This window comes from Danio rerio, chromosome 18 (genome assembly GCF_049306965.1).
Source record: "Danio rerio strain Tuebingen ecotype United States chromosome 18, GRCz12tu, whole genome shotgun sequence".
Lineage (NCBI taxonomy): Eukaryota > Metazoa > Chordata > Actinopteri > Cypriniformes > Danionidae > Danio > Danio rerio.
This window is the reverse complement of record NC_133193.1, coordinates 23,170,992-23,747,707: the sequence shown is the minus strand read 5'-3', so window position 1 is coordinate 23,747,707 and position 576,716 is coordinate 23,170,992. Positions and strand designations below refer to the sequence as shown.

Genomic DNA, 576,716 nt, shown 5'->3' with positions numbered 1-576,716 from the left:
GCGGGTGTAGTGCCTCAGTGTGTGGCCTTCGATGGGCAGGTCCATAGGGGGCTGAGGAGGTGCAGGCTCCGAGCGCCGGGGCTCTCTGTTGCTAAGAGCGGCAGCAGCAGCAGCGGGAGCGGCAGCAGCATCCGCCTCTCTCCTCCAGTAGGAGGGGCTTCCTGGCTTCAGCTGGCCTGCCGTGGTGACTGACAGCCCCGTCGCCAACGGCAACGACTGGGCCCGCCTCCTCTCCTCCGTTCCTACCCTGGAGACCTGAGGCACTCCTCCTCCTCCCCCTCCTCCTCTCTCCTCTGGCTCCTGCTGGGGATGTGTGGCCGCACGCGCCTGCTGCTCCCCTTCCACATCTAACAAACCTGCAGAGAAATAAAGGGACAACAGAGGGAGATAGTGAGGGTGGGGGGAGACGGAAGCCTGTGTGATGTGTGTGTATCTACATAGAGATGAGGAAATAGAGAGACAGCAAGGGAGCGATGGATCTGCAGATATGCAGCAAAAAATGCAGGAAAAAAGAAAGATAAAGATGGACTCACTAAGGGGTCAGGATTTACAGTGGAAAGATAGAGGGTGCCGGAAGTCTGGCAAATATCTTTTTGTCAACCATTACAATCAATAATTAATAGAAATTCATTGCCAATTAATTACAATTACATTTTGCAAACTGGATATATATATATATATTAGTGCTGTTAATCGATTTTTAAAAATTAACTAATTAATCACACTTTTTTTTAATTAATCGTGATTAATCGCATTTAAAATACTGAAACTTGTAATTTTGGCTATTCAAATGTACAATTAATGTAAATGCAAGACAAAAATATTTAAATTCAAAATATAATTGTTTATTCAAATTTTTATTAAACTTGTAACACAGATTTTTTCATGTAAACAACAAACCCACAATAAACCATCAAGATCCTGGCTTGACATATTTATTACAGAAATAAAAAAACACAGGCATGTTAATGCCATTTGAATTTCAAAAAAATCAATGCCAATAAAGAAAATTTGTATTTGTAAATGCACAGAGACTCCAGGATGCCCGCAAATGAATGATAATCTCCTGGAAATCTGCCAAATGATTATATACAGTTGTTGTTTAACAGAGCAAGGAAATTTTCACAGTATGTCTGATAATATTTTTTCTTCTGGAGAAAGTCTTCTTTGTTTTATTTCAGCTACAATAAAAGCAGTTATTCATTATTTTAAAGCGTTTTTAAGGTCAAAATAATTAGCCCCTTTAAGCTATAATTTTTTCAGATAGTCTACAGAACAAACCATCATTATACAATAACTTGCCTAATTACCCTAACCTGCCTTGTTAACCTAATTAACCTAGTGAAGCCTTTAAATGTCACTTTAAGCTGTGCAGAAGTGTCTTAAAAAATAATCTAGTCAAATATTATTTACTGTCATCATGGCAAGGATAAAATAAATCAGTTATTAGAAATGAATTATTAACACTATTATGTTTAGAAATGTGTTGTAAAAATCTTCTCTCCATTCAACAGAAATTAGGGGTAAAAAATAAACGGGGCTAATAATTCAGGGGTGCTAATAATTCAGGGGTTCTAATAATTCAGGAGTGCTAATAATTGTGACTTCAACTGTAATTGTGCTGTATTCTGACCAACCTGCTCCCTTGGTCGCAAACCTAGTTGTGATTTTGCAGCATTTTTCTGCTTCTATGGCCAGGGCTTTTCTTCTTTTCATGTGCTCCCTCTCTGCTCCTCCTTTCTGTTTACCCTCCGTGTTTTTGGCTGACTGAAGTTGTAGCTGGTATAACTTTTATGCAAATAGCTAATCAGGCAGTACGCCGCTGAAATGATTGGACCTTATGGTATTCGCGATCGCCTGATTCATGGTTTGAGGTGTCCATCAAGCTGCAAAAAGCCTATGGCATGTCGAGGTGAGGTAATCGACGGCACATTAATTCTTTTATACTGAAACTTGCCTTTAAAAAGTGCTTCCTTGGCCTTATCCATGTTTCTTTGCATGTTAAACACGTCCAACACAACAGGAAGTAATAAAAAAAATGCAACTGCGTTAATTGCGTTAATTATTTTAACGCGTTAATTATTTCAAATTAATCACATGCGTTAACACACTAATTTTGACAGCACTAATATATATATGAGCAATATCACACTTGTAGCTGTGCGATAAGGCTGTATATCGGCATGGGTGGAAGGCGTGCCTTAGTGTTCCACTAGTAACGTAGCCAACCCAAGCTCATTCTGAAAACATAGCCCCGCGGACAATTCTGGAGACCACGTATTATGTGGCCGGAGGTACATATGGCTGCATTTTATTTTTTTAAGCGAATGCTACGAGGCGGTGTGACGCCGCTCCTCTTTGCGCTTACCGGCTGACGGCTCACCTCCATGTGAAGGGTTTTCCCACCGCAACCAGTTTGTCCGGTTAGCTTGTCATGTTACGTGGGCTGAGCGGAGACCCGGAGGAGAGCCGGCTGCGACGGTGGCGACGACGGTGACGACCGTGTTTGAGTCCGGGGAACAGCGATTTAAGAAATCAGGTAAAACAAAAACAGAATCCCAAAAATAAAGTGAACGAGTTCATAACAGGGCAAGAATGTGGTTAAATCCGAAAACACGGTCAAAATCAGACAAGGGCTTTTCTTTTTCTGGACAGCTTTTGTAAATCGTTGGTTGGGCTTAGGGGAGGAGGAGGAGGAAGGTGGGTCGGCCGATTGGCTGGCCGCGGGGCTACGTTTCCAGAATGAGCCTGGGTTGGACGTAGCAGTGCAAAATGGCTGTATATCGAGTTTGATATTGCGTTGATACAACAGGGCATAATCAGGTGTATAAAAAAGCAAATCAAACACGAAGAGTCTAAAAACCCCTTTTGTATGAGGAACTACTTTCTTCCGCTACTCAATCACATCTGCAGCTGACGTCAGAACAGCAGAAACCGTTACTATTTCACCAACAACACTTTAGAGCTAGTATTTGAATGATTCAATAAGCATAACATCTAAAGTTATGTCTAAAGCTGATTTTGTTCACATTTTAGGATTTTAAAGCTGAACGGCATAAAATGCCATCAGTCTACAGTGATTTCCCAGTGTTTCTTTGTTGCAATTGAGAGATAACAATTTAACCCAGAAAAAGTCAAAGCAGCGCAAACTCTATCAGATTACTGTTGTGTTTGCGATAAGGAAAACTGAACTAGTCTGCAGTAACGAAAACAGGAGACTGATTAGAAGCAAACAGATGACCAACCAAAAAGTAACTCAAGTTTATATAACAGTGGTCAACACAAAATACACATTTTCCTAATAAGTGTCTCATCTCACACTTAATACAATACAATTACTATGGTATAAATACAGCACTACAACATACAAAAGAGAGAGATCGACTCAGAAAGTGACTTAAAAGTTTAATGATGATTTGATCAGCTGTACAGAAAATACGCTGTTTTTTTTTTTTAGGGGATTTTCACATTTATTATGACAGGACAGTAGAGAATTCAGACAGGAAAGCATTGGGAGCAGAGAGAGGGTAAGGATCAGCAAAGGACCCCGAGCCGAGAACCAAACCCAGGTCGCCGTGGGTACGTTGGCGCTACACGTCAGCGCGCAGTACCACTAGGCTACTGGCACCGACTGTTCTTCTTTTCTAAAGCCTGATTATGTGGTCTCTGTGACAATCTTTTGGCTGGGAGTCAACCGTCTTCGCTTTGCTCAATGACAGCCTAATGGACGCTGACACGATGTCTCTCCAAAATAATAAATATTTAAAATAGGCACTATCCTTATAAATAAACTGCATAGTTACAATCTGAACAACTACATTCTCAACAAAAAAAGCCTCAAAAGTACAGTATGTTTTCCAACAGCAGCAATGTTTGTCAGACTGTAGGGTGTCCTTTCCTTGTCCCTGTATGGGGGCGGAGCAATACCAAAGACTATGGAATACAGGACGGGAAATAGTATCAAATTTTTTATAAAAATATGCATTTCTAGATTTATTTATTCTGGGTTTAACTATATCAGTTTATTTATATAAACAAATTGTAAATATATAGTAATAATACAGACGAGATAAATAGAATATATAGAATTAAATCTTAATTTACAGAAATATAATATTTTGATCTTATGCACACCAAGGCTGCATTTACTGGATGCACACATTAGTAAAATGATATTATTACTAATTAGTATATTAATAAAAAAAACAAGATCTCTCTCTTTCTTTTAAACATTTTAAACCTATACAGTAGCCATTACTCTAGTGTTTATAGTCATATGATCATCGCCAAATAACTGTGTGCCTATTAAGTGCTGAAGAAATGTCTTCAGTGCCACTTTTGACCAATGTAATACACAAATGCGCCATAGAAAAATAAATTTTTAAACCTAATTTCTTTCTCTGTTTTTCTTTATTACAGAATGACAGTCATCATTCTTCTGATATAAGGAAAAGAGAATTCAGGAACTGTGATAACGGGACAGGTATAGAAACAATAGATCAGAGGAAGAGGAGGGTGGTGTTGGGCCGGGGGAGGGTTTCTGTCATGGTTGTAAGCGGGTGCCTCCTCCCTCGTCTGAGGGGGGCAGCGGTGTGAGAGTAACAGGGCTATGCTCCAGTTAGCTGCTGCCAGCAGTGTGTTACACAGCTGATTATATTTAGCAGAGACAGGGTGGGACCTCCCGAAATCAAACCCCCACTGTCTCAGACTTACAAACATACCACAGATAGACCACCAATTAGACAGGGAGGGGAAATCCCATGAGAGGGGGATCCCATGCTCACAGGCAGGACTTCAAACAACAGAGCACGCTTTTGATATCACATGTGCACCATAGCACTACTACAGTACAGCACATCACATGCACACAGATAATCACACCGGAGTGTCAGTGAAACAGTTTAAATGTGCTATAGTAAAAGATGTGAACATGGCTTTGAAAATCAGTAAGTGTTGTGCAATAATGACTACAATGAAACCCTCTCACTCTCTAAATAAAATTAAAAGCTAGATGAGTAGAAAGAAGGACAAGATGTAGAACAAAATGTTTTATGTCTGACAAACAAACTGTGTTTTATGAGCAAGAATCCTTGTTCATTTTAACTATTATAAGTACTGTATGTGTAAACTATTAGAACATATACTCTATATGAATGCTTATGTATATATTAACATAAAAAACTGATTAGCTAACTACTAAACTAAATAAAATTGTAGTTTCTATTTCAGTTGTTCTACAGATCTGTTGTAAAAAGGTTATTATTATGCTACAGTTTTATTAGTGTTTAGTTTGACACACAGATAATATAATTTCATCATATCTTAAACTACTTATGTTCCTTTTTTGTTTGCTGACTATCGGTTTAAGTGCAGGTGATATATTGTTGCCAGATATTACTATATAAAACAAATATTCCTTGAAACCTTCAACACAATAACTTAAATTCTTACATTTTACAAAGAAACAGAATCACCCTAATTGCACCCTAATTACTTTATTAAAAATTTAAGATTATAATTTGACACAAGTTCAATGGCATGACAGTTCTAAAACTATATCTGGCAACATGGGAGAGTGACGGCTGCGCCAGCCCCCTTTAAAGGGATAGTTCACCTCAAAATGAAAATTTTGTCACCATTTATTCTCCACTTGTTCTAAACCTATTTGAGTTTATTTCTTTCTTTAAGTTTGAAATCTATAACCATCGACTTTCATATTTCGACTTGTTTTTCCTACTACACTACCTGAAAAAGCCATCAATCCCAGTTTTAAGAGCAACAAATAATAACTTGACTTCTAGGTGATAATTTGGAAAAGTGGCAGAAGGCAGATTTTTCAGATGAATCATCTGTTGAACTGCATCCCAATCATCACAAATACCACAGATGACCGATTGGGACCAGCATAGACCCAAGATTCTCACAGATATCAGTCAAGTTTGGTGAAGGAAAAATCATGGTTTGAGGATATATTCAGTATGGGGCGTGCGAGAGATCTGCAGAGTGAATGGCAACATAAACAGTCTGAGGTGTCAAGACATTCAACCCAGGCTTATTCTGAAAACATAGTCCCGTGGACATTTCTGAAGACTGCGAATTATATAGCCGGAGATAGGTATGGCTGCATTTCATTTTTTAAGCAAACGCTATGGGGTGGTATGACGCCGTTCCTTTTCTTAACGGCTGACCGATTACCTCCATGTGGAGGGTTTTTCCACTGTAACTAGTTTGTCCAGTTAGCTCGTTGTGTACGTCGGCGGACAAGAGTTGCAGAGAGGAGTTGAACACGACGACCGGGTTCGAGTCCGAGGAAGAGCAGTTCCAGAAATCAGGTAAGACAAAAACAGAATCCAAAAAATAAAACGAGCAAGTGAATAACAGGGTGAGAATGTGGTAAAATCCAAAAACGTGGTAAAAATCAGACGAGGGCTTTACTTTTTCTGGTCAAGGTGCTTCATGATTGGCCAGCCCAGTCACCAGACATGAACATTATTGAGCATGTCAGGGGATAAAGGAGGAGGCATTGAAGATAAATGCAAAGAATCTTGATGAACTCTGGGAGTCCTGCAAGACTGCTTTCTTTGTCATTCCAGATTACTTTATTAAGTTATTTGAGCGATAAGTGGATGAGGTCCTCCAAGCTCACAGGAGACATACACAATATTAATTCTTTTTTCACTGCACCATGACTTTATATTCTGTACTGTACATTATTTCTGTTAAGTGACAAGGTACTTTTGTAAATGTTGCAAAACCTTAAGTCCAAAGTCAGACCTTACTGTCCTAATTAAGTCATTAAAAATCAAGGCATGATCATACTTTATTTTGATAAAAAAAGCGTAATCTAGAGGTATTGATATGAAATGATCAACTAGAAGTCAAGTTAATCTTTGTTGTTCCTAAAACTTGGATAGGCGACAAGACATTTGTCAGGTAGTGTATGGGTGTTAATGGTTATAGGTTTCCAGTTTTCTCCAAAAGATCATATTTTGTTTTAAAAACAATGTCATAAAGGTTTATAACCACTTGAGGATGAGCATTTTGAGGTGAAATATTCCTTTAAAAGTTCATTTATTCAGCTGCTGTGAGTTAAGTGGCATAATTGTAATTTTTATTCATGTAAAGAATATTTTTATACCATTAAAATTTTAACATACAGCTAGCCATTTAAATACAGTAATGTGTGAATATCACACCGGTTTTACAGAAAAGAGCAAAGATAAGCTTTTAACCTCTTCTGTTCCGACATCATTGATGACTGCATAATTAATCAGACCTGAACATGACCTCTGATCTGAACAGCTGTGGTGTGTAAGGCCTAGATTTGTTACAGCCAATCAGCTTTCAAGTAACACGCAGCTATGATGTCACCAGTGTAAATGCCATCCAATCACATGTGATTTAGCAGTGCGAAAGCAGAGAGAGATTTGAGCAAGAAGCACTTGTCGGCATCAGGACTCAAGGGACTTACTTTTGATGGAAGGGGCAGGACGGATGCTGCGCGAGTGGAAGCTGTTCCTCCAGATGACCGGGACGTACTGTGGACATGCAGAGACATAAACAAATGTGAATGCATACAACGTGACTGAAAATCAAACTCGTGCTTTGGACTAATGAAACAAGTTAAATGCTGATTATAATAGATTATAATAATGCTATTCTGATTGGATATGTCTGTGAGTGCACATCATCAACTGAATAGCAAAAGTGGTATAGTGACAGGGGGTTAATGGGGACATTTTAAGAATAAACTTTTAAATAAAAAAGAAATGTAAGAAAAGTAATAAAAAACCTACGTAATGAATTAAGAATTATACAAGGATTAATAATATATATGTAACGTATAGATACAAATGCAGCTTGAGACATTTATTAAAGGTGTAATAAGAGATCTAGGAAAAAGCCTGACAGCACTAAAGTCTTACTCTGCTAATCGCCATCTAAAACTACAACCAGGGCTTAATTTGTGCCGGAACAAGCCAGATCCTACACAGGCAGAAATCTAATCTGACACCCCCTTCCTGCCATGCTCTTCACTTCCTTACGTGACTCGTTGACTCTCTTCACTTTCTTCAGTGCCAACCACCTCCTCACTCTTCTGTTTCATCCGTGACTCCTCGACCCTCTTCATTTTCGTCTGCGACAACCATCCCCCCGTTCTTCACTTTCTTCCACAACTCCTCGACCCTCTTCACTTTCGTCTGCGACAACCACCACCTCACTCTTCAGTTTTGTCCGCAACTCCTCAACCCTCTTCACTTTCGTCTGCGACAACCCCCGCCTCCCTCTTCAGTTTCATCTGCGACTCCTCGACCCTCTTCAATTTTATCTGCGACAACCACCCCCTCACTCTTCAGTTTCGTTCGCGACTCCTCGACCCTCTTCACTTTCGTCTGTTTTTCGTCAATTTACAAATTGAGCACTGGCTACAACTCAAGAATGTGCGCCAGACAACATCACTAAACTACATTATGTAACATCCACCTTTATAATACAGTAGTATGACGATGCCAAACTTTTAAAATTAGTTAGGTTGTAGGTGTTTGTCTGCAATTCTCTGTCTAAACCACATTTGTAAACATGACAAAACCTTTTCTGCACAAACAAGGTGCACAATTACATATTTCAACATGTAGGTAAGAACGGGCTGAACATCTTGATTGGATGAACCTTTTTTGGTCCTACATCTTCCACAGAATATCTACACATAAATATATTTGGACCACATTATATTTTTAATTTTTGCTATCATGATGTGAAAAGACTTTCTATCAGCATAACAAAATTTGCCGCTATTGCACCTTTAAGTCAACAAATAAGTAAAAGACAAGATTTAGACTTCAGGAAAAAAAAACATAACAGCTAATATAAAGCATACAAGCAACATTCACTGACTGACAAACACTGACTGGAACAGAAGGGCTTAAATACTGGGCAAATAAAAGGGCTGGCAAGAAAAATGGGTTAACAAGCGGGCAGAGAGAAGGACTCACTGGGGCTACTAAAAAGGGTAACCATGACAACTAACATGGGTGTGGCACAGAGTGAGCACAGGGATAAACAGAAGCCAGGGAAAACACAAAAACAACACAGGGAAAGCAGGACTGTAATCATAGAAGTAAATTACTAAATAATTGCAATTTGTGTACATTTTTACTCATTATATAATTGTATAGAAAAAATACATATGCATATATTCTATACATATGTATAGAAAATTAGCTGAAAAATCCACATAATAATAAAATTACATAATTAAATAAATAAATAGAAAATAAAAGACTTTTGATCAGACATCTCAGATGTTTAGACAAACCCATTATGTGAAAGATTATGTGCATTTTAGTTCAGTTGCATTTACATTGAATGAACTTTGATGTGATCAATTCTCTGTATGGTAGGGTTGACCTGTGCCTCAGCCCTCACAAACTGATAGGTGTGAACAAAATCAGTGTTTCTCAACCACGTTCCTGAAGGACAACCAGATCTGCACATTATTTATGTCTCCTCCAACAAACACACCCAATTCAGATCATAAGCTCATTAGGAGAGACTGAAAGAGCTGTAATGAGTGTGACATCGAAAACATGCAGTGTTGGTGGTCCTCCTCGAATGTGGTTGAGAAACAATGAAGTAAATGACCCTTTTACGATAGGTGTGACCCTTTCACAATCTTAATGGGTATAAGCAAAACAAAAAGCTGAAACATCTGATAAGAGGGTCCTGCTGAGCCTCGTAAACACAGAATGATTTGTTTGAGGCTAGTATAAAATACTGTCCCTCAGACAGTACTTTGGGTTAAGCTACTTGAGGACCGGCGAGTTAACATCACTGCTGAGGAACTGTCTTCAATAAAGTCTTCTCCCCGTAAGAACTTTGGTCAGCTTACTTATGTATTAGAGTCATCTAATACATTGGCAAGCCACCCAAGAACAATTAAGCCACATACAGCAAAATCTAGCATGTGCCATCCTGCTATTTGCTTGTTATTGTAAGCAGTTTATTAATCTTACTACATTATTATATATTTTTACTTTCAAATTATGCCATTTTATGAAAGGAATAAACAACATAACAACGTGTTATTTTGATTTTAAAATGCTAAATGTTATATAATTTACTTATCACAACCCCAAAGGTTTGGTATTGTAAATATTATACACATGTTTCCTATATTTTTATGACATATAAGTGTAATCATAATTGACATAATATTGTATTCGTTACTCAAATCAATTACTTTAATGTATTGCTGCAGTGGCAAAGCTTTACGTTCTTTTAGTGTCACGTAATCCTTCAGAAATTACTCTAATATGCAGCTCTGTCGTATAAGAACATTGCTAATTTTCTTATTCTTTTCTAAAATTAATTCATAAACAAAAAGTTAAAAAATATATCATAAATGTACATCATAAAATAAATAGATGTAATAGCCACTTTTGGTAACTGAATGCCTATATACCGAATAAAATTATTCTCTTTTTTAAAAAAAAACATTACAAGTTTAGTGCAAGTGCAAAATAAAATCACAAAGGAAGAGTCTTGAGTAAGTAACAGATCAGAATGCTAGATAAAGGAGTGGTGCTCTGTCCTCACATCATCTGTAGGGAATTCATGCTCCATCACTCTGAGCTGAGGAACATTGGCCTTGATACTGGAGGACTGGGAAAACTCCCTCATGTGCTTGTCCTGAAAGCAAGCAAGACACATGTTGCATGTCACACACACATACATACACAATTCCCAATATGCACAATCATAAATGCAAGCACTCACCAACTTTTCCTGAGCCACAAACAAATCCTGATGAACTTCATTAATTATGCTTTCCACCAGAGACACACTCACGGACAGTTTCAGTTCACTGAGAGAGAGAAAACAGTAAAAAATATAGATATTTTTAGGAAATAGTACTGTTATATATGGGTATATATCAATAACAGTTTTTTTTCAAATGGTATATTTGTATTAATTTGCTACTCATAGACATACATCACAAGATCTCAAAGGTCATAATAATGTAATATGTTCTGAAACAAAAAGTCTAATATAGCCAAAAATTGTGATATCTTGTGTTCCTAATCAGTAAGTGTGCACTTTCAATGACAAACAATTGTGAAATGTACATTTTTTACTGTTCTTCCTTTTTTAATTTATTCATAAAAGCCCAAAATTGTAATTTTCCAGGTAATAACAATACTTTTTTTAAAAATTGTTTTTATCCTTGAAAATGTCTGTCCATACCATGCCATTCTGCTATCACAATATTAAAAAGAAAGCTGAATTTATGAGAGGGGTCTGGATGCAGACCTAACGCAGTGCAATCTGAGCTGCATCCAATGCTTTTTAAAGGTTCAAGACACCCTGAAATACTTTTTTGAAATCTTAGACGATTTGTGTGTGTTGAGCATCAGTTAAGACAATATTAGCACCTGTCATCTTTAATTGTGGGGTAAACTAGATTATTTTGAGCTTTTGTCAGCTAAATTCATCTTCCAGGTTTAAAATAAATTTTGGGGTGGGATCAAAATCTGTGACGTAGCGCGAATCTGCAAGTGGAGAGATGATGCGTTATCTTCCCTTTCTTCAGTTTTCTTTTCCTATGAGAAGACCCTGCTTCTAAATTACTCATGAGGGCATGTGCTTTCCGAAGGCGAGACAGACCTGCCAAGCTATGTGACCCAATGGGTGGGTAGAACCACGTCCATGCACGGCAGGGTTCGTATGTGTGTTTTTTCATGATCCATGGGGTTTGTTGCATGTGTTTCCATGCAATTCTGTCAGAGTCGATACAGCAAAGCTGTTGGTTTGCAGCAAGCATGTTTGTCAGGAGAGCTGTACAAGAATCGAAGAATGGTGGACTTTGTCTTTTATCAGTTGAGTTTGATACCTTTCAGACACATCACCTTTATTCGTGCTGCCGTGTTCGCCTATGTTTAAAATCCTCCAGATTACTGGCAGGGTTAATAGTTAAAATAGACAGGGCATGAGTCCTACTGCACTGCTATCCACTGTGTCTGCATTCAGACCCAGGATTGAGGAGGAGAGAAGTCCTCCTCATTTATAATGTTTATATAAACACGATTACCTTTATAATGATATAACAAATCGTGGTTATGTGTAGGCCTAAATGAAATTATGAATAACAAATGTAGCAGGGCTACAGTAATTTACTGTATTACTCCTATTATATTACAAACCAATTTACAAACCATTACTCCTCATGGTTTGTGTCTCATTTTGTGAGTCAACTCACAACAGTTGTTCGCTCCCCTCTTTCTCCCCTGCTCTGTCGGCCATGCCCACTCCTCCTTCTGCTTGCAGCGCTCAATGCCCATCTCGGAGCATTTTTTGAAAAAAATCTGAGGTAGGCTTGAACCGAAAGAGTAAGGTTTCATGGCCCTTTAATGAGCTCATCTAACCCCACCCCTAACCCTACCCTTCACAGTGACATCACTAGCTCCATTGGCTGCATTGTGTCTGACATTGCATCACAAAGATATATGCAGTCTCAGCTTGCATCACCAAAGCTGCATCCAAATACTATTGGAATTTATCATTGATTATACAGTGGGTTGTTTAATACTCTTTTAAATCGTGATTTCATTTGTGCTCTAAACAGTTATGCTAGCAAGTGGTTGTTTTTGGCAAAAAAAAAAAAGTATGGAACAAAATTGTAACAAAGTTGACAAACAATACTATAAAGAAATCGGTTTTGACATTTTGAAATGTGAAATGTGTAAAATCCCCCATATACAGTAGGCTATAGTAATATGTCCCACCTAAGTTTGTTTCTGATGCTGTTTTCTGCCTCATGCATCGTGTTCTGAATGAAGTGTGCAGCCTGTCGGGTCTTCTTGGCCACTCGATCTGCCAGTTGTTCATTAACACTCGACCTCTGGACGACTCTGGGACAGGTCAGCTGTGCAGACTGCAGCATTGCCGTCGCCAGTTCCTGCACAGCACAAGAAAAAGCTCATTTCTAACAAATAGAGCTTCACTAAAACAATAAACATAATGCACTTTCTATCTATACAGTGAGTTTTGTTTGCAAACACACCCCCAAAACAATGAAAGCAAACTTCACCTGGATGTCCTCGGTGATCTCACTTCTGAGGGCTGTAGCAGCGTCATTGAGGATGCACTTCAGCATGTGTCCACTAGACGGCGCTCTGCCCAACTCATACAGGGTTGAGAAAGACTGAAGGGAAAAGGCCAAATGTCAAACATCAGGAGAATATTTGTTTAGTCACATCACACAAGCAAGATTAAAGCATTATTACATTTTGTTGAAATTTAAAACAAACAAAAATATATATTGTGGTGGTTCATTCCACTGTGGCGACCTAAGTCTAAGGAAAATAAATGCATGAAAAAAAGGATATTGTATGCAGTGAATTTTCATGTGTCTCATCATATTATACTCATTATCGTATGGTTTTACTAGATGTTTAAAAACATGTGATATTACTAGATACAAAATATTAATATCTATTGATATCTATTACAAAATGCTACATATATTATATTATTACATATTATGAGGATGTTCTGGTAATTTTTGCTTTTTTAACCATATTACATACAAATTATAGTATATCATATATAATCGATATATCATATATAACAGATGAAATCTAGAAAACATTTAGAAAAATTCAATTTTAAAGAAAAAAAATCTAAACATTTATCCACCTATAATTAATTAAAAGATCAAGGATATTTAATTTTACCAAAAATGTATATTTAAAGGAAATGCATTTTTAAACGTTGTGATAAAAAAATAATAATAATAATAACTGTAAATAAGTAAATGATTTCAAAAAAAAAAATAAAAATCTTCACACTAAAAAAATCTGTTTGCTAAACAATTATTTGGGGAATCAATATTAGTTCTTCTATGTCATCATTTTAATAAAACCCTCATTGGAACCTTACATTTAAAGAGTGTAGAATGATTTCTGAATTCAAAGTTTATTTGTTTAAGTGAGTACAGACTGTGAATGATTTCTGAAGAATCCTGTCACTTTATACTGGAGCAATTTTACTTCTGTCTAAAAGTGTAAATGTATCAAAGTGATTAGTCTTGAATGTGTACTGTTGTAAAGCATGTAGATGTGTAACCTCATACACTTATGGCTGTCTTCGCATGTTGAAGCGCCTCCTCAGCAAGCAAGATGTCCGACTGAACCTCTTGTATGTTATAGCAGGTTAAAGGATGCACACTTTCCTGTACCTTTTTACACAGATCCTGCACTAACTGAGCACAAAGAGAAGGAGGTAAACATTCTCAGTATGATCTGAACCCTTAATATGCAGAACTAAATGGATAGTTCACCCCCAAAAATAATTCTCTTATAAATTACTCTGCCTCATTCAAACCTCCAAGACCTTTATTCATCATCAGAACACAAATTAAGATATTTTGGGTGAAATCTGAGAGACTGATATACAGCAATGGTCCTGACTCATTCAAAGTCCTGAAAAACACAGCCACAAACTGCCAAAACAAACTATGCATCTTCAGTGGTTCGAGAAATACCGCTATGAGAATACTCTTGTCTGCATAAAAAAGACTTTATTTAACAGTTTCTTCTCCTCAGTGTCAGTATATTGCGCATGAGAACACTGTATCAGAATACCCACATGTGAATTTCTATGTTTGTAACACAGCACAGATTAATCTGAGGTAAATGTCACTAGCAAAACTAAGCATGACCTGCATAAAGAATACACCAATCTCGTTAACCTGCACAATATACTGACACTGAGGAAAACTTGGTAATTTCTGTTTTAATCGTGCCCACACATGTAATCTTGTATCTTAATATTATTTCATTTGAACCACTGAAGGCAAATATATGGTCTGTTTTGAGGATTTTTTTGGTATTTATTAAGATTTTGATTAAGTCATTGTTGTTTATTGATTGATAAAAGAGCTCTCAGATTTGAGCTTAAATATCTTTAGTTGTATTCTGAATGCAAATTAACTAATAAGGAAATTAGAATGAAAAGAGTAATTATGAGTAATTAAAATTTTCTGTTTTGGGTAAACTAAACCTTTAAGGTATAAAATAACCAGTTGATAACTGAAATATCCTAACAAACCTGCTCAGAGCGAGTGGTCTTTAGTCCATGTTGTAAATGACACATTTCCTCAGTCATTCCACACTGCCTCTGATTGTTCCTGCGTAAAAAATCCTGGATCTACATATATGCATACGAAAAGTCTCAATTAAAAATTTTGTCATTGTATTTTCCTAGGCTTTCTTTAGTGCAGAACTAGAACTAACTTTCTGTAAAGCCTCCTCTGTCTTCTCTGGGGCGCTTCGATGGGCTTGGAGAACATCGCTCATTGGAATGGAAATGTTTTGTAGTGTCAAGTTCCTGTTTGAACATACATAAGTACACTTTTTTTGTTACAAAAACAAACCCCCTGAAAACCAATAGCCTGTAGGCTTTTATGAGTTACTCTGACTTTTCCAAGGCATTGGCCACATCCATAAATCCTCCAGCAGTCACATTGTTCCGGTCCCAAACCAGTGTTCTGTCAAAAAATAAACACACCTTTTATGAGATTGATAGCGATTGTAAGTATGCTAAATCTGATTTGTTTTATTGTTCCTGGAAGATTGTTTCTGTGAGACAGAAGATACTTAACCTCACCACTCAGAAACAAAGATCCAGAAACCTGTCAAACAAGCTGTAAATCACTGTGAGTGGCAAATTACTTTAGCTTGGTGTTCATCATGAGGGCCTTTGCCAGCATCTTTGCTCCTGTGTCACCTATGCAGTTTCCACTGATATCAATCTTGGACAGGCTAGCGTTGCAGCCCAGGCTGTTAATGAGGATGGTGGTACCAGTTTTCAACTTGGAGTCACAAACAGAGAGAGACTCCAGTGGCTACAAAAGTGTGAAAAGAAAAGCAAAAGATATCAGATTCCACGGAATATCCACAAATCATACACTGCAAAAAATGTTGGGTTTCACACTATCAATTTATGTTAAGACAACATGAAGGAATTAAGTTAACTTATCAGTTTTTACAAATTTAAAAGGATTGAACATAAAACAATTAAGTTGTTTTAAAAAACACAATATTTCTGTTGTCTAACTCATTTTAAATAAGTGGTTTAAACAAACAGCAACCTTCATATTTTAAGTGTATAGTGTAAAAAAATGTATCATGGATGTATATAAACAAAGGTTTTACATAATATTCTTCACCGATTTTCTGCTTAAATATTTCACATTAAATGAGGGATAGTTCACACAAAATAAATATTTCCCCATTATTTACTCAGACTCAAGTGGTGATAAATCTTTTTGAATTTCTTTGTTGATGAACAAAAAACAAGATTATGTTGAGAAAAAAACAGCCATTAGCTATGTTTCCATTCAATTATGCAGATTAGATTTGTGCGTAAAACTGGAATATGCAAATAAAGCACCATCAGTTAGTTAAAGAGAACAATATCGTCACTTCTTGATAAACTGGCGACAAATATCAAAAAGGAAAGTGGAATTTGTTGAGTAGGAGAAGCCACTATGGGCCTTTTTTCTAAAATGCATCACAAAAGGTGTAAGTGAGATGCTCTTTGGAAGCACAGATGCTCAAGACAGTTCTAGAGGTAAATATGCTTAACCACTTTTTTTTTGTTTGTTTTACAATGTGATCAGTCTGCAGGTTTTTTGTTAATGCTGTGATACCATGCCAATTGTTGTTATTACTTGATCTGTTTTTGATGCAGCCGTTTTTTATGTTATCACTCGATTTAATGCATTATCAGTGGTTAACAGCTGATAGATATGGGCAAGTAGGGGCCTTCTGAGCCTACTAGTAATCATCCATTCACATGGTTAATCAGCTATAGACCACATACGTCTGCAGCTGGAGAATAATGAGTTATTTATTAAAGAAAAGTTATTTAATCAATTTCCCATTATTTGTATTTTATTAACATCTGCCCCCACCCCAACCCTAGACCCAACTGTCACATTAATGTAAAAACAGATCTGGATCTGGAGTCTTCTCTATTAGTATAGCTAAATAATAATCAATGTGGATGGAAGATAACAGCCTTCTAAGCCTACCAGTAGTTGCAGAAGGCCCCTACTGGACCATATGTATCAGCTGATAACAACTGCTAATGCCCATTTAATCAAGTGACAACTTTCGAAGCAGGTGTTTTGATGCACAACATTCAATGGTTTGATTTAAATTACACGTTGGAATTCATTCTGTAAATGTGTTTCCATCATAGTTTATGCACAGTTTCTTTTATCGGATAAAACATTTATCCGACTCAGTTGAGCTCTTATGCGCATTTTCAAAAAATATCCAAAGCTTTTCATTTCCATTAAGCATTAATTATGCATATCCAAAATGTGCATAAAAATAGGTGGACTGAAACACTGCAGGTGATATTTAGAGAACAAAAAATACTTGGGAAGTCAATGTTGTTGTTTTTTAACAATCTTCAGTTTATCTTTCTTTGCGTTCAACAGAAGAAACAAACTCAAACAGGTTTGGAACAAATGCAGGATGAGTAAATGATGACATTTAAAAGTTTGGGGTGAACTTTACCTTTAAAGCACATAAAAGGTAAAAGACAATAATGATAACAATGCTAATTAAGATATCGGTAATTATATTTGAGATACAGCCTGTCCCTCCGTTACTCAAGTAAAAAAGTTACAGTAGAGTTTTGTCATTTTAAACTCCTAATTTGGTGTTTTCCAATTGGTTCAATACGTTTAGATTTTTTTGAGGGAAAAACCTGTGTATTTGTTTCTTATGGACATGGTGACCACACGCTACTAAAACAACTCAACCAGGCCTCATCCTCCTTTTGTCAAGCCTTCTGTGGGAGTTCAGAAACAGAGGAACAGAATCACAGCAGTCATTTTCAAATCACTTTTTCTGTAGCATGTTGGCTTAGTGGTTAGCATTGTTGCCTCACAGCAAGAAGATCGCTGATTTGAGTCCTGGCTGGGCCAGTTGGCATTTTTGTGTGGAGTTAGTGTGGCCGTAGTGTATGAGTGCTTGTGAATGCCAGAAAGTATAGGTGTTTAGCAGTACTGGATAGCAGATGGAAGGGCATCCGCTGTGTAAAACATATGCTGGAATAGTGGGTCATTCCGGGTCAATAGGTTCATTCCGCTGTTGCAACCTCTGGAGTAGAGATTAAGGAAAATAAATGATGAATGAAAGCCCCAGTGTGCACTTAACATACACAGAATTTTGCACTGTTTGGAGCACCTAAGCTTTTTACTCATCATAGCACATGTGCTGCTGTTGATGTGACAATAAAAGTGATTTGATTTGATTTGATTTGATTTGAATGTTCTTGTGGGGTGTTGTGGTGGTGCAGTGGGTAGCAATGTCGCCTCACAGCAAGAAGGTCGCTGGTTTGGGCCTTGGCTGGGTCAGTTGGCATTTCTGTATGTACTTTGCATGTTCTCCCCGTGTTGTTGTGGATTTCCTCCGGGTGCTTCGGTTTCCCCCACAAGTCCAAAACCATGCCCTATAGGTGAACTGGGTAAGCTACAATCATAGTGTATATGTGTGAATGAGAATGTTTGGACTCTTCCCAGTGATGGGTTGCAACTGGAAGGACATCTGCTGCATAAAACATATGCTTGATAAGTTGGCGGTTCATTCCACTGTGGAAACCTCTGAATAATAAAGGGACTAAGCCGATAAGAAAATGAAAGAATGTTCTGGTGCATTGTGTGGACACTAGTATTAACAATATTTAATTCTTAATTTATCCTTAGCCATCTTTACATCCACTTATTTATATGCACAATTTAAGATATTGCCTTAAATTAATGCTGGATGGTAACACATAAGATACATGTAACTTCAAATTTTAAATTCACAATTTAAGAGTTCACACTTAGGTATTGCTTGATAATAATAAAAGGTTTGGCATGCAGTCCTGGGAGAGAACCCTAAGCTCGGAGATAATTGAGCCCAGGGCTCCTGCCTGGTCAATGAGCATGTAAGGGGGTACGAGATCAGGTAGTTCTCGAGAGCTCCCCCTGGTAAAGAAGAAACAAAGGTGGAGATGGGGTGGATGAGGGTTTCTTTGGAAACCAAGATAAGGGAGTAGATTTAGACAGGCTTCTTCTAGTGAGTTTGGATTAATCTGATTAGCCTACTAATGATTACAAATGAGAGACCAGCTGCAAATTATATCATGTTCTCCTCTCAAAATTAGTTTGTGAAACTTCACATATTTCATGCAATATTTTAATTTTACAAATTTGAATTCACAACTTTGGATGAAAGCATAGCTAATGTTATCTTTATACACATAACAGAACAGGCGACATGGTGGCTCAGTGGTTAGCGCTGTCGCCTCACAGCAAGATGGTTGCTGGTTCGAGCCCCGGCTGGGTCAGATGCCATTTTTGTGTGGAGTTTGCATGTTCTCCCCGTGTTCGTGTGGGTTTCCTCTGGGTGCTCAGGTTTCCCTCACAGTCCAAAGACATGTGATATACATGAATTTAAATTAGCCGTGGTGTATATAAGTTAACGGGTCATTTCTTTCTAATTGTTAGCAAAATTAACAAATTTTAGTTTCTATACTGTTTTTTTTTTACTTTTAAGAGATGATTCGATTATCTCACATTAAACACATTAGACTGATGAGTTACATATTCTTTATCAACTTTCGTTTATTTTACATTCAGGTCATTTTCATGGGGTCATTAACCTTTGGCTGTATATCTCAATTAAGATTTCTATCAAGGTCTGAGTCTTATTAACTTCAGAAACAGTATCTACTGAGCAGCTCTGGTCGAGAGAGGCCAGAGCTGATCCTTTGGAGAGTATAAATGCTCCTATTAAAGTGGATAAAGTTACATAAAGCTGAAAGTGTGTTTTAATGAGTCCTATCTTTGAGTCAGAGCTGCTTGTGTAATTACTGAGCCCGACCGTGTCCTGATGGAGAGGCATTCTGGGTAATTAAAACTCAAGGCTTGGTGTAGGAATGGGGGGGGGGTGTCTCTGTGGACTTTCTCTCTTTATTGGTCTAGTATTACAGAAGCAAATACACACAGAAGCACACATACCAATCTCTACAACTAAGCGAGTCAAAGACAGGCTCTTCTTTCTCGCAATGTTATACGAGAGCTTTCGACTGTAGGTGGACACTGTGGTCTATTTATGGACATGATCTTATTTTGCAGTAATAACCATATCATTTGAAAGAGCCTGCTGTGAATATGACTATGGCATGGGTGTAATGGAATAATGGGTAGTGTATGTGTGTAGTCAAGTGATTCGTATTATTACAAATAATGTACTCACACACTCCTCCTCTTGAATTAGTTGTACGAGTCGGTGCAACACATCTGTTAGAGCCCTGAAAATAAGAATACTTCATTTGAAAGAAGGCTTTTGAATGATTCATCATGTAAATGAAATTACAAGGAGGAAAATGGACTGAGAAGGAGGGATTTTAAAGGAACACTGCACTTTTTTTTAATAGGCCCATTTTTTAACAACCCTACAGTTAACTTTTGCATCAAAGAGAGGCGCGGTCCTCCAACGTGGTCCCTGGCCCTTACTTATACCACTTTTATTGAGCTGAATTTCACCATTTTTAATTCATTCATTTGATTCAGGTCTGAGAGTAGCACTGTTAGCTTAGCATAAATTATTGAATCGGATTTTATAGAATCGGATTAGACCATTAGTATCTCAACAAATTTTAAAATCAAGAGTTCTGACAATTTTCCAGTGTAAAACTTAATATGAGCAATGATATTATGCACCACTATTACCTACTTACCTATCTGGGGACTATTTTAAGGTGCTCTGTAATCTCATTGCGCCAGCTGCAGCCATGGGTATGCAGCAAAGTCTCTTGATTATTACGCTGGAATGAGAGTATAGTTCCTAGACGTATCAGCCTAGATAATAGCAACTTTTTTTTGGAAAATCTTAGTACATGATGTAACTACAGAAGAGTTAAGCTTTACATATAGGTCTATATCAAGGCTGCGCAAACTTGGTCTTGGAGGGCCAGTGTCCTGCAGATTTTAACTACAACTTGCCTTAACACACCTGCCAGGACATTTCTAGCAAGCGTAAGAGCTTAATTAGCCAGCCCAGGTGTTTCTGATTGGGGTTGGAACTAAACTACACAGGACACCTGCACTCCAGGGACGAGCTTGGGAACCGCTGGTCTGTAGGTTAACACATAGGTTAGTGGCCTAATCCAATTCAATAACTTATGCTAAGCTAAGCTAAAAGTGCTCCTGTCAGACCTGGAGATCAGCTTAATGGGTTAAAAAATGGTAAAACTCAACTCCAGGGGACTAAGTCGATCCCTGAAAAAGATGATTTACTAAATTATTTTAAGTTAAGTGGTTGTAAACTATTTATTTGGGTTTAATTTAAACAAACAAATTGATTAAATTCAACCCATGTAAATTTTGTGCAACAATTTTGCAGACATCATTTTTTTCAGTGTATTTTCAAAAAAGGTGGAATGTTCCTTTAAAGAAAATGCTTAATTTTCATGTCACTAAAATGGCTAAAGTACACAAAAAATGCTTCAAATATGATTCCTTGGATTTACTGCATTTGGTTGTAAACTATTTATTTAGGCTGAATTTAATTAAACAAATTAAGTGGAACATTGCTCAATGTAATTTGTTTGTTTAAATTCAACACATAAATTATTTGCAACAATTTTGCAGACATCATTTTTTTTCAGTGTGTAGTGGGCATGGCACTTACCTAGATTTCATGGCAAAGTTTCGTCCAATTGAAAGGTGTTTAATAGAGTGACTGCGGCCAATGGAAAGAATTAAAGTAACCATATTGCTCTCAAAACCTGAAAAAAAAAAGAAAACAAATTATAAACTGTGATTTGATAACTTCATTTCATTGTAAACGATACTAGTCGTTTAACCCTGTCCAGGCCTCGACCATACTTAGCTGCCAAAAGCAACACATTTACTCCTAATATGCAGCATAACCATGGTATTTTAAACATATTAATTTGTCTTTCTTTACTTTTTGAGGATATGAGTGCCATGTCCTCTATTTGCTTGGACATTTGTTTAGCTTAGTTTTACCTTTTCTCAACATTTTTATTAGTTATTGTTGTTTAGCTACCTGATTGTTTCCAGGTATTTTTGTCTGATTGTTTATGTATATAAATCATGGTGCTTCTTACTTTGTCCTGTGTTTGGTTTTGGCTTCCTTGTTCCTTTTGTGCTCATCTGTACTTTTGCTATGTTTAATAAAATAAAAATATACTGCATATGGATTCTCATGTATGAGTTCAGCTCATTTGCTACATTTACATACAATCAAATAATCAGATAATAATTGGACTGATGCCTCAAGCAAACAGAAAAGAAGGGCTGGTTATACCATGGGTGTCCAAAGTTGGTCCTGGAGGGCTGGTGTCCTGCTGATCTTTGCTCCAACTTGCTTCAACATACCTGCCTGGAAGTTTCTAGTATACCTAGTGAGCGTTTGATTAGCATGTTTATGTGTGTTTCAGAGTTGGAGCTAAACTCTCCAGGACATCGGCCCTCCAGCACTGAGTGTGGATACCCCCGGGATACAGGGTTCTCACTCCTAGCCAAATATTAAAATCCCTGGCTTTCTCTAACTAAAAAGCAGAATTTCAAAGAAATATACAAAAGTCGCAGATATTCCCTGACTTTCAATATCTAAAACAGACCTTATAAAATTCCATTATATTCCAAAACTTCCATGCCCCCTGGGAACCTTGTTGTTAGTATGCACAGATTAAATCCAATATTTGTGCTTTCATCATACCAACTTTCTAAGTCTAATTTCATTCAGCTACACCAGCATCCATTATTTTCTTACAAAAAAGGAACAGAAAAGGCGTTTGTTAATCTACTGGAGTCATATGTATTACTTTTATACTTGATGAATGTGCTTTTTGGAGCTTCAAAAATGTGGCCACAATTCACTGATGGTAAATTTAGCTGCAATTGTGTTTATCTGAAAGAAGAAAGACATTAAGGTGGCTTGAGGGTGAGTACGTCATAGGATAATTTTCTGTTTTGGGTGAACTTTTTCTTTAAGCTTTTGTGATATTACTAAACTACATAATATCTTATCAAAAACGAAAACCTGGTGTATATTTCTTTATTTCATAACCTAAAATGTAGGGTCACTCTAACAGAGTTCTTTACTAAGTGAATCCTTTTATATACCAAAGTAAGACCAAAGTGACAAAGTAAGCTTGCAAACTGGTAAAACAACAGCAATATATATCACACACCTCAAACGCATTTGATTGGCTAAAGAAAGGCCCTAGCTTATCTTACTGTTTACTGAGATTTAAATGATTTATGATTTTTATGAAGAGTCATTCCAGTGATATCTTGTAGAAATCATATCATTGTATGCATACAATTCCATCCAAAAATCCAAAACCCACTAACTGCTCCTGGCTATGTGCCAGATGCTTTTAGGAATGTTGTATTATTGCAGTCATGTACAGTATGTTTTCACCATTTATAATTCAGTCATCTCACTCATTAATTTCACACTGTCATTGGCCTCACTCTCTCATGTTTGTATATGTGTTCAGACAGGTGTGATTGCCCTAAAGCACGCAGTGTGGTTCCAGTGGATCATGTGCAATTCAGACTGACGTGTTGAGCATTTTCTCCTTGTGTAGCCAACACAACAATGAATATGTTTGCTCCGTCTCCTCCTGGGTTATAAAAATAGCATAGCCTGAATGCATCTTCTCCCAGGGTTCTTCATTTTCATGAGCTTATAACTTGAAGGACCACTAGTTGCATCAATTTGTTTTTTATTACAGTCTAAGGAATATTCAGGGTTAAAGATAATCTCAATCATTAACATGTGGCATGTAACTTGTCAATTACCATACAATTGTATTTAATCAGTTTTGTTAAAAAATAATAAAAATACTTGGAGGGTGACACAGTGATTCAGTGACTCAGTGGTAAGAAGGTTATTGGTTCAAGCCCAAAGTGGGCCAGTTGATATTTCTGTGTGGAGTTTGCATGTTCTTCCTGTGTTTGTGTGCGTTTTCCTCCAGGTGCTCTGGTTTCTCCCACAGTCCAAAGACATATTTGGCTATAGGTGAATTTAATAAACTAAATTGGTTGTAGTATGTGTGTAAATGTGAGAGTGTATGGGTGTTTCCCAGTACTGGGTTGTGGCTGGAATAGCATTTGCTGAGTTAAACATATGCAGTTGGTGGTACATTCCGCTGTGGTGACCCCTAATAAATCAGGGACGAAGCAGAAGGAAAATAAAAGAATGAATGTAAAATATTTGGAATATAGAAAGTCTATAGGTTAAAAATCCATAGCATAAATGTGTAGTAGTACTTTTCGTAACCTATTAAATTATTATTTGAACTGTTAAAAATGCTACAAGAAATCAGTATATAGTTTATTTAGACTTAATCTACTGTTAGCAAGAGTGCATTTAGGACGAATGACATTTCACTGTAGGTGGGTCTACTGAGTCTGAGCATCACTAATATAGAAACTGAATGACTGATTGTCTGACTAATTTAGGATAAAACAAATTTTAAGCTCTTATTTTTCACTTTATTTCATCGTGCTTGCTTACTTAGGACAACTGGGATAAAAAGGGAATGACAGTGGGTCCATTAAATTCAGTAAATAAATAAATTAACTTTTTAAAATTATTATTATTACAATCTATTAATTACAATACTTTTGTGAAATATATGATCACTAAACATATGATTAAACAAGATTAAAAAATGGTCCAAATTAGGCTTAAAGAAATAATATAATTTAGTTATATAAATGTGTAATTCAATAAATAATAAATAATTAATAAACAGAAATATAATGAGTAGGAAATCTAACAATGTGATTTATATTTTCTAAACAATTGTTTACAATGCTTACTTTTCACAGAATCAATTGGGACTTCATACAAATAAAAAAAAATCAACAAACAAATAAATAAACAAATACATGAATAAATAATAAAAAGTAAACAATTAAAAATAGAATAATGAATGAATAAATATGTAAATAAATATATGATAAATAAATAATAAATACATAAATAATACAAATAAATAAATACATAAAAATTAAATGAATAAATAAATAAATAAAAATAATGAATGAATGAATGAATAAATAAATAAACAAACAATTTTCCCAAACATTGATTCATTCATTAATTTTCCTTTATCAGGGGTTGCCACAGCGGAATGAACTGCCAACAATTCTGGCATGTTCTACGCAGCGGATGCCATTCATTCCCCCAGGACTGTGGGGGAAACCGGAGCACCCTGAAGAAACCCTCACGAACATTGGGAGAACATGCAAACACCACACTGAAATAACAACTGAAACATCAACTGGTCCAGCCAAGACTCGAACCAGCGACCTTCTTGCTGTGAGGCGACAGCGCTAACCACTGTAGTTCACCCACTTTTCTTATTTTTTCTTGAACATTTTTGAGAGGCACACACACTCACACACACACACACAGCAGGTCAGATAAATGTACATGCTCCTTCTCTCATGTGTAAGTCAGCTCTGATTTATAACCTGATGTGAGCAGAGACCCTGTGAGAGACCCCTTTAGTGCTGTTGTGAACGAGACAGACAGTGAGAGTGACATCATAAATCTGACAGACATGAAGAGGGCTGTTAATAAAGCGCTGTGAAAGAGTGCATAAAATAAGAGACTGTACCGTTGTCAGACAGGTCCAGACTGCTGATGGCCTTGGCCTCGAAGATGTGCTCCTGAATCACCTGAGCTCCAGCCGACCTCAGCTGGACCACAAAATCACACAAGTTAATAAATGATTTATACTGTATTTTGATAGGTGTGCGTGTGTGTGTGTGTGTGTGTGTGTGTGTGTGTGTGTGTGTGTGTGTGTGTGTGTGTGTGTGTGTGTGTGTGTGTGTGTGTGTGTGTGTGTGTGTGTGTGTGTGTGTGCGCGTGTATCTGCACCTCACAGCTGCTGATATCAAGTTCCAGCTCAGATAGATGAGTGTTAGTGGCCAAGCCCTGTAGTAACAGCCTGCAAAATACATTAATAGTTATTAATAATGATAAAGGAAATGTACTAGAATTTGAAGGCTTGAGTAAAAAAAACAACAACAATACAACACATTTAACAATTAATCAGAATAACAAGTATTAATTTTAGTAAAATAAAATCAGTATTCAAATATTCAAAAAGGAAAGAAAAATACAAAAAATCTAACTAAATATAAAGACAGTTTAATTTAATTTTTAACTCTTCTGAAGTAAAATATTAATGTAAACATGTCTGACATACACTCACAGGCCACTTTATTAGGGACACCTGTCCAACTGCTCGTTAACGCAAACTTCTAATCAGCAACTCAATGAATTTAGGAATGTAGCATGGTCAAGACGATCTGCTGCAGATCAACCGAGCATCAGAATGAGAAAAAAAGGTAATTTAAGTGACGTTTGGACATGGCATGGTTGTTGGTACCAGTTGGTCTGGTCTGAGTATTTCAGAGGCTGCTGATCTACTGGGATTTTCTTGCACAAACATCTCTAGGGTTTACAGAGAATGATCCAAAAAAAGAGCAAATATCCAGTGAGTGGCAGTTCTGCACGGTCAAACACCTTGTTGATGCCAGAGGTCAGAGGATAATCAGAGACCAAACCAGGTGCCACTCCTGTCAGCTATAACAACAGAAAACTGAGGCTAAAATTTGCACAGGCTCACCAAAATTGGTAAATAGGAAAAACATTGCCTGGTCTGATGATTCTCCATTTCTGCTTCTGGTAGGGTCAGAATTTGGCATCAACAACATGAAAGCACGGATCCATCCTGCCTTGTATCAATGGTTCAGTCTACTGGTGGTGGTGTAATGGTGTGGGGGATATTTTGTTGGTACACTTTGGGCCCATTAGTACCAACTGAGCATCATGTCAACATCACAGCCTACCTGAGTATTGTTGCTGACCATGTCCATCCCTTTAAGACCACAGTGTACCCATCTTCTGATGGCTACTTTCAGCAGGATAATATGCCATGCCCATGTCATAAAGCGCAAATTATGTCAGACTGGTTTCTTTAACATGACTAAGAGTGTTCACTGTACTCAAATGGCCTCCATAATCATCAGATATCAATCCAATAGAGCACCTTTGGGATGTGGTGGAATGGGAAATTTGCATCATGTTTATGCAGCTGACAAATCTGCAGCAGCTGCATGATGCTATCAAGTCAATATGGACCAAAAGTTTTGAGGAATATTTCCTTGTTGAATCTATGCCACTAAGGATTAGGCAGTTCTGAAAGCAAAAGGGGGTATAACCAAGTACAGTTAAGGTGTACCTAATAAAGTGGCCGGTGAGTGTTTATATAGAAATGTATGACATAATCAAACCTTTAAACAAAACCTTTGTTATTTTATGTTTTAAAAGAACAGCCCCAAATGATGACAACTTTATTTTAAATTTAGAAGAAATGTCCTCAATAGTTTACATTTACATTTATTCATTTGGGAGATGCTTTTATTCAAAGGGACTTACAATTGAGGTAAAAAAAAAAAACAGATCAAATCATCAGAGAGCAGCAGAATATAAACGCTATAACAAATATAGGTTATAAATAAGTAAGTTTAATTTTAACAAATAAAGCCAAAACTTAAATTTAAACATAAATCCATCAGAAACTGAAACGTTTCAAGTGGTCTCTTAATTTTTTCCATTACTTTATATATATTTATATAACATTTTATACATCATATATATTTTAAACATTAACATCTTTAAATATTAAAATAATATTCGAGCATAGGTCTCAAACTGGATTCCTGGAGGGCCGCAGCTCGGCACAGTTTTTCTCTAACCCTAATGAAATACGACTGATCCAACTAATCAAGGTGCTCACTATTGTCTATTAAGCAGATGTAAGTTGAAGCTAAACTTTGCTGAGCTGCGGCCCTCCTGGAATTGAGTTTGAGACCATTGTGTAAGAGGGAAATTAAAAATAATTTGCAATATTTCTATGTGCACAGTATTAATCAGGATAATGCAGATTTCAAGAGTTCACACTAGGCTGATGACTGATAATAAAGTGCTTTTGGCATGCTGTCCCGAGAAAGAGCCCTGAGCTCGGAAGATCCTCGAGCCTGGGGCTCCTTCCCGTTTCATCGGGAGAGAGGGGAGTCTGAGCTCAGGTAGGTCTCGAGAGCTCACCCGAATTAGTTTGTTTGGCCTATTTCTTGATTATTAGGGATTGCCATGGAGGAATGAATCGCCAACTAGCCCAGCATATGTTTATGCAGTGAATGCCCAGTACTAAAACACTCATATACTTTGCCAATTTGGTTTATTAAATTTACTTAAACTGCATGTCTTTGGACTGTGAGAGGAAACTGGAGCACCGGGAGGAAACCCACACAAGCATCCAAAGAACATGTAAACTCCACACAGAAACATCCACTGGGTCAGCCTCGAACCAGTGACCTTCTTGCTGTGAGGCAACAGTGCTAACCACTATGACGCAGTGCTACCCAGGATTAATCTAGGAAATAGGAAAGGGAGTAGGGGTGGATTTTCAAGATGAAGATGACTATAAGATAAGGAAATCTTTTCATTTATGTGCATTTGGATTAGTCTGATTGGTAAATCATACGATAGCTAATGCGAGGGCCATGGTCGATCGTAAGCATGTGATCCTCTCAAAACTAATTTATAAATAAACTTCACCTGGTGAGCCTAATAGACTTCTAAAAAACTTAAATGGCAGTGTACAAAATTAACAAACAGAAGCTAGAGTAAATGTACAATGTAAAAAATCTAATAAGGCATGCTAGTTATAAAAACGGCACAAGCCCCATACCTGAGAGCTTCTGGAGGTAGTTTAGTTCCAGAGAATCCCACGTACTTCAACACAGTGCTCTTGCTAAAGAAATCCCTCACACTGCGCGTGACCTCTCGTACTTTCCTAGCAGAGCCAAACAGATCAGTGTAAACATGCTGTCTGTGCAGAGAAGCTGATAACTCATAATGTCACTTTTGATGGCTCACCTAAGAGAGAACGGGTTCCTGGAGAGATTGAGGTAGTTCAGAGTAGTGCAGCAGCCCAAAGAAAGAGACACAAACAGCTAATAAGAAACCAAAAGAAAAGAAAAGGTCAGCGATATAGTCCCTTTTAAACAAATAACTGTGTCTCATTCCAAGTCTCATGGGAAAATACTGGATGGATATTTTATGCAGTATAAAAGCATTTTAAAGTAAGGTAGGTACGTAGATAAATAAATAATTTTAACCCATTTAGTTTTTTGCTGTTGATTCTAAGACATGAGTGGGTTTATCTCTCCCAGAAGTATATAACACTGAGGGCTTTATTTTACAGATCTAAGCACATGGTCTAAAGGAGGGCTTTTTCAAACTGTGGGGGCCGCAAGACATTGAGGCATGTACTCGAGTAAATTATGGTGATGATTTTTTTGCATTCACTAGAGGGAATAATATGATTACGTTAGCTCCACAGCTAACTATCAGGCACCTGTAGACTTAATGTGTTCCAGGAAAATATATACAAATAAAATAGAGCGGGTGCTTTTAAAAACTAATGATGGTGAATGAAAGAAAGTCCAACCGGTGAGCCGTCTGACAAAAAAGTGCCCTTCTGAAATCAGCAGGATACCCACTTACTTTGAAGACTACTGGCTAGGTTTACATGGACAACAGAAATAGTTATTTGCTTTAATCTGATTTAGACAATAATATAATTACATGAAGTGCTTTTTGAATGCTGTGTCACCAGACTATTCATGTTTCCTGCAGAGTCTCATCTTGGTTGAGTGTATCATTTTCAATTCCCTGACTTTAACTGCAGTTTAACTTTCACTCATGAACATTTCATTCATGGCCCTGTGACAAACTGGGGTATTAGATGCAAATTATTGATACCGCATGTCGAATGGAAAGAAAAAAATTTCTGCATTTCGCAATGTGTGTGTGTGTGTTTGTTTGTTTGTTTGTTTGTTTGTTTGTTTTTGCGGTCCTTTACTGACAGCCGCGTGTGTGGATCTTGTCACAAAATGCAGCGAAAAGTCTTACATGGCAGTAATAGTTTGATTGCGGTGGTTACTTTAATAATGTCACTAATGTGTGCATACTCCACGTCTTAATTCCATTTCTGTTCAGTTCAATTATGACTTTAGTTGGATTAAGGTAATCAAAAATCACTGTTTACATTGTAGACTCTAATCAAAGTATTGTCTTAATCATATTAAAATTGTATTAAAGTATTGTTGCCTATGTAAACTTACTCAATGTTCGACTCAACCACACCGTCAGGGCTCTGCAAACTTGGCTTAGCAAAGCAGCATTTTCTGTTTGTACATACATTAAAAGCAAGTATGTTATGGCTCATGCTTATTAGCAGTGGAAGATGATTTACGGTTAGTCATGTCAGGAATCTGACCACAGTCATGTTGTCCTCACAAAAAGGCTCAGCCATCACACTGAATCAGGTAAGCTATATATTTATGTTTCAATGTAATTAATGCTACGCACTTTAAACACAGCAAGTAATATGTGAATGATGTTTTCGCATGCAATATAATTTTGGCAAATGAAATTTGAAAACCCCTGGTCTAAAGTGTATGGCATAGGTGTGCTTAGGTCTAAATCCATTTATGCTATTTTAAAGATGGGAAAAATATGCCAGGCACATGATCTAAAACGTTTTTAGGTGTTGTTATTTTTTTTTTTGGTGTAACATGCATTAAAAAACAATCTGAGTCTCATCTCCCATTTCCTTTAAGAGGAATAGCATTCACTATTCACATGGTGGACTTCAGTAGAAAAACCAAACACTTCAGTATCAAGAAAACGGATCTGCTCGTGGGCAAAAGTAAAGCGAAACCAGCCATCGGAAAGAGCAGGATTCCACCAAAGCCCCCTGAAGGGAAAATATTTTTTTAATTTATGTAAACTTTTACATTTTTACATATTAATTTAAAGATGTTTATGTGTCCCTGTGTGCAATAAGCAATGTGTACATGCATTGTGAAACCCACCAACAAGCACCTATAACTAAAGCAATCTTCAAAAAAAAAAAGAAAAAACTACGCCATTGACTTTAGACCAGCATTTAGTTGGTCAGTGGTCTATTTAACACACCTTCTTTTCAGACCATGGGCAAACAAATGTGCACAAATACATTTATAAGCTGAAACTAACCAAAAACACTTGGGTCGCACTTGACACCATATTATAGCCTGTATATGATAGGGCGCTGAGAGCAGCCTGTTCAAATCCATCAAATACTTTTTCAGCTTGAACAATAGCTAGAGTTCAGGATGTAGTTACAGTAACAGGCTGAGGCAGAGGGTGTTTAGTGTAAAAATAATAGAAACTTCAGATTCACTTACAAGAATAGAAGCCAAAATTCAATGCCTTGTCAAAATTATGAAGAGACAATGGGGTAAAACTTTGACACATGTTGTTGGTACTTTTACAAGATGGAGGAATTTGAAGCAAGATATGGTATTGGATCTCACTTCTCTTCTCAACAGGTAAACAGAAACTAAAAGTTTGTTACAAAATCCAAAAATACTGCAATGATAACAATAATGTGAAGAAAGCGTGCAGGCATTTCAATAGTTATTAGAAAATTTGCTTTATTTTTGCTTTATTCTGTGAGGTGAAACATTTAACTATCAAATTCGCATTACACTAAACAATAAGTTAAACAAGATGCTAAATGTAATCAGTGGTGGATAGAGTACTGAAAAATCATACTCAAGTAAAAATACCATTAGTAGCTCAAAAATGTAGAGCAAAAAGAGTAACTGTTGTAATTATTACTCCAAGTATGAGTAAACATAGCCCTTTCAAGAGTAGTAAGTAGTGAGTTTTATCCTGTAAAAAGCTGATGTGTTTATGTGTAATTTGTGGATGTGTGTTACATTCCCCTGCAGAACGTACTTTGGGGTTATGTGTGAGGGCGTTTCTGTTTGTATGTGGGTGTGTCGTTTTACGTGTATCACAGGTGCGAATGGCCTTGGAGGACCCACATTTCATAATGATGACATTGGGAGCTGATGCTGGGCTCGAGCCACCAATCCCTGGTCGGCGTATCGTTTAAAAGCAGGCCGATGTGGTTATTGTTTGGTTTGTGATTAATTCTCTTGTCTAAAATCTATTGAGATTGCAATGTGTTTGTTTGTAAACTCGTCTAGCAATTCCTTGGAGAGGGTGTCGAAGTGAGCAAGTCGGGTGATAAATATGTACAACACTCAGATTCATTTTTGTATTATTTCTTTAGGTTCAGGAGAGTGTGCTGTTTCATGTATGTTTTGTGTTTTAGTTAGAATAGTTTAGTTAAGACGTTTGATACTTTGAAGATGTTTCCTTTCATGCTTTTTTATATTTAGTTTAGGTTGTTTAATACAGTTAGTGTGTTTTGTTATATTTATTTCTTTGATTTAAACACGTGGGATATCCAGAGTCATGGTCATAAAGCAGGCAGATGGTCAAAAACAGGCAGCAGACAGGAATAAACAAACAAACAAGGCGAGGGTCAAAAACAAGGCAAACCAAGACAAAGGAAAACGTGTCGTAATGTTCACAAACAGTATAACAAGACTCAGCGGTGAGTGTGTGTGTGTGTGTGTGTGTGTGTGTGTGCGTGTGTGTGTGTGTGTGTGTGTGTGTGTGTGTGTGTGTGTGTGTGTGTGTGTGTGTGTGTGTGTGTGTGTGTTTGAGAGGTGTATAAATGTCTGTGTAATTAGTCCTGAAGAACTTTAGCTGTGTCTGTTTGCAATCATGAGGGATCTAGGCTAGGTGTGTGAGTGAAGTGCATGACTGGAACTTGTAGTCCTTTAGCGATCTGCCAGGATTAGATCGCTAGTGATTGTGACAATGTGTTATGTGAAAACACCCTTAGTTTATAAATAACATCTGAAGGACGTAAAAATGTGTGTGTAAACGTAACATTCTGTAGTGCATTTAGTTATTGTTTAAAGCCATTTCGTCATCTTCTCATCAGTGACATGCAGTCTAAACAGTCTCTGGGTCAATGCGTGTAAAGATTTTGGACATCTTCTTGGGCACTTTTAATGCTTCCATACAGTTTGCTGCATTTATGAATTACCCATTTCTTGTGGTTGTTCATTATGATGAGATTTACTTTCAGTGTGTGATTTTATTGGACAGGAAATACAGGACTGATTTTTAAAATCCCCATAGACAGGAAAATAAAATAAAGTAGTGATTGCATGTTGAAAGAAAGTAGTGGAGTAAAAGTACCGATACAACACTAAAAAATATAAAGTAAAAGTATACAGTTTTAAAACTACTTAATAAATTAAAATGTCTGAGAAAAACTACACAATTACAGTATTTAGATATTTTTACACCACTGAATATATTCCATGTGACTCACTGTGTCTAAAGGACAGTCTGTGCAGCTGAGGTCCAGGTGAGAAACTGAATTTGGAGCAGACAGGAACCTATAGAGGCTCTGAAAGAGACAACAGGCAACATGTGATTTCACTCATTTCTTAGAACAATAGTGCAATGTTGGCAATAAATCAAACCTATGGGACAGAAAGGCAGACGGATGCATTCATGTGAAACCTCCTACAAAAGTAAGACATGGCTTGAGCAATCACAAAAGATTAATGTTCTGAAACAGATCGCTGATTCCATTCTGTTCTATTAAATAGCAGAATAAATGTCATCTGTAAAACATGGCACATTTAGACCAGTGCAACATGGCCAAAGTATGTTTGTAGATGGTTTCTTTTTCATTTTTGTCTTGCATATACTGTAGTGGTCACAATTTACAACAATTTACAAGGTTTCATTTGTTAATGTTATATAATGTATTTACTAACATCCACCAATAATGTTATTATTACTCACATTTCAACATTGACTAATTATTATTAAAATCCGTTATTATTAGGTACACCTTACTAGTACCAGGTTGGACCCCATATTGCCTTCAGAGTTGCCTTAACGCTTCATGGCGTAGATTCAACAAGGTACTGGAAATATTCCTCTGAGATTTTGGTCCATATTTACATGATAGCATCATGCAGTTGCTGCAGATTTGTTGGCTGTACATCCATGATGCGAATCTCCGGTTTCAACATATCTCATAGGTGCTCTATTGGATTTAGATCTGGTGACTGTGGAGGTCATTTGAGTACAGTGAACTCAATGTCATGTTCAAAAAACCAGTCTGAGATGATTTACGCTTTATGACATGGCACGTTAACTTGCTGAAAGTAGCGATCAGAAGATGGGTACACTGTGATCATAAAGGGATGGACATGGTCAGCAACAATACTCAATAGGCTGTGGCATTGACACAATGTTCAGTTGGTACTAATGGGCCCAAAGTGTGCCAACAAAATATCCCCCACACCCTTACACCCCCACCTCCAGCCTGAACCTTTGATCCAGGGCAGGATGGATTCATGCTTCATGTTGTTGTTGCTAAATTCTGACCCAACCATCCGAATGTCACAGCAGAAATCGAGACTCATCAGACCAGGCAAGATTTTTCCAATCTACTATTGTGCAATTTTGGTGACCCTGTGCCAATTGTGGCCTCAGTTTCCTGTTCTTAGCTTACAGCAGTGGCACCTGGTGTGGTTCAGAAATGCACAACATTTGATTTTGGACCATTCTCTGTAAACCTTAGAGATGGTTGTGCATGAGAATCCCAGTAGATCAGCAGTTTCTGAAATACTCCAATCAGCCCGTCTGGCACCAACAACCATGCCAGTTCAAAGTCACTAAAATGCCCTCTCTTCCCCATTCTGATGCTCAGTTTGACCTGCAGCAGGTCATCTTGAACATGTCTACATGCATAAATACATTGAGTTGCTGTCATGTGATTGGGTGACTAGAAATTTGGTTTAACAAGCAGTTGGACAGGTATACCTAATAAAGTGGCTGGTGAGTAACAAATGAAACATTATTGTAAAGTGTTAGCCATGTACATGTGATTTACTGTTAAATAATTGTTAAATAACTAGTTGATAAGTAGTTAAATACTGTTGAATAGTTAAATAATAGAACAAACATAAATTATGAGAGGAGTTATAATGATAACAACAATAAAGATTTTGTTTCTCCATATGTATTTAAAAAAGTAATTATCTAAAGTGATCAAAAGGGAATTTTTTATTGCAGTTTTTCTGATATTATATATATATATATATATATATATATATATATATATATATATATATATATATATATATATATATATATATATATATATATATATATATATATATATATATATATATATATATATATATATATATAAAATATGAGCAGACTTGATGTTTTTCTGTAGGCGTATGTTTAACTCACAGTTCAATTTGCACAATTTGCAGGGTAATGGAAATGCAGCTAAACTCACCATGGCCTCTTCTGTGGCCAGACAGCCAGTGTTTCCACTCAAGTCTAGATGGGTCAGGGTGTTGCAGAGAAATGTGCTTTGATGAAGAACTTGAACCAGACAACCTAGACCTAATGTAACAAAAAAGAGAGAAAAAAAGACCCTGATTTAGCAAGGTATAAAGTCATGGTAACCTAACACAATTTTGTTATCAGAAATTGAATCGTTACTTTTGCAGGCATAAAACAGCATCTTGACATTTATAAAATGACCTGAGAGATTAATTCTGCACCTTTAGAGGACATGGAGACCTTGGAGAGGTGCAGCTGACTCAGGCAACAGGACAATTTGCCCAAACTCTGACTGAGAGCAATCACACCTGAGCACAGAGAAATCATGAATCCAGCATATAATAGAGCAAAAAGAGAACAAATCTCAGAACTGATCCGCACCTTTATCCTCAATAGCATTGACAGACAAGTTGATGATATGAACAGCAGAGGCAGTACTCTCCCGTAGAGCAGTGGCCATCCTGATAGCAAAATCCCTGATTCATGGATTTGAAGAGAATTAAAAACTTATAAAAGACTTACATATATTGGGTAAATGTGTTTAACTTATTTTATGCACACAAGTGTCTGGCTTAAAGGGATAGATCACACAAAAATGTAAAAGCATGTTATTAATGATGCATTCTAATATTGTTCCAAAACCCCAAGACCTTCATTCGTCTATCAAATCCAGATAAAAATAATTTAGATGAAATCCAAGAGCTCTCTCATCCTCCATAGACTGAATAGTCGAGACCATTGCTGTTTTTGAAGGATGAAAGAGCTCTCAGATTTAATCTAAAATATCTTAATTTATGAGTAATTATTGACAGAGCTTATTTCTTTTGGTGAACTCTTTAATGAAACTCACATTTTGAGTCCGCTGGCCTCCAGACTGACCTCTTCCAGAGCACTGGACCTGGCAATCATGTAGAGGACCTGCTCCTGCACATCTGGCGACTGAGAACAAACATACAGCACTTTTAAATGTTTTTAGGACATATTTTCCATTGTATTATTTCTAAATTTCAATTTTTCTTGGACTCCATTTAAATTATATATATATATATATATATATTTTTTTTTTTTTATTACTTTGAGAAGTAAATTCTACAGTACATCAAAAATAGTATATTTCCGTCACAATTTCAAGTTTAAACAACAGTTTAATTTTTAAACTTCTATGTAATCTAACAATTTTTTCTGTGACTTTACATTTGGAGACACTAGTTCACATCTTAGTTGTATTAGATGTACAGCACTTTTGTTAATCAATTAGTCAAAAACCACCAAATTCCATGAGTGAATTTCTCAATACCATCCATGTTTTCCATAATAGAGTCCTACAAACAGCAAATGTTGATCAACTTAATAAAATGATCATTTTGGAATGTGATAAATGTGTTGAGTTGGAATTAGTCTGATTGATATGCAGCAACCAACATCTAAAAGAAGAGGTTTGTTCACTTATTTTAAGAAAGTGGCTTCAGCTCCACCCTTCAATCTTCTGTCTGTTTCTCTCTATCTAAATGAGTTTAGTCTATCATGCTGAGATCAAAGTCACCCTTGAGCATGTTTTGTCATGTTGCAGTCATGTCTCATGGTCAGAACAATAATTTATTATTTGGCAAGTGGCCTGTATCTGACCTTTCCACAGCCAGAAGCGAGTGAAGATAGAGAAGCTAACATGACTGGAGCATAAACAAAAACAGCACTTCTGGTCTAAGTGAATAGCTTTTTCATCAGTATTTATTATTATACATTTCTTTATAAATACTAGTTACAATTCAAAGTTTTGTTTTTCCCACATATTTATTGTATTTTTTTTTTACATTTTCTTTCCAGCTTTAATTTATCTGGATTTTGTTATTTTTTGAGCAATTATTATTATTAAATTGAGCAATTTAATAATAATAATAATAATAGTATTAATACTAATAATAATAATTAAAATAATATTAATAATAACAATAATAATATACATTTAATTAATAACACATTCAATAAGTTTATTTTTCTAGAATGGACATACATACCAGTTTGAAGTCCTTGCTGCATATTTTCGTGAACCACTGATTGAAGGACAAAGCACCCACCGCTAAAGCCAAGTCCCTGTTAAACATTTTAAATGATTTTTAGTAGCAGTAGTTGTAGTAGTAGTAGTAAACTTTAAGGGGCTGTTCACATATCGGGTCTAAAAGACTGTGGAGCGCACGATGTGCGTCACTTTCTTCACCCTTTTCAACACGCTTTGTGCTCACGCTCCATGTCTTCCGTCATTGCCAGGAAGCCATTTTCTAAAAAGATGACAAACTGACCAACCACTGCCGCTCTAACACAGATTTTATGTATGGAAAATATAAATATTCAAGTAAACACAGACTCATTTTGAAAACGTAGCCCTATATGCGTATCTGGGGATCACGATGTAGCTAGAAGTATGTGTGGCTGCATTTTGTCTTTAAAACGAATGCTATGGGGTGGTATGATGCCGTTTCTTCACCGCTTATCTCAGTGTGGACAGATTTCCTGCTGTTACCAGTTTGTCCAGTTAGCTCATCGTGTACGGTGAAGGACTATTCTGGTGTAGAACGTTTACTAAACTAGTTTAAAAAATTAAAAACATTTAAATAAATGTAAACTTCACATTAAAGACTTCTGTGGAAAACTACATTTCCAATAGCAGACAAAAAAATGTAAGTTACACAGTAAGTTAGTTATTGATGATAAAAAATAATTTTAAAAACTTGTATTTCAGCAAGATTTCTGAAGTATCATGTGACTTAGATGTCGGAAATAATAATGCTGACAATTCAGCTTTGCCATAAAAATAATTATTACATTTTAAAATATATTAATAATAGAAAACTACTAAATTTTGAGCTTTTCCACAGAATTTATTTTCATTTATTTTCTCCCCCTCACCTTTTTTTTTTGTTAAATGTTATTCCTAAAGGCTTTTTTGACTCTGAGCTCAAACCTCTGTTTACAGCTCTTACATTTCTGGCTAAGAAATGTATATTACTAAATTAGTCTACTTCTTAAATTCCAACTATTTCCATGTGGATTGCTCAGTTGTCATTCTTTCTTCCATTAAAAAAATTAACCATGACCTCAACCACAAACAGGACAAATTCTGGAGACTTTGGCAACCTCTCCAACCCTTTCTACATAAACTCTGAAATTTTTATTTAAAGAGATTTATGGCTTATTTTGTTTTGTTTTGATTATTATTATTTTATTTTTATTTTTTTAAACACATTTAAAAAAAATTTATTTAATTTGCAGTGCTCGGGGATCGTTTGTTTGTTTGTTTGATTGTCTTTGTTAAATAATAATAATTAAAAAAAGCTATAAACCTGTACTATTATCTTTTTCAAATCAAAATGTTACTGATTTCAGAATTTTTTTAATCAAATAAATGCAGGCTTGCTGAGCAGACGAACAAGAAAATTGAACAACACCAAATCCTTAAATAGTAATCAAATATATAAGTGTCGTATTTACCTGCTGTCTAAATGACTGAAGTCTAAGAGGTTGAAAACCCGGCAGTTCTGAACATGGTAAATATTGTCAACATCCTAAAACAACAAATACATTCATTTTTAAAATCACCATTGCTAAATCTTAAAAAATACCAGAGGACTTAGTAGTGATTAAAACAGACCCACTGAATTTCCGCACAGCAAGGAAACTCATTATAATCACACAATGCTTCATAGGTGTCTGAAAATCCTCCTGTAAAGAATGAGACATAAATAATATCCATGGAACAGTTGTCAACAGCTGATCACAAAAAAAAAACATGGTAAGAGATGGCATTATCATCTGACCACATGGTCCGACTGCGCCGTTCACATGTTCTTCAACTTTAGAGGTGAGATTACAGAGCCGCTCTTGAAGGTCAGGGGGAACTTTCTTCAGCAACTTCCTGAAAGAAAAATACGGAGAGAGGGGTAAAGATATTTAAATAAAGATAACACCAGTGAAACCACATTAGTCAACGCAAACTCTTTTTTAGCTTGCCATTTAGTTTTACACACACACAGACAAAAAAATCAACCCGATGACCACGGGCGCACTTGATAACATTAGACGAGCTCTTCAAATGTCATGCTTGTTCCATTTGTGGGCAGATTAATCTGTTTATAATTTCCAGAAGATGATGAGTCACACTGTGGGAGACCTTGTGGTTTTTTATTACATGGGGAAAAAATGGGAGAAATTTGCCCTTAAATCTGTTAAGGCCATTTACTTTTTATGAATGCAATGTTGTCTCAAATGTATCTTTTGTATTAGATAATAATACTGATCCCTCTGTGAAAGTGATTAAAATGTAATTATCCTTTAAAGTTAACTGTTAACAATTAACATTAAACAAAATTAACAATTAACTGTTATATTTATTTGTTAGTTTGTTAGTTAGTTAGTTTGTTTGTTTGTTTGTTTGTTTGTTTGTTTGTTTGTTTGTTTGTTTGTTTGTTTGTTTGTTTGTTTTTATTGGATCACTCATGTATCAGATTTGCTCAGTTACACTGATTTATCCAGTCCTGAAACAAGTTATTAAATCATTCTATTAAACTGATACACAGAATGTGCCCCAATATTATGCAATGCTTCAACAGTATATATGAATTTTAAGTGCAATTACATGAATATATAAATATATATTGCTCTCTTTCCATTTAATAACCAAGAAAACAGCAGTTATTTAATCATAGCAAAAAGAATACAAGCTCTGAAATGTACAGGCATTATGTCACCAGATTAGGTTATTGAAATTTTATTATAATATACACTCATTGGCCACTTTATTAGGTACACCTTACTAATACCCGGTTGAACCCACTTTTGCCTTAATCCTTTGTGGCGTAGATTCAACAAGGTACAGGAAATATTCCTCAGAGATTTCAATCCATATTGCCATGATGACATCCATGATGCAACTCTCCCATTCTGCCACATCCCAAAGGTGCTCTATTGGATTGAGATCTGGTGACTGTGAAGGTCCTTTTGAGTACATTGAACACATTTTCATGTTCGATAAAAAAGTCTGCGATGATTCGAGTTTTTATGACATGGTGCGTTATCCTGCTGGAAGTAGCCATCAGAAGATGAGTACACTGTGGTCATAAAGGGATGGACATGGTCAGCAACAATACTCAGGTAGGCTGTGACACTGACATGATGCTAACAAAATACCAACAAAATATCCCCCACAGCATTACACCACCACCAGTAGCCTGAACCATTGATACAAGGCAGGATGGATGCATGCTTTTATGTTGTTGATGGCAAATTCTGACCCAACCATCTGAATGTCACAGCAGAAATCGAGACTCATCAGACTTGAATTTTTCAATTTTCTTTTATTAAATTTTGTTGAAGCCTGTGTAAATTGTAGCCTCAGTTTCCTGCTTTTAGCTTACAGGAGTAGCACTGTGAGTGGCCTTCTGCTGCTGTAGCTCATCTGCCTCACAGTTAAACGTGTTGTATGTTTAGAAATGCTCTTCTGCATACCTCAGTTGTAACAAGTGGCTATTTCAGTTACTGTTATCTTTCAATCAGCTCAAACCAGTCTGGCCATTTTCCTCTGACCTCTGGCATTAACAAGGCATTTGCGCCCACAGAACTGTGGCTTACTGGACATTGGCTCTTTTCAAACAACTATCTGTAAACCCTAGAGATACTCAGACCAGCCTGTCTGGCACCAACACCCGTGCTATGGTCAAAGTCACTTAAATAATCTTTCTTGCCCATTCTGATGCCCAGTTTGAACTGCAGCAGATCATCTTGACAATGTCTACATGCCTAAATGCATTGAGTTGCTGTCATGGGATTGGCTTATTGAAAATTTGCGTTAACGAGCAGTTGGTCAGGTGTACCTGATAAAGTGGCCGGTAAATGTATATTTGATACTAAAGGCTTTATCAATCTGGCTATTTGAGAGTTAAAAGAATCCCCTTTATTTTTAGACACATGGCCAAAAATACATTCATGTGTCAATGAACAGATGAGAACTACATAAAGACTTTTAGGATGATAAAACTTAATTTTAAGCTGTTTACACATCTGCAATAAAAAGTGGTGTTTAAAAACATACAATTCATAAACAAACCATTAACTAAGACTATTAGCTCAATAAACTACTATTTAGCTGCTTATTAGTAAATAGTAAGTTAGTAGATGGGTTTAGATATTATGTAGAAGAATAAGATCATATTTTGTAACAGGCTGAATCCTCTGTTAGCTGTCACTTCAATGACTTCAGCTAATCAGTTTTGGACAACATACAATCTGATGTAAGTGAAGTCATCTTTCACTACTGTATTGTTTTTAAATAGAGAAAACATTTTACAAGTAACTTTTATTGTAAATCTTAGACCTTATTCTTGAAACAAAAAATGACCAATAAAAAGGTGTGAAGCACCATATTAAAATTGATTTTGAATGCCTCGTGTACTGTATGTGTGTATGTGTGTGCTTCATCAGCAGAGCCATGAAGATGAACTGAATTTCACTTCTGATCATCCTGACCACAGAAATATCTTCCTGTTACATCTGACCTTTGTATGCAAGATGCCTAAGTAATTCTTGAAGATTTTGTTAAGAATATTACGCACACACCTACGTGGTAATTTTCTAAGTATATCTTTGTTTTTAACCAATCAGGTTGAAACACCTGTATGTATGAAGCAGTTAATGATGTTATGTGAGAGTACGAACACTTTGTGAGTGTTGAAGAAGGCTTCCGCTGATGAAACTGCAAACAATCTTCAGAAAACTTAAATTTTAAAAATGTCAGACTGATCATTTTTGGGTTAAAACTGCAATTTTCCATCAACAGGTACACATTAAATAAATACCTGTACATTTTTGCATGTGTCAGTTTCCATGTATGACATTTACCAAATAAAGTGCCTAATAAAATTAGCATAATAATTTTTCTAATTTAAATGAGAAAAAAAATATTTTATCAACCTGTCAGTTGCCAAAATGCTTGAAATTGTTGTCACACCTTACAATAAGGTTTTATGAGTTAATGTTAGTTAATGTATTTACAGTACTAAAGTAAACAATAAAAAGTGCATTTGTTACAGTAATTATTAAGCTTTGTTAATGGTCATCAAAATGAAGTCATTCATTGATAGCTCTTGTTAACTCACAGTGCATTAACTTATGTTAACAACTAAAACCTTGGATTTTAACCTTTAGCTAATTTTAAACCATTATAAGGGATGGAGGAAGATCCAACATATTTCATTGTTAGATAAAATTTTTAAGCAGCTCTCTTAACCCTCTTCTCTTCAACTCTTCTTCAATCTTCAATCAGTCACCAGCCAAAGTGTGACCTATAGGCCATTAGGCCTCTCCTAAGCTGAGGCCAGGCTTCAGCCTTCTCACTCTTCAGAGACTTTCAGAATTAAGCCAAGTCTCTCTATTCTGGATAATTCCAACTCATAACCTCGCTGGAATGCTGATCAACCGATCAGAATTGGGAAGAAGCAGCAATGACTCATTAAGAAACTTCTAAGCCAGCATCCACCATGTAAACCACAAAACAAAGAAACTATGCTTTGTGTTAAAAACAAGGTGATTCAGTTTTTTTGATGATTAGTTTTAGGTTATTGATGTTGAATTGCAACTCTCTCACTCTTTTCTTGCCTTTCTGACTTCATGGGGCCTTCTCGGCCCTGTTTTCTTTTATGCCCATTTCCACTGAGTGGTACAGTACAGTTCGGTACGATTTTATTGCCGTTTCTACTGTCTAAAGGTACCAAAAAGCAAACCGTACCATACCACTTTTTGGGTACCCATTCGAGGTAAAAAAAAAAAAGCCACAAAAAAAGGCTATCAAAAGGCAGAGTAAGACACACAGCTGAACGCTATTGGTTTACAGAGATACGTCTTGTGCACAAGACAGAAGAATTAATACAAAGGAAGCACTCACAATCTCAAACAATTCTCAAGTTTTTACACACAGAACAATTTACTTGAACTCAGAGATAAAGCCACAGGTTGTACTAATGCGTTAATGTACTAATATAATTTTTCCAGGCCAGAAAATTACTTGATCTTCAAATTGAAGTTGCTCTAACAGATGTGCAGTTCAAATCAACCCAAATATTCATAAATAAATAATACCTTCTTATTATTAATAATAAATAATCAGAATTTTATTAGCTTAATTCGCTACACCATGATTAGCAAATGATGTACCCATATTGTCCATTCTTAGTTATTTTAAGTAAATACATTAACTTAAATTAAATAATAGAACCTTATTGTAAAATGTGACCCAAATGTTTAACATAACACAGGAATCTGTCTTTGGTAGCAGAGTGTTTTCACAAAAACAAGCAGATGAGCTGATTATAGATGAAGATATCAATGGCTATCAGTGCAACCTTACACTATAAAAAATGATATGACTAAAAGTCATGACCAATAACAAATGTTTTTTAGTTACTTTAACTTATTTTAATAAGCTATTCAGGTTTCATCTACATTTGTTAAGTTAACTAAAAAAAAAAGTCAGTAAGTTTAGTTTTTTTTTTAAGCATTTTTGAACTATAATGAGCACCGGGTCTTTAAAAGCACTAAAGCTCTAATAAAAGAGAGCCATGATGAGCTGTGGTGATGAACAGATCGCTTACCCTGGCGAAGAGTCCGGGAAGATCTTCTTGAGCGAGGCGGTGACATGGCTGACCACAGCTTCCAGATCCCGCACTGACATCAGGCCCAGAGAGTAGATCTGCCTGTCCGTCTCAATGACCACCTCACATAAAAGATGAACAAAGATAACTGTAACTATGATATAAAAAGCACAAAACAAAGAACTAACTAACCCACCAGCTCACTGGAAGAGGATCTGCGTGTTTTCACAACTGGCTTGTGTTCGTTTCAAATCCTGGTGTATTTATGTTGAGTTCATTTGAGAATATTTGTTGAATGGTAAATCATACTCAGATTTGCACAAGAATAATTGGTCAGAGATTAACCAAAAAGTGGCCCGACTGATCAAGAAAGCAATCCGACTCAATGGAACAAACAATTAAAGTGATCATAATCATAATTAATAAGAGGAAATGTGCTACATAAAAAGCAGCAGTGAATTTGATTCTGTGAGTGAATACTGTTAGTTATATTCATTATAAAAGAGTGTTTCATCATGTGAAAAGTATCTAAACAGCGGGGAAAACAAGTACTGAACACATTACCATTTTTCTCTGAATACATATTTGTGAAGATGTTGTTGACTGTCACCAGATGTTGGCCAAAACACATACATGCAATGAAAACAAATCTAGTTAGTTAACAAAATAAGTTATGCGTAATAAAATGAAATGACGCAGGGAAAAAGTAATGAACACAAGAAGAAAGGAATGTGTGGAAAGGCAGTGAAAGCCCAGACAGTAGCTGAAATCTCTAAATAGTTATTCAGCAACCCTCAGGCCTTCGTCATTGTAAACTAATATTAGCTGCTTCGGTCCATCATCTCAGCAGGATGATGAAGATGAAATCAGGGTGGACCTTTTCAGCAAGTCAGTGATCCAAAACACAGCCAAGGAAACAAATACAAAGTAAAGCACAGATTTGAGAGACGAGACCCACAGAACCATCAAGATTTTGACACTCTGTTGAAGTCTGTGAAAAACTCACACCTAAGCAATGCATGTGACGTGATTCTCCATATGAGAGGCGTCTTTAAGCTGCCATCACCAAAAAAGCCTTTTATATACACTATTAAATATGCTTCAGTAGCTCAGTACTTTCTCTTTGTGGCATTTCTTTGTTATACACATAACACATTTTTTAGATTTTGTCTGAGATTTGTCTAGAGTTTTGTTTGTTTTCTGTATTGTTTTTTTTTTTGTGTTTTTTTTTACCAAAATCTGCAAAAAAAAATTTAGAAAAATGATTTATATATTATATTAGAAATATTATTTCCTGGAAAAAACCTTACATGTTGACAACTTCTCTTCCATGGAAATTCTTGAATCTGATTGGCTGAAGTTGTGCCAGAGTTATTGCAGAGTCATGAAGAGAAAGAGTTGCTAAAATTAAAGTCTAAAATATTTGATTGTCGTGTGATTCATGTAGACTTAAATAGTTACAGGAAGTGTTTTGTGGTTAAATCAAATAATGTTATATAACATTAAAACATACAAAATCTTGTTTAAAACAAAAAACATTTGTACATTTATCAAATTTCAAAACCAGCCATTTTAAGCTGTAACTCTAAGTGCTAAGTGTTTGCATTAAGTGCTAACTTTCAAGAATCACTGAGAGGCTACATGAGGTGCCATTGCTGTTGAAAAATCGTTCCATTGGAGTCAAAGGAGTTGTCCCCAACTCTCGTTCTTTCTCTGAGTTGATGCACAGGAAGTTCCAGTCAGTTTTGATCACAGTTTGAAATAAAAGCACTTCCCTCAAGCAACCTATAGCAACTGAGCAGACAGTCGATGGAGTCTTTCTCTGTGTGATCTTTAGTACACCAACATGTGCTTCATCGGGAAGCTAGTGGGGATTAACTTGCAAATATGTTCCAAAATATTTGAAAAGAGGCAGCTAACACATGCTGCTATGAGCTATTAGATATGACCGTGTCATTTAGATGCACTCTCTCTTTCATGTGCGTCCTCTCTATCTGCCTCTGACTGCTAATGGGACTAGGAGATCTAACATGTACATAAAGCACAGCTAGTTTTATCTTCTCTAGAACCAAAAGACCAAGGAATAAGTGAGACAACACATCATGCATTTGAAATCCTTTGACACATGACAATCCATTGATTACACCTGATATATAAAGTTGAAATCAGAATTATTAGCCCCCTTATATATTTTCCCCAAATTTCTGTTTTAACAAAAAGATTTTTTTTCAACGCATTTTCAAACATAATAGTTTAAAAATCATTTCTAATAACTGTTTTATTTTATCTTTGCCATGATGACAGTACATAATATATTACTAGATATTTTTCAGGATACTAGTATTCAGCTTAAAGTGGCATTTAAAGGCTTAAATAGGGTAATTAGGCAAGTCATTGTATAACAGTGTTTTTTTCAGTAGACCACGAGTTCCCAAACTTTTCAGCGTGCAACCCCTAAAATGACTCTAAAATATAAATATACAAACATTGCGCACACAACAATAGGCCTATATAAACACAAGAAAATTGACAACACAAAAAGCAACAGTCTAACAACATTTTTAATCTTGAGTAATTAAGAGTAATTTATTAATTTGTTTAATTTATTAATAACCTCAACTAAAGAGACTGGTGGACACAATGTTTTCAACATAAATCTATTCTTGGTGTAATTTTGGAGATCATCAATCAAAAATCATTTTCAATGTTCAGTTGTGGTCTGTTTTCATTTTTAATGTATTTGTTTGCCATAAAGGTGTCAGAAAGTTGAATCGGGTGCTAGAAAATTAATCTGCTGCAGCTGACGCTATTGCTGCGTTGTTAATCTAACAAAAACCAACCAATCCTACAAAAATTTATTTAACTTTTGGAAATCACCAAGTGAACCCCTGTTATTGTCCCGCAACCCAGGAACACTCCTGACTCCCACTTTGGGAACCACTGCTATCAAAAACTATTTAGGGCCCTATCTTACACCCGGCGCAATGCGGCGCAAGGCGCGACGCAATTGTTGTTTGTTTTAGCTTGGTGCAAGAGTCGTTTTGACATTTTGCACCACGCTGTTTAAATAGCAAATGCATTTGCGCTCATATGTGCGCCCATAGGCATTCTGGTCTAAAAAAGGAGGTTGTTGTTGAGGCGCACTGCTGGCGCGTAGCTATTTTGAGGAACTAAAACAGACTGTTTAAAAGACCAGATCAAAGCAGGTCTATAGTCCAGCGCAGAGCGCGTTATTTGTGCGCCTTGCTTACTCACTGCTTAATACACACAGGATGAACATCAATACACAAATATCTTTACAAATGAAAAGGAATTAAAGTATTACAATTACAAAACATATTATTTTCTAGCCTACATAAATATAAAAGCCATACTTTCATGCCTTCTTAATCTCGGGGGGGCTTCTTCAGTTTATTCATATGTGTGTGTGTGTGTGTGTGTGTGTGTGTGTGTGTGTGTGTGTGTGTGTGTGTGTGTGTGTGGACAGCCTATATGCATGTTGATGGATAATGCAGAGGAATGTAAATTGGTGCACACAATAGGTGACCTATGACAAAACTGTTATTTCAGCCTGATCTCACAAGGAAACATAACTATTTTACGTTTTGTAAAACTTAGTTTATTTGTTAATTCGTACAAATTTGTACAAGCTCTGTCGTACAAAAATGTATGATTTTAAAAAGAAGGTGTGGCACCCAACCCTGTCCTTCAACTCAACCGTCATTGGGGAATAAGCAAATCATACTAAATTGTACATATGAGATCATATGAATTAATACGAACGAATTTGCCATGCGATTGTGTTGCTTATTCTCACATGTTATACATCTCAATGTTCTGTTGCAAAAGCAAACCAAACCAATAAAAAAATCCAACACATTTAGTCAGATTCAGAACAATGCACACAATTTGTTTGTCTGAAAAAATCTTCAAATTTCAAGACAAATTACACTTGAAATCCCGCTTAAATCGATTGCCCAACAGCATAACATTTAAAAAAGTTGAAAAACCACAGGCTTTAAACATCTAAAAACATCAGGACAGGAAAATGACATCAACTTCCCCAAATTCTAACTAAATCTTTACATTATACTATAAATACCTCTGCAGTTTAAACAGAAAATAAATCTAAAAATACTCTACAATAATCACCACTGTGGTGGAGTTATAACAACATGGATTCTGAGGGCTTTAGAGACATTGACCTTTAAAGATTACAGTATAGCATAAAAACACAATACACACAGACAAAAAACAGTGCACAATGTAAATTAGTTGTCAATGAATATGCAATTAACTCAAATTCGACAAATATCAGATAATTCCAAACTGAATTGGATAAATGTGAGTTATCTGTATTTTTGCATGTATTTATATCATTAAACACATTGGGGGGAGTGTGTTGTTATTTTAGAAATCTATTTAATTCAATGTTACATTAACAATAGTGAGAGTGAAGACTTTTACATTACAATTAAAATTACTATGTTATTCTTTTCATCAAGGAATCCTGAATTTTTCCTTTTTTTACCTATATTTCAATTAGGAATGTAGAATTTGATGAATTACCTTTTAAATATATTAAAACAGACATTTATTTACTTATACACTAAATAAACACACGTAATATGAGCAGTAATAATAAACGGTACACTGTAAAACCCAAAAAGTTAGGTTAACTCAAACCGTTTAAGGAAAGCTATTGCAACGAACCATTTGAGTAAAAAAACTAATCTATATGAGTACTGTGAACTTACTCCATTTAAGTTGAATTAATGAGGTATTTAATTAACTCACTACCTTCAACACTGAGTTCAAAACTTTTCAAATGAGTAGAATTAACTTTCAGTCAATTTTGAGTTAACTATACACTCATTTCATTTAATAAAGGTTTTACAGTGTAGGATAAAAGTAACTAAGCAATACTAAATGTCTTATAGTATCACTGAAGTTATGATGAAAACAGTCTCAAAACAGACGACAGTAAATATTAGGATCTCATATTTCCCATGTTGATAGTACAAGCATCTTCCATGCAAGGCAGCTTAAGAAATACAGTCTTTATTAACCCCCTTACATTCCATCCCTTATTTCATAATATTACTGTATTTTGGATCAAATAAATGCAAAAAAAAAAGATAAAAAAATATGTTGAATCTAGGCTAAATCACAAATTGGATCACATGCACAATGACATAACATATAAACACATTATTTATAAATAGTTAGTTTGTTTTGGTTGATAAATCACACCTGCCAATGTTTTACGAAGTGTTTTATAACAATTGATTATGTTTTAATGCCATTTCAGCAGCTTAGTCATGGCAGCACTTGTTTTATGTACTCAACATGTAATATCCAATCATATATATTGTAAAAAAGAAAACATAAAGAAAAATCGGTTATTGTAATTGGAGCATACCATCAGTGTGTCTCTTACCTGCTCAATGCTGTCGATGGTGATGGCATAGATCTCTAGATAGCTGAAGGAGCTTTCCACCTGCAGCGAGAGACACAAACACTGTAAACTGCAGACACACTCTCTCTAACATCGACATGCATTGGAAATGCTGTGACTCACAAGTTAACAGAAGAGAAGGTGGGGGTCAGGAAGGCTGGATCACTCATTGAAACTCAAACACAGAAGTTGAGCTTTGGAGCAAGTGTTTTTTTTTCCACAGGAACTTGATTTGAGTCATGCACTTTCAATATCATACTGATTTTGATTATAATGCCTTGTAACCTGTATTAAGAGCTAATAGGCCTAATTTAGCTTAAAAATACCATCAATCCTTTTTAGTTATAAAAGTTATAGTTCACCCAAAAATTTATATTTACTCAATTTACTCACCCTCAAGTGGTTCCAAATCTTTATTCAATTCAATTCAATTCAATTCAATTCAATTCATCTTGATTTCACTAGCACTTTTACAATACAGATTTACACAGATTAAGGAAGCTTAACATAGACATTCTAAATTGAAACACTAAGTCCAGTTTTCAGAGTTGCAGACTTTTTCTGCCACCTGACAAATTAAAGATTTGTGGCTTTTGGGGCTTTTTTGTGTGGCTTTTTAGGGTGATATCCTGCTGAAGAATTTACCCTCTCCTGGGGTTTGTAATGTAATGGGCAGCACAAATGTTTTGATACCTCAGGCTGTTAATGTTGCCATCCACTCTGCAGATCTCTTGCACGTCCCGATACTGAATGTAACCCCAAACCATGATTTTTGCTTCAGCAAACTTGACTGATTTCTGTTATAGTCTCTTGGGTCTATGTGGGTTCCAATAGGTCTCCTTCAGTATTTGTGATGATTAGGATGCAGTTCAACAGATGGCTCATGAGAAAGATCTACCCTCTGCCTCTTTTCCAAATGTTCAACTAGAAGTCAAGTTATTATTTGCTGCACTTACAACTGGGACCGACGCCAAGACTTTTGTCAGGTAGTGTGTATGTCTATAATGCAATAGATTTACAGAACCAAAATACATATTTTAAAGGCTAATGTTTTCTCCAATTTTATTGCAGAAATCTTACATTTTCTCAAAAGAATATTTTAATATTTTTTGATATTTAAAAAATATTTATATTTAAAAAATTCTGACTGTTTGCAGTATTTTGTTTTTAATTATAGAGCGATAAAAATAAACTCCCAAAATATTTTAAAATATACAAAAAAGGCATTTCGTACCTGATATCATCATTTAAATAAATGCAAATTAGTGCATAATTAATAATATAATAGATTAGATAAACAACATTTCAGAAAACTCATTAATTAATTTTGCTTCAGATTAGACCCTTATTTATCAGGGGTCGGCACAGCGTAATAAACCGCCAACCATTCTAGAATATGTTGATGCAGCGGATGCCCTTCTATAGTAACAACCCATTAATGGGAAACACCACTACACTCTCGCATTGTCACACACACACTCAAACGCTATGCCCAAATTTGCTTACCTAAATTTTAGAAAAATTTAAATATGAATAAGTTTGAGTTCTCAATGTAAAAAAAATCAGCTGGAGAAAAATAGAGGATATAACTGTTCATTGGTTTTACCCTGTTAACTAGACTTTTGGTCTAGTCTTTTCTAAAAGCCTCAGTCAAACCTGTTTGGTTTCTGAGCTGGAATATTAAACGAAACTTGAAGGGAATATAAAGTGTAATGGAGCTTTGCTAAGATTTCCCCCTATACAGGAATTTGAGTTAATGGTGGACGTGACCCACTGACCCTCCTGCTTCTAATCTGCTGTTTGTTTTATCAGCTGCATATTTACATCACTGTGTCAATTCACTGTTCAAGGTTATGTGCTGCTTTTGACTCCCTGGCAATGAGTGTGAAGAGTTCAAACTCCTGATGTTCTGAAGATCAAGTTTAGCATTATAATTTCTGAATAATGAATGTTTGTTGAATGTAAAACTATAGTAGATAGTGGTTATGCAACATTTCAAGTTTCATTACTTGGATTTTACTAGGATTTTTGGTTACTTTGCTTAATTAATCACTTAGCTTGTATTACTTCAAAACAAAACAAAATAAAATAAAACAAAAATGCCACTCTTCAAATAAACGTTCATATGATAAACACTATTTGAAAATAAATTATGCTATGTATTTTATCAAAATCATCTTAATTTATGCTGGACAAAAATAAATCTTGATTAACTGCATCAAAACAAAAAGTTAGTCTTGACGTATTACATGGGTTGTATTTATTATGTATAAATAAAGAGTTCAGATTCAAAAACCTCTAAATGCTGTCTGAAATTTACCTCATTTTTATCAGGCTCCTGTGTGTTTGTTCTGTAATATCAGTAATAAGTTCTTTTCCTGGTCTTTAAAGTGAAATATCTCAAAGGAGGCTAAGAAGAATTTCAGACGGCACTTAGAGGTTTTTACATTTGAACTCTTCATATATAAATACACATATGCATGTATATATTTGAGAAAATGTTTGTTTATATTTAGATCTAAAATATATATTTATATGATCAAATGATATTTAAATTTCAATATCTATGTAACAAAATTGTTTTGTATAGTTTTGTTTCATGTTATGTGTAACACATATGCATAATAAATATATACTGTATAATGCACACCCAAATCAAATATTATGTCAAAAAATTTTTTTTTTAAATTTTTTTTTTTTTTTGGTAATAAAAAAATACGATTAAAAAATTTAATAATCAACAAAGTCCTTTATATAAATATATTTATTTATGTGCTCTTAATACTAATAATACTAATAATGACAACCAATAACTAAAATATTACATAATATTTACCTACAATTAATTTATTTTATAATATATATATATATATATATATATATATATATATATATATATATATATATATATATATATATATATATATATATATATATATATATTATTCATTCATTCATTTTCTTTTCGGCTTAGTCCCTTTATTAATCAGGGGTCGCCACAGCGGAATGAACCGCCAACTTATCATATTTTACACAGAGGAAGCCCTTCCAGCCACAACCCATCACTGGGATATTTATATATTAGTTTCTTTTAAAAACTTTTTGTGGCTTTTCTGCCGTTTAGTCTGAGTGATGTGCAGTGTTTCCCACCTTCACTGGCTGCTTGCTGTAGAACACATGAGCTCTCCATTGCGAAATCACCTGTCAAAAGAGGCACACGGAATGTAAATAAGCCAATACTGCCATCTGCTGGTAAACAAAAAAAAACTTCTAAACATCAGCCTATCAAGTGATTTCTTTCAGTTGCATGCTGCTTTCAGTTTTCAGTTTTTGTGGCTTTCTGTTTAATAGTTCAGCAACCTGCATGAAGATATAGTTGTTGGTTTCAATTTTAGATGTTTTTTTTTTATTTTTCAAAGCAACAAGCAACAGTTTTTCCCCTTTTTAATGCTCACAAAACAGAAAAGAAGCATGAGGCTTTTAATGATAAATAGTTTCGCAATCAAACATTGCATTGCTGACTGTGCATGCAGAATCTTGCTGTGATGCTCTGCAGCGCACCAAACCTGCACATTTATTTAATCTGCACATCTCTACTCCAGCAGAGCGGCTTTACATCCACTTCAACACAAGAGAACCAGTGGACATTGACCCCATGCAAATCAAGTAAAACTGCTCAAGCTGTTATGTACTTAACCCACTTTTTTACATTGTGGATCTCTTTTCATATATATTTCATAAAATGGTTTAAACACAAAAATGAGTGAAATATAATATAATATTGCTTTTAAATATTGAATTTTATATATATTAAATTTTATGAATATTAAATATATATATATATATATATATATATTTCTTCTATTTGGATAACTCGAATTGTATAAATATAAAAATGTAGGCTTTTTATTTAATAGATATTTTTACATGTACATTTTATAAAGTGATATCACCACAATAACAGACCTATTATACTCAATAGACAAACTCATATTTTGTACAATAAAATAGCAATCAAATATTAGTAATATATATTCTTACAATTTTATAAAACACAAAAAAAACTTACCTCTGAATCTATAATAAAACATTATAAACTGTAAATATTAAATGTGTGTTTCAACACATCTATGGTTTATAATTTATATAATCTACTAATATATAAATACAACATTACATATTCAATTTAAAATGTTACAAAATTACAACAAATTTGGAAAAACGTTTTTGTATTGTAAATTTAAATACACTATCCCCTTTATATTATAAAATATAACAAAATGTAAGCATTATTACTTAATTACATTAAATTGAAATCAAATAAATAATAAAATTAAATCTATAAATTATAATAATGTTTAAACATTTTTATTTTACTTTAAAACTATATAATTCTTTAATAAAGTCAGTATTTTGTGTTTTAAATAATAAATGGAACTCATTTGCATGCAAACACTCTAATGAAATATATGGAATGTCTAATAAATTTATCCTGTACATTATTATATATACGTGTATATATGTGTTTGTGTATACATACCAGAACTCTGCTATCTGCGCGTCCCTTGCCCTGGTTGAGATGCACCAAACTCATAAACTGAACCCTTTGTGGCTTCAAATACTGGGTTATACCTTCTGCAACTCAAAAACACAACCACTTAAAGTCTACTGTACGCAGAAATCAAATGCTGTACAGTTCAGTTATATAATCCTAGAGCAACTTGAGGTTGCAAGGTCACAAACTCTTGCACAAACAATTACATGTCAAACATGGAAAAATAATAAACAAACCAAAGCAATACGTGATTTTCTCATATTCCAGTGGCTTATTCTGAGATTAAAATAAAAGTCTTACCTTTGAGGCAAAACGGGACCTCAGGCAGCGCCGCCATAATGGTTGATCACTAAATTCAGTGACAACCCGGTGAAGACGACAGTCCTGGCTCTCGTGCAAGTGTGTGACACTTGCTACACACACACACACACACACACACACATACACACATCCTGCTACTTTATGATTCATGCTCATAGGGGAAAACCGCAGCTTGAGAGTACAGGTCTAAGACAGGATATGACACCTGACTGCATGAAGTGCATCCTATCCATTACAGTCGATTCGAAATGTGCCATTTCACACATACAACAATCATTTATAGGCCGATGTAAATCAAATACACTAATATTTGCAAATGAGGTTAATGTGTGACGCTTCAGTCAGAGATTAGTGTGACACCTTTTGGCAAATTATTGACCTATTGACATTTGGCAGAGGCTTTGTGCTTCACAGATGTGTCAGGTTGCATTTTCGTAAACCGTTTTTAAACATACGAATAGATAAATGCTGACTGAAGAAAGTAAAATTGCTAAATAAGCATTTTTCGAGTAAGGTTCATCTTGAAACTGTGAAAACCCTTCTGACTAATTCTGAATTACTGGCACTACGCCTAACTGTCAGTCTAGGTTTCCATCTACCTGTTTTTATGAACATTTTGATCTAATCACATTAAAAATCGCCTGAAAGTTGTAGAGATTGTTATTTGTTTATGATGAAGTCCTTTTATTAGGTTGTCTTCACATTGATGATAGATATTCAGAGGTTCAGGAAGTGATTTTTCTAGGTGTCGATATCGGAACATCAAAATGTTTCTGTTTTATGATGTTTATAATTGTTTAAATCAGCCAAAATAAGAAATGCTGAAGAGTTTTATAGAATTCCAAAAGTTTTTCCTCATAAAGGGGGAAAAGTTCAAGAACAATATCTATATATAGTAACATCTGCTCTATGTGGGCAACTGGAGCTAATATAACCTAGCTAAACTGTTTACTCTAAAACGACTAGCAGGGTGCAAGTATCTACAACGCACAACTTAGTTTCCTCACGTGACAGAGAAAATAACACTCATGGCCCATACACCGCATGATTCTGAGTGTCTCTGTTTGCAACATTCTAGCAGAATAAGCAGGTAGGTGGTAGCACTGTTAATTCACCTTTTATCCTGAGCTTCTAATCATGAACAGCCCATAACAGGACCGAACCACTAGGGTGCTTCCTTTACACACCATTCTCATTAATGGTGACAGCCAATATTTTTATAAACCAAGGAAATATTGGGCTTAAAACACGGAAGCCAACTTAAACACAAACACAGATAAAGTTTATAACAAACCAACCCAAGCATTTAACCAATATAACACATAAAACAACTTTAAACCATCTCCTATGATGCACCTGCCTATACTGCTGTGGGCCAGGTCATTACATCACCCCCTCCCTAGAGGGTTACTGTACCCACAACCCTAATCTTTCACAACAAAGTCTAACAGGTGTCCAGGCTGGCGCCGAACACGCTCCGACCTTCTTGGTGTTCCACCCCCAGTGCTAGGCTCAGTCCTAAGTCCAACATTGTCCATTTCAACACCGGGGGACTGTAGTGGCATGCCATCTTGGCCTTCACCAGTTCTTTTTCCTGGGGCCAGCAGGTGATACAGTACCAACCGGGCCTTGTGTAGCACCACCCGCCTACCCCGTCCTGGCATTCGAACCCAAAAGACCACATCCGATATTTGGTTCAAGATCTCACCTGGCCCTTGCCAATGATGAGTCAGTTTGGGAGACAACTGATTTTCACAGTCATACTCCTGCAGTATTTCCAACCACCTTGCCACCTGGCCTTCAGGCAGAAATTTTGCATCCAGGTGAGGATAGCATAAACAGTTCTCAGTGTGAACTTGTTGCCCAATAAATAGGGCCTGAAGTGACAGCCAGGACCACTGCCAGCAACTCTTTTCGAGTGACACAGTAGTTCCTCTCTGGACGACTGAGGCTGCAATTGGCTACCACTTGCTCTCCTGTCTCTCCTTGTTGGTAAAGTATAGCCTCCACCCCCACATTACTGGCATCAGTGTCCACCAGGAATGGCTGGCTGGGGTCAGGGAATGCTAGGACCGGAGCATCAGTGAGGGCATCTTTTAGCTGTCTTAAAGCCACCGCACAGTCCTCAGCCCTGAATTACTACCAACTGAAATGTTTTCTCTTTTCTGTCAGCCGACGCAAAGGGCTAGCAATGGTTGAAAAGTCCCTAACAAACCTCCTGTGATAGGAGGCGAGGCCTAGAAAGCTCTTAAGCTCAGTAATGTTGGTTGGTGGTGGTCAGTCCTTCACCACAGCCACCTTTTCTGGGTCAGTTTAACCCCGCTTTCACTGACTACATGCCCCAGAAACTGTGTCAGACGGGTGAGCAAGTTGCACTTAGCTGGATTCAACCGCAGTCCCGCGTTGCGGGTGGCTGTCAGTACCTCTTTTAAATTGAGGATAGCCTGGTCAAAAGTGTCCATAAAATCTCTCAACATTGTAATTGCTCTCGTTGTCGCACACTTAAACGCTCTCCACACCGCCACCTCAGCTCCTCAACAGCAGCAACAGTCTCAGTTGAGGTTAGAACTTGCAGTGATAGTGGCTGGGGTATGTGGTTCTGTACTGCCAGGTTCCCACAGGACCCATCTGGAGTTTTTACAGCTAGCAAGTGAGGGCTGGGGAATGGAGCCAGTGAGCTCGAACCCTTAGACAACTGTTGCAGGATGGCAGGTTTATTATAAATTCTCTGACCTGATTGGAGTGGGAGAGTCTGGTTATTGAGGCAAAGGGCAGCCCCTGGCACATCAACACGCCCCAAGTGGGCCAACAGGTCTAAACCAACAGTACATTTATCTTTAATGTCAGCGAGCCAAAACTCACGACTTGTCTGACTTGTCCCCACAACTACAGGCAATAGCTTCTTCCCTGCCATCACTGTCATTTCTCCTGTGACTGTAAGCAATTCAGTATTAGTGGGGGTCCAGTTCTCTGCAAGAAGCCATCAGCTCCTGGTAATAGTCCCTTTCGTAACAAGCAGATTGTAGATCCTGTGTCCACCAGGGCGCTACAGGGCTTTCCGTCAACCACACAGTCCAGATACAGTCCTCTGGCAGGTCCGCAGCATCCCAAGATTGGGTAAACTTCATGAAGGGGTGCCAGGGACCAGGGTGAGGATTCCCTCATTGTCTCACCCCGGGGTCGTTTCCCTGAGGCAATCTCCCCCATGGCCGGGGACTTGGGGCTGGACTGAACTAGTGTGTGGTACACAACCCGTGGCAAACTGGCACCATCTGACTGATATGAAGCCTGGTCCCTCTGCATAGTCTCTCTTGACAGACGTCTTAAGGTAATGTTATTTTCTCAAATAACACACTCTAATTCGCCTATATTTCGCTCCATGATGGCATTTTCTTAACAGCCTGAATCCCACTTCTGACACCACTTTAACAGTTTCTGTATGTAGGCAACTGGAACTATTATCACCTAGCTAAACTGTTCATTTACCCAAAAATGACTAACAGGGTGCAAGCATCTATTGCACATAACTTAGCTTCCTCAAGTGACAGAGAAATTAACACTCATGTCCCATACACCACACAATTCTGAGTGTCTCAGTTTGCAGCAATCTAGCAGAATAAGCAGGTAAGAAGCAGCACTGTCAAATTACCTTTTATTCTGAGCTTCAAAACATGAACAGCAAATAACAAGACTGAACCACTAGGGTGCTTTCTTTACACACCATTCTCATTAATGGTGACAGCCAATATTTTTATAAACCAAGGAAATATTGGGCTTAAAACACGGAAGCCAACCTAAACACAAACACAGATAAAGTTTATAACACACCAACCCATGCATTTAACCAATATAACACATAAAACAACTTTAAACCATCTCCCATGATGCACCTGGCTATAATGCTGTGGGCCAGGTCATTACAATATATATTCATTCATTAATTTTCTTTTCGGCTTAGTTTCTTTAATAATATGGGGAACGAACCGCCAACTTATCCAGCACATGTTTTACTCAGCGGATGCCCTTTCAGCTGCAACCCATCACTGGGAAACATCAATACACACTCATTTACACACATACACTACAAACAATTTAGCTTACCCAATTCACCTATACCACATGTCTTTGGACTTGTGGAGGAAACCGGAGCACCCAGAGGAAACCCACATGAACACTGGGAGAACATGCAAACTCCACACAGAAATGCCAATTGACCCAGCCAAGGCTCAAACCAGCGGCTTCTTGCTGTGAGGTGATTGTGCTACCCACTGCGCCACCGTGACGCCCATATAGGGAGAGTGGGGGCAGTTTCAGTTCAGTTTCTCACAGACAGTTTTTTTGTGGAAACCCAAAATAAACCCACATCTATTGGACACCCACCCACATTGCTATAATATGTGTACACATGATGAAAAAAATGCAGAATTTAAACTTGAACAGACAAAGTCAAACATTGCAACTGAACCAAGCAGGGGGACAGTTGCAAAAACCCAAAAATCTACCAGAGGCTGCTGTGTACACTTTTTGACATCACAATAGTATGAAGCTGCAGGCCCGGAGACCCAACTGCACGCTCAGACCTGCTCGCTCAGACAGCTAGACCTGCACTTCCAGACCTTCACAGTGCCACCTGCTGTTTAAAAGATCGACTAACCTGATTTCAGCTGCTTCTAAATTGTAATTTAAACTATTTTTCTACTATAAAATATTAGGCTATGATTGAATAGATTATTATATGAAATATTAAACATACTAGATTTTTGATTCAAATGCATTAATTCTGTTGTATTTTTTATTAATTGTATTTGTAAATAGATATTGTTCAGTTACTTCAATATTTTCAGACTTCATATACAAAAAATTATTATTATATTTTCATCTTCATATACAATAAATTTCTTCACATACAATTATAGTACTCTAAGTAATTGTCTCACAACAAACTTTATTTTTGTGTATTTTTTCATGAGGTCCTACAAGTCAAGTTGTAAACAATGCATAGAAAAATTGTGAAAAATAATAATTGGAGTAAAAATTATTTTTTACGCAGAAAATAAGTGCTTTACATTCTTATTGGGGAGATTTTTCATTACAAGAGCAAAAAACTGAAAATATCTTCAGTCTTTGGCACATTGTATTAGTGTTGGCAGAGACCCACTTTTTAAAAGTAATATAAATTTGGGAAAAATACAAACCACAAGCAAATTATTTTTGATTTCACCTAAGAGAGCTCATATTGTAAATTCTATGCAGATTAACTGATATTTTGATTTCCAAAAAACGTGTTTGTAATCATTACAGAACTTATTACATAATAATTAATAAAGTGTTATTGTGTTACTGTTATTGTCTTTCGTAGCACTTTCAGATAGATAATACAGTAATATGAACAGTAGACCTATACAGCACTAAAATACGTTACCATTAATAATTGTGCTATAGCCAACATTTTATTTTAACATTTTTACTTTAAAGTTTTTTTTATTTTGCCAGAAAACATTGTTAGAAAATTGTCCCAGAATGGTACAATAATACAAAAATATCATAAAATAATGCTCTTTTGACACTAATTTTGATCAAATCAAACACTGCAATAATTGTTTGTTAGTGTAATATTTTACACCACATTGATTCATGCCATAAAACTTGGTAATTTTCAGGAATCGCTTTAATAATCAATAACCTTACAGGCGTTTCTGATGTTGCTACTTGCTAGAAAGTGCTGGTCTGAGTGTGCAGTTGGGTCTCCGTACCTGCTGCTTCACCCAACCCAACAGCAGGGGGCACTGTCTGGTCTGGAATTGCAGGTCTGTGCGCGCAGGTCTGAGCATGCAGTTGGGTCTCCGGGCCTGCAGCTTCCCCTTACTCCAAATTTCTCTCGCGAATGCCAATTGCTCCTGCTCTTCTCACGTAAATCCATTAGAGGGCGCTGTCAACTGACTGACTGACTGACCGATCAACTTACCCACCTTCCTCCTTTCCTTAATCCAACCAATTGTATTAATTGACCTGCAAACCCACTTCCCTAAACAATACCAACAATTTTCAAAAGCAATCCAGAAAAAGAAAAGCCCCCTGATTTTTACCACGTTTTCAGATTTTACCACATTCTCACCCTATTTACTTGTTTATTATATTTATTGCATTCTGTTTTTGTCTCACCTGATTTCTGGAACCATTCTTCACCAGACTTGAACACTGTCGTCATGGTCAACTCATCTGTGTGTCTAGTCTACTGATGTACATGGTGAGCTAATGTGACAAACTGGTAAAAAAAACTGGTACAAACTGGTAGTGGGAAAGATGTCCATACAGAGGTAAGCAGTCAGCTGGTAAGCGCAAAAAGGAACAGTGTCATACAACCACCCCCTAACGTTCATTTTAAAAAATGAAATGAAGCCATGCGTAGCTTTGGCTACATATTTCAAAAAACATCAGGTTGGATTTTATTCTATTTTTTTTTTTTTGGTAAACAGTTAAATGTGTTAAATTGGCCATATATGTACAGACCATAAAAGAACAAGCAACAGCCAATTATTAGGCGTAAAAAACAACACATTTTTTTTTGTAATTTAAACTGAACCTTTACTAAACTACTTCTTTGAACTTTGAAATGAATTTATCAAATAATAATTTTTTGTCAAATTAAATAACATTGAAATTGTGATAGAATTAAAATTGTACATTGTTAAAATGTCAAGCTTTTAAATGAGTTTTGTAGCTGGGGACAGTTGCAACTGTCCCAACCCTGTCAACCCTGATTAAACTGTCTATGCTAGCGAGATACAACAGCTTTAAGGCTTGACAGCCACAACTATTTAATGTTAAGAAAAAATTATTTCAATTACACAAATTAATGTTTTATAAAAACAGATTAGACAGAATGAGAAACTTTGATCATTAAAAAAAATATTTTTATTTTTACCTAAAAATATGTCTTATAGTGAAGGAATGGCCACATATGGCTGATTTATCTCAGATTGAAGGAGACTTTAAGAATAAGTAGTATAAATATCATCACTCTAGCTTAATCCTGAATGAAGGATTAAGTCTTGTTGCAGCTCCATGTTGCAACCGTCCCCCAACTCTCCCCTATATAAAGGCAGCATGTTCAACAAATAGATTTCTTTCAAATGTAGGCCACTGACAGAAAAAAATGTGTTAACAGTTTATATACAATAGTTCATAAATGATGTTTAACAGAGCAAGGAAAGTTTCAAAGTATGTCTGATAATATTATTACTTATTTAGGAAGTCTTATTTGTTTTATTTCGGATAGAATAAAAACAATTTTCAGTTTTTTAAAGACCATTTTAAGGTCAAAATTATGAGCCCCTTTATGCTATATACTTTTCTATAGTCTAAAGAACAAACTATCAATAACTTTACTAATTACCCTAACCTGCCTGGCTAATCTAGTTAACCTATTTAAGCCTTTAAATGTCACTTTAAGCTGTATAGAAGTGCATAATAGTGTATAGAATTGGAAAATATCTAGTAAAATATTATTTACTGTCATAATGGCAGATAAAATAAATCAGTTATTAGAAATGAGTTATTAAAACTATTTTGTTTAAAAATGTATTGAAACAATTTCTCCATTATACAAAATCGTGTGTGTGTGGGGGGGATGGGGGGTACTACTTCTGACATATATATATATATATACTGTAGTTTAATATACTGTTGGGTCACCACAGCGGAATGAACCGCCAACTTATCTAGCACGTTTTTATGCAGCGAATGCCCATCCACACACACTCATACACTACGGACAATTTAGCCTACCCAATTCACCCGTACCGCATGTCTTTCGACTGTGCGGAAAACCAGAGCACCTGGAGGAAACCCACGCAAACACAGTGAGAACATGTAAACTCCAGAAACGCCAACTGACCCAGCCGAGGCTCGAACCAGCTACCTTCTTGCTGTGAGGCAACAACACTACCTCCTGCACCACTGCGTCGCCAGAGAGAAGACAACATAATAGTTTTAATAACTAATTTAAAACAACTCATTTTTCTTTGGTGACAGTGCATATTATGCATTTACTTGTTTTTTAAGATAACAGTATTCAGTTTAAAGCGCAATTTAAAGGCTTAACTATGTAAACCAAGTCATTGGACAACAGTTGTTGCTTGATCTGTAGCCAATCAGAAAGAGGACACAAAATCTTAATGGAGTAATAATGTTGACTAAAATGCTTTCCCCAGTCAGAAGGAAAAATATATTAGGAAATTCTGTGAAAATGTCATTGATCTGTTAAACAGCACTTAGGAAATATTTAAAAAAGAATACAAATTTCAATTAATAACAATGACTTTAACTGTACATCAATGTGCCTGTGTGTTAGGGACATCCTGGAAGTTTATATTGTGCAGCCATAAAAGCTGATCTGAATTAGGTGATCAAGAATGATGAAAATATATGAAGTTTATTGGCTAAAGTAAGTGACTTGATGTTTGGTGATTTTCTGACCTCGTGTTTTTATGCTGGGAATTAAAGAGTACAAAAAATTGTTTTTTTATTGTAATTCCTAAAACTGAGGTGTTTTTATTTCTTTTTTAGAGTAATTTTAAATTAACATTTAATATCTACCTAATAACAATAATATGCCTTGAAAGAGGCCGTGGTTAGTGATTTGTGCATGTTTAATTCACATCTTTGGATGGAAACATAACTAGTGTCCTTCTGCTAAAAGGGTCACAGACCGTTTAAAAAAAATACAACACTCCAAAATGAACATAGCCTGCATGCTAACACACAGAAGAAAAAACACCCCTTCTGTCAGTTACAATAAATTATCATGCAAGTAAACAGATAAACAAAGTACACACACCAATTAAACGTTTCTGTTAAAGTAAGGAACACAGTAGTCACTGGTAGAAATGTTAAAGTGTACACCTAAAAATGTAATACATTTAATAAACACAATACATTCATTTAGCTTTAGAGATTATTATGGGAATTTCTGCATAACTTGAGCTTGCTTTGTGGGTTTACCATGCACACTTTTAATGTAAAATAATTAAATCAACACAATAATAATGTAATATTTGTTTAAAAAAGATAGTAAATTCATATTTTTGTTACCAATAGTTACTAGTTTCCAAATACAAAAGAAATATTTTTCTTACCCGTTGTTTACTACATTTCAAAGTGAATCTGCTCTGAAATTGGCCTGTTGTGAAAACATAATCATTAAGATTATAAAATTGTAGATTAAGATTATAAATTTGTAGATTAAGATTATATGTTTGTAGATTGTAGGTGTACAAATGTAAAGTATTAGATTTTGAGATGCATCAAGTACCCATTGAAAAAAGGCAACTAAAAAAACAAACACACATGGAATTAGGACAATATTTTTTATTAGCTGTACAGCAATACATTCTCTACACCATCTTACCTCTACACCCCACCCAGCCATAATAAATGTCTTTATAAGGTTGGTTTTCTGATCATTGTAAAATTCACACAGTACAGCTAGGTGTAAAAAAAAAAGCATTAACCTAGAATTTTAAGAGCTTAAAAAAAAAAAAAAAAAAAAAAAAGCAATTTAAATGCAATTACATGTTGGAGAAAAACTTCATTCTCAATCAGAAAAACAAAAGATCAGAAATAAAAGGACATTGCTCTTTTGAACAAGTGACAAACTTTTTTTTTTTTTACAAATATCCTATCCAAGCTTCCCCTTCTAGAAACATTTTGTATCAAAATAGCTTCCTCGAACACTCGTATTAAACTTCTTAAATTAAATGTGGTCTGAAAAACCTATTGTAAACTTTACGTCTCCTCTCGGAATCCCATGAAATCATAAACTTGGATCACGCTTTCAAATTTGGGGTGGCTGTCGGGAACATGACCACACATGGAAATGGATCCAAGCGATCGGAGACATGCGCTTCTCGCTGTACCTGCCCAGTTCTGTCCCTTTTCCTCCTTTTACAAAAGCTAGAACAAAATCCAACATGGAAGCCTATTCGTCAGGTGGAACAACATTAAAAGCCACTCTTCGCCCTGTAAAGCGCTGGTTAAAGAGATTAAGCAACCCTCCCCATCAAGCGAGTGGAGCAGACTCAAATGCACAAATTCAAGCTACAGAAGGACAGAGAAGAAAAGGGGTTATATGCAGCCTACATGATTCTTCAGGCTTTTATTTTTTTCCCCACAAGTAATTTGAAAGCCTTCAGTGGCATGTTTCCAAACAACTACCGTTAAAAGCCATTGCCCTAGCATTCAAGGTGATCAATTCACTAGAAAAAGATTAAAACGTTCATAATAAAACAGAAAATAAAAATTATTTACAAGCAAGACTAGCCAAGATTACCTGTTTTATACAACTTTATCAACCGCAGGTTTTCTTTTTCTTTTGTTGAACTTATGAATGGATGGATGTCATCGTCCCTGGCTTGATAATCTGATGGCTACATTTCTACGCTCTCTAACATCATCAACTGTGACCAGTGAAAGAGCACATGAGGAACAAACAGCAAAGAAAGTCATCATAAATGTCAAACATTGAGAGGATTTTCTCAGACAGATGGGGCAAAAACACCCATTTCTACAGCAGTGAAGCAAATTGAGGAAAGTCAATGCTCGACCAGGCACAAAATGATATATCATCTCTCAATATTGCCATGGTAATGTCAGATTTGAATTGTCAAATGAAAACGGTTGGTTAGCATGGTAAAGAAAGTCTAGATGTATGTCACGAGCACACTTCTGCTCTCAAAAAAAAAAATCATCCCACCACGTACAATGAACTACTGGTGTGACGGGAACAGTAGAAAAGCTCAGTTTTGTGATCGTCATGAGAAGACACTGTGTAAGAACTTTAGGACATCGGGCATTTGGGGTTTTGTAGCAAACAGTGGAATAATGGAGTCCTTAAGAATCTTGATGCAGGACATTAGGACACAGCGCAGTATTAAAGGAGGTGAGGAAAGTGAAGTATGTGAGCATGTGTAAATAGATAGAGATATATATATATATATATATTCAAGGGACGCATATGGGGATGTGCATTTATGCAAGCATGGGTGATCAGCCTGTGTGTGTACACGTATCCCCAGATCACCGGTCCATCATGCTAAGGATCATTTCAGGAGTAAGATCACCGTTAGGTGCAGCTTCTGGGACTGTTAACTGCACCGTTTCTACATCGGCCTCAACCGCCTCCACTTCCTCTATGATCGGCTGGGCAGCTACAACTGCGTCAGTGCCCTCTGGCTCCTTCTTCACAATGATGTTCTCAATGGCCCCTGTGCTTTCATCCTCCACCTGGATAATGGCAGCAGCTGTCAGGAGAAACAGACAGAATCGTTTAGTTTAACCTGTCTAAAAGATTCTGAAAGGTCTGCATTAACATGCAGTGGAGAACACATTACCTGTGGTGGTTTTGGTAATGGACTTGGTAGGAGAGACCTTGGGTGCGTTCTTAGGGGGTCTGCCCCGTTTCCTCTTGATTGGTGGCTCAGCTGGTGCGGGGATTGGAACACTGGGTGGAGCCTGGTCTAGCAAACCCATCTGGTCTTCATCAAGAAGGTCATCCTCATCCTCTTCATCAATGTCATCAAGGTCAGGTTCACCATGCTCATCTGGGTAATTTAGACCATGATGTAAATTATAAAGATCCCATCGAGTTAAATGATGATCAAACAATCTGACTTCATGTTCAGGCAATTGTTAAACTAATAGAGGAGTAAGGAGACAAAAAAGCCAAGCTACTGACCACTGTCATCATCATCGTCATCATCCTTTCTAGACCGCATCTTCCTCTTTCTGCCTCCACGGCCCCTTTTGGGTGGAGTTCCGTTCTCTCCATCAGCAGAATCCATACCAGTGCAGTTCTCTGCATGTCTTGCCATGGTATTCTGTTCAGAGACACAAACAATTTGTTAAACACCATTCACTGCAACAAGTGGCCTCCTGGCAAATGATCGGGCCTCTTATCATATATCATACCCTGCGAGTGAAGGTCTTTCCGCACTTGGTGCATACAAAGGATGTGGGTACAAAGTTGGGGTCATGATAGCGGCGAAAGTGCATGTCCAACAGCTGTTTCTGCCTAAAGGTCTTCTCACATTGGCTGCAGGCATATGGCTTCTCCCCAGTATGTGTGCGCTTGTGCATGACCATGTGACGCTCCTGTTAGCAAGCACACAGTGGAGTAAGTGAGAAAGTTCTCTACACATAATTAATGAATGCTTAAAGTGAACTTCAGTAAACAATTGTCAGCTTTCTGACCTGGCGGCATGCATAGTCACACTGATCACACTTGAAGCGTTTCTCATTTTTGTGGGATTTCTGATGCTGGATAAGAGCGTAGCGCTCGTGGAACACAGCATCACAGTAACGGCACTTTCTGCCCTGTTCAATGTAGGAATGCTGCTTACGGAGATGCACACCTGTTAGGGACACAGATTTAAACAGGTAAACTTTAATACACAACAAGAAGAATAAACTCTAAAAAGATATTAACAATGCTACTAGAACTATAAAAGATTACAAAGTAGTACAAGCTGAAGAAAGCAGTTTTACCAAGATCACTCTTGCGGGCAATGACGGTGTCGCAGTGAGGGCAGTGAAATTTCGCCACATTTTCTGTGTGCTTCTGCAGAATGTGCATCTTCATGGTGCCACTCTGGGTAAACCGTGCATGACAGATATAGCACTCATAGGGCTTCTCTCCTGTTGGACAATCAAAAAGTCAATACTAAAATAAGAGATCAACAAATGAATTTAAAAAAGTGAATTCAGCAGTAAAGCAAGCCTCTGCTAACCTGAGTGGGTCCTCATGTGTCTCTTCAGCTTATATGTATCTCTGCTGGCATAACTGCACAGACTGCACTGGAACGGACGCTCTCCTGTGTGGGAGCGAATGTGGCGCTTCAGCTTGCTAACCTGCAACATTTCAAGACAACATTTCGTTCAATTCATCATTCACATGACTATTTTACCACACACACTTGACCTTAATACAATTATTGCATATTAATGAATTACCCCTTATATGTATTAAGTATTATCATTTACGCATTCTGTATGAAATGCTATCAGACCAACCTCTACACTGGCGTAGTCACACATAGAGCACTTGAACGGTTTCTCATGAGTGTGCTTGTAGCGTCTGTGTCGCACCAGCTCTCCACTGGTGACAAAGGCCATGTCACAGTCAGTGCACTTATGTGGTCTGGTGCCTGTCAGAAAAAATAAAAAAAGTTAATTCCTAATTATCTAGAAACTCAAAGACCTTTATACCTAACTGTAATACTCCAGGGTATGTACCTGTGTGGGTATTAAGATGGTTCCTCAGCAAAGTCACAGTCCTAAATGCTCGTCCGCAAAGATGGCACTTGTGAGGCCTCTCGTCTGTGTGGCTCTTCATGTGGCGGTCCAGATTGGACCGGCGTGGGCAAGTGTAACTGCACAGCTCACACTGGAATGTCTTCTTAACACCTGCACAAAGCAAATGATTTAGCTCAAAGCAGATCTGACATTGATATCATACAAGCCGCGAATCATTCGTTCAGCAAATATCACACACTCACCTTTCTTCTTGATTTTGGTTGGTTTGGGTGGTTTCATGTTACCCACAACTTTCTCAGCATTGACTTCAGAAAGCAGACCCTCCTGCTGCTCCTCCTCGAAATCATACACAGACACATCCATGTCTTTATCACCCTCTGTGTTGTAGCGCAGCTTGCTCTTCTTCGTCTTCTTGACCTTTTTAACAGGAGGTGTGTAGTCGGGATCTTTGGACCAGGCGGGGTCTTCATTTTGGGGTTCAGCCATTTCTTCTTCCTCCTCCTGATGCGGAGGCTGATCGTCTTGGGGCTGGAGCTCATCTTGCTCCACAGTTTCTACTTCTCCGTTTGCACCCACTTTGACCACCTGAAAAAGAAAAGAACATTAAGATTCACAAGGTGGTCCCTTTAAAACATACCATCTATTCACAACCAAAACAGATCACAAACCTGAAAGCCCTCAGGCAATGGCAGGGTGTGACAGATGACCGGCTCCCCATCTTTAGGCATGGCAGTTGCATCCACCAGTGTCCCCTGCAGCTCTTCCACGGTGGCGGCAGTGACAGGCACAGCAGAAACAGGCACCTGCACCAGCTGCAGCTCTCCCAAGCCCAACTGCTGCTCCTCCATATTCACCACCTGCAGGGTGATGATCTGTGTATCATCGACTGTAGTGACTGTGGCTTCATGAGCAGCACCAGCCACAGCGACAGGTGCCCCGACGGCAGCCTCCATGACTTCTGTCTTCATCTGCAGCAAGGCAGGGTCCAGGGTTTCCATCATCATCATGTCCACGCTGCTGTTGACACTAACTACACTCTCAACCAGCTGTTGCTGGGCCTCCACCACAGGCTCAACTTCAGCCTGTGCTTGCTCAATCACAGCAGCCTGCAGCAGCTCGGCTCCCACCTCCTCATCTTCCCGCCGCCTTTGGTATGTCTTGCACTCCTTGGCCTTGAAAGCATCCCCTGCATCTTCCACCACGGCCTCAGTCGGTCCCCCTTCCATGGGTAATACCTACATTGGTTAAAATCACAAATTAGCAGACAGAATTTAGGAAATTTCTCCTTCCTGTCTACAATCTCAACTGCATTTACTTACTCGCTCCGAGACAGGCTGCTATCAACATTGCAACTGGTATATAACAGCGTTGAGTTTGCACTTCCCAAGACATCCATGGTTTTGGTGATTGTGCAATTGAGGTAAAGTTGGTTTTATATTTGTACATTCATACTTTCTTCTTAATAATATAATATTAGAAAAGTGTTGTTTGCAAATTCTAAATAGCGAAATCAAATTAGCAGCCAAATGACCATTAAAGTACACCATCGTTCCCAGTCATATAAACAGTGCTAATGTTTTGAAGTAATACTTGCATGTGATTTCAAGCTGAATATTCCAAAGTACCATGGTAAACAATATATGGAGAATGTCACAAGTTGTCACTAAACGAATGTGCACATTTAAAACCAACTTTACCTCAATTTTTGTACAGTATACTGTGAGTTTACCTGCACCAATATGGAACACTTCATCTCTCTACCACTGCGCCTCGACCACTTTCTGTCTCCGATGAATGACCTATCTGCCTTAACTCTGCTTCTTACTACCTGACTCTACCTGTTGGGATGCAAACAAATCAAGCAAAGTGCAAAATAACCCACACTTCTCTAACACTTCATACAAGTCAAAGCTAAATCACACCGCATTTATGCCATTTAATGTTAATTAAATTGCACACAGCGCATCTCACATAAATGTTCATTAAACATTTACACAGACGTGTAAAAATAAAAATTTACCATTTACATTTTGCATAAATATAATAACCATAAGTATAATAAATATAAGCGCAAAATCTCCAAAAACTTGCAAAACTTGAATGTGACTTTCATTATAGCAAAGCCAGGTTTTGAACTCTTGATTCGTCGCCAGAAAGCATCATCTGAACCGATTCTCTTCTACTTCCTCATGAATGCGCGCATTTGGCCACCGATACAATAAACAGACAAAACGGTGCAACTGTGTCCACTGTCCTTACCTCCACACGTTTCAAAACACCCTTATGGTTTTCCACAGCAAGAGGGCATTCTGAGATGGTTAATCGTGTTTTTGTACCACTACCAGTCGGGTTGTAGAGGGAGCTCTCTACAGTTTTTATCCCTTCAGTCGTTTGTTGCTTGAGGTTAGTCTTTCAATAAGAGCGAGCGGTCGCACCGAGCTCGACAACTGCGGCTGTTTTTAGGTGATAAACTCCGGGATTCGGGAAGAGCACGGCGAGACTCGGTCTTAGCTATCGAAAATGGCCATCGGTGTCATTTAGCAAAGGCATCTTCCTCGTTTGATTTTAATCTGCGCAATGCGTTAGCAGAGGCAGCAGAACTGAAGCTGAAACCACCAAAGATGCGTTTATTTTTAAACTTGTTGCGGTATTTCGGATTACATGAGCGATAAAGACCAAGGAGCGAAGGGAGGCCGCAGTAATGGGACTTTATTCTCGCGGAACCGGGTCAATGTTTCATCGGCTCGGGTTTGAATTTAACTGCTCGAGGAGGGGCGCGAACGCGGCGTTGGGCGCCACTAAAACGTGGCTTACTACCAAAAATCGGACACTTTCCGCTTAAAACACTAAGGATTTCACATTTGCGGATGCACAACTTATGTTTTAAGCCGTTTTGGGTGTGGCAGGACTGGAAATCTGTTAACTTTCAGGGACACGTTAGCTTCTTGGCTAAGTGCGCGTGCAGAAACGGCGGGTTTCTAAAGACAGGAAACAAAGAGAAGAAACAGAAAATGGACGCCTGGCCTAAAGATTGAAGCAAACATCCTGACGTTAAATAATGGCATCTCGGCGAAATGCCGGCTGATATAGTTTAAATAGTGCTTAATAATAGGACTGAAGCCCGAACTTCTGGGTTATAAATGTTTTTTGCTAAATTTTCGATAACGATAGAGGGAGACAAACACCCCCCGCCAGCCGCCTGGACTGGGAGCCCCATCGTGACACCTAGAGGCCGATTAAAGCTCCTGCAAAACTATCCCCCTATCGGAAAAGTAGTGCGATTTTACCTGCGTTTGATGATTTACTCTCGCGTTGATTTCGACAGAAAGCCCAGGGTTTGTTCTTCCTTCAGTACGAGACGGAGTAAAATTGCGTCCTTCACCTCCGGCGGTTTTAATCCTCTCCCGCTTTTGCAGAGTAGGCTCCGCACAAAATGGCGGCCCTTAGCGACTGTTGCGCATGCGCGTCAAGCAGGGGGGCGGTGGCGAGGGGGAGGGCTGTAAACACAGGCAGTGTCCGGATTGGCCGTGTGGGGCGCTACTTTTGAATTACGGATGTGGGCTCTTTTTTTCTTTTTTGTAACGTTCAGTGAATTGTGGATCCATTTTCTGTTTAATATGATAGCATACGATACTGTTATTACATTATGAAACATATATATATATATATATTTATAAGTAGAAAGAAGAAAACTGTTTCCACCTACTAAACTTGGAAATATCAGAAGAGTTAGTGTGAAGGTCTGTATTGTTTAATTGAATTATCGAAAACAGTGTTATATAACCGTCGATAACTAAAAATAAACAGCCTAAATACATCTGAAAGTGGCATTTTTAGTTTTGCTATTGTCATTGTTACATTCCCTGTTGTCTAATAAAAACATTTATATTTTAAATTAGAGAGAAATGTTATTAATTTGCTAAATTAAATAATAAAAGATACATATAAATTGTACCTCCAACCAGTTGACATGTTTTCAGGCATGTTTCTTTCACTAATACACTTTTATAAATTTCATGATGTTATTTTGTACACAAAAATACAATAAAACTAATAATTTCACTCAAAAGTATAACTTCTTATGCAGAAATGGACTAAGTGGCTTTTTTTTTTCCCCCCATAGCTCTGTAACTTAAAATTCAATTCCAGACCCGTAGCTAGGGGGGTTCGGATGGTTCACAAGGCTCATCCCTCCACTGATATTAGGTCCAGTACATGAGCACATTTGTCTTATTTTGACTGCTATGCCGTAGGTAGTGCTGTCGCCTCACAGCAAGAAGATCGCTGGTTTGAGCCTCGGCTCAGTTGGCTTTCTGTGTGGAGTTTGCATGTTCTCCTTGCATTTGCGTGGGTTTCCTCTGGGTGCTCCGGTTTTACCCCAGTCCAAAAGGCATGCGGTACAGGTGAATTAAGGCTAAATTGTCCGTAGTGTATGAGTGTTTGTGTGTTTGGATGTTTCCCAGAGATAGGTTGCGGCTGGAAGGGCATCCGCTGCATAAAAACTTGCTGGATAAGTTGGCGGTTCATTCCGCTGTGGCGACCCTGGATTAATAAAGGGACTAAGCCGACAAGAAAATGAATAAATGACTGCTATGCCATCATAAAGTGTAAAAATACCCCATCAAAGAAGGCATCCATTTAATCCAAACAATAATTTCTCATGAATCTAACATCCAGCTGTGCAAGAAAACATACAATGTGACAGAAGTGAAGTCATCTTTCCCTACAAGTAGGCCAAATTTTATTCTGAAATTTGGACCTTATTCTTGAAAGAAAAAGAAAAAAATAAGGTTTGAAGCACCAAAAGCGGCCGATGTTAAAGTTAATTTTAATTCTAATTAGGCCATTTTTGTTATCCATGAACTTTCAAAAAGTTAAGTTCTACATTATTATTATTGTCAAAAATTCTTATTCAGAAGGCCAAATTTTGACTGAGGAAAGTTGAATGTGCTGGTAAATTTATTTGACCAATAAATGGAAATAGTTATAAATGACAATACAGTTTTTTAAATTTTTTTTTTATTTAAATATTTTTTTGTTACCTCAAAAAGTGTGATTATTATCAGGGATGTCCCGATCAGTTTTTTTTATTTTTTGCCCTCGAGTCTGAGTCGTTTGATATTCAGTATTTACCAATACCAAAACATGATCTTATACTGCTATAATACATAAAAAAAGTTTTTAAAAAGCGAAGAAACAGATCCAGGGCGTTCCTTATTTTCGGATCTGGACACCCCTAGTTATGCTGACCAACAAGCTAATCCAGCTTAAAATAGTGCATAAAATGTCACTCAAATGCAGTATTTAAATCTCATTATTAAATAGAACATAAGTCAAATAACTGCAAAAAGGTCAGCTTTTTGAGAAAAAGTAACCACCTTTACACCAGGCTGACTACAGGCCTGAATTCATTATTGAAAATGGCCCCTCTTAAGTAGCTTTTCTTAGTGCTTGTACATGTGGAAAATATCAATCTCTAAAATAAATCAGCCAAGTATAAGTGTTCATAATTTTAATAGTTTCCTTTACAGTTGATGTCAGCAATATCCTTGTCAGACAATATACATATTTAGAGTAAATAAAAAACAAAAATCAAAAGTAAATCACTTCCTTAATGCTGCACAATCTGTAGATAATAATGAAAAATATATTTATTTAAATCTGTTCTGCGGTTTGCAATCCTAAACCACAGTCCTTGAGTTTTAAATTAAGTCTATCTATCTCATTCTCTTGCTCCCCATGCTAATTCGAGGCACTTGTACACTGAAGAGGCGTTTTCTTTGTCATATTTAAGTCTGGAACAGATTGAATTCGTATAAAAAACTAAATAAAATAAATGAACAAACCTTCTCTGGCTCCAACTCTTTCAGTCTAGCAGCACTGGAGAAATGCTCTGAGTCGAACATCATTCAAATATAAAGAGCATGAAGAGGTTGCCCAAACCCATCGCAAAAAGCAATATTCACCATAGCTTTCACTCATGATAATGATGACATCTTCAAAAATACACCACTTTTACATCGCCAGTGCCTTAAAAGTGAAGTAAATGGTGAATCAAATGAAATCTGCGCTTGCCATTGAGCATTTCAACATTAAAACTAAATTACAACACAAAACATTTACACTTCCAATGGGATATAGATATATATTCTGTATCAATAAAGCATATGACAGTATGGAATGGCACTGTTACACTTTTATGGCAACAAGGTCCCTATGAAAGTTTGGGATTTATAAGGAAACGCTTCCCATGATTCCCATCCTGCTTTACCAACGTACATTCTGCAATCTATATGTACACGCACACATAAGCACTCCTTACAGACGACCAGTTTCTCCGTGTACTCGGCAGGTAGTCGCCATCTACTTGCATTATTAAAGTGAAAATAACACTTCATCTCCCGTCGCTATCAGTCACCACTTGCATTGCTGAAAAACGTCCTTGAATTGTGAAGGCAACTCCATTGGGCCCAATCATAAGGCAGCACATGTTGTTTATAAACCCACTTCCACATTACTTTACAGTAGTTCATCTTATTAGGCCATGTCCAGAATGTTAATAATAATATACAAGTCCTCTGGTCCAATGATTGTATATAGCATCCGTCCACATCTTTTGAGGACAGCGCTGGCACTCTATCTGTGAGAGTGTGATTTGTGTGTCGTTTAGTGTGTATTTAATAGTTTGTATCTGGCATGAACATGATGGTGAGGATACTTGAAGGTGTTGTTTTTGGCCCGGTTGATTGTGTTAGAACGCTGTACTGGCCATACTGCCGGGGGAGAAGAGCCGGGACATCCCATCTTGTGAGGACTCAAGGTGTCGATGAGCCATCTTTCCCTCCTCACCTGCAATTCAAGCAAAACAAAGTCAAAAAAAGAAACAGGAGTTTGAGTTCAATGTTGTGAATTACTTATTCAGAAAGCAAAATTCTGAATGAGGAAAGTTGAATGTGCTGGCCAGTTTGTTATTTGCCCAATAAATGACAATAGGTTACCATTTCTGTTTCATTTAAAACTTTAACTTTTTTGGTACCTCAAAAAATGTGGTTATGATGACCATCCAACAAGCTAATCCAGCTTATAATAGTGGTTAAAATATCACTCAAATGCAGTATTTAAATCTCATTATTAAATAGAACATAAGGCGAACAACTGCAAAAAGGTCAGCTTTTTGAGAAAGAAGTAACCACCTTTACACCAGGCTGACTACAGGCCTGAATTCATTATTGAAAATGGCCCCTCTTAAGCAGCTTTTCTCAGTCTAAATACATAAATAAATCAGCCAAGTTTTAAGTGTTCATAATTTTAATAGTTTCCTTTACAGTTGTCACTTTATTATCCAGCTGTGCAAGAAAACATACAATATGACGAAAGTAAAGTCATCTTTCACTGCAAGTAGGCCAACTTTTATTCTGATTCTTGGACCTTACTCTTGAATGGAAAAATAAGAATTAAACGGTTTGAAACACCAAAAGTTGCCCATGTTAAAGTTAATTTTAATACTAATTAGGCTATTTTTGTTATCCATGAACTTTCAAAAAGTTAAGCTCTACATTATTACTATTAAATAATAAAGAGACAGGAGTTTGAGTTCAATATTGTTAATTACTGTTGTAGGAAAAAAATAGGAAATAGCATGATTTGTTTAATAAAGCAACGTTTATATTTCATGTGTTAAGGAGAACACAATATTGTCACCCGCTGAGACTAAACAACACCTGAGGTTGGTCCACTTGTTTGTACGGTCATGTATGTTATTGATTGCATAACAATAAATGTACTTGATAAATGTGTTTTTATTGTAATTGACATGATTACCTGGCTGGTTGCCAGCCTATTGAAAGGGGTGGTTCTTGTTTCTAAAAAAGTGGCCCTTTTTGCAGTTATTCACCTCATTTTCTATTAAATTTTAAGGTTTAAATACTGCATTTTAGTGACATTTTAAGCACTATTTTAAGCTGGATTAGCTTGTCAGATGGTGATCATAACCACTTTTTGTTGCTACAAAATAAGTCCTAACATTTTTGTCAAAATGCTTACCAAACTATTTTACAGCAAAGTGTTTTTCCACAAATGTATATTTAAAGTTATTTTAGCTTTATAAATAATGTGATAAGTTTAGAAAAAAAAAAATGAAAATATGCTTGTTTTCATCCATTAATTTTCTTTTCAGCTTAGTCCCTTTATTAATCTGAGGTTGACACAGTAGAATGAACCGGCAACTTATCCAGCATATATTTTTATGCAGCCGATGCCCTTCCAGCTGCAACCCATCTCTGGGAAACATCCATACACACTCATTTACACTCATACTGTACATTACAGACAGTTTACCCTACCCAATTCACCTGTACCACATGTCTTTGGACTGTGGGGGAAACCAGAGCACCCGGAGGAAACCCACGCAAACGCAGGGAGAACATGCAAACTACACACAGAAACACCAACTGACCCAGCCGAGACTCGAACCAGCGACCTTCTCGCTGTGAGGCGACAACACTACCTAATGCGCCCTTGCGCATTAGGATTCATATATTATGTTAAATTTATACTCAAATAAATTTATTATAACAATTTGTAATCCTGGATGATTTTTTATTACTTTATTAGGATAGGACAATATTTGATTTAAAAAAATTGAGAAAATCTCCTTTAAAAGTGTTTAAATTAAGTGCTTAATTCCAAGAATTGCACATTACTAATCAAATACTTGGTATTAATATATTTACATTAAGAAATGTAGAAAAATATTACAGAACATGATCTTTACTTCAAATTATAATTATTTTAGTTTTTTTATAAAACAAAATCTAAAATTTTTACACATACAATGTGCCACAATATGTTTGTATCCAAAAATGCGAATGAACTTTATGCGCAAAACTGGATTATCACATAAAAGATGTGCGAATAAAGCTGTGTTTCCATCCAATGAGGTAAAGCGAACAAAATCGTCATTTCCTGGTTAACTGGCGCCAAATATCAACAATAAAAACTGAATTTGCTGCAGTAGGAGAAGCATTTGAAGGTGTCAGACGCAGACACTCACTGGAGGTCATTAATAATATAATTACACTAATACTTAAATGGTAAAGCGTTTTAGAGTGACCAAAACAACATTTCAGATTTTTTATAATGTGCTCAGCCAACTGGTTTGTCCATTCACACACATTTGTCATCACATGATCTCTAATAACAAAATCACATGACCTTTTTTTAATGCGCATGCTGGAGTTTGTGCGGTAAAAGTGTTTCTATCATAGTTTGTGCGCATCTTTTCTTATCGAATAAAAAGTTTATCCTACTCTTTTGCGCAAAGGTTTTTTATGCACATTTTCAAAATTTATGCGCATCTTTGCGCTTCCATTAACATTTTTTATGTGCATATAAAAAATGCGGATAAAAATAGGTAGATGGAAACATAGCTACTGAGGTCAAGGATCACATTTAAAATGTAAAAATATTTAAATTTAAAAATAAATTAAACAGTCAAAAATATGATCAAAAACTATTAGGGGTATAACCATACACTCAGCTCACGATACGATGTGTATCACGATATATTGTTCACGATTTGATATGTATTACGATATTTGGAATAAAAATTGAAAAGTAAACTGAAATGCAAATTTTACCAAGTAAACTATTTTTTATGTATTTCTTTTGTTTCAACTTGTTAAACTGAACCTTCTTTAGGAAAATAAATTAAACAGGCCTGTCTCTGGAAAATAAAACAATTTAAAAACTTCTTAAAAATATAATTGAAATGACAGAGACAAAATTAAGGAACAATTTAAGTAAAGGTGCAAAAAAAATAAGCTTTCTATTCAATTGAATTTAACAGTAAGAGCTTAAGGCTTTGCTTGGTCACTTGCATTTTTTTGTGTGTGCAAAAAAAATCCACATTTCCAGGTATTTAATTCATATTTAATTAAATTCATTTAGAGATATCTCTAATTACAATTGTGACAAGTCAAAACTCATTTAGAGATATCTGCAAAAATTTTTCAATGGAAGTCAATGGAGGAATATGACTAGTCATAATATATTTGCAGATATCTTCAATCTGATTTCGTACTAATACAATTGTAATTGCAGATATCTCTAATTGTCATTCTGACTAGTCGAATTATAATTATGACTAGTCAAAATATAATTAGAGATATCTCTAAATATATTTATGGATAGTCAGAACAAAGGTTTAAATGCTAAAACGGCTTGCCATACGCGCGCGTCTATCAGTCCGCCCTCTGTAGTAACAGCTCACGGTCAGCTCACGTCATGTGTGATTTTGCGGCGGGAACATTATATGAAGACAGAATGATATTTTAGGGTGAATTGTACCTTATAAATACAGTGTGTGACTCTTTCAACACCATTAGGAGGTATCCCTGTCGCTGTGCAAAGTATGTAAATCACTGTGAAGACTTTAAAACTTAGAATGTTTGACCCAGTATGCGTGTCAAAAAGCGGACGAGTCTAAAGCAATGACTGTACAACCGAAATGTTGCCAGACGTTTGATTTTGAGAGGATGGGCCATCCTCTATTTCAGCTCCACTCATTTTGGTCTGCTAACATTACTGCTGCTGCAATCTGAACTCACGTGCGACAGCAGGTGGAACGTAGCTCACGTGCAAACAGCACAACTAATAAGAGAAAACGGACGTCATATCGTAATCAAATCGTCATAACGCCACGATGCATATTGTGACATTTTTGCATCGCAATAAATCGTACAACGATAAATCGTTACGCCCCTAAAAACTATAGAACAGAATTGATGATTCAAAACATGAGAATGAAATATACAAATTGAATAATTTATTTATGACCATTTTATCGTTTTATATCTTATTTTATATATATATATATATATATATATATATATATATATATATATATATATATATATATATATATATATATATATATATATATTGGCAAAACGTTTAAACACATAAATACATACATTCTTAAATGCATGATAAAATATTTTTCATAAAAATTATTCTCATATAATTCATCTTTTAATGAAACTTTTGATGTGGTTTGATAAATTACTAACATGCTGATGTGCGTTTAAGGTATAAAACATTTAATGATCTTGCACCACCATTTCTCAAACAATGTGTGATTGTTTGAATATAAGACAGACTAGATCATTGGTTAGAGGTATTTGTGCAGTTAAAGTTAAGAGAACTGCTTTTGAACAATCAGGTTTTTTCAGTCAGGGCAGCAGAAAGATGGAATAAAATAGCAGTGCATTTCAGAGACAGTACAATTTTTAATCATTTTAAAACTGTTCTTATAATTTGGCTTAAAGAATATCAAATATGCAACCACTGATTTGATTCTGATTTGATTTCATTTTATTTACTATGATGTATATATTGTACTGTAAGTGTATTTTGTACTATTTTTTAATATTGTTAAATTTGTTACAACTTGCTGCCCAGGGACTACATATGCAAATTAGCTTTATAGCTAACTCTGGCACAGCATGTCATGTTGCACATTGTCCCTGTATAAATAAATAAAAATGTGGACAAATTCAGAAAAAGTGTTCACAGAAGTATTGCATATGCGAAGCCAAAATCTTTCAATAAGGCTTGTTTTTTCCCCAGAAGTTGTTTTCTTCATGATTTAATTCAGTCTGACCATTTTTGAAAACTCATCACATCTATAGAAGAAATTACAACATCAACCTATTTTACATCCAAACAGCGAATTTCACAAAAAGTTGCTCTGATGAAACACATTTTGACTCCATTAGTTCAATTCACAGCATCTCCGTTCTTTTACTTCTATTTCTGATCTTTCCTTCTCAAGTCAATTTCCTGTTGTTTAGTCCACTGCTTGCTTACCTAGCACTAGCAGGGCTTGTTTGGCAGCATCTCTCACATCCTCCTTATCTGTCCGGCACAGATACACCAGCTGCTCGATGCTCTCTTTGGCCTGTGATGCACAAACACAGAAAAGCAGGACACTTCGGTTAAAGTCCTCCGCCACACTGAGATGCTGCTGCATATAATCTGATTGCACATCTAACCAGCGCGCTTTGATGTTATGCATGTGTGTGTATAGGTGAACGTTGTGGGGAAAGAAGAAATGCTGAGCGAGTGCTTTTTAGACATGCATGAGCTGACCTTCAGACATGCGAGTGCTTTACATCCACACACTCGCGTCTCAATGCTTTCATCCTCCAGTAACTCTAGACAGCTCACCAGCGCCTATCAGAGAGAAAGAGAGAGAGAGAGAGCAATAACGAGAGACACTGAGTGGTTTAATCATACTCCCATGTGATTGACAAAAGCATCAGAACTATTGCTTTGCATTTTAAGGATGCTGCATTGTTAACATTTTGGCAATATTTACTTGCATGTCATGGTTATAATCAGTGCTTAATTTGTAAATAGATCATTTCTGGTACAAAAACAGAAAATAAAAGTTCCCGTGACCGATGTCCACCACATAATTTCAGTTTTTCTGGAACATGACGTTACTAAGCGGTTAATTGAAAAAAAATTCTGAACAGTTTTAACTATTTTGTGCAATATAACGTTAAGGGTCAACAATGGGGAAAAAAACCCAAACAAACAAACATGTAGCTACAAACATAAGTCATGTGAAACGTCAATATCCAGTTCATGAACACTACTGACATTCAGTTCACTATTATGTGCCAAGCAAAAATTACTCCAATCTTCAAGAGAAGCCCACAGTTTCTGGCTGACTTGGGATCGCTTTGCTTCTGTCTCCTGCTATCCTGATCTATTTGTGCAGTTTCTTCTTCTTGAGATCTCACGATCAGGAACATTATCAGATTTACTCTTGGTTTTAAAAAATAATCTATGCTTGACTGTCTCTGGCATTTTGCAAATGCAAATATTATTTATGTAGGCCTCTATGCCATTATTTTTTTTTTCGCTGTTCACTGCACGCGAAACAATAATTACCAACCAATGAGAGTGATTGTAAACTTAAGAAAGCTGACTGGTCGAAAGTGATTACCTTTATGTGTGTGCGATCCACACAGCTTTGCTCTCTGTTTTTCACTCAAACTCATTCATATTTCTCTCTCTCTCACACACACATGCAGGTATTTACCACGCAAAAGTTAATGCCGGATAAGTTCAAATAAATACTGGATATCTGACATTTGCCGGAACAGGATCCAACAAGATACAGCCCATATCAAGCACATGTTATAATGGTTTTTGGGTCATTTATTATAATTTTTTATTTTTATTATTTACTTTCTGACTTTTGTATATCATAGGTTTTAATCGTATTTAATTATTGCCAAGTTGTGACCACAGTGGCTAAGTTAGGGACTAGTTTGTTAATGGTAAAGGTTTGATTCTGTACAGAGATACTGTATACTATTCTGTGAATCAATAAAACTGTTCATCATTAATAATGGAAATTTAGACAGTATCAACATGTTTTATGTTTATTTGTGAAAATATAATTTAATAATACTATTGAACTTATAACTTATTGAATAATAATAATAATATTAACAATAATAATAATAATAGTAAATAATAATATTTCCCAGTGATGGGTTACAGCTGGAAGGGCATCCGCTGCGTAAAACATGTGCTGGGTAAGTTGTTGGTTCATTCCACTGTGGCGACCCCAAATCAATACTAAGCCAAAAAGAAAATGAATGAATGAATACTAATCATAATAATACCAATAATAATAATAAAAATAATAATAAGGAAATGTAAAAGCAGTCATATTATAGTCATATTATAAGAATATAATAATGTATTAATATTTCAAGAAGCTAAATAAAAACAAGAAATGCTACATTTGTAACTGAAATAAAAGTTTACTTTTACACTTTAATTCAGATATTTGTGCATTTCAAGTCATTAATTTTTTTTGTTTTTTTTTGTTAAACGAACATTTTTATTAAGTTATAAATTATATAGATTGATATGCACACATATTTATATTGGACACACTTTACAAAAAATTAATTATCATGGAAATCCCACTTGATCACATAGATTATTAGAAAAGTATTTCCTCAAATGTATCCCTAAACTTTTATTATAATTTAAAAATGTAGAAAACAGTAATGCTGAAGACTTTGGACTAGTAATTAATAAATAACCATAAACTTGAAATGTCCTGAAATTTTTCCTTGCAAACCAATCAAAATGTTCACAGCAAAAACCCAAAAGAAAGAGTCAGCGGCTCCACTTACCCTCTCCCTGTGCCGGGTCTGGTCTGCTAGACTCCTCAGCAGGGAACTGGCGGCGCTGCACACTTTCCCTCTCGGGTCCCGGAGCAGCAGACTGACCGCCCGCAGACCCTCTCTCTTCAGACTGCACTCCGGGGGCTTCTTCAAACACTTGATCAGAACATCCTGATCACCAGACTGCAGACACTGAACCAGCCACACTGCAGGAGCAAGAGGAGAACACCGACATTACACACTTTTACATAAAAAAAATTGCTTAAAACTTTTGCAAAATTTCTAAATGTTGCTTTAAAATGTAATGAGTGTTTACATGAACTGAGTGCTATGCAAGTAAAAAAATCCCCAAATCATGGTGACAGATATAGGTAGGTTTATTTATATTACAGTCGAGGTATTAGCCATTATTTTTATTAATGGCAAAGAAAGCCCTTTATACTTGGGAGCTGTCACGAATGGAAAGTTATACCACACAATTTTGCAGAGGAATTGTGGATTTAGACTTTTCAGATGTACTTTTTTAGATTAGAACTGCTGTATCTCTTCAAGTGGCCTGGTTTACAGAAGAAAACACACATACAAAAAAGACAAATCTTAACAAAATAAACATGTGACATTCTAATGTTTCTTTCCATTGCATCTTTACTAAATCATTTTTCATACTAAGCACCTACCTCATGCAAGTGCCATTTTATTAGATTTTTTGTTTGTGATATACAGCTGTTTTTTTCAATTCGCAATCTGTGTAAATTTGAAGAGCAATGGACACATAGCTACTAATGAAACAGATACACAGCAGAGTAAAACAGGAGGTGGGGGACGAAACCACAACCACAAAGAGGTGATAACAGGGGCGTTCTCAATGCTCCATGTTACTTTTACATAATCACTGTTGCAAATGAATGTTTAAGGAGAAACGCCTAGTCCATTGTGCTTATGGGCCATTACAGCTACTTCACAACAATCTGCAGTTGCTAAACAGAAGTGACCAGACTTTGCCCATTTTCAGTGGGAGTTCTGCATTTCTGATGATGTGATCGTATTCTAGTTTTTTGGTTTTGTTTGCTGCAGTTAATCACATTTGATCCCATTTTCAAAGGATTTCTCAACATGTCCCAGAAGGAAAAGTTTGTTTGGAAATGAAAAACAGGTTGACGTCAGAACCCAACAGCAGGCAGACGTCAATGTCTAACTTCAGGCAATCGTTGCTTTGGTCACTTTCCAACGCAATCTAAAAACAACAAAATATGAACGTCTAATGATGGTACAACTTGGCATTGTGTGGACGTTACCACTATTACATCTATCAGATTTTGGATTTTGACACATACTTGACAAATAAATGTCAGTGTTTGACGTCAATATGATGTTGGTTTATTTATACATGCAAGAAAGGGTATTAAATTTCAATATAAGTGTTTTATTTATGATAATTATCTTTATAATTTAGATAAAAGTTTTTAACGTTTTTAAGAACATACATATAAATATACATTACATGAATTAATACATTATAACATCTATGATTAAATAGTACTTGAATACTAATGTTTAAAACATCTATCAAATGAAAAATGTAAGTCTTTTATTAGTGTCTTACCTAAGCTACTTTTACTTTATGACCAATAGAGTAAATATTGTGGAAATACTGTGAAATATTAGTACAGTTTAAAAAACCTTTAACCTATTTTATATTTATGTCTTTATAATTTATGGTACTCAATAGCAGCATTTTTTTTTATCTTTCTTTATGTTCAAAAAGAAAAAAAAGGGAAGGTAGGGTACCACTTGGGAGAGAGTAAATAGTCAGTAAATGTTCATTTTAAGGAACACTATCCCATTAGGTGTCAAATACATTAAAAAAGACGATGATAGTTAAGAATTAAAACTCAAATAAAAATTCCAATTTTGGATAAAAGTCTAAAAATAAATAAAAAGACAAAGGAATTACAATGACTAAAAATAAATAAACAAATGAATGAATAAAAGTACAAGAATTAAGAAGCAAAATTGTGTATACAAATTCATTTATACAATGTTATGATGCAAATAAGAAACTCCTTGCTTGTTTGTTACTGTGCCGTAAACTGCTGTCCATATGAAATGCCTCTTTTTATGGCTCTCTTATCTACCTTCTTCAGCCAGCTCAGGAATGTGTGTGTCCAAGTCATTCACTCCCTCTGCCTCCAGGTAGCTCCAAAATTGGAAAAGGGTGAGACTCTCTTTGGATGTGCCTCCTGCACGCCTGGGCAGCTTCCTCTCCAGGATCCTCTCCAGCAGACGCAGAAAAACTAACAACACAGACGGTTAAATGCAGGGATGACAGCTTTCCAATTAATCGTTAACCTTAATAATGCATAATGTGGCACACTGTCAGGATGTGCAAATAACACTCAAAAACACTCAAAAGAATGTTGTTTCTCTGTAAATATAAGGGTAGGACTTTAAAAAGAATCAATGATTGACCATTTAATAACTAAATTTAATGATCAATATAGAACATGTCAAAAGCGTTGTCTCAGATGTTCACATTGTGCAGGGTTTCTGCAGATTTTACCAAATTAAATTTAAGATATTTTAAGACCATTATGAATTACATTTCAGACTTACATGGCTTAATGTTAAGGTTTTTTTTTTTTTTAATAACCCAGCTGGAAAAGATTTTCACTTGCCCTATCAAAATGGATCAAAATTTAATACATTTAATAATACAATAATAACAAGTTAATAATAAAAATCTAGGTCAGGTCAGGATCTCCAGCAGTAAATAAATGGAAAACTTTTAAACAAATGTTACTGTAAATTTAATAAAAAGTTAAAAAGTTTTATTGAGATGGATTGTTGGTGATTGTATGGGTGTTAATAGACAAAGGAACAAAGGAAAATTAAGACCTGATAAAAAAAGAAAAAAAAAAGACATACAACACTTTTTAAGGCCTAAAATTGAGCTTTTGAGATTTAAGACTTTTTAAGACCCTGAGGACAACCTGTGTGTGCGTCCATGTGAGTGAGTAAATAGCCTTTGTTATTGTGCATATGTGAAAAGCTCAATGTTTACTTATTACAAGGTGCATACAGTCTATGTATTTTTATACGTAAATGTGTGTTAATATATAGTTATTCGGTTTTTATATTAATTTCAGCATTATTATTCACTATTATGCAAATGTTTACATGATTTATTTACAATAGACTTTGTACTGTACATCTTCTGTCTTTTAGCAGATATATCATAAGAGAGACTTATTATGTTTACCAAACAACTGGATTGTATTTGTATTGTAAACCTTAAATAAGTTAAAAAGTTAGTTTTTATTTCATGTTTACATTTTTAGTTATTATATTTTCAAAATCAATTTGCATCAGTTCTGCATAAAATAAAGATTTTTATGCTAGACGATTCTAAACAGAAATAGCAAAGATTCTGTCTGGCCATACTCATTAGTTATTAAAATTGCAATGAAGTTATTACCTCACTTGTACCTTACATGGATAACATTTCAATATAGGGTATACTACCGGTGAACAGTTCTTGTGACTTTTTTCAATTTTATACAGTTCCTTTTACAGCATCAATGTTGTAATGTAATTAAAATACTATCAGTTAAATCGACTTCAACATTCATTTTGTTGTTTAAGCGTAAAAGGAGATGAAAAGCTGTTTACATGCACACGCCCGTCAGGATCAGCTGGCGAGTGCAGAAGCACCATTAAAAATACTGGAGTAAAATAAATGTTCATATTTTAAAGACATGGCGGGGGGAAATGGAATTTAATGCAGTGCTTCTTAAATGATCCCACTTTATACCTTATATCAATCAGGCAGAGGAGATCTCTGATTTTTAAAGAAAACAGACCTTAACCGCATACAATTCATCGGAAGCGCTTGACCAAGGGTCCTGCAAGATTGAGTGAGATAATTGCTAATTATTTTTTTAATAAGATAATTAAACATTTTATAATGCTGTCCACAGTGGAACAGTGGCACGACACAGATTTATCTAGAGGTTTTACCAACCCAGATTTAAGGTTTTAAAGTAATATGAATGAAATATAAGATTCTTATCACAATTGCATTTATAAAAATTAGACAAATGAAAGAAAAAGAAAAGGACTATAACCAAAATTAATATATAAAAAAGTACTGTTGAAGCATTTTAGTGAGTATTAGAAGTTGCCTAACATGAAAAGACATTTTAAGTATTTAAGACCCAGAACACAATAGTTCTGTGATTGTAAAACTCAAAACACAAAATCTGTATTTGCCGTAAAACTAAGAACAATATTAACATCCATGCTAAACTGACCATCGATGAGGTGTAAAGATTATGTGATGGACATTTTATAATATTGATGATCATAAATTGATGATTGACAATTATATATTGATGATTGATTAAGGTTAGTAAAGATCAAATGCATTATAATCAAAGGTCTATTACAGCCATCTGTAATCTGCAAAGAAATTCTTATCTAAAACTTTGCACACTGTCTTTAAAAATGCCTGTGAGTTCATCCTTGGGAATCTTTTGCTCACAGAGGCCGTCTGTAAGTAAACTGGTCATTCTCAAGAGAATTAAAGCAACTAAAAGACAATTTTTTTCTGACTTTATTCAATTTCAGTCTTCATATTAAAATATATTCCTTGTGAACATAAAGAAAATTATTTGCCATTACAATTACAAAGATTATTGGCAAATCAATCAATAATAGATTAAGCACTGCCATTAAACCACAATATGATTTAGTCTACAGAAATGCAGACGCTTTTAATTACACCCGGTGTCATCAAAATCAATGACTAGCAGGAGATTAAAAACCTCCAGGAGGTGAAATACAGGAAGTTATGAGTAAGGATTTAATTCATGTTGATTAATGGATTGTGGAGCCTTTTTAATCTAGAAATCAATCCCCCATTTTAGGGCTTGTTCATGCATTCACACAGACACACACACACATTTACCTGCATCAGTGAAGCCGGCTCCTCTCTCAGGGAGTCTGCTAGCGTAAGCATCACTGAGCGCCTGTAAGAAGGCCTCAGCGGAGGAGCTGTAGACGCCGCAGCCATCCGTACACTGACGCCACAGCAACACGGCCCCCTGACACTGATCTAACTGAGGAACAACTGCACCAGGAAAACAATGATCTCATGTAAGAACTGTGAGAAAACAGTATATGCACATTTGCAAGGAAATAAGAGTGCTGGTATGTCTGAAACACCACAGATAAAGATTGAAATAATGTAGTGGTTTGATATGAAAGGGTCTCACCTTCTTCTGGTTGGACGTCTGCACCCCTCGAGTCCTTCACGGCCCACCGTATGAGCTCCAGAACTCTTGCTTCTCTGAGAAGTCGGTCTAGAGCATACATTTCTCCACAGCGCAGAGGCCCAAAGGTGCCTAGTCTCTGTTAATAAGAGCACAAGACAATATCTGAATGTGGGTAAACAGGCAGATAAAAGAAACGCAAGACATTAGTATCCAATCTAATGAAAACAATGCAGAAGAATGCAGTACTATCTAGTTCAGGGGTATGGAACCTATAGTTCGGGAGCCACATGTGGCTCTTTGACCAAAAATATGTGGCTCTCCAGCTGTCTCCCTTTAATATAAAATTGAAACTGTCCCTAAAAATCTGTTTCCTATTAAAAATCCAATTAAAATGAATTTATATTGTATATATTTTACAGCAAAATGAGTAAAGAATAAAATAACATTTCAACCAATGCACATGTGCGGAGCTGTGGTGTAACTTGAATCATGACACCAATAAAAGTCATGTCACTTACATTTCTATGGTAACCTTGCGCATGTAAATTCAAACAACATTCATGAGTGTTGATGGTGAAAAAAAAAAATCTATAAATGATCCTTTCTTAATTGAGCCTTGCTCAATGTGATGCTTTATATATACCCCCAACGGCTCTTTAAAAAAATGCATTTGCCAAAAAAATCTGAAATGGCTCTTTGCTGAAAAAAAGATTCTAGACCCCAGATCTAGATCATGCAAAATATATCTAACCCACGACAAAAGTAAAAAGCTTGAATTACTATTACTTTGATTTGTATTTTTTATATTTAACTTGACATTGTTCTATATAATTATTGTATGCAATACTTCTATTTTTTTAAGTAATACTTTTGTTGGCTATAATGTATTTTCACATTTTAACATAAAAAGAAAAAAAACGATGTAACCAAAATGTCTTGAATAAAAAATATATTAAAAAGGTTTTAAAATTGTGACATGTTGTCTAATATACTTCATTGGTAGGTTATAATGTTTTACAAATCTGTTTAATGTAATTGAAAAATATTTTGAAAATTAATACAGTAAGATAGCATTAGTTTAGACAGAATATAGTAAAACAGCAATATCTTGAAATATTACTATGTTGTAAAATAACTTTATATATTATATTATATTATATTATTCATTCAATTGTTTTCTTTTCGGCTTAGTTTCTTAATTAATCTGTGGTTGCCACGGCAGAATGAACCGCCAACTTATCCAGCATGTTTTACACAGCAGATGCCCTTCCAGCTGCAACCCATCACTGGGAAACAACCATACACTTTCTTTCACACATATACTACGGACAATTTTAGCTTTCCCAATTCACCTATAGCGCAAATTCTTTGGACTGTGGGGGAAACCGGGGCACCCGGAGAAAACCAACATAAACATGAGGAGAACATGCAAACTCCACACAGAAACTGCCAACTGACCCACCTGAGGCTCGAACCAGAAACCTTCTTGCTCTGAGGCAACAGTGTTAACCACTGCGCCACCACATCACCCTATATTATATTATATTATATTATATTATATTATATTATATTATATTATATTATATTATATCAATTTACATTTTTCCACACCTTCAGAAAATGTATTATTATTAGTAGTATTAAGAATAACAGTAAAATTAATCATAACTATTTTTATCATTTATATTTCTAAGTAAAATGACTAAACTAATGCTTATGATTTTAGTTGGTTCCACAGAGCTTTTATTTTGGCAGAAAACTTCAGGAAAACTGCCATTCTGAAACACTTCTCTTTTGCAATCCTTGAAAGTTTTTAACATTTATATATTTTTAAAACGTATGAACATTTACATGTATTTATGTATGTATTATATCATCTTTGCATCAAATTACAAAAATAAAACATATTTTCATATTTAACACAAATGGAAAAAGAACAAAATTTTTGACACATTCTGAATATTTCATGTTTTAACACATGCGTGTGAGAACAAATGTCTATGAAGTACTCCAAGACAACGACAATACACTGACCAGCAGCTGTGAGCTGCAGTACTTGAGATGAACCAGCAGGGTGTGATCTAGAGCTGGGCAATTTGTACTGAGAGGACCAGAAGGAGTGTCCCAACATCTGGCCTCACAGCCCTCGTCCTCTCCTGCACTCTCCACAGCTGCGGGACGCTCCTTAGTGCTGCTTCTATCACAACACACACAAACAAAACAAATGTCAGATGAAAGGAAAGCAATAGGGCAACGCAAAAATATATTTACAGAAAAAGAAATTTAGCATTTACTCTTCAAGACACTAGGTGGCAGTAGAGTCACGTAGAAGATATTTATTTTGACTGGAAATGTTGTTTAAACGTGATTAGAATCAACACAGGGTAGAAAATATCTATGGCTATTTGTTAACAGATTTTCTGTCTCCAGTCACTGACCTTTACCAAAATAGAACCAAAAATAACAGAATACCAACAATTTAGTCCTGCTTTTTAAAATAGTTTGGATAAAACCAGACTACAAACACATCATGTATAAACTGTACCTATAAGCTCCAGCAATAGGTCAAATATTCTTATACAATGCCTTTATGTCCCCCTGTCATTTGTTCACTGCTTATGTTTCAGCGCTCCCATGTTGCTAGGCAACTTCTTTCACCCAGAGATTGTGGTAATCAGTTTGAGTCACAATGGATAAAAGGTGGCAATTTATGAATGGCATGACACTGGTATTAGAGGCAGTAAACACCATGAGTGATGATGAATATGAGGGGTGAGTGTTGTGTCCTGAGTTTGTGCTCAGTATCAGAGTATCAGTATCTAGACATTATGTTTTAGAAAGACAGTGGTATAATACAGTGACATCATATATTTTTCGCCATATGAAAGCATAAAAAGCATAAAAACAGCTGGTGGATTTAGGTATATAATCCATCTGACCGATCTAGTATTAAAAACAGCACTTGACAGCAGATTCTTCAGTTCTGACCTGTCTGTCACACTCTGTTTCTCTCCATCTTCCTCCTCCTCCTCCTCTTCTTCTTCCTCCAGGTCTGATGTGTTGAGGAAGTCAAAGCTTTCCAGAGCCGTTTCAACTGTCAAACTGACACTGGAGGAGCGACTGCGACTCCGCGTCTGCAGGTAAACAAACAGAACAGTAATCTATCATTCCCTTAGTCTTCCATATAATGTCAAATGAAACACTCATGATCATTTGATAAATTTTACACTTCAAGATCAATAGTCAACACCAAAAATATGAAACAGAAACCCCATCAGAAAAATAGATTAATAAAAGTTGATCAGGGTGAGCAAGGAACAAGATCATTTGCAGTATATATTTGTAATATGAGGTAACAAACACACGTAGACTGCAGAGTATTTTGTTAAACACACATTTAAGCATATTATCATATCACTTAGCTTTTTTAATGTGATTTTTCTGGAGTAAAAGAATCGCAATATACTTTATTAAACATCATCTGTATAAGTGGAGATTGATTAATTATTTGCCGTGTTTTCATTTACATTATCAATTCAAAATACAACACAATAGATCTCTGTCAGTTTCTTTTGTCGAGATAAATTAAAATTTAGCATGTATTTTATCTCAGGTTACTCTATCTGTTGGTTTGAATTAGATATCTCACTCACTCCTACTAAAATAAACCTATCTACCACCCAAGCTAAAAAGATTTAGCAAGGCATCTACTCCGTTTGTTAAAATATTTCAGTACGATTTTTTAATATTTTAGTATGATTTTTTTCCCCAAGTATTTTTGTTCCAGAGTACATCATGCTCTGTGTGTGTCTGAGAGAGAGAGAGAGAGAGAAAGAGAGAGAGAGCTAGAGCAAGCACTGAAAGATGCATCAGATTAGAGCTAAGCTCATTAATATTCATGACCATTCCAAATATGGTCAATAAGGAACTTTGATTGTAAGGATATTTTATGAAGTAATAAATAAGCATATTAAACAATTTGTGGAGAATTTCTGAGTTTACCTAAGCCACATAACTAATATGTATATATCAGAGAACAATTTATCTTATTAAATTAATGCAGTACATGGCACCTTTAAGTTCTGTGCTGCACTCCCTTACAGTAAATTACCACAAAAACAATAATGTATTTCCAATGGAATTTTACAGTTCCTAAAGTATAGCCAGGGCAGCACAGTGGCACAGTTCAAGCCCCGGCTGGGTCAGTTGGCATTTCTGTGTGGAATTTGCATGTTCTCCCTGTGTTCACGTGGGTTTCTTCAGGTGCTACGAGTGCTTCCCCCACAAGTCCAAAAACATGAGGTATAGGTGAATTGAATGAGCTAAACTGTACATAGTGTATGTGTGTGAATGAGTGCGTATGGATGTTTTCTAGTGATGGATTGCAGCTGGAAGGGCATCCGCTGCGTAAATTAAATGCTGGATAAATTGGCGGTTCTTTCTGCTGTGGCAACCCCAGATTAATAAAGGGACTAAGTCAAAAAGAAAATGAATGAATTAATGAATGAATGAATGAATGAATGAAAGAAAGTATAGCCACAAAAGGCTACTGTGATATAATCGCTAACTAACCACCTTGTCTATGAAAGTAACACCTAGTCTTTCTTCTGAAACTCCCACTCCACCTTTACAAGTAAAGTGCAATACTGCAAAGGCAGTGTTTGCTTTTTACAAACTGTGGAACAATTATATCTGTTAATCAACAACCTGACAAAAACACTGTCAATAACAGTTTCCTTTATAAAACCCTGGAACATTCAAAAGGCCAGTTCTGGAAAAAGACACACTGTTTAGTCTGTGACTAAGCAGGATGAAGCGGTTAATAATGAAAGTATAGGGTGAGTCTTTGAGGAACTCTATTGTTCTATAGATGAAGACCAAAGCCTCTGGACCCGAACCCGGATCTAAGAGTTTGATGGTTATCAAGGGTCTTGTATTTTAGGAACACCCAAAGGCTTCTGCACCCAAAACAAAAGGAATTTAATATCTCAGGAAGAGCTACGCCCGGAATCAGTGAAGCCCTCCTGTATGCTGGACAGGACAGAACAAGACTTCACTTTCAACTTCCTTGACCTTCTCCAACTCATAAAAGCGTTCAAATACTGATCCGATATGGCGATTTAGATTTATCTTACCAGTGGTGAGGGCAGAGGTGCAAACTAAGTCAAAGAGGCACAACAGATGGGTCACGTTAAAGTAATACAAATACCATGTGGTGTCTAACTATCAAATTATACTAATAAACAAATCCCTACAATGCAAGTGCGTCATACAATATGCATACACATCTTGCATGCTATACAGTGGTCAACATTGGAAGTGGAAAACCTTTTATCAAAGTTGTCCTAAATTTATTGATCAACACTCATTCTTGTCTTAGGATAATTTCAATAATCTTTTTTGATCCACTTCAAATGTTGACTACTGTATACATTACTGTAGACTACAGTAAATATGTATTCTTATACACACACATACCTTTTGGTTTACAAGAAAGTGTGTATAATTACTAACTTACATATTATTATTAATGTGTGTTAGACACATAGTCTTAGAAAGAAAGATTTACAGATAGGTAGACTTTTTTTTCTCTCCAGAAAATAAACAAAACAAAATAAAAATGTCAAAATTGAAAATTAGGGTTATTCCACTAATTACCATTTTTTGTTATAATTCTGAATTTAATATTTTCTATTGTATTGCCTACAAATAAATACAAATAATAAAAATGTAACAATGGGACTTTCTTTATTATTAAATCTGGATGTCAGGAGAGTTTTAATCAACCTTAGAATTAATGTACCCTCGAAGGCACAAAAACTATTTTATAACAGAAAAAAAAGTGAGAGAATAAGAATCAACCAATAGAATTACACAAAAACACATAAGAGAATCATGCCACTGACTAGAAGTTGCACTGACAAGTCGACTAATCGACTTTGATTCTCTGCTGTGACGCTTTTTGATTGACGTCGACTAGTCGCTCTGCACAGATCACGTGTTTTTTGACCTGGCATGACAGCTTTACAAACTAAGGTGGTTCACTGAATGAAACTGCCCGCTCGGACTATTTAAAGTTATTTTATAATGTTATTTTTCTTATGGCAGCATCAAAGATTCACATGAACCTTGTGTGAACTTTCACAAACTCCAGTGTGTGTAAACATTATCCCCAGTGAACGCGGCAAAAATGTGCAGTGAGGAGAATTCGGATAACTAAGATGAGCCAGTGAACGCCTGACTTGAGCAGGATTTGAGCAGCTTTCAAGCGTGTACCATCAAAGTGGTAAAACACGCTTATGAGCAAATCTCCAACAGTGTAGTAAAGCTTAACGTTATAGCCTTTGTCTTTTTTGGGTTATCTATAACTTAACATGAATCTGTGTGCTGAGGACGTATGTATTATTTCAGCACTAAAATATCTGTTATTGTTACCAGGGATTGGCACAAATACATTGTAATGTATTTTACATTAAAATACTAAATGCCTCAGTTTTACATGTATCAAAATAAACTACAAAATACAGCAGCCACAACAAGTATCCAAATAAAATACTGTATTTTGTATTTTAAAAAATACTACCAAATACTTTTACAAGGAAGCATAACTTTTCTTCGCAACCTTCAATCAACAGGCATATTTGATCAATCTCTTCACCATTAAAGGTCACCATTACTGACTTTCTTTTATTTTAGCATACTTTTGTAAGTTTATACAGAAAGTCCTGTCTTAAAGATGATCTCTTTAATCACTGTGAAAACAGTGTTTTTAATAAGTATTATTAAATATTTGTGTCTCATATACTGTATTGTGCCACGTTGACATTTTGTCTTTGACTGTACTCTGCATCTGCACTGCAGATCATCTAACGGCATTTGAAACAGCCAATGAAGTATTGAAGGAATTGCCACTGTAGAACTTATTTGTATGTTGTTTATTCTATTTTCTTGTCATCTACATCAGCAATCAATCCAAAACTATCATTTTTAGTACAGAAAGTATCAATCTGAGGCCGCATTTTTATGATGTCGTCATGTAGACAAGAGACTAAATACAAGACACCAAAGTATTTTGATACGAAATGTTAACCCATTTAAATAAACCCCATAAAATACTAATTACAAAATACTATTTTGTATTTGAAATTTGTATTTGAAATACATACATCATAAATACTGTCCATTCCTGATTGTTTTATTCTTAGGAGAATGTGCACTGATCAATGTGTTGACTGTTAGCAGCAAAATTAGCCTGGGCGCTAATGTCGCATTATTGACGAAATGAAAGTGTTGACAGTGCATATGTTTTGCAGTAAAACTAATCATTGGTAATGCTACAATGTTTTTGCAACATGTTATGAGCTGTCAAACAGCATGTGTATATATTCCCTGCAAATAAATCGCAAATTGTGGCATGTTGCAAAGCCTTTGCATCTTGTGTTTTATTAGCCCCTTTCACACATACAGACCTTTCCGGAAAATTACCAGCAATTTTCCAGAAAGTTCTGTATGTGTGAACAGGCCCTTTTTTATAATACTGGTAAATTCAGCAATTTTCCGGAAAGAGAAGTTGTAGCATTACCGGTAATTTGCCGAAATGCTGCGCCGGTCGAAAGCAGAAGGAAAATTGCCGGAAAGAGCTTGTTCACGTCTAACGTCTAGAACGCGCTGACGTGAGACATCTACTTTAGCCAATCAGAACACTCAGGCACATTCACATCCACGCTGTTTATAAAAAATAAAAGCCTTTGAATATTTTTCCAGACACATTTAGTTACTAGATGTTATTCAGATAACGTTTCTATGTTCCTTCTTAATGCCAACTGTGTAAAAATTATCGTTAAAATGCTTATGATAAACTGTTGTTTGTTTATCTTCAAGCTCTGCTTCAGTTTCTTGACTAGTGAGGGAGGAAGCCAACACACACACATTATGAATATCTCGACATGTGAAAGTGTTCCTCCATATGTTTTTATATAAGTTGTTCACAATACTTATCTATGCACAGAATTTGTAATGTCGTCAAGTGTGTCAACATTTAGCTGCAGTTCGCGTTTCTGCCTTTGAATGTCTCGCAAAGCAGCTGCATGAATGCTAAAGCTTTAAATAAAAGTGAAACCATCAAGAAAAGGCTGACCCCTTCTAGGTTTACAAATGCAAACGTTGCTGTTTTCAGGTCTTTTCTGGTTAATGATGTCAGAATTTACCTGTATTTTGGAATGGATGTGTGAATGGTCTTTTCCGGAAAATTTACGGAACGTCTGTGTGAACACCTTTTTTATGAATTTACTGTAAAGTCGTTATGGATATTTTCCATATATTTACCAGTACCACTGTGTGAAAGGTGCAATTAACCCTCTCAAGGCAGGCGTTGCAGATTTGCAACAGTTAAAAGCATAGACTTTGTCTGTTTCTAAAATTTAATTTGAGCCTGAAAGGGTTAAAAACGTCACCAGCATCTAGTCCACATCGACTCTACTATCAAAAATCTAAAGTCGTTCAACCCCTACCAATGACCCTAACCCAAATAGCAAACCCACAATCAATAACAAGACTTTACACTCACCGTGAGAGTCTCCTCCAGCATCTTCAGCTCCTGCTCAAGAACCTGTAGTTCAGGGAACTGGCCTCGGTAATCATCAAGAGAAGATAAAACGCCACTTAGGGCCTCCTCTAGACCATTGTCCACGGACTGTCCTTCCAAACCACCCACAGATCTGCTGTCCACCAAAGAGCCAGACTTCTCTGCCAGCAGATTGTCTGTTTGTGTCTTTGTGTGTTGCGGCTCATGAGAGGAATCAGTTCTACAATCCCCATTGTCCATCTGCTGGGACAAAGCATTGTGGGCAGAGTCTTTATCTCCACAGGTGAGCTCTGAAGCTTTCTCAGCAGCCGTCTCACGAACTACGCTTTCAGCAGGAGAGTGACATTCTGAACAGTTCATTGGCTCAGCAGGACACGATGGCTCATTTGTTGAGGGATCAGGAACAGAGCAGCTCTCCTGAGTGTCTGGTACAACAAAACACAGTTCTGCTCGGTGAGGAACATCCATGGAAATGTCACTATCTAATACCGAAGAGACCGTTGAAGTCACTTCGTCGGATTCCCCAGCCAATCTTTCTGTCAAAACACCATCTGCGCTGATTTCGCTAATATGGCTAAGCGAGCGAGAGTAGCGAGGATGGCCATTGGGCACTTCCGGTTTTGCAGGAGCCTCTGTTGTGACTCTTATGGTGGCTGCTGGTTTCTTTAGATCCTCATCTTCTTCCTCTTCCTCGTCCTCTTCCTTCTGATTGGCAAGGCGGGTGGGAGTAGAGGTGGCTGATTCGCGGGGTGCAAATGAGATTTCGATGGCAGGAGGAGCAGCTTGTACCTCAGGCTGAACCAAGTTTTTGTGAGCGTGACGCATTGCTAAGGAGAGCTGAGGACTGGATGAGTCGTCTGAGGATTCAGAGGAGTTTGACCAGGCTGTCCCGTTCTCCATGTCTTCTTGTCTCCTCAACATGTTCTAGTGAGGACAAAAGAGATTGTGAGGAATACAAGTAATGATTATGATTGTTAAAGAGAAGGCTCTTTCACATGACTTGCACTGATGTTAGTTAAAACTACAAAGACTGTGGACTAAATTGACAAAAAGTACAAATCTGGGGGTGGTAATATTGTTTAAAGTAATTATTTCTATAAGAAGTCTGGTATAAGAGCTATGGCTAAAAATTGCTCAAATAATTCTGCAAATTTCAAAATGCATCGCTATTCTCTCTTAAATTGATTCTGAGCTCAGTTTTTCCAATAGACGGCACTATGCTTTACAAAAAGCCATACTTTGCTAGCATCCAATTTTCCATAAATATACAAACAAAAATAATTATTAATAAAGTAGGAAAGGTTTAAGTGAAATGAAAGAGGGTTTATAGTTAGCTGTTTATATTAATCTGGTGACATACAAGGCAAAGTACAAAAACACACTTTCTTGTAAGCATTTGAGAGTATTAATAAAAACTAGCCTACAGCCCCATTTTAAGCACAGTAAGTGCATTGATTCAAAGACTATTGAATATGACACTATAATATAGACTGATTCTTCTCTGGTGTAGGAGCTCCGATCAAATGTCAGTTTCTGCAGGCTTTGTGTGATTAAAATGTTTAGAAATGAAACTAAAGCGACAGTTGTTGTTTAAAAAGCCTATATTTTGGGTTTTTGAAAATGACCTTCCATGCAATGTTTAACACAGCTTTAAGTGAAGTGAAATATCCAGCTTAGGCTTAAATCTGAAAGTGCGGCATGTTTAAAACTATTGATTCATCTATAAAGAGTCGACTTAGTGGTTTGAATGAATCGCTGCTTTAACGGGTTTTTAGTCATGTCAGCGTGACATTGATACGGAACTCAAACCCCTTTCATTTGTTGCGCACAAAAACCCGGGAAAATTTTAACCCCTGACCCCTCCCACAAACATTGTAAAAAGAAAAAGAGGAAGACAAATACTGTAGCAGTTCCTGGTTGAATCAAGTCACGAAGACGCTGACCTCTAAAGTGTGAGGGAAAGTTGGTGTTATTTTCCCTACCCAAAGATGAGGCTGTGAAGAGTCAGTGGTTCAAGTTTATTTTTGCAAAAATACCTCAGCATTATAGGCCCAGCCTTATGCTATGTTCCTGTCATTTTTCTGATGACGCTTCAGCAATCTACACGCTTACACCGGTTTGTCAGCCATTTGTTAAAGGAAGGATCAGAAAAGACTATTGATGTATGTAACTTTGTCAGAGCTTGACAGGAACACAGATCATAGATCAGTTTCTTCCTCCAGTTCACAAGTGTAAGTAAGTGCATTTAAAATGGTTGCCTCCTTGTTTTCTTTAGCTTGCAGATTATGTATCGAATTCAACTGCTTGTACTGTATCTGGTTAACTCTTTATATTCTCATATTGCGTCTAAAGCCACGTTGAAAACGTGACACGTGCCACTTTGTTTTTTGGATTTAAATACTTTTGTGAGCTCACGATTCACTGCCGTTTTTCATTGCTATGGCCACCATCAGCTGTTCCTACACACGTGCGGCATGAGGCAAAATTGTTCAGCTTTTGCCACTGTGTGGATTAATACTGAATGTGTTTCACTGTTATTACTTATGGTTAAGAATAGAGCAAGATGCTGGTGTTAAACTGCACTGCTTTAATGCAGTCCTGCATTGGGCTCACACAACACTCTGCACTCTGACTACTTCAAAATTGTTGATAAGCCATGGTGGGCATTTCTCTGTTTCACGCTGAACGCAGTCGAGCAATAGCAACAAGCTGGGTCATCGGACCAATCAGCGCAGATAAGCATCGTACTAAGGAGGGGTTTGAAAACAAATGAATGGTTGAACGAATCATATGGGGGTCATTGGGATAATTAGGTAAAAATAAATGCCTATTATAAATGTTTTTTGACCTTGCATGCTTATCAGCCTGTTGCTAAAGACCCCCAAAAACAAAACATGACGTTTTTAAATGCATAATAGGGGCTCTTTAATTTTATTGGTGATTCCTAATATGACAATTAATCGTAAGCTTTGCAAGCACTTTTGAAAAATTATATGTTTCCCTATTTAAACAGAATGCCAGAACATACTGCCCGAGAGATGCTTCAAAGATGGCTGCCAAGTTAAATGACTTGCCTTAAAGGGACTTTGATTAATTCAAGAGAGATTGGCGAGGCATTTTGAAAATCTTCAAATTGATGCAGAATCGATTAATCTAATAATTTTTCAGCACAAAATGCATAGAATACATATTTTTGATATAAAATCCAGTAAACTATTAATTTGAATGACTTTTTATTTATATATTTTCTGAATTTTTAGATTAGTAATTTTGATAATATTGCAGCTTTCCATTTTTTATGTGTACATATAGTTTATTTTTAGTTTTAATTTTAGTTGTAGCTTATTTTTAGGTTTCAAAAATAACGTTGACACAGATTTCTGTCTTTCCTTAATCAAATATGCACTCATTATCAACAAAAAAAAAATAGCTGCCAGAGATGTCACAAAGATCAGTGAACAACCATGCCTTAAAGAGACTTTCTATTTTCATAAACAGTCATGATGCTTGTGTTGAAGCCCTGATGGAGTCATGTAAAAGTCCAATGTTTAATTCACTAATACATGTAGACTATAAACAGACAGCAGAACAGTTTCTAGAGGGCTAAAAGAGTACAGTAGGGTGACAGGAGTGTGTTCTCCGTCACTCAGCATTAGTGTGTATATTTGTTCACAAAGAGTCATTACAGTGGAGAGTGGACTGGCGTCAGGCCCAGCACACAAACACACTCCCCGTTCCCTCTAATTAACTCTCTGCCTCGCCAAGCTAATGCGTACACCCTTCAGAACAACAGCAGCATCAGTGAATGCATTATTGATAGTGGTGGATGCTACGATTGTCACTCACAGCCGGACAGACAATGACTAACATGCACAGGAATCCTATTTGCTCTATTTAATTAAAGACAAGTGACAAAAACTACGAGACATCATCACTACAACAGCTATCATTTTCTAGCTAGAGGACAGAAACTACTAATTAACACCATACAAACCTGCTTTGTCACACATTTCTAGTCAACTACTGGCTATTTCCAACTAGCGCTACAGGTCGAGCGCACTTACATGACTGGTAAGCAGAGCCGAGCCGAGGCGAACAGAAGTGACATCACTATATGAGCAGCTTTGAGTCAGTTTCTCTGTCAGTGTGTCTCTGAACACATCCAGTAAGGACCAGCGCTGTTTGGACATCAGGCTACGTGGAGCTGTCTGCATGCAGTTAGCAGAAGAATATGAGCAAGCTAACACTAAATCTCTTTTCGCCTCAGGTAATCTGACCCAGCAAAGTTATGAGCTAGCCAAACTTCATGTTTTATCGAGCTGGTCTGAAATGCAGACACTGTACGTTACTGTGACCACATGAGATGAAGATGCTTCTGAGAAATGGCTACTATTAAGTCCTCGTGGAGATCCTGATGTGCTAATTTCAATCTTCAGAGGGTCTGGAGAACTGTGAGATCTCCATTAGGACGGGGGAGAGAGAATAGCGGTTTATCGACATTATGGCGGTATGCACTTTGCAGAAATGTTTGGTTTGAATCAATTCAGATTAAATAAATTATGCTCCAATATCCAAGCAAAATAGAGGAATTATGGCAGCTGAGTTAAAGTAGAGTTCAAAGGATTTAAAGAATAGAAAGGTTAAACATGTTTAAATATAGCTTTTTAATATAGCTAAATATAGTAAATACAGCTAAATATAGTTTAAATATGCATGTTAAAATATAAAACTTAAGAAATTGAAAAGTTTAGTTTCTCAGATAAGTTGTTAATCTGCTGACCCTCCGACCATCTAAGATATACACTCACTGGCCACTTTATTAGGTACACCTTACTAGTACCGGGTTGGACCCTGTTGCCTTCAGAACTGCCTTAATCCTTTGTGGCACAGATTCAACAAGGCACTGGAAATATTCAGAGATTCCAGTCCATATTGACATGATAGCATCATGCAGTTGCAGCAGATTTGTCGGCTGCACATCCATGATGTGAATTTCCCTTTCCATCTGAAAAATGTTTTATTGGATTGAGCTCAGGTGACTGTGGAGGCCATTTGAGTACAGTGAACTCATTGCCATATACAAGAAACCAGTCTGAGATGATTGACACGGCTTGTTATCCTGCTGGAAGTAGCCATCAGAAGATGGCTACACTGTGGTCAAAAAGGGATGAACATGGTCAGCAACAATACTCAAGTAGGTTTTGGTTTTGACACAATGCTCAATTGGTACTAATGAGCCTAAAGTGTGCTAAAAAACATCCCCCACACCCTTACACCACCACCACCAGCCTGATCCGTTGATACAAGGCAGGATGGATCCATGCTTTCATGTTGTTGACGCCAAATTCTGACCCTACCATCTGAATGTCACAGCAGAATACTCATCAGACCAGGCAACGATTACCCAGTCTTCTATTGACCAATTTTGGTGAGCCTGTGCAAATTGTAGCTTCAGTGTCCTGTTATTAGCTGTCCGGAGTAGCACTCAGTGTGGTCTTCTGCTGATGTAGCCCATCTGCCTTAAGTTTGGACGTGTTATGTGTTCAGAGATGCTTACATACCTCGGTTGTGCCGAGTAGTAGTTTGAGTTAATGCTCTTTTGACCTCTGGCATCAACAAGGCATTTGTACCCACAGAACTGCCGCTCATTGGATATTTTCCTGTTTTTTGAATCATTCTCTGTAAACCCTAGAGATGATTGTGCAAGAAAATCCCAGTAGATCAGCAGTTTCTGTAATACTCAGACCAGCCCGTCTGGCACCGACAACCATGCCACAGTCAAAGTCACTTAAATCACCTTTCTTCCCCATTCTGATGCTCGGTTTGAACAGCAGCAGATTGTCTTGACCATGTCTACATGCCTTAATGCATTGAGTTGCTGCCATGTAATTGGCAGAACAGAAATTAGAATTAATGTGAAGGTAAGCAGGTGTACCTAATAAAGTGGCCGGTGAGTGAATATGCTATTTTTTTCCCCAGTAAAACATTAAAAAAGATTAACAGCTGAAACTGTGATTCTTGGAGATTCAATAAAAACTGCCATTACTTTCAGGATAAAAATTGAAGCAAACCAAAAGTAATGCCTGTTGCTCCTGCTGAAGCAAAATGATAAATGTCTAAGAAACTGAACACAATTTACAACATTACAATATTACCTTAAATCCACAGCAAACAGCTTATAACAGTCTGAAGCACAACTTGAACAACTCGAAGGTGAGTAATGACATAATTCTGGCCCTCATTTTTTTGAGTAAACTATTCCTTTTAAGGCATTGAGATGAAAAGCTAAATGCAGAGAATGGACCGACTCACATAGAAGGCCTGCTCTCGTAGAGAAGGAGTGTCTGGAGGACTCTGGTTGTAGGTAGAAAATCGTTTGTTGACAGTAGGAGCTTTGTTCACGGTGCTGGCTGAAGACGACTGATCATCTTTGTCAAATGGACTAGAGAAGACAAGAGATTCATGTTAGCAGTGCGTTCAGTGAAATCAAATAAAATGATCATTTAATTTAAAGTATAAATCTAATAATATTAAATTAAATCAAATCAGTTGTCAAATTGAATAATTTTAGCACTTTCTTAAAATGCTTTGTGATTGTGGAAGGTTGAACTTACTTCCAGGTGACCTCTAGACTGAGTTTGATGGTGCCCAGGTCATTAATATCCACAGCTACTGTTTGTGGCAGTGCAGCAAACAAGTCCTTCGTCTCACACGAGACACTTCCCACCACCACATGATTGGCCAGACTCTTTAGCTCCGTCACCTTGACAAACACATATGAGAAGTTCATTTACGAAGGACACTTCACCATCAGTTTAATGACCACCACAAACATCTCAAGCTCATGATAATATTAGTACACACAACAGCTTTGAGATCACATTTAATATAATGTTCCTTCTAACCCCCCTGAAAGGCTACTCTACACTGCTTGGTCAACTGGCTGAGTGGTCTGCTGCAGAAGTGGATTGAAACTACTTATTTAACTAATGTACTTAAGTAGATTTTTTAAGTAGCCGGCAGCTTGCTCTTAGCAACTCTTGCATGGTCACCCACTGAAGCTAGGCCTGTGCCTGGTCATTACCTGGAGGGGAGACCACATGGGAAAGCTAGGTTGCTGCCGGAAATGGTGTTAGTGAGACCAGCAGGGGGCGCTCATCCTGCGGTCTGTGTGGGACCGAACACTCCAGTATAGTGAAGGGGACTCTATACTGCTCAGAGAGTGGTGTCTTTCGGATGAGACGTTAAACCGGATGTCCAAAGAAAAAGAGTAGGCCTCTGTTCATCATAGCCTTATAACCATCCTCATATCATAATTGGCTTCATCACTCTGTCTCCTCTCCACTATTTAGCTGATTGTGGTGTGAGGTCTGGCACAATATGGCTGCTGTTGTGTCATCCAGGTGAATGCTGCACACTGGTGGTGGATGAGGACAATCCCCCCATGTGTAAAGCGCTTTGAGTGTCCAGAAAAGCACTACATAAACATAAAGAATTATTCATTAATTATTATGATGAAGTATCTTAAGTATCTTAGTATTATTAAGTAGTAATAATACGTTATTGGAGCATTTTTATTTTAGTATTTTACTAAACAAAATATTGTACTTTTCTTCTAAAAAAAAAAAGCTGAGTAAAAGGTTATTCTAAAAAGGAAGATATCATCGTAAAAAAGATATTGGTGTTAGATTCATGATCAGTTGAATTGGTTCACAAATTATGTGAAATGATCTGATCCAATCACATCTGTTCTCAATGATTCAGAGCGAGTCTCCAGCTGACAACTAATGATTCAAATGATTCAAACAGTGTCGCTGCATTCCAAACAAGATGTATTGCCCTTCAAGTGAAAAAAACATGGCCCTCATATTTAAGTATCTTTCCAAACCGAAGTGTTAAAAAACTAGCCACTTCGAAGAGCCCTTTAGAATGAAGGAGTTTGAAAAATATAACTGATGGAAACTCCCACTTCTCTCAATTCGGAACAGCTCATCCCTATGCTCTAATCCCATCAGAGGGACCCTTGGAAGGGATTAGGTCTCCAAGAATGAGCCTTTCAGATTGTAATCCACCCTAAACCTAAAGATTGTAATCCACCTCTCAAAAAGTTAAAACTACCATGCCCAGTGGCAGTGGAAATGCAAGCCTGATAAAGGTGACCTGTTCCGACCCAAGCCGTACTGTACCACTCAGTGGAAACAGGCTATTAGGCTCTTTCTGGTGAGAAAACAACTCACTGATTCAAAGGATCCATTTAGAATGAGTCTGTAGAAAACAACTCACTGATTCAAATGATTCAGAGGAAAGTCTGGTTTATACTTGTGTGTTGAGTGATCGGTCTGACCCACGATGCATGTTTGTGTTGGTCTGCAATAACGCAAGCTGGCAGTAAGGTTTTTATGTTCCACTGTGTCGAGTTTCTTTGCTGGTGTTTTGTTTTTTCTGAATGCTACCTTAATGTAGAAGTAGCTCAAACTGGCTCATATTGAGGCAGGAACTGGCGGACGTGCAACAGCTTTAATTAGAAGGTAAACACAAAACAAAAGTTTCAATCTGTATCTCCTTCACGGCACTCGACACTTGTAAACAGTCGCTCCAACAGGTTCGCACGACTCTCGTCCCACCCACACTCATTTGCGCTCACAAGCCAACCAATCAGAGCTTGCGCTACACGTCGTTGCGACATGCTGCACTGGAGCATATGCGTACACTTGATGCAGAATCATAAATCAGCCTTAAGAGTCATGATTTACTGAATTTACAAATGGATTGAACTGGGTTAAGTTTTATTTAAAAATGAAATACAATATTAAACTTACGTAAATGAATGATCATGGTGCTGTAGCACACAACAGCCATAATTTACAAACATAACAGTTTCTTAGTAAATAAGAATCCTGCAAAAACAAACAACAATAATGATAAAAGATCTCTCAATTTATTCAGACAAATATTCTACAACTCATCGTAGAACCACTTTTAAAAATTTCCCTTAAAATATTTTAAGTTTTAATCATTTATAAATGTCTAATAAAAATGTTAATTTTTTAATATGTTTGAATAATCAAAACATTCTTGCAAAAGCCACTTACTTGAGTGATACAACCAGGTCATGTATCTTCTTTCATAATCCTAGTTATTTCGTTCATTTTCATTTTTAAAGAAGATGATGCAGTATATTACTCTCAGCTGAGCTAAAAATGATTGTGTCTGAAAACAATACATGTACTAACATGTATTTCCACATTATGTCATTTCAAGTGAACGGTTAGTGTTGTAGTAATCAATCGTTTGCTTGGTTATCAGTCTCTATTTTGTTATAAATCACTAAACCACTATGCCTGCCTCAGAAGTCCATCCAAAATCCGTTTTGTACAGTGCCTGTATCCACAAACTCTGCAAAGTCATTGCTTAATAGGGCAGCGAGGAAGCAAGTCAGCTGCCTATGCTTTTGGACACAGACATGGTTATGCAAAGGGTCATTTTTGATTACACGCTCTTCAAATAATGCTGTAAATAAGTCATGGAGTCACATGGCGCTACAAATCAATCGCAACATCCCATTTTACATTGGTCAAGCCCATCTGAAACATTTTGCCAGACATCAGCTGCATTCTCTTCGTTCTTCCCCTGGAGTCTCTCTGTTTTAATATCTCTGTCTTGTGTAAACTTCCTTTTCTCTATCCTGTGCTGTCTTCCCTCCTCTCTGTCCCTGTTCCCATCCCCTCATCTGTAGTGATGTGTCATGGAACCATTGGGAGAGAAAAACAAGTCAAAGTCCAGCTGCTGTGCTGTTATGTGCATTAATGTCTCACAGATTGATGGGACCGTGATGTGAATGTCAACGTGACAGGAAGGAGAGACAAGAGATTGATAGTATGTGTGACTCAGTGTGAAAAAAAGGGAAAGAGAGAAAAAAAACAGACAGTTTTGGTGTGAAAGTAACTGTATATTCAGATTAAAACTACCTTTATGGACAGGAACTCTGTGATGAGCGGGAGGAAGACCATCTCCTCACTGTCCCACACTTGCTTGCCATTGATTTCAATCCGACCCCGCAGCTTCCATCTCTGACGACCGTACTTCATAAAGATCTATGGAGGTATTTAGATGAAAAATACATTACAATTGTATTTTAATAAGTACAGTATTATTAATACAATTTAATAAGAACAGAGTGCTTCCCACACATAGATTTTACTTGGGCGGGCCACCTAAGTATATTTCATTCATTCATTTTCTTTTCGGCTTAGTCCCTTTATTGACCTGGGGTAACAATAGCGGAATGAACCACCAACTTTTCCAGCATATGTTTTACGCAGCGCATGCCCTTCCACCTGCGACCCATCACTGAGAAACATCAATACAGACTCATTTACAAGCTCATTTATTCAGCTTTTGTTTTCGCTTTCTAAAGTCATCGTTAATTATGTGTGTTTTTGCTTTACATTTTTATTTTAAGCCTGATTTACTTTCACTTGGTTTCGCAGTTGATAGTGCGCAAGAGCGAGAGAAACATTAAACAATTCATTCTTTGATCTAACTGTCTCGGATAAACGTATCTATAAATGCAGAGAGGACGAAATTACTTTTAAACTGGTTGCAAAATATCTGTACACCATTATAAATGGTCTGTTTTTATTTCTTTGTGTCATTTATTTCTCATTTGCTGTATATTTTTCTAATTTGATGATATTGATAAATTACATATTTCATAGATATCTAACATGCTTTGGCAATACTGTACAAAATATCAGCAGCAGATTTGACCTGGCTGCACCTGAACAGAATAAAAGTAAAACAATTAGTAAATTTCTTTCTTTAATAACTTCAACCCATTGAAAAGAAAAAGTGTAAAAACCATGTCATAATGTAAAAAAATATTGTTAAAAAACATTTTTTTGTCACATAGTTAACCATGTGCTGTGGATAAAAGGTGTGTTTCAATCTGGCTACCACCACAAGTATATTTCAAGCCTGTGTAAGTACTGAAGCAACAACATTATTATTATTATTATTAATATAATCATTATTTTTGTTGTTGATTAGGAAAGTTATCAAAACTTACACTGCTGGCAACCATATTTTATAAAGATCTTTGTAGGTATTAAAAGTAATTACCTATTAAATAAACATTTAGCTAAATTATTTGCTTATTATACAAGTAATAACATTAATAATTACAATAATTTATCTTTATATGTAGTTTTAGAACATACATAATTATTTAGAAATTTCAATTATATGAATAACTGAGATTTTACTGGAATATGAAACTACATAAAATAGATAATATTCCTGAAAAATATATCCTTTAAATAATTATTTTAACACAACAACCAGCTTGTTTTTACAGAATAAAGCTTATATTCTCTCTTACATTCTCTTTCTGCCATCATATTGTTTTTTCTCTTGTATCAAGAAACAAAATGTCAAGCTTTTAAATAACTTTAAACAGATTATTCATTCAAGTGGGTAGAGAAGGAGGCAGGAAATCTTTTGTGTCTGTTTCCACAGTGAAGGCAATGAAGAATGAGTGAGAATAACAGATGGGCCGAATAAAAAAACAAGTCACTGCCACCCACACTCTTATCCATTTCTAGATCTTTTCGAGTCCATTTCTTTTTCTTTTCACACCACCTCCCTCCTGTCACATCTCTTAGGGCTCTTGCTGAGCAGACTGTGCTGACTCACTGCATTGATTGGCCTGTCAATCACTCTGAAGCTCTTGCATGCTAAACAGGTGGAGGAGGAGCCAACACTTTAACATTCACCCCACTTTAATTATCCTCTGCCTCCCTAAATCTGTTCTTGTCTGTGCAGAACAGATGCTGAGATCTGTCTCTTTCATAAACAGACGCTTTCACCCCAAGCTCACTATCGTTATCTGTCATATCTGCCACTGACCAAACTACAAAGCAGATCACTGATGGTGCCAATGCAGCTTTACGAGGACATGATGGATGTAAAGAGGAAAGTCAACATGAAAGACTTACAATCCATTTTACTCAAGTGATGTGACTAGATTTTATGCCTTAGGGATTCCATACAGAAATCAAGTGAATGCAAGTCAACTTTAGAGCTAACTAATATGCAATATTTTGAATCATGCAATATTTATTTAAGGTCCTACCAACTGGGAACTAACAGGGATGTGACAAGGCTGAATGTCAAGTTCACTCTCAAGATCTTAGATCTTCATTAGAGTAACAGGCGTTTTGAGGAAATATTCTAGAAGTATGTGTTCATTAGGTTTGTATGCCGGCTATAAAGATAGAGAAGCTGAAGCTCACCTCATACTGATCTCCAGCACATAGACGTGCAAAACCCGCCAAGCCTGAAACAAAGACATCATTATTTAAACGCTCACAAAATCAACAATCGAATAAAAATCAATTCATATCAAAGATGTGAGAAGTATGGATAGAAATATTGGAAATTTCCTTGATCCTTCGACATAAAAAGTTTTTGCACTTTTAAAACAAGTTTCATAGCTTAAAGGGCACCTATGATGAAAATGAACTAGTGTAAGCTGTTTAGACAGAACTGTGTGTAGGTATAGTGTGTCCACAGTCATATTGAAGTGTTAATAATTCTCTTATTTTAAATTTCCTGATGTAAAAATAGAATCCAAATCCTTTCCTTGAGGCCCACGTAACGTAGGAACCAACTGGGATTAAAAGATCTGTTCAGCTCTCTGTGATCATCTGCACCTCAAGAATGACTTTTACAAGTTGAAAACGTTTTTAAAACAAATGTTTGTAATAAAGACCGTAAAATCACTTCGTAATTCTTCATCACAGCCGCATAGTGTCAGTACAATTATAAAAGAAGACGCTTCAATCCTGGTTTGTGGACGTTAAATCAGGTTTATTTTGTACATTAATATAACGGATATCCATAAAGCAGTGTATATTAACATGTATACAGTCACATTTGCCATGCAAAAACAGTGAAAAGTCAAACGTGTGTGTGTGTGCGTGTGTGACTTCCACAAACTTTGTGATGAACCTGTGTGTACAAATATATCAAATAAGTTGCAAAGTTCTTATTGTAGTATGTGAGATCTGCTTCATTCTTGTTTGTCATTGTGCTGTTTATCTATGTCAAGCTACATGCACTGACACACAAGTGGAAACGGTGGGCAGGGAGAACCAGCTCATTTGCTTTAACAGCACAGGCAACACACACAGCTAAAATGTCCTAACAGCTCAAATTTTCCAGATTTAAAAAGCTATAATAAATAATCTGATGGGTGTTTTGAGCTGAAACTTTACAGACACGTTCTGGAGACACAAAAGACTTCTCTTAAATATTGAAAAAGGGGTAAAATAGATGCCCTTTAAAACATTTGGTTTCTGACATACTCCACATGATTGAGTCTGATGACATTTTTAACATTATAAGTGAATCTCAAGTAGCATATTAAATTTAAGCTATAAGGAGCAACGAAAGGGGCTTTGCACCTGGGCCATTCAGTGGCCTTAGGTAAACAGTGACAGCTTGGGAATATTCCTATGGATAAATGTATATGAATATGTGGATTACTATCTAAACTTTTTATGTGAGCTAAATTTAGTAGGATGCGCTATGAATATACGAGTTATAAAAACTTTGTTTCGAGGCATTATATACTTTAATGCTCATGCACCCCAGAACAAATATTGTACATGAACATCAGCCAACATTTAACACCTCATGACTAAATAACAGGCGCTAATCAGAGTGTGCAAACAAAACTGCCAGGGGGTCGGTTTGAAGTACCGCATCAAAAATTGGCTGACCAATGAGACTGGCACTTTTGTTCATATGTCTTTAACTGCTGAAGTTACAGTAAAACAACTTGGTGTCATCCAAGCACAAAATAAACTAGCTGACCACACAGGAATTGCAGATCCTTAAGTTCATTTAATGGCTTGAAACTTTTTCCAGCAAACTTTTGACCAGGTGTTTGCATGCTGTATTGAAGGAGGTTAAACAGAGGAGGAAAATCTTATTCGATGAATACACAAGCAAAAAAAAAAAAAAAAAAAAAAAAAAGGAGGGAGAGGACTTTAGTGCTACAAACGAGTGTCAAAATAGAAAAATTGTGCAGTACCACCTTCTGTACAGGATAGAACTGCATGATTAATCGAAAAAAGATTGCGATCTCGATTCGACGACGATCTTATTTCAGCTGTTCTACGATTCTGCCAATCATATTTTCAGGGTCAGGAGAGAAGCAAAGGCGGCCGCACAAGTCTTCACGTTGTTTTACATAGATTGCTCAGCAACGTGGACACTGCCAAATAGTGTTAAAAGTGTCACATGCTGTATTTATAAGGTAGAATTCACCCAAAAACGTCATTTCTATCTTCATGTAATGATGTATTTGCAGCCGCGAAATCACATGTGACGTGAGCTGATTGTGAGTTGTATCTATATGTATCTATGTATTGAGAGGGCGGGTACGCGCCTGTGACTGAAGTCTACTTTAGTGAACAGAACCTGCATAGGCTGTGAATAACAGGTAATAGAGTTATAAATAACATTCAGTTTGTTGCACAGAGCGATTGTTTGGGAGTCTCACATGAAGTATAAACCGCACTTAGCAGTGAAAATTAAACCGAAAGTGTGCATTTAAATAATCATATCGCATTATAGAGTTATGATTATGACAAGCATTTGATATTTTTTTCTTTCATAGCGAACACAGAGTGTTGTGCATGAAAAAAAAAGCTAAACAGTGTCAGTATAACTACTCTAGCCTATATTTTGTTGAATAAAATGCAAGAGGGAATCTGATAATGACAAATGTCTGATTTTACCAGTAGAAAAAAATAGTCTAATAATGTTGTCAATGACAGATTGCAAGCATATGTCTCAAACACAATAATTGTAATTAAGTCTATTCAAAATTAAGCATTTTAACCTATAGTAGACCACATATAATATTATAGTTGTTTTAACATTTGTTGGAGAAATAACAATGATAAGAGCCTACTCATTAACCTTTATTTTACATCTACAGAATCATGAGAAAATCGTGATCTTTATTTTGAGAAAAGGAATCGCGATTCTTATTTTAGCCAGAATCGAGTACTTCTGTTTGTCATTAAGCGCCCTTTTAATGAGTTTGCACATTCACTTTGCTCACCGCCAGTTAAATAATCAAATGTCAAAAAAAAAGTCTCAAAAATGCTGTGATAAACATCGTACAAGTCTTTAGTATGCTTTAACACCTCATTGGCAAAGTGCCGCCTTCTGGTAACAGGAAATTACATGTTTTACACTACAATGTTCCACGGGCAACGTTAAATGTTGCTAGTTTGATGCATAATGGCATATTTTATGTTCCCAGTCAAACATTACAGTGTAAAACATGTCATTTCAAGTTAGCAGACGTGCAAGACGTGTAAAATTGTGTAAGTTGCTATGGAGTCACACAACTTTAAAAATCAGGTGTAAATTTTTCCCCATCTATTGTATGTGCAAATGTTTGAGCTTTCTAACATGAATTCTATGATGCAAGATAAAACAGAGCAATTTTAAGAGGTCCTCACATCATCTGTGCTCAGACACTAATAATAAAATATTCATGTCATGACCCCTATAAAATCCTCTTGGAGTGGACCATTATGACCCTGGTGGTGAATGCAGAAACTGACTTACCCTTCATTTTGATATGGAATTCCCCCAGCTGGTTCTCCAGCTCACTCTCTAGCATGCACATATTCTGCAGGGACAGAGACAGTGAGTGAGTAAATACACAGAGGATTACAGACTACGTGGCAGGAACAACAGAAATATGCATCTGATGTAGCTCACAACAATACAGTAAACACTGCCTTTTTATCACAAACTACCGATTCCCTTAAAATTCATTTAAAAAGAATACATTGAAAACGATATTACGCAGTACATGGTAAATACAGCGTAGTATTCAGTAAATAGTTTCAGTCAGAAAGATTGTGGACAATCATGGGCATTTCTCTTCCAACAGTTTAACGCTTGTGTCTTGCAGCAACCATTATGCTAATGAAAAGCACTTGACTGGGAAAGGCTGTCCACTCATAATCAGATTGCCTCCCTGCATTATTTCCATGAGCATATCGAATGAGTCTAGTTCTGCCCTGTATCCATCTGTCTGAATGCAAAAAAAAAACAAAAAAAACCTGTAGCCCAAGCCATAATCAGTAGAGTGTAAGTCTCAACTTCCTGACAGTGTCATAAAACTAATCACATTTTCAGGGTCCTATTTTTACCAGAACCATAAATTACAACTCTGCATCCATATTACTCTCTTGATCTTTATCTTACCATGGAAGTCAGAATACAGGTTTTAAATAAAAATAATCCCTAAACTCAGTAAAATGTAACTTTTTTTAGAGTGGGTTTTGTATAAAAACAGAAAGAGGATTTAGTTTGGAAAACATAACTGAAATTATTGGCCCGTTTCCACTGACTGGTAGTTCGGTACGATACAGGTCACCTTTATCAGGCTTTCATTTCCACTGCCAATGTTGCCTTTTTGGTGGGCGTCGTGTACGACAGAAAGTTTTAGTCAATGTCATTCTCGCTCGAGGAAATTTCGCTCAAAGCAAAGCTGTACAGGTCGTTCACATATCATATGAGAAGAATTTCTCACCAAACAGATGCTTTATACACATAAATACTTGTGTATAAATTGTCATTACTAACCTTTCTATTAACATAATTTAATTATAACTGCAGATCAATGATAAGGTGAAATAGCCTACTGTAACGTCTGCGATTATATCAAATAAATAATTAAATGCAACATATATGAACACATACAGACCCTTACAGTCTGTGTGTTCTGTAATTGGTAACATACCAAACCTACACACAGCATACATTTCGTCCTTATTTGGGTTCAAAAACAACACGTAACATATAGCCCACAGTCAGAGCAAACCTCTCATCTGTGTCTTTCATCTTCACCAGCACATGTAAGCTCTGTTAGAAAGTAAATCCTTCATTCCCAGTTCATAATTGTCCAAAAGGAGATGATAAACATGGCAGTTTGTTCATGTTTTAGGTTGCTGAAAGAATCATTTGCTGTTTTGTTTTTTTCTGGCTTTTCCTTTGTTTTTTCATGCTTCACTCTCATGTTTGTCGATTCCTTAAAGAATCGGATGTCAGAAGCACTTCAATAATAACACACACGTTATTATGATCAGCTCAAAAAGTTAGTTATTTCAAATATAGATGCGCAGCAACCTCTCTGGAGAAAGTGAAACCACTCGCACTTTTAGACAGCCTCGTAAAACAAAAGCAGGAGAGGGCAGATTTTGTTCTTCTTGGCTTTGTGGCTGTTCATCAAGACAACGACAAGGTTTGTTCGAGCTCAGGTTGACCATGTATTGTTATTATATTTATATAGTATTACGGTGTAATGTCTCAGCTGTGTTGAAATGAATGTCAGTTTCTTTGTTTTTATTCTACTGCTTTTGTATGCACGAGTGATGTTTCTCTGTAAACCAATAGCGTTCAGCTGCGCGTCTAACTCCGCCTTTTGGTAGCCTTTTGTCGTGCTAAGTTCCCTTTGCAAAGGGTACCCAAAAAGTGGTATGGTACGGTTTGCTTTTGGTATCTTTTGACAGTGGATATGGCCATAAAAGCATACCAAACCATACCGTACCACTCAGTGGAAACAGGCCATTATTTAATATCTAAATAGATTCAGTTCTCAAACAAAGAAATACAGTTTTTATTTCATAAGTGAATTCAGTTCACTGATTAATGTTCATTAACGCCAAACTAAAGTGAATTTTGATTCAGTTTAATATCTTTAGTTGCAGTTCTAAAAATAATTCAGTTCAGTAAAAGTAAACTGAATTGAATTTTAGTTCTGAATTGAATTCAGGTCATCATTAACATCAATTGTAGGTGAATTTTGGTTCTGAAGTGGCTTAAGTTTACTATCTTTAGTTGCAGTTCTGAAGTGAATTCAGTTTAGTAGAAATAATCTGAATTAAATTTCAGTTCTAAAGTGAATTCAGTTCAATAACACAAAATGAAGGGTGAAATTCAGTTCTGAAGTAACTCTCTAGCTCTGGTTCTAAAGTAGATTCAGTCTATAAGGTGAAATGATTCTTTTTGTTCTAAATTTACTAATCCTTATGATTCCTTTTAAACACTCTGTACACCGTTAATCTTGTCTTTGTTCTTGTGTGTACTAAGACAGAGCCCTTAAATCGTTTCCCTCTTTCTCAAATACTGTAACATACTCAAACACTCTTACCTCTGTGTATTCTTTAAAGCTCTTGTTAGCTTCTGACAGGCTTTCTCGAGCCTCTCTGCTGCCGGGAGAAGCAGTATAAGCCTTCACCATCTTATCGGCTCCATCTCTCAGTCTGCGCTGCATACAGTAGGCCTCATACAGCTCATCAATCTGCGTACACACACATACACGTAAACACAGTGTTCATTACAATCAATGAAATATGTTAATTATGTGCAATACATAAATGTCTTCAATTGCAATTCCAGCTGAAAAATCCATCTTGAGGCGCATACTAAAAGATGGTATATAGTTTCTAGCAGGTTATAAAATGGAAATCAATTCTTATTATCTTCTACATATTTTATCTTAATAAAAGAATGTATTTAGTTTTAAGGATGTTAACAAATAGAACACTAGCAATGTATATCAGCTACCATCTTCCAAAACAAAGCTACTACATATGCTAGGTTTATACGTTCATGTGTATAGCGCTTCTAATTCTTGTTTCAAAGCAGCTTTACAAAAGATGCACATTACTGCAGTAATCCGAAAAGTAAAGGCTTTTAGTTAGCATAACTTTATTAGTTACTAATAACTTTAACTAAATAACTAGTAACTAATAGCTTTTAACAGTTAAAGTTATTATACAGTTAAATTCAAAATTATAAGATTAGATTAGATTATTAGAACCTTTTTTTAATATACTTCCAAAATAATGTTTAACAGGAATTTTTCACAGTATTTCCAACAATATTGTTTCTTTTGGAAAAGGCTAGAATAAAAAGTTTTATTATTATTATTATTATTATTATTATATATATATATATATATATATATATATATATATATATATATATATATATATATATATATATATATATATATATATATATATTTTTTTTTTTTTTTTTTTTTTTTTAAGTGAATATTATTAGCCCCCTTAAACAAGACTTTTTTTTCTGATTGTCTACAGACAAACAATCATTATACAATGACTTGCCTAATTACCCTACTTAAGCCTTTAAATGTCACTTTAAGCTGAATATTAGTATCCTGAAAAAATGTCTGGTAAAATATTATGAAGTGTCATCATGGCAAAGATAAAAGAAATCAGTTATTAGAGATGAGTTATTAAAACTATTATGTTCAGAAATGCATTGTTGAAGATTTTTATTCCCTTTAACAGTAATTGGGGCTAATATAATTCTAATTCTGTTAATAATAATAATAATAATAATTCTTATTTCAACTGTATATAAACATAGTTAACCTGTAGTTATATAGTACGTAGTTTATTTTCAAATATTTTATGACTAAAGCCGCAGTCGCACTAGATCAGGGGTGCCCAAACCTTTTCTTATGAAGGGCCAAAAAACAAACTAGATTGAGGGTGGTGGGCCAAAGGTAAATATAGCAAACTGTATTACTTTAAAGTTGCTATGGGTAGTTTCCTTATTCATATAATAATAATAAAAATAACTAGAAAACACTGCTTTATATCAACTAATGCAGCTCGATATTTAAGATTTTATAATAAACTTATTTTATTACAAACAAAAACAATACCATTTATAATAGAATGACGTTCAGTGGAGCAACTGATTTTACCTTGATTTGCTCATGTTTTCTGCATAGTCTTCTGTCCTTCGAGTGACAGTATTTATATCTTTAAAAATCTGATCTATTTACAGATTTAATTTAAACATTTAGTTTCAGCTTGCTTATTTGTAGCTGAGCAATAAAACAAACAAACAAAAATTCGAAATGACAATATCTGTTTAAGGCATTTGCCCCAACCTTTCACCATCATTCTCTTCTCTGATGGGATTGAGATTGGTGACCAAAAGAAAACCAAAACGTGACGTCACGCCATTAAAAACATACACCTTTTTTATCCCGCCTCTTTTCGCAGCACCATCCAAACAAATTTTGCATGCTTAAAGTCTAATGTGACCGCAGCTTTTAAGAGGGAGGCACAGTTCCATTGGTATCCAGATGGTGACACTGACCTGATTAACTCAACAAGCGCACACACAGGCACAAACCACAACATCGTCTTGTTAAATCTTTTCTTGCCCAAGCACTTCCTTCTGGGCCTCATTGTCTCTAATATAAGTAATTTAGATTTTATTGATCTATCCGCAACACCTTGAGCAGGTCTCCAAAAGTGGAAGCCCATAATGGAGACAGGAAACTAGTTAAATCTCCTCATTACATCAAGTAAAATTTAAGCAGATGTTCAGAATAACAGACATTATGATCCGAAGCAGAAACTCAGCAATTACTCACAGCACGGGCCCTGCATTCAGAGTTTAAAGAAAGAATGAGCTAGCTATTGTAAACAGTATGGATGAATGAGGAAACAATATGAAAGCTCCGTTGACTTCACTGGAACAATGTTTAGCAGGACAAGGGGGTTGTAACAAGGACTATGACGTTAAAACATTAAAAAGCGATACCCAGCTGAGGATAATCACAGAAAGACCACAGTTTAAGCTCTGCCAAGAATGAAAGGTTTTGGCAGTTAAACATTACTAAACAGGTATAAACTGGTATTATGAGCCCTGTAATTAAACCAAGGCTCTAAAATAAGAAATGTTATGCTTTTTTGCCATTCACTGCTTAAGAAAAACGGTTCATAAATTTAACATTGAATTTCGCAAGCATAGGCATTCTTGTAGGTCCAGTGATAGGCTTATGAATTAAACTGTAATACTGTAACATACTCTATTTGTGCAAAAGACATCTGTTGTATAGTCGACTGTTTAAAAGTGTCAGTAACATTCTTAATCATCTTTTATGCTTAAGTTAAACAAGGTTACATTTATTTGATCAAAAATTCTGAAATACTATTGATTATGACATTTTACTTAAAGTAACCCTTTGATATCCAAACGAATTCAGTCAAGTCAAAATAACCTGAAGTGAATTTCAGTTCAGCAGTAAATTCAGTTCACAAATAATAATCTGTGATTTTTTATTACAAAGATGATTCAGGTCAGTAGTAATCTGACACTAATTTCAGTTCCATAAACAATATTCAGTTCACTATTAATACTCTAAAGTGAATATCAGTTCAAGCGTGAATTCAGTTTACAAACGACAATCTAAAGTCACTTTCAACTTTTAAAGGGCTTCTATGATGAAAATCAACTTTTGTAAGCTGTTTGGACAGAGCTGTGTGTATGTCTCGTGTGTCCACTAGTCTCATTTTTTTTTAATTTCCTGATGTTAAAATATGACGCAAATCACAGAGATTTTGAGCCCCACCGAACGTGACATAGGAGTGTGGTTTTCCCCGCCCACCAAATTGATTGACAGGTGCCATGTTTCTTCAATAACATGTATACACATGTCCACAGAACTTTTTTTGCAAATAAACTGGGATTCAAATATTTGTTACAACTCTGTGTAATTTTAAGACTGTTTTAAAACATTTTTAAAACAGAGCATGTTTGTAATAAAGACAGTAAAATCCTATGAAATCTTAACCGCTATAATCACGATGGCCGCATGGTGTCAGTAATCGCTAATATGTGTTTGTTTGTGTGTGTGTGTGCGTACTCCAAACAGCATTTCTGTGGGACTTATCACTTCAGAAAGGCTTAAATAAGTTCCACCACAAATACATGAACTAAACTAACTTTGTATTTTTGATTAATGAGCTGTATTTCAGCTTTATCCGTGTCTGTCTTGATCACTGACTGCTGTTTATCTGATGTAACGCAGGAGAAGCAGATACACAACATTGGGCAGGGAGAAACAGCTCAATTGAATTTAAAAACACAGGCTTCAAAAACAGCTACATTGTGCTCAGACATTGAAATTGGCAGATTCTGCAGGCTATAACAAATTATCCGATGGGTATTTTGAGCAGAAACTCACACAGACACATTCTGAAGACACCAAAGGCTAATCGTACATCTTGTAAAATAGGTAAAAAAGGTGCCCTTTAAAATGAATTTAGTAGGCTTAAAAATTCAATACTCAGTTCACTAATAATAATTGAACTGGCTACAATTCTCACTAACTTGATTCTTTTTTTAATTCTAGTCAAATGCTCCACATTATATCTGATGATAATACAGAACTGGAAAATTTTCTAAAGCTGGAAGAACTAAATGAAACTCTCACAAACATGCAAAATTCAAAAGCTGCTGGGCCAGATGGCTTTACAGTAGAATTTTTACAAATATTTTAAGATAAACGAATGCCGTTGTTAATTGCTGTACTTAAGGAATCATTTTCTATAGGTTCTCTCCATGACACATTTTATCAAGCGACAATCTCTGTTTACCCTAAAAAAGGGTAAAGACCCCTTTAAATTGCGATTAATTTCGACCTATATCTTTGCTCAAAAGTGAATTCAGTTTACAAACAATAATCTGAAGGGAATTTAAATTTTGAAATGGATTCATTAGGCCTACTCCACTCTTTGGTGTTAGTAAGATGATCAGAATAATACTCAAAATACTTTGTGTGTTTGTTTTGAGTAACAGAACACGGAAATAATTGGAAACTCAAATCTTTTGTAACATTTTAAATGCAGTCACTGTCATTTTGTAGTCAATTGAAAGCATATTTGCTGACGAAAAGTCAAAATAAAAACATAGTTTAGTAGGCATTAAATTTCTAGTTAAATGTGTGCATATTGAGGACAAGTTGAAAAAAAGACCTAATCCTCTGAAATACATTAGCAGCAGTATCCTGCAGAATTACTCGACACAGCAGGGGAGCCTTATACTGAAAGCACACACACACACAATATGGTGTAAATTTGAGAAACACAAACACACGTAGTCCTCAAGACTCAAGGCGAGAACAAGGGCGAAACAGTCTGCAGCCCTTAAAAGGTTTCCTGCAATAATGGAAAGAAGGACGAAGGTAAAGCATAAAGCAAGAGAAGGAAAATCTCCATCTGGAGGTGGTTAGGATTGGTCCAGTGAGTGTGTTCCAGCACCCTGGCAGAGAGTCAGCGGGACAGTCATAAGTTTCACAGAGTTATGACAGCGCCTCTTCTGTCAATACACACTGCAACACAAAACTGATAACAACACGCCTCTTCATTCTCCTCTATTGCAGGCCACAGCTAATGCACTATTTCACCATCCCTGTTTGAAAAAATGCTGTTCACACAGCTTAGCAAAGCCACTCGTGTGTGTGTGTGTGTGTGTGTGTGTGTGCGCGTGTGTGTGTGTGTGTGTGTGTGTGTGTGTGTGCGCGCGCGTGTGTGTGTGTGTGTGTGTGTGTGTGTGTGTGTGTGTGTGTGTGTGTGTGTGTGTGTGTGTGTGTGTGTGTGCACGTATGTTAACCCACAAACAGCCGATTAGTTTCAGAAAAATATATTTTTGTAACATGTCTGCACTTTTCCTTTCTAAGTGAACCTAAAGTTGTTGATATTGTCTTTTAATCTGTTCACAAAAGTGCTCATTATTGCAGGTGCCCGCTGTGTAATACAGCCTGGGCCAGTATTATGCATAGATACATACCCCTAAATCATAGTGGCATTGACTACAAATAATATTTATAATAAACATTAGGAATGCACTGACAAGAAAAGTTTGGCACACTGATAACGAATAAATGGTTATACATCTTGTTATCCCTCCAGCATCAATTCTTCTAAAGAGCTCATCTGTTGTGCATCTGAGGTGGATCAACAGGCAGAAATAAGCCATTTTTTAATGGCCAATATGTTATTTTTTTATCAGGCTGATAACAATAACATTAAAAAGATGTATTAGTTGATGCTGATTTGGCTGCCAATTTATCATGCTCGATTAAACAAAAAGACTAAAAAACTGTATTACAAACAAAACGGAAACTACTAACATGTGTATGAATTTCATAATAGAAAAACGCTCATTCAGTGCATTTGTGGATGTTTCGCTAGCTTGACATTAACTGCATTATGTGATAAGCCACATTCTTGCAGATGATTGAAAAACAAATCACTTCAAATCAAGAAAATACAGTTTAAGTCAAAATTATTAGCCCCCCTTTGAATTTTTTTCTTTTTAAAATATTTCCCAAATGATGTTTAACAGAGCAAGGAAATTTTCACAATATGTCTGATAATACTTTTTTCTTCTGGAGAAAGTCTGATTTGTTTTTATTTTTTTTTTTGGCTAGAATAAAAGCAATTTTTATTTTTTAAAGCCATTTTAAGGTCAAAATTATTAGCCCCTTTAAACTATTTTTTTTCGATAGTCTACAGAACAAACCATTCTTATACAATAACTTGCCTGATTACCCTAACCTGCCTAGTTAACCTAGTTAAAGCTTTAAATGTCACTTTAAGCTGTATAGAAGTGTCTTGAAAAATATCTTATAAAATATTATTTACTGTCATCATGGCAAAGATAAAATGAATCAGTTATTATAAATGAGTTATTAAAACTATTATATTTAGAAATGTGTTGAAAAAATTTGCTCTCCGTTAAACAGAAATTGGGGAAAAAATAAACAGGGGGCTAATATATCAGGGGGGCTAATAATTCTGACTTCAACTTATACGTTCATTTTTCCTATTTTGTTATGTTATCCCTCCACCAGAGTTGCCAGGTTTGCATTTTTCTAGTGCAAGTTGTGGGTTGCATTTTTAGTATTAATATGCCGCGGCCACTAGGGATGTAACAATTCACCTGACTCACGATTCGATACGTTTCACAATACTAATATCACAATACGAACAAACAAATTTAACAAAATTATATGAAACAAATTGAAGGTGAAGAGCCATTTAATTTTTTTCTGCTGCACATTTTTTGCAAAATAATGCATTTTCTGCCATAGCAAAATTGCTAAAAACAAAAAATAATAATAATAATAATAATAACACAAACTAAAGAAGACTTGTTCGTATAAATTAACAAACTATTACATTTTTGACATCTATTTACATTTTTAAAAAGAAATATCAGCATATCTAAGTTTTCTGGAATAAGCTGAGGTCTGCTGAAAAAAACTCTTGAGTTGGGACTGAGATGGCTGGTGTGGAGAGGAAAGCCTTTTCTAAACCAGAGAACAGTGTGTACAGAGGTGGTCAATAGGCTCTCTGATCCAGGAGATTGGCCACTGGCATAAAACACTGATTACTCATTCATTCATTTATTTATTTTCAGCGTAGTCCCTTTACAAATCATGGGTCACCACAGCGAAATGAACCGCCAACTTATCCAGCATATGCTTTACACAGTGGATGGCCATCACTGGGAAACATCCATACACTCTCATTCGCACACATACACTACCCTACACATACACTATTTAGCTTATCCTATTCACTTATACCGCATGTCTTTGGACTTGTGAAGGACACCGGACATGCAAGCTCCACACCGAAATGCCAACTGACCCTGCCTAGGCTCAAACCAGGAACCTTCTAGCTGTGAGGCGATCATGCTACCCACTGTACCACAGTGACGCCCCAACACTGATTATAAAATGACTAATTATAAACTAGAATAGAGACAAGAGTTGAAGATGATTATGAAGTTAAGTAATTAATATTACTTGTATAATTAATTAGTTTAAGTATCAGTGTGATACACATAAGAAGACAATCTTAAATATTTTTATTATTCAAAAATAATAAGCAAATGATTAAAATATGCATAAACTAATTTGAAAAGGAGATAGTAAAAATAATCTAATACCTGCTTCTGTAACAGAACAGCTTTCTCTTTCAGTTTGAAAAACATCTTCACACTATGAAAACACTAATGCACCGTGTGATCTCTGTAGCACTCGTCGGAGCACACGGAGCTGCAAATCATCCGCTCCGCGCGGTTTGGCTTATCAATAGTTTTTTTTTTTACTTACAGACATCTGTGACATCATATGATGTGCATCATATTCGTTGTTCTGTTACTGTATGTAAAGGTCTTTTTGCAGTATACAGTTAGTGACACATTTCACCACTGTCATTTTACTCTGCCCCCCACCTCTAGCTCACCGCTGATGTGCAGGTAAATGGAGTTTGCACCTGTAAACACAGCGCCCTCTCTGTTCAAAAAATGTATCGCGATTCATTCAACATTTCAACTGATTTGAATCGTCACATATTCTAATCGATTCTCAACCAGCTCATGGTGAATCGTTACATCCTTAGTGGACACCAAAATGCTTCTTACTTGCTAATACAAAATGAAAACTAATTTGTTAAAACTAATTTGAAAACTAAATTAGCTAAATTGTTAATTAGTTCCAACTAATTTGTTAATGGACACTGATCCTGGAATTAATACCTGGCAACCCAAAGACCGCTGCGAGTGAGTGAGTGAGTGAGTGAGTGAGTGAGTGAGTGAGTGAGTGAGTGAATGAGTGAGTGAATGAGTGAGTGAGTGAGTGAGTGAGTGAGTGAGTGAGTGAGTGAGTGAGTGAGTGAGTGAGTGAGTGAGTGAGTGAGTGAGTGAATGAATGAGTGAGTAAAATCGCCTGATGGCACGTCACATATTAAATGGGTGTTTGTTGTATGGAAAGTCAGTCAGTACTTTAAAATAAATACTACATTTACAAGTGTCTTACAAAATGTCAGAGCAAATATGTTAAAACTCTCCTTTTGAGGGAATCCAGCAACTGACTTTGATTGGACAAGGAAATACAGTTTCACTTTTCATTCATTTTGGGTAGGTTTTGAGGATTTTTTTTTAGATCTGGCAACCTTGCCCTCCTCCATTTCAACAGAGGCCCAACATATCTAACCCAGTAAAAGCAGAGAGACTCCCTGCAGCGCCCTCCGCTCATAAAACACACACTAATCACACATGAAATAGGGCTGGCGAGGAAGAAGAGGAAAGAGGAAGGCCTCTTCCTGTAGTGCAGCTGGCTTGGGTTAGTTTAGGCTGTTAGTACAGACTCCAACAGGTCCAGCGGAGGGTTTAACCGCTCCACGAACAAACCAAGAATCTGAGCAGGCCCTGAAGCGGTCCTCTGCCTGTGACCCGTGTCCCCTGCAGTGGCTCAGCATCCATGAGCATGTTTGCAAGCGGAAAGAAAAACACTGTCTAAGAATGTGTCCACAGTGAGGGGGAGGATTAGGCTCGTTGTATATCCTGTAGGTGACTATCTGTCAGGAAAAAAAAGTCCTGATGTACGTGCGCGAATGCATGAGCACAAGCATGGAGAGCTGTTATCAAGGCCACTGGGCCATGCAAGAGCCGTCGTTTGAACAAGAGCAGACCTGCTGAGCTCAAACACACACAACATTGTGTGACAAGTGTGCATAATACATTGTCTGCTCACCGAAATAATACAATTTCTGCTCTACAAGTTTAAGTCCATCTATCTATCCATCTATCTATCTATCTATCTATCTATCTATCTATCTATCTATCTATCTATCTATCTATCTATCTATCTATCTATCTATCTATCTATCTATCTATCCATCCATCCATCCATCCATCCATCCATCCATCCATCCATCCATCCATCCATCCATCCAATTAAACATCATAATTAGCTTACACAACTTTATTTAAAAATGTAGAAATTATTTATTATAATACAATGTGATATTGATTTTATATTGTAATAAAATATATTTTTAATCAATAATGAAGACACAATTTGACAGAATATATTCTGTAATGCTAATTTTGCATTTGCATATTAAAGAAATAATAAGTATATATGTATTATATGTAATTACATTTTCCTTACATTCCAAATATAAGACGTCACATTTTTGTATATTTTCCAACATGTTTTAAATAAAAACTGCTTTTAATAAATATAACTTGGAGTTTTAACACATATTCACACTATTTAGAAGGTTACATTTGATTTTCATAACAGTTAAATAGCAGGCTCACCTTACTAAGATGAAACTCCAGTCGTCTCATAAATCTCTCGATCACTTTCACTTGCTAAGAGAGAACAGAGAATGATATTTAATGCTTAAAACATAATTAACAGTCATCCATAATATAAAATGAGTTCAGGCACTGTTGGTTGTCAGAATGTCAGATGAAAAGGAGGAAGCTTACACTCACCTTGTCAAGTTCATACAAAAAACCCTAGAAAAGAACAACAGCATCATTACAAATCAAACAATACGGAAACGAGCTTGTATTTGTACCATGACACAATTTTAAAGCACCAACACTTACCAAGCGAGAGTTCCTCTTAGACTCCTTCATTTGCCTGTTTAGACCGTCCAGCTCCATCTGATGGACCTGCAGGTATGATCTGCAAAAGTTCAGCATATTATCAGTGTCACAGTCTGTGATTAATGCATTGTGTAAGCAGAACTATTTTATATTAGTTCTAGTGCTGCTGTTGCAAGCAAGCACATTTCCAGAGCTCATATGTTTGTGTACATACTGCAGTCCTCTCTTGAGGGCCTCGTACACCTCGTCCAGCCGCTCCGGCTGGGGCACCTTTGGGGGAGGCGATTTAGTGGAGAGCGTGAACATCCTGCTTGCTCTGGAGGGAGTCTTCCTCACACACCCCGGGGTGCTGAACACTGAAAGACTCCTATAGAATACAGATGAGGCACATAAACCTTTAGCCTGCGTTGGTCATCTTTGTTGGTTAAACACATTTAAAATGCAATGAAATACAAAATTTAATTACCAACACAAAAAAGTTACTTAAAAATAAATAAATAAATAAATATACACACAGTTGAAGTCAGAATTATTAGCCCTCTGAATTATTAGCCCCCCTGTTTATTTTTCCCCAATTTCTGTTTAAGAGACAGAATCTTTTAATTTCTAAACATAACAGTTTTAATAACTCATTTCTAATTACTAATAAAATATAATTTATTTTCTCTTTGTCATGATGACAGTAAATAATATTTACTTCTATACAGCTTAAAGTGACATTTAAAGGCTTAACTAGGTTAATTAGGTTAACTAGGCAGGTTAGGGTAATTAGGCAAGTTACTGTATAATGATGGTTTGTTCAGTAGACTATCGAAAAAATATATAGCTTAAAGGGGCTCATAATTTTGACATCAAAATGTTTTTTAAAAGATAAAAAACTGCTTTTATTCTAGCTAAAACAAATTAGACTTTCCCCACAACAAAAATATTATCAGACATACTGTAAAAATTTCCTTGCCCTGTTAAACATAATTTTGGAAAATATTTAATAATTAAGGCGGGGCTAATAATTCTGACTTCAACTGTTTATATATTATTCGTATAAAACAGTATTCAAATGATTGATTGTATTTAATTACAATTTAATTACAACATTTTATTTTTAATGGTTTATTTTAATTTATTTGAATGTTATTTAATAAAGTGATATATTATAATAAAATAAAACCATTATATAAATTTCTGATTTAAAATTGAATATTTCAAGGGCCTTTTAGTGGAAAAGTCACAGTGTAAACTGGAGGTAATAAAACTGGAAATGGCCAGAACATACTAGCAAAGAGTTACAACATAAAATGTTATATATCTGTTTTTCATCCATGCCCACCCAATCAGAAACTGAAAAACAAGTTAGATGGGGGGTCTTGACATATTAGGGAGTAATACACAATAGTCCAGAAAACCAGACAGCCTCTGTTTTCAAAACTTTGTGTTTCAGTCCTTCTAAACTTAAATGGAACACTAATTTCCATACTCTTTCACAGTTTCTAAACGCTGTGTTCATGGGTCAAAGATACTAGGAGCAGTGTGGACGGCAGGCGAAAAAATTCAACCCCGGGAACAAATGAAATACAGGAATGGAGAATGCTTTTTTCTGTGTGACTGCATCTTTGCCATATACAGTGTAAATGCAGACAAAGAATACGAGTCACTTTTAAAATAAACAGCAAGCGGACTGTCAAAGACATAGGATCATATATAGTATATGTCTTATATGTCAAATATAATAACAAAATCAAAATTGACCATCAAGATCTGCAGAGTAAATGCAGCCTAAATGTTGAGCAAGAATCTCCCGTGTAATCTGTAGAGACCAATTAGCTTCCCATATGTGCTAACAATGTGATTTCTTCAAGACTGCATGTAAAAGGACAGAATGAGCCTATGCCATCTTCGGTTTCATCACGGATCAACCTGTATGCAAATGATTTAGTGACAACACAGACAAAGCTTGATAAAGCAGAGGAGCCATTTATAGGCCCAAAAATCTCTCATCCTTATGATAGCATCCTGGTCCATTAATGTACTGTAGGACTAGCTTTTGTCAGACCAATAGCAGTGTATGTTGGAATGCAAAGCAGTATTATGGTCAGCAAGGGAAATGAACAATCTTTTATTTAAATCAATAGCGCTTTAGAACAACACTCATGCTGATCGATTCAAGCTGCAATTGCACTTCTAGGACGGCAGACAGCTCAATAAAATAGAGAGAAAGACGGATACGCCTTGATACGGTTTGTAGTATGAGGATACAGTAGCAACAGTGGAAGAGAGTTCGACAAGTCTTTGTAAATAACCTAGATGAGGATATTAAATTAAAATATATACCAATGGACAGATTAAAAACGCCTTGCATAAGCATTATCTATTTTTTTCCCTAAATGACGCAAAGATGAAAATAATAAAATCAGTATGATTTATTTGACACATTTAACCCCTAATTACACTATACTTCAGTTAATCTGTTGTCTTCATAGCTTACAAAGGTTTATTCAGTCTGAATATCTTATTCGATGTTCCTACTTGTCGTCCTGATTGAGGTCTTATTTAATTATTTATGCCGTCTCGGTCTCTGCTACACTTCAACAGCAGGGGTTTGAAGAGCGCTGTACATGCTTTTGAATCAAACTACATCAAGCAGAAGAGTCAATGCTCGAGAGCCACTCCGACCCTTTGAAAAATTTACGTTGCCACATTCTACCTCAAATAACAAAAAGTGGCTTACTTATTAAATAGAAGAGGGGAAAAGGAAATTAATAACAAGCTCAGATAAAGCCTATTCCACTGTTTTGTTGGACTGAAGCCTCTTTGTAGCCACTAACAAATGTCCAACCTTTCCTGCTGGCTGCAGCCATTCGGAAATGTATGTAAGCCTTGCCTATGCTTCCACAGGATATCCTGTCAGCTGTGACTTCCCTTTAAATGCCTTTGGTCATTACTGAAAGGACTAACCATATACATCAGTGCTTGCTCCAAGTTAACCATTTGTGTGTATGTGATGCAAGTAAAGACTGTGTGACGTAACTGTGACAATACTGACAATTAGTATAACATTTAGAATATAACAATATTTTAATGTAAACAGAATTTAAAATAAAAATCTGAAAACACACAAAAACATACTAAACTATACCAATAAATATATATATATATATATATATATATATATATATATATATATATATATATATATATATATATATATATATATATATATATATATATATATATACTCAGCGGCCACTTTATTAGGTACACCTGTCTAACTGCTTGCCAACACAAATTTCTAATTAGCCAATCACATGGCAGCAACTTAATATATTTAGGCTTGTAGACATGGTCAAGACAATCTGCAGCAGTTCAAATCGAGTATAAGAGTGGGGAAGAAAGGTGATTTAAGTGACTTTGAACGTGGCATGGTTGTTGGTGCCAGACGGGTTGGTCTGATGATCTACTGATTGGAAAATCGTTGCTTGGTCTGATGAGTCTCGATTTCTGCTGCGACATTAAAATGGTTGGGTCAGAATTTGCCATCAACAACATAAAAGCATGGATCCATCCTGCCTCGTATCAACTGTTCAGGCTGCTGGTGGTGGTGTAATGGTGTGGGGGATATTTTTCTGGCACACTTTTGGCCCATTAGTACCAATTGAGCAACAACACAGCCTACCTGAGTATTGTTGCTGACCATGTCCATCCCTTTATGACCATAGTATACCCATCTTCTGATGGCTACTTTCAGGAGAATATTGCGCCATGTCATAAAGTGTGAATCATCTCAGACTGGTTTCATGAACATGACAATGAGTTCACTGTACTCAAATGGCCTTTCCAGTCAACAGAGCTCAATCCAATAGAGCAGCCTTGGCATGTGGTGGAATGGGAGACTTGCATCTTGGATGTGCAGCCGACAAATCTGCAGCAACTTTATGAAGCTATCATGTCAATATGGACCAAAATCTCTGAGGAATATTTCCAGTACCTTGTTGAATCTATGCCACGAAGGATTAAGGCAGTTCTGAAGGCAAAATTGGGTCCAACCCAGTACTGGTAAGGTGTACCTAATAAAGTGGCCATATATGTGTGTATACACACACACACACACACACACACACACACACACACACACACACACACACACACACACACACACACACACACACACACACACACACACACACATTTTATAATTATTTTACTACAATATTTAAATATATGAAAATGGTCACAGAAGGATTTCACTAAACACTTTAACACAACTGATTAACTGTAATGTAATGTAAATGTAATGTAATGTGTATTTATATAGCGCATTTATTGTGTATGGCCATACACCCAAAGCACTTCACAATCATGAAGGGTCTCTCTCTTCACCACCACTAGTGTGCAGCATTCACTTGGATGATGCGACGGCAGCCACAGAACAATGGTGCCAGTGGGCTCACCACTTACCAGCTATTGGTGGAGTGGAGAGACAGTGATAGAGCCAATTCGGGGGAAGGGGATGGTAGGGAGGCCATTATCGTAAGGGCCGATAGAGGGACTTTGGCCAGGACACCAGTGTTACACCCCTGCTCTTTCACGAGAAATTTTCACGGTTTAATGAACACAGAGAGTCAGGACCTCGGTTTAACGTCTCATCCGAAAGACGGCGCCCACTGACAGTTAGGACTCACACAGACCACAGGTTGAGTGCCCCCTGCTGGCCTCAATAACACCACTTAAAAACAGCAACCTAGTGTTTCCTAGTGGTCTCTCATCCAGGTACTGACCAGGCTCAGCCCTGCTTAGCTTTAGTGATTAACCTATCTTGGGCTGCAGGGTGACATGGCTGTGGCTTTTAGTGTGGCTGAAAGTTAGTTAATGAAAATCTAATTAAATTACAAATGCTACAGCTGTGTTTGCTATTGAAATATAAATCATACGCAATATTAATAATGCTGTCTCACCGTTTTCAAACAAGTCACATTACAAGAAATGAAACCAGTCTATTGATGATGTGTCATTAAAATGCATTAAAATCAATGGCATTTTCACTTTTAATGCTGAACGTGAGGGCTAAGGCCAAAACATTAAGATCCTAAACGTATCATGAATATTTGATTTCAACCTTAATGCACTCGTGAAAGAACTGCTCCTTATCTTTTGTTTTAAATATGACTTCATTTTTTGGCATGTTAACAACACTGACCTGTAGGACTTGTCGTAGGAGTTGACTCCGGCGAACGACTGGCTTCTAGTGATGGATCTGCCCACGACCCTCCGCGTGGGGCGCACAGAAAGGGACATGGTGGACACAGATTTGGAGGGACTCCCTGCAGACAGATAGAAATAATATATGAGGTCAAGGCATAACAAAAACCTACTGGTAAAAAAGTCTCATCAATTCTAAATGAAAGTCTTTTCTAAAAGTGCAGTCTTTGCATTTTCATTGACAAAAATTTAGCCAATAAAATCTCATCATAAGCCTTTGGTGCAGAGGCCCTCAGGCCCTAAATGAATCAGCAGATTGTTTCATTTATTTTAAAGAGGATATTGTGGTTCGCTATGAACAAACTCTCTGACCGCTCAAGATAAAAGCATTTTAGATTAAAATTGCTGTATTTCCTGGAAACAAACCATCAAACTTAATACTTTTGTTTATATATTAGGCCTTTGGACGAAAAAATGCTTAAACCATTAAACTCAAATTTCTTGTGCAGTTTCAATTGTGCATTTCAAAGCATGTAGAGCACAACTAGTGGGTGTCATGCAACTTAAATGAGGAAAAGCAAGTGATTCCATCCAAACCAAGTGAGGTTTCATATGAAAAAAAACTCACTTCAGCTACAGTGAACTCAAAAGGAGGTAAAATTTCAATTGTGTTTTCACTCTAAATCTAAAAAGAAGAAAATATTATAACCCATCAATGAAAAAAGACATTTAAGGATAGCAAGCCAAGGATGACATTTATATGTTTTATAATTTATTAATCCTCAACCTGTAAGACTTTATTCTAAGTAACATGAAAGATGTTCAGAAGAACGCTGGTAAACAAACTGTTTTGTTCCCACTTATGTTATTATATTTTTTGATCATTTAAAGGAAGTCAATAGAAACTGAAACTGTGATCTTCATTCTTTTGTGCACCTGCACCACAAAACAAATAATAAACCTTAATTCATGCTTAATAAACCTAATTCTCGGCCATGAGTAGGTCTAAGATAATACACAACAGATAATTATACAAGACATCTTTTTTTGTATTCTACTGAATTGTCTACAGAATTTTATTCTAATTAAATAAATATTCCTAAAAAGATTCCTTAAATTAGATTTCTTAAATTATCTTAGCATCACTCCAGTTGTGTCATTGGATTAACTTCTGTTTTTTTATTTAGAAAAATAATTGTATAATAGCAAAAATACTGTTAACCCTAAAAAATAACACCCTAAAAAATACAAATTATTTATATATATATATATATATATATATATATATATATATATATATATATATATATATATATAATTTTTATTTTTTAGGGTGTGCTGTGCCCCAGTAGAGCTTTATGTCTAGCAACGCCCTAGATGAGACTCTGATTGGTTTAATGCATGTTATGCTCAAAACACATCTATAACTCATTACGAGAATAAGCACAACCCTGTTAGACCATGCGCCGCAGTACAAACCATATTTGTCTGTCTTTAAAATAGCAAAAGTGAATTCGGGCATGCTCTTAATGCTTTTGTGTCATGTGCTTTAGACTTTGTGTCTAGATCGTTAAAATACAGCCCTATCACTCTAAGCTAATCATAGCTATATATTTTAGTTATATCACCCTGACTTAGTTATGCTGGAAAACAGAGAATCAAATCCTGCTCTTAAGCATAGATAAACAGTTTCTAGATAAGCCATTCGTGAAGTTCCTTGTGTATAATCAGTGAGGCCTGTTATCATTGACCATGTCATGGCATATCAGACATAAAAACACTCAGTGGACACAACGTAGGAGGACAGAGTCAAGATTACACTTAACACCACACCAATCACTGAGGATCTCAGCTAGGACAGGAACCATACGGACCTGCTCAGCCCACAGCTGGGACGATGTGCAAAAAAAAAAAAAAAAAACTGACGAGGACGATATGAGTGCACACAAAAATAGACACTTAGACCAAAGATACACCCGTGGATTAACACAGATAGACTGCTAGTGCAAACAAATCAGTCACATTTATCACCATCAAAAGTCTGAGGTTATCAGTGTAGCGGTGGAAAGTCAGGAGCATGTTACGTGAACATGAAGAAACATGTGCAATGCAGGGTTGGAAATTAATGAGGGCTAATGGCAAGATAAAAAAGCCGGCAGAATTCAAGATAAGGAGGTAGGAATAATGCCACATGCACAAATATACAAAATCTGATGAGTAGTCTCACACGGAATCTGCGCAAACAGAATTCTGCAGATTTCTAGCCCCTCATTGAGTCTATTTATTTACTTGTGTAAATGTGTGTAAATTTATATCTATTCAGTTTTTTTTATTAATTGCAGTAATATTATTGACTAATATGAAAATATTTTTATGATTTATTTACATTTACTATTTTTGTAAAGTAATATTTTCTGTCTTTTTGTAAATATATTATATGGGAAACATGCTTTGTTTACTTAATAAAGTGGATATAATTGCATTTGCATTGTAAACATAAAATACAAATTTAAAAGGTATTACCTTTTATTTCATATATTAAGGTTTTAGTTATGATACTCCCAAAATAATTTGGCAGATTGTTAACACAATGCTGCGCAAAAAAGTAGTTACTGTATTGTGATAAATATCGTTATTAGAATTTGAGTTTATTCCACAATAAAATTTCGCAATACGCAAAAGTTCAGGGTAAGAAAGACAGAGAGCAACTGTGGATGTTTTCAAAAGTTTGCGTCCAATCTGTCTAACTGAAACGGATCACCAATGGTTCTAAAACTAAAACGGCGTCTTTAGCATTTTTAAAAAGGTCTACCTTCATGGAACAAAGATGCTGAAATAGTGTGGATGTCAGATGTAACCATAATAAAGCCTATGTGTTTTGCAAAAGACACCTAATGCAAAGTTCAGACTGCACGATTTTAGCCCTGATTTTGACTCGCTGACAAGTTGAGAAAAAAATCATCAACAAATGCCTGAGATAACTGGCAACTTTGTGCTAATATCGAAGACGCAATCTGGGAGAATCGCCGATGACCCATGGCATGCTAAATATCTGGACCTGTCATTGATTCAAAATCATGTCGTGTGAAATATGTTCCAGGTTAAAATAACATCAGCGTTTACCTACAGCCAATGAGAAAGCAGCATCCGTGTGGGTATCTGCAGGCCAGCGGAAGGTTGGGGGAGGAGTTACGAAGGTATATAGACCACTATATCAACAAGCATGGTTTCGGTTAAGAAAAGGGCTTTTTTTCATTCTATTTGGACCCAAAAATGGAGGAAAAATGAGTAGAAATATGGCAGGAGCACCCGTGTCTGTTTGACATGTCAAAAACGTTGGAGAGAAATAGCTAATTTCCTTCAAAAGCCAGGTGAGCAAAATAAATACATTTTCTACCCCACTAAAGTCTTCTTACTTGTAATGTAGTTAATAACAAAAGATATAACCTTGCCCTGTTTCCATGGCACTTGTCACATGTGTTTGGTTGTGAGATGTAGTTTGAGGAACGAGACAAAGTTTTCTGTGATTCTTCCTATTTTAAAGTCATGCACTGTAAAACCCCCTGTCGCCGATTCATCTTGCAGTGTGAACAGCAGCGACGGAACTGTAGTCATGCAGTGTGAAAACATCTGTTATGTGACTGCTTTGAAAATCGTGTGGTCTGAACTCAGAATAAGCTGACAGGTTTAGTTTTTATGTGCTAAATTATTGTTATTACTTTGATCAAAAGTTGAAAAGTCTTGAAAATCTAATAATAATTTTACAAATGCTCAAAAAGCAATAAACAGGTTAAGCATGACTAACTAAAAAACATTTAATGTAACTAACAAAAATCTACATTTTTATTGCATTTTATGTGTGGCCAAAATATGTGGAATTTCTCCAACCACAAAAACCTATTTCATGAATTATTCAATTAACTGACACTGATAGCCATTATTACAATATCACGAGCAATGATCAACATAACAAAACCTTATAGTTTTCAAATAAGACCACTTATCCAGCACAAAGCATTATGTAACCGCAGCAGCTTGGCTCTGTGCGAACAGGTCGAATGCAGTTACTTTTGTGTTAAATTGAATTAAGATGTAATCTTTCCAGAGAAGAGCAAAGGGAGAGAAACAGGCCATGAAGTCAGATTACAGAGAGATTCAGAGGTGTGAGCCAGCATATCTGAGCCCATGGGGTCATTTAAAATATGGCGTCGACACAAGTGAGGTTTAGTCACCATAATGACCCTGACTAGGACAGTCAGCGCTTGTGGTTTTGATCAGCAACAAAGGGCAGTGCCCTGGACTCAGCAATGCATCACTGGATTAGGGAAGGAAGCTAAAGTTTATTTTAAACCCAAAGCAGAGGAACAACCTATAAGGCTTTCTGCACATTATGAAGATCTTGTGTGTGAAATGCCTCATTTTTTGGTAATGAGGATGCTGAAGCCCACCTGTGACTCTGTGGATCGACTGAAGTATTTCAGCTGTGTGATATCCAGTCAGAGGCCGGCAGAGTTGCTGAAGGCAGAATTATTTGCGCTGTGCCCAGCGAGAGAGCGTCACGGCTGGGGAACAGAGCAGGACATATTCTGCCCTCCTGCCTAAACCTCCACAGAGAGGAAAAAAAAAATCCAGATTGTCTTACTGGGATGATGCATTAGGAACTGGATTAATTTTTTTTTTAAATAAGTTCTGAGCTTTGTTTTTTTTTTTTTGGTTTTATTTTTGTGGATTTGCACACTTTGTTCCTGTAAAGATATTAGTCTTCTCTGAATTACTATATTAAAAGCTTTCCGAAGTAAATGATCAACTCAATTAGCAAACCAACTATAACAACCAAGCTTACGGAGCAAAAAGGATGTCAATATTTCAAAAGCATTACAAGTTTTAATTATTCAAGGTTTCTTTGTTTGTCTGGTGATCAGTGAAGAGTGTAAACAGGTCTGTTGATGCTGAGGGGGAAAAAAAATAAAAAAACTTTTGTGCTTCCAAGTGTGGAGGAGGGGAAACCGTTGAGGGAAGTGGAATTTTTTCATTTCCCGCAGGATATTTAACCGTCTGATGGAGAGAGGAAAGAAAAATAACATCTGCAGATAACTACTGCTAGAGATAAATCCTAAATTTGATATTTCTATACTTCCCTTGCCACAATTCATTTACAATGTATCAGTCAGTATACTGAATTAAAAATGTGAATTTGCAATTTCTTGTTTCTACAAAAGCGCTTCACCTAAAATTCCAGAGTGCTTTCTGATTGACCAGCTGACTTGGTTTTATGTTTGGAATTGGTTAAACATCTCATGCATGACAGAAAATTACACCCCTCCAAATACCTGCATACAAAATCGCAAAGTTATGTCAGAGCACTACTACAAAAACCTTTAAACCATTTAAAATAAAAGTAGAAGGACTACAACTAATTATTATTCTGAAAACAACTATTGTAATTAATCACTTATCAATCAGCAGACTTTAAACAATTTAACGCAACTTTTGCAGGTAGTCAAAATACTACATAAAACAAGTTAATCACTTCAGGTTTTAAAATGTTAAACAATTGCATCACTATTGCAATTGTATCAGTTTATATGCTATTGCAATTGTATCATATAATATTGTCATTTAATATTAGTAAAATTGTGTTGTTTTTACAATAATAATGCAAAAATAAGTAGATTTGGCATACAAAATGTCTTACATTTTCAAATGAATGGAAAAAGTAAACTTTGTATTAGGGTTGGGTCGATAGACGATGCCAGTGTCTATCTCTGATGGGTGATTGATATCAAGATGCTGAGACAGCATCGCGATCCACCACCCTGCCCCCGTCGCAGCAGCAACATCCTTGTGAAAAATACACATGGCCCTGTTTACACTAATTCGTCTTAGTTTAAAAATGCCATTTTAGAGCGAAAACACTGGCGTTTCATCAAGCATTGCTGAAAAGCCCTCCTCCCTTGATATACAGCTGAAAATGCACATCACGTAACCACACACAAATACACACACACACTCTGTCATGTGTTGTAGTGTATGCTCGCGTCTGAGCTCCAGCAGTCAGCGGGTGCTTTGAGCACAAAACCAACCAATCGGACAATTTATCGAGGATGTACCGCTGGATCGTGTGTCACTACTGTTGTTAAACAAGATATTTAATTAATCTTGTCTTTATCTAAAGACTCTTTGGTCATTTGAATCTATCAGGCAATGTCACAGCGTCAGTACACTGCTTCAATTCTTCACTTTCACACTTGTACTTAGTAATTTTAGCGAAAGCCTCAGATACTGTTGGTTGGTTCCGGTTGGTTGTGCACCTTTTTACCAACCAAGTTTGTCAACGTCATTATAACAAGACTGATCACTCTGCCTATTCATGCCAGAGTGCCGCGGAAAAAGTGATTGACAGGTGATAATTTGCGTGTAACTTATCTTTATTTATTTATGATTTCGTTATGGGTAAAACAAAGACCATGCGGGTCAGGTAGTTGAAACAGGCTACAAATAATGAATTCGTTATGAATTAAATAATTATTCATAAATCATCGTCCATCACAATGTTTCACATTAGAAATCGTACAATGCCAAATTGGTCAGCATCACCCAACCCTATGACACATCTCATGTATATTGAACAAACTAAATGTATGGGATTAGATGCTTTATTTTAAGTTACATATTTAATTTTTTTGTCCACAGTTCACATCTTCTATTCCCTTAAAATGGCTTAAAGAGCTATTAAATTAAAAAAGAAAAGAAAAAGAAAAATAAGATTTAATGTTTACAAACTGGTCAATCAGGTCAAGTTTATTTATGATTAAAGCTAAAAATCAAGTTGTAATTCTAAACGCAAAATACGCTGACATCGTTTTTTCTAACTGCATTACTGCAGGCCATTACATTAGCTTAAAGGAGATCTAAATACTGTTTAACAACAAATATATATTAGACAAATTGATATCAATGATTATCTATATACATTTCAGCTCTACACTTAAAAAAAACCTTTTTAAAAACAGTCTACTGAATTTTTACTTCAATTCACAGCATCTGAACAAAACCAAGAAACTGAAGAGAAGTTATTTCTCCTGACAGACCTCATCTCAACGCAAACATACAAACACAAACACCTGCTGGCGGGCCTCCTTCCTCCTTCGTGTCACCAGGTAAACAATGCAAGTGACACATTCTCCTCCTTCGCCATGACTCCAGTGGGAATCAGATGTCTCCTACATTCCCTTCATACACCGGAAGCATTCACCGAGAGCAAATAAACACCATCAAAGCTTCATCCTTCCAGCTGTTGTTGTGCGCCGGGTTCCCACCCGTCCAACAGGACCCAACGCCACCACTTGTGAAATGGTTAGACAGTCAGACCGCAGGTTTTGACAATAACCAAAGCTGGTCAGGCTCTTGTGAAGCATGTGGATCAGAGCGGCTGCATTGTTCTGGTGCTCTGGCTTTGCTCCAGGACTATTCCAGAAAAAACACCTGGGGGCCTCCACACCCCTGATCTCACACCAACCAACTGGAATCCAACAATTGCACACTCTGTCAAACAAGCCAAATTAATGCGATGATGCACCAGGCCATATTTTATGAATGCATACACAACAGTCACAGTTTTCAAGCTTCATCCAGATGCTGCTAGAGGTTTGAGTGAACACCTGTAAAAAAAAAGCAGGCTTTCCACTTCCTTCTCTGTCATGATAGGACATTCATTATGCTGGAGCCAGTAGCCTCTCTGTCTCGGACACATTCCATTCATATCACAGATTACCAGGGTCTGGTGTCCGTCAAACAAACACTAGTAGGATATACAGCCAGAGGGGAGGAAACCTAAAGTGGTGTCCCGAAAAACCTCGGTGGGAACAAGCAAAGAGAGACAGTCGACTCCCAAAACATCACACTGTGATATCTGGGATCAATCCTGCACCTTTAAAATCCCACTTTACACTCTGTGCCGGTTTTCTCTTACCATGCGGAAGAGGCACATAGTAAAAATTAATAATAAACACAAATAAATGAACAAACAAACTAAAAAAGTTGATGTGACTGATAAACAAAGTTGTTGGCATATTTAAAAATGGCTCTAGGCCAGTGGTCCCCAACAGTTTTATCATCATGGACTGGGTAACGCTTGACAATTTTACCGCGGACAGGGGGCACTGGGGGCAGTGGTTTGTAGGTTGCTGGTTCTGTGTTTGTCTAAGATAGTTATTCTACCGAAATGTGTCGATTCCATACAAGCTAAAGTTGATCGGTCAGTTCTTGTGATGTGACTCGCAGTGCGCTCACGGTAATCATTCAACTGTGTGCGTCTGGAAGGTGTGAGCGCGTGAAGTCGCTTGCACATAAGCTGTGCACCTTCATTGGAAACAACAAACTTGCACAAACTTTAGAAAAGACTAGATATGCGTACGGCCCCTTAAATGTTGCCGTCATTTGCGATCTCCAGCAGTTAATCTTCATAGTGTTGACAAGTAAATTGCGAATCCATTTCTTGTCAGTTCGTGGGTCCTTCACTGGGCCTTTTCCACTATGCAAAAAAAAAAAAAAACTTTCCAAAGATTTCTGTTTCTTACATATTTAGCTTCTTTTGGGTTTAATTTTGGCACTCATGTGACCTAGATGTAACCAAGACAATGCAGTCGTTTTTCAAGACAAAAGACTTTTCAAAATTAAAGATTGTTCAGACTCAGATAATAAATAAAACTAAAACAATTAAAGATTTCTGTGTGCAAATTTTTAAATAATGATATTGACAATGCTATTAACATCGGCTTAACTGATATATCAGTCTATCACTATTTTCTTTGAATATTTTGTAATGAAATGCTGCAATGAAAATCTTCAATACCAGGATATGACAACAAGCACCTTGAGAGTTATTAATAGTCATGTGGCTTTTTGAAATCCCTTAGCACTTAACATTTGCCCCACATGGTGTATCCTTCCTTCCATTCTATGAGAGAAGGCCTGAAACAAGAATCTCGCTCTGTTTCCCTTTTCCTCCCTCTCCAACTGCAAATCTTTGGATTACCTCAAGTGTTAAGAAATATCATTAATAATAAGCCAATATTTTTAACCGTTCTCTGCAACATTAGGCCAGACCTGTGGTCTGGAGTTGCAAGGATCATGCAAGGCTCATCTAAATGAGCATTTACAGCTTTAAGTAAACCAGAGGTAAACTTTAGGACCTCCCTGTGTGTTTGTTCTAGTTGACCCCACAGTGCCAGGCCGAAGTGTAGCCCAAAGTAAACACACTCTGGCTTACTTGAGTACAGTACCATTGCATGGGAACCCAGTGGGACGTCTGTCCCAGGGGGACAATGGTCTGTCCACAAATCCCAGAAACATCTGGACAGAAACAGTGTTGAACAATGACAAAAACCACAAAGCCACCATCATTCGCCTCCAAACTAACTCAGGTCTGTGAAAGCACACAACTCCTGGTGTGAGGAACTGTATCAAATCTCTTGACAGATTACTTTCATTTCTCTACAGCTGACCACACTGCTGAGTAGTTTTATGCAGATTTTTTTAAACAGTTTTTCAGCTCAGATTTGTTCTCTGCAGTAGAATATATAATAGGAAGGAACTTTTATGACTGTCCTTATCACTTGTTGTGTACTTGAACTAAAGCTGTCGGAGTCCTTGGCAAGTCAAAACAAAAGTTTTGCTCAGCCAATGAAGAGGAATTTCAATGAACAGAGAAAGAGAAAAATCATTCTACAATAAAGCACAATAATCATTTGAAACAATCAGTCATCATAACACATGTGACCATAAACAAACATGAACACCTTTACAACAAACACCAACAATCACTATGAAACTCAGCAAAATCAGATATCTAACAATACCTAAAACACATCTCACTGTCAACTTAAGTTCAACAGAGTACCTCCATATCCACTATACATGGTATCGTCTTCTGTTGAATGCGCAGTCAAGCAAGTATTCCTCAGGTTTGTGTTGGGATCCTTCAAAGGGAATGAGTAGAAAGCCCAATCACAGTCCCAGCTGTGGTGGTCTTCATCGCCTGCTCAGACTCTCGCATACAGCACTGGCAGAAAGCGAAAGAAAGAAGCTGCCAGGAAATGGGAAGGCCGTCGCCCTCTCTCCGCAGCCCACTCCTCCCCCTCATTCTGTTTCCCGTTCACTTCCCTGTCTGACATCACACTCTTCCTGCCTCTCCCAGTTCCAGCAAACGACCTGCGCTTACTGACTTAATGATAAACACCCAGTGCAGACTCACTCCAGAAGTTTCCAGGCTGTTAATAATGACTCTGATGCTTTCATATTAACATAATCAGACAATATATTATACTGACTTGTCTTGAAAAGGGAAATTACTTAAACTTCTTAAAGAAGCTCAAGAGTGTGCTTAACTCACAAATTAAATTCAAACATTGTTTATAAGATTCATGTTTGTTTTTCAATTCAAGCTCATTCTAAATCTATCAAATCGCTGGTCTTGATCTTGAGATTTACATTAATGTTCGGTCACAGATTCAGTGCGACTCAGTAAAGAAGTTTCCAGATATTTACATAATGTGGAGCCATGTTTAATATTGACTTCAACAGTGGAAAATAAAAATTGGTTAATTCAACCTTCTTAAAGGAACTCAAGAGTTTTCTAAACTCACAAATTATTTTCTAACACTTTTTACAATTTTTTTGTTTGCTTTTTAATTCAAGCTCATTGTAAATCTATCAAATGGCTGGTCTTGATCTCAAAATCTATATCAATGTTTGATCACAGATTCAGTACAGATTCATTAAGAAATTTCCAGATATTTGCACAATATGTCACCAAATATATATATATATAAATTTTTTTTATATATTATATATATATATATATATATATATATATATATATATATATATATATATATATATATATATATATAATATATATAAAAATATATATATATATATTGACTTCAACAGTGGTGAAACGTCTTTGAAAAGCTAGATGGGTTACATTAATTGTTTAAATGAAGCTCAAGAGTGTTCCGAACTCACAAATTACCTTCAAACATTGTTTGTAAGATTCTTGTTTGTTTTTCAATTCAAGCTCATTGTAAATCTATCAAATCATTGGTCTTGATCTTGAGATTTATATCAATGTTCGGTCACAGATTCAGTGCAGACTCATTAAGAAGTTTCCAGATATTTACATCATGTGGCGGCGTATATAGGCTAATATTGACTTCAACAGTGCAGAAACTTCTTTGAAAAGCTAAATCGATTACGTCAACCCTATTAAAGGAAGCTAAGAGTGTTCTAAACTCACAAATTATATTCTTACACTGTTTATAAAATTCTTGTTTGCTTTTCAATTTAGGCTCACTGTAAAGTGTATCGCTGGTCTTGATCTTGAGATTCATATCAGTATTTGGTCACAGATTCAGACTAATTTCCACTTCCCAGAATCCCACTCCATACGGTAAGCCTGTTCACTATCTATAATGTGACACAGCAGTAGAGCATTGCCTGTGGATACTTAGCATCAAAGACAAAATTATATGTGGAAATAGCCAAATCGGTATAACAGGTTAAACTCCCATGCTGTAAGGCTGCATTTATTTGATCATAAACATACACAAAAAATTTTTTGCAATGTTTTCTTTGTAATTTTTTAAGTTGTAGCTGTCTTTAATACTACTCGATCTTTCAGAAATACACCTAATACAGTATGTTTTGAGCTAAAAACAACAACAGCAAAAATTATTGTTTCTATTAATGTTAGAAACAGTTGTGCTGCTTATTTTTTTTGTATAAACCAAAATATATTGTGTTTTTTTTTTCTTTTAAAGATTTCAGCTTCAAAGATGAACGGAAAGTTAAAGACAAAAAAATTACAATACATGGACGGTAAATTTAGCACACACCTACTGTTTAGAACAGGGCAGGACTAAGAAGTCTTTTCATAAAAATGTTTTCAGCCAAAAACTATAAACTAGTATTCAGAGGTTTTGTCTTTTTGTTTACACAACAACATAAGATTTGTGACTGAATGTGCATAAATTTGAAAACAGATTAGAAGGTGGAACTTTTTGAAAATGCTGCCTTGTCGTGTCAATGTAAACACCGAAAAATGAAAGTCTTTGAAAACAGTGATGTTGTGTAACTACAGTGTTTACAAGAGTGTAGATTAAAGGCAAGTGCAAACAAACAAACAAACACAAAAACGGCGGAGTATATTGTAGTGCTCAAGTATTTTCTCAAGCTTCATCAGCAAAGTGTGAATTTACTTCCCATTACAATCAAAAGTGGAGATAGATCTTACACACTTGGTAAATTATACATTCATTCTTTGACAAAAGTATAGTCGTCGATGCCAGTTGAAATAGTAACAAATAATATGACAAAATAATATGTTTCTTATGGAAACATTTATAGCCTGAGATATCAAGACATTTGTGCTGGCCATGACATGAACATTATTGAGCATGTCTGGGGTAAGATGAAGGAGGAGGTATTGAAGATGAATCCAAAGAATTTTGATGAACTCTGGGAGTCCTTCGAGAACACTTTCTATGCTATTCCCGATGACTTTTTTAACAAGTTATTAAGTCATTGCAGAGATGTATGGATGCAGTCCCCCAAGCTCATGAGAGTCAAACACAATATTCATTATTTTTCCACTGCACCATGACTTTATATTCTATACTGTACATTATTTCTGTTAAGTGACAAGATTTTTGTCTAAGCAATGTCAGACCTTACTGTCCTAATTAAATAATTAAAAATCAAGGCATGATCCAATTTTATTGTGGTAAGCGTAATTTAGAGGTCCTGGCTTTTCATATAAGCCACTTCTGATACCAAATGATCAACTGGAAGTCAAGTTATTATTTGCTGTTTCTAAAACTTGGATAGACGACAAGACTTCTGCCAGGTAATGTAGACATGGGTGCCTAACCGGTGACATGTAGCTCATCGCTCCCCTGGCTGGAAAAACTGTTTACAATGATAATGAAAATGCAGAACACTGACCTGGTATATATAATTAAGTGTTTTTGGCTATTTTCCTGGATGTGTGTAAATGGTTTTGAAAAAAGTGCTGTGTAGACATTAAACTTTTTCAAAACACAATTGCTGTCATGTAAATGTAGCCTTAGTCCTATGTTAGGAGTTATTGTACGAGTTATTGATTAGATAAAGGGGGATGTAAAAGCACAGATGAATAAAAATAAAATTTTTAAGCGGACAAAATTACTGGAAAAGTCAAGCGCACATCACCAAAGATCAGCAATATTGGCAATAATTGGCTTTTAATTGCTATTTCAAGTCAATTTAAAAACAACAATTTATTTTCCAAAGAAATCTTTACACTTCGATTTGTTATTATGCATATTTGCTAAATCTATGTAGCTGTCAAATATTTAATAACATAATGCCATATTATGCGAAAGAATTATGAATTTTTGTTAAATGTATAAAACTTAGCTTGCCCAAGAAATATGTTGCAAAACTGATTTTTTAGTTCCCCCTGACCAAGAAATTAAAGTCGAAAGATCCTTTGTGGCTTCCAAGATAAGTGATGACGGCAGCAACAGCTCATCAAAAACACCAGATGAAGCCCAGCTTAACACAACATACCATTATTGCAGGGCTGAAATGACAGATCAAAAAACAAACACGCTCGTGATAATATGAGTAAGGGGAAATGCTGAAGACAGGCAGCTTGTATGACTGGTTTTTAAAGGAGTAAACATCACATTTCATTATAAACATTACTACTAAACAGCTCAGCTCAAATTCCTCCCTGATAGTAGCCACGGAAGTTGGTGCTCATATTTCTGTAATTGCCTTTCATATGCGTCACACACACACATTAAAGGCTGAAGCAGCAGCTGATGCTGTGTGTTGTGGTTGTATAGTAGCTGTCGTCGTGATTATCAGCCTGTCACATTCAGAGAGGCTGAAGAAGAAATTTCTGTCAGCAACACACCACAGACGTGTGTCTAGAGGTCACAGCACTCACTCAACAGCAACTGAAAAGCCACTGTGAAGCCGTCACAAAGTATGTCTGTTTCAGTGTTTGTCTGTGTTTGAATATTTGTCCAACACAAAAGACACACGCTTGAGTGTACTATACAAACACAAGGGAAAATTCAGAAATAACATAGTATGCACTAGGAGATGGATGATATATTGGATGAATATAGTATTATTTATTTATATACAGTATACAGTTTGTTATACTGTAAATATGTTTACACATTTGAGTAACATTTGAACACGACCTTTATTTTAATGTGCAACTAAATAGTATTACAAAAAACTGACTTTACAAATAGAATTTAGAAAAAAGTGTGTTGGATCAATGAATTGTCAATAATAATTATTAATATTAAATGTCAATACATTAAAATAGTCAATTAATCGATTAAAATTCTGATTCAGCTATTAAATAAACAAAAATATGATCACAGTATGTTTATTATTAAAATAATTTAGTAGTAACATATGGTTTTTCTTTTTTATTGTTATAAAAGTGTATATTTCTTGGTTCATTTCGGAAAAAAAAGTAAATTCTGAATCTTTTTTTTTTAGAAATAAATAACTGTTCTGCTGAAATGAGAACTGTTTGGATTGAAAAATTTGCCATTTCAGATCGAATACTTTGCCCTTTACAAATGAGTTACCTAAAATATTTAATTAAGCATTTTAATATATCACTACACATTTTACACCAAACTATGCTTCAGCAATTATTCTAATATGTGGATGTGCTACTCAAAAAGTACTTCTTATTATTCTCATTGCTGGCAACAGTTGTGCTGCTTAATAATTTTGTAGAAATCGCGATCCTTTAAACATTTTCCAACCCCTAAAATATTTTAACTGCCATTTTCAATCAATTTACCACATTCTGGCTAAATAGAAATATTGATTTCCTAATAAACAAACAAGACTCCAAGGAAATGACAATATTTAAGACACGTATGTGAATGAAAATGTAATACAGTTTTTGTTATTTTTTTACATATATTAGAATGTAGGGTTGTCACTATACTGGAATTTAGTACCAACCGGTACTGACATTTTTAAAAACTTGCATTTCCCGCGAACATTTGAGCATTATGAAGTCAAGACGATTAGCTGGTCTGTCTAAAAGCTGATATACGAGTGTATTGCTGATGAATCTTGGCTTTAATACGCTCCAGTGTCCCTGTATCTGTGGTTACACTCAGTAAACAGCGGAGAGTTCAGTGAATTGATGACCTTCACGGCCAATCACAGTCCTTTCTGTTGAGCATGTGAACACAATGGCAATTCAGCGCTGTTTAAGAACCTGCTCAACAGCGCTCAAATGTTCGAGGGAAATTGAAATTTTTTAAATTTCATTAATGATTGGAACTGAATTCCGGTATCGTGACAACCCTATTAGAATGTGTCAGATTTCTTTTTTCCTTTTAAAAACTTATAGAAGGCTCTATTTAAATATCAACACCACTAAAACACAAGTTATTTGACAATGTAAAGTTTTAGCCTATACACTTTGCCACTAGAAGTCATCCTATGAGTCTTCATGTCAGTATAGTAACACATTGGTGCTCTCCTTTTCAGAGCTGATATCAGTCCAACACTCTCTCAGTCAGTAGGTCAGCAGACTGAAGCTTATCTCAAGGTGTCTGATTATTCATTTCCTCACACAATTAGTTTATTATTACTGGTATCATGCTGTGGATAAGGTATAAGCCTGACTGGGGTTTATCTCTGTACCGCAGCATGACATCACTATAGTGATAATAATGTTTCTGTTATGGTGATGCCAGGGCAATGAACCACATGAAAATCACAACACTGACTAGCTGACCAGAGTTGTTTACCATTTCAGAATGTGATATTAAAAGCATGTTATGAGCATGCAATTAAATTCAACCAGAAAATAATATTGACATAAGGCCATAACAAGTTTCAAAACCAAAAATTATAGACTTATATTGTTGCAGAAAATTACAGATTTTAGATGTTAGATGTGAATTGGTGTGTAATTGGTGTAACAAAGTCAGTGCGAAAAAATATGAAAGTTAACATAATGTGACAATGTACATGCAAAGTATTTGTGTATTAGAATCCAGTTATTCAGTTTTCCATATACATCCAGTTACACTATTTTCATTGCCATTCTGTCATATTACAAGTAGGGCTGCACAATATATTGTTTTCAGCATCGATATCGCAATGTGTCTATCTGCAATAGTCACATCGCCAGATCTGCAAGGTTGAGTATGATTTATAGTTGACCAGGAGCAACAGAACACATGCGACTTGTAGAGTCAATGCTAAGTTTAACCATAATAGAGTGAAAGTTTATCATTTGCTTGTGTTTTTAAGGCCTGTGACTGAGCATACAAGACAGTTTAAAACATTCAGGCAAAAAAATGATGATGTTTGGGGGTGTAACAAAGCTTAATTGTCATTTAATTATTTATACAGAAAAAGAAATTAACAAGTCTATTTTACTTCCCCCATTGGCAGATAATTCAGCTTGTTTTAACAAAAAAAAACTCTAAATTTTGACTTAAGGTGAAAACAAAACAATAATTTGACTTGATCTAAGAATCTGAGATATTTCGATTAGAAATGAGACAAAGCAAGTTAATATACTTTTTGCATTGTTATTACTCAATTTCTGTATCTGAATACTGTTAGACTCCTGAAAAAATGTCAAATTATTCAAACTATCTTTTGAAACTGTTTTCCTATTGCAATATTTATTGCAGAAAAAATTCAATATTGCTATATCAGATTTTTCCAACATTTAATTACAAGTATAAATTAAAGTATATTAGGTATATATTAGAAGTATAGGTGCTCATATTATAATTTAGCTTTGTAGCTTCAGATCTAGCTTTAGATTAGTTGAGAGTATTGCTGAGGGTTAACAGAATAAGCTGCCTGGCATATTTGCAGAGATGGTTAAATTGAGAATAATGACAGTTGAGGAACTAGCGAGAAAAAGTGTTAGCTTATTTAGTGCAGTCTATTTATACTCTAATGTCTGCTAGTTGACATGCAGTTGCTAAGTTACTTATAGTCAACAGAATGTCTAAAGTGGACCATTAAAATAAATGTCACCAAATTAAATTCAGAGTTAATAAACATGCTTCATTTAAATTTATCCTCAAAGTGTTGGAAGCCGTTGATGACATTTTATAAATCAACAAGCAGCATTGTTTAAGCTAAAAAACTTATGGAAAGAAATAAAATCCATAGCAAATTTTCTATACATTAAACTATCCTTTTAAGATTTAATTTTATGTAATGTTATTTCATTCCTCAAGAGACAGCCGACCTAAAAATTAAGATTTCCTGTCAATTTACTCGCAATTAGGTCATCCAAGGTGTACAGTTGAAGTCAGAATTGTTAGCACTCCTGAATAATCAGCCACCCTCTATGTTTTTTCTCCAACTTCTGTTTAACAGAGAGAAGATTTTTTTTAACAGACTTCTAAACATAATAGTTTTAATAACCGATTAATTTTATCTGACATGATGACAGTACATACTATTTTAAGTAATTAGGTTAATTAGGCAAGTTAGGGTTGTTAGGCAAGTCACTGTACAATGATGGTTTGTTCTGTAGTTTTTTCTAGAATAGAAAAAATATCTAGCTTAAGGGAGCTAATAATATTGACCTTAAAATGGATTTGAAAAAAATAAAACCTGCTTTTTCCAAGTCAAAATAAAACAAATATGACTTTTTCCTGAAGAAATATATGATAGAAATTACTGTGAAAAACTCCTTGCTCTGCTAAACATCATGGGAAACATCTGAAAAGTAAAAAAATTAAGAAAAATCACAGGAGGGCTAATAATTTTGACTTCAAATGTACACTGTAAATAATTCTGGGTTCCACACAATTCTTTCATGTTGTCCCAACACGAATTCATTTAAGTTGACTTAATGGTTTTTACAAATATAAGTGGATTGAACATAAACAATTCATTTGTCCCGAAAAAAACCCTTAAGAATTGTGCTGTTTCATTTTAAATAAGCGGCAAAAGCCATTTTTTTTTTAGAGTTTATGCGCTTTTTTCCCTTCTTCAGCAGAACATTAATATAAGATTTGCAGCTGAATCTGTGGTGCTTGCTGATTCATAAAATACTAGTCTATGGTTATAGTTTTTAAACTAAAAATAAACCCAAAAAAAAACAAGTCCAAATCTATATCAGCCATATTTCCAAGCAAAACACTGATATCTTATGAAAGCAAAATGATCAGTCTGTATAAGAAATTAAATAACACTTACAATATTATTAGCTTTAATCCATAGCCTGGTTTACCAGTCGGCGCATGGTGTGATATAAATAAGACACTATTCGCTATTTTATACTAAAAGGGGGAGGGGCTACGCATCACCCATCTTCCTGTTCATTTGAAATGACATCACAAACTGAACAAAGCTGCACAATCCAAGACACCTCAGTGAGCTTTAAATAAACACTAGTTGTTACAAAAGTGAAGAATTTGCTCAAAGCTACTAAACAAATCACCAATGGCACTGTGGCTTACGATAAGCACCTCACCATAAGGCAATACCAGATGTAGAGGCTAACAAAGTCATGTTGAAAAGGTGCTTACGATGATCCTACAGTGAGTCACAATGAGAGACATCTGGACTGACACACAAGAACACCAGGTGGAATATCCCATTCACACACATACACACAGGTTGCAGTGAGTTTCAGCATCCTCGATTGCAATGCTTGGTCAATTGTTGGTTATTTAGATTGCAGTTTCAACAACAAATGATGAGGATTATGGCTGTCAATTATATATAATAATTAATCATAAACGTCTCTCTTGGTCTGACCTTCATCTCCTAACAATCACTTTTTCTACAGCAGCTGATTAACGGTCAGCCAATAAGACCTTCATTTCCCCCACTGCCTGCATTCAAGCTGATAACAACAAGCGAATGCGGATGTGAGGGAGAAGGAGGATAAATATAATGCTTTATTTATTGGCCATTTGAAGTTGTGGCTTGCAGTGGAGGCGTGCTGTTGTTCCACTGACTCTGCATTCTGAGCAAGAGAATTATCGCCATACTGCTGACTTGCCTGCCGATGGCTTTACATCCGTGTGCTAAAAAAGTTCAAACTGCTGTTGTTTGAAAACTTATGTTTTACAAAGTATGACACTTAAAAAAAGGAAAAGGTCTTTTATGAAAATGTGCACCAAAGTGAATTTAATTTTACTAAAATTCAAAAGCAAAATAAAATAATATTTCGGAATTGCTACTAAATTTCTCTATGTTGAATAGTGATGTAACGGATCAAAAACCTCACGGTTCGAATCACATATTGTTTTTTTAATCACGGATCGGACCATTTTTCGGATCAGCCAGAAAGGGTAGGAGACAAATGTAATATGCTTTTCATTTATTATAAAAACAGTACTGCAAGTAGGCATGGGATGATAACCGTTTTCAAGGTATATTGCGGTTTGGAAAAGTCAAGGTTTTAAAACCGCCAAAATTTTCTGTAATACCGTTCCTAAAGTATGTGTAAGTTTTTTTATTTACATTTTTTTGGTTTTTGTTTTATTTAGGACAATAGTATCTCCAGCAAAAAATATCTCCAAAGATGTCATTTTAAATTATAAAGAAATCTGTTTTTTGAAACTAACGAAGACAGCAGAAGTCAATGATTCATTTGAATTATTTAGCCTGGCATGTTTACTGCTCCAAAATATTCTAAATCTTTCAAAAATAGAATATATTGTTTTCAAAGGGGAATTTTGTTTTTGTTTTTTTACCCAGACATTTAAAAAGAATATATTTCAGAGCAATCACAATATCACGAAACCATGAAACTGTGATATTTTTATCCAAGGTTATCAAACCGTCAGAATCTAATACTGGCCCATGCCTAACTGCAAGACACTTTTGTTTTTAACAAACAGAACTTAGATCCTGTAATTTCATCAAAAATAAAATGAAGACAAAATCAGTAATAAACAGAAATAAACAGTAACTACTGTTGCTGATAACGCTTAATGTAAAAAACAAAATCTAACATTATAATTTGTACAACCCATATTTGTCTCATTTTCAATAAATTATTCAGTTATTCGCTCAAAACTTCATGTTTCATTACTTGATGTGTCATTTTTAAAGAATTATTCAATGAATGGCTGGTTGTTGCCACTTATTGGTTAAACAATGTAGTTGCTGCTTACAACTTTTATTTTTAAGTGTCAAGTTAAATGCATTTGACAGTGATTTTAATTTTTACCATAAACATTGATGGTTATATCTAAACTAAAAATTTGTCACGGTTGTAGGCGTGTGCACACTTCTGGTTTTGTCTGTTGTTGTTGTTATGTGCTTATGTTTTGCCTATGCCACGTGCGTTTGTTGTGGCGTGTTAGTGTTGTGGTCACATGGTTTATCATTATGCCGATCAGCTGTTCTGATCAGAAGCCCAGCTGTGGCTAATTACTGCGGCTATATCTGAGCAGCAGTCCTTTGTTACATTGTCAGTTCGTTTAGTGTTGTTCATGATAATCTCTGGATTTGGTCTCTGGATTTCTGGAGTGTTTGCCTGGTTTTCAGCTCATGTTTTTGCCACGTCTTGTGAACTTTTGTTTTCTCTGTTTTTGGAATCTTTTTGCTCTATTATTTTTCACTACCGGTCATATAATAAATGCACTTGAACCTTGGATCTATTTCAGTTTTATTATTTAAGAGGCGTGACACAGTTATCCCAGTACTTCTGTGTTATTTGACTGTTTGTAACTTCATAACTAACTCAAAAGACTAAAGACTGAATCTCTTTCTTGATTTTTGCGTTTTCCCATTTGAATGCAGCAATTTGAAGGATTAATAGACATATGCAAATGACCATCATTTATAGTTTATGTTGCGTTGGTGTTGAGAGCCCGATCTTTTAATGGTTAATCGTGCAGCTTACACTAAATGCATTGATGCAGGCTAAACAAGTAGTGACAGAAAACAACTTTAATAACATAAGAAATTGCACCCCATCCCGAATAACCTACCAACTTCTTTTGTCATCATATTTTACAGGAAAGCCTTAATGCTTTTAAACGTGATTTGAATGATGCGAGAGGCGACCTCTTTGTGGTTGTTACAAATTTAGGATTAATCTACAAGCAAAAAAATAGTAATTATTAGCCTAATCCACGGGTCATGCATGTTTCAAATCGTGAGTTGTGATCCGTACAAATCACAGATCAACTGTGATCATTTACACCCCTAATGTTGAATAAAACGAGCAATGTGTGTTTTGGTGGTAATAGACTCGATAGACTATGGCTGCGCACTGACAAATAGAATCACTGTGCTTCTGGGGTCTTTGCCTAATTTCTCTTTCTTCAACTTTGCTTCTTGTCTAGCCACTGCCACATTTTTCCTAATAAAGACAAAACAGTCAAAATAGATCTTGAAAAGGATAGTCCACTATGATATTATATTTGAAACTTTAGTTTTTGTTTAATGTAATGTAGCTGTGTTAACATAAACAACATTTTTGAATAAAAGACGCTCAACGTTCAATGCAAAGTGAAACAATACTGGCTTTTGGGTTAGCTTAGCGAAGCCTACATCAAACGAAGTTTGGTACTAGAAAAAATATATCCGGGTTAGTGATGTCATAAACCCTTTGGTTTACACCCCAAGAAACGCTCAACGAAGGGGCGTCATCACAGAGGCACTGTAATGTTAATATAAGATTAAGGTGAAATGCAGTCCAAACACTGCTATTTTTACAGGTCTTCCACTCGGAATAAGCGCTCTCAGAAACCCTGCAGCTTTTTTTTACACTAAATCTGTGTGGAAATAGCAAAAAATGTTCTGTCTGGCCCTAGACATGACACAAATATTTAAGTGGTTACAATTTATTTTTAATTCTGTTCCAGAGAATTATAAAAAATACATATAGCTCTCTGTACAACGCATGTGTTAAAGGAAAAAGGGGGAAAATAAGATGTTTAAGTAAAGACTGACGTAGCATTTTCTTTTGAACCACTTTAACAATCAGTTTTATTTACTTCGAAAAGCATTTTCACCCTGAACTTCCTCTTTTTCCTAAGAAGCAATGGTCTTATAATCTCAAGTTACATGTGCAACATACTTTTCAAACTTTTGCTTATCAATCAGTTGATTTTTTAACTAGTAATTCACAAAATTTCAAACCACCTTAACATGGATAAACCTAAACGTGTTCTTCTCTGAACTCACAGCAAATCATTCCATTTAAGTTTAAGAAAATTTACCACATTCTGGATGACCTTTTTCCCCCATAGCCCACATGCAAGGACTGACAGGTACATTCTCAGATGCAAGAATGTTTCAGCAAGCCATGGCATGCAAGCAGCTATCTTAAATACATCATCTCCAGTTTCGTTTAATCCCCTCACTGTATATCAAAGTATTAGACTGTGTCTGATAAGAGAAAGTTTATCAATCATCCCACAGCTCATCCTATAGCTGTCGGGGTACAGGAGAGATCCTGGACCCTTTAATGAATCCAAGACTTTCTGTTTAATCCCCAGCTGGACGTTAAGAGGCTTATGGGTCACTCTATGTTGTAGAAGTACAGTCAGTCAATTGCTTCACACAATATATTATAAAGCGCTGCAAAACATCACACAATGCTCTCAGCTTATTTTAAATTAAGTTTTGCGTTATATATATTCATTTTGTCTTCAACATCACTACTATGCCTAAACTCAGATAGTAAACTTTGAAGATTTAATTTATTTAAAAAAAAATTTACTTTATACATATGTATATTTAACTTTAAAATGTAGCAAATGTATATTGTAAAAACTTTGTTATCCTTTAATTTAATATACTTAACTGAATAGATACAATTATATGCTATTGCAAATTAAATATATTATTTGATGAAAACACATACACCAACACATTCAGAGTATGTTTATATGTTTAATATATATTTATATTTAATTTTGTTGACAAATATATGCAATTAAAGAGTTCAGATGCTATCTGTCTATCTACCTAATGCTAGGTATGGGCAATAAAATCGATGTCGGTATTTATTGACTGAATACCATTGTCAATATTGATAATAAAAACAAAAGTTTGGTATGAAATTTCGGTATGAAGCGCTATAGTTTTATTAAAATGTGGCTGGTAAGCGCGCACTTGGAAGCAATGATAATAGGCTTAGAATGTCAGTCTGTCATTTCTAATGTAGGTGCATGCGTAGGTAGTTGACAAACATCTGAACTTTTCCGATTGCCCCAAGCGCACCACGATTCATGCAAGTAGAACTAACCAATCTGCTTCTCACTATATATGGAACATACACATTTCAGTAATAACGGCAGACCTCAGACAAACACAGCGCATCTAAACACTGCAGTGCTTTTTACTTTTCTCCATAAATTTGCATCGGAGAGGCAGCAAGACTCGTCCATTTGTCATTTTAAAAATGGTTGCCTATATTAGAGATGCCATAAACAACGGTGAAGGAAAGCACTGTTGCACTTGTCACTTCAGGTCAGAACAACAAACATGCGAAAATAAGTGCTGTATAGCAGCAGTGAAGATATTGTAAATAAAAAAAAGGATGTCACCAGAGTGGCTTTTTGGTTTCTTTTCTTGTGCATCCCAGCCACAAGCCCCTCATCTGAAAGATTTTTTAGCATAGGGGTAATGTAGCCATTTAACATCACAATTCGTAATGTTGCAGTATGTATTCGAATAATGATGGCTGGTTCCTTTACTTGAAAGCTGCAGATTTGATTAACATAATGTGTTTTGTTTATAGAGTTTGAGGTTTACTTAGTCACACCATACAGATGTTGATCTACCTTTAACATTGCACACACTTTGCAACATTTTACTTATCAAGTGTAAGAGTCTCTTTAACACATTTATTTTTTATTAATAGACGAGATATTTTGTTTAACTGTTTTTGACTATTAAATCTATTTGCCTAAGTAATGTTGGTAAATTAAAATAAAGTTGTTTTAAAAATCCTGTAACTCCTAAATGTATTTAATAATAATCAATATTGAATGATATGAAACATGATATTCAGATGAACATTTTTTGCAATATCGTGCCCCTCTACTAAATGCCATCTGAAATGTTCTTCTAAAATGTGCATTTTAATCAGGATCTTATGTGTAGGTTCAGTAATTTCACTTTTATGAAAAAAGAAGTTATTTTCATTGTCTTGAAAGTTTAATAATTTAACATAAGCATATGAGGCTGAGAAAAATGCTAATTTTTGATTGCACTTTTTTTGCATCTGAACTCTTTATCTATAAATATTAGAGAGAGGTAGAGAGATTTAAAATAGTTAATATTAACCGAATAATATTATTTTTTATAATACAAATCATACGGATTTATAATAAGACTTTTTTAATTAAAAGTACTTTTGAGTACAGATGTTAAAAAAAGTCTTCAACCATACGGTCAAACAAACTATAAGTTTAATATTTACACTTGAAAATGAAACAAACTGCAGTACAGCATGTCCTGCCATCAGCTCATTTCAGCATTTATTTCATCTAGACCTCAGAAGTCTGTTTATGAAAAGAATTCTGAAACAAATTTCATGCCATAATTTTGTTCATGTTGCAATAACGCACCTGCAACATTCCACTGAAAACCAGTCAGATCCGGATATTTTGGATATGACAGTATTTTGCTCTGACACAGCTCGTCACATTGTGAAAGAAATAAATAAACTTCATTAACTCTTTAGGGATCATTTTGTTATTTTTGTAGCCTAACTTCTGTCCCGTCCTCTTACTCCCATTATGAGCTTTAATCTAGGCCCCCAGGGATATGAGAGGTCTTCAAACATCTGATCCACTCCAAAGATATCATGTGTTAAAATAGATTGTGACCTATATGAGGGGGTGTGGGTGTAGACATTAAAAAAACATCTTTAAGGGAAAAAAGGTGAAGAGGGGGTCTTTCTCAGTCTTGTTTCATAAACAAATGAACGAATCAGTTTAAAGCCAAGAGCTCTAAGAGCACCACTGGAGAGGGGAAGAGGATCAGACATGAAAACCTTCACTTCCTGTTTGTTCAAACCCTTCAGAGACACAGCAGTGCTCGGCATTCATGCTTTGGTCAAATCTAAAGTCATATGACTTACTATATTTTCCGGAATTTTAGCGCTATGTTCAGTCGTCTGAAAAGTGTTTTGACTTATTTTTTTAAGTAACTTACAATGCAACAAAATAGAACAAATACAAATATATAATGCAGTTAAAGCAAACACTATAGAATACACAAGATATGTGACTCGTATAGTTTTGAATGGGAAAAGTGTAAAGGTCAATAGCAGTGATAGCAATAGCAGTTCAAAGCCGAATGAAGCCCCAGCTACTAGTACAGGAGTCAATCATCAATTTCTGTAGACTGACGCTACTCCGAGGGAAAAACTCGGACCAGATTACTTTTAAATGATCCTACTACACTTAAAAACAAATGTTTTTTGGTTTTGTAATCTGTATGAAAAGAACATGAGGTACAGTCCGTACGCACATAACATGACAGCAACACAAACTCCCTCAAAATCGTAAACAAAGAATCGCTGTCATTTCTAGACAGAATCTCCATCAAGACCAAGTTATGGATTATTCAGAAGAGCAGCTTGATCTGACGATCATTATCCAGAGGATGATAATATTTAGAATGGTTATAAATGAGGTTGATGTCGTGATCTCGTTTCTTTTGAGTGTGCATGAGCATTAGTTTGGGCAACCTGAAAGTATGCAGGTTTTGTTGGATTCCGACGTTATGAGACGGATATTGTTTTAATTTTATTGGTGATTCCAAATATGTGATGCAATCATAAGCTTGGCAAAAAAGTTTTAATGAATTTAATCACATAGAATGCCCAAGCTGGCATTTCAATGATGGCCGCCGAGTGAAATGACTACATTACATATTTAGAATCACCAATATACTTAAACATCAACTGTCTCTTAAGCTTAGAACGCCCACTCAAAGGGAACAAGATCTTGACACCAACCTTATTTATGGCCGTTTTACACATTATCATCCTCTGAATAACACCTTGACCAATCACACTAGTCTTCAGAAGTAAATCTCAACTTCTTCTAGATGCCAAATCTCCTCCAAAAGTAACTGTGACCTCTTTGTTTACAAGTGTAGTTACTGTCATGTGATATGTGTTTGATGGGATGCACTGTAGCTTGCGTTTATGTCATACAAATTACAAAACCAAGGAACATTTGTTTTGTGAAGTGTAGTTAGTTCGTTTAAACGTAGAGATTTCAAGCTTTATGCTAATATATTTGTCTGTAAAGCAAGTATTTGCTTACATTGCAGTGTGTTTGCTGATTACAGAGGGTGTTTAACCAAACTCTAAAAACACATGTCTGGTCTGAGCCCCTGCACTACAGAATCGTCAGTCTATAGCGAACGATGATTGGCTTCTGTACTAGAAGGCAGGGCTTTATTTGCCATATTGACAATTACACTTTTCCATATTCAAAATACAAGTGACATGTCTTGTGTATTCTATAGTCTTTGGTTAAAATCATGCAAACAAAACTCATTTGAATTGGTGCAGAACACTAGTATAATGCACAATATCATGGTTAAAAGTCTGCATGAATTCAAAATTGACAATGTTTATATGTTAACATATTCTAAGTTTTAAAGTGAAAAATGAATCGACAAAAAAAAAGTTTCAGTAATCTTTAATCAAAACCTGACAATTTGCTTGTTAAGCCATGTCCACACCTGATGATGTCAGTTTCCAAACAGGTTAGGGTAAAACATGCTTAGCAATGCCCTTCAATGCAGCAGTCATGCCCCGTTTAGTTTGTTGCAAGTGAAATATAAGGAGGAGTGTAACTAATAAAACCCCACCCCCTACTCAATATTCAGTTGCAGGTGGAAATACATCATTTTACTAAAATAAAAGCCTGCAGTAACTTCTGGTTCACAAAGACTTTATTATCCCACAAATCAGTATTTTCAGTTTCACTTTATATAAATTCTGTTTACATTGAAAGGTTGTAGGGTTGTTGTTCAAAGTAAACTTTATGTTGTAAAAAATTGTCGAAAAGATATGAAGAAAAGATTTCACTTTACTTTGCATGCATCTAAAATACCTACACCCAGACAAACACTCCCATCTGATTAAAAACTAAATCTCAAGCTCATCTAAACCAGAACATGATTAATCCAATCAGAACAGCTCCATCGCATTGCAAACAGTGTGGTCACTGGTTTCAGTCTTTTACAGACTAGATCCAGGAATGCAGAGTTTCCTGAATCCACACACGTATTTCCCATCATCTGGAGTCCAGCAGGATTTCTGAAATCTTTTGCTATTGTGACCTTTCTTAAGGTTTTGCCGGCACCACGGGGAGAACATCAAGCAGAATTATTATGCATGAAGACACTCCAGCTTGTAACTCTGTTCGCCTCATTCCTACTATATCAGAGTTTGTGTAGCTACAAAACTGATTCATGTTTAGCGTCATCAAACAATGTGTTAATAGATACATAAATAAATAAATGCTGAAATAAAATATATATTTTTCAGAAAAAAGTCAGTGGTAAAGGCTCTCATATACTTAAAAGTGGAATCAAAGAACATCTTTATTTCAAACAACATAAAGTCTGTCTGGATGGACTAAAGTTGGGTATCGTTTGGGGTTATTTCGATACCGCGCTAACTGATACTTTTAAAATGGTACCGGTGCCAAAAAGTTTAAAGTTTAAAGTATACATAAATTCATGATTTATGTTTTACATTAATAGGTTTATTTTGATAATTTGTTTGTCAGCATAAATTAAGATTTGCATTATGCAATTAACATTACCTTAGCTTACTACTAACCTGTGAAAAGGCTGTCATCAAAACCTTTTTTCAAGGGTTGGGGCTTGTGACTTTGTTTACATGAACAGCAGTAATCAAATTATTTGCCTTAATCTGAATAAGACAATAATTTGATTGAGGTATTTACGAGTTGCTTTTTAAATGTTCCTTTCATGATATCGTTTTACATGTTATAGCACATATTTCAATTAACGTAATTGCATCACCAGACTATCCACTTTTCCTCTGGAGTTTCAAGTAATTTTGGGTGTTTCATTTTTTGATCTTAACTGCAGTTCGGCAGTTTTACTTTCAATCAGCAACATACTGTTTATGCCCTGTGACAAACTAAGGTATTGATTGAGAATAAGAAGTAAGGACTGGTGAAAGAGGGTTGATTTAATGGAATTTCATACTGCACACTCAATGGAAAGAAAAAAACCTTCACATTTCGTGAAGTGGTTCGGTGCATACCAGTTACATGGGTACCGGTCCCCAACCCTAGTCTGGAGTCCACTTAAGGAGTAGAAACAACTTTCCAAAGTGTTTTTTTAGGAAAAATTTACTCTGGCTCATGATCATAGCAGGTCGGTGTGGATCTTAGGTTCCGCCCACTTTGACAGAAAATAGAGATGCACAAATATGTATATTTTAGCTGATACTGATAACTGATTGTTTACTATATATTTCAAAGTCAATACAGTGATAAACACAAATATTAAAATCAATTTTCTAAGCCTGATTACAAAACCAAAAGCAAATAAAGAAATTAACTAAAGACAAATTAAGAAAATAATTAAATGAGCAACTCCATGCAAATGTAAACCTTGCAATGAACAAAATCAAGTTTTCACCAAAATACTGAAACCGTTTCTACGTTTTTTGTGCAAGCAAGTATTTTAAAGTACTTTAGAAATACTCAAAAATGTCTGATGTTTTTAAACAATTTTACTTGATTTATCAAAGTCACACGAGTGGCAATTTCACATCTGTCACACATCCATGACAAAACTTTTTATTTAAATACAAAAATATCAAATAAAATGAAAAAAAAAAAATCGTGTTTGTTCTATAGAGAGGCAACCTTAATTTTTAGGAGTTGAAGATTTTCTACAAAGCATGTTGCGGACTGTAAACTCGCAGACTTTTTTTGGTCTGTTTATTTTAAGAACAAAACATGTTTACAGATTGATATTTTGCTGATTTTTTTAACTCTGTGGTTAGTGGTTCTGGAAAATAAAAACAAATGTTTCAATATAATGTCAACATATACTTTTTTTACTGCAAATGTCACATCCATAACACTGGAATTGCTCGTATAAAAATTTAAACTAATTATATAATTTAAATTATAATTTAAAGTGTTCTTCATGATAAAAAAAAATCTATTCTAAAGCATCTGCCAGCTCAAACCCCTCAAATAAGCAGTTTAGGATCAACCTGTAGAAATAATCATTTACACTTGAGTGTATCAGTCCTGAAAGCTAACTAAGGTTATAATAAATTACTCATTTACTCTCATAGTCATCCAAGAGGAAGGAAGAACACTTTTCCAGGTTACAAGGTGCTGATTCAGAATTTTTTTAGGGAGGTTAAAGTCTTTTCTTGTTCATACTGTGCATGTCAGTAGAGTTCAGTCTTGTTTTAGATTACACTGACTATTACTGTGAGCGAAGCAGTGGCGCAGTAGGTAGTGCTGTCGCCTCACAGCAAGAAGGTGGCTGGGTCGCTGGTTCGAGCCTCGGCTCACTTGGCGTTTCTGTGTGGAGTTTGCATGTTCTCCCTGCGTAAAAACTTGCTGGATAAGTTGGCGGTTCATTCTGCTGTAGCGACCCCGGATTAATAAAGGGACTAAGCCGACATGAAATGAATGAATCAATGAATGACTATTACTGTATAGACAAATACAATAAAAACACAGTTTAAAATATCTTCTGTGCTTAATAGAAAGGCAGAATGTTTTTCCATTTAGGGTCCAGACTTTTAAGCGATGAATTCAATGTCAGAAGAAAAAACAACTCGAATTAATAGAAAGCAAAATCTGTCACGTGCACAACAGATATGCTTGTTATTTCAGTTTCAACACATTCGCAGGTATCGGGAGTCTGTTTATCACGCTTGAGAGAGTTATGGCAGTGTTGCTGATTTTTGGCCTTTGTACAAATACATCATCGGCTGTGAGTGAGTCACACACGCTGGAGGAGTCACAAGTGATGGTGGCTTTAGTGTAAAGCATGTGTGCGCGTCACATTAGGTTTGTGGAAGACCACACAGCTGTCTTCGAGTCTGGATTGTGTAAGCTGATTAACTTTGAGAGCAGACTAGAAAGGTGTAAGAGATCTGTCACAACACACGGCTCTCTGAAGATGATGTCATTCTGAACAGTCAAGATGATCAAAGTATACACATCTGGATTTGAAATGAGTCAATAAAAGCATGTACAATTCTCGTCTGTGACACTTACACAGGTGATGGAGGGCAAATGATGTTCTCAGGGTTACTGAAATGACCTAGGTCACAGAGATCAGTCATCAGCTGACTGCGATTTTAGTGCCTGATGCTCATGTAGATCTGTAGGCCGAAATGCATAGGTGCGATGCAAAATATTGCTGTTTGTTTTGTTTTTCAAACAATAGCCATGTCAATAAAGGCCATTTAACTTTGTCGTCTACTTTGAGTGACTTGTAATTATGATTTATGATATGATTTTATGATCCGAAGAGCACTGACACATGAATTTTCCCTGAAGCACTTTTGTAGATTCACTAGTAGTCATTTTAAAAATGTAATTTATATAACTTGTCTTGAATAAGGTGCTCTGCTCGAGTCTACTAGGGTCATGCCCTCATTTCTCCTGTCTTTGTCTGTGTCTTGTCTTTGTAATGAACGCCACCTCTGCTTGGGCTGAACAATTAATCGAAAAACCATCACAATCCCAATTTGACCCTACACACGATCTTAATTCAGCCGATTATATTTTCAAGGTCAGGAGAGAAGCAAGGCAGTCGCACAATTCTTCACAGGAACATGAACACCTTCAAATGGCATTAAAAGTGTCACATACTGTATTTATAAGGTATAATTCACCCATAAATGTAATATCTGTCTTCCTGTAATGATGTAATTGCGGCCGCAAAATCACATGTGAGCTGACCACGAGCTACCGAGAACACGCGCGCGTGCATGCAGCACGCCAATGATGGCTACTTTAGTGAACAGAACCTGCATTGGCTGTGAATAACAAGTAATAAAGTTGTAAATAACGTTCAGAGCAATCGTCTGAGAGCCGTGCTGAAAGAATGATTTGAATGTGTGTGTTTTAGCACAGTGATGGCAGCCATGAGCCGCACTAGAAAGTGGAAATGACACTGGCCGTACATCATATAAATGATCATATCGCAATTTACGGTTATGATTACGACAAGCATTTGATATGTTTTTTCTTTCATAGCTAACACATAGTGCTGTGCATGAAAATAAATGTTTTACAGTGTCAGTATAGCTACTCTAGCTTATATAGCCTAATGTTGAATATAATGCAAGAAGAAATCTGATAATGACAAATGTCTGATTTTACTAGTGAAAACAAATGGTCTAATAATGCTGTCAATGACAAATGAGACATACAAACAAACAAACAAACAAATAAACAGGACATATTGGAAGTCCATAATGACTCCACCATAATGACTGTACAAAATTTAGCATTTTAAGCAACAGTAGACCTACACATAGGCCTAATATTTTTATTGTTGTTTTACCATATCGTCCCTTTAGAATTCAGGTTCTATCTGACATTTTTGTCAAAACGGAGTTATTGACATATTCTCATTAAATGACAACTTATTGTTTACAAAAACAAATGTTACACACCTACTGTTTGCTATATGGATTACAAAACCTTTGAAGCTCAATATCACAAAATCATTCAGAACACAGATAGAACCTTATAATTCCAAGGTGAAGATATGTTTGAGAATTACCAATAATAATAGCCTACTCATATTAACCTTTGTTTTTCATCTAAAGAATCGTGAGAAAGAATTGCGATCTTTGAGAATCTTGATTTTAAGCAAAAAAAAATCGTGATTCACATTTTAGCCAGAATCCTGCAGCCCTAGTGCCCTAGTGTCTGCTGTGCTTGGGCCATGCCTTTTGCCTTTTGTCTTATGTTGGTGTTATGTAAAGCATTTGGCTGGCTTCATGTTTTCATGCGACCATGTGCTTTAGTGTTTAGTTTCATGTGAACACGCAGTTAAGGAGTTCTCTCATTGGCAGTGTGTTCTAGTCCTGTTTCATGTGAGCACATAGATTGTGTTTGTCTCTTTGTGACGTGCTCTTCTGTCTTTTGTCTACTCCCTCACATCTTGGTAACCCATTATTAGTTAATTCTGTTCACCTGTTTGTTTGCTAATTTGTTGTTGTTTAAAGCTTCCTCATGTCTGCAGTTGTGTACCAGTTCATCATCGCTTCTCTAGTATCCACTCTTGTCCTGTCATGTCCAGCCCTGATCCCTGCCAGCCCAGTCAAGTTTGGTTTGGTTAATTTTTTCTCCTCTAGGCTTGCTTTTGTTTTATTTTATACTTATAAAATACCAATTATATTTACGCCAGAGTCCTCGTCCCTCATCCTTTCCTAACCCATACTATAAACATACTATACTATATACTATAAAAATATACTATAACTTATAAAATATTACATTAAACATGACATTTACCACACACAAATATAAATGTTAGTTCTGGGCAAAAATGTATCAAGATTAATCACATTCAAAATAAATGTTTGTTTTGACATAAGATCTGTGTGCGTATTATACATATTTATGATGTATCCTGAGTTTGTCTGAGGTAATTAGTACATGAATGTGCATATTGCATACAAAATATGAAGCTGATGAGTCAGTTTTTGTTACGTGACTCGCGGTGCAGCATACTGAAAAGTTTAGATGTTTTCAACTAACGTTATGTGCGCCTGGAGTATGCGAGCCTGTTGCTCCCAATATGCACAATATTTAAATGTATTTATTTATTTATTTTGCCAAAGGTCAGTACTAGAGACAATTTATTACACCTTTACTAGGTGATTTTTTATTTTTATGCTGGCCTTATGTCTGTTTCAGAGACATGTTACAGGTCTTTGATAAATATTTAATTGTTTTCCTTTGGAAATAAGTTTCAGATTTACACTGTAAAATGTGTGTGTGTGTGTGTGTGTGTGTGTGTGTGTGTGTGTGTGTGTGCGTGTGCGTGTGTGCGTGTGTGTGTGTGTGTGTTTGTGTGTGTAGGTGTGTGTGTATGTAGTTGTGGGACAAAATCGTTATTAAAATCCAAATCACAAAACTGTTCCAGAAAATCGGGATAGGTTTCCTTTGCCTATATCAAACAGCCCTAATTTGTATATGTATACACCCTGTACATATATTCATATATTGTAACAAATACACTTGTAATCATGTTTATCTATCCCTGTACATATATTCATATATTGTAACATATACACTTGTAATCATGTTTATCTATCTGCACACTACTGATTATTAATAGCAACCTGCACATATATTCATATATTGTAAATCTGTTCATAGCTTATCCAACCTGTATATAATGCTGATAGTACATCCATCTGTAAATATCACCATAGTTTTCTATAACTGCACTTTATAACTTATTCCTGTATCCTGCACTTGCTGCTATTGCACTGCTGGTTAGACCTAAACTGCATTTCGTTGCATTGTACTTGTACGTGTGTAATGACAATAAAGTTGAATCTAATCTAAAAATCTATAATAAATAAACACAATACACATACATGTATTATGTCGAAACAACCTTTTAGTTTGGATGCGATTAATGTTTGCCCAGCGCTAATTATCTATACATGTAATTATGTATATATGTAATATATATGTCGTTTATACAATTTATGAACTATCGTATTATATTATATATATTGTGTGCATGCGTGCGTGCGTGTGTGTGTCCAAAGTTTTTCTTATGAAGGGCTAAAATCAAAGCTAGACTGAGAGCTGTAGGCTGAAAGTAAATATAGCAAACTGTATTACATTATAGTTGCAATGGGTAATTTCCTAACTTATTTCATAGTATTTAAAACTAAATTGAAAAAAAAAATACTTCACCACCATTTAATTATGCATTCAAAAATGTATATTATTTTAACGTACTTACATTCATTCCTTTATTCTTTCCTATTTTTTTCCTATTCTTTATTCATTCCTATATTTTCTTTTCGGCTTAGTCCCTTTATTCATCAGGGGTCACCACAGCGGAATGAACTGCCAACTTATCCAGCATATGTTTTATGCAGCAGATGCCCTTCAAGCTGCAACCCATCACTGGGAAACATCCATACACTCCTGCCACGAACTTACAATAAAACCATAAACAAAATTAAATTTATAAAACAACAGAGTTCAAGGCTGAATACACTAGTCATGCTGAACCTGCCTTTGTCTTGATTTGCATGCTGATGTCTACTGCTCTGTCCCCTATTCGTTAACTGACACTATGTTAAAAAAAATTATCTGATTCATTTACAACATTTAATTAAAATATTTAATTTTAATTAGCTTTTTTGCAGCTCAGTATTAAAGCTAACAAACAAAAGGTGATATTAAATCTCTGGTGGGCCAAATCAAAGGATACAAAAGGCCAACTTTGGCCTGTGGGCCCTAGTTTGCGCATTTCTGGTATGAACAAATATAAACAAAACATGCTTAAATCTTGGCCAGTAATATAACATATATCAAAAACACTTGTAGGAGTAAATTGTTTGATGCATGGCAAAATCTTTATTTGTAAATGTATTAAAAGTTGCTTTAATTTGATTAAATCAACCCATTTTATAAACACATTATGCACCCCACTCTGGAGATTTCAGAATCAGCACTTGCCATAAAAAAAAAATCCATGCCGAGTGCCAACCACCATAGTTCAGTCTCCATTCCAACACTGCAGATGACAAAGTATAAAGGCAAATGGATTTTCGCATCACAGCACATTCAAATGCAGGCAGTGTTTGCCTAGAGCGAGCACTGAACACGTATAACAGTTACTCATATATTAAAAACTTTCAGGAGTCCCGCATCCGTCTGTGCATCACATGTGTAAGAACACGGCTTGGGGAGAGAGTGAGTCACCCTGTCCAGATGCTCCGTCTCTCCTGCACTGACTCAATAATAACAGTCCTCTCTCTCACTGCATAATGATACACTCCAGAAATACACAGCGTACTATAATACGCAGCCTACCCAAGAATTACACTGTACGCCAGGCCAAATACAACTCCACTATGCCTTTGCTGAAATACACAGAGCTGCAATGCATGTTGTTCAATGGCAAGCCCATAATGACAGTCAGTTTAAACACATGGACACGCTGGGCCGTACTCAGCCGCCAGGATAATGCTATGCTGCAATAACCACATGAATGGCACGCTCAAATTGTGAAACATCCAGACATTGCTCAACATTCCAGCATTGTGCAACCACTCAGGTGTTTGATGAGTGTGAGGGAAGCCAAAAATAACAGGTGACTTATTCAACTCCTTTATCTGCAGGGATCGAGAACCTTAGCTCACCTGAAAATGATTTTTCTCAGACTCAGGAAGTACAGCAGCACATCAAACAAACTGTCCTCAGCATATTTGACTATTTTACTATGACTTTAATTAGGGCTTGAGAATAAGCACTGTCAGTTCTCAAATACGGTTTATTGGGGCAGATTCGCCAATGGGCCACTAGTTTTTCAATTACACATTCATTTTTTTAAGACTTTTCATATGTGATAATTCAAGAATTTTTTTTTTACTCAAAGAAATTTATCACATTGAAGTTTAACATTAACTGTTTGTAACCATTTGATTTTATTTCATTTGTTAGTTTTTTTTAATGTACACTATCTAACAAAAGTATTGTCATCTATTCAAGTTTTAGGAACGACAATAACTTGACTTCTAGTTGATCATATCAAAAGGCTTATATCAAAGGCAAAGGCCTCTAGATTATGCTGATTTTATCCAAATAAAATGTGATCATGCCTTGATTTTGAATTATTTAATTAGGACAGTAATGTCTGACTTTGCTGAGACAAACCTCGTGTCACTTAACAGAAATAATGTACAGTATAGAATATAAAGTCATGTGGCAGTGGAAAAATAATTAATATTGTGTATGACTCCAATGACCTTGGACTACTGCATCCATACATCTCTGCAATGACTCATCAATAAAGTCATCTGTAATGGCAAAGAAAGCGTTCTAGCAGGACTTCCAGAGTTTATCAAGATTCTTTGAATTCATCTTCAATGCCTCCTCCTTCATCTTACCCCAGACATGCTCAATAATGTTCATGTCTGGTGACCGGGCTGGCAATCCTGAAGCACCTTGACCTTCTTTGCTTTCGGGAACTTTGATGTAAAAGCTAAAGTATGAGAAGGAGCACTATCCTACTGAAGAATTCAAATAACTCTCTTTAACTCTCATGTAGTTTGTAATGTAATGGGCAGCACAAATGTCTCGATACCTCAGGCTGTTGATGTTGCCATCCAGTCTACAGATCTCTCACACACCACTATACCGAATGTAACCGCAAATCATGATTTTTCCTTAACCAAACCAGACTGATTTCTGTAAGAAGCTTAGGTTCCTGCAGGTTCCAGTAGGTCTTCTGCAGTATTTGTGATGATTGGGATGCAGTTCAACAGATGATTCATCTGAAAGATCTACCTTCTGCCACTTTTCCAAATGATCAACTAGAAGTCAAGATAGTATTTTGGGATTGATAACAAGATTTTGTTAGGTAGTGTATGTTTTCAGATTACTTAGAATCAATCTCAATCTGTTTAAATTAAATTTAACTATTAAATTAAACTATTAGATTTAATCAGTTGTAAATCAAGCAATTAATAATAAAGTAAAACAATGTACAAATAAATTAAGGTTTTGTAGAGCCGGGCAAATATAAATCGCGATTAATCGCATCTAAATATCAACATGCTTTTTTACACATGTATGTGCGGTGTTTATTTATTTTGGATATATAAATGTAACCACACTTGCATATGTTTGAGAAAATATTTATATTTAAATAGTAAATACAAATATATATATATATATATATATATATATATATATATATATATATATATATGTGTGTGTGTGTGTGTGTGTGTGTGTGTGTGTGTGTGTGTGTGTGTGTGTGTGTGTGTGTAAATATCTATGTGACAAGTTTTGTATAGTTTTGTGTTTATGTATGTGTTTGTATCACATATACATAATAAATATACAAAATACACAAACAAACTTTTATTTTGGATGTGATTAATCTTTGCCCAGTACTATTTTAAAGTAATTCACTGATAATGTTAAATGACTTTTTTTTTTATTAAATTCAACATTAAAATCTTTTCTGTGAATAAAGTTATTAATCCTCTTACATTCAAAAGCCATGAAAGAAGTTAGGTCTGTGAAACTAATACGAGTAATGAAAAAATTAAAAAGCTCATTTAAATTAATGATGACAAAATCATCAGCCCCAGCCCTTCTTATAATATCGCTAACTGGTAAAGTTTGGGGCTCAGAACTAAACAACAACACTTATTTTTGTCTCTTCTTCACAATGATATCATCAGAAACGCCCCCACAGTCATCAGGGATGCTGGGAATTCATTTCCCTGCTCAGTCAGAAAGCAGGCTCTTATTGCGGCTGTGGGTAGTTTGCCAATCCACACGCAGGGAAAAGAGCTCGGTAGAGGAAGGCTGTTGCACAGACGGATGGGTGGGAGCTCTGGACGAGGTAATGAGAAAAAGAAAAGTGAAATGAGGATTAAATGACTAAACCATCCTGAAAAACCTCTTGGCTGGAAGATGTTGCGTGGTAAATCTGCACAACACTGCAAAGTTGCATGCAAGTTACACATCTTTACTTAAACATCTCTACTTATACTCTCCAGTGCTTTGCTGTTTCTCAAATAAAAAAATTAAATACCACTATGAGAAACGTAAAAATATCCTCCTCTTCTTTATCTACATCAATACGTTGATAGTGGTTTGTTTCCAAACACATGAGGGTTAATGTGTGTTTGGTTAACTGCAGCGTTAGGCTTTCACAATGCTGTCATACTGCATAGACATCACTGTCCCCGCTGAACAGCGCTGTAGTTTTAGCAGCTTCCTGTTTATCCTAGAGACTCAACTGACACAACTATGCTGGAGTTTCCCCTCAGGCTGAGCTCTGAGCTTTTGGAGTTACAGTACCTACAAAATTCTAAAAAGACCACCATAGACATTTTTGAAGAGTCAGGACTCTGCAAATTTGACAAAATACAAAAGTGCAAAAATTATTTAGCATATAGTCTCCAATAGGGTATCAAGTTTGGCAGAGTTGGGTCTCCTGAGCCACTTTTCCACAGCACGATACGGTATATTTTGGCTTGCTTCAGTTCATTTTGTTTTTGTTTGCATTTCCATTGCTGTTTTAACTGATTATTGTGGGTGGGATTGTCGATATATTTGTGCTGCTTCTACTGCCCTGACCATCATTATAAATGCGACATAAACAAACCAGCAACACAAACCAACCAACAAAAAAATACATTTGCACATCTTCATGTTAATAAAGTCCTTGCACACATTTTGCTACAGTTTTCTGCTTAAAAGAAAACTAAATGTGGTAAAAAAAAAAAAAAAAAAAAAAAATATATATATATATATATATATATACACACACACACACACACACACAAACATATGTATATATAAATATATATAAATATATATATATATATAAATATATATAAATATATATATATATATATATATATATATATATATATATATATATATATATATATATATATATATATATATATATATAAACATACAACTTTAAGTCCTTTTAACAACAATCATTATTCCCGGGAAGATTATTGACTATTCAAGACACTTTGTTTCATTAAAAGCCATAGTAAAGAGGTAAAAGGTATTTAAGAGCAAGTTAAAATGGCACACTACATAAGTTTAGTGTGTGGTTTAGCACAAACAAACTGGATATTTTACTTGGTAAACATGTAAAAAGCAAACAGCAATAAAACGTTGTAACACAATCCTTACAAATGAACCATAGTTATATTATTTAATGGGCACAAAAACAAACAACAACAAAATAAATTTGAAGTCAATTCACTAAATTCAACAAGAAGTACAAGTAATTTATTTGCCCCTAGTTTGCATCATCACAAAACACATTCACAGTTTCTGAAAGTAGCTGAAGAAGCGATGAACTCAAAGAACTGAACCATCTATGAATGACTGTAGTGATTTGTCTTAAAAATGTCATATTGCTTGGAGAATTCACTGGACTGAGTCGCTGAGAAGAAGCAAGTCAAAGGCTGTATCCAAATTGAGTTAAACATATTAAATAGTGAACTATTTGACAGAGCAGTCAATTCGGTGTTCAAAACCAAATTATCCAATCAATCCCACAGTGCACTGCAATAATGAGAGTACAGCCCATGTATACTCAACTAGGCAAGGGCCGGTAAGATAAGATTAATAAGATTCTGACGGTATGATAACATTGGATAAAGTTAATCACAGTCTTATGGTTTCACAGTATTGCGATTAATGCTGTAAAATAAGTTATTCTTAAATGTATAGGTAAAAAGCAACTTTGTCCCTATTGAACACAATATATTTTATTTTAAGAGACATTTTAAATATTTTGGTTTTTTTAAACAAGTCAGGCTAAACAGTTTAATTAAATCACTAACTTCATTAGTTTCAAAGACACAGATTTCATAACAACCTGAAAAGGCATCTATGGATAGCTTTCTTTTCTTTGGATATAATGTAAAGGTCTATAGCATGCTTGTACAGTATGTTGGTGCATAAGTGAGTTGTTTTTCAAAAGTGTCCTGACCAGTAGAATTTATTTTTAAAGTGTCCTTTTTCTGTAGATACTGTTGCCTTAAAAAACTTAATGAAACATGCATAAAAACACATAAAAAATTAAACTTACATATACTTTAGGACTGGTATAACAAATATTGTTTGCCTTTTCAAAACCTTGACTTTTATAAACTGAAGTAAACCTTAAAGCCAGTGCACACAGACTTAATTTCAGTCAGCCAGCCCCATGGGTTCTGGTTAATTGTCATCCGATACATAATCACCACATTTAAAACTTGATTTCTTTAAAAATGAGAGATCTTCACTGCCTGGCTGAGATACGATAAGAAGTGAGTATCAGACCAAACCAGAAGCACTACATTAAATAATTCTTTCCCACGTCATGTCTTTAAAACGTATTTTCAATGGAGTTTCTGCATTTGCCTGCGGCTAATGACAGCACCTGCATTTAAACGCTCTTTCGTCTCTTTTTACACTTTAACAACCAAATATATGCTTAAGTCTATAAGTGATTATATTTGAATTACATTACAACATCAATGCTTTAAAAAGAACCTTATGAAAATGAAAATTGTCACATTGAGCTTCATCATTGGCTGAAAGTTCATCATTGGCTGAAAAACACTAGTGTGCATATAGCCCGCTTTTGTCCCATGCCTACATTCAACAGCTAGAAAATACCCATAATGCACTTTGAGACTTTGCGCATTTCCTCGCCTGACCACAAGATGGCGTTCACATCAGAATTATGTCAGTGTAAGTTTTAAAACAAAATAGTATTTCATTAAACTAATGTTTGTAGTTGAAATAAATCAACATGTGTTTTTCATTACTAACAGACATCTCACTAAGTGTTAAATAACTATCACAACGTCTGACTGAGAAGTTGAAAATCTAATCTGTCCGAGGGATTTATTAACCATCAAAACACAAACAAAACAACATCATTCTGGTGCACAGAGTGCTCGAATTCACTCACTCCTCATCCACTTATTCAAATAAACTATATTACTTGGCTAATGTATAGGGAATAGTGAATTTCCAGCCTGATCTAACGAGAAAACATAAGTATTTTACGTTTTGTCAGTTAAGTGGCTAATTTGTATGAATTCAAAGTTCAGTCATATGAAATTGTACAATTTTAAAAAGGAGGCGTGGCACCCAATCCAACCCACCCCTAAACCCATCTGCCATTAGGGGATGAGTAAATAGTACTAATTTGAACAAATTAGATTTTATACGAATTAGCCACTAAATCAAATGATGGCGAATTGCCGTGAGATTCTGTTGGAATTTCAGATGCAGTAAAAGTTTGTGTTTAAAAAAATATAAAAGTTATATGTAAAAATGAATCTTAAACTCTGTGAAGGCACACACTGCAATTTAAAACTTCGCTAATAACAGGGATGGACTGGCCATAGGGAGCACCGTGACATTTCTCGGTGGCCTGACTGTCAATCTGGCCTGCCACCTCCCCCTTGCTGTCCCAGTCCGTCCTTACACTACAGTGAGAGAGCCTGTGTGCATGTGCTACATTTCTAAACGTATGCCTTTTTTATGTCTGTGAAAGCTTAACATGCACTGAATAATATAATTATATGATATAACTGATGCTACTGAAAATAGTTATGAAGTACAAATAAAAACAATTTTGCTTTTCACAAGAGAAGCATCCAGGTGCAGAAGACTGGAGGAATGGTTCATAATCTCCCACACAGATCCAGACACTCATTTCAAGACGCGTTGGCTTCTGAAACTAGTGACTGTCTGACCGACAGGAAGAAAAACTAATGCACTGCATCTGCTTTCCCAAGGAGGAAGAGAAAGCACTGTGGAAGATAAAAGGCTAAACAGATACTGGCAGCTCACCTACATCCATTTCTGGGAAACACAATCCCCACAATACAAAATTAGGAATAAGTGCCCAATTGTGTAGACTCCAACTGGACTTGGAGAATAAGTCGGGTCACGGAGATTTCATTTCAAGCCTGAAGCATGATAGTTACTGCAGAGTTGTTGGTTTTTTTTTTTATCCATGCAGTAAACAGTGAATTGGTTCTTCCTCAAGGCGGGTCTATTTTCAGAATGGTCAACCAGGACAGACAGCCTTTCCTCTAGGGGAGGAGGATGTCAATGTCTTTGTGAGGAAACGGAATGCAAATGAAAATAAGCAGGAGAGAGATTATTGAGAGAATCTGGAAGGAAAAGCTGAATGTGCATTACTTTCTGATTGGAGTAAAGAGAGAACTATGTTTGGATAAATGTAAATATGTTACTTAAACAAGACTTGAAGTTACGGCACACATCTGACACACTGTTTGGATGAGCCAATGTGATGTAACCAAAAACAGAAGACTATACTAACAAAGGCCAAACAGACGGTCTATGCAAATATTAAAAGGAAAAAAGCACTAAAAAGAAAATGCACTCTAAATCGATTTACAGACTTGAGGGTGTGTTCACACTCAGCAGTTTGTTTCTCTTCAACAACATTTGAACGTACTTATTATGAACATTCAAAAGCAATGTTGAGTGCTGGGCTGAATGAGCTTGCAAATAGGGCTCGATATCGCAATGTGTGCATCTGCAATCGTCACATTGCAGCATATGCAATATTGATTGGGGATTATAGTTGATTATAATTAATGCAGAGTTGAATTATGATGGAACAAGTTTATAATCTACATGTGTTTTTAAAGAGACGGTTCACCCAAAGATGAAACTTTACTCAATATTTTTATTTCACCCTTCACAAGTAAAGGGTGAGTAAATAGTGAGTCAATTTTTATTTTTTGGGTGAACTATGGCTTTAAGGCCTGTGAATGTGTGGACATTTCAACATTCAGAATTTAAAACATCCGTCCACCAGAAATTATAATGTTTGTAACTTTATTAAAGATTACATTATATACAATAAAGACTATGCAGTGTTGATTATTTAATATCTGTACCTGAATACACAGCAAATTCATCAGAGTTAAATTCTCGGTGTTGAAGCATTTGAGAGTAAAGTGTTGACGTTAAAGAGTTAGATTTTGATAAATGAATATAATAAGAGTTAGAATTGATTTTATTCAGTGCGAAATCAAGGAGTTATCTTTTCAACACTTGGTGGTGTTATTTCCAACATCCGGGAATTCATGCAGCCCCAGTCACTGAAGAATTTTCCAGACGCCATTTTCCATCTGAGGTTTAGAACAGCAACTGGTGAGTCAAACTACCTAAATGTTGGTATTGTACTGACTTTCTTTAAGGAAATACAGTTGTAAACATGTTGTTAAGTTAATAACTTTAGAATGGAGTGACAATTTTAAACTTCTGCGGTTCATTCATGGTCGTTTGTGTATCTAGCTTAACTGCATTACTATTCACTTCTTTTCAAGAATGTTTTTATATATCACGCATACATAGTGCATAAAAACATCAAATGTACATGTTCAACACATTTCTGTCACGCTTAATGCCATTTTGTGCGTTGTTACCCATCTGTAAAATAAAATGGACACTTCTCCTTTAATTCCAAGCAAACTAGCGAGGGAATCCCCGGAGCCGCCTAACGTTAGCCTACTCTGCCCGGATGCTAATGGCAACACAGGACGGTTTCCATAAGCTCTGGAGAGTTTCTAAAACATATCTGGTGAGTAAATGAACATATGCTTAATTGTAAAAGGCTTCCTGACTGAAACAAATGATTGTTTGTTATTCGTGTACGTAAATTTGGTTATTTTAAACACCGCGGAACCTTTTAAACTGGTTCATTCGTGGCCGTCCATATACCGTTAACGTTAGTTCATAACTTAGACTCGTGTGATAACGTACGCTTGAATTATATTAAGTGTTGACAACCATTAAAGTCGGAATGTTAACATTAATGTCTTTAAATGACCGCGTTTGCACTTTATCAGACATTTAACGTTACAGAAGTCTCCCGGAAGTTGCGGGACTAACGTTAACGTTATCCCGCAAATGCACAGAGACTCCCAGATGCCCAAGTAGATGCCCGCAAATGAATGATAATCTCCCGGAAATCGCGCGTCTCCCGCCCGGTCATTGAACACTTTGCACGCCCCTCTCCACCGCATCTCTCCCAGCTCTTCAGGTACGTCGCGCGCAAGTCACCCCCACCGCTCTTCAGGTACGTCGCGCGCAACTCATCCCATTGCTCTTTAGGTTCTCATCTCTCCCGCTACCTCCCGCAAATCAACTCTGTATCCCCCGAAAATGACTTTTCCCAACTCGGGATGTCTGACGTTAGTAAGTTAGGCTATTTCTGTAGTCAGGAACATCTTAGTCAAGCTTTTTCTCCCGCATGATATTGTGCTTAAAACTATAGGCTAAACTTAGCATGTACTGTACACAACATTACCGTTTTATTAGTGCGTTGTAAAAAGCCACCTGTCTGTAAAATTAATCAACTGATTCATATTTGAGCAGCCTAATGATGATACAGGTTTGATTTGTAGATTTATTATCAATAATCAACATCTGAATCAAAAGATATGTGAAAATGTGTGAGGCATACTTTGTGATGTTCATCTCTCTTTTTTAATCTGAAGGTTATGCATATGTGTTAGATACTAATGTGTTGTTTTTTAACAGCCACAGTTCTCTGTACAATAACACAAGACCCTGTGACGGTGGCTGATTAGAGACGGATGGTGTATTTCCAGAGTTGGTGAAATGACCAAGCACACCTTCTTGGTCATATGTGGTGATAATAATGAAGGTATGTTTAATAAAGTTCTGTATTTGTTTCACAATAAGCTGAGAGGGTATTAGAGCATTAGAGAATAACAAATGACATGAAGGTGATAAGTTTTGTATTGTGGGTGAACTGTTACTTAAATAATGTTTTGCTCTTTGCTCTGCACTTTTTCTCTTCTGCTTATCCTAATATTTTAGATTATATTTGGACCTGAAACATCTGCTAGACTCCAGGAAAGGTGGCGTCAATACTGGACCTGAAAGGGCCTAACAAGTTGAATCTGGTAAAGAAACACGCACACACACACACATGCACGCACACACTTACAGAAAACTGTAAGTTTATGAATATTTTTTACACTGTGGCCAATATTTTGGGGAAGTCAGCATCACTAAATGATATAAAAGATTTTAAGCTCCTCTAAATTTTGCTCCAAGTGTTGTGTTAAATTGAGGATTCTGGACAGACAGCTGCCTGTTTTTCCAGTTCTAGTCATAGTGGTTAACCTAATTGTTTTTGGAGATCCAACAGTGATGTATGTGTTTTTTCTACTTTTCCATATCCTGTCACCTCAACCAGCTGGGAGAGTCAAGTTGTGGATCATCATGAAGATTTTCAAAAGGTGAGTTTAGATTTCTTGAATGTTTTATTTACTTTAAATGTTCTTTTAAATATATCATAGAATTTGATTGCAATTTGTTTTCAAACATTTTTCTTAGTCATGCTGGAGTCTTGAAGAGTTCTTAGATGAGCATCACCCTACAGTATATCCGTGCATCAGGAACCACCAGACGAGCGATCAGCAGCTACTACTGTACATCGTCATGGATAAAAAGGTCATCATGTGGCTGGGAAGCACTTCATTCACAGGACATGCTTGATGAGATTTCCTAGCTCCAGTTTGTTTTCACACAGTTTACAGCATTTATACCTTCATTTAAACTGCTGTGTTTGATATGGAGGACCAAGGAAACACCAGAAGTGAAAGATTTGCACGCCAAGTTGTTTAAAATGTATTTTCAGAAGAAAACTATGAGTTCAGAAGAAAACTATGAGTGACGATATATTGAACTTTCAAATTGCTCTGATGAAACATCAAGTTTGGACATCATATTTTGTTGATACTGTCTGTACTAATAAAACATTTAAAGCATATTTGACATTGTTGCATTTTAAAAATTGAATGAATTGTTGAAGTTGTGAATGTTTTCAAATAAAATGTTTTTTATTTTGTAATTTACAGTCTATTTGACCTTTTTACCATATTTACACTCAAGAGAGTTGAATAAAATAACAATATATTACACCAGGTGGTGTTAAATATAGTTACATTTTTTAACTCTGCCCTGAGTTAAAATTAACCCTTACTTCGGTGTCAATGTGCCAACCCTTTTGAAAGTGTTGATTTAACTCTGTTTTGAGTGGACCCCATGAGACACTTTCAAAGTGTTGAAATTAACACCCATAGAGTTGTTTTGGGTCCCCATATTTTGCTGTGTACTGATCCAGTCACTCTCCAGAAAACTAAAATTTACGTTTATCCCTGCTATATTGTATTTATCTGCTTGTTAGGTTTTTGTTATATGTTACTTGGGATTCAGTTCCCTACAAAATCACTCCAATTAATCTAAAATAAAAATTCTTTCCAAATAAAGCTGTATTCGCATTCCAGAAATACAAAATATTGCAAATGTCCAATATCGTGCAGCCCTACTTACAAGTGTTGTTTGTGTGCACATGTGATGGTATTTTTTTATTGGTGGAGAACTTTAAGAACTAATAAAATGTGCAAAGGAATCAAAACTGTATCAGGAATACACACATAACTAAAGAAACAAACTTCATGCACCTAAAATGAATTGTAAAACAGCAAAATATTGGTTGAAGTAACAAATTTTTATTTTTTATGTCTGCATTTTGCTTTATCACATACCATTTTCTGTTACTTACATTTTTTGTTATTTCTTCATCTTTGTTTTGGGCCGAAACCTATTTGTTTTTTTTGTTTTGTTTTTTTTGCTTGGTTTGCTTTAGGGATGTAACGATTCTCGATGAGCCAGTTGAATAAAAATCTATTCAAATATTGTACACTCTCAGAAATAAAGGAATGCAAGCTGTCACTGGGGTGGTACCTTTTTAAACGGTTCACATTTGTACTTAAAGGGTCCATACTGGTACCTTAAAAGTAAACAATAGTACCTAATTATTTTAAGAGGAACACTTTTGTACTTTTTAATTACTAGTATGTACCCTTGAGGTATAAATATGAACCTTAAAGGTACAAATTTGTACCTTTTGAAAAGGTACTTTACCACCCCAGTGACAGCTAGCGTTCCTTTATTACTCAGAGTGTATGTGACACTTAAAATCATTTGGAATATCAAATAAATCACAATATATGTTTTGAACATCAGGGACCATTGTATTTGTTTATTGTTCATTCATTTAACATGCACAATAGCAGCGAACAACAAGTTGAAGTAAATGGGTTAATCGAGTGTGATTATTAAGGAAGCTCAATTATTGAGGAAGCTCCATCCTCATTTATATTTGAGGATTGTCTGGCCACAGAAACTAAATGTCTAGCTCACATCGTCATACAGGCAATATGACGAACGACTTGTCATGCTCTTTACTTTCCTTTTTTAAATATATGATTTAAATTGATTGGAGAAACCGAAGGGAAGAATCGCTGCACAGATGCGTGCATGTCATCTCTACCATTTTTTAACAGTTCAATCTTTGAAATTAATAACAATATGCATGACAAATACTAAAAAGCACAAAGTTAAAAAACGACTGATGGCTATTTAAACATTTAGCAAAATAGTTCTCAGCTTTTTGGTCGCTCTCACTATTATTGAAGTTTTTACAAGTCAGTATAGGAACTGTAAAGAAAGAAGGCACTTCTTTGGATCTGATGCTAAGCCACGTCCACTGATCAACATTGGCTGTTTCTCAATTCCAAGAATGCAGAGAACAGACTTGCGTTCTCATGCTGATCATTCTTGCCAGGTTACCTCGGAAGAATGAACTTGGGAGACTTGGGAGAACACAGATATGTCACAAAGGTGTCCTGTGAGAAATGAGATGCTGCGTTGTTCCTGATAGTCACATGAACTTCCCGTAATTTTAACGAAAAATGATTTAAACATTACAGCATTCATACGTTTTATTGTTTTCCCCCTTTTCAATATATGTAACATGCACAAAAACCTTACAAATATATGTTGCACAATACAAATAAAACAGATTTTAATACGAATTTGAGCAAACAAATACCCATAATGTGTTAATGCCTTTATTGCGATTTTCATGTTAATGTTTACTTTCACCGTGTCTTTAGGTAAACTCCTGAGATAAATAAGTTATATCTCTGAAATTTAATAATAAATCTATTTAAAATGCTGTGCTTCACACCTCCTTTATTTGGAATCAGCTGCAACGACTTCTAGGACTTCTCGAGTGAGTTCTGCGTTTAAGTCTGCATTGGTGTGTCCTTGAAAGAACACATCCAGGAACTTTCACATGTCCTACGTTCTTGCATTTGGCGGTTGATGTTACATGAGAACACAAAGATGCAAGATCACTGAAGAATGCATATTGAGGAACCAAATTAAGCCATTTCTGTATGATTTGGAATTTGCCATTTTTTTTAATTAACAAAGTTTAGTTATTTAAAAAAAACATTTTACTTTATCCAAAAAGGCGCAGAATTTGAGAAGTAATAAAAGGACACTTTTAAATTTCTAAATTGTCCCAACTTGGGCTGCACAATATAATGCAAATTTATCATTATTATGATAATGGTTTATATATTATAGACAAGTGTGTTAAATTACATGTATTTTATGCATTGGTTGTTTATCCAAATTTGCCCAATCAGATGGGGCATTAATATCTTAAGCCTTAAGACAAAAACAATAACAATCAGTCTCAGAATATCTGCTTTATTACTCATATCTGGTTTTTACTCATTCATAGTGTTTTAAAGACAAAGGCTGCATCTGAAATTGCCTACTACTCAGTAGGTACTGCATTTGAAAGTAAATGTATACTCGGCCGTTAGAAAAGTATGTTCTATACAGTATCAATTTGAACAGAATGAATAGACATACTACATATTACCTTTTTTGTCATGATCACATGACCTACCCACGTCAGTTGTATCGCTTCACTCCCATTTATGAATTCTCTCACAGTGTATCCTGGGCAAGCATAACGTGCATTGTATGCGCACTTCAGAATCGAGTTCTTCAGAAAGTAGTAAGTCGTCCAGGTATTACTCACATACTGTTTTCTGAATTCTATAAACTTGGACATACTACTCGGCTTCACACTGTTTTAAGCGTACTATATTCACCTTATTCTTTGCCGACGAGCGGGCGCAGCCATTTGAGTCTTTTTGGCTCGAGACATTCGGTCTCATTCACTTCCATTCATTTTTAGACATTAAAAACTGCTGGTTTTGCTGTTTGATGTTGCAAACTGATATTTTCTTATTATATTATTCTACTTGGTCTGTAAAGTCAAGTCAAAATTTGTTTGTAGAGCAAGTAGTTTGACCGTTTTCTGCCGTTTATTACTCCTAGTCATTTCTCCCATAGGCAACTGAATCAGAAGTTTTTAAACAATCGCAAAAACAGCCGCACTTCCGCATTTTAGAATAAGGTCAAAAGCATGTGATTTCGGACTCAGCCTAAATGACTGCACCTTGACACTGTTATTATTCCTAATTAAAAGTAATCCGAATCCGAATAACTTTAACCTGTTAATTTTAATAAAACTGCATAAATAAATCATAAAAAATGTAAGTAAAAAATTATCTTTTTTCTTTTTTTGTTATATCGTTATCGCAATACTCAACATCAATACCGCATATCACAGCAGTATCGTGCAGTCCTAGTCTCAACTTTTTTTGTTGAAAGAAACTGCAAAAAAAAAATTGCATCATTAAATCAATATCATAAATCATTAAATGGTGTAAATCGATTAAATCTTTAGATCCCTGGTACACTTGTTTGGTGTGCAAAATGCATCCATTAACACTTATTCAAACAAACCTCACCCACAGATCATACTCAGAATAAAACTAGAGTAAATTTTAATCAAACCACAGTGTGAACACACCCTATGATTGTATTCTTTAAGTCATCAACAAAACAACTACACTAGTACGACCGGCCGCACACACAAACTAGCTTTATCACTTTCATCACTTTGCTTGATCAAATCATTAGCTAAATTAGGCCCCTTCATCTCGGTCTAGGTCTACACAATGGACAGATTGTGTGGCCCGTGGTGCTGCCTACAAGGCTCTGAGTTTTCCAAAAAAAAAAAAAAAAGTGTTCCCACATTCTTACCAGAAAGTAAGGCTGTTGGTACACTCGCATAGCCTTACGGTTAAATTAACAGTCACAAGATTTGCTGCAAATCTCACGTGCAAGTTCATAAATAACACAGCGCACTACAACTGGAAGTCGACACAGCCACGTCAAAGGAATGAAGACACTTTGCCTGCTCTGGTCTCCACATGTCATGAAAACTCAGAGAACAGGAAAGCCGATGAAGTTACAGTTTATTAGGCCAGGGTGCATTAAGGGACCAGCAAACAAACTGAAAAGCGCTGCTTCCGATGTAGATACACTAGGGGTGGGCACTTAATCAAAAAGTGATCAAAATCAAAATTCAGAACTAATAATCGATATAATTTTTCCAGGTTGATTTTTTAATTACTTTTCCCATAATTAATTAATTAATTACTTTTCCTATGTCCACATGACATATGGAGTCATGTGAGACTGCCTTGTTTGTTACTACTGTTTTACTTTGCACTACATTGACAGTGTTTGGGAGCTGTGCCAGAGATGCCTTAAAATAGCATATTTTCCATAACAAAACTAATAATTCAATTAAAACATTTGTTTACAGTAGATGCAAGAAATGCACTGTTAAAAATATGTTTTACATGATATGAAAGAGTTATTTTATTTAGAAGAGACACTTTTCATATGAAAAACACTGAAAATAATTCATTTTGTTTCCAAAAGTGTGAGTTATTTATTTTCACTTATTTATAAGAAAAAAGGGACTGTTTATTTTAGGCAATGTGTGTTTTAATTTCAATTGTTGGACGTTGATGTTCAATAAATAATCATAGATAGTAGATAGTGTGTGTTTCCTTCAATTATTTTAAATCAAGTAATGCACTGTACAAAACTTATCAGTGAACTATGAGGGCAAAAAAAATTGAATAAATAAATAAATAAAATAATCGTTTATTAATCATAATCGAGTTAAAATGGTTAATTAATCAAAATTTGATTTTAGACCAAATCGCCCTGCTTTAAGATACATAGATATTAAGATTTTGCCAAACAATTATACACTAGTTATTATTTTCATGCTAAGAACAAGCTGATAAATGTGTATAAATAAAATAAAATACTACAATTAAAAATCTTTGTAGTGCACCTAAGCTATGAAATGGCCTACCTATCAGCATCATTAAGGCTACATCTCAAGACTGTTTCAAGAAACTTCTCAAGACTCATCTGTTTACCGTTGCTTTTAACTTAGATTGATTATTTTTGTTAATTTAACCATCCAATTGTATTGAATCATTCATATTTTATTGTAGTCTTTTTACTGTTTTTATTGTTCTGCTTTGCTATTGTTGGCCTTGCAGCACTTTGGGTCTGAGAAAAGCGCACAATACATACAATTTATTATTATTATTATTAATTGTAAATATTAAAAGTGAAGGCATCATAGTGTATAACGTACAATATCAGAATTCTAAAACACTTTTAAGACCATTTTGAATAAAATTTTAGACTTATGGGCTAAACAGGACTAAAACAACCGGTTGGGCCAATGGATTTTTTTTTTGCTTGCCACTAGGGCTGTGCGATTTCAGGAAAATATCTAATTGCGATTTTTTTGACAGATATTGGGAATTGATTTAAGATTTAATTCAAGCTTCAGCTCAATAATCTTTAAGCCGTGTCAGAAATTCTGTGACAGCTCCTAAAAATTACCTATATTTGTTAGATGTCTGTGACGTTGAAACCAAACTATTCCTATTTTACAAACGCTGTTTCTCTTTGATATTAATTCATCTATTAATGCTTCTAATTGGGCAGAACCAAAGTGTGCTTCCTCAGTTGGCTAGTTATAAAGCCCCAGTCAGATCACACGATTTCAGCGCGATTTCCTTGACGAAGGGTGTCGTGGAAAGTCGTAAACGACAAATGGACATCGTGACACAAGATTCAACAGTTTTTCCCATGTATTGTAGCATAGTTAACGGCAACTGATACCATGTCTTCGATGCCTCACTTGCCACAAAAAATAGATAATTGCTGTAAATAATTTTTAAAGAGTGGAAGATAACGTAAAGTGATTTATTGTTCTGTTATTATTATAAGGAATTGTGTTGTTTTTAGTTTTCTTTCTCTGATTATATTAAGAAGGATGTCGGCCCGATTGGGTAGCTTTAATTGGACAGAGAAAAATTAAGAACTGAATAAAATTATTTAAGAACTTTAACACAACATTTCAGTAAATTTAAGGCTTTTTAAGGCTTAAAAAAAAATTTTTTTTTTGAAATGTTTAACATTTTAAGACCCCACAGACACCTTGTTATATAAATGTAAAAATGGATGAAATAAGCATTCACAATTAAACATCTGATTTAAAATCAGACAGTGTTCCATTAAGCTATTCTGCATCTCTAAATAAAAAAACTTTTAACACTTAAAAAACTAAATGCACTAGATATATCACTGGAACGTACATATTTAAATGTATATTTATAGACATTGACAGCTTTTGAAACCAAAAAAAGGTTGAGAGCAACAATTTTAAGTCGTCTAAAATGGACTCGCGTGTCCTCTTCTCATTGAGTAGAACTGCCAGTGTCAGTATGCATTGCTCAAAGTTGTTGACAAATATCAGTCAAACTACTAATCCCCAAAAATCCCAGAAACATATACTTCAAAGTAACAAAAGTAGGTTATTAGAGCCAGCATTCCCTAACATGCACAAGAGAGAGAGGGAGGAAAAAAATCTGAGGGATTAGGTTGTGCAGGATTAGCTTCATGGGATATTCTCTAAAGAAACTGAGTGACTATGAGCAGGGACGTGCTGCAAAAGAGAAAAGAAAGGCTTCAAAGCAATAACACAAAGTGGCTGACGGTGTCTTTCCGCTATGTAATTCCTAACTATTAATATCCGAGGTTACATCTTTTACACACATATGCCAAACAAAGCTTTCTTTGTCATCCGAGCTCACTCCCAGTCTCCTCCATGCCATGTTATGAGAAAGTCTATCACACTACCCTGCACATTCATTTGCAAAATGACCACAATTATCCACACGGCTATACTTGGTAGCTCAAAATACATTGGCACAGACTCGTTAGTAACTATATAACGTTACTGTATAGCTCGGTTTGTGAGATGTTTAAGTGAACGTGAGGCTTAAATAAGCACGTAATATTCTCAAAGCAAATGTGTATATACCACAGAAATGTCGTTAAGATGTAAATAATGAGGAATGAAACTACATACATGTCTGTCAGGGTTGGTATCATCGGTGCTTAAATCCAAATCCGCGTCTTTCAATCCGCGCGCTGAATGAATCTGATACTTTGAACGCGATGGAGGGCACGAGTAAGTTTCTGGCGCAAAATAATTCCTCGGTAAATACGCGGTGTATCCCAAATTCTCTGCATACACACACACACTGCAAGCTGTGTCACTTTCTCCCTCTGTAGGCAATGCTCTGTAGGCTTGGTCCTGTCGTTATCTCGTAAGGGGTGTGGACAAAACACATGCAAATGAAAAGACGTCCATCCCCGGCGTGGCCACTTCACACCCGGCCAGCGTGGAGGGAGTATCGGGACACTGCTTTCGCAAGAGGACTGAGAGGGGATGAGAAAAGGGGTTAACAATATCATGTGGTGTATGAATTCTGTTTTTTACAGTCTGGTCAACTGTATAAATGCACTTAAATACTGTGCACGAGCCCCGTTGCAAATGGAGAGGGGGAAGGGAGAAGGAGAAGGGGAGGGACAAAGATTTGAGCTTTTACTGGCCTCTTTCAGTGAAACCCAAAGATGAGAATTACACCCCTCACCCTCAAAACATCAACAACAACACAGTGGTAACAGGGACAGGGTCATATTGATCTGGTTGAAAATGTATCATTTGGACAAATACTAGGATTGAGAGTCTGATATTCTCCTAATATGTGCTAAAACACTCATATTTCATAGGTACTTGACACAATATAGATAGATAGATAGATAGATAGATAGATAGATAGATAGATAGATAGATAGATAGATAGATAGATAGATAGATAGAACAGTGATATAGACAGATAAATACAGACATACAGACAGATAGATAGATAGATAGATAGATAGATAGATAGATAGATAGATAGATAGATAGATAGATAGATAGATAGATAAATAGATAGATAGATAGATAGATAGATAGATAGATAGATAGATAGATAGATAGATAGATAGATAGATAGATAGATAGATAGATAGATAGATAGATAGATAGAACAGTGATATAGACAGATAAATACAGACATACAGACAGATAGATAGATAGATAGATAGATAGATAGATAGATAGATAGATAGATAGATAGATAGATAGATAGATAGATAGATAGATAGATAGATAGATAGATAGATAGATTTAGAAGTGTAAAAGTGTAGAAGTCTTTTCAGCTTAGTCCCTTTATTAATCTGGGGTCGCCACAGCGGAATGAACCGCCAACTTATCCAGTATATTTTTTACGCAGAGGATGCCCTTCCAGCTGCTACCCATTACTGGGAAACACCCATACACTCATTCACACATTTATATACTACAAACAATTTAACTTATTCAATTCACCTGTACCATATGTCTTTGGAGCCATGTCACCCTGCAGCCCAAGACTGGTTACTCACTGAAGCTAAGCAGGGCTGAGCCTGGTCAGTACCTGGCTGGGAGACCACTAGGGAACACTAGGTTGCTTTTGGAAGTGGTGTTAGTGAGGCCAGCAGGGCGCGCTCAACCTGTGGTCTGTGTGAGTCCTAATGCCCCAGTAAAAGTGAAGGGGACACTACACTGTCAGTGGGTTCCGTCTTTCGGATGAGACGTTAAACCGAGGTCCTGACTCTCTGTGGTCATTAAAAATCCCATGGCACTTCTCGTGAAAGAGCAGGGGTGTAACCCCGGTGTCCTGGCCAAAATCCCTCTATCAGCCCTTACGATCATGGCCTCCCAATCATCCCCTTCCACCGAATTGGCTCTATCACTGTCTCTCCACTCCACCAATATCTGGTGTGTGGTGAGCGCACTGGCGCCGTTGTCCTGTGGCTGCCGTCGCATCATCCAAGTGGATGCTGCACACTGGTGGTGGTGTGGAGAGGCCCCCCCCTCATGATTGTAAAGCGCTTTGGGTGTATGGCTATACACAATAAATGCGCTATATAACATTACATTACATTACATTGGACAGTGGGGGAAACCCACCCAGAGAAAACCCACACCAATATGCAAACTCCACATAGAAACGCCAGCTAAATTCAGACGGGACTCGAACCAGCGACCTTCTTGCTGTGAGGCGATCTAATATATAATAATAATTAAACATTATTTCAACCATAACTTGCCATTTTGTTTTCACGAAAGTTGTTTGGAATGCATTTATTATCCTTTCTGTGCATATAAAAATCGCTTAAATGTAATAGTTTCACCAAAATGCATGTATAAATAAAAACTTAATAAATTAAAATAAAAAAAAAATTTAATTAGCATTTTGATAAAAAAACATTTAATTAGTCTGTTTTTTTTATAAAAGGAATATAAAGTTTTATACAATACAACAATTAACATTACAGTTTCCTTCTTTCTATTTTTTTAACCCAATTCCTATCCCAAGACCTGAACACCACAAGGCAGCTTAACACAATAATTATGGTCAAGTGCTATAACAAAACAATCGGGAGTCATGCATGTAGTGACGTAACAGTAATAATGAAAGAAAGAAAGAAAAAATTATTACAAATAACAAGGGAAGAAAAAAATAAATAAAAAATTGTGCGACAAAATACATTAAAGACAAAATACATCATGAACTGGATACAAAGAGATACAATGTTCAGCATATATAAGTACACCCCTCACAAAACCATCTTTTAAATTAATATTTTAATAGGAAGCTATACAATATTATATTTGTGCATATATATTAGATTAGTGAGTACTGAAGCCAAATCTTGAGCTTATTTAACAAAATAACTTCCAAAAACTAGTACAGCCAAATTTATGTTATAGAAAAATAATAAAGACAAATTTAAAAAAGAGCAAAAATCAAGAGAAGCAAAAAAAAAAAAAAGAATTGTATTCTTTCAATTTCTCAATCTGTTTGGTGACTGAAATATTATTTTAATAAATATATATGTTTAATCAGATATACATTATCTGTTTACATTGCCTATTCACTGAGAAATTGATAATAATGTACATTTTCAAATTGTTGTGTTCTCAATTACGCTGAGCACTGTATACAGATTATTTAACAGCATAGGAGTTCTTTCAGATTTTTAAAATATGATAAAAAAGGTTCAGTCTGTTTTTTTACATCATTATACATTTTAGTTTAGAACCTAATTTTGTGGATGTTTTAATAAATTATGATTAATGCTACCATGATACACAGTATAATTTAAATAAACAGAAACAGGTTATTGATTTGGTGTTGATTTTTTTTTATTGGTAGGACTGTGGAGTACATGTAACTAAACAATAACTAGAAAATATTGATGTGTATTTATGAATTAAGAAATAATTTACTATCATCAAATAAACATACATTTTAATAACACCTTCATAGACTACCCTGAAGTAGATATCCTTCTGAGAATGATTGCAGCTACAGGTTAAATTACAGGCTAAAGTAGTTGCGTGGCAATCATAACAGCAGGCTATAGATAGAAACTTTGCAAGACCAGAGTATGAGAAACACAGAAATCGATGCTTACGAAGGACATTTTTTTGAACGTGTTGGAGCAAAGTTTAAACCACCACCATGTTAACATTAAACAAAGCTCTTTTACTGTGTCACTAGAATTGTTTACCTTATTAAGCACTGCCTAGTGTAAGTTTCTCTGCAAGAGTCACTAGAATAGGTGATCGTTAAGCCGTTGCAATGAGGCTGCTAATGTGTTGTTTGCTTGCTGCCCCAAATAAGCTTCTTGTGTCTTCAAATGCAACAAGCAAAAATGTAATAGTTTACAACAGTGTATGTGTGCAACATGTAGCTAAAGAGGAGATACGGCTGATCTCATAACAAGCCATGGTCAGTTGATGATGTCATGTATTTGAAGAATGCTTGACGTGGCCACCTGAAACCAAAAGATAGGCCTGGGAGTGAAGAGCGGATCAATGGTGGATACCCATTCACCCCTCCCCATTTGCCCCTATTCAAACTCAGCCAGCCATTATCTATCTAAATTCTCAATTCACTTCCCTAAATCACTGCCCCCTTTCTCCCACTCCAAATCACCCCTCTGAGCAAGAGCACTACACAGTATTCACTGCCCAGGGCTAAAGCATGCCACCTAAATTATGGAATTAGGCTGCAGAATGTAGAGCGAAATTCAGGCCATGAGCAAGACGTCCAAGACAATCATCAAGCAGATTTTAAACCTATGAAGACTACGCTTCCATATTTCATTAACACAGTTATAAGGCTGGGGAAGCATGGTGGCTCAGTAGTTAGCACTGTCGCTTCACAGCAAGAAGGTTGCTGGTTTAAATTCTGACTGGCCCAGTTGGTGTTTCTGTGTGGCATTTGCATGTTCTCTCTGTGTTTGTGTGGGTTTTCTTCATCCAAAGACATGCACTATGAGTAAATTGAATGAACTAAATTGACCATAGTGTGTGAATGTGAGAGTTTCCCAGTACTGGGGTGTCCACAGTGTAAAACATATGCTGGATAAGTTGGTGGTTCATTCCGCTTCGACCCCTGATAAATAAGGTACTTTTCTACAAGGACTCTTTAAGATAAATTGTGCTTTTCTCTGGAATTGTATTTGTTATATGGTGGAGTAGAGAATGTGTTAGATTTCCACACCAAGCGTTTGTTTTTAATCATGGTTTATCTGGCAAAGAAATTGATACTTTTATTGTGGTCATCTCAGGTACCCTCCTTTAAATTGTGGTTGTCTCAAGTGTGTACGCTATTTCCACTCGAGAAACTCACCTATAACATACATAAAAAGACTGATGATTTTTGGCAGCTATGGACATCTTTTTGGCATTACATAAATAATTTTCTAATAATTAAAAAAAAATGTTTGAATTGCATTTCTTAACTTCTAATGTTGCTAGTTAACACACTCAACACTTATGTGTTTTTCAACACATCCCATAATTTCTAAAACATCAGCCTCTACCAAATGGTTGATATGTTGGTTTATGGTAAAAGTACCGGAATTATTACATATAATATGAAAAATCAGAAAATATAAAGTGTAAGACCAATTTATAAAAATAAAAAATGTTTTAAAACAAAATATTTTGAAACTCTAAATCTTATTTTTTTAAGTTGCCATAAAATATTTCAGATTCTTATTCTCATTTTTATCATGTTTTTTTTTTTTCAAAAAACAAAATCAAGTGTAGTAGTGCAACAGGATTATGTTTGTTTGATTGTTTTTGTAAACCAACAATGTGTAAGCCAATATTCTTTTAAATGACTTTATCAGTCATCATTTAAAACAGTAAAAACATGGTCAACCGTTTGGTATATATATATATATATATATATATATATATATATATATATATATATATATATATATATATATATATATATATATATATTAGTGGTGGGTCTTTATGTGCGTTAACGTGGTACGTTACGCAAGACTTATCGCGCGATAAAAAAAGCCGTTAATCTATTCTCAAACTTGGATTGGGACCTGGGTGTATTCTACGCGAGCTATGATGACTTTCACCTCGATATTTTAATCAAGTTTATTTTAAAAAGTTTTATTGTTACACTTTACCAAATGCTGGGTTGTTTCAACCAAAAATTAGGTAAAAAAAGGTAACCACTGAGTTAAGTTTAGATTTTTATTTTATTTGTTTGTTTTTATTACCCAGCGATTGGATTCACCCATATTTTACTAAGTTTAAGTGCAAATGAAATTTGAAAAATATATTAAGATAAAACTATTGTTTTTTAGAACATTTACAACACAAATTAACCCCAAATGTTTCATGTGTTCAATTTATATTAATTTTCAAACAACATAATAGCAATGTTTTAACATCAGAACAGTTAAGGAATCGATATTTGAAAGAATAACTCAGATATTCAATCACAACATGATTGTAAAGTACTTTGGGTGTATGGCCTTACAAGATAAATGTGCTGTATAAATAAATACATATTACATTATAACAAAGCAGAACATTGAGGGGGGGACTGATTGAGCCTCAACACAACACTGGGAAACACCCATACACTCCTGCATTCATGCACAAACACTACAGCCAATTTAGTTTGTTCAATTTTACCTATACTGCATGTCTTTGGACTGTGAGGGAAAACGGAGCACACAGAGGAAACCCACATGAACACGGGGTTCATGCTAACCGACCCAACTGGCACTCGAACCAGCAACCTTCTTGCTGTGAGGCTATCGTGCTACCTATTGCACCACTGAGATGCCCCTGTCAATATATAAGTCTCGTAAATTTGCATTTATATTTATATATTTTAATAAACTTGATGTGAATTATGAAGTTGAGCATCAAATCAAAGTTATTCCATCAAATGTTGATTCTTAAAATTAAATATATAAATTGTATATAAAATATAAATTGCCACTTGGGACTGTTGGTATTTACACATATACCACAGTTTAGAGTTCAAAAACTGTTAGGAAAAGGATTTCATATGTCAGACTTTACGTGGTTATCAGATACTACTGATTATAAATAAATATATTGTAATTTAGTTTTTACTTGTGAGTCAGAGGAGTTGCTGTTGTTTGGCTGTCAATCACACAACCCCCCCTCTCTGTCCCATCTCCATGCTCATTGACCCCTGAACCCCAGTGTGTGCAACCTGCCTGTCAGACTCCCTGTGGGAATGGCCACAGTTTAAAAAGGGGGCAACGCTGCGTTTGATCATCCACTATCCTCCCTTCCTCTCCTTCTTGCCCTCTCATGGTTTTTTATTAGCTTGGGAGTTACGTTTTTTTAGACGTCTCACTATAAAAAAAATACCCTGAATTCTAATGTAAAACATGTGGGTTTTTTATGAAGCAAGAGCATGCCAAAAGTGAATGTATTTAGAAATGGGTCACTCTCTCCATTTCTCTTCAACCCCCGTCCTTCACTTCCCATTTATTTTGGTCTAAAGTTGGCATGTATGACTGTTTGCGGGAGTGGTTTTAGCCCCACTGCAAATACATTTATATATAGATAGAGAGAGGAAAGAATGTAAATCACAAAAAAAAGTCTTTAGAGGGATAGTTATCATCAATTCTGTCATCATTTCATCACCCTTTACTTGTTTCCAACTTATTTGAATGTCTTTCAACACAAATGAAGATTATCTGAGAACTGATTGACTTCAGGAATGGTTTAACCTACTATAGATGTCAAAGCGTTCTTCAAAATATATTATTTTATATTCAACAGAAAAAACGTATAAAGATCTGGAATCAGGGTGCAAATTACAGGGGGTTCCCTAAATAACACTGGATCCCATTGGAGGATGTCAAAACAAGATGTAAAGAGGCTTCTGCCATTTTTAATAGTGTAAACTAGTTAGCACCGATCTGTATCATAACAATTAATAATGATAATAAAATAACAAAGTTGGCGGTTCATTCCACTGTGGCGACCCCAGATTAATAAAGGAACTAAACTGAAAAGAAAATGAATGAATGAATGAAATAACAAGTTATATACATATACATATACATATACAAGTTATATAAATATACATTTGATCGCCCTTTTAATGGTTCATACCATTGTCAATGCATATTCAGATTACTAGAATGGCTGTAAGTCAGAGACTTATTTTAGCGCTAAAAACACTGAAAGTGTAAATATGTTTAATTAATAAATAAAATGTAATCGAATTAAATGTATTAATATAAAATATATTCATAAAACTACCGAAAAGCTGACCCCTGAATAGTCATTGTATAATCTGCACACTGTCTGGAAGTACTTTCATTTTTGCATAACCTACACAATGATTTTCACAATTCCTTTCTGTTGTCCCAAGAAAAATCATTCATTCATTCATTTTCTTTTCGGCTTAGTCCCTTTATTAAACTGTGGTCGCTACAGCTGAATGAACCGACAACTTATCCAGCATGTTTTTTAAGCAGCAGATACCCTTCCAGCTGCAACCCATCCCTGGGAAACATCATACACACTCATACACACACACACACACACTACGGACAATTTAGCTTACCCAATTCACCTGTACCACATGTCTTTGGATTTGTGGGGGAAACCAGAGCACCCGGAGGAAGCCCACGCGATCACCAATTGTCAATGTAAAATTTGCAATGTAAAATTGGCCGCAGCTCTGCACTGTGTAGCTCCAACCCTAATCAAACACAGCTGATCCAACTAATCAAGGTGATCAAGACTACTAGACAATATTAAGCAGGTGTAAGTTGGAGGAGGTATGAGCTAAACTATGCAGAGCTGCGGCCCTCCAGGAATTGAGGTTAAGACTATTGAACTACACTGTAAAAAATGCTGGGTTCAACACAATTCTTTCATGTTGTCCCAATACAAATCGATTAAGTACATTTTTATAGGTTCAATTATTCACTTAGGCGAAGCAATGGCGCAGTAGGGAGTGCTGTCACCTCACAGCAAGAAGGTCGCTGGGTCGCTGGTTTGATCCTCGGCTCAGTTGGTGTTTCTGTGTGGAGTTTGCATGTTCTCCCTGCGTTTGTGTGGGTTTCCTCCGAGTGCTCCGGTTTCCCCCACAGTCCAAAGACATGCGGTACAGGTGAATTGGGTAGGCTAAATTGTCCGTAGTGTATGAGTGTGTGTGAATGAGTGTTTGTGGATGGGTTTGTGGACCCAAAGATGGGTTGCGGCTGGAAGGGCATCCGCTGCATAAAAACGTGCTGGATAAGTTGGCGGTTCATTCCGCTGTGGAGACCTCGGAATAATAAAGGGACTAAGCCGACAAGAAAATGAATAAATGAATAAATTATTTACTTAACTGTTTTATATTCAATCCACTTAAATTTGCAAAAACAATTACATTGACCCCCAAAATAAATAAATAAATAAAACCAAGAATTGTGATGATACAACTCATTTTAAATAAGTAGTTTGAACAACCAACAAAAATTTAGTTCGTTTCCAAATTGACTGAAAAAACAGCAGACATAATCCCTTCCTTTCTTCAAAACTCCATTCTCTGACATTCTCCGAAGTGATATACAATACATTTTTAATAGTTTTTAGTAGTCCGAGTCATTCAGAGGGCATAGAGCTTTCCATTTCCCTGTCTCAAGAAGCTTTTTAGCATTATCAGCATTAGACTCTTCTAGAAAAGCCACCCACACACCTACCCTTACATGCTGATCCACGCAAAAGAAAGAGAAATACAGAATAACCCACACACACTGCATGCCACCTGTTGACTCCATCTGCTACTCTGGCATTTCATAATGCACATGCGCTAACATCACACATAATAGTCACGCCAACACATCGCCAACAAGTCATATAGGTTTCACTGCGGGTGGAATCTCAGATAAAATCATACCCAGAGGCACGAGGAGGTCTAATTGGGTCAGGCGTCTCTAAAGCTCTCATTTCAGGCCTCCAGTCCATGTGTACAATTACAAGTAGGAAGATTTAACTGAGAGATATTAGAAAACTCTAGAAAATGATCTTGCTGTAATGGATGCATGAAATAAATGTAAAATTGGCACTGGAGTTTTATAATGGGATTTTGATTCTCTAGGGTCTCGCTAGCACTTTGTCTATTGATATTTGAACATAGGGGTAGTGTAGGCACACCATTTAGTCTCCCACTAGAGACAATTTCGTTGAGATGAGACATTAAACTGAGGTTCTGACTCTGTATGGTCATTAAAAATCCCATGGCACTTCTCATAAAGAGCAGGGCTGTAGAATTATGATTGTAAAGCACTTTGGGTGTATGGCAATGCACAATAAATGCGCTATATAAATGCACATTGGTTATTAATAATCGTTAAGACTGGACAACTGATATTAAGAGTACTTAAGACATAAGGGGCCCTATCATACAACCGGCGCAATGCAGCGCGACGCAATTGTTGTTTGTTAGTTTCAGCTTGACGCAAGAGTCGTTTTGACCCTTTGCACCATGCTGTTTAAATAGCAAATGCATTTGCGCTCATATGTGCGCCTATAGGCGTTCTGATCTAAAAAAAAAAGGAGGCGTATTAAGGCGCATTGCTGTTTTGACGAACTATAACAGACTGCACAATAGATCAGACCAGGTGTAAACGCCTCACTTAAACATTGCTTAATACACACAGGATGTACAGCAATACGCAAATATCTTGACAAATGAAAAAGAATTAAAGGATTAAAATATTACAAAAAATATTATTTTCTAGTCTACATAATTATTATAACCACTGCTTCCATGCCTTCTTCATCTCGGGGAGCTTTTTTAGTTTATTTATGACAATTAGCTTTTGTTTAATGTTATTATTATTAGCAGTATTATTTATTATATCCATATTTATATTTGTTTTATTAAAAACAAGCTTAGATTTGCCCACCTGTCAGGTTTTAGACCATATGGGGGACAGCATGTGTATGAGTAAATAACTCAGTTTTTTGACCACAATTTGTTATTATTGTTCATTTATTTGTTTGCTAGAAATTAGAATTGAATAAGAAATAGTTTTGAAACAAATTTTTGTGCTTAATAAATGAAATTAATTATGTATAGGCTATTGGATGTCTGTGCGTACAACATGTTTCCCTATCCACGAGAGTGAAAGTGAAAGTAAAGAATAAGGAGGCTCATTCTTGCGCTACAGATGATCTGTTCAATTGTTTTCTCTCTAGTGAAGTTTTCAGTTTTTCCACTTACAAAGTCCGCCATGTAAATAGCAAATGCACTATGGCGCGATGCAACTTACAACCCTGTTAGATCATGCGCCAAATTTTTAAAGCATTGTTTTTTTTTTTTTTCACAATTTCTGTTTAACAGAGAGAAGATTGTTTCAACATTTCTAAACATAATAGTTTTAATAACTCATTTATAATAAAAAAATTTATTTTATCTTTGCCATGATGACAGTAAATAATATTTGACTTGATATTTTTTAAGACACTTCTAAACAGCTTAAAGTGACATTTAAAGGTTTAACTATGTTAATTAGGTTAACTAGGCAGGTTATGGTAATTAGGCAAGTTGTTGTATAATGATGATTTGTTCTGTAGACTATCGAAAGAAATATAGCTTAAAGGAGGTAATAATTTTGACCTTAAAATGGTGTTTAAAAAAATTAAAAACTGCTTTTATTCTAGCCGAAATAAAACAAATCAGACTTTCTCCAGAAGAAAAAATATTATCAGATATATTGTGAAAATTTCCTTGCTCTGTTAAAAACCATTAAAAAAAATATTTTAAAAAGAAACTAAATTCAAAGGGGGGCTAATAATTCTGACTTCAACTGTAAAATCAGAATAAATATTTCATTAATTGGTTCATAGATTTGATCATATTTTATTTTTGTGTTTCTTTGATTTGAAAACATAATTAGACCTCATTACAGACACATGCCACTGCTTCACTGAATGAGGTAAGAAAGCTCAGTTGTAGCAGTCAATCACAGTCGTGTGCAGTTTATTTGAGGCTAAGCTCTATAAATGTCTCTTAAATGAGGTGCCCCTGCTGCTCCAGGGACCCTCAGGCAGGACACTAGACCCAGGGGGTGAATCTTTGACCCCTCAGCCCAGTTAATCTGTCGTTCCAGCCTGAATTCCTCTTAGATTAAAGCAGGGCGGGACCCACCCGACCGGGTCATAATAATATGCTGATTGGCCCCTTTCCTTGGGCATCAGAGAGGAAGTGTGAGTGATGGCATCTGGTCCGACCCGGGCTGTGAGGACACAGTGAGCACGCAAACACTCAAGACTGAACTTTATATTAGCCAGATTTACTGTAACTACTACTCACTCACTATCCCTTGGCTTAGTTCCTGATTTATCAAGGGTCAGCACAATGGAATGAACCACCAATTACATCTGACATATGTTTTATGCAGTGGATGCCCTTTCAGCCACAACCCAGCACTTGGAAACCCTCATACACTCACTCATTCACACACACTCATACACTACAGCCAATTTAGTTTATTCATTTCACCCATACTGCATGTCTGTGGACTGTTGGGAGCACCTGGAGGAAACCCACACAAACACGGGGAGTTGCCAACTGGCCCATCCCAGAACTCGAACCAGTGACCTTTTTACTGCAAGGCAACAGTTCTAACCAATGAATCACTGTAACTGCTATTTACATCAAAATCATGATCATATCATATTGCAGTATACTTTGTTGCTATCATTGTCGGATATGATTAACATTAGTGATGTAAAACCTGTCTATATTTTTTTGTGATACAGTTTTTAATTAAAAAAAACCTATTATTTAAATGTTTTAAATAAAATAAATTAGAATTATACGTATATTACATTGAAACAAAAAGTTAACCTTTTAGAATAATGGTCCATGTTAATGTATTTAATACTTAGCAACATTAAGTATAAATAATCTTGTAAAGCATTATTATTCATAGTTCCACATTTCCTAATACATTATTAAAATCCAAAGTTGAGCTTGTTAACATTACTTGCATGGTAAGATAACATGAACTAACATGAAATAACACTATTTAACTTAAATTACATTAACTAATGTTAGCAAAGATAATACATATCATAATAAATGTATTACTTATTGTTTGTTGATGTTAGTAAATACATTCACATTATGGACTATTATTTTTAAGTGTCACCATTGAAAATTGATAGCTAAAATAAATTAAAATATTGTATCATATGTTTAATCATTTTATTATTATTTTTTAGATTTGTATATTAGTTGACTTTACTTTAAAACACGTAAACATGTTGCCTTAATGTTATTAGATAAATGAACTATGTGCATAATAATAAAAGTTAAGTCAACTTAGCAGTTCCAAGGTACAATGGGTTTATTAGTCAGTTTGTCACTTTTAAGGCAACAGGTCTTTAATGACATTTTTTATGGTTTTAAAATTACATTTAATGTTAAATAAATAAAAATAAAAATCTCATTTTAAGAAATTTTGCTGAAGGAGTTTTATAGAAAATATTCCTCAGAGATTTTGGTCCATATTAACATGATAGCACCACGCAGTTGCTGCAGATTTGTCGGCTGCACATCAATGATGTGACTTTCCCAATCCACCACATCCCAAAGGTGTTCTATTGGATTGAGATCTGGTAATTGTGGAGGCCATTTGAGTACAGTGGACCCATAGTTGTGTTCAAGAAACCAGTCTGAGATGATTCGCGCTTTATGACATGGTGTGTTATGCTGCTGGAAGTAGCCATCAGAAGATGGGTACACTGTGATCATAAAGGGATGGGCATGGCCAGCAACAATACTCAGGTAGACTGTGATGTTGACAATGCTGAATTGGTACTAATGGGCCCAACGTGTGCCAAGAAAATATACCCCACACCATTACTACACCACCACCACCAGCTTGAACCATCTGATACAAGGCACCATGGATCCATGCTTTCATGTTGTTGACTGCAAATTCTGACCCTACCACTAGCAGAAATGGAGACTCATCAGACCAGGAAATGTTTTTCCAATTGTCTATTGTCCAGTTTTGGCAAGCCTGTCCGAATTGTAGCCTCAGTTTCCTGTTCTTAGCTGACAGGAGTGGCACCCGGTGTGGTCTTCTGCTGCTGTAGCCCATCTGCCTAAAGGTTGGACGTGTTGTGCATTCAGAGATGCTCTTTTGCATACCTCGGTTGTAACGTGTGGTTATTTAAGTAACTGTTGCCTTTCTATCAGCTGGAACTAGTCTGGCCATTCTCCTCTGACCTTTGGCATCAACAAGGCATTTGTGCCCACAGAACTGAGGCTGAGGCCATCTTCCAGCCTAAACCACGGCGAATGAAGCTCTGCACAAGACTTTTGGCCACCGGAGAAATTAAAATGGTTGTGCCCAACTGAGTCTGGTTCCCTCAAGGTTTTTTTTTCTTCACTCCCATCAGGTGAAGTTTTTTTTCCCTCTCCGCTATCGCCACTGCCTCGCATGGTTCAGGATTGGTAGAGCTACGCATCGATGAATTTGCTCTTCAGTGTTTGAACTCTCAGTAATGATTAAATCACACTGAACTGAGCTAAACTGAACTGAACTGAACTTAAACACTAAAACCTGAACCACACTGTTCCAGTTACTATGACCATTTATGTGAAGCTGCTTTGACACAATCTACATTGTAAAAGCGCTATACAAATAAAGCTGAATTGAATTGAATTGAATTGAGAACTGCCACTCACTGGATCATTTCTCTTTATCAAATCATTCTCTGTAAACCCTAGAGATGGTTGTGCGTGAAAATGCCAGTAGATCAGCAGTTTCTGAAATGCTCAGACCAGCCTGTCTAGCACCAACATCCATGCCATGTTCAAAGTCACTTAAATCACCTTTCTTCCCCATTCTGATGCTCGCTTTGAACTGCAGCAGATTGTCTTGACCAAGTCTATGTGGCAAAAAGAGTTCCTGCCATGTGATTGGCTGATAAGAAATCTGCGTTAACAAGCAGTTGATAAGGTGTCCCTAATAAAGTGGCCGGTGATTGTATTTGTAATGAAAACAAAACATAAAAAAGTATTTCCTTAAGTATTATTTTTGTTAGTTAGTTTGTTTTTCAATTTAATATTCTTTATTAGTTTTTCATTAGTTCTCCATGTTATTTTGTCGGCCACTTTTTAATTTTGAAAAGGAAACTTTAAGAGTTAGACATAGAGAGTGTCCTGTAGTAGCAGTGTGGATTACGGCCAATGTCCCAAGCGCACGCTTATGGATCACAGTCCGGATCCAGGCCCGGTAATTAAACTCCAACAAAAGGCTTCTCACTCAGGCTTATTTTAATGCTCCCATTGATAGCAGTGAAAAAGTGCTGAGTGTCCAGAGAAAAGTGATGGTAATGAAAGAGAGAGAAGAGGGGGAGGACGGAGATTACTGAAGGCACAAGTGAAACGAAAGTGACGACTGAAAGCAAAGCCTGCATTGGGGATGCAGGAACATGGCTGGCAATGAGCTCATGCACATTGTTTGCTTTTTTTAGACTCACTTGGTTAGATTCATTATAAAGAGCCAGAAGGAGAAGAAGAAAACTATAGCGAGAGATTGATGCACAAGAGAGAGAACCGGTATATATCCAGTTTAAAAAATTTAAATCAGGCAACCTCGATTCTTCCCTGCAGCAAATTAAAGTTGAAGTGTATATAAATATAATGTTCAAATACTCTAATATGCAGAGACAGCTACAGTGAGCAGGCGCTTTCCAGACACTTAAATCATAATGAAAAATGAATGCATATCTTTAAATTATATAAGAAAGTACCAAACTAAGCTCTGAAGTCTAAACTAAGAGCTCTACAATAGTTTTGTAGTTTGTAAATATTTAAATGCAGCTTCCCCATGAATAGCCATTATGGCTGCTGTAACTGAAATTTGGGCTGTCCAAACAGCTATGCTGCATTTATTAAAGCAAAAATAGGTAAATAGATCACAACATTCAGGCCCACAAGTAAAACTTCACCTCATGTTCTCCATATAGGGAAATAGATTCTTTTTAAGAATAATTGCTGAAACTTTAAAGGCAAAGCTGTTGTATACTCTGAGGTTGTCCGTCTATTGTATATCATTTTGTTGAACCCATATCTTTGTAATAATTAAACTGACTTTGTTTACATTTTAAAATTAGAATTGGTTTAGAACAACTACATTACCCATAATGCTGCACTGAAAAAAGACTTTTGCTGCTTGTTTAAACTACGTATTTAAAATTAGTTGAAACAACACAATTCCTAAGGTTCTTAATTGTTTTTGGTTTAATTTACTTACATTCGTAAAAATTATTAAGTAAACTTTATCGATTTGTGTTGGGAAAACATGAAGGAGTTGTGTAGCATCTTTTTACAGCGTGTAGAGAAATTCCACCAATCAGAGTGAGCCAACCCAAAACATATTTTTAGCTCCGCCCACTCCTATTAAGTATGTGTGTTGGTTTCCCTATAGGTAGCAAAATGCATATGCAGTAGTCAACATTTAATGTGAATCCAAAGCTTTCATTGCTCATATTTCCCCTTTACAGAGACACACATTTAGAAACGACTGCCCTTCGTTATGTCCTAAATTTTAATTATAGAAGAGGGGATCTTGCTCATTGTTTTTGGTATTGCAGGGAAATCCAGAGGTTTTGGGCTGGGGTAGGTCAAAAGATTCATTCAATTTTGACCATTGGTATAGTTTGTGACCCTTTGAATATGTTGATTGCAATACAATGTAGTTCTATTGTGGATAAACATAAACAGTCCCTCTACAGGCACGTGACATTCTGTGAAAGAAATATAGGGCTGAACATTTCTTCTATTCTAGAGGACTTATGTAATCTTTAATGTTTGTATGTATATATATCTGCCTGTTTTTTGTTTGTTTTTCTAAGTGTGCTTTATCGTCTTTATCGTGTGCTTTGTTTGTTTATTTGAACTTTGTAAATGTTGAAAATCAAAAAACATATACAAAAAACAACACTCATTCATGTATTACGACAATTTAGAAAAACATTTTTGAACCACTTTAAAAGTTGACTACGGTAGATGAAATTAAAACAAATGTGTTCTATTTCTCAGTCAGTTTTACTTAACTGAGTCATTGGCATTGTTTCATGGAATTGTAGTTCTTTCCCTCATTAAAGTCATTAATTAATAAAGTCCTTAAATTATTTTTCATTTATTTTAACCCTTAATAGCCCTGATTTTCAATCACAATAAATGTACATTTGTTTCAACCAAATGTCATTTTTTAAAATATATTTATATTAAATCTATCAAATAAATAATATAATAATAAAAAAGAAAAACATTTTACACAAACACATAGTTAATAAATCCAGTAAATCCCAAAAAAATATATAGTTGAAGTCAGAATTATTTGCCCCCTGTCACAATCACCAGCAATCTAAAGCTGCGGTCACACTGGGCTTTTCCTCCCATGGACTTCCATTCATATGCACGCAAATGTGTCAGACCGGAATAGCAAGGTCATGCGTCAAGTTTCGAAGGTTGCTGCGGTTCAAAGTTGAACCTTGGAGGACTCTGACCTCCGAAATCGCATCACTTGACAGCGTGAGACCAATCAAGGATCAAAACATGACATCTCTGGACAGAAATTTAAAACATGGAGCAATCGCTCGCTTTTTTAAATGTCTTATAAGCTTGTTTAATCCCGCACCTTTTCACAGCGCCGTACGACAGTATTTTGCACACAAACTCTAGTGTGACTGCAGCTCAATCCTTACAGATCGCTGATAAACACACAGATTGCAACTACAAATCTGCCATTATTTGGACTACAAGACCCAGTCAAGCACTGCACACACACGCCGGTTCCTAATCCTGTCTGGTTGCAAACACTCACAGCTGAAGCTGCTCATGGACTGATTACAGGACTATTTTAACACACATCATTGCAGAGTCTTGTTAAACTGTCTTTGTGATTATTACGACGCGTTTGCCTTGCCTTGTACCCTCGGTTTGTTTTGTTTGCTTACGTTGCTTGCTGTCTGCCTTTAACCATTCGCTTGTTTTTTATGACCACGACTCTGGATTGCCTGTATATATCTGTTTGGCCCTGTGTTGACCATTGCTTACCTGACCATCTATGTGTAATAAACTTGCATTTGGATCCGCACTTCCGTGTCAGCGTCCTATTCACATTACACCCTCCTTTTTATTTTTATTTTATTTTTATATTTTCCAAATGATGTTTAACAAAGCAATGACATTTTCACAGTATGTCTAATATTATTTTGTCTTCTGTAGAAATTATTATTTGTTTTATATCAGCTAGAATTAAAGCAGCTTTTAATTAAAAAAACATTTTAAGGTCAAATTATTTTACCACTTTAAGCTACATTCCATAAACAATAACTTGCCTAATTACCCTATCCTGCCTAGTTAATCTAATTAACCCAGTTAAGCCTTTAAATGTCACTTTAAGCTGTATAGAAGTGTCTTGTAAAATATCTAGCAAAAATATTATGTACTGCCATCATGGCAAAGAGAAAATAAATCAGTTATTAGAAATGGTGACGCGGTGGTGCAGTAGATAGTGCTATCGGCTCACAACAAGAAGATTGCAGGTTTGAGCCTCAGCTGGGTCTGTTGGCGTTTCTGTGTGGAGTTTGCATGTTCTCCCTGCATTCGCGTGGGTTTTATCTGGGTGCTCCGGTTTCCCCCACAAATCCAAAAAATATGTGATATAGGTGAATTGGGTAAGCTAAATTGTGTTGTTTATGTGTGGGAATGAGTGTAAATGGATGTTTCACATTCATGGGCTGTGGTTGGGAGAGCAACGTGCTGGATAAATTGGCGGTTCATTCCGCTGTGGCGACCCCAGATTAATAAAGGGACTAAGCCGAAAAGAAAATGAATGAATTAATTAGTTGTTTAAAAATGTGTTGAAAAAAATCTTCTCTCTGTTACACAGAAATTGGGGAAAAAAATAAACAGGGGGGCTAATAATTACTTCAACTGTATATGATATAATACAATATAGATTGTAAGAAATACGTTGAATCAGCTTAAAATTGTAAGGCGACATGCTGCACAACTTTTTTGAGGTGACTCAACTTTAACCCAAGTACTGCACTCGATTTCAGTTCATTCAACTCAAACAACTTTGCAGCAAGTTGCCTTACAATTTTCAGTTGAGTCAACTTTTTTACAGTGTATATACAATATACATAATACAATATACTTTATAGGATCTGCTTTTTGTGCACAACTTTTAAAAAATTAATTTAACATTTTTTAAATGTAACTTTGCTGCATCTTGCAAGTGTTAACAATTCATTTTATTTCTGCGTTCCTCAAGTAAAGTGTTTTTCCTCTTTTTCACCCTCTGCATGTAAAACAGCTTCTGTCTGCTGTTCTCCAGTCGCATGACAAGTGACCTATCAGCCATGACCTAGCATAGCTCCAAATAATGCAGTTCTGCCCTGTCATCAACAGTAAACAAGGAAGACCACACAAAGAATGCATTTGTATTTTTGTGAGCGTTTCCTAGTGCTGAGGTGTTTCCTGTTCGCTCTGAACTGTAATCTATAAAGCTCATGTTTATCATTTCTCTGGCAGCCATGTATGGAAGGAAGCTGTCCAAACAAATGATGCATGCAGCATGTTTACACTTCATAAAAGGGTGAACATCTAAACAGCCAGCTTTACTTGGGTTTTATAGATGTCAGACTATTAGATACCACAGCCTATGATACCAAATACATAGGATTTAAAAAAGCCTAGGAGACATAATCATTGTAGTTGTCATCTACACAAGCAATTGGTAATGATGCTTATGATACTGTATATATCAATGTTTTTAATAAATGAGCTTAAATAAGATAAAACACTTTTATAAGCTTAAATTTATGAGCTGAAATAAAATAAAACACTTCTTTGGTTTGTTTGTATATTATTTTTAATTAGCTATGTTCTTACTATTAAATCTTTGACATTTGTTATATTTAGTTTTATTTTTCTACAGCTATAACTTATATTTCTATATCTAAAATTGTCGTGAAGTTGAACATTGAATATGAAGTGCGTTGACTTCATCTTATACTCTATAATTAAGATTTGTATTGATAATCACATCCAAAATAAGTTTGTTTTGACACAATTTAAGCATGCGTAATGTGTACATTTCTTATTATGTATATATAAATACACACAGCCATGAATATTCTTGAGAAATAATTTATTTATGAAATATATGATACAAATTTTATATAAACTTAAATATCTATGTAACAAAATAGTTTTGTATAGTTTTGTGATGGATTCGGATATCTGCCTTCTGATACGTCCCAGCATGAATCAGTGTTTATCCTTTTGTCATTATACCTTTTCTCATCATTTAATTAATATGATTATTGTTGTACTGTAAGTCAGATCAGCCTGCGAACTCAGCTCGAGTGTGAAGCCCTTCTGCCTTAGAAATGCAAACTATCTTCAGTGAATTCTTCATTCTTCTTGCATCTCTGACACTGCGTCTTCTCTTCATCTGACACACCAGACTTTTTATTTAACTGATTTTTATCCCCCAACAATTGTTTTATGTATTTATTTGTATCACATATAGATAATAAATATATTGCAAACACATATTATATCAAAACAAACTTTTTTTGGATGCGATTAATCATGATTATTATTCATGGTTACTATTACTATTACTATCCTATACTATTATTATTCAAGGTCACAGGCAGACTTATATTTCACTGCATATATTCATACTGTGCATGACTGTGTATGTGACAAATATATATATTGTTTTTTTTTTTTAGTTGAGTAAATAAATGCATAAGTGACCCTAATCTTTATCTTTTTTGTAGTGTTATGGTAGTTAATCTTCTACCTTGGAGACTATTTGGTGGCTTGAGAAAGCCAACATACTGTTATACTACATAAACTTATTCTTATTACTCCGTCTTCTTCTTACACAGTTTTAAGAACGCATCTCCTCCTAGACAGTTCATACTATAACCACCAAACTAACTTTAAACCTTCAAACTATACTGAATTAAGTTATATCTTTTCCTACTGATCCGACTTACGGTTTTTCAAAAACTGACCCAGAAAAAATCAGAAAAGTCTCATTGACTTAACACTTATACAATTTTGGTCACCTCATAACTTTGCACCAGACTGTCATACAGACTTAAATTTCTTATTTAACTCAGACAACCTATCTGCCAATCACTCATGACCTTTCAACTTACTTAAAAGAACAATGCTAACAACAGGCTAATTTATGCAAGAAACATGCCAGCAAAATGCTAATTCATACTAGAACCATGATAGGTTAGGTAAACAATTGCCTAGCAACCACTCAGAACACCTTAGCAACCATGTAGCAACATCTTAACTCAGAACACCGCCTAGCAACACCTCAATAACCACCTAGAACATCATTGCAACAACCTAGCAACGCCTTAGCAACCACATAAAACACTCTAGCAATGCCTTGGCAATTACTCAGAACACCCTAGCAAATGCCTAGCAATGCCTTAGCAACCACCTTGCAACCACTCAGAACACCTTTGCAACCGACTAGCAACACCTTAACAACCAATCAAAACACCCAAGCAATGTCTTAGCAACCGCCTATCAAAACCTTAGCAGCAACTCAGAACACCTTAGCTTCAAATTAAACTCAAGTTCAAACTTTCAGACTTTCTCAAGCCACTATCCGCTTGTTAAGTGGTGACGTGTTTGTGACGTATGTATACTGTTTCCGGGTCCAAGCCACCATTCATTTGAGTGGAGAAATTATTCGTTTATGATCACGTTTTATTCCTATCACACATTAAAGTTAATTTTATACACTGTAAAAAATTTCCAGGTTTTCACAACAAGTTACTGTAATTTTTCACAGTAAATTACATTAGTATCTCTTCACAGTATTTAACTGAAAAATTCACAGTAATATGTTGTATTCGTAATTTAATTGTGAAATTACGTCAGGTAGCGTGATTACAGCTAATAACTGTGAAAAGGGCTATATCTTTTGCACGTTAGTTATAGAAATTCAAACCTTTTTTAACTCAACGTAGAAATTAATACAAATTAACTTTTAACAGATAATAACAGAATGTTATAGCCCCCAAAACGATTTGGTTACCAACCTCTTTTTGGTTGTACTGCACCTTTATTTAATTTTATACAGTTAACATAAAATAGGATATAATATTTAATGAACATAACTGTGTGCTTAGCCAAAACATAATAAACTGGATTAAAAAGTAATTAATTAATGAAACCAAAGACTTTTAAACAGCCAACAATTATTTCAATGTCAGGGTAAATGTCTGCTTTAGACGGTTTCATGAGTATTGGGCACCTGTCATCGCCTGGAGGTCACTAATCTCAGAATTATATATATATATATATATATATATTTTATTTTATTTTTTTTTTATTTTTTTTTTAATCTATATAAATAAACCACAGATTAGAGTTTTAAACAACTACATTCTAGCATGAAAAACAGTTGAAACTTAATTTTCGGACGAATATAGAGCCATCGAAGACGGGGCAATTGTCCCAATGTCTAGCCTGAAGACAGGCGCCTCTCGGCGGATACATGAGTAATGAGCGCCGTTACCACCTGGAGGTCATAGATCTGCGCTACCGGCAAAACACACTTAAAATTACACACCATCTTTACTAACAATCCACAGATTTGAGTTTTGAAGAACTACATTCTCGCATGAAAAAGTGTTAAAACTTTATTTCATTACATATTAAAAGCAATATTTATAATATTATGTGCCTTCTCATCCACCATTACAGCTTGATGCAGCTTGATGCAGCTTGGTGCGAAATGAATCCTAGGAGGAAAAATAATTCTTAATACACTCCAAACGAACTTTTTTCTTATTGTTAAAGTAAGAGATATGTAATATTTTGAATGGCGAAGAAAAGAATTAACTTTATATTTCAATCAATATATTACTTTTGCACTGCTTCGGTTCAGGACTCGTGTGACATTGAATCAGATTCAGATATTTTATCAGACGTGTTCATAAGCTCATAGTTATCAACATGCAATTCGTGTACAAGCAGTACACGAACCAAGCAATATGATGAAATATTAATGAATTATATGTCTGCGTCTTACAATATTATACAAAAAGGAATCGGTTTCAGGCGAAATCGACTCTTTACTGTTCACTTAAAGGAGCCGATTCATTGAACAGAACTGACTCGACTCGACCGCACACAAGCGCCATCACCACAGACGCCTGCGTCGTCTCTTCACCCAACGGATTCATCCTCGGTAAGTGTTAAAATATGACTTTTGTCCGTTAAATGATTGTTGTATGTGTATTTTTGTATAGTGCATGTCATTTAACAGGAATTTACCGAGTACTTTAGTTGTACTCGCACGTACAGGGTTTAAGCGCGCCTTTTTTAAAACAAGAAATTAACGACGCCAGATGGTGCTTGTAGTGTTTTCTGAGGTATTAGCATAACGTTAACGTTAGTTTCTGAAAAAAGAAAGGGACTTTTCTTTAATTAACTTCTTGTTACTGCATTTTCTGTTTCAGTACAAGGCTGAAGTAAAGGTGAAATGACTAAAGTTAAGGTAAGCTCTGCCTCTGACCTTCACTTAAGTTAACGTTACGGTTAGTCACCATCATGTACGTTAATTTTGTTCACTGTAACGTTAACGTTAAGTTAGTTAAATAAACTAAACTCATTATAAAACAAGTCTTAACTGTTTTATTAAATGAGGCTTATAATACAGTTCAGTTGGATTCTTTTAAACTAACACCAACACAGTACATATTGTGTATTTCTCACTGGTGTTAATGCATTGCTAACATTTACTAATGAGAACTAAGTTAATTGTATATTGTCACTAACTGTAGATTTTATTTTTTGGTGTTCAGGTGTACCTGATAATAGCTGAAGTGTGAGGTAAGTGTAAATTCTGAGCACAGAAATATAACCTAAATTCATTATCACAATCTAAACCTATATATATATAGAGAGAGAGAGAGAGAGTATGTGTGTGTGTGTTAGGTTGAGTCTTATTCTACTCTTATTATATTCATATTTTTTTGCAGCCACAGCCACTGATATTGAAACACTGATGCCAATCACCCCTCTCTTGATTAATAAAGGTAATGTTGATGCCTTCCTCATTTTTATTAGATTTTTAATTGTCAGGTTTTTCACAGATTTGTTGTGAGCAGTTTCTTGTACAAACTCTTTTTCTTCTTCCAGAAATTCCACCAGTACTTCCAGTAGTAGTAAATATTAGACAAAGATTTTTTTAAACTATAGTTTTTATTTTTATTAGCAATTTTACTGGGCATGTGTGTTTGTTTGCTTGGTTTTTAATAGACAGAGCATGGAATGTCAACTTTGTTTCTACAAACAAATGTAATTATTCACAAACATCTCTAATTTAGTCTTTCTTTCCCCAGCAGTACAACATCAAACAAACAGTCTTATTCCTTGGAGGGTCGAGTGGTCATGGGACCTCACCTGGATTTCACAACTGACTTTGGATCTGGTCTGAAACTGAAGTATGCTGAAGATGCCTTTTGCACTCTGGAATTTAAGGTAATATCTACAATAAATATTGTAACTGAGGGCTTGTTTTCGGGGGGTTAAACAAGGAATGTATAGGAGCACAAGTCATGACTCCCCTTGTCCCCTTGTTATAAAGGGCCGTGTTGCAGACACAATTTGTTTGTCTGTGCTGGAGACCAGAGGGGAAGCTGTCTTTAAAAGGATGGGGCTCTTATACCATATGTGAAGTTACCTATTCAGGTGAGTGGATTACATACAAGTCATTGCAAATGCATAAATAGTGGGAAATTTTTACTGGGCAGCACAAATTAAGTGAAACTCAAAAAACGTTGAAAAATATTTGGAATATTTGCAAAAAACTTGATTGAAATGAATACAACACAAGTGCTATATCACTTCAATCAAGTTTTTTTTTGCAAAATATTCCTAATATTTAAATCATGAAAAATTAGCTTGATGCAAGAAACATCTTGCTAGTATTCAAGAGCAAGTGCTGTGATGCATGTGTTAACTTTGCAATAAGTGTGAACCCAGCATTAGATTATAGTCTGTAAACAGAAGATGTAAATCAAATCAACTGTTTTAAAATGCTCTGCCTAGGTCATTAAAACCACTATTTGTCTGTTCTTGATTGTGTGTTTGTGATGGAAATGTTTTTCAGATGTTTTTGTTTAAATGAGTGCAGTTTGACCGAGCTACAGTATTGTCAGCATGTTCAAAATGAGCTAACAGTAATTTTGCTCTGTAGTGCAGCAGTAGTGTCCCAGTAGTGTTGTATGAAGCTAACTGTTTGTCTGCCCTTTTGCTTATAGGTGCTTTTTGGGGACCAGTTTGGAGATGGAAGACAGACGAAGTCAAAGAAGCAGAGAAGACACATCAACCAGCAAGTGTGTAAAATTATCAGGAAAATGATTGACCTTGAATAGACGACTGCCTAATTTAGCAAGAAGTTTTGTCTCTCTCTCTCATGTGTATGTGTATATATATATATATATATATATATATATATATATATATATATATATATATATATGTATGTATGTATGTATGTATGTATGTATGTATATATATATATATATATATATATATATATATATATATATATATGAGAGAGAGAGAGAGAGAGAGCGCACTCTGAAGCACTGCTTTTTATATGTATGCTACATATGTTGTCAGATTTTTTTATTAATATGTTCTTATAGTATTTTTTGAGGCTTCACCTTCACCTTTTGAAAGTTTTCTGAAATGTTTACACAGATGTCATTAAGCTGTTAAATAAATCTGTAAAATGTATGTGTGTTTGTTTTTATTTTGATTTTAGAGTCTTCTCAGATCACCCAAAAATAAAGATTCTGTCGTCATTTACGCATCCTCAGGTTGTTTGGACACAAAGGGGAATATTTGATATTTTTATTCCTGTGTTTAACAAAAAAAAAAACATTTTTAACAGAGCTGGAACAACCTGAGGGTGAGTAAATCAAGATAGAATTTTCATTTTTGTGTGACCTAAATTTGCTTTGAAATTTTACAGCACCAAACTGATAAATTACAGTAATCCGGGATATAACTGTAACTTTACAGTTAAATCAGGTATTTAAACTGCAACCTACTGCTAAATCACAGTAATCGTTTTGCAAATCCACAGTAAAATATAGTTAATTCTACAAGATAATACTGTGAAATCACAGTAACGGACTTTATTATCTACTGTAAAGTTACAATATATGGTTGTAATTTCACAATAATTTAATGTGACAAAACCACAGTAAATTACTGTGAACTACCTCACAATAATTTACTGTGAATTTACATACAGTAATTTACTGTGAAAGTAATGCAATTATTAGCCAGTAATTTACTGTGAATTTAAGGTCAAATTTTTTACAGTGTATAAAATCATAATGTACACAGCAATCTCTGGGCTTGCTGCATAACAAATACCAAAAATGTATCAATTTATAAAAAAATTAATCACTTTCTGGCCATCGGATATTAAGCATGGACATATATATTGCGATCGTGACTTTCTAAAGTATTAAATCGCTTTTTAAACGTTTATTATTACCATTTCATTAATCTCCCCATTCAGTTGAATAGAGCACTTGGACCCGGAAGCCGCTCCGCGTGACGTCACACTTAACAAGCGGATAAAGTTTGTCTACGAACTTTACTTTTCTGATTGTGTTTGTCATCTACACAAAAATGTTGTTTTTAAAATTTGTATTAGAATGTTTTTTCCTACATGTCCAGTATAAATTTTATCTGATCTGATGACCCAACTCAAAATGTGAGATCACTCTTGATTTGTTGAATGGTTGGAAAAATGTCATAACATCCTATTATTATTATTATTATTATTATTATTATTGTTGTTGTTGTTGTTGTTGTTGTTTTGTTGTTGTTGTTGTTGCTGTTGTTCTTTTACCTCAATAAAACTTGTATTAAAAAGTAATACATGTGGTAGTTGCGTGGCGGCACATTTTCCTCCATAAAGAGAGATAACAAGGGATAGTAAAAAAAAAAGAGAGAGGGAGGTTTTCCTGCAGGCAGAGGGTGATGAATGTTATCTTTCTCTGCCCACTATAGAATCTCTCTCTGCTCTCCACAAAGCCTCCATTGTGATCAGTGGTGTTGGCAGGTGTTTTGTTGTCTTCATTTACTAAAGGTGCTTTTTTAATCTTAATTGTTTCTCTTTCCACTTACATCACACATGCAAACAACTAAGCTTTTCTAGGACCACACATGATGTATGTGACGCACTGCAAAAATCTGACTTAGAGAGATGTAGAGAGACTTGCAACATGGAGGAACATATACATATATAAATTATGCAAAATAAGTCCCTATTTTCACTAACGTAAAAGTGAACTACTAAAGTGGATGCAAATGATTTAAAACTTTTAAATGTATTCATTTGTTTTTATTCATTCATGCATTCATTTTCTTTTTGGCTTAATCCCTTTATTAATTTGGGGTTTCCCCAGCGGAATGAACTGCCTTTTAGTTTTTGTTTTTTTCATTGTTAATTAATTTGCTTGTTTAATATGTTATTCTTATTATTAATGTAGCGTAGAATAATATAAAACAAAGAAATTGACCAAAAATACAAGACAAAAGTGTGTGTGACAGTTTTGAAGCTCATTTCCTATAACAGTCGAAACCACGTCTGATGAAAGTGCGACCTAAGAATCGTGATCCAATGCTGCCCCCCACTGGACACTCTAATAATATCTTGTCATATAATTTAAGCATGTAGTATGACGTTCAGTGGGAAGAACAGCCTGGTACAAATATGACCTCTTCAAACCTGATAACAGCCATCTGTGTGAGGGTTTTCTATTAAATGAATTCATACATGCAAATAGCAGATCTATAGCAAATCTATTATGTTTGTGCATAATACTATTGAAAAACTGAACAAAACCAACACAAATAATTTTGATGACAAAGCTGAATTAACATCAGTGTCACATGATGCTTCAGAAATGAGAAAATCAGAAATCAGAATGTTTAGCTTACTGTACTTTTCATAATTAAAGAATGAAAAAACTGCAGGAAACATTTTTTTTTTCTAATGTTATCTTATTAATATCTGTATTTAAATATTTTGAAATCCTTTCACAACAGTAAATGAAATCTACTTTCATCGTTACTTTGTCTTCCATATAGCATTTTAAGACAATTAGAACACAATTTATCATAATATGTTTATATTTGTTGTTGTTGTTGACATTTGTACTGTATATATATCTGTTTTTACTGAGAATGTTTCAAATAAATCAACCAAATAAACATTTAGTTTTTGGGAAGTGTCGTTTACTAGACCACTTGTTCCCAGAGTGGGGGTCAGGACCCCCTGGTTTATTAGACTATTACTTATTAAATACTACCATATTTTATCCATAATCTACAGAAGAAAAAAATTGTATTAAATACTTACATTTAAAAAAATCTACATGGAAATAAAAAGGCCATTAGCCTATTTTTCCTCTTTGGATTTCTACCTATCGGATGTTTATGATCTGTTAATGACACAGCAATAGCGTCAGTTGCAGCAAATTGATTATATGGTGCCGTGGCAAACTTTGACATCTTCATGGCTCTCATGTAAATTAAAAAGAAACACACAAATAAACAGAGAACGTGCATTAAACATTTTGACAACCAGTCTCATCAAATGAAGTTAATGTTAAATTAAACAAATTAATAAATGACTAAATTAATTACAGTTGAAATCAGAATTATTAAACCCCTTTAACGGAGAGAAGATTTTGTCAACACATTTCTTAACATAATAGTTTTAATAACTCATTTCTAACAACTGATTTATTTTATCTTTGCCATGATGACAGTAAATCATATTTAACTAGATCTTTTTCAAGACACCTAAATACAGCTTTCTATACAGCTTAAAGGGACATTAAAAGGCTTGATTAGGTTAATTAGGTTAACTAGGCAGGTTAGGGTAAGAAGGCAAGTTACTGTATAAAGATGGTTTGTTCTGTAGACTATCGAAAAAACAAGCTTAAAGGGGCTCATAATTTTGACCTTAAAAGGGTTTTTAAAAAATTAAAAACTGCTTTTATTCTAGCTGAAATAAAACAAACAAGACTTTCTCCCGAAGAAAAAATATTATCAGACATACTATGAAAATTTCCTTGCTCTGTTAAACATCATTTGGGAAATATTTAAAAAGAAAAAAGGGGGGCTAATATATGGTTGTTAGACTTGCACTTTTTTGTGTTGTCAATATGCTTGTGTTTATATAGGCCTATTGGTGAGTGCTTTTGCAAGTTTATAACCCCCTCTGAGGATAGTGGGGGTTGCGAGTCACTGCAATTGTTATTGTTTCAACCCACTAAACATGACGCTGGCAAAACCAAATTTGATTGGTTGCTCTCTGTGTCAATCAGACAGTCTCTGGTGGTCTTTGACCAATGAAAGCTGACCAATGAAAGTCTGTCATGAGACTGAAGTCAACACAAGACTAGTCAAATACAAACTATCATACGATCGAGAGCAGCAGCACTTTAAATGTCATCCTGAAACAGACTCAAGCAAGCCACCGCATTGATTTCTTCATTGTCCAAATCTCCTTTTATCAGGAAGCATCAGGCCAGCACAGACATTTATAAACGGAGCAGGGCAGAGGGAAAAATGACCAAACGTTTCCTGTCATTGTGCTGCACAAATCACTCGAAGCGATTCTGTTTCACATGTCGCCTATAAGCACATTAGGGCGTAAGGAACAAAATGACTAGCAGAAAACAGATATTTATATCCTTGAGTAGCTGCTTTCTGTTCCTGGACTATTAATCATCACATAAGTCTTGGAAAAGCTGATGATTCATTTACAGGATAATTGCTCATGTACAGTTAGTATTTTGATTTTAAAGCATGTGATGGCTATTGATACAGTACATAAACAAACGACATGTTTTATAAGAGTTTGGCAGCTTCTGCGAATGTGTTTGTCAGTTTTTGGGGAAGGAAGAAGCACATCATCATAGGCTGGTTTGACCTCAACGCTTCCACCTCTCACCCTGTACATCTGTACCAATAAACGCTTCCTCCAGTAACTCTCTCTCTCTCACACACACACACACACACACAGCAGGGACTTTCCCGCAAACTTTCCTTATAACTGATTATGTGTAAGATAGAAGAGACATGAAGAAATGTTATTCCTTTTATATGCTTGTTTTGCATGTTTTTGACTATTAAGAATGCATCACTGCTGTGTGTATCGTTTTTTAATATTAATTTAATCAGTGGGGATTCTAGAAATGATTATTTAAAATTGTAGAATTACAAAAATTAAAGTTAAAAATGTGCATATGAGCTTTATACTGCTAAACAAAATGTCTGACCGACTTGAAGAATTGCCATCGTCAGTTATTCCTTACATAATATATGATTTAAGCTTTTTTATGCAAGAAATAACAAGGAAGCTGAGATTGAGAATAAATAAGTTGTCAAGTATGCTACACAAGTTGACAAGTGCCACACAAGTTATTAGTTTTGAACTGTTATGGTTTGGTGTGAATAAAAAGGACAAATGATGGGTTGTAATTTTCCTTCTCCTTTATTGTGCAATGCTTCTAAGTATGTTCAGGTTCTGCAAAACAGATTAACAGTGAATAGCACCAGCCTAAACCAAATTAATCCAAATTCTAAGTTCTACATCTTGTAAATGCCAGCCACAGACCATCAAATACAAACAAACATCCTCATCACACATATATATATATATATATGTGTGTGTGTGATGAGGATGTTTGTTTGTTTTATATATATATATATATATATATATATATATATATATATATATATATATATATATATATATATATATATATATATATATATATATATATATATATATATATATATATATATATTATTATTATTATTATTATTATTACATTAAATATATATTTCTGTGGAAATATTTATATTATAAGTGGGTTTAAATGTTTACTTTTCTAAAAGAAAAAAATATTAGTTAATATTTATTTATATTTTATTATTATTTCTACTTATTTTTTCTACTTATAATAGCGCAGCATTATTTAAATTAATTGATTAATTAAATAAAATTTTAAAGATAAATTTTTATCTCATTTGTATTTTTTGTTATTTTTTTATTTGTTTAGTATGTTGTTCTACACTTTAATAATTGATTATTTATTCATTCATTAATTTTCCTCCAGCTTAGTCCATAATTTGTCATAGGTCACCACAGCGAAATGAACCACTAACTATTCCAGCATATGTTTTACACAGTGGATGCCCTTCCAGCCGCAACCTAGTTCTGGGAAACTTGATTATTTATTTGAGTCTTAATGTTTACACTAAGTCTTGTATATATTATGTATTAGATTTGCAATGGCGCAGTAGGTAAGGCTGTCGCCTCACAGCAAGAAAGTCGCTGTTTCGAGCCTCGGCTGGGTCAGCTAGCGTTTCTGTGTGGAGTTTGCATGTTCTCCCTGTGTTTGCTTGGGTTTCATCCGGGTGCTCCGGTTTCCTCCACAGTCCAAAGATATGCGGTACATGTGAACTGGGTAAGCTAAATTGGGTAAGCTAAATTGTCCATAGTATGAGTGTGAATGAGTGTGTATGGATGTTTCCCCGAGCTGGGTTGCAAATGGAAGGCTGCTCGGTAAAACATATCCTGGATAAGTTGGCGGTTCATTCCACTGTGGCGATTCCAGATTAATAAAGAGACTGAGCCAAAAAGAAAATGAATGTATTAGATTATTTGTATTCCTCCAGAATTTGCCAATTTTTGTGCTATTCTGTACATAGAGCTAATTTTATTTTTAATGCTAGATTCCACAAATTCATCTCCATTTTACACATCACAATAATCAGAGTCCTACTATTTGTACACACACCTCATAATGTATACAATATATATAAATCTATATCAACATTTTAGGACTCAATGTTGTTTAACAGCACATCACTGTATGCAATTGCAAATAATAATTTCAAATTATTGAAGTTTACTCTATACTATACCATAAAATTCACTTGCAGTATCTATGTAGTAGTCTCTATGAACTACCAATGTATAGAAAAAAACTGTAAAGATTTTTACAAGCTCACAACACAAAACCAATAGTGAGTGAACTACTACTTTACAGTGTGACTAAACGGAATTTGTGGGATTGTGATAGAGATAAAAAGCCAGCAGAGAGCAGTCAATAGAGACTGAGGAGGAAACTCGAAACTGTGAGAAAAACAAACAGAAAAAAGAAAAAAAAGTAAATGTACTTCAGGTTGAGAGAGTAAAACACAGCTCAAGCCATGCGTCTACATGTAATGTGTCTCACCCCAGTTTTTTACCCTCTGCCGGCTGTTTGTTTTCTGCTGACCACTACTATACTGAGGTCAAAGAGAAGGCCTGAGCGAACAGCTGCCAAAAAACACTGACACGCAACACCACTCTACAGTAAATGAAGGACACATAATGCAGTATGACAAATACTGCAGCGATGACAACGCTTTTCCTATAACATCAACACAGTAAACTTGTGCCTCTGTCTATTACTATATATAGTGAATATGTACACACTAATGTTCAAAAGTTTTTTAAAAGTTTTTTTTTATATAGGATTTTGTTCTACAATCTTTCGGGAGATGTCTGTGTTATTATCCATCCAAAAGGAATTGCAGAAGTACATGTAATGAAAGTAATTGTGTGTCATAATTTGCCAGGAGTATGAATAGCTTCGGGCTTGACTGCATATATACTTTATATATAATTTACTTACCCATCTGGCAAGTATTTCTTCTGAAATTGAAAACAAAACAATATTTTTGCTTGTTCTAAAAATTAATAGATATTTAGACTAGAAACGAGACAAAGCAACGTAAGAAAATCACTTTTTGCATTGTGATTAATCAATTAATGTACTTAAATACTTTACTACTGTAAAAATGCAGGGTTCCACACAATTTATTCATGTCATCCCAACACAAATTGATTAAGTTAACTTAACACTTTTAACTAATTGTTTGTGGATTGAACATGAAAAAATTAGGTTGTCCAAAAAAATGTCAAAAATTGTGTTGTTTCAGCTCATTTTAAATAAGTAGTTTGAACGAGAAAATTTATATATATATATATATATATATATATATATATATATATATATATATATATATATATATATATATATATATATATATATATATATATAGACTCCCCAAAACACATCAAATAGTGCTATTAAATCTAGTGTACCTGTAGTCATATCTCAATATTTTTATTGAAGAAAAAAGTATACCGTAATATCCTTTTTTTCATTATCATGAAGCCCTAATGTGAGTGTATATAATGTGGAAAACTTATTTTTTTAGCTTTCTTTTATGAATAGGAAAACATTTTTATGAAATAGAAAATGTTTATGACATTACAAATATCTTTATTATCACTTTTGACAAATTTAAAGCCAATTTATGTAATGTCATTTACTTAATAAGTTCCAAATTTCACATATTTTACTGTTCTACACTTTTGACTGACAGTGTTTATGTGTAGGTGACCATGACATAGAAAGCTAATAATCCCCAGGGCCAAATCACTTCCTTCTGGTTTGCTTGATCCCCAGAGTGAGAGGGGAAAATACGTTCCTTTCAATGTTTGGTTGAGCGAGTCAACTGTATCCTTAATCAATCATTAAGCTATAAATGAATGTTTTGAGTTCATTCATCCTTAATACATTACACCAACAATTTACTACTATTTTGTTGGAACATTTCTTAATATACACAAAGAAATATTGCGTTTTGTTATCCTTTTATTCAGCAGAGTCACAGGGGAAGAGCTCAAGTGTATGTTGATGTTATAAATGACTACATTTTAGGCTTCAGAAAATAGTTGTTATAGTTAATTGTTAACAATCTGCTCTGAAAATTGACTCAACTAAATACAATCCTCAATCCCTGATGGACCATTTGAGACAAAACAGACTGAAAATGTGATATCGGTTGTAAGATGGTGTTGACTGTTGTTCAGGAATGTACGTTTCAGAGTTAAATTCTTTCCAAAGTGATAACAGTGTAACAGAAGCTGGAGTTATTTCACATTCTGCCCAGGTACTAAATAATAAGGCAAAATAAGGCAGTATGTGAAATGTTTAACAGTGTTTTTTTTTTTGCTATGTGACTTGTCTTTAAATGCCTTTTGATCCTGTCCTGAACCAAGAATTTCTATGAAAGCCTGTAAATAACATACAAGCAATTATGAATGACCATTGAGTTCTAACTCACTTTCGGCTTATTCCCTGCTTTATCAGGGGTCGCACAGTCATGCCCATTGAATTATGAAAAATAATAATTCAGGCATAATGTGAAATTGCTAGGTACAGTAATAGTTACACCTCAGGTGTGCATTGTTTTCTAATAATTCAACAGACCAGTGCTAATTATTCTACTTAAACTGCCCTATAAGACATTGGCTCTCATTTATAAATGTGATCTACCCACAAAACAGGGGCATAAATGTGTGTACGCCACGTTCCACACAATAGTTGTGATCTATAAAAACAAACATGACTGGAGAATACAGCTGATTTACACTCTAAGCAAACACATTTACTTTAAATTTGATTTATTTTATCACTTTATATCATTACATAAGCCATAATCATTTATAAATAAAGAAATATTCTAGTATATGTTTACTTTTAGGAACTTTATATGCACATTTTACAAATCCTTTTTCCCATCATTTTTGTCCTTAAAACACTATTTTATGTGTAGGACTAATTTCTCTACTATAACTCATCACAAGTCTTAATTGTTGATATAAAATGTAATTTTAAAAGATTAAGCCACAGTCAGCAGAATATTGAAGATAATAAAGATAGAGATTAGGCATGTGTGAACTATTGTTGTGTGTGTGTTTATACAACAATAGCTGTATTTACATGGACCCAAATCAAGTGTAAACACATCAATCCTAATCAATTGGCTACTTTAAATACAATTTTGTTTTCAGATTGTAAGGGGTGGTTTAAGGCTTTTTTAAACCCATCAATAGGATATGTAAATACTTAATGGATTAAAGACTGAAACTTGAAAGAAATTATGTCAATGTTGTTGAAATGATGCAATGATGAATGATGCAGCAGAGTACAAACAGTTGTTGATGAGAATAGGAGTTTCAAAAACCCTGTCTGTTACTGTCTTGAGATGTGTTAAAAGTTGTTTTCGACTTGCATTTATAAATGTTCCTGCATTACTTAAGAAAGTGCAGGATGAAGATTTATTTGTTTGTTGTCTCCCGAATTTTATTAACAAGATAAATTGTGTTCAGTGACAACACATTTTTATACTTGAGTCTGTATAGAAAGGGGGCAAAATAAATATATATTTTTATTATTATTACTTGTTTAAAATTGTGAAAATATTTATTAAACATTAAACAGAAAGTTTGATCATTAATAAATAACATTAATGATTTCCAAAAAAGTATATTTCTCCACACCTTTTTATTTAGATACTTCTTTATTTCAGTGGGGGAGTTTTCTCTAAAATGTCTTGTCTATTAACTCATTTAAAATGTTGTGGAAATGACATTTCTAGACAAAAAAAAGTGTAAAATATGTCAGAAGTTAAAGAACAGCCATTTATAAACGTTTCTAGCTTACTTATTCACAGAATAGCCTGATTTTGTAAGTTCACGTCAACATTGCAGTTACCTGTTAATGAAAGCACCACAATTAATAAAATCACTAATTAAAGAACTTCAGCATTTCAACACAGTCCTGCAGTCACAGTCTCGAACACAAAATGTACTACTTAACAGATTCCCTTTTACAATTCGTACCTCTCAACTACAAAGTCACTCATCCTATCTAAAAGCCAACACACTTTCGGTTTCTATGACAACCTGTGGGTAAAGTGGGAATATCGGGAATATCCCAGACTGGCGCAAAACTCCCGACTAATGATTAACGGAGGGAAATAAAGCAACACAGCTGCCTCACGTCAAAACAAGCACAAGCGAAATAATCAGTCGTTGTTACTGACATTCACAAAATCAACTTATAAACTCACTTAAAGACATTGAAAAGTTGATAACAAATCTACATTTCACAAACAAGTTCCTACCTGAGGAGCACTGGAATGTCCAGGCGACTACTGTAAGTCCCGCGTGTAGAAATAATCGCAAACGTGACGTAAACTAGTTAAATCGTGTTTACTGATGACGAGCAGCGGGTGAAGTGTGTGCGCCCGCTGTCCAGAGCCCTCTGTTAATGCCCACCTCTTTCTGAGCTGAGAGGAAAATAAACCCTCCTGTGCCTGTTTTTACACGGGAGGATCGTCGTGAGGCAGCTGATAGTTAATGAAAAATCAACAGTTGAGTTCTCTCCTCTTCTCGGCTCAACAAAACAAGTCTGACTGCTGTCAATGAATCACTTCAGTCGCTGCAGGACAATCGAAATCTGGAACCTGCTTTGATCGATTCTTTTGTCCGACTGATTGATTGGGTCACCTTTAAACACATGCCATTAGTCTCAATTACAAACTACAGTAAAACTGCTAGTTATCTAAGTAGTGCAACTGAGAATAAACACCTGTTTATAAAGGCCTATATTCTCAGCATCGCTCCTAATTTAAGTTATTAATTTTTTTTTATTGCTTAACAGTGAATTATTTTCATTGTTCATCATTTATAAATCCATGGATACATTCTTCAAAGGAAGAAAGTATGAAAATATAACATTTTTGCTTAGGTGTTATTTTATTTAATAACTTTTTAGTGTACAGTTTTGCACATAGAAATATAAAAAATAACCTACATTGAAATGTATTTTGAAATAAAATACCAAATACCTCAGTTTTAAGTGTATCAAACTAAACTACAAAATACAGCAACCATAAATTTATCAAGATAAAATACTGTATTTTTAGGGAGCATGACATTTCTTTGCAAACCTTCTATCAATGGGCCTATGGGAGTAATTCCTTCATCATTAAACTGGCTTAGTGAGGTAAACAATGTTTAACAGCAATAGCGTTTCTCTGATCAAGTTTAAGGCCCAATCCCAATTCTATTTATGTACCCCCTAACCCTTCCCCTTGTCCCTTGAAACCGAGTGTAAAGGGGAAGGGCTTAAAATTTTACCCCTAAGAAATAGGATAGCTCTACAGCACCTGCACACGTCATCATATGTTTTCATGATCTCTTGCTTCATATGAGATTGACTATGGCCACTGCTGTAGTTACTGTAGTTAGCGTTTTTGGTATTTACTGTATCTTCAGGAAATCACTGAAGGCATATATCATGTTATCATAATGATCTAATGTGGCAATAAGTTTGTAACTTTACTGTGCATTTACACCAAGCTCATATTATTTATGTAAACAAAACAAAACCAACATTAGCACTATAGCAGACACGATAAAAAGCCCATTTCCAGCCTCTAGACCAGGGGTGTCCAAACTCGGTCCTGCAGGGCCGGTGTCCTGCAGATTTTAGCTCCAACTTGCTTCAACACACCTGCAAAGATGTTTCTAGAAAGCCTAGTAAGAGCTTGATTAGCTAGCCCAGGTGTGTCTGATTGGGGTTGGAACTAAATTTTGCAGGACACCGGCCCTCCAGGACCGAGTTTGGGCATGCCTGCTCTAGACTGTTCTGACAGGGTATTCCAGTGCCATCAAGTGTCAGAATGTTGTTTGACTGCTATACAAGAGTTATGATTATGGATTATAGATAGCGAAGTATTGCAGTTTTTTTTTTAGCATTTTTTAAAATCATGACGGCAAAACACCAACATGGTTATGAATATATTAAAACATATGCGCCCTTGTTGTAAAAATTCAAAATAATGATAAAAAATACATTTTTGTGTTACTTCCGAGTGCAACTATGCTGCCGTTGTGGCTGGTGCATTCTGGGTAATTTTCTTACCCCTTGGTTTCGAGTGTGGTCCTAAAAAATCTCAGTACGAAGGGCTATCTACCCCTTTGCCTTAGCCCTACACGTTCAAGCTATAGAGAATTGGGACACCCCTACCCCTTCTTGAGAACACACAAGGGGTAAGGGGAAGAGCTAAGGGGAAGAATTGGGACTGGGCCAAAGTCAGCTTCTCTGTTAAGTCATTCACTTCTACTGAACATAAAAAAATGTAGCCTGCGTTTCTCTTTGATTTTAGTATAGATTTTGTACAAACTTCATACAGAAAGTATTGCCTTTAAAGATGATCCCCTTAATTACTGTAAAAATCATTCAATGCAGATGATTGGAATTTTTTACTTTTTAATTAATATCTCTTGATTGTGAAAATTGCCACCATCTCTTAAAAGTCTTATATTTCTAAATGTTTGTTATTGAAATCTTCAATACTCAATGTGAAATTACGATTTCTGCAACTAAAATCTTACAATACTGTCATAGATGTAACTACAATGTTATAGCAATTTACTTAAACATTATTACAATGTTATAACAATGTAATTACAGTGTTGTATTAATGTAACTACAATGTTATTACATAGTAATTATAATGTAATGACAAGCTAATTACATCCTAAATAAAAGTTTGTAATTGCAACTATATACAACTATAAATAACCAAATTGTGTACATGCAATATACAAAAACACATTTACGATACGATCATAGATGTAATTAAAATGTTATAACGATGTAACTACAATGTTATTCCATAGTAATTATAATGTAATGACGATATAATGACAATGTAAATACATCCAAAATAAACGTTTGTAATTGCATACATACTGCATATAATTACTTATAAATAAACAAATACTGTTCATGAAATATACAAAGAAACATTTATGTTTATATATATATATATATATATATATATATATATATATATATATATATATATATATATATATATATATATATATATTGTCTTGGCTGTAACTACAATGTAATGACAATGTAACGACACAATAATTGCGCAAAATAAAAGTTTGCAATTACATATGTACTGTGTATATTTACATGTAAATACACAAACAATATCTTGGATGTTATTACAATGTAATAACAATGTATTACAATGTAATGACAAATTGCACACACATTTAAACATTTATAAATTGAGGTTAAAATTTGTAACTACATATTACATGTGTCCTGTGCATATTTAAGTATATAACTATAAATGCACACTGTACATGAAATATATAAACGCATTTGGTAATCTTGAATGTCATTACAATGTAATCACAATATAATTACAATGTAATGACATAGTAATTACATCCAGAATAAAAGTTTACAATTACATATTAGATGTGTATTGTATATGTACATAATATACAGTGCATGTATATAACTATAACACAACTTCTAAGCAATAAACATATATGTACAGTACTGTCATAGATGCAATTACAATGTTATAGCAATGTAAAATTAATGTAATTACACTGTTGTAACAATGTTAATTACACAGTAATCATAATTTAATGACAATGAAATTACATCCTAAATAAAAGTTTGTAATTTTATATGCACTGTGGATATTTGCATATAAATACACAAATACTGTACATGAAATGTACAAAGGAACATTTATGTTTATAAATATTATCCTAGACATAGTTACAATGTAACAACATAGTAATTAAGTTAAGTTAACTATAAATAACCAAATACTGTACATGCAATATACAAAACACATTTGCATTATGATCACAGATGTAAGTACAATGCTATAACAATGTAATAAAAATTTTATTACATAGTAATTCTAATGTAATGACAATGTAATGACATCCAAAATAAAAGTTTGCAATTACATACGTACTGCATATAATTACTTATAAATACACAAATAATGTACATGAAATACACAAAGAAACATTTATGTTTATAAATATTATTTTGGTTGTAACTACAATGTAATTACAATGTAACAACACAGTAATTGCACACAAGATAAAAGTTTGTAATTACAAATGTACTGTGTATGTTTACATATAAATACACAAATAATATCCTGGATGTTATTACAATGTAATAGCAATGTATTACAATGTAAGGACAAAGTAATTGCACACACATACAAACATGTTTATAAATCGAGGTTAAAGTTTGTAACTACATATTACATGTGTACTGTGCATATTTAAGTACATAACTATAAATATACACTGTACATTAAATATATAAACGCATTTGTTAATCTTGAATGTCATTACAATGCAATCACAATATAATTAAAATGTACTGACATAGTAACTACATCCAGGATAAAAGTTTGCAATTACATATTATATGTGTACTGTATATGTATATAATATACCGTGCATGTATATAACTATAACACAACTACAGTGCATGAAATATACAAAAATACATGTACAATACTGTTATATTTGTAATTACAATGATATGGCAATCTTCTTAAACGTTATTACTATGTTACAATAATATAATAACAATATTTTAACAATGTACTTACATTGTTATAACAGTGTAATTACATTGTTCTTACATAGTTATGACACTGTAATAACAATGTTATTACATAGTAATTATAATGTAATGACAATCTAATTACATCCTAAATAAAGTTTGTAATTCAATTCAGCTTTATTTGTATAGCGCTTTTACAATGTAGATTGTGTCAAAGCAGCTTTACATAAATGGTCATAGTAACTGGAACAGTGTAGTTCATTTTTTAGTGTTTAAGTTCAGTTTAGTTCAGTTTAGCTCAGTTCAGTGTGATTTAATCATTACTGAGAGTTCAAACACTGAAGAGCAAATTCATCGATGCGTAGCTCTACCAATCCTGAACCATGCGAGGCAGTGGCGACAGCAGAGAGGGAAAAAAAACTTCACCTGATGGGAGTGAAGAAAAAAAACCTTGAGGGAACCAGACTCAGTTCGGCACGACCATTTTAATTTCTCCGCTGGCCAAAAGTCTTGTGCAGAGTTTCAGTCACCGCGGTGGGCTGTAAGATGGCCTCAGAGAAGACTCGTCTGTCCCTGGAGCGTCGCTGGAATCAGTCTCATGTTCTCCACTTCCATGACCATCAGCGCAGCAGCAGCTCAGGATATGGCCTGGTCCCGGATATGGAAACCTTGGGATCATCTTGTCGCTAGTCTTGGATCCAATCAGTGACTCTGCATAATCTGAGGACCTCGGGATGAGTATCCCCAGGTGAAAATAGAGAATAAAGAAAATAATTAGCGTAGCTGCTGTTCATAGTGTATATAAACAAGATGCAGAACCTGTGTGGAACCCGCTAGGTGATGCATTGAGTGTATGCTTTACTAAACAGATAGGTCTTTAATCTAGTTTTGAACTGGGAGAGTGTGTCTGAGCCTCGGACGTTATCAGGAAGGTTATTCCAGAGTGTAGGAGCCATGAAAGAGAAGGCTCGACCTCCTTTACTCGATTTTGCTATTCTAGGTACTACCAGAAGCCCTGAGTTTTGAGATCTTAAATAGCGAGTTGGATTGTAGCGAGACAGAAGGTTGGTTAGATAAACAGGAGCTAGATTATTTAGAGCTTTATAGGTGAGAAGCAATATTTTAAATTCAATACGAAACTTAACAGGCAGCCAGTGTAAGGAGGATAAAATTGGGGTGATATGATCATATTTTCTAGACCTGGTCAGAACTCTGGCTGCTGCATTTTGTACTAATTGAAGTTTGTTAATAGAGGATGCTGGGCAGCCAGCAAATAGGGCATTACAGTAATCCAGCCTCGAAGTCATAAAAGCATGGACTAGCTCTTCTGCATCTGCGATGGATAACATATTTCGTAATTTAGCGATATTTCTCAGATGAAAGAAGGCAGTTTTTGTGACATGGGATATATGATTTTCAAAAGTTAGATTGCTGTCTAATATGACACCTATGATCTTTTATAGTAGAGCTAAAGCTAACTTTGTATCCCTCTAATTGTAGATTGAGTTGCGGGATCTGCTGTGTACGAGATTTAGGCCCAATAAGTAATAATTCTGTTTTGTCTGAGTTTAAGAGAAGAAAATTGTTGGTCATCCAGTTTTTAATGTCTTTGATACACTCAGTTAGTTTAGACAGTTCAGACGTCTCGTCAGGTTTAGTTGAAATATATAATTGAGTATCATCTGCATAGCAGTGAAAGCTGATCCCATGTCTTCTAATAATGTCTCCCAGTGGCAGCATGTAAATTGTAAACAGTAAAGGACCTAAAACTGATCCTTGAGGCACCCCATACTTTACTGAGCTGACTTGTGAAGGCTGTACATTAATATTCACAAACTGGTAGCGGTCAGTTAAGTATGACTTAAACCATTGTAGAGCCTGTCCCTGGACACCTGTAGACTTTAAGCGATTTATGAGGATATTGTGGTCAATGGTGTAAAATGCCGCACTAAGATCGAGTAAAACTAATAGCGAGACGCACCCTCGGTCAGCAGCTAAGAGTAAATCATTGGTTATTTTCACTAATGCAGTTTCTGTACTGTGATGAGCCCTGAAACCTGACTGAAACACTTCAAAAATATTGTTCGTCTGCAGAAAGGAGCATAATTGGGTAGAAACAACTTTTTCTAGTATTTTAGACATAAATGAAAGATTTGAAATAGGCCTATAGTTAGCTAAGTTGTTGGGGTCCAGTTGCGGTTTCTTAATAATAGGCTTAATAACAGCTAGCTTGTAAGAGTTTAATTAATTAATTGCTTATGTTCTGCGGATATTTGCATATAAATACACAAATACGGTACATGAAATGTACAAAGGAACATTTATGTTCATAAAAATTATCTTAGACGTAATTACAATGTAACGTCATAGTATTTAAGTTTGTTAATACATGTGTACTGTGTTTATTTTTGTAAACAACTATAAATAACCAAATACTGTACATGCAATATACAAAACACATTCACAATATGATCACAGATGTAAGCACAATGCTACAACAATGTAACTACAATGCTATTACATAGTTATTATATTGTAATGACAATGTAATTACATCCAAAAATAAGTTTGTAATTACATTTGTACTGTATATAATTACTTATAAATACACAAATAATGTACATGAATATACAAAGAAACAATCATGTTTGTAAATATTGCTTTACTACAATGTAATGACAATGTAACGACACAATAATTGCACACAAGATAAAAGTTTGCAATTACACATGTACTGCATATATTTACATATTACAACATAAATATTATCTTGGATGTTATTACAATGTAATAGCAATGTATTACAATGTAACGACAAAGTAATTGCACTCACGTACAAACATGTTTATAAATCGAGGTTAAAGTTTGTAACTACATATTACATGTGTACTGTGCATATTTAAGTACATAACTATAAATATACACTGTATATGAAATATACAAACGCGTTTGTTAATCTTGAATGTAAGTACAATCACAATATAATTAAAATGTACTGGCATCGTAATTACATCCAGGATTAAAGATTGCAATTACATATTATATGTGTAATGTATATAATATACCATATATCCAAATCACTATAACACAACTACTGTTCATGAAATATACAAAAACACATTTACAATACTGTCGTAGATGTAATTACAATGTTATAGCAATGTATTTTAACGTTATTGCTATGTTATAATGTAATTGTAAAACAATGTTATAACAATATATTTACAATGTTATTAGCTGGTAATTATAATGTAATGACAATGTCATTACATCCTAAATAAAAGTTTGTAATTGCATATGCACTGCGGATATTTGCATACAAATACACAAATATGGTACATGAAATGTACAAAGGAACCTTTATGTTTATAAATATTATCTTAGACATAGTTACAATGTAACAAGATAGTAATTAAGTTTGTTGATACATGCATACTGTGTTTAATTTTTCTATGCAACTATAAATAACCAAATACTGTACATGCAATATACAAAACACATTTACGATACAATCATAGATGTAATTACAATTTTTTAACAATGTAACTACAATGTTGTTACTTTGTAATTGTAATGTAATGACAATGTAATTACATTTAAAATAAAAGTTTTTAATTACATGCGTACTGCATAAAATTACTTATACACAAATACTGTATATGCAATATACAAAGAAACATTTGTTTATAAATAATATCTTGCATGTAACTACAGTGAAATTACAATGTAACAACACAGTAATTGCACACAAGATAAAGGTTTGTAATTGCATATTACATCTTTAATGTAATTATAATGTTATAAAAATGTATATACAAAGTCATTACATGCAAAATAAAAGTTTGTAATTATATATGTACTCTGTGTATTTACATATAAATACACAAACATTGTTTGATGTTATTACAATGTAATAGCAATGTAGTTAAAATGTAATGACAAAGTACTGTACATGCAACACAAAAACTCATTTACATTTATAAATATTATCTTGGATATAAATACAATGTAATTACAATTTAACAACACAGTAATTGCACACAAAAGTTTGTAATTACATTTTTACATATAAACCATAAATACACAAATACTGTACTTAAAATATACAAAGAAACATGTTTATAACATGATCTTGGATGTTATTACAATGTAATTACAATGTTACAACAATGGGATTACACTGTTATAACAATATAATTACACTGGCAATGTAATTACATCCAAAATAAAAGTTTGTAATTATAATCAAATTACAGTACATGAAATATACTAAGAAACATTTACGTTTATAAATGTTATCTTGGACGTATCTTGAGTTTGTAATTGCATGTGTACTGAGTATATTTATGTTTACAATTACAGATAATCAAATACTGTACATGCAATAAACAAAAAAGTACACTCAAAAATATTATCTTGGATGCAACTACAATGTAATAAAAATGTAACGACACAGCAATTACATCCAGGATAAAAGTTTGTAATCACATATTACATCTCTGATGTAATTGCAATGTAATTGTGATAATGTAAATACAATGTCATTACATCCAAAATAAAAGTTTGTAAATGCATATTGTCATCATATTGACAACAAAATCATTTTCCGCTTGGAAATATAAGGTTCTATCTGGCAGATCATTAATTAAAGCATTATTTTTCAAGAAATACAATCTGTCTGCTTAGTACTTTAGTTTAAAAAAATTTAATTAATGGGTGTTGTAACAATTTGTTGATGTTTGAGAAAGTGAAATTTTTGCTTTGTATCTCACTTAAATAATGTTTTAGGATGTTTTTTCTTGTTCAAATTAAGAATACAAGGCTGTGCTAAATATTTTGTGCAGCTGTAATTAAGTAAACAATGTAAAATATATATTTTATATAAATTATTGAATTATATTTATTGAATTATATGCCCCATGAATTAATTGAAGTATTTGCCCTTCATGGCAAATTTAAAGACTTAAAAAAGCACACAAAATGAGCAAATGAGTTTAATAAACACTGAAAAATGTTTCACTGACTATATATACAATAATAAAATTATTTCACATTGAATATATTACTTTTTAAATTACTTTATCAAACTTTCTCAACAATGTAAACTTTAACATTTCATCTCAATGCAAAAACGCTTCTAAATCATCACATTTACACACCCCTTTTCAGTTTTAGGTTTTTGCTCAATTTTGTGTGGTGCAGCATTATTTAGCCTTATATATAAGTTGTCATTTAATAAGAATATGTAAACAACTTAATTTTGACAAAAACGTCACACAAAACCTAATAATTCTAATGTGAAGATAACAAAAAATAAATAAAAATAAATAAAAATAATAATAAATAAATAAATAAATAAAAAAGTTCTCTATTTTTGCTGCAATAAAAGCTGAGCTGGGAGTTTTTGACCAGTCGGTTGACCAGAGTATTATTCAATATTTTAGTCTCATACTGATTAACTATGTCAAAGTTTGTAATTAACTAGAAAGAGCACCTGCAGATCAACTACTGCCATTTGAAAAGCCAATAAAGTATTTTCCTGTCTTATTTTGACTTGCTCCCAAATCTACCCCTATCTGCCTGTTACTGTCTTTATATGCGATGCATAATTTCCATCCATACTTCAAGCATAGATCAACTTCTTCAGTATTCTTCAATTTTCCAGTCTTATCTCAAGTCTTGGCAAATAACTTGGGAGAAAACGCCAATGTAGACTTCTTACAATATATTTTACAGTATTTAAAAAACACAAAAATACAAGTCACCTAAGTATTTTGATACAAAATATTAAGCCATTTTCATATCAAACACAAATGACAAAATACTATTTTGTATTTAAAATACATCTTTGAAATACATGTATCATAAATACCGCCCCTTCCTGCTCATAACTAGATCCACATGGAAACTCTGCCAGAAATTCAGACAACTTTTAACTTGAATGTGAATAAATGAAGGCATAGCATAGACTATACTGTAATATATTTTAATATTATAGTACATTACGTTTAGTAATTTTACTATATGCAATATATTTTAATATGATAATATTTTATGTATAGTAATTTTACTACAATAGGCATACTATAATGTAGGTATAGACTAATATTTATTTTCAATTGTGAGAAATAAAATTGCTGCTAGAGACTGCTAATAAATATATCTAATATTCCTTATGTAGACTTTTTTATCTAAACAGAAAAGTTCAATAGAAAGAGTTACTGTTTTTACCAGTAAACATTTGTCTTTGTTTCTCTGTCATGTAAAAAAAAATCCTTTCTTAAGATGGCTAAGAATTAAGTCAAAATATGAGAAAAACAACTACATCCATGATGAAGTGTTGGACCAACCCAATCACATCTACCTTTAACTTTTCAGTCTCCATATTTCAGTATCGAAACAGCCTACACGTTACATTAAACTTCCAGGAGGGCCCATATAACTCTCTAAATTATTTTAACTGTTAAATTAGCATAGCCTAAAATGAATGCTAAAAAGCTAAAATACTAAAAGTTAAAGATGAATTACTTTTCCTTTAGCTTAGTCCCTGATTTTCTACCATTTTCACATTAAAACATTTTTGAAATCATAGGTTGTAAACCACTGCTTTAAACTGGTTATAGTGTAACAACACTAGAGGGCGCCTAATGTCCATGCAATTATTAGATGATCGATGACGTTATTCACTAATATTCAATATTTATCAAAGCGGTAATGACATTGAATGACTCCTACAGTTTCCCCAGTCATAACTTCGTGTTAATGTTCAGCATTTTATTGTTCTAGCGGGTGATCTGAGTTGAAAAAGTGCATGTTGTGTTTGGCACATCTCCTCATCCTCCTCTCTTTACTTACCCATTCCCCATTGTCTTACAGCTAATCTTATTCAAATCGCTGATACTGACTTTTGAAAGTCTGTAATACAAATATTTGTCAGGAGAAAAAAATCAAGGAAAAGGAAACCTGTTTTCATAAAGGTTTTATACAGTATATGACATCTTCCTTTTTAAATCCACATTTTGAAACTGCATTACATACTTTGTAAAATTGCTAATCAGTGTCATGTTTTATGCTATAGCTATGCTATAGTTTATGCTGGGTTTTTTCGTTCAAACCGCAGACACACAAAGATGTGGAAGTACATGTCAAACAGACATACAAGATGCGTTGCACAATCACCAGGGGATGTTTTTGCCTTCCCAATCTAAAAGAGTCCCGCTGTCTTTCTCAGTGAGGCTTGTGATGACTTTTATCATGCCGCTGACGCTCTCAGCTGTCGGCAGGGGAGCCTGAGGGGACCACCCAAAAAAAAAAAGACAAATGTGAGGATGTCAGAGGAAGTAAATCGATGAATAACAACAACACATTTGTGAAAAGCACTTTGTATTACCTGTGGGCCTCCTGTTTCTGTCTGGACCCATCCTGGATGGAGAGAGATAACAAGAATGCCATCTTTTCTGAAATCCTCCGCCAAGCAGCGAGTTAACATGTTCAGTGCAGCCTGAAGAAACAGTCATGATGAGTTTGTTTGAATCGTGATTTCTGCTTAATAAAATGTGAATTGTTCTTTTTTTAATATTCATAAACAGGTACCTTGCTGATGCGATTGGGGTACATTGGAGACCTGTAGAAATTCTCGGGGCATCTTGTGATGGATGACAGCAGTGTGGAGACATTGACAATAGCCGATCTACTGCAAGACATGCTTGACTGAGGAAACTGAGCTGCAGCTTTATACAAAAGGGGGTGGAAATTCTGTAATTGAATTAAAGACATTGTGTTAAAAAAATACACATACGTTTAGCAAATATTTCACTGCAAAACATTTATACTCATTAAGAATTTTGAACAATTCATGCAATGCTTTACTGGCTTGCTGGTTTGGTAGTCAGTTTACTGGTATTTTAATTTTCTGATAACATGCCATTATTTAACGCTGTCAGAAAAGCATAACTTAAAGGGATAATCCACCCAAAAATGGACATTTTGTCATCACTTACTCGCCCTTCACCAGTTCCAAACCTTTATGATTTTCTTTCTTCTGTTGAATATAAAAGGTTATATTTTGAAGAAAGATGGAAACCAGTAAGCACTGACATATTGTATTTGTTTTTCCGGTCCCACTTTATATTAAGTGGCCTTAACTAATATGTATTTACACAATTAATAATTTGTTAAAATGTACTTATTGTGTAAATAGATGTATTTATTATGTACTTATGCTTGATTAAATACCTGTATGTAATTACATCTGTAATTAACTTCTGTAATTACATTTGTAAATACACTGCTGACCATTCCCTACACCTTAACCCAACCTTAAAAATACCCATACCACCAAACCTGTCCCTAACCTAACCCCTATCCCAACTCAAGAGCACCACCAGTGTTCATAAATACTTTATGAACAGTAAGTACATTGTATTTATTTTTTGATGTAAGAACATAGTAGTTAAGGACACTTAATATAAAGTGAGACCGTTTTTCCTACTTCTGAAGCCAATGGTTACAGCTTTTTAGATTTCTTCAAAATATCTTGTTTAGTGTTTCTTCAAAATATCTTCTTTCTTCAAAATATCTTGTTTAGTGTTTATGGGATCGTTCTCCCATTATTATTTACACACCCTTGTGTTGTTTCATTGGCACATATTCATGTTTCCTTTTTATTTCATATATATGCATGTGTCCGTGCTGATTAGTGTAATCCCAGCAGGCACACAATGACATAGGATGTTAATATTAGGTTAGATTTAAGTCATGACGTCAGTTGACCAAAATGTAATATCTAACCAGTGTCTAAGGACATTGTTATTTTGACATCCAATAACAGCTTCAAATGACCTTAATATTTGGTTGGTTTTTTGTTGTGTTGGAAAGTGACCAAAATCCAACGTCGAGCCAACATCCTAAACCAACGTCATATTGATGTCAAATACTGACATTTATTCATTAAGTATTACAAACAAAATCCAACATCTGATAGATGTCATAGTGGTAACGTCCACACAACGTCAAGTTATAACATCGTTAGACGTTGATATTAGGTTGATTTTAGGTTGGACATTGATGTTGGCCCGACGTTTTGTTCTGACGTCAACCTACTTTTCATTTCCAAACAAAATACAAAGTCAATCTGACGTCATGTTGATGTGCTGTGCCTGCTGGGATGGCTTTGAATAATGGCCTGCATGAAGCTTTAAAAAATATGCAAGGTATCACTGAATCAGATATGTTCTGCAAATTTCTAGTGATGTATTGGTAAACAAAAATTCTGACCTTTCATGAGATTCAGAGAGATTATTAGTGCAATTGTTCACGCCATCTCACACAGAAAAAGCACAGATGCTGTGAGAAATCAAGACAAATGTTATTCCAGATTCTACAATTGTGTGTTTAGCAAGTCCAAGATTAATGAAACAGTTTGAAATAATAACACAATTAATATAAAGGTATTGCAGCGGATGCCCTTCCAGCTGCAACCCATCTCTGGGAAACATCCATACACACTCCTTCATACTCACACACCATGGAAAATTTAGCCTACCCAATTCACCTGTACTGCATGTCTTTGGACCCGGAGGAAACGCGAATGCGAGGAGAATATACAAACTCCACACAGAAACGCCAACTGACCCAGCTAATGCTCGAACCAGCAACCTTCTTGTTCTGAGGCGACAGCACTACCTACTGCGTCACTGCGTCGCCATTTTCACTCTCTCACACTCTACTTTTTAATAGCGGTTACATAAAATATATCTTGTGTCTGTCTCTACATTCTGGTCAACTCAGTAACATCATTTACGAAAGGCATAACATTCTGTAAAGCTATGATAGAAAAATCATATGACTTAAAAGTGATGTCACTTATTCTGGCAAGAAACTCTGTGGCGTTAAGGCGTTGTCATTACTTTTCTTTCATTAGTTTGTACAAAATGTTTCAGATACACCAATACTATTCATTAATTGTCAACTACATGCCATGTGGTGTCTGTGATATTTCTAAAGCACAAAATGGAGGAAAATGTCAACGATGTTATTGTCAAGTCTAAAACTCCAGTGCTAATGGAGCCTTGTTTTTAAAGATTTTCACATTGTAAGTAGAATCACCCACAGACCTTCTCTTTCTCATCAGCACTTTCATGATACAAAAAATAATAATAATAATCAGCGGAGCACGAAAAATAAACTATTGAAAGGGAAAATATGATATTTTTTCTTACTTTGACCATAAACTCACTGTCATCATTTACCAACCCTTCACTATATTATTCAAACATGTTTGAATTTATCATGTCTGGTGAATACAAAAGATATTTTAAAGAATGTTGACATGGTATTTTTTCTTCCAACCATGAATGTAAATTAGGGCTGCACATTATATTGTTTCAGCATTGTTATCAAATGTGTGTGTCCAAATAGTCATATTGCAGGATATGCAATGTTAAATTGGGATTATAGTCAATTTATTAATACACTGAAGACTATGCAGTGTTATTTTACAGTACATTATTACATTTCTGTATCTGAAAAACCATAAAGAACTGTTTATTTGACTTTTTTCCTTTGTTCTATTGTAATTATTCTTGCAATTAGATTCTTATACATGATTCACACCTTACAAAATGAACCCAACCAATCTAAATTAATGATTCTTTTTTTTTTTTTTTTTACAAATAAAGTTCAAGCAATCTGGTGAAATTGTATTTATATCACAATTTATATCGCAGCCAAACAAAATATTGCAATTTCATTTTTGTCCAATATCGTGCAGCAATAATGTCAATGGATAATAGATCCAAAGATTGTTCAAGATATTTTGTTTTGTGTTCAACAGATATAAGACACCTATAAATGTTTGAAACCACTTGAGTAAATGGTGAGTAAATGTCCATTTCAGGGTGAATAATGCATCTATTTTAAGTAAAACCATCATGACACCCACCTTTGCAATGAGCATGGGTCCTACAACATTAGTCATGTACGAATCCACCATCTCCTTTTTTCCTATTTCTGCTAGCGATCCTGACATGTTCACACCAGCATTGTTGATGATCAGATTTAAGCCTTTGCCAATCAGCTTGGATTCCACCAATTTTGAAGCCTCTTCGATGCTATCTGGACTATCTGTATCTTTAGAGACATGATGGAGGACAGCATAAATGAATAATGGCAGAATCATAAAGCAACCTTAAAATTAAAAAAGCACAGTTTACTCTTTTGTTGTGAATATTTTACCAAGTTGCACAACAGTGATCACACCCTGGTGCTTCTGAGCGAGAACGTGGAGTTCCTGCAAGACAATAAATGGAACGTGCTGCTCAGTAGCTTCTACATCAACTAACAATGGTTTATTTTATTATAAAGTTAGCTAAAGTGACAAATAACCCTAACAATCACTAAGTTCCTCATTATTTCCTCACACTTTTTTGTTCTTACTTTGGATGTAAATCTCTGCTTTTTCCCCAACATTCTTCACAATAATTGTTTTTTTGTGTTCAACAGATGGTAGGAATTCATAAACGTTGACTACTCAGTGTGACGAAATATTTTTTTAGATGAAATATCCATTAAAATTTGGTTATATTAGAAACAACACATTAATACAGAATAAATGTTTATGAATGAACAATAACAAGCCTAAAAACTAACTTAACATCCTCTTACCTGAGCTCTTGGTCCACCTGGGTCTCTACAGCCAGCAAAGATGTGACTTGGAGATTTGAGTGAACCAACAAGCTGGCGAACCAGCTCAAGTCCAATTCCCCTGTTTGATCCGGTCACCAAAACACTGTCACAAATTACAGACGCCATCATGACTGTTCTGAGATCTGTACTTTCTACAATGAGAGGCTTGTGCACGTATATCAGCGTGTATACAGTATGTATGGGATATGTGGGAGTAGTCGCTCTATTAACTCTGTGACATCACTTGTGCCGTTTAGTCTTTCCCAGCATACAAAAGCCTTCTTCTTCCTGTATAGAGAGAAATGCAGTCATATCAATTCATTTTATATGTATATATATGTGTGTGTGTGTGTGTTTTATTTTGACTTACTTTAATTTAGTGTTTCTCACCCACGATCCTGGAGGACCACCAACACTGCATGTTTTTCCATGTCTCCTTTTGTCTGTCACATCCATTGTAGGTCTTTTGGTCTCTGCTAATGAGCTGATGACCTGAATCAGGTGTGTTTGGCTAAGGAGACATGGAAAATGTGCAGAGCAGGTGGTCCTCCAGGAACGTGGTTGAGAAACACTGCTTTAATTCAGATGCTTGGGAGTTTAATATATAATATTGTATTGCTGTCTAGTGTGTTTAACATGTTTAGAGCATTACATTTGAGCTGGATGAAGTTGGCCTTCAGAATAAATTGCAAATGCATCTGCATGATCTGGAATTTATATTCTTAACATAAGAATTTGTCAAACTATTTTGTCAAAAATGACATTAATAAGGATAGCGATTATGCTTTTAGTCTAATAAAGATACAATTATGTAAAATCTAGCATGTACGTTTAATAAACTACATTCAGTAAAAAAATGTTAAAATGATTTTACTACATTTCTTTTAAAAAACTACAAAATACTAAATAAATAAATAAATAAACATGACAGGGTCAGCTTGATCGCTAGTAACTCACATTTTTCAATGTCATGATTTTGCTTCGCTGAAGAAGTTTGTGGACACATGAATGGATTCATGGAAAGTTTCCCTGCTGCTGAGAAAGAACAGCTATACTTCGGATGTAGGATCTCCCTAAAAAATAAAGGGTCTTTTGTAGATCAAAGTGGACAAGAAGGGCAGCTGAAGTGAAGGCTGTTTGGAGAGTGTCTATGGCTCTGGAGGTTTCACATGTCTAGGACAGAGACTTAGACTTGCCTAAGAACTGTAGAATCTTTGCAAGTTTGCAAAAGTTAAGGAATCGTTAGACCTCTTTTACAGTTGTAGATATGGGCCAGGTTCTTACGACTGTAATTCTCTGTACGACTTACGTTCTTGACTGGTGTTGTTGAGACCTCTGTAATCAATGCACAGCCGCAAGCCTCAGTCCTAATTCGCTACAAAGAAGAAAGTGAAAGCTTGAGGGGAAGTGTATGAATGAATGTAGTCTTGATCCAGAACTCCTTTAGCATACACCTCCATGGCCTTCTGTTCGGGGATGGTGAGAGAATAGATTTTACCTCTGGGCACTGATTTATCAGGAAGGAGGTCAATACTGCCGTCCCTTGGCCTGTGAGGCAGAAGTTTGAAGGCTCATTTTGGGCAGAAGACGTCACTGAAGTGACCAGCAAATGGAGGGATTATGCGAAACAAGCCAGGGGCACCCTAAAACAATACAACTTCATTTTCCCCTTGTCTATCTTGATACCTTGAATGGTAATGTGATGGGCCAGAAACTGGATTGAAGTCTGTTGGAATGTGCACTTCTCGGCTTTCAGATGATTATGCCTCTGAAAACGTTGAAGGATCTCAGAGAGACGCTGAAGATATTTGGCCTTGTTCTGGGAGTAAACCAGGATCTCATCAATATTGATGAGCACAAAGCCCGAAACATACTCCTGAAACACCTCAATCGCATAAATCCCTGGATTATGGTGGGGGCATTCACCGGTCCACCGGGTATGACAAGATATTCATAACGACCTGTCTGTGTAACAAATTCAATCTTCCATTCGTCCCCCTATCCAGATAAGGTTGTATGCACCCCTGAAGTCCAAATTCATGAATATCCTGGTTCCATGAAGTTGTTCAAGTGTGAATGGAAAGAGGGGAAGAGGGTAACGGTATTTGACTAATGTTGTTGAGACCTCTGTAACTAATGCACAGCATTAAAGCATCAGTTATTTTACTCCACAAAGAAGTACTCGAAGCAGGAGGGTAAGTGAATCGATTAATGTACCCTTGATCCAGAGCTTCTTTAACAAACTCTTCCATAGACTTTTGTTCTGGGATGGTGAGAGAATATATTTTGGCAGATTTTTGGACCTCTTGGCACTGAAGTGACTTAGCAGATGGTGAGAAAATGGGAAATGAGCCAGGGGCACCCTAAAATGATCCCAGAGGTGAAATCCCTATAACCAACAGACTGCTGCGTAGATCTGAGGAGATGAAGTCTCCGGCTGACCCAGAGACAAGAAGAGCATTTACTTAAACACAGTTTCAAGATGTAGTGAGTTCAACAATTGTGGTTAAAGGATGTACATTTACAGGGAAAGCAGTAACCACACTCACTGCAGTTGATGGAGGGCAGATAAGACATGCTCGTAATACATGTCTACAGTATAGACAGAGTTTCTGGGTCAGTCGTCGAAGGCGTTCTCCCAAGGAGGGCAGAGTTGATTTTGGGTTAGGGTTAGAGTTAGGTTAGGGTTAATGTTAGTGAGTGACCTCCATACAGCTGTAAATCCTGTTTGTTACCCAGATGGAGAGCTGAATAAACCACTCGAGTCTGATCATGTCATCATAGGCAGAGAGATGCAGATGTAGCAAGGGTTTCAGTACTTGCAGATAGGTCATTAACAGGGAGCACTCATTCCAACCACTGGAGGCTGCTAAAGTACAGAAGCGAAGACATGATCTTGAACAGATTTTCCCTTGTTTTAAATGGTATAGTTTCTCTCCCACTGATCACAGAATCACAGGAATGCATAATGAAGGCATGCAGAGACTGGGTAATGGGTCCATTCAAAGTTCAGAAACTCCACCCATTGATTAGAGCACTTGACCTTTTTAAAAAGACATAGCATTGACAATCTTAGCTTAAGATGAAAATAAATGTGGATTCATTTCCAGGGCTAGTGAACATTGGAGCAAGAATCCATTGCAATCCTCCACAAACCAGGTTAGGGTGCAAGATTGACCATGGGACATCCGGATACAGATGCAGGTGAAGAAGCGACAGGTGCAAAGGTGAATACTAGTGCTGGTGGTGTTGTGGTTGGAAGAGTGAGTATACTTTGAAGTGAATTCACCAGCTCCGGAAAGGGATCCACGTCTGTCTGATTCATGTCAGTAAGGCTTGGTCTTCTGTAATGGTGGAATGTAACTCAGACAGGTTATAATCATACAGACTGATGTTTATTGCAATGCTTGCACTATGTGAAGCAGGTGAGATAAGCCAGTTATAGTCTGTCAAAACACCGATATAGAGTCTCTTTGATTACCAGGTTATGGGAGGATGCAGGAGTATGGTGAGGATGGGAATGCTGGGATATTCTAGGAGCTGGTTTGGTGATCTGGATACTGGTAGGTTTCATACAACACACACAGCAGTAGCTGACAAAGAATACCGGGATTGCTGGCGCAGAGACCAGGGTAAATGTTCATTTTTTCAGGATTTTGTCATTAGAACATTGAGTGTATGTTTGTGTCTGTAGGACTAATTTCTAATGTATCTCATCACAAGCCTTAATTGTTCATTTACAAATGTAATTAGAGAAGATTAAGCCATTCTCAGCAGATTTTTGGAGAAATTAGAGATTAAGCATGTGTGAACTGTTTGATTATGTGCGTTTCTTAACAGCATAGACCCAAATAATTGTAATCACGTGTAAACACATCAATTAAAATCTATTGGCTTCATTAATTTCAATTTGTCTCTCAGATTGTAAGAGGTGCTCTAAAGCTTTTGTAATCCAATCAATCAATAGGGTATGTAAACACTTAATGGATTAAAAGCTGAAACTTGAAAGATGGAATGGTGAATGTTGCAGAGTACAAACAGTTGTAGTTGATATAAAAGTAAAAAAAAAAACTTTCAAAGGATTTTTACTGTCTGTGATGTGGTAAAAGTAGTTTATTACTTACATCCATAAATATTGTAAGTAAAACCTTGCAGTTACCTGTTAATGACCACAACACAATTAATAATATGTCAAATTAAAGAACTTTATCATTTCAGCACAGTCCTGCAGTCACAGTCCAAAACCCAAAATGCACTCACGAGAGTTCCCTTTTAAAATCTGTCTTTCGGATGAGACGTTAAACCGAGGTCCTGACTCTCTGTGGTCATTAAAAATCCCATGGCACTACTTGTGAAAGAGCAGGGGTGTAACCCCGGTGTCCTGGCCAAAATCCCTCTATCAGCCCTTACGATCATGGCCTCACAATTATCCCCTTTCCACTGAATTGGCTCTATCACTGTCTCCACACTCCACCAATAGCTGGTGTGTGGTGAGCGCACTGGTGCCGTTGTCCTGTGGCTGCCGTCGCCAAGTCCAAGTGGATGCTGCACACTGGTGGTGAAGAGACCCCCCCCCCCCAAGATTGTGAAGCGCTTTGTGTGTATGGCCATACACAATAAATGCGCTTTATAAATACACATTACATCACATTAAAATCTGTCTCTCAACCATGAAGTCAATCATCCTATCCAAAAGCCAACAAATGTTTGGTGTCAATGACAACCCCAGGAATATCCCAGACTGGGCAAAACTTTAACCAACTAATGATTAATGGGAAAAAAAATATGCGACTCACATACACAAAACTCAACTTGCTCAAAAACATTTAAAAAATAACATTAAATTCAATTTCATCAAATTCAAAACATTTCATGACAAACAAGTACCTACCTAAGGAGCACTGGAATATCCAGGCGACAACTGTAAGTCCCGCGTGTAGAAATAATCACAAACGTGACGTAAACTAATTAAAACGTGTTTACTGATAACAAGCAGCGCGTGAAGTGTGCGCCCGCTGTCCAGAGCCCTCTGTGAATGCCCACCTCTTTTACTGTCTGAGCTGAGAGGAAAATAAACCCTCCTGTGCCTGTTTTCACATGGGAATATCATCGTGAGGCAGCTGTAAGTTTTATTAAAATATATGTAAAACAAATAATAGTAACCAAACAGATATATATATATATATATATATATATATATATATATATATATATATATATATATATATTTTTTTTTTTTACTTTACCAAAAGCAAACAAAGAAAAAAAGCTCAATATCAGAGATTAAATAATAATAATAATTACAATATTAATAATAATAGTAACAACTTAAGCCATAAAAAAAAGTAGATACACCAGAAAAGGTCCTCAAATTTTTTCAAAGTCCTTCCTCTGACACTGTACAGTAATTTCTCAGGAGGGCTGTAGGAAATAAGTTTGTTGAACCAATGTTTTGTAGATGGAAAGTGTGATGATTTCCAGTTAATTAAAATGCATTTCTCCACATCTCTTCCAACTAGAAGTGAAAAGTATATTTCATGATGAGATGTATAACAGTTCAGTGTCTCCTATTATTCAGATTCTCTGAGTTATACTTGCAGTTTTCGATGATATCACAGACATCAACTATATATTCCCAAAAATCAGACAAAACAGGACAACTACAAAGAATATGCACCAAATCTCCTTCAGCTGCACTGCACCTTTGTCATTTTAAAGATATATTAGCAACTGATAGTTAATGAAAAATGAACACTTAAGTTCTCTACTTAACAAAACAACAAGTCAGACCGCTGTCAATGAATCACTTCAGTCACTGCAGTATAATCGAAATCTGGAACCAGCTTTGATTGTCAGACTGATTGATTGGGTCATCTTTAAACACATGCCATTAGTGTTAATTACAAACTACAGTAAAAGTTAGCTGAGTTATCTATATAACTGAGAGTTTAAACACCTGTCAGTTGTCTGGTTGTTTGTTTCACACCGTTGCTCTTAATTTTATTTATTTATTTATTATTGATCAAATTTAACAATATTTCTTGTTCGTCATTTCTAATCAATCAATACATTTGTCAAATTATGGAAGTATAAAAATATGTAAACATAGCATTTTGGCTTAAATCCAAAGTTTTATTTAATGACTTTTTAGTGTACAGTTTTGTGAATATGAATATGAAAAATAATCAGAAAAATATACAGCCTATTTATAATTACATAAACATTTTAATAGGCTCCACCCTTAGAGTTAAAATGTTTTGCACATATAAAATGTGAAAAAACATAACTAATAACTTTATATAATATTAAATATATCCCATAATTAATAATAAATATATCCAACAAAAAAGAAAAAAAGTACACAGCCCAAGGCTTTGTGACACAACAGAACCTGCAATTAAAAAATTACAAAACCATTAGGCTAACTGTTAAAACAATAAAACGTAAACCTATAAAAACATTTCTTTGTCACTAAATCCAAAGTCTTGAGACTGCTGTTAAATATATCTAATATTCCTTATGTAAACTTTGTATTTCTTTTTGATTTGTTCTGAAAATAGCTATTGTTCTGAAACTATCTACACCTTACATTAAAATTTCGGGAGGGCCCATATAAGTCTCAAAATTATTTTAACTGAGTTCAATCAGCCTAAATTAAATTAGCTGATAAATTGAATAAACTAAATTAGCCTACGTTAAAAAAGATAAAACACTCAAATTAAAAATCTAAATAATTAAATTATCAAAATATTTTATATTATTTATTAAAAATGATTCAGATCAGCTTAAAGAAAAAAAGCCCTTGAAATAATATTTTTAAATAACAAATAGGGTTCTGCACTGCTTCAAACTGGTCATAGGATAACAACACTAGAGGACGCACAATATGCAATTTTTGTATGTCTGATAATCATGGTTTTTACCAACATTCATTATTTATCAAAGCGGTAATGACATTAAATCACTCATACAGTTCCTCAAGTCAAATAAGTGTCATATTTTATGCTATACTGGCTGTTTTTTTTTTTGTTTGTTTTTTTTGCACAAACCGCAGACACAAAGATGTGGAAGTACATGTCAAACTGACATACAAGATGCCTTGCACAATCACCAAGGGATGTTATTGCCTTCCCAATCTAAAAGAGTCCCGCTGTCTTTCTCAGTGAGGCTTGTGATGACTTTTATCATGCCGCTGACGCTCTCAGCTGTCGTCAGGGGAGCCTGAGGGGGCCACCAAAAAATGACAAATGTGAGGTAAACCAATGAATGTAACAACATATTTGTGTAAAGCACTTTGTATTACCTGTGGGCCTCCCATTTCTGTCTGGACCCATCCTGGATGGAGAGACGCAACAAGAATGCCATCTTTTCTGAAATCCTCCGCCAAGCAGCGAGTTAACATGTTCAGTGCAGCCTGGAGTATAGAAACAATCATGATGTGTTTGTTTAAATAGTGATTTCTGCCTAAAATGAAGTCCATGCTTAGCATTATTATTCATAATGTGATATTAATATTTATGGTACCTTGCAGATGCGATAGGGGTACATTGGAGACCTGTAGAAATTCTCAGGGCATCTTGTGATGGATGACAGCAGTGTGGAGACATTGACAATAGCCGATCTACTGCAAGACATGCTTGACTGAGGAAACTGAGCTGCAGCTTTACACAAGAGGGGGTGGAAATTCTGCAAATGAATTAAAGACATTATGAAAAGAAATGTTACCAAGTTCACCCAAAAATGAATATTCTGCCATCATTTACTCACCTTCATGCATGTGTTCCAAACCTTTATTAGTTTCTTTCTTCTGATTCAGAATCCTATTCTGAACCAAAAAAGTGTGTATTTTGAAGAAAGTAAACCTGTAACTGTTGCATTCGATATTATTTGTTGTCCATAGCATTATGAAAGTCAAGAGTTACAGGTTTTCAACTTGCTTCAAAATATCTTTTTAGTCTTCAACAGAAATAAGAAATTCCTAAAGGTTTGGAACATATATGGAGGATGAGTAAATACTGAGTACATTTTCATGTTTGAATGAATTATCCCAATCATTATACACATCCTGGTGTTGTTTAATAGGCATATATTCTTGTTTACTTTTTTAAAATTACATATAGGGACAAATTTATGAAATATCTGCACTAGTTTATGTAATGGCTGTAAATTTTAAGCTTTAAAAATATGCAAGATATCACTGAATCCCGACTTCACAGAATCACATAAGTTCGTTAAATTCCTGTTTTATTTAGCAAAAACCCGGACCTATCATGACATTCAGAGAGATTATTAGTGCAATTGTTCATGCTATCTCACCAATAAAAAGCACACAACAAGGGAAATCAAGACAAATGTTATTCTCGATTCTAGAATTGTGGTGCAAAGATAAACTTTCAATTGTTTTTCAAAAACCAAAACTTCAATGAAACAGTTCTGAAAAATAATGCATGTTTTTAAGCTGTCTCTAAAACAATGTTTGTGTGTGTGTTTAGAGCATTCTGTCTAGAAATGATTAACTTGAAGACTACCGCTACACATTTTCCTGACTGTCTCTGCCTCCTAAATCATAAATTCAGCTTCAGTTATCAATAAATAATTAAATCTTGGAATAATCAGCTTGAAAAAGTTGGGACAGTGCAGAAAACACAAATTAAAAATAAAGAAAGTAGTGATTTCCAAATTTACTTTGATTTGTATTTAATTACAGACATTATGAACACAAAATATTTAATGTTTTGTCTGGTCAACTTCATTTCATCTGTAAATATACATCCTTTCCTGTCATTGAAAAAAAAGTTGTGACAGGAGTAATTTAGGGCTAGTAATCAGGTAAATTATTAAATAATGATGTGATTTGAAACAGGTGTTGTCAACAGGTGTTTGTAATTATGATTTGGTACAGAAGCAGCATCAAAAAAGGTCTAGTCCTTTAGGAACAAAGATGGGCTGATGATTGCCAGCTTGCCAACAAATATGTGAAAAAATGGTTGAAATGTTTAAAAACAATGTTCCTCAAAAATCCCAAAAGACATTTGGATATTTCACCTTTAACAGTCATAACATAATTACAAGATTCAAGGAATCTGGACAAATTTTAGTACGTAAAGGACAAGGGGGCAAGCCTAAGCTGAAATACCATGACCTCGATCCCGTTAGGCAGCACTGCATCAAAAATCGATAGTCATCTTTTAGCAATCCCACCCCATGGGCTCAGGACTACTTTGGCAAACCTTTGTCAAGTATTATAATACATGGATACATCCACAAATGCCAGTTAAAACTGAACTGTGCCAAAAGGAAGCCCTATTTTAACAAGGTCTAGAAGCACCATTGACTTCTCTGGGCTTGAATACATTAAGGATGGACCATCACACAGTGGAAATGTGTACTGTGGTCAGATGAATCAGTATTTGATGTATTTCTTGGGAGACATGAACACCGTGTGCTCAGCACAACAGAAGAAAAGAATCATGCAGACTGTTACCAGCAACAAGTCCAACGCCAGCGTCTGTCATGGTCAAGTGCTCTTGGCAAAGGAAACTATCACTTTCAAGAAAGAAATCACTTCTTTCTTTTTTTTTGTGTTTTCCATACTGTCCCAACTGAATCTGATTAAGGGGTTGTAAGTCTATTTTTAATCTTTTATTCACTCTCTTGTGTAAATTCACATTTGCATGAAAATTTTTTTCTTTATTATTTTTAATTGCAATTCTAAAAAATATTTAGTGTTTGTCCCAACATTCTGGTCAGCTCTGTTACATTGCGTATAAAAAAATCCTTAAAATGCTGACAGAAAAAAATCATGTGAATTAGAAGTGATGTCACTTCCTGTCAGGCCTGGATTTAGAATTCAGAGGCCCCTGGTCACAATGTCTTGTAGCCCCCCTACCTGGCTGCACCCCCATATATTTCTAGTCTACAAAGATTTAACTTATTTTTAAAGCATTTAAAGCACACTTTGAAAAAAATATACTAATACAACTAGTAAAATGAATGGATTTTAATATACTTGTTCAGGTTCACTGAAGCAGTACTAAAAATGCATATTTAAGGGTATTTTTAAAGTATAACTTCTAAAAACTTATAATGCATATGATTATGATAACACCTCTCCAATCCAGTTCAGTTCTATGAGTCTGAGTCTTCCATAATACACACACTTATTAATGATTCCTACTTGTCTTCTTTGTGATGAAGAGTAGGCAAAATTTTATATGTAGTGGGGGGAAAAAGATTTTTTACAAGTTTATTTTTTTATAAATTTGCAACAATTAAAAAATTTAATACATACAACAATTACATTTTTCACATTGTCATTTTGGGGTATTGTGTGTAGAATTTGGAATCTAATAAATCTGTAACATAAAAAATGGAAAAAGTGAAGCTCTATGAATACTTTCCGGATGCACTGTATATATACTGTCATCATGGCAAAGATAAAATAAATGAGTTATTAGAAATGAGTTACTAAAACTATTTCGTTTAGAAATGTGCTGAAAAATCTTCTCTCCGTTAAATAGAAATTGGGGAAAAAATAAACAGGGGAGCTAATAATTCGGATTTCATATGTATATGTATATGTATATGTATATATATATATATATATATATATATATATATATATATATATATATATATATATATATATATATATATATATATATATATATATATATATATATATATATATGTATGTATATATATGAAACCCGAATTATTAGCTCCCCTGTTTATTTTTTCCCAAATATATATATATATATACATACATATATATATATATATATATATATATATATATATATATATATATATATATATATATATATATATATATATATATATATATATATATATATATATATATATATATATTTAATTTTTTTTTTTTTTACCATAAACTCGCTGATCATGAAAACTCTGTAATCATTTACTGTAATCATTGTAATCATTACTTACCCTGTTTAAATTTACTTTGTCTGGTGAACACAGAAGATATCTTTGAAAGAATGTTGACTAAGAATAAGAACGTAGGAAACTGTTAACCTCTGACTAGTAACCTTTTTTCTATGGATATTGATGGATAATAGTTTCAAACATTCTTCAAGATATTTTGGTTTGTGTTCAACAGATATAAGACTCCTATGGATGTTCATAACCATCTGAGTAAATGGTGAGTAAATTTCCATTTCCGGGTGAATAATGCATCTATTTTAAGTAAAACCATCATGACACCCACCTTTGCAATGAGCATGGGTCCTACAACATTAGTCGTGTACGAATCCACCATCTCCTTTTTGCCTGTCTCCACTAGGGAACCTGGGATGTTCACACCAGCATTGTTGATGATCAGATTTAAGCCTTTGCCGTTCAGCTTGGATTCCACTAAGTTTGAAGCCTCTTTGATGCTATCTGGACTATCTGTATCTTTAGAGAAATGATGGAGGACAGCATAAATGAATAATGGCAGAATCATAAAGCAACCTTAAGATTGCAGCAGTTTACTCTTTTGTTGTGAATATTTTACCAAGTTGCACAACAGTGATCACACCCTGGTGCTTCTGAGCGAGATCCCGAAGTTCCTGCAAGACAATCAGTTGAACATGCTTCTCAGGAGAATCCAGAAATGTGCATCTTTGAATAGAGACAGATCATAAACAAAAGTTGCCTAACTAGTCTCAGTGCCACAGTGACTCGTCTATGTTGTCTTTGTAAAACTGAAATATTACAGATGGTATTAAGCTGAATAGATATTAAAAGTCATTAAATAAAATTTACAAAGATTTTTGTGGTTTCAGAACCACTAAGTAGCACTTTAAAATAAGGTCAATTAGTTAAAACTAGTTAATACATTGACTAAGAATAATTTATTTTTCTTTTAAAGCGAAAGGGACAAATCACCCAAAAATGAAACATTTCCTCATTATTTTATGCATTTCTTTTTTTTCTGTTGAACACAAAAGCAGATATTGTGAAGAATGTTAAGGGGGGAAAAGCAGCCATTAACTTCTATTGTGGGAACAAACAATACTATAGAAGTCAATGGCTGCTTTTTCCCAACATTCTTCAGTATCTTTTGTGTTCAACAGAAAAAAGAAACACAAACAGGTTTGAAACAAGTGGAGGATGAGTTATTGGTGACAGAATTTTTAATTATAGTCTCCTTTAATATATATATACTAACTAACAAACAAATAACCAATACACACAAACACACAAACACACTCATATACACACACACACACACACACACACACACACACACACACACACACACACACACACACGCACACACACACACACACACACACACACAAGAGTGTGTTTGTGTGTATTGGTTATTTGTTTGTTAGTTTTCTTTAGTGCAATTTTATTACAACAACATTATTTTTATTCAGTATTTAAATGCATTTGCTTCTGGATTTATTTATCTCATTAGCTGAATATTGTTCATGTTAGCTCAGTTCCATTAAATAATGTCTACAAATACATTATTCAAATCAAAATAAGCATTTGTTTATGTCGAAAATGAGCTAATATTGCATACTTACTCTCATGGTAGTTTATATCGAAGTTGCTATTTAACTGCACATGCTTGGTGTTTTGTAACATCAAATTTTTACACGGTGGGTCTTTAGCCCAGCGCTCAACCCCCTACCTGGAGGACCAGGACATACACAAATACACCATGGACAATTTAGCCTTACCAATTAACTTATAGCGCATTTCTTTGGACTGTGAGGGAAATCAGAGCACCTGGAAGAAACCCACACAAACACGAGAACATGCAAACTCCATATAGATATAACAACTGGTCCAGCCGGGGCTCAAACCAGCAACCTTCTTGCTATGAGGCGACAGCAAAACCCACTGCACCACCATGCCACCTTCGCTAATATTATTACCTAGTATTTTGTTGATAACAAAGAAATCTTATACTAGTTACCACTTACAGTTCAATTACTTAATGCATTTAATATTGTAAATTAATAATGAACATTAACACAAATAAATAATAAACAGGCATTGTAATGATTAATTTGAGTACAATTTTAGAGATAAGCTTTTTTTTTATTTATTTTTTTATAAATGATTCGGATTGAACTGCAGTGTTAATAAATTGTTTTGAAAAAATAGAAGAAGAATCACCCACACAACTTCCCTTTCTCATCAGTGCTTTCATGAGATTGTGGTCTCACAAGTTGCTTTGGTTAGTAAAACTGGTCCTAAGCAATGTTTTCTCAAGATGATATGAGATTATGTAATAAGACGAAACTAAACTACACTAAACTACATTCAAATCTGTCAGTAAAACAAGAAAGATAAACTGTTTAAAGAGAAAGATGGACATTTTTCCACTGTTTTGACCATAAACCTGCTGATCATTAAACGTATGCTTATTTACTCACCCTGCACTATTTGTATTCAAACCGGTTTCAGTTTATTTAATCAGTTGAAAACAAAAGAAGATATTTTAAAGAAAGTTGGAAACTGGAAACCATTGACCACTAAAACCAACTCAATTAAAATAGTATAAATGTAAATTATATTATGAATATACAATTTATATTAAACTGTCCATTTTAATTCTAAATTAATTGTCTATTCGTATAAAGTACTTTTTATATAGACGGTTCATTACGCTGTGGCAACCCCTGATCAAAAAAGGGACAAAGCTGAAAAGAAAATGAATGAATGAATACATTTTTAAACATTTTATACATTTTTTTTAAATAAATTTTTATAAATGTTATAAATTTTTATATAAATTTTTATACAAATCTCTTAATTAAAGGGTTAGGATAATAAATATACACAATATTTCATTTACTCATTCTCCACTATATATAGATTTAGAGCTATTCGATTAAATGACAAGGAAATGTACATTTTTTGAGGAACTATCTGGTTATATTAGGAACAAAGCATAAATACACAATACACAATACAATAACAAATTCTAGCCTAATAAACTTAACAGCCTCTTACCTGAGCTTTTGGTCCACCTGGGTCTCTACAGCCTGCAAAGATGTGACCTGGAGATTTGGGTAAATCAACTAGCTGGTGAACCAGCTCAAGTCCAATTCCCCTGTTTGACCCGGTTACCAAAACACTGTCACAAATTACAGACGCCATCATGACTGTTCTGAGACCTGCACTTTCTACAATGAGAGGCTTGTACACATATGTCAGCATGTACAGTATAGGATGTGTGGGAGTAATCGCTGTTAAGTAATCGCTCTATTAACTCTGTGAAAGTCTGTAAATGTTTACCAAATGTCATCACTTGTGCTGTTTTAGTCCCTCCCAGCATACAAAAGCCCTCTTCTTCCTGGACAGTGAGAAATGCATTCACGTCAACTCGTTTTATGCAAATAATATCACAAATGAGATATGTTTTTAAATATTGTATAAAGATATGAGATGTTTTGAGCTTCTCTATTATAACATGGTGCTCTAGTTTGACTTATTTCTAGCTTAAAACAATGTTCTTTAATTAGGAAGTTTGTGATATAGTTCAAGATATGAAATAGTTGTTGGTGTGTTAAAATGTTAAGAGCACAAAACATGAGCTAGATGAAGTTGTTCTTTAGAATGAGCCACAAACACATCCGCATGATGTGGAAATACTTGTTTAACGTACAAAAGCTGATAATGCAAACTACACAAGAAATGACTTGTGTAATCATAATGGTGTTGTCTACTGCCATGCCAATCACCTATATTCAAGGCTTGTGATACCAATCAGATCCAAAAATAAGCTTGATATATATATATATATATATATATATATATATATATATATATATATATATATATATATATATATATATATATATATATATACATATACATATCACTTAGTCATTTCTGAAGCATCCTGTACTAATAATTTAACTTTGTCTTTTTTCTTTGTCACTGCTTTAGAAAAAAAAAAAAAAAAAAAAAAAAAAAAATATATATATATATATATATATATATATATATATATATATATATATATATATATATGTGGTATAAACAATGCTCATATGACTAAACATGAAATATTTACAAGGTGTTCTCACCTTTCTGATCCTGCTAGATTAGTTTTGTACACTTCCACCATATTTATATTGCTTTCTGCTTCTCAAATGTTCACGCCAGCCTTGCAAATGATCAGATTCTGATTTTTGCTTTTAAATCTCTCATCAAATTAAGAAACAATTCTCACACTTTCGTGTTTCAGAGCTACTGTAGTGCTAGTTATTGTTATAATATTAATATTTTAGGGGGTCTTAAATAGTAGATGTATGTTTCTTACAGGCAAGATTCACACCTTTACTTACAAAAGAGCTGCAGATGCAAAACTAGTTTCAGCTTCACAATGACAGTTTACAAATGTAAAATAGCAGAACCATAGATAAGATCTAAATGACAAGGCACGAGCATGTCATAAATGCAGTAAAAACAGGAAAACCAGAATAACCCCTCATGGTTAAAGATATGCAGATTATCTTGAAAATGTTTCAATGGCTTTTCCTGTTTGCTAAGGGTTTCAACTGATGAATTCATGAATCTAGTCCCACTTGTTGATCACAGCTAATTTTTTTTTCTAAATTAGTAAGTAAACAGTTAATGCTTACTGAGTCCATTTCTGTGTCTACAAACATTTCTAAGTTTACCTCCACTGTTAATTTTAAGTGTAAAAATAAATCTGTTAATTGTGAATATATTATTATTAACATAATTGATTATCTATAGCTTACGATTCAAAATTTGACTCTTTGCTTTAACAAAGTGACTTTTATTACCATTTTTAAATAGTTTATTAGTTTCTTTTTTACTCCAGATTAAGAAATGCCACTGAAATGCTGCAATGTTGTTGCAATCTTCACAGTAAAAATATCTAACCTTGCTTAATAAAAAAGGAAGTTATAAAACATTATTACAGCAATTTTGTGGCATCTGATGAAACAAGGAACAACATATCTATTTTAAATTGCTCTAATATTCTAATAAGAAAATGATTTACAGAAATAGAAGTTATGACCACTAGATGGCAGAGTTTATTTACTTATGTCACTATAAACAAAAAAGACTTCCAAAACGTTTGAAAGCATTTTTGGCTAATAAAAATAACTAACTAAATACATAAATAAAATCGTTTTTTTTTTATTATTGTTTGTTTTATTTGAAACATTTGTTTTTGTTTTCACCAAGTTCGAAGTGAATAAAATGAATTATAAAATGAATGAGTTATTAGATCATCTACAAGCACACATCTTCTATCACACACCAACACAAAAGAAACGCACTTTACTTTTATTTATTTTTGCTTGTTTTATGTAACTACTTTATTTAATTATAATTATTTTATTATTTTGCTTCATTATAATTATATTATTTGTAATTATTATAATTTATTATTATTATTTATTTTTTATTTACAGCTGTTGTTGCCGTTGCAGTTTTGTTTTTAGTGTTTAGTGGTATCTATCAAGCACACGTGTATTTTTTACCACACACAAACACAAAAGTCTACATAACCAACCATCCAGAGCTTTCTCTTAACCTGTTCACAATCACTTGCACATGCAGAAAAACTGAAAACAGCCCGTCCTCTCAAACTAGGACAAAGAGCAGCTGATACACACACACACACACACACACACACTCACATAACCATGGTGACCAGGTGACGTCTCACATTCCAGCTCTCACATTTCAGATGCCAGGCCAATATTCATATACTGACTAAACACAGTGCCAGTCTGCAAAGATGCCACGAACATTAGTTTTGCAAATTTAAGATCTAACAAATATGTCCAGATCATGTACAGGTAAACCATGTTTTTGTCCAGCTGTCCATCAAATGCTTCCTAGCCATTCACTTGTTCATTTAACCTGAGCAAAATCGCCTCAAGCTAGAGGCCAACCATGCCATGCCAGAAATTCTTAGATTTTTTCTTTCCTTTAAGCTAAAGCCTGAGGAATGCTGGGTAGGCAGATGAGAGGCTGACGGCTGGCGGCTTGGGTCTGGTAACCTGCTGAGGGAATGTAGATCCTCAAAACCTATGTAAGTGTACAGGCTGGTCGGACTGCATTCTTCATAGGTAAATGCACACACACACCTGAAAACCCAAACAAACATTCCTCACTCGCGACCTGTGCATCTGAGTGTGTTTGTGATGCATGAACAGATTTAGGAGAACTGAGAGTCTGTGTATCAAAAATATCACCAGGCTTGTTCCTCGTTAAATGTTAATGAAAGCCAGTCTATACTTACAACAAGCTTGCGTCCATGTCTGGAGTGCTGTGAAAAACTGGATAGGGAGTCTTAAATGATCAAACAACAAATGACGCTCAAATGCATTCAGAGGAAATATTTGCTGACAGGATTAAAAATATACATATATATTTCAGCTCAAAATCAAAAGCTAAAAACTTCATAAATAAACCTAGAATATCTGATGTGCTGTATTTTGGTGAATAGGAACTAGAAAGCTCAAAATTGAGTATGAAGCTAAAACATTTACAAACTAAAAAACAATTTTAGAAGATGAACTGAATTACTTAGATGGTCCCACGTGAACAAGATAGCAATTTATAGTAAGTAGTACTATATTTCTGAGCCGTATGTTATACCGTATATATTATAATATTTACAACTTTTAGTTAATGAATTCCACAGTAATACTGTAGTATGAACTATAGTGAACTGAAAAACTGTAAAACTGTAGTATACTTTAGTTTTTACTAATGTAAACTTTGGTGTATAGTGGAATAATATTGTTGTAGAAAGTTAGAACTAGTTTGGCCAGAAGAGAAATGGTTGTGCCCAACAGAGCCTGGTTTCTCTCTAGGTTTTTTCCCTTTACTTTTGTCAATTGGTGAAGTTTGTTCCCTGCCACTGTCGTCACTGGCTTGCTTGGTTTGGAACTTTTGGAGCTGCAGATCGATGGAGTTGCTCTTCAGTTTTTGGACTTTCAGCAGTGAAAATGAAACCACACGGAACTGAACTAAACTAAACTGAACTTCAACTCTGAAAACTGTTTCAATTAACTAGAACTTCTATGTTAAGCTGCTTTGACACAATCTACATTGTAAAAGCACTATAGAAATAAACATGAATTGAATAGGACTAAAGGATTTATTATATTTTTTATACCACAGCAACTATAGAATTGCAACAATAGATTAATTTAAGTATTTATTAACAGTATTGTTGAAAAAATAGTACTACTTACTATATATATTTCCTTTAGAGTTGTTTATTTTTTCCATTTGTTGATGCCATCAAAGTCTTTTGACAGAATGCTTGTTACCTGTTATATAAAAAAGTCATAAATTGTGTTGTTGACTGTGGTTTCAACATGTAGGCACCTTGCACACACTAATTCAGTATTTCAGAAAGACATCCAGGCTGAAGAATTATAATTGCTTCTCTCAGTGTATGTGTGTACTAATGTGAATGTCAAGGGAAGAATCTAATAAAATTGTGGTAAAAATTATTGTTATGACAAATATAATTTCTAGTGAAATACATAAAGCCTCGTTAGCCCTCCTGTGAAATTTTAATTCTTTGAAAAATATGTCCAAGTGCCGTTTAATTTTTACAACACAAATTTTTAACATAAAAGTTTAAATAACTAATTTTTAATAACTAATTTCTTTTGCCTCTGACATGGTGACTATTTACTAACATTGTACTAGTTATTTTGAAATAGTTTACAAGTATTCAGCTTAAAGTGCAAATTAAGGGGTTAATTAGGTTAATTAGGCAGGTTAGGCTAATTGGGCAAAACATTAGACAACACAGAGGCGGCAACTGAATGTTTAGCACTGTTGCATCACAGCAAGAAGGTTCCTGGTTCAAGCCACAAATGGGCCAGGACTTCTAAGGAGGAATTTCTGTGTGGAGTTTCTCCAGATGTGGCATTTCTCCACGTTTGCATGGTTTTCCTCTGGTTTTCCCCACAGTCCAAAGACATGCTGCATAGGTCAGTTGGATAAACTAAAAAAAATAAATAAATAAATAAAAAAATTGGCATAATGTAGGCATATGTGTGTGACTGACAGAGTGTGTTGTCCAGCACTGGGGAGTTCATGAATTGCAGTTGGAAGCATTAAAACAGGTTTGCTCTGGCAACTTCTGATAAATGAGGGACTAAGCCGACAGAGGTTTGTTATAGCCAATCAAAAAACATAATTCTTAATGGATTGTCTTTTAAAAAAAAAGTCAAATGTTTTTATTCCAGCAAGGTTAAAAGAAATACGACTCTCTCCAGAAGTAAAAATAATATTAAAATTATCAGTGTCTACTACATCAGTTGGATATATTTGAAAACCAATTTGAATTTCACAGGAGGGTAAATCTTTTTTTTTTTCAACTGTAGCTTTTTATTACCTCATTTTCTTTTTACAATAAAACTCTGTTGGAAATCTACACTCATCAGAAACTTTATTGGGTTAATACACCACTGCTCGTTAACTCAAATATCTAATCAGCCAATCATCAAGCATCTGAATGGGAATAAAAAAGGTGATTAAATGTCTTTGAACATGACTTTGTTGTTTTTGCCAGATAGGCTGGACTGAATATTTCAGAGGATGCTGATCTGGGATTTTGGCACACAACCTTCTTTATGGTTCACAAATAATGATTTTAAAAATATATCTATTATGATCTGTGGGTGAAAATCCATTGCCAAAAGATACGAGGAGAATGATCACAATGGTTCAAGGTGACAAAAAGTCTTCATGACCATAAAGGGGACCTATTACGCCTCTTTTTACCAAATGTAAAATAGGAATCTTATTCTAGAGTGTGTCAAGTGTCAGCTTAAAATACCCCACAAATAATTCTTTATAACTCTTTGAAATTGCTCCTTTTAGGCTTTGAAAATTGTGTCGTTTTGGTAACCGTCACTTTAAATTCAAACGATCTTCTTTTTAAAAGTGGGTGGAGCTACAAAAACCTATGCATTAGCATAGCGGCAGATTCAAAACAGGACTAACGTTATCTTTATTAAAAACTGAAAATGTCAACTGGCTCCGAAGAAGATAGTTTATGGAGACTATGGTGTTTATTTGTGCATCCTTAAACTCCACATTTACAAGCCTCTTTTAGTCGCTGACAATATCTTCGACAGATACGGCATGAAAACTCATGCCATATCTGTCAGGCAGGCGGCTGCTTCAAACTCAGGGCTATTTAAGCTAACTGTTGCCACACAGCTGTGTTTAAACCCCTTATAAAAGTGATTTTTGCATGTATAGGTCCATTTTATATTATGACATGTAAGATCTGAGGTTACCAAAAGAGCACTTCCATATCTACAACAGATTAAACCTTGAAGCAGATGAGCTACAGTAGCAAAACAGAAACAATTTGTCAGCTAAGAACAGGAAACTGAGGCTTCAGTTTACAAATCCTCAGCAAAATTGGACAACTAATGATTAGAGAGTCTTGACTTCTGTGAAATGGTCAAATTTTTGGCATAAACAACATGAATAGATTTATTCTGTCTTACAGTATATCAACAATTCAGGTTGCCGGTGCAGGTGATGATATACTGTAATGGTGTGTATTTCTTGGCATACCTTGGGCTCGTGACCAGAGATGTTCAGTGTTACAAAATGATTTCCAGAGTCACATGATCTTTACAAAACATTTGAGTATTTGCACCGTTTGACGATTGCAAATATAATTGCTATTATTGCAAATATAACTCTAATATTTGCAACACCCTTCACTTGTTCAAAACATATATGCGATTCTTTCTTCTGTTGAACACAAAATAAGATACTTTTAAAAATGTTGAAAAAGGTAACCACTGACATATACTTTTTTTTCTACTATCGGTTTTCTTCAGAATATATCTTTCTTTTGTGTTCGTAAAAAAACTCTTAAAAGTCTGGAACTACTTGAGCATGAGTAAATGGTGATTAAATTAGTATTTAATATCCCTTTAAGTTAGTCCTTCATTCACATATGCTAGTACTTCATGATTTGAAACACTTTGTTCGTAGAGATCAACCAGCAGACCAACAGGGAACAAAGAGAATGTGACCACATGATATAAACAATTCAGTGCGTGATCAGAGAACAGAAATATTGTTGTGATTCCAGACAGGTATGATCGGCATGTTTGCTCATTCGGCTGACATGGCTAAGGTATGAGACATCTGTTCAATTATATGTGACATGGTAAGATCTGTATTGTTAAAAATAGTTCTCTGCCTTTTCATACAGTCTTAAAGTCACTTATCTAATCCGACTGGTTACATCCAGCTTAAAATGACTCTAAAAGAACATCATTTACAGCAAATTAGGGCTGCACATTATATAATTTCAGCATTGATATTGATATGTGCCAATCTGTAATATTTACTTTACAGGATATGCAATGTTGAGTTGTGATTATAATTAACTAGAATTATTAATATGCCTTAATATGCCTAATAGAGTAAATGATTTTATTTAATTTTTTAAGGCTTGTGACTAAGATTTTAAGCTAATTTAAACCATTTGGGCACAAGAAGTTATATAACTTATAGCTTTAGCCAAAGATTAATTGTCTTTCATTTTTCCTACAATGAAGACTAATAGTCAACATTTGAAGTACAGTCCCTGACAAAAGTCTTGTCGCTTATCTATTTTGTAACACCTGCTATTAACCAGACTTTTAATTAATCAATTGGTGTTAGAAATAGCTCATATGAAAAGCTAAAACCTTCCCAAATTATGTTTAATGCATTGAAATAAATTAGTTTTACTGAAAAAAGCTTTATCATTTAATCAAGACAGAAAGGTCAAATTTTGGCAAAACAAAAGTTCTGTCGCCTATACAGAAATTTAACAAATTTACTGCAAATACAAAAATATGTCAGCAAATTAAGTAGTGGTGCAGTGAGATCCAAATTTAATATCTTGAATGACTTCCATGAGCTTAAAGGACTGCATCCATGCGGTTGGGCAAGGATTCATACAATTTATTGATGAAGTCAGCAAGAATAGCAAATAAAGCAGTCTTGCATGCCTCCCAGAGTTCATTAATATTCTTCGATTTCGGCTTTCATGCTTCCTTTTTTATCCTACCCCACTTATGCTCAATGATGTTCATGTCTGGTGACTGGGCTGGCCAATCCTGGAGCATCTTGATTTTCTTCGCTTTGAGGACTTTTGATGTGAAGATGGAAGTATGCAATGGAGTACTATAATGCTGCAGAATTTGGCCTCTTTTATGGTTAAGAATATAAGAGGTAGCTAAGATTTCCTGGTATTAAAGACTATTGATGTTGCCTTCCACACTGCAGATCTCTCGCAAAGCCCCATACTTTATGTAACCCCAGACCATAGGTGCGTCCCAAATCGAATACTTATGCACAATTCTACGCCATTTTGTAGTAATACTGTAAGTAGTGCGTTCACACTGAAAACTCTAAAAATAAGTGCACTTTAATTACCCGGATGCTGCACTTAATATATTGGTAAAATGAAGCGTGGAATGATGGACACTTCACGCACTTAACAGTCGCAGCTTTGCTCACGTAGCGGAAGGGGCGGAGCTTCGGGCACACATGTTGGATTACATTATATATTTTTGATTGTGAAAGCAAAATTCTCTTAAGAGAGGGATTTTATTGCATCCCGATGGTGAATGCTATTATACTCATCGCAGGTATTATGTGATAGTTTGGTCATTTTTTTCACTAATATGGCAACCGTCAAACGTCATCAGGGAAATGATTTGAATTTCCGCTTAGTAAAATAACCATTAGTGTTCCATTTGGGACAACACTACTTACATACACTATGCTGTTGAGTGTGTAAGTGCATAAGTACATAGTGCATAAGTGCATAGTGTGCCATTTGGGACGCAGCTCATGATTTTTCCGCCACCAAACTTCTCTGTTTTCTGAGTGAATTTCAAATCTATGTGGGCTCCAGCAGGTCTTCTGCAAACTTTGCAGTGACTGTGGTGTAATTTAACAGAAGATTCATCTGAAAAATCTACCTTCTGGCTCCCTAACTGCAAAAAGGTTCACCTTTAAAAAAAAAAAAAAAAAAGAACCTCTCCTGTCACCAGGCTGGCTACAGTCCTACACTTTCTTACAAAATCATCACATTATCACATCACATCATTGTAAATTTAGGATTTTTTTCCAAATAGAATTGATTAAATGATCTTGTGAAATGACATTCATATCATTATAAATATTGCAGAAAAATTAAATAAAATGTTAGCTTTCATGCGACCCTACAGCAAATCTTCAAAATAATTTATGAAAATGTTTCCAGAGGACGCTTACTAGTTAATTTAAGATGACAAAGATGTAATCTTTTGCTGACAGATTACGAAAATTAAGTATATCATAATTGCTGTTTCCAAAAAGAAAATGTACACAAAAGCCAGGCTGTGATGACAACAATTTCTGATATTTCAAGTGCAGCTATTTCATCCCACTTTCCTCTCGAATATATGACGCCTAATGAAGACCAGCGGTGGGAGTATCACATATCTTATCAGCTTGTACTAACCAGACCTCTCTCGAATAGCTTACATTCTTAAGCATCCATCACCTAAGCAACTAAAACTTAAATAGACTCTGTTTTAAAAACTAACACTCCGGGGGTGAGTATTACAGCCCGATTCACCTGGTTAAACTGTAAACACCTCTCTGTATTTTGACAGGAACCAAAGCTTCCTTCTCCTCCTGCAGTGTGTCAAACGTGTCTTCCTGTGACGATAAGATTAGTGAGTCATCTTAGAAAGAATGGGCTAAAACTGCTTCTCGAGTTTCTGCTTCTTATTCAGAAAGTCAGTCAATAGACCTTAAGCCCCAGCAGGTGGTTATCTAACAAACATCTGGTCAGACAGGTTGAATTCTTGAAGTGTGAGTACATGGATGAGAGAAAGGAGAGAACGCGGCCTACTTGGTCAGGTGTCAGCCAGACGTTTGAAAACCCTCCAAGCCATGAAGAGTTTAAATAGGAATCAACAACAGGACAATTCACAACCAATCTTGTTTTTTTCCAATGCCTTATGGGTCAGCTGAGTCACCAATGTGTGTGCGTTTTCAAAACTTAATTTCTCCTTTATATTCCAGGAAATTGTTGGGTTTTGACCAAATGCAGAGTAGATCAAAGTACTGACCGTTGTGATGAGCAACCAGGATTATCATCTCCCTTCACATTCCTGCATTCTTCTGCTTTCCATCATCATCTGAGCTGGACAGAGGCCCGTGGAGAGGGTGTGCAGAGTAGAGACTGGATGTTTAACAAGAGAAACAAAAGAAAGAGAAGACTTAATTAAGACTGGAGACTCACAGACACATAATCTACTTTCAAAAGCTTACTAGCTTGAATTTCTAATATTTCCTAAACTTAGTGGTTTGCTCTTCTCAGAATCATGGACTAATTATTGCAGTTCAGGACTGTTAGTAAATTATACAATGACAGACAAGGTGGACCATTAAATGCAGTGGTTTTTAAACATAGGGCTGGGACCCTATAGAGGGCCTCATCAAACTTACTGAGCACAAGGGGACCATGCAGTAGGTCTAAAATGTATTAAAAGTGTATTATTAACAATATTATTGTCAGGAGTCGATGTTGTTGTGTGTGTCATGGGATGCTCCCCATATTCCCATACTCCATTTGTGTTTATTCGTATCATGTGACCCCATTTGTTCTTGTTCCAGCGGTTAGCTAATGTTTCAGTGTTTCCACCTGTGTCTCACCCCTGTGTCCTATTAGTTCAACAATGTCCTGTGTATTTAAGTCCCCGTGTTTAGTTCATTCCTTGTCTGGTATTACATGTCATTCCATGTTGCCCTCAACCCATGATTCCTGTGTGTTGATGTTCCAGTAAGTGTTTTGTAAATAAGGCTTAGTGTTTTTGTTAATTCCTGCTATTCCAGTGTGTTTAGGAATGAAAGAGAGAGAGCAAGTCATGACAATTATATGTTGTTTACAATTTTAAAAAAATGGTCTTAATTAAAATTTATTTATTTCAGGTGAATTTAGTGTAAAACATAATTTAGTAAAATGTTAAAAGTGCAAAATCATCGAAGTTACTGCAGTTAACATGATGTCACAATCACCACCAATCTTGTCCATACAGATCACTGGAGAACTACAACTCCTGTCATGCACCACCCACTTACACCTGTTCCGGTTCTTCTTTGATAACACACACAGCTGGGAGCTGCTCAAAGACTGATTACATGAACCATATACGTATACAGCACACAGACTTTGTACAGAGTAGTATCCGTGTCTGTGGGAGACACAGATGTATTAGAGCGCAGGTGTCAAACTCCGTTCCAAAAGGGCCGCAGCTCTGAACAGTTTAGTTCCAACCCTAATTAAACACACCTGATCAAACTAATTGAGTCCTTCAGGCTTGTTTGAAACCTACAGGTAAAAGTGTTGGAGCAGGGTTGGAATTAAACTGTGCAGGGCTTCGGCCCTCCAGGAATTCAGTTTGACACCCCTGTATTAGAGGAACACTTTGTTAGGGCAGTATAGCAGCACCCCTCTGCTTTTATAAAGGCAGTAACACCGGCATTTCAGCTGTCCAATTGCCCGCTGTACAACAGACCAAGTATGAGAATGGGCATCATTGTATCTGTGGTCTTGGTCAGTTTGTGGGTTGTTTAGGGGGGTTAACAGCCACGTCTTTAATGGATAACCGCGGTCTCCTGATATGCAGTTAAATAATTACGCTCAATAAAATAAAAAAAATAAAAGAATTAGCAGCTGGAATAATATCTTTAAATACATCACTCACCAAGAAATCACCCATCGCGCACCCTACCACCTTGGAGCCTCCTCGCTGTCTCTCTTACCAAATTTGGACTCAGCACAGAGCTCCAAGTGGAAAGCTCTTGGAAATTTGAAACGCTAATAAGCCAGTCATCATTGTGGGCCAGAAAATCACAGTGATCGCTAAGAAATGCATTCCCTTCGGATTATTGTGTCAATTAAACCATTTTATCAATTATAAATTAATAGCAATGTTTTTCACATGTGTTGATATGATACTTTGTTGTTTGTAATTTAACATAATTGGCTCTAGGAGTCGCCAGTGGAAATAAAACAAACACACATAGGAAATACACCTACGCCAGACATAAAGTTGGCTCAGACCAACGCACATTCTCATGTTAATTTCATCGTTAGTAAATCCAAACATGAGCGTGAAACCTGGTGTACCCTGGTGTTTTTGACCTTTTGTTTGTTTACCATGTTTTATTCTTTGCCGCCTAGCCTAAAAATTTGCCTGTTTTTGACCTTGAATTTTGGATTGCTTTGATGCTCCTGTTTGTGACCATTGCCTGCAGACTTTGCAGTAATACACTGCATTTGGATCTGCACGTCCATTGTCCAGAAACTGTTGTGTACAATTATTATCACAACATGAACAAATGCTGTATTTTCTATACCAGGGGTATCCAAACTCGGTCCTGGAGGGCCGGTGTCCTGCAGATTTTAGCTCCAACTTTCCTCAACTCCCCTGCAATGATGTTTCTAGAAAGCCTAGTAAGAGCTTGATTAGCTAGCCCAGGTGTGTCTGATTGGGGCTGGAACTAAACTTAGCAGGACACTGGCCCTCCAGGACCAAGTTTGTACATGCCTGTTCTATACTATAGCCTATAGCAGGGGTGGCCAACCCTGTTCCTGGAGAGCCACCTTCCTGCAGATTTCAGTTGCAACCCATATCAAACACACCTGCCTGTAATTTTCACGTGGTGTTCAGGTCCTAATTAATTGGTTCAGGTGTGTTTGATATGGGTAGCAACTGAAATCTGCAGGAAGGTGGCTCTCCAGGAAAAGGGTTGGCCACCCCTGGCCTATATAGCTTTAACAATGTGGTATTTAATGCCACCATTTTGAGGATTATCTAAAGATTTACATTTCACCCTATGTTTTGTTTGACCTTGTTTAAATCAGAAAAAGCATGTGAATTACCATGGTTTACATAATGTATGGGGAAGTACTTGTACAAACCAAAATACCATGTGTTTATTTGGTTTACACCTTGCATTGTTTGGTCTCACCAAAACAATTATGCAGGTTGTATTCTGCTAGCTCAGATAGTTTCAATGACTCCCCAGGGTATCTTTTGTGTATGATGTAGTCAGAGTTTTATTTTTAAAGGAATTGTTCAGCCACAAATGAACATTCTGTCATCAATTACTCACCCTCAAGTGGTTAGAAACTTTTATGAGTTTCTTTCCTCTTTTAAACACAAAAGAAAATATTCTGGAGAAAGCTGAAATCTGTAAGCACTGACTCCCATAGTATTTGTTTTCATACTATAGAAGTCAATGGATACAGGTTTTCCTTAAAATAAATTCTTTAATGTTCAAAAGGAGAAAGAAACTCATAAATGTTTGGAACCATTTAAGGGTGAGAAAATCTAGTAGGTATAATTTCATTTTTGGCTGAACTATTTCTTTAATTTTGGCATGTATGTAATTTTGATAGAAGCCACTTTTTTTGAGCTGTCAAAACTTGCAACCTATATTTATGTATTAGGTAGGTCTATAAAAGGATTGTATAATTTATTTTCGAAAATCGGTATTACAGGCCTGTAGCCAGGGGGGTTCAGGTGGCTCGAAAGACCTACCCCTCACTGACAAAGGTCTAGAATTAGTCCCATACATGAGCTTATTTGTCCTATTTTGACTGCTATTTCGTCATATATTGTAAAAATAATTCATCAAAGGAGGCTTTAAGACCGAGAAGGAACTGCGATGTCATCTTTCACTACTGATCCACTGTATTGTTGTTAAATAGCGAAAACATTTTACAAGTAAATTTTATTCTAAATCTCGGACTTTATTCTTGAAAGAAGAAAAAAGACCAATAAAATGAAGCACCAAAAGTTCATTTTAAAGCTTATAAAATGTCATTTTAATACTTATTATCCATGAATTTTCAAATGTACTTTTTAAAAGAGAGGCTAGAAAAATCAGGAAGCTCTACATTAAGCATTAAGCTCTAGATTAAAAACTCTTTTTAGTAAAGCATCGCATAATGGTATGATGCATAAGTGTGCTCCATGCAGGTGAGCTGGTTTGACAACCACCTGTAGAACACACTCCTCCTGTCTTAATGCACCAGACATTGTGTTAGAAACTACCATATGCTTTACATGTTTGTTTATATAACTGCGATTTTCTGTTATAACACTCAATTTTTGCATCTCATTTAAATACACTATAAACAGCAGCTACGCTAATTATTTTCTTTATTCTCTATTTCCACCTGGGGATACTCATCCCAAAGCCCCTAAAGACTATGCAGTGCCATTGATGTAATTCAAGACCAGTGAAGAGATGATCCCAAGGTATCCATATAATCCTGGACCAGGCCGTATCCTGAGTTGATGCCATGGTGGTTATGGAGGAGTGGGGAGCATGAGACTGATTCCTGAAAGACCACCGTGACAAACGAGTCCCCGCATTGATCCTGTGGGCCAGCCTGTACCACATGCCGGTGCCCTACTCACACCTGCAGCTTCTCCACGATGGACGTCCAGCTTGTCCTGCCTCCGGCGCCTAGACTGCAGTTCCACACAGGAAGTTTCTACATTGTAAAAAGCGCAATAGAAAAATAAGCATGAATTTAATTAAATCTACATTATTATTATTATTATTATGTAAAAAAATATATTATTTAAGTGGACAAATTCTGACAGGAAAGTTTAATGTGCTGGCCAGTTTGGTATTTGCCTAATAAATGACAATTTACAGTTTTTAATTTAAAGCATAAACAGATTAATTTTCCCCTAAGGATATATGATGTGATGAATTTGTATTTTACCAAGAATACATACTCTATAAAAAACCTGATTGCCCTAATTTTTTAAAGGTGAATCAAATTCACCTTGTGAGTGTATTGAACTTAAACTATGTTAAATTGACTTAAATCAGCTTGTGTAACTTATCAAATAAAGTTAGAACATGATTAACTTACTTTAATAAGCTACAATGAAGTAAAAAATAAACATATGCTGTCAGGACTAATTGATCATATAATTTCATACATATATTTCACTAAAATGTAGTATTTAAACCTCATAGTTAAATAGAATATGAGGCGAATAACTGCAAAAGGTCTACTTTTTGAGAAAAATTAACCAACCTTTTCACCAAGCAGGCTAAGGGCCTGTCGTACCAAAGACTATAGAAAGACTGAATGGTGAAAAAAGAGTGACAGTCCATCACATAACAAACCGGATGTTTCCTGAGATGATTTCCTCTTCCAATAAGTGGGAGTTTTGATGAAAGTGCTTTAAATAGTCATGATGTCATTCGATATAGTCGTTCATTAATATCAGACAGAATATGAGGTCACTGAGTCATGAGGAGGAATTTTCACATCCCACCCTGAGAGGTCTATTTACGAGTGACATTATACGCACGACCACGCCTTCTACGACCGCTCCGCCTGACGTCAGTGTTATTGAAAGCCGCAAACCCCGCCTACCGCCGGGAGAACAGCTCTAACAAATCAGTCCGTGCCCGTGGAGCAGTACTGCGGATCGCGACTGTCAGTTCACTCATGCTGCGCACACGAGCTCTGGCTGCCGACTCCTGCATCTAGGGGCATCTCGTGCGACACTGCCCTTGGGAATATACATTTATACACACCGCAAACATGTCACGGAATCACAGGACAACGCTGAAAAACGAGGAGAGTGTGGTTGAGGTGAAGAGCAAAGTAAGTGAATCCCATAAATGTTGCATTAGGCTTCGTTTGACAGCGTGCATGTGTAAACACGGCTGTTTACGCGTGTTCCCGTAATTGGAATGTTTTCAATCCGGCGCATCGGTGTAGGGGGGCTTGTGTACTAATCCATCCATAGAGAGAAACGCTGATGGTGCTGTATGTGTCAGACTGCGAGGCGCGTTTGGCTGGGATCATTATGACAGCAGGTCTCTGTCCGGTCCGTGTTGATGTGATATATGCGGTTCTGGTGCAGTGTGAAGGACCTTACCGATAGACAGACGTGCGCAATGGGGCGATCGGGGCCCTGTTGATCAATTATGCATGTTACATACCAATAACGAAGAACCGAATCCCGCAGTCCTGGAAGAATCGGATGGTAATGATGCATTTGAGAGGCATTAATCACATTAGCGCGCCGAGTACTACGCTCGACGAGACGCTCGTTCTGGCTCTGTTGGCAGGATAAATTAGCTTGTTGTTCGTCGATTTCTATTAGAAAGCGGATAATAACAAACCAGGAAAAGTGTAGTTATTTGGAATACAGCTGGCATGAGGCCACAGGTAATCATTGCATTGCTGGTGTTTAGTGGTACAGCAAGATTGCCAGGGAAATTGTTGTTTGAATATTTAAATATTTTAGGTTTCATATTGATATTGACCATTTAGTTGATATGTTTCTTTTCTGTTTGTACAAATAGTTCCCAAAGAAGCATCAAGCTTTGAGTGTAACAGAGAAACACGCACTAAGATCCGGTTTGGATCGATGCCTGTGAGTGGAATGGTCAAAACAGGCTTTAATCAGCCGAGATGAACTCCACTCCGAGTTTTTCATCTTGTGTTATTGACGGAACAGCGCTCATCCCACCTAATAATGTTTGGTTTTCAGAACGTTTTGTTAATGTTAGTTTTTGGTTCTCAGAACATTCCGTTTTAAGGGTTTGCGTTTGGTTAGCCTACTAAAATGTTGTAAATATGAATTTGAATGTTTGGTTATGGTTTTCTAATTTTCCTAGAACGTTCCATTAACTTCTTTACGTCAAAATTATTTATTGTTTGTCAGTATCAATCCAGCACTTCCACAACAGAATGTAGCATATTGTATCCAAGCATTATCCTAAGGAGGACTAAATAATATATGTAAAGATAACAGGGAAACCAGATTTTAAGTTTCCCCAGCACCAAATCGTTCCAATGGTCTATTTACTACATGATGAGAGTCCAGGCCTGTATCCAGGGTTGCCGTTGGGGTGGTTTGGAACACCCACCCCTCACTGACAAAATCCAAAAGGTCCAAAATTTGTCCAATACATCTTCATTTGTCCTTTTTTTTGATAGTTATGCCATCATAAATAGTGAAAATAACCCATCGAAAAAATCATTAAAACCAATCGGGATCCTCTGTTGGCTGTCACTTCGGTGCAACTTCAGCTAATCAGTTTTGGCCATTGCCAACAAATATATTCATTTATTCCAACATCCAGCTACAAGAAAACATACAATCAGACGTAAGTGAAGTCATCTTTTGCTACTGTATTTTTTTATGGAGGAAAGTTTTTACAACAAACTTTTATTCTAATTTTTAACAAAAAAGGTGAATGAAAGGTGTGAAGCACCAAAAGCAGTCCGTATTTAAATGAATTTGAATGCTAATTCGGCTATTATTGTTTATTCTAAATCTTTAGGAAATATCTTTGGTACTTTAAAAAGTGTGGTTATGATGGCCATCCCACAAGTTAGTCTAGCTAAAAACAGTGTTTAAAATGTCACTAAAATGCAGTATTTAATCTCACAATTAAATAGAAAATGAGGTGTATAACAGCAAAAAGGTCCACTTTTTGAGAAAAAAAAGGACTACCCCTTTCACCAGGCTGGCTACGGGCCTGGAGTCCTGAACAAGCTTTCCCTTTTTGTATTTGAAAATTTTTTAGAACCGTCAAAACAATGTCAAGACCATACCCATTTATTATATTAAAATGCTTTATTATTCATGCCAGCAGTGTCACTTTCTAGAGAAGTGCAGTGTTTGTACACATGCAGGCTTGTAGACCGCAGTTGTTGTTTTGATTGTCAAACACTTACTGTAGGCATGCCTTTAGACTGAACTCATTGACTGACACAAGACATCACAATTTTCAATAAATAGTTTGACTCTCATAAAACCAATTACACCTCAAATTTGTTTGAGGGCTACAAAAAACATGTTCAATTTTTAGCTAAAAACTGTTGTATAAATATCACAAATGTTTCAGTGTTGTAATTCTAAACCTACATAATCCACAACAACAATCATGCATAATAATTATGATGAATATATATTTAGTCCGCCTGAAGATCAATATCTTTATGAAGTTACTACTTTTTCCAGGACTAGTTTAAAAAAACAGATGAGGCTTCTTTATATCTTGATTCTTCAATGAAATACAAATGTTGTTTAGGGAGTGAGATAATACGAAACATCTAGATTTTTTGTTGTTGATGATTTAACTCATTTTGAATAATTTATGATAAGTCTTATCGTGGCCCCCTTGGAAGCGTGCTGAAACTCTGTGGTTGTTAACCGCTGTTTTAAAGAATCGACTGTTTATACTATAAGTTTACAGTTGTCTAAATGAAAATGTCATCGTTATAAATGATGTCTGATGATTTCAGGCCAGACAGATGTGCAAACATGTTTGATTTAAGAGAGTAAACACATTACATCAGATGGTGCCTGAATGAACATCAACAGGCAGCATGAAAAAACATTTTGCACTGATATTTAAAGTCTGTGTCTCATATTTTATTACTTTCTTCATGACCTCTATTATTACTAAAGACACAGACCACTTATTGCTGGTCTCTGGTGTACTGGAGTTGTTTGTTGTCAGTGAGCCCAGTATACTTATTGGAAAACCTCAACCGCAATCTGCCATCTTCAATAGGATATATTTTATTATCCCTCCGCTTTTCCAGAATGTCCATAGATGTTTGTGAAAGAGGAGAATGGTAAACATAGGAGTCCTGTAATCAGATTTAACTGAACTCTGGTTCTGATATACTGTCCGTTTTATTATTATTTTTTGCCAGAACTGGCTAATTAAATCTCTTGAATCCTCCAGCATGAGGTTCTGGTTTCCATAACAGGCAGTGCAGTGCGTTTAGTGACACTCTTTTCTTCCTGAGAGGAAATTAGGAATTGTTTTCCTTTCTACTTTTCTGGCTCTTGATGGGATCCTGCCTCATATTATCTATCTCTTACTCATTGCAGTGGTATTTAAGTGAACATGTTGTTTGAGGTTTGTGCCGAACTATTCACAGTAATGTCTTTTTTTCCTACAAGCCATGTTTACACTGTAAAGTATGATAGGTATGGCCTTTTTAAACTGTATTGATCTGGTTACTGTGGTGATGCACACACAATTAGCTTGTGCTAGTTTTTTTTTGTAAAACAGAAAGAAGGAAACAAAAGATTAATAGCTAATAAAATTTGGTATTTAAAAGGAGTTAATGCTTTCAAAATGAGAAATATATATAAAAAGTTAAATTTATCATTGAAATAATTGAGTTTGTTTTGATTTACAAACTACCAATGATATTACTTCTTAATTTAAAAATAAAATTTAGATAAAAAAAGACAGTATTTAAAATAACAAAAAAGTTTTAGATTTTGTTTCTACTAGGGTTCGATCACTGCTCTCTTGTTAGGGTGCACTCACACTATGCTATCCGAACTGTGCCCAGGCGCATTTCCCGGTTCGTTTGAGAAGTGTGAGTCCTCTAAATCGGCCCTGGCTTGGTTGGAAGAAGTGTGCCAGACAGCAGTTCACTTGGGCTCCGGTGCGGTATGCTTGTAGTGTGAGTGCAAAGCGTGCCTGAGCCCGAAACTGAAGACGCGACGTGCAATAGACTGTTTCATATGGATTTATTAATCATTCTTACCTTTCAATGAATGCAAACTGTCGTAGATTATTAAAAACGCAAACCCCTCACTGCACGACAGCTGCACCCCCAGCAAACCCCCTCATACCTGCAGCACTAGTCGACTTTTATGATTATTTATGAGCGACAAAAATGGCTGATATGTTCGGCGAATTATTTGACTGTGTCACTGCATATCAAACAACTAAAATGATATAACTAAAGAAATCTCTACTGTGCTGAGCTAGAGAGTTTCTCTTCTCTTCTCTCCTAAACTGGCCAGCGCATCATCGATGACGTAAGCGTACTCCGGCTCGGATGCAATGTAAGTGCAGGCAACTGTACATAGTGTGAGTACACCCTAAAAGGACTCAATAAATGGATTCCATATTACATAAAAATTCTTCGCTTTATTTTTAAGGGAAAGTCTGAGCTTCTCAAGTTGCAGGCTGGACTTGCCATTTTTAATTAGTGTGGTGCAGTGGGGAGGATCTTTTCGTTTCCAAATTAGTAAAATCAATATGTCCCAAAGCGTTATAAATCTTATCACTATACGTTGATTTTTAGACAATTCTATGTTATCACTGACACCAAATATAGCTAAAATGGGCCCGGGGAGTGCTTCATTTGAGCCGGTTCTTGTGGGATCCTATTCTGGGAAATGCCAGATATTCGTGTTTTGCTTTCTGGAATTCATTTTAATTGATCCGGCATTAATTTTTGCGTGGTGAATACCTGCATGTGTGTGTTTGAAAAAGAGAAATGTGAATGAGTCTAAGTGAAAAACAGCGATCAAAGCTGTGTGGATTGTGTGTGCACGCACACACATAAAGATCAATCAGCTTTCTTACATTTACAATCACTCTTATTGGTTGGTGATTATTGTTTCGCGTGCAGTGAGCAGCGAAAATAATGGCATAGTGGCCTACATAAATAACATTTGTTTTTTTCAAAATACCAGAGGCAGTTAAGAATATTTTTTAAAAAACAATGAAAATGGGCCTGATCAAGAGAAGATGAAACTGCGCCCCTGGATCAGGATAGCAGGAGACAGAAGCAAATAAGCGATCTCAAGTCAGCCAGAAAACATGACAGAAGAGGTAACTGTGTGGACTCTTCTTGATTAGAGAAGATTAGACAGCGTGAGACATTTTTTCTTTGCACATAATAGTGAAGTGAACTTCATGTCAGTGGTGCTAGTAAACTGAATAGTAATGTTTCATACGATTTATGTTTGTAGCTACATATTTGTTTATTTTTTGATTCATGGTTTTCACACCTCTAGTTTGGAAAAAAATCAGGAAAGTGGGTGTGTCCAGATCTGTTTAGGTGGGAGTGTCGGGGTAGGGGAAGAGGGAATGTGCATACAAATTTGCATAAAAATGTGAGTTTCTGTTTGGGCACATGCTGATTTTCGCAGAGGCAAAACGAACACGCAGATGCAATGGATAAGAACAGTGACTGAGTTCACATGGACATCAGTAATCGAATTACTTGCCAAATTATTCATTTGTAGACTTTAACCGCAGTTGGGCACTTTCATTCAGGTAAACGAGTAATTGATTTGAGGAACTGAAACAAGATTGATTCAAGGAACTGAAATAAGATTGATTCGAGTAACTGCTGGAAGAGTGTAGTTTTAATGGAATGTTTGATACTGCACGGCATATGGAAGAAAAAAAAACCTTCGCATTTCTCGGTAATTTAGATGCACTGGGTAGGTAGCGTCAGAAAGCTGTGTGTGTATAGACTATCCTGTCACAAAATGCGTCAAAAATCCTACAAGACTGTAATGGTTTGATTGAGGTGTTTACATGTTTACACTCGGAGAGCAGCTTTTACAGTGGATCATTCAGCCGATAATATTTTAGTGATATTAATGTACTGTAAACTTAGTAACTAAGAAATCATTCTGACTAAGGTATCTCTTCAAACATTGAAAGAGTACTGCTGACGATACTAACTATAAACAAAAAAGGCAATGATCACACTTACCAAATCTGTAGAGACAGGACAATCAACACCAACTGGAACTGGAACTAAAAACAGTTCTCTAAGCTATCATGCATGTTAATTAAGTTGTACCACATACACAATAGAGCGCGCTGATTGGTTTTCTCGCTGAACCATGTCTTTCTCATGAATTAATGCTGCACACTCAGAGATGTCATGATGCAGTCGCAGGTACAGACATCCAGTCTACACGCTGGAATACACACAAGGATCTAATCAGCGTGACGCAGCTTCAAAAACGAATTTGCTCAAAAAAACACAATAACAATCAGTTTTTACTTTATTGTGATATATATGTGTCCTAATAGTGTTTATAGCAGCGTTGGACACATATATGACTGTCAACAGCTCAAAAAATATGTTTTGGTGTTTCATGACTCTTTAAAGGGACATGACATCCCCCACTTTCGGTTCAGGTCCACCTTAGAATTTTTTCAAAAGATGCATCATAGTGGGCGTGGAGCTCCGTGAGCAAAGGGCAGGTGTGGGCGTGGCCAGCAGTGCAGGGGAGGAGGGGAGAGATCAACTGTTGTCAGTTGGTTCACAAAATGAGACACAAACCATGTGGAGGTTTTATAGTTTAAAAAGTTAAAATCACAGAAATAAAAAGTAATGTAATGCCCTGCTACATTTGTAATTCTATATACACATAACCACAATTTATATCATTATAAAGATAATCGTGTTCATATAAACACTAAATGAGGACTTTTCTCCCTATCCTCGGGTCTGAATGCAGACTCAGTGCAGCAGGTCTCTGCCCTGTCCATTTTAACAATTAGCCCTGCTGGTAATCTGGAGGATTTAGGCGAACACAGCAGCACGGCAATGTGTCTAAATGTGAACGAACTCCTGATAAAAGACAACATCCGCCATTCTCCAATTCTCGTTCTGCTCTCCCGACAAAAATGCTTGCAGCACACACACACACAACTTTGCTGTATTGGCCCTGACAGGATCGCGGGGAAAAACATGCAACAAACCCCGTGGATCATGGAGACAAACACACACGACCCTTCATGAACGACTAAATACTGTGTGCCGTGGGTCCGTGGACGGGTCTCACCCATTCATCAACGTAGGATTTCAAAGCTGAGCTTGGCACTGGCAGCCAGGTCTGCTTTGTCTTCGGAAAGCACGTGCTCTTATGAATATTTAAAAAGCCGGCTCTTCTAATAGGACAACTCTGCTATGAATAATAAGGAGAAACCGACGAGTCATCTTTGCACTTGCAGTTCAGCGCTCCGTCGCAGATTTTGATCCCACCCCAAAAATCATTTTAAACCCGGAAGCTGAAATTAGCTGATAAAAGCTCAAAACTACCCAGTTTTCTCCACAATTAAAGCTAACTGGTGCTAACATTGTCCTAACTGATGGTCAACACACACAAATCTGGTAAAACCTCAAAAAAAGTACTTAAAGTTTCCGTGAACCTTTAAAGACCTTTCAGAAAATTGATGCTTTTTTTTCATAACTGCTTACTAACATCATGTTTCGGGAAAACTGAAAATGTGTGGTGGACGTCGGTCACGGTAACTTTTATTTCCTGGTTTGTTCCAGAAATTATTTATTTACAAATTAAGCACTGGGCCTGGGGTATATTTGTTTTATGTGTCAGATTTTTATATACATTTTTAGACACCATTCTATGCCAGTGTTTAAACATCTGAAGAGGTATGAAATCAACAATCAACATGGAGAATATGCTATAAGGTCTTAGAATAAAACAAACATTAACATTTAACTGAAATGCAAACCTAGTAAATCCAGTACGTTTAGAGAAACAGATCATTTCCATATATATGAAAGTAATATAAAGAAAAGCTTTCCTAGGTGAAGAAAGTTATTTTGATCAAAGGTTATGAAGAACTTGCACAGTACATGAAATTAAACTTTTCTCTTTGAAATGTAACCATGATAAAGAGAAAAGATGAAAGTATGGAAGAGAATCAGGCAAGGTTATAAATGACACCTTTTTAATTAAATATGTTTGAAAGTTACCATCCCTGATTATCACATCTAAAAGATTTCTTTGCATTTTTTTATGCTCAAATGAGCCAGACCAGCTATAGGACTAATGTCCTTCACTTTTAAAAAACCTTTGAGTTTTATTTTTATGAATGGCAGCATGAGAACGCCCCACCACTCCTACTACTCCATCACTTCAGACTGAGATGATCTACAAAATGACCTTGGCTATTTCTGACAAGCAATCTCCATCTCCATATGTAAGGATTCTCCAAGGAGACTGGAGGAAAATCTTTGGCTGAAGATGCAGTTGCTGCTCATAAACCGAGCAATCTGACAGATTTTGTCCAATATGTTCAGCTGAGCTCTTGAGATGAATTCCCCATCCACTCAGGATCTGTTTGTGTGTGCGGTCTGGAGAAGCTCAGCTTTTTAATGCCACTGTTCTCATCTTTTCTCTTTATCTGTAACACTTGATTAAATTGACCCTCCCTTTGTTCCTCTTTGCTGTCTTTTTCACCTTAATGGCTTCCTCCGAGCTGCAAGTGCACATCAAACAGCACTGCAGTTGCAGGAACGGGTGGAATTGGCTCAAAGAGCTGGAACTCTATGTGTGTGAAATGACTGTACAAGATTAAGTAGAAAAGGCTATTTTAAAGTTGTCATAACATTAGTGAAAATGTTGATGAAATTCACTGGCAAAAAAGCATTTGAAAGCTGATTTTTTTGTTGTTGTTGTGATGAATACATGTAAGGGTGTAGATTTGCTCTTTACATTGGTGGGGACATACGTCTATAGCGCATGCATAAAACAGCACACAAACATGAATAAAGGATTTATACCGTTAATAATATGAATAACAATTAATGCAACATGATGCAATTTAATCGTTTTATCCCGATTACTATTTTTCATAATCATGAAAAATCGTCAAAATCAAAACTGAATTTTGAATAATTGCACAGTCTTGGTTTATATTATTATGGTGGACTTAATTTAACTTGACTTTAAAAAGTTGACTCTATAAAAAGTTTCTACTTTTGTCCACATCTTGTGCAGTGAAGGAGGACTGGAAAAAGTCCTTGTTTTGGCCCTTCCCACATTCAAATGTAATTACAGCTGTCCTTAACAGCATAAATAGGCCCAAATGATCACACTGTCCTTATGTGTTTTGTTTTGATTGAACCCTTTCTGCATGTCTAGGTTACTAAGGGTTAATGAAGCATTATTTTATTTTGAAGGTGATTAAATTATTGGTGGGGACATTTCAGTAATTGCTGGATATTGGTGGGGACACATCCCCTCCGTCCATGCCCAATCTACGCCCTTGAATACATGTGATCAACTTAAATCAACACAGGCTTATTGGAAATGCATGCTTCAGACTACATTTTTGAGAAACCACACAAATGTACTTGTAATGTTTGACTGCAGTTTCTATGTAAAGGTTAAAGAGCCGTATGACGGAAATAACATTTGTTGCTTTTCACATTAATGATATTTACAATGACAATATAAATAATTAAAAGAGTTTTTTATGCTGTTCTTTGCATGAAAACAGACAAATACCACAAAAATGTAACACTGTTTATCATTTGAAATCAAAAACATTTCCTCACCTGTCTTCCTTCAAATGGACCTCTTTTCTGATGTGGTCAGTTTGCTGCAGAGCACTCAAGTTTGAGCAAGGGTCCACACAAGTGGACCTGTTATGATATCTATATTTTGTTGTATTAAATATTGCACCAAAATATATTGTGATAAATTATACTATTGTCATTTTAAGACCATTTTATGCCAGTCATATATATATATATATATATATATATATATATATATATATATATATATATATATATATATATATATATATATATATATATATGACAATACAATAGCATCATAATGTAAGCACTCTTCCAAAGAACACATCATATTTTGTTCCTAACAATATTTCATTTAATTATAGCGCTATTATTTTACAATTTAATAATTAAGCATTGGATCAAAATGTGAAAACAAATACTAAACAAATAATAATAATTGATAGCAAAAAGTGCACTGTAAAAAGTAACACAGGCTGTGATATCTGCCATCAGATCTATTTTCAGTTGTCACCTACATAAAAAAATATACTATTTGCTGGCAGCTAGCTCTTTTTAACTTTCACATGGTCACCCACTGAAGCTAAGCAAGACTGTGCCCAGTCAGTACCTGGATAGGAGACCACATGGGAAAGCTAGGTTGCTGCCAGAAGATATTAAATATATATATATATATATATATATATATATATATATATATATATATATATATATATATATATATATATATACATACATACATATATACATATATATTTCCCAGACATGGGTTGCGGCTGGAAGGGCATCCGCTGCGTAAAAAAAAAAAATATATATATATATATAAATATATATATATATTTATATATGTATGTATGTATGTATGTATGTATGTATGTGTATGTATGTATGTGTATGTGTATGTGTATGTGTATGTGTGTGTGTGTGTGTGTGTGTGTATTTTTTTTTTTTACAATTTTTAAAAGTGTATTACCACAACTGTAAGAAAATATCAGAATTCAGTACATACTTTCAGTATTATCTTTGCTTGATCTGACCCGATCTAATTCTGTTTATATGAAATGAGCTTGCTCCCAAACAGGTTTGAGCTACCAGAACTGTTGCTAGGACAACAACTCAAATTGTCAATAACCAAATCCAGCTAATTGAGTAATCCACGTACGATGAACAGACCCCAGTGTCTGTGTATCTGTGTTTGTAATTGGTAAACAACTGTGAAGAATGGTGATGAATTTCACAGCCAATCACAGTCATTTCTGTTGAGCACTTGAACACAGTGGCCAATCAGTGGTGTTTAAATATGTGCTGAACAGTGCTCAAATGTAAGCAGGAAATTTATGTTTTTAAAATTTAAATTTTGCAGACATATTTTTAGTGAGCATGGACTGTCTTGAATTAAAATGTACTTCTCCTCAAGTTGTATGAGCATTTATGTTTGTTTGTTTGTTTATTTGTTTGCTCTCCTGAACACAAAAGAAGAAGAATGTTGGTGACCTAAAAATGTATGTTTTCTATTGACTTCCATACAATGGAAAAAAGAGCATGGAATTCAATGGGGACCATCAACAGTTTGTTAACCTATTTACTTAAAAACATCTTCTTTTACTGTATGTTTAGCAGAAAAAGGTAAATGATTGAGTAAATGATAAGAGAATGTTCATTTTTAGATTAACTTTAAGAAGAATGGGAATGGGAAACATATTTGCTCATGTGCAAAAGTTCCTTTCACACACATTCGATAGATTTTATACATGATATTGCGCTGAGCAGCAATAAATATGACGCACTATAAGAATTTGAATATTTCAGAAAAATGTGAACACACTATATCTTATAGTGTTGTAAGGATTGATCTTGCAATCTTAGTTTTGTTCACTAAGAGGCTGTTTTGTATTTTATTTGGACATAATTTGACATAGTTGTGGTTTGTTTGGCAGTTTGAGGGCGAGTACCGAAGGTTTGCGCTGAAGAAGAATACCGGGGGCTTCCAGGAATTCTACCAGCTGCTGCAGACGATTCACCGGATCCCTGGAGTGGACGTGCTGCTAGGATATGCAGACATCCACGGAGATCTACTTCCAATCAACAATGATTACAACTTCCACAAAGCCCTGTCCTCAGCCAACCCGCTGCTTCGAATTATTGTTCAGAAGAGAGGTGAGTCCCTACATTAAATATACAATACATCGCAAGGAGTTCAAATTGGTTGATGGTCCTTTTGAAGCGTAAAGATGAGGTGTGGTAATTCTGCACAATCGAACAGAAATGAAAATGGCTAAGCAAACTATGATAAGATTGGTTGAACACACTGTAAAAAGTGTTTCATTGGATCAAAGTAAAAAAATTGCGTCAACTTGTTACACCTAATTACTTTACTTTAAATCAACTTAATTTTTTTACTTTAAAAATAATTAATTCTCTATTACTTGGCCAAAGCAAAAAATCTCTTTGAACCAAATAAAGTTTTTAAGTTTTTTGAAATCTTAAATTTACTTTATTTACTCTTTATTGTTTTACTTTGTATTAACTTAATTATTTTACTTTACATCAAATCAAATATCCAATCAAATACAATTTAAAATATTAAAGTAATATAAAGAAATTGATTTGCTTTTAAAATGTGTAATTTTATCGTTTAAGATGAATGACTCCAAGCATCAAACTATTGACAATTTATTTTGTCAATACCACATTTTTTACAATGTGTACAGTACAAATACACACTGTCTAACAATGTAAACATAACAAACATGACAATTTATGTCATAAAACATTTCTACAATGTGCATAGCATTTTTATAAAATTATACTGTACAACAGTTTTTAGTATCCATATACAAAGACCCTGGATACAATGGAAGTTCACCATAGGAATCAGTAATCATTGGACACCTTTTCATGAACAGTCAATCAAAACTGACTACACAAAACCTTAAGAATTCTTCTGAGGTTAAAACAAGTTTGGCCCAAAAAATGGCTTAAAATGTGCAGTGTAAAATTAAATACTTTTTAATAACTCTGTAACAAATTAGCCAACTGTTGAAAGAGAAGTCTTCACCTTAATGAAATAGTTTACCGAAAAATTAAACTTCTCTCATAATTGTCATTAAATTTCTCTGAACCTAATTTAATTAAAGTTAAATACTTAGAATAGCTTAAAGATGAGTAAACAATGTATGAACTTTCATGTTTTGGTAAACTATTTAATGCTTTATAATGAAGATGAAGAAATGAAGAAGTCCAACATCTAAAATATATCGCAATCAGAACACTGTAGTTGAGTCAAAGGATACAAGTTATCTCCAGTAGCTTTAAAGAGAGGTTCTGCACTCTTCAGCACATCTGCTTACTCCTGCAGGTTCGGCACCCTTCGGCTCATCTGTCTACTCTCCAAGTCCATGATTATTTTTTGAAAGGTCTCAAAGATATATTTGAGTCCTTCGGGATATTTTAAGTTCAGTGCATAAATGAGTCCAAACATCATGGCGCAGGGACATGCAACAGAAGGCAACTCATTTAGTACTTCCACACAGTCAATGACAATCGAAATGTCCAGTGCACGAGTAAGAGCATCACTTTCACGGGTCACAAAAAGTGTCATGGTGTTCTTTTCAAATTCACCCATTGCTTCCTCCCTCTGGTCAGCCTAAAAACATGCAAGAAAAAAAAAAGAGTTAATAAGGGAGTTTGGGGAAAAAAAAATTTTGTATAAAAAAAAAAAACCCTTCATCTGAAAATTCTTCCAAAATTGAGTAAGCCATTTTGTAGTTAGCCATTATGGTGGTTAATGTAGAGGCCAAATGTCTTTAGCTTGCTTTAATTAAAATATCCTCATTTGTGTAAATAAATGTGTATTTTTTTTTACAAGACAACATTTAAATTTTTGGGTGAAGATGTACTTTTACACCCTCTTTAGCTTCAAAAATGCTTTTAACATTTGTACAAACTAACACTTTTAATGTGATGACCATTGTAGACAACTTTGTTGAGTGCAGTACCACAATTTCCAATCAGAGGCATTCATTAATCTACTCAAATTTGTTCAAAATGCAGTTAAAAATGGAAAAAATGCTTTTAAGGCAGTAGTTCACATTCAAAATTTAGCCATCATTTACCACCCTTTTGACATTTCAAATCTGAATGAAATACTGTCCTCTGCAGAATTTTGAACAATGTTGATAACAGCCCCTGTTCACTATTATTGTATTCACACAAAACCAATGCAAGTGAATAGGGGCTCTTAACAACATTCTTCAAAATATATTATTTTGTGTTCTGTGAAAGAAGTCACACAGGCTGATGTGTAAATGATAACACAATAACTTGAACCACTTTAAAGTAATTTCTTCACCAAATCAGAATTCCCCATGTTTTTCTTACCCTTAAGGCTTGAGCAAAGTGGTAAAATATTGATTTGAAAGTGAAATATAACCAAGTCAAATATGGTTGGAGAAAATTTTAGGAGTTTGCATTGTCAACATTACCTGGTATTCTTCGATCAGATAGCTTGCATCTTCACAAAGGTACATGATCAGGCACTTCAGCAGGCACTCTCCTCTGATGTCTATGTCCAGGCTCTAAAAATGTTCAAGATGTATTGTTTTCATTAAACCAAAACACTATTAATTAATTGCTACAAGCAATTTTGTTTGTATGCAACCAATACCTGATCCATAACTTAAATAGTGTCCTTCGCTTTTTCACGGAGGACTCCACCTTTGCTCCTAATAACCTGGAGAATCTGAGAGCTCTGTCTGTCCAAAGAGGCCATAAATCTTAACTGTAAAGGTAAGGTTGTGTTGTGCAAAAATTCGGCATCAATCTGTAAGAAAGAGAAATAGAAAATAGACTTATGAAAAAAGTTACTTTGAGAACTAACAGTAAAAATACATATACACATAAACCATTAAACAATAAAAAAAGTTTAATTAGGTCATCTAAGACATTTTCAAAAACATTAGATGCTACAACCCCATGGTAAAAACTATGGTAAATTCAGAATTAGTCATGTACATTTTAACATTTATCAATAATAAAAAAGTTGTTTTTATTTTTATTTATTTTTTACCTCCTCTTGTTGAAACAGTGCTGGCCATCTTTCTTGCAGTTCTTGAGAGTATGATTGTATCATCAGTGCTGCTAGAGCTAACGGAGGACAGAGCATCATCATTAGACTGGGTCCCATCAATAGTTTGAGCAATGAATGAGTATTTGTCTGGCAAGGGGATAATCTTTAGAGTGTCAAGACTCAGAAGTTCTCCAGTGTTTGTCAAATTTACAAATACATCCCCAAAATCTTTGTCCTGATACTGTAGTCTGACTCTGTCATTTAATCCAAAATCTTTTCTCACCTTTTCAATGAGCGCATCCACTGATTTGGGAATCCCATCTGGCAAAAGCAACTTTCTTGAATCATCTTGACTCACTATCACCAAAAGCTTGGCAGATCTTCCTGACATGCTTAAGGATTCTGGAAAAAAAAAGAAAATTAATAAGATGACATTCAAAACAAATAATAGATAAATGTCATGCAGTAATGCAGTAATATTTAGATTCAGAAACAGAAGCAATATATTGAAAACATCAGGAAAGCAAACGGCGTTCACTGCTCCTCTACAAGCATTTTGACCGCTACCAGCACCCATACCTTAAGTGCGCGAATAGATGCGCAGCCCCCCGAAAACCACGGCTGCCCTTACTGTGATCTTTCAAAGCACGGCTGGCGTGACCACGTTAAAGAACACGTTATACACACCATACACGCAAACGGAACGAATATCTTGTGTAATGGCTAAGCTTTGACACTCAATGACAACGCTGAGTCCCATACAAAACGTCTGAAGCCTGCATGCACTTTATACATGGCGGCGCCATGTAAGGTTAAGCTGAGAACATGCATGCTAATGGCGCCGTACGTTAGCGCACAGCATTAACCGAAAGCATTAGCATACCGCAAACAGTCTTTGAAAATACGCTTAAATATCAATCCGTTTTACCTCAAGCAGTTTACTTGTATGACTATTGTTTAATTTTCACTCGGTTTAACATAGTGATGAGGGAAATTTGCAAACCTTTTAGCAGAGCTGGATTGGTCAAACTAGTAATACTTACAGTATGTAAAACAACATACCATTTTTATGAAATCATACATGTACACTGTTGATTATACACCCAAACATATGTTTAAAACTACTTACCAATTTTATTGATTCCCGCTTCACCACGCCGAGCCCATCCATGCGGTATAAAAAAAAATGGCGGAAACCTGAATGTGGACAGGCAGGACCAGGGATGACGTTTAAAGTCACGTGACAATTGGAAGCAATATGTTTAATTTAATTTAAAGAATTTATTTACTTTACACCAACAAGACTTACTTTTAATTTAAATCAACACAATTGTTTTACATTACACTGATGACTAGACAGAAAATTAAATGTTTTGAGTTAGATCAAGTTAAAAAACTTCTTTAGAGTAATGACATGCCTTGTGCACTTTTTACAGTGGCAAGTTGTGTGAGTTTGGAGAAGGTCAAATAGTTTGTTTAACCAGTGAACATAAGCATGAGAGTAATTTAGTAATTCTGCACTCAGTAAAATGTTTGAGATTCTTTTTGAAAGTCTCTGATACTTTAGATGATTGCATTTATATGAGCAAAATGCAGTGTACCTCTCTATGAAATCAGTTTTCAATTTTTTTTAACGTTACAAATATTTTTCTGAACATTAAATATTAAATTACTACCCTAAACTGATGTAAAAATCCACCAGATAAATATTTTTTTTCCATTTTTTTTTTCCAGAAATCTGTTAAATAACCTCAGTCCTGATCAAAACTACTGAATTGTTTTAAAATTACAGGATTTTAACTCTTTAATTGCCAAGTTCACAAAGGATGTTACTAATTTGGTAAAAAAAAAAAAAAAACACAAAAAATGACGTGTTTTCAATATAAAAAGTAATTGTGGACTGGATTTTTTAAACTTTTTATTACAGTCTTGGACATGTGAACAATTAGTAACAACAATGGCTTTGATGCATTTGATTTTAATTTTTTCTCCCTAATTTACTGTTGGTGGCTGTTTTTACCCCATTAACTTCCGTTAGAACCACATTTGATGGTGCATAAATACACTTTCTTTGTTTTTATTTAATCCATGTAGTTCTGAGAGCTGAGATACATATTCAAATTTTCTGGAACACATCAAGATAAGTGCATAAAGGTCACTCTTACACACTCACAGACACACACACAGTACACTTAAATGTGCTGTTATGCTCCATATAAAATCCAGAATTTTAAGTTTTTTTTTTGCACAGGGCTATCTAAAGGGTTAATAATGCCAACTAATGATCAACAGTAAAATTTTAAAAATGTGACCTCTTCCCAACAGGAAAAACCACCAACAATCAAAAATGCATGATTATATGGTGTCATTGTTTTTTAATCAAAACATGTGGTTATAATGGAAGTCAATGGGGCAAAAGCAGCCACCAACAGTAAATTAGAGAGAAAATTTTAAATCAATTAAATACAATGCATCAAAAAGGCAATGTTGTTTCACATGTCCAAGACTTTGATATAAGATAATAAAAATAATCCAGTCCACAGTTACTTTTTATATTAAAATTCTTTATTTTTTTGTTTTTTCACCAAATCAGTGACATCATATATAAATTTGACAATTAAAAAGTTAAAATCCTGTAATTTTTTTATCAGGACTGAGGTTAACAGATTTATGCAAAACAATTTGAAAAAAAGAAAAAACGTATCTGATGCATTTTTACCGCAGTTTATATCAGTGGATGTTTTCATCCCTAACATAAAAAAAGGGTAGTAAATTTGCCCTAATTGTATTTTTGATTTTTTTTTTTTAAATCAAAGCATTTTCTCAAAATGTGTGTCAAAATAAGATTTGTCACCAAAAATCATTTTGCTAGCTGAAACACAAAAAAAGTTATGGCCAAATTAAAACCTAAAATCAGCCCAGAGTGGATAAAAACATCTCCCACAGTACATAAGGATTAGATAACTTTTAGTTTAGTAATCGAAATCATGTCTAAATAATTGAAATCATCAAACTTATTTAACTCAAAATAATAGATTTAAGTTATATTTTTTAGAAATATTATCTTACAGAATTACCATAAGTTAAACTTTTACTTTGATCAATTGTAAGGAAGGCAAAACGGTGGCTATGGGGTTAGCACGATCACCTCACTGCAAAAAGGTTGCTGATTCGAGTCCCACTTGGGCCAGTTTACATTTCTGTTTGGAGATTGCATGTTCTCCCCGTGTTCACGTTGGTTTCCTCCGGGTGCTCCGGTTTCCCCCACAGTTCAATGACTTGTGCAGTAGGTCAATTGGATAAACTAAATTGGCCGTAGTGTATGTGTGAGTGTATAAATGTGAGACTGTATGGGTGTTTCCCAGTACTTGGTTGCAGCTGGAAGGGCATCCGTTGCGTAAAATATATGCCAGAGTAGTTGGCGGTTCATTCCACTGTGGCGATCTCTGAAATAGAGACTAAGCCAAAGAATAATGAATGAATGAATGAATGAATTAATGAATGAATGTATAGTTGTACGGAAGATCCTGTGAGTTTTATGGAAAATATGATGCATTATTTGAAGGGATATATCATTAACATTAAAAATACAATAAGACAATGCATTTTTTTGTGAAATAGTTGCAACATATTTACTATAACCTTTATCAATGCAACCTTACTGGTGCATAAAATACAGTATAAAGTTCAAATTTGTCCAATAAGTTTAGCAATTTGCTGGTCTAGCAGTGCAGAAATCACACACATCACCTTTCCCAAAGGTCAAAGCAGGATATTGGGGAATATTTTTTGATGGATTACAAATTAAGACATAATTTTAGCATAATTTTTTTTTTTTTTTGCACAAATTGAAAAAGAATACACGCATTATTCTTTGTGCCTATGAATGAGTTCAAATGATTTATTATTTTCCTCTGACACGTCATTATCCGCATTTGACTCCAGAAGGAATAGAGAGTCATTCCAGCAGCGTGATGTTGTATGTGAGTGTGAGGACAGTTATGAGCTATGATGGGATGTTATGATGGGTGGGCGTCAGCATTAGATGGTGCCAGTCGGAGCCCATCTCGGTTTCATGGCTGCAATGGCACTGCGCCAACCCTGAGGTGCTGAGTCTGATAGCCGCGTGGAGGAGTGATGAGCCCACACCCTCATCCCTCGCTCTTTCTCTCTCACTTTTTCTATCTCCTCTTTCTGTCATTTTCTCCAGTCTCTCTCTCTCTCTCTCTCGTTTCTTCATCACTCTCAATGCCGTGCCACCCTCAATGAGTTTTATTAAATCTGAACCGCAGCGCTGAGGAAATGTTACGCTAATTCTATTTGGAATGTTTTTCTCGTTGTCAAATCGCTCTTCCTTTATTTCATTGTTCTGCTTGTTTACGCCATCCTTTCTAATCCACTGTGAAAGGAACTAAGCATTATTGTTCAGAGTTTTAAAAGACTTAGAAAGGGAACTGTGCTATTTAGCAGAGGGATTAAATCAGATTACGGCATCTAATGTTGCATGTTAGCTATGCCAAGACTATTATTTGAGAATCAAGCTTTAACAGGGCCATAAAGCTATTGATGATTGGTAAGACTAGACCAGGGGTGCCCATACCTTTTCTTATGAAGGGCCAAAAACCAAACTTGATTGAGGCTAGTGGGCTGGAGGTAAATATAGTTGCCATGAGTAATTTCTTAATTTATTTCATAATGCTTAAAATGTCTAAAGAATATTGCTTTAAATGAACTAATACAGTATTTTTTCATTTTATAATGAACTTATTACATTAAAAACAAAACAATTTAATTTATAACAGAATTGCATTTGCTTGCTGATGTTTTCTGCATAGTCCTCTATGTGTGACAGTATTTATATTATTAAAAAAAGAAGATTCATTTACCAAATCTAATTGAAACATTCCATTTTCAGTTTGCATTTTATAGTTAAAAAGGTAATGTAAAATTAGAAATGACGCTAAATGTTAATGTTTAAGGCAATCGCCCCGACCCTCTCCATCATTCTCACTGTCCTCTTAAGCCTGATTTATACTTCCGTCTGGCACCGTATCGTGCACCTCCGCTGACTGCACACGCACCTCACGAAACGGACGAGGATTTTATACTTGACGCATTCGCCATTGTGATATTTTTTTAAAACGACAGGGAAAAGAAACTGACCGTGAAATCAGACAGACAAACAGAGAAGTAAAACGTTTCTGGAACTACGTCATATCATAATATCATTCAAGATTTTTATACTATATATTTTTATAGATTTATTTTATAGATTATAAAGATTTTTATAACCATTCAACATTTTTAAATCAAAGTTTAATGCATGACTTGCTTTTGTTCATATCTCAGACAGTTTTACCTCCTGAAGCTTTTTTTTTCAATAACTAATGAAAAGAAAACATGTGTTGCTCTGCAAATCAAATATATTTCTTATTATGGCAATAATAAAAGCAAAAAAGTACACTTACTAAAAGATACAGATGTTTTTTTTTTTTTTTTTAGATTTAGCCCACTCCACAATTGACACATTACTGTCTGGCTAGTTAGTTTCCTCTACTTGTATGCTAAAAAGGCAATAATTGTCCAACATTCCTGGCCATTTTCACCAATAAAGCCTAGAAAAACAGGGCATCAGTACAGTATATTGTAAATTGATAGGTTCAAATATTCCTTTCAGATAAAAAAAGAAATAGTTTGTTCCACTGTTTGTGTGTGTGTGTGTGTGTGTGTGTGTGTGTGTGTGTGTGTGTGTGTGTGTGTGTGTGTGTGTGTGTGTGTGTGTGTCTGTGTCTGTGTCTGTGTCTGTGTSTGTGTGTGTGTGTGTGTGTGTGTGTGTGTGTGTGTGTGTATGTGTATATGTGTGTGTGTGTGTGTGTGTGTGTGTGTGTGTATAATGTGTATATATAATGTGTATATAATAAGATAATATTTTTTCTTCTGGAGCAAGTCCACCACGGTGACTGAAGCTCTGCACAAGACTTTTGGCCAGTGGAGAAATTAAAATGGTCGTGCCCAACTGAGTCTGGTCTCTCAAGGTTTTTTTTTTCACTCCTATTAGGTGAAGTTTTTTTTCCCTCTCCGCTGTCGCCACTGGCTCGCATGGTTCAGGATTGGTAGAGCTATGCATCAATGAATTGGCTCTTCAGTGTTTGAACTCTCAGTAATGATTTCAAATCACACTGAACTGAGCTAAACTGAACTGAACTGAACTTAAACACAAAAAACTGAACTACACTGTTCCAGTTACTATGACCATTTATGTGAAGCTGCTTTGACACAATCTACATTGTAAAAGCGCTATACAAATAAAGCTGAATATAAATATATATATATATATATTTATATGTGCGTGCGTGCGTGCGTGCGTGTATGTATGTATGTATGCATGCATGCATGTATGTATGTTTGTGTGCATGTGTGTATGTATGTACGTATGTATGTATATGTATCTTGTTTAACACCACTAACGAGAAATCATCTAAACGGTTTGGTAATACCAAAAAGAGAAAATGTGAAAAGAAAGGAAAAGGTGCTTACATCCTACACTGGCTTTTGGAGTCTCTTGTGGAAGTGATTTGTGAAGGAAAGAGACACCAATAATACTCCTGTGTTATGTAAGCATAATTTGCATAACAGACAGGCCTCATTATGTGTACACAGTAATGCTGTAATGAGAAACTCCATGTTCCGTTTTCAGCCAACGTACCTTCATACACACCCTCACGACAAAGTCAGAGTCTGAGCAGATACTATTTATTGTTAATTGTTGATAATTGCACCAATACTGCTGGTTTACTGTTTATATGTATACAGGGTTATGAGTGTGTGATGTAATTTCCCTGAATATGAGAACAAACAACTAAAGGTGACATAACATCCGACCAAACATCTGCGGCTTTACAAGCGCAGATAATGTTTGCTTAATTGATGGAAAAAACCACAAACAACTGAAATGAACCAATGAAACGGCCCCAGAAAATGACTTTAGTGAGGTTAAGTAGTAGATAAGAGCTTTATTTGTATACTGAATACAGTGTCTGTTGTGTTTTTGAAAGAAGCTTGAGAGGTTTATGTCAGATTATACCATTTTGATTACTACATTTTTCATCATGTAAGAATTCTAATATATTGTTGAATATTTAAAACACAAATGAAGGCATTTTTAGTGAAACCAAAGAGGATTCTGCCGTGCTACTGAAAGAGCAGGTAATTCAATAAGGTTATAAAAGTGAATAAATCAAATCCCAGTTTTGTGAATAGACAAATGTATAGATAATAAACAGGTATAATTAAAAAAAAATGTATTTACATCTAAACTATATGTGTGTCTATAATATATTACAGCCTGCATATTGAGCCAGAATAGTCAATATTTTCAACAATAAAAAGTCAACAATATTTTGTTGTTGTTAATGCCTTTACTTTCACTTTTAATCAAGTTAGTTAGTCCTTACTCAGTTGAAGTATTTATTTATTTAAAGTGAGTTTAGGGGGGAAAAAATGCATGTAGGTGTAACAAAAATAGACTTACTTGTCTTTAAAGGGATTTTAAACACAGTGGGCTGGAACTGCCATTGATGGGTAGATATATCTGTCCCAGACAGCCATTACTCAGTGCCAAAAATCCATTATAGTACTACAAGGCCATGCAACTGGAATTGACTCCCTGCCCTGGAAACTTCTCAGAAATATCACTTTGCACCATGTACTAATGTGACCGACAATTGAAACCACTTGTGTGACTGAAGACAGGAACAGAACACACTTTAAAAAAATACCCTGGGGTGTGTACCAATATTTGAATATACATTTTTATCATTAAAGGTGACCTATTATGCCTCTTTACAAAATGTAAATCAAGTCACTGATGTCTTTAGTATGTATGTGATGTTTCAGCTCAAAATAGGACACAAATATTGTTTTACAACTCGTTGAAACTGCCCACTTTAGACTTTGATCCTAATTGTGCCATTTTGTGACTGTCACTTTAAACTTAAATGTAATTGTGCTCTTTTTCAAGAGGGCGGAGCTACTAATGGCTATGCGTCAGCATAGTGGCTGATTTAATAACAAGACTAATGTCCTCTGCCAATGAGGCAGAAATTGGCACTAATGGGCGGGACTTTTCCACTCTGATGACATGTATAAAGGCAGAATGTCAATCAAAGTGTTTCTGCAGACTGTTTTTATGGAGTGTGATTATAAAAAAATAAAATTAATAGCTGGCTATATTCACACACTGCTGCCAACAATTATGTTTAAACCCTTTATAAAAATTATTTTTTCATAAAAGTTTAGCTTTAAACATTTTCCTGCAGGTTAAGACTTCATTTTGAAACTTAATAGTTTCATAGGTTGGGTTTAAATTCAAAGTTATTTAAAATACAAGTTTTAACCCCGTGGTTAGTGTTGTCTATATATGACCACAATTTGGATTAAAACATCCTAATATCTTTTAGAGCGCAGTTTGTCCTAAAGACATGTTTTTTTTTTAAATGGAAAAATTGGCTAGCGAATTATTGAGTTGAATTCTGATTTGTAAAAAGTCTATCAGGTTTGTGAATGAATCCATATAATCTGTAAACCAATCTGTCAAGTTTGTTAAAAACAGTTCGGCCAGATTTGTGAATTAAATAAACTTGTTTATGAGTTTAAAAGAACTAAATAACCAGTAAACTATGCGAGGACTCTGATAGATGACAGATGAGAGATGAGATGAGCGAAATTAAACTGCATAGCCTGAAGACTCAGATAAACAATGAATCAATCTTTTCTCCTAAAAGAGTAGGCAAATATATTTGGATGACCAGCTTCTTCTGGTGAGATTCTTAAGTTTGCATGGACACTTTACTATCCCATGAGGCCATGGGAGAGGATTCGTGACGCGAGCATGATATAACAACTTAACAGCGTCATATAAACTCCAACTGTGTGAAAAGTGGAAGCCTTATTTTGTGCTCCAGGAAAAAACTGCATATTGACGACATGAGGGTGAGAAAATGACACAAATGTAACTTTTAGATACAAATGATGCTACTGTACAAAAATAGCATCAGTTCAAGGAAGTGCCTGTCCCTGCCTCTCAGTTTTCATCTTTTTTTTTTTTTCATGAAGACAAGTGTTTCCCTGTTGTCCTCACAGTCCTTGAGTCTCATGTTTGTGCGTGCTGACAAATTTGGTGATGAAATGCTCACTGCTTGCAGCTAAGAGAATTAGTAAATGCCTGTTTTTCTCTTTAAAGTGTAAGGCGGCTTTAGATTAGCTCCCCTTGTCCTTGTACCAGCTCCCTTCCCGGTACTCAAGAACCCGCCTGCAGATTTGTGGTAGCCGGTCTTTCTGTGTGGATCTGTTTAATCAAGAGCTGTTTGAAGGGGGGAGGAAAGCCACATTTCTAGAGAGGGCTTATCGCTGTGGCAGCCGGGCACGGTTTTGAGGGGGGCTGTCAGTGGGCGATTACAGCTTCATCTGCTCTGTGGGAGAAATGTCATTTTTCTGCTGTAATAGCTTTTTTTGTTGTTGTTGTCGTATGGTTATTTAGACACACATTGTTAAAAGTTTTGGTTTGAATGGTGCTTGGAATGCTGAGTACTAGAGTTACACGGTTAATCGGGTTGGGTGTTGTTTTTTTTATTTTTTATGAAATTTTTTTTTTTCCCCAAATCTAAACTTTTAAAATGGTTGCAGTGCCTAAACCAATGCTTAAAAAACTACAGAATACTTTCAGTAATAAAGTAAAATTAACTATAAAAAGAAAAGGAAAACACTCAAAAAATACAATCAAAGCTAAGCCAATAATATATTGTACACATAAAATAAGAGTCACTGTAGGGCTGCACATTATTGGAAAATTATAACATTGCAATTTATTTCATTTTGCGATATATATTGCGATATGAATGCAATTTCACCAACTTAATATCTTTATTTGAAAATAATTTATAATATTTGATTGGGATGATTCTGCAGTGTATGTGCATCTCCAAAAAAATAAAATAAAGAAAAAATTGTACCGTTTTCCAAGTCTAACAGTATTTAAGTAAGGTAATTGAATAATAAAAAGAAACATAATTCAATAAAATTAATCATTCTTAAAGTTACAAAGTTTTCTTGTGCCTTAATGCTTTTAAAATAATCATATAATCACATGCCTCAAAAAACAGATGCAAATGATAAATTATAATACAAACTCAGCATTGCATATCCTGCAATGTGACTATTGTGAATGATATCGATGCTGAAACAATATAGTGAGCAGCCATAATTACAGTACTATTAACAGCAAAGCAGCCAATATTCCTGCTATGCTACAAGCTAGCTTCAGATTTTCAGTCGACATCAGTATTCTGATTCGGTTTTAGTTTTAAAGTGCCTCTATAATGGATTTTTAAAAATGAGAATCCATGCAGTGTGTTGCACACCTCTAAGAAAATGAATACATCCAGATCCAGTTTTAAATATGAAAGTGCACCATGTAAAGTTTTTTGCTATTAAACAGAAAAAGTTGACCTAAAGTCGTTTCAACAAGTTTGAAATGGATCGTTAGACATTTCTTCTGAACAAAAAAATTGTTCGCACACTTGTTTTGCCTACAGAAATATGCTGGTGTTGGACCAATCCCCACAGATTAGCATCATACAAAGGAGGGGTTTGGAAAATGAATCACTGAACAAATCATATGGGAGTTGTTGAGATAATTAGATAAAAATAAATGCATATAATAAGATAAAGTAGGTTTTTTTTTGGCCTTGCATGCATATCAGCTTGTTGTTGGAGACCTCCAAACTATTATATGAACTTTTTTAGGTCATAATTGAGGCTTTAAGGGCTGGGACATTACTCAAAATAAAACCAAAAACATGATCAAGCAAAGCTGCGGTTGTCCTGCACATCTTATTATGTAAACATGGTTGTGTGATCAGTAGTAAAACTCTTTCGAAGGCCAGAGGGCGCTCTCACACAGTAACCCTAAATACCCTTGAAGAAGACACCTAATAGCTGTCACTAAATAAGAAAAGGGTTTACGTACTTTCATAGATTTAACTTAACTAATCAACTGGTCATTTCAGTTTGTGTGGAAAATGCATTGTGTAGTTCCTTGTATATTTTTCGTATTGTTTTTAGGGAGACCATTTTAACATCTGTCCATCAGAAAACTCTGATGCATGCAGCAATGTTAATTAATGTACACCGCCCCTTGCCAAACAAACTACTAAAAACATTTCAGAAAACGCTGCTCCATCTGAAACCATGTGCTGGAGATTTACTAGAACTGGCTTTAGGGACAAAATGCGCATGAAAATTGCCTAGTTTCGGTTCCCAACCCTAATGATTAATCATTAATAGATCGCAATCTCTATTCAAACATCCATACAGTCTTACTCCTCATGTCTATCAAACCTTTAAAAGTTTTATTACAGTGGGCATTCAGATCTGTCTGCACTGCTGTTGATACGGAAAGAAAACCTGACACGTATAAACTGATACATGTTTTACAAGTCAAATGCATGCTAAAAATTATAATGTTTTCCTTTTACATTTTAAAAAAATACATTCAAATGTCTATGCAGTCAAATAGATCTCTGTTCAAACTGATCTGCTAAAATTATTACCATTTTGAAAATAGACATGATCAGGTTGTAGATACGATATCGAATTGGCTACTTGTGTACTACACCCTTATATTTATTGAGAGGGGAGGTAAACATTTTAATAAGACATTTTACTTAAATGTATAATTTTTTAAAATCATATTAGAGAGTGTTTTTATTCAGGAAACATTTGAAGGGAAATATTGCATATGTTTTTGTATAATGAATGTTCATTAAGAAACAGATATGAATGTATATGTATATTTAGTGTAGGTTTTGCCATGAATATAGGCTTTGCTGCTGATATGGCATTAAAAAGAATAAAGAAAGCTGCAGCATTATCAGTGTGTTTATAAACTATATTTTATCAGCACAAACTTAGACTGTGTCCAGATGCTCTCTTTTGAGTCGGTACATTTCGAAATACACAATGACTTATATTTTGTATTGTAATAATGTGTGTTAGAATGAATGAAATCTGGACATTATTTCCACCTTGTTAGCATTCTGGTATGCTATTTGCCTACATTTGAATTTAGTCATACTTCCTTTTGTCTCCTTTTTGTTCTAGTTAAGCAAGTGATTACAGTCCTGGCATTTACCATTGTTGTTTTGGTTTCAGTTAAAGAGATAGTTCACCCCAAAATTAACATTCTGGCATCATTTACTGTCCTTTCTGCTGTTCTTAACCTGTTTAAACTTCTTTCTTCTGTTGAATGCAAAGGAAAATATACTGAAGAACAACATAAACAGCCATTGATATTCTTAGTATTTTTGTTCCTTCTATGGATGTCAATAGTTTTTTATTTCAGCATTTTTCAGAATATCTTCTTTGTGTTCAACAGAAGACAGAAGTTCATTAAAGTTTGTAACCACTTTAGTAAGAGTAAATAATGAGAACATTTAAAATGTTGGGTGAACTATCTTTTTAATTCTTTCACATGTACAATCGCACCAGTGTGATCAGCCTTGGCTGGTTGCTGAAGAGTACGATCACATCGGTCTGATTAGAACAATCATAGCTCACGTCATCAACTGCTAAAATTCTAATCTGACAGCGCATGCCGAGGCACAGAAAGAGGTGCGCAGCACTTGTCAAATAACAATTTATCCGTGCTTTTTTTTTGTTTTGTAAACAAATAACATTTATTTTAGGTTCCAGAAATTCAAATACAGATAACTACAAGCAAAACATACCATGTAAGGATTGTAAGACACACACAGATGTTTATGGACATGGTAATAATCCAAATTTTTCTATAACTTTACGATGTGCTTTGTTCACCTACAATACACAGTTTATGTCACTTGAATTTTTTCTCTATTCCTCAAACAAATAAACACTTGCTTACCTTGTATTTTGGGAGAAAATTATAAATAAACATGACATAAATCCAGCAGCTCGGATCTTTCCTGCGGTTGTTGCTTGAAGGCATATGGATACGATAAGTTGTTAGCTTCCAAGACATATGGAAGCTAACAAGAAGTATTTATATATATATATATTTTTAATTACAAATTAATTGTATTTTATTGCCGTCTACCCCTACATAAACTCAACCCTTATGATAATGTAAAATATAATTTATTTGTTGTACAGTGTCACAAAAGTTATGTTATATTGACGTGAGTATCCTTAGCTGTATCTCATCTAGACTTTGCCACGCTGCAAGAGAGGGTGAAGTTTAGATGGCATGCAGCTGAGGAAATAAAATATAGCATAAATTTTGTGACACTGTACAACACATAATATTTTAACATTACCGTGAGGGTTGGATTTAGGGTTAAGGTACAGGTAGACGAAAATAAAATACAATAAATGCGTAACTGAATAAATAATAAAAATATTTATCGTTAACATCCGATCACTGTATCCCTTCTAGCAACAACGGCGGCTCCCATTCCCCCTTATATAACAAATAATATGATCATTAAGCTATTTAAAATACAAAATATATGTTCTATCACATATTTAAGAATCGAAGTATCAGAAATTTCACCGTATAATTAGAACATTGATTAATTTTAATAAGAATATGGCCGTGTTTAAATTATTATTCATTTTTAAGGCACAAAAAGCATGATTCAATCGAGTACAAACTTCTGTGTTTATTGTCTTGATCATTAAGCTCACTTTCACATTTTTCACCTTAATCTTCTTCAATGAGACTATCTTGACTCTCGCTCTCTCAGATCATGACAAAAGCATTAGGGTAACAAATGTTTAGTTCTCTAGAACACAACTTCATTTTACAGTCTGTTGTTCCATATTGACTTGCCTTTTCACTGTAACTAAGCATATCTAATAGACTGTAATTCGTTTATTGAGGTGGTTTAGTGTAGGTTAATGTCTATATGACATCTGATTGTTGTTATGTTTGCCACCAAACAGCAGGAAGAAGTGGCAGGACACGTTCTTTAGGAATGTGCTTTGAATGCGTCATTGTGATGTTGCCTGCGCATTTTGTACTCAAAAGAAGAGATGCTGTGCTACTGAACACTAAATAAAAATATCCACAAACAGAAACAAACGACTACGTTTGTGATTTACATGATTCCAGTAAATTCTTCCCCCAAAATGTAAATTCTCATCATTTGAATGTCATGAGCAAATGTTATAAATGACGACATACAGTACAAGTTCTCCATGACGGTATACTTTCTATACGCATGTTTTGTATTTTCAACTTCTCCTTCCTATTGTATTACTATCTGTAGTCATTAAATAACCTGTGGCCCTTTCCCCTTTTTAATTTGAATTCAAAGTGTTTTGTTTTCACATGAGAATATATGACTACACTACTGTTGTATTTCATTGTTATATTTAGTTACATCTCTAAAACAGAGCTCTCTATGGCATCATGCCAGGTTTCACGTTTTAATTCATTAACATTTTTGTTTAAGCTTCAGAATACTTGTAAATATGGTTCATTCTCTCTCTCTCTCTCTCTCTCTCTCTCTCTTTCTCTCTCTCTCTCTCTCTCTCTCTCTCTTCGACTTTCTTTTTTTCTTTCTTTGCTCTTTTTATTTATTTATTTATTTATTGATTGATTGATTGATTGTAATTTTGACAGACCTAGATAAAATGTATTTTTATTTTTCAGAAAAGAGGCAATTGCTGGAACAAACTTTTGAACATTTCCTTTTCTGGTCTTTAATAATATGCTGGAAAATGTAGGCTAAAAGTAGCTTTAGTAGCCAGATTAAAAAAAAGGTAAAAATCAAAACAAAACAATTATATGAAGAGATATGAAATCATACTGAAATACTTAAATGAATATCTTTAAACTACCAAATTACCTAAAATGTGCCAATAAACAAAATACTAATACATTTCAGCCAGGTTATTACATTGGAGGCAATAAGTATTATAGGTATTTGTCTGGAAAAACTATTCTAAAGGAGCTGTTGACATGGAATTGAACTAGATTTTGGTAAACCCAAACAATACAAACATAAAAATATAAGAAAACAAAACAAAAAAAAAATCTGAAAATTTGTTGTGTATTAACAATGAACTGACACAAGGAGAAAACCATGAACTACTGAAATATTTCAAAACTTTATATACACAGCTTTTTTTAATAATGGCAGCTTAAACATGCCTCTCATGTGGAGAATGAAGTCAGATGCATTGCTCAGCTGTGATTTTATTTTTTTCCACAGACTTCAACAGGGTCTAAAAATCTTGATGGTTCTGTGGGCCTCGTCTATAAAATCTGAGCTTTACTTTGTATTTTCTATTGGTTTCAATTCAGGTGACTGTTTGGGCCATTCTACAGCTTGATTTTCTTTCACTGAAAGCTTTTGAAAGCGTTTTCTTGCCTTGGCGTGTTTTGGATCATTGTCTTGCAGAAATGTCCAACCTGGTTTCATCTTCATCATCCTGCTAATGTAGATGTTGGACTGAAGCAGTTAATATTAGTTTACAATGACGAATGGCAGAGGGTTGCTGAATAACTACTGAGAGATTTCAGCTGCTGTCTGAGCTTTCATTGCTTTACTTCACCTCTCTTTCTTCATGTGTTCAATACTTTTCTCTGTGTCATTCCATTTTATTACACACAACTAAATTTGTAAGCTAATTAGATGTGTTTTCTTTGCATATATGGATTTCTTTGGTTGTTACCAACAACTGGTGAAAATTTTAAGTCAACGGCACCTTTAAAAATACGTTTTCTAAGAAAAATGTTGACATGTTGAATACTTATTTTTCCCGCTGTATATTTAACTTTAAATAAAATTAAAATACTTATTTCAAACCTTTTTATTATTATTATTATTATTATTGTTGCTATTATTTTTGCTAATAAAATGTTTATCTTTTTCATTTAGTTTAACCTAAGATTACAAATGAAAATAAAAACTAATAAACAAAAATGAATAAACTACCCCCAAAAACTACAAACACTTGAGGACTGACAAAAATGATTGATTATTTTTATGTAAATGGTCTTTTTCGAATCTCTGTAATCTCACAAATATAATTTAAGGGTAATAAATATATTTTTTATTGTAGATATAATTTAAAAATGAGCTCAATTACAATATTGGAAACAGAGTTTAATATCTGCTTTCTACAACAATGCGTGTCAATGTTTATAATAATCCCAATAACACAATCAGCATACATAAACACAAACCGTATAGAACAAACAGGGTTTTCTGCTAATGGTGAATGGACTGATTGACACAGAGATGTGATGTGTATCTGGGATTATCAGGGGTCTCTAATCAGATCTGGAGGCTGACTGGGGCTTTTAGACATAGAACGAGATTGATCTGGCTTTTAGTATGAGCTCATCCCACTGAGTGCTCATACACTCATTCATTATGATGTTTCAGAGCAGATGAGACCAGTTTTACACCACACACACACACACACACACACACCAGCATCTTTTAGGGGCCAATAAATAGGCACATTATTTAGACTTGGTATCAGTGGTGATATTTGAATGGGCTGTTTGATTCTCTTGTGGTTTGACGTTTTGAGTTTTGATGCTAAATTGCTGTAATTCCTTAGCAAGGTTCATTGAGCAGCGTGAAGGTGTTTATTTTCAAGACAGAAGTGATGAAGCATGTGATTATGGGTATACAGGTATGATGGGGTAAACATGACTGACACATTCCTCCTTTGTTTACTGGACACGTACACTGCAGGATATTAGTTTTTTGTAAAACCACTACATCATAAATTAGGTTTGTTGTTGTTGTTATTGTTATTAAACTGTGTAGATATATTTAAACTTATATATACATATATATATACACGTATATCAGTTTTATTTATCGATTTCTTTTAGATGTTTGTTAATAATAATAATAATAATAATAATAATAATAATAATAATAATGATAGAAATTATCATATTTAGAAATTATCATATCGTATTTGGTTTCTTTATTTTTGGGGTTTGTTTCTTTATTTATCGTGGTAATTTAAAAATGTAACATTACATTTTATATTAAATGTTACCTAAATTTACCTAAATAAATAATAAGTAGTGCTGGGCAAAAAATAATCACAACTTTTGGATTAATCACATCCAAAATATAAGTTTGTTTTGAAGTAATATATCTAGGTGTATGTGTGTGTGTGTATATATATATATATATATATATATATATATATATATAATGTTTATTATGTATATGTAAATACACATGCATAAATATATAAGAGAAAAATATATATATAAGTATATGATACAAATTATACAAACATTTAAATATCTGTGAAGCAAAATTGTTTTATGGTAACACTTTATTTTGATGGTCCCTATTGCACATTTTGTTGACTAAAATTTGCTTTGCAACTACATGTCAATTACTTCTCATTTGAGTATTAGTAGACTGTCTGCTTATTATCTGTTGATACTGCTCCTTCAACAGACATTTAACTGACTATAAGAAACTTTGCAAGAACATGTCAACTTACACTAACACTAACCCTAACTCCGACGGATCCACAATGCAGTTCTGCAACGATTGACATCACCTATTGAAAGTGAATGGGAAGCGTTGATGCTGACGCCTGTGTGAATGTGGCATTATAATGGACAAATTAAAAAATATATACTTTTTTGATGGTCCGTTTGTTGAATTGAAGTTACATTGCATCTACATGCCAACTAATTCTCAAATGATTATAAGTAGACTGTTAGGTTAGGGTTGGGGTTTGGGTTTGTGTAAGTTGACATATACTTGTAAAGTTTCTTATAGTCAGTCAAATGTCTGTTGAAGGAGCAGTATCAACAGATAATAAGTAGACATTCTACTAATACTCAAATGGACTATCAAAATAAAGTGTTACCAAAAAATCATATTACCCTCAAGACTTGTAAGGCTTATCTCAGAAGAAAATACATGACTTTAAAAGACTTCAGCATATTTGATTCATATAGACCACTATTTTTATGAATCACTCATATCAAACTGAGTGCAATGCACATATGCAACATTTTTTTAATAATTCTGAAATAGTAAAACACAATTTAAAAATGTAATAAAAATTGAACTAAACTTATGCTATACATCTTTATAAGACTTATAATACATCACACAACTTGTTCTGACAATTTTATGCTGCTATTTTGACCCGTTTGAATCCTGACAGCTGTGATCACCATGAACTGTCCTTGAACGGAAAGAGCATCAACGTTTCTCCTTTTGTTGTTCATGGAAAAAATAGCTACACACAGTACAGAATTGGAACAGCATTAGGATGAGAACTTTTGATTTGAGCGAACTTCCTTTAAACAGGAAACAAAGACAATGCGATAAGCCTGAAACAAAACCCGTTACAACATCAAATTTTCCACTCCATATCTTCCTTTTTCTTTTCATCTGACTCTTCTCAAAGGCCCTTTTTATTTTGGACTGTAACTGTTGAGATGATGTTTCCATATCATCCAAGATGTCAAAACAAAAACAGCATGGATGGAGCCATGTTACATCGACATGCCATCCAGATAACCCTCTGTACTATACATAGCATGCTCATTAAGCGTAGACAAGTGCAGGCACGAACACACACACACACACACACACACACACACACAGAGGGGCCCTCGGGTGCGGAACAGCTGCCGAATCCTCAGATCATTGTGCACAAAATGGGCATGTTTGGAAATATCCTTCCCTTTCTCTCACTTCATGCAAAAACCAGCAACACAGCCAATGGGATTTACTCCGGGCCTGTCACAAATGAACTTCCTCACTTATTAGCTGAAGATGAACTGACACACACTCCGCTAATATGGCTGGATAAAAGATACAGAACGTTGCTTCTGACTACAGATGATGTCGGTTACTAATAAGACCCTTGAATTCTATCTAGTCTGGCACACAAACACACGTCCTTCTCTGTGCACTTTTGAGGGGTGACGGGCACAAAAACACATCTCTGGTTTTCTCTTGAAGTGTCTGTCTTCTTATTAGCAATGTGTTCTTGTGAAAACCTGGAGCACGGTGACGGTTGAAAAACCTGGGGTCTTTGTTATGCTTCTGTTCTCCATCTTTTCATCCAGATGTCTCTGTCAGTTCTGCAGCTGCTTTGAGGGGTATGTGTTATATTTTCACACATAGTTCAACAGTCCAAATGGGTTACTCCAATAAAAAAGGCTTTTAGTTGAGGTCATGATTGTGCAAGCACAGTGATTGCTTCTTCTTTGCTAATTGTTGTTGTTGTTGTTGTATACTTTATTGTTCTCTAATAGGGATTTTTTTAGTATGCTTAGTATATTGGCATAACCCTGAAACATAAAAGGATAAGAACAGTATGAAAACACATAGAAATGTATATAGACAAAGACATATATAGACTTTCTGTGGGACAACTTAATTGTTTTAGGTTTCATTCACTAAAATGTGTTAGCTTAATCAATTTTGTGTTGGGAAAACATGAAGGAATTGTGTAAAACCTAGCCTTTTACACTGTATATTACTTTATTACTTAGTTAGTACATGTAGAAGCTGTAGTATGGACCCTTTTCACAAGCCTGTTATGACGTGTTTAACGGTCATTAGCATCTTAAATCTTTGAAAGTTTTTAATATTTAAATTTTTTTTAAAACATGAACATTTATATGTATTTACGTATATTACATATCATCTTTGCTTCAAAATACAAAAAAATGAATTACCGCTTGATGTATTTTTAATGCAGCTTCTATAGAGCTGGACAGTAAATATGACATTGCTCTGTCTTCTGTATGCCATTTTTAGCCTCACCCTATTTTTTTTTCTTTTTCTGAAAGTCTTGATAACACCATCATGGAGTTTTTTTTAATTATTTTAGCAAATAAGATTGTGAAATATATTTGTTATATTCTCCCATTCACCGAGCTCTAAGTTTTACCAACTATGATGACGTTTGCTACCGAGAAACCCGGAAATGTGAAAAGGGTCTATTGTTGACAAACAGAGTTGAGTTATTGACATAATTTAACTGATAATTTTATTTAAAATAACAACTAGTACATCATTTAATTTAACAGTTATAAATGGAACAACTTTTCAGTACGATAAAGCATTTCTGACTTAATCTCTAATAACTTTTTTTTTTTTTTTTTTTGCATAACAAGAGTTGTATGATCTTCTTAGTGCATTTTAGTATGTTTAAATCATGCCTTCAAAATGATTGCTGGAATTAGGGCTGGGGTTTGCGGGCATGCCTACTTTTAAAAATTGTATGTTTTTGTATGTATGAAATTGTTTCAATTTATGCAAATCAGACACTTTTTCTAAAACTGCGTAAAAAAATGGTAGTGTTTACTCATGAGATCAGGTTAGTAATTCCAACTGAAACAGAGCATTGAGTAGGCGCAGTTTTATTATTGCGCTCCTCATCTTTTACCAACAGTAAACTAATGGTTAAAGGGGCGTGGCTAAGCATATTTTGTCCAAGCCCACACGCTGACATCATCAGAGAAGGACTGCCATTCCAGAGTAAAAGCAAATTATCTGATTTTATAATAATAATTCCTTGCATATATAGCGCTTTTCTAGACACTCAAAGTGCTTTACATATTGAGGGGAATCTCCTCATCCAACACCAGTGTTTTTTTAAGTAAAGATTTTCAGTATATTATCTTGCTTAGATTAATTGTTCACCTTATGACTAACAAAGTTAGTAAAATAAACATTGTAAATTTCGACTTCATGCAGACTTTAATCTGGCTTAAGTTAGCTTGATTGGGTATTATGGTGTAATTTATATGTATATATCTGTTATTTCATTTTCTTCCATTATGCCGTTTGCAGTGCTTGGGATTGCAGTATGTTTTCCTCATTAAAGACATAGGGCTCTATTTTGACGGTCCATGCGTAAAGCGCAAAACGCAGGGCGCAAAAGCTTTCAGGGCGTGTCAGGACGCGTTTTTGCTAATTTAAGGACGGGAAATCTGCCTTGCGCCGTGGCGCATGGTCTAACAGGGTTGAGTTTACTTTTTTTAATGAGTTATAGGTGTGTTTTGAGAATAAACCAATTAGAGTCTCATCTCCCATACCCTTTAAGAGTCAGCTGCGTCGCGCCAAGAGCGCATTCGCTATTTACAGGACGCAAAGTAAGTCTAAGTGGAAAAAAATGAGCATTTCACAAGCAAACAATTAACAGTTAACAGCTTTTTAACAAAAAACTGTTAAACAGAGCATCTACTGCGTGAGAATGAGAGATCACTTTCACTTTCGCTCTTGGATAGGGAAACCTTTACGCACAGACATCAATTAGTCTATAAATAAATAATTTTGTTTGTTAAGCGCAAATATTCGTTTCAAAACTATTTCTAAATTCAGTTCTAATTTCCAGCAAACTAATAAATGAACAATAATAACAAAATGTGTTCAAAAACCTGAGTTATATCCTAAAATACATGCTGTGCCCCATATGGTCTAAAACCTGACAGGTGGGCAAATCTAAGCTTGTTTTTAATAAAAAAAAATATATAAATATGGATATAATAAATAATACTGCTAATAATAATAACATTATACAAAAGCAAATTGTTATGAATGAACTGAAAAAGCCTCCCGAGATGAAGAAGACATAAAAGCAGTGGTTTTTCATCTTTATGGAGGCTAGAAAATAATATGTTAAATTGTTAATATTTTAATCCTTTATATTTATATCCTATATCTATTCTTATTATATCCTTTATATATCCTTAATATTTAAATTTTTCATATGTAAAGATATTTGCCTATTGCTCTCTTGTGCTTATTAAACAGTGTGTAAGCGAGGCGCAACTCTGTACCGAAGTTTAGACTGGGTTAGTTTTGGTCTAATGAAAAATCTATTATAGTTTCTCAAAATAGCAACGCGCCAGCGGTCCGCCTCAGAACGCCTTCCTTTTTAGACCAGAATGCCTGTGGGCGCACAAATGAGCGCTAATGCATTTGCTATTTAAACAGCGTAGCGCAACGCCTCAAAACGACTATTGCGCCAACCTGAAACTACCAAAAGACTATTGCACTGCACCTTGCGCCACACTGCGCCGGGTGTATGATAGGGCCCATTAAGTCCACTGTTTTGAACCTTTGGCTTTTAATGTACGTTTTTAATGTTTTTTTGCTTTAAATCAAAGTTTTAATGTTGTGTTACAGCTTAGGTTATGGTTTATAACACCCAAAAAACTTTTTTAATATCCTCCAATGGCAAAAATGTACCATTGCTGCTGAAAAAATGGACATTCCCTAATGCACTCTAGTTCACAAGTCATATAGATCATTTCTAGAAATTTTTTTCCCGCTATTCTCTCTCTCTTTTAGAGCTTGACAGCCACATTCCCCATTCACTTTCATCATTTTGAAAAGAATGCCTAGAGTATTCTTCAAAAAAAATCCCCCTGTTGATTTCCACAGAAGAAAGAAGCAACATTAAGAGTAGCAAAAAATAAATAAATAAATAAAAAATAGACAGAGCTTTCATTTTGGCAGAACTATACCTTTAAGAATCGAATCCTGAAGTAAACTTAAGTTGTAGATAGAATAATAGAATAGAAGCTGTTAAATTGCACAAACATCCAAGAGAGGTGATAAGTGCGATATTTGCATTAGTTTCAGCAGAGCGCATCTGCTTAACTGTTGGTTGACAGGTCAGTGGTCTCAGTGTGTGTCCAACACAATCAAGGAGCAAATGAAAGAACAAAGGCAGGTCTGAGCTGGACTGACCACTTTGCCCCACAGGTGCGCTATCATATGAACAATCACACAAATGGAAGGTGGTGTGCAGTAAAAAAAAAAAAAAAAAAAAAACGTGAGAGATGCACAAGGGAGTTTTTGTGACTGAGATGACATTCCATCCATTTTTAACTACGCACTTGCTAAACTGGTTGTAGCTGCTGTTAGATAGAGTCTGATAGTGGCCTTTATGCGCCACTCCCTGAATGACACGAGTGTTGTTTTTATTTGCTTTATATATATATTGCTTTATATATAGGGCTGTCTGCACGACTATATATAGATATATATATATATATATATATAGATATAGATTCCTAACAAAGACAACAGCTGCATCGATATTATTGTTAAGTTTTCAAACAAAAGAGACTGAATTTATTTTATTTGCAGAAACAATTATATAAACTGAAATATAAAAAGAAATATAAAATAAACTTTTAGATCAAATATTTATTTAAATATTTAAGTTTTTTTCTGCCGTGGTGGGTCAATATTTGTACATGCATGTTTATCTAAAACAATTTGCCTCCAAAGTGTTTCTTAACCCTACAATAAGTAACACAAATATTTTTGACGCCTACACTCTTTAAAAAAAATGTTTTGAAGCAATGCCATTGAAGAATAGATTTTGTTTGCCTGAAGAATATCTCAGTCAGAAATTCTTTAAAAGAACCATTAATTTCAGCATGAGGGAACATTTTAGAATCTCAAGAAACTTTTTCATTAAAATTGACCTTTTTTTGAATGAAAAGCTTTCATAAATGTTTAGTGTAATTTTTGGAACCAACAATAATAATAAATACATAATAAAGGTTCTCTGTATGTCCTCAAAGACTTTAAAATAGCTCAAACACAAAACTTGTTAAATTAGTTTTTAAATTTTTATATGTCCTTGTCCTAAAAGATGTAAGTGAACGCATATTTCAAAGGTCTGAAAACATTTCCATTGTTTTGTTCTCCTACATCCAGTGTTGGGGAAAGTTACTTAAGAAAGTAATTCATTACAATATTGAGTTACTCCCTAAAAAAGTTACTAGTTGCGATACTTATTTACTTTATATCATAAGTAATGCATTACATTATTTTGAGTTACTTTTGCGTTACTTTTTAATTCCTGGCTGAGGCTTGATCCTTTCGGAAGTAGTTTTTTTTTTCTTTTTTAATAGAGGAGCTCTGCAATTAGCAATGCACTTGTATAACATTCATCTTCATTTATCTTAAAAAAAACATCGAAAAAAATATTATATTTTCCTGACCACAGAGCTTTATATGCCGTATCTACAGATTATTGAAAGTTTAAAGCAATACGTTTGGTACTTTTGTACTGTTGTCTCAAGTAAAATCACTATCTATTGAGACAATCCCCTTTTCTTTTTCTCTGATGTCTTCAAGAATAATGAATTGGAATTTTTTTTCTTCTAAAAGCTAATAAAGTCAAGTAAAAAGTAACTTGGAAATTATCACTTATTTTTTAAAAGTAATAAATAACTTTACTTGTTACTTAAAAACTGTAATATTACGTAACTTGCGTCACTTGTAATGCGTTACCCCCAACACTGACTACAATTATGCTATTTATTTATTTATTTATTGTATCTTAAAGTTTCTCCAATGTCTTTATCTGGGTCAAAACAGTCCAGAATGTGTTAAAAACAAACTAGCAAACTTACAAAAACATAGAATTGCATTACAAAGAGAGAATGAGCCCAGAAACGTGTTAAACAACTGTGTTCTTTCCTCGAGCGGGACGCGTAAAATAAAAAGACAGTTGGATTATGAAGAGAATGTGTCCTGTCATATAGTTCCTGTGTAGTGTGTGACAGTGCTGGGAGCAGCTGTTTATCATTCTTTCCATTCAGAACACATTCAGCAGCGCAAGCAACAACACTGACACAGTCTAGGAGGACACACACTGTAACAAAATAAAGATTAGTTGATCTTAAAAATGTGAGTCTCAAAATGATGACGTAAATTAACTATGTGCACAATTATAACAATTAAGTCAACTTAACAGTTACATAAGTAAAGTCAACTTTTTACATTGTATGAAATAAGAAAATGTGTGTAGGTGAGATTTATAAACAGCAAAGGAACTTGTGTGGAGAAACTCTATTTCCTCATCACCTCATGGAGGAAGTGAATATGGGAAGTGCTGTTTTTTTTATTGATTTTTGTCTAAGCTAAGTTGGAGCTACATCATGAAAGCATGTTGGAAAGTGTTTAAATGCTATTAGCATTCAATTTCAGGTGTATTTTTGTGGCCATTTGAGTGCATTCGACTGTTGAAAACTATGAATGCAATACGATTAAATGTGTTTTCAAATCCTAATGGAAGCGATCAAAGGTGGACGATCATTTCAGACCTAGTTTATACCTGTATTTTGTGTCATTTACTTGTGATTTCAGTGATGAAAATGCATCTTGACACCAGGTGTAAATGTGTTGATCTGTAGTCTCATTTCAGATTAAAATGTGAAGAGACCGAAAGTTTATGCCTTTCCATCAAGATAATAAACCGTGTCATCATGTGCTCAGCGCTCTGTTGTTTCAAACCTGTTTGACCTTCTTTCTTCTGTCAAACACAAAAGGAGAACATTCGGCTGTTTTCCACACTGTGAATGTCAATGGGGTGGATGCTGACAAGCCCCATATTTGACATAAAAGAATCTAAAAAAGTAGACTTCGTGACTGGATCAGAAGTATTTTAGGGTGTTTTTCTCTCTTATATAATCGCATCGGAAATACTAGTATAAAGTAATTATATTGGAGAAGGTCATTTAGTTATGTGTCAAATCAACCAAATGTACTGTAAATTCACTTTTTGTCAAATGTTTAGGGTCTGTAATAATTTTGTTTATAATTTGACACATTCATAAATAAACTTTAGAATTTTTTTTTTTAAAGATAGGCTATATTGTTCTTATGAACTTTTTTTATTAATCTAATAATAATCCAGAATTTTTAATAAAACATTGTCAAAAATAGCTATGAGTTAGATTTTAAAGTGGACCTTTTATGCAAAAATCACCTTTATGAGGTATTTAAACACAGTTGTGTGGCAACAGCGTGTGAATATAGCCAGCCTCTAATGGTAAAAATGAATTAATTATATTTCTTATAATCACACTTGATTAAAAAAACACTTTGATTGACATTCTCTGTTTGTGCATATCATTAGAGGGGGGAAATCCCGCCCAATCTCTCCCTCATTAGCAAAAACAGCCCTGAGTGAAAAGCAGTCTGCTCTGCTGCTAATGTATAGACATTTCTAGCTCCACCCTCTTTTCAAAACAAGACTGGTAGCACAATCTCATTTGAATTTAGAGTTACAGTCACCAAAATGGCACATGGATGGCAACATCAACAGTCTGAGTTATCAAGACATTTGTCCTACCCATTACATTACAAACCACAGGAGAGTTCAAATTCTTCAGCAGGATAGCACTCCTTCTCTTACTTCAGCCCCCATATTCCTGAGAGCAAAGAAGGTCAAGATACTCCAGGATTGGCCAGCCCAGCCACCAGATATGAACATTAGCCATTCCAGATTACTTTAATAATAAGAGGCCTTTGGCTTTCATATAAGCCACTTCTGATACCAAACGATAAACAAGAAGTCAACTTATAATTTGTTGATCCTAAAACTTAGGTAGGCGACAAGAGTTTTCTCATGTAGTGTATATTAGTATCAGCAGAGATGCTAAATCCATCAGTAGACTAGTCTAAAATAAAATACATTATATTTTCGTTAACATAAGGAAGATACATTCACTGCTCGAGGATTTCTGTCACTTTTTCCGTAATATTTCGCCTCGGGTCCTGCATGGTTGCACACCAGCGTAACAGAGAAGCTGGAATGTAGCACGAGTCATCGTGACTTTTACTTATTATTCTGCCTGCATTTCCTTTTCTGTTCCACGAAAGAGAAACAGAGTCCGATGAGTTTGAGAACACATGAGAGTGAATAAATGATGACAGAATTTAATGACAAATGTGTACATTTCTCATATGATATATTGCAAAATGCAGGTGTCTGGGTGTGGCTGTGTATGTGTGTGTGATCCTGGTGTCCATCACGTTGTAGGAACCAAATGTATTTTATCAGAGTTTACACACATGCTAACAGTGCTTAAATTTGGCTTTTAGATCTTCAAATCTAAATTTAAATCTTTTTATCATTTACTTAAATTAAACCTTTCAAAGCTTGAAAATATTGTTTAGCAATGGATAAAAAAAGATTCTCTATGGCCTTATAGAGTATGTGGTAGTTTTGCCAGTGCTATTAAAAAAAAGATTCATTGCCATGAAAGGAACAATCGACCATACTTCCTTTGTTATTCCTATATTTGTATCTTTGTGATTTAAGCAATTAAACCATTCAAATAAGTTTACACTTTTTTTTTCAAAAGTAACTAACTAGTAGTTTATTAAAAGAGTACTTTGTACTTTTACCTAATATTAGTATTATTTACTAAAATTTGTATTATTTTAGCAGTGTAGTGCTATTTTTACTTGAGTACAAAAAAACATTTCACAAGAACATTTAGTGTGGGTTTATTATATTATTAATTATCAATATATGATTAATTATTTATTATACTATTATTATTATTAATGGTTTTTATTTGTATGAATTCCTATGGAATGCTTTTATGGGTTGCTGAGAATACAATACAGGTGTTCAATACGTTGCGTGTCAGTCTTGAAAATAAACATAGTGGCTGGAAAAAGTGCTTAAAAGTCCTTGATTTTCATTAGGCTGTGCCTTTATGAACTGTCTTTATTATCTTTTGTCATTTTTGACTTTGGGGGAATTTCTTTTGGTCCACATGAGGAAAACGACTCGTACTGTAAGTCATGCAGAATGAAGTATTTAGAAAATGTAAAAGTGCTGAATGTTTCCTGTTGGGGTAAGAGAACAGAACATGTCTCTACAGTACAAAAATGATTAAGTCTATGGAAAGCCTGACAATACATGAAAACCCGACAGTTTTAATGACCAGCTAAAATAAAATATAACTGTGTGTGTGTGTGTTTTTGTCTGTCCTTGTCCTTGTCTGTTTGTGTCTTGTCTGTGTGTGTATTTGTTAATCATTGGGGATTAGCAGCCAGCTCTCATCAGTGCATGAACTAATCCAAAGCGAAAGAAAAAACAGTCCATAATCATTACTGTCTGATCCGAAGTACACATCACTCGCATAGTCAAACACTTTTTTGCAGGACTGTACTTCCTTATGTTCAAAGGTTTGTTTACTTTTTTTGGAAATAAATAAATTCTAAATTAATAGTAATCAACTAATATACTAAAAAACTAAGAAAAACTATAATTATTATATTTTTTAATTATTTAAATAATCTAGCTCCTGTTTATCTAACTAATCTTCTGTCTCACTACAATCCAATCCGCTCTTAAAGATCTCAAAACTCAGGTTTTGTGGCAGTACCCAGAATAGCAAAGTCCACTAAAGGAGGTCGAGCCTTCTTTTTTATGGCTCCTAAACTCTGGAATAGTCTTCCTGATAATGTCTGAGGCTCAGACACACTCTCACAGTTCAAAACTAGGTTAATGACATATCATTTTAGTAAAGCACATAATGCATCACACAAGGGTATGATGCATGAGTGTGCTCCACACAGACGAGTGGTCTTGACAAACCACCTGCAGTGCATATATCATATAACTGCTATTTCATTTATAGCACTTCTTTTTTGTATTGATATTTAATCTGTCTTGTTTAAATGCATTATGAACAGCAGCTGTTGAGGTAATTGTGTACAATACTTTATCTTTATTGGACATCAGAAACACACTGAATGTGCAGGTGAGCTTGTGTTTGTGTCAGTCTCTTAAACTCTTGTGCACATGTGACGGTGAGGATTGCCGTTGCTACCATATGGCTGAGGGTTAGTCTCCAGATGGCGCTAACAGAGGATGAGGTCAGACTGTCAGTGTGTACGAGTGTGTGCGTGTGTGTGTGTGTGTGTGTGTGTGTGTGTGTGTATGTGTGTGTGTGTGTGTGAACTCCAGTCATGCGCACCCAAACACTATTGACTGATTAGGTGGAAGCATGAGGGAAAGATTCAGAAATACACAAACATCCTAAAACCGAGATTCAGAGTCAGTGATAATATTTAGTATTCCTGTGTTTTTCAGTGCACATATTGCAGGTCACAGCACTCATACTGCCTGCTTTGATGGGACAATGCTGAAGCAATGGTACAATTTTTGTCTGTTGAGTATGTTTTTGTTGTCCATAGTGCGCTGCACTTGTTAGAAACAGGGTTGAAAGTGCACTGTAAGCTTGTTTATAAAGCCAGTTCTCTCCTGTTGTTTTAAATGGATAGTTCACCAAAAAGGAAAATTCAGATATTTTGAAGAATGTTGGAAATTGGTAGACATTAGCTTCAGTGTTTTTCCTACTAAGTCAGTCAGTGGCTATGATTTCCAACATTCTTTAAAATATCTTTGTGTGTGTTCAGAAAAAATCTCAGAAAAAATCTCATAGAGGTTTGGATCCCATAAAGTATAGGGTGAGTAAACGATGAGTAAATTTTCATTTTTGAGTGAACTATTTATTTTAAATTGACTTGTTGCTTAGATTTATTGTAGTAAATATCTAAATGGTTATTTTACTTGTAGCACAAATAGAAAAGGTTTCTTTTCAGTCACTCTAGCGTGAAGGTAATGAGATCCACATAAACACACCTGTGTTGTGTTAGTGTGAGCTGCATCAGGTGTCTGCTTCTCTCTGCTCTCCTGCTGCCACCCTGTTTTACTCCTCTGGTCAAGCTAGTCCACCTGTGCTCCGTACCTGCATGTCTCTGTCAGGCTCTCAGCAGACAACAGCACTGGCCTGAATTCTGATCTACTGTCTGTCAGTTGTATATCAGTCATTTCTGTATTGGCAAATTTTTAATTAATAAATAAATAGTAGTTGTTATTTAAAAATTACAATATGTGCATTTTTAAAAATATATATATTATAATAATATATGTTTTTAACTGTATTTTGAAAGAAAAAGTAATTTAATTTATACTGGGTTGTGGCTGGAAGGGCATCCTTTGCGTAAAACATATGCTAGAATAGTTGGCGGTTCATTCTGCTGTGGTGACCTCTGATACAGTATATCAAAGACTAAGCCAAAGAAAAAAAGAATGAATGATTAATATAATGTTATTAATACATTTTATATTAATTGATTTGGATTAACCAATAGTTTTGTGTGTGTGTGTTTTGTAATTGAAATTTAATACATATTTTTGGTGTACATTATCAATAAATCAGTAATAAGTGATCAATGAAAAATATATACATAATCCAGATTATATTATAATAAATACCCATGTAAAAGAATATTTTATATATATATATATATATATATATATATATATATATATATATATATATATATATATATATATATAAAATATATATATATATATATATATATATATATATATATATATATATATATATATATATAAAATAATAACTGTATTTACAAATATTATAATTAATTTTATATTTATTGATGTAGCTAAATTGATTTTTTAATTAGTTTTTTGTCATTTTAAACACATTAATACACATTATTGGTATACATTATTGATATATCAATAATAAATACTGAAAAATTACATAATATAAACTATATTATAACAAACCACTATATGAAAAATAGAATTTTTAATATATATATATATATATATATATATATATATATATATATATAATAAAAATATTTTTAACACTTTGTATTTTTAAAAGATTTACAAGACATTTTATTTTATGAAAATAATTGTATTTAAAATAATTAAAAACGGTTAATCATTATTTGTTTATATTGATGGATTCGGCTGAACCAATTGTTTTAGTTTCTTACATTTTAATTTAATACACATTATTGGAGTAAATTGATGTACGTCAGTAACTTTTTAAAAAGTATTGCATAATACAAATTATATTACATAAAATCACAATATGTAAAAATGCTTCACAAAGCAATAAGATTTTAGGGGGCATTATAGTTGCGCAGTGGGTAGCATGACCGCCTCACAGCAACAAGGTCAGTGGTTAGAGCCGCGACTGGGTCAGTTAGCATTTCTGTTTGGAGTTTGCATGTTCTACCCGTGTTTGTGTGGACTTCCCCCGGGGGCTCTGGTTTCCCCCACAAGACATGCACTATAGGTGAATTGGGTAAGCTAAGTTGTTCGTATAGTGTATGTGTGAATGAGTGTGTGTGAATGTTTCCCCTGTGATGTGTTGCAGCCGGAAGGTCATCGACTGCATAAAACATATGATGGATAAGTTGGCGGTTCATTCCGCTGTGGCAACCCCAGATTAATAAAGAGACTAAGCGGAAAATGAATGAATGAATGAATAAGATTGTAAATGTTCTCAAACTAGCATGTTGAACAAATTAAATCCTACTGATATTAGACACACTGTCTCTTGATTGAGGCCAATATCACGTCAGCACCTACTGAAACACTCAGCAGCCATTTCTCTGCTGGCGAGAGACACAGACTCCACAGTCTGCATGATATATGACTCTGCTAATAACCTACCAATGTCCTGTGTAGAGTCGCAGTCAATAAGCTATCCAGCCTTGCCATAACACCACATTATTAGGTGTTAACGCTGGGTAAATAAGCTACCCTATACTAGCATAACACCGTGGCCGGAGGTGGAATCAGCGAGTCAATAAGCCATTCTGTTCTACAATAATATACTTCACCAAAGCAACCGGAGAGGAAATAATGAATCTCATATTGGGTTGAGAAGAATTCAGGTTTTGTTGAACACTCCTGGTACCTCAGTGTTGTTTTCTTTATAAGAAATGAATGGGGTATTGATGCCGTACAGTATTTGGTCGCACACTCCTAAAGGGTCGTACTTTTATTTTAATCAAAGCATGAAGAATAACTTTGACACATGTATATCAGCCATTGAATGGTGTTCCTGTGTTAGTGAGTGTGAGCACAAGGAATTATTTGCTGCCTGCAGTTAACTTAATGACCACAGGTGTCGCTAAAAACAATGATTTCTTATATTCATAAAACCCTTTTTGTGTATTCACACAGGGCTTCAGCGTCAATGCTTGCCCGAGGTTGTGTCTGAAGTTGGGGCTGATACGATCATCATAGCAGCATCAGCCAATGAAATTAGTCATCAGCTACTGTGTGAGCTGGGGTATTTGCATAAAGCAATCTGATTGGCTGACACTTCTGTTGGTGATTGAAAAGTTGAGATATCCCCAACTTATGCAGCAAACACTGCCACTGAAGTAGCACCGATGGACCCACAATTCAGTTCGGCAATGCTTGACATCACCCATTTAAAGTGAATAGGAAGCATTGACGTTGACACCCTGTGTGAATGTGGCATTTCTGTCTTAAAGCATTTGTCTAAAACACTTTGTGCTCATGCTCCTGTAGCGTTTGTTGTTTCGAGGAGACCATCAAACGTTTCCTCAGAGGATGACATACTGACAAACCACTGCAGCAGCTCTGATACAAGTTTTATTTACGGAGAAAATTAAAAAGCAGTGCAGCGTTTGGGTGCTCTGTTTGTCTGCGGTAAATATAACTGAATTGTATATATTCCATAATAAGTATGAAGGTGTGTGGTTAGTTCTAGTCGCATAAATCGCACATGACTCGCAGTATTCTGAAAAGTTGAGATGTTTTCATCCATAGATATATACACTAGATATTGCGTACAGACCCTGAGCATGCGTCAATTGCGCGCCATGTTTGTACAGTGCTCCCAGGACAAAAGTCGTTTAACCACACTAGTCAAGACTAAAGCTAATCTGAAGATGCTGGACTCTTGCACTGTTTATGGCTGTAGTAACGAGTAAAAAAAGAAAGCCAAGCATAAAAGCCAAACATTTTAAAGGTAATATTTAATTTTTTTTATGTTTTTGTATGTTACGAATTAATGTGCTAAACAAGTCATGTTATTGATCATAATACACTAATACAAGTCACTTACTGCACTGACCATAAGGCAAAGGAGCACCTACTCGCACTAAATTCTAGGCTTATGCTAGTTTTGTTGAAGAAAATCAGCAAACAATGTAAATGAAATATGAAAACCAGATGCTGCTGTGCCAGAAACTTGTATTAGTGTCGGTTAAGTGAAGTAATAGCTAGTTTAGTAAGTAACTTATAAGGTCTGATAACATAACATTGCCCGCACCTCAATGTACATACTGTCCACGGGCTGTAACACAGGCTCTTTTGCAGTGCACAAATGCATACAAAATGCTTAAATTAATATTTCATTGATGTAAATACACATCCCTTTAATGACAAGAAAGCTGATGTGGATTAAATATGATGATCACAGCAGCAATCTTTCTCCCCTTAACCATATTTAAAGTTAATAACACTTATAACTCAGAATTGGATCTAAATATGTCATTGGGAAAATATGAGTTTCCCAATATAAAATGCAACTTCACACATGCCAATTGTGTCCAATTTTCAACTAGGAAACTCATGCTTACTATAATACAAATGGTACACGAAGGCAGCATAAATGCTCTTTTAAACTTGATTCTGACTGGCTGCCAATGTTCAAATCATTCATCAGCGGGAAAATGATCCCGGCGATATCATTCTCCATCCCATTATTGTCATGGTATTGTACTCTAGTTGACACGCATTGTTGTGTTGTGGATGCTGTTATTTTCAGTTAAAATGATTTTTTAAGGTGTTGTAGTTATTATCATCATTGGTGTGAAAGGGTCTTTAATCAGCATCATTTAGGAATCTCATGGTAGGAAAACATTGCCAAGAACATACCTTATAACTACTGCTGTAAGCAGATTAATCAGTTCCAAAATAAAAGTTTAGATAATATTTGTGTGGGTATACTGTGCGTAATTATTATGTATATAAAGTGGAAGGCAAAATGATTAGCCCTCCCATTAATTATTTCCCAAGTGCCGTTTAGCAGAGAGAATATATTTCAACACATTTTTAAACAGTACTTTTAGTAACTCATTTCTAATAACTCATTTATTTTGTCTTCACCATGATGACAGTACATAATATTTTACTAGTTATTCTGCATTCGATACTAGTGTTCAAGTGCAATTTAACTAGGTTAACTAGGCAAGTTAGGTTAATAAGGCAAGCCATTATACAGCAATAATTTGTTCTTTAGCAAATAAAATATATACTTTAAGGGGTTATATATATATATATATATATATATATATATATATATATATATATATATATATATATATATATATATATATATATGTATATATATATATATATATATATATATATATATATATATATATATAATTTTTTTTTTTTTTAAACCTTTAAAAAATTAATTTAAAACCTTTACCAGCCAAGCTAAAATAAATAAGAGATTCTTCAGAGGAAAAATAATAAAAATAATAATAAATATTGAGAATTTCAGCAAGACAATGATCCAAAACACAGACAAGGAAACTCTCTAATGCTTTCAGAGAAAGAAAATCAAGCTGTAGAATGGCCCAGCCAAACACCTGACTTTAAATCCAAAAGAAAAAATTAAAGTTAAGATTTAAGAGACGAGACGCATAGAACCATCAAGATTTAAAAACTTAATTCTTCCATATGAGAGGCGTCTTTAAGCTGCCATTACCAAATAGCCTTTTATATAAAGTGTTAAATGTGTTTCAGTAGTTCAGAACTTTATTTTTGTGTCATTCCATTGTTATTATACATTTACTCATTTTTCAGATTTATTTTTATTTATTTATTTATTTTTTACATTTATATTGTTTGAGTTTTTATCAAAATCTGGTTCAATTCCATGTCAACAGCTCCTTTAGAATTATTATTCCAAGGAAAAAAACATGACGTGTTCCATACTTATTGCTGTACATGTAGTTTAGTAAAAGTATCAGTTTTGTAAATGTTTCTATTTTCTTTGTTTTTATACATACATAACAAGTACACACAGTACATATACATATATTATATAAATACAAACATTTATTTGAGATCTGATTAATCACTTGACTTCACTGCAATATGCTTAGTATACCTGTGTGAACTTGACCATGGAGAGTGAGACATGAAGTGTATTTAGACAATAAGTAAGTGTCTCGTCCACATCAGCAGATGTCCCTGTGTGGAGAAAGGCGCAGTTCTTCCCCATTGCTCTGTCTGAGGAAGTCTCTAAAGTCTCTCTGTATCTTTGTAATCCAGAGAGCAATGTTCACAAAGCTCCGCTCAGTCTGTGCCTGCAGGCCTCAGACACCTGGCAGGAGTTCTGATGTTTTTATTGTATTTTTCAGGTGAGCCGGTGCTTGTGAAGAACTTGCGCTGCAGTCTGCTGTTTGGGCTCTGGTTTATGTTTGCCTTGCTATGGTTTGGACGTGAGGTTTATTTTAAATAAGACCTAATACATATTCTATCTTTTTTATTTTGAAGCATTCTATAAAAGAGAAACGTCTCTGTCTGTTTGGTTCTAAACTGTGTGCGTGGTTATACTAGGAAATATTAGCTGCTTTCCTCCTCAGACTAGCAATGACTCAATAATGCTGTTATTTTTATCTGATTGATAGCTGAAAATCCATCACAATCTGAACCCAGCTAAAAGTATGCATAGAGTATAAAAGAGATGTGAAACTGCAGTTGATAATGAGCGAGGTTATGTTGTGTTTCTGTTACTTTTAGGATACAATATAGCTTGAGATGGTAACTAAAGGGAAGAAGTCTTTTTTCAGTATTGATATAATGACATCATAACTTTAGACCATGAAAACAGCAGACGGCCACAAATTAAAAATGTATGATATAAGATGGCAAAGTAACAGATGGTTGTTCAGAAGGGGTTTATTTCCTATTTGCATCTATTGATTCCAATTGTATTTGTGTCATAAACACATGCATATAGATGTTCAAATACATGCATACTAATAGGTCAAATTAGAAAATGGATTTTCCAAAAAATAAAAAATTAAACAATTCATGACCTTGTAGATAAATTTTAAATAAATAAATATATATATATATATATATATATATATATATATATATATATATATATATATATATACACACACGCATAAATGTTTTTTTTTTTTTTTTTTTACCATGAGCTACAGTATGCAAACTGTATACATATCCTGTGTCCTGTGGTTATTTCAAATGAAAGTAAGGAAGCAATGAAGGAAGGAAGGAAAGGGTAAGGATGGAACGGGAAAAGAAATGAAGAAAAAGGAAAAGAAGAAAAAAATGAAAAGAAAGGGTGAGGAAGGATGGAAAAGGAAAGGAAGGAAGGAAAAGAAAAGAAGGAATGAAAATGAATTACAGGAAAGGAAAATAAGGAAGAGGATATAAAAAGGAATGAGGAAATGATGGGAAGGAAAAGGAAAGAAGTAAAAAGGGAAGAAAGAAAAGAAAAAGGAAGGAAAGGGGAAATGGGAGGAATGAAGGAAAAATGGAAAGGAAAGGAAATAAACAAAGGAAGGAATAAAAGAATGGAAGGGAAGGAATGAAAAGGAAATAAAAGAAAACAAATTAAAGAAAAGAAGGTAGAGAAAGGGCAAGGAAAGATGGAAAAGGAAAGGAAGGAAAATGAATTGAAGGAAAGGAAAAGGAAGGAAAGATTATAAAAAAAGAATGAAGAAAGAGAAGGGGAGAAAAAAAGGAAAAGTAAATTAGGGGAAGGAAGGAAAAGGAAAAAATGAAAAGGGAAGGGAGAAAGGAAAGAGGCAGATAAAAAAGATGGAAAGATGGGAAAGGGGAGGAATGAAGAAATAAAAGGAAAGGAAGTAAATGGAATTAAAGAAAGAAAGGAATGGAAGGAAGAGAAAGCAATTAAATGAAAGGAAAAGGAAGGAAGAGGATTTAAAGGAAGGAATAAAGGAAGAAAATGGGAGAAATAAAGGAAAAGGGAATGATGGGGAAGGAAGAAAGGAAAGGGGGAAATAAAAAAGGAAGGAAGGAAAGAAGGGAAATGGGAGGAATGAGGGAAATAAATGGAAAGGAAGGAAATGGAAATAAAGAAAGGAATGGAAGGAAGGGAAAGGAATTGAATGAAAGGAAAAGGAAGAAAGATCATATAAAGAAAGGAATAAAGGAAGAGAAGGGGAGAATTAAAGAAAAAGAAAATGATGGGGAAGGAAGGAAAATGGAAGGAAGAAAAGAACAAAGGAAGAAAGAAAGGAATTGAAGGAAAGGAAAATGAAGGAAGAGGATATAAAGAAAGGAATGAAGGAAGAGAAGGGGAGAAAGAAAGGAAAAGTAAATGATGTTGAAGGAAGGAAGGTAGAAAAGAAAAGGTAGAGGAAGAGAGGAAAGAAATGTAAAGGAAGGAAAAGGAAAGTAAGGAAAAATAAATAAAAGAAAGGTGAAAGGAAGCAAAAGGAAAAGAAAGAAATGAACTTAGTGTGGATTTTGTTTATTTAAAGACGTAGTATAAATAGGCTAGATTATTGGACCTAAACAAACAATATGTAATACTTTCATTCTGTATTAAATTCTATATTTAACTTCTTTTATAAAACTTTTATATAGAATGATATATTCATATATGCAAATTACACAAGCGTTCATAACGCTGACCCCAGCTCACAAGATGAGAACAAACAGACTCGCACAAAGCCAACACCAGTTGTCTAGAATATAAATCACTCCTATTTATTTGTCACATTTGTGACCATTTTCCATTTAGTGAAGGGCCTTGGACATCTCGTCACTGTGACCGCGTGTGTGTACATGTGTATATACATGTGTGTGTAGGAGAGCACTTGCTGAAGAGATGCTGTCTCTTAATCATCCTGGAGAGCGCAATGCATTAGCTTCTGATCTCCAAGCAATACATCACGTCATTTCACTAATTAGTAATGTTTACAAGATATAAAAGGCCTGAACCCACTGCACACACCCACACACAAATGATCAGTTTAGCTCTACTACTTAACATCGCGAGCGTGGTCTGGAGGCCAGGCGACATCCGCCTCCACGTGTCAACCAGGAGGACCTGCTGCAGCCCCTCGGGCCTGCCCTTTATCCCCGTCTCTGACCCTTCTGTCTGGCAGGATCCCTCTCCGCCTCCGCAGGTTCCCCCGTCTGCCCCGAGCAGCTTTAATAACAGAGACTGTCCTGATCACAGCAGGGGGCCAGACTCCAGACTAATGCAGTCAGACAGGAGGGTGTGTGTGTGAGAGAGTGTGTGTTGCATACTATATAGGCTATATTCAGTCTTCATAAACACACCCACACACATGCAGCGGACAATACTGTCTGCATTTAAACATTTAATATCCTGAGGTCAGTCAAGCGCAGGTTATGCTTTGTGGAACTCTAAACATGTTTACAATATGTTTATTATTTATAATATTCCACACTCGCCTCAGTTTACAATGTAAACCAACAACCCGGCAATGCAACTAAACAGTGTTTGCAAGACTTTATTAATAAATCAGTTTGTTTACTTCTAGTGATGTCAAATGCAATCATGTATGTATCTAACTTCAGTTTTGTTTATGACATTGTCATGTTAAACACATAATTAAAAACTGAGTCTTGCAACATATCTGTGGCTCATATATTATCCACTTAAAATGTGTCATTTTGATTGTAACTCTTCTACACATTTTTTAAAAATAATTCTTTAGGTGATGAAAGCATGTGAACTTGGGTTATATTTCCTCTCTTTCCTCTTCCAAATTGTTTGCTCAGTCTGGCTGTGCTTAAATCTACAGTGAAGTCGTGTTTCTACCACACGTCCCATATGTGCACCTCATTAAAGGGCCATGAAACCCCTCTCTTTCAGTTACCTTAGAATTTTTTCAAAAACGCTTAATAATGGATAGGCATGGATAGGCGATGTGTCTGAATGGTAACAAACTTAACTGATAAAAGACAAAGTGCCATTCTAAAATTCTCGTACAGCTCTCACAAGAAAAATGCTTGCTGCAAGCCAACAGGTTTGCTGTATCAGCCCTGACAGCATCGCGGGGAAAAACATGCAAAAAACCATGTGGATCATGGAAACAAACACATACAACACTTCATGATCGGCTAAATACTGCGTGCCGTGTGTGGATGTGGTCTCACAGCTTGGCAGGTCTGCCTTGCCTTCGGAAAGCATGTGCTGTCATGAATAATTAAGAAGCAGGGTCTTCTCATAGGATAAGAACACTCCGCTATGAATAATAACGAGAAACTGACGCGTCATCACTGGACAGCAGATGAGCAATATGTCAAAGATTTTGATCCCGCCCCAAAAATTATTTTAAACCTGTAAGATGAAATTATCTGACAAAAGCTCAAAATGATCCAGTTCTTCCCACAATTAAAGCTGACAGGCTAAATTTGTCTTAATTGATGCTCAGCACACACAAATATGTTAAAATCTTTAAAAAAAAAAAAAGTATTCAAGGGTTTCTTGAACCTTTAATTAAACGAAAAGCTTGGTGAAATCGGACAATGGGGCAAAAATGTAGTTGTGTCGACTGGGTTATACTTACAGCATTTATCTTAGAAATATTTAATAATCGCATTTACGTGACCAGGGGCCTCATGTATCAATGCTGCGTACGCACAAAAACTTTGCGTACGCCAGGTTTCACTCTCAGAATCGCTCACGTTTGGATTTACTAATGATGAACTGAATGTGGGAATGTGCGCAGCTCCATGCCAGCTTTATGGCTGGCGTACGTACATTTTTTGAGCTTGTCTGTTTTATTTCCATTGGCGACTCCTAGAGGCAGTTGTGTCAAATTGCACTCTACAAAGTGTCTTTGAGCCTTGCAATGGCAGCTGTATGAGACGGGTTCATCTAGCAGGTATATAAGGTTTCCATACCATACATTTGACCAGCTAAACATTAAAGCGCAAATTGCAGCGGTCGCCTGTTTTCCCAATGTAATCTGAGCTATCTACTGCACGCACATTGCTATAAAGACACTCTGAAGATGAATTTGCATGCGTGAATCAGAAACATTTCCATTCAATAAATGTGCAAATAAAATATGATGCACAGACTTATTAATGATTCCTACTTGTCTTTCTCGTGATAAATACTTGGCAAAATCTGATATGTAGCGGGGGAATAAAGAAAAAAAAAATTAATTAGACGCTGGATTCGAACCGAGTTTATGCTCGAATGTGTCAAAACATGTAGACATGTGACTTACGAGCTGCACCACTAAGACTGTTGTGAGTACTGCAACATTTTACACCTATAAATCACACTATTTCTTTTTAATTCACTCAGTGCGATGTTCAGACCCAACTGTGTTAACCACATCAGCTAAACTCTCTATTTTTTTCTTTTGTTGTTAATTCCGAAGAACAAACACCGCTTTTCTCCGGTCTACCTCCGAAAGCAGCACCTCCAATTCACATTCTGTTCAAAGTTTCTCCTTTTGATTGCTTTTGCTATTTCTTTTTCGTTGGGTTTTGCCAAAGTAGAGTCATTAGCATATTCATAAGGGGGAGGAGGCAGGGAGGGGTTTTGCGCTCGTGCATGTTGCACTCAGTTTCATGTTCATTCGGATGTACAAAAGAATATGCGTGAGATTCGGCGTACGCAGTGTTTCATACATCTGAATTTTTTTCTGCGTGCGCACATTTACAGCTTTGTGCGTACGCAATGTTGTAGTATGATTTCCACGCAAGTCTTCGTACATGAGGCCCCAGGTGCATTGTCAGCTTAGTAAGCACAGCCGGGTTAGGAACGTGCATTATTCTTGTCTTCTGCATATGAGCACAGGGGTCAGAGTTCAGCACCGTCCACATGTGGGACCCTGAGGCCTGATGGTAATTAATTTGATGTGAGCTGGTAATCTACTGTTTGAGGCTCTTAAGACAAACTGTGCCTGCAGTCAAACTGACTAATTAATATAATCCCCTATCATGTGATCTTGGTGTAGTGGTGCATGCTGGGCTGCTTCTTTCAGATGGGACAGATGGTTTGAAGTTGTCAAAATGTTTTTAATAATGTTTACTTCATACATGTATTTTGAGGTGATTTCTTTTCTTAGGAATTAGATTTTGTTATTTTTGTTCAGCAAATGATAGGTCATTATTTTATGTGTTTTATTTATTGACAATTTAATATAAAAATAGTTTAGTTCCATTTCTATTTTGTGTCAGTTTTCCTAGAATGTATAAAGGTCCCTTGAAGTGCTTTGAAGTGTGCATTTTTCTCATTTAATGTTTGATGTAATCTCAATCAAAACATGAATAGAGGGTGGGACGCAGTGTAGCTTCCCCTTTTTTAATAATAAACAGCCGATAGCATTTTGAGAGTGGTTGAGCTCAAGCGCGTTAAATGTGAAGCATCGTGAAGGGATCGTGGCATGTCAGATACTAGAGAGGATTTGATAAGAAACTGAAGTATGAGGTGAAGTGAGTAAAACCGTAGATCCATTTAGGGATATAACGATTGACCGATTTCACTATTAACTGTGCTTTAACTCGTTAGGGTTAATTAATCATAAAGGCTTCTCAACGCCGCTTTTTTACACAGAACAAAACTGCTGCAACTAAACAAAGTCATGCTAACTGTGTGTTTAACTAGTTCAAAGTGCCGAGCTTGTACACCAAGGCTAATACCCACAAACACTGGATTATCTATGGCTATTAACTATATGACTAAGGGCGTTCACATATGGTGTCTGTGCACGTACAAGTTTGTTGTTTCCAATAGAAGCGTACAGTTTGCGTGTGCATATTGGGAGCGATGCGCACCCGGCACGACACGGTCATGTTTTCTAGGCGCACTCAGTTAAAAAAGAATGCCTTGAGCGCACCGCGAGTCATGTGACAAGTAATGGACTGATCAGTTTCATACTTTGTATGAAATATAGACATTTCTACTCAAACAAGAGAAAAAAGATACAAAATGATTGTGAAAATGACAATTTTGTAATATAGTTGATCAAAGGTGCCTTTCAGACAGCCTTTGACTACATTTATTCTCTTTAAAAAGGAAATACATGTATGTAGCTAAAATTGATATTTGACATAGATTTTTTTATTTGTTTATATTTATTTATTTTCATTTATTTATTCATTGTTCTGTCGTTTATTTTCAATGTAAAGTTATTACTTATGTTTAAATGCCAAAACTTTTTTTCTTATTAATATTCTTTCTTATTATAACTTTTTTTTTTTTTATTTAAGTCAAAGATAGAAATGGACTATTGTTTTTTATTACTTGTTCTGTGTATTATTTGGTTACTGAGCAGCAATAAATAACACTGTAAAATATAAGGAGATTTCATGTGATTTTCTACACTATTAATGTTTTGAAATGAACAAAAGCATAATAATAGTGAAACCGTGATTATTCCTCAGACTATAATCGTACAACTAAAATCTATAATCCTTCCATCCCTAGATCCATTTAGGTGACAAACTACAATCTTTATGTTTATATCTTCTAATCATGAATTTGGTCACCGTTTTCTTAAAGATTTCCTTAAAAACTAACAATACTGATACTAGCATCTAAAAAAAAGTTTGTTTCATGGGACCTTTAAGTAGAAAGTTTTAACGAGGACAAAATATTAATTTCCCTGGATATTGTTCTTGCATAATTAAAATTGAACAGAAACATACTGTACAGACATGCTGCTAAGCACTTCAGGCTCGACCATCACACCACCTCCATAGCAACCACATAACAATGCCCTGGCAACCACTCTAAAATCCCTAAAATCTTCAGAAAAATCCAAAATACACCATGTCCATTATGAGGCTGTAGGACTAAATGTGCTCACAGCAGAAATCATGCACACATTTTAATGTAAGTCAGCAGTCTGTTGATGACTTCCTGCCATTTCAACTCCCAGCAGGCTGTGCTCTCATAATCACAAAAAAAGGACCTCTGCGTGAAGACCCACGCTTAAAAACCCCTGCTGCAGGTTAAAAATAACCAAAAACCCTCTCCCTGCTGACGCATGTTACCCTCCCACTAGACTCCAGTTCTCTGTTTTCTCTGTTACCTGCTCATAGGCTAAAACCAGCCTCACTTTTTTCATTTTCTGCTCAGACGGATCAGCTGTGATTGTTTGGATCTTCTGAATAGTGAATGTAATGTGTTTTGAGAGGGGCTTTGATTAATCTGCTGTTTAATCTGATGCTGTTTCATGACCCTTGACCTATTGCAAGATTTATCACAGTCCTTGTTTGTTCATCCATCAGCTCTTTTTGTTTTTTTGCATAATATAAAGAGTCAGGAATCAATTTCGTATTGAATTCTTCGAGAGAGCACGGAAAATAATAAATCTAAAATTGATTTATGGGGATTGATGTAATAAATGAGGTCACAGTGATGTGATACTGGTAGGGCAGATGGTGAATCTCATGGCGAGGCACTTTGTGTATCATTTTTAGTAGCAGGGAACGCTGTTATATGCCAGTGATAAAGCTGCACTGCGGTTTGTACAGTAGATCATTCTAAATTTAGTGGGCAAATGGAAGGTTTTTGTGGAGCTGCGAGAAGGGGAGTCTTTTTCTTTATGAAGGCAGCTGACATGAGGAATTGGATGGAAGGAGATGAAAGCAGAGTGTCACAGTTTTGTTGAGCTGAATCTTTAGCAGGTCTTAAATAAATATTGACTGAGGAGAAAAATGAGGTGTGTTAATATTCAGTTTCAGTAGGGCACTTTTTTATATAATATATATCATTCTCTATTTTTAGAGCTGAAATATAATAATAATAATAATAATAATAGGGTTTCCACTAATTACCATTTATTTTGATTAATCTATTGATTAATTATTTTATTGATTAATTATCTAATTTATTGAATAATTATCTAATTTATTGATTATTTGACTAATCCATATAATTCATTTTATACCAAATATCAATAATTTGGCTTAAGATCATTTTATTTAACTTGTACCTTTTGCATAGTGTACCATTAAATAGAGTCAATTAAAGAAGCCTTTTACAAAATGAACAACTAAAACTGCAAAAAATTAATGATTAAAATGTCTTAACAAAAAAATAATAATAATAATGCAAGCAAATCTAATAAAATAAACAAATAAAAGAGAAAGCATGTTCTTAATCTGAATGGCAGTACTATACATCACAAGTCATTTATGCCACTAACCATGCAATAAAATGACTTTAAAATGAGCAGAAGTACATTAATTATTTAATTGAAGTAGGCTAAATCAAGCCTGCACAATAACAAAATAAGGCACAGATTAAACTGTTACAATGATTCTCAATAGGGTCTATGCAGAGCTAGTGTTTCTTCCCATACTGATAAACTTCCAGTGAACGTTTATTGTGACTTTTCCATTTTATATGGTTCCTTTTACAGCATTGATGTTGTAAGGTAATTAAAATATAATCAGTTAAACAGACTTCAGCTTTCATTTAGTTGCACAAGCAAAAAACGAGATGAAAAGCCGTTTACACACAGGATTAACAGGCTAGTGCAAAAGCTCTATTGAAAATACTGAAGTAAAATAAATGTTCATATTCTAAAGACATGGCGGGGGAAAGTGTAATTTAATGCAGTGCTTCTTGTTCAATCTAAGACCCACTTTATATCGGATATCACTCAGCCCATGGAGGTTGCTGATTTTTAAAGAAAACAGATCTTAAACGCTCCCATTTGGCACAGGTCACGGGAAACGCTTGACCTATGACAAATTAAAAGTCCTTCCGCATATACCCTATTACAATCATTGCACTCCAGATCTTTGAATATTTAGCCTATTTCTCTTATTTAACACACCTGATTGAGATAAGCAGCTCTTTAGATGAGAGCAGCTTATTAGGGACCGAGCACCGAACGGTGCAAGGCCCTATTGGAATTGCTCCGTTTATTATTATTATTATTCTTCTCTCCAATGAATCGCGATTTTGAGGGGCTAAACAAGCCCGAAAACTCACGCAACTTTGCACACGCCTCAGAAGTGGCGAAAATTTACGTTTTTTATGGTCTTCTGAAGTGGGCGTGGCAAAATGACTCGACAGCGCCACCTAGAAAAATTTAACGGACAAGCCCCCGATCCACGAATCACGCACATGCACAAAAATTGGCACACACCTCAAACATGCCAAAACATACAAAAAAGTCTCTTGGAGCCATATCTCAAACCCAACAGGAAGTTGGATATTTTTGACTTCCTGCGACGAAAAAGTGGCGTTTTTGCCATTTCCAGGCGTTGTATTTTAATGAACTCCTCCTAGGGATTTTATCCGATCAACACCAAAATTGGGTTTTGTCATCTAAAGGCCTTGGCGATGTTAAATTGCGAAGCTTTAGAGTTTTCATCGATGGGCGTGTCCGTGGCGGCCTCGCAAACTTTGACGATTCGCCACAAAACAGGAAGTCGTTATAACTCAGGCATGCATTATCCGATCCGCCTCAAAATTCACACGTTTGATAAGAGTCCTGACCTGAACAAGTTTACATGCCAATATCCAGATACAGTTATAGCGCCACCTGCTGGCCACAGGAAATGACATGTTTTACATCGTAACAAACTCCTCCCACAAATTTTTTTGTATCAGCACCAAATTTGGGTTGTGTTATCTGAAAGCCCTAGCGATGATATATTGTGAAGATCTAGAGTTTTCGCAGAGGGGCGTGTCCGTGGCGGCATGACAAACCTCAACGCTTCGCCATGGAACAGGAAGTCCTTATAACTCAAGCACACAATGTCCGATCTGCCTGAAACTTAACATGGTGGATTAAAGTCCTCTCCTGAACACATCCTCATAACAATAATGAAGTGGGCGTGGCAAAATGACTCGACAGCGCCACCTATAAAAATTAAACGGAAGAGCCCCTGATCTACGAATCACGCACATGCACGAAAATTGGCACACACCTTAAACAAGCCAAAACATACGAAAAAGTCTCTTGGAGCCATAACTCAAACCCAACAGGAAGTCGGATATTTTTAACTTCCTGCGGCAAATAAGTGGCATTTTTGCCATTTCCAGGCTTTGTATCTTAACAAACTCCTCCTAGGGATTTTATGCTATCGACACCAAAATTGGGTTTTGTCATCTAAAGGCCTTGGCGATGTTAAATTGCGAAGCTTTAGAGGTTTTGTCGATGGGCGTGTCCGTGGCGGCCTCACAAACTTTAACGATTCGCCACAAAACCGGAAGTCATTATAACTCAGGCATGCATTATACGATCTGCCTCAAAATTCACATGTTTAATAAGAGTCCAGACCAGAACAAGTTTACATGCCGATATCCAGATACAGTTATAGCGCCACCTGCTGACCACAGAAAATGTCATGATTTACAAAGTAATAAACTCATCCCACAAATGTTTTCATATCAGCACCAAATTTGGTTGGTTGTGTATCTGAAAGCTCAAGCGATGATATATTGTGAAGATCTAGAGTTTTCGTAGAGGGGCGTGTATGTGGTGGCATGACAAACCTCAACGCTTCGCCATGAAAAAGGAAGTGCTTATAACTCAGGCACACAATGTCTGATCTGCCTGAAACTTCACATGGTTGATTAAATTCCTCTCCTGAAGACATCTAAATGCCAATATTGAGTCAGTCATAGCGCCACCTAGTGACAGAAGGTAGTTTTGCTTATAACTCAGCCACACAATGTCCAATCAGCCTGAAACTTCACAGGGTTGATAAAAGTCCTCTCCTGAAGACATCTACGTGCCAATATTGAGTCACAGTCATAGCGCCACCTGCTGGCAACAGGTAGTTTGGCTTATAACTCAGCCACACAATGTCCGATCTGCCTGAAACTTCACATGGTTGATAAAAGTCTTCTCCTGAAGACATCTACATGACAATACTGTCACAGTCATAGCGCCACCTGCTGACAGGAGGAAGTTTGGCATAAATCTGTGGATTTCTCAGGTTTTTTATATATATCGGATTAAATTGTTATTGTTCACTGTTCTCTGTAATCCTTAGGCCACCGGGCGGCGGTGAGCCCGGGTGCGAGGTCCCTATCATCGCTGCTTGCAGCTTTAATTTTTCTTGTTTTCGTTAATGCAGAATAGCTCAGCAAACAGAAAAACAAGCACAACAGTAATCTGGTTAAGTTTGCGTTGCTTTGGCTTTTTCGGGGATAATTATTGTATTCTCCCGCCTGCAACAGAGAAATACAGAGAATCATCTCTAGACTGATGCCATTTCATGCTGTTTAGCCTTATAATCTCTTAAAATATAAAAATGTGAGAAAAATCAGCTGTTTTGTCATCACTTTAGACATTACGCTAGAGAATGAATGATGGAAGAAAGTAGTTCCTCATACAAAAGGATTTTGAGACTCAACGTGTTTGATTTTCTTTTTTATAAACATGATTATGCAGTCAAACTGTTGTATAAACGCAATATCACAATATACCGGCAATATACAGCCACATCACACTGCTACGAGTGTGATATTGCTCATATATATATTTATATACTGTATTAGTTCTCTCATTTTGGTCAGTGGAATCCAGGGAGCTCCCAAAACACAGCTCAAGTTACTTCCATATATTTGTTTTTAAATGTCAGTGGTTTTGTAGACAGCAAATGTAACTAATTACAATTTAACCAGCACATCATGATATAGAACCAATTTCTCCATCTCTCTTTCTCTCCTCAGATGTAGACGACACTGTGCCGTTCCCGACCGGCTCTCTTCAGAGAAGAAAAAAGGGCCTAGGTGGTCTGCGTCAAGCACAGCCGAAGAGCAGACCACCACTCATCGGCCTTCCTCAAGATTTCCGACAAATCTCCTCTATCATAGATGTGGACATCCTACCCGAGACGCATCTGCGTGTCCGTCTGCACAAGCACGGCACCCACAAACCGCTTGGATTCTACATTCGTGACGGCGTCAGCGTTCGTGTCACTTCTCACGGTGTAGAGAAATTCCCCGGCATCTTTATCTCTCGCCTAGTGAAAGGCGGTTTAGCCGACACCACTGGGTTGCTAGGAGTAAACGACGAGATTCTTGAAGTGAATGGCATTGATGTGTCAGGAAAATCACTGGACCAGGTCACTGATATGATGGTGGCCAACAGCCACAACCTCATTGTTACGGTAAAACCTGCAATTTACCGCAGCTTAGACGACACATACCGTACATTTAAAACATCAGCTGGAAACAGTTCTGCTGGCTCAAGAGGCTCCGCCCTCTCACATGACTCCGCCCACAGCCCCGCCTCTCAGAACACCAGTCAATACAGCAACAGTAACAGTGTGGCAGAAGGTGACAGTGATGATGATACTGACCTGATCATCGAGAACGACAACCTGTCCACGTACGCACCAAACCGGCTGACTAATGGCAACGGCAGCCATGGAAATGCCCAGTCGTCAAGCGCATTTGCACACAGGCCCCTCCCACAAAGTGTTTCCTTGCCCAGTAGCAGCTCTTTGAGCTCCCTGACCACACCCACACACAACGGCAGCCCGACCAAGACAAGCAGTAGCCAAGAAAGCATGAGGGAAGACGGCAATTTTATCACGTTGTAGGCTTCACACTACATTTGGAGCCTTTTATGCACATTTATGAGGAAACGAATGAAGGTTTATGTTACTTTTTCAGCCATTACTATCATGAACAACAACCTATTCAACAATCTTCCCCGTGAATGAGGACCCTCAGCCGGATCACACGGGTTGCACAATCTAACCAGTGTGTGAGGACATGCGGTTGTCACTGTATGGAAGTGCCTCTCCTTTCGCCTTAGTTGTTTTATTGGGACAAAATCGATCATATTCATCTCTATAGACTTAAGAAGTGTGTTCACTACTTTATTGGGATGCCTGACGTTAAACTCAGAGTACGTGATGAAGTACAGATGAATGATTTGCTTCTGTGGAAATGATGCGTGTCTTTTTGTGGGCTCATCCCAGTTTTTATAATGCCTCTTGCATTGATGATAATGATAATGATGGTGAAAGATGATAACGAGAAGGAGGAGGTGGAGAAAATATAAGAGTGTTAAACTGGATCATGCTCACCTCATTCTGATGCTGATCATAGTTTCTGTTATGCAATGTCCACCAAAATGCTGATTCTGAAGTGGTGTTCATTCCCTTATAGAAAACCCACATGAGCTAAAATCATGTTATAATCACACATGGAACACATATTAAACTAAAGTTCACAAAACACAAATTCAAGTGAAAAATGTGTTTAAATATGAAGCTCATGTGGTTTTTCTGTAAGATTTACTTTCATCTCTAAACTAATTAGTGTTTATTATATTATTAACATTTAAAAACTTTAATACTCCCAGGTACTCTTAGGTTTGACGTACGTTATCAATGTTAAGAAAGGCTTTTAATTTATTGCTATTTTCATACATAGAAACGGAAGCCTCTTTGGGTTGCTCCTATGTCTAATGTTATTAGTTCTTCCTCAAATACTTCAACATGTACTTGTTCCAAACCCATGTATCATTTTTTTCTATGGAACACAAAAGAAGATTTTTGAAGAATCTTGGCTATCAAAACCAGTTTGTTTACCACTGAATTCCAATGTAAGGACTTAACAAAAACACTAAGACCTTTCTTAAGATATCATCTTTTATGTTTCACAGATCAGCTTTGCAACAACTTTGATTATTAACATTCGGATGAATTTTTAAAAACTATTTATTGACGGATTATAAAAAAATCTTCCATTTTGAAGGACGTCCACCCATTTTCTGACTTTGTTTTTAGCTTTTCTCCCCTCCAGAAACATTTAAATCCATACACTTAACTGGGAAGAGTGCGGCGTGAATTCAGAAAGACTCGACCTCTCATTGACACAGCCGGTCCGTTCTCCTGTGTGCTCTGTTTTTTTGTAAGCAGAAAAAAACGAAATTCCTTTTATGTTTGGAAAGGCCCGAATTCTGCACATTGGGACCTTTTTCACACAGACCAATCCTGATGGCCAAAGCTGTGAGGCTTTCTTAGCCACGTTGAGAGTGTGTTCTGTCATATTTTTGAAGTGTAATCTTACAGAAACGGCACTGAGGTAGACATTGTCAGACTCTGGGCCAAATATTGGTTTCTTTAATGTTCAACAGGCTCGGGCGGCATTTTTCAGGCAATGAGTTCCCAGATGAATGCTTGAGAAATACCTGCCTCGGGACGTCCAGCACTTCAAAGGCTGTATATCAAACCATAAGGCGTTAATGGAGGGTAAAAAATGCATAAAACATCCTAGTGACACTTTTTACCAGCTAAAATAATGATAATAGGGATATATATTTGGGGATGCTCCTATATTTTTTTCAGCCATTCTGAATGTTTTAAAGGACATTTTTGAGTTTTTTTTTTTTTCGTGCCAGTGAAAATAATCACAAATTCTGTGTTTCTGTCATATCTGATGGCTGTGATTCATGAAGCTAAAGCCTCATCTGCTGAGCATTATCTAGTTTTACTCAATCAGCAAAACAAATGAGGTGTTATTTCGCCGCAAAACCGACATTTATCACGGTAGCCTTGAGTGTGAAAGAGAATTTAGTTTATTTGATCTGGACTAGACGTAACATCTGCGCATCTGACACTCAGTGTGACTCATTGCCTCAGGTTGAGAGCAACTGAAACTAAAGGGTGATTTGAAACTGATAGCAGGAGACATCTGAAGAAGCGTGAACTGTCTTTTTGTTTTGTTATATTATACTTAATTTAATATATTTTATTGGCGTTCTTGGGTTAGAGAGAGTAAAAGCTGATGTGCTGATTTTAAGAGAAAGTGAATGGCATATGAGTTTCATACGGACACAAATCGGAGCACGATTAATACCACATGAGCATTATTTTTTGTGTGTATGTTAGTGTATATGTATAAATAGAAATATGAAATGATGGACACTTTTGTACACTAAGAGCCCTTTTTATAAAAAAGAGCATTTTATATATGTGTAAAATATGGAAAGTATTTTTCTTATTCTTGTACTTTTGTATGTATATTAGAATTCTGGAGAGGAGGTTTCTATTTCTTTTGAGTATCGCAAACAAAGCTAAAATCTTTAGATGCTCGTGTTTTTATTATAATCAGATGGGTCAAGGTGTACAATACTGTGAATGTTACAAGCTGATTATAAAATGTTCTATCAAGATAATAAAAGTATTTAATAAATAATCATTTTTGGTCATTTTTTTTCTCTTCACAAAATAATTGTCAAATCTATATTTTGCATTTTGCTGTATTGGAGTTTGTTGAATGTTTAAACGTAGTTCATATAATTACTCAAAAGGATTTATGATGCATAGAACTAAGGGAACTGTGTTTGGATATAATGTCAGAGAAAATTAGGCTAGCATGTCATAACAATGAAAATAATTGTGTTAGAAGTGTGTGAAACCATGATATAAACATGCCAGCAATAAACCTAAACCTAAATCATGGTAGAAAGATGCTAGCAAGGAGTTAAACATGTTAGCAATGTGCAATATCATGATAGGAACATGTTAATAGCCAATTAAAACACAAGGAATCTAAATAAAAAAAAATAATAATTTCCTTTTTTAAATATTTAATTTTCACAGTATGTCTGATAATAGTTTTTCTTCTGGAAAAAAATCTTATTTGTTTCATTTCGGCTAGAATAAAAGCAGTTTTTATTTTTTTTAAAGCCATTTTAAGGTCAATATTATTAGCTCCTTTAAGCTATATTTTTTTCCAATAGTATACAGAACAAATCATCATTATACAATAACTTGCCTAATTACCCTAACCTGCCGAGTAAACCTAATTACCCTAGTTAAGCCTTTAATTGTCACTTTGAGCTGTATAGAAGTGTCTTGAAAATATATCTAGTGAAATATTTTTTAATGTCATCATGGCAAAGATCAGTTATTAGAAATGAGTTATTAAAATTATTATGTTTAGAAATGTTGAAAAAATCTCTCCGTTAAACAGAAATTGTTGAAAAAAATAAACTGGTCTAAAAATTCTGATTTCAACTGTATTTTTGGAGGGAATCTCCTAATTCACCACTAGTGTGCAGCATCCACCTGGATGACACGACGGCAGCCATATTGTGCCAGACTGCACACCACACACCAGCTGATTGGTGGAAATGAGACAAAGTGATGAAACCAATTAAGATATGTGGATGATTGATGAAATTTGGGCTAGGATGCCAGGGTTAAACCCCTACTCGTTTTCGAAGGACATCCTGGGATTTTTACTGACCACTGAAAGTCAGGACCTCAGTTAACCGTCTCATCGGAAAGTTACTGACTCACTGAGCAGTACAGAGTCCCCTTCACTATACTGGAGCATTAGGACTCACACAGATCACAGCTTGAGTGTCCCCTGCTGGTTTCACGACCAACACTTCTGGCAGCAACATAGCTTTCCCATGTGGTCTCCTATCCAGGTATTGATATATTCTTATTGACACTACCAGTAAGATCACATTAACAATAAGCTAGCAATGTTTTTAAACATGCTACAGTAAATCATGTTAACATATGTTAGCAGTGTTAAAATACTAGCAACATGCTACCGAAGTGATAATCTGTTTGCAGTGTGATAAAGATACGGCTAGATGTTACCTATATCATAAACCGCTGACAGTGGTAAAATTTATGCTATAAACGTGTTACATGTGATAAACTGCTACCGTTGTGTTAGAAACATTGCATGTGCTATGCTAGATGCATTTACCAGAGCGATAAATTGCTATTAGTGTATTGAATCATAGAACCATGTTGACTGTGATATAAGCGGTAGAAATGTGTTAAATTATGCTATAAACATGTTCATTGAGATAAAGACAATTTAACATTTTAAAAAATTTCTCAGGCAAACATCAAAGTTTGTTTACAAACTTAACAACCAGTCATACTATTATTAAGGTATTCAAAATGTTCTCAAATGTAGTTTCTATATTTAGCCCTGCACCTAAAATGATACATAGTGATACTTAGAACTGAGCGCACTGTGGTTCATGTTCCTTATAATTCCAGAGAAATGAGAGACAACCTGGTTATTTCCATTTTGAGCGAATTTATTTGCTGGAAGCACTTCAACTACAGTTCAAAGAAACTGTGCATAATTGCATTACAAATGAAGGACACATTAGATTTGCAATGCCTTATCTCAGGTTACATCACTGTCAGGAAATCAATGTGTTGAAAGTGCCTGAACTAGAGTAGTGCTTATCTACTTTTGTGATTCCCAATGCTCTAATCAATATTAGAAGACCCTCCTAAAAAAAATAAAAAATAAAAATAAAAAAAACTCTGATTTGTGTCTCTTGTACTTAAATTTTGCTTTGGAAATGGAGACTAGGACTTTCAGTTTCGTTAAATAATCACAATCACAAGATTTAACACATCCGTTTGGGCCTTTTTAAAGGAAAGCAAACAAAATGGAGGTGTAACAGCTGTTCTCACGGCTCCACAAATGATCCCATATGCAACAACTGCATTATTTCTTCATAATTAGCTCAGCAAGCCTACTTTAAAGTGGCGCCTAAATAAATATCACCCTAGAGTATAACAAATCAATAGTCAACACAAATGTTTGGGATCACTGGCAGAGTCAAATTATTATTTTTTGCAAAGTTTTTAAAATGCTATAATGAAATATGATCTGTGTATATTTGACATGTTGGATAATTTTTTTTCCATTTAAATTATTATTACTATATTTACTCACCCTCAAGTGATTCCAAACCTGTTGAATTGTATTTATTTCTTGGACACAAAAAAAGATATTTTGAAGAAAGCTGAAAATCAGTAACCATTGACTTTCATAAACAAATTCTATGGAAGTTAATAGCTACAGGTTCCCAGCTTCCTTAAAAATATCCCCTTTTATGTTCAACAGAAGAAAGTAAAACAGGTTTAAAACAAGTGTGAATTATGACAGAAATGGCATTTTGGTGTGAACTATCCCTTTTAGAGACGTCGTGAGGCCCTCTGGTGGACGCCGCCATCAATTGGGAACAAGTGTGAATAAAGAACCAGTGTGAAACTGAGGCCCTCTGCTGTCTATATCTGGGAAAGAACGATTCAAATGTTTATAGTAACCAAATGGCTCTCGCCTGTATGATTTTTACCTGCATAATTTACATTGCAGATCATTTGTAAACTGATACAGCATGATGAAACAAACGAAGAAAGCCAATTAAAGTGCTGAATGATGGTGATGATCCAGAAAACGAATCCTTTCAGGTGTGAAATTAATGATTTTACTCTTGCATTCAGCTGAATTTTTATAGTTCACTCATATTTAAGACTAGGTCTAATCTACGCCCTACATGAAAGTACAAAAATATGTTATTAAAACCATGTTAAAACGCAAATTCACGTCAGTATTACCTGTAAAGGGCGTCAAAGAGCAAGTTCCCGCCGACAAAAGTCGTCAAAACCCGGAAAAATAACCTAGATTATTTTAACGTCCGCTATAATAATATAACTCAACAATACTTTAATCATATTATTATCATCAATTTTAAATAAATATAAATTAAGATTTTTTCCCAATATACTATTTTAGATATTAATATTTTTCGTATGAATTTTTTTACATTTATTTTATTTGTCAAAGTTTCTCGCTTTTCTCTATGTAATTGTATATTTGTATAATATTGAATTATTGTGTATATCTGCTAATTTATTATAATAAAGAGATTAACAGGCATGACTAGACTTGAAAAGGATTGAAAACTTAAATTCATATAGATTAACCTGAACGCATGTCTCTCTTCCCCAACTTCCTCCTGCACAGAGAATAAATAACCAGAGACCATCTCTAACATCCCTACTCAGACTCATTATTCTTCCTCAACCTCAGACAGAGACTGGTAACAGCAGCACAACAATCAGAATGCATTTTTACAATACACATAAAATTCAAATGCATTCTTATACTCTATCTATAGGCAGAGCATTAAAATACACTTGTACAGCTATACAAGTTTAAGCTATATAGCTAAGTGTAATCACTGCCTATAGACTAAATAGTTTTATATACTTTATAAACTGTATTATATCCCCTTACCCACACTGTAAAAAAATCATAAAGATAACGGATGTTAAGTTACAGAAATTGACCATAAAATAACGGACATTAAATTACAGAAATTTCTTTAAATTTAAATTTCTGTAATTCAACCTCTGTTATTTTACAGTAAATTTCTGTAATAAAAGCCATTATTTTAAGTTTTTTTCAGCACCCCAGCTGCAGAAAATAAATAATATAATAATATATAGATTTTTTTTTTTTACAGTGCAACCTCACAGTAAAATGAACACCATGTAGGCAATTCCATGCAAACACACACTCACACTTAAAGGGCACCTATTTTACCCCTTTTCATGATTTAAGATGAGTATTTTGTGTCTTTAGAATGTGTCTGTAAAGTTTCAGCTTATCAGATTATTTATTATACCTTTAGGATGTAGGAATTTTCATCTTTGAACACAATGTAGCCTACGCGCACAATTGTTGCCTGTGCCTTTAATGCTAGTTCTGCCTGCCCACCGTTCCCACGTGCCTGTCAGAGTGTGCCTTAGGGTGCTTTCACATCTGTAGTTCGCTTCATTTGGTCCGAACCAAGGGTAATAAATGATACATTGTTGCATCTTCTGCCGTCTTTGGGTCGTTTTCACACCACACTGCTGGCTTTGGTCCGAACCAGTTGAAACGAACCAAAATGTAGTCATCTGAGAAAATCCACATCTCTCATTGGCCAGATGTTGTTGAACATATTTGCTTAACTGCTTATTGATTGGTCAGAGTACAGGTGCGGGAAAATGCCAGTGAACTCCCGCAGGTAAACAAAACCTTTTACTCTGGAGGGACGACTGCGCTGGCTGATTGTATCCCTGCTTTAGACAAACTATACATTATGAAAATGAAGCGCGGCTGTGGCTGGAAAACAATGTTTAATGCATCGCTCGTCACTTCAGAAGGAGACGTGAATTAATTTAGCTAAACTGCGACATGGTCATCTTGCGGAAATATTACCAACGATCCATCAGGTAATGTTTTCCCCTCTCTCTGTTGGTAAAGCGCTGTCAACAAATATTTTTCCTCCATATCCCATAATGCACAGCGCATCAGCCTACGGCAGCTGAACAAGTCCGAAACGCGCAGTACTTTTTGCGGTTGGACCTGTTTTAGTACGGATCATATTCTCACCACAAACAAACCACTCCAGGGTTCGTTTGAAAGCGTACCGAGACCTGCTTACTTGGTCCGCTTTTGGTGCGCACTCGAGTACGATTGCTGCATTCTCACCTGCCAAAACGAACCGCACCAAAAGGGGAAACGAACTCTAGTGCGATTCAATCGAACTAAATAAGGCAGCTGTGAAAGCACCCTTAGTCTTCAACTCGGCTGCATCAGATAAACAGTGCAGTGACAGACATGAAGGAAGCTGATCTCACGTAATGATTGTGAGAAATACTAGAGTAAGAACTGTCCAAATGATTATCTGATGTATTTGTTGTGGAGTTAATTCAAGCCTTTCTGCAACGATGAGTCACACACAATGTCGTTACAAAACACACAGCGCACGCGTTTAACTTTGCACTGTTTTTGCACGGCAAATGTGACAGGATACACGTTAATATTCACTGCTGTATGGATATCTGTTATGTTAATCTACAAAATAAACCTGATTTAAAGTAAACCAGGATTAAAGTGTCTTCTTTAAAGCTGAAAAGTAAAGCTGAAGTAAATCGCTGTAATTCATTACAAACATGCACTGTTATAAAAATGTTTGAAACTCATTCTTGATCACATTTGATGATGATTGATGATCAGAAAGCTGAACAGATATTTAAGCCCCAGTTGCTTTGTGCACATCCTGTCTTGTTGATATGATTATACGCATTACTACGAAGAAATGTTAATACACGGCTGTCAGTTGATTCGGTGGATGGTGGATGATTACGTTATGTTGCGTTGATTTGGATTCTATTTTATCGCCAGGCTATATATATATATATATATATATATATATATATATATATATATATATATATATATAAAAGATTTATTGTCTTTATATCACTCCAACATGACAGTGACACTATACCTACGAACAGTTCTTTCCAAACAGTTTACAAATGATGATTTTTATCAAAGGTGCCCTTTAATGCAAAGAAAAACTAAATAAGTATATATTTTTTAATCAGATAAAATAAACTTGTTGAACATAATCTGCTTCTTTCAACATCAGATCTCGGACTGTTGTATATCTAAATTTATGTTAATCTAACAATCATTCATTTCAACACACACACACACACACACAAAAAAACACACAAGACGCCATTTGCTCATGGATGTGTATTTTAATAAAAATAATTCTGTCAAAATTAAATGAGTACAATATTTCTTTATCATGTTTCCAGTACATAGGTATGTCTCTTTTTTATTTTTATGTATTTTTTTTAAATCGTTTTTCTTTTTTATGTTGTTTTAAAGGTTTTTAAAGGTTCATGCTAAGTAGAGGGTAACTCATTTCACAATTGCTAAAAGAAAACTCAAATAAAATTAAACTCATAATAGAAGTAAATTGTGCACAGCTTGCTGTACTCCACATTCCATCCGTCCTGCTCCATTGTTGTCGATTTGTTTTGTTTTTTAAAGCAGGAACATCATCACATGACTAATAAGTTCTTGACAATGATTTTGGCGACTTCCTTCCCTCCCCTATTTGTACGTAAGTCCCTACTCAAGCCAAAATGGAGTCCTATGATGAATTCTTTTAAAATGACAATATTCATTTTATGTGGTTAGATTATGATGAGTTCCAAAACATATCTGGCATTAAAAAGCCGCCTCGCGATAAAAGATCTACAACGTATACAGTTCAGTAGAAATACGAGCGCTTCTCTATAAACTGCCATTTTGTAACTCAAACATAAGTAAAATGTTACACAAGATGTCCCCATGCAACAATATACCACCATTAAACAACCAAATCGACCCATTTAGTAGAATAAAATGGTGGATCAGGGTGTGTAAAACTTGCCCCACAGAATCAGACACATAAACACTGCTAAAAAAAACAAATGACGGGGCTCCAAATAGTTAGCATCTCTATTCATTAAGTAACTCGAAATTTGGAAAGGCCACTTCTTTTTTCTAAGTTCTCAAGGAGCATGTGCAACTTTCCAGACTTCCGACTTAAACGATCAGCAGGTCAACCAAAATGGTTCCCGCTCTACACATACCTTCAGTTAATACGCCTGACATGATACAACAAGCTAGACAGCACTGTGTCCTAAGAGTAAATGAGGTATAGCTGAACAAAAAGCAGGTGTAAATATGGGAATGTAACAATCTCATGATGGCCAGCAGCTAAAACAAGTTGGGAAATCAAATCGGCTAAGCTACATTCAACACCACGGCGGCCTGCTGGCTTAGTGAAATGCTGGGTTGACGTGGGAATCGCTTGATAAATCTTCCTTCATGAATGATAATAGGAAATTAAAAGTTAAGTGCCTGAGCCTGATAACATCACACTCACAAAAATGACAAGAAATGGACATTTGGGAGGGGAAAAAAACTAAACAAAAAAACAATTGCACTAATAATAATGAGGTTGAGGTGAAGTTATGGAGCAACAAAGATGATTGCAGATCAAGTTCTAGTAGTTGCTAAATAAATACATCATTTGTTTGCAAGTTTTCTGTTCATTTGTAGGAACGCTGGGTCAGTCAATTGTCTTGCGTGCTGCAAGTTCATACTCTGTCCCTCCATTTCTGAACAGGAGAGGTAGACAGATACAGTAATGCATCTAAGTGTGCATTAAGTGAAGTACAGTGCATCCAATGGTAACAAAACTCTAACAAACAGTACTTAACAGCCAATGAAACGACCAATAACAAAAGTTGAAACAGTGTCAGTTTGGAGTTATTCATCTAACAGGAGAACTATCAACACAGTGACACTATTCACATGGGTGTGAAACGTACTAGTTAGTTCATCTCCAAGCTCTTCTCAGTAATCAAACTGCTGACCTTCAATTTTCTGTCAAAAATGTTGTGTTTTTATTTGGTAGAGCCACAAAAGTCTGAAAACCGATTTAAATTTAGTTTGCCTAACTTAAAAAAAACATGATGGCTGTCACTCTACTCACAAAGATGATAAAATAAATCTGTTTAGGGTGAAGGTTGAAAATAGAATTGATATACATTGGACCCGAAGGCAAGTCTGCGTCATCAGTGTGATTGTGTTTAATGAAATTCGTGCTGGTGCCTGAGATACTAAAGTAGCTTAAAAAGGCGAGACGCTAAGAGCCATGCAATTTCTCACCTTCTCTCGCACAATTAACATCGTTAGGTCACAACAAACTCACATATGCGCAACATCCATCAAACTCCAAAAGGGGCAGCTAAGGTTGACCGAAAAACTCATTTGTTTATACGTAGAAAAGGACCTGCTTTAAAATCCACAGTATGGTTTGGTGAAGCGACACCTGTTTCCGCTAATTTCCCGCTCCGACGACTTGTCTAAATACCTGAGCTCTGACTAAGTGCTTTGCTCGAATTTTTCAGTAGGAACTTACCATTATGCGTATAGTTGATATGGTAATCTCGAAATACTATGCAGTCAATTCACCCATGAAAAAAAAAATAGGTTGGGAAGTTGATTTGTTTCAAGATGAGCACAACAAACGGACAAAATATAAACTGAAATAAAAATGACTAGATAAAACAGAATAATTAATTATCTTTAAATAGTGTCACACAATTTGTATTTGATAATACTAAATTAAAAAGAAGCCTCTCTTCTCGTGTTTTCTATTCGTTCTGCTCGGCTGCTTCTGGCAAGCGGCACACCAATTCAAACGTGTGTTCTCGTCATGGCAATCAGCTGGAAAGTCCTCTTAGCCGTCCTGAACGTTGCCTGAAGGAAAAACAGAAATGGGTTATTTTTAATATGGACAGAAAAATAAGGGATATGTAATGTTAATCTGAAATTTAAAGAATTGACTAGATTAATTAGGTGAACTAGGCAGGTTAGGGTAATTAAGCAGGTTGTTGTATAGGATGGTTTGTTCTGTAGACTAAATATATAGCTTAAAGAGGCTAATAATTTAATGACCATAAAATGGTTAAAAATTAAAAAAATAAAAAATAAAACATATATAGTTTTAATAAAAATAAAAAAAAACTTTAATTAAGCCAAATTAAAACAAATAAGACTTTTTCCAGAAAAAAACAAATATATATATATATCAGACATACTGGTCCTTGCTCTGTTAAACATAATTTGGGAAATATTTAAGAAAGGAAAAAAAAAATAAATAAATAAAAATAATATATATATATATATATATATATATATATATATATATATATATATATATATATATATATGAAAATGTGAATATATTCAAAGAAAATTGTTGTTAATGTACAATGGTTTAAATACATAACCTCTCTAAGCTTTAATATCAAGAGAAGACAAATGATTACAAGCTAATCAAAACATGTAAATTTTGAAAAATGCACTCATGAAATTGGCGAACTTACAAATAAACAAACAAACATATATATATATATATATATATATATATATATATATGTTTGTTTGTTTATTTGTAAGTTCGCCAATTTCATGAGTGCATTTTTCATATTTAGGTTTTAAATGCCCAACAAGACGCTTTGGAATCTAAATATTAGTTGCACTGAATGACATTTGTGTTGGTGTTTTATGAATATCATAGTAAAAATGAAAAGTACCAGGGCTCTTTTTCCTGCTATTGTCAATGAAAGTGCAGCATTTTTAAATGGCAGCAGTGTGGCAACTTGCTGAGCTTGCGTTTTACTTGAAGCCCTGAGCGATCTGTGTTTTTAAAAGCTCCGACAGCTGAAGAAGCGCTCTCAGCTGAGCATTTTTAGAAAAGCACTGGCATTTTTAGCTGTGCAAAAACACTTCTATAGACATGCACCCTTATAGTCATTATTTTTCTGTCAACTATACAGGACGCAATATAAAAAAAAATGAAAAATAAACTTTTGTTGTTTTGATGACTCTTCGCATCTTTAACCCATATACAACCATGGTCAGAATTATTGGCATTCACACAAACGTGGTGTGGGTTATGACAACCACTGTCTGAGATTACCTGCACTGTTTTGGTGCACTGTCCCCTAGTGGTTCAGAGATTCAAAAAACTAAGTCTTTTTTTTTCTGCTCATAACTTCTCAATCTTTTGTCCAAAACTCATAAAACTGGTCTCTTTACATCCGGCAGAGCATGCAGAGTCAATAGATGTCTGACTTTCCTTGGTCACAGTATCACAGTTGTAAAAGTGCTGACATAGTTGAGTCTTGATGTCAGAAAGCCTTAAAAAAGAAAAATCCTCTGCTCTCATCAAAAAACAAGGTGAACTTGGTGCAAACAGTAATAATGCACTTGGTTAAAAATACCATTGTGGAGCCATTTTTCTGCCAGAGGACATGGACAAATTGTTTAGACACATGGTGTCATGGATTGCTTGTAAAACCAACAGATAATAAAAATAATAATGTACTGAAAATGTAAGGCTGTACTGACTGAAGATCTGATCCTGAGTAAAGATGCTAGCAGAGGCACTGATCCAAAACAAACATGAAAATGGTTCACTGAGGACAAAAGTAAGTTCAGCTATAGCCGTCCTAGTCCCCTGATATGAACTCAACGGAAAATGTGTGAGTGAACTGAAGAGGAAAGCCCACCAATATGGAGCAGGGAGTTGAGGGATCTGGAAAGACTTTGTATGCAAGAACGGCCTCAGATCTCTTTCCAGGTTTTCTCCAATGTTCTCAGAAATTATAGGAGAAGACTTAAAGTTTTTATTTTGGAGGATGGAGGTTGCAAGAAGTATTGAAGAAAAGAAAGCTAATAGATGTGGCCAATGTGTTCTGTAGGAAAAACCTTCAAAATGAAAATCATGAAATTGTTTTCAATTTACTTGTATTAATGAAAGGTTTGTTTTTTTCAGTGAGAATAGTTTTAACTAAATATCAAAGTGACAAAAAAAGTTAACTTGATAACATGAATGTTTTATAGAATAGGTAACACTTAAGTAAAGGATCCCATTTGTTACAATATTTTGTAACACTTTATAATACCTACACACTATGAATCATCAATTAAGCATTAGCAAGTAGTTAATTCATTATGTTAAGTATTAACAGATATAAATGCTCTATTCTTGCCTTATAAGCATATTTAAATGTATAAAACATTAAAAAACTTGTTAATTACAAAATTTAGTACTGCATTATTTACAAACCATTTGTTCCCCTTCGGTTGGGGAACTTCAGTGCCATGAAATGGGAGGATTCGGATCAGAAGCCGCTTGTCTAGAGAGTATTGAACGGGCCAATGAATGAAATTAATTGGCAGCGTAAGCTTGCGCAGGTGTGCGGCATCTGCAATTATCTCAGCATATAAGCACACCTGAAGCCAGCAGACGCCATCCTTTTCGCTTCAGATCCTTTCTGAGTGAGTCGATGAGGGTTCCTCTTGCTGTTCAGCACTTCAGAGCGAACGAGTGTGTCTCCCGGTCCAGAGTGGGTCTTCGCGGTGGCAGACGGTCGAGCTGGGTTTCTCCCTTGCCTGCGGTTCTTTAGGTCCGGTCCTCCAGAGCGGAGCGTATTGTTGCAAACTTTCCTAAAAGAGCAACACAGTCGTGCAGCACGTCCTTTTCAGGATGGCGCTCCGACTGTGCGTTTCTGGATGCGGGGGTTTCCTGGCTCCGGATGATGGACACGATCACTGCATTGCATGTTTGGGGGTCCAGCATGTTAATGCGGTGCTCGCGGGCGGTTCATGTCGTCATTGCGATGCCATGACCATTGCACAGCTAAGATCGCGGCTAACTTTCGCAAGAGAGCGAGCCACCCCAGTTGCCTCCTGTTCTAAAAAAGCAGCGGGCGCTCGGGCAGATCTGAGGGTTTCAGCGGGAGATAATCCGCCGCCCACGGGCTCGCGGACCTCTCGCTCCTCACGGCGCTCCATCCAAGCTTCGGGTAGTGGGAGTGATCCGTCTAACCAGATGGTAGCTCTCACACTCGCTGACACCGGATATCAGATGTCCTCCGCGGCATCGGAGGGTGGGCTTTCACTGTCCGACGAAGATCCGGACCCACTCGCCCCCTCCGGGCAGGTGAGCGCTTTCAAATCGGATCCTGAAGCGGACATGTTAGCCGTGCTTTCCCGGGCTGCTTCGGCCATGGGGTTGGAGATGGTTTATCCCCCAGCTCCGCGGCCGGACCGACTAGATGGGTGCTACGTAGAGGACCAGAAGGCGAAGCCTTCGAAGCCTCTCATCCCCTTCTTCCCGGAAGTGCACAGTAGGCTCACGCAGTCTTGGAGGGCACCTTTCTCTGCCCGTGCTGCGAGTGCCTCCGCCCTCACCGCCCTTGACGGCGGAGCTGCCAGGGCGTATGAGGCGATCCCGTCAGTGGAGCGCGCTATCGCGGTCAATCTTTGTCCGCGCGGCGCCTCTACGTGGCGGGGTTTGCCCCGCCTCCCGTCCAAAGCCTGTAGGTTGTCTGCCTCCCTCGGAGCCAGAGCTTATAAGGCTGCGGGCTAGGCTGCTTCTGTTTTGCACGCGATGGCCACCTACCAGCGCTACCAAGCGCAGGCGCTGGCCGAGCTGCACGAGGGCGGGTCCAACCCAAGCTTATTACATGAGCTGCGCACTGCGACCGACTATGCTCTTCGGACTACTAAGTCCGCCGCGTGTGCGCTGGGGAGGACGATGTCCACACTTGTGGTTCAGGAACGCCACCTCTGGCTAAACCTGGCCGATATGCGCGATGTTGACAAAGTTCGCTTTCTTGACTCGCCCATATCCCAGGCTGGCCTGTTCGGCGACACCGTCGGTGAATTCACCCAGGAATTCAAGGCGGTGAAAGAGCAGTCGGATGCGATGGGCAATGTCATCTATCGGCGTGGCCGTAAGCCGGCTCCGCCCGCCGAGCCATCCACCTCCGCTGTTCCTCGCCGAGGGGGCCCGCCAACGAGTGCTGCCCCGCCCCCGCCTGCGCCTCAGGCCAAGCGGGCGCGGCGTACACCTCGAAAGCAGGCAGCCCCTCCTGCCCAGGGCGCCGTTAAGTCCGGTAAACGGACTGCGAAGCGTCCCTGAGACAGGCCATCCGGAGAAGAGGAAACTTGCTATATCCCCGCTGGAGGGCGGGGCCCCGATAACAACGGTACTTTTCAGTGCCACCAAAACATCAGTAAAAGAGCACTTTTTCCCTTCCCCAGATGTGACTGCACGAGTTCTGCCAGTCCGGGACGCGCTGCCTTCCGGCTCGCAGACTCTACGTGCTTCGCCAGTGGCTCACGAGCGCTGGGGGGACGGTCTCCCTTCCCTCAGCCCTCCAGCCCCCTCTCCGGAGTCAGGGTGCGGAGCCAGAGCGAATCGCTCTCCTCCAGCTCTTCCGCGGGACCCTCGTGCTTCCCGGATCAGCACACCCACTCCGCGCTGCCCCACCGCTGGTACGTCAGCGATTGTAGCGATGACTCCATTAGCGAGGGCTCTGCCTGCCTGGTTAGCGCGGGCCAGCCCCTCACGGTGGCTCATACACACAATCAGACTCGATTCAGTTCGCGAAACGGCCCCCCAAGTTTACGGGCGTGTATTTCTCCAGGGTCAACCCCCTGTCCGCCCCTGTCTAGCGAGAGGAGATTGCTGCCCTCCTGGCGAAGGGTGCAATCGAGCCGGTTCCTCCAGCCGAGATGGAGAGTGGGTTTTACAGCCCATACTTCATCGTACCCAAAAAGAGCGGTGGGTCACGGCCAATCCTAGATCTGCGCGTTTTGAACCGCTGTCTGCACAGGCTGCCGTTCAGATTGCTCACGCAGAGGCGCATTCTCCAATGCGTTCGTCCTCAGGATTGGTTTGCAGCCATAGACCTGAAGGACGCGTATTTCCATGTCTCCATTCTTCCACGCCACCGCCAATTTCTGCGGTTTGCGTTCGAGGGTCGAGCATGGCAGTACAAGGTCCTCCCCTTCGGGCTCTCTCTGTCTCCGCGGGTCTTCACCAAACTCGCGGAGGGTGCCCTAGCGCCCCTTCGGCTCGCGGGCATTCGCATACTCAATTATCTCGACGACTGGCTGATTTTAGCCCACTCGCGGGAGCAATTGATTATGCACAGGGACAAGGTGCTTCGGCATCTCCGCCTACTGGGGCTTCAGGTCAACCGAGAAAAGAGCAAACTCGCCCCCGTGCAGAGGATTTCTTTTCTCGGGATGGAGCTGGACTCGATCACCATGGTAGCGCACCTCTCCGAGGAACGCGCTCGCCTGTTGCTGAACTGTCTGAGGGAGCTCGACAGCAAACTAGTGGTCCCACTGAAGTTCTTTCAGAGGCTCCTGGGGCATATGGCCTCCGCAGCCGCCGTCACGCCGCTCGGGTTGCTCCATATGAGACCACTTCAGCACTGGCTTCACGATCGGGTCCCCAGACGCGCATGGCACGCGGGCACACACCGGGTCTCGGTTACTGCGCTGTGTCGCCGCGCCCTCAGCCCTTGGAACGACCCCTTGTTCCTACAGGCCGGTGTGCCTCTAGGACAGGCGTCCAGCCATGTTGTTGTTTTAACAGACGCTTCCAACACGGGTTGGGGGGCCGTGTGTCGCGGGCATGCGGCTGCGGGCCTGTGGAAGGGTGCCCAGCTGCATTGGCATATCAATCGCCTAGAGCTGTTGGCAGTGTTCCTCGCTCTCCACCGCTTTTTACCGGTGCTGGAGCAGCAACACGTGCTGGTCAGGACGGACAGTATGGCGGCGGCGGCGTATATCAACCACATGGGGGGTATGCGCTCTCGCCACATGTCTCAGCTCGCCCGCCGTCTGCTCCTCTGGAGTCACCCGCGGCTGAAATCGCTGCGCGCCATTCACGTTCCAGGCACGCTCAATCGTGCAGCCGATGCGCTCTCACGACAGCAGTTACGTCCTGGAGAATGGAGACTCCACCCCGAGTCTGTTCAGCTGATATGGGCGCGATTCGGGGAGGCCCAGATCGATCTGTTTGCTTCCCCCGAGAACGCTCACTGCCAGTTGTTTTTTTCCCTGACCGAGGGCTCTCTCGGCACGGATGCACTGGCCCACAGGTGGCCTCGGGGCATGCGCAAGTATGCGTTTCCCCCAGTGAGCCTGCTCGCGCAGTTTCTGTGCAAGGTCAGGGAGGACGAGGAACAGGTTCTGCTAGTTGCGCCCCTTTGGCCCAACCGGACCTGGATATCAGAGCTCTCACTCCTCGCGACGGCCCTCCCCTGGCGGATCCCTTTGAGAGAGGACCTACTCTCTCAGGGACAGGGCACCATCTGGCACCCTCGCCCCGATCTTTGGAACCTCCACGTGTGGTCCCTAGACGCGAGGAAGACTTAGGTAACCTACCGACTGCGGTGGTTAATACCATCACTCAGGCTAGAGCCCCCTCCACGAGGCGCGCCTACGCCCTGAAGTGGAGTCTATTCACTGAATGGTGCGTCTCTCGCAGAGAAGACCCCCGAAATTGCCAGATTAGTGTTGTGCTCTCTTTCCTTCAAGAGAAGTTGGACAGCAGGCTGTCGCCCTCCACTCTCAAGGTTTACGTGGCTGCCATCTCCGCTAATCATAGCGCGGTAGCTGGCGACACCGTGGGAAAGCATAACCTGGTCATCCAGTTCCTTAGGGGTGCTAGGCGAATTAATCCATCTCGCCCCCCTCTCATGCCCTCTTGGGATCTCGCCCTCGTTCTCACGAGTCTGCGATCCGATCCCTTTGAGCCACTCGAATCAGTATCTCTAAGATTTCTGTCCCTGAAGACAGCTTTGCTGGTTGCGTTGGCCTCCATCAAGAGGGTCGGGGACCTGGAGGCATTTTCGGTCAGTGACTCGTGCCTGGAATTCGGGCCGGATTACTCTCACGTCATCCTGAGACCCCGCCCCGGTTATGTGCCCAAGGTTCCTACCACCCCCTTTAGAGATCAGGTAGTGAACCTGCAAGCGCTGCCCCCGGAGGAGGCAGACCCAGCCCTTTCTTTACTTTGTCCAGTGAAACACGCTTGCTGCGCCATTCTCCCTAACACGGAGGTACGTGCGCCTTTTTATCTGTCAGTAAAGTTCCCCGTCAGGTGAGCCCTGCAGATTCCTCCGTGGCCCCCAGCACTGACTCAGCGGAGGAGTCACTTGCTGGCCCACTACGTTGTAGGTCTGCCCGCTGGTCAGCCCGCGTTTTGGGTATAGGTGCCTGCTATGCGTGATCCCCACTAGGCGATCCCATATGCTTATTCCGCCACGGTTAAGTCCCCCCCCTGGGCGGACCCGTGTCTTCCCTCTCCGCTAACCACTCTTTTGCTATGCGTACTCCCCCTTTTTTAGGGCTAGTCCATATGTAAATTCTGCCATCTATCCCCCCCTTGGGTAACGGATGGCCTCCGCAGCGTCCTCCCTATCGGGATTGCACGCTTCCCAACGTACTGTCGTATTTCCTAGAATTATCTAGATGCTCACGACTTCCCAAAAAATATATCTAAATCCGTAAAACTTCTGTTGAAGTAGGATAAATTAGGGCCAGGGACACGTTGGAGGACCGCGCCCCCCATGATGTGGGTGCGTCACGCTTGCTTGACTATCTCCTCATCGGGGGTGTTGGTAAGGTGCAGTCATTATGGCGCTTTCCATACTTCTCCCATTTCATGGCACTGAAGTTCCCCAACCGAAGGGGAACGTTCGAGGTTACAGAAGTAACCCTTCGTTCCCCGAGGAGGGGAACGGAAGTGCCATACTCCGTCGCCATAATGACTGTCCCTTAGCTGTTTGAAAGTCTCTTCAGCTTAAAAGGATGGCGTCTGCTGGCTTCAGGTGTGCTTATATGCTGAGATAATTGCAGATGCCGCACACCTGCGCAAGCTTACGCTGCCAATTAATTTCATTCATTGGCCCGTTCAATACTCTCCAGACAAGCGGCTTCTGATCCGAATCCTCCCATTTCATGGCACTTCCGTTCCCCTCCTCGGGGAACGAAGGGTTACTTCTGTAACCTCGAACGTTTTTAAGAGTAGTTGGTGGCTTTTAGAATCATCCAGAATGAGTTAGTAAATTATTAATACACATTTTAAAAAATTATTATATTTTATTAACTTTTTCACGAACAACGATTAATAAACGTTTATATTTTTTAATTATTAAGGCATATAGTAATTACTATGGTTACCATGTATGTTAATAAATGCTTTATTAACTCAACTTCATGCAGTTTAGTGACTTAATCTAAAGTAAGGCCTATCTATGCTTTTTTTCCCAAATAAATGACAATTAAAGGCTCAGAATGCAATCTTATTTAAAAAATAAAATTACTTTAAACTTTAAACACTGCCGAATGACGGGAGTGTCAAATAACAATTAGAAATACAACTAAAAAAAGTTGTATAAAACAATCTAATAATTTAACAATATATTATGAAAGATTATGAAACTGTACAGTATTTTTATTTTAGTTAAGATTGCAAAGCTTTATTTTTCATTTGATGCCGTTTCAGTTGTGTGTCTTCAAATGAATAGAAATGAATAAAGTTGTTTATTTTCTTTGTTTTTCCTGTTTAGAATATACCTGAGCTTTTAAGTGTCATTTATAAGGCATTTATAAAGCATAAATTGCCCTCAATTTAAATTAAGACACAGAACTGGAAAAAAGTTAATGAAGCATACTTACAAATTAACTATTAGTATATGCCTGAGTATCAATATATAAATGTTAATTTGAATAGTTTATAAATCATTTACTCACACATTCTGAATAATCTTAAAATAGCACCCACTATTCTTTAATAACTAGTTTGTAAATGATGCAATACTTAAGTTATAAAAAAATAATCTTTAACAAAGCATGAAAATACAACCATTGAGCACATTTTAAATGTGCTTAAAAGTCAAGAATAGAGCATTTGTATCTGTAATTATAAACTGTTTAATAACGTTTATTAATGTAGAGTTAACGCTTATCAAATAATGAATGAACTATTTGCTAATGCTTAATAAATAATCCTTAGTGTGTAGATATAAAGTGTTACCCTCTTGGTTTTAATAATGCACTCGTAAATGATGAAGTAAACATTCACTTAGATTAACTAGGATATATTTTGGAGATATTTTATTTGTAATAATTTGAAAAAAATCAGATTTAAAAAAAATCTGAATTCTAAGATGTAAAGTAAGAACTTGAAATCATTTTGAGGTAGATGCAGATTTGTAGATGTAAGCTAAGAATTTAAAGAACAAATTACAAGAAATGAGCATTGGAAAAATTTAATTGTGAGAAAAACATTTTGTTTCTTGCAAGTTCTTCTAATTTGTTTGTTGACTTATTTAACCCTAACTGTAAAGGGTTGCATATAATAAAATAAAATAAATAAATAAATAAATAAAATAAAAATAATATAATATAATATAATATAATATAATATAATATAATATAATATAATAATATTTTATAAAACACTTTTGATGATGTATTTTCTTTCATAATGTTTTTTATATTATATCATAATACAAATAGTATGAATTGGATTAAAACAGAATACTAACTGCAGCCAAGTAATGATAATATTGAAAATAACAACAATAGAATTCATTTCTCTAATCACCTCTAGTGTTCTCACCTGTACTGGTGCTAGTGCAAAAAGTTGTCGACTCTGGCGAAGGAGCAAGACCCAGAGCGAACCCTGGCCATCAGCTGCACGCACTCAGTGGCCTGACCCAGAGCCAGCATAAGAGGCGGCTGTTTAGGCAGATTCTGAGACTCTGAATGAGGGAACACATCACACATATGAATTCATTACAACTATTAAATATGTATGAATGACCGTAACAACCTGTGGCCACATTACCAGGCCCTTACAGGCTCATTTATCTGCAGCCACATTTAAATTGTGAAGCCTATTAAAGCGATCATGTTCACAGAGCTTATTTCTTACCCAGAATAGCACTGTTGAGAGCAGAGCAGATCGCCTCTCTTTGCATGGGGTCCAACTGCTGGCCCACGGGGCAGTTCCAGGGGTCTGAATATGCCAGCAGACTGAATGCATCCTAAAACACAAACATAGATAATGGCAAGTGGGTACAAAAGATGCAAGAGTGCTGCTACCAACTGGGCTACTCAGTATTTGCACTTTGAGTGTGTATTTGCATCAAACATGAGGCTGAGAAGCTGAACAGATTAGTTTACAAGTCTCAAAACAAAAGACCATTTTACTGATATTTAATATAAAATACGACAATCAAACTTAATTGCACAATATCAGCATAACACAACTAAATGAGTTCATTTGTGACTAGAAATAGATCTGTGCAAAGAATTTAACGTACTTGGGTGCCAAAACTGTGCCTTATAGAAATAGAAATGCATTAAAGGTTTAACTGCATGTTAAAATCACACATAAAACACACACTAAAATTTGTGGTTTTGTAACGTGCAAAAACAAAAGACATGAACATTTTGCATTTACATGAAAACTAAACACCAGAACAGGTATTCATTTTGTTTTACCTGGCATTTTATGAATCAACCACACATTCAGCTAAAAATGCTAGTTTAAGGGATAATTCACCCCAAAATTTCGGGGCTGAACATGCTTTTCCTTTATGAGAATGTGAGGTATGCCACAAAAAAAAAGTACGCTGCGCTTTTTATGTCACCACTAGGCAACCACTGAATCAGCTGCATATTGTGCACGAGCGCTGCTGTTGATATACAATAGTTAGAATTGTAGTATTTTATAATATTAAGATACAGTATCTGTACAATACACCTATTTACAATGACAAAGGGGCAGGGGGTTGTTGAATAACTACTAAGAGATTTCAGCTGCTGTCTGGGCTTTCACTGCCTTTCTACACCTCCCTTTCTTCATGTGTTCAATACTTTTTTTCTGTGTCATTTTATTTTATTACACATGATTTCATTTGTAAATTAATTAGATTATATTTTTTGCATTTATGGATTTCTTTGGTTGCTACCAACATCTGGTGAAAAGTCAGCAGCATCTTTAGAAATATGTTTTCTGGAAAAAATGGTGACGTGTTCAATACTTATTTTCCCGGTTGTAACTAAGCAACATAATGGTCTGGTAATGTGGAAGTAGTATTTCCCCAATTTTGCATACTCTTCTGTTGCACACTTAAAAGTATGTATTTTTCTTAAAGCAATCATGCAAATTGGGATGCAGCATTAGTCTCTCCATTTTTAAAAGTTTCTATAGTCATCTTGACAACACAAACACTGCTGTCACCTCAACTGAAACCCCGCATCTGCTTTCATTTGATTGGAACGCGACTGACATATCGTGCTTTTTCTGTTTAGAGTCGACTTGTAGACACAATGGCAAAAATGTGAAGTGCAACAGGAGGTTAAAACGCGAGGTGCGCAGGGTGCATAAACAACGCTGAAAACACCCATTGCCATTAGAAAACCATTTTAAAAAGGCACTTCTTATCGCAGAGATTGTGTTTGGTGTAATCAAGGCCTTACTCATACTACACTTGTTCCAAGCCTGGACTTGAGATATACCAAAGCTTCTAAATCTTTCAAATTAGAAACAAATGTTCAGATGCAAAAAACTCTAAATGCCATGAATTTGTTCTCTTGTCTTAATTTAGTAATTTCACATTTATGGCAAAGAATCGGTTATTTTTTATTGCTTTTAACATAAAAAAAACTGAATATAAACATAAGGGGCTAAGAAAAATGCTATTTTTTACAAGAAAATGACAGATACAACATAGAGATTTTAACATTTAAAGTCTTCGAATGTACACCACAGGCAAAAACGTCTGTGTCAAGCCCTGTCATCATTTCAAGCCTCCAGCTATTCATCTCTTTCTCAAGCTTATCCTCCTTTTCCCCTTCTATTCCTCCTACCTGCAGCATCTTCTTGTGAGTGGCATTCTTGCCATACTGGCGGCAGAGCTGTTCGCTGAGGGTCTGAAGCTCTCTGCCGAACTGGATCATTCTCTCCGTGGCCGCCTGGTTTCCTCCACACAGCTGTCTGGAGCTGCAGGTGTCATCTAGAGGAGCAGAGATGGCACAATCACACCTCAAAAACAGGCAAGTTTACAATAATAAGGCCCCGTTTACACTAATCTGTTTTAGATTTAAAATGGCATTTTAGAATGAAAATGATCCTTAACCACACTGTTGTTTCACCTAGCATTTTTGAAAAGTTCTCAGTGCACACTACACAGCTGAAAACACACATCACGTGACCATACACACACTCTGTCACTTCTGAAGTCTGAACTTACAAGAAAAGAATGCAAGACTGCAAATTATGCACTTAATATTGAGGAAAAGGTCCCAATCAGAAAGGTGAATGTCTGCAGCCCTGTCTCCTTTACTAGATGTCTCTGTATTATGAGTGACGAAAATAGTGCTGACTATACTGTGAAAACTGGGTTCTTTGATAAACAACTGTTTTATTATATACAGGAAATCACTGACCCCATACTTTTCATTGATATTATATTATATTATATTATATTATATTATATTATATTATATTATATTATATTATAAGTTTTTATCAAATAAAATTCAAAAAGAAATCTAATGAAAGAAAAAAAGTCTAAAATGAAAATGAAAAAGAAAATAAATCACTGGGTGCTTTTAAAAACTACACACTCTACCTAGACTTACAAAAGTTTCCAGTCTCTGTCTCCTTGCAACCTTGGATAAAAACATTTAATAGGCTGAATAATAGAGGAGCTCAATTAAGTGTCTCTCAAGGGAGAAGGACAGAGAATCAGACGAAGAGCAAGTCACAGCTCAATCAAGAATGAACAGGGGCTAAAAACAATAAAAATAATAAAGTCAGTTAAATATGTCCTGTACCGGCTACTCCATTGCCGACACTGTTGTCATCCGCCTGCAGGATTTCCTGGTGTTTGTATGTGCCGTTCATAATGCGAGTTGAGCTTTCTGTCACACCATTGCTGTAATGTTCTGCCTCAATCTCCATCTCACTATCACTGTCAATGCACAAAACAAACACAAGTCAAGACAAGATTCCGAATTTATATTTTGGCATCCAAATCCATATTCAGTTTTTCTGTTTCAAAGTCAAAACCACAACCACCAACACAAATCAGTAGAAGCACAGATCTAGTCTCCTGGTTGCTGGGGGCCATTATATAACATGTGCCTAAAGGTAAGGCAAAGGTGCCAAACTCAAATGAAGTTGGGGGATGGGTCTGTGAAAATATTGGAATTTGTTTAGTTAATTCTTAATGACATTAACCATTTTTTTGGTTTATTCCTGGCCTCTTCCACCTTGCGGTGTAGAGGCTGATCAAAGTTTTTGCCACCTTTTCCTGTCTGTGGCCACTGTTCTGACGCAGTTTGGGTCTACTTCTCTTTTTTGGAATGCTGGGGTAAGCGAGTCCATCCAATTCATTCAAGGCCTACCTCTTTCCTTGGGTTCTTGCCTCTAGCGTCTGCTTTGGAACCCTGTGGTTTTCATCCTGACAACATGACCAAACCACCTCATCTTATGCCTGTCAATTATTTCAATCAGTGCTTCGACTTGTAGGTTTGTCCTAATGGTCTGGTTCCTTACCTGGTCTCTACGAGTTTTGGCAGAGACTTGTCTAAGGTACCGCATCTTCATCGCCTGCAATCTGTTGTTCCTGCAGCTAGTAAGTGGCCAAGACTCACACCCGTAGGAAAGAGTAGGCACATAGGTGGAGTTATAAACAGCTAGCTTTGTTCTGGTGGAGATTTCTCATTCCCAGAAAGGCTCTGTTTAAAGCGTGATATAGTCTGCCAGATGCGGCAACCCTCACTTTGAGATCCTTATGAAGTCTCTCATTCTCACTTAACACTGTTTCAATGTATCTGAATTCTTCTAGGGCTGTGCAATTAATCCAAATTCAGTTTTGATTTTGGCATCTAACAATTAAGAAAAAACATTCATTCATAAAGAGTTTGTGTTGTTGTGGGTGTGCGCTCAGAGACGAGCAGAACACACACATCTAACGTCATCTTAATGTGAGTGCTTTAATGGTCAAATACATGCAAATTTGTGTCAAAACGTGGTGTGATTACTCATATTAACCCTCATTTATGTAATAAACAAACAGGTTGAGAAATAAGACATGTGAAAGTAAAACAGTAGATCAGTAGAGCGTAGTCCTCTTAAAGTGACAGCACGCAATATTCCTGCTGCTGACTGTTTTTATCATTAATCAAACAACAAAATAACAAACTCACTCATTGCTCATGACTGAAGGACTTATGTAGCTTTAATTAAAGTTTTTTCTTACAGTAAAGAACGATGCATAAAGAACAGCTTGTTTCATTTTTTTTCTATTGTACTTATTTCCCTTACTTACGTCAGAATTATAAGCGGCCCTTTACATTTTCCCCTAATTTCTGTCTAACAGAAAGAAGAATATTTTCAACTCATTTCTAAACATAATAGTTTTAATAACTCATTTCTAATAACTGATTTCTTTTATCTTTGCTATGATGACAGTAAATAATATTTTACTACATATTTTTCAAGATACAAGCATTGAACTTAAAATGCATCTCAAAGGCCTAACTAGGTTAATTAGGCAAGTCATTGTATAACAGTAGTTTCTTCTGCAGATAATCAAAAAATGCTTAAGGGGGTTAATAATATTGATCTTAAAATAGTTTTACAAATAGTTATCCCTGCTTTTCTTCTAGCCAAAATAAAACAATTAAGACTTTCTCCAGAAGAAAAAATATAATAGGAAATACTGCGAAAACCTTCCTCTGTTAAACATCATTTGGGAAATATGTATTTATTTAAAAAAAAAAAATCACAGGAGGGGAAATAATTTTGACTTCAACTGTATATCGTTTTGAATAATTGGGATTACAATTACGACCAAAATAATTGTGATTATGATTTTTCCCATAATCAAGCATTATTAAAGCAGACATTATGTTGTATACTTGTAGCTCCTCAAAATTTTCCATCCTAGAATTCCATCTGAAATTGTATTTAACTTTCTAACCAATTTTTTTTAATTATTATTTTATATCAGTTTGTATAACCCCCTGGGGTGAATTAGTTTTTATAGAAAATCATTATTCTTTTAGGACTTGCTCAAGAATGTGCAAATCCCGGACGAGCCCCCACATTTTTGTTAAGGCCCAGTCTAGTGGCAACATGGAGAAAAATAAACTATGAAAATCACATTAGAAAAATGCATAGTGTTCTTTTCTTTACTGTCAATGACAAACACAACGAAAAAAAAAAACATCCACACACAGACCTAGTCTCCTGGTTGCTGGTGGCACTGTGAGGCTGGGACTTGGTTGAGTCGGTGGAGTTGGACTCAGAGTAGTTGACGGAGGAGGGAGAGGAGGATGGAGAGGAGGATGCAGAGCTTATGCCTGTGTATTTGTTGTGGCTCTTATTTTTGTTTGGAGGAGTGACCCCGTTACTGCATGTGGGACTGTCTGCGCCTGAGCCACGAGAAGAGATACACACATTGGAAAGTATCATAAGGAAAAGTGTGAATGAAAGTACATTCATTTTAATCAATATAAATCACCCAAAGTGCAGCACAGGTGGAACAAACGACAGGATGAATTATCTGTTTTGCATCTTTTATAAATGTTACTCATGATCAGATCCACACAGAATCTACACCCACAGAATTATGAATCATCTATGAAACATCTGTTCTTTACTATGTTCTACACAAATATCTAGGATCTTTTAAGTAACGCTTTTAGCTGCTGATTTAAAAGGTTAGCAAGTTAAAAAAGTGTGAATCTCATGAAGACATTATTGAAGCGTGATAGAAGGAAATTCGAAAACTGTTTGTGGAAATAGAATGAAATTAATGAGCCTAAGAAGCCTATTTTTAGGAACAATACAAATATTTGCATTTTTACTATATTGTCTAATAAATGTAATGCATCTCATTCACGTTATTTAATGGGATAAAGTATTAATAAATAATTATTAAATTATATATGCAATTATGTACGGTATTTCTTGAACTGATATCAAACTTAATAAAACGTCTAAAGTTTATAAGGTATGTAAGGTTTAATATAATATTTTAATAATAATAATGACTAAAACTGATTTATCATTAATTGTTTGTAATTGCATACAATTCATTTTAAATTTGCTATATTTGTTATATATATATATATTTATCTATAAATCTATTTGTTATTCGGTAATGATAAGGGCAATTTGTTTTGGCCCTCTAAATACTGCAACCAAGACTTCAAAAATAAAATTAGTTCAGTCGAAAAACGGCCGCTATAGTTATGAAGTGGTGTGCGTCTGTTCAATACAGCACAAGCTGCAGTTAAAGGCTGCGCAGAGAGTGAGTCACTGGACATGTTTGGATATGCTTGCAGAAAATGCCGTATGATACCATTAATAGGGATGCAATGATTAGCAGATTTCACTATTAACCCTCCTTTTGTTCATTAATGGTTTGCCAATACGCACACACATTAGATTAACTATAGCAGCAAGCCATTGACATAGGGCCTATTGCGTCTTTTCCGCACACAAGTACATTATTTCCAATGGAGACATGCACATATTGGGAATAGTGCGCACATGGCTCGCAAGCGGACCAACGCACTCGCGCCCCGCAGGTGAGAAATTATCACAGTAGAAATTATCTCATGCTTGAGAGAGTTGAGCGTGGCTTTTTGAGCAATGTAAACAAAAGATATGCTAGACGAATTATTACAAATTAATAAAATGATAATGTATGTATAAACGCAGAAAATAACAACAGTTCATTTAAATTCTTAGCTAATATATAGCTTAAATTAACATTAGACAAATACGACAAATTAGACAAATCTTTTTATTTATTCTTATTTTTATTTATTTATTCATTGTTCTATCATTTATTTTCACTGTAAAATTATCACTCATGTTTAAATCAAAAACTTTTTCCTTTACTTTAAGTCCAAAGAGAGAATTGGACTATTGTTTATTTTGTATTAATATTGTTTGTTTTTTGTTAATATTTTGTGCTGTACTTGGTTACTGAGCAGCAATAAACTCTCCGGCCGGCTTTTCATGAACTGGCCCCCATGACAAACTGATTGAATAGCCCTGTCTTAGACTATCTTATATCACAAAACAGTTTAACATAGGACTGCTGTTTAGAGGTATTCATGCTGATTATCTGTCATGTTTAAGGGCTCAAAATAGCCCAATACTGTACAATGTACACACCTACTTTGAAGTAAAACTGAAAGATTGTTATTGTGTCTGCATTACCTGTGCTGTGCAAATGAGGATTGGTGGCTCCGTGTCGGGGGCTCATGTTTGGGGAGCCGGGATAGCTGTCCTGTGATTTAGGAGAGCGGACACTAAAGCAACGTACCTCACTATCTGTACCATTCACCATCTCCACAAACTGCCGACACCTGAAGGTGAAGAGCAACAGAAATCACTGTTACAAGATCTGGCAAGCGCACACACTTCAGACCACCCTATCAATTCAAATGCCTGTCAACCAGGTTTCTGTTCTCCATTATGTCTGCTGACTGACAGTGTCAGCTCAGCAATCCATTAAACTTCCTTCTTGTCATTCAACTGTTATCCATCACAGAGAGAGAAAGGAGTGAGCTCTGACTGCTTCCTTCCCACAATTCCAAGTGAGCCTGACCTCTTATGGCATCCAATAGTGCATTTAAATAATAAATGTACAAGCACCTCCATGTAAAGTGCACATTTATAGTTTGTTAGCTATTTTTTTTAATCAGCATGTATGTTGGTATGTATGGAAGTCCATTCCTGCCACTGAATAAAAAAAGAAGCTTATTGTGACTTAAAGGTGCTGCATGTAAATTTTTTACTCTTCTAAAGCATACAAATAGCAGAATATGTTTGTGGATATTTAAAAAAACATTCTAAGTGAAAATTCTTGTTTATCTGAAAAACAATGCTGAAGTCAGACATTCTGCTTTTAAAATGTGAGTTACGCCTGTCCTTGTTTTGGTTCTTTAAAACCCACCCAATGCCACTTTAGCCTATTCTATTTCAGCACACCAGGCTCTCAAAGCACGCGCCCGTGACCAAAATGTGACCTCTGGTAGACAGTAGCAGACTCCGAAATGAGATGCAGATTTAGAGCTTCACATGAGGTGGTAATTAATTAGCAAACAATATAAGTATTAAAAACTTAAACATTAGGTGAGCAGGTTACATTGTAACCCCATGTCCCAACAAGACGAGTGACAAGATTTGCAGTGATTTGCAATTTGGCTGTCTGCACCAAACGAAACAAATCCAGCCATTCAGAAGCACAGAATAGGGCACTTACTGCACTCCAACAAAATGATTTACAATCTAATTACTACATATTAAACCTCTTTAACATTATTAGAAGTTATATACAGCATGTGCTGTATGATTGATATTTGTTAACTTGGCTTGAGCTAAGTCATTGCTTTAAAGTTTAATTTCAAACGGTTTATTTTATTTTCAAGACCTGAGGTAAACTCTCTGCAGCTGCTTTCAGTAATATGGCAATAAGTGTAATGTAAAATGACATTCAAACTCACATTTTTAGCATTTAACACTGAATAAAGCACATGAGGTGTACCTGAGGTGAACATTGTCATTTATCCTGTCGTTCACCTGTAAGAAACAAAGGCTGTTTCTAATATATAAGTTTCAGGTGTTGGTTAGGACAAAAACTCCTTTTAGTATATATTGTTTAGTAAAATATTCCTTCTATTGCGTGTTGTTGCATGTAGTTAAGAAAAAAAAGAGGTTAAAATCAGCTATAAATCAGCCATTAAGCTAGATATTCAGTTACACTCACATCAGTTTGGCAACCTGGGCTTGTATCAGAGGAGCAAAGTGAAAATTAGTTTTGATCCAGGAGTGCAATACCTAGTACAAGCACTGAGTGTCAAACTTACATACTGCACCTTTAAGTGATAATTCTGAGTTATAAAGTCACAATTCTGAGATTAAAAGAACTCTGACTTTGTTTCGCAATTCTGAGTTATAAAGTAGCAATTTTGTGATATAAAGTCAGAATTGCGAGTTATAATATACATTGTGAGTTTCCTGTTATGGCGACTGACCAATTGACTCAGAATTCACACTTTTTTATGAGAATTTAGATTTTTATCTCAGAATTTTTACTTAAAATGTCAAAATAACTTTTTTTTTTTTTAATCAGTGGCAGGTTAAGGCTTTCATATGTATGAGCACATTTACATGCTCTCCAATACTCTGACAACTCTTTTAAAAAAAATTGAAAAAAAACACTGTCCCAGTTTACATGCAAACCAAAAAAAGAATCTTTGAAAGAGCTTATTAATAGTTTTGTTTCCCTGTGGTGATAACAAAATGTAATCATTTGCATCACTGGCTCTAAATATTTAAATAATTTTTTCCTCCTCACTATACATTTAAACTCAAGTGTTAACTTTTATGAACGTCTTTCCTCTGTTGAACACAAAACAAGATATTCTGAAGAATGCTGGTAGAAGAATGTTATTGTATTAGCTGATTGTCATGAAGAAGATGAGTATTGGAACAATGTAAAACTTACAGCTCATATTTCCTGTTATCAGCATATTTTTATACTGCATGTTATTCAGCCGTTTGACTGAACCAGTTCTAATCAGACTGCACTGAAAATACAGTTTTAAAAAGAGACAGCATCTATACATCACAAGAGTTTGTGTTACATTTTCTTAATATTTTGTTGGTTTTTAAACCCTCAGATTACAGATTTACAGATCAAAGTATACAAAGTAAACATAAATGGAAAGATTTTTTATTCAGATTTCAGATTATGTATAAATCTCAATTAAAAAAATATGACACTTATTTTGTAGTCATATTTTTAAATGTAGTTCAACTGAATATTTGTTATTTTTTTTTTTTACAGATGTACAGTATACTGTATAGTTATAAACTGCAATTCTTCTAAAGCACATGTTCCTGGAGGGCCGCAGCTCTGCAAAGTTTAATTCAAACCCTAATTAAACAGACCTGATGGAACTAATTGAGTGCTTTAGGCTAGTTTGATACCCACACATAGCTGTGTTGAAGCAGGGCTGGAACTAAACTCTGCAGGGTTGCGGCCCTCCAGGAATTGAGTTATACACCCCTGCTTTAAAGTCTTTCCAAGCTAATATAAAATTATTTTTTTCTGTTATTTGTAGTAATACATTTATTTTTTTTATCACATTGAACCATTCTTCAAATGTCTCAAAAAATTAAACAAACAAAAAAAAATCTAAAAAATATGTATAAATATTATATTCCTTCATTTCTTTTAGCAAATCTTTGCTTGGTTTGTGTCAAGTCACTGGGTATCAGATATGATGTGGGACTACTGTGCAGCGTATCCTGTGAAACAATTATGTTAAAGCACTTAAATCAGCCGTTAGTACACTTTCCTTTTAGATATCACACATGTGCACTTTAACAAGCAGACCAAACACATTTATACCAAACACATATATTTAGATGGAATTGTGGTATATAAGCAAAAATTTAGCAGTTTGGCCAGAGGAGAAATGGTTGTGTTCAACTGAGCTTGTTTTCTCTCAAGTTTTTTTTCCTTTACTTTGGAAAATTGGTGAAGTTTGTTCCTTGCCACTGTCACCACTGGCTTGTTTGATTTGGGACTTGTAGAGCTGCGCATCGATGGATTTGCTCTCCAGTGTTTGGACTTCCAGCAGTGAAATTAAACCACACTGAACTGAACTTAACTGAACATCAACTCTGAAAACTGGACTCAAAACTGTTTCAATTTACTAGAACTTCTATGTTAAGCTTCTATGTATATTGTAAGAGCACTATAGAAATAAACATGAATTGAATTGGTTTATAGAAAATTGGTTCAAACACACGCGGTTTATATTCGGGAATAAGAAAACTGGTTTCACTGTCAGTTTAATAATCATAATGTAAACCCACTCTCTTTAACGGTCTGATCGAGGATCTACATTTCATTGCAAATTCCAAACCCAGATGATGATTAAAACCAATACATATTTAAGCATTCAAATACTTATTATGTACTTGTATCTGTTACAAATTACTCAATACAAGCAATAATTCATATTGCTTGTTTAATAACAATTATTCTGAGCATTTCAGAGTCAGTAAGATTTTTAAAATCCTTTAAAATATGCTCACCAACAAAGCATTTATTTGATCCTGATTCCAAAATAAAGCTGAATTAATACTGCAAAATATACTTAAATTTAGAATGGATGTAATTAATGTAGGAAAATTTAATGTAATTTATTCCTATGATAATTTATTCCTCTGACATGTATAATATTCCTATTCCTATGCAAAGTTGAATTATCTTGAATTATCATTAGGTATTACTCTTCATTATCTCACAATCCAGCTGCTTATTTTTTTTTTTTTTTGAGTATTGTGTGTACTCAGGAACAAATTATATATAATGAAATGTATTTTTATTGTAACATTATAAATGTCTTTACAGTGACTCTAATGCTCTAGCTCACACATGTGGCGGCTGAATGCAAAACCAACCACTTTTTTTTGTCCACTTACTCTCAACAACTTGAAAATCCAAGTAGATGTCCATTTCTATTTCTTCAATGTCATCCATTACTTGCACAACCACTGATTTTGTAGGTGGGGTTTCTTACAGCATGCCATTTAAGGTATATTGTTCTTCTTAAGACCTCTTATGAATATACATTTTCAGAAGTGTGGAAGACAGTGGGAAAAAAAACATATTACTCGCACGACTAAAAAACCAACAAAAGCTCAGCTCATTTTCAACCTTATGCAACAGCATGACTAATCACATCAGAAGCCGCTCAAACTAAAGCAACCATGACCCTATTTTATTTTATTTATTTATTTATTTTATTTTACGTTTTTGCTGTGAGGACGCACAAGAATAAGTACCTATTTCCTCAAAATGACCACATTTTAGAATCCTTCATTCTGAGGAATTGGCAATCTCATGTATTGTGGTCCAAGCCCAGAAAGCATTGTTCATACAGGGTTAATGCACAATAAATATTTATTGTGGTATTTATTCTTGGTAATTAAAAAAAAAAAACTGCACCTTCACATTAATTACATCATGTCAAAAAATATGTGACATTCTATGTCTATATAACTTTTATATCTGTAAAATAATTTTTAGACAGTATCTTGCTGTATGTAAATTTTGGCTTGTGTTTTTACAAGACTTTTAAGAACAGCAAAATCGCCCTCAGCACCCCCAGTATCTTACCCTTGTAGTTGGAGATTGTTTCTGGACATGACACTCAAAATGTGTCTTAAACTACGATGAAAGAGAGGCGAAGCTGAAACTGGGAAATGATTTTTAACCCACACAGAGAATGACTGTGTCCGAAATTACATACTTCCATACTATATAGTATATTAAAAACAGTAAGTGAGCCAAGTAGTATGTCTGAATTCATAAGGTGCTTCCCAATTCGCATACTTATGCACTATTCTACGCCATTTTGTGGTATAAATAATGTAAGTAGTGCATTTACACTGAAAACTCTAAGAATAATAAGTGCACTTTAAATACCCGGATGCTGCACTTATTCAACTGTTAAAAAATGTAAGTGTGAAATGTTGGACACTTCAAGCACTCAATGGCCGCTGCTTAGCTCAGGCACCGATGTTGGATAACTTTATTTATTTTGGATTGTCAAAGCAAAATTCTCCAACGAGAGTGATTATACTGCCTCCCGATGGTGAACGCGGTTATACTCATGGCAGGTAATATATGGTAGTTTGGTTATTTATTTCACTAATTTGGCAACCGTCAAAAAGGTTTGAGTTCCCGCTTAGTAAAAAATCATTAGTGTTCTATTTGGGATGACACTAAAAACATATGAGTGTGTACGTGCATAGTGTGCAATTGGAACGCAGCTATAAGATTTGAAAAAGAGTATGCGAGAAGTACCCGGATGGCCAACTACCTCCAGCAAGATTCTGAAAAGCGGACACGATGAACGCTACGCTATACCATGATGTACCATAAGAGAATTCATGAATAAGAGGGAAGCAACGCAACTGACGTGAGTAGGTCACGTGATGATGACAAAATGGCGGATGCAGTACATCAGAGTTAAATTCATGCTACTCACATTCATACTGTATAGAATGTACTTTTCCAAATGTCAAGTAGTACATTAAATTCAAATGCAGTATTGAGTATTAGGCGATTTTGGACGCAGCTAAAGTCACGTGAAGGGACGGACAGCGGAATTGCATTTAAAAGTTATGCAATATTATCATCTCAATTATATTATACAAGTTATATATATATATACATTTATGTATGTATGTATGTATATATATATATATTAGGGCTGTAACAATACACCAAACCCACGATTCGGTTCGTATCACGATTTTTGACCCACGATTCGGTTCGTATCACGATTTTTTTTTCGTGTGGGGTGGGGAAAAAAAGATTTTTAAAACTATTTTTTATTAAATAACATTTGCAAAAATCTTTATAAACTAAACATCAAAGAACAATATTAACTATGCAAATTATTAACAATATAAATAGCCATATATAAAATAAATAAATAGTCAAAGCTATATCACTTTTGTTTTCTTTGTAACAAAATACTGTTGAAAAACCAAACAGAACAGAACTCCACTGTGTAGATGGTTCAAGCATGTTGAAAATTCTTTTTCAATCAAGTTCTCTTACATAGAAAAAGTAAATTAAATGGCTACTAGGGATGCTCATTTCGGTTAATTTTGCTAACCGACAACCGCCGCTCATTAATCGGTTAGTAACGGTTAACTGGTCAGATTACTATTAATTTTATATTAAACAAATTGATGTGTCTATTTTGTGTCTGACACATTAAATTTTGCATTTTAAAATAGGCTACTGATTTATTTTTAAATGCTAGCATATTAATAACAGAGTAGAACAACAGAGCATTTTCACGCACCTGCAGTGTTTAGCACAGAAGAGCAGAATAATTTAAATAAAATGAATAAAATAAATAGGACTGCCCTAAATTATTTTCATTTAAATAATTAATTTATATTACAAAACGAAAATACTGACTGATTCTTTTTAAGAATTCTTTAAGATTCTTAATAGGCTGTTTTTTTCTAATCATGTTTTTTCTTCCATCAAATAAAATAGCAGACTTCCTCAAATCGCTCGCTCTACGGAAAATATGCATTTATTTAATGCCCCGCTGTTATTATTATTATAACAAAACCTTTTACATTTTTAATAGAAATCATTATTTTAAAGAATATGTCCTTATATAGCCTATGGTTTCCTCTCTCTCCCTCGCGGTTCAAGTGCGCGCGCTGCGTGATGAAAAGACAACAACAACAACGCGCGCATATGTAGACTTTTTGTAAACAGTTTTGTTGTTTAAATATGCTATTGCATTAATGTGCATACATGCTTTATAAGCCGAAAACAAGGCGCATCTCACTAACTTTATGTTGACAAGGAAAAAAGAAGAGAAGAAGCGCGGTCCTCTTATGAAACGACTGAATCAGCTGGGTATCGATTGTGCATAAGTGTTGCTGTCTGTGTTGTTACAATTGTAATATTTAATACTAGCGTGATATTCAGGATTTGTACATTCATACAGCTCTGGAAAACTTAAAACAGCGATAGACCTTCAGAGCGGCATTAATGCGTCCTGAAGTAAAGCGATATAAACTCCAGCAAGATAGAGTGATTATATACAGAGCCATATACCTTTATCTCTAAATAAAGTATAGCTATAGAAACTGTGTTCATCTTAACTGAAAGCTTCGTCCTGTTTCCTGGCCTCACGCATCGCGCACCTGTCAGTCAGTACGTAACGTTAACTCCCAAAGGGTTAAACAGAAAGCGCACAGCATGGTTACAGAAAAGTTTCCTCTGCAGAGGAGTCGGGGCATCTGGTGAACGCCCATCCCTCTCTGCGCAGCCACATTAACAACAATGCTTTGACAGCACTGGCAATGTTTCTGCTGTTGTCTGTTGTCAAGCGGGGTTACGTTGGTTTTGTTTTTGATATTCCTGACACATTCAGACGGTCCCTAACTAAGAGCTCCGTGCGAGCTCTCCCAGCTAAACGCTTATTGCGAGGGCTTAAACGGAGCAGTGCTCGTAATGTTGAGCGGAAAAAAAGTGTTTCCTGCACGGTCTTCTTCAACTAGCTCAACTTTTGCAGGTACGCGTGACGTTATTGGAAAGGTAGTCACGGGGTGTGTCGCGATTCTCCCTTATCACACCGCGACAAAGGATCGTAGATCTGAGTGTCGCGATTTCGATTTTATATCGTGTATCGTTACAGCCCTAATATATATATATATATATATTTGTTAAACAAATTTCCATCACTTTTAGTTTATCCAAAAAAAACAAAAAGTGTTTGTCCTTGTCAAAATTCCAGGACTGCATGAACCATATTTGAACCCTCTAGTGCAGTGGTTCCCAAAGTGAGAGTTGCTTGCCGATTTCCAATAATCTAATTCCTTTTATTAAATTATTAGAATGACCTTATTTTATCTATAATATACTGATGAACAAAATAGTAGTTAATAGTAACACTGTTAACATGTTAATAATAAACATAAAAAAACAACAAGCAAATAAAAAGTCATCAGACTTATATGTATTTTTTGCAACCCATGGGGGGTTGGGGGTTACATTATATTAAAGACACAGCAATAGTGTCAGATGCAGCACACTGATTTTAAGGAATCAGGTTAAACTTTCTGGCATCAGGTTAAACCTTTACAGCACTTACATACATTAAAACTAAATACAGGCCACAACTGAACATGGAGGATGGTCTTTGAGTGGCGTTGTCCAATACTAAATGATGAATAGACTTGGGCCTTTTGGTATATGTGCACCATTGTGTGCAAGGTTTATATACTTATAAACACCTCAGATTATATTACGAGTCACTGGCATTGTTATTTTGGGGGTCACAGGCTGAAAAGTTTGCAAACCCCTGCTCTGCTGAGTCCAATAGGAACTAATTGTTGACCTTAAGCAATCCTCTTAATCCATTCCACACAAAGCAGCACACACTACCAGACATACTCACTTCAACATGAAGAGTAAATTGGGGTTGTGTTCTAGGAGTCCCGGGTATAACTGCTGTGTTGCGTCAATGGCTTCTCCAACACGGCCTGCCAACACCAGCTTCTGTATTCCTGCAAGCGCAAAGAAGTGTGTTTTGCTTCTGCTTTGTTTAAACGATCACATCATGCATTTTTTATCACTCAAATGCTCTCCCAGTGGTCTACTTACAATGTTAGTAAAGTGTTTGGAGCATTCATAATTTAGTTTTATTACCATTTTCCTTTTTTTCCAGCCCCCTTTAAACAGGTGTTTTATTACTGATGTGCCTTTAAGACTTGAACGTCAATGCTCCATTTATCTATAATAGCCTCTTTGTAAAGCCTGAATCACATTCTGAGAGGTTCACCAATAATGTACAATGAAATATGTGTCTCAAGTGTCCCTTTTTTAGGTATAATACTATTTGTATTATGTAATTTAAACTGTTCAAAGAACTTTCAAAGTTTCAAAGATATTATCTTTTTTTTTAAAAAAAAGAACAGATTCTGAACTGCCATCAGTAATTCCAGGCCTAATTCATGTCAAATCTACACAGGTTTGTAATGAATTAGGGCTGCAGGATATTAGAAAAAAACTGACATTGCAATGTTTTCATTTAGTGCGACAGACTTATATTGCAAGATAAATGCAATTTCACCAGACGACTTAAACAGCTTGTAAAGAACTTTAGATCGATTTCAATATGTAAAATATAATTAAATATGATAAAAATTATTATTACAAAGTTAAATTCAACAGATACAAATAAACAAAGATTCAAGATTTTCTGGGGAGTCAAACAGTATTTACCAACAAAAAATAAACAAGCACCACATAATAATAATAGTAATAATGTCGGGTCAACTATAATCCCAACTACATTGCAGATCCCTGCGATGTGACTACTGCGGACTCGCACGTTGCATTATAGATGATGAAACGATGTATAATGCAGCCACACCATAATACATTTTTTTTATTATTGGTTGCTCATGAAAAACATCCACTTTGACGCACCATTCAAACTAAGTAGTAGCAACTAATGCCCGGAAGTGGTTTTTGGTTAATGTTTTAATGATAAACCAATATTAACTGTAAAAACCGACTAACATCATTTACTCTATGAAAAAAAAAGTTAGTTTAAACTGCTTATTTTAATTTAGCGGAAATAACACAATTATTGAGTTTTTTTTTAGCAGCTTAATTGTTTTATGTTCAATCCACTTAAATTTGTAAAAACTAATAAGTTAACTTAAATCCTTCATGTTGTTCCAACAAAAATTGGTTGTGTGGAACCAAGCATATTTTCCACAGTGTATAGAAACACGGAGGAAGCTTCTTAACAGATACACTATAAAATGAAGGTCCTTCATCCATTTGTTTTGAACTCTAGGATCTTTCAGTAGAATATGCAGAGTGGTAGGTGCTTAACTCAAAAAACATCAACAGGGTTTGGAGAACTGTATACACTATCTTGTTCAGATATTTAATATCAACTATTAAAATGGTCATAAACTGCTTTTTTATTACATTGTGCTAAACTTTAATGTCCACTTATAACGCTATTAAGATTTATGCATCAAAAATATACCATTAAAAACGCGCCCACTGGTACTAAAAGTTAGTTTATTGAAGCATTTTCAATGCTTTGCTTTCACATAATGTTAAGGACAGTTGTGTTCCCACTGAAGTAAACTTTTAAAGCTGATTTTAGACTAACAAGGCTGAAATTAACAAGATACCTTTATAGAACAAATAAGCTCTTATTTGTCGAAAGATCAAAAGGGAATTTTGATTTCACAGTTTGTAAGCCTTTAAATCCAACAGTGCAGTAGAGGGTTCTGAAAGCTACATCATGTGTTTTGAACTCTTAAAAGAAATCCAGGGAGAATTTAATTTGATAATTTAACAACATCATTGTACTTCTATAGATTCTGCTTTTCTATCTGTGTAAATGTATACTTAATATTTGATGGCTTATACTGGGGTCAAAGACAAGGCGTCCTATTTTGGTGTCTACATCAAATTAAATTGACAAAAGTGAGTTTATAATCTTAGAAAGCAGATTGAATGCAATCAAAGTGTCTGCTTTAATGTTTTGATTAATTTTAGTGAAAAATATAATACCAAAATATAAAAAAAATAATAATGTTCCAGCATCATTCAAAGTGACAGATATTTATGTAAAATCCAAACTATATACTTAGTCTAATCTGCACATATCAAAATATGAATAGGAATACATGATTATGCTAAATTTGATTATTTTTGAATTATTAAAATGTCATCCTGACAAATTGGTTAAAACCTACACCCAGCACAATAAGGCGCAGAAGTGTTTGTGTGCTATTTTCAGACCAGTACATCGGTAATATTTTAAGAAGTTTAAATAGCAAATCATTTGCACCACTTTGTTGACTAATGGGCGTGCTGGTCTAGAAAGGAGGTGTGTTAAGGCGCATTGCTGGCATGTTGCTATTTTGAAGAACTGAAATAGATTGCACCATTGATTAAACTAAAAGCTGGTCTAAAGTCCAGCGCAAAGTGTGTTAGTTATGCGTCTATGGATGTACAGCAATACACAAATATCTTTACATATGAAAAAAATTAAAGGATTAAAATGTTACAAAAATGTTTCTTTTTCTACATAAATATGAAAACCACTCCCTCCATGCCTTATCTCTGGGGAGGATTTTTCTGTTTATTCATGACAATTTGAATTTGTATAATGTCATTATTATTATTAGCAGTATCATTTATTATATGCATATTTATATTTTTTTTAACAAAAATAAGTTAGGATTTGTCCACCTGTTGGGTTTTGGAGACATCTGCATCACCATATGGGGCATACGAATAGGATGTATGTTTGGATATAAACACTTCGCTATTGTTGTTCAAGAATTCCTTTGCTGGAAATTAGAACTGAATTTAGAAATAGTTTTGAAACAAATCTTTGCACTTAAACAAAATTAAATAAGTAGACTCATGTATGTCTTCAGTTGAGAATGTACAACAGTTTCCTTACTCCACAAAATTAAAGGAGTAAAGAGTAAAAGTAAAAAAAAATAAAGACACGCCCCTAATGCTTTTGTGCCATGTGCTTTAGACTTTGCCCCTAGATCATTAAAACAGAGACCCTAGAGTCCTGAAGACATTTTAATAACGTCAAAAATATTAATTATTAAAAATAATGAATTAGCATTTTGTGGTTGGACTGTGCTCCTTAAAAAGAGTCTTTCAATTGGTTATCAAATGATTCTTATTCTTAATAATACCCGAGAAGAATTTATTTTTATTAATCAACACTTGTTTTGCTGAACAACATGTTAGAGAAATTCTTCTGTTAATTATGAAATTAAAATGAAGGAATGTCATTGAGTTTTGCTCTAAAACAAATGATACATTTTATAGTATGGGTCAAAACAGAATAATGTTTTCTGTCTTTGAAATAAACAAAACCGCTTTCAACATGATTTATGAAACTGTGGCCAGTGCTAGAAAACCGGTTATAATTGAAACAATTCTAAAACACTACAGTGATCATAAAATATTCATTATTTTCATTACATCTTAAATTAAAGGCGCTTTGCGGTTTATTTTAAATGAGAAATGTATAAATTATTCATTCCCCATTTTCCTTAGCTCAATCAGCAAAATTGTAACTTATTCTTAAAAGTTATATTTTTCTACAAAAACCAGAAACCTCTGCTTAAGGTATTAGCATGCGAATACACAAATTCATATATTCAAATCACATATATTCAAATTTAAATTAGACTCAAAACTAAACTAGTTCATAAGCACTCACTCTGTCTGTTTTTTATTGAGGTTTGGTCCTCTTGGATCATGGTCTCTGTGGCTCTGGCAAACGCCATTGCTGTGGCACAATAGCCATGATGCACCAGGTAGCTGGACACCATACTGCAGATATAAACATAGAAACGTCAATATGCTGAATAGAATCATTATGCATCAAAGATTATCCACACAACAGGGTTCACCAGCAGCAGCAGAATAATTAGCATGCATTACAAAGCGCCAATGTTTCCCGTCATCAATATTTTGATCATTGGTTGACTGGCTGCTCACTTCTGCAGAACCGCCTGCCAGTCTCCCAGCCTTTCTCCAATGGGGAAGCGGGCGATCATGCTGTGGATCTTGGCCCTCCATTCGCTCATGTAGTCCTCAATGTCGAACACAAAAGGCTGCTGGCCAAAATTAGCATCTACAATCTCCCCTGGAGTCTGCAGGCCTACTGTGGGGTACAGGTTAGGCTGAAATAAGACACAGAAGAAGAGAAAGACAAAAAGAGAAAGCGCTTTAGAAGGTCTCCACGGGTATTTCTCAGTCACACCTTAAAGGGATACAACTCCTGGCAAAAGTATGGAATCACCACTCATGGAAGATGTTCATTCAAATGTTTCATTGTGTAGAAAAACAAAACTATTTTCATTCAGTGATCCAACCTTCTGGCTGTCTGAAACATTTCAAAGAAAAAAAGAACACTGTAGTCAGTTACAACTGTTTGTACAGATAAACGGAGGACAAAATAAAGAAACACACAAATTTGAGGAAAATGATATGGAATCACCAAATAAAAACACTACTGGTACTTTGTTGCACCACCTCTGGCTTTGAATTTGAACAGTTTGAAATATCTAAGACATGGATTAAAAGTATTTTTCATCAATCTGTCTCCAACTTTGTCTTATTGCAGTTGCCAGATGAGCTTTGCAGGTTGGAGCCTTGTCTCGGACTACGTTCTTTAATTTTCACCACAGATTTTCAATTGGATTGAGGTCTGGACTAGTTGCAGGCCATTCCATTGACGTTAAATGTCTTTTTGGTAGGAACGTTTTCACAGATTTTGCCCTATGGCACGATGAATTATCATCCTAAAAACTGTTATCGTCACCAAACATCCTTTCAATTGATGGATTAAGAAAAAATTGTCCAAAAACTCAATATAAACATGTGCATTTATAAAGGATGTAATGACTGTCAAATTTACTTTATTTACTCATCCTTAAGTGGCTCCAAAAAATTTATGAGTTTATTGAACACAAAAGAAGATATTTGAGAAAAGCTGAAAACAACGACTTCTATAGTAGGAAAACTAATTCTATAGAAGTCAATGGTTATAGGTTTCCAGCTTTCTTCAGACTATATTCTTTTGTGTTTAACAGAAGATAGAAACTCATAAATGTTTGAAACAACTAAAATGATGACAGAATTTTCATCTTTGAGTGGACTATATCTTTAACACTAGAAATGCCACAAGGTTAATTTACCCGTAACTGCTTTTCGAAAGTATTTAAGTTTATTAAAAAATATTAAAGTCTCCCAATCATTGAATTTGACTAAAATTGAGTTTGTTGTTAAAACGCATAGCATTTAAGATTTTATAATCAAAATATCCAGAAGGCGTGTTATATATTTTGCTGACTTGTGTACTCAGATTATCCCAAATATTCTGAAAAATGTTCAAATACAGAGAAATGAACCATTTTAACTAGAGATAACATTGTGTCGCCATGCTAATGATATTATCCACAATCAATTTCATGTTTTGATTTTTATAAGACATGGAAACACCAAAGATGTTTGGATAGGTTGTGTGTTTTATTAAAATGCACAAAGAAGCATCATAAAAGAACCATAAAATATGTTTAGTATGATAAAACAGCACTGCTTCTTCCACGTGATCACAACCCAAAAAACTGAAAGATGTCGACTGTTGCATGATTAAAGCTCCAATTTTTCATGCCACATCACACGTCTCCAGTGGTGTAAAGTAAGAAACTACAAACACTCAAATTGAGTAGTTTTTCACAGGAATGGTAATTTACTAAGTAGTTTTTAAGAAAGTATACTTTTACTTTACATTGAGTACATTTTTAGTGCGGTATTGGTACTTTTACTCCACTATTTTCCTTCAACCTGCAGTCACTATTGTTTTTCTTGTCTCCGGGGATTGGCTAAAGTAGAATAATCAGCCCTGTGATTCATGTCCCATCAAACGCACATAGAAAGTAGGGCTGGGCGATATGGGCAAAAAATCAAATCTCTGTATTTTTAAGAGGAATGACGTTATATGATAAAAATATGATAAAATTCAGAAAAAACACAGAATATATATCTGAATATATAAAACTGATTAATTTTATCTTTGCCATGATGACAGTAAATAATATTTGATTAGATATTTTTCTTAAAGTATTTGATTAGATATGTTTCTTAAAGTGACATTTAAAGGCTTAACTAGGTTAATTAGGTTAACTAGGCAGGTTTGGTTAATTGGGCAAGTTATTGTATAACAATGGTTTGTTCTGTAGACAATTGGAAAAAAAACTGCTTAAAGGGGCTAGTAATGGGCAAAAAAATCATATCCTGGTATTTTTAGGAGGAATGGTTACTTGAGACTTAAAGCCTTTAATAAAACTTTATTAAACATTTTTTGAGCAAAATATAATTCAAACACAGAGGTTTCCCTCCTAAACAGCTGACAAATAAACAGAAATCTTTGATGAATAAAATACAGTACAGTTTTTTTTTCCTGCTTAACACTTTACACAGCACTACTGTGCTGTTGTGCAAATAACAAAGTAAATAGAACCATAGAAAGCATGGAACACACTTAAATAGTAACACAACAAAAAGTATTTTAGGATAGAAAATAACCACATTAAATGTAAATATGAAACAAACAGTATTTCACGTCACAATTACAGTGTTGTTGTAAATAATCCTGTATAGCACAGTTGTGTGATTTATAAACAACAACTAAATCAGCTGTATGTTTTTTTAGTTACACATTTACATGTATGTATTGTGCACAATTATTAAACAGTGCACATATCCAAGATATCTAAAAACAAGTCTTTCACTCCATGTAAAAAATCCTACACTTTTTCATTTGTTTTGACTTAACTTGTTTTACTAAATATTAAATAAGGAGATGAAATTGAATAGACAATAGGTATGAGAAGTAACGAAATTGTTCCAGAGTGCTGTGATGAAATGCTGGTTAAGCATATAAATGCAAACAGTCATTATAACAGAGCAGAAGGCAGAGCTAAAAGTGTTATAATGTAAATGTAAAGAAGATTCCATTATGTAATAAATACTGAACTTATAATCAGTGAATATGTGGTGGTTTTTACTTTCGAAATGCAGTATAAATTCATCACATTTTGCCGTTTTTAATTCTTTTGAACACATTCTGGTGCTGCTTGTCAATTTGACAAGGCTTCTATGTTCGTTCTTGTTGTTAATTGCGGAAGAAATGATCAATAAAAGGATTCTGATAACCCGCTGTGACAGCTGCAGATGCTGTGTGACACCAGCACTGCATGTTCCTCAATGTCGTGCCAGTGACGGGTCATTCTTAAACGATTTGTTCATTTTGAACAAATCTTTTGTATGACTCATGTAGTGAATCGTTCACTTGTGCATGCGCACATTTGTGCAAGTGGAGCTCGCATGCTACCTTGGAACGGTCTGTTTCACGCAGAACGCGGATGTGTGGCCTCAAACCTCATCGGTATGAACGATATTGGATAATACTGAATCGCGTTGGGGAACCATATCGATATATCCCAAAACTCGATATACGGCCCAGCCCTTGAAAGTAAATTGCAAAACAATCGCAAGACATTAGCACTTCATAAATGTAACAAACCATTTGGAAGCATTAAAAGTGTGCAAGAAGATGTTTAAAATCTTTACACACAATGATCTAGAGATGTTATAGACTGCATGTCCCTGATGACAAGATGGATGTTTACTGTATGAGGACTGAAATCAACAAATGCCCTTAGACAATTACTAATGCACAACAGAATGTTAAGTTTACACACATCCACAAATTATATGCAACAACTTTTTGAGACTTTTTGTGAAAGGTCTACTTTTTTAGTCATACTTTGAGTAATATTTAAAACAGATACTTTTACTCTACTTGCACAACATTTTTGGCCAAGTAATGGTACTTTTACTTGAGTATGATTTTTTCAGTACTCCTTCCACCACTGCTCATCCAGCCTGATCTTATGAAAAAAACGCAAGTATTTTACGTTTTGCTAATTAGTGGCTAATTCATACGAATTCGTACGAGTTCAGTCGTACGAAATTGTACGATTTTAAAAAGGAGGCGTGGCACCTAACACCACCCCTAAACCCAACCGTCATTGAGGGAAGAGCAAATCATACTAAATTGTACGAATTAGATCACACGAATTAGCCACTAAATCAAAAAGTTACGAATTGTCGTGAGATTCTGTTGGCTTATCTCTGACAATAACTGCTTCAGCACTCTCATTTAACTTCAATAGCATTTAGCATTACTCGTCTTCATAATACAATGATAATAAGTTTTAAATATTTTAGCTCAATGAAGATTTCTGCAGGAGTCCCGTAGGATGTAGTGAAGACTACAACTCCCATGATTTCACACTCAGTCACAGCCTCATCAAACTACGCATTTGTTGTAAATGTGCATCCTCTAATGGGACAAATCACATATTGTGCCTTTAAAAAATCCTTCTATAAAACCAGGGGTATTTAATATGGTGTATTGTTGACCTATTATGTTTGCACCACTTAAGTTTAAGAGTTCTCTGCTAAGTCTTCTCCTACTAAAATAAAAGTAATCATTTTGCCACAATGGACAGAAGATCATTTATAGATGCTTAAAAAGGAATTAAATACACTACATCCCTTTAAACCCTGAGTGTTGTGTCCTGGATCAGCTCAGCATCATAGATAAAGACTATAAATAACAATTTCATGCCTCTAGACATTACATTGTGGATATAATACAGTAACATAATACCTTTAGTAGCCATTTTCGTTTTCGGTAAGAAAAAACTTCTTATATAGTGTTAAAAAGCGGCAAAATTGGTGATTTTCTATCTTCTGTTGAGAACAAGCAAAGATATTTATTAAATATTGACGACGGGTAGCCATTGATATCCATATTAGGAAAAGTAAATAATATGGTTACCAGATTCCAGCTTTCTTCAAAATGTCTTACTTTGTGGTGAACAGAAGAAAGAAACTTAAGCAGGTTTGTGAAAAAGTGAAAGATGTATAGATTAAGACAGATTTTCAAATGTGAACAAAGTATTCCTTTTAAGTGCAAGGCCTCAGCTAAATCTCTATGCATATCTCATGACTAGCACTCACCATGCTGTCAATCTACTGTTATAGGTATACATTTAGCAGAGGCAGAGTGACTTACAAATGAGGACTGCTACATTACTAGCAATTTATGCTAGGGGGAAAGTAACAAGAGAAGTGCTGTGACACGAAGATTGGAAGTTGGGCAGAGAAATACAAGCTAGCACAGAGATATACAGTTGAGTTTAGAATTATTAGTCCCCCTGTTTATTTTTTCCCCCAATTTCTGTTTCTGTTTTATTTTTTCAACACATTTGACTGATTTCTTTACATAATAGTTTTATTAACTTGTTTCGAATAACTAATTTAATTTATCTTTGCCATAATGACAGTAAATAATATTTGACTAGATATTTTTCAAGATACTTCTATACAGCCTAAAGTGACATTTAAAGACTTAACTAGGTTTATTAGGCTAACTAGGCAAGATAGGGTAATTAGGTAAGTCATTGTATAACGATGGTACAGCTCAAAGGGGCTAATAATTTTGACCTTAACAAGACTTAAATTAAAAACTGCTATTATTCTAGCCGAAAAAAAAACAAACAAATAAAACAAATAAGACTTTCTTTTTCCAGAAGATAAAATTTTATCAAAAACACTGTGAAAAAATCCTTGCTCTGTTAAACATCATTTGGGAAATATTTAAAAAAGAAAAAAAATTTAAATGGGGGCTAATAATTCTGACTTCAACTGTATTTGTGACAGAGGTCTTGGTGTGGAAAATAAAAACACAAAGCAACATCCAAAAACATGCCATCTAAAATATATACATATGTTTTCAAAAATTGTGTATATTGTACTTACTGGCAGATCTGTAAAAGCCACACCTGAAAAAAAACATAAAACAAAATAGAACTGTTCAGTATCGTAGCTTAATGGACTACATTTTTCAAAAACTATAATCTGAGCTACTGAAATAAATTTCTAATGATTTACGCATTCATAAGATGCCTAAATAATCTTGAATCAAGTATTAATACCTAAACTATGTCCGTTCTTGGTGTAAAAGCATGTGTTGTTGATGAGGTTCACGCAGCAGCCAATAACGTCGCCCGTAGTGAAGGTTGGGCCATATGGTTGGCCAGTCCCTGAGGAGCAAAAGGAGTGTCCGTCGTCACCATGGTAACCATAGGAGTGCTTGTCCCAACCTGAGAAGAGAGAAATGCCACAATTAAAACTGATTTAAAAAACTATACTGATGTTTAGCGGAAACCTGCAGAATCCTAATTCACATATCTAAGGGCCTACTCACACTATGCTATCCGAACCGTGCCCAGGCCCATTTCCCGGATCGTTTAAGAAGTGTGAGTGCGCTGAATCGGGCTCAGGCACGGTTCACTTGGCCGGCCCTGGACCGGTTGGAAAAGGTGGGCCTGAGCGCGGTTCACTTGGGCTGTACGTTTGTAGTGTGAGTGCAAAACGCGCCAAAGCCCGAAACTGAAAGCGAGACGTAACTTTAAGGGACTGTTTCATATGGATTTATTAATCATTCTTACTGTTCAATGAACGCAAACTGCCGTAGTTTATTAAAGACGCAAACTCCTCACTGCACCACAGCTGCGCGCCTTCAGCAGACCTCCTCATTCCTGCAGCACGAGGGCTTTATGATTGTTTATGAGCGCAAAAAGTGGCGGATCTGTTCGGCGAAATATCTGACTGCGTGTTACCACATCCCTAAGGACTGTTTGGCGAAATATTTGACTGCATGTCGCTGCATATCAAACGACTAAAACGATATAACTAGAGAAATCTCCACTGTCCTGAGTGAGAGCGCTTCTCACTGAACAGCGCAGCATCGATGAGCATGCCCAGGCCCGATTTTGGTGTGAGTGTGGGCCGTCGGGGGAGACGGGAGGGGGGACAAGCGTGCTTTGGCCCGGTTCGAGGCAACTGTACATAGTGTGAATACGGCCTAAAAACCACTACAACAATGGTACATATTTAGATTTTTTAAAGAAACAGTGGGAAGATGACTTAGGAAATAGAGTTCCAGATGCAGTCTGGTAATCAACAACAAAGCAAATTCACTCAATGTTTATCTGCGTCAAATACAGCGTACTACAATTTAAGAAAACTCATAGGCTGCACTTTTTAAAAAGCAAATTGTCAAAAATATTCTTTCAGAAATTGTTCCAACATGTTCTAGGTGCATTTCTGTGTAGAGTTTGCATGTTTTCCACGCGGGTTTCCTCCAGGTGCTCTGGTTTCGCCCACAAGTCCAAAGACAATTAGTAAAGGTGAATTGGATAAGCCAAATTGTCCATAGTGTATGAGTGTGTATGGGTTTTCCAGTGATGGGTTGCGGCTGGAAGGGCATCCGGTGCGTAGAACATATGCGGGATAAGTTGGCGGTTCATTCCACTGTGGCACCCCGGATTAATAAAGAGACTAAGCCGAAAAAAAAATGAATGAATGAATGACTTGTCTACTACATCAATGTTATATATTTTGTTCATGCGTGTAGTTACATTGCCCCAAATGATACTGTTAAAATTCTGACAATGGCATCATATCTCATATGCTGTTTTTAATACCATAAACCCAACTTAACGCATCAGTTGCTGTGGGTTTCCTTTGCAGGAAAAAAATCATAATACTCAAAATATTTGTAATCAGAAATATATGGGTAATTCAAATAACAATTATCACAACCATTTAAAAGACAGAGAAAATGCTTATGTGTTATTATGTATTATTAGACCAAGTATGGCCAAACTTATTCAAATGAAGGGCCAAAATCCAAGCTTGATTGAGAACTGTGGGCCGAAAGTAAATATAGCAAACTGTAGGAAGTTGACATGGGTAGTTTCCTAATTTATTTCCTAATTTCTATAAATAAAAAGTCAAATTTAATTTAACAAAATTTACTACTGCATTTAATTATTTTTTAAAATGAATATTATTTTAAATGAACTTACTTTACAACATTTAATTGAAATCTTAAATTTTAATTAGTTTTTTTTTCTTGTTTTTGTAGTTCAATAATAAAACAAACAAAGCAAAGGTTGCATTAAAAGAGAAATCAGCATCTTTGTTAAAGGCATTCCCCAACCCTTTCCAATAATTTGGCCACTGGCAGGCCAAATCAAAGAATAAAAAAGGGCCAACTTTGGCCCGCGGGCCCTAGTTTGGGCATATCTGTATTAGACATTACACATGAGAGGTATTGCTGTTTTGTTGATTTTGACCGATTCTTTTTATTTATTAATAACAACACCTTGCTTTTACTTTCTACCTTCTGCCTACATCAGAGACATCTTTGTTATTGTTGTGAACAAGCGACCTCTAGCAGTGACTGTTATTGTGTTATTGACATCCTAAAAGGTGATGACAATGACAGTGTTTATTGCTTTTATTGGAAGCTGGATGCATGAAATCTGTCAATAATGGTGTTGCACTATTCTTCAGTGTAAGGAGGACACAGATTTCGCCTGCTAATAAGGAGTCTTGTTTTTGCCTCTGTCAGAGGATGAGTGGAAGCCAATCTTAAGCCTGCAGCGTTTGATATGCCATCTGGTGTACAGCATCATGAAATGCTGCTTCTTACATAAATTATGAGCAACATTGATATAATGCTGTAAAGGATATAGTGGACCTTCACTGGTTGAGCAGCAGATCAGTCTTGGTGCTTTTGGATTGTTTTTGGTCTACTTATATTGTCCACAAGTTGTCAACACCGAAATCGAGGAGATGAGACAACAACAAACTAGGCATGGGCCGGTACAAGATTCTGACGCAATGATAACAGTCACAGTTTCTTTTTAAATGTCTGGGTAAAAAACAAAAACTTTTTCCCCTTTGAATGCAATATAAATCATTTTGAGATATGAATATAATATTTTGGAACAGAAACATGTCAAGTTTAATAATTCAAATGAATCACTGCCTTCTGCCTTCTTCATTAGTTTCAAAAACACAGATTTCTTTACTATCTAAAATGGCAACTTTGGATACCTTTTTTGCTGGGGATATTGTTGTCCTAAAAAAAAGAAACAAAAAATCTCACACATACCTTAGTAAAGGTATAGCAAAAATTTTTGGAGGTTTTTACCTTGAAAACCATTATCGTCCCATGCCTACAACAAACTACTGAAGCCAACAACACTCCAGACACACATGCTGATGATGACTGCATGTGACAGGAAACCTCAAGAAGCTCCCAACTCGGAAGTTACTCAAGAGATTATTAATATGCAAGTCACAGGCAAAGTTTATTGGACAAAATGATCTCTAGTGAGATTACAACAATTATCATTTTCCTACACTTGTTTTTTAAGTTTACCCCAGCTTATTATATTTCCTATGTGTGCAGGACTCTTATTTTGAAAAGAGGCATTAGATCTGGAATAAGTCAATGCAGCAGAATCTCATCTGCTTACAGCTTGTCAGAATGCAAAATTCAAGAAAACAGACTAAATGTTTATTAAACACCTCCTTGAAGATTCATAATGTCTGTTTAACTATTAAACTTTTGTCAGTTTAATGTATATATTGTGAAACTTTCCATATATATTTGTAATAAGCTAACAGACAAATGTACACAGTTTAACAGAGTGTTTAACAGAAGTTATGCATTGTATCAAATCACTCAACTCTTAGGGCCATTCACACAGCATTTGAACTTTCCCAACACGCTGCTTTTTCAATTTAAAATTGTGCTGGACGGATGTGTTTGGTCGTTACACTTGTTGTTTTGAAGCGCTGCATTCTTTAGACACCGTGTCAAGTTAAAAGATTTTGGTCACACTTTACAATAAGGTTCATTAAGTAATGTTAATTAATACATTTACTAACATAAACAAACAATGAACAATACATTTACTGCTGTATTCGTTCGTTAGTTAACGTTAATGAAAATTATGAAAATACAGTTGTTCATTGTTAGTTCAATTTAACTCATGGTGCATTAACTAATGTTAACAAGCATGGACTTGGATTTTAATGATGCATTAGTAAACGTTCAAATATGATTAATAAATGCTGTACATGTGTTGTTCATGATTAGTTCATGTTAGTAAATGCATTAACTAATGGACCTAATTGTAAAGTGTTACCAAGATCTTCAACTTTCACACACAGCACAGCTCATCACTGTCAGGACGAACATTAGTGGACCAATTAGAAGAGCTTGGAGGTGGAGTAACAGTTGCAAGCTTCTGGTTATAGTACAAAGTTGGCATGACAACTGTTTTATTTACTGTTATATCATGGCAGATGAGGCGCTCTTTGTTGCTTTGTCCAGAATACCCTGAGCTATATGATGTATCTTCGTGTGCTTATCATAACATATTGTTTTCCTATTGTTTCTAATGGATCCTTTATTGTCGTTATTACATAAAGTTTATAATATCGCAACACGGGGACCTTGCACTGCGTTTTTTTTAAAACCTATTCCTGAGCACCACATCAAGTGTTTTAGAAGCAAAGACACATTAAGTGTGAATGAGTCCTTACTGTGATTTTACTAGGGTGAAAGGACAGCAATAGACCCAATTAAAACTCATGAAAACATGTTGACACAGATGTTGGTATTAATTTTGCCATTGTTTTCATACACGTTAAACCCACAGAACACAGACATTTCTTTTGGCTCTTTTGTCGAATTATAATTTAGCTTGTATTTCACCCTCAACACATAACTCAGGTCAAAAAAACTCACTCTTAACATTAAATCTTTTCATCTTTCATGAAAACATCTTTTCCACTTCAGTTTTTTTTTAACAACTGAAGTATGATTATTTTGCACATGTGTACTTTACAGTGAAACATGAGTCCATTTATCATAGAATCATGAGCTGTGGGAGCTAGAGCCTCTCTGATCTCTGAGCTAGATCTCTGAGAGCATGAAAGAATAGCTCATTAATATTCACAACCCTTCCAAATAAGGTCAAAACAGAGCTTTCCATGTTAGGGGTATATCATAGGGTTCTAAATGGGCTTATGAAATCATTTCTAAAGATTTTTTTTGTACTTATAAAAGACACATACCTCTTATGTAGACATCATAGAACAATTTGCACTTATAGACAACAAGGACATTGTCACTGAAATTTGGAGAGAAAAACCACTAGACATTTATGATACATGTATCGAATGCCTGTATTTGTGCAAAACTTTTGTATAATTTAAAATCTTATACACTCCACTGCATGAAGAAACAAAGTCTACATATGACATTGTGTCTCAGTTGTCCACCTGATGACAGTCTTATTGGTCAGAATTTGTCCTTCTGGCTGTTTTGAAACTAGTATTGCATTTATGTCAGGTACAGTTAGAGTTTTTCATATAGTGCTTTAAAGGTTACATTCACCCTAAATGTGACAAGCCTGCAAGCCTACTGTGGGATCTAGAGCCATTTAGACATCTCTGAAAGCATAAAAGCAGAGCTCATTATTATTCACAACCCTTCCAAATAAGGTCAAAACAGAGCTTTTTATTTTAGGGGTATATCATAAGGTTCAAAATGGGTGTATGTAATTATTTCTAAGTTTTTTTTTTGGTACTTCTCTAAGCCACATACCTTCTACGCAGACATCAGAGAACAATTTGCACTTTCAGACAACAAGGACATTATCACTGAAATTTGGAGAGTAAAACCACTAGACAATTAAGGTGCATATATCGAGCATTTGTATTTGTGCATGCTAAAAATGGAGTATAATTTAAAACCTTTTACACTCATGCATGAAGAAACAAAGTCTATATATGACATTGTGTCTCAGTTTTTCTCCTGTTGACAGTCTTATTGGTCAGAATTTGTCCTTCTGACTGTTTTGAAACTAGTACTGCATTTGTCAGGTACATTTTTTTATAGTCCTTTAAAGGTTACATTCACCCTAAAGCTCAGCTGGACAAGCCTGAGCACATTTTACAAGACCATTTGAACAATCGAGTAAGCCTTGCATTGCCTCAAACCACCAAAAGGAGTCGTCCGTCTGCATCTCTGGCTCGTCCAATCTGACTCAAAAAGTAGTATGTTAGAACTGGCAGACCATCATGATTAATGCAGGATAAAAATGGTATTACGCAAGCAATTATATTTATAGTCACTATTTGAAATGGAGTAAACAAGTGCATTCTGTGAATGACAGACTGGACAGACGCGAAAAAAAAAAAAAACAAATGGAAAAATGAAAGCGAGTAAATCGGTGGCTGATGGGGGCTTGTTGTGCGGTATTAGATTAATCTGCAGAGCAGTGCGGGCAGGGATATTACTGCTAAAGCAGAGCTCAGTGTTCTCTTCATGCTAATGAAATGGGCAGAGCTCCAGTGTGGGATAAGAGACACAGAGGTCAGCGGGGCGCATAAAACCATTACACTCCAACTGCACACATACCAAAATAGGCAAACATACACAGTGACAATGCACTATTTATTTTCACACGATGAATTATATGAGGGATTGTTTAAGCAATAAAGCAAATGTCTTAAGAAGTTAACCTCAATTCTATTTTTTTAATAAACAGCTATATAGAATATTGTTTTTAACACAACACATTTAATCACAATCTAAAATTTCATTAAAAGTGTTCCTGTGGAATACATTTATTATAGATTCAAGTTTGATATATGGGACATTCTACCAGAAACATACATTTTCACTTATAAAACATGTGACAGGGCCTGACCTTCTCAAAAAAAAAAAAAAAAAGTGTCATACAAAAACAAGCATACAATTCAATAATAGAATACATCTTTGATCACTGTCAGCTTCTCCTCCATCAAATGATGTCATCCTCGGAGTCAGGACTGACAGAAACATGGGGACAATTGAAAAATAGTATTTATTTTATAGAATTTATTCATAATTTTATGTTTTTAAATCAACTGACGTGAATGATAACAAGTTAAACTTGCTATTTCCCAAGTTTTTTATTTTTTTTTAGCATAAAACAATTATAGCAGAATTAGGACAACGACAATGACAGGGTTTGGACATTTGTAAAGTGTTTTTAATTTTAAAAAAATGAACCAAATAAATGACATACTCCTTTACAGAACAACTCACGGAAATTAACCACAGTCCATTTTAGTATTTTAAATACTTTTTATTCACTGTATTTATGTTTTTTTTTCAGGGACAGATAGTGTACTTTTCTGGTAGAATGTAACATATTTAATATTATTTATTTATGCATTATACAGCCTTCTCAATAAACACGTAATCGGAATAACAAATGTTTTCATTAGTTGGGACTAAATATCAGGGTTATTGCACCAAATTTATATTTCTTATCTCTTCGAGGTTAAGTTTTCGCATTGACTAAAAATATCATCTTTGTAACTGTATTCGAAACTTTTAATTTAGGAAGAAATGCCGTCCATAGCTTACAAAATATAACAAATGCTCTATTTTATTTTATTTTAGTGACTTTAAAAAAATAATTATTTTGTTTTATTTATGCACTGCAAAAATTATTTTCTTTCTTGGACGGATTGTCTTGTTTCAAGTCTAAATATCTAAAAATCCTTAAGTCAAGAAGCATTTTCTAGACAAGAAAGAAATATTGCCTTGTTTTAAGAAATAATATCCCAAAATAATTGACTTTTTCCTTAAAACAAGCAAAATAATCTTGTGTTTCCTTTTTGACATGCTATTTTTTGCTTATCTCAATGGCAAATTATTTAGCTTGTTTAAAGGAAAAACTCACTTAATTTTGACATTATTTCTTAAAACAAGACAATATGTTTTGCTTCTTTAGAAAATGCTTCATGATTTAAGAATTTTTAGATATTTGAACCAGAAACAAGCCAAAAGTCTAAATAAGAAAATCATTTTTGCAGTGTGTTTACTAAAATTTTATTCTTGCAAGTAAAATCTAAAGCTAAATCATAAAGCTTTTTATTAAATAAGCAATTATCAAAAAATATTAAAAAAAAGCATAGAACATCAGACCTAAAAGAAGCATTAACTTGCCAACATAAACTGTGGAATAACCCAAACTGAATATATTTAATAGCAGCTAACCCAGAGAAAGAATTTCATGCTACTTGCATCAAACAAACTAGAAAATACATTGTCCACCCTACATGCGCTGATCTACATTTCCACTATATTCCAAAGCGCTCTGAGACAAAGAGCGGTTTAAGCGGAGAGCACAGGGGTCAATGAACACACACTAGTTTTAGTCAGCACGCACATGCCGAATTGGCTAGTTGGCTCCAAAGCATTTCAAAGGCCTCAGGCACAGTGGAGAAGCTAACAAGCAATTGACAAAGTCACTTCATTGGTCAGAAAGGTCACAGGACAGTGACATGAACCCAACTTTACCCAGATCATTACATGCAGTGGGGGAAATAAGTATTGAACACGTCACGCTTTTTTTTCCCCTGGTAATATTTTTAAAGGAGCTGTTGAAGTGGAATTAGAGCTGGGCTATATGGCAAAAAAAAAATGATCAGGATATTTTTTTCATATCGGTCTATGTCAATAATTATCACGATAAATGTAAAATCTTTATATCTATCAATTTTACTATCAACGCCAATCCCTTTGTGCATCTGATTTATCACAGTTTGCGAGATGTTTCTGCTGTCTGACAATATAAATAAAATAATAAACAAAAGAACAATCTTAATTCAGCATTTACTGTTCAAGTTTTCAACAACCAAAGACATTACAAGCTATTGGATATTATTGTTCAACATCAGAAAAAAAAACAAGTTCTGAGCAAGCAAAATGTTAGTTAATGGTGACAGAATTTTCAGTGATTGTGAACTATGGTGAATTTAGGGTGAGATATTCTTTAATATAGCCTATTTTAGTTAGGTACGCTAACGATTAATTGATATATTGATTGTCGATAGCGCTTTAATCGATAGACTTTATCAATGATAAAATGTTTAGTTAGTTAAATGTTTAGTTTGCACTGAGAGACGCGTCTACACATTACATCATTAAGTGTTGCAGTTTACCTTATGGAATCACCCTCTTGACATTGCATACTGCGGGACGCATTAAAATCTGTTATGCGCAGATCTCCGTTATATTCGCAGGTGTTTTAACCAATTTTATCTGACAGACTGGCCCGAATATGGGCCTATTCAGACTCTCATTTTATCAATCGCGCATCATGGCGAGATATGCGGGGAGACTCTCCATTCACACAACAAGCTTCTAAGCTCTATCATCCTTCAGACCGAGTTTATTCTTCCGAGGTAATCTAACAATACAATAATTGCTGCGAATAGCCTGTAAAGACTGTCCAGCTCATGCTGCTCAAATCGTGCTTCATCGATTAGTTAAAATGAAACCGTGAAAATAGTTTGATGGATTGTTTTGGCACGAAAGCATATAGCGGGCTTGTGTTAAAGCGCTTCACCTCAGATGATATTCGTTCCTCTTGTTTATGCTGTAGATAACTAACCAACAAAATATACATCAAAATTAGGTTACATTTTATACAAAATGAAATTTGTTGCAAAAGAAATGTATATATTTTTAGTTTGTACCGGTCTTAAACAACTGCTGGTGGATGATGCTTCGCTCTGTGGAAAATAAGGATTTAATTAATGATCCACTGCTGTTGTAAACATCTGTCATATCTTTGCTGCATTTTTAATATGCCATTATATTAAAGATTATGTCTTGAGCATCTGATTTTTTCCGCAGTGATTATGTTTATTAAATATATAAAGGCTGGCAATTTACTTTAAATATCTTAATATTAAAAAGGAAACATAAGCTTGACAACAAAAGATCCTATTAATGTTGTTACAAATACCCTTAAATAATGCAGCCTGTAGTTTACAGCAAGCATCAAGTGTTCATTGGGATGTGTTTGAGACTGTGTTGTCCGTCATATCTTTCATCTGTCTTTTCAGGGGGTTTTTCTCATAAGGCACGGCTTTCGAAAATGATGACATGTGAGTCTGCTGGGTAGTTGCGGTAGTTTACCAACACTTGTTTATAATTTCTTTGCATCATCATAAGGGTGGCATTGTTTTAAATGATGAAACAGGTTTGTGGTGTTGCCTGCTTTTGATGGCACGAGTCATCTGCGCAGTTTGCAGTGCATGTTGCTCTGTTTTGTGTCGGATTGCAAAAAGTAGCTCAAGACTACTGAAGTCTAGTGACGTTTCTTGTCAACAATGTCTGTGACTCTGACCTTTTTTTACCTTATTTTTTTCTTACTCCTTTAAGTGCAACAAACACTGTATGGCTGCGTGCGGCATCCGGAAGGGCAGGCTTCAAAATATTATCGAGCAATTATTGAACTGTCATTTTCGCTTTATCGAAATATAATTTGTAATAATCATCGATATCGAATTTTCGCCCAGCCCTAAGTGAAATTGAAACAGATTTTGCTAAAAATGCAAATAATACAAACAAAAAAACAAAACAAAAAAAATCTGAAAAAAGAGTTGTGTGTAAAAACAATGAAATAACACAAGGAGAAAGTCCTAAACTACTGAAATGTACTTAATACTTTATATAAAAGGCTTTTTTTCAGTGATGGCAGCTTAAAGACGCCTTTCATATGGAGAATGAAGTCACATTCTTTACACAGGTTTGATTTATTTCAAAGATTTCAACAGAGTGTCAAAATCTTAATGGTTCTGTGGGTCTTGTCTATCAAATCTGATTTTTAATTTCTATTCTATATTGGATTCAAGTCAGGTAATTGGCTGGGCCATTCTACAGGTTGATTTTTTTTCTCTGAAAGCATTTGAGCGTTTTCTGGGCTGTGTTTTGGATCATTGTCTTGCTGAAATGTCCACCCTGGTTTCATCTTCATCATCCTGCTAATGCAGATGTTGGACTGAAGCAGCTAGTGTTAATTTCCAATGACGAAGGGCAGAGGGTTGCTGAATAACCCTCCCTTACTTCATTTGTTCAATACTGTTTTTCTGTGTCACTTAATTTCATTACACATTACTTATTTTGTAAACGAATTAGTTTTGTTTTCTTTCAAACATCTGAGGAAATTTTTAAATCAACAGCACCTTTAGAAATACGTTTTCTGAGAAAAATGCTGACATGTTCAATACTAATTTCCTTTAAACAAAATAGCAGAAATCAACATATTTAATGATTTATTTAAGATCATGTGACAATGAAGACAAATAAATCTTGAAATATTATAAAATGGAAAAAATATTTGCAATATTATTTCACAGTATTTCAGTTCTTTCTGCATTTTGGTTCATATTAAAGTGCTGTTGAATGATATTTCTATAGGAAAAGCATCTAACTAAGTAAACACTGATTTATAGGTCAATCAAAGAGAGAATTCAGGATGAGTCGGATGTGCTTCATGTCCCTAAATTAATTTCGATACTTTAATTAGTGTCTGCTTAGACATCATATCTTCATTAGCATCAGCTTAACTAAGGCTAAAACTAATTCAAACAATCAGCTCAATTCAGTGCTTAAATGACTAGAAAGATTTGATTCAATTTTAAATAGCCTCTTACTACTAAATGACCTTTACTTTAATCAGCTTGATGACACTGCCAAATCATACAAGTGGCCAAAATAAAAGGACAACTGAATTAAAATTGTGTATATAAGCATGTTCCACATACTACAAGTCAGACTTTTCAGTCACATTTTCTTTTTAACATATTTCGTTATAACGCAAGCACATTTAATTTAATTTATATGCTTATTTTGCCGATTTTCATTCCGGTCAGTCATTTAAATGAACTGGTCCAATTGACGTCCTCGAGCGTGTGAATGGATGCTCTGTGAGAGTGAAAAGATTTTCTCTGATTAATTTTAGCTTTTAGCTATGAATAATTTGTAGGCTTTGTGATCTTAGAAAATTCTGGATGCCAGGTAAAATCCATTGAGGGAAACCGTTAATGAGATCTAGGTCTCCTCTCCTTCCTCTCCTTCCCTTTGAGGACTCAGGAGAAAGAAAAAAAAAAAAAACACATCACAAAGTTATTTCCTGAGATTGAGGTGCACCGAAAGAAAAACCCTGAGATATCTCTGCATTTGCAAGGTCATTCTCACAGCTAGTGTTTTTCAGGACATGTTGAGGCATGTTCCTTGTCTGAATTACAGTCCGAGTGTGATAGAAAGATATTAAAAAGTGTAAGAAGCGGAAAAAAAAGAAAATAAATGGTCTTAGGCTACAAAATCTACAGCCAAAAGTGAATCACAAAGTTGGCTTTTCATGAAGGGATTCATCAGTGTGTAATCAAAAAGTAATAACTTCTCCTTTAATCTTCAAAGCTCTTCCCCCTAAAAAAAAAAACTTTACATATTGGCTTCACAAATCCCTCCCATCCAATCAAAAGCCTCCATTCTGGTATGTAACAAATGACCACTTTTCACAACACAGATAAAATCAAGTTCCTCCCTACTTTTTACTTCTCCAACAACATGAAGATACTTCTAATAAGGGAATTTAATTTGTTTTGGTGGGGTACAGAAATGCATTGACCTATCTGTTCATCTACAACTTACACTTTACCATAAGTTATGCTGACCACTCAATAACTTCTTTTAACTTGGTATTAGCATATGTTATCAGTTACTCACCCACAAAAATATAATTATTTATAATATAATAGTAACTAAATTAAGTATTTTGCGATTACAGTGGTCCCTCGTAATTCACAGTGGTTTAAAAACAACCCGCAATATGCGAAATCTGCAAAGTAGTCAGCTTTACTTTTTACAAATATTATAGATGTTTTTAGGCTGTAAAACCCCCACTTTACACTTTTCTCAGACGGCATTAACATTTTTTCACATTTTTTTTTCACATTAGTTTTCTCTCGTCGTAGAAAACTAAGTCTAGTATTATAGAATAAAACCAAACATCAAAACCAGTTATTCTTTATTTATTTATTCCTTAATGGCGCCCTAAAGCCGAGTAACTTCTACCTTCCTTTAGCATGTAGCTTCTCTACCAGAAGTTCAACTTTCTGTGCAATAGTTAGCATCTTCCTCTGCCTTTTGGGTGCTACCACAGGTGCCTTTGACGGTGCAGAATGTTTCGTCGACATTGTGGAGAGAAAACCGCAATTTCGTCGACATTGTGGGAAGGCCACAAAAAGTGAACCGCGTTATAGCAAGGGACCACTGTTCCTTTAAATAAATTATTTTGTGCAAGACATTAGGTGACTGAAGTAAACTGAAGTGTTCCTCTATGCGACTTTGCATAAAATAAAGTGATAAACAGCATACACTTTTCTTTCCTTACAGTAGAAACCAGTTAAAGAATACTTGCTATTAACAATTATATTTATTTTAAATGTTTTGTTTTTGTGTCTATGAAATGTTTAAATGTGAAAACTGTTTAAGGCACTGTACTAATTTGTTACAAAGGAAGTTATATGTAAGGCATAATCAATTTTAAATGCACAACAGGGACGTAAAGAACTACCCGACGCAAAGCATAGCTGCCTCCATGAAGTGATTACAGTGTTAATGATTATATTGATTATTATTTGTGCTCATTAGCCAAGCTATTGATAAGTTAAAACTTGTTTTGCCCTTTGCATCACATCACTATAGTCAAGAGTCAGACAGAGAGGAAGCATGCATGATAGAGATTGTGTGTGTTCGTATAAATGACACAGGTATATCTAATGGCTCGTAGTAACATGTGTTAGCTACCTAATAATCATTCATTTTCTTTTCGGCTTAGTCCCTTTATTAAGGGGTCGCCACAGTGAAAAGAACCACCAAATTATCCAGCATATGTTTTTTATGCAGCGGATACCCTTTCAGCTGCAACCCATAACTGGGAAACATCCATACACACTCATTCACACTCATACACCACAGACAATTTTTAGCTTACCCAATTCACCTGTAACGCATGTCTTTGGACTTGTGGGGGGTAAACCGGAGCACCCGGAGAAAACTCAAACCAACACTGGGAGAAAATGCAAACTCCACACAGAAATACCAACTGACCCAGCTTAGGCTCGAACCAGCGACCTTCTTGCTGTGAGGCAATCGTGCTACGCACTGCGCTACCGTGCAGTCGCTACCTAATATTTTTGAACATATAAGTGAGTTGGTTGATCCCCATCAGCTGCTGGTGCAGCACACGCCAGTATCCTCAAGATTACACCAAAGAAATGAAGGCTCTGGCAACTCACTGAGTATCTATGATTACTAATAATGTTTAAAGGAAGTGCATTTATTTTAATTGTAATCAAAACTGACTGGACTACCTGTGTAGTAAGGCTGCACAATATATAATTTCACCATCGATATCACAATGTGTGTCTGCAATAATCACATCGCAGGATCTGCAATCTTGAGTTGATAAACAATTGAGAATACATGAGATTTTTGGAGTCATTGCAAAGTATAACCACAACAGAGTGAAACTCTAGCATTTGTATGCATTTTAAATCCATTTCAAGAAAGTTTGAAGCATTCAGGCACAAGAAAGTACAACATCTGTAACTTTAATGAAGAACAATTTTACTGAATTATTAATACAATAAAGAATATGGATTGTATACAGTGTTGTTTTACATTTCATTTTTCAATTTCTGTAACTGAATACTGTTTGACTCTCCGTAAACCATAAAGCACTGTAAATTTAGCATTTTTTTTTTTTTTTTACTTTGCTCTGTTGTAATCATACTTGCTTGCAATTTGAATATTATTTTTATACATGATTCACACTAGGCTTGGGGCGGTAATACAGTAATATGGTATACTGCGGCATCGAAAAATAGCAACAGTATCAGTTTCAACACAGTTATACCGTCATAAAAACAATGCACTTATATAGCAGACAAGGATCAAATATTAAATATAGTTTATTTAATGGCTACAAATGCTTATGCATGGTTGTCATCACAGGACAGCATGGTGGAGAAAGAGAGAGATGGGGATATATGGTGAGTTGCGCACCAAATTACCTGGTTGAGAAAGAACAACTTCTGCAGTTTGGTAGTATTTCGGGTTTCGACAAAACAAGAAGGGAGAGGTGGTAAATACGGACAAGGCCATCTGCAAATTGCGCAACCAAAAGGTGAATGCAAGAGATGGAAATACCTCAAACCTAAGGTCGCATTTATGATATTTAGTCTCTGAATGGTTTAGGCACAAGCCAGTTTGGTGAGGCTATCTCAGCCTTTCGCCATAGTTTTTAAACTATGCACAGCAATACCTTATACTGTGTAGTTTATTTTATGTACACCTTGCAACCAATCAGAACCAAGAATTTCAACATACAGTAGAATAAAAGTGTTTGTGAGGAGTATTTTATAAAGATTTAGAGAAATCTTACTTGCATTGTCTTGATATTTGATTTCACTACTTTAAAATGTACTCCATATATTTAAGTGTAGAAATATTTCCCCACTACTGTCAAAACCATTTTTGAGTAATCAGGGGCTAAATACACATGTTTTTAGTCATCCGTTTGTGATCATATCAATAAAAATACATCCAAACATGCATAAAGAGGAACTTTAGCCCAAAGTATACTTATATGGCATCCACTATAGTCCATGTACTGTTCATCACACAAATGTTGTCATCAAGAGAGTCCACAGATATCCATACACATATAGCCTATTTTTCTGTGTGCAAAGAAAGTGTGCAAACAACAGTGCAGGTCTAAGTTGAATGCTAAAACAGAACAAGCCTACTAGATGGTTCTATGCATGTGTTGAACTCACTCACCCGTGCTCATCTACGGCTTGAGTATACTGTTACCGGAAAAAGACTTAAAACCGGGCCTTCAGTGAACATAGAAGCACAAACGCACACTAACTCACCAGGCAGTCTGTTCATGTTGACCCCCTGGGCTGACAGTCCAATTCCCATGTACCTGCAAACACCAATGGTAGAGGACAAATGTTCGCTTTACTAAAAATAACAACACTGCAAAACTCTGAAACACACTTGAACTATACATTATGCTGCTGATAGAGCCACCATATAACTAAATTCAGCTAAAGATCATTTTAAATAGTTAAGTTTTAACACAAAATATGTTAATTGCGAACTCTGAATACATAAAAATTATACAATTATAAAATTATTAAACATAACATGAAATGTGCATTTATGCACTGGAAAGATTCTTATATACATAGCAACATGAGGTGAGGACAATGAAATTTCAGGGACATTTTAAGTATAAAGCGATACACCGAAGTTTTGGGAAAATTTGCTGTACTTTTTGTCTGAAAGAGAAAAACACCCCCAAATGTGTTGCAGCAGTGTTCAGCACACTAGTTTACCTTTCTCTAGCCATAGTCATTGTGCGATATGAAGTGACTTCCACACATGACGCAGAAAAAGTGATGTACAGTGCTATAAAAAAACATTCATTTCAATGGCTTGTGCTGTGCAAGAGCAGTTTGTTGCCTCTCAGACAACTGATTGACTGATTTATACTTCTGCATCAAGCGCACGCGTATGGTCCGGCGCAGCCTTTGCATAGCCCTTGCAGAAGCTGACGCCGACATGCCCATCTAAAAGAAAAAATGTAACTACTCATCACAACGACGCACAGCGCAAGCTCTGCGATTGGTCGACTAGTTAGCTGTGACCAGTGCTGGCGGGACTGAGAGTTGAGCGAACCCATTGGAGCGACTGTTTTCATGTGTTGAGTCCCGTAAAGGAGCTCTAGATGGAAACTGTTGTTTTGTGTTTACCTTATGATCAATATTGTTACACATCAGCCAATTCCCGCCTCTGAATGAGCGAGTTTTAGCTACTTGTATGGTAAGGTAGCGTTCAGAATAAAACTAAACACCCATGAAGAAACTCGACACAGAGGAACTTAAAAACCTACACACTGTTAGTGTTTTGAAAGTGTTATTGCAGAGCAACACAAAGAGAACGTAGAAGTATATATGATGCCGTGGGTCACACTGATCACTCGATGCAGAAGTATAAATCAGCCTTAAAGTACAAGAGCAGCAGAATTTTGAATTAAAGCTTAAAATAGCTTAATATTCCACATTATGTACATCTATGCATATTTGTATGAACTTCATATACACCATAAAAGCAAAGTTTGCTCAAAGAACACACTGTCAGCACATTTGAATTTTCTATGTAGTATACTTGCTCTTGCTGCTTGCAATAGTGCTACTGTTGTGACAACGCTAGTATAATGACACCTCTCAACTTGATCTAATTTTACTGTCAATAAAAAGTGGGTCTTTTATTTTGTTGTGTTTTTTAATCAGTATCATTTTAGTTACAGTTTAAGTTTGAATTAAATTAAAAAAGTCCTACAAAATTACTTTATTACTTTTGTTTGTTTGTTTTAATTTTCAGCAAAGTATATTCAGAATTTACATCTCTATATTTCATCTCTAGCTACAAGGTCAATAGTGCTGAGAGGTTTAAACCAAAAGCAAGAGAATCAAGCAGTTTTTCTGCTGATCAGTGTGAGAAAATTCACATGACCAACATGAACACAAATTGGAAATTTATATGATTAACGTTTTTGAAACTTCTGATCATGGGATAACCCATATTTTGCACTAAATTTCGCATTAAAATCAGAGCAGTGGTAAATGTGATTGCTCATTTTTATTTTATTTTATTTTTATTCAACATAACTGACATTGTAAAGGTGTACATACAACTGACGGGGAAAAATGCAGAGATCCTTTTCGATTTATCTTTACAGATGAAAGTATCAATAGATTACCAGTGCTCTGGGTCACTCTGGGTACTGTGAACAGCAAAAGGATCACATAAAGTTAGCTTTTAGACTTCTTTAATAAAATTTGTGGAAATACATGGCCTGTTAACGATTGGCTACTAGACCTAAAAAAAATTTAAAACTAAAGAGCTTTCTGTCAGTCAGTGCAGCATAGGTGTGACCCACGGAAATGCAGCAAATAACAGTTTACTGCACAATTTGAAATGAAATTGATGGTGACTGAATTGACTAAAAAAGTTTTTGTCTGAGAGAGAGTTTTCCAGAGCATTGGACTACAGTGACTAAAGGATGACTCAACACTTTTTAACAGTTTTAGGCACAACCTGTAAGTTGCAGTTAGATGACCCAGCAGAACATGAGTGATCCAGTCAGATATATTTAGTAATCGTTTTGCGAAGTGGTTACAGGACAGGGTGGGGACAATTTGTAATTTATTTTTTGACAATAATATCCTTAAACCAAAGGCATTTAATACTTGGCAACAACTGACTCATGCATGACACAGGGAAAAAAGTTTCAGTGCAATTATTATTCAGAGACTGTGAAAATGCCTTTTGAATATCTCTTAGCCTTTGTCAGTTCGATTTAATGACAGCTGTGCTCAAGCTGCGTAAACTTCACATTTGTGAGAAATGCTATGATGTTTTCTCCATCGTGATTTGAGAATTATCTAAAAACATCTTGTACTTTGAGAAAAAAGAGGAACATCTCAACAAAAATCACAATATCATTCATTTTCATCCACTTTTCCGGGGCTAGGTTGCAGGGGCAGCAGTCTTCGGAGAGAACCACAGTTTTCACTCTCCCCAGACACTTCCTTCCACTCCTCCGGCGGGATCGCAAGGTGTTCCCATGCCAGCAGAGAGACATAGTCCCTCCAGCATGTCCTGGGTCTTCCCCAAGGCCTCCCCCCAGTGGGGCATCCCTGGAACAACTCCCTAGGTAGGCGTCTAGGAGGCATCTGAAACAGATGCCTGAGCCACCTCAGCTGGGTTCTCTCGATGTGGAGGAGCATCAGCTCTACTCCAAGCTCCTCCTGGGTGACATCTATAAGGGTACATCTATAAGCCCAGGAAATAAGACCTCTATAAGCGTAAGGCTTATAAATCTATAAAGGTACGCCCTTCCACCTTGCGAAGGAAACTCATTTTGACCACTTGTATCTGAGATCTTGTCCTTTCAGTCATGACCCAAAGATCATGACCATTGGTGAGAGTTGGAACATAGATTGACCGGTAAATTGAGAGCTTTGCCTTTCGGCTCAGCTGCTTCTTTATCAAAAAGGTCCGGTACTTCAACCGCATTACTGCTGCCGCTGCAGCGATCCTTCTGTCAATCTCACGTTCCATCAATCCCTCGCTCGTGAACAAAACCCAAGATACTTGAACTCCCCCACCTGGGATAAGGGCTTTCCTTTTTTTGCCTATAGATAAATCAAGGCCTCGGACTTGAAGGTGCTGATTCTCCAAATCACAATATCAATTTCTCAAATTTAGAACATCATATTGAAATAGTGCGTAAAATTATCTTTGTTTATGTTTCCTTTGAAATGTCTTTGTTTTAAAGTTCCAAGATTATGCATTTTCTCAAATTATAGACAGATCTCAGTAAAAGACTGTATACAAATGCCTCAAACAGAAGCTGATTGCACTTACCCATCCCTTCCTTTGCTTACGATCTTCACCTCAAAGTAGTAGATGCCACAAGCGGCAGGGATGGGATGGGTGGCCCGAACAGACGCTGCATCCTTGTGGTTTTTTCCGTGGCCTAAAACAAGACGGAAACATTGAGGAAAATGAGTCACTGACCAAAAAACACACCCTCTGGTATAGACGACTGTCCACATAAATAACAACAAGGCTCAGAGAAGTATTTAAGGGCACAGGCTTTTCAACTAGGAACAGGTCATGATGGTTGACAACAACAGGCTCCATCTAGCTGTTGTTGATTTTTTGTTTTTAAAAACAGCCCACAAGAAGCACGTCCAACAGGGGTCAAGTGCACCCAAAACCAACCACACGGGCTTCCTTCCAGTTCTCATTCACATAGTTGTTCAGACAATAACAAGCATGAGACTCGGTGCTAAGTACTACTGGTCCTGTCAGGCCAGAGGTTTAAATTTGTACTTGCCTTGCCAATATTTTTTACTGCCCCCACGACAACAACAACAACAAAAAGTATTTAAGTTGTTTTGGAATCAAGTTATCGTGTAATTTAATATGTTAATTATGACCCTAATCTTTTTACAATTTCACAATTCCAATACCACAACAAAAACTACTAGCCTAACAAATATAAAGTTAAAACATGGAAAATGGCAAGAAACAGCAAAAATAAATACAATGAAACTTCTCTGATAAACGGTAAACATAGACAGTAGACACACCAGCTGATGAATTAGGCTTCAGTCACTAATACATCTGTATTCTTCATCAGCTGTTATATTCACTTAAGACATAAGCAATCATGTTAGAGGGTACTCACTTAAGCCTGATTTATACTTCTGCGTCAAGTGACCAGCGTAACCCACGGCGCATGCAACGCGCGTGGCTGTGCATTTATACTTCTGCGTGCTGTCTCTGTCGGTCTGCATTAACACTTCCGAAACGCTAGTTGGCAGTGAGGTGTAAATCTTCCTCAGTGTCGAGTTTCTTCGCTGCTTTTTTGCGTTTCCTGAACACTTCCGGGATGTACAAGTGGCTCAAACTCGCTCATTCTGAGGCAGGAACCGGCGGACGTGCAACAACTTTAACTATGAGGTAAACACAAAACAAAACTTTCCATCCGGAGCTCCTTCATGGGACTCCACACTTGTAAACAATCGCTACATTGGGTTCGCGCCATTCGCGCGGCTCTCGGTCCCACCCAGACTCGTCATCGCTACCAAGCCGACCAATCACAGAGCTTGCGCTACGAGTTGTTGCGACGTGTAGTTACATTTTTTGAGAGGTGCACATCAGTGACGCCGATGGCCACGGCGAAGGGCTATGCGTCAGCGCCGTAGCATACGCCGGCGTTTGACGCAGAAGTATAAATCAGCCTTAAGAATGCCACATATTAAACATCTACTCTCCTGGGCAGTTATAACCATCTAGCAGTGCTTACTGTTAAGCTCTGGACAGTTGCGCTTGCTTTTAAAACAGTAAAAACAAAACAATGGGAGTCAATTATTAAACGTACTTAACTTGATGACATCCCCGACACATATATATTTTTTTCTTCCATGAAACATATAAAAGATATCTTAAGATATGCCCGAAAGTTTTTAGTCCATACACTCTTTTTTTAAGGACAACCTAATTGTTTTATATTTAATCCACTTGTAAAAAACACATAATAGGTTAACTTAATTTCTTCATGTTATCCCAACACAAATCGATTGTGTGGAACCCAGCATTTTTACAGTATACAATAGACGGCCCTATACAATGATGGCCTATTGTATAGATGGCCCTATCTTATTGGATCCATAGGACTGTGAATCAAACCCATAATAAGCCTTCACAGGCCCAACAATGAAATCTTGGATGGAGAATAATACAAGAATAATAATGAATTGTCATTTTTGGATGAACTAAGCATTTAAGTAATTCTTTTTTTATGTTAAAACTCTCCCCATCCCAATATAATCAGATGAGTAATCTATAATTAAACTGAATTCCCAAAAAGCACAAACAGTGTGTCAATAAAGCATTGCTCTGTTTGTTTGAGTGGGCTGACATGTCAAATTCTGGCTTAACCAACAGCACGGCTTTGTGGTGGGACTACCTGTTTTAGAGCAAACTCTCCATCAAAAATATCTGCAGATGTGGAGTGTTTGGGAAACTTATTTAGAAGCAATAATTATTTCAGTTGGTTTCAATTATAGTACTGAAATCATACACTACACCTAAATTCCCATTAGGTCAACATAAATATAAAATGACTCTATTTGCTGTATTGCAGTATTCCATATGTGACCACTTCACAAGCAGATAGGCTATAAAAGTCATTTAGGCCCAATCCCAATTCTACTCCTTAATTCTTGCCCTTAACCCTACCCCTCATTTTGTGCTTTCACGTAAAGGGGTAGGGGTGTCCCAATTCTCTTTAGCTTGAAGATGTAGGGCTAAGGGGAAGGGCTAAATACCCTTCGAAACTAAGATTTTTCAGGACCACACCCACAATTTCCCAGAATACACCATCTACAATGGAAAAATGGCTGCACACGGAAGTCAGGAATTCTACAAATTAGTATTATTTGTCATTATTACGAATTTTTACAACAAAAACGCATATGTTTTAATACATTCATAACAGAGTTCATGTTTTACCATCATGCTTTCAAAAAAAAAAAACGCTAAATTTCGCTATCTATAATCCATAATAATAACAACAACTCCTGTATAGCAGTCCTCCAACATTCTGACACTCGAATACACTGTAAATGCACAGTACAGTCGAGCTTATTGGCACATTATATCGTTATGATAACATGATATCGTTGCCTTCAGTGATTTCCTAAAGATAAATAGCAAAAAAATAACACAACTGGAATAATTACTGCGGTCACGATCGTCAATCTCATATGAACCAAGAGATTGCAATGACATATGATGACGTGTGCAGGTGTTCTAATGGTGTCCCATTTCTTAGGGGTAAAATTTTTAGCCCTTCCCCTTCACACTCTGTTTCAAGGGCCAAGGGGAAGGGTTAAAAAATAGAATTGAGATTCATTGAGCCTTAACATCTTAAAGAGAATATCTAATATTCTCTTACTGTAACTCAATTTCTGTTCATTTTAAAGTGAGAAATAAGGTCAATAGCTATGTTTCCATCCAAAAATGCAGTTTCCATCCTCACGCAGTGAACACGCAATGGCGTTTGAAGGCGTGAGATGCAGAGCACAGACACTCTTGATTCTGGAGGTCCATAATAATATAATAACACAAATACTGAAATGTCTAAGGCATTTTTGAAAGACCAAAATAACATTTAAGATGTTTTACAGTGTGCTTATTCTGCTGGTTTGTCCTTTCACACACATATTTATCATCACATGATCTCCTATAACAAAATCACATGACTTTTTTTCATGCGCATACTGGAATTTGTTCGATAAAAGTGTTTCCATTGTAGTTTACGCACATCTTTTATCTTTTCTATTCTTAACGAATAAAAAGTTTATCCTACTTAGTTATGCACATTTTCAAATTTTAAATGCATCTTGATGTTTCCATAAACCGTTTTTATGTGCAATAAATAGGTGGATGGAAAAGTAGCTATTGAGTGTCACCCCGGTCTAAGCCTTCATGTACCATAGCAATGTGCTCCAATCTCCTAATCCAGTTTTCTTCAGGTTGCTAACACCTGCCAGCTTTAATAGACACCCATATTAGATTCTACTAGGCCAGGCCTTCCTCCTGAGCCAATCATTTACTCAAAATTCACTTCAAGACTTATGTTTAACTTTTCTGTGCACACACATTTTTTCATATCATTGTGTTAGTGTGTCCTCTAACTTAACCCCAACTGCAGTTTGACTGCAGGGTCCCCACGTTAGTGCAACTGTATATGTTAAAACACAAACATGCATTCATCATCATCATCATCTGATTATGGTAATAATATTAAATCACTCTTATCTTTACCATCCCAAGTACTTCCACCAAGCCACAATAGGTTTGTCTGCCAAACCCAGACAAGAATTCAGAATAATCAAGTACACACACACAATGTCTATTTATATCCAAAGCTCACACGACCAGAGTAAAGGCAGACAACCCTGTATGTGCAAATCCCTGACTCTCAACACACACACACACACCACAAACGCTCATACATGTGCACGCTCCTCCCCTGCTCACACGCTCAGTCTATTTATACATCATGCCATGACCACACCATTCTGGGAGCACAGAAGAGCCAGAGAAGAACACCCTGGGTGATTTTCTCCTTCTTTAGATGCTTGTCTTTCTGTCTGTCCCTCCCTCTGTTGCTTTGTCAAACATGTTTAATGCAAAAAATAAATAAACGCACTCACAAAAATGCCTTTTATAGAGATTCCTCCTCTGCAGCGCATAATCATTGGTCTGCTGCATCTCGTAGCGCTGCTTTAATCCAATGTAGGGCATGTAATTTTATGGTATGTTCTGCATTAGCGGCGCTTTATTTACATGCCTCATTTTCTCTTGTTTTGTAATAGGGTGAGCCAATACTCTGTTAATCCTTTAGGATCAACTCATTTGCGGTGGTGATACAAGGGTGAACGCTCACATAAACACAGAATGCTTGTATGCGCAATCTTTTAATTATTCTACTTGACTACAATGGCATGTTAGGTCACACAAGAACCTAAACAGCTAGTTTATTTGTTTATTATAGATTTAACCTCTTAGATTTATTAACAAATAAAAAAAGATATGAAATTATTTTGATAGTTTTGTGTATTGTCCAAGTAAATACACTCAGTTTTGTCATGATATTTGCCTTATATTTCAACAATAGCATATAATGCATTTAAAACATTAAGACACCCTATGCCAGGGGTGTCCAAAGTCGGTCCTGGAGGGCCGCTGTCTTGCTGACTTTAGCTCCAACCTGCTTCAACACACTTGCCTGGAAGTTTCTAGTATACCAAGAGAGATTGATTAGCTGGTACAGGTGTGTTTAATTAGGGTCGGAGCAAAACTCTCCAGGACACCAGCCCTTCAGGACTGAGTGTGGACACCCCTGCCCTATGCAATGAGAAAAATACTTATATAAATGACCTATATTTACAGCTACCTATATTTTTAGGTACCTTACACACATTTCAGGAAAGAAGAGAAATTTAAGTTATCCAAAACATTAACAGTAAAATGTTATGCATGACTTTTGCTACCATTATGGGCAGCATTGCAAAAAAATAAACAATTAAAGACACTATAACTGAAGTTGTTCTATTCAACTTTTGGAAATTAAGTAAATTATGAAAATTAAGTAAATATTGCATCAAAATGTTGAAATTTTAAACTAAGCTAAAGAAAACAACAACAAAAAAATATGTTATAGGTAACAGAACAAGTAGACTACAACAAAACTACAACAATTACACATTAAGTGAGCTATGAGTGCTCCTTTTTTAATTACAAATCATGCCTGTTGGATACACGATATGAAGTGGGTCTCAGATCGGACAAGAAGCACTGCATTAAATTCCATTTCCCCTCACCATGTCTTTAAAATATGACAGTTTATTTTACCCCCGTATTTTCAATGCGCTAGTGGTTACAAAGGTCTTTCATCTTGTTTTACGCTTGAACAACTAAATGAATGCTTAAGTCGATTTTACTGAATGTTTTGTAATTGCACTACAACATTGATGCTGTTAAAACAACCTTGTGAAATAGAAAATAATCACATTAATGGGCCGTTTCCACTGACTGGTACAGTATGGTACGGGTCATCTTTATCAGGCTTGCATTTCCACTACCAAGGGTACCCTTTTGGTGGGCGTGGTGTACAACAGAAAGTTTAATTCGATGTCATTCTCGCTCGAATAAATGTATATAGTAAAAATAAAAATATATACTTGTGTATAAATGTTTCTTACTAACTTTTCTATGAACATAATTTGCTTATAACTGCAGACCAATGACAGTGCAAAATAGCTGTAATGTCTGCAATTAAATAAAATAAATAAATGCAACAAATATGAGCACATACAGACCCTTACAGTCTCCGATATGTTACCAATTACAGAAAAACTACACACAACATACATTTAGTCCTTATTTGGGTTCAAAAACAGCACGCTACATAGCCTACAGTCCTCTCATCTGAGTCTGTAATCTTCACCAGCACATGTAACCTCTGTTGGACAATAATTCTGTTATTCCGAGTTCATAATAGTCTGAAAGGCGATGATAAACATGACAGTGTGTTTGTGATTCAGGTTGCTGAAACAACTTACTCCTGTGTTTTGTCTGGGTTCTCCTTTGTTTGTTCGCGATTAACTCTCGCATTTGTCCTTTTCTTTCTGAAAGGATCAGATGACGGAGACACTTCAATCACCTGCACGTTATTATCATCAGCTCAAAAAGTTTGTTGTATCAAATATATAGACGCAATTGCGAGCTCCCGGAAGAAAGCGAAAACCACTTGCACTTTTAGATGGCCTCATAAAACAACAACAGGACACGGCAGACTTTGTTCTTCTTGGCTTTGTCTCTGTACATTAAGACGACAACAAGGTTTGTTTGAGCTTGGGTCATCCATGGCTCATTATTATATGTATATGTTATTACAGTGTAATGTCTCGGCTGTGTATTTAAAACATGGCGGTTCCTTAGTTTTCATTCTGGCTAGTTCCACACAAGCTCGTGACGCATCTCTGTAACCAAACAGCATTCAGCTGTGCGTGTAGCTCCATCTTTTATTACCCTTTCTCGTGTTTGGTACCCTTTTGAAAGGGTGCCGAAAAAGTGGTACTTTACAGTACGCCTTTTGACAGTGGAGACAGCCATAAAAGCGTACTGAACCATAACATACTGTACCGTACCACTCAGTGGAAATGGGCCATAAGCTTTCACTTGAAGTTTACCGTTGGATTTAAAACTCTAGCTGTGCATAGAGCCCATTTTAACTGAAACATAAAAACAGGGCGGGATAGAGAGTAGCTCCTGCTCCTTTAAAAACAGCCAATAGCATTTTGTTTTTTCTCGCAACTCAAGTGTATAGACCAATAGTGTGTTGATGGGGGGTCGTACAGGTCAGATGCTAGAGAGCATTTGATTGGTCAGAAAATTTGATGAGAAACAAAGTTAAACTATTAGGGCGGCAAAAAATCTGACATTACGATATTTTGTTTTGCTGTGATATATATTGGGATTTGAATAGAATTTCACTTGATGGTTTGAATAGCTCTTTTCGGAAAGTCTTTCATTCATTTAGATCGATTGGGATGATCAAATCACTTTCTATGCAGTACACCTGGCTAAAATATAATAAATTACGAACATATATAAATACAAAAGAGAAAAAAAAACTGTGGGGAGTGTAACAATTCAAGGACAGAAATCCGACATAAAATACCATGGTCACCATCATTATATAAATAATTTATTTTAAAATAATATTTCATATCTTTATCTTTTAATCTGTAATAAACAATCTAATCCTTCAATGTGACTATTGCCAATACACACATTGCGATATCAATGCTCAAACAATATGTTGTATATTGAAAAGGACCCTCGGCATCAAAAGCTACTGGTCAGCACATGATTTAGCAAACATTTGAGAAACAAATGCTTTTAAACCAACACCCAATGCTGCTATGCATCTAAATAGTGCAGTGGCTTACTTACTTTATATCCAAAGAAAAGAAAGATCTCCAAAGATGCCTTTTCAAGTTGCAAAGAAATCTGTTTTTTTTAAGCTAATTAAGAAACCAGAAGTCAATGATTCATTTGAATGATTAAGCCTGACACGTTAACTGTTCTAAAATATTTAAAATGTTTCTTAATATAAAATCTATATTGTGTTCAATAGGAAAAAAGTTGTTGTTTTTTTTAACCAGAACACATTTAAAAGCAGAATTCACAATAAATAAAGGTTTTTACAAGGTGCATCCCAAATCGCATATTTATATACTATTCTACATCATTTTATAGTATAGTTTACATAGTATGTTCACACTGAAAACTCTAAAAATAACAAGTGCACTTTAAATACCTGGATGATGCACGTTAAAATGAAGTGTAGAGTTTTGGACACCACACACTTAACAGCCACTGCTTTGTTCATCAAGCTATGAAGCACTCATGTAGGATTACTTCATTAATTTTGAATTATGAAAGCAAAATTCTCCTATGAGAGTGATTATGCTGCCTCCCGATTGTCAATGGGGTTGCACTCATGGCACATATTATTTGGTAGTTTGGTCATATTTTATTTTATTTTATTATTTTTAAGGTTATTTTGAGGTTCTGCAGGTTGCAATGTCCCGCATTTTGATTGCATATCTTAAGCCAATTGTATGATTTGTTTTACTTCACTAATTTGGCAACCGTGAACCATCCTCAGGGAAACAGTTTGAATTTCCGCTTACTAAAATAACCATTAGTGTTTCATTTGGAACACTATACTATGTTGTTGAGTGTGTAAGTGCATTAGTACATAGTGTGTCATTGGGATGCAGCTATGCTGTCAAAATCTTTTACCAGTTCATGTCACTACCTAGCCCTAACAGAAATTTAAATGTATTATTATATTAAAACCTTTTAACATTCTAAAAGTATTTGTAAGCTAATTTGAGAGAAAATGTGCCTTAAACTTGAAATACAATGCAACTTTCTCTATCCATCTTAAAATGATCTTCAGTCAATCTATATAATTAATCAAAATCCATTTACTCTGATTTTCTTGAAACAAAATACAACAGATCAATACATTTTTTGTGATTCTGAGAAGTGTTATTTTACTAACATGCATGTGTGTATGTTTGGCTATTTTTAACAAGACAATTGTGTTTTGGGAGCCTGAAAAAAGAAATGTTTGAAATCCCTCTTTTTTAAGTTTGTGTTTTATTGTTGTGTAAGATTACTTTTGAACAACATTGAAAGGTATTAAAAAAACATTAGGCTCATTCTAATTTTCTATATTTATAATCTTTAAAAAAAAACATCATAATGGGAAAACATAGTTTGAAAAAAATGCAGAAAACGCAAAAAATAAAGTAAAATGTATGTTAATGTTTTGTTTTTTCTCTTGTTTCGTTTATGGGCTAAAGTTCTGGTCAGAATACACTGGTAAATTAAAGAGAAATCAAATAAAGGAAAATAAAAGGGGAGCAAATGGATGGGGCAATGCAGATTTTCTTCATTCTTCATACACTCTCACACACACAAAATAATCAACATCACAGAATTCCACTGCGATCTGGTAAAACTGCTTTTCGTACTTTTAAGGGTCTCTCTGTCAAAACATCTAAGGAGAAATTGCAGAAGCTGAGGAGCCTACAGCTGGCACCCATAATAACATCAGCTAAGCAGGCATACAAAAAAAATATGAGAGAACAAAGACACGGGGAGGGAAGATTGGGAGTGCGGTGCTAGTGTTAGCAAACAGGCTTTCACAGCTTCACATAGACACCACAGGGAAACGAACACAATCTGATGATGTCACCGCAGCGACTCAACATGCATGATTGGCTCCTCAGACAGGCAAAAGCCCTCTATAGGCAAACAGTACAATGAGCTTAAAGGAAACACTGAGTCCAACAGCCTGCGCACAGAGAACAGACAGTAGCCCATCAGTATGCGCAAGCTTATTCTATATTTACATCCATTTATCTAGCTTTAATCTTCTCACAAGAGGTGGTGTAAAACAATCTGTACGTGTGTACAATTGCAAAAGTCACATTTTCACCTCCGTTTATAAAAGAGCTCATGTCCTTGTCAGCGTGATGATGAGTAAAATGAGGTCCTTATTGCAAACAATGACAGAGAAGAAGCCTCCGCTGTCTTTCCTCCTCGTTTTATCATGCAAAAGAGTATTACTTTTTACATGCTGCCTAAATAAAGGCCGAGAGCCACATAAGCTAATGTAATGCACCATAAACATCATGGCTAATATCTATTTTTACTTGACAGACTCCAATTCGGTCTTCAGAAACCAAATCTGGCACACTTGCCAGAATAGCACTGAAGGTTAACAGACAGCGGGTTAAATCATTTCTTAAGCAGAGTGCTTTAAATATATTTGCTACAAGATGTCTGTGATAGCAGATTATAGTAACAAGCCTTTGTTTTTTATCCTAATCTAATCACTGCAATCCTGCTTTGAGGATAAACGGAGCAAAACAGTCAGGCTGACTGCACAAAAAAAAGACACAGATCCTTAACAACAAGAAAAAGGAATCAATAGCGGTATATCAATATCATCTGACTTCTAAAAAGCAAAAACCTGGCCAACATCGGCAGGCATATGAAGTGGTAAACATAGCCACAGCCTGAAAGAAGATAGTTAGCAATGGGGTACGAATTTCCACAGACACAAAGCAGTGTAGATTACAGAAATAATGCAGCTGTTTGTTCATTGTTTTGTCAAAGAGGGTGGACTGGACACACTGGGCCTGAGCTTTGACACACAAACGTACTGTCTATCTGACAGCTGTCAAATACAATGTATATCATGTAAGACAGCAAACAGCTATGATCTACACACAAGGCACCATCAAACTGTAGAGTATTGTACACATGGAAACGCAACCTCATTGAAAAATCTAAAAATAGCCATATAATATGTAATGTTTCACTAATCTGTCAGGCAAAACAATAAAGCCTTTTTATAAAACTAATAATTCACACACATGCTACAACAAAAGAGCTCATTGTCATTAAGATACAGCATGTCACCAGACTAAAGTGATAGTCTTTTAATGACTAGTCAGGAGAGCTTCCTTTTAACTCAATTAAAAATGATTTGACACACTTTATTAGGTCTTACTTGGTTTAGGGATAATGCGCATGTATGCAAAATTAACAGATAATATCTTGGCAGAAAATCAGGTACAGGTTTAACACACACTAGTGTTTCGTAAAAGCATATACTGTGTATTCAATTTTAAACTGGAATTAATAGTAGACATTTTGTAGTAAAAACTAAGTAAAGAATAGGTAACAGAACTAAGTATTAAGAAATAAGTATTTAACTATTGCTAAAAACAAGGAATACACAATGACAATTATATATTACATTTAATACTAGTTGGAAATTAATAGTTGGTATCTGAACCACATACTATTTTTATCATATAATTCAGTGCAAAAAAAAAGCAATAAGTTACCAGCAACAGAGAATGTTACTTGGCACTACTGGGACAGTGACTAGTGACAAAGGAATAAATACTAGTAAATAATAAATAAGTACTAGAGGCTAATTAAACAGATACTGGTCACTACTGGAATGACCGACAGTCTAATGTCTAACTACTGAAATTAAAATGACTCTATTGTAATCAAACCTAAAGTACTATGATTAAGAAATTAGTCATGGTTTTACAAAAAAAGAAAAACAGCACTTTTGTATTCAAACCGAGTTAAATTAACAATGATTTGTATATGCTAACAATAGTTACCCATTGTATTTGTGGTAAAAAACTATATAAAAGGTAATCAATCTGATAAAAAAAACTGTTACAACAGTTGTACTGTAATAAATCCATGCTTATCTTTTGTTAGAGTAGAACAATAAAATAGTTTATCTGATATTTGCCATACTCAATAAACGCCTATAGATAGATGCTTGGTGGTAGTTCTTAAAATAGCTTATTCGTGATTTATTATCCAGAAACGTGTACATAAATGTTATACATTAAAAGTACATCTGCAGTGGGTAAATTCACAGACCCCCTGAGGGAGACTCGCTGGGTCATTCGAAACGCCACAACTGTTTAAACAAGACAGTCTTGTGGAATTCGACTTAACCATTGTCGCGAATTTGGCGATTCAAACGATTCGCCAAGATTCGAAACAACTCGATTATGTTCGTCAACACAAATAAAAACATGTCCGTGTATCAACATCGCACAATAACATTCGTTTCGTTGTCACGCGAAGCGCGTCTTTATGTAAAACGTCGGATAGCGGTTAACAAATAGACTTATGCAATGCGGTGTAAACTAAACAAGCAATATGCGATTCATTGCGATGGTGTAGCAGCTTAGCTGCCCTTATTGCCCTGCCGTGGCTAGCTAGCCCGAGCCTAGACTAATTCACCGAAACAGAGTTCAAACCATAAGCTTAGTAAACCAATAACACTTGATGTTCTTGACATGGCAATAGGCGTCCAAAAGTCAGACTCCCCAGCCACAAGCTACCCTAGCTAGTCGAATTCTGACATGATGGTTTGCTAAATGTCAACCCATTTGGACATTCCTCTTTCCTTCTATGCAACAAAGCATAAGGGGACGGAAAAAGCAGCTCAAACTAGATCGGGGAGATTGCACATACACAACCAGCAGGGATTGTCAAGGCCTACGGGTTGACAGTTCAGCGTGTGTCACATCTGTATACCTTTGTAATGCACCCGCAGATTATTCTGTGAGAGCCCGATGTAGCTGTACTTATCCTTGGGGCTCCAAGATCGGGGTAAGGGGGTCTCTTCCTCATTCACGGCCGGGTACAGCCGCTTCAAACGCTCGTTTAGCTCATGCTCTTGGTAATTAAAAGCAGGATCTCCTGTTAGCAGGCTCCCCGCTCCAAGCTCTGCCATTTTTTTGCCTATGTTTTTGTATTCCTTCTAGTAATCCTACCCTGTTGTGCCAATCCGCTAAAAAGGAGAGAGCGCTAGACTAGGAGAAACACAGCAGCAGCAGCAGCGAGAGATATCCCCGGATAACAGCCGCTCGACAGTGACGTGTGGGTACTGTAGTTGAACACAAAGCCCTGCGCAGTGTACACCGCTCACATGAGGGAAGTGCCATCAACTACATGACCCATACCTAATTCAACCGGGGCTGCACAGCGCAGTGTAGGATTTGTAGTTTTTAGCACAACTCGTAATTTTAGCGCTTGAGCACATATGGTTGATTTGTACGATGTAAAAACATCTGTTTTCGAACAAGTGACCCAGTACAGTACCGTTTATTCACACGTTTGATGCAGATAACAGTTTAAATACACATCTGTCGTTTAATTTGGACACTCTCGGATATTTATGTAACGGTCTTCATCTAATCCCCATACCTAAACAAGTCAGTGAAGCAGTACTTTTCCTTTACTCATTTAAGCAATATTGCTTGTTTTCGAGTCATAACAACAATTTTAAATATTTTATGCAAACACTATATCTATATGTAGATAGTTACTAAATATGGATATAAACAACATATACCCCTTCGATCACTCGTTAAGACATTTTGTTCAACAAGTTAAGCACTCTTGAGTCTAAAAAACAAAAAAAAACAAGACATGCTGTGCTGTAATCCAATAGTCTTAGCGTGCACCGCCGTGAGAAAAACATATAAATATTGGTCATATCATACCAGTTCGTTTAAAAAGTATAAATATGTAAAAAATGTTACATTTATATATTAACAAATGTAAACGAATTCCGTCACACATATGGCGTTTTAGACGACAGGTTATGTTATTGTTTATTACAGGCACGCCAAAGGCATCTATAAGTAGGAGGTCTTTCCTAGGGTCCTTCAGTATCATAGCAACCACCCCTCAAACAACAACAATGCCACGCCGCTGAAGCTTTGGTTGGACGTATGATATTATATTTGCTGCGAAATATTCAAAAGTTATTTATTCGTCCAGATGGCAGTAAAAGATCTACAGCTGCCCCCGCTGCTACACTCAAGGTTAGACGTATACACAACTAAAGTACGCTAAACTAAAATCGAAGGACTGTTGTCCGAATAAGGCTGCAGACGTCAGTAGAGGAATAGCAAATAACATATCAAGCATAAAAAAACACAAATATTTGATGATACAAGTTAAAAAGTTTATGATTAATGATCACAGTGCAGCCTCAAAGCAGTAAATATTTGTCATTTTAATTATTTTTATTCGCCAATCGCCGTTACCCTTTAAACCACCATTTAAACCACTGTTAATTAGCAGAAATTAACTAGTCCTTAGTCAAGGGTTGAAACCTCTGGTCCTTGAGGGATATGAAATAGAGACAGTTATATGTTTTAAATATTTAGGAACATTTATTGATAGTGGATTAACATTTGCTGCAAATGCAGAGAGCATTAAAAAAAGCAATGCAGAGATTATGTCTTATTAGGAGGTCACAACAATTTAGTGTGAGTCAAGATGTTCTGGAGATGGTATACAAGAACTTAGTTCAAAGTGTTGTGAGTTTTAACATGACTGCATGGTATGGACTGTTGCCAATTAAGGAAAAGCAAAAACTGTGTTGAGAAGTAAAAATTGCCAGTGCAATTGTAGGTAAAGCACAAAGACAACCAAATGAAATGTATTCAATAAGAGTTAAACAGAAAGCACACGTCATTACTGAATATTGTTCCCATCCCTTAAATATAAAATTTTAGCTCTTGTCATCAAAAAGACGTTTAGGCAACCTCAAGTAAAGAAAAATGTGAATCAAATGTCCTTTGTGCCGACTGCCATTAGATTTTTAAATACTGGGGTTTAAGTATGTATAGGGCTTTAAATTGCGTTTTAATGTGATTTATGTGATGACATTGAATGTAATTTGTGCTGCCTGTTTTTTTCTGTGATGTGTGTAATATGAACGCTGATGTGGTTGTGTGGTGAAGCCAAAGATAAATTTCCACTTGTGGACAATAAAGAAAGTAAACTTACTCATCTGTCAACCAAAAGCATTAAAGTAACGCCAATTATTTATAATGTAACATAAATAAGCAGGACGACTTATCATTTTTATACATTTAAATAAGTACAGGTGAGAAACAGAATAAGTTTATTTTTTTGCACAAATACGTTATCATGAATGAAAGTAGAACACCGTTTTAACTATATTTTATTTTATTTTCTTACGAAAGTTATTTGGAATAATAAAGTAGACATGAGACAAATTTTACCATCTATAAAAGCCATAGAAATTGTGTGTTATCGAAAGTCACAGCATCTCAAATACCCAAGTTGTCTGTCTTCTGTTCTAGGTCATCGTCTCAATTTGAGTCTAATGATGACAACAATAGAGGATTACAGCGACACATTGCAAACAAGATGTCTAGAGCAAAATTGATAAAAGTAAGTTATGAATTTGCAAGTTAAATTATCCCGGTTGTAATATATATACAGGGATGGGCAGTATTTAAGGTTCATGTATTTCAAATTAGTATTTTAAATACCAAATAGTATTTTATAACTTGTATTTTATTGGGTATATGAAAATGGGTTAATTTTCTTTATTAAAATACTTTAGTGTCTTGTATTTTTAAAATACTGTAAAATACTTTGTAAGAAGTATATGATCACATCATAAAAATGTGGCCTGGTCTTGAAATCAGAACAGAAAATTGATTAAGAAGGTGGTCAATGCTTGGAGTAGGGATGAAAATTATGCAACACACACAAAAAAAAAAACAAGAGACAAATGGCATTGTGTATATTTCAAAACAAGTCAACAATCATTAAAAATAGTATACTGCACAATGCCTAGACCAGTAATATATAATGGCAGTATAGTGTACATTTTGTCATCAGCATCTTTGCTTAAGAAATGAGATGGCATAAAATATCAGTCATTAAAAACAGAATGTGGAGCCTACAGCACATAATCATTCTCAATCTCAGTGCTGCAGGTTGAAATGCAGAGGTTGATTAGAAATATAAAACACCTAAAGACGATGTAATGGTATTCACTAAGGGGGCAATCTGGGACTCTTCCAGTTAAAGAGGAACTGAGAAACCTTTGGGAGAATGAGTATACTGTACAGATAATAGTAGTTTTGAATGGTTTGCTGATTCGATGCCAAGAAAGTAGGACAAACAACATACAAATAACTCCTACAGTGGCAAGTCCTACAATACTTCATTGGCTGTTTTAAATGCCAGTAGATGATCTGCAGATGCAGTGTACAGTTAATGAAGAAATGTCAAAGTGGCACAATGCAGTATATCAGACACCAATAATTAATAATACTCCAATCTAGTTTATTTGCAAAAAGAGATAACTCAGTTTTTTAGAGATATCATGTTTTATGTTGTGCATTGAAGAGTACAAATGCAATAAACATGATTTATGGAAATGACTAAAACTGGAGATTTCAATAGTTTTCGTAAATCATGTTTTTACATTATGTATTGAAGATTTCAATTGCTAAAAAACTACATTTATTGAACAAAAAATTAAAACAATCTCTACATATATATCCCTTTAAAAATATAAGACTGTTAAGAGATTGTTGGAAGAGATATAGTAGTATATACTCATCTCATCTGCATTACATGTTTTTTACAGCGATTAAAGCGAACATCTTCAAGACAGGAACACTAATAATTATACAAAATTTATGCTAAAATGAAAAAGAAAATCAGTTTAATGGTGAAGGCATTGATCAAATATGCCTATTGATTAACGGTTTGCGACGAAATTTCATGGAAAAATATTTTGTAGTATTTTCAGAATACAAAGTACAGTATTTTATTTTGATGCATTTGTGGCTGCTGTATTTTGTAGTTTATTAAAATTAAGGTATTTTGTATTTTATTTCAAAATACATTTCAATGTATTTTTGCCCATCCCTGATAACACGTTTACATATATGCCAAAAAACATATATGTATTCTACATTTATAACACATATACGTCCCATATATGTCAGAAACATATATGTTCACTTATATGCCATAAACATTTATGTCCCATATAGCTATTTACATTTACAAGCAAGATTAACAGGTGTACCTAATATATTGGCTGGTGAATGTATATTGTATTAATGCAAATCACTCCATTTCCAGCAGACCAAAGAGAAGGAAAAGAGTTATTTTTCATCTGAGCCTGCTGAAGTTACATTTCAAAAGCCCAGACAAATAAGAAATTATGGGTATGGCAAGAATTCCACATAGAGCATATGTGTTCATGTTAACAATAGTTTCATAATTTTACAATGTTTAGTCATATTCTTTTGTTTTCAGTCAGTTCTGAATATCAGTGCCTTGGTCCTGATGGTATCTTCATGTCCTGCAGGTCTCTTGCCAAGCCTCGTTTCTTAGAGCAACTGGAGTGTCTTCTCAAGAGAGAACTAGAAGTTTTAGACAACACACAGGACTCTAAAGTCCAAGAGCTCAGACTGCAGGTAAACTTCTTACATCAAACTGGTTTTCTTAACAAAACAACACAGTTCAAGGCTTTGGGGTGAAAGCAAATGTTCAGTGTCACATGATTCTTTAGAAATCATTCTTATACTGTATGCGGAATGATTGTTGTAGTTGAAAAATAAATATGGAAACAAAAATACATTGATTATTTTTCTCCCCAAGATTATGTGGTTCATAGTTAAAAGAACATTGTCTATTGAAATAACTAATTGTTAATTGAAGTTGAACATTTTAGAAGTTTGACTTTCATGTAAACTGCAAAAAATGCTTTTTTACTGAATTTTTTTACTTGTTTCCAGTACAAAATCTGTTTTTTTTTTAAACAAGCAATTACACTGTTTTGTTTTGTTTTAAGAATAAACATGTCAAAATGAAGTGAGATTTTTTTAAACAAGCAAAATAATTTGTCAATGGTGTACGCAAAATAAACTTGTTGTTTCTTTTGACATAAGATTATTTTACGTATCCCATTTGCAGATTATTTTGCTTGTTTTAAGGAAAAACTCACTTCATTTAGACATATTATTTCTCAAAACAAGAAAATATGTTTGACTTGTCTAGAAAATGCTTCTTGATATAAGAATTTTTAGAGATTTTGACTAGAAATAAGATTCAAATTCAAGAAGGTATCGCTGCAGCCCGGAGACTTCCTAGTGGTAGGAATTACGCCACAAGTAGGATGGGTGACCTCCAAGTAGGAGAGAAATTTGCCATAGGTGGGCTGGGTTTAAGTGGTATAGGTGGAGTGGACATTAATAAACCACATCAGGATACTTTGAGGTTGGGTTTAGGGTAGGGGAGGTGTAGACGTTAATAAAACATAATTTATTGTAAAGTTGGGTTTAGGGTAGAGGGAGGTGTAGACATTCATAAAGCACAACATTGGACTCAGTGTCATGTACAACACAATAAATACATAAGAACTCTACCGCACCCATTGGAATTGGCTCAGTTTTAGCCCCTTGGAGAGATACCTCTGTTTAAATCCCTCTCAAACATTTAAGAAAATCATTTTTTTGCAGTTTAAAATAGATTTATTTATTTTTTTAGGAAGAAATTAAATAATTTATAAAACAAATCAAACTGACCCCAAACTTTTCAAGAGTTATACATTGAAGAAAACACTAAATCCCCTTATTTTTCTGCTATTTTACCCTTTTTGCTTTATAAAGGTTTACCAAGAAGTCTTTGGCCATTTAATTGAAGAATTTAAAACCTATAAGCCTATTTTGTCTGCCATCAAAAAGGAGTATGACATCACATTAGGTATGTACATTCGGAATGTTCAATCAAATATTTGAGTAAGCAGGCTATCTCCATTTCCATTGGTATTATTATTTTAAAATCAATTTAACAAAAAGAAATAGTTTCACAAAATGTTGCAGCAAAATAAAGAAATCTAATTCCACAAATAAATAAAATACCAATGAAACTCAGTTAACTATTTCATTTTAGACACTAATCGAAGTGCTAATGTCTCTCTCAGCACATCTGCGAGATCAGATCAGGGATCTGCTACCGCTACGGCCGAAGCTGGTGCTCGTGTCAGAACAATGTGACAAGAAGATTCTGGAAATGAGAGTACAGGAAAGAGAGGAGGTTCGAGCTCTGAAGCAAGAGTGCAGGCATCTGCAGAGCGTCATTGAAAGCATGAGGTCACAACAGAGTGCTCTGCAGATTCAGGTGGAGCTCAGTTTACTTTAAATTATTTTACTCTGTTCTTCTGTAGAGATCTGGTTACTTTGGATTATTCAGATTTAGATGCCTGCTTTGAATTTGTGTGGTTAATCAGATGTTTGGCTTTAATTAGGTAATTTTGTGATGGATAGTTGATGTTTTTCTTTTAAATACTTTTTGTTTTCAGATTTAGTAACTTTATAAATTCAATTTACAGGGTTAGGTCACCCCAAATAATTATATAATTTATAATAATAATTATTATATTATATTGTCATATTGTTCCAAACAGATGTCTGTCCCGCCATTGAAAGTCTTTTCACCGACACTGCAAAAAAAAAATATTTACTTAGAGTTGTTTTCTTATTTATAGTCCAAATATTTAAAAGTTTCTAAGTCAAGAAGCTCTACACCAGTAAACATATTTTATTGTTTTCAGAAATAATGTCAAGCTAAATAATTTTTGCAACATTTTTCTTAGCCCATTGGCTCATTATTTTTCTTGTTCTTAAAATTAAATTAAAATTCTAAAAATAATTTTGATATTATTTCTGAAAACAAGACAATATTTTTTTAACTTGTCAAGAAAATGCTTCTTGATTTAAGATTTTATTTGTACTAGAATTTGGATTACGAGACAAAAAAACTAAGTATGAAATGTTTTTTATTTACATTGTAAAACTCAAAACTGATGCTTCAAATATTCATAAAGATAATTTAAGCCAAAATGAAATCTGCTCATCATACAAAGCAAAGACTTGAATTAAACTGCTTAATGTCTTTACAAATGCTCTGAACAAATTCCATATGGGTTTGGAGCAACATTATGGTAAGTAAATGAAGAATTTTTAAATTTGGGAAGAAATAACTCTTTAACCTTAATTTTTTTTTTAATCCAATACTTATTTTATAATATTCACAGTGCTGCTGCTTTATTAAAGCAAACAGAAGACATGATAAAACACTACATCATGATTATCTCATCTCTCCCCAAAGGTTGATCATCTAAAAGAGGATCTAGCCACCCAGTATCAGCTCTACAGGGACGAACGTGATGCACGAAAGCTGCTCATCACCAGAATCAGCACAATGCAATCTACCCAAGATGCCGAACATGATGATAATAATGAAGGTTACGTTAATAGTGGAGTCTGAAAAAAAACAATAAACATGAAAACAAAATACTATTTGAATTTATGTATCAATATAAGGACTTGAGCAGAGGTGTGACGGTAGGCAAAGTTTTACATGTTATGCCATATTTTCTACATTTATAGATAAGTTTATTATTTTTATATATTTATAGCTTAATTTTTTTGATACATTTACAGTTAACAATTACATTTATTCATTTAGCAGACTCTTTTATCCAAAGGGACTTGCATGCAAGTAGAAAAGAAGCTATATATAAATGCTTTCACATGTCTAAGTTATTAGCTAGACTAGTTAGTAGCTCTAGCTTGACTCCCGTCTTGCACCCCTAAACTTCTATAAATGATCCAGAACACTGCAGCTCATCTGGACTTCAATGAGCCCAAGAGAGCATCGCATAGGTGAGTGGGCTTGACAAACCACCTGTAGAAAACAAATTGTTTCATCTCCCTGACACTTTAACGGGCACTTGCACCTGTTTTACACATTTGCACCAGACACGTTCTTACAAAAAAAGTGCGTCACACAGGTAAGTGGGCTTGACAAACCACCTGTAGAAACACTCTTCTCTTATATATATATATAAAAAAAAAACTTACTCTAACACCTAATTCTCTGATCACTAACAGTTCTTTTTTATAATTAGCACTTCTTGTGTGTATTGCCTCTTCTTGTTAAATTGCTGAATGCCTTCTCAATTGGAAGTCACTTTGGACAAAAGTGTCTGCTAAATGTAAATGTACTTACAATATTAACAGTGACTGGCATACTGTACAAAAAGTGGAATAAAAGCCAGCTTTTCCTGATCTGATTCTGCCAATGGGCGTGAAGTCAGATTACTAGATTATATTGAATATTAGCTATGCTGGAGTTTCTGTAGAGGTAGCAGGTAGTCAAGATGAAAGCACATTACAACCTGTACTTGAAGCTAGAGTAGCTTGTCTGGTAAGACTTGAGAGTGTTTTATTGGAATGTTTGTGTTAATGAGGTTGAAGATTTAGTAGTGAGGAGCAGGAGTTTTGACAGAAACTTGTTCTTCTCAGAGGATGAGTCTGAGGATCCTGTGGTGGTGAAAATGGCTTTACAGGTGTGTCGAGAAGATCTTACCAAAGCCCAGATTGAACTCAACCGCCTTCAAGCTGAATACAGTGATGTGGTCCCTCGACGAGATTGGGACAACTTGAATCACTTGCATGAGGAGACGCTAATGAAGGTATGGGAACAATTGATATGAAACATATTATAGAAATGTACACTTATTGGCAACGTTCTTGGTACATCTTCCTTATGCCAAATTGGACCCCTTTTGCTTTCAGAACTGAATGGCATAGGTCCTGAAAGGGCTTTAATCATTCCTTATAGGTCATGTGAAATTCAAATATTTTTTATATGTCAGAATCACATGTTATCCCCACGTTCGTGTGGGTGCTCCGGTTTCCCCACAAGTCTAAAGACATGTGATACAGGTGAATTGGATGAACTGAATTGTCCGTAGTGTGTGTGTGTGTGTGTGAATGGATGTTTCCCAGTGATGGGTTGTGGCTGGAAGGGTATCTGCTGCGTGAAAATGTGCTGTATAAGTTGGCGGTTCATTCTGCTGTGGCGACCCCAGATTAATAACTATAATAATTCGGGACTGATTAATGAATGTTAGAATCAGTATGTTAGTTTGAAGGATATCTATAAGGTAGTGTGCACTTAAATATTTTTCTAAAATTTGCATTTAGAAAATATAAAGCTAATATTAACATTCAAAGCTTGTATTTGTGACGTCTGCCTAAATGGATGAATGTTTTTTTTTCACATCACCTCATACTTTAGTTTCTTATCAAATCTTGACCAATCAAATGCTCTCTAGTATCTGACATTCCCTTCAAAATGCTTTACATTTGCTTTTCATTTGATGCGCTTAAACTCAAAACATTCACTGACAGAGCTGTGATAAAAACAAAATGCTATTGGCTGTTTTTTCAAAGGGAAGGAGCTAGTCTATGTCCCACCTATCTACATTTTTAGTTGAAATTACGTCAAACATTGAATAAAAATGCACATTTCAAAGCACTTCAGATGATGATAGCATCACACACATGCTGTAGATTTGTCAGCTGCATATCCATCATACATGACAGCTTTTTTGCATAAAAGATAACATACAGTTAATTAAGTGTAACAGTAAACACAGTTGTTACAAAATATTTTATTTAAAATTAAAACGTTGTTCAAAATCTATTTTAATTAAAGATTCTTGAAAGATATAAATGTATTCAAATGTGTACTTTGCTTTCTATAAACCTGTTTACCCATAGCATGACTTAAACATCAATAATAATCAGCCTATTGTACAATTTCTGAAACATTTTGATTTTATGTTTGCAAAAATAAATGCAGTTTTGTGATCATAAAATGTTTTCAAAATCACACCAAATGTTTGAATTGTAACCTATCATTTAATCTATAAACAAATCAAAAAGAATGACTCTTAAACATCTTTTCTAAAGAGGCAGATGTAAACTGAAGATCATAATAATGACTGCAATATGTGTTTGTTTTACAATAATATTTCATGATTTCTTATTTCAGCTGGAAACCCTACAAACAGACTTCAACCAGGTGAAGTCTGAATATGACACACTGCTGGAGGTTCATCAAAAGGTATTGTCATACAGAGAATGAGCTGGAAGGCTTTAAAGAGGTCTAATAATGACAAAAAAACGATCATTAACTCATACATTATTCCAATCAACAGTCAGCACCGACTACACAGCAACATGGCTCAGATAGCCAACACATTGCCACAACTCCCAGGCCAAACTGGGAACAGTGTTCAGGTATCAATTTCTGAACTTACCATACAGATTTTCTGTAGTCATAAGCCAGATGTTGCCTTCTTTATATAGCACATCTGAGCATATGTTCAAGATGGTAATTATGCAATATGGGCTATAGATATACTCGGAGGGACTGAGCGATGTAAAGAGCTTTTTGAAGGTCAGTCCAGCCAAAAGAGGCTGGAGATCTTGATGAAGGAGATTAATAGCCAAAATCAGTTCTTCACTGGACTTGTAAGTGTTTTTAACCTCACATATTTAGCATTGGAGACAATTGTACCATCTTTGCTTGGTTTAATTAAAGTTGTTTTGACAGGGAACATCCAGTGACGTGCCCATTTATCTGCGATATGAGGGGAAACTTAAAAATCTTAAGCTCAAGAAAGCAGATGTTATTAAGGTAATAAAAGAAATATGGAGAAACAAAATGGCGGATAATGAAAAGGTATGGTATACGAATGTTCTTTCTTAATTTGATTTATCGTTCGATAGATATGAGTGTTTGATTCTCCACACATTTCTCTTCATCAAAGAATGATGACCCCAGAGATCTGCAGACGTTTCTTCACAGCTATCTTGTGGAACAGTATAAAGATAAAGCAGGAGAATGGGCTTACAGCCTCATGGAAAGCGTACAAAACAATCTCAAAGATGATCTCATTTGCCTTTTCAATGATGTCTTGACTGGAAAGGTTTGTACTTAAGCTAAATAATTTCTTCCAAGTGTTCTTAATATCAAAAACATGTAGCATGCCTCCAAATGTTTATTTGGATAGTTATACATTAAAATTAGTGCTGGGCAAAGATTAACAGTGATTAATCGCATCCAATTTTTTTTTGACATAATTATAGTGTATATGGGATTCACACATACATAGAAACAAAACTATACAAAACAAATTTGTTAAATAGATATTTAAATTTATATATAATTTGTATCATATACATTTAAATGTTATCACTAAATTTAAAAATTTTCACAAATATTTCCATGCGGGCGAAGCAGTGGCGCAGTAGGTAGTGCTGTCGCCTCACAGCAAGAAGGTCGCTGGTTCGAGCCTAGGCTCAGTTGGCGTTTCTGTGTGGAGTTTGCATGTTCTCCTTGCGTTTGCGTGGGTTTCCTCCGGGTGCTCCGCTTTCTCCCACAGTCCAAAGACATGCGGTACAGGTGAATTGGGTAGGCTAAATTGACTGTAGTGTATGAGTGTGTGGATGTTTCCCAGAGATGGGTTACGGCTGGAAAGGCATCCGTTGCGTAAAAACTTGCTGGATAAGGTTAGCGGACTTATCCTCTTATTAGAAAATGAATGAATGAATGTTTGCATGCATGTGTGTGTGTATATATACTTATAATAAATATACACAGTACACATGCTTACATTTTCAAAATAAACTTTTATTTTTTTAATCAATCATGATTTATTTTTGCCCAGCACTATTCAAAATATTATGCTAATTGAAAAGTTTGTAATATAATTTTGGATCTCTGCTATAGGTTCACATCCATCTTACGTCAAAAAACAGACAAGTTTTTTTGGGCAAAAAGATTAATTAAGGTGCAATATGAGATCTTGGAAAATGCTATGTAAACGCATTTGGACGACTTAAGGTGTACTCACACTATAGGCTATCCAAACCGTACCTGGGTGTGAGTGCTCCAAATCGCACGCAGGCATGGTTAAGTTAGCTGGCCCTGTTGGAAGAGGTTTGCCACAGTGTGGTTCAGTTGGGCTTTGGTCCGGTACGCTTGTAGTGTAAGTGCACATGCCTGAGTGCGAAACTAAAGACGCCACTTTTTTCATGAGGATTTATTAATCATTCTTACACAAAATGTCATAGTTTATTAAAGAAACAAACCTCCCCTCATCCTCCACTCTGCTGAGGTAGACAAACAGTGTGTCAGCTCGTGTTATTTTGCGACTGCATCATTACATTAAGACAGAAATGAAATTTTTGGGTGAATTATACCTTATAAATGCAGTATGTGACGCTTTTAACACCGTTTGGAGGTGTCCACGTTGCTGAGCAAAGTATTTACAACCATGTGAAGACTTGTGCCACCATTTTTATGCTTCTCTCCTGACCTTGAAAATATAAATGGCAGAATTGTAGTAAACCACAATTAAGATTGTGTGTAGGGTCAAATCGAAATTGTGATCTTTTTTCGATTAATTGTGCAGCCCTATGTATAAGTCATTTCTCAATTCCGCTCCTCAAGCTCCACAACTAATTCAGTCATGAGTGCCCTGCAAAGTGTACTCCTCAAGATACTCCCCAGTAAATCACATATGACAACATGTAGTGCCAATTATATAATGGTATATTAAATATCACAATGCAAATAACATAAACATACAAATTTAACAGGGCTGCCAATGTTAGCCTTCTGAATGCCTTAAAATAGAATTGCCCAAAGTAGGGCCTGCAGGCTGAAATTGGCCCTTGGTAACCTTTGAATTGGCCCACAATCCCATCTGAAAGGAGAGTGAGAATGATGGAGTGGGTGGAAGAGCATGCCTTTGACAGACATTGTCATTTCAAATTTAAGATAAACTCTTGTTTCTTTGTTTTATTGCTGGGCTAAAAAACTGAAATTAAATGATCCAATTCAATGTTGTTAATGAATAAGGCTTTTAAAATGTAAATACGGTCACTAGACAGATAGGACAACGCACAAGTCAAGGCAGGAGCAGCTCGACTAGTGTATTCAGCATTGAACTCAATTGTGTTATAAATGGAATTGTTTATGTTTTTACAGAAATAAGTTCATTATAAAATGTTTACAATGATACTGGATTAGTTCATATGTTTTAAAGCAACATTTTCTAGTTTTTTTATATATATATCCAATAAATTAGCAAATTTCCCTTAGCAAATTTATTGTACGGTTTGCTATTTATTCGGCCCAAAGCCCTCAATTGGCCCTTAATAAGAAAACTTTGGGCAAACCCTGCCTTAAAAACACTGTAATTCGTATTTGTTGTCCCTATTGTGCTGGATTAGACCCTGCTCTGAGGTAGGAGCTAATTTAGTTCCCCCAATGCAGGGCTGATAGTGGAAAAAATTCCTGAGCCTGAACTTTTTTTCCTTGCCCGTGAGGTGAGTAGGGGTGGGTATGCAACGCACTTTTAACACATATTTTGTGGGCCCCTGGGCCCAAATATATTAACAGCCTATGTGTAACTCTGATCATCATTATTGTCAAGTGGCTCTTTTTAGACACATGCCAGTAATGTCAGTGACACATGCCAGTGTCAGTGATCTTGTGACATGTGCCAGTAGGTGTCAGTATAAGCACGTTATAAGCACATTAATCTTATGTCTCTTTGCCTTAATATTTAAAAATCATTAGGCAAATGACACCTGTTATCTTACATGCATATATGTTATGAGTTTTAAACATGCATTTTATTATAACTTTTTAAAGGATTTTATTTAAAATGCCTTAAAATGAAAATAAGTTAAATAATAAAATAAATGAATGAATTAAAAACATAGAGAAGTCCATATTGTAGGGATCAAAGGAACTGCCAGGATGCAATAATATACAGTACAACAGATAAGTGTAACCCCTCCCATACATAAGCATGCCACAATAAATTTGACTGACATGTACTGTCAAATGACTATATTACGTACGGAAGTATGACTACGAATACATAAAATAAATGCTTTTAAATTAAAACATCGTGGAGTAGCTCAGCAAATAAACTAACTTGCGACGCGATAAATTAGGTTAAAAGTCGCGTAATGATTAAATATGGTTTTGCTCGTGTTCATTAATGTCATAAGCTTCGCCGGGTGTCGATGTCACTGCAGTGACATGCAGCGGACACTCTGAGTGACACAGGTCACTAGGTCATTACACATGCCACTAGCGAGTGACACATGACAGTGGAAAACCGGACGTGCCACCGGAATGTGCCAGTGTCATCTGTACGTCAGATGTCGTGTCACTCCATGTTAAAACTGCTACTGCGAATCCGCGTTCAAGCGCACACAATAAGCTAAAACTCGCCCCAAGCACCGGCAAAAACAAAAAACAATGAATGTGTCGAGGAAAGTGTAAGGACATATCTTAATTATTTATTAATAAACTTATTCTGAGTCAGTGTCGCAAAGATCCTGACTGGCAATCTCCTCTTGGACTCGCCTTTAGAAATTCATCTTTACGGATTACATGAAGGAGTTTTTTTGTTTTCGATTTGTTTTATTACGTTAATTAATAATTTAAAGCTTTCTATAAATATATTTATTATGTCTGTGAGGCATATACATTTTGCTTCATTTTGTTAAGCGCTCCTGTTCAAAAACCAGACGACAGAAAGCGCAGTTTTGGTTTTCTTTATTTTATAAAATCGCTGTAACGTTTTTTGATGTATTACTCGTACTTTGTGAGCAAAAATGACGGATAACTTTAAATTGCTCCCACTGAAAAAATGCAAGTGATTGCTCTGGCGCCTCGATGTCCTGCAAGCTTTTTATAAGCAAACTATGCGCCTAATAGCACACATTCTTTAACGTTTAAGCTACCATTGTTTTATACTTGAACTGTTTTATATCTTTTATTTTAGGCAAGTCGTGATGATCTGAGAAGGCAAACTGATCAAACAGACAATGATGGTCTTCCGCTGGGCGCTGTTCGTTAAAAAAACCCTTAATTTTAACGAATAAAAAATGCTCCAAACGTTTTTCTAAATAAGCTGAATAAAAAACGAAACTAAATATAAACACTTTGCCATTAGGCTACATACAAAACTGAACTATTTCATAGCTGAAACACTAAGTTGTTTAAGGAGAAGGGGGAAATATATTTTTGTCCCGTCTATTGCTTCACCGTTATTTCGAGAATAAACCCAGCGTAAATATGCAGATGTCATTCCCAAAACATATCAGCGTATATGTGCCGAAAACGAAAGTTTCATACAAATTCTGAATGGATTATAGCCTGGAAAGTGCACAGCACGCTCCTCTTATTATCACTAAAAAGAGTCACTAATCTTAGTTCATAGAGATCTCACAAAGATCCGTTATAATTTATAAAGCTCTCTAAATTACACAATGAATCTTTTATTTACATGGCGTCTACACTCAAAAGATGATTCACGAGCACACGAAATGGCACTTAATAAAAACCAATCCGGCGCTTTCAGTAGTGAGTGAATTCTGTGAATCTAGAGAAATGACAGATCAATATCCGTGAACCTGATTTAGAATCTGTAATTGTGTTGACTGTAATGTTGTGGCAGGTTGATGAGAGTATCTACCATGGACAGACACAGCTGCTGTCTCACTTGCTTAAGGTTTTAATTCAAAGTGACATAACGCAATGCGGATCACTGACTGTCTCAGAATTTAGGTGAGGATAAAAAAAGTCACATTTTCTTATCAGTAAATGTATGATTGTCATTTTATTTTTTCACTATATATGTGTGGTGGTTTTCAGCGAGGCATTGAGGAAGGCTTTCCCTCTGAAGTCGGATCAGGACATTGAGGAGCTGTTGGCGGCGGCTCAGACAGAGCTGGAGAGCAGTGGAGTGCGCATTTCTTATCAGACACTTTATACAGAGGTCAGTTCCAAAGTTTTCGCTAAGAATATGTAATTCTTTGATTGTAAAAAGGAGTAGATTTTGTGGCTTTAAGCTCATCATGATAGGGATTGGTGTGACCAAAATATCATGCAAATATTAGGTACTGCATGGATTGTCATGTGTTTGAATTTTTAAAAATATTTATAATCTACAAATGTCGGAAATAATAAGATACAACTTCAAAGTAATTATTAGTTCTCTTGATTTGCCATTTAACAGTCACATATTTTGGTTATTTGTTTTGTTTATTTTATAAACTGCTGATAATGTATAATATTTTTTGTCAAATAAGTTTTATTTTAGACACAGATTCAGAAAGAAAATAATTCTCTGTTTTACATATTTTGTCCATATATAACAATGGCAGAGCAAAGAAAAAGAAAGAAAAGGAAAGAAAAGGAAAAACAATAGGAAAATCAAAATAATAAATAAAAAACCCACCCACATAAAAAGCCAACTTGTTTACAAAGACCTGTTTGAACAACAGAGCATAATGACAAAGCATATTAAAACATTACAGAAGTGATGCATTATTCCATAAGGTTTTTTCAAGGTAACAGATAAAAGGATGCCAAATTATGTCAGATTGTTTGATTTTTCTTTTCAAATAGTATCTAATTCACTCCAAATGTAACATAGAGGCCATTTCTCCAAGCCACATGATTCCTTTTTATCCCAAAACAGTAGCAGTAACTTCTTGGCAGTAGTTAAACAGTATAAAATCAATTTGTGTTATGTATTTGGTACACGATTTGGTTACGATCTGGTCGTAATTTCACGTCAAACTTGACTATCTCAGAAAGCACTTCAAAAATTTCATTCTAATAATTCTGTATCTTAAAAAAATAAAATAAAATTGTGAGATAGAGCCACATTTGATGAATTGCATTTGTCGCAAAAGAGGTGAAATATTTTGCAAGAATTAATTTTTTCTTTGAATAATGTAAGTTATGAATTATTCTAATCTGATTAAGACTAATGTATATTATTTAACTTAATATGATACATTTGTTTCCAGAAATGTATACATTTGAAAGTATGGATTTTTCTGAAAACATTTAATAATGCATTTTTGTCATATATCCTTATTTATAAATGATCTAATGATAATATTATTTGAAATTCTGAAGACACATTTTCAGCAGTTTAGTTTAAAAGAAAAACCTTTTTTATTAAACAAACTTACCTTTACTGCAAATACAAAAAACAAACAAAAACAATTATACATTTTATTTTTATTTTGTTTCCAAAGCTGTATTTATACATGTATTAGACTTTTACATGTTCATGTAGGGCTGCACGATATTGGAAAATCTAACATTTCAATATTTTGCTTTGTTCAACAAGTCAGAATTATTAGCCCCGCTTTTAAATATTTCCCAAACGATGTTTAACAGAGCAAGAAATTTTCACATTATGTTTGATAATATTTTTTCTTCTGGAGAAAGTCTTATTTGTTTTGTTTTTTTTGGCTAAAATAAAAGCAGTTTTTAATTTTAACACCATATTAAGTTCAAAATTATTTTTAATTTTAAGCTATTTTTTTTTTGATAGTCTACAGAACAAACCATCATTATACAATAACTTGCCTAATTACTCTAACCTGCCCAGTTAACCTAATTAACCTAGTTAAGTTTTTGAATGTCACTTTAAGCTGTACAGAAGTGTATTGAAATATATCTAGTAAAATATTGTTTACTGTCATCATGACAAAGATAAAATAAATCAGTTATTAGAAATGAGTTATTAAAACTATTATGTTTAGAAATGTGTTGAAAAAAAAATTCTTCCCATTAAACAGAAATTGGGTAAAAAAATAAACAGGTGGGCTAATCATTTTGACTTCAACTGTATATTGCGATAGGAATACAATTTCACCAGGTGACTTGATTTTCTTTATTTGGAAATTTTAGATTGATTTTGATGATTCTGTAGCAGGAGTGCATCTGTATAAAATCTAGTAAACTATCTATAAATACAATAAAGAATAGTCACAAACAGTGTTTTGTTGTTTTCCGAGTCTAACAGTATACAGTAATTGAATAATAAAAATAAATCAATAAAATCAATCGTTATTAAAGTTAAAAATGCTACAATTTCTAATGCCTGAATGCTTTCAAAGGTGCCCTATAATGTAAATCTGGGTAAACCAATGTATAATAGAAAAATAAAAAATCAGTATATGGAAATGGGCATATTTTGAGCCTCAGACACCACTGTTTCCTCGTTTTCATGTAAATTTACAACCATGGAATTAACATGAAAATGGGAAAACAGTGGTGTCTGAGGCTCACAATATGGACAACGGGCCAATCAGAAGACAAAACAAACTGTGATGAGACTCACGGGCCATGCCCTCCTCATTTGCAAGTAAACTAATTTTAGGTCATTCATCCAGACCTGATGAGCACTTTAAAGAGGCACAAAGTATGTTTAGTTTCATCTTTTGTTAATTTATCATGTTTAAAGTGAAATGTAATGCGTGTGTTTCAACAGTTGTGTAGACTGCTGAATCATGTCAAATCACTGCTCAACTGTCATATGCTCATGCAGAGTTTGACACCAAAGACTATAAAAATTGCTACTAAGTCCTGGCTGTTTTCTTACATCGCGATACATTGCTATCACTCACTTTTGTGAAGTTTAATTATAATTGAGCCTTTATCCACAACAGATCTGGTGAGCAAAAAAGGTTAACAATACTCCGATTGGGTTTGTATCTGTCCATATTCAGTGTACATCATGCTCTCTGTGTGTGTGTCTGTGCCTGCAAGAGCGGCATGTCAGAGCGGAGCTCATTAATATTCACAACACAAACCATATATGCTCAATCATAGACCTTCTGATTCTAGGAGTATTTTATGGAGCAACAAATGAGCTTATTATACCATTTCTGGAGATTTTATTAAACTTACCGAAGCCAAAAACCTACTGTGCAGACATCAGAGAACATTTTAACTTAATAAACCAATGCAGTATATGGCACCTTTAAAATCATTATACAGTCGCGAGCCTCAAAAAAACACATGAAAATGATCAATTATAATACAACATCAACATCGCATATCCTGCAATGTGACTATTGCAACTGATCACATTGCGAAATCAATACTGAAACAATATATATTATTGTGCAGCATATGAACATGTACATGAACTCATAAAGAGTTTTGTGAAAACATGCCTCCTCGTATCCAGCACAATATCTATGTTATCACAGCATAATCCTCTGTGTGCATGTTGTTTCTACTTCAGGACACAGATGGACAACACAAAGAATTCCTGAGTCTAGTCAAAAAACAAGCTACCGCTGAGAGGCTCCAGTACATCAGTGAGCTTAGAGCTCAGTTGGAAGGCAAAGGGTGAGAAACCATCATGTGTGCTTCGTTGGAGATCTAACAGTAAAGCCACGTTTACCTAATCCTGTTTAGATTGCAGTATATATGTTCTCATACTTCTGCCATGTTCTGCATATCATAGGGAAGTGGATGCAGAGCAGCTCTGGGTTGCCTTCAAAACTATTGATCCCTCACTGGAACCTGAAAATCTGGAATGGAATCTCAGTGTAGCTTTTCAGACAAAGGAGAGTGAATTACAAGCTCAAGCTTTGGAAAAGGAGGTTGTGCTACAGCGTCTCTCTGTGGCTCATGTCAAAAGGGCAGGGCCAAAGGGATGACCGTTGTTACTCCAAGCACATTCATGGGCTATTTATAACACACTACATATAGTAACCAAGCATAGCACTTAGGCATAGAAATGCCTCTGTGGTGGTAGTGTTTTGAAAAATCCCATATCAAAGATTAGACAATGATAAGTAATGGAATGCTTTTGTTCAATAGCCTAATGTTTTAAAGAGAAAGAAAACTTGTTTGTCTTATAACCTTTTACATTTACAAATATTTATATTAACATTTTAAATCAACAGAGATTTATTCATTTGTATTTTTGCATAAATTACTTGAGAATTGTCAATAGATCATACATTTATATCGATTTGTTATATTTATTATTTGTTCTGCTGCTTAGTTACAATTGAATGTCATTTATTAACAAGAGCCATGCTTTCTGACAAAATGACGAAAAGGAATGTTACTTTTTTCCAACAATTTATTATTTAACACTGTTCAGTCATCTTTTAAATAAACTTGAAACCTTTTTTTACACAAAACTGAGTAAAGGCTTTGGATCTTGCCATGTGAACACACACACACACACACACACACACACACACACACACACACACACACACACACACACACACACACACACACACACAAATGGATTTGACTCCAAAGCATTCAAGTTAAAAATGACTGATAATTATTTCATTTTATGTTTAGTAACGCATGTTTTGTTCTGCATCCAAACAAAATCTGAAGTCTCATATTTGAAACATCTTTTTTAGATTTATTCATTATTGATTAATATGTTTTTGAAAATATACACTACTGGTCAAAAGTTTGGGTTCAGTGTTTTTCTTTCATGTTTTTTTTTCTGTTCATCAAGGCGGCATTTATTACATGTACAACTAGTTTTTTAATTGTTAAATATTTATTCAAATTTATTCTTATTGTATGCAGTTTCAAATGAAATAATTACTCCAGTCATTATTGCTTTTATAACTATTACCATTACTACTACTAATAATAATATTAATAACAATAATTAATATCAGCGTGATTTCTGAAAGATCATGTGACTGAAGAATGGAGTAATGAACCTGAAAAATCATCATTAAAATCACTGGAAAAAATTATTAAATTAAATTATAAACTACATTTGAACATATATTTTATAGTGCAATAACATTTCACAATTTTACAATTTGTACTGTATTTTTTATTAAATAAATGCAGCCTTGGTGAGCAGGAGACGCTTATTTTAAAACATTTAAAAATCATACTGACCCCAAATTTTTGACCGGTTGCCTTTATTTCATATTATGGCATTTTTATAACAATATCCTTAACTTTTTTTTATTGTACTTTTTTCACCTCAGCAATAATCTGCCAAGTGTCTTAAAAATAAATTTAAATTATCTGCCAGTTTTTTTATGTAACACTAAAACTAGTTAATAAAAATGAACTATTAATACACAATATTTCTACAGTATTTGCCAATCTTACTTCTTGTCAATTTTAGTTTGCTGCAGCAACATTTTTCAATGTCATATCTGAGACATGAAATACAAGGAACACATCAAATGTCATACAGATAGTACAGTACAAATAGCAAAATTCTGAAAGTTGCAAATAAAACTATTATTTTATGTATCATCTCTGCTTTTCTGCAGTAGACAAGAGTGCCATTCTCTGTCAAAATCATTCACATGGTTTTAACTGATCTTCTTTAATTTTGTATAAATTATGTTAATAATAATAAATAAATAAATATCATGGACGCAGTGTGATGACCAGGAAGATTTGAAACATGTTCATTAACTGTATTTCTCAAAATGACAAAAAAAAAAAAAAAAAAAAAAAACACAAAAAACATTGTTTCCCCTATTAAAATGGGTAACAGGGTGGACGTGTAATGCATTACCACAACAGAAAACTGGTCTAAAATGTTGAAAATTAAATAAGATAAGAGTGAGACCAGCTCTGCTTCTTTTAGACAATGTCTCTCCATAATTGTGAGAATTCTTGAGAATCATGTGACTAGAGAAGCAATCTGGGGGAATTTTTATGGGGAATACAATTAAAGTAACCGGGGGGGGGGGGGGGGGGGGGGGGGGGGGGGGCACATTTATTTCAGGGAAACACATTTATTTAAAATTGTTATTAAAATATTGGAATTATTTTTATTAAATATAGTATTTGGTGAGATGTATTACATATATTACAATACAAAATCAATAAAAAGTATAGTATTTATTAGACTTTTTATCATTTTTGGGTTATACTTGAACATGAGCATACATGAAGGGACATTGCAATTCAGCTACACTGAAATTAGAGTAAATATTTTACATTTCATTTCATTTTGAGCACTGATCATTGTAGAAATGGGATAATACTATCAGACAAGCTTAAAGGATTTTAAACTGCATTTTTAAATATTCTGTACCATATAATGCCTTGGGGACACAAATGACACTGAATAGTAGGAATGACCCTCTTGCATTAACTAATGGAACACATGGGATAGGGAATTCTCACAGAATTGACCAAATTAGATGTAAATTACAATAAAATTAAAAAATTATGTGGGACTATTTAACTTAAGTTAACAAATAATACCCTATTGTTAGCGTAACTCTTTTATCTCACAAAATTGACCATTTCAGATGTATATAGCAGTGAAAATATACAAATTCTTTCGAGTATTAAAAGTATACTATTCTTGGATTCACCTGCTGCTGCTCGAAGCTTCGCTTCTACATTTGGAAAGCAATATATCAACATCTCTGTTTACACCTAAGATCTGTTGACTAACTGTCAAGAGGCAAAATTCAAAGCAGTGTGTAAGAGCAGTGCGCATGCTCACACTGAAGAGGCCGCTCAACTTCTGTTCTCCGCGCGCTGGATTCGCCATAACTGGAACCGGGGATTCGGTTTAGGGCTCACGGAGGTAAGATACTGGCCATATATCACTTGTAGCAGGCAACGCTGTATTTGCGCTGCACATAACTACTTTATAACCACTTTATGCGAAGTATGACTGGGGCTTTTTGCCAAGAATGATCTGAAGCGCTAGCTAATAGGACACGCCTATAGGACAGGAGCGTGTACGGGCCGCGCGAGGGTCTCCGCTCATATGGCGCTGGGGTATTTTTAGATCGGAACGAGATCGCGTTTGCTCCAAGTTCACGGGTGGTGGTTGCTATCCACCTCCGAGTCGATATTCAGAAAACCACAGCCACTTCACCGTAAAACACAACTTTTCTTCATGAGCGTTTAGCCGGCGAGCTCGTTGTAGACAGACAGCCTAGTGTTAGCACGTCTGCGGCTAAAGCTACAATGAATCAGTCCACACAGAGGCCAGTCAAAGCTAGCTGGTAGTCATAGCACTGTGATTTTTAATGGCTGGGAATTGTCCAGATCAAACAATGGGTGTAGTTTGACTGTTGTGATTTTTACAGATAATTCAGAAGCCTATAACGTTACATATTCACAGTGATTGATTTGTATATGCAGTTATTAGCTAACATCCAGCTAGAGCTAAAATCATCTTTATAATGACCATCCGAATGCCTTTCTTTATTAGTCATTGATGGAAGAATCATTTTAATTGACTTCTTTGACTTGTCGATTTGACAGGAATCAAAGGAGTTTGATTAGTTAATGTTAGCTATGGTGACCTACTACTGTCAGCTGCTCCAACTATCGTTAACTAAAGGAGCGTTGTGGCCCACAACCACAAAAGTGACTATTCAGTTGTTTTTCAACTAAAAGAGTTCAGAGAAATTGATGTTTTTTGAGTTTGAATGACTAAGTGAGTCATAGTCCAAGCACGTGATATGTAGCCAGTCAAAACTGCTGACAAATCCGTATGGGTGGAGCAGGAGCTGAGTTGAAAGAGTTCAGAAATACCAAAACAATTAAGTCATCTGTTTAAGCTATAAAGTTTTAAAGTTACCATAAAATTAAAATGGATGATTAAGGATTTTATGGAATATTGCAGTTTTTGTTATGAGTTATTTGTCCATACCATCATTTTAAAGTGAAAGTGCCCTCTTAAAGAAATAGTTCTTTTAAAAATGAAACTTTGTAGTGAATTAACCTAGGCTTAAATCATCTAAGACAGGGATGCCCAGACTTTTCGTATAAAGGGCCTAAAAACTATCATTGAGAGCTGAGGACTAAAGGTAAATACACTAAATTATATTACTATTAAGTTGCCAAGGGTAATTTCCTATTTCTTTTAGAAAACATTACTTTAAATGGTATTAACTAATGCAGTAGAACATTTAAAATGATATGTCATGCAATAAAAACATAAACAATCACAATTGTAACACATTGGAGTTCACAATGCTGAATAGTTTGCCTTGATTTGTCCTCTATATGTCGGGTGACAGTATGTACATTTAAACTAAATCTGATTAATTCTCACCATTTAATTGAAACATTTAATTTACCTTTTAACAATAAACAAACAAAAGGTTACATTAGATTAGAAATGACAATATCTAAAACAGGGGTGTGCAAACTTGGTCCTGGAGGGTTGATGTCCTGCACAGTTTAGCTCTAACTTCCTTTACACGCCTACCTGGAAGATTCTAGTACACTAAGAAAGAGCTTAATTAGCTGGTTCAGGTGTGTTTCATTTGGGTTGGAACTAAAATATGCAGGATACCGGCCCTCCAGGACTGAGTTTGGGCACCACTATTATCACCCACTAATGTGGGTGCTTTTTATAGTATAATAATGCAAAAAAAAAAGCTCATTGCAAAACAAAATAAATACCAACAGCTCCTGTTGATGCATAGATGTATGAATCAAAATGCTCAATTTAAAAAGGAATCTCTATTTATTATCTTTAATTAGGTAACCTTAAGGCCCGTGCACACAGAGATGTTTTTGCTCACATTTTCTAACGACTTTTAAGGCCTTGTGACTAAATCGTGATCGTGCACACCAACGTACAAAACGCTAGGCGTAAAAGCATCATTTTTAAAGAAATGCCTCATGCTCAATTTTTTGTTTTGACGGGCCGAGTCAAAACCTTCTCCACCAATCAGATTTACTTTTTGTTCATGTGCACGGAACTGCTGAAGTTACAGTAAACAGCACTTGGAGGTGCTCAAGCACAAAACTGTCAATGTGAGCGCATATTGAAGAAGATGCACAGATGCGATATGTATGTGGAGCTGCTTATTGGCCTAGTGAACAGTAATCATTTCTTTATTACTGGAGCTGCTACTTGAACCATGCATAACAACAAGCGTGTCAACTTTGTCTTCTTATTCTGTGTTACAAGTGGGTGTTAGAAGCTTAAAGTTGAGTAGCGCCATCTAACGTCAAGGAGTGATTTTGCGTACTCTTCTGCTTGACGCCAGTGGAAATCACTTGGGTTTGAACCCAGAATAACGTCTTATAAAATGCTGACGATAAACGCAAATGAAAAGCGTCCCGGTGTGTATGAGCCTTTACATTAGGTCCTGAGTGTGTTCATAAAAGTGTACATTTTGTCACATAATTGCACTGTTACTGTATTCACAGTGCAAACTCATCCATGAGCAGTCAATGTTGTAATTGATGTTCAGTTTCATGCTTAAACTGATTATTTTGATTGAACACATGTAAGTTGTTGGTGTAAACTGTCTGGATTATTCATTTTGTGATTTTGTTGTTTAAATTTTGTTCTTATACAATATCTGGCATATTGTCAGGAAATGAATAAGGTGAATACATTATTTTGCTAGCCTGTTTAGCCTGTGTTTCTTACACAAATAAACTACAATTTTGAATATTCAGATATTTTGATTATTCAGATTCCACTTGAGATGACTGCTGTCTGTCTTTTTACATCTGTAGATATGTGTGAAATCAATTTGAGCTTAAAACTGTTACAGCATTGCATCATGATCTTGGTTTGATTCATTTTTGAATGTTCCTTTTATGATCTAGTTTAACATGTTATAACACAATTCGATTCACGTCATTACATCTCTGCGCTATCCACATTTCCCCTGGAGTTTCATGTTGTGTGGGCAAACTTGATCCTGGAGGGCCAGTGTCCTGCATAGTTTAGCTCCAACCCTATTCAAACATACCTCCTATAGAGTTCAAGTGATCTTGAAGACACTGATTAGTTTGTTCAGGTGTGTTTGACTAGTGTTGGAACAAAACTCTGCAGGGACATTGGCCCTCGAGGATCAAGTTTGCCCATCCCTGGTATAGACTGTCCTGTTGCACAATGCGACGAAAATCTTACATGACAGCAATAGTTTGATTGCGGTGTTCACATGTCTGTACTGCACTTCAATAATGCAATTAAAATTGCCATACTCCACATGTTAATCCAATTTCTGTTTAGTTTGATAATGACATTAGTCGGATTAAGGTAATCAAAAATCGCTGTTTACGAGGTAGACTTTTGATGAGAATATTGTAATTGTATTAAAATCTGATTGTTGGTATCCATGTAAACGTACTCATTGATCACAAGTCAGATCGCACCTGTTGAACAATCAGGGTTCTGCTCATATCAGTCATCCATCAGAATGCAGCAGCTCTGTGTGGTTTCAACAGTATGTCGCTGTTATATTATTTTCTAGTTTTGAGCAAGAACCAGTGGTATTTTGTTCTTTTAACCAAATTTAATTAGACATTTCTTCTCTCCAGTATAACTTGCGATTTATTCTAAAAGACATTTTAAAAAAAGCATTGCTATTTTCCTGCAGTGTGTGTAATAATGATAATAATCTCATGCTGTAATAAAGCCTGGATTGCCTTCACACCAAAAGTTAAATATGAAAGAAAACTCTTCATTTAGCCAATCTTGTACTGATTGATTGGGCATGAATTCCTACCCATATACCCAACTATAACTGCAAATTATTCCCAAAATCAAAGGGGAAAAATAGTTGGACAATCATGTAAAAGTGCAGAAACCAAACAGTAAGATTAAACCGAACATCAACTGTAAACATATTTCTTTATTCTGATTGGCTAATTGGAATGTTGTTCCAGGATCAACATAGATGTTAATCCAGGAACATGTCTTTGTTGGTAAAAGCAAGTTGGCAGTTCAGCTATGCCCAAATAAACCAAACTAGTGGAGAAAACACTTTAAATATTACTTATAGTCATCATAAATCCCTGTATGAACCATAAATAAAAAGTAAATCTAAACAAATGAACGTGATTAAAAACACAACACACATACATTTGTTTGGCCTGTACAAAAAACAGAAGGTAAATCGCCTTAAGTATCAGCAATCAACATAGAAACTTTACCTTAAGAATCGTATTGATAAGACTAACACCGTCAGATGAAAACAAAACCTGAATTAAATTAACTGTCTTCTGTAAAACTGTTGAATTGCATCTTTGACACTTTTATTGAACTGAGTTGAGCTTAATAAAGTTATTGCTGTCTTTTGAAAACTGCTTATAGCTGGACATCTTTTAAAATAATGAACTGCAATTACTGATTTGAACTGAACCAATGAAAACAATGGAAATAGGCCTCAATAAGCCATCTAGATTATTAACTTTGAGTATCAAGTCTGAAATTGCTGGTCCTTCTTGCTATAAGCTGAAGCATTGTATCTTAAAAATATATGTGAACTGTACTGCCTGTACTCAGTCTGTCTTAATGCATTGAGTCATTTCTTCTGTCTCCACCAGTGCCTGTAGCAGGGTGAATCAGAATGGGAGACAAGCCGATTTGGGAACAAATAGGATCCAGCTTTGTGCAACATTACTATCAACTGTTTGACACAGACAGGACTCAACTTGGATCAATATATGTAAGTGTTTTTTGCTGTTGTTGTTCAGGAGGATTCTTCTTTGACTAGTCCTTTAGCAGAGAGAGAGAGATTTGCCAACTTGTTTTTGTATAGCTATCATGAGGGTTTTTAAAGGTTCACTTGGTTTATGTCTTGGAGGGTAGCAAGCAAGTTTTTCAGTGTCTTTTCAGCCCTGAAATGTGTGGCTCTGGATCACAAAACCTCTTAATCTTATGTTGCACAGCTATATTATTGTGAATAGGAATTAGAGCTGCACGATTCTGGCTAAAATGAGAATCACAATTTTTTTGGGGGTTTTTTGTAGATGTAAAATAAAGGTTAATATGAGTCGGCAATTATTATTGTTTTTTTCTCAAACATATGGTTAAACAACAATAATAATATTATGTGTAGGTCTACTGGTTTCTATAAGTAATTCTATTCTACTTATGATAATTCTGATGTTGAATTATGTTGAGAAATATGCTTGCAATCATTGACAACAATATTAGACCTTTAAATTCACTGGTAAAATCAACATTATATGGGCTAGAGTAGTTATACTGCCACTGTAAACATTTATTTTTATGCACAACTGTGTGTTCGCTATGAAAGAAAAAATATATCAAATGCTTGTCATGATCATAACTCTAAAATGCGATATGATTATTTTAATGATGTGCACGCTTTGTTTCATTTTCACTGCTAAATGCGGTTCATACTTCACACGCAACTCTCAAACTATCACTCTGTGTCACAAACTCAATACTATTTACAACTTTATTACCTGTTACTCACAGCAGTTTCTGTTCACTAAAGGAGACGCGTGTGCGTCTATCATTAAGTAGGGTGCGCGTCCGCACTACAGCTCACATCACGTGTGATTTCCTGGCCGCGAATACAGCATTATATGAAGACAAAAATAACATTTTTAGGTGAATTATACCTTATAAATACAGTATGTGACTCTTTCAACATCATTTGGAGGTGTCCATGTCGCAGAGCAATGTATGTGAAACAATGAAAAGACTCGTGCAGCCCGCTTTGCTTATCCCTTGAACTTGAAAATATGATTGTCAGAAATGCTGGATTAAGATCGTCTGACTCTAGCGGGTCAAATCGAGATGGCGATCTTTTTACGATAAATTGTGCAGCTCTAAATAGAAATGCAACAAATATAGATTTTGGTTGTACGGTTATAGTCTGTGGATTATCACGGTTATCACAATTATTTTGCATTCATTAATTTTGAAACACTACTAGTTCAAAACAAAAAATAACATAAAATCTCCTTATATTTTAAAGTGTTATTTATTGCTGCTCAGTAATTAATTAATACAGCACAGAATAGTAATAAAAACAAATAATAGTCCATTCATCTTTTTTTGACTTAAAATGAGTGAAAAAATGTTTTTGGCATTTAAATATAAGTAATATTTACTGAAAATAAATAACAGAACAATGAATGAATAAAAATGTGAATAAAAAATTTATTTGTCTAAGCTATTAGCTAAGTATTTCCCTTTTAAAGAGGACAAATGTTGTCAAAGGCTGCTGAATCTAAAAGAGTATCTGCGATACCGGCTCAGCATCGTGTTGTCTATTGGCCATCGGCAATGGACGATGGCATCGTCTATCGGCCCAACCCTAGGAACGACACGATATGTTAACGGCCCCCATAATTTGTGATCACCAGCAGTTTATCTTCTTGCAGTACAGATATGCTGAATTGACCTTATTTGTTGTCATGGGTTGCTGATATATTCCTTGCCAGTTTGTGGATCCTTCATTTGGGCCTTTTCTCCTATGCAAAGAAATTTTCCAAGATGTCTGCTTCTTAATTATTTTGCTGCTTGTGGGTTAAATTTTGGTGCTCAAGTGATTGAGATGTAAGCGAGAGAATACGTTCATTTTGCAAAATAAATTTTTTTTTTTAAATAAAAGATCATTCTACTCGGATAATAAATAAAATGAAAATAATTAATGATTTCTTGTGCGGCCCGGTAACAATTGATCCACGGGTGGGTGCCAGTCCGCGGCCCGGGGGTTGAGGAGTATTTTTTAATTTAGTACTTTTTTACTCTCTTTGGAGTAGATATGTGTATATTCCATACAAAGTATGAAGCTGATCAGTCCAGTTTGTCACGTGACTCGTGGTGCGCTCAACTAGGCCACCTGGAAAGCTCTCCACACTCAAAAAAAAAGGTTTGCTGTTTGTTCAAAATACTTACAGTTAAAGTCAGAATTATTAGAAAATATTTTTTTCTTCTGAAGAAAGTCTTATCTGTTTTTAAGTTAAAGTTTTTTAAATCCATTTTAAGGTCAAAATTATTAGCTCCTTTCAGCATTTTTTTTCCTATAGTCTACAGAACAAACCATCATCATACAATAACTTGCCCAATTACCCTAACCTGCCTAGGTAACCTAATTAACCTAGTTAAGTTTTTAAATGTCACTTTAAGCTGTATGGAAGTGTCTTGAAAAATATCTAGTCAAATATTATTTACTGTCATCATGACAAAGATAAAATAAATCAGTTATTAGAAATTAGTTATTAAAGCTATTATGTTTAAAAAATGTGTTGAAAAATCTTCTCTCCATTAAATAGAAATTGGGAAAAAAAATAAACGGGGGCTAATAATTCTGACTACAACTGTATTTAAAATACTATCTTGAGTTTTTAAGGGGCAGTCTAATTGTTTTACGTTCAATCCACTTAAATTTGTAAAAACTAATAAGTTAACTTAATTTCCTCATGTTGTCCTAACACAAATCTATTGTTTACCTTTGCGATTCATTATCCATGAGGAATTAAAGAGCGGTTAATTGTGAAACCAGTAAATCATTGCATTTCCTATTTTTGAATATTTTCTTTTTTATTATCAGAATTGTCTTTTTTTATAGCAAAAATTATTAGAAATGTAAGATTCATGAAGTTTCATGAAGACACTTTCAAAGTTGTGATAAGCTGCAGCATTTTATTTTAACAATCTTTTCAATATGAACTGTAATTTTGTAATTTTTTTTAAAACTTAATTTTCGATTACTTACATAAAAAAAGATTTTACTCAGATTTTTCTCAGAATCCAGGTTTACAAATTGTTGTATCTTAACCACATATAACCCTGTCCTAACAATATGTCAATGGAAAGCATGTTTCTTCAACTATTGTGCAATATATAAATCTCAATTTCCAAAAATGTACTCTCATGGTTTGTACTTGAACTGGAAAAGAGCTTGAAGTGCTCTTACTATTTGAGCTGCATAAAAAAAAAATCCTTGATAAAGATATTTGTATTACAACCCAACAAACAGAGATATAACTGTAATATTTTGTGCATTGTCTACTACTGTGAGTGCTCCTGTTCAGTTATTGTCATTTTTCCGTAATAGATAATATAGCATAGGTGTATAATTGTATTTAACTGACCACAGCATTGCTTCACTTTCTACATAATGATTTCTTAAGCTACAAACTCTTTTTCTGTCATCTTAGATTGATGCATCATGCCTTACGTGGGAGGGTCAGCAATTCCAGGGAAAAGCGGCAATTGTCGAAAAGCTTTCCGTAAGTATTTTGATCTATATTGTTAAAATTTAGAGGTTGATATAAAGTTCTTTCTTGTTTCCTTTTTGTTCTTGGTTAAATTTATTTATTTTTTTTAAGTAGAAGGGGCAATTTTCCAACTAAAATGCACCAATGTTAAAATTCTAGCTATTAGCTTTAAGTTGGGAAATGTTTTCATGTCATCATGTTTTGTTTATCATTCTGATTCCAATCCAAATGAATTTTTTGTCAAAAATGTACTATTCAAATGGACTATTCTTATGGGAAAGAGTTATCTAACAATAGTGCTTTTAAAGATTAAGTTTAAATGTGTGTGAAAATTTCACCTTAATGTTGTAATAATTTAATTGAGCATGTATGGTTATATAGCAGCGGTATGGTGGTTTAGTGGTTAGCACTGTCACCTCACAGCAAGAAGGTCGCTGGCTCGAGTCCCAGCTGGGCCAGTTGGCATTTCTGTGTGGAGTTTCCATGTTCTCCCCGTGTTGGTGCGAGTTTCCTCCGGGTGCTCCAGTTGCTCTACAGTCCAAAGACATGCCCCAAATGAATTGACTAAACTAAATTGCCCATTGTGTGTGTGTGTGTGTGTGTGTGTGTAAATGTGAGAGTGTATGGGTGTTTCCCTGTACAGTAGTTGCAGCTGGAAGGGCATCCACTGCGTAAAACATATGCTAGAATTTATTATTTTTTTTCTCTGTTTCAGAGCCTGCCCTTCACAAAAATAGCTCACAGCATAACAGCACAAGACCACCAGCCCACCCCTGATAGCTGCATATTGAGTATGGTAGTAGGCCAACTAAAAGTAAGTATTTTATTAACATTCTATCATAGCAGCGCTTGAGATGAACACTTTTGCCAAATATATACGTGATTGAGAGAGCATTTTCCCCATATGAAACACATAAAATCACCTTAATCCCATTATGAACGAGAGCAGCCGCGGATGTTTTAAGCCTCTTTTGCTTGCCCTCTCGCACCACATTACGTCACTTGGTTGTGCGTAAATTTCACTGTCAATTTCAGAGTTGTGTGTTTGTCTATCAGGCGGATGATGACCAGGTGCTGGGCTTCCACCAGACCTTTCTGTTGAAATGCATCAACACAGCCTGGGTTTGCAGCAATGAAGTCTTCAGGCTTGCCCTGCACAACCTTTGAGCTCAAAGACTCTCGGTGGTCACATGGCCTTTCCTTCTTCTCTTAAAGTCTGTAAGGACTAGTGAGCGCTTGGGTTTACGTGCACTGTACAAGCCGCTTTGCTAATGGCTTCAAACTGTCTTCAGATCAAGCGTCTGTGTGGTTTTATTATGGTGGAAATGCATTGCCATAATGAGTTTGTCGATGCTGGTTTGCCTGCTGTATGTTTACTTTCACATTGGCAGCAACAAAACACGCCCGAAATTTGTTCATTTGCAGTAAGAGTTGGACAATTTTTTGTGATTATGAATGTGTTTAATGTGACAAAATAGAAATGTGTAGTGACTAACAATCATCTTTTGCTTTAAAGAGATAGTTCACACAAAAATATCAATTCTGAAATCATATACTATTTCTAAACCTGATTGGGTTTTGTTGAACTCAAAGGAAGGTATACTGAAGAATGTTGGAAAAAGTTACCATTTACTTCCATAGTAATTTTTGTTTCTACTATGGATATAATGGCTGCTATTTTCCTAAATTGTTCCAGAATATATTGTTTTGTGTGCAACAAACACTCCACATCCAGACTGACGTGTTTATTAAGTTTCAGAAAAATGGTCTCTGTCCACACTATTCAACCTAAAACACATGCTCCATGAACATTCACACTCACTGGGAACGTGCATATTTTGCCAGCATCTGTACTTGCTGATTGTATAATGGTTAAATGAAAGTGTCTTGACGAATTAGGGAATGATGCACAATTGTCCAGAAGACCAGTCAGAGAGGATAGACACGTCCCTGTTTTCAAAAGTTTGTGTGTTTTAAGGCTGATTTATACTTCTGCGTCAAACGCCGACATATGCTACGGCACTGACGCATAGCCCTTCGCCTTCGCCCGTCGCTGACGTGCACCTCTCAAAAATTGTAACTACACGTCGCAGCGACGCGTAGCGCAAGCTCTGTGATTGGTCGGCTTGGTAGCGCTGACGAGTCTGGGCGGGACCGAGAGTCGCGCGAATGGCGCGAGCTGGACACGAGTCCAATGGAGCGATTGTTTACAAGTGTGGAGTCCTGTAAAGGAGGTCCGGATGGAAAGTTTTGTTTTGTGTTTACCTCATAGTTAAAAATCTTGCACGTCAGCCAGTTCCTGCCTCAAAATGAGCGAGTTTGAGCCACTAGTACATCCCGGAAGTGTTCAGGCAGGCCCGGCGCTACGGGGGGGCAAAGGGGGGCATTGCCCCCTCAGAAAGAATTTGTGCCCCCCCAGTTTGATTGTTCACTCAAAACTGAAAATTTGTTCTCTCATTAATTACTAACACTCCCGTAGTTCCAACCTTTAATATTTTAAAATATATGATATAGCAATTAAATTATGAAAATGGTGAGGTCAGGTGCGCCTGTAAATAACGGCCTTTAAAACGCGCACACGACGATGGAGGCGCACTCAACTCACAAAGGAGAAAAGTGGGTGACATGAGACGAGCAGCTTAATTCATTACATGCTTTGGTTAACTAATTCTTTAAAGACAACTCTCTTAAACTCTAAAAGGAAGAAACGCAGAAGAAATTTGCTGTTAAAGAGACGCAACTGCCAGTCATTTTCACATTAGTTATTCGGGAAGATGTAGCCTAATAAAAATGTTTTATTAAAAATAAATTGTTCACCGCACAGTCACACAGTAGGCTACACTATAAATAATATTTTAATTTATTCATTTACATTATTATTATTATTATTATTATTACTATTATTACAATTAAGCTAAAATTGACAAAACGCAGAACCCTTTGAATGTTTGCTTTCATTTTGCTAAAAAGCTCACTTTTACCGTTGTGTAGAGAAACATCCCATTATGCAGCAGCAGTCAAGGTTTAACACATAATAAATGCCTTTTGCGTTCAAAGATGATCGGCCTGCGAAGTTAAGTTTGTAGTGTTATAAATAGAATATATTGCTTAAGTGGATTTACCGCAGATCAACCGAGAAACCTCTCACATGCTGCAGGTAGGCTGGATGATAATCTTTTAAAATATGTAATTTAGGCTATACTGCTATTTGCTCATGCAAAATTAAACAACATAAAATATATTGTAGATCTATTTTAAGAGCTAAAATACAGTCAGCATATCGAGTTTGTTTTGACTTGTAGCTCATGGCCCTAAAATGAAAATAACCTGAAAACAAGTTATTAAAATAGGCTTAATAAATAAATAAAATGACGGGTAGGCCTAGCCTAATGGTTTATGATGGTTTACAAATGACAACCGGACAATATCACGAAAAAAATAAACACTTATGATAGCCTAAAATCTTTATTTTTTAAATTTAAAATGATGAAAAAAGTTATATAGCCTGAGTTGCGTGTTATTCGTGACAAACTTTAACCAATTTTCATGGTAATAACTGTGAATTTAGGTATCTTTTTTAGGTAGGCTATTTTTCTGGCCACACTTATGCCTTAAAATGTAACTAAGTAATTGTTTTAAATGACATTAGATTGTAACATTTAGCTTTTCCCTAACACTGATGTTGCTGGGTAATAGGCCACGTAAAGTTCGATGACTCGGTTAAGCTGATTTCACTATAATTATTTACCGGTTATACGAATCATGTGTGGGCATAATTTGACGTCTTTTCCTAAAACTTTAAACATTCATAGGCCTGTAATTTGAAATAAAATGGAAATAAATAAAAAGAATAACATATGATTTAAAGCACTATTTTGGCACTGAAGCAATGATCCGTCTGCATTATTAAGCGGTATCGTTGCGTTACCGGCACTAATAAAATCAGTAATAGCGAAACTGTGCATATTATTGGTGGAGTTGGTGGAGTACACTACCTGACAAAAGTCGCCTCCTATCCAAGTTTTAGAAACAACAAATAATAACTTGACTTTTAGTTGATAATTTGGTATCAGAAGTGGCTTAAATGGAAAGCAAAGACCTCTAGATTACACTTATTTTACCAAAATAAAATATGATCATGCCTTGATTTTTAATTATTTAATTAGGACAGTAAGGTCTGACTTTGCTTAGACAACAGTCATCACTTAACAAAAATTATGTACAGTATAAAATATAAAGTCATGGTGCAGTGAGAAAAGAATGAATATTGTGTTTGACTCCCCATGATCTTGGAGGACTGCATCCATACATCTCTGCAAACACTCAAATAACTTATTAATAAAGTCATCTGGAATGGCAAAGAAAGCTTTCTAGCAGGTCTCTCAGAGTTCATCAAAAGTCTTTCGATTCATCTTCAATGCCTCCTTCATTTTACCCCAGACATGCTCAATAATGTTCTTGTCTGGTGACTGGGCTGGCCATCCTAGTGCAGCTTGACCCTCTTTGCTTTCAGCTACTTGAATGTGGATGCTGAAGTATGAGAAGAAGTGCTATCCTGCTGAAGAATTTAATGAACTCTCCTGTGGTTTGTAATGTAATGGGCAGCACAAATGTCTTGATACCTCAGGTTGTTGATGTTGCCATCCACTCTGCTGATCTCTCACACGTCCCCATACTAGAAGTCAAGTTAATATTTGTTTTTTTTTTTTTTACAACTGGGATCAGCAACAAGACTTTTGTCAGGTAGTGTAGTGTGAACGCCAGGCATAACAATAAAAAAGCCTTTTAAAATGAAAACACACTAGTGGTAACAGCACCTGAGTGTTTACATTTGCTTTTTTAACATTTAAATTTAAATTTTTATGTTCTGTTGACGTCGCTGGATCTCATATGTTTAATCAGTTTATAAGCACAACCTTTTCAGACCCACACTGAACCTACTTAAACATATTAACATTTTGAACATCTGAGTATTCTTGTCTGTTATTTTGGTATTTTTTAAATATGCAAAACCAAAGACTAGAATACACAAGAAGTGTCACTCGTATGGTTTTGAATGGGGAAAAGTGTAATGGTCAATATGGTGATTAAAGCCCCGCCTTCTAGTACAGTAGCCAATCATCAATCGCTATAGACTGATGATTCTCTGTGAAAGAGCTCGGACCAGACGTCAGTTTCTGCAGACTTTGTGATTTGAATGTTTAAAAATGAAACTAAATAGACAGTTGTTTAATTGTATTGGTTATACCTAATGTGTAATTTAATTGTAAGCTTGAATTGCAAGCAGAAAACCTGGAAAAGTTATGGAATATTGACATGGCATTTTCCAGGCCTGGAAAATTTTTGGAAAATTATAAAAACGCACAGTTTTGGAAACATCATGGAAAACAGATATCTGTATACTTGAATATAGATTAGTTGTCTTTACTACTTTTCTGTCCTCGGCCAATCACTTACTCTCACATTATTAGTGCTGTGTAAGCATTATCTAAATCAATTTTACATAGATATAAATTAACCTAAAACTAAATAGATTGTTGTGTGTTTTACGATATGCTGTAATAGGTTTTAACATGTATTGTTTTTTTACCACGCATATGAAGACATTACATAAAACATTAGGTTATGATGTTTTTTACTTGAAAGTCATGAAAAAATTCTGGAAAATCATGAAATTTTAATAGTAAAAATGTGTATAAACCCTGAAACTTAAAGTCTCCACCTGGTTCAACATTTTCACTCATTTTATTTTAGCTACTCGGCTGTTTCCGTGTCATCAAATCAAGCTGTTTATAGTGTTGTTTCATCCTGTGAAGTTATGTTTTGTGTTAGGTTTGTGTTGAGGTTTGGTTTGTGTAGATGTATTTGTCAGTGTTGTCTTCAAATTTCAGTTGAACTACATCGAGTTTGTTGGCTTGTCTTGCACCAGGATTGTGATGGGAATGTTTACAGTGTTTTAATCAAACCAAACCTGCCGAGTGACAACAACACATCCTGAGTATTAGTGCTTCCAATTTAACTTAAGTGTTATTTAGAAGATTGATAAATAGTTGAGAGTACTGTAGCAAACTTTTAGCCTTCATTATCTTCCTATTCGCTTGATGCAACTTGTATCTTTCTGTTACTGTATAAAATGGATAGTTCCATCTAAAAATGTTCTGTAATTAATTTGCCATCAAGTTATACAGAAAATATGTGCGTTGTATTTTTAATTTTTTTTTTCTGATTATTATTTTTTTTTTTGCTTAAACAGGTTTTTGGTGATTCATAAAATGCAAGCTTTTAGCCAAAATCTTTAATGTACTTCTAAAGAAAAAAACTTCCTACATTTTTGTCACCTAATTTTTTGGTGAACTATCCTGATAATATGCCTTGAAACCTGCTAAACACATCTTGAAAATGTGCATGTTTCAGTAAATTATTGGTGTCAAGATCGTTCTTCTTGCTAATAAAGTGTTTCATTGTAAACGATTGCCTCCCCTAAAGTCTCCTCTGTTTCTGCTTGGTCTAGGCAGACGATGACCCCATTATGGGATTCCATCAGAGCTTCATCCTGAAGAACATTAACGAGGCGTGGGTTTGCACCAATGACATGTTCCGCCTGGCGCTGCACAATTTCGGTTAAAACGCTCCATGGCTATCAGGAGGGAAGGTGGAGGATGGGGGTTCTGCCCTGATGACGCCCGAACCTGTCAATCGGCCCTTCATTCATCACACTCAAGAGAAACGGCACCGGATTACAGCAGTCAATCACAGAAAACATGCAGGCATATACAGTACTGCCTCTACTCCAGAAAAGACATGTTTCTTTGCTGAAAGCCCACACAGCCATCAAACGGACCCCCTTTTCCTTCGCCCACCTGCATGATGATGGAGAGCTTAAGTACCAGAGGACGCCCTGACCAGGACAGAAACCTATTAACCTAACCTCGGCTGTTTGATATTTACATTTTAGTTGCAGATTTGGACTTTTTTGAAATAACAACCGTCTTACTGTCTCTCTTTGCTTTAGTACAGAGTGTGTTATCAGCTTGTTTTAAGAATATCCTCCTGGAAAGTTTCTCTGTTTTTGTTTTCGCCCCACATGAAAAATTGGAGTCTCCATACAATGTGATGTCAGGTTGCTCTAGCTATCCAAAGAACAGCATCCTAATTTCCCCTTTCCCCTCAGACCAGTGTGCTTCCCACTTTCTGCTCACTGCTCTCTGTGACAATAATTACCAAGCCACGATACACAATAAAACCTTTGACTTTTTCTTAACAACGTCATCATCTTGTTCATCCCCCTGTCTGCCTTTTTTCCCTCCACTGTGCTTGCCTGTTCATGTTTTTGATACTGCTTCACAGATTATTCTATTGTGAAGTTTATAGATCTGCTTGAGCAGAGCAGAAAATCCTGTTGCTCTTTTGTTTTCTTAATTTAGATGGCCAGTGTTTCCTGAAATAGTTGTCTAGAGTAAAATAAGTGTGTTGGCTTATCTGACAGAACAGATCAAATGCTGATCAGCAAAGGAGTACATGTAATAATTAGTTTTTTTTAATGATTTAACCTTAAATTTAAACATGGTAGCATCAATAATTGATGCACATGTTAGAAAAAGGAAAAATTGTAAGTATTTTCTAATGATCGATCAGTCTAAACATCAGTCAGTTGAATCATGGTTGAAAATGAGTCCTTATGAATCTTCCCTGTGATTTAAAGGGAAAGTTCACCCAAAAATGAAAATTCTTTCATTACAGTGCATCGGGAAAGTATTCATAGCTCTTCACTTTTTCCATATTTTTTTATGTTACAGCCTTATTTCAAAATGGATTAAATTAATTTATTTCCTCCCAATTCTACACACAATACTACATAATGACAATGTGAAAAAAGATTTTTTGAAATTGTTGCAAATTTATAAAAAAAAACAAAAAAAACTGAAAACTCACATGTACAGAAGTATTCACAGTCTTTGCTCAATACTTTGTTGATGCACCCTTGGCAGCAATTACAGCCTCAAGTCTTTTTGAATATGATGCTGCAAGCTTGGCACTCCTGTCTTTGGGAATTTTTGCCTATTCCTCTTTGCAGTACCTCTCAAGCTCTATCAGGTTGGACAGGAAGCAACGGTGTTCAGCCATTTTCAGATCTCTCCAGAGGTGTTCAATAGGATTTAGGTCTGGGCTCTTGTTGGGCCACTCAAGGACATTCACCGAGTTGTTATGAATCCACTCCATTGATATTTTGGCGATGTGCTTTGGGTCATTGTCCTGGAAGATGAATAGCCGCCCCAGTCTGATGTCAGAATGAAGCAGGTTTTCATTCAGAATGTCTCACATTGCTGCATTCATCTTTCCCTCTATCCTGACTAGTCTTCCAGTTCCTGCTGCTGAAAAACATCAAAAACAGCATGATGCTGCCACCACCATGCTTCACTGTAGGGATGGTATTAGCCTGGTGATAAGTGGTGCCTGGTTTTCTTCAAACGTAACGCCTGGCATTCACTCCAAAGAGTTCAAGTTTAGTCTCATCAGACCAGGGAATTTTGTTTCTTATGGTCTGTGAGTCCTTCAGATGCCTTTTGGCAAATTCCAGGTGGGGATGGCTTCCGTCTGGCCACTCTACCATACAGGCCTGATTGGTGGATTGCTGCACAGATGGTTGTCCTTATGTAAGGTTCTCTCTCTCTCTCTTAGCTTTTTTATTTTTAATAAATTTGTAACAATTACAAAAATCTATTTTCACATTATCATTATGGGGTATTATGCGCAGAATTTTGAGAAAATACATTAATCCATTTTGGAATAAGGCTGTGACACAAAAAATGTGGAATAAGTGAAGCATTGTGAATACTTGCCGCACACACTGTATTTACTTTTTCTTGTTTCAAACCTGTACAGCTTTCTTCACAATATCCTCTTTTGTGTTCATCAGAAATAAACTCGTAAACAACTTGAGGGTGAGTAAATAGCGAGTCAATGTTAATTTTTGGGTGAACTATGCCTTTAATTCTTTAATTTACACTCTGTTTAGCTGAGGTTTCAATTTCCTGTATTTCCCTTCATAGAAATGTTCAAAATGTAATGGATGCTGTCTTCATAAGTTTGTATGAATGTAAATGTCATTGGGTTTGTAGTGTGGCCAAAGCTGTTATTACCTTCAGTACTGAGGCTTTTATTCTGACGTTCAAGAAGGATCACAAACACATTAGCCTAAAACATAACAGAAATACTAGTTTTCGAGATCACAATCTCTTCATTTTCAAGATGTTTACACTAAAGGAGCTTTGTTCATTGCTTGGGACTAGAAAATCATAGTCCTAAAACTATGAAGGCCTTTGTGCCAAGCGATGGTACAGATATTTTAAAAAGATGTCCTCTGCGTCGTAGCTTTTTGCACTGAAATATCACATCTAGAACATCAGTCACTTTCTCACAGTATATTTTTGCTGGACAAATTCATGTGTTGTAAACATGTTTGCTGGACCCTGGATAAAGCCACTCTCAAATGAGGTTTTAGAGGAACAGCAAAATACTTGATTTTCCCAAAAATACAACAGTAATACGATGTGAATAAAGAAACAGACTACTTCAGTTGCCTACATTTATGTGGAAATAAAGGAGATCAAAGTAAAGTGTGATGTTATTGTTATTTCTTTAGGGTTCTTATCATTTTCTTGATAACCATTACAATTATATTGTTTATAACAATAATACGTAAGTAAAAATGTATAAATATCAGTAATATTTAAATCATATAGTCTTAAAAATGCAATTTAGTAGTGATGTGGTGCCTTTGAGGTGATTCTCTCCGGAACTGAAGGAAGTCTGCTTGCGGAGGCGGGGGAATGAAATGCAGGGAGCGCTCGGCGGAAGTGGAGGCACGGTTGCAGGCTTTTATGAGGGGCGAGCTCAGACACAGAATTAAACTATTGAGCATTTGACAGTTTCCAACGATTTACTCCCCCCTTCCCTACTTTATGGCTTCCAGTTCCAGCATGGACATAGAGGGTGCGACCCAGCACCTTCGGGACATCCTAAAACTGGATCGTCCGGGAAATTCGGCCGGTAAGTTGCCGGGGAGGGAAGCAGCTTTAGGCCGCGGCGCGATGATGCTGCGCAGCGCCTGATTTCAGCGCGAGCCACCTGACTGAACTCGCTCCAAACCGCGGGACAACGACAATAAGAGTCCATAACTGAAAAATACATTATGTTTTGTGTAACATTGTTAACAAATGGAAGAGGGTAATGTTAGCACATAAGGGCTAAAGTCGTTTTGGCGCAGCTGCAGCTTTGCTCAGACAGAAAGTCTGGGATATTAATTGCGACACGAATATAATTATTATAAAAGAGTTGAGAGTATTTCATTTTTGTCACTTTATTATGTCTGTGACGGCAACAGATATTTAATGTATGTTTTTAAACGAAGATGTGCCCAAAAGACTGACTGAAAAAAACCTGAAACTTAATGTGTGCATTTCTGCTAGGGTTTTGTAAGCATTGTGTAACGTTATGCAATATAATGTATGTACACACTTATAGATAGATAGATAGATAGATAGATAGATAGATAGATAGATAGATAACGTTAGATAGATACATAGATAGATACATAAATAAGTTACTGTATTCGTGTACACTTAACATCTACAAGTAAAATATTGAGGTAAAGTTGGTGTACAAGTAAAATATTGAGGTAAAGTTGGTTTTATATTTGCACATTTCGACTATTTCTTTATTAATATAATTTTAGTAAAATATTCTTTGCAAACTCTAAATAGCGAAATCATATTAGCAGCCAAGTGACTATTAAAGTACAACATTGTTCACAGTCATATAAAGAGGGCTAATGTTGTTTTAAAAGCATACTTGCATGTGATTTCAAGCCGAATATTCAATGTACCATAGTAAACAATATAGGGAGAATGTCACAAGCTGTCACTAAATGAATGTGCAAATATAAAAACCAGCTTTACCCCAATAAGTAAAATAGTGTGTTAGTATGTAGATAGTCTTCGAGTTAAATTAAAGATTAGATGTATTTACTAAAATTATTACTCATTTACACTTTTCAAAAGTACTTGAATTTGTATGTATGTATTAAAACTACTTGTTCCTTGACGAGCCTTAATATATTTTGCTAGAGAATTTTGTTACTTTGATTCATCAGTATGCACTAAGAACTTATTACTATGCACAATAATTACTGATAATTAATTGTAATTTGATAGCATTAACAAGTAAAATAATCTATATATGAGCAATTCCAGCATTATGGATGTGACATTTGCAGTAAAAAAACAAATTTACATAAATAGTGTATGTTATCATTATAGTTAATTATCGGTTTATATTTTTCAGAACAACTGACCACAGAGTTGTGGGATCAGAAAAATATAAATCTGTAAACATGTTTTGAGGGAAATAAACGTGCGTTATGGATGTGACCAAAAATGTCTGCGAATTTACAGCCTACAACATACTTTTGTAGAATTTCTGTGAATTCATTTGGACAACCCAAAAGAAATAATGATAATTAATAAGATAAAATGTGTCTCTCTATAGAACAAACATGATTGACTTTTATTTTATTTGACATTTTTGCATTTATGAGGAAAAAGTGTCTTGTGGATGTGACATCTCTCCGTTTTGGATGTGACAGATGTGAAATTGGCACTTGTGTGACTTTAGTAAATCAAATATATTTGTTTGAAAACATTGACAGAGACATTTTTGAGTATGTCTAAAGTACTGTAAAATACACGCCTTTACAAAAAACGTAGAAAGAATTTGCATGTTTTGGTGAACTTAATTGTTTTTCATAGAAAGGTTAACATTTGCATAGAATTGCTTGTATACAATATAGCTTAGAATACAAATTGAGTAAAAACAAAAGTATGCTGACAAATAGAAATATAGAATCATCAAGGCAGGATGTGTTCTCACTGTTTTTATATGTTTTTTTACTAGCTGCCATTTTTTATCATGTTGAATGACTTTGGGTGGATGGATGGATAGATACTGCATTCCTACACGCATAAAGTCTTCAAGTAAAACAATGTATATGTATTAAAACTTGTTCCTTGACTAACCTTAATATATTTTGCTAGAGAATTTTATTACCTTAATTAAATTTTTTACTAAGAACTTCTTATAATTTCTTGTAATTTTAATAACCTAAACAAGTAAAAAAATATATATTAAAATATATCATATCTTAGTATAAAATTTGAGTAAAAACTAAAGTATACCTACAAATAGAAATATAAAGTCATTGAGGCAGGATGTGTCCTCACTGTTTTTATATGTTCGTCTACTTGCTGTTCTTGCTATTTTTTGGCATTTTGAATGAGTTATGATAGATGGATAGATTAGGCAGCTTAGATTAGCAGTTTGACTTTTTACAGCAGATTTAGTTAAACGACTGACAGATGTGACCTACATGTACATATGATTTTCATCTTATTTGTGAACTCCCTGAATCATTAGCTTTAGATTCACTCTGACTTAATGATTGGAATGAGTGAGCCGTTGACTGAGGGGCAGGTGCAGTCTTATCAGTCAAATTCACAAATTGATGATTTAATAACGGATTTAACAGATTATCTAAAATAGGCATGGGCCGGTATAAGATTCTGCCAGGATGATAACCTTGGATATAAATATTATGGTAAAAAAAAAAAAATCTCCTTTGAACACAATATATCTAATTTTGAGAAACATTTAAAATATTTTGGAACAGTGAAGATGTCAGGCTGGATAATGAAAATAAGTCATTGACTTCTGCTGTCTTCATTAGTTTCAAAAACACAGATTTCCCTAGCAGCAGTTTAAAAACCTTGACTTTTTCCAAACCGTAGAACACCCTGAAAATGGTTATTGTGTCCTGCCTAATCTGAAATCAGTCATTTACAAGTGTGGCACAGCTAATTTATTGTGGTTCGGAGCAGGTAGCTTTTTCTACAATTCCTAATAATAACACTCACAGAAAAACAATGGAAAATCTACAATTTTTTAAAGCACAGATTGTGATGCACATTTTTTAGAAACTCATCATAGTAGGAGTCTGGTCAGGAGTTTTTAGTCTGTCGTTTAATTTTACAGAAGCGTCTTTGGTCGAGAGCCAGAGAAAACCATCTTTCAATGGAGAGCTGAACGGAGTTCTCGGATCCGATCTCATGGGAGCAGCAATGGTGGAGCCGACGGTGCACAACTCAGACAAACTTAATGGACAGGACACACAGACCATGTAGGTTTTTGCTCAGAGTCATTAACTCTGTACATATACATTAAACGTATTTACTAAACCATTGTTTTCATTTGATGTTTAATTAGTTTAATCCTCAGCAAGGCATTTCTGTGGTTTAAAAAATACATTAAAAGTAATATTTTGAAATATTTTTACAGTTTAAAAAGACCTCTTTCTGTTTTAATTAAAAATTTTTTTTTTTTTTTTTTTTTTGCCACAGCTGTCTTTCAGGAGATGACGGGTCCATTTGTGTCCCAATCAGAGCGAATATTGTGGAAATTGTGTCCAGCCGTGACTCTAGTATTGACAGTAAGGCTCGTGGAAGCAACAAGGTATGTAAATTAAACCATATGTTTTTTTATGGGAATGAATAACTTGCCAACATCAAGGAGTTTTTATATTGCTTTTTTTCTCATTTGAAATTATTTGAATCAAGGGAAGTGACAAACTAGCTGTGAAATATTGAATATTTTTTTCTGTAAAAAGACTTTTAAACAAACACTCGGCAAAGTCTTAGTAATTAATAGTAGAAAATATGTAACAACACTGGATATTGATTTATTCTTAACCTTGTCCTCATGACCTACTTACAGGTTAAAATTCAGCCAGTGGCCAAATATGACTGGGAGCACAAGTACTACTATGGCAATTTAATAGCCGTGTCCAACACGTACTTGGCTTATGCTATCAGAGGTCAGTTCGCACACTTTATTACAGTCTACCGTTGTCTTTGTTTGTAGCTCATTGAACTCACTTGTTTGAATATAAGGTTGATGGGATTCAAATGACTGGTTTTTGGTTCCCACAGGTGCAAACAATCATTCAATGATTCGTGTGCTGCACCTGAGCTCTACAGAGCGCTCTCTGCTGAAGGGCTTCACCGGGGCTGTCACAGACCTTGCCTTTGCCCATCTGGACTCCACCCTGTTGGGATGTGTGGACGAAGCCGGAAACATGTTCATTTGGCAGCTTACAAGCCACAGCAGCAAAATACAGTATCCTCTGTAGATTGAACAGGAATTATTATAGACGGATAGATTAAGATTTAAGGATTAAAGTGAAAAACAAGACTAATTATAACATGTTACATTTGTGCTAAAATGTGCTTATTTAAAGGCACATTTCAAGATTACCATTTAAATATTAATTTTAATTATATATAAAATAAATAAATGAAAAATGAATGAATATTAATTTATTTATAGGTTTCATTACAAATCTGGATCTACTTGTTTTGTCTTAGAAATGTATATTACATTTTATTTGAAATAATATTAAATAATAATATATTTAAAAAAAAGGATTTGCTTATTTTGTAGTAAAATATTCGACTTTTTTTTTCTTAAAACCCCAAATTTGTCCTTATTTCCAGGTTTTTTGAAATCTTATTGATATTATGGAACATGAATAAAACAAACTGTGGTTAAATATGATACATTTTTATTCTACATTGTCCTTTTTTTTGTAAAATAAAAGTTATTAAAATTGTAAAAAAATCTATATATTTTAATTTTTTTTTATTTTATTCCAAGTGTATTTTTGTTGAACATTTTTTAGTGCAAAAACATGTCGGGAAATTACATTGATGTCACATTGATGACCACCACAAGAAAAATTATGATAATAATTAATAAAATTAATAATAAGTACAATGTAATTGTAATTAAATAAATAAACTATTAATTAAAAATGACATAAAATACAAAATTATTTTACAAAAAGGCAAATTACATTTCTTTTGTCCAAGCTGAGTTTAACAGACAAGCTTTTAGTCTTAGAGACTTAGAGATTCCTAGGTACTCAAAGAAATGGTCCCAGGTCTGATAAAATAGAGAAGGCTTGTTCTTCATAGCTGTGGAGAAAGATTTTGTGGGGTTATGTTTCAGACTGCAAGCAGCCTATGTTTTAAACTGAGGGGTTTGCAAAGTTTTTAAGAAAGAGTAGTCATATAATTTTTGTTCTACAAAACAATATTATAGTTTATTTTTTATTATAAAAAGGTTTCAGTTTTTAAGATTAAAAAGAAAAATTAAGATGGCAGTGTCCAAACTCTGTCATGGTTAGCTCCAACTTGCCTTAACATGCCTGTCTAGAAGTTTCTAGTATGCCTAGTAAGACCTTGATTAGCTGATTCAGGTGTGTTTTATTAGGGTAGGAGCTAAACTATTGGACAAAACTGATCTAGAGCTATATGTTTTGTAGCTTTTAGTTTTATTTAAATGAAAGCTTTTTAGAAGTGAAGTATGTATAAGTTTTCTTAAAAACATTAAAAGCTTTAATAAAGTACTTGAATACATACATTTTACCATTGGTCAGCATAGCCAACAAGCTATGATTTTTCTTTGACACCAATGTTTCTCAGAGACGAAGTGATTGTTCACATCCGCAGACCTGAGGACACTCCACTAAACTCTAACCGCAGACTCATCTGGTGTCCCTTCATCCCGGAGGACAATGACGAGAGCCCAGAGGATGCATGTCAGACATTAGCATTGCTTCATGAAGACAGAGTATGTTTTTTATTTTCTCTGGAATTTGACACTTTCAACACTTTCCTAGATGTTTTCTTACTATTAGATTTAAAGTGTTTGTAACCATGTTACTCTCATAACTTGATTTTTCCTTGAAATTGTAGGCTGAGGTTTGGGACCTCGACATCCTCCGATCAAATAACAGCTCATGGCCTGTGGACGCCACTGAATTGAAAGAGGGTTTCATCACCATTAGAGGGCATGCAGCTGTAAGACCTGCTGGGTTTTAACTTAATGCTGTGTCTGTGGTGTTTTATTAAGTCATTAAAACTGAGATTTAATTTGATTACAATGGGGAATTAGTTATTAGGTGTTTAACATTTGTTTTTATTTTCAACAGCGCATAAGTGAGGGAGCTCTGTCCCCTGATGGTACGGTTTTGGCCACAGCTAGTCATGATGGATATGTCAAATTTTGGCAAATTTACATTGAAGGACAGGACCAACCCCGGTACGTGTTGAAATGTAACATATAAGACGTTTCTTGGCTCTAGTTTTCAAGGAAAAACATGTCTAATAAAGTTTGCTTATGTAAGGCTATATAAAATGCATATTCTATATGTGACAGTAATTGTAACAAATGATTTGACCTATTTATAACAAAATGTAATAGCTGTTTAGTAATAGCCAATGTCTAAAAATGTAGTAACATAAGTAATACATTTAATATTTAGATGTCAGAAATGAATCAATAAATAAAGCTTTACTATTTACAAGCTTACATCAGTTTATTGTTGTTATAATTGTTTTTAGTTATTTGTCTTGTAAGTATAAACATGGATAAAGTTTGATAGGGGTAAAAATAAATGAGATTATTGGTTAATTAGTAGTAGATATATAATCCTGCATTCAGTATTTTATTATTATTGTTTATTCAAAGGGATAATTCACCCAAAAATGGAAATTTTCTGTTAATTTGCTCATCCACAGGTCATTCAAGACTTTGTCGCAAGAAATTGCAAGGTCTGGTAATTCAATCATCAGTATATATCAACAAACTGCATGACCTGACCTTCTGTCAGTATGCATTCATGTGCTTTCATCGTCTTTGGGTCAACTATCCCTTTAAAAAGTCACATTGGTTGTACTTGTTTCCTTTATGCAAAACTGACAAAATATTTAATTTAAAGGTCATTAGTTAAAATTGTAAACCAAATAATTAGAATTTTTGTGTAAGCACCAAAAAAAGCCATGAATTTAAGTGATATTTATTTATATATATATATATATATATATATATATATATATATATATATATATATATATATACATACATTTTTTTTTTTTTTTTTGGAGAATAGCACACTCATATATTTCTTTCTGGAGCCATCATAAAATAACTTCCCCCAAATCAAAAAAAAAATCCCCCTAATCAATGAATACCCGTGCTCTTTTTCTAGATGCCTGCATGAATGGCAGCCGCATAATGGACAGCCTCTATCTTGCCTGCTGTTTTGTGACAACCACAAGAAGCAAGATCCAGAGTGAGTATCAAGTTCACTTAATTTTCTGTGATCACAATTAAAAGGTTTTGTCAGCATCTCAAGTTATCATATAATCTGACACCGAGTTTTGATCTGTCTTTGAGTTGTCTTGACTTGTACAGTTGTCTTTGAATTTGAAGATCTCAGACAAATGCTTAAAACCATTTTTGTTTTTTCTAAAGCGTTCCATTCTGGCGCTTCCTGATTACTGGAGCTGATCAGAACCAGGAGCTGAAGATGTGGTGCACAGTATCATGGACCTGCCTACAAACCATCAGGTCTGTTCATAATTTTATGAAAACATGCAGAGTTTAGGATAAGAGGAATCTGTATTAATCAGTTAGATATGCCAACATCAGTGTTATTTTGGGGTCGTTGAAGCCCAGTCGTTTTTTCCAACCCTTTAATGAAATAAAATAGATCTGATATTAATATTATAAGAGTATTCATTTGTTTGCTCTAGGTTTTCTCCAGATCCATTTAACTGCGGTGTGCTACCCAGCCTGAAGGCCAGTTTGGACCTTTCTGCAGAATTTCTCATTCTTAGTGATGTTCAAAGGAAGGTCAGACTCATTATGTTTTTCTTACTTACTGCTATGACATTCCAAATGTGTCAGATTTTTCTTTCTTCAATAGAAACCATTTTTGTTAATGCTTTAACTTAAAGATCTGAATAAATGCTAGCATATAAGACATTTACAGACTGGAATGCATATTAATATAATGTTTCGCTCTTAATTAGTTCTCATTCTTAGGGATGTTCAAAGGAAGGTCAGACCCTTTTTTTAGGTTTCCGAATGCATGTTTACTTACTCAGTGCTATGACATTCCAAACATGTTGGATTTTCTTTCTTCAATAGAAACTGTTTGCATTTTTGATAATGCTTTAAAGGGCCATGAAACCCTGCTGTCTAAGCAGGGTGTTTTCACACTTCTAGTTTGAAAAAAGTCAGGAAAGTGGGTGAGTCCAGCTTTGTTTAGGTAAGAGTGTCAAGTGGTGAAAGAGGGAAGAGTTTGCATGAAAAGGGGAGTTTCATTACGTGCACTACAGCTGATTTTCACAGGGGCAACACAAACACGGATGCAGAGATAGACAGTGATTTGAAAAGCAACATTTACCGTGTATCTGAGAGCTGTATGGAAGTGGAGGATTTTTAGTTCATAATATTGTAGTGATAGTACTGTAAGCTTAGTAACTAAATCATTTGTCTAAGGCAGTGGTTCTCAAACTGTGGTACGTGTACCACTAGTGGTACGTAGACCTCCTTCTAGTGGTACTCGGAGGAATGAAATATGTCATGTACATGCTAAACACATTTAAAAAAATTCTCAAAAACGATCTATATAATATGCCATATATATATATATATATATATATATATATATATATATATATATATATATATATATATATATATATATATATATATATAGCCTATATTTCTGAGGTAATCTGCCACGTTTTTTTTTTTTGTAAGTGTGCAGAGGTGTAGCTGCTTTACTGGGCCTACTATTGTATTTCAATACTGCTCATTTTGGTGGTACTTGGAGAGATTTTTTTTTTCTGAGGTGGTACTTGAGGAAAAAAGTTTGAGAACCACTGGTCTAAGGTATATCTTTAGAAACTGAAAGGCTACTGCTAACCATACTAACTACCTTTGCCATCTGAATAAACATGAACAAAGAACATTGATCGCACTTGCCAAATTCTTAGTGACAGGACAAACAACACCCACTGGAACTGCATCTTTTTTTAAAAAGAAGACAAGTGGCAAATCCGGATTTCAACATTTCACGCTGATTGGTTTGAACCAAGTCTTTCTCATGAATTAACGAACAGATGTGCTAAAAGTCAATAACGTCACTTTTTACCGGCCAGTACAGACAGCCAATTTTCATGCTGGAATTTACCCAAAGATCTCATTATCGTGACATAGCTTCAAAATCTCTTTTTATGCCAGATTAACGAATTTGCTCTAAACAATGCAAAAACAACCAATTTTCACTTGTTGGCCAAATATATGTGACCTAATAGTGTTTTTAGCAATGTGGCACATGCATATGACTGCCAACATCTCAAAAAATGTGTTTTGGTGTTTCGTGACCCTTTAAATTAGTGATCAGAATTCAAATACATGTTAATGACTAATAACTGCAATTGTATGGCCTTCTTCATTGGTTTCTTTTTTGTTGTTTTATAGCCTTTAAGTTAATTTAAATGAACTAATAGTAATTTTTGTGCAGATTACATTCTCTGTATATAGTCTTTACTCTGTTAATGTGTTATAGGTTATGTGTTATAATGTAAAAAGGTTACGAAAACAGGCCTTCAAAAAAGAAAATGCATAATTTTTTTAGACAAAAGGACTACATCAAAATGACAAAGCAGTGAATTGTAGGTTTTCTTATTTAGATTTCTACAGCAGGTCTGTCTTATGTTTTGGGAATTTCAGAAATGTTGCTAGTATTTTGATAGAAAGTCATGCATGCAGTATAACAGCAAATTAAAGGCATGGACAGTTTGCCAGATGCAGCGTTTGGCTTTTTAAATAGGATTTTTGAGTTTAGGCCAAGGTTGTTTTTAAAGTAAGCACTGGTGGTTTCTCAGCAGTTGATTCAGGTGTGTGTGTTTGTGTTTGATATGAAGGTATTGTATGTCATGGAGCTGCTGCAGGATCAAGAGAAAGGCCGTGCCAGTTTCACTGCAGTCTCAGAGTTTCTGCTCACACACCCTGTGCTCAGCTTCGGTGTTCAGGATGTTTCTCGTGCTCGCCTGCGCCATACTGAGGTCCTTCCTCCTGAAGAAGAAAGCGAAAGCATGACAGCAGGTCGGTTTTTCTCTTTGTTTTCATGTTAGCTTCATGTTCAAGTGAGTCATTCAAATGATTCTTGTGTGGTTTAATATCTTCTCACAGAAGGAAACCAGGGAACCTCTGAGTCCAGATCAGGAATTCAGATTAAACTCTACTGTGTGCATACAAAGTGAGAATTTCTTATCTAACAACAACTCTACTGACATGAAGTTTGAATTTTAAATGTGTAGCGTTTAATATGTTGTTATAACCTTCTTATGACACAGATCACTACAGGATGTGCAGATCTGGTTTCAGCCCAATCAGGGGGACTCCTCTTCACTCTTCATGCCTCAGTCTGGATCACAGGATGGGTTCAGTGAGTATGAAGTTTTATATGTTTATATTTATGTTCCCTAGATTGCCAATGCAGAATCTAAAGGGATATGACGAAAAATATTTTTACCTGCGGTTGTGGTTTGAATTTTTGAATTTTTTTTTCACACTTAAATAATTTAATTAATAAATACTTTTAATGTTAAACTTTAATATATTGCACATTTTAATACCGCAAAAAAAGTATTTAGGAGTATTTTCATGTTATTGGTTATGTATGTATTTTTAATGTTTGTTTTGTTTTTAAATTTTCCAGGTTTTTCTGACCCGCTGGCTGATCTGAATGTGGAGGCAATGAGCTCTGACAAGGAGTCTGGCGATAGTGGTTCACAAAATGACCTGAGTAAGATTCTGCCTCTTCCAAGTCCCGCTGACTTCATGAGTCCAGCCCCATCAGCCTTGCCCAAACTCATGACCCCGGATGCCTTCATGACACCCAGCGCCTCTGTAAGCTTTTACTATCTTAGCGTCATCCTTTAGGTTCCTTCAGTGATGAATACATTCATCATGGTTCTTGTTTTTTCAGATGCCCGCTTCTCCTGGCAGCAGTGCTAGCAGTCTGACCATTGTCACGGCCATGAGCAGCTCAGACAGCGGTGCAAGGTGGTGTATTTAACTAAATGTTTTCATAGTAAAACTTGATTAAACCTTTTAAATCTCATATTAACTTCACAATGTGCAAAAAATGTCATACCGTTTGTCATCTCCTGCAATCAAAATGCAATATTTTTTTTTCTTTTAGAGGTGGAGATGATCTGACTCAGAGCCCTAAAATGTCTGTTGAATGTGTCAACAGCAGTTTCGCCAATGCAGGCAGTCCAAGATCCAACTCCATCCTCATCTCAGGCCTTGGGGAAAACATCCAGGTACCAATGGAAATGTCATTCTCAATGTTGCAATATAGCGTGCCTCAGTAGGTCTTATCTTTGTTTCAGTGTAAGAAAGATGTTGCTTTACACCAGGTGGTGAGATCTACTTTTCTGCAGAGTTCCGCTTCAAGCCTGGTCACACAACTAAGTTAACTAAGTAGGATTTAAAGGAGCATTTGGTAAATAAAGAGAGGTGCATTTAATCAGGGTTGCAGCTAAACCAGGCGTGTCCAAACTACGGCCCGCGGGCCATCTGCGGCCCGCAATCAGTTTTGTGGTGGCCCGCGAGGCTTTTTATAAATAATAATAGAATCTGGCCCGCTATACAAAAATGAACGTAATTCAATAAATAACCACCGGGTGTCGCTATTACATGCATTCAATTAAGCAGTAGTTCTTGTTATGATCTATCTATCTATCTATCTATCTGTCTGTCTGTCTGTCTGTCTATCTACACACAGTTGAAGTCTGAATTATTAGCCCCTCTTTGATTTATTTCTTCTTTTTTAAATATTTCCCAAATGATGTTTAACAGAGCAAGGACATTTTTACAGTATGTCTGATAATATTTTTTCTTTTGGAGAAAGACTTTTGTTTTATTTCGACTAGAATAAAAAGCGGTTTAAATTTTTTATGAACCATTTTAAGGTCAAAATTATTAGCCCCTTAAGTCTTCAGAACAAACCATTGTTATAAAATAACTTGCCTAATACCTTAACTTGACTAGTTAACTTTATTAACCTAGTTAAGCCTTTAAATGTCACTTTAAGCTGTATAAAAGTGTCTTAAAAATATCTAGTCAAATATTATTTACTGTCATCATGGCAAAGATAAAATAAATCAGTTATTAGAAATGAGTTACTAAAACTAATATGTTTAGAAATGTGTGGAAAAAAATCTCTCCGTTAAACAGAAATTGGGGACAAAATAAATGGGGGCTAATAATTTAGGGGGGCTAACAATTCTGACTTCAACTGTATATATATATATATATATATATATATATATATATATATATATATATATATATATATATATATATATATATATATATATATATATATATATATATATATATATATATATGCGTGTCTGTGTGATGTATGTAAAATTTGGCCCGCGACAACGTTTGTTTTTTTGCATCTGGCCCTCGGCCCAAAAAGTTTGGACACCCCTGAGCTAAACTCTGCAGAAAGGTAGATCTCCAGGAACAGGGTTAAGAACCACTACTTTACACACTCCCTGTAGTACCAACACAGTACTTTATAAAAGTTTGGGTATGGTTTTTGAAATGTATGTCGTTATTAATCAAGGATGCATTCGATTTATAGTTCACTCAAAAGGAAAAGGTGGCTCACCATTTACCAAAACCTTTGGGTTTGATTTCCAGCTTTCTTTAAAATATTTTTTGTTGTGTTTCACAGGAAAAAAAATCTTAATCTGCATTTAGTGCCAGTAGAGGCTGAGTAAACTTAAATACAAAAGATTGCTTGAATTATCCCTTTAATTCAGTTAGTGATAATAGAGTTTATTGTTGTTACAAAAAAGTGGCATGTTTAGTAATGTTTTTACTTTTAAATAAGAGCTTTGTTATTTCATAAGCAAGTGTTGTCCAAGTGTACCATTGAATAATAATATTATATTTACTGAACATTTACTAAAAGGAGCAACAGAAACCTAACTGTTAAACACATTTTTATTATGCCCTATTTTTTACAATTTTTATCTGTAAAGATTTTAAAGAAATATTTTTAAATGTGAATCCTTCAGAAAGGCTAACTTTTTTTACCAAAAGTAAACCTAAACTGTTTTAGATTTTTAGCTTATGTATTATTTATTGCTGATGATGTCTTTTTGTTGTTGTAATTAAATTAATAATAATATACATATATAATCGCTGAATATATGTGACATTTAATGAATGTTGTAAATTTGATCTGGTTTTTTTATGGAATAGTCAGAGAAGCTGATCAGACTTCCTCACTCACAATATAAACTGTCAATCCTTCAAATTTGATTCCAAATCATTTACCAATTCTTCTGTTTATCTGGCATCCCTCTATCTCCACTTTTCCATTTAAAATCCCAATCTGGTTAGGCTTTCGCTCCCCCACTGGTTCTTTCTTCATCCCTCCTTCAAGAAGCCTCTCTGCTCTGCGAAGCTGCTCCTTATTCTCACCGACTCCCCCTCCCTTATTTCCCATCTCCTCCTCCGCAGGTTTCCCCTCCAAACCCTCCTCTCTCTCTGGATCTCCAGGCAATAGATCCCATGGTTGTCCCACAGGCGTCTCCAACAAGAGCTCGCTCACCGGATGTCATCTCATCTGCCTCTACTGCAATGTCCCAGGACATACCTGAGATTGCCTCCGAGACGCTGCAGAGGGGACTGTCCGGTGCCAATGCTGATTCGGGCCCCATCCTGCACTCTGACAGCATGGCATCAGCCGCATCAATTCTCCACCTGCTATCTCCAAGGGCCCGGAGCAGCGCTGAGCACAGTTTGTTGCCTCTTGAATTGGGTGCAGCGTCTGTGGATGGAGAGCAGAGACTCAGTAACACACCATCCCTGCTGGAGACTGCTCTCTCACAGGAAAACGCCGGAGCAGCCGGAGGATCCTGTTCTGACAGCAGTGTGAACCACGCATGGCCTGCTGCTCCTGATATCACGCGAGAGACGCGCAACAGCCTGCGAGACAACGGTTTAGGAGACTGGTGAGTACCTGTGCTTTACTATAATATATGTAATTTTATTTTTGTGTGGGTATGTTACAGTATATTTTGTCTTATTTATGCTTATGCATTTAACAATTAATGACATTTTTCATATTTAATACAATTTTAGTAATTTTAGCAGTTTTTCTAAAGTATTTTTTAGTACTTTTCAAAAGAGATGCCAATTTTTTTAGACATATGTTCATTTTAGACCACACGATACCACGGTTTAAACTTAACTGAAATAACAAACAGATGTTAGCATGGTTTTCACTACATTGGTTCTTCCATGGCGGGGCGCCACACCAAAATTCATCCTTTACATTCATACATTACAGCTTCTCATTCAAAACATTCAGTCGTTTTTTTTTATAGCGGGTAATAATCACACGAAAACATATTAAAAGGTAAGTGAATTATAACAGCGCAAACTTTTCTCTAACCATAGTAGTGCTGTGCGTAATTTGTTTACCCCTTTTAAGTGACAAACTGACTGACAGGTGCGTGATGCGTGAGGCCAGCAAACACGACATAGCTTTCAGTTAAGATGAACACAGTTTCCATTATTATATTTATAGATAAAGGTCTATGGCTCTGCATACAATGACTTTATCTTGCTGGAGTTTATAGCCGCTTCACTTTACTTCAGGATGCTTCAGTGCCGCTCTGCAGGTTCTAATAAATGTTGAAGACCTAATAAATGTTACTAAATAATAATTAATGTTAAATAATATTAAATGACCTAATAAATGTTATATAAACTAGTTACATGAACGCACTAAATTGCACTTCAGCAGCGTTTATTTGAGAGCTCACAATAAAAACTGCTGTTCAGCCGCGTATATTCGAGGGGGTGTGCAAGAAGTGTGCACGGATAAAATCAGCGTGCAAGTAAAGAGATTTGCATGTTTGTATTACATAAATGCGATCTCAACTTGTAATACCGCACTCACAACATTTGTCATTGAAATAACGCCACAGGTAGATCTGTGCAAAAGGCCTGCCGCCACAGCTGGAAAAAATCCTAGAGGAAACACGGGTTAGGGTTTACTTTCTTTGTTTTTCATTTATTAAACCGTTTAGATTCCACCCATTTACGACAGAGATCCACCACCAAAAAAGTAGTATGACAAATGACAGAATTGTAGATTATAATTATTAAAAACAATAATCATGGAACAATAGGTACAAAGTCAAGATTGAAACGGGTCTAAAAAATTGTGTTTCTTACCAGAGGGCTGTTTCATAAAAGTCATTTAGAAAATTGGGGGTTAAAGTCAAAAGCCTGACTTCTTTGAGCTTAAATAAATGCAGATGGTTAAATTTGTTCCATAACAGCAAGTTGAAGATCATTTTATCTAACTAATCGGAGTTCAGCTTAAATAATCTAGATAACTGCTCATGCACGTTGCTGTCCTGTAACATGGTCGAGCATGGATCATTGGGATTTTTAATTTGCTCTGAAAACTCTGCAATTTGCTGCTTTACCTTTGACACTTGTTTCCCATGTCCCGCGGGAAAGTATCTATTTATTTATGTAACCTACTTTTATATCTGTCATTGTTTTTTTTTTTTGTATAATTTTGATTTTATATAGCTAAGTACACCCCTCACAGATCTCTGGTTTAAATTAATATTTTCTACAGGATGCTTTATAATAATATGTTTGTCCATATACATTATATTATTCAGTACCAAAGCAAAATTTGGAACTAATCTAACAAAAATATACTGAAGATCAGTCCAATTTATTTTGTATTTGATTCATTTGGAATAACTTGTTTGAATTTATATGTACATGTTGTTCTATTCTTAAAGATATTTGGTGTAGGTGTGCGTGCGTGCGTGCGTGTATGCGTGTGTGTAGATAAATGGGTAGATATTTACTATTAAGTGACTATAAAGTTTTTTTATTATTATTATTTGTTTTATTATTAATATCATTATTAGGCACTTAAGTAGAATAAAATGGCATTAAATTATCACAAGTGAATGTTAACATTACTTCGATTAAGCATGAAATAAAGACTTGCGCCCCATTCATGAGGGGCTTCAGCATGAACGTTTGACAGAGGGCATGTCTGAAGTCAGCCAATGAAATTAGTCAGCAATAGGCCACTGTCTGAGCTGGTGTATTTGCATACAGCGATCTGATTTGCTGACGCTTCTTTTGGCACTTAAAGTTGAGCAAATTCATAAAAAGTGAATGGGAAGAGTTGAAGCTGACGCCTCGTGTGAATAGGGCGTTAGCCTGAGAGTTAACCTGCCCCAGGCCAGGCTAGTTTCCCAGCATAATTTGCCAGAGGAACTGAGTCTGAACTATCATGAATTTGATTTATGAAACGGAATCCACCATTAATAAACCTGACTTAACAAAACAAGGCTGGCTTTTTCTCTAAGCTTGGTTTATGGAACAGCCCCCACTAATCATTTTTAACAACATAATGTTCCCAATGCTAATATTTATTTGAAATTAAGAAATATTGACATTTTACTTCAACACATTCCTAATAATTTCAAAGAAACTGAGAATCTTTAAGTAGTTTCTTAATTGTTTTTATAGCTGTATATGCACACAAAGTATAATTGTATCTAACTTATGACTTTATACTTATCTGTTAATAATATTAATAATAATTATTATTATTTATTTATTAATAATGTAATATTATTTTGCATTTATTAATGATCATTCGAGGTTTTATGATCTGTTTGTTATGTATAATACGTTTTAAACAGTTGTAATACTTGAAAGTGGAAAACTATAATGCTTGTTTTCTTCCAGCTCTAGGGAGGAAATAAAAGACAGGCACATTTCCTCCCCCTACCATAGACGCACATATCACCTGACTCAGAACGACAGTCAAGATGCAAGTGCAGAGCAGAGGTAAACCTTTACATTCTGGAGTCTACAAATTTTCTGTAGCGCAGATCTAAACATTTTCTTGACATGTCCACAACACAAGCCAAACTCTTCCAGGCTTCAGCTGCAGCATTGGAGAGCTAGTCAAAGTCTGGCATTATGTACATTTTATTGTAGAACTACAATAAACTTTGAATTACTGACTACTCATTTCAGGCAGTTTAGAATTTGACAACTCAAATTTTTATTTATTTTATATATATTTTTATTTATTAATATAAATTTTTGACTACTTGACAACCCTTTAACATTACAATCAGCTTTATGACGCACTGCATGAAGGGCAACATCTGAAAAACTTAACTTTGAGGCACTTAACCTTTTATATTTTTTTGTTTTGTCATGTTATATAAGCACTTAAGGAAGCTTTGCAGTCCTTGAATTTCAATTTAGGAGCTTTAATAGAAGATCTGGTGTGTGGACTAAAATCAGGGTCAAGATTTAAATTAACATTAGCGGCAACTGTGAAATAAATGTCTCAGTGGTTGACTGGTCATTAATTAGGAGCTGTAACATTACATGATTTCAGTCAAATTGACCGAATGATAGTGTAACCTTTGCTGTATGTCAGGAATGTGATTTAAGCAATTTAAATCAAGGACATGGAGGCTGTCTTTAAAAGGAAACCTGTCACAACTTTTACTTTTTTCCCCTGCAGGAGCAGTTTTACAAAAGCTTCCTGTTTATTGTTCTAAATTGAATTCTTAACTGAAAACAAAATGGATGGAACTACATTCTAAGTTACAATGTTTCTTTATTATGATTCTTATAATGTGTATATGATATGTAGTATATCATAACATGAATATACCATCAATGGAGACATGCTTTATTGCAGAGAGCAATGGTGTTCTGTAGGAAAATTCAATAGCATTTTAAATAGTATCATTTTAAATGTGGAGTCAACCTCTGTGCATACTTTAGACTTAACATAATATGTTTGATCATATTTAAAAATAAAAAATGAAATAAACTTTTTTTGGTTAATTGATCATTAATTTTGCATTAATTACATGGAACAGGTCAAAATGCATAACTAATGACATTCAAAGTTCAATTTTCATTTCAACCATTCAATAGTTTGCTGTTGCTACCATTTTTATGAAATCAGCCTCTAAAACTGCATTTTTATTTGTTTAAAAAAAACGGTTAAATGTTGTTGAAGATTATCACAGTTTTCTTTTTTGTAAGAAAATTTTAAAAAATCAAATAAAATGATCACTGTCCCTTTTGATCAAATTTCAAGCATCTATGTGGAATACTTTAGGAGAAAAAAAAAGTCTTAATGCTGTGTTCACACCAGACGGCAGGAGGATTTTCCCCCGGAACGTCAACAATGGGTGCTATGTCATAATCATGCCCCCACAAGAGCAAGTTCCTGATTGGTTAACGCAGCGCGAATGTCTGCTGAAGTTCAGATTTTTGAACTCGAACGTTTCACGGGAAACATGCGATACACGCGTTAAGAGGATCAATCGCGCAAAACACTTAACTCGCACCGCTTCATTAGCTTGAATCTCGTCATTGCGGTGCCTCATTCGCGCATATCGTATCGCAGGATGTCTGTTCACATCTTTGCATTAACTTAATATGTAAATCACTCACGATTGATACTTCTTACACTTCTGGTGTGTATATTATACAATATACTATATTGTTGTGTGTATCTACTGAGAACTTGTTTCATTTTCCTTATGGCTGCATTTACACTGCAGACCTTGTGGTCAATTCAGATTTTGTGACTCCAACTTTTTTGATGACCTGTTTACACAATCTTTTATAAGTGACTTTTATCCGATTGACTGCATTTACAATGCACACGGCGAAGCTGCAATGACCAGAAAAAAAATAGCGAATACTGACTGACAGCTGATAGTAAGAGTGCTCTTTTCTCCATTCCTGTATTTAATCTGTTCGCAGGGTTTTATTTATTTTTTATCCTTTTTAACATGTTGTTTTACAGTAGTTTATGACAGAAAAGTTATTTTTTGGCCACATTCTTTTAGTTTAGTTTTTTTTTTAAATCAATAGCCATCTTAATGTAATTTCCATGGTGTGATTTATGCTCGTGATCAGTGTTGGGTAAGTTACTTAAAATTTACACCTAATTCTGCTCGTGAAATTTGCAATAGGTTTGTAGTTTATATTGTTTACGTCAGGGGTCACCAACCCTGTTCCTGAAGAGCTACCTTCCTGCAGATATTAGTTGCAACCCTGACCAAACACACCTGTTTGTAATTTTTTAGTGCTGCTTTAGGTACTATTAATTGGTTCAGGTGTGTTTGATCAGGGTTGGGACTGAATTCTGCAGGAAGGTCGCTCTCCAGGAACAGGGTTGGTTACCCATGGTTTACGTGGTGGATGTTACGCTCTTCTCTTTCCCGATAACATGCTTGTGCTGCATGACAATATAACAGTTTTTTTGTTTTAGTATATAAGATTTGTGTGTCTGCTGAAGTGTGTTCTGAAAAGCGTCAGAATTGACGTTATTTGCTACGCTTTTTAATGACGTGCGGTTCGAATTGACTGGTGAAAGTCTTATCTATCTGCTTACACTGCAGACATAAGGGCACAGATCCTATTAAAATCAAATGAATTTCCATAAATTATATATATATATATATATATATATATATATATATATATATATATATATATATATATATATATATTTATTTATTTATTTATTTATATATTTATATATTTATATATATATATATATATATATATATATATATATATATATATATATATATATATATATATATATATATATATATATTTATTAAATTTTTTTAACATTTTGTTTTACATAGGCAATATCCAATCTGTGTCACATAGGAGAAAGAAAAAAAAATTGGGTCACTTGAATCATGCAGTGTAAATGAAGGCTTAGTTTCTCTACATTATGTGTGCATATCTGAACTTGTCCAAACCTGTCTGAGAAAGTCTGACTCATCAAATTGTGATAAAATGAATCTGAATATTCAAATAAGGAGGCATGTCTTGTTAATAAGACTTTTGTGGTGCCTTGATTAATACATTTGCTGCTGTTTAGCCTTTTTTAAATTATTTATTGTCTCTACCTGTTGTGATTGACAGTGATCATGACGATGAGGTTGCCAGTCTGGCCTCGTCCTCAGGGAACTGCGGCCCTCGCTCCTCTCACAGACTTCCTGTAAAGGACTGGAAAACATCACCCCGCAGCTCCCCTAAGCTCAAGCGGAAGAGCAAGAAAGATGAAGGGTGAGTGAGCTCCCCCATTTACTATGGAAATCTTCTTTATATTAATGTTTATATTCTTTAATGTGGGATCGGTGGAGTCTGTTCTGTCATATAATCTTATTAATCATCTTTGCTTTTCTTCCTTCCCAGAGAGTCCTCGCAATCTAGACAGATTGAAAGCCAGGTAAGTTCGTTGATCCTCTGCATCGCCATCTGAATGCATTTGTATGGCTATAAACCAATCAAAATGCATGAATGCTTGTTTTCTGTCTAGTCAGTGTGACTCATCATATAAATAAAACATTAATGCAGCGGCGACAGAAAACATAAGTAACATGACCAGCTCAGCAGTACGAGCGTTTATACTACTTGAACTGTTTTGCCGTCACTCAAGCATTCCTAGGAGTCCGGTGAGAACTGAATGTGCTATTGTGTCTTCAGATGAGCACAGAGGTGCAGGACGAGCTCCTGCAGATGCTGCGGAGCCAGCAGAGGGAGATCGCAGAGCTCCGACAGAATCAGCTTGATCTTCTGCAGAGAGTCACTAGCCACATGGACGCAGTGCAGAGCTCCATCATGGCTCACATCGAGCATGCCATGTTAGCTCAGCAAGAACAAGAACGTATCCTTCCACTAGAGGGAGACTCTGGCTGGCTTGAACACTATAGCAAATTCAATATGAGCATGAGAAAGATTCAAAGGTGCTAGTCAGAGATAGTATGTATATACATAGACTGTTTCTATGGCCTGCTGTATTTACATTTAGTCATTTAGCAGACGCTTTTATCCAAAGCGACTTACAAATGAGGACAAGGAAGCAATTTACACAACTATAAGAGCAACAATGAATAAGTGCTATAGGCAAGTTTCAGGTCTGTAAAGTCTAAGAAGGAAAGTATTAGTAGTATTAGTATTTTATTTTTATTTTTTGCTGTACATACAGCATTTTTTTTATGCTGTATGTAAGCAAGCCGTCCACTTTCAGGACCGGTGAACATGCTGGTGTAAGTAGTGAACAGACTGATGTATATAACTAGTTATGTATGTGTATGAATGAATATGATATATATTCGATATATAGAGTTATAGATATTTAACGCTTTTATGACCCATCTTGTCTCCGTCAACTATTAATAAATAGTTATAACAAGAACAATTGAAATTAATTTAAAATATAAATTCTATTATTACTCTCCAATGATGTTAATAATAAAAGAATTTAACAAGTACATTGTTATTTTTACAAAAGCCATTTAACTTTTAATTTATCTGACAATAATATTAAGGATTTTTGTGAATACATGTAGTTTTGAGTGTAGATGCGTAATGTATAAAAGTGAGCTTTAGTCTAATGTTAGCACATAAGCTTGCTATAATATAGTTTAAACAACATGATTGTGGAATTGTAGTAATAGTGCACTAAAAACTACACCTAAAAATAATTGTCTTATTTTCAGGTCTAATGTTGTGTGAAGATAAAATTTGTCACTATAAAGTCAAGACCGAATATTTTGTTTAATATATTGTTTGCTTGAAAGCATTCTTTTTGGCATGATAGCTGAACTAAAAAGTAATATTTACATTTTGCTCCTAGTTCTTGCATCTGTCACATACATTTTTTACATTAAATGTGGAATAAGCTAAATTAAAGGGTTAGTTCACCCATAAATAATTCTGTTATAAATTACTCACCCTCAAGTTTTTACAAGTCCCTAAGACCTTTGTTTGTTAGTTTTTTTGTACACACATTTAGATATTTTAGATTAAATCTTAGAGCTTATAGACCGCAATGCTGTCAAATCGATCAAAGTGCAGAAAAAAAAAAACATCCTCAAAACACCATATGCCTTCAGTCGGAGTATTATCAAGATATGAGAACTTTTGTATGACAACTTTATTTAACAGTTTCTTTTCTTCTCTCAGTAATGGGGGCTCATTTATAAAATGTAATTAAGTTTTTTTTTTTTTTTTTTTTTTAGAAAACTAGCCCTTTAAAATTTCAATCGGTGGTAATTTTTACAGAATATACAGGCTAAATTACAAGTTAAATTCAGTATTAATGGCAGCATAAACTTATTCCCGGCATAAACATTATACTCTGCATTATACTGCATTAGCTCTATACTATTATACTTTACAACAATATCAGTTTAATTAAACGCTAATTGGAAAAATATTTTTTGTGTATCTATAAAACTCAGCACACAATTGCATGCGAGCTGAATATATCCTCATGGGTTTGTTCATCAATATATTTATACACTAATGAATGAGAACTGGTGTCACAGTAGCGCAGTGGGTAGCACGATCGCCTAACAGCAAGAAGGTCGCTGGTTTGAGCCTCGGCTGGGTCAGTTGGCATTTCTGCGAGGAGTTTACATGTTCTCCCAATGTTCGTGTGGGTTTCCTCCAGGTGCTCCGGTTTCCCTCACAAGTCGAAAGACATGCGCTATTGGTGAATTGGGTAAGCTAAAATTGTGTATATAGTGTGTGTTTAAATGACTTTGTATGGATGTTTCCGTTTCCCAGTGATGGGTTGCAGCTAGAAGGGCATCCGCTGCGTAAAACATAAGCTGAATAAGTTGGCGGTTCATTCTGCTGTCTGTGGCGACCCCAGGTTAATAAAGGCACTAGTCTGAAAAGAAAATGAATGAAGGATAACTTTGGATTGGTTAGGCTCATGCAATTTAGTGTTAACTTAACAAGCTGGTGATGCAGAGAGAAGAATGGAGCGAATTCTGGTCGAGGGTCAAAGTCGAAACCAACAGCTCCAGGACCAGCTAGTTCAGCAGCTCGTCCAAACTCTGAACAACAGTCTCTGCAACCGGCTTGAGAAAGTTTTGCGTGAAGAAATGAAGAAAACCGTCCCGCAGAGTAAGTGCTGATGTGATGAACTTTTTTAAGAGCTCAACTTAGCTTTTTTTTCTCACACAGTTCAATACAGCAAAGAACATTCTGTTCTTATTTTGTCTGTGAAATGGTTTAAATGAAGACTTTTATTGATTTGAGGCTTATGCAGAGCTTTGTGACATTATTTCTGTTTTTTGCAGCCATATCGAAGAGTCTCGAACCTGTGACCGGCCAGATGAACAGCACCATTGCTGCCAAGTTAACTGCAGTAGAAGGAGCACTCAAAGAAAACGTCACCAAAGTTGTTAAGTCCAAGGTCAGCGGCTTGTACGAAAATCAACAATTAAGTAGCGCTTTTTTATTGTTATCCAAACCTGATATTAATGCTACTATTTTCCACAAAAAAAAAAAAAAAACATTTCTAACTGGAAAGAATGTTTCTGTTAAAGAAATTTTAAAAACCTGGGCAGTCCAAAGAAGTGCAGCAACTTCTGTGCACCAGTGTAGCAGTAAATAATTCATCGCATAGTCTGGAACAAGCACAAACTGAGGAAAACTCTTGTAAGTTTTTGTCCTGTTTTTCTGTTCACAGAACACTACAGATGCCATTGGTCGAGCTGCTGCAGAGGCCATGCAGGGTCCTATTCAGGCAGCCTACAAAGAGACCTTCCAGAGCATTGTCCTGCCTGTGTTTGAGAGAGGCTGTCAGTCCATGTTTCAGCAGATCAATGACAGCTTCAAACAGGGAACCAACGAATGTAAGAACCTTTTCAAGTGAATCAGGGGGCATAATTTGTTAGTATTTTTTAACAAGTTAACATAAAGGTATAACTGCATGATTTGAGTTGCTTTCCATTTATTAAAAATAGGGTTGCATGATATGTAAAAAATCTGACATTGTATTCATATCGCAGAAAAAAACAAAACAATGCAATTTCATCAGATGACTTATAGTATTAATAATAGCTCTATTCTGTAAGAATTAATGTACAGAAATTGAATAATCAAACGTAAAATAGCTCTACTTTGCATCTTCATTGTATAAATTAAATATTTTTTCTAAAAGTTTCAACTAGTGCAATTCTAGGTGCCTGAATGCTTTAAACTCTCTTGAAATCCTCATACAGTCACAGGCCTTATTCATTCATTCATTTTCGGCTTAGTCCATTTATTAATCTGGGGTCGCCACAGTGGAATGAACCGCCAACTTATCCAGCATGTTTTTATGCAGCAGATGGCCTTCCAGCCGCAACGCATCTCTGGGAAACATCCACACACACTCATTCACACTCCTACACTGTGGACAATTTAGCCTACCCAATTCACCTGTTCCGCATGTCTTTGGACTGTGGGGGTAACCGGAGCACCAGGAGGAAACCCACGCGAACGCAAGGAGAACATGCAAACTCCACACAGAAATGCCAACTGACCCAGCCGAGGCTTAAACCAGCGACCTTATTGCTGTGAGGCGACAGCACTACCTACTGCGCCATTGCATCGCTGTCACAGGCCTTAAAAACATGTAAATGATAAACATATGCTCCTTTGTTTATGGTAAAAAATCTCCAATGACTCCTTTCTCTGAACTATAGCTCCTGGTCAAATATAATCCCAATTCAACATTGCAGATCCTGCGATGTGACTTGCGGATGCACACATTGCCCGTGATCAATTCCAAGATCAATTCCCGGCTCGAGGTCCTATGCCAATTCGTCCCCTCTTTCTGCTCCTCACACTTTTTATGTCAATTCTCTCTACGGTCCTATTCATAAAAGACAAAAACCCTGAAAAATAATTATCAAAAATAATAATAATATCACACATACAGTAGTAGTTAGTAACTGCACTATTGTCTGTAGTTTTTTTTTTGTCATGTAAGCTAGTGATTTGATGACCTCTTTAACCACCGTGTCCGCAAATTCAAGTTTTTTTGCATTTCATACAATAACAAAAAAGATGCCATGAGGAACACAATATATTTCACAAAACATTCACTTCAGTTAAGAAATCATTATTTGCTGGAATAACAGTTTTTATTTTCCAACACATCACATGAAAGTATCTGTATATACTAGGGCTGCACAATATATTTTTTTAGCATTGATATAGCAATATTATAATTCGCAATGGTCACATTGCGAGTATATGCAGTGTTGAGTCTGGATTGTAAATTATCATTGTATAAGTGTTTTTTGAGGCCTGTGACTTTTTTGAGGGTTTTAAAAGCATTTAGGCGTAAGAAATTGTACTGTTATTAACTTTGACAAATTAATAACGATAAATTCTATCGAATTGTTTATAAAACAAAGACTTTGTATCATTATTTTACATCTGATTATTCAAATACTCTGTTTAAATAAAACTCTGTTTATTAAATTAGTATCTTTTTTCTCTTTATTTTTTTAATTTATGTACGCTTGTAGATTTTTATTCTATTTTATGCGCTCACCTACATAATCATCCCAATCAATCTAAAATGAAAAATACTTTCCAATTAGTTATTCAACACATTTAGTTAAAATTTTATTTAAATCGCACAATAAAAATAGCGCAATGTTAGATTTTTTCAATGGACCCTTTTCACAAAACCGTAATGATGCGGTCATAATCTTAAATCCTTGAAAGTTTTTAATATTTTCATAAAAAAAATAAAAATAAAAAATGAACCGCTTGTTCAACAGAATTCCCGCTTATGCGAGGTGTTTCAAATTTACTTTCAGCCCCATTGACGCTGCATTAGATGTTATTCTTTCCTCTGGCTGCCTTTATCAGTCTCACACAATTTTTTTTCCCTAAAAGTCTTGATAACACCATCGTAGAGTTTTTCTTACTATTTCAGCAAATAGGATTGTAAAGTTATTTGTTGTACTCTCCCATTCACTGTGCTCCTAGTTCACCCAACCATGATGCCTTTCACTAGTGAGAAACTTGGAAATGTGAAAACAATCTATATCGTGCAGCTCAACTATATGCACAAACATTTGTTTATTTGTTATGACTGTTCTTTATGAATCACGCTTGCTTGAGTGGTTAATCAGGTGATCTGTTGTTGATGCATTGTCTAATTATAAAATTTCTAATGTTTTTATTTAAAACAAAAAAAATATACATATTTAATCAAAGCTTTTCATTATAATTTATCAGTGGAATCTGGAAAAATCACGCATCTCTAACAATGGACTTCACTACCAATCTGACTTTTTATTGATGTTTGTGCTTGTTTACAGTTATGGAAAAAAGCTGCAGAGCGTATTAATGTATCTGGCAGATTGCTATATGCTCTCAGGCCGGTTGTGCACATCTGTAATGCCAGCTAATTAACAAAACTTCTTTGCGTTAAGTATTTACATTACATTGCTTTACATTCCCCTACAGACATCCAGCAGTTGGAGACGCACATCAAAAACAGGAAACAAAGAGACCAGGATACACGGGATCCTGTCATTGGCCAGTTACAGCAGATGATTGACAGTCTTCAGAGTTCACAAGACCAGCTGGCGTCTACAGTGACGGCCAGCGTTAGCTCTGACGTCCAGCATCAGCTCCACATGATTGTCGGAAAGTAAGGCTTACCACCACCACACACACACACACACACACACACACACACACACACACATCACTAATCCTGCTCCATATTTGCCAGAAATCAATGCAAGGAAGGAATGCAGCAATCATACTCTTTCCCCTTGTATGCCTTCCCTTATGGAAAACTTTATAGCATTAATGAAGGAAGCGATTGATTTGGGAGTTCATGCAGAGAAAGCATTTTTTGGTGCTCCGCATTGAGTCGCTTGCAAATGGATTGGCATGTGTGGCACGTTGCCTAATCCCAGGTTTAATTTCTGTCAATAAAGCTTGTTTGTTTTCCACTCACACAATTTCAATATAAAGTTTGTTATATTAAACTCTAAAAGTAGAGAATTTTTCACTGTGGTTTTCAAATCAAAACAGATATATTTATACTTTATTTGATTAATATTTTAAGGTTTACCTTGCATTTTTCAAGTCATAATTCTTCAATTTCAGGGGTCAAAACTTGTAAATTAAAAAAATTCTGTATAATGTTCAAAGTAATAAGTTTTATCTGCTATATTTATTAAACGCAGTTTTCGTCTTAAAACTGATATTTAATTTCAATAATGTCGTTTCCAAAGCAAAAAGTAGCTGTCTGTAATAAGAGTAGCTGTAAACTATTTCGAGTTCCCAACAGTCTTAAGTACTTGAGTACTTAAGTACTTGAATTTCAGACATGGATTCAAGGCATGTGTTACGACCACAGTCACAACATGAAATGAGGGGAAAACACAAGTGGATCAGTCTAGGGGTTTTATTAATTAAACAATCAAATATAAATAAAGTGTAGGGAGAAAACACAATAAACATAGGCTGAGAACAAAAGGAGCACAACTCCGCGTCTGGACGGCCGCTCAAATCCCTGTCTCTGAATCACTGCAGCGCGAGCTCTTAAATTGCCGACAGTGAATTGTCTGCAGGTGCGGAGAAAATCAACTCTAAATGAAAACACAACCAGCAACAAAACACAAGAGGGCGACAAAGTAACAAATAAATAAATAATAAATACATGGACTTGTAACAGCATGGAAAGTGCTTAAAGGTGCAGTATGTAAGTTTGACGCCCAGTGGTGGAACTAGGTATTGTTGTTTAAAACACACAAGCACAGGTTGCTAGATTGACGACATCAAACGGAGCTTGACTGACTATCGAGCCTAAAGGCTGATTTAAGTTTTGCTAAATAAGAGCAACAGCACACGATAGAAGGAATATTGTTTATACTAAAGGAAGTTTTTTGTCCTAACCAATACCTGAAATTTATATTTTAGAAACCTCAGGTACACCTCATGTGCTTTTTCAGAGTTAAATGCTAATAATGTGAGGTTGAATACCATTTTACATAGAATTTATTGCCATACTACTGAAACCAGCAGCAGACCTTGAATGGAGCTTGAAAATGGAAAAAAACTTTAGAACTGTGACTCAATGCGTGCAAACACATGTCATTGATTCAGCAATTAATAATGTTAGAGTGGTTTAATGTGTATTAATTAGATTGTAAACCTTACTGTTTCATTGAACTGCAGTAAGTGCACTATTCTGTGCTTCTGAATGGCTGTATTTCAATTTCTGTCGTGTTTCGTCTTGTGCAAACAGCCAAATTGCTTATCACTGCAAATCTCCTTACGTAGGGTGTTGTTAAGACAACGGATTACAATGTAACCTGCTCACCTAATGTTTATCTTTGTAATATTTATATTATTTGCTAATAAATAACCTCATGTGAAACTCATTTCCGAGTCTGCTACTGTCCACCAGAGGTTGCATGTTTGGTCGCAGATGCATACTTTAAGAGCCTTTTTGAATAAACGAATAGAATACGCGATTTTCACCAATGGCCAGTTACCACTAAAGCCTGATTTATACTTCTGCGTCAAACACCGGCGTATGCTACGGCGCTGACGCATAGCCCTTCGCCGTGGCCATCGCCGTCACTGACGTGCACCTCTCAAAAAATGTAACTACACGTCGCAACGACGCGTAGCATAAGCTCTGTGATTGGTCGGCTTGGTAGCGCTGACGAGTCTGGGCGGGACCGAGAGGCGCGCGAATGGCGCGACGCCGCGCGAGCGATTGTTTACAAGTGTGGAGTCCCGTGAAGGAGCTCCGGATGGAAAATTTTGTTTTGTATTTACCTCATAGTTAAAGTTGTTGCACGTCCGCCGGTTCCTGCCTCAAAATGAGCGAGTTTGAGCCACTTGTACATCCCGGAAGTGTTCAGGAAATGCAAAAAAGTAGCGAAGAAACTTGACACAGAGGAACATTTACACCTCACTGCCAACTAGCGTTTCGGAAGTGTTAATGCAGACCGGCAGAGACAGCGCGCAGAAGTATAAATGCACAGCCACGCGCGTTGCCTGCGCCGTGGGTTACGCCGGTCACCTGACGCAGAAGTATAAATCAGGCTTAAGTGGTTGAGTATGGTATGGGTCACCTTTATCAGGCTTGCATTTCCACTGCTTGGCTTGGTGTACAACAGAAAGTTTAAGTCAATGTCATTTTTGATCGGAAAATGTCTACAGTAAAGCTGAGCGGGTCTTTCACATATAGGAGAAGCACTTCACACAAAACAGGTGCTTTATAAACAAATACTTCTGTGTAAATGTTTATGACTAACTTTTCTATGAATATAATTTGATTTTAACTGCAGATCAATGACAGTGTGAAATCGCCTAGTTTAATGTCTGCAATTATATAAAATAAATACAACATGTATGAACACATAAACGCCCTTGCAGTCTTTGATATGTTACCAACTACACACAACATACATTTAGTCCTTATTCAGGTTTAAAAACAACATGAAATATAGCCCGCAGTCAGTGCAAACTTCTCATCTGTGTCTTTAATCTTCAGCAGCACGTAACCTCTTGTTAGAAAGTATTTCCATCATTACGAGTTCATAATAGTCTAAAAGGTGATGATAACAGTTATACATGGCAGTTTGTTCACACTTGCTGAAAAAAATAATATGCTCCTTTTTTTCCGACATCTCCATTGTTTTTTTGTGCATTACTCCTGTCAGTTTCTGAAAGGACCGTTTTCACAAGCACGTCAATAATCAAAACGCACATTATTATCATCAGCTCAAGAAGTTTGTCATTTCAAATATAGACGCGAGTGCAAGCAAGAAAGCAAAACTGCTTGCGCTTTAGACTGGCTAGTAAAAAACTTCGGGGCACAGGGTAGAATCTGCTGCTCTTGGCTTTGTGGCTGTTCATCAAAGCGACGACAAGGTTTATTTAAGCTCGGGTCGACCATGGCTCGTTATTATATGTATATTTATTTTAAACATGTATATGTATTTTAAACATGGCGCTTCCTTTGTTTTCATTCTGGCTTGTTGTGTGAGCAAATAACTTATCTCTGTAAACCAATAGTGTTCAGCTGCGCGTCTAGTTTCACCTTTTGGTACCCTTTGCAAAGGGTGACCAAAAAGTGGTACGGTTCGCTCTTAGGTACCCTTTAACAGTGGAAACGGCCATAAAAGCGTACCAACCAAACCACTTAGTGGAAACGGGCCACAAGGCAATCCAAGGCGCTGAAATATAATTGTCTAAACTGGCATTGGGCGGGTTAAAGGGACCAAAACAAAGACAGCCAAAGACAGTTTTACAGATACTTAAGAATGTTCACTTGGCATGTTTCTTGAATTTCTGCCAACATATTGGGGTATTTTTATGCTCTAGATGGGTCAAAAACATACATGCAGCAACTTTAAAAACAAACATCAGTCCTTAAAGTGCTTAATTTAAATTTGTTTATGGTGTCATTCCAACAATTATACTGGGCTGCTGTTAAAAACAGAATTGACTTCCTAATAAAAAAAAAATAAATAAATACTAAATTTAAATCTTGTACAAGAAATATGGCAAATGTTACCAATATTGATGACTTTTGATGACATGACTTTTTAAAATGGTATAAATTTTTGAAAAATACACATTCAAAACATCATCATTACACTGATATTTTAATGTAAATATTAAGTGTCAAACGTTAAGTACAGTAAGGACTTTTAAGGCACTACATATGGTGGCGATGTGAATTACAAAGCTGATTGATTTGAAATCAATAGTGCTTTAAAACGTCCTTGAATCTGCAGTTCATCAAAGATTGGAAACCCCATTTAATACTTCTTTCGAAATGAATAAACCTTTTATTCTGCTTTTGAATTATTTTTTCAGCATAATCATCATTGGCCATCTAAAACACAATCTCTAACAGTCTACCACTACCCAGTGCCTCTGCAGATTCAGAAGTGACAAATATCATTGACAGTTCTTTAAATTATTAAATATTTCATGTAAAAAAGGACTCTTGCCACATGTGTTTAGGCTTTAACTCTGTTTTGTGTCTGCAGTCTGCAGGACTCAATCCTGACACAGGTGCAGCGTATAGTGAAGGGAGAGGTGAGTTTGGCTATGAAGGAGCAGCAGGCCGCCGTCACCTCCAGTATCATGCAGGCCATGCGCTCAGCCGCAGGAACACCCGTCCCATCCGCACATCTGGACTACCAGGCCCAGCAGGCCAGCATATTACAGCTACTACAGCAGGGCCAGCTTAACGAGGCCTTCCAGCAGGTTAGTTACTCATTTCTAAACATGCAAGTGTGCAATGTTTTTCTTTCAGTTTGTACTTTCACAATTCTATGATCTAGGGGTGTGCGGTGGTGTTCGTTTATAGCAGGGATGTCCGAACTATATCCTGGAGGGCTTGTGTCCTAAAGAGTTTAGCTCCAACCCTAATAAAACACACCTGAAGCAGCTAATCAAGCTCTTACTAGATATAAGCTGTGTCCCGAATCGCATACTTATGCACTATTCTATGCCATTTTGTAGTATAAATAATGTAAGTAGTGCGTTCAAACTGAAGACTTTAATAATAATAAGTGCACTTTAATAACCCGGGTGATGCACTCATTTAGCTGGTAAAATGAAGTATGGAATGATGGACACTTCACGTACTCAACGACCGCAGGTTTGCTCACATAGCGGAAGGGGCGGAGCTATAGGGCAGATATGTTGGATAACTTTTATTTATTTTGGATGGTAAAAGCAAAATTCTCCTACGAGAGTGATTATAGCGCCTCCTGATGATGAATGCAGTAATAATCATGGCAGGTATTATTTGATAGTTTGGTCAGTTATTTCACTGATTTGGCAACCATCAAACGTCATCAGGGAAACAGGTTGAATTTCCGCTTAGTAAAAAAACATTAGTGTGCCATTTAGGACAACACTACATACATATACTATCCTGTTGAGTGTAAGTGCATAAGTACATAGTGCATAGTTTATTGTGTGCCATTTGAGACGCAGCTATACTAATCTTCCTGGCAGGTGTGTTGAAGCAAGTTGTAGCTAAACTATGCAGGACACCGGCCCTCCAGGACCGAGTTTGGACAACCCTGGTCATAGCCATGTTTACATCTGCTTATTTTTATGCACATTTTGGATTACCATAAAAATAAAGAAAAAAATAGAGAAAAGTTCTCTATAATGAGTGACTGAATAAATTCCTAGATGCACATCAAAATAATGAGATTTTTATTTTTCTTAAACTAGACTAACCAATTAACCAGTCTCATCTTATTACCGTTCTATTATGATTCAACGTATTTACTATGGTAGAAAAACGAGACAGTTTGTAGAATTAATTAACTCCTAGTAATTAATGTTTTTTTTATACTCTTTGACAAGGAATAGAAACTGTGTTGTATTAGCAAATGTTTTATATGATAGTGATCCAGGCCATATTCTCCATAAAGAGCTGATGCCCTCTGGCAGGACATATAGGGCACCAGGGTATCAGGTTAAATGGGTATAAATTCTCAATAATGGCACTCTCTAGGGCATTATTAACTCTAATAGGTTTTAAAAAGACACATCATTATTAAATTTAATATGACAAACATTCTTAACAAGAGTTAGAGAGGGAGGGGGTAGGTGGGAGTATGTACAAAAAAATCAGCCTAGAGACACCCATGCCACTATCAGTTTTTTTGGGGGGGAAACGTGGGAATTGTGTACTGTATATATGCATTTGTTCATAATATTAGTTATTTGTGTGTTACTATACTTTGTTTTACTTTTAAACTTTTTTATCTCAGGGAGACAATGGAATTAATGATTTTGGAATTTTTGCACTTAATTGTTCTTTGGATAGTCTCATAACTTTAAAAGTATTCACACACAGCATGATGGGATGTGTTTAGAATTGCCTTATGATTCAAGTTATAAATGCATAAAGCTTTTGTTATACCTTTATAAGATAAACAAGATATGATTTGGTTCTTTATTACAGCACATGATCAATAGCTGTTTTGCTGACTGTAGCGTTAATGTCAGAGTGTGAATATGATGTATTTTTAATGCAAAAGTTCAGCAAGCAAGAAGTTAATATTAAATACAATGTGTTTAAGACCCAATGCAGTTTTACCAATGAAAAGCTAAAGCAGAACATAGCAAATTATTGCTCCTGGATAATTCTGTTTGATTGATTATTTGATTGAGTATTTAATGATCTGTTTAATAGCCAAGTAGTTATCAGCACAAAAATATTTAGTATTGTCATTGGAAACAAGCACGCAAAAAAGTGAGTTATCGTATATTATAAATGTAGCATGCCATGATTGTGATCATGTTGTGGGCTTTTTACCATCATTAAAGGTGATTTAGTTGAATAAACTACTCTTGTGTCACTAACCATTTTCAATACACAATATGATAAAATCATCACAACAATAATATTGATTTCCTCTTTATAACTATTATTTTACTAGCAGTCTGCATTGTTTACATTAACATATATTAAATGTCTATAAAAAATATTAAGTACTGGTTTCTGGAAACATGCTGGGTGGTCATAAATACTGCATAAATACCAGAGGAAATAACTTGGCAAAAAGATTAAAACCACTGCATTAAAGCTGTATGTTGCTGCAAACAGTTTACTTTTTGTGAAATGTCAGCATTTATAAAAACATCCACAAAACTTTCTTTGGAGAGAACTTTTTCGAAAACAAAGACTTTTGGCTCTTTGAGGAATCAGTAATATCTATGGTTTATCTTCAGACGAGTTTTGTTTAAGCAGTATGAATCACTAAGCCTGCAATTGTAGTGTTTGAGAGGAAAAATCTTAAAGGGATAGTTCACCAAAATATAAAAACTATTCACACTCTAGTGGATTCAAAGATATGAAAGAAATTTGAATAAACAATATTTTGAAGAATGTTGAAAATGATTAGCATGTAAAAAGGATGAAATTAAGTAGCTACTGGTTTCCAGCATTCTTCAAAATATCATGTGTTCCACAGAAGCAGCTCAAACAGGTTTGTAACAAGTGGAGGATGAGTAAATGACATTTTTCATTTTTGGATAAACTATCCCTTTAAGTGAAGTGCTGACAGTCAGGCTGCAGTAACTGTTATTGGAAATACACTTGATTTGCATTCATAATCTGAAAAATTATTACACCAGTTTGCAGTCTTTGTCATTGTGGGATTTAGCAGTGAATCATTCTAATTAGTCTTAAAAAATGACCCTTACTTTTAATGCATTCAAGCCTTTATAGGAATATAATTCCGTTAAGGCAAATGCTGGTGTTTGGATAATTGCTATGGATGATGTGAATTTCATCATCAGTTCATTAAGAACTTAATCTTTTTATGCTGCCCAATTATTATTACACAATGTCACATCATGAATTCTGTATAAAACTGTGCATTTGCACATACACTTTATTAGGTACACTGCTTCAACTGTCCAACTGCTCGTTATGCAAACTTCTGATCAGCCAATCACATGACATCATCTCAATGCATTTAGGCATGTAGACATGGTCAAGACGATCTGCTGCAGTTCGAACCGAGCATCAGAATGGGGAAGAAAGGTGATTTAAGTGACTATGAACGTGACATGGCTGTTGGTGCTAGACTGTCTGGTCTGACTATTTCCGAAACTGCTAATCAACTGGGATTTTCACGCACAACTAGGGCTGCTCGAATTTGGGAAAAATCATATTCACAATTATTTTGGTCGTAATTGTAATCACGATTATTCAAAACGGTTACTGTTAAAGTCAAAATTATTAGCACTCCTGAGAATTTTTTTAAAATAAATATTTACCAAATGATGTTTAACAGAGCAAGGAATTTAACAGTATTTCCTCTAACATTTTTTCTTCTGGAGAAAGGCTCTTTTTATTTTTATTTTGGCTGGAATAAAAGCAGGTTTAAATATTTTGAAACCCATTTTAAAGTCTATATTATTAGCCCCCTTAAGCAATATATTTTTTGATTGTCTTCAGAAGAAACTACTGTTATATAATGACCTGCCTAATTACACTAATTAAGCCTTTAAATCGCACTTTGAATCTGAATGCATGCATTTTGAAAAATATCTAGTCAAATATTATGTGATGTCATCGACAAAGATAAAATAAATCAGTTATTAGAAATAAGTTAAAACTATTATGTTCAGAAATCTTCTTTCCATTAAACAGAAATTGGGGGGAAAAGGGTTGCTAATATTCAGGAGGGCTAATAATTCTGACTTGAACTGTACATATACAGTTATTTTCCACCCTGCAAAGGAAAGAGAAATAAATACAATAAAATAAAAATATAAAACAAACTGCTTTAAGCATATTCACTGTAAGAAAAACATTTTAGCTACAAAAGTACTTTAGTCAAGAGCAGAGTGTTCTCCATTTGCTGTATGATTAATAATCATAAAAACAGGCAGCAGCAGGATTATCGCGCACTGTCTCTTTAATAGTTTCTCTTTCGTGTGTCCTTTGATTCTCAACTAGTTTGTTTATTACACAAATGAGGGTTAATATGAATAATCACTAAACACCGCGTTTTGACACCTATTTGACCATTAAAGCGATCACGTTAAGATGACTTAAGATGTGTGCGCACTCCTTGTCTCAGTGTGCGAGTGAGACCGAATGCTGACTGCATGCTTCTGTACTGTGTGTGCGCGGCACACAGAATCATGCGGTCTTTCGCGCTTTTAAGAGCAACACGTGTACAACTGGAAAGAAGGCGGTAAATTATGCAATAATCGATAATCTCGATTAATGGTTTTTCATAATCGTTAGAAGCCAAAATCGAAATTGGATTTTCGATTAATTGCACAGCCCTATGCACAACCATTTCTAGGGTTTACAGAGAATGGTCAGAAAAAGAGAAAATGTCCAGTGAGTGGCAGTTCTGTGGGCACAAATGCCTTGTTGATGTCAGAGGAGAATGGCCAGACTGGTTCCAGCTGATAGAAAGGCAACAGTAACTTAAATAACCACTTGTTACAACCAAGGTAGAAGAGCATCTAAACGCACAACACGTCAAACCTTGAGGCAGATGGACTACAGCAGCAGAACAGTGCCTAATCTGATAAGTCTCTATTTTGTGAGTCTCTAGCTGTGACATTTAGATGGTAGGGTCAGAATTTGGCATCAGCAACATGAAAGCATGGATCCTTCCTGCCTTGTATCAATGGTTCAGGCTGGTGGTGGTGGTGTAATAGTGTGGAGAGGATATTTTCTTGGCACACTTTGGGCTCATTAGTACCAATTGAGCATCATGTCTACGCTACAATCTACTTGAGTATAGTTCCTGACCATGTCCTCCATCCCTTTATGACCACAGCGTGGCCATCTACTGATGGCTACTTCCAGCTGGATAATGCGCCATGACATAAAGTGCAAATCATCTCAGACTTCTTTCTTGAACATGACATTGAGTTTGCTGTACTTAAATGGCCTTCACAGTCACCAGATCCTCAATCCATTAGAGCTCCTTCAAGATGTGGTGAAACAGGAGATTCGTATCATGGAAGTGCAGCTGACAAATCTGCAGCAACTGCGTGATGCTTTCATGTCAACATGGACCTAAATCTCTGAGGATAATTTCCAGTGCCTTGTTGAATTTAAACCACAAAGGTTTAAGGTAGTTCTGAAGGCAAAAGTGGGCCCAACACAGTACTAGGAAGGTGTACCTAATAAAGTGGCCGGTGAGTGTAATTTGTAGCATGCTATTAAGATGCGTTGTCTATCCAGTCACAACACTAAGTGTATAAGTATGAATTGTTTTGAGCTTGTTCACTTTTGACCACATTCAGACTTCAATGCATTTGAGCATATTACTCTGGTAGTGCGAACGCACATGTCGTTGATTGTGTTCGAACAGCCGCTTAATAAAAAGTTTTCAGAAACAGTTTTGTGAATGTTTTATTTCATAGGTATAGTCTTTAAACGTTGTGTATGTTGCATGTGTTGGATGATCTGTCTTTCACATGTACAATTCCTAATTCTTTGCACAATGATTTAAAGATATTCTAAAATATTTGTTAAGAGGATTTCATTAAAAACAAACATGTATATAAACCTCAAACCTGTAAAATAAAAGGAAGTGTGTAGGTCTAATAGGAAATAAAATAAATGATCTGTAATTTCATTAGTCAATACGTAAAGTAGCTCATTCATAAAGTGTCATTCATTGATCTGGTACGTTTTCACATTATTAGAAATATAATATAATGCTCTCATAAAAAGTCAAAAGTGGCCAAAAAAAAGACCCATTTAAACACTAGGTGTGATCTGTAATGTGTCTCCTTTGTCCACTTGTTATTGGATCGATGAAAACACATCCAGGTGCGAACAGGACCCAAGACATAACTGATATGTGTTTTTTCTAACTGCTGTTGTTTTATTCTCGACAGGCTTTATCCGCAGCAGACCTGAATCTGGTCCTGTACGTGTGCGAGACCATCGACTCCCAACAAGTGTTCGGCCAGCAGCCCTGTCCACTCCACCAGGCCGTCCTTCTGTCCCTCATCCAGCAGCTCTCCACCAACCTGAGCACGCGCACAGAACTCAAGATCAGGTTTGTTCAGCTCTTTCGGTCACACTGCATTTGTCCTTTATTCAGGAGTTAGCTTCAATGAGTATGCAGAAACATGCATGGCACTGCTTTCAATCATTTAAACGCTTAAGTATTTATTTATAGTCTTCTGTATGTCGTACGCGATCAAGGTCAAAGTGCGGTTTGATATCACACAGCATTAATGCATTAAGACTCAAAACGTCATCCCGTTCTCCTCTCAAATTCCTCTGTGGATGACCTTGCGTTGAAGGGGACGCGGCAGTGCTGCATTGGGCTGCGGTTATTAAAGCACTGGGCTGCATTAGAGTCCTCTGCTGGGGAAAAGGGACCAACTCCTGTGAATCACAGAGTAATGCGCTGCCAAGTCCCTTTACTGCTATAAACCGCTCTGTGTCTGCCAGTGCTGTCTCTGAGCTCAAATACTAGTGTTTCATATTGGCCATATGCGCACGGACATCACCATCTGTATGGCTGTCATACTGTAGTTCTGCCAGAACATAAGGATGCTATTTTATATTAGGGAAACAAATGGTGGAGCTTTGGTCTCTCTCTCTCTCTCTCTCTCTCTCTCTCTCTCTATATATATATATATATATAGTGGCTGAAGTGATGTTTATGGCAGACTAAACTTTTGTTTTGTGACTAAGAATATCTAATTAATTCATATTAGGAGGATTATTAATAAATGAAAAGTTTGAATTTGTTTTTGTTTTCATCTACATTCAATTATGAGTCTTTCTTTTAGAAAAATATTTGCAAGAAATGTTGTTTAGCAGTAAATTGGCTCTGAAAATGAGTAATGATATGAGAAATTCTGCTTCGGTATGACAGGACTTCATATTAATATAAAAACGATTATTTTAAAATTGTAATGTTGAATAATTTGAGCTTATATCTGTGTTTTTATGAGCTTTCCAAAAACAAATAATAAATAATTCAAATCTTTTGACGAGTAGTGTATAAAAACTTAAATTATAAATAAATTAAATTAAATTAGTTTTTCATTTGTTTTTAATTTAGCATAGTAACTATTTTCAAGTTTGATGAAAATCACAATGCATTTACATGAGCAGCATATCAGTGTACTACTGATAAATCAATTCTTACGTGATATGAAAAGAGTATAAATGCTGGAAATTCAGCTTTGCCACTACAGGAAGAAATTAATAAAAATATTTTTAATTAGTTTTTCATTGTTACTTTATATGGCCGCAACTAACGATTATTTTAAAGCTTTCTAATATTTTTTTAATTAATCAATGAATTGGATTTAAAAACAAAAAAACAAGAAAAGTATTAATTTCCAACCCTTTATTCAAAAACAGAACTACAATCTTTAGAAATTGCACAACTAGTTGCTCCTTAAACATCCCTGAGGTGTTATAAATATATAAAAAAAAAAAAACTAAGTAGTGTTGTCCTGTTTTTAATCCAAATATATATATATATATATATATATATATATATATATATATATATATATATATATATATATATATATATATATATAAAAATCTTAAATGAAGATGCATACTAGACAAATTAAGTAGCATAAGAAATTGTCTTGTTTTCTGAAAAAACAGCACAATTAAGTGGTTGGCTTAAAACAAGCAAAAATGCTGGTGGTATATGGGGTTAAATTGGGGTAAGAAAAATCATCTTAATGATATATAATCACAAACAGAAGTTTTAAGCGTCACTTAATTTTCTCAAACCTTTTTTCTTGTCTAGTAATCTTGATTTAAGATTTTTATATATTTGGACTGGAAATGAGACAAAATGACTAAGAAAACTTTTTTGCAGTGTAGCTATACATGATAACCGATGGAAAAATGAATGATCCAAAAAAGGCAACTCCGTAAAAACATGTCTTTGGTCTTGCAATGCAAAGTAACTATACCACCGCTGCTTTACTACTGTTAACAAATTTCAGAAATATTCCATCTGGCCCCTGGGAGTGGTTTTTATTAAAAAAAATTATTTTATTTTTGACTACCATTATTTTGGAACGTTCAGCCTAAATATTTCAATGATGACTAGTTACATTTGTCACATGACACACCACAGCCACAAGAGCACTGAATGACACATGTATCGTTTTTATTTATTTTTTTCCTTTTTATTCAACATTCACACGCTTGCTCATCGTGTCATCAACTACCTGATATTCCAATTCACATAATCGTGCAAGTAAGGGTTTTGTGTTGTTTAAAAGATGGTATAAATAACCTTGATCGTGATCTATAACGTTAAATAAGCTTCGCCATGTTTACTTGTAGCCGTGCGTAAGCCTCATTCATAAAAGCAGAACAAGCAGTATTCAGCACGTAAATTTACCAATCACTCCCAAAATGCCTGCAAGTGGCTGGTGAACTTGGAAAAGAGTAGATTGACTTTTATAGTTACTTTAACTACGTGTATCTGAAATGAATAAAACACATCAGCAAATTGTATTTGAATGGATTGTTTGACTTCCATAGACTTTCTTGTGTGTTTTACAAACTTGAAACGTGGTGTTTTACTAGTACTTGTGTGTATTTACTCTCTAAAACAAAATATAAGCATTAGGTGGTTAAAAAACTGCATAATTGTGATATGGCAAGTACTTCTCTGGCTCAGTGCCATCCAACATGCCAAATCTCAGTTTTAATTTTTCAGTAGCCGTTCTAAGGGTTACTCCACCGCTCTAAGTGTTAAGGAGCTAACACTCCACTAACACTGTCAGGCTTGTCAAGCTGGATAACGATACACCAGGACCAGGGACAATACATTCCTCACTTCAAAACTGAACAAAAGTAGGATTCTGCAGCGATTTACCCTGCTGTTGAACTCCCTTCCTTCTCAACCCTGTCTATGTGGCACCAAACACTGCTAGCATCAGTGTTTAAGAGAGACCGAGTGCGTTCACTCTGCTACATGCTCAACTTAAGTTTTTTTAATAATCAAACATCCCCACGTTACGTGATGCATCAAATCGATTATGAAATTCGTTGCCAACTGTTTCAGTAATCGATTTTTATCAATTTAGTCGATTTGTAGTTGCAGCCTTATTACTTTATATTTATAAAAATAACCATAATAATTATTTTAAAAATTGTGTATGAAAGAATAAATGGCAATTATACATTATCTAAAACATTTGACATTGTGTATATAAAGTTTTTTTTTTTTTAGTTATTAAAATCTGACTTTGCAAAAGAGTTATAGTATGTAATACATGCACACACACACACACACACACACACACACACACACACACACATTGTGGCGTTTGCTTAGTAGCTAAGAATTTTTACCTTAAAGAAGCATGTTAGCTTGTCCAGGCCTGGTTCATGCATATTCATTAATGAATCTTCAAATAGATACTCTCTGTATTTTACCAGACAACACTTTCATGACCCAATTAGTATTCACACACTACAGCATAATCCCGTATGTGGAGGACAGTAGATAAGACATGTTTAAATTCAATAACACCTAGTCAAGTGCAATGAAATGGAACAAACACAAATCTCAAAGCACATTGTAAAATGTTTTTGTCTTAACCGTCTGTGCAATGTGGCTCGTGACACTGATATGCAAGTCTGGCCTCAGCACAACAGCTGCTTCACATTATGTAACACTCCAGTCATAAACAAGAAGACTCAGTAAATGGTAAAAGTAATATTAAAATGGCTCTGGCTTGGAATTCTTTTCAGTTTCTGTTCCTGTCTTGGACATATCATGTGCCAGTACTGTAAAAAAACTCAACGGTCCAAAATGTTTTGAAGCATCTAATGCAAGGTGCAAATTACAGGTGGGTTTGAGCCCCCCCAATCAACGCCTAATCTGACCCTTTGGGCCCTATCATACACCCGGCGCAATAAGGCATGAGACGTGTGTGGTTTGATTTGTTGCTATTTTGAGACCAGCGCAACCCTAATTTTCCTTTTTCACCCCGTTGTTTAAATGGCAAATCCATTTGTACCACTTTGTGGACTCATGAGTGTGCCGGTCTAAAATAGAGGTGTGTTAAGGCGCATTTTTAGGGCATTGCTATTTTGAAGCACTGAAGTATACTGCGCCATTGCCCCAATAAAAGCATGTTTAAGGTCCAGCACAGAACGTGTTAGTTATGCACCTATATGGGTTCAGACGCGTACACATTTCTTGATTTACACAGGATGGACAGCAATACACAAATATCTTTACAATATGGCAAAAAATTAAGGATTAAAATGTAACAAAATAAATTTTCTACAAAAATATAAAAAAAACACTACCTCCATGCCTCATCTCGGGGGGCTTTTTCAGTTTATTCATGACAATTTTCATTTGTATAATGTCAATTTTATTATTAGTAGTATTATTTATTATTTGCATATTTGTATTTGTTTTCATGAAAACAAATTTAGATTTGTCCACCTGTCAGGTTTGGAGACGAAAGCATCACCATCTGGGACATAAGTATAGAACATGTGTTTGGATATAACTTTTTAAATTTTTTTAAATTTACCACACTTCGTTATTATTGTTCAATTATTGTTTTTATGGAAATTAAGACTGAATTTAGAAATAGTTTTGAAACAAATCTTTGCACTTGACAAACGAAATTATGTAGGCTAATTGATGTCTTCAGTGGAGTGCATACAACACAGTTTTCTTATCCATGAAAAAAAAGGAGTACAGAGTAAAAGTAAAGAGGCCGAATAGAGGAGGCTCATTCCTTATTCTTGCACTGCAGATGGTCTGCTTAGCTGTTTTCTCGCTAGTGAAGCATTCAGTTTACATCCACTTACAAAGTCTACCATGTAAATAGCAAATGCGCTATGGCGCGACACAGCTGACTTTTAAAGGGAATGAGAGATAAAACTCAGATTAAAACTGATTGGTTTAATGCACATAATGCTCAAAACACACCCATAACTCATTAAGAGAATAAGCACAACACTGTTAGACCATGCGCCAGAAGGCAGACCGCATTTTTCCATCCTTAAAATAGCAAAAGTGGTTTCAGACACAACCTTAATGGTTTTGCGCCATGTGCTTTAGACTTTGCACCTAGATAAAATAGATGCTGCTGTTAAAATAGAGCCCTTTGACCCTGAAGGTTGTCAAAACAAGATGTGTGCAAGAAATAGTTGGTCCATGATCTGTATATTAAATCATAAACATAATTAAAATAATGTATAAAATAAATATACATATGGCGTGCAGTAGGTAGTGCTGTCGCTCACAGCAAGAGGGTCACTGGTTCGACCCTCGGCTAGGTCAGTTGGCGTTTCACTGTGGATTTTGCATGTTCTCCCTGCGTTCACGTGGGTTTCCTCCAGGTGCTCCAGTTTCCCCACAGTCCAAAGACATGCGGTACAGGTGAATTGGGTAGGCTAAATTGTCCGTAGTGTATGAGTGTGAATGAGTGTGTATGGATGTTTCCCAGAGATGGGTTGCAGCTGGAAGGGCAACCGCTGCATAAAACAAATGCTGGATAAGTTGGCGGTTCATTCGGCTGTGGAAACCCCAGATTCATAAAGGGACTAATCCATAAAGAAAATGAATCAATGAATAAATATACATTTGAACATTGAACATTATAATGGTTCATACCATTGAGAATGCATGCTCGTGCCTTGATATCTATGTAGAAAATTTTTTAATCGGCATTCTGAAACCAGCAGAGAACAGAGGAACTTTTCTTGTAAAGTACACAAAAAAGGTTTTTGCTGCTTGTTCAAACTATAGATTTAAAATTAACTGAAACAACGCAATTCTTCAATTTCTTGGGGTGATAACCTATTTTTTTATGTTCAGTGCACTTGAATATGTAAATACAATTTGGTTAACTTTATCGACTTTATCGGAACATAATGACGGAATTGTGTGAAACCCAGCATTGTTTTTACAGTGTAGATGTTTGTATCTACATATAGTTTACAAGTAAACAATAGTTTGTATTGTAATAGACACCTATGCTCGTGCGTAAAAGATAAACCGCAAAATAAGTATGAGTTTGGTGTAAATTATGAATTTTGGTTTACTGAAGCATGCATATGTATTACATAAACTAACATTACAGAAAAAAATATATATTTTGCCTCTGATAGTCCATGTATAATTCACAGGGTTAATAAATCACAGGGCTTTGTTCTGTCATGATAATTCGTGTGAGTGTAACCTCAGTAAAGGTTGGCAGAAATCAAGATTTGAACAGTGATTCCTCTGCATTAGGAATGTAATATCTGTCAGGGCCAGTAGATTATAGTTGAGATAACAGCACTGTGGGCTTAAACGCATTGAAACAGGAACTACACATGTGAAAATAGAGCAAACTGATATGAAGCATGAAAGCTTAGCCATCTGGACAGAACTCTACCGCAAAGTCCTGGGGATATTAAGGTCATTGTATTACAGTTCCTTTCTTTTTTTTATCGAAAGCTTTAGCTTAATGATCGCTTGTAAGGTAATTAAGATGACCTCTGTGCAGCAAACAGCTCAAGGGTGGTATCGTACACCAGTGTCTACTAATTTTAAAAGGCAGATGGAGAGATTTCCCATATAGTTTTTGCAGACAGGTGGCGTTTTACTAATCCTTGATGGACTTGTTTTTTTTTTATTCTTTTAATATAAAACAAGCAGACCAAAAAAAGCTTTTCCCTAAAATAGATTAAAGAAATAACATGGTCTGTTAGTACATCTGTCAACAAAACTCACCAGATTTGAGTTTGAGAATTGTAGTGAATGAATTGTCACATTCACTATCATTGAAATTTTGTTTTGCTTTAAAGTAATCTATATTTTAAAACTGGACGCTTTACAATTAGGTTAGCTGACATATTTAATGACATAAACAATACATTTATTACATTATTTTTTCAATTTTGTTAACATTAATGATAATTAAAGTGCATTAAAGTTAAAAAAGCAAAAATGTTTATTTTAATAATGCGGTAGTACATAATGAACTATGATTAATGATGCTGTACAAGTATAATTTATTCTTCATGTTATGAAATGCATAAACTAGTGCAAACTTATTGTAAAGTGACCAATTATAAATTGATTAAAGTTACAACTGACTTCTGTCTGTTCTTTTGGGCTTTAATCTTAGAATCCTGAGGTATATTGGTAGGTTCTGAGGTATATGGTTTTAACATATTCAGCTTTCTGTAGTGCGTACGTAGGTAAATTTGTCACAGATATAACCAACTTAGAGTTGGCACAAAAGTATGGTGGTCAGACATGCTGTTTTTCTTGGGAAAGTCCTGTATTTCACTGTCCCAACTCGATATGGGAAAATCTCAAATAGGCCTGGTGATTCAGCAAAAAAATGATCATGATATAATGTTTCATATCATTCGGTATCAGTAATTATTGAATATTTTTTTACCATCCATTTAGGAATATTAGTTTTTTTTTACCACTTTGTTTTAATTAACCAACATTACGAAGACAAATATTTTTAATTGTCAAGAACAAAAAAACAATCAAAAATATAATCTCTTATGTCTAATAATAAAATAAACAAAAGTGTTAAAGAGACTCTTAAAATAGTCTAAAATAAACTTAAAATAAAATGTTACAAAGTGTGCAATGGTAAATTGTAAATGCTGAACAATCAAAGCAAACTTTAAGGTAGATCAACATCTCCAAGGTATCAATTAATATAATACAGTAAACCTCAAACTCTGTAATCCAAACAAATTATGACTGCTGCCAGTCACGGCACTCATTTTCTTGTGTGTTGTTTTTCTTACCTGAGGTGAGATGAAGTGTGAGCGCGTAGATTCATCAACAAAGCACTGCAGTGTTTGGGTGCGTTGTGTTTTTCCTGAGTTAATTAGTCAGTCATTGTTACCAAAATGTGTATTCCATACAAAGTGTGAAGTAGAGATCTGCGTGGGACTATATTTTTAGTCCCGCTTACACCAGGTTTTATTCCGCACCCGCCTGCTCCCGCTGTATATTCAGCCTTTGGTCACCTGCAGGCCGCCGCTCCCTTTTTTTTTCTTCCAATCCGACTGTTCCTGCTAAATTTAGATCTGGTTTTCAAAAGCTTGCGTTGAAATTGGGCACTACCAAAAGAGAGAGATAACAGATAAAAGTCTTGGTTTTGCAAGGATTGTAGTCTAAATGTCAGTTTTGTTTGCCCCTTTGTGATGAGAAATGAGTGCCGCCTTAAATAGTTTGTGCAGTGAGGTTTCTTTCAAAGTCAGATTTACAAAAATTTTAACTCGATATATTTGCCAACTACCAAGTTTCTAAATCATATCAGCAATATTTCTATACACTTAGCAGGTACAAACTGCCTGCCTGCTCTCGTTCAAATTACAACTGAGTTACCGACCACTACTGCGTTATATTCAGGAATTTATTCCTGCACCGCAAGAAATCTGGTTGGGTCCTGTGGCTTTCATGGGAATGCAGACCTCTACTGTGAAGCAGATTGGTTAGTTCTAGTTACATGAATCGCTATGCGCACACAGCATTAGGTGCACCTAGAAAATGCGAGTACTCCTGGTGGACACCACTTGCACACCATGTGTGCGTCGCTTCCTGTTTAATTGGAAATAACCCTAAGCTTATTGGCATTCTATCGTAACTTTATACCAAACTAACCAATGTTTTCCAGTCATGTCACAGTATATTTCGAAGAACAAGTTTGCCATCCAGTTACTGTGGCGTCCGACAGCCTGCTTTGTGTTTATATGAGCACTCTGAAAACCTTTTAACCAGAGTTTAAACTGACAAGACTTGATTGCTCTAAAATCTTGTCAGGTTGAACTCTTGATATACAGTTTTTAGTGAACATGTTTTGTTTGTCACTGGGGCACGAGATATAAAGGAACCACCCTCCTCAGAAAACAGACAGGGAACATCATCTCATTTGCATAATAGAAACACAAAAATAGCATATTTTTTGTTTCCGTGCAACTATAATATGGTGTAATAAACGACCCATCAGGTTTTTGTGAGCTGAGTACTTCTATTACATCTTTTAAAATAGCACAATATGACTGATAATTATATTTTTGAGCACCAAATCAGCATATTAGAATCATTTCTGAACAATCGTGTGACACTCAAGTGTCAGCTGCTAAAAATTCAACTATGGAAAAAGCTCAGACCTCTTGCACTTTCTGAGTTTAATATTAATACATTGTTAAAGGTCTGGCCCAGTGCAAAGTGCTTCCAATATTAATGAGATTTGGCTTCAAAGCAAACGGGTGATCGTAACAGGAGAGATTAAAGGAACTTAGCCTTCCTGCAAGAAACACTTTGATAAAATAAATGATGTAAACGGCGCTTCCAGTTGAGTCCAAGCCAAATGGGCAAGAAAACATTGGCTCCTTCAAGATGCAGGCGATTGCATGATGGTTGCGATTGAAAATAGCAGGTATTTTACAGTTGTAATAAGTCAGGGAGCTGTTAAAATGCCTGAAGAAAGCAATTTTTGGGTTTTCATTCATCTAACATCATAGAAGTATCCCTGTTTTATTACTTTTTTTTTATCCTCCATAAAATCTTGTTTTGTGGCAAACAGCTGGAACTGAGGCAGGAACCTGAAAATGCTGACAACAACTCATTATATTGATTGTAAAAAGCTGTATAAATGTTCTTTTTTTTTAAGATTCATAATAAAACATCTGCGATTAGTATGAAATTTATTTCATCACAATATGGAGTAACTTTTGAATAGTCACCATGGTACTTTTTTCCTCTACGCTTTTCTCCATTCTACCACCAACATGCAACCACTATCAAGTTCTCTGCACCATAAAACATATTTTATATAACGTGAAATTAAAAGACTACTAGACAAGATTTCTTTACTAAGAGGACTTGTTTTGGATGGATGTTTTTCAAAATGTATCCTCAGGACAAATTTCCCAAGTTATTAATCATAAAACGGACTAAAATATCATATTTAATGTTTTAATGCAAGATCTTTTATTTATTTATTGTATTTTATCTTTTATTGGACTAAAATGTCATACCCAATGTTTTAATGTAAAATATTTATTCATCTATTTATTGTTTCTTATCATTTAATGGACTGAAATATCATATTTAATGTTTTAATGCAAGATCTTTTATTTATTTCTTGTATTTTATCTTGTAATGGACTAAAATGTTATGTTTTCATGTAAAATACTTATTCATCTATTTATTGTTTCTTATTATTATTTATTACATTTGAAATATCTTATTTAATTTTTTAATGTAAAGTATTCATTAATTTATTTATTGTTTCCTATCATTTATTGGACTAAAATATTATATCTAATGTTTTAATGTAAAATATTTATTTATTTACTGTTTCTTATCATTTATTGGACTGAAATATCATACCTAATGTTTTCATGTAAAATATGTATTTATTTTATATTATTTATTGGACTGAAATATCATATCTAATGTTTAAATATAAAATATAATTATTTTTGTTTCTTATCATTTATTGCATTTCAAATATTATGTCTATTGTTTTTAAATGTAATGTAAAATATTTAATTTTTATTAATTCATTTGTTGTACTTTTTTTTATTGGACTAAAATATCATATCTAATGTTTTAATGTAAAATATTTATTTGATGCATCTTATTTTTTGGACTGAAATGTCCTATTTAACATTAACATTATTTTAACAGTAATAATGACATATGTATAATAATGCATAATAATAACAAAAAGAAAAAACACATTTATTATTATTATGTAATGTTTCTGCCTATAGTAATTTTGCCATGACAAAGCCATAACAACAACAAAAAACTTTCTTCTTTCTCCCATTTACGTGCAGCTATCTCGAAGATGCTGTGATGAACCTTGACCACGGAGATCCCGTCACCCGAGACCACATGTCCGCAGTGCTGACCCAGGTACGACAGAAGCTCTTCCTGTTCCTGCAGCAGGACGCCCACAGCCCTATGAGCAAGCGTGCACGGCGCCTCATGATGATGCTGCAGGGCCTGGTCAACCACTAGAGCTCTTCACAACCTCTCAGTCTCACTGATGGATATCATGACCTCATGCCATCCTGCTCTCCGCTTTGCTTTTTCTGTGCTCTGCAGCTTATTTGCTCTCCTAAGAAGTTCTGTTGGGAGTCGTAGTCCAGACTTGAACTACAGATATATTGACGTGTTTGGACTACATCTCGCCATTCTTCCCTCTTTCCTTTTCTTAGCTTATGGTTTCATGTGGAATAAATCCTCAGTTTGTATGCATCAGCGCACAAAACGAGACATGGGCTACTTCAGTTATTTTCATTATGCATCGAATGCCGGGAGACCATGAAGACTGTTGTTGGCTTTCATCCTTGAAACATCACGAACAAGACTGGAAAGCTTGAAAGAACAAAACACTTGTGAATGGGATGGTTTCCTGGCGCTGCTTTATTCTCTTCTATTTCTTGTGGTGAAAAGCTGCAGACACCGAGAACTGATCATCACCTCATGAACATTAGCCCTGTTGGTTATTCATTAAGGTTGTATGTAGACCACTAATCCGTATTTGACTCCTTTGATTCGCTGAAAACATTTTGGCCAACCTGCTGCTTTCTCATGTCAGTGGAACATCATTGGAACAGAAGGTTCCAGGATTTTTTTGTTTCTTTTTTTTTGTGAACGTTATCAGGCTACGAAAAGGTCAAAGTTTGATTTCTACTCCTACAGTTGAACATCTGGACTACTGAAAAAATTCATCCCTCCTTTTTTTCTTCAATCAAGAAAGCCCTGTAAAATATGTAAGAAGGCTTATTATATTACCCGGGAATGCTAACAATATAGTTATGTAGAATTTCTTCAAAAGGAGTTTGGTAACTTGCAGTACACCTGTAAGTCTCTAGAGGGCAGGCATTTGTGTATCTTCTTTCTAATTTTATATGCAGCTTCTGTGATTTTTCAGTTCTGCGAAATTACACTACCGTGAATGCAGCTAGGCTTCTCGTAAAAAAAGTTTTTTCTGTAAAACTGTTTCTTCTCTGTGGTAACCCTGAAATAGTTTGGAAAGTGTTGGAGAAAGTGGCTGGAATGTCTTTTTTCTGCTTCGTTCTGCTCAGTTGATTGTATTTGATTTAGACTGAGATTGCCAACACTTGTTATTCATTAAAGAGGGACTATTTGGTCATGCCCTCTGATAGAGGAAGAACAAAAAAAGTGCCTTATCAGACTATATATTGCGTATCAGATACTGGTAATCGTGTCCTTAGACACTGCAGTGATCTACGAAAATTTTCTTTTTCACTAAAACACAGAATTGAAATAAGGAAGGGACAGGTTTGTTACCGAAACATTTTCTTTAAAAGTGCTGTATTCTGTGATCCGAGTTATTTTTTTTCGGCCATTTATTCCTTAAAAGTTTCATGTTAATGTGATGAGGAAGTGCCGGCCCCAGTGATTGTGTTTGTGTTAACACATTATTCGTTCCCTTGCCATCTTTATTTTTAGAGCTGTGCATATTATATCCATTGCCATTTGCAGCAGTCAGTGTGGCTCATTAGGACATTTATACAGGGTGCGGGCAATGTGTCCTCTTTTGCTTTATTCTTGTATGTTTAAAAATGCTCTGTAACAGACATGAGCCTGCTGTGCAGTTGAGGGTAAATTTGAGGCGCTAATTAGGATATATTAAACTCAGCATGCTTGCATGCTACTGGTGAGAGCCGTGTATTCAAATATGGAGGTACCTGTTTTTATCAATTTAACACCCCATTTTTCTTTAAGCTCTGTAAACCTGGGTTAATCCTGTTTTCATTTTTCTTTCTCAAATAGTATAGTGTCCAGCCGAGATGACCCGTGATCGGATAGATTGTCTGATTCATTTTTATGTTTTCAGGTTGAAACGTTTCAGAAAAAAAGCGTCTTGTCAGTTTTAAGGTTTCATTGCAGTGCAAGATAAATTGGTTTCGATGCTGTTTTAGACACGTCTGATGATGTTGGGGTTACTATGCTAATACGCAATGCCTTCAGTGTTTGAGGCTTAAATACGAACCTTTTTTTTCCCCCTTCTCTTCAAGAGATTTACATTGCAGGTTGTGTATGAACGTTTAATTGTTTGTTTGTTTTTTCATTTGTGTTTTGATTTTTGTTCCTTGTGTTTGCAATTCTGTTGTACATTTTACACTTGTTTCTTTCATCCTAGACATTTTGGAATAAAAAAAGGAAAACATTGTTCAATGTTCAGTTAAGACTGTGTGGATGTTTTCTTTTCTGCAGAATGCTTTTTGTAATAACCTGTTTTTTATAACTTGTCATCAATATGGAGAATTTTGAAATCTGTGACCTCTTAAAGATATAGTTCACCTTAAGATGAACATTCTTTTGTCTTTCACTCACCCTTGATGCAAACCTGTTTGTGTTTCTTCTGTTAAACAAAAGACTATATTTTGAAGAAAGTTATAATCCAGCAACCATTGACTTCCATAGTAAAAGCTAATACTATGGAAGTCAGTGGTTGCATGTTTCCATTTTTTCCAAATATATTTCTCTGCAGTGAACAAAAGAATGAAAAGGTTTATAACCACTAAAGGCTGAGTATAGTGAGTAGATTAGCATTTTTGGTGAACGGCCCCTTTAATATTTTATGTGACTAAAATTAGGTTGCACTTAATCATATCCCCTGGTGAATTAAATCAGGGTGAATTGAATAAGCTAAATTGGCCGTAGTGTATGTGTGAATGCAGGAGTGTATGGGTGTTTCCCACTACTGGGTTGCGGATGGAAGGGCATCCGCCGTGTAAAACATATGCTGGATAAGTTGGCGGTTCATTCCGCTGTGGCAACCCCTGATAAATAAAGGGACTATAAGCTGAAAAAGAAAATGAATTAATTAATTAAATCATGCGTTCTGCATATCAGTCATTGCAGTAATGTAATACTTTATGGTGTAACAAGAATTGTATATTCTATTATAGATCATAATTTCTTAAGGAGGTTAATTTGCAAAAACACTACCTCAAATGCCTTGATTAAATTATGATTAGTGTAGCAAAAACCATGAATAATGGGCTATAAAAAAGTCAAATGTCAAAGTATTTACACTAAACATAAAAGCACATTTACTTACTAACATAAAATATTCATGTCTCATATATTTACAGTTAATGTCAAAATTATTTGCCCTTCTGGGAATTTCTTTTATTTTCCCAATATTTTGCAAATGATGTCTGAGCAAGAAAATTTTCAGTATTTCCTGTAATATTTTTTTCTTCTGGAGAAAGTCTTATTTGTTTTATTTCGGTTAGAGTAAAAGCAGCTTTTGATTTAAAAAAAATAATAATTTTATGCTCAGTATTACTAGCAATATTTCTTTTTTCGATTGTCTACAGAACAAACCACTCTTAGACTATGCAATGACTTGTCTAATTACCGTAACCTAGTTAAGCACTTTCAGCTGAAAACTAGTATACTGAAAAATGCCTAGTAAAATATTATGCCCTGTCATCATGGCAATGATGAAAACTAGTAAAAAAACTATTGTTTAGAAATGTGTTCTCTAAACAGAAATTTGGGGAAAGAAATATACAGGAGGGGGGGCTAAAAATTATGACTTCAACTGTATATATAAATATATAATATATACACACACTACGTGAGCTCCTGACGTTACTCTAGTGTTATGTAATATTTGCTTATGGTTTATTAATGAAAGTGTATGTAGACCAGCAGCGTGTAGTAGTGCGCGAGTGCAATGAAAAAGTTGTGGTTGAAACAAAGCTCTGCTAAACGCGCAGTCGTGCTCCCGCATGCAGCCTCAGCCTCCTCCCCTTTACTACAGGATACGCGCGCTAGTGAATCATTCATCAGTCCAGCGCAATGCGAGCTGATGCTCCGAGTTTCTCTTAAATGAACAGCCGCATCTGTGACTTCACTGCCTTCAGTTTCTGTTCGCCGGGATCTCTTCAGGATGACACCTCTCCTCTGCAACGCCTGCCTCATCCTGCCTGTTGCTTTACATCTGCGTAAGTTGATGCTGATACGTTTGCTGAAGTGTTTGTCTTTTCAGCTGTACTTCTGATTAAGGCTGCAAACACCTGAGGAAAAATCGCTGCGTTTCTGTCTTTATTTGGGCTGCGATGAATCAGCGTCAGAGTGTAGGCTAACATAGATGGAGAGAGATTACCTTATTGGACTCTGCGGTTATTTATGAGCTCTTTTACCCTTTTAAACATGATAAACGAGTTGTTAAACTGATGATAACACGTAGTGGTGAGTGTTTGTGCGGAGTTGCTCGCTGGAGGAGTTGAGTCGAGCATCTCTCGGACGTTGCCGGGAGCGCTGCTGACGTCTGGCTGTTTCTTTGGAGTCGTGTTGATGTGACTTATTTCCCCAGAGGATTTAGTCCGTGTGTGGTGGGGGGAAACATCATGACTGGGAGAATTATGCATAAAAGCAGCTGTTCGCTAAATCTGAGGTCTTGTCTCCGGAGAGTAGGCTCCCTTTCTGCCCGTTTACCGAGCAAAATGTTGTCAGTCATAGTGAGTGTGGAGGAGGAAAGCGCGTTTGAGCAGCGTGTTGGACTTCAGGTGATGCCGGAGAATGGGAGAGTCGTGTGGAGTTGTGATTCTGATTCCTTGACGGTTCTGTTGGTGATTCTTTTTTATAATTTTGAGGAAAGAATTGTTTATAGAAAGCTATAAAAGGAAAAGTGCTTGTTCCATTTACAGCTCGAGACCAAGATTTCAGAAGAACAGAATTAACAAGCAAACGAATCATTGGCATAGATGAGCTCAAATACTTTTTAGAGACTTTTTAAACGCCAGAAATGGATCCAAAACAGTTTTAATCATGAAAACAAAACAATACTAAAACTGATTTATTTATTTAAGCCAAATTATTTAATAAAAAAATGACTGATAGACTAATAACTTTAGTAATAACAAAAAGGTACTCAGCATAACTGTACACTCCATTTTGAAAATTAATATTTTTATTCATTTCTCAGTGAATATGGGTAATGTATTTTGGTGCATTTAAACAAAACAGATTTATTAAACATATTTTTTAAAATAATATTTTAGTCACCAAATATATTTAGAAAATTAAAAATAATAATACAATTGTGTTAAAGCAAAATATTGCAAAAAAATAAAAACTACAAAATTTCAACAAATTTTTTAAAATTTATTTCTTTATGTATCTTCTCTTGATTTTACTTCTTTTTTATATTTTATATATGTATTTAATATTGTTCGATAACATAAATTTGACTGTATTGGTTTTTGGGACTGTTATCGTAAGTTATTTTGTTAGATAAGTTCCAGATCAGGCACTGACTAATCTAATGTGTGTGCACAATAATATAATATATATAATATTGCTAAGCATCCTAGGAGTTTAAAAAATAGATTTGTGAGGGGTGTACTTGTATAAGCTGAGCACTAAGTACCTTTGCAGTCACAACAACCAGTCAGTAGTGCTGGTTTCACTGTATCTTGTTGATTCACTAAATAATACACTCATAGCTTTAAACGATGCTTGACTGAAGGTCACACAAGCTTTTAAAACATAGCACAGCCCCCCCAAAATACATTTCTTCAGCATTTACTCTTACTCAAGTGGTCCTAAACTTTTATTAAAATATTTCTTCTGTTGAGCACAAAATGAGATCTTCTGAAGAATGTCGGAAAAAAGCAGCCATTGACATCCATTGTCGGAACAAACTACTTACCTAGAACTGTTATGCTGCAGGCTACTTAAAGGGATAGTTCACCTAAAAATGATGGTTAAAAAAGTAATTGATATCCATAGTAGGAACAAAAATGGATGTCAATTACTTGTTTTTTAACCATCATGTTTTGGTGAACTATCCATTTAAGTAGCCTGCAGCATAACAGTTCTTGGTTCAGGCATAAAGAAAGCAAGCAATAACCTTTGGCTGACAGCTAAACAGTTCACATTTACACCACCAGCTTCTTCGAATGATGTTTTGATTCCTTATATGAAAAGAACTGAACTACAATAGTCATCCATTCATTCTGGAATCAAACTACCCTTTTAGCACAGTTATTGAATCACTGAAAAGAACCGGTTCAAAAGAGTCATTTCACTGGTTTTGCTCTATAATGTTTAATTGTCATTTCTTTGGACTATGTACAGTATGAATCACCCGATCAGTCATGGGATTATGCATGTTATTTAACAGCCTGTCTTTCTTAAAAATATAATTTATTTATTTATAGTGGCTCTGTTTCACTACATGCCACCACAATAGTTTATTCATGAGATTTTGTGTGATTAAACGGGACAGTAGAGAGACTGAGAAATAGAGGAACTTGACTGGACCTTTTTTGTCATTCTTTTCAGAATAGCATGGGGAAAAAACTGAGAATAATATAATGCTGCATCAGTGCTGCTTTAATGCTTTATGTTACTTGTGCACTACTGCAGCAGCACCCCATTTATCATTCAATTATAATGCCATAAAATATGAGCAAACTATTATTATATGACATATCCAACTTATTCAGCAGGACTGTCCGCTCGATCATGCCATATCATTAGTCTGCGATACACCTATTCTTCAGGGTTTTGGGGGAAATCTGCCACATTTTCACAAAATTTACATACATTTACATAAGCTGATGTATTTCCCTTTTATAATTTACAATAACTCAGAAACAAATAGTTTAATGGGGAGATTATGTATATGGCAAGCCATTTTAACATTTAATACAAAAAATATGTAGTATATACTACCTGACAAGAGTCTATCCAAGTTTTAGCAACAACAAATAATAACTTGACTTCTAGTTGATCATTTGGTATCAGAAGTGGCTTATATAAAAGCATCTAGATTACGCTTATTTTACCAAAACGAAATATAATCATGATTTTTAATAATTTAATTAGGACAGTAAGGTCTGACTTTGCTAAGACAAACGTCTTCTCACCTAACAGAAATAATGTATAGTATAGAATATAAAGTCATGGTGCAGTGGGAAAAGAATTAATATCGGGTATAACTCCCATGAGCTTGGAGGACTGCATCCATACATCTCTGCATTGACTCAAATAACTTATTAATAAAGTCATCTGGAATGGCGGAGAAAGCGTTCTTGCAGGACTCCCAGAGTTCATCAAGATTCTTTGAATTCATCTTCAATGCCTTTTCCTTCATCTTATCACAGACACGCTCAATATTGTTTATGTCTGGTGACTGGGCTGGCCAATCTTGGAGCACCTTGACCTTCTTTGCTTTCAGGAACTTTGATGTGGAGGTTGAAGTATGAGAAGGAGTGCTATCCTGCTGAAGAACTTGCCCTCTCGTGTGGTTTTTAATGTAATGGGCAATGTTGCCATCCACTCTGCTGATTTTTCACACGCCCCTATACTGAATGTACCCCCAAACCATGATTTTTTCCTTCACCAAACTTGACTGATTTCTGTGAGACTCTTGGGTCCATGCAGGTTGCAGTAGGTCTTCTGCAGTATTTGTGATGATTGGGACGCAGTTCAACAGATGATTCATCTGAAAGATCTAACTTGTGACACTTTTCCAAATGATCAACTAGACGTCATTATTTGTTGCTTTTACAACTAGGATCAACAACAAGACTTTTGTCAGGTAGTGTATGTCCTTGCTACTAATATTTATTACTAGCTAGTATCTTTTCCATTCCATGGGTCTTTCAGATTTGAATTTAACAGCTGATCACGTGGGTAGCACCTATTAAATAGACACCAATAACTTGCTTATTTCAGTAGTGATTATTAGTAATTAGCCTATTCTATTGTATCACATTTTGAAAAAATTGCGATTCAAGGGCGCGTAGAACTTTGCAGATTTCCACAGATTTTTAGCCCATCATTGAGTCTATGTATTTACTTGTGTAAATGTGTGTAAATTTATATTTATTCAGTATTTAAATGAATTTCACTTATATTATTGTGATATAATAATAGTAATATGAAAATGTTCACATGATTTATTTACCATAGTTTGTAAAGTAATATTTTCTGCCTTTTAGTAGATTTATTATGAGACACTTGCGATGTTTACCAAATAAGTGGATCTAATTAGATTTGCACTGTAAACATTAAATAAAAGTTAAAATGTTTAATTTTTTATTTCATATACTGTATTAAGTTTATAGTTACAAAACTCCTAAAATGATTCCGCATAATGCTGCAGATTTTTTACAAAATACTCAGCAGAAATAGCAAAAGAAAAGTCAGCAGATTCTGTCTGGCCCTACTAATTGCTTTTAAAATAATTACTATTAATGAATTAGCTAATTAATAAATACTAGTATCTTTAAAATAATAATAACAACAACAACAACAATAATAATATTAATAATAATAATAAATGCTAGTAACTAATGAACCAGTACAGCTTAAGAAGAATCATTACTTAATAGCAAAAATTATTATAGCTAAAAAAAGAAAAAGAAACGAAACGAAAAGAAGCATGACAGTTGACACTTGCACATTTAATAGAATAAATATTAAAGCAGCTTCACCTAACGTATTTAAAAACAGACACAAACATGATGAGACAAACTCTTATGATTGCTACAATAAAGTTATTTTTAGCTGGTCTATCACATTGCTTTATTGTGGAAGGACAAATGTTATCACCACAGAAGAAACCGTGAACACAAGGGACTTTTAGAGCAAGTGTGGAAGTGATTATTTATATAGTAATCTTTCCCATGATGACAGTAAATAATATTTTACTAGTGATTTTTCAAGATACTTTTTAGCTAAAAGTGACATTTAAAGGCTTAACTAGGTTAATTAGGCAAGTCAATGTAAAACGAAGGTTCGTTCTGTAGTCTATCAAAACAATACATCTTCCTAAAGGGGGCTAAAAATATTGACTTTAAAATGTTTTTTTTTTTTTTTTTTAGTTAGAAACTGCTTCAGCTCTTGCCAAAATAAATCAAATAAAACTTTTTTTTTTTAATTCACAGGAGGGCAGATCATTTTGACTTCAACTGTATGTATGTGAATCTTTGTTTATTGTGAGATTTAGAATTGATTGAATAATTAAGCAGAGCATTTGATTGTGACTGCAGTGTCTGCTTTATTGACAGTTCACTTCCCCACTGAAGATGGACAAGGTCATGGTCGATTTGATTAAAAACTTCTCTCTTTTATAGCTGCTTCCTACACTGTAAAAAATCCTGGTTGCATTAAAAATTTAAGCTAAATCAAATTAACCTTATGAGTCCATTGAACTTATATTATGTTAAACTGACTTAAAACAGCTTGCATAGCTTATAAAACTAAGTAAGAACATGATTAACTGAAAGTTACAATGAGCTAAAAACATGTGCTGTCAGGACTAATTGATCATACAATTTTTACAGTGTATTAGTGATGTGAAAAAAGTCAAAAATAAGAAAATAGTGAATAAATTGACCTTTTAAATACATTTGATCTGTCTTGAAAAATCTGGAATGTGAGAATATACTGAGCCACACAATATAATCAGTCCCAATGTGCTATTTACTGAATGTATTTTATGAAAAAGGTATCTTTTTTCATATGTTGACGTCATAAGCAGCCCCTGAACTGTTTTTTAAAAGCCTCACGCTGGGTGGTGAGGTTTCCTGATTTAGTTTAAATAGAATAATTTATATTTTGGTTGATTTTAGGGGTAGAGAAGAAAATCTTCTCAATCTTTTTTTGCGCTCTCGTTCTCCCCACATCACTTTCATATTCATATGCTTTTGGTTTGAAATTTTAAAGCGTGCTCTGTAGACAGTTTGCCGCATTGAAAGGAGACACGACTTCTGAGTAAAGATAGTTTTAAGACTGCTTGAAAACTAGGACACTAATGTTTACCGCCAAGGATATCGTTCCATCTAATGTTCATTTCTGCACCAGTAATTACTCGGTAAATAGGAAGTGGTGTGATTCGCAGAACAGACTAAAAGAATAATGTTGATGAACTCTATCAAGGTGCCAAGGTCTTTTTTTATAGCAACTTATAAAGTGCTTGAGTGCAATAGCCCACATTTGAAGAACACAGAGGGAAGTAATTTGTACATTTACATGTGCAGCTCTGCATTAAAAAATCCAAAAATATTTCAAAACCAGACTCAGCCCTGCTTAGCTTCAATGAGTAACTGGTCTTGAGGTGCAGGGTGATATTCATTCATTCATTCATTCATTTTCTTGTCAGCTTAATCCCTTTATTAATCCGGGGTCGCCACAGCGGAATGAACCGCCAACTTATCCAGTAAGTTTCTACGCAGCAGATGCCCTTCCAGCCGCAACCCATCTCTGGGAAACATCCACACACACATTCACACACATTCGTACACTACGGACAATTTAGCCTACCCAATTCACCTGTACCGCATGTCTTTGGACTGTGGGGGAAACCGGAGCACCCGGAGGAAACCCACGCGAAGGCAGGGAGAACATGAAAACTCCACACAGAAACGCCAACTGAGCCGAGGTTCGACCCAGCGACCTACCTACTGCGCCTCTGCCTCGCCGCAGGGTGATAAGGCTGTGGCTAATATAAATTTAATTAATTTATTAATTCTGTTTTTAATCAAATAAAAAAATATATTATCAAACATCACTAATTAAACCCTGCCAGTAAACAACAAGATTTGCACACACTTCTTGAATAGGTACACCTTACTAGTACCAGGTTGGACCCCCTTTTGTCTTTAGAACTGCCTTAATCCTTTGTGGCAGAGATTCAACAAGGTACAGGAAATATTTATGAGAGATTTTGGTTCATATTGATATGATAGCATCATGCAGTTGCTGCAGATATGTCAGCTGCACATCCATGATGCGAATGTCCGGTTCCACCACATCCCAATGGTGCTCTATTGGATTGAGATCTGTTGACTGTGGATAGGGTAGGGAACTCATTGTCATGTTGAAGAAACCAGTCTGAGATTATTCCCACTTTATGACATGATGCGTTCTCCATCAGAAGATGGGTACACTGTGGTCATAAAGGGATGGAGATGGTCAGCAACAATACTCAGGCAGGCTGTGGCATTGACACAATGCTCAATTGGTACTAATTGGCCCAAAGTGTGCCAAGAAAATATCCCCCACACCATTACACCACCACCACCACCAGTCTGAACCGTTGATGCAAGGCAGGTTGGATTCATACTTTCATGTTGCTGATGCCAAATTCTGATTATACCATCAGTATGTTGCAGCAGAAATGGAGACCCATCAGACCAGTCAACGTTTTTCCAATCTTCTATTGACCAATTGTGGTGACCCTAGCCTCAGTTTCCTGTTCTTAGCTGACAGGAGTGGGACCCGGTGTGGTCTTCCGCTGCTGTAGCTCCGCCTTTAGGTTGGATGTGTTGTGCATTCAGAGATGCTCAGAGATTCATTCATCAGTTGTAACGAGTGGGTATTTGAGTTACTGTTACCTTTCTATCAGCTGGAGCCAGTCTGGCCATTCTCCTTTGACCTCTGGCGTCAACAAGGCATTTGCACCCACAGAACTGCCGCTCACTGGATATTTTCTCTTTTTCAGACCATTCTCTGTAAACCCTAGATATGGTTGTTTGTGAAAATCTCAGTAGACCAGCAGTTTCTGAAATACTCAGACCAGCCTGTCTGGCACCAACAACCCATATTCAAAGTCGCTTAAATCACCTTTCTTCCCCATTCTGATGCTCGATTTGAACTGCAGCAGATCATCTTGATCATGTCTACATGTCTAAATGCATTGCTGCAATGTGATTGGCTGATTAGAAATTTGCATTAATAAGCAGTTGGACAGGTGTACCTAATAAAGTGGCCGGTGAGAGTATGCCCCACAATAACTTACAGTTTTTTCAGTTACTTCTGAACACAGACTTGCACTCTTTTTCCTCCAGTCCAATTAACATTAAATCAGAAAAAAATTATGAACAATAGAATGATTTTCACTTATTATTTCATTCCATTTTTAGCCACATTTGCAAATCCACCGTCTCCAAGCAAGTGTCTGGTCTGGTCTTTCGTTATGGACTCTGTATATAGCTTAGTCTCCAAATAAGCACTGTGAAATGAACCAGCAGCTGAGGCATGACATCCCCTCGACTCCCCACCCCTGTGACACTGCCAATGAATATTCATGAGAAAAAGTGACTTACTTCTATTGAAGTTACAGGAACTTGTGTCCTCTAGAACTAATGAATCCTGAGTGATTCAGTGATGTGCATGTGGTTAATATGTGTGTGTGTATGTGTGTGTGAGAAAGAGAGAGAGAGATGGAGGGAAAGACAATGACACAAATTGCAGGGGTAATTAAAGGTAGCTGAATTGGACGCAGACTCTGCAGTGCATAGGGAACATGATGTTTTTAAGTGAATATCCAAGGTCACTGCAGTCCATCTCCCAGGTGGTAAATTTTGTGTGGGTTGCATATCTGCATCAGAGGTAAAGAAATTCACTCAAGAAGAGTCCCTCGGGGCAAACAAAGGCTAAATGTGCAGCCAAATACGGGCATCGCCCTTTATAAAGCACTTTTTAATAAAAAGACTCTGGGAGAAGAGTCTTTATTAAAGTCAATTTGAACTTTTCAGTTATATGATACTTGGTAATGGTTTCTTTTTCCTTTAGTGTGCAATGTGTCTGTTTGGGCATTAAGTCTGCTATGCTATCTAAGAGCTGTCTAAAACACATCAATTGAGATACTATACTGTAAAAAACTTAATCGATTTGTGTTGCGACAACATGAATAAGTTAACATAACAAATTTAAGTCGATTGAACGTAAAAAAGTTTCCCCAAAAAACCTCCAGATGTGTGTCGTTAAATAAGTAACTTGAACAAGCAGTTTGAGTGTAGGTCCACTAATGTGTATGTGACATTTTTACTTACAAGTAGGTGACCACAAAACCAGCCATATGCCAATTTTTGTAATATCTCGAATCTGAGGGTTTAAAAAAATCTGAATATTGAGTAAATCACCTTTAAAGTTTCTGAATGAAGAGCTTTGCAGTGCACATTAGTTCTCAAAAATAAGGTTTGGCTATGGATCATTCTGATTATGTACCCCTATATACATTTCTGAAGAGAGTAAAATATCTCCCAGGAGCTACTTTTTTTTTGTAGTTTTTGTTTTCACGTGTCCACCAGAGGTCGCTGTGTATGCTTTTTCAGATCTCAATATTCTGTTGCGAGTGGCATTCGCGCTTGCTGTTCTTACGTAAATCAACCAGAGGCTGCTGTTGACTGACTTACTGACCAACCGGCAACCCCCCCACCCTCCCCTTCCTTAAACCCAACCAATATTGTTTAAAAAAGCACTGATTGACCCGCCCACCCACTTCCCTAAATCCAACTGCAATGTTTTAAAAAGCAATTCAGATAAAGAAAAGCCCCTTGATTTTTTTATCATGTTTTCAGATTGTACCACATTCTCACCCTGTTATTAACTAATTACCCTATAATTAGTTGTCATGCTCCGCTCTGCATCACAAATCTGACTCGACGTACATGTCGAGTACATGTCGAGCTACTGGACAAACTGGTAACAGCAGAAAAGCCGTCCATACGGAGGTAAGCGCTCAGCTGGTAAGTGGGAATAGGAACGACGTCATACGGCCCTGTAGCATTCGTTTTAAAGATAAAATACAGCCATACGTACCTCTGGCTACATAATTCGCAATCTCTAGAAATGTATATTTTCTACATTTTTAGAATGTGTCTGTTAAATATCTTTATCGAACAAAATCTTTTAATGATGTAATGGCTGTAAACTTTGTATCTTTACGATAATGGTGCAGGATAGGTGAAATACTGTAATTTCCAGTCATACGCTGCCTGTATGAAAGGAGTGGCAGTTGTCAGGAGGAAATGTAGCATGCATGCCAAGCAGATAACACCGAGCAGACAATGCAGACAAATTAATGAAAGTTAAGCAGAGTCAATGTTCTTTTAGGTAAAGTTAAGTTTGAATAATCATGTATATGATGCTTTAAGTGAGGTGTTACAGTATATGACGTTTTAAGTGGGGTGATGCATGTAATCAAGTGTATTGGGATACCTGAAGGTGCTAATGCTGAGTAGCAGTTATTGTAGCTGTGTCCAGGTATGTGATTAATTACTAAAATACATGTTTGTTACATGCTGTTTATTTGTTATAGTATTGTGTATGGATATTGCATGGGGTTGTCTTTGATGTATAAAAGGTTTGTGATGAATGTTGTATTTGAAATGTTTTATGCTTAAATATTGATGGTAGTGTAAAAAGGGTGTCTTTTCTGGCTCTGTTTCAAGAGTTGGCTTATGTCACTGTTTTGAGTCACTATATAAGAAATGAGGAGTAGTAATGTATTGCATATTTGCACATTATCTAAGAGTAGGGTATAACCCAAATTGCCTTAAGAGTATTACACGTTTGCACCTGACCTGATATGAAAGCTTTGTGATTATTGTGCTCACCTGCTACCAACGTGGTTTTCTATATGTTAATTGTTTGAAATCCCTTTTTGCGTAATTAATAAAGGTTATTTATATGAAAGTCCATTTTCCTTATTGTCTAACGAACTACGGGTTACAATATTCTCTTTAATAAGCTCTAATTTAATATTCTATTGATTTTTATCTTAAAAATAAAACTGATCATTCTGACAATGTGTTTTTTTGTAATTGCCAAATACAAACCTGTGCAACATACAACTTGTTTTGTGGTTCAGGGTCACATACACCATGGTCAAAGGCATATGCAAAAAAGAAGGCAATGCTTGGTAGAACAATGGCATTATTGACTTACTACTTAATGGCACAATAGGTTGACCATCCAGAGGTGATGAACTCTTACACTTTAATGTCATTTATAGCTCCTAACAGGCTGTTACTTTAAGGAATTCATTAAATTGTTTTTCTTCAGCTTAGTCCCAAAATTCATTAGGGGTTACCACAGTGGAATGAACCACCAAATTATCTAGCATATGTGTTACACACAGGATGCCCTTCCACCTGCAACCCAGTAAACATCCATACATACATCATTCACACACATACACTACTGCTCAATTCACCTATAGAGCATGTCTTTGGACTGTAGGGGAAACCTACTCGAACATGGGGAGAACATGCAAACTTCACACAGAAATGTCAACTGACCCAGCCAGGACTCAAACCAGTTACCTTCTTGATGTGAGGTGACAGTGCTAACCAGTGAGCCACCCTGTCACCTCATTTTTAGGAATGATCAATATTAAAATAAAAAGATGTCTGTGTGCAGGTTCAGTTGATTTAATTTATAATACACCTCTTTCTCTGTTGCTTGTGTGCTAGTGATTATATTAGCATGCAAACCCTTGGCAGATCACCTGATCAGCTCCTCACAAAATATGTTCACAGAAATAATTCATAAGTGGAATTGAAATGTGCATGAAATGGACAATGGAACCAGTGCTCGATCAATTTTTCTATAGTGCAATAACTAGTCCTAATTAAAAGTAGTGAAATTTAATTGAATAAAATTGTTTTCTAAATCAAATTTTAGAAAATGTTTGGTCCCCGACATTGAAAGATTGTGTCTTAAATTGTATTAAGCTTTTAAAAACTTGAATAACTACATTTTCAAAACACACTGATGCTGCGTCTAAAATTGCACACTTCCATTCTGTAAAGTACACTAAAAACAGTATGTGAGCCAAGTAGTATGTCTGAATTCATAGAAATAAAAATAAAAAAACAATATTTGAAAAATGCAACATGGGCTCATTCTAAAAACATAGCATTATATACAGTGAGTTTCTGGAGATCAGTAATTATGTAGCTAGTGCTACACATGGCTGCATTTCGTCTTTAAAATGAATGCTACGGGGCGGTATGATGCCGTTTTTTTCGTGCTCATTAGGCTGACCGTTTACCAGCATATAGATGACTTTTCTCTCTTAATAGTTTGTCTAGTTAGCTTGCCATGTATGTTGGTGGACTTGAAACACGGAGAGGAGTTGACCACAACAACAGAGTTCAAGTATAGAGAAGAGCGGTTCCAGAAAGAGCGTAAGACAAAAACGAAAGCCAAAAAAAAGGTAAAAAATAGGGTGAGAATGTGGTAAAATCTGAAAACGTGTTAAAAAATCAGGCGAGAGCTTTTGTTTTTCTAGATTGCTTTTTAAAACTGTTGGTTGTGTTTAGGGAAGTGGGTGGGTGGGTCAATCAGTGCTTTTGAAAACCCTATTGGTTGGGTTTAGAAATAGTAGAAAAGGGGTCAGTTGATCGGTCAATCAGTCAGTCATTCAGTCAATCAGTCAGTCAGTCTACAGTGGCCTCTGGTGGATATACGCGAGAACAGCAGGTGCGAATGGCACTCGCGAGAGAAATTTGAGATCTCAAAAAGTGTACACAGCAGCTTCTGAAGCGTTCACAAAATCCAAAACTGCATAACATAGCTCCTGGGACGTATTTGGCTATCTCTAGAAATGTATATAAGGGTATGTTTTCAGAATGAGCCTGGGTTTGGAAAATTCCCAGATGGCCTACTACTTCCAGCGAGATTCTGAAGTGCACATCTGATTGATGCTGATACCACATTGAGGTAATTCGTGAATGGGAGTGAAGCGATGCCACTGAGGCAGGTAGAGGTAACGAGATAATGACAAATGGCAAATGTAACACATCCCAGTTCCCTTCATATTATATCGAAAATACTTTTCTAACAGTCATGTAGTAAATTCAAATTCATATGTAATACCTAGTGAGTAGTAGGCGAAGTGGTAAGGCCAATCAGAGCACTATAAGTCAGCTGATCATAACTAATCACAGTGCTCTTTTTGGAAGAGGAGCTTTGGGAAAACCAGAAAATCATTCAGGAGTTTCCAAAAGCATTGTTGGCTTTTCAAATTGAACCATATGGCTTTCGTAAAATATTTATTTCAAATGGGTTCAATTTATGTATCACAGTGATTGTGTCATCCTATGGGAACATCTTAAAGTTACAATATAGATTTTTCTTGTCATGCATCGTTGGTTTAGACTCCCTGTGCGGTAACTGTAACAGATAAAGTGCACTGGCCAAACTAAGCCAGTTGAGTTGTTTCTGTTTACTACAGAGAGAAATAGAGATATCTGAGAGAAAAACAAACAAACAGCCCTTTAATTTTTTTTTTTCACTTTCAGTAGCACTTTGGAGGTGGACATAAGGAAAGATTAATATGGCTGTCAGGTTTGTTTGATCACGGTTGACTGACTGCTTCTTCAATGGCTAACCCTTTGAGCTGAGACACGGACACTCAGTGTGGTTTTCTGTAATTTCAGCCATTATGTGACAAGCATGGATAGTCTGACAGAGATGATCTAAAGGAGGGGGAACACTGTAAAATATGTATCACAGGACAGGGAAAACAACCCGCTGGAAAACAAAGAGTAAGAAGTGTTTATTTGTGAACAGAATACCAAAAAAAAGAGAAAGAATACAAAATATGACATGCAATGCAAGGAGACAAGATTAAAAGATGAAAGGACAGAAAAGAGAGGGGATGAGAAAAGTAAAGAGAAGAGGAGACATGAAATGAGCAGACAAAATTACAAGAGGGGAGACAAGATGAGATGAGAGAAAAATAAATAAATTAGATGAGTCATGGCTGGGATAAACTAATGGAGAAAGAAACAAGAACAAATTAGACAAGTCAGCACCAATAGCCTAGTGGTTAAGTGCACGGACACATAACACTAAAGCTTAGTTTATAATTTTGCGTCGATAGATCGACGAACCGGCAGACGTGCAACAACATTAATCATAAGGTAAACGCAAAACAAAAGTTTCCATCTGCAGCTTGCACTTGTAAACACGCGCTCCAACAGGTTCACGCGGCTCTCAACACCGCCCATCCTCATCAGCACTACCAGCAATACTAAACCGACCAGTACTACCAAGCCGATCACAGAGCTTGCAATACGTGACGTGTAGTTAAATTTTTTGAGAGGTGCACGTCAGTGTCGACATCAGCCACAGCAAGGGCTATTCGACTGCATGCAGGCTGCGTCAGAGTATACGCGTTCGATTGATGCAGAAGTATAAATCAGCCTTAAGATGTTTACAGAGACCAGAGTTCGATTCCCAGCTCCTTTGCAAACCCTTCCCCTCTCTTTCTGCTCTCAATGCTTTCCTGCCTGTAATCTCCACTGTCCTAAAAACTAAAACTAAAAATTATAAGAAGTGATGAGACAAGATTTATCAAGGCAAAATGAAAAATGTGAGATATGAAATGTCTATGAGATAAGACATTCAATTCCTCTTTATTTCTATTGCGCTTTTACAATGTTAATTGTGTCAAAGCTTAACATAGAAGATTATAGTAAACTGAAACAGTGTCAGTCCAGTTTTCAGAGTTTAAGTTCAAGTTTAGTTCAGTTCAGTGTGGTTCAAATTTCACAGGTGAAAGTCCAAACACTGAGCAAATCCCTCGATGCGCACCTTCACAAGTCCCAAACAAAGCAAACCAATGACAAGAAACAAATTTTACCAATTGAGGAAAGTGAAGTAAAAAAATACTAGAGAGAAACTAGGCTCAGTTGGGCACGACCATTTCTCCAACTTTCTTTGGAGAGCTGGGGCCTCATGTATAAAGACTTGCCTTGAAATCATACTAAAACATTGTGTATGCACAAAGCTGTAAATGTGCGCACGCAGTAAAAAATTCTGAAGTATGAAACACTGCGTACGCGGAATCCCACGCATATTCTCTTTGTACATCTAAATTAACGTGAAACTGTGTGCACGCACACGAGCGCAAAACCCCAATATGGTAATGACTCTACTTTGGCAAAACCAAAGGAAAAAGCAATGGCAAAAGCAAGCAAAGAGAGAAACTTTGAACAGAATGTGAATTGGAGGTGCTGCTTTCTGAGTTAGAGCTGAGAAAAACGGTGTTGTTTGCAAGCTTGTACTCTGGAATTAATAACAAAAGAAAAAAAATTGAGTGGTAGAGTTTAGCTGACGCAGTTAGGTCTGAACATCACACTGTGAGTAAATTGAAAAAGAAATGGTCCGATGTAAAGGTAAAAAATTTAGCTGTGTCTACAGAAGTGTGAGTGGCATAACTTGTAAAGCATGTGGCAACAAGTTTTTTGACACGTTCGATCATAAACTCGGTTCGAATCAGGCCCGGATTGGCCAATTGGTGGGACTGGGAGAGTTCCCGGTGGGCCGGTCCATTTTTTTGGCCGTGAGGGCCGATGTTTCTAGCTTTTTGCACTCTCACTAGTCGCACTTTTTAAAATTTATTTATTTATTTGACCATAGCCTCACTCTTTTTATTTATTATTTTGCCACAGCTTCGCTCTTATTTATTGTCTCGCAGCACCATGAGCACAATGCAGCCTGCAGGGTGATGATGTAACTATCATTCCGGCCACACAAACATAACAGTGTCATTGTGGTCCATTGGTCAGCACGTTGCGTTATGACGTCGTTGGTCCGTGTTTGATCCTCACCTAAGTAATTATTATTTTTTTTTTTCATTTTAATTGTTAAGACATATAAAACTGTAAGGTTGTTGAACATTTGAAGTTCTAAAGCAGCTGTTTTCTTTAAAAAGACGTGATAGTGTAATTAGAAACTGAATTGAAAATGTCCTTATTTTAATATAGTCAGTCATGAACTGAGGTGGGCCGGTCTAATGCTTGAAACTCCAGAGCTGAAAAGCAGTTCCACTCCGGCCCTGGTTCGAACCCAGGGTCTGATGAGCTCATTCTTCTTTCCCCCACTGCATATCAGATTTTGCCTACTCTTCATCACGAGGAATACAAGTAAGAATCATTAATAAGTGTGCATATTATGTTAAACGCATTTGAGCATCACATTATTTGCACAATTATTGAATGGAAATATTTCTGATTCACGTATGCATATGCGTCTTCAGATGGAGCCTTTATAGCAAAGTCTGTGCAGTCGATCGCTCCAATTACATTGGGAAAACCGGCGATTGCTGCAAATTGCGCTTTAATGTTTGGCTTGTCAACTGCATGGTATGGAAACCTTTTACATCTGCTAGACATATGGATGATCCCTTCCCATACAGCTGCCATTGCACAGCTCAAAGATATTTTGTAGTGTGCAATTTAACATAATTGCCTCTAGGAGTCGCCAATGGAAATAAAACAAACACACACAAGAAATGAACATACGGCAGGCATGAAGTTGGCTTGGTCCAACGCACATTCTCACTTTCATTTCATCGTTAGTTAATCCATATGTGAGCATTAAACCTGGCGTACGCATTGCTTTTGTGGCTATGCAGCGTTGATACATGAGACCCCTGGAGTCTAGGCACCGGAGGCTGAGGAACGCTGGACGTCCATTGTGGAGAAAAAGCATGTGTGTGTGAGTAGGTCACCGGCGGGTGTACAGGCTGCCCCTTCAGGATCAATACAGAGACTCGTCTGTCACTGAGGTCTCTCAGCTATCAGTCTCACACTCTGCACCCCTCCATGACCGCCACAGTATCTGATTAGGATACGGCCTGGTCTAAGATTATGGAGACCTCGGGATAATGAAAAACAGACTAACATAAGCGTAGATGCTGTTCAAATGATAAAGTCTTTTGGGAAGTGTTTCCCGGAACATAATAAAGTCAAAAGGAGTCAAAAGGAATCACTTTGAGTAATGATGAGACAAAACAAGACAAATGGTAGAACAAGATAAAAGATCCGAAGAGATGAGACAAGACTATAGGCAAAATGAGAAGAGATAAGACATGGAGACAAAAGGAGAGGTTAAAAGAGAGAAGAAAAGATCAGTCAAGATGAGAAAATGATAAGAGATTACATGAAATGAGTTGATTCAGGGCAAAACAAATGATGAGACAAGACAAGAGAGGTGAAGACATTACCCAACAAAATCAGAATAGAAATAAGACAGAATGAGATGAAGCAAGAAAGTAAATAAATGATGCGAAAAGAAATGAGAAAAGATACAAGTAGAGATGAGAAAAAAGTAGATTGGAAGACAGGATGAGAGAAGAGATGGAAAAAAATGATGAGAAATGACATAAGTCAGGGCAAAACAAATTAGGAGACAAGAGAAGTGAAGAGAAAACACGACAAAAGAAATAAAGTAAATCAAGATCAATGATGTGAAATGATGAGAAAAGAAGACACAAAAATAAGATGTGATGAGTGAAGACATGGAAAATGATTAGACAAGGAGAAAGCATAGGAAGAAAGAAGATATAGATATGAATAGACAACGAGACAACATGAGAGATGAGACAAGGAGAAAAGAAAAGATTAGAAGACAGGATGAGAGAAGAGATGAGAAAATAATGAAAGATGACATGAAATGAGTTGAGTCAGGGCAAGACAAATGAGGAGACTAGAGATGCGCGGTTGGCGGTTATAGCCGCGGACTCCGCGGATAAACCGCGGATCGGGCGGATGACGTTACGAAAAAATAATATTTTAAATAAAATTTGGGCGGGTGGCGGGCGGTTGCACTGTTTTTATATTCATAGCTGGCGCACCAACAAAAAAGCCTAGGACTGACTTCACAGAATGGAAGGAGGAATCGGATACACTAATTCTGGATGAAGTACAGAAGTATACCTCTACAAACTTCCGTATAGACGGATCAGCAGAGGAAAATCTACTTTCCTTTTGGGAGAAATAAGGCCAGGCATTCCCACGACTACAGCACCTTTCCAAGAGAATTCTATGCATTTCAGCAACAAGTGCTGCGAGCGAGCGCTCCTTCAGTGCAGCAGGGCGCAGTGGCTATGCAGGCACTCCCGTCTGAATCCTGACACTGTAGATGCTATTTTATTCCTGCATTGTGCCAAGAAAAAATCAAACTAGACCTAAGGTCAGGCATATTAAACCAATTAGCCTATGTTATTTAGGCTACACATGTGTTCAATATAAACTTTTGAGTTCGGTCAGCTGATAATTTTACGTTCATATTGGTTTAGCCTATTCTATTCTAGACATGTTGGCCTCGCTTTTACGTTCCGAGGCTAAGGTTATTTTGCCAGAATTTCTTTGTCGCAACTTTAATGGCATAGTATTTCGTTATGCTTCAAGTTTGAGGGGAATGGGTTATTGGGGCACTTGTCATACATGCACTTTAGCCTGGTCAGGTTCGCTCAAAGAGGGATGGCATATCTATTTTTCTAATTTAATTTCTAATTGTGGGGGTGACTGAGCCTACAAGGCTTAGGCACGATATGACGTTTTTATTAAAAATTTTTCAACTGTTTGCCAAAGCATGCGACTATAGCCTACATTAAGATATTTATGTTAATATTTTTTTACTGCCTGTTGTTTCTTTTGGCATATAAAATAGGTATTGTCTGATAGAGATATCAATAAAGGTTCATCTGTGTCGCAGAACTGTGTTGTTTCCGATTTCTGCAAGCTCAATAACATCCACAGCAAAAAATAAAAAATAGTCGAAAAACTGTGCCCATTAATTAGATGTGCAAGGCAAGCAGGTACGTTTTTGGGGTTGCTATGGACAACTACAAATGTAAACATTATTAGGCTATAATGTAAATGACTTATTATTCTATCTATTTACTAAAAAATAAAGTGAAATAGGCATTTAGTAGTAGGCTAAATAGCAGCATGTTGAAATGATGTGTCAATGCGTTTTCTATTAGGCTACAATAAAAAAAAAGTTGTATAGTACAGTGCGTTTAATTTAGGCTATTTATTTACTTTTGTCCCTGTGCACCGATTGGAGACGGAGTTCACTGCTGCTATTCTGAGAGCTCGGGTGCTTCTCATTTCTTATTTGTGCATCCTCGTTTCCTTTCCTTGCTTTCTTTCCTCGTGTTTCCACCCTACCGGGATAACGTTACGAGGGAAGGACGCAAAGACTGAAGGACCGAGGAATCGAATCAAGTGAAAAGACACGTCCTCGTATCTTTAGCGTCACTTCAAAGCGTCGTCAATTAATGACTTGCACGTTTGGATTAACTGCATGTCTACATTAAAGTCATTCTCTATTATATAATGATCAATAAAGAAACATTCATTTAATAAAAAAAAGGAATAAGCCATTCAAATAAAGAGCCCAATCAGCAGATGGCGGGCGGGTGCGGTTTTAAAAATTGGTCAAAAATGTTACTGCGGATGGATGGCGGACGGATGATGAATTTTGTCATGCGGTTGCGGATGAAATAATAGCCCATCCGCGCATCTCTAGAGGAGACAAGACAAGAATGGTGAAGAAGAGATGACATGACAAAACAAGGAAAGAGCTGTGACAGGATGAGATTGAATAAATCAAGATGGATGATGAGTAATGTTGAGGAAAGAAGACGAGGCAACATCAAAAATATAAACAAGATGAAATGAGTGAGGATGAGGAGAATGATGAGACATGATGAGACAAGGAGACAAAACGAATGAAAAGATGTGAAGAAACAGAGAGACAAATGGAGAGAAATCAGATGAGCCAAGACTATGCAAATGATAAGTAGTGATGAGAAAAGGAGGTGTAAAGGTTTGAGAGATGAGATGAGCAGAGACAGAGCGAGGTGAGACAGAAGCCAAGGCGAGATGATGAGTAATGAGGAGACAAGAAGACAAGAGGTCAGAAAGAAATGACAAGCCAAGACAAAAAATACGAAATGACAAGAGAAGAAAAGAGATTAAACAAGAAATGGCGAGATAAAGTAAGATACAATAAAGCAAGAGAAGAACTGGCCCTACTTTTTATTAGGTGGCCTTAACTACTATGTACTTGCTGTAGAAAATAAATGCAATGTACTTACTGTGTTCATAATGTATTAAAGAACACTGCTTGTGTTCTTGAGGTGGGACGGGGGTAGGATTAGGCAGGGTTAGGTTTGGTGGTATGGGTAGGTTTAAGACTAGGTTAAGGTGTAAGTGATGGTAAACAGTGTTGTTAAATGTAATTACAGAAACAAATTAATTAACTAATTAATTTTAGTGTAAGTACATGCAACCCAGGCTCATTATAGATACATACCCCTGTATATATTTCTGAAATTCTATTGAGCGAAATACATCCCAGGAGGTACAGTACATTTTTGCTGTTTTTGTTTTCACGAATACACCAGAGAAAGCTGTGTATGCTTTTTAAGATCTCAAATTTCTCTCGCGCCTGCTCTTCTCGTGTATCATACCACCATGTAGCATTAATTTTACATAATTTTACATAATTTTTTTTATTATTTACATAATACACCTTAGGACACGGTTCATATTTCTAACGCACTACAGAGTGCCATCTGAATAGTTTCATATCGGTGCATCCAGTGTGCAATCCACTTGAGCCTGTGTTGCATGTGCCGGAACAAGCCAGATCTGGGAGAAAAGGGAGAATCTGAAATCTAAACCTGCACCGTACACCCCCCCCCCACCCCACCCCTCCCAGTTCTTCAATTTTTTCCGCGACTCTCCAACCCTTTTTATTTTTATCCGCGACACCCCCAAGGTCTTCAATTTCGTCCGACAATCCATCCCACGGCATAGCCCCCTCCCCCGGTCTTCACTTTCATCAGTGACCCCTGTGACCTTGGATCTGTTATCCTGGAACCTTGCAACTTACAATTTAAGCACTGGTTACGAGACAATAAGAAAACACAAGAAGATTGAAGAGCCAAGATGAAAGAAATGAAGAGATGAGAGACAAAATAAGAAATGACATGAATTAAGAAAAGAAATGAGACTGAAGGAGAGAAGTGATGAGATGAGACAAGTGAAGAGATGAAGAAATAACATAAGAGATAAAGAGAGAAAAGACAAGAAGAGAAATTAAATAAGATGAATAGGGTCGAGACACAGTGATTGACGTGTAGTGATGAGACAAAGAGACAGAGTGAAGAAAGAAATACTGCAAAATGAGAAAGTGAAGAGAACAGATGAGAAGACAAAAAAAGAGAACAAACAGAAAAAAATGCATAGCAGTCTTGCAGAAGAAAGGAGAAGAATGCCGCAGCCTTTGGAGACATGATTGCTGCAATTGGAAGCGGCCCAGCCCTTATGCCTGGAAGCATGCACTAACCCTGATAAGTTACAGCTGGGAACTTCAATGTTGCAGTCGATAAAAACTCATTAGAGCAGGACTGGGTCACTGTGTTAGTGTCCAGTGCAATGAACCTCGCATTTACTCTCCATCAGAGAGGATGAGAAGAGCGTCTATTGATCTTAGAAGTAAGCTCATTTATTTGGCGGATGGAAAATGGTTTCAACATGTCCTCAACGCTCACCTCAGGTAGGGTCTTGGCCATGCACATCAGGGAACAAGAAATACGGAGAAAGGGTAGAGAAGAGGACATTCGTGCTAACAGTGAGTTTACATTTAGAAACTCTCCCGTGTAAACTCTGAACTCTGAGGTATGAGTGCTACTTTTGCTTAGCACAGGCCCTTTGCCAGATTATACAGTCTTACAGCTCCAATTCTGTCATCATTGTAGAACACAATCTACTTCCAGGAAATTTGCTTCTGCTCCTTTGACACTGCTTACGAGGAGCGAACTATCCACAGCCCAGAATAGCAACTCTACCTGTTTGAGTTTCCACGAAAACCTTTCCATGTTGTAAAGAGCTGACCTAAACAGCTTGTTGAGCTTTTAAAACACATTTAAGAAAGGGAACGGTTTCCTGCTCTGCAAGCAGGAGACCACTTTGGTTTTTCAACACTGTAACCCCTCAGTTTGTCAACATTGCAAGTCGATAAAAGCTATTTTTTTTCATATAAATCAAAGTTTTTGATTTTGAACCATGTGTGACTGTAATAGGCAAAGCTTCTTTTTGTAAATGGTTTCTATTTCTGTGGCTGATCAACAGCGTAAACTACTACGATCACCTCAAATGCTTAATTCTGATTGGTCAATCATGACGTTCTAAGGCAGGGGTTCTCAAACTTGGTCCTGAAAGGCTGGTGTCCTGCAGATTTCAGCTTTAACTTGCCTCAACACACCTGCAAGGTTCACTCAAAAAAAAAAAAAGTTTTTGCATGCATTTTGCATGTTTAAACAGCATAATTAAAAAGAGCTGAAACAACACAATTCTTGAGATTTAATTGGGACAACTTAACTTTTTATGTTCAATCCACATAAGTTTGTTAATAGTGTTAAGTTGATCTATTTGTGTTGGGTCAACATGAACAAATTATGTGGAACCCTGCATTTTTAACAGCATTTTTTCTAGAAAGCCTAGTAAGAGCTTGATTAGCTATAACCCAGGTGTGTCTGGTTAGTGTTGGAGCTAAACTTTGCAGGACACCGGCCCTTCAGGTCTGAGATTGAGAGCCCCTGTTCTAATATTCCCAGATAACAAACGCTGAAACTAATAACATGGGTTTATTTGGGTACATCTTGATGGTTTACATCCATATTTACAGTATATACTTGTCTTAATATTAATAACTCTGACTCATTTTGAAAATGTACCGCTATATACATTTCTTGAGAGTGCCAAATATGTCGCAGGAAGTAAATTTTTTTACTGTTTTTGTTTTCGCGAATCTACCAGAGGCCGCTGTGTACACTTTTTTTAGATCTCAATTTTTTTTGTGAGTGCCATTTGCACCCGCTGTAAATCCACCAGAGGCCACTGTCGACTGAATGACTGACTGACAGATCGACTGACCCACCTTACTCCTTCCCAAATCTACCAATAGTGTTTTCAAAAGCACCGATTGACCCGCCACATTTGTCCACATTATCACCCTGTTATTTACTTGTTTATTTTATTTTTCACCATTTCACTTGAACCCTTTCATCGTGGTCAACTCCTCTCTGTGTCCACCGACGTACATGGCGAGTTAACTAGACAAGTAACAGTGAGAAAGCCGTTCATACAGAGATAAGCGGTCAGCTGGTAAGCGCAAATAGGAATGCTGTCATACCTACCCTGTAGTATTTAAAAACAAAATGCAGCCATACGTACTTCTGGCTACATAATTCTCAAGAAATGTATATAGGACTACATTTTCAGAATGAGCCTTGGTTGAATATTAGCCATGTAACAAATGGAATAAAGTGCATCCAGGTGGTTGCTTTGTAGAATAAAGCCCTTCAGTCTTAAACAGCAGCTAAAAAGCCTTTCTGGCTTTATTCTGCAATAACAATTGCCTGGATGAACTTTATGCTTTAATTAAATTCCACCAATGTGAGTTTGAATACAATTTTGTATGGCATTTATTGCCATACTAAAAGCAGCAGCAGATAGTTCACCTCTGATCTTGAAAATAAAATAACACTAAACAGTTTAAACATGAACGTTAGAACCCACAACATCAGTCACTTAGCATGTACCTTTTTAAATGAATATGTTGATAATGTTTAATACTCAATAATTAGATTATAAACTGGTCTGTTTTTGTTGGGAGTGCAATGCACTTTTCCGCACTGAATGCAGACAGCTAAATTGCTTGTTACTGGAATCTTGCATGTTGTTAGGTGTGTATGGTGTTGGGCAGTTTTCACATTAGCAGATTGTTTGCTTTCTTCTGAAATGAACTAAAACTGTAAAAGGTTGCCATTTCATCTTGGTTTGCTTTGCTTTTACAGGGCAATATTTCAAAACAAGGAAGATTTTGTGGGCCAAAACATTCAAGTAAACTTTCATTTGAAGTGTACGTAATAACTCACCTTATTCTGTGATAAAGCCTGGTTTATTGGTCCATTGGGTCAGACTGTTTTCACACAAAAAGGGAAGGACTCCAGAGTTCATTTCTGATCGTTTTTGAGTGGATTGCCAGGTTCTGAAACAACAAGCACCCTTATTTTTTTTCATATTTTGTTGATTTAAGTCAGCATGAAAAGACTTATATAAGTTATAAGTATGAGAAAAGTATGAGAAAGTTATAAGTAGGCCCACACGGAATCTGTGCACACAGAATTCCACAGAATTCCGCAGATTTTTAGCCCATCATTGATTCTGTTTATTTGCTTGTGTAAATGTATGTAAATTTATATTTATTCAGTTTTTAAATTAATTTCAGTAAAATCATTGACTAATATGAAAATATTTATATGATTTATTTACAATACAGTTTGTAATGTAATATTTTCTGTCTTTTAGTAGAGATAATAAATGAGAGACTTGCTTTGTTCACCAAATAAAGTGGATGTCATTGGATTTGCATTGTAAATATTAACAACAAGTTAAAAAGAATTACTTTTTTATTTCATATATTAAGGTATTAGTTATGATACTCCCAATATCATTCCGCAAAATCCACAGATCTTAAACAAACTTCTGCGTAGAATAGCAAAAACATGTCAGCAGATTCCGTCTTGCCCTAGTTTTAAGTTATTATGATATAGATCTTATTTTGAGATGGATCTGAGAGAAACATCTTACTGTACAAGAGAAAAAGTCAATCAGGAAATGATTGGGTCATTGCATTCTTGGCTAAATTTGCACCGTCAGTATTTGGGACTCAACGCTGCCTTTACTTACAGGTATTAGGTCAGATACTGGTTTTCAGGCCAAATTTTTAATGATCTGATCACAAGAGGTTAGCCAAAAGCACGTGTTCAGGGTTTCAAATGAATCTCTTGTGTGTAGAGGCATTTACAGTTAAACCCCTAGGACTCAGTATGATAACTAAAGACCAGGGGCCTCATGTATCAACGCCTCGTACGCACAAAAACTTTGCGTACGCCAGGTTTCACGCTCAGAATCGTTCACGTTTGGATTTACTAACAATGAACTGAACGTGGGAATGTGCGCAGCTCCACACCAGCTTTATGGCTGGTGTACGCACATATTTTGAGCGTGTCTGTTTTATTTCCATTGGCGACTCCTAGAGGCAGTTGTGTCAAATTGCACTCTACAAAGTGTCTTTGAGCCCTGCAATGGCAGCTGTATGAGACGGGTTCATCTAGCAGGTATATAAGGTTTCCATACCACAGTTGACCAGCTAAACATTAAAGCGCAATTTGCAGCTGTCGCCTGTTTTCCCAATGTAATGGGACCGATCTACTGAACGCACATTGCTATAAAGACACTATCTGAAGATGAATTTGCATGCATGAATCAGAAACATTTCCATTCAATAAATGTGTTAATAAAATATGATGCACAGACTTATTAATGATTCCTACTTGTCTTTCTCGTGATAAATAGTTGGCAAAATCTGATATGTAGCTGGGAAAAAAAGAAGAACGAGTTCATCAGCCGATGGATTCGAACCGAGTTCATGCTCGAACGTGTCAAAACATGTTAACATGCGTTTTACGAGCTGCGCCACTGAGACTATTAAGGGTGCTGCAACATTTTACACTTATAAATCCCACTATTTATTTTTTAAATCCACAGTGCGATGTTCAGACCCAACTGTGTTAACCGCATCAGCTAAACTCTCCCACTCTATTTTTTTCTTTTGTTGTTAATTCCGGAGTACAAACTTGCAAATAGCACAGTTTTTCTCCAGTCCACCTCCTAAAGCTCACCTTCAATTCACATTCTGTTCAAAGTTTCTCTTTTTGCTTGCTTTTGCTATTTCTTTTTCGTTGGGTTTTGCCAAAGTAGAGTCATTAGCATATTCATACGGGGGAGGAGGCAGGGAGGGGTTTTGCGCTCGTGCATGTTGCGCTCAGTTTCACGTTTATTCGGATGTACAAAAGAATATGCGTGAGATTCGGCGTACGCACTGTTTCATACATCTGAATTTTTTTTATCTGAACATTTACAGCTTTGTGCGTACGCAATGTTTTAGTGTGATTTCCACGCAAGTCTTCGTACATGAGGCCCCAGGAGTTAGAGATACAATTAATTAAAGACATTTTTACTGAAGAATAGTTTGCAGTTAGACAGCAGAAATTGGCTTCAACACTCTGCCGCTCTATATCAACAGTAATTATACTCCAACAGAAGGTCACTTCCTAGATCATGCCTTTAAGTAGAAAGATGCACATGTTTTTTTGGAAACATTTAGGCAACAAGTAAACTAACATCAGGTGAAAAAGGTCTTCTAGAAGGCTATTTTGGTGGTCAAAAATATAACTTAGCTGAGATTCCTCTTCAGACTTATAGTATCCCTCTGAGAAAGAACCAACATAGGCTCATTCTGAAAATGTAGCCCTATATAAGTTTCTCGAGATTGTGGATTATGTAGCCAGAGCTTCGCATGACTGCATTTTGTCTTTAAAACGAATGCTATGGGGTCAGGCCCGGCGCCAGGATGTCAGAACTGAGGGGGCACTTTAAATCCATAGGGGGGCACTAGACCTGGTGACTGATTTTGGTCTCCTGTTTCTTTCATTTAGGCTATTTATTCACATTTATTATTACTTTGCATTACTGCTTAAGTTACTGACCTAAGGCAGTAATATAGTAATATAGTATAGCAATATATATTATGTTTTAATAGTAATAACAATTTAGTTTCGCTATTACGAATTTTATTAACGATGGTAATGCATACCGCTTATTAATGCAGACGGATCATGGCTTCGGTGCCAAACGAGTGCTTTAAATCATATGTTATTCTCCTTATTTCCGTTTTATTTCAAATTACAGGCCTACGAATGTTTAAAGTTTTAGGTAAAGACATCAAATTATGCCCACACATGCAAGCTGACCCACGATCAGACTATTCGTAACCGGTAAATAAATATGGTGAAATCAGCTTAACCGAGTCATCACACTTCACGTAGCCTATTATCCAACCAACATCATTTTTAGGGAAAAGCTAAATGTTACAATTTAATGTCATTTAAAACAATTACTTAGTTACATTTTAAGCCATTAGTGTAGCCAGAAAAATACCTAAGAAAGATACCTAAATTCACAGTTATTACCGTGAAAATTGGTTAAATTTTGGCACGGGTAACACGCAACTCAATATGCTATATAACTTTTTTTTTTAATCATTTTAAATGTAAAAACAAAGATTTATCTTAGGCTATCATAAGTGTGCTTTTTTCGTGATATTGTAAACCATCATAAACCATTAGGTAACTGGGCCTACCCGTCATTTTATTTATTAATTATTTTATTTATTAAGCCTTTTTAATAGCTTGTTTTCAGGTTATTTTCATTTTAGGGTCATGAGTTACAAGTCAAAACAAACTCGATATGTTGTATTTTAGCTCTTAAAATAGATCTACAATATATTTTATGTTGTTTAATTTTGCATGAGCAAATAGCAGTATAGCCTAAATTACATATTTTTAAAAGATTATCATTCTGCCTCCCTGCAGCGCACGAGGTTTCTCGGTTGATCCGCGGTAAATCCACTAAAGCACTATACCTATTCCATTTATAACACTGCAAACTTGACTTCGCAGACCGTTCATCTTTAAACACAAAAGGCATTTATAATGTGTTATACCTTGACTGCTGCTGCATAATGGGATGTTTCTCTACACAACTTTAAAAGTGGCTTTTTAGCAAAATGAAAGCAAACTTTCAAAGGGTTCTGCGTTTTGTCAATTTTAGCTTAATTGTAATAATATTATTAATAATATTAATAAATAAATTAAAATATTATTTATAGTGTAGCCTAATGTGGGACTGTGCAGTAAACTATTTATTTTTATTAAAACATTTTTATTAGGCTACATCTTACCGAATAACTAATAAATGACTGGCAGTTGCATCTCTGCTAAAATTAATTTAACAGCAAATTTCTTATGTGTTTTTTTTCCTTTTAGAGCTCAAGAGAGTTGTGTTTAAATAATTAGTTAACCAAAACATGTAATGAATTAAGCTGCTCCTATCATGTCACCCACTTTTCTCCCTTGTGAGTTGAGTGCGCCTCCATCGCCGTGTGCGCGTTTTAAAGACTATTTACGGGCGCACCAGACCTGACGCGGGGACCGGATCTCTGGACTATAGGACTAGCTTTAATCTCACCATTTTCATAATTCAATTGCTATGTCATATATTTTAAAATATTTAAGTGTGTGTTCTGAAGGTTGGAAGGACGGGAGTGTTAATAATTAATGACAGAAAGAATTTTCAGTTTGAGTGAACAATCCCTTATGAAAACTGGGGGGGCACAAACTCTTTCTGAGGGGGCAATGCCACCCTTTGCCCCCCCGTAGCGCCGGGCCTGTATGGGGTGATATGACGCCATTCCTTTTCCGTATGGCCAGCTTTTCCACTGTTACCAGTTTGTCCAGTAGCTCAACATGTACGTCAGTGGACTTTGAGACGCAGAGCGGAGTTGACTGCGACAAAGGGGTTTCAGTACGGTAAACATCGGTTTCAGAAAGCAGGTAGGACAATAACAAAAGCCTTGTAACTTGTAAAATTAACAAGTAAATAACAGGGTGAGAATGTGGTAAAATCTGAAAATGTGGTAAAAATCAGGGGGCTTTTCTTTTTCTGGATTGCTTTTTAAAACACTGCGATTGGGTTTAGGGAAGGAGTTTGGTCAATCTGTGCTTTTTTAAAACACTATTGGTTGTGTTTAGGAAAGGCGGAGGGTGGAGTGATCGGTCAGTTGGTCAGTCAGACAGTCAGTTGACAGTGGCCTCTGGTGGATTTACGTGAGAACAGCAGATGCCGAATGGCACTCGCGAGAGAAATTTGAGATCTGAAAAACATACACAGCAACCTCTGGTGGATTCCCAAAAACAAAAACCGCAATAACCGTACCTCCAGGGATGTATTTTGCTCTCTCCAGAAATGTGTATATGGGTATGTAATCAGAATGAGCCTGGGTTGGAAAGAACACAAACAGACAGACACACACACACACGCTCACGCACACGTACACGCACACGCACACGCAAGCACACATACACACACACACACACACACACACACACACACACACACACACACACACACACACACACACACACACACACAAAGAACCCTTATTTACTTCAAGGCTGTTTAGTTTAAGTATGTGTGGTATCAGTACAGCACAATATACACACTATGGGAGCGGCATCTTAGAGCCAGAATACAAAGAAATACAAACTACAACAGAAGTAAATCAATTTCTAACATGCAGTAACGCCAGTTTTGCAGTAGTCACTCATCTGCAGTCCACCTCTCGACCTGGCCTGTTAACCCTGAGAAAAGAAAGAGCAAACAGAAAAAGCAACAACACACTTTCAATTCCAGTCACTCGGCAGTTAAACACTGATTCCAAAGAAAGGACATATGCAAATGTATCCTTTATCAGCCATTTATCCTTATACCACTCCTTCACTGTACATCATTTTTGCGGGAGCGCTAAATGCAACGCTTGAGTACTAATGAAGGAAGTGTCTTCATGTTCTTCAGAAAAATTAAAAAGATTTGGGTGACAGCTATTGAAATCAATCTGTGTGCTTTAACAGAGTGCAGTTTTTTTACACCTCTCAGAACAGTTGTGTATTGGGTCAGTAAGCAAATGTGTAGCTGGCCTTTTGTGGCCATTTGAATGGATTCAACTACTTGAGGGTTTTACACTATGAAAGCGATCTAATTAAATGCATTTTTGACTACCTCTAGGAATGGATGAGGTGGACAAAATAAAAACCTTTTAGACCTCCTTTACAATTTTACAGAGAGGAAAATAAGTATTGAACATGTCATGTTTTTTCCTGGGAATAATATTTCTAAAGGAGCTGTTGACATGGAACTGAACCAGATTTTGGTAAAAAAAAAAAACAACAACAACAACAACAAAAAAAGAAAATACAAACATTAAAATATAACAAAACAAAATGTATGTGTAATAACAATGAAATGACTCAAGGAAAAAGCTCTAAACTAATGAAACGTATTTAATACTTTATATAAAAGGCTCTTTTGGTAATGCCAGCTTAAAGACGTCTCTCATATGGAGAATGAAACCACATTCTTTGCTCAGGTATGAGTTTTTCCACAGACTTCAACAGAGTTAAAAATCTTGATGCTTCCGTGGGTCTCGTCTATCAAATCTGATTTTTAATTTCTATTCTATATTGGATTCAAGTCAAGTGATTGGCTGGGCCATTCTACAGCTTGATTTTCTTTCTCTGAAAGCATTTGAGAGTTTACTTGGCTCTTTTGGATCATTGTCTTGCTGAAATGTCCACCCTGATTTCATCTTTATCATCCTGATAATGGAGATATTATGCTGAAGCAGCTGATATTCATTTACAATGACGAAGGGCAAAGGGTTGCTAAATAACTACTGAGAAATTTCAGCTGCTGTCTGGTCTTTCACTTCCTTTCTGCACCTCCCTTTCTTCATGTGTTCAACATTTTTTCCCTGCATCATTTCATTTTATACACGACTTGATTTGTAAACAAATTAGTTTTGTTTTCTTTGCATATTTAGATTTCTTTGGTTGTTACCAACATTCGGTGAAAATTTCAAGTTAACGGCACCTTTAGAAAGATGTTTTCTGACAGCAATGGTAACATTTTTAATACTTATTTTCCCTGCTGTATACAGCTTTGTCTTTGTAACTTTTAACCACAGTGACGGTGACTTAAACATTAAATAAAAGTAAATATTAAAGATGACAATGTCTTATTACATTTAACTCAACGTAAGTACAACTGACAACCAATTTCATCTATTGAATACAGGCTTATTTGATTCCTATCTGCATCTCTGTAGGTTCTTGAAATCACAGAGCTATGGTTGTATGTCCTAAAAATATGTATTATCCTAAACATGTGAACATGTCTGCTATTACTGTGATTTCACATGAATAGGACAAGATATATTGATAAATCATTTATAATGAAAACCTCAACTTTTTGTAAAAGAAAAATAAGAATGGTCAGTTTTGATTTCATGCAGACTTAAAATGAATGTTCACAATTGGGTATTGCCTTACATAAGATCTGTATATAAACCATATACCATGCCATGAATCTTTAATGGTCTAGCAAGGTGGATTCCCCTGTCAAGTTTCAATTGTAAATAATGTAAAGCTGCATCCGTCTAGGTCATTCAAAGTCCTTGACTTGATCTATTCTCAAGTGTTTTCTCCGTATAGATTGCGCAATGAAAATCCCATTTTGTGTTAACAGGCTTTCAGACGGTTTGCAGAAACTTAAATGGTTATTCAGATGTGTGTCAAAAGTCATCTTTAATAGCTTAGCTGTTTAATATATAGTTGGAAAGTTTCATTTTAACAGTGAATCCATGGTTTGCCGCAATAAAACTTTAACTTTCAGATTTGACTTTTATATTATTGATTAGGTAATAGTTGCTGCCTTGCAACAACAACAAAAAAAGTACTGAACTATATTTATAGGATGTTTTAACAATTACCAAGGCAAATTCCTATTATTAGGAATTATAGGACATTGTGCCCATTTTTCACAATGTTGACCTAAATTAAAAAATGGTTTACCAGCAGTTCAAAGGCCAAAGCAATCTGATTTGACAATTTTTATGAAATCAAAGCACACAGACTCTCATATTTAGCACTAAATTGTCTCTTTTCCCTCCGTGTTTTACAATACATTGCATATAGTGCTCAGATATTTCAGATATATTGCTGTAAATCAGACTGGTCACATGAAACTTATGAAGTAATTTGTATTATAAATGTCCTTCAGTATTAGTTTTATTGCCCTGCCATGCAGCTAAAGGGCTGGAGACTTGTTTTGTAGTGGGCTACAATTTACTAAGAGCTAATCATGCTATTCATGTCCACACATATTTGTATTTATTATGTGAATAGCCATAAAATTAACCCTGCATCAAGGTTGCCATATACAGTCTTGCATTGGTCGATAATATCTGGCTTAAGGACATATTTCCTTCATTTAACCAACATCCAGTTTTGAAAGGTGTGCCATTTACACAATCACCCTTTCAAATAGTCATGCTTATCAGTTTTAAATGTTTATCATTGCTTCCTTTGATCATCCTAGAGCAAAGCATTCTGCTGATTAGATTTTGTACCGTCCCTGCTATGAATGTGTTCAATAACATAATTGCTTTTTTTTTTCTGCCATTGTTCAAATTGTATGCCAATGCCAAGTGGTCACCAAAAGAGCTTCGATTATTTTGTGGCCTACTTCAGAGAACAGCGTCACAGAGTTCTATGAAAAATAAAAATATGTTCTGTCTCTTTCCTGGTAAATAGCATTGAAAAATAGTATGACTCACTGGCATGTATAATATGAAGCTTTTAGTATTCAGTATTGATGCGCTTTTCACTGGCTGAATAACTATTCCGAATTTTTTATTTCTAATTTTAAACCCACTGTTCGTAGTTTTTGAACCTTCAGTCTCAACAATCTCCCAACACGAGGATTAAAAGGGGATATCTGAAAGGTGCAATTATGTCACATTCTTAAGATCATAGGTTCAGTTAATATGAATGAAGATTAAGTTAACATATAAGACGAATAGAGCGCAAGTCATTTGCTCAGTGGCCTTGGTTCCTGAAGTAGACTGTCTTTCCTTTTTTTTAAGTTGGGATAAAATTTTCTTCAAAAAAAGATTTCTAAACCTTGAACCATGTAGCAAGGTCTAAATCACAACATTTGATTCCAAGCAACTATATAAGCATTTGAAAATTGGTGCAAGGGTGTACATTCAGGAGGCAAGTCAATGCAAATAGCATAATCAGAGAGAGCAGAGAAGTTCATAAATAACCAGATGAATACAGATATAGATCGCAGAATGGTGGAAGACTGAGTCAATTTTGTCACTGGCTTTTTGAACACTTTTATGGATTATGGGCAGCGGTGTTCCTTTCATGCTGTCCTGGGAGAGGAATTTAGGTGGACAACTAAAGTCAGTATGAGAACAAATAAAACTGCAAGTGCCAGATGGTGCCATATACTGTATGATAGTCAATACTACAACACAATAGAGAATGAAGATATAAAAAAGGATAAAAAGATATACCAATTTTAGGAAGTAAAAACTAAGGAAACATTTTTTTAAATAACTAAGGAATAGTTCATCCAAAAATATAATTAGAGTCAGCATTTATTCCCCTGGTGTTGTTATAATCAGAGATGGGATGTATTTATGTAACTGATTAAAATAAGAATGTAATTACTTTTGCTGAGGGGGAAAAATCAGATGCAAGTTGAAAATGAATACTTAAAGAGATTTTGTAGTTGAGATGCAAAATTAAAGGTAATTAAAATATGTTAATATGTAATTTATTCTCAAATACTTTAACCTTTTTGACAGTTTTAATAGGTCTAGCCAATCATGACCAGTTAACCATGTGACACATCCAGTTGGATCCACAGGTGGTTTTACCATAGTGTTAAAGATCCTGTGAAGTGCTTTGAAATGTGCATTTTTTTATTGGCTGTTTGGCAAAATCTTAATTGAAGAACGTAGAGAGGGTGGAACATAGTATAGCTCCTCACTATTTAAAAAAACAGCCAATAGCGATTTATTTTATCATTGCACTGCCAATGAGAGTGGTTAAGCTTAAGCATATCAAATAAAAAGTTTCTTAAAGGGGGTGGGACATATCAGATGTTAAAAAGTATATGGTTGGTCAAGGTTTGATAAGAAAATTTAGGTGACGTGAAAAAAAAAATGATCGATTTAGGTGAAAGTGACAAAGCTTTTTATGTTGAGATCAGTTTAAATCTTCTAAATGCGAATTTTGCCACTGTTTTAGAGCACCATAGCTTATAGATATCTTAAAAGTAAAAGATTGAAACTAACATAAAAAATATATTTAAATTTTTACAGGACCTTCAATCCTGCACAGTCAAAACATCCTGGTTGGCTTAAATTTAAAAGCTAAATCAAATTAACCTTATGGGCTCTATTTTAACGGTGCAAAAGCATTAAGGGCATATCCAAATACACTTTTGCTATTTTAAGAATGGGAAAATATGCTTTGTGCCCTGGCACATGGTCTAAAAGGGTTGTGCTTACTCTCTTAATCAGAGTCTCATCTCCCATTCTCTTTAAGAGTCAGTTGCATCGTGCCATAGCGCATTTGCTATTTACATGGTGGACTTTGTAAGTGGAAAAACTGAATGCTTCACTAGCGAGAAGCCAGTTAAACAGACCATCTGCAGCAAGAATAAAGAACAAGCCTCCTCCATTCAGCCTCTTTACTTTCTCTTTACGTTTACTCCTTACTTTACTCCTTTACTTTTGTGGATAAGGACTTATAAGCACTCCACTTATGACATTCAATAGCCTACATATTTAATTTCATCTGTTAAGCGCAAAGATTTGTTTCAAAACTATTTCTAAATTCAGTTTTAATATCCAGCAAACGAATAAATGAACAATAATAAGTCAAAAGTGTGGTCAAAAAAACAACCACATGTCCTATTCTTATGCCCTATGTGGTCCAAAACTGGACAGGTGGATAAATCTAAGCCTGTTTTTATTAAAATAAATATAAATATGCATATAATAAATAATGCTGCTAATAATAATAACATTATACAAATGCAAATTGTCATGAATAAACTGAAAAAAGCCCTCCGAGATGAGGCATGGAGGCAGTGGTTTTTATATTTATGTACAAAATAGAAAATTTTGTAACATTTTAATCCTTCAATTCTTTTTCATACAGTATGTAAAGATATTTGTGTATTGCTGTACATTGTCTATTTTAAGCAATGTGTACATGTTTAAGGTGCACAACTAACATGGTCTGTGCTGGACTTTAGACCTGCTTTCAACTGGTCAATTGGGCCTTGACACACCTCTTTTATAGACCAGCACACCCATGAGTCCACAAAGGGATGGATTTAATGAATTTGATATTTAAACAACGTGTCGCAAAACTGAAATAGCAACTGAAATCCATTGAACTTATATTATGTTAAACTTACCTAAAACTTCTTGCATAACTTGTAAAACTTAAGTTAGAGCATGATTAACTTAATTTAATAAGTTCCAATGAACTAAAAACATATGCTTTCAGGACTAATTGATCATATTATTTTTTAGTCTATATCCATAGTAAATCCATCTGGAAAGAAGACAGTAAAACAAATCTGCTCGTGCTCAATGCTAACTGCCTAGAGTTAAGTAGTAAGATTTACTGTCAGAAGTGTACTGAAGACAAATAAATGGACTTTTTAGTCAATTGCTGTGCAGAATGTATTTTGTAGCATATGAGTGACAATAGCTTAGTAGATAACATGAACTATTTTTTTAAGAACAAAATAAAATTGTAACATTTTAACAGCTACTGTAAGTATCCACATTTAAAACTTTTCTAGAGAAGTAGCATGAGCATGGCAATGCATGGGAATGAAATTATGAGTAATCCAGATAAACAGAAAGCAACAAAATATGCTGTACATGCTATATTTATCACAACACTGCAATTTGTAACTTTTTGACTTTTTGATTTCAGTCATATACAAAGATTTGCTCATCTCCCAATGACAGTAGGGTTTAGAGGTGCAGTTTACCTCTTTTTAAAAATAATATTGTCACCTTAGAATTATAAGATTCTATCTGACATTTTGGTCAAAATTGACTTATTGACGTATCCTAATAGGGTATATGCCAAGCTAGTGCTGTTCCCATGCTGATAAACTTCCGGTTACCTGTTATTGTAAGTTTTTTCCATTTTAAACGAAACCTTTTACAGAAATTATGTTGTAATGTAGTTAAAATGCAATCAGTTAAATAGACTCTGGCATTCATTTAGTTGCACAAGCGTAAAACGAGACAAAAAGAATTTACATGCACTCGGCCTTCAGAATCGGCAGGCTAGCGCAGAAGCTCCATTGAATATACTGGGGTAAAATAAATGCTTATATTTTAAAGACATGGCGGGGGAAAATGTAATTTAATGCAGTGCTTCTTGTACAATCTGAGACCTACTTTATGTCGGATATCACTCAGACAGTGGAGATCGCTGGTTTTTAAAGAAAACAGACCTCAAACACACCGTTTTTGTAATGGCAAACAGTTCACCGGAAGCGCTTTGCCCAGGTTGCTGGCAAATTAAAAGTCCTATTAGCATGCTTCGGCATGTACCCCATTAAATGACAACTTATTTACATTATGAGTGTTTTTTTATAAGTTGTTTACATTTTTAAGACTTTTTATTAAAAAAACAAATATTGCACACATACTGTTTGCTATATGGAATGCAAAAACTTTAAAGCTTAATATCTCAAAATCATTCAGAACGCAGAAAGAAGCTTATTATTCCAAGGTGACGATATGTTTGTATTTAAATAAAACCTACTGTATATGTACAATTCATCATATAGTTAAGTTTCCCTCCTGAGATCAAGCTGTTTTTTTTATAACTAGAGCTTGAGTCCAGAGATATGCAATTCAGTAAAGAAACTCCATAAATGCTAGATTTCTAGGCTTTGTGTCTCATGTTATAATCATTTTTATTTCATCAAAACAGCGCACGCTTTGTGTTTTTCCTGGCTGAGTGGAAATGCACTGCATTGCTTGTGGAGTTTCATGAACATGAAGTCATGCACAGGGACAGACAGTCAAGGTTAGCAATTTTGTTAAATAATACATTACATTTCAGTGTTTTGAACCAATGCCACTCATATATGCCCAGAATACTCTCAATACACGACATATGACATTCCTTGATACTTTTTCAGCATTTTAATCTAGTTTTCTACTGACTACTTTTACATGTATGGCTCTGAAAACAAAGAATCTAGACCATTGGAACTGAATTGTATATTCTTGTATTCTTAAGTGAACTGTCCCTTTAAGCATGTCCCCACCCCTGTAAATTAAGTTGAAAACACTGACTTGTACCTAAGCATATATCATCAATTACCATTACCATTACCACAGAGCTCATGCTAGGTCTGTGCAGAAAGGTTTATGACTTAACATTAAAAATCAATTTCTCTATAGAGAAAATAAATGGGATCTTACTTCCTGGACCCTACTGTTGCGCTCTATTGTAATGTAATTGAGAACCACTTATCCCAGCTCACGGATCATCCCTAATCCCTGGCCTGTTTATTTAATTTCTTCCCATACACCACTGCAAAAAAGTGCTCTCATCAGCATCATGCAATGCGTGGCTGGAAATCTCTCTGATTATTTTTGGAGGGAAGATCTTTGCTGCGTGTTTACTTCAGCATTCCAGACTCTTCCTTAATGAATTAAACAAGGTTTTCATGTTCGCTGTAAAGAAAGCTGACTTCACACCATGGCCAGATGAAAGAATATTTAAAAAACAAAATTTGCATATGATCAAAAAGGCTCTTGGGACTCTTCCCCCCTCTGTGGATTGGGAGAACATGGGGAGACGGATATTAAGGCCTAATATCAGTGCTTTAATGCAGTCATAATTTTTCACCGTCTGCCTGAAATGTATGTGAGAGCATCAAACGTTCAGTAAAACATGACGGATGCATTGAAGAGTCGCATCCTAATTGTGTTTTGCTTCTGTACTCCACCCCGAAGCCCCTGCAGATGCTCCTTTTGATTGTTGGAATATTGTCTTGTTTAATCACTACCCTATTTCTTGTTCTACCAGGAAGATTAGATGCTGGAAGTATTACATACTGGTTTGTTTATTCACGGCTTTTGAAGGATTTCAGAGTGTAGTTAATAGATTCGGGTGAAGCAGAGACCAGGGAAATCGCACCAACCTGTCAAAGGCTTTTTTGATTTAGCATAAAAACTATTATTCTTTGTTCTCTATTCTTCTGTCACCCCTTAAAGACAGCTCGCGTTAGCTTCTTACGGAGACCACATTTAAAATAGCCCAGAATCAAAGGAAAGTTTCTGTCTTGAAGACACTTCTAAGGCCTTCGTATGGACGCATGATCCGTTCATGTAAATGGAGATGAAGAAAAAAGACTGCACAGTTTGAGTTCTTTCATGCCAGATATTAGCCATTTATTGTTTTTCTTTATATAAACTGGACTTTATTTAGGTTTTTAGTACAAATAAAATGTGATTTCGTCATTAATAAAATAAAATTTGTCTTACCGAGTGCTTACTAATATGGTTGTTCACCATTCACAACACGAGCAAAAATATATAAGTATTATTTGCCATTTAATCACTAACGTAATGAAATGCATGATTTAATGATGGTTGCAACATAGGCTCGTTCTGAAAACGTATACATTTCTGGAGATTGCAAATTATGTAGCCAGAGGTACGTATAGCTGCATTTCGTCTTTAAAATGAACGCTACGGGGCTTTAGGACACCGTCCCTTTTCACGCTTACCAGCTGACAGCTTACCTCCATGTTTTTAAAAAACAGTATCGGTTGGGTTTAGGGAAGGAGGAGGGTGGGTCAGTCGATCGATCGGTCAGTTGGTCAGTCAGTCGACAGCGGCCTCTGGTGGATTTATGCAAGAAAAGCAGGTGCGAATGGCACTCGCAAGAGAAATTTGAGATCTGAAAAAGCGCACACATCGGCCTCTGGTGGATTCGCAAAAAAAACAAAAAAACAAAAACAAACTTAGTTCCTGGAACGTATTTGGCGCTCTACAGAAATGTATATAAGAGTACATTTTCAGAATGAGGCTGGGTTTTGATCATCTGGAAAAAAAAAAGAGAAACTGATTCCAATGATATCAATCCCAATGTTGTTATTGCTGTATGGAGCAATTAATTTAATGTTATATTTATTGTCATATTAATTATTGTGCTTGATGCGAGCATCCCTTTACAGGTATCATTAAAGGCTTGTGTGAGAAGGAAATTGACATGCTATGTTTATACTGCCGTTAAAACAAGAAATATTTTTGATACCTGATCAATTTGATCATAGCCTTTCATTCATTCATTCATTCATTCATTTTTGGCTTAATCCCTTTATTAATCTGGGGTCCCCACAGCAGAATGAACCCCCAACTTATCCAGCATGTGTTTTATGCTGCGGATGCCCTTTCAGCTGCAACCCATCACTGGAAAACATCCATACACACTCATTCTCACTCATACACTACGGTCAATTTAGTTTACTCAATTTTCCTATACCACATGTTTTTGGGCTTGTGGTGGAAACCGGAGAACCTGGAGGAAACCAGTGCAAACATGGGGAGAGCATGCAAACTTCACACAGAAATGCCAACTGACCCAGCCGGGGCTGGAACCAGCGACCTTCTTGCTGTGAGGCGATTGTGCTACCCACTGCTCCATCGTGCTGCTATATTTTCATATAACAATTTGATGCATATTTGTTTTATACATAACATGAATTTGACCAAAATTTGTTTGGTGTAGTACACAGTAGCCAAAATCTTGTACAGTTCAGTTGACAACAGACACAGTTCTTCATATTAGTCTTCATGTTGATCTTGTATACCAAAAAAAAAAAAAAAAGTAAACGGGTACAGTAATATTGAACCTGGTATCCTTCATGAATTATTTATGACAGCAAAGCAAAACAAACCCACAAAGACAGCTTCAGTAGAGGGAAGTAGGGAAATTTTGTTTGCCACTTTCTGAATGTGCACATATCAACTTGAGGGCTGGATTGCTAAATCTCTGAGCCCAACTGCCAATCCAAAATAGCCCAAAAACTAAGGCCTTAAAGTTGCCATGAAACAGAAGTCATTATTGTCATTTTTTTTGTTATTATGTTGTACATCAACTTGAAACTATTACTGCGAAAGCATAAGGCTCTGAGACAGTGCAGATCTGAGTGAAGTTCATTAGGGGCCGTTGTACAGGCAAAAGGTCATCAACATAAGTATAACAGAAACATGAGGGTCATCCAGTAATCTAAGTCAGGGTACAGGCAAAGGTAATAATAAACACAGCAAAGAAACTAAACATAAACAAGGCTAGAAACAAAACATGGGAATCAGGACATATGGAAATGCAATGTAACAGTTCCTAACAGAAAACCAAGACTAAGCAATGTGTATGTGTGTGTGGGATGCATAAATAGTCCAGGAATCAGTCCATGATGCGACACCAGTGCAATCAGTGTGAGATAAGGAACTATGTGTGTGCACAGTACATGCTGGGAATAGTAGTCTGTTAATATGATGTACCTGTAATTCTCCAGCGCTCTGCAGTCTTTATCCATGGTGATTGTTACAGAAACAGTCCTGAAATTAGACAAAAATTCTTTGGGAACCAATTTGGTAGTTGCTAATATAATGAAGGAAGATTGACGAATGAACAAATTCAAAGCAGAAACAAGACACCCACTGATAGGCGTGTCCTAAAGGAATTCCATGTGACCAGAAAATAAAAAAAGGTTATAGTATTTGATTAAATTTTATGAGGGCAACAGATATTTTTTTTAACATTAACTACTCTGTAAATAAGCAAATTTTAATTTTATGGTGACTTTAATCTCAAATATCAGAAGTTAAAATATGTCACTCCCATACCTAAAAAAATAACTTATTTTACAAGCACCATCATGTGTTATTTAATTTTGAGTTATTATTTATTTATTAATTTATATGTTTTGTAGTTTTAATTAGTTGATATTGTTTGTAATCATCAGTTATGTGATCATTCTCTTGTGTGTCTTTCTCTTAAAGAGTCACAAGCATGTACTGCATATCACTGGCAGTGGAAGAAATGCTGTAGAAAGTAGTAAAATGCTAGTGATTTCACTGATAGTGGGAAGGAGGCGCTCAAGAGTACTTCTGCACCAAAAGGCAGTCACGTTGACTTTAATCGATTACTGAACTGATAGCAGATCAAAACATGATGGAGAAGTTTTGCACGTTACAAATCATCTAGTTCAAGTTCAGACTGCAAGTCGACTTGTTAGGTGAAAAATTCAACATAGCTACTGTGAGTAAAACACTGTGTCAGGCATGAAAAATCACATAATAATGTGCCTTTTAAATAACAAATAAATGTAACACAAGCGGGAGACGTAGTGGCGCAGTAGGTAGTGCTGTCGCCTCACAACAAACAGGTCACTGGTTCGAGCCTCGGCTGGATCAGTTGGCATTTCTGTGTGGAGTTTGCATGTTCTCCCTGCATTCGCGTTGGTTTCCTCCGGGTGCTCTGGTTTCCCCCACAGTCCAAAGACATGCAGAACAGGTGAATTGGATAGGCTAATTTGTCCAAGTGTATGAGTGTGAATGAGTGTGTATGGATGTTTCCCAGAAATGGGTTGCAGCTGGAAGGGCATCCACTACGTAAAACAATTGCTGGAATAGTTGCTGGTTCGTTCCACTGGGGCGACTTCTGATAAATAATCCGAAGGAAAATGAATGAATGAATGGACAAATGAATGCAGGCGTGCAGTGCATATCACTTTATTATGAATAATGAGCTGAAGTAATTACCAGCACGCAACATATTTTTAAATAACGGTGGCAGCTTATGCCATTTTAGCAATATTATTGTATCAGCAAAACTAATTAGGGACTGCTATTGAATGTTTATTCATTAGTATTAGTTAGGTATTCTTTATTTGTGTGTATGTTAAGTGAAGTAGGGTGTTTATATGTCCATGGGATACTAATAATGTGACCATGGTCAAACTAGTTTAGAACTACTGCTCTAGCCTCTGTGGTGAATTCTTTTAATGTGTGTCCTATTGATGAACTCACTGCCTTTAGATCCAGCTCTCTGTTGTTTTTGAGTTCACTTGTTAAAACTATATGGTATTGATCATAAACACAGGCAGTTGCACACACACACACACACAATCTTACCAGTCCCAGTCCCTCACTAAAACACAGCAGTTTTATCATCTGTACAATATAAAGTGGGTGAAATGTTTCAAAAGAAGTTTCTCTGTCAAAAACTATTTAATAAATATGGAAAACTTGTAACCACTAGGGGTAAAATCAACTTTTGGCAACAGTTTAAATGTATTTTGTTAGAGGACAGTGTATATGTGTTATATTTTAGTTGCTTGCATTAAATAGAATGTTGGACACAAAACTTCATATATTTTTAATGTTTAAAACAATATATGCTTTCATTTGTGTTTGATGTTATGGAATGCTAATTGTCAGCAATGTGATTATTTTACAATGTGACACTTCTGTCTGTTACCCTTTTTAAAATAAACAAAAATGAGATATTACTTTATTTCTATAATACAACATTTCAAATTAGGTTTGAATATATATTCAAGTAAACTTTTTGTTGCATCTGTAGATTTTTATATTAAAATATATATCTTAAAGACAAATAAAGGGCACCTATGATGAAATCTTTTTTGAGCTGTTTGGACAGAACTATGTGTAGGTGTAGTGGGTCCACAGCCAAACTGAGGTGATATAAAGACAATAAGTTTCTTTTTTTATATAATTTTCTGACGTTAAAATAGGACCGACATCACTCCCATTTTGAGGTCGACCGCAACATGACAAAGAGTGCTGTTTCCCCCTCCAACTAATTGATTGACATCTGCATATTAACATTTCTCCATAGTAATGCATATAATTATATTAACAATACAGGACATGCGCAAAACAACTGGGATTAAAAGATCTGTTGACCTCTCTGTGGTCATCAATCATCATCAACTGGGATCAAGAATGAGTTTCACAAGTTTAAAACGTTTTTAAAACATGGCTTGTTTGTAATAAATTTGATACATTTTTCTGTCTTTATTACCACAACCACGTCAATACTATTATAAAAGAAGACCCTTCAATCACAGTTTGTAGACTTTAAGTCAGATTTATTTTTAAACATTAATGTAACGGATAACCATACAGCAGTGGATATTAACATGTATCCTGTCACATTTGCCCTGCAAAGTTAAACGCGCGCTGTGTGCGTGAACTTTGTATTGACATTTTGTGTTAGCAGAAAGGCTTGAATTAACTCCAAAAGGAAATACATCAAATAGTCATTGGGAAAGTTATTACTAATTCTCACATACGTTACGTGAGATCTGCTTCCTTCATGTCTGTCACTGTGCTGTTTATCTCACGCAGCTGGAGATTGAGACACACTCTGATGCTGCATTCACACCAGATGCGGAAGAAGCGCCAAGTGCGAGTTATTTACATGTTAAGTCAATGCAAGGATGCGATTAGACATCCTGCGGCCCGATATGCGCGAATGAGGCACCGCGAATGATGCGATTCACGCTAATGAATCATAGTGTGTGTTTCGCTTGAATTACTCGAGTTTGAAAATTTTAACTTCACTGGACATTCGCACCACATTAAAAAATCAGGAGCTTGCTCTTGTGGGGGCGTGATTATGACGTAGTGCCTGTTGTTGGTGTCCCGGGGAAAAATCCACCTGCCGACAATAGACGACAGTTGATCAAACTGGGCTTGGCTCAATCAGAAGCACCGCTGAAAGCTTCCATCATCCATGTTAAGTTTCTAGTGGAATTTCTGAGCTCAGAGAGCAGGGTGCACCTGAAAGGATCTAGTGGACTCAGACACAGCTCCAAACAAATTCACACTATTTTTTAGTCTTCCTAAAGCACAATAACACAGCTATTATCTCATTAAAATCCATGAAGACAGAATCCACGAATGTTGTGAAGTGAATTTGACGCGCGAATGAAGTGGATTTGACTTGCGAATGAAACGAGTAAACTCAGTGTTCACGCATCTATTTACTGTACGTGCAAATAGTGAGATTTATCCATGCCTACCGCGTCTAGTTTAAACATAGCATGACAGACACTTGGGAACGGTGGATGGAGCATTAAAGCCTTAAAAAAGCCAGCATTAAAGGCACAGGCAACAAAAATAGCTACATTGTGTTCATAGCAGAAAATTCCAACATTCAAAAAAGTGTAATAAATGATCTGATCAGTGTTTTGAGCTGAAACTTCACTCACACATTCTGGAGACTCAAAAGACTGAAATCTCGAAAATGAGGTATAATAGATGCCCTGTAACGTAAACTGTATGTCTATAATCTTAAAAAAATACAAAATGTAATTATACAAATTTTTTGAGTGTAATTGTAAGTGTGTGTGTGTGTGTGTGTGTGTGTGTGTGTGTGTGTGTGTGTGTGTGTGTGTGTGTGTGTATATATTTATAAATATATATACTCAATTATTTTAAATGTCAATTTACCTTATAATAAAATACACCTTAAAATAAAAGCAATGCCATGGAAGCAGCAATTATTTTGTTCTCCAAAATACATTTCAGAGAATAGTTCTTACAAGAACATTTTATTAATTTGACATTTTTTCCCCCATTCCAAATGTTACTCAGCCTCTCAAATGCACTGGATTCCATTCGTCCCTATACCCAATTACACTCCAGAGTAGCATCTTCAGAGGGACAAAGAAAAAAACATTCTATGGATGACATTTCTGCATCTCTTCAACACTTCATTATGATGTCCATGATTGTTCTCACTCTGAAGTGCCTTTTGTAGGTAGAAAAAAAATTCCACTCAGTTCAGCTGCACTGCTTCATTCTTGTATCAACCTTATGTCTTGCCCTGTTGCCAAAAAAAAAAAAAGTGCAACATTACAGAAGTAAAATGAATTTGCATACTTAACAGCATTACACCTTAAGTCAAATCCAGATTTTCATAAGATTTCCCTTTTTTGGGGCAGATTAATTGAAACGCTGCTATGCTGGTTTAACAGATTAAAGTTGTATTTGATGTGGAAGTTATTTTAATTGGGTCTTTACTGCTAAGCTCATCCTGTACGCCCAAATCTGAATCTAATTTAAACTCCATTTAAGAGGCAGTCTCGTGAAGGAGCGCCTCCATCTGTGTAGGTTTATCTGTGACCTTGTTCTGGACAGATAGCAGCTGTCAAATTAATGCCAATGGAAGTATGATATCTCTTTTCCAGAGCATCTGAGAGTCTCCTGCTCTTATCACGCAGAATCACTGAACCATTGTAACTTCTCCATTCTGAGAGAGATAATGAAGAGCTGCGTTTGAAAGCAGGTCTCGTCTCATTCGGTCTGTTGCTCTTCTCTCCTCCACTTTTTAGATGAGTGTGATTGTGTTTTTGTTGTTGTCTCATCGACTCCTTGTGATCAAAGCCAGCGCACATTAGCGGCGGGGAAAAAACATCGCCGCTTACCTTTCTCTCATCCCTCCCAAACTCTCTCCCGTCTCCGAATGCAACCACATTCCCACGAGGCCTGCAAATTTTTGTAAACTCTTTAGGGACTTGCAGATGTTTATACACGTTGCATCTTTCGAAGTATTTGAGGGCATGTGCATGAGAAAAACATCGGTTAGGACACAACAGAAAGCTTTCTTTCAAGATGCGTCGGCTTTTTAAAATAAACGAGCAAAGATTTTTATTTCTTTCAGGTCGTGCTGCTTCTCAACACAATAAGAAGAAAAAAAAATCCATACTAACAAGCAGAAAACTCGTCTACCACCTATGTTTAAGCTCCATTTTGTTCCAATTAGTCTTTCTCACCTGGAGGTTGACCTGGGCCTTCATAGTGTGGATTATGCCACTAGTTTAAACCTGATTTTTTCTGTCCTCATTAAAGGAGATTAAGTTTACACTCCCTTTCCATCTCAGTTGCATTATTAACGTCAAAAAAAAAAAAAAACACGACACAGAAATCTTCATGCTTTAATTTGCAGTGCGTTTCTCTGTATTCTCCGCCTTGGTTTCTTGAAAGAAATTAACAGCTGGGCGAACGCACTTCTGCTCAGCCCCCGCAGTCTCCCTCCATTCACTGCTCTGGGAGTGAAGGTGTGAATGGAAAACCGGAGAGGTTAACCAATCACTTGGAAAGGGGCCTTTGCCGGCATGAGCTAATTATCAGAATTTGTTTGTGCTATTGCAGGCGGCTTCGCTGGAAGTCCTGTTTTAGAGTTAGCTCAGGGAATAGAGGCTCTCCTCGCTTTTTTGCACGCTATGCTGTCACTGCTAGGCTTATTAGCCTGTCGCCCCTAACGATGCTACGCAAGAGAGGGCCTCGGTTACCATAGAAAAAGTTGCCATAGTGCTGCAGTAAAACTTTGCAGCAATGCCCCCACTCACTGTCTCTTTACAAACAAAATAACAGTTCATTCATGCTGCATTCTGCACATAACTAAAACTTTGTTAGAGGAGGTGTAAGATATGTAAGTTTTCTTTTAGGTGCTTCTATGAGGTTTTTGATTTCAGATTTGGTTTATTAGTGTGATATACAGTACAATACATTTCATCATGTTGTTTTTTATAGTTCAGATTGTCAGTAATGTGTAACTAACTAGTTTCATTATTATTATGTGTAACTAACTAGTTTCATTATTTTGATAATTATATGACTGCTATTGGCAATGTGGTGGTGCAGTGGGTAGCGATGTTCCCTCACAGCAAGAAGGTTGCTGGTTCGAGCCGTTGCTGGACCAGTTGGCATTTCATGTGTGGAGATTGCATGTTCTCCCTGTGTTGGTGTAGGTTTCCTCCGGGTGCTCCGGTTTACCCCACAGTCCAAAGACATGTGGTATAGGTGAACTGGGTAAGCTAAATTGTCCATAGTGTATGAGTGTGAATGAGTGTGTATGCGTGTTTCCCAGTGATGGGTTGCGGCTAGAAGGGCATCTGCTGCGTAAAACATATGCTGGATAAGTTGTTGGTTCATTTTGCTGTGGCTCCCCGGATTAAGAAAGGGACCAAGCTGAAAATAAAATAAATTAATGGTATTACCCTTTTTTAAAAGTAAAAATGTTCTTAATTTCTTAATTATGTGACAAATAAATTGCTTTAAGTCTTTTATTGTTGGGACCCTTTAAAATAAGCATTCTTTAGGCTCTGGTCAATTTGAAGATTTTTTTTTACTTTTTTTTTTTTTTTACTTCATTTTACTTCTGTACTTGATCTCTTTTCATACTAATTAAAAAGAAACATCCAAAATGTACACCTTTTGTTGGTTTTGTGTCCATAAAAATATAGTGATACAAATTATAATTAATTAAAGTTATAAATATAATGAAAATTATTTTACTGCTATTTTTCTTTTCTTTTTTTTCCTGCATTGAGCAAGGAATCTCTATTTCGATACATTGAAAAAAGTGTTTGTGTGGTGTAAATATTTTGTTAAGAAATTTATTATATTTTAAGTGTGTAACACATATCTCACTGTTGTAGTCCTACATTCTAAGAAATCTTTAAATCTTTAACATAATAGGTAAGGTACTAGCAACTCATAACTCAGTATTTGTATTGTAATTCTGTTACCAACACAGACAATATGTAATTTAAAAATTTTAAAATGTCAACAAATTTACACTAATGGCCAGGATGTGACGTTGCACATCCGTTGACGTTGAGCACCTGGCATCAACAGAAAATCTAAAGATTTTTAATGAAAATTTAATTATTAAAATTGGAGAAATTTCACTAAAGTCACAGAGCATGCTTTCAGGGCACAAACTCAACACAATTATTACAACTCAAAAGTCATAAATAAATAAATAGAACTACCTTTAAGTACTATACAATTTGTGATAAAATACGCAGTCATACAACTGTCAATTAACAGATTTTGTTTACAGTGTAATTATATTCTGGCACCTTTTACAGTGGGGTTTCACCTGATTTTTACCTGAAATGTATCCAAATTCCACTCTTTGTTAAACCTTTCTTTTGAAACTTTCTTTTGACAGAATAAAACAAGAATTATTGTTTTTAATTGTCTTTCTAAAAACATCTGCACATTAGAAAGCATTTAATTAGATTATATCTAATCTCCATTTATTCATACAGTTGTAATAATAAAATGTACTGAGATTAATCAACTTTTTAGGTTCTCTAATTAATTTAACTTAATTCACCTCTTGTATCTTACCTTTAATTGCACAATCCTTTAAAAAATACACACAGCTGTGTTACACACATACAGAAGTGTCTGTCTGTCTGTCTAGAGTTGTGTTTTAGGTGCTTTTGATTTACTGTAGCTCTGCTCCCAGCATGCACTGAGGTAAAGTCTTAATGAGTTCTGGTCAGTGCAATCTCTTACATCACACAAAGGTATCGATGTTACCTGTCTTCCAGAGCTTTGTACTGATCCCTCTAAAATGACACATTGTCTAGGTTCTTCAAATATCTTTATTATTTTTTTACATTCTAAATAATAATTTATAAGCATACTTAGCAGCCACATATTGGACTGTTTGTTAATGCATGCATTTGATCAGACAATCACATGCCAGTTATTACATTTAGGCATGTAAATGTGGTAGAGACAGTCTACTGGGTTTCAAACTGGGCTTCAAAATGGGGGAAAAGAAAGATTTATGTGACCTTGAATGTGACATCCATGGTTGTTGGTGATCTGTTTGTGTATTTCAGAAACTGCCAGAATGTTATTGCATAAACGTCTCTAATAAATAGAGGAAACATTATTTAAGACGAAAATTGTTCTTCATTTTTTGGCCACACTTTATTTTAAGGTACAATTTCGAACTTTTAACAAACACTAACTTGAATAAGATCATGCAGCATAATGTACTTTTAATAATAAACAAGCAATACCTTAATAATAAGATGTTAATGACAACAAGCCATAGTGAAAATGGTTCCCTATTCTAAAGTGTTACTATTTTTGATGTATTTGTTTGTGTTGAATATACAGCATTTGTATGAGAAAGAATTTGGAACTGTTTTACCTTAGAATGACTTATAATCATTAACATCTGAGCTATTCAAAGCCTGTTTTTGATGTTTGAGTGTTGTTTTTTCCCCAAGGATTTAATCTTCTATAGAATTCGCACATCCACCGTTTTCACTTCCTTCTTGAACTGTCGTGCTACGAGTATAAAGAACAGAAATTGTTGAAAAAAACCCTGGCATCTTGCCTGCATGTCTACTGACACCATTGAACCTTATTTACATGCACTGCTGTGTTTGTAAATGCAAATATTCAGAAACCGACAAATAAAAATGGTTTTCATTTATTTTGATGTGCTCCCTGTGGGACGTCTGCGAGAGGCACATGTAGCAAAGCTCAGCAGCAAATGTGTCTGCTCAGCACTGGTCTGGCTAAAGTTTGCATATTCACCCTCATGAATAGGAGATGGGCAAGTACTGTATGTGGCCTACACTTCCATCAACACACACGCCAGAGGTCATCTCAATTCAGCATCTGAAGTCTCGTATCAGTTTAGGCTTTTACTGTAGACTGTAGATAGACATAGATGGAAGGATGGATGGATGGATGGATGGATGGATGGATGGATGGATGGATGGATGGAAAGATGGATGAAAAGATGGATGGAAAGATGGATGGATAGATGGGCGAAGCCTCTTTTCACTCTTTGTTATATTGCAGTCATTTGCTAAAATCATTTAAGCTCATTTCCCCCCTCTTTAATGTACAGACAGCACCCTATATTGACAGAAAAACACAGAATTGTTGTCATTTTTGCAGACTTATTAAAAAAGAAAAACTGAAATATCACATGGTCCTAAGTATTCAGACCCTTTGCTGTGACACTTATATATTTAACTCAGGTGCTGTTCATTTCTAACCATCCTTGAGATTGTTCTACACCATCATTTGAGCCCAGCTGTGTTTGTTTGAGCTCAGAGACAAAAAATTCTACTGCACGTAAGGTTCCTAAGAGCACAGTGGCCTCCATAGTCCTTGACTGGAATATGTTTGGGATGACCAGAACCCTTCCTAGAGCTGGCCGTTGGGGGAGAAGAGCCTTGATGAGAGAGGTAAGGAAGAACCCGAAGATCACTATGGCCGAGCTCCAGACATGCAGGAGAAAGTTCATCATTACTGCAGCCCTCCAACAATCAGAGCTTTATGGGAGAGTGGTCCAACGGAAGCCTATCCTCAGTGCAAGACACATGAAAGCCCGCATGGAGTTTGCTAAGATGGTTTGAAATAAGAGTCTCTGCTCTGATGAGACCAAGATAGAACTTTTTGGTCCCAATTCTAAGTGATATGTGTGTAGAAAACAATATAGGTTCATCCTGAAAATGTAGCTCTATATACATTTCTGGAGATCACAAATTATACAGCCAGAAGTACGTATGGCTGCATTTCGTTTTTAAAACGTTTTTTTTTTTTTTAAGTTAGCTCGCCATGTATGTTGGCGGATTTGAGATGCAGAGAGGAGCTGACCATGACGATGGGGTTCGACTCTTGTGAAGAACGGTTCTAGAAAGCAGGTGAGATAAAAGCTGAATCCAAACAATAAAACAAGTACATAATAGGGTGAGAATGTGGTAAAATCTGAAAACGTGGAAAAAATCAGGCAAGGGCTTTTCTGGATTGATTTTAAAACTGTTGGATGGGTTTAGGGAAGTGAGTGGGTGGGTCAATTGGTGCTTTTGAAAACACTATTGGTTGGGTTTAGTGAAGGAGGAGTGTGGGTCAGTCATTTGGTCAGTTATTCAGTCTGTCAACAGCGGCCTCTGGTGGATTTACGTGAGAACAGCAGGTGCGAATGACAATCGCGAGAGACATTTGAGATCTCAAAAGGTGTACACAGAAACCTCTGGTGGATTTAAAAAAACTACATTTTCTAATAGAATAGAATGTAGCTCCTGGGATGTATTTGTTACTCTCCAGCAGTTTACAGAATGAGCCTGGGTTGGGCCAACAGTGAAGCATAGTGGTGGTAGAATCAGGCTATGGGCATGATTTTCAGCTGCAGGGACTGGACGGGGGGTTGCAATCGGGGGAACAATGAATGCGGCCAAGTACAGAGATATTCTGGACGAAAACCTTCTCCAGAGTTCTCAGGACTTTAGGGCTGAAGGTTCACCTTCCAAGACAATTACCTTAAGCAAATAGCTTAAGTAAGGAAGGAGTGGCTTTTCGACAACTCCGTGATTGTTCTTGATTGGCCCAGCCAGACCCCCGACTTAAACTCAATTGAGCATCTCTGGAGAGACCTAAAATGGCTGTCCAACCAATGTTTACCATCCAACCTGACAGAACTGGAGAGGACCTGCAAGTAGGAAATGGCAGATAATCCCCTAATGTAGCTGTAAAAAATGTGTTGCGTCTTTCCCCAAAAGACTCATGGCTGTATTAGTTTCTACTAAAGAATGAGCAGAGGGTCTGAATACTTAGGACCATGTGATATTTCAGTTTTTCTTTCGTAATATATCTACAAAAATGTCAACAATTCTGTTTTTCTGTTAATAAGGGGTGCTGTGTGTTCATTAATGAGGAAAAAAAGAACTTTAGTGATTTTAACAAGTCGCTACAATATAACAGAGTGAAACAATTAAGGGGGTCTGAATACTTTCTGTATAGATAGATAGATAGATAGATAGACAGACAGACAGACAGACAGACAGACAGACAGACAGACAGACAGACAGACAGATAGACAGATAGACAGATAGATAGATAGATAGATAGATAGATAGATAGATAGATAGATAGATAGATAGATAGATAGATAGATAGATGAACAGCTACTTGTCATACGAAAGTTCTAAAAATTATAAAAAATATAACTTTTAAATAATCAAGAGAATGTGTTTAAAAATTTCAATGGTTAAGCCCAACCCTGAACAAATTCATTGTAAGGATAGATGGATAGCTAGATGATGCACAGTGCTGTTTTTCTAACTCATCGTGTCTGAGTCTCAATAGGGACAGGGAATTATGCAACTGTTTTGCTCTCAGCATTTCATGATGCTTCACGCAGTGTGTTATTTATCATGACGTTTTTGTTTCAAGGTTTCATAACATGCTTCTTAGAAGGATGACGTTAAACTGCTCTATCATGTATTGTGTAATGGCCTGAGCACCTGTGATTTCCACAACTCTGCAGAGCCATTCATATTGCATGAAGTGTGTTGCGCGCTATATTCAATTAATTTAGCAGCTTTAGAGAGACCTTATAAATGCATATTTGCAAGACTAGTGTATTTATATGATACATTATTATAGCAGTCATTTATTTTATATGGTTGATTTATTTTTCAATATATTTTTCATATGTGTATAATGAATATAGCATGTTCTTTTTAAATAATCATTATTGTTCTATGATTAATGCTAGCATTTTTAATCTTTAAATCTGATTATCTAAACATTACAGATATCTTCAAGTCTCTGGTCACAGTGTTGCATCCAGTTGTGCATCAAATGCTGCCTATTTGACTTCCATTTAAGTTCCACCCCCCCAAACATCACATCTTTCTCAGTTTCTCCTTTTTTTCCATTGACTCTCAGCAGTCCCCTCTCATGCATGTGCCATGTTTTATATAATTGATTTATTTAAGAACCCCATGGACTCCCCGTGGATCTTTGGCACCACAGATTAAAAATGAATGCAGTGGTTGAAATAAGCCGTGTGTCTGCCGCCTGGGTCAGAGCGGCTCACAGGCCAGATCAGGCTGTGTGTATGAGTGTGTGTGTGTGTGTGTGTGTGGGTGGACAGCACTCACATATATCAGAGCTTGGATTACACAACATCAGTAATAACATTACTAATGCAGGCAGCGGCACACACTACTCTTCAAACCAGCTTGTGCGTCGGCCAGAGATACAAATTCAGAGATATGTAATTGGACGCAGTAAGTTCTTGCCTCAGTTTTGATCCGATGAGACTTTCTCAGATCCACTTGTAAGATGATTTCTTTTTCCTCAGGCTTCTCGCTTTAGTTGTTTGTACGTATGTGGTGGTGTGGGCTTTACTGCACGTCAATGTTTAATTTTTTTTTACATGGTTCATTGATAGGTCTTTACTGTAAGGTCCTGTTATTTTTAGAATTGCATTACAGGGCTTTGCTGATGTCATTATTCAATTTAATTCAATTCATTTTTTATTTCTATAGCGCTTTTACAATGTAGATTGAAATTGAAGTTGTGTCAGTCCAATTTTTAGAGTTGAAGTTCAGTTTAGATCAGTTTAGTGTGGTTTAATTTTCACTGCTGAAAGTTCAAACACTAAAGAGCAAATCTATTGATGCGTAGCTCCCCAAGTCCCAAACCAAGCAAGCCAGTGGCGAGGAACAACACTTCACCAATTGACAAAATGACGGAAAAAAAAAACATTAATGCACATTAGTTCATTTTAACCCATGTCCGATAAGTTATATGTGATACTGTTCACAAATTTTGTTACAGATTTTGACCTGGATTGATAAATGTTGAAATTATAATTTTTTAATAGAATTTTTTTTAGCATTTCTGTTTACATGTTTACACACACACACACACACACACACACACACACACACACACACACACACACACACACACACACACACACACACACACACACACACACACACACCAGGACTGCAGCCAGCCTATTGAAAGGGGTGGTTCTTTTTTTTCCTCAAAAAGTGTAACTTTTTGCAGTTATATGCATCATTTTCTTATAAATTATTAATTTAAAAACATTTTTGCCGGATTAGCTTGTTGTATGGTGATCACAACCACACTTCTTGATCCAACAAAAATATTTCATACATTTTTGTCTAAGTGCTACTATTTTACCACAAAAGGGTCCTACACCTGGTGCAATGTGGCGCAATTGTTGTTTGCTAGTTTCAGCTTGTCGCAACAGTTGTTTTGACGTTTTACGCCACGCTGTTTAAATAGCAAATGCATTTGCGCTCATATGTGCGCCATAGGTGTCATGGTCTAAAAAGGAAGACATGTTGAGATGCATTGCTGGCGCGTTGCTATTTTGAGAAACTATAATAAATTTTTTAATAGACCAGAACAAAGCCGGTCTATTGTCCAGCACAGATCGCGTTAGTTGTGCGCCTCGCTTACACACTTCTTAATACACACAAGATGTAGAGCAATACGTAAATATCTTTACATATGAAAAAGAATTAAAATATTAAGGATATATATAGGATATAATAAGGAAATATATATAGGATATAAATATAAAGGATTAAAATATTACAAAACATATTATTTTCTAGCCTACATAAATATAAAAACCATACTTTCATGCCTTTCAAGGGACGTTTTCATTTGCCATTCACTGACAGGCTCATCCAATTCATCAAACTCCATCTTTTAAAATCTTAATCGAAAGTGGAATAAAACAGTCTCCTCATAAAAGCCGGAGTATCAACTTCCTGTTAAATTGAAAACATATGATTGAATTTGCGCCTTCTGATTGGTTCTCGGAATATAGCGGCTTTTGCTGTCAAAGGCAAGTGGTGTTTAGTAGCTTTTGCCAACAAACTGTTATTTATGAATGGGCTGATGCTGCGATTTAGATAATTTGTATCTATAATCGTATACTACATGCCTAAGGCATTTACTCAATCACATTATCTAATTTTTGGCGAAAGTGGCGTTTAGCGGCTTTTGGATCTGAACTCTTCATCTATTATCTTCCATCATTTTAAAACCCCTAAAAACAATTAGGAATTAAAGTCTCCATGAACCAATTAATTAAGTTAGCCACACCTAATTCCAAATATATATGTAATCTGACAATTTAACTGAAAAAAAAAAAACAGGAAGTACATTTTCAGATTTCAATTACAGATTAAAAGGGCAAGCAATTTCTTTTTTCTTAATGACATGCACAGATGAATTGTTCACCAAAAAACTAGCAATGAGAGCTAACGAAATCATATGGGGTCATATGGGGACTTAAAAAAACTTGTTTTAAATAAAGAACTGTAGCCTATTGGTAAATAAACTGGCAGGTCATTTCCTCAGTCAGAATTTGTCCCTTTGAATAATTTAAAATTAAATTTTACTAAAAGGCTTCTTCTACTGGTTATTTTTTCAATTTATGAAGGAATATTGTAAAAAAAAAGGACAAATTAGCTCTTACAGGGGCCAAATACTGGACTGGTTTGGGTCTTTTGAACACCCCTTCCACCCCCCTCACCAACCCTTGGCTACGGGCCTGCACATGCACAAACATATACACATACACTGTTTTTATGAGGTCTTCCCATAGCTGTAATGATTTTTATACTAAAGACTATATCTATCCCACAACCACAAATTGTTCCCATAAACGAGGCTCTGACAAAAAAATCAGCAATTTTACATTTTCAAGTTATTGAATTCTGTGCGTTTACCTTCAATGAGGACCAAAAAAAGTCACAATTTAGTGGTATCGCTATATTTGTGCTATAATTACAGTACTATACCCCTACAACATGAGGGAACACACACATGCACACGCTCACACACTGTGACACAAACGTGTCTCTCTTAATTTGTAGTTCAGCTGTCTGGTTAAGATACATTCAAGTTAGCATTTGCAAACATTTATCAGTGCTTTAGATTTTTTTCATATTCATAAAATCTCATTAACATACTACAATATAAGCCAATACAGAAGTCTGATATATGGGCATACAGTATATGAACATACAGTAACATTAAAGCTTATGTGTACATGTTTGTCATTTTAACAGTTACAGTATATGTACACAACCTGACAAAAGTCTTGTCGACTATCCAAGTTTTAAGAACAACAAATAATAAGTCTTCAATGCCTCCTCTTTCATCTTACCCCAGACATGATCAATAATGTTCATGTCTGTTGACTGGGCTGGCCAATCCTGAAGCTCCTTGACCTTCTTTGCTTTCAAGAACTTTGATGTGAAGGCTAATGTCTGAATATTAGTGCTATCCTGTTGAAGAATTTGCCTTCTCCTGTAGTTTGTAATGTAATGGGCAGCACGTCTTGATACCTTGATACCAGACTGTTGATGTTGCCATAATGAATGTAACCCCAAACCATGATTTTTCCTTACCATACTTGACGGATTTCAGTGAGAATCTTGGGTTCCACTAGGTCTTCTGCATTATTTGTGATGATTGGTATGTACTTCAACAGATGATTCATCTGAAAAATCAACCTTCTGATACTTTTTCAAATGATCAATTAGAAGTCAAGTTATTATTTGCTCTTACAACTGGGATCGATGACTATATATATATTTGTGAAATCCAAACATGAACTTGTCATGTCATATAATGCCATATATCAGATTTTGTATATGAGAGGTGTTTCCAGTTAATAGAAAATCTTCCCAATTTCAGTCTGTAGCTTATTATAAATATCATCAATGTACAACTTAAATCATTGTAACAATGCAAAAATATTATATTTAAATATTATATCATATTTTTATTAGTATGAATAATAATGATAATTTATAATTTTGTATTGTTTATTATTAATATAAATACAATGTATACAACTTGATAAAACAATATATAATGTTCAGCTTGAGAAAAGTTTTTGAAGCGTAAAATAAGTACAAAAAAGTAATAAAACTGAATAACAATAACTTCTACATATAATATACTACACTTCTGTATAAACCTTTGTTCATGTTTTAGTGAAACCCTTACAGTATAGGAAAGATTTTAAATAATTTAAACTTTGATCATTGCATCATGTCCAAATATTTATTTATTTAGTGAATAACAGCAAGCGGGTTGAACCATAATATAAATTTCATAAACTAAAATATTTGATTTCATCATCATTATAATTTTAGTATTGATCCGAGTCTGGTATTGACAGACAGTCCGAATTTCCCATTGGCATCATCAAAGTACTTCAGTCCATTTACGTGCAGAGCCGCAATGATTGCGAAAGACTTCTTTTGTCTTCTCCTGTAATGTACGACTTGGTTTTCTCTCCTTCTCCAGATCTTCATTAAAAGTTGATGGGGATGAGTGAAACCAATAATCCTCAGACCTCACTGCAAAAACATAGCTGGAAATCAATAGGTTTGCAGCAGAGTGGGAATAAAGCTAGCAGGGGGGGAAGAGAGAGAGAAAACTCGCTCCTATCAAATATTAATCATGCATTTCCTCCGGGGAATTAGGAGAGTGCTGGTGATTTGCTGTCTGACCCAATTAAGATCCTCCTGCATATCTCACTTAGGTTCAGTGGCGCTTCAGTTTGTGGTTTTACGAGTCAATATAGGTGTTGGTTATAGAGATGGAGAGACAACTGGACTTTTCACACTTCACACTTTTAACACCAGCTCATTCTAAACCTCAGTTTATCTTGCTAAATGTTTCACACTGCTCATAATTTGCTCAAGGTTTATTATTGTATTCATACTCTATGAATTCATGTTATGATGTTATGACACTATATTTCTAAACTTTAAGTTTCGGCTATTAGTTACTAAAACATTTCAAAAGACAAAAAAGACAAAAAAAAATATTTTCTGTTTTTTAATGATAGCATTTGACTTATTTTGATCACACCAAGTCGTGTTCTGGCAGACACACAGAAAGGCTTTAATGTTTACACTAACAGTACATTGTTGAGACTTAATTTAAAATATTTTTGTTTATTTTCTTTTGTTTGTTTGTTTGTTTGTTTGTTTGTTTGTTTGTTTGTTTATTTGTTTGTTTGTTAGTTTGTGTCTTTCTTTTTTTATATATTTATTTTTTGGGAGGTATTTTAATGTTATTGTATTTAATTATGTTGTTTTAACACACGGTTAAACTTAAATTAAGTTAACCTAAATTAACTTAACTTAACTCATCTTATCTTATCTTATCTTATCTTATCTTATCTTATCTTATCTTATCTTATCTTATCTTATCTTATCTTATCTTATCTTATCTTATCTTATCTTATCTTAACGTAAGGTAACTTATTATCTTAACTTACTTAACTTATCTTATATTATCTTAACCTAACTTAACGTATCTTAACTTTCTTAACAACTGAACTTATGTTAACTTATCTTATCCTACCTTATTTTAATCTAACGTACTTATCTCATCTTATCTTAACTTAACTTTTTAATTCTTCTTAAAAAAAAACAGAAAATAAAAATGTACTCATCATTTACTCAGGCTCAAGTATTTTAAGACCTTTATGAATTTATTTTGGTTGTTGTTGTTTTGAACACTAAAGAAGATATCTTGAAAAATGTTGGTAACTGGTCGCTATTTAATTGGAAAAATACCATGCATGTCAGTGCTACTGGTTTCCAACATCCTTCAAAATATTTGAAGACAGGATTTTTCTTTTAGAGTAAACTATCCAATTAGAAACGTTTTTTAATATACATGTTTTTAAAATATAGTTGCTTTTAAATGTTGTGTCAGTTTAACAAAAAAAAACTGCTGAAGTCTATTGAAGATTTAGACATTCATGAATGAGAATGAGCTGTAAATGTAGTTTGACCCAGCATTGAGTTTCAACAACCCAGCATTCTTAAAGCGCTCAATTACTTGAAAAATGTCCATTACTGATTACAAATATAGTGTCCAACATAGTGAACACAATCTAGGTTACAATTTGCTTGTATGTTGTGTTTTTTATCGTAATGATCTAAAACACAAAGTGAAAAAAATGCTTTTCTTTTTTTGCTATTAACACCATGAATTTTATTCAATTACATTACATGGCATTTCCTTACATTACCTTTCAAAAGGGTTTGTGAGATGCTAAGTAATTAAATCACAACAATGTAACATTAAAATAAATTATTTGAACCGAAATTAAAGAATTGATTTACCTGAATGTCATTTCATGATCACAGAACTTTCAACAAGCAAATGTTTTATTGTCAACATACTGTAAGAAAATTAAGTAATGGTAATCTGATTGCAACTTTTTTATATGATGTTATCTAATTACAAGTACTTCATTTTTGGAATCTGATTACATAATCCAGATTACATGTACTTACTTACTACCCAGGACTTAGGACCCAGCACTGACTACAGTTTTGATTGTACATTTTCGTGTTATAATATGGTGAATGGTGTATATATATATATATATATATATATATATATATATATATATATATATATATATATATATATATATATATATATATAGCAGTCCAAGAAACAGACACTAATGATGCATCTTTGTGTTTGTGTATCTGAAGCAAACTTCCAAACAAAAAAAAGTGTGGTGTTTTCATGATGACGCAGTAGCTGAAACTGCATGGACACTTGAAAGCTCAGAGCATTTCTATTGAATGTTTCTCCCTTATCCTCAAGGTTGGAGATCTGTGTTCTTTTCTAACAATGAGTCATAGAACTATAGGCTTTATAAACAATTTATGAATAACCAAGAAGCCAGCAGTGGTGACACTGAAGGCTTTTGTGTTCTGAGGGTTTTTCCTTTAGTCTGTTAAGGATAGTGAAAGGCATTCAATGCCACCCTGGAGGTACACCAATGACCTTGTCTGTGTTTTTGGGAATGAGTGTATTTATGAAGAAATTTATATTGTTTTTGAGCTTTTGGAAATAAATCAACCATAACAGACTGGAAGGCCTGTCAACCTAATATGAAAAAAAGCTTTTACTTTAAATTCATGATGTACTATGCTCAGATTCTCTGCTGCAAACAGGGATGCATCAGATTTTTTGTCTGATAACAATGCTGATTTAAAAAAAAAACTTTAGAATTGGGATTCCGTTGCAGATATTGGTCAATTGCACACAGTGCTATAAAGTACAAGTACAATTAATTTTACTCAATATACAGTAGATCGGATAAAATTAACATTCAACTGCACTCAGCTGCACTCCTTTCTTGAAAGAAATCACATCTGTTTTTTAATCACGTCACAGCACTGAATCTGCCCTGTTAAAAGTTCAAAATGAAATTCTCCTGTCCCTTGATGCTAAAAAAAACCTGTGTTGTTAGTCAGGCTGTTCCTTACTGCTGCATTTGGCACTGTGGATCACTCAGTCCTCCTTTCACGGTTGGGCCAGCAGGTTGTGTTTCAAGGACTAGTTTAACTCATATTTAACTGGTCCCAGTTTTTCAGTTATGGTTGGTGACTTCTCTTTATCTTTTGCCCCTTTGACCTGTGGTATGCCTCAGGGATCCATTTTGGGCCCTGTTTTGTTCTCTTTGTACATGCTGCCTTTAGGTTCACTTATTTTAAACCACAATGTCTCTTTTCATTTGTATGCTGACTATGTACAGCTTTATAGTCCTGTTACAGCAAACTTTTTAGATTCACTTGATTCTTTTAGCAAATGTTTTAATGACATTAGAGAAAATGGCTGTCACAACGTTTTCTCTGCCTTAATGTAGACAAAACCGAGTGTATTCTGTTTGACAATACTAAGAGGTCAACCATTTCATCTTCAGCGCATGGCTCAGTTTCCTTGCTTCAGCCATGTGCTCAAACTTGGGTGTGAGACTAGACAGTAGTCTAAAATTTGATAAGCAGATTGATTCTGTGATTAAAGCAAGCTTTTTTCAACTTCACCTTCTCTTTAAAGTCAAGCCCTTCCTGAGTAAGGCTGATCTTGAGAAAGCCTTCCATGCTTTTGTTAGTTCGCGTTTGGACTACTGTAATGCACTTCATGTTGAAGATAGTCATGTCCTTATCATTTGCAGTTTGGGCAAAATACTGCTGCTCACATGTTAACTAACAGTCGGAAAAGTGAACACATTACACCAATTCTCTACACCCTCCACTGGCTCCCTGTTAAGTTTAGAATTGATTTTAAACTTTTGATGTTTGTTTTTAATGCCATCCATCAGTGGCTTTGCTCCTATTTATTTATGCGAAATTTAGCATGTGCACAAACCCAGCAGAGCTCTGCTGACCAACTTCTGCTTGAAGTCCCTCGTTCAAGATACAAGCAGTGGGGTGATGATCGCTCTTTTGGAGTGGCAGGTCCTAAACTCTGGAATACCCTTCTTATTGAGCTTCGTATAATCACTGACCTGCCACCTTTTAATTTTTGATTGATTGATTGATTGATTGAACTGTTCAACATTTCAAGAGTTCACACTTAGCTCATGATTTATACCTAGCTTGTTTGGCACACTGTCCCAGGAGAGAGCCCTGAGCTCAAAGGATCCTTGGGCCCAGGGCTCCCTCCCTTTTGCAGGGTGAGGAGAAATTGCTGAGGCTAATGCAAACTTCCTGAGAGTAAGACATTATAAAAAAGATTTAGGCTTATTTTATCTATAATGTTGAGCATATTTGGATGGTGGGAGAAAAACCGGGAAACCCGGGGGAAACCCAGGAATAAACGATGAGAACATGTAAACCCGATGCCATTGGTATTCTTGCTGTGAGGCAACAGTGCTAGTCACTGGGCCACTGTGCCACCCATGCTAGATAAAGTTGGAAGAAGGGGAGCAGGGGGTTTCTTCCAGATGAAGATAGTTGTAGAAAGGAAATGAGGATATATATATAGAGACTTGGGATCCTTGACTTGAGGATCATGATAAGCTAATGTGGGCCAGCTGGTCAATCATGAGAACGCGCTCCTCTCGAAATTAGTTTAAAATTAAACCCCTTTAAGAGAGGCAAAATGTTACAGATAGACTGAAAATTATTTTTCTCTTAGAAAAATATTAAATTATTTAAAAGAAGTGAAATGCGGTAGCCCCTTTGACACATACAGACCTGAGCAGTTTTCCTGAAATGGATCATGTGTGAACAGGCTCTTTGTGAAAATACCAGAAAATTTGTTCTGGCAACTTTACGAGAAGTTGTAACATTTCCGGCAATTTCAGGGAATGATGCGCTGTGTGAACCTAGACAGAAGATTGCTGGAAAGAGCGTTTTACTATTAGCCTTTGAGCTCAGCTCCAGCCAATCAGAAGACTCAGAAGTATCTACATCCGTGCTGTTTATGAAAATAAACATGTAGCTGCTAGATGTTAGTCAGGCATTTTCATGTTCCTTCTTAATGCCAGCTATGTAAAAATTAATTGACAAATTGCTTATGATAAACCACTGTTTGTTTACCTTCAAGCTCTGCTTTAGTCGCTTGACGCATGTGCACGTGAAGAAGCCGGTAAACGCTAGGACACACACATATTGTGTACACCTCGACATGCAAAAGTGTTCCTCCATAAGTTTTCATCGAAATTGTTCACAATACTTATCCATCCACAGAATTTGTAATGTAGTCAAATGTGTAAACATTAAGCTCTGGTTAGCGCTTCTGCTGTTGGATATCTCTGTGACAAAAGCAGCTGCATGAATGCTTAAGCTTCAAAGAAAAGTGAAACATCAACAAAAGCCAGACCCCTTCTGTGTTTACAAACACAAGCGCAGGCGTTTCAAGCTCATTTTTGGGTAATGATGCCAGAATTTACCTGTATTTTGGAATGGATGTGTAAATAGTATTTTCCGGAAAAATTCTGGAACGCCCTTGCCTGTGTGAACATTGCTTTTTTCATTTACCAGTAAAGTCGATCCGGTATTTTTCCAGATATTTACCGGTATGGTGAAAGGGGCATTGTCTCCACATGATTATTTTTTTTCTTATCTTTTTTCAAATTATTGCTGATAGTTTTAAAGGGGAAGTATAATGCCCATTTTTACGAGATATAAAACAAGACTCTGACGTCCCTAGAGTGTGGATGTTAAGTTTCAGCTCACAAATAATGTTTTAAATAATGTTATCTCTTTGAAACTGCCTTTAGGCTTTGATACTAATTGTGTCATTTTAGTGACTGTCGCTTTAAAATCTAATGAGATTGTGCTCATTAAAAAAAAATAAAAAATGGGAGGTGGGGGGGTCTGGAGCTGCAAATGGCTATGTGCATTATCACTAATAGGCAAGGCTTTCCCTTTCTGATGACATGTACATACGGAGAATGTCTATCAAAGTGTTTCTGCAGACAGATGTGATTATAAAAGTATCAAATGTGATTATAAAAAAATCCTTTAGGGTTTACCCTTATAAAAGTGATTTTTGAATAATAGGTCCGCTTTAAACGAACCCAGTATCGGTTAATATATATATTGACAGTTTATACATCTGTATCAGTAGATATATCTCTACTACAAATAATATTAAACACAGCCAAGCTCGAACTTATTCATATCCATGTTCTATGAATAATTTTTATTTTAACTTTATGTATTTGTGCATTTTTTGATGATTTTAAAATGAAAAATAACTCTGGGTTATTAACACATTTCTAGGTGTTTCCCTACAATCTCATCTTCGTCCCATATGTGACATATTATTGTGTTTCTTTATTTTTTTCTAGTGCTTGTCCCCAGTCCATGTTCTGCTGCTGCCACAAATAAGTGCAGCTCCATCTATAAAGGGTTTGCCCACTGTTTGCTGGCCCTGGGAGACAGCCTCTCTGTCAGCGCCCAAAAAGATGAGGACACGCAGGAGATCGACTCTATCTGCAAGTAAGAAAATAACCTGCACCAGCAAAGCATACACAAGCATAGGTGTAAAAACTACACACACACAATCATTCACAAGTACTGTTTTTAGAAAGAAATGTATACTGCAATGGTGCAAGCCAATAAGTAGAAGTTCCCAAGTTTTAATGTGACCTTTGTATAACAAAAAGAGTATGAAATAATAAAACAAAATCTGTTAGTTTTGGTAAAAACGTTGAGTTTCTTCTACCAGACTAAAAAGAAGATATTTTGAGGATGTTGGTAATCAAACTATTGTTTATTAACTTTGATTAACTTTTGATTAACTTTGATTGTAGGGAATAAAGTGAAAGTAAACAAGAACACTCAATTTCTTGGTACAAATGTGTGTAAATGGTGCACTGTAAAACTGTGTTAACTGCATCAATTTTTTAGTTGAAGCAATTTAACTTAACAAGTCATTTCATATGTTTGGTATGGTGTTGGCTAAAAGGGTGATCTTGATGGATTGGAAGTCCACTTTACCACCTACTTTTCATAAGTGGCTGACTGAAATGGTTGCTGCTCTTAAGCTTGAAAGAATTTGTTTAGCTATAGGGCAGATGCTTCTAAAAAATCTGGGGCCTCTTTCTTGCGTATCTTTTTAAGAGTTTAAAGCAGGGCACTTATGATTCATGGACAGTTTTACTCTTACTTTTCTACTCCATTATCAATGTTTTGAATTTAATCAAGTAAAACTTAATGGTGTATATTATTTACTCTATATGGTGCATGTTTTAAATGGACTGGTGCTTGTTTTTGAATTTTTATTATTATTATTATTATTATTATAAATTTTTTTAGTTTAATTTTTCAATTTCTATCTTATAATTTATGTAAAAAGTATTAGAGATTGTATAAATGTTTTAGTTCTGTTTTGTACTAAAAGCTGTTTTTTATATTTAAAAAAACTTAAATTTTAACTTTCAGCAATTAATCTGACTTAAATATCAAGTTAAATATATATTTAATTTAAACAATTAAGCTACCTAGAAGTTATCTGAAACCTGAATAACTTACTAATATAAATGAAAATAATGAAAAAAAAACATACATTGCCGTGAGTTATTTCTGGGATTAATTAAACATTTCCCTTTAATTTGAACAAAAGTGACAGTGAAGTCTGTTCAACTGTCTATTCATCAAAAAATGTATGTCTCAATATATTCTACAAAATATCAGTCTCAAGATTATTTATTCATTCATTTTCCTTCAGCTTAGTCCCTTTATTTATCAGGGGTCTCCACAGTGGAATGAACCACACACTTATCCAGCATATGTTTTACACAGCGGATGCCCTTCCGTCCATCCACTCTCACATTACACTATGGCTAATTTAGTTTATTCAATTAACCTATAACGCATGTCTTTGGACTGAGGGGGAAACTGGAGCACCCAGAGGACCAACCATGCAAACTTCACACAAAAATGTCAACTGACCCAGCCGGGACTCAAACCAGCAACGTTGTTGCTGTGAGACAACAGTGCTAACCACTGAGCCACTGTGCCACCTGTCTTAAGTTCTGTAGTTCCTACAGTATGATGAAAGGATTGTAGTCCTGGTAAATGGTTTCCAACAATCTATAAGAGTTAGATCGCTGGTGATCGTGACAACATCATAGTTGCTGGTAAAACAACAGCATGTGCGTCTAATTAGTTGTGTTACAATTTTTTAAAACAATTATCCAACACTGCTTAAGAGCTGATACATCGATGAATTCCTAAACAAAAATAAATTCACTATTAATAACCAATTATTCAACACAAGCTCATTCTGAAAGCGTAGCCCTATATACATTTCTGCATTTTGTCTTTAAAACATATGCTATGGGTGGGTGGCTTTCCGCTGTTACCAGTTTTTCTTGTAGCTTAATGAGTACGCTGGTGGACTTGAGATGCAGAGTGGAGTTAACTGCGACGACAGGGTTCGAGTCCAGTGAAGAATGGTTCTTAGAAAGTAGGTAAATAATCAGTCAGTTGGTTAGGTCAGTAAGTCAATCAGTTGACAGCTTCCTCTGGTGTATTTACACGAGAAGAGCAGGCACGAATGGCACTAAATGGCATGAAAAAGCGACCCCTGGTGGATTTGTGAAAACAAAAACTGCAAAAAAAGCTCCTGGGATGTATTTTGCTCTCTCCAGAAATGTATATCGTAATCGGAATTAGCCTGAGTTGTAATTATTACACCAACTTTTAAATTCCATCTGGTTTGCTTTCTTCCCAGTGCTAAATTGCAAAGTCATACTGAGTGCCTGAGCTTCACCAGAGGATGTTTCTAAAAAATCTACCTTTTAAAAAAATAATCAATAATATAAAGAGCAGCATAGTCATACTTTAAAATGTTACAAAGCTCAAAGGGTCCTGCATATCACAAATGACCCACCACACATTTACTTTTCTTTACAGCCCCATAAAACACCTCATTCTCACCACAGGATCATTTGCAGTATACGCTGTTCATTGTGTTGTCGCAGAGAGAGAATGTGATATAGAGTATCACAGTTCACTGATATGACACCTCATTCATTCTCCATCTCCCTACATTGCCTTTCATCTCATTTTCTGTTGCTCCCTTCTACTCCTTTCCCCTATTTCTTCCTCTGCTCACTCATCTTTCTCTTCCTCCCAAAGCGCTGGATATTGTAATTAAAGACTGGACTCTCACTATTTCCCTGTCTGTCTCTTCCCATCTGCCCCTTCATAGATCATGCGTCTATGATATGACTTTATATTATGTCACACCCTGTAGCTGCAGGAAGTCTTTAAGTATTCATTGTGTAGCAGCATGTTGTTCAAAACAGCCTCCTGTTTATCCTCCAGTCAGACTCAATCCGTTACACATCACCCGTTTATGCCACTTACTGAATGAAGAACAGCAATAAATGATGCTGACGTAATGCGTTCTATAACTCATTACATTTTTAGAGCCTGTTTAGGACTCTTAGCAAAATTCCAGGCTTCATTTTAGCTGCATTTAGACTGCAGATATTGTTGCCCAATTGACTGCCCTTCAGAAAAAGAAGTATACTTTAAGTTTGTTTTATGAAGTATACTTAATTAATATATTCAAAGGGACTGTTTACCCAAAAATGAAAGATTTTTTTTCTGTTGAATAGTAATATGCTTGTGTTTAACTGCATTGCTTTAGTGCATTCCTACATTGGGCTCTTACATAGTCTCTGCTATTCATAGCTGTGGTCGGTATTTCTCTCTGTCTTGTGCTGAACGAAGTTGACCAATCACAACCCAGCAAACAATTTTGTGTTTAATAAATGTCTAATGTACATCTAAACAAAGACAGCTTTGCTAAAACAAGGCTAAACTTGGGCTGTCAGTGAAAATCTTATAGATGTCTAAGAATAGCCCAAACACTAGACTAATCATCAAATAGACTGATTCAAGAGTTCACACTTAGCTGATGATTTATAAAAGCTTGTTTGGCATGCTGTCCCGGTAGAGAGCCCCGAGCTCAAGGGCTCCTCAAGCCCGGGGCTTCCTCCCATTGGCAGAGCAAGAGGGGAGCCTGAGCTCGGTGGATCTCAGAACTCCCCTGCTGCGGTAGCTAAGGGAACACAAGGGATTAGACAAGCTTGATTGTTATGCATGTTGAATGTCTTTGGATGGTGTGAGGAAACCGGAGAACCCGGGGAAAACCCACGCGGACACGGGGAGGACATACAAACTCCTCACAGAAACACCCACCGGTCCTGTGGAACCAGGGCCGGCAGTGTTCTTGCTGTGGGGCTCACAGTAAAAGTGTTTTTTGACCTTGCATGCATATCAGCCTGTTGTTGGAAACCCTAAAACCAAAAAGTGAAATTTTTTTAAATTAATAATAGGGGCTCTTTAATACTTAATAATCAAACCCAGAATTAGGGATTTGAGTACACACACAGTGGTGAACACAGTGGTGAACACACAATACAATAATCTGAAGACAAAATGTGCAATTTGTAGAACCCAATTTTGGATTAAAGTTCTTTGAACCCTTTATCTTTCTGTAATATTATTTAAAATATATATTTAATAGGACACTCAATCAAAAGAGTAAAAACAACCACAAATTAAGTTTAATTAATTTGTAATATTTTTAAATAAGTATAAGCCAAATATACTAAGAGTTTTCTGTAATCGAGTAAACTTAAGGCCAATTATAAGTGTATTTCTGGGATGTATTTTAAGTACATTTCAGAAAAGTCGCAACTAGAAGAAGTATACTGTTCATTTTTGTTATAGTTCATAAGTGTACCAAATAGCACACCTGAATAAACCTTGTTTTCTTAATGGTATGTGCAATTAATTTAATGATCACCTTGCATCTTACTTTAAAAATTGACCCATATTATAATTTTGGCAATTTACCATAGACACATTTTGTTACACTGAGTCGGAATTATTTGACACATTCATTTTCATGGATGTATTGTCCTTCAACAGAGAAATCCCATCTGTCCACTTACACTGGAGGACTCAAGTGCACATATCGATGCATATCACATATATAGATCCATATATGAATGAGGCCTGAAACCAATCTGAGAATCTCTGAATCCTTGTGCTTCTTTTCTGCTTGCACATTCATGGGTCATATTCGACCTGTGCCACATGGGAGGAAAAACTCAGAATTGGATGTCTTGAACCATGTAATGTAAAGGCAGTCTTTTTGACAGACTGGGTGCCCATTTTGTGTCATTTTTTTAACAGGCAGTGGACACCATCACTTTCAGTAACAAACCTTTGGTAATCCATATTTAATTCTAATATGTAGTCAAATACATAATGTGTAGCTTTGAAGATATGCAATTCTTTGATTTCTCCTTCTTAGTCAAAATACATAAACTTGGAGTGCTTTTGTTCATACACTTTTACTACTATTGGCTCCAAAAAGTCTCTGTGGCATCTTATCTACCAAGATGCTGGGGAAGCCAACCTGTCACAGTCTTTAAAGATAGACAAGAGTGGAAAACCCTGCCTCCATCTTGGGAATTCACACATATGCACAAACATTCATATTCAAATGGACATTTAGCACAAAACTCACTCCAAAATGTATATAATGTGTTCGTTTCCAAACTATATGGACCGTTTATGGCGTTATATAATGTAGAAATGCATAGATCCTGCTTAATGTGTGTTGAAGCTATCATGTTTGATATCATTCTGCTCTGTACATAATTGCTTAGTGTAATTTCAAACCATGAGGTAAAGTTTGCCTGCATGCCTTGGTACAGCCCAAAACCAGCAAAAGGAACAGAGAAAAATTCCTGCGCAACTTTTCCTTTATTGCCCTCGGTCAGTCCCTAGAAAATGGGTGTTACCAAAGCAACACTTTAAATTTTAAACTGTGCAACCAATCTGTTCAGAAGGTTTTTGACAGGAATAACACCAAGGGAGACCCTGTTTCTGCACCCGCGTGACTCGCCTGAGTCCACATTTCATATTAGTCAGCAAATTATAGCTTTGTTTAAAGTTTGCGCCTTGTGTGCGCTCGGTGGCCATCTTTGAAACGCCTCTCGGGCAGTATGCTCCGGCATTCTGTCTGAATGGGAAATATCAAATTCTCCAAAACTGTTTGGCAAGCTTACGATTAAATTACATATTTGAAATCACCAATAAAGTTAAACAATAACTGTCTCATATGTTATTATCGCCAAGCTAATGCGCATGCACACTCTAAAGGAAGGAGATAACAACACAAATCTCATTTATGGCCGCTCTTTACATCATCATGCTCTGGATAATGCTTAGCCTGATTGCACTGCTCCTCTGTAGTAATCCACAACTTGGTCTTGATGGCGAATCTCCTCCAGAAATGACAGCGACTCTTTACAAGGTTGTGGGCATTTAAGTAGTTTCTGTCATATAACGTGCATTTGACAGGACAGACTGTACCTCACGTTTATTTCATACAAATTACAAAACCAAAAAAAACTTTTGTTTTCAAGTGCACTTGATTCGTTTAAAGTACAGATTTCAATCTTTATGTGGATATATATCTTATGTCTGTGAAGCAAGTATTGGCTGAGATTCCAGTGTGTTTGTTGACCACCAAATTATCGCAAAAGCACACGTCTGATCTGAGCTTCTCCCTGGAGAAACTTCAGTCTATAGCGATCGATTATTGGCTCCTGTACTAGTAGGCGGGACTTCATTTGCCATACTGACTGTTACACTTTCTCCCATTCAAAACTATATGAGTGACATGTCTTGAGTTTTCTATAGTTTTTGCTAAGATGCAGGTATTAGTCTTGCGTTTTAAGCTGTGCCTCTTTTATAGTGTTTATCAATGTCTTGGTGGTTCTTATTAGTCGTGTTGAACTGAGTGAGATTTGCCTTTCTATTATCTAAATGCTCTATTTCCTTGCAGTTCTTTTGTTTGTGTATAGTATGTTTGTTTGTTATGTGTTAAGACGAGTCATTAAATCACTTTATAACCACATTGGATTGTCTTTGTTTTGCCTTGCAGAAACGGTAAAAGATCCTTGTTACCAGCTTTGTTAAGTTTAACAAAACTTCTAAACTATTAATTTACTTTAAAAGAAATATAATTCCCTTTCTAAATAAATAATTGATTTAAAAATGTCTGCTCAGACAAGCGGGCAAAGTCATTGTTATATTTATTTTGTTAAATTAACTTTAAGTTAATTCTGAATATTCATAATTAATAATAACTTGTTATTAATAATCAGTAATATTCATAAATCAAGCTAATTTGGCTACAACCGTCATTATAACACATCATTTTATATTTAAAGAAGTGCATAAAATTGATTTGCATTAGAGCATTTTTGTAAATATACAGTACTAAACTTTGTCATTTTAAAACACAGCAATTACTAGGTATATCAGACCTGCAGCCAGTGGGGGTTCGGGTGGTTCAGAAGAATTGACTGACCAATTCGTCCCATACATGAGCTCATTTGTCTTATTTTGACTGTTATTTCATTAAAAATAGTAAAAATAACCCATTAAAAAAGATTTTAAGAGCAAGCGGAATCCTGGTGTGACTTCAGTTAATCAGTTTTGTTCAATGCAAACAATTATTTTTCATGAGTCTGAGTGGTGTGAAGTGACAAATAACAAATACTTAAATTACTGTAGTTGAGTAGTTTTCTCAGGACTTGTAATTTACTAAGTAGTTTTATAAATGTGTACTTTTACTTTCTCCTGAGTACATTTTTAGTGCAGTATCATTACTTTTACTCCACTACTATAATAATATTTTAATCAATTACCTCAAGACTTGGGCAATTAAAAGTTGCAGCAAACTGTTTGGAAACATTAAAAGTGTCCAAAAGATGTTTAAAATCTTTACACACATTGAACCAGAGACTGTTTAAAAGCATGTCACCAATGAGAAGTTGACAGATGTTTACTGTACACTCTCAGGAATAAAGGTACGCGTATTTGATGTCTATATGACATTGGTTTAAGATGTTGGCTTGACTTTGGATTTTGGTCACTTTCTAACAAAACCTAAAATCAACCAAATATCAACTTCATTTGACGTCGTTATTGGACATCAAAATAATGTTGTCTTTAGAGGCTGGCTAGAAATTTAATTTTGATCACCTGACATCACAACCTAAATCTAACCAAACATTAACGTCGTATGTCGTTGTGTGCCTGCTGCATAATAACTAAATACACTACAGAATGTTACGTTTACCCTCATCCACAAATTACATGTAAATGCATCAGCTTTTTACAGCATAATACTCACTACACACTACTCTTGATTACTTTTGAAAGGTCTACTTTTTACTCATACTTTGAGTAATATAGAGTAAGATACTTTTATTCTACTTGCACTGCATTTTAGGCTTGTAATAGTACCTTTACTTAATTAAGATTTTTCAGAACTCTTTCCACCACTGAGTCCAGCATCCAGCTGTAAATTTTATATTTATAAAGTAATGTGACGAAGAACTGCAAAAAGGTCTATCTTTTGAGAAAAAAGGACCACCCCTTTCACCAGGCTGGCCTGTATATAGAACTTGTTCATTTATTGAAAAGCTATAGCATTCAAGTAGACTGGTGAGTAAACAATGACAGAATTTTCATTTTTGGGATGTACCTCAGTCAGTGTTTTATATTTGTTAAGAACTTAGGTTATTTTGTTAAGTGCTTAGGTTTTGACTAGGGTAGAGTTAGATGCTCAAAAAAGTTATTTTATAATTAAATACATTTATTAATTAAATCATTGGTCTAATTAATTAAATTTAATTAAATAAAAAAAAAATGTTGAAAACAGCTTACTTGTTGAAAAAACAATGTCAAATTGTTTCTCATGAGTCTTTATTGAACATTAAAAATATTGTGAGTTAAAATTTCCTACGTTTAGCATGTTAGCATTCAAGGCATACACAAGCCTGCAATGAGGATGGCTCCTGACTGTAACACAGCTATTTAAGCGCTATTCCTCCAGGTGCTAATTAATCTTGGCACTGAGCTCAGTGATCGCGTGCGCACATTAATAAACACAGGTATGCACACACATGTACACTTTCACACACTATTTCACAGCAGGTCTGATCATCTGTCAGGGGATCTTCTGCAACAGTAACAGTCTCCCTCCAGACTGCACAGAGTCAGGCTCAAGCCGAGACTGCTCCTCAATCACAGATCTGAGAGGAACATTTTAGAAGAGAAACGGCTCTTGAAGGACATTTGTGCTGCTGAAGGACAGACTTGCGCTCAGTACATCTCTCTTTAATAGGTAGCAGTCTCGCTGCGCTTCGGTCTATTTAAGAACTGTGGTTTTAACATAAAAGGGTGTTTCTTCACTGGGAACTTGTATATCCCTGGGGTTGAGTTTTATCAAAACTAACAATTTTTTAATTCATTTTATTCTCGTTTTGTTATACGAAGGTCACATTAAAACTTGGGAAACTCTTGGGAACTTTTACTTTTTGGTTTTATGATTTGTTTCTTCTACTTTTCAAATGTTTTTGTGTGTGTGTGTATATGTAGGTTTATATTTTAGTAGTTGACTTTTTAGCTTTAAATATGCAAATGGCTAATAAAAGTATTACTGATACAGTATTTATTACAAAACCACTGTTTAAAAAGCTGCGATCCTTTAATGAAGAGTAAAATAATAAAAAGCATTTTAACATTTATTTAGGGGATAACGATTTACTTTCCATCAATTGCCCTGCTATTTCCACCAAGATCAATAATATTTCCATTACGTTAGGTCAGAAATTAGTGTACTTAGTTACCATGGAAACAACAAGTGAGCAAGTTTGCAGAATGCTTAATGAGGAAAATGAGATGAAATTTGTGGAGAAACAAAATAAAAGCAAAGTAACCATTCCTAACAGATTATAGGATATACAGTTGAAGTAAGAATTATTAGCCCCCTGTTATTATTTATTTTTTCCCCAAATTTCTGTTTATTGGAGGGAAGATTTTCTCAACACATTTCTAAACATAATAGTTTTAAAAACTCATTTCTAATAACTGATTTATTTGATCTTCGCCATGATGACAGTAAATAATATTTGACTAGATATTTTCCAAGACACTACAGCTTAAATTGACATTTAAAGGCTTAACTAGATTAATTAGGTTAACTAGGCAGGTTAGGGTAATTAGGAAAATTATTGTATGATGAAGGTTTGTTCTGTAGATTGTCAAAAAATATATAGCTTAAATGGGCTAATATTAATGACCTTAAAATTATTTTTAAAAAATTAAAAACTGCTTTTATTCTAGCCGAAATAAAACAAATAAGACTTTCTCCAGAAGAAAGAATATTGTCAGATACACTATGAAAATTTCCTTGCTCTGTTAAATATCATTTGTGAAATATTTACAAAAAAAAAAAATGTATAAAAATTCAAAGGGGGGCTAATAATTCTGACTTCATCTGTATGCTGTAATTTTGCATAATTGTGAAAGAAAAAAATGGTCACGTTAGTTAAGTTTAAACTTTACTGTCTGTTCTGCTTGGCACAGAAAATAAATTCTTTAACACTGGTAATATACAACCATACAGCAGTCACATAATATTAACATGTCTCATCAAGACAAACACATGAATTAAAAACAAATTAGCCCCATGCATATTACTGCAGACAATTCTTAACAATTGCACGACTCACATTAAACTGTAATCTGATTTAATACAACAACTGGATAAATAACTTTTTATAAGCAAACCTGCGTCCTGATGGTAACGTTTCAAAAGCTGAGCGAATGGGGATTTGTATTATCTTTAAAAATCACAATTGCTGTTTTTCCATAAAGGAGTCCATAAATAAAATCTGCAGCAAATGTTGTTTAATATCTCATCTTATTTGCCTGATTGATCATTTGTGATGATTTCTTCTTCTGTTTAAATGTTGTGTTACCAAACCATGAAACAATATTATATGTGAGAACACTCTCTATTAATGATCTATATGTCATGTTTAAAGTCTAAAACTTCTCAAGTTGCGGAGGAGACTGCAGTGCTGGCTTGCTTTCTTATAAACAGTCTCTATTACTGTCAAAATTCAGTTTATTGTCAATGATTGTGCCTAAATACTTACAATTTGAGACCTGCTCTACTATTTTTTTTATTTATGATGACTGGTTTATAAAATTTAGTATCTGCTACTCTTGTTTGACTTCCCAGACATAGCTCTTTTGTTTTTCCAATATTAAGATGTAATGAACTTTTGCCAAACATTCTGTGATACTTTTAATATATTCAAAATATAAGGAGCTATTTATTTCTTCCTGACAGGAAACTAATGCCAGATCAACTGAATATTTTATAAGATCGTTTTTATGGTTTAAAAAAATGCAAATAATCTTTCCCCATAAAAAAAGATAAAAATCAAACATACAGTAGGGCTTATTAACTTTCTGTATTTATATTTACATCAACCAGAATTCAGTGATATACTTGCTAGTGAATGTCATCTTTGTGATTTTCATCTCATTATTATTAATGTGGTTAAAAGCCATGTAATAAGTGGTATGATTTACTAACAACTGCTTGCCTCATGGAAGCTTTGCATTCAGAGAGGTAATAAAATATTTAGACTCAATCAATATTTTGCGTGTAGTTATTTACTTATGTAGAAAGAAGCCTTCAGGGTGATCAAGACCCATCCACTTTATGTTGTGTCCTCCTGATCACCCTTTTGGGATTAATTCCAAGATAACAACCAACTGAATTCTCTGTAGATCATCCCTTTGATAGAAATCATGAAATGTCTATTAAATAATATAATTTTGACTAATTAAAAACCCTTTATTTTACTGTAGTGCTACCTTATCCTTTATTTTAAACTATGAGAGATGTCTCAGAAGTGATTCCAGCTCATTAGCTTGTAGGTTAGGTATTAAATAATCACCCCATTAAACCTTAAGCTTGTGTCTGTTGCAGATCCTGGGATGATTTCCATGACTGTGCGAATGTGGCCATGGCCGGCTGTCCTGAGGAGGCTGCAAAAGTGTGGGATTCTCTGAGACAAGAGTCCAAAAAGATGCAGTTTTCTGGTAACCTGTATGAGATGTGCTCCAGCCGTAGCCAATCAGCAGCCGCCTCTGATTCCCAAAGCCCCGATGAGACCAATCAGGAGTCGCTAAAGGGTCGCGCTAGTCATAAAAGCCTGACCTTTCTGACCTTATGTTTGCCTGCGCTATTGCTGTATTCATGGATATAACCACATCTCAGGACTCAAAGATTCAGCACATAGACAACAGACTGGTTTTGTTCTGACATTTTCATAAAGATCTCATGCATTAGGACTAATTTTATGTATTTATTTATAATATTTATTCATTTTATGGCATAAATTTGATTGTTGGAACAAAAAGATTGTCATTTTCATAAGGACACGTTTATTTTCAGGGTTATGTTTTCTTCTTCAGGGTCTTGTTCTGTTAAGTATGAGAAAAAAAAAATCTTTTTAAAAATCGAAAGATTTAAATGTCAAAACAGAAATGTCATCCACAGGAGGACCAAAATGCACCTGATGAGGACAAATCGAAGTTGGCGAAAGACATTTGCAATCATTTGAAAGCCTTCATCTGAGAGAAAATGAAGGTATATTGCAATACATTATCACATTTTGTGAGCTACGAGTATCTAAGCAATGCGAAGAGCCTTCAAAAATGTTATTATTTCACTCTGTAGTGTAATCTTCTTTTGTAGGATCCTGAGAGGATTAAGTTTAAGGATTACAACAAATAAAAGTAAATCTGAGCATCACGCCTCACCTACAGGCTTTGCCTGGGAAAAGACTTGTCAGACTTTGTAGTCTGTAGTCTGAATGCCTTTGGGTGACGGGTAAAGCCCAATTTATTAATGATGGGTTCCTTATTTGAGTTTAACTAATAGCACAGCATTACGCTTCAATGTGTTTTTGTACTATAGTCTGTGTCAGTATGGAGCTGCTGTTCATTTGATGTTGGCCAGAATACTGTGTATATATATTGTACAGTCTTACATTATACATTCCTCATAGCTATTTTTTTTCAGAGATGTGTATTTGTATTGATGTAAGACATGATGGATTAGTTTAAAAATGATTACTTTATGATGGTAATATATAGAAAATATGACCGATATGCTGTAAAGAAGAGCTTATTTGAATGAGTATATTATCTTGGAGTGCATAATGAACAGATGAGGCAAATCAGTGAAGGTGAACACATTAACATCAATAAGAGTAAATTGTGAATGATTATCACCATATACATGATATATACAAGGGCTTTTCACACTGGTGGTTATCATCATTCACTAATTTTAACCCTGGGCGTCGGTGGATTTCACACTTTTAATTTAAAAGTGGTTTTGTGGTATGAAAATCCCATGTAATCCAAATTAAATGTTTGGCCTTTTATTTGAACGTGTTAGCCTTATGAATACCTATGTTTTGGAGCTTATATACTCTTAATCAGTGACAGGTTATATTGAGAGAAAAAACCTTCAAAACTGTTGCTTCAACCGTTTTCATGACATCCCTCACCATGTCAGCTTCTCGTCAGCTTTCTTCTAGAGTCTGAATAGCACAGCCTCCTAAAATTAGGCTTAGATTCAATTGTTCTCAATCCCTTGCTGCTCAAAATTCGCTTCTGTTTTCCAGTTAAAGTGAAATGACATCACTTCCGGGGACATTTAACCCTTCATTTTAGTGCCAAACTTGTGCAGTGTGAAACATTTCATTGTAATCTTACAATGCGTTATCTCATGCCTCAATTTCACATGCTTTGTATAGTCAAGGAACACTGTGCAGGGTAAATAAACAGTATAAACAATTTTATAGTATATAGCTACTATCACGTTAAAACAATTTGTGCAGCAAAACAAACACAACTTGTAGCTCTACACTGTGCTTGTTGGTCACCATCATGATGGAAATTACTTCAAATGTCTTGCAAATTTAGAATTCAGTTTTTCAATTTGGAGTATCATTTTTTTAAAGTCATTTGGAATAATTCAACGCAATGCCTCACGGAAGTTTATAACTTTTTGATTTGCTGGATAAATTGGCAGTTCATTCCACTGTGGCGACCCTAGATTAATAAAGGGACTTAGCCGAAAAAGAAATGATGAATGAACTCTCAGAAGCAATTTTTTCTGATAATATAGTTATGGTTCCTCGTGAGATAAGGCTGGAAAAATCCTACCTCCAAGATGGACTGCAGAATAAAAATGTACAACGCAAATCATCCAGGATTAATTGTTAACCCTGTCCTTGGGTTATTTGTGAAGCAAGCCCAGCAGGTACAGGACGTCAACATTATGTTAGATTGACGTTGTACCCCAACATTGTTGGAACGTTGCAATTTGGGTGGAAATAAAAATCTGGTTGATGTCACAACTCAGTGTCAGACCTATGTCAATGTCCAATGTTGGACAGACTTTGGATTTTGGTCACTTTCTAATGCAACCTAAAAACAACCAAACATCTAACGAGGTTACAGCTTGACGTTGTGCAGATGTTAGCACTATGACGTCTATCAGATGTTGGATTTTGGTTGCCATACCTGATGAATAAATGTCAGTATTTGACGTCAATATGATGTTGGTTTATGATGTTGGATTTTGTTCACTTTATGACACAACCTAAAATCAACCAAATATTACGTCATTGGACGTCGTTATTGGGCATTAAAACAACGTTGTTCCTGGACACTGGCTAGACATTGAATTTCGGTCACCTGACGTCACAACCAAAATCTAACCTAATATTAACGTCTTATGACATTTTGTGCCAGCTGGGAGAGAACATTTACCTGGTGTTTAGAAGGACCTGGTGTTAGCCATTTCAAGTGTGAAAAGCCCTATCTGTGTTTTTTTCTGTAGCTACATGACTTTGTGTGTAAAGAAGTGGCAGAGGTTTCCCCGGGATCAGCTTTCATTACCTCCACTCAACACTGCGCTCTGCTCCGCTCTGTGGATTCCTCAGTCTGTGTGATTTATGTTTAATTTTTAAGCTTAATTGGCAATCAATCATGTTTGCCAATGCAGTGAACTTATTAAGGAGGGCAAAAGCCATTTATTTAACCTGAAAAAAAAAATAAAAAAAACATGGGGAGGATTGCCACTTATGTCTCAAATGACAATTAACACATGCTTTTCTTTGCTTGAAATCCAATTCATCAAAGCCGTTGAATGTAGTACAATCTAAATGAAAATATGTCTAAATAATATAGTAAGGGCTAACATGGACAGATTTGAAGTGTACATGACTCCTTGCTACACAGTACTTATTAATACCTCCTTTATTTATAATTTGTGATAA

General features: G+C 35.6%; 12 protein-coding genes and 3 long non-coding RNA genes across 68 annotated transcripts in view; 7 read left to right on the top strand and 8 right to left on the bottom strand.

Moving 5' to 3' along the window:
- carmil2 (capping protein regulator and myosin 1 linker 2) overlaps positions 1-54,711 on the bottom strand; it is a 93,978-nt gene extending 39,267 nt beyond the window's left edge. For 4 of the 20 annotated variants that reach the window (XR_012393765.1, XM_073929423.1, XM_073929428.1 and 1 more), the window contains exons 1-31: positions 54,436-54,708; positions 54,121-54,215; positions 52,731-52,781; positions 49,563-49,622; positions 44,123-44,244; positions 39,299-39,396; positions 39,137-39,203; positions 38,973-39,046; positions 37,502-37,577; positions 36,337-36,425; positions 35,868-35,962; positions 35,708-35,794; positions 35,437-35,546; positions 33,439-33,516; positions 29,067-29,143; positions 28,879-28,983; positions 25,998-26,067; positions 25,735-25,816; positions 21,759-21,855; positions 20,322-20,376; positions 15,732-15,904; positions 15,479-15,547; positions 15,294-15,387; positions 15,109-15,207; positions 14,132-14,260; positions 13,088-13,201; positions 12,783-12,955; positions 10,777-10,864; positions 10,597-10,689; positions 7,472-7,538; positions 1-356 (exon numbers count right to left, since the gene is read on the bottom strand). The exon at positions 1-356 is cut by the window's left edge and continues 51 nt beyond it. Coding sequence is in view for 17 of the 20 variants with exons in the window: in XM_073929423.1 (XP_073785524.1) it covers positions 1-356; positions 7,472-7,538; positions 10,597-10,689; positions 10,777-10,864; positions 12,783-12,955; positions 13,088-13,201; positions 14,132-14,260; positions 15,109-15,207; positions 15,294-15,387; positions 15,479-15,547; positions 15,732-15,904; positions 20,322-20,376; positions 21,759-21,855; positions 25,735-25,816; positions 25,998-26,067; positions 28,879-28,983; positions 29,067-29,143; positions 33,439-33,516; positions 35,437-35,546; positions 35,708-35,794; positions 35,868-35,962; positions 36,337-36,395 (2,370 nt within the window). In the remaining 3 variants the exon portion in view is untranslated. Of the gene's footprint in view, positions 357-7,471; positions 7,539-10,596; positions 10,690-10,776; positions 10,865-12,782; positions 12,956-13,087; positions 13,202-14,131; positions 14,261-15,108; positions 15,208-15,293; positions 15,388-15,478; positions 15,548-15,731; positions 15,905-20,321; positions 20,377-21,758; positions 21,856-25,734; positions 25,817-25,997; positions 26,068-28,878; positions 28,984-29,066; positions 29,144-33,438; positions 33,517-35,436; positions 35,547-35,707; positions 35,795-35,867; positions 35,963-36,336; positions 36,426-37,501; positions 37,578-38,972; positions 39,047-39,132; positions 39,204-39,298; positions 39,397-44,122; positions 44,245-44,318; positions 44,403-44,686; positions 44,726-49,562; positions 49,715-52,730; positions 52,782-54,120; positions 54,222-54,435 lie in introns of those variants that run through there. The other 16 variants (XR_012393763.1, XM_073929416.1, XM_073929417.1 and 13 more) reach the window with 13 other exon arrangements.
- Positions 54,712-63,810: 9,099 nt separating this feature from the next.
- ctcf (CCCTC-binding factor (zinc finger protein)) lies at positions 63,811-71,183 on the bottom strand. Of its 4 annotated transcripts, none has more exons than XM_073929015.1 (13): positions 70,027-71,173; positions 69,497-69,605; positions 68,436-69,002; positions 68,010-68,352; positions 67,747-67,917; positions 67,525-67,658; positions 67,242-67,362; positions 67,000-67,149; positions 66,706-66,866; positions 66,424-66,606; positions 66,191-66,332; positions 65,847-66,056; positions 63,811-65,756 (listed from the first exon to the last, which is right to left on the bottom strand). In XM_073929015.1, the coding sequence occupies exons 2-13, from the start codon at positions 69,518-69,520 to the stop codon at positions 65,533-65,535; spliced, it is 2,430 nt and encodes an 809-aa protein (XP_073785116.1). In that variant the 5' UTR covers positions 69,521-69,605; positions 70,027-71,173; the 3' UTR covers positions 63,811-65,532.
- A 2,081-nt stretch (positions 71,184-73,264) lies between these two features.
- On the bottom strand, positions 73,265-218,135 carry ripor1 (RHO family interacting cell polarization regulator 1). 9 transcript variants are annotated; one of them, XM_009293580.5, is made up of 23 exons: positions 217,981-218,135; positions 129,376-129,499; positions 124,399-124,551; positions 124,185-124,263; positions 124,068-124,091; positions 123,888-123,941; positions 114,088-114,237; positions 111,492-111,555; positions 108,134-108,177; positions 105,809-105,934; positions 102,455-102,603; positions 102,153-102,282; positions 99,905-100,048; positions 95,823-96,764; positions 90,245-90,390; positions 89,291-89,453; positions 87,257-87,392; positions 86,950-87,111; positions 84,119-84,277; positions 81,993-82,189; positions 79,918-80,001; positions 79,636-79,726; positions 73,265-74,616 (listed from the first exon to the last, which is right to left on the bottom strand). In XM_009293580.5, the coding sequence occupies exons 2-23, from the start codon at positions 129,471-129,473 to the stop codon at positions 74,519-74,521; spliced, it is 3,393 nt and encodes a 1,130-aa protein (XP_009291855.1). In that variant the 5' UTR covers positions 129,474-129,499; positions 217,981-218,135; the 3' UTR covers positions 73,265-74,518. The 9 variants fall into 9 exon arrangements, with proteins under 9 accessions (XP_009291855.1, XP_009291854.1, XP_009291853.1 ...); XM_009293579.5 differs by lacking the exon at positions 217,981-218,135 and adding an exon at positions 182,433-182,640; XM_009293578.4 differs by lacking the exon at positions 217,981-218,135 and adding an exon at positions 139,279-139,430.
- LOC137488278 (uncharacterized) lies at positions 172,323-175,011 on the top strand. Its single transcript, XR_011007253.2, has 6 exons — positions 172,323-172,360; positions 172,678-172,790; positions 173,753-173,879; positions 174,056-174,141; positions 174,438-174,480; positions 174,578-175,011. It is a non-coding gene; the product is annotated as an uncharacterized lncRNA (long non-coding RNA).
- On the top strand, positions 206,262-207,262 carry LOC110438091 (uncharacterized). Its single transcript, XR_002456045.3, has 3 exons — positions 206,262-206,385; positions 206,492-206,595; positions 207,168-207,262. It is a non-coding gene; the product is annotated as an uncharacterized lncRNA (long non-coding RNA).
- An 11,102-nt stretch (positions 218,136-229,237) lies between the features above and the next one.
- On the bottom strand, positions 229,238-239,017 carry LOC137488277 (C-signal-like). 2 transcript variants are annotated; one of them, XM_068214903.2, is made up of 7 exons: positions 238,852-239,017; positions 233,940-234,248; positions 233,511-233,565; positions 233,218-233,405; positions 229,869-230,030; positions 229,666-229,776; positions 229,238-229,564 (listed from the first exon to the last, which is right to left on the bottom strand). In XM_068214903.2, exons 2-7 carry the CDS (start codon positions 234,087-234,089, stop codon positions 229,451-229,453), a joined length of 780 nt encoding a protein of 259 aa, XP_068071004.1. In that variant the 5' UTR covers positions 234,090-234,248; positions 238,852-239,017; the 3' UTR covers positions 229,238-229,450. The 2 variants fall into 2 exon arrangements, with proteins under 2 accessions (XP_068071004.1, XP_073786428.1); XM_073930327.1 differs by lacking the exon at positions 238,852-239,017 and adding an exon at positions 234,918-235,033.
- Positions 239,018-240,119: 1,102 nt separating this feature from the next.
- On the bottom strand, positions 240,120-248,236 carry zgc:158868. The gene is made up of 6 exons (NM_001080629.2): positions 247,947-248,236; positions 245,485-245,539; positions 245,197-245,384; positions 241,485-241,646; positions 241,264-241,374; positions 240,120-241,181 (listed from the first exon to the last, which is right to left on the bottom strand). Exons 1-6 carry the CDS (start codon positions 248,091-248,093, stop codon positions 241,068-241,070), a joined length of 777 nt encoding a protein of 258 aa, NP_001074098.2. The 5' UTR covers positions 248,094-248,236; the 3' UTR covers positions 240,120-241,067.
- Positions 248,237-254,805: 6,569 nt separating this feature from the next.
- LOC141378825 (uncharacterized) lies at positions 254,806-263,366 on the bottom strand. The gene is made up of 3 exons (XR_012394310.1): positions 263,193-263,366; positions 262,283-262,542; positions 254,806-258,213 (listed from the first exon to the last, which is right to left on the bottom strand). It is a non-coding gene; the product is annotated as an uncharacterized lncRNA (long non-coding RNA).
- Positions 263,367-263,616: 250 nt separating this feature from the next.
- Positions 263,617-326,479, top strand: pard6a (par-6 family cell polarity regulator alpha). Its single transcript, NM_001100051.2, is given in 3 exon segments — positions 263,617-263,679; positions 275,109-275,328; positions 325,605-326,479. Coding segments are annotated over 3 exon segments (1,158 nt in total).
- LOC100320750 (uncharacterized) lies at positions 275,832-279,444 on the bottom strand. The gene is made up of 6 exons (XM_021467807.3): positions 279,369-279,444; positions 278,523-278,641; positions 278,240-278,316; positions 277,838-277,993; positions 277,656-277,748; positions 275,832-276,817 (listed from the first exon to the last, which is right to left on the bottom strand). Exons 4-6 carry the CDS (start codon positions 277,844-277,846, stop codon positions 276,518-276,520), a joined length of 402 nt encoding a protein of 133 aa, XP_021323482.1. The 5' UTR covers positions 277,847-277,993; positions 278,240-278,316; positions 278,523-278,641; positions 279,369-279,444; the 3' UTR covers positions 275,832-276,517.
- Positions 326,480-335,246: 8,767 nt separating the features above from the next.
- On the bottom strand, positions 335,247-406,810 carry ranbp10 (RAN binding protein 10). Of its 3 annotated transcripts, none has more exons than XM_073929587.1 (15): positions 406,690-406,810; positions 393,486-393,597; positions 389,921-389,973; positions 374,194-374,361; positions 374,018-374,040; positions 368,120-368,304; positions 367,839-367,951; positions 364,011-364,119; positions 355,207-355,355; positions 353,213-353,405; positions 350,799-350,935; positions 349,830-349,975; positions 347,887-347,998; positions 347,572-347,713; positions 335,247-337,829 (listed from the first exon to the last, which is right to left on the bottom strand). In XM_073929587.1, exons 3-14 carry the CDS (start codon positions 389,967-389,969, stop codon positions 347,583-347,585), a joined length of 1,515 nt encoding a protein of 504 aa, XP_073785688.1. In that variant the 5' UTR covers positions 389,970-389,973; positions 393,486-393,597; positions 406,690-406,810; the 3' UTR covers positions 335,247-337,829; positions 347,572-347,582. The 3 variants fall into 3 exon arrangements, with proteins under 3 accessions (XP_073785688.1, XP_005159199.1, NP_001038515.1); XM_005159142.5 differs by lacking the exon at positions 406,690-406,810 and adding an exon at positions 405,870-406,308; NM_001045050.2 differs by lacking the exon at positions 406,690-406,810 and adding an exon at positions 405,870-406,188 and having other exon boundaries at positions 337,633-337,829; positions 350,814-350,935.
- Positions 406,811-407,007: 197 nt separating this feature from the next.
- tsnaxip1 (translin-associated factor X interacting protein 1) lies at positions 407,008-426,040 on the top strand. Of its 17 annotated transcripts, none has more exons than XM_009293577.3 (17): positions 407,008-407,164; positions 408,458-408,548; positions 410,268-410,350; positions 410,494-410,602; positions 411,797-411,890; positions 412,111-412,307; positions 413,298-413,433; positions 414,497-414,666; positions 416,034-416,105; positions 416,200-416,281; positions 416,400-416,515; positions 416,598-416,726; positions 416,815-416,973; positions 421,531-421,640; positions 421,728-421,851; positions 425,128-425,234; positions 425,353-426,040. In XM_009293577.3, exons 1-17 carry the CDS (start codon positions 407,121-407,123, stop codon positions 425,546-425,548), a joined length of 2,019 nt encoding a protein of 672 aa, XP_009291852.1. In that variant the 5' UTR covers positions 407,008-407,120; the 3' UTR covers positions 425,549-426,040. The 17 variants fall into 17 exon arrangements, 12 of the variants coding, with proteins under 12 accessions (XP_009291852.1, XP_073785427.1, XP_073785429.1 ...); NM_001100100.1 differs by having other exon boundaries at positions 407,022-407,164; positions 410,265-410,350; positions 425,353-426,032; XR_012393744.1 differs by lacking the exon at positions 421,531-421,640 and having other exon boundaries at positions 410,265-410,350.
- Positions 426,041-428,331: 2,291 nt separating this feature from the next.
- nutf2 (nuclear transport factor 2) lies at positions 428,332-446,446 on the top strand. 3 transcript variants are annotated; one of them, XR_002456005.3, is made up of 6 exons: positions 428,408-428,445; positions 433,173-433,294; positions 436,770-436,841; positions 437,545-437,643; positions 437,886-438,047; positions 443,341-446,446. XR_002456005.3 is itself a non-coding variant. In NM_001006000.3 (5 exons), exons 2-5 carry the CDS (start codon positions 433,196-433,198, stop codon positions 443,452-443,454), a joined length of 384 nt encoding a protein of 127 aa, NP_001006000.2. In that variant the 5' UTR covers positions 428,332-428,445; positions 433,173-433,195; the 3' UTR covers positions 443,455-446,446. The 3 variants fall into 3 exon arrangements, 2 of the variants coding, with proteins under 2 accessions (NP_001006000.2, XP_073785145.1); NM_001006000.3 differs by lacking the exon at positions 437,886-438,047 and having other exon boundaries at positions 428,332-428,445; XM_073929044.1 differs by lacking the exon at positions 437,886-438,047 and having other exon boundaries at positions 428,408-431,524; positions 431,701-433,294.
- Positions 445,555-497,475, top strand: edc4 (enhancer of mRNA decapping 4). Of its 3 annotated transcripts, none has more exon segments than NM_001045085.1 (29): positions 445,555-446,879; positions 449,916-450,060; positions 450,281-450,392; positions 450,654-450,753; positions 450,869-451,055; positions 452,423-452,570; positions 452,696-452,800; positions 452,932-453,041; positions 453,991-454,074; positions 454,257-454,352; positions 454,538-454,637; positions 456,722-456,902; positions 456,990-457,056; positions 457,154-457,245; positions 457,519-457,709; positions 457,789-457,865; positions 458,005-458,128; positions 460,350-460,843; positions 463,629-463,730; positions 466,869-467,012; positions 467,142-467,175; positions 467,433-467,613; positions 469,710-469,865; positions 470,042-470,157; positions 470,434-470,599; positions 473,217-473,403; positions 477,782-478,001; positions 484,146-484,309; positions 495,091-497,475. In NM_001045085.1, coding segments are annotated over 29 exon segments (4,155 nt in total). In that variant the 5' UTR covers positions 445,555-446,791; the 3' UTR covers positions 495,275-497,475.
- A 1,497-nt stretch (positions 497,476-498,972) lies between these two features.
- On the top strand, positions 498,973-575,912 carry nrn1la (neuritin 1-like a). The gene is made up of 3 exons (NM_001324501.1): positions 498,973-499,248; positions 561,798-561,948; positions 573,347-575,912. Exons 1-3 carry the CDS (start codon positions 499,194-499,196, stop codon positions 573,624-573,626), a joined length of 486 nt encoding a protein of 161 aa, NP_001311430.1. The 5' UTR covers positions 498,973-499,193; the 3' UTR covers positions 573,627-575,912.
- The last annotated feature ends 804 nt before the right edge of the window (positions 575,913-576,716 follow it).

Excerpts from the sequence above, each read along its gene's own strand:
- LOC137488277 (XM_068214903.2), bottom strand. The coding sequence starts at position 234,089 with ATGATGGCGTCTGTAATTTGTGACAGTGTTTTGGTGACCGGATCAAAC. Across the intron at positions 229,777-229,868 it reads ACCCCAATCGCATCAGCAAG|GCTGCACTGAACATGTTAAC; the intron begins GTACCTGTTTAT and ends CTGTTTCTTCAG. Across the intron at positions 229,565-229,665 it reads CAGAAACAGGAGGCCCACAG|GCTCCCCTGCCGACAGCTGA; the intron begins GTAATACAAAGT and ends TGGTCCCCTCAG.
- ranbp10 (XM_005159142.5), bottom strand. The coding sequence starts at position 406,068 with ATGGCAGAGCTTGGAGCGGGGAGCCTGCTAACAGGAGATCCTGCTTTT. Across the intron at positions 393,598-405,869 it reads TCTGCGGGTGCATTACAAAG|GCCACGGAAAAAACCACAAG; the intron begins GTATACAGATGT and ends GTCTTGTTTTAG. Across the intron at positions 347,714-347,886 it reads TCTCAACAGTGCTATTCTGG|AGTCTCAGAATCTGCCTAAA; the intron begins GTAAGAAATAAG and ends TCCCTCATTCAG.
- tsnaxip1 (NM_001100100.1), top strand. The coding sequence starts at position 407,121 with ATGGCAGTAAAAGATCTACAGCTGCCCCCGCTGCTACACTCAAG. Across the intron at positions 407,165-408,457 it reads CCCCCGCTGCTACACTCAAG|GTCATCGTCTCAATTTGAGT; the intron begins GTTAGACGTATA and ends CTTCTGTTCTAG. Across the intron at positions 410,603-411,796 it reads TCCAAGAGCTCAGACTGCAG|GTTTACCAAGAAGTCTTTGG; the intron begins GTAAACTTCTTA and ends TGCTTTATAAAG.
- nutf2 (NM_001006000.3), top strand. The coding sequence starts at position 433,196 with ATGGGAGACAAGCCGATTTGGGAACAAATAGGATCCAGCTTTGTGCAA. Across the intron at positions 433,295-436,769 it reads CTCAACTTGGATCAATATAT|ATTGATGCATCATGCCTTAC; the intron begins GTAAGTGTTTTT and ends CTGTCATCTTAG. Across the intron at positions 437,644-443,340 it reads TGGTAGTAGGCCAACTAAAA|GCAGACGATGACCCCATTAT; the intron begins GTAAGTATTTTA and ends TGCTTGGTCTAG.
- LOC100320750 (XM_021467807.3), bottom strand. Across the intron at positions 276,818-277,655 it reads ATCTGATCGAAGAATACCAG|GCTGACCAGAGGGAGGAAGC; the intron begins GTAATGTTGACA and ends GCATGTTTTTAG.
- ripor1 (XM_021467681.3), bottom strand. The coding sequence starts at position 136,559 with ATGTGTCACTTGCATTGTTTACCTGGTGACACGAAGGAGGAAGGAGGC. Across the intron at positions 124,092-124,184 it reads CTAAGAGGAACTCTCGCTTG|GGTTTTTTGTATGAACTTGA; the intron begins GTAAGTGTTGGT and ends GTTCTTTTCTAG. Across the intron at positions 108,178-111,491 it reads ATTCCATATCAAAATGAAGG|GCTTGGCGGGTTTTGCACGT; the intron begins GTAAGTCAGTTT and ends TCTTTGTTTCAG.
- ctcf (XM_073929015.1), bottom strand. The coding sequence starts at position 69,520 with ATGAAGTGTTCCATATTGGTGCAG. Across the intron at positions 69,003-69,496 it reads AGTGTTCCATATTGGTGCAG|GTATTACCCATGGAAGGGGG; the intron begins GTAAACTCACAG and ends TAACCAATGTAG. Across the intron at positions 66,607-66,705 it reads GTGACTATGCATGCCGCCAG|GAGCGTCACATGGTCATGCA; the intron begins GTCAGAAAGCTG and ends GCTTGCTAACAG.
- nrn1la (NM_001324501.1), top strand. The coding sequence starts at position 499,194 with ATGACACCTCTCCTCTGCAACGCCTGCCTCATCCTGCCTGTTGCTTTA. Across the intron at positions 499,249-561,797 it reads GCCTGTTGCTTTACATCTGC|TGCTTGTCCCCAGTCCATGT; the intron begins GTAAGTTGATGC and ends ATTTTTTTCTAG. Across the intron at positions 561,949-573,346 it reads GAGATCGACTCTATCTGCAA|ATCCTGGGATGATTTCCATG; the intron begins GTAAGAAAATAA and ends TGTCTGTTGCAG.
- edc4 (XM_009293574.4), top strand. The coding sequence starts at position 446,792 with ATGGCTTCCAGTTCCAGCATGGACATAGAGGGTGCGACCCAGCACCTT. Across the intron at positions 452,801-452,931 it reads CCATTAGAGGGCATGCAGCT|CGCATAAGTGAGGGAGCTCT; the intron begins GTAAGACCTGCT and ends TATTTTCAACAG. Across the intron at positions 456,903-456,989 it reads AAGCGAAAGCATGACAGCAG|AAGGAAACCAGGGAACCTCT; the intron begins GTCGGTTTTTCT and ends ATCTTCTCACAG.
- zgc:158868 (NM_001080629.2), bottom strand. The coding sequence starts at position 248,093 with ATGGCGTCTGTAATTTGTGACAGTGTTTTGGTAACCGGGTCAAACAGG. Across the intron at positions 245,540-247,946 it reads CAGGTGGACCAAAAGCTCAG|GAACTTCGGGATCTCGCTCA; the intron begins GTAAGAGGCTGT and ends ATTGTCTTGCAG. Across the intron at positions 241,375-241,484 it reads ACCCCTATCGCATCTGCAAG|GCTGCACTGAACATGTTAAC; the intron begins GTACCATAAATA and ends TCTATACTCCAG.